General features: G+C 48.0%; 4 protein-coding genes, 1 long non-coding RNA gene and 2 other non-coding genes across 11 annotated transcripts; 3 read left to right on the top strand and 4 right to left on the bottom strand.

Annotated features, from left to right (window-relative positions):
- Positions 1–53,127: 53,127 nt before the first annotated feature.
- On the bottom strand, positions 53,128–53,199 carry Trnaq-cug. The gene has a single exon. It is a non-coding gene; the product is annotated as a tRNA-Gln (tRNA).
- A 285-nt stretch (positions 53,200–53,484) lies between these two features.
- Positions 53,485–75,353, top strand: Rab11a (RAB11A, member RAS oncogene family). 2 transcript variants are annotated; one of them, XM_028866801.2, is made up of 5 exons: positions 53,485–53,654; positions 62,824–63,019; positions 64,174–64,367; positions 65,176–65,256; positions 73,650–75,353. In XM_028866801.2, exons 1-5 carry the CDS (start codon positions 53,615–53,617, stop codon positions 73,787–73,789), a joined length of 651 nt encoding a protein of 216 aa, XP_028722634.1. In that variant the 5' UTR covers positions 53,485–53,614; the 3' UTR covers positions 73,790–75,353. The 2 variants fall into 2 exon arrangements, with proteins under 2 accessions (XP_028722634.1, XP_037063305.1); XM_037207410.1 differs by lacking the exon at positions 53,485–53,654 and adding an exon at positions 54,571–54,649.
- Positions 75,354–80,730: 5,377 nt separating this feature from the next.
- LOC119088307 lies at positions 80,731–85,410 on the top strand. Its single transcript, XR_005091930.1, has 2 exons — positions 80,731–82,116; positions 82,847–85,410. It is a non-coding gene; the product is annotated as an uncharacterized LOC119088307 (long non-coding RNA).
- Megf11 (multiple EGF like domains 11) lies at positions 83,169–409,814 on the bottom strand. The gene is given in 27 exon segments (XM_028866814.2): positions 83,169–84,056; positions 84,666–84,872; positions 90,588–90,644; positions 93,023–93,124; positions 93,562–93,628; positions 95,595–95,713; positions 97,048–97,284; positions 98,446–98,574; positions 99,037–99,138; positions 99,141–99,164; positions 99,605–99,733; positions 100,872–101,000; positions 105,111–105,245; positions 105,634–105,780; positions 110,580–110,682; positions 111,655–111,818; positions 112,689–112,809; positions 133,305–133,479; positions 142,207–142,419; positions 148,864–149,000; positions 157,322–157,442; positions 159,051–159,297; positions 255,702–255,794; positions 291,151–291,251; positions 293,895–293,996; positions 299,220–299,324; positions 409,628–409,814. Coding segments are annotated over 26 exon segments (3,417 nt in total). The 5' UTR covers positions 299,318–299,324; positions 409,628–409,814; the 3' UTR covers positions 83,169–83,898.
- A 45,321-nt stretch (positions 409,815–455,135) lies between these two features.
- On the top strand, positions 455,136–498,966 carry Dis3l (DIS3 like exosome 3'-5' exoribonuclease). Its single transcript, XM_028866827.2, has 17 exons — positions 455,136–455,406; positions 456,979–457,132; positions 468,464–468,592; positions 470,238–470,373; positions 474,386–474,562; positions 475,966–476,044; positions 478,512–478,691; positions 482,703–482,872; positions 484,164–484,325; positions 487,688–487,935; positions 488,455–488,547; positions 492,488–493,021; positions 494,919–495,073; positions 495,177–495,355; positions 497,292–497,437; positions 498,149–498,323; positions 498,608–498,966. The coding sequence occupies exons 1-17, from the start codon at positions 455,268–455,270 to the stop codon at positions 498,911–498,913; spliced, it is 3,162 nt and encodes a 1,053-aa protein (XP_028722660.1). The 5' UTR covers positions 455,136–455,267; the 3' UTR covers positions 498,914–498,966.
- A 2,378-nt stretch (positions 498,967–501,344) lies between these two features.
- Positions 501,345–519,209, bottom strand: Tipin (TIMELESS interacting protein). Of its 4 annotated transcripts, none has more exons than XM_028866859.2 (8): positions 519,142–519,209; positions 515,355–515,484; positions 514,709–514,787; positions 514,416–514,491; positions 511,295–511,417; positions 511,011–511,074; positions 504,964–505,170; positions 501,345–501,675 (listed from the first exon to the last, which is right to left on the bottom strand). In XM_028866859.2, the coding sequence occupies exons 2-8, from the start codon at positions 515,482–515,484 to the stop codon at positions 501,488–501,490; spliced, it is 867 nt and encodes a 288-aa protein (XP_028722692.1). In that variant the 5' UTR covers positions 519,142–519,209; the 3' UTR covers positions 501,345–501,487. The 4 variants fall into 4 exon arrangements, with proteins under 4 accessions (XP_028722692.1, XP_028722701.1, XP_028722683.1 ...); XM_028866868.2 differs by having other exon boundaries at positions 515,355–515,490; positions 519,142–519,201; XM_028866850.2 differs by lacking the exon at positions 519,142–519,209 and adding an exon at positions 518,865–519,135.
- Positions 509,430–509,565, bottom strand: LOC114692167. The gene has a single exon (XR_003734359.1).
- Positions 519,210–539,316: the final 20,107 nt, after the last annotated feature.

Genomic DNA, 539,316 nt, shown 5'->3' on the forward strand with positions numbered 1-539,316 from the left:
TGACCAGATGGCTCTCATAAATAATGCATCAAAATATGGTGAGGACTAGGAGAATTTATGATATGTGACAAAAGAAAACAACCAATGATGGCGCAGTTGACTCTTTTTGACTTTCATTGCTATTTTTTGGAAGAGCCTGCATCACCCACTTGAAATGACCACGAGGTAAGAATGGAATCAGCACACGCGAGGAGACGCAGAGGCCGCGGAACCTTGACTAACTCAGTCATTCTGGACATTCGATGCTCCCTTGGTTAGACGGAAAAATATTTTATCTGGTCGAAAGATACGGAGCAGGATCAAGTGATCTAAAACTCTTTCCAGTTCTTAAATGTTCTGGCTTATGGGAACTGAAACTATGACGAACAATTGCGGTTAAAGAGTTCGTATTATTGGAGAAGGGTGGGGAAATAAGCTACTCTTACGATCTGTAATAAAAGCCAACAAGCAATGTTGGTGGGAACGCCAAAGAGAAAAACATTCAGGCAGAAAACATCTTTCAGATTTGCTCAGTTACCGGAAACCATTTGCTGCTCTTCCCTGGGGATTTTCCTAGCTCCCGCAAGGACTTCACCTAGCAATTTATAGGAGGAAGGAAGGAAGCAAGCAAAGAAGGAAGGAAGGGAGGAGGGAGGGAGGAGGCAAAGGAGGAAGAGAGATAGGGAAGGAGGGAGGAAGGAAGAGAAAGAAGAGAATGGAGGGTTAGGATGTAGTTCGGTTGTAGAATGCTTGCCTAGCCTGCAGAAAGCCCTGGGCTCTACCCTAGCACCACATAAACCTAGCAAATTTAGTGCCTGTCTTTATCCCAGCACTCAGGAGGTAAAGTCCTGAGAATCAGGAATTCAGAGCCATCCTTGGCTGTGTGGTGAGTTTGAAGCCAGCCTGGATACAGGAGATCCCGTTTTAAAAAGCAAAGAGAAGGAAGGAGCTGAAGAGGTCGTTCAGTAGTTCAGAGTATACGCTGCTCTTCCAGAGGACCTGAGTTAGATTCCTGGCACCCACATCAGGTGACTCACAACTGCCTGTAACTCCAGCTCTAGGGGATCTGACACCTTCGGCCTCTTCGGGCACCTTTACTCACATGAACATATCCCCTCCACCCCACACCCATGCACGTAATTAAAAGAATAAAAATATTTTTTAAAACCTGAGAGAAGGTTGGTGAGATTGCTCAGGGGATAAACTGCCAAGGCTGAGGACCAGGGACCCCCATGGTAGAAGCAGAGAACTGATTCTGGAAGATGTCTCAACACAGGCACTGCAGCTGCACACTCATACACACAAAATACACATGCCTATACACAAAATGCGTGTATGTAAACACACACATGCATACACATGCACTTAATTAATTAACGTGAAATACAAAAGTAAAATAAGGGGAGGAAAAAATAAGGGACTAGTTTTAGTCTTCAATTTTTCCTTTATGGGTTCACATTTATGGAGAGTAAGTCTATTGCAAGAAGAAAAAGGGATATTTTGTACACTATGGGAGCAGTGAAGAAGCTCTAGTTTGGTTCATTGCAAGTAGAAGTTCAGCTACCCAGTATCATCCCTGTTTTCAGCCGTAACCAGTGAGAATCATTTCCATGTTTTTCTAATGTCACGAAACTGGGAAGAGGTCAGAGGAGAGTTCAAAAGCCAGGCTTCAACCTTCTGGCTGGCTTCTTCTCACTGTATCATGCTGCCCCTAGTGGTTCCTCATGGAATAGCCTGAAGTCTGTGGAAGAGGCAGGAAGGACGTTCCCTGGCCTTTGTTTTAAAAGCAGTTACAGAAGTAGAAAGCTAATGGAAACTGGAGTCACACTTCTAAGCGGCTGTGTGATCTCGGAAGATCATTTAACTTCTCTGAGCCTCAGTTTCCCCAACTGAAATAGCACCTCTCTCTGCCTCCTGAAGCAGAGATCATTTGAAGGAACTGTGAGAAAGCGCTGTGTTATTTAAAAGGGAGAAATTAAGGGCCAGGCATGGTGGTGCCTGCCAGTAACTCCAGTGCTGAGGTTGCCAGGGGCTGGGGGTGGGGGCAACGCAGGAGGATTCCTAGAGTTTACCAGCCAGCCAGTCCTGGTGAATCAGTAAGCTCCAGATTCAGTGAGAGACCCTCCTCAATAAGTAAACAAGTAAATAAATAAATAAATAAATAAATAAATAAATAAATAAATAAATGGATAAATAATAAACAAACAAATAAATAAATAAAATGGAAATGTGATTGAGGAAGACACCTGATGTTAACCTCTGGCCTTTGCACGTGTATACATGGGCATGTGCATCTGCGTGCACGTGTGCACGCGCACACGCACATGCACACCACATACATACAAAAATAAAGAAACATAAAATAAAAGAAAACGGAGGGTCAGCAAGATGGCTCGGTGGGTAAGAGCGATAGCCATGCAAACCTAACAATAAGCTTGACGACCTTAAAAATCTACTTGGTAGAATGTTACGGTCAGATACTTAAAAAAATGTTTATTTATATATTTTATGTGTATGCCTGCCTGAGTGTGTGTACCATGTGCATGCAGTGCCTGCAGAGGCTAGAAGAGGGTGTCACACCCTCTGGAGCTGGAGTGACCAACAGTTGTGAGCTGCCCATGTGGGTGCTGGGCCTGGGTCCTCTGCAACAAAAGAACATGCTCTTAACTGTTAAGGCACCTCTCCAGCCCCAAAGCAGATACTTTTAAAAGCAGAAATCCCAACACAGCCTTCAAAAACAAATCTTTATGTCCATCATCTACGCACGTAGAGGTAAGAGCAACCACAACCGTTTCACGGTGGCTGCCATGGCGGGGGGTGGGGGGGTGGGGGGGTGGGGGGGTGGGGGGGTTTGCTAACCTGCACTATGCAAATCATGGCAGACCTTCCGCATCAGAAGGTAGTCGAGTTTCAACATGAGAAAAAAAGCTAGCCGCAGAGCCATGTGGACAATATAACACAATGTAAAAGTGAAAATTAGAATTACATATCTTATATACTTATCTATGCATGTAAGTGTTATGCAAATAAATTAATTGCAAGGTTTATTATTTTTTTTCTCTTTACCCCCGTACTCTCTCTCCATCCCTCCCTCCCTCACCTGACCCAATATAACAATGACAAGTCATGTTAGAGGAAGGAAAGCAGCTCAACAAGTGGTAAAGGAGACCTTTATATTTTCTATATTGTTTGAATTTTTAATATTTTAATTATGGGTATGCATAAATATATGCAACATGTGTGTGTATATAGGCCAGAAGAGGACATCAGATTTCCTGGCTCCAGACTCACAGGAGGTTGTGAGCTACCCAACCAAAATTTTGGGAAGAGAACTCTAACCCCCTTGGAAGAGCAAAAAGTGCTCTAAACTTCTGAGTCATCTCTCCAGCCCCTGTCTTAATTTTTAAGTGTAGCACAAATCTTAAAAGGTCTTATTAATAAAAAAAAACGGGAACCAGATATTGGGGTGAATGCTGAAAGATCAGAGAAACAGGACAAGCCACAGCTAACCTCACCTCGCTAATTCCTCAACTGATCTTGTTTCCTCAAACTGAAAGCCTCTGTGTCCTCATCCGGAATGAATCTCAGCTGAACTGCTGATAAAAGCCTAAAAGCTTAAAGAGACTCTAGTTCCTGGTCCTCATGCCTTATATACCCTTCTGCTTCCTGCCATCACATCCTGGGATTAAAGGCATGTGTCACCATGCCTAGATGTTTCCAATGTGGCTTTGAACTCACAGAGATCCAGAGGGATCTCTGCCTTCAGAATGCTAGGATTAAAGGTGTGTGTGCCACCATTTTCTGGCCTCTATGCCTACTGGCTGTTCTGTTCTCTGACCCCAGATAAGTTTATTAGGATGCACAATATATTAGGGAACACAATATCACCACATTTAAGACAAGAATGTGTTTGTGTATTTCTTGACTAATTAAATTTAAAATGTAATAAGAAATAAATAAGGGCTGAGGATGGAACTCAATAGTAGAACCCTTCTATAACATGTGTGAGCTTCCGGTTTGACACACAGCAACACAAGAAACTAGAGAGGGAGGGAGGGAGGGAGGGAGGGAGGGGAGAGAGAGAGGAGAGAGTTTTGTAGGCATGGTGGCACATGCCTGTAATCCCAACAGCCAAGAGACTGAGGCAAGAGGAACTCAAATTCCAGGCCAGCCTGGTCGACATAGTGAAACCATGTCTTGAAAACAAGCAAGGAAACAAACGATACTGAACATTAGCTATAAAATCTAAAGCAGATGGGGCTGGAGAGATGGCTCAGTAGTAAGAGCACTGGCTGCTCTTGCAGATGACAATTCCCAGCACCCACCTGGCAGCTCACAGTTGCCTGTAACTCCAGTTCCAGGGGATCTAACACCCTCTTCTGACCTCTGTGGACACCAGGCATGCATGTGGTGCACAAACATTGTGCAAGCAAACACCCATAGACATAAAAAAAAAAAACTTTACACAAAAATTCTAAAACAGGATATTATTTCTATTCAAGGAACAGCTTATTATGTATACAGTGTTCTGCATGCATGTGTCTTTGCAGGCCAGAAGAGGGCACCAGATCTCATTATGGGTGGTTGTGAACCACCCTGTGGTTGCTGGGAATTGAACTCAGGACCTCCGGAAGAGCAGTCAGTGCTCTTAACCACTGAGCCATCTCTCCAGCCCCAAGGAACAACTTATAAGTTATAGAAATGCTTTAGATTTTCTAAAAATGACAAAGTAAGAATGAGCCCAACTGCCAAGCATGGTGGCACACAGCTTCAGTGCCAGCCCAGGGGAGGCTGAGGTAGAGTAGGTGAGTTCATATACTGGTCTATATAATGAGTTCCAAGCTAGTCAGGGATATGTAATAAGGCCCTGTCCAAAAAAGAAAGAAAAAGGCATCCAGCTAATGCTGAACTGATAATATAACCTGTCATTTAATAGTGAAAATGTAGTCAAGAATCACAGTCATCTAAAATAAGTGGATATTTGATACTAGGTGGACATGGAGCGACTCTTATTTCCCTATTTTTGTCAGGATATAAAATGCACAGAGGTTAAGGCTTGCCTTTCATGGGACTGGTTTTCAGTTACTTAAATAATTGATGCGTCCTCTATTAATGTTTTACATTACCAGGATCGGCAAGGTGGATCATTGTAAAGGTGCTTGTCATGCAAGCTTAAAGACACAAGTTCAGGTCCCAGAATCCACACAGAAAAAGCAGACAGAAAGTACAGACTCCTGAAAGCTGCCCTCTGCTCTTCAAACTCAGGCAGTGACACAGTGCCCCCCCCATTCTGCAATCAAACAAATATATACACACACACACACTCACATCATGCAATCAAGCACACACACACACACACACACACACACACACACACACACACACACTTTACATTGACCAGAATCACTTCAATGAGATGGCCTGTCCTTCTCGGCATGGTTTTATCCCCTTATCACAAACATGTCATACGCTTAAAGTAGAAAGAAGGAAAACATTGCAAGCTGTAAAGGAACAATGCAATCCCATTGACAGTTTGAATTTGCAGGTATCTCCCATTTTGCATTTGGGTGCTCATGGAGTACAGTTTTGTGCCCTTTTTTTCCCCAGTTTATATTTTATTACAAGTATTTCTGTATATTAACAAAGAAATACACATTTGGATATTGGGATTACATACACACTTGTGTATGTGTGTGTGTATGTGGTGTATGCATGTGTGCACATGTATGTGGGGTACACTTGTCCATGAAAACACAATGTGGAAGCCAGAGGTTGCTGACTGGTATCTTCTTCTGTCTCTTTTCCATGTCATTTTTTTGAGACAAGGTCTCTCACTGAACCTGGAACTCGCTGTTTTACTTAGACTGGCTGGCCACTGAGCCTCCCAGGACCTGCCTGCCTTCTTCCTGCCCCATGCTTGTGTTATAGTTGTTCATCATCACACCTGAATCTTTACTGCATGCTGGGGATCCAAACTCAAGTCCTCAAGTTGCACAAAAAGTGCTTTACCTACCTACTAAGTCATATCCCCAGCATCTCATCAGAAATCCTCTTTAAAAATGCATATTATGGGGGAATCTGCTACTGTTGTCTTGCTAAATGGACATGTTGTCAAGCTTGCCTTCTAAATATTTATGTTTATACCCATAGGTTAGTGCTGCCTCAATCTGGACCAGAGACACTTCTCTGTAGTGGCCAGCCATTAATGCAGAGGCTCATAACCAATTAAAGTACTGAGACTAAGTGAGTATTGAGTGTTCAGCCCTAAATAGGATGTCTATATTAACACCCTCAAACACACACATACAAAGCTCATGGAACATTGAGGAAGAGGGGCAGAAAGAATGTAGGAGCTGGAGGATGGGGAGGATGCTGTGACCTGTGGAGGATGAGAGGGATGCTGTGTTGTCCTCTGGACATGACTTTAGTCAATGCACCTACAATCTCACTGTAGCTATGGTTATCCAAACAAGATCAATCAACATTCAGCAGGCAGCACTAACTAACTCAGTAAGGTTTTGTTACTGTTGTTTTTTCAAGGAGAGGGCATGAAGTTGGGAGGAGGATATGTTTGAAGTGCCTTGGGGAGCTGGAAGGAGGGATTGGAAGTGGATATGACCAAGATACATTGTTTACATATGTGAAATTGTCAAAGAATATATTCAAGATATTATATTTAAAATGTTATGGGAAGATGATGTTTTGGAATGTGAGTATAGTGTACCTTATCTGTTATTCATTTGTTCTAGGAATACTGTTTTCATTTTTTCCACTATTAAATCTGTAAAGAGCATCCGCTTTTAATTGTATCTCCAGAACATATATACACCTGTAAGCAGAATTGCAGAATTCAGGTGGTTAACTTCCACCCCACTCCCACTCCACTTGGGGACTGTATGTCCAGGTTTCCTTGTGCTCTGAGAAGATCAGAGTTCTAGAAGGGGGAGAAGTCTGCACGCTCAGCACATTCCTCCTCCTTTGAAGCAGTAGCTGCACACCCCTGGACCCCTGGTGCAGTCTCCTCTCTTGGTTCTAGCTCGGGCTGGATTTCATAGAATTATTTCCTTGGTCTCTTAGCTTCAGGGTGGTCAGTGATCAGTGGTCAGTGTTCTCAAGGTGCTTAACAGCTCTTGCTCATTCTTTTAGCCCAGCCAGCCTACACATCTGCAAACAGCTCTTTTCAAGTTCTTTCTCCCTTCCTCCCTCCTTCCCTCCTTCTCTCCCTCCCTCACCCTTCATCCCTTCCTCCCCCCAACCCCCACCCCCGTTCATCACATGTCCCAGGCAAGTGATCTACCACTGAGCTATAACCTTAGCACACAAACATTTCTTTCTTTTTTTTTTTTTTTTTTTTTTTGATTTTTCGAGACAGGGTTTCTCTGTGTAGCTTTGCGCCTTTCCTGGAACTCCCTTTGTAGACCAGGCTGGCCTCGAACTCACAGAGATCCACCTGGCTCTGCCTCCCGAGTGCTGGGATTAAAGGCGTGTGCCACCACCGCCCGGCTAACATTTCTTTTATTAAGGTTTCTTCACTTGAAATATCCTGGCCGAACTCTTACCTTTCCAGTCACTAAGAAAGTAACATCAGGACGGGAGAGATGAGTCAGCAGTTGAGCGCATGCACTGCTGTTGAAGAGGACCCAGATTTGATTCCCAGCACCCATGTTCATAACCAACTGTAACTCCAGTTCCAGGGAATCTGGATGTCCTCTTTTGGCCTCCAAGGGCACCAAGCACACATGCTGTGCACAGACATACATGCAGACAAAACACTCATATCCATTAAAAAAAATCTTTAACTCGAGAATCACAACAGCTTGATGTAGTGGTGCACACCTTCTTTCCTAGCACTGGGGAGGCAGAGGCAGGAGGATCTCTGAGAGTTCTTGGGCAGCCTGGTCTGTATAGTGATTTCCAGGCCAGCCAGGGCTACAAATTGAGACCCTGTCTCAAAAAAAAGCACACCCCCACACACACCCTGTGCATCCACTTGCTAGTTCTGGTGAATAAGCCCAGCTCATGCTAGCCAAGTGTTCTGATACTGAGCTACACTCCCAACCCAAGAGTATCTGTTTGTTTACTTGCTTTTATGAGATGGGTTCTTGCTGTGTATCCTAGGCTAGCTTCAACCAGTAATCCTCCTGTCTCTGCCTCTGAGTGCTGGGATTACAGGTTTGTGCCACCATGCTCTCTATTCTATGAGTATTGCCTTAGGGTCTCTATTTCTGAAGAGACACCATGACCACGGCAACTCTCATAAGGAAAACATTTAAATGAGGGGGCTCACTTATAGTTTCAGAGGTCCAGTCCATTATTATCATGATGGGGAGCATGGCGGTGTGTAGGCAGATGTGGTACTAGAGCTGAGAGTGCTACATTTTGCAGGCAACAGGAAGTCGACTGACTGTCACAGTGAGTGAAGCTTGAGAAAAGAGACCTCAAAGTCCACCCGCACGGTGACACACTTCAACAAGACCACACCCACTCCAACAAGGCCACACCCACTCCAACAAGGCCACACCTACTCACAAGACACACTTCCTCCAACAAGGCCACACCTACTCCAACAAGACCACACTTCCTCCAACAAGGCCACACCTACTCCAACAAGGCCACACCTACTCCAACAAGGCCACACCTACTCCAACAAGGCCACGCCTCCTAATGGTGCCACTCCCTTCGGAGGACATTTTCTTTCAAGCCATCACAAATACATACTTTAAAGATACCTTTTCCAGCACAGTCTTGATAGATATTGCCAGACTGCACAGCAGAAAGGTCAGATCAGGCATACTCTGACTAACAGAGCATGAAAACTCTACTGAATGGACATGAACAATGTCTTACAGTTACTTGTTAGGATGAGCTTCATGCCATGTTGCAAGTATAGAGGTCAGAGGCCAACTTCCAAGGGCTAGTTCTCCCCTTCTTCGTGGGTCTTGGGGGTTGAACTCAGGTTGTCAGACTTGGTGACAAGTAGCCTTACCCACTGAGTCATCTTGCTGCAGTTTTTCATTGCGTTGTTTTGTTGATACAGGATGTCATGTAGCCCAGGCTGGCCCTGAACTATAATCAAGAATGGGTTGAACTAGTGCTGGCATAACAGGTGTGCACCACCACACTCGGTTTTATGTGGTGCTGGGGATGGAGCCCAGGGCTTCAAGCATGATGGGCAACCACTCTACCAACTGAGCTACATCCCTACCTGGAGATGGGCTCTTAATGATGCAATCAATTTTGAAAAGCATCCAGTTCCCCGTCTGTTCTAGCATCTGCCCCTCTGATGTCCCTCAGAGGCAGAGCGTTCTGCCGCAGACCATCTAAAGAAAAGTCCTATGTGACATTGGTGAAAGTTTTAGATAAGGGTCATTTACAAAACTGAAGTTCATGATGAAAGAAAAGACTGGACTGGGTTGTGAAAGTGTCTCCTCTGATTGACGTCCGTGCACAGGAGACGGTCCCATTGTGCCTAGGTTCAGAGAGACAGCATGGCACGGCTTAGGGATGTCAGCACAGATACAGACCACAGATAAACTCCAGCTCAGGAGACCAGGGGTGATATACCACTGTTTCCATCAAGGTCTTAGCACTTGAATTTTGGAAAAACTCTGACACCATCCTCCTCGTCCTGGTTCTTAGCAGAGTAGTTTGTAGGTGTGTGGGATATGAAAAGGAGAAATGGTTCACAAAGACGTTCTACACCTTAAAGGAGAAGCAACCACTAGCAGCCATAGTTGCTAGAATGGGGCTAAGATTTTATCCGAGTCCAGGGTATTCATAGAAGTGGCTAGTGACCCAGGTGGGTAACACGGTGATTTTCCATTTTCTTGTAAAATAATGAGACACCTAGTGGTCAAAACACGAAAATGCATGTCTGGAAAAATAGTTCTGTTAATATCCCAGTAAATGGTATACAATAACTATCCCAATGTTCAATTTGACAAAAGTAGTCACACACTTCTTGCTGCATCAGGGTCTTTTATATCCCAGGTTAGCCTCAAACTAGATGACTATGTCTTGAACTTTTGATCCTCTTGCCTCTACCCCCTGAGCACCGGGATTACAAGCGTGTGCCAACATGCTCCGTTTATATGGTGTTAGGGATCATACTCAGGGCTTCATGCTCACTAGACATGCACTCTGCCAACTGTGATACATCCCAGGCTTCCAAAGGTACTCACAGAGAATCGCCCAGGAGTCAGACCAACCACTGAATCATAGTGGATAACTAAGATGCATTGTGTATTGTATTTCACAACACTCTATAGTTTTCAAAGACCTTTCAGCATTCTGCCGCTTTTCTGTACAACAGACACAACAGGGAAGCCAGAGAAGGGGCCCAGCAGTGGAGAGTGCTTGTTACTCTTGCACAACCCCAGGGCTCAGCACCCACACCGGCTGGCCCACAATGGCCCGCACTCAGCTCTAGAGATCCAATGACCTGCGCCTGCACACCTGGGGCATGTGCACACACAAATACACACACATCAGAAATAAAACTTAAAAACGGATAAATACAATAGTATTTCCCTTTAGGCCGAAGCTCCCCGAAGGAAGAGGCCACAACAGTCTCCCCCCAACACATAAAGACCAGGTGCTTGGTGAAAGTGTGACAGATGGGGGGCTGGAGAGATGGCTCAACAGTTAAGAGCACTGGCTGCTCTTTCAGGCCCTGGGTTCCATTCTCCGCACCTACACTTCATTTCACAACCATCTGTAACTTCTGTTCCAGGGAAACTGAGACACTCTTCTGACTTCCGTGGTGCACAGATGTACACGCAGGTAAAACACCTAGATACATAAGAGTAAATAAATATCCCTTTAAAAAAGTTTGATGAGTTGAAATGACTGAGCAGCTACCCTAAGAAGTAGGATAGTGTCTCACCTTTTAAATGAGGAGACAAAAGATCAGAGAGTAGAGAGAATTGCCTTTTAGTTAAATAATAACCCAATATGACCCATATCCATGTCCAAATGAACCATGTAGGAAAGCCATCTACTCACATAAATTCCGGTCGGCCTTCATCTCTTTTATTTTGCCTCTTAAGATTTGTTTTCCATCTATTTGTGTGTGTGTGTGTGTGTGTGTGTGTGTGTGTGTGTGTGTGTGTGTTGTGTGCAGTGCCCTCAGGGACCAGAGGAGGGCATCAGAACCCCTGAAGCTATAGTTACAGAAGGTTGTAAACTGCCTGATAGGGGTATTGGGAACTGAACTCTGGTCCTCTGAAAGAGCAGTAAGCACTCTTAACTGCTGAATCATCTCTCTAGAGCAGTGGTTCTCTGCCTTCCTAATGCTGTGACCCTTTAATACAGTCATTATATTGTGGTGATCTCCAACCATAAAATTATTTTCGTTGCTACTTCATAACTGTAATTTTGCTACTGTTATGACTTGTAATGTAAATATTTATGGAGCCAGAGGTTTGCCCGTATGGTCTCAACCCATATGTTGAGAACAGCTGCTCTAGACCCTCATCTTATGTTTTAACTTTAGTAGCCACTGTCTTAATTCTGTGACCAGGGACCCTTCAGAAGGTCATGCCTATGTCAGAGCGGTTAATCCTTGACCTAAGTAAGGCTCTGCAGGGAGGCTTTCCTCAGAGGAGGTTCCGTGTTAGATGGCCTAGGCCCATTCTCCATGTTCATCTCAAGATGAACTCATGTAGTTCTAGCCTTACAGATCACATGCTCTATGAGGCACCCAGAGTGCAGATGGAACATTATGCTTACATTCCCCAAGCTTGGCCAAGGAACTCCTAAGTCCGAAGTTGCCTTTGGCCAGGCTTTGTCTTTGGAAAGCACTGGAGGAAAAGTCCATTTCTCATCACTCAGCATAGAGAAAAGCCGACAAACCCCGAGCCAGTGTTTCTTAGACTCGAGCATCCCGTAGATGAGTTCTTGGGTCTAGAAGTTATCTACAGGTCTTTGTGGTTTCAGATTTCCTCTGCGACCATCTACAGTTAACACAAACATCTTCTGGATGATCTGGCTAGCCACCTCACAAGTGTGTGTATGTGCAGTATTGAGGTCTTGAGCACAGGACTTCCTGCATGATATTAAGCACATATGCTACCACTTATCTACACCATCAGCTCACTCTTAAGTGGAATTTGAGACAAGATTGCTCTGCTTCAAAGTAACCATTCTAGGGGCTGGGAATGGAGCTCAGCTGGCCGAGTGCTTGCCTAGTTAGCATGCCCCAAGCACTGCTTTCATTCCCAATGCTAGGGGAACTGAGCTTGGTGGTGCAGGCCTATAATCCCAGTACTAGGCACGGGGAAGCAGGACTATCAGCTCAGGGCCATCTCTGGCTACATATTGAATTCGAAACCAGCCTCGGATGCATGAGACTGTATCTTAAAACAAAGTCAAAACAGAACAGAAAACATGTCCAAGTACTCAGAGACCGTTGTGGAGCTTTAGGCCTCTGAGCAAAACAGCCGCCATCTTCATCGGATCAGCGGCGCCTGCTTGCAGGTATCCCCCACCTTCAGGCTTGTTGACTGTTTGCATTCCTCACATGAGGAGGAGGTGGGGGAAGGGCATTCTGTTCTCACCTGAGAGTTCAACCACACCTTCCAGCCATTTGTACACAATTCTGTTCTAATTGCAGGTGGCTAGAGTCTCAGAGGGTACCTTATTCTGGGCTGGGGGATTTTAACTGAAGGGCCTCCACCTGCCCTGTTCTGAAGAAGCCATTATCCATGCTGGGACTTTCCAATGCAGCTGCTTTGGGGTCACCCATGCTCCTGTCATTTGCCCCTCACCCCCAGCCTTTGTAAGTGAACCCCCATAGCTCATTGGTTCTCCAGGATGAATTTTGGTGGAATCGAACTTTGATTGGCCATTGGCACTTCATGAGAAGCAGGTAGGTATTGTTTGTGTACTCACTCCCTGGGAAGGAATTCTCAAAATAGAGATCAACTAAAATCATAAGTGACTTTTTTCACTGAGATGTAAGTCACTCGCCATAAAATTTGTCCTTTGAAAGTGTACTATTGCCAGGCAGTGGTGGCACACGCCTTTAATCCCAGCACTCGGGAGGCAGAGCCAGGTGGATCTCTATGAGTTCAAGGACAGCCTGGGCTACAGAGTGAGTTCCAGGAAAGGTTCCAAAGCTACACAGAGAAACCCTGTTTCAAAAAACCAAAAAGAAAATGAAATGTACTATTCAGTGGTTTGAGTGTGGTCATAAGCTTGTGCAATCATCACCACTATATAAACTATATAATTCCAGAACATTTCACCCCCACCCCCACCTCTGCCACCCCAAACCTCCCCATTATCAATCCTTGTCCATTTTCCTCTCCAGCCTCTGGAAATCACTAGTTTACTTTTCATCTCTGAGTTAGACTACTCTGGGCATTCCATACAAATGGAGTTCCATGCATGACTTCCTTCATTTGGAGCAGTTTTTTGTTTTGGTTTTTTGAGACAGGGTTTCTCTGTGTAGCTTTGCGCCTTTCCTGGAACTCGCTTTGGAGACCAGGCTGGCCTTGAACTCACAGAAATCCGCCTGGCTCTGCCTCCCGAGTGCTGGGACTAAAGGCGTGCGCCACCACCGCCCGGCCTTGGAGCAGTTTTAAGGTCCATCCACATTATAACATTAGTATTTAATTTTCAAAATTTATTTTGGGGTGTGTGTGTATGTGTGTGTGTGTGTGTGTACCATGTGAATGCAGGTGCTTGTGGAGACCAGAAGAGGGTGTCAGATCCCCAAAAGCTAGAGTTATAGACAGTTGTGAACTGTTCAGTGTGGGTGCTGGGAACCAAACTTGGGTCCTGTGCTAGAGCATTACACACTCTTGACTGCTAAGCCATCTCTCCAACTCCCCACCCCCACTTCATTTCTTTCTTCTTTTTTTTTTTTTTTTTAATGACTGAGTAATTTCCCCCTTGTATCTCACTACCAATCCACTCATCAGTTGATGGACATCTGATTAGTTTCTTCTTTCTGGCCACTAGAAATAACACTGCTACAAGAAGGTGTTCATTCTAACATGTACAAACCAAGGGCTTCAAGTCTTCAAATATGTTCTTAGGTCCCCGACTGCTCAAATTTGAGAAATAATGACTCAGGATCACCCTTCGACTTAATAAATGAAGTTTTCCGGTCCCACTCACAAACTGATGGGCACGTCTGACTAGACGGGTAGCGCAAGCTTGCTGATTTGGGTGTTTCTGCACGTTAAGGTGTCAGAACCTGGATCCTATGCATGCTAGGCCGAGTGACACTCAAGCCGAAGACAGGGTCAACATTGGGTCCCTCCCTCTATTTCTCTTCATCTTAATTTTTGAGATGGCATCTCTCACTGAACCTGCAGCTCCCTGGTTCGTTTAGATGAGCTGTCTATCAAGCCTGCAGCATCCTCGAACCTCTACCTCCCCAGCACTGGGACTGCAGCTGTGTGCCGCCCGGCCCGCCCAGCTTTTTGATGTGGGTTTAGGAGGGTCTGAACTTAGGTCCTGACGCTTGAGCAGCGAGCACTTTACAGACTAAACCAGCCACCCCGCCTCCTCCATCTTGCCAGCTTTCTTATCTGCAAAGAGTGACCATCTTACTTTAGGGTTTTCTCAAGTTCTCTGGTTCTCTCTTCGGTTCTCTGTGGAGAGCCACCACGTAGCAGCATGGCTAACGCTTGGTTAGGAACATACATTTGTTGATTTAACCAGATGCAGTGATTAATTCTCTTTACTCCTAACCTGAATGCCAGTAATGATTCCTGAGGTTAAAAGTCAGTCAAAAGACTCAACTGGCCAAACATGCCCATTCAGCCACTTTTCCCAGAGCGACCTCCCAGGGGAGTCATAGGGACAAACAGAGCTGTTGACCCAGTTTGAAGGCCTGGAAAATCATGTGAGTCACTGGGACAACAGAGCAAAATGTCAGGCCCCTGAGAAACTGTAAGCATGGTTTTCCAGTGCCCTTTGTATCCCTCTAGGGTGGAACTGGGGGCCCTAGGGTGGCCTGTCATTTTTCATCCAGCTGTTCCTCCAAGGGGTTTCTGAACTCCTCAGTCCTGTGACCCAAGCTGCAGGAGCCTGGTTCTGTTGTCTTTCCAGCAGGCTGTGCACACAGCAGTCTCGAGAGTGACAGCTCCAGTTATAGGAACCAAAACAAACCAGGAAACTTAGAGGAACATGTAGAGTGTAGTTTGGAGCAAGGCCATGGTCTCTCCCTGGGAAGGACAAGTTGAAGAAACTCCAAACAATTTAAACCGAATATGGGGACTCCAAAGGCAATATTTTATAATCAAACTCACACGAGCAAGTGTGGCTTACAAATAAACACCCCCAAATTAGTTAAAGATCTCTCACAAGGATCTAAAGATACTCTGCCTAAATTATACAAAGAGCTGGGGCAGATGGGTCAGAAAAGTAATGCAGGTACAGCTGTTAAGTGGGGTGGAGAGTTTGCTGCCTAGATATCACAAACAACAGCTGAAGCCCCCTAGGTCCCCAAATAACACTTCGTGTGGAAACAAGGCACTTCTGGGGAAGAACGAGTGGGTTAGTTCATTTTCCATAACAGAATACCAAAGTCTGTGCCATTTGTAAGGCAAATGGATTGATTTAGCTCATAGTTTTGGAGGCAGGAGAGTTCAAAATGGGGTTGCTGCATCTGGTAAGGGCCTCTTTCTGTGTCATAACCCAGTAGATCAGGTGGCAGGAGCATCAGGAAGCAGAAGTGTGTAAGAGTATCCAGTGTACTCGTGGGGAATAGAGGGCAGGGATAAAGGCAACTAGACACTTGATAACAGCTTGTCCTTGCTTTCCCTCACCCAGTCCTACAAGATGAAGAATTCACTCCTGGGAGAAAGGCTTTCATCCATCACCTCGGAATGGCCCATCACCTATCAACACTGTCATGTTGGTGACTAGGCCTCAGCATCGTCACTGGCGTTGTTAGGATCAGAGTCTGGGCTTTGGAAGCCCTAACAAGCTGTGCTGGGTCACTCATCCACAATCCTCCACTTCATAAGGCAATGGTGAAACCCGGAGAAAGGAGATTTATTTAAAGTGGCTGTGTTGGGCAGAGGAACCAATAAAGACATCTATTAACCCTCGAGTCCATTTTTGGGATCCTGACAGGAGTTTAAACAGAAGGCAAGAGGTCTGCATAGCAAAGTAGTCTTGATTCAGGTGCAGTCCTATCCACCATTGACCCACCCATTGTCTCAGCTCTATTCTCTTTTGTAAATCATCAGAGCCGTGTGAAATCTCTTCATGGAGACAAGTCATTGTCCCATTCCAAATTCCTGGGATCCACTGCTCAGTGGTGTGATGACCAAAGGGAGGGACACAAGGTGTCTCTTCAGAACTTCTCCTGTGAGCTGCCAAGATGGGTCACCTGGTAAAGGAGCTTGCCACACGAGCCTGGCGACCCGAGTTCAATCCCTGGAACCCGGGTAAGGGTGGAAGGAGAGGCTGGGCTGCACTAAGCTGTCCTCTGACCTCATGAGTGCCATGGCACAGCTCTCCATCATGCAGGAACCACAAGAGAAGAAGAAGAAGAAGGAGAGGACAAGGGAGATGCCCCGGGCCAGAAGCCAGGCAGCCACCAGCCAGCCAGACATGAGAAACAGCGAGAGTAAGATATACAGAAGGAAAGAAAGGTAAAAGGCCCTGAGGCAAAAGGTAGATAAAGAAAAAACAGGTTAATTTAAGTGAAAAGAGCTAGCCAGAGATGAGCCTAAGCTAGGCTGAGCATTCAAAAGTAATAATGAGTCTTTGTCATGATTTGGGAGCTGGTTGGTGGCCCCAAAGAGAAAACCTGGTGTGTGTGTGCCAAACAGTAGGTGGTAACAACAAAGCAGACATCACCAGGCAGATGAGGAAGGATGTCGACATCAGTTCTTTCTTTATTGAAAAAGCAGTATCTGATTCCAGCATTTGTTTAGGATCTTTTGTTTGAGACAGGTCTTGGCATGTAGCCCAGACTAGCCTTGAACTCGAGGTCCTCTGTCTCTACCTCCTGAGTGCTGGAATCATGGGCATATGCCAGTACACCTGGCTTACACTAGAACTGTCGTCATCCGGGGATTCAGTTTCTACACATAACTCAGTCCAGGATCACATCAGTTCATGTTCGGTGGGTGCCTTGAGTGACTACTGAGTTCAATGGCAAATGAAGTGTCCGTCCTTCCTGGTTGTGGAGGGTACGTGCGTGCCTGGAATAGCTAGAGGAAGAGAATGGAGTCAGCAGGTTTGGGGCGTCCTTAGCCCTGCTGCTCCCGTGCCCTCACTTCCCTTCTGACTTCCTCTCCGCTCTGTGCCTGCGATCTGGCAGATCTGTCTGCTGCCCACCCTGGTGCCGTCACTTGGCATTGCTTCCGAGTTGCTGTTTCTGGGTTTGGGCACAGTGCCAGCATCCGTCTTTGTCATCAAAATCCTGGGGCTGCCCGGTATTCGGAGTGCTTTACAGAGTCGGCCAGCCCCGGGCATGCACTTAGGTGGAAGGCAGAAGGCTCTGGAAAGAATACTCAGGATAAGATGGTAGAGATAAAGGAAGGGCATAGCGGAGAGAGAGAAAAGACTCCCTTCAGTCTGACTCTGTCTCGCTGACATCAGCACTCTGGCGCATGCCAGCACCGCTGCCCGCTAGAACCCTTCGCGATGATGGAAATGTCTCAGGACAATTACACTGATACAGCAGTCATGCCTGGGCACTGAGCATGAGAATCAGAGCTGGCGAGGACATGTTTAGTCTCTTGAATCTTTTTTTTTTTTTAAGATTGATTTATTTATTATGTATACAAAAGAGGGTGCCAGATCTCATTACAGATGGTTGTGAGCCACCATGTGGGTGCTGGGAATTGAACTCAGGACCTCTGGAAGAGCAGTTGGTGCTCTTAACCTCTGAGCCATCTCTCCAGTCCCCTATTCTCTTGAATCTTAATGAATTCAAACTTAAATAGATATGTGTGAGTAGTGCTTACTGTATTAGACACATGAAAAGATAGTAGAGAGTGCTGTGGGGTGAGGTGGAATAGTCCAAAGGGCCTGAGAATCTGGATTCAGTCTCCAGAACCCATGTGAAAAAAAATCTAGGCATAGTGGTGCATGCAGTAATCTCAGCCCTGGGAAGGCAGAGATGGGTGGGTCCCTGGGGCTCATTCGGCCTGCTAGCCTAGCCTAATTAGTGAGCCCCAGGCCAATGAGAGACTGTCTGACATTGATGTTGGAGCTCTGGGTCAAATCTCACATCTCTTATTTTATTTTCTGGCAACATGGAGAGGCTTAACTTCTACGAACTTCTTTGTACACAGCTCCAGAATGGGGCTGATGAGATCTACTTCATAGTGATGAAATGTTGGGGGAGGTGAATGGAACCTCTGTTTGGAGGAGTCATTTACCAGTGTACTCAATTGTCAGGGGTCAGGGAGGTAGTAGCCTGGGTCTGTGCACCTTTCTACACACCCGAGAACCCTAGATGACCACCTGCTTTATTAAGTTTTTGCATTTGCCTTAAATCACATTCACAAATCCCTTTACATTTTTTATTTATTATTATTTTAAATTCACATTGTATATATTCCTTATACATGGTATTGTTCCATAAGAACCTTTTAAAAATTAGAGTTATTTTTATCTACGTGTGTATGTATGCACGTGTGCATATAGGTGGTCTTGGAGGCCAAAAGTGGACATCGGATCTCCACAAACTGGAGTTACAGACACTTGTGCGTCATTCAACACAGGTGCTGGGAACTGAACTCATGTATTCTGCAAGAGCAGCAAGGGCTCTTAATTGCTGAGCCATCTCCCCAGTCCCACAATGACAGTTTTATACAGGTATATGTTGTATGTTAACCATACCTCCTGAGGTGGTTTGAATAGGTATGGCCCCCATAGACTCACGTGTTTGAATGTTTGGCCCGTAACTGAGACTATTAGGGGGTGTGGCCTTGTTTGTAACAGACTTTTTCTTTGGGCCACCAACCAGCTCCCAAATCATGACACAGAGACTTATTAGTAGTTATGAATGAATGCTCAGCCTAGCTTGGGCTCATTTCTGGCTAGCTCTTTTCACTTAAATTAGCCTGTTTCTCTTTATCTACCTTTTGCCTCGGAGCTTTTTACCTTTCTTACTTATGTAGATCTCATGTTCACTGTTTCTCATGTCTGGCTGGCTGGTGGCTGCCTGGCTTCTGGCCCCGGGCATCTCTCTTCTTCTTTCTTCTCCTCCCTCTTCTCCTCCCTCTTCTCTCTCTTTTTTGATTCCTCCTTGTATTTCTTCTCTCTGCTCACCAGCCCCGCCTATCCTTTCTCTGCCTAGCTATGGGCTGTTGAGCTTTTTATTAGACCAATCAGGTGCCTTAGGCAGACAAGGTAAAACAGATGCAACACATCTTTACATAGTTAAACACACTTCCTTACATCATTAAACAAAAGCAGCAGAAACAAATGTAACACACCTTTACATAGTTAAAGTAATATTCTGCAGCATAAACAAATAAAACATATCTTTGCCCAGTTAAAATAATATTCCACAACACTTGGAGGAAGTGTGTCACTGTGGAGGCGGGCTTTGAGATCTTATATGCTTAAGCCACACCCATTGTGACAATTCACTTCCTGTTGCCTGTGGATCAAGTTGTAGGACTCTCAGCTGCCTCTCTAGTACCATGTCCGCCGGCATGCTGCCATGCTTGCCGCCATGATGTTAATGGACTCAACCTCTGAACTGTAAGCCAGCGCCACTGAAATGTTTTCCTTTATAAGAGTTGCTCGGTCATGGTGTCTCTCCACAGCAATAGAAACCCTAGCTAAGACACCTCCTGTATGTGCTCCTCCCCTCTCCAAACTCCCATCAGTCTCCTTAGTCCCTAGAGCAATGGTTCTCAACCTTCCTAATGCTGCGACCCTTTAAGATAGTTCCTCATGGTGTGGTGACCCACAACCATAAAATTACTTTATTGCTACTTCATAACCGTAATTTTGCTACTGTTATAATAATGTAAATATCTGATATACAGGATATCTGATATGCAACCCTTAAAGGGGTCAAGGCCCACAGGTTGAGAACCACTGGCCTAGACAGTGTGGCTTTTACTTTGCTATCAAATACCCATGCACGATTTTAGGCATCTCTATTAAATCTAGGAGCCACAAATGAAAGAATCCTGTTAACTTTTCAATTTTTACTTCAATATTTTGCTTTTATTCTGAAAAGCTGGCAAGTCAGACTTATGGATTTAATTTTGCAAGCAAGAAAACAGACCCCAAGGAAAAAAATCAACAAACTAAAACTCCATTGCCCCAAATTGTCCTGATGAGCTAACAGGGGACAGTTTTCCCTCTGTGGGTCAGGGCCAAGCCTCACTCTGTCGCAGCCTGGAGGAACTTCTTCAGACTGCAATCCCGCTCCCCTTGGCTCTGCAGTCTGTTGATCAAATGGTGTTTGCCCTTGCCCTGACGCCAACGAATTCACAAAACCAGCAACACCACTCCGCCTTTCTACCAAAGAGCTCCATCCTCTTGGCAGCGAACACTGTTCTGTCCTGCTGCCTTTTCCTGTCTGTGGCCTAATCGGTGTTTGCATGTTTGAGTGCCTGGAATTATTTCCACAGCCCCTGGTGTTAATCTAGAGCTTGGCACATCCATTTGCCTCCATTTTCATGCCTATAATTATTTAATTGCCTTCTTTAGTTCCCGTAAACAAGAAGTCTGTCATCTGAGAGCAGCTTAGGAACAACAGTCCAGGCACACAATGAAAATCCAAGTAGGAAAATCACATTCCAGGCTTGTGGTGCACAACAGCTCCCCCTGTTGACCAAGGCATTCCAGTTTTAAAGGACCCAAACAAACTGAACATAGCTTATTGAGATGCAACTGTTGGACAATAATAAATTGCACCACTAATGATGCTATTAAGTATGTGTGTGCCTGTGCATGCGTGCATGCCTGCGTGCGTGCGTGCGTGTGCATTCCAGAGCGCTCAGAGGTCAGAGGAATGTTGTTGGTTGTTTTTTGGATCTTTTGGGGGCCCGCCACCTAGCTCCCAAATAAATCACTCAAGGATTTGCCTGGCTCTGCCTCCAGAGTGCTGGGATTAAAGGCGTGAGCCACCACTGCGTGGCACAGAGAGTTATTCTTAATTATAAAATCCCGGCCTTAGCTTGGCTTTGTTTCTTGTCAGCTTTTCTTAACTTAAAATGATTCTGTCTACCTTTTGTTTCTGGGCTTTCCCCATTCTCTTACTTCTGTAAATCTTACTCTTACTCCATGGCTGGCCCCTGGAGTCCTCCTCCTTCTCTGGCTACTTCTCTTTTTTCTCACAGAGTTCTCCTATATATTCTCTCTGTCTACCAGCCCTGCCTTTCCTTTTTCCTGCCTCGCTATTGGCCAGTTTTTTTTTTATTAGACCATCAGGTGTTCTAGACTGGCAGAGTAACACAGCTTCACAGAGTTAAACAAATGCAACATGAACAAAAGCAACACCCCTTGAAATCACATTCCTCAACAGAGGCCGTCTCGTCTACTTTATCACCCTCAGCTTTATTCCTGTCAGGTAGAGTCTGTGAGTGAACTTGGAGCTAGTCTGGTAGCCAGCAAGCATCCTGGATCCTCTTTTCTTAGCTCCACCCCAGCACTGTGGTTACAAGTGTATGCAGCCTTGCTTACCTTTTTACATGGGTGCTAGGGATTTGAACCCATGCCCCTGGGCTTGCTTTCAAAGGCTTTTATTCACAGAACCATCTCCCAAGCCTCCAATGCTCATGAAACCATCACAGTCAAGATAATACAAATTTCTTTCACAAAGAGCTTTTCTGTTTCAGATTTGACTAATATACATTGTTCAAAACTATAATTGAAGCCAATACTTTTTATCAAAAGTAATGGCCAAAACGGGTTGACACCAGCTCAGTTGGCAGAGTGCTTGCCTAGCATGCATAAAGTCCTAGGGTCCATCCTTGCCGCCGCATGAACTGGGAGGGGTGGCACACACCTATAATCCACACACTGGAGAGACGGAGCTAGAAGGATCCGGGGATCAAAGTTATCCATGACTAAATAGCAAGTTTATACCACTGTCTCAAGCAAATTAAAATTTTAAAATAATAAATAAAAATGGCTTTGTTGTGTTAATAAAAGCAATGCCTTTTTTTTTTTTTTTTTTTTTCAAGACAGGGTTTCTCTGTGTAGCTTGCTCCTTTCCTGGATCTCGCTCTGTAGACCAGGCTGGCCTCAAACTCACAAAGATCCACCTGCCTCTGCCTCCCAAGTGCTGGGATTAAAGGCATGTGCCACCACTGCCTGTTTTTTTTTTTTTTTTTTTTTTAAGAAAATAAAGCTCTTCTTTTAAAAAGGTCATTGCTGCTGGGTGTGGGAGTACATGCCTTTGCAGATGGATCTCTGTGAGTTTGAGGTCAGCCTGGTCTACAAAGGGAGTTCCAGGACAGCCAGAGCTGTTACACAGAGAAACCCTGTCTTGGGGAAAAAAAGGGGGGGGAGTGGAAGGGGAGGGGGATGGGTGTGTGTGTGTGTGCTAAGGATGTAGGGTGCTTGCCTACCATGCACAACACCCTAAGTGTTGGATCCCCAGAATTCCATAAATGTGGGTGTGTTGGCCCATACCTATAATCTCAGCACTGGGGAGGTGGATGCAGAAGGATTAGGAGTTAAGGTCATCCTTGGCTACATAGTGAGTTTGAGGCCAGCCTGAGCTACATGAGACCCTGTCTCAAACAACAAATAAATAAACAAACAAAAACAACAGCTAAAAAGCATTAGGGGGCTCCTCCTCTATCACCTACCATAGGCAGAACCACTACAGCAAGGACTCTCAGCTGCCAGACAGCCACCTTGTATAGCTGCTCACTGTATGGGCTGCATCAAGGGGCCCCCATCACAGTGTTCTGATGTGGGAAATTCTATTGCAGACATTAGGAAAGTAGTAGTAGTAGTAGTAGTAGTAGTAGTAGTAGTAGTAGTAATAATAATAATAAAGTAAGATAAAAACATATGGGGACCAGGTGGTGGTGGTGCACGCCTTTAATCCCAGCACTCAGGAGGCAGAGGCAGGCAGATCTCTGTGAGTTCAAGGCCAGCCTGGTTTACAAAGTGAGTTTCAGGACATCGAGGGCTACACAGAGAAACTCTGTCTAAAAACAAACAAACAAACAAAAATAAGGGAGCTAGGGAGATGGCTTAGTGGTTCAGAATGTTCTTATGGGGCTGGAGAGATGGCTCAGAGGCTAAGAGCACTGGCTGTTCTTCCAGGGGTCCTGAGTTCAATTCCCAGCAACCACATGGTGGCTCATAACCATCTGTAATGAGATCTGGTGCCCTCTTCTGGCATGCAGGCATATACACAGGCAGATCACTATATACATAATAAATCAATCAATAAATACATCTTTTAAAAAATGCTCTTATGGTGGACCTGGGTTCTGTTCTCAGCAGTCATAGGGTGTGGGAGCCCGAATTACTCAGGGTCAAAGAATCTGAGTTTGCTTTACCCAGCATGATGGCATGATTTTGCCATGAGCATGTTTATCAGGTGTTTGAAAGGGTCTACACTTGGCTGTACAGTATGCTTTGATCTTGCAAGGGGGAGGTCTTTTGCTTCTCCCCTTGGTATTGTTTAAAAAGCTCTTTTGAATAAACGAAGAGGCTGTTGGGTATTGACCCAGGCTCTCCTGAAGCTATCCTATGTTTCTGTCTTTCTTCTCGTTGGCTAGGTCTCTCTATCATTTCTTAATTCCTTTCTCCTCCATCTCAGAACCCTTCAAAAGGTGGGAGCAGGTCGGAGCTGGACTCCCACAGACTCTCACAATAGGGAGGCTCACAACTGTCAGTAACTCCAGTTCTACAGGACTGGACACCCTCTTCTAACCTCATCAGACACCAGGCATGCACATAGTACAGGCAGGCAAAAATTAATATACATAAAATAAAAATAAATAAAATTTAAAAATGATTAACAACAACAAACCCCTAAAAATATATGTAGCCAGGCATGCTATAATTCTAGCACTTGGAGACCAAGGCAGGGAGATTGCTGGGTGTTCAAGGCCAGCTTAGGATACTTAGAGGAGCCAGGCAGTGGTGGCACACGCCTTTAATCCCAGCACTTAGGAGGCAGAGGCAGGCGGATCTTTGTGAGTTCGAGGCCAGCCTGGTCTACAGAGTGAGTTCCAGGACAGCCAAGGCTACACAGAAAACCCTGCCTCGAAAAACAAAAGCAAAAACAAGCAAACAAGCAAACAACTTGAAGAAAATTATGCGTTCATATGCAAACAGAGACTGCTCTGTCTACACGAAGAAGCTCTTCAACTCTGGTTCCAGATCTTAAAGCCCTGCCCCAGACAGGACACCTTGTGAGGTGGGGGAGTGCTAGGGTAGTTCTATCCCTGAAGCTTATTGCTGGGGAAATGACAGGCGTGGAGCACACTGGCATCTGGGAGCTTGAGGCCTTAGGGTCTTTAGATTTCTCCTGACTAATGTTTTTTTACTCAAGATAAAGTATAGGAAGGAAATACAAATTTCCCTGAAATCCCTTCGTCCTGAACAAGAGCTGTAATGCAGGGGAGTATTCATTAGCATCTCTATGGAGTGTGTACACCCAGTGTGGCTATGGCTTTCCCATACTAAGGACTACAATCTACAAGTATTTCTGTAATTGCTGTATTTTGAGATTTTTTGTTTGTTTTATTTTGTTTTAAGGTAGACTTTCACTGTGGCCTTGAACTCACAGACATTGTCCTGCCCATGCCTCTCCAGTGCTATTAAACACATGTGCCACCATACCCTGCCCCAGAGTTATTTTGTTTTTAAGTGTGTGTGTGTGTGTGTGTGTGTGTGTGTGTGTGTGTGTGTGTGTGTAGGGTTTGGGGTGGGACATGTGCATGTGAGTGCAGGTACCTTAAGAGGCCAGTAGAGGGCATCAGATCCTGGACCTGGAGTTATGTGCAGTTGTGAGCTGCCCATTGTATGTGGTGGAGACTGAAGTGGATCTTTTGTAAGAACAGTACATGCTCTTAACTACTGACTCATCTCTTTGGCCCTGTAGCTGCTATTTTCACTCAGAATATGCAAAGGACAGATTTCTGGGTCAATAACTGTAGTTTAACACTAAGATTGCTTCCTCCTCCTCCTCCTCCTCTTCCTCCTCCTCCTCCTTCTCTTCATCCAGCAGTACTGGGGATTGAACTCAGGACCTTGCATATTCTAGGCAAGCATTCTACCCTTGAACACCCCCCTTCCCTAGACTAACACCATGATTGTTAAAGGATGACAACTATTTGCGTTATTTATAAACCATGATTTATTCAACCTGTCTCCTATGCTTTTAAAAACATTTTTAGTACATTCATTTATTTTGAGTAGGAAGGGAGCATGCATTCGGAGGTCAGAGGACAACTTGAAGGAGTCAGTTCTCTCCTCCTCCACGGACCCTGGGGATTGAACTCAGGTCATCGAGCTTTGCAGAAAGTGCCTTTACCTGCTGAGACATTTTGTAAGCCTGTCTCCTATTCTTGAGCACTTTCTTTTTGCTAAAATTTGAGAATTTACTTAACGTTACATGTATGACTATCTGAGTGTTTTGCCTAAATACATGTATGTACTGTGTGCATGCAATGCCTGCAGAGTTCAGAAGAAGGTGTCAGGTCCCCTGGGACTGGAACTACAGATGGTTGTAAGCCACCATATGGGTGCTGAGAATTCAAACTGGGTCCTCTGTTGAGCTATCCCTCCAGCCCCTACATTTCCCCACTAAAATGCCATTGGTACGCAGCTGCAAATGTCCTGTGTTTAGCTTTTTCCTTTTGTGCAATTTTCTCCTGAGAGTGATTTTTCAAAGGGAACTAGTTTAATACAATGGTCTGTATCCTCCACGTTGATACAATTACCTAACTGTCTTCTGGAAATGTTCCACCAGTGTATACTTCTGTGAGCACTGGCAGAAGGATCTCTTTGTTCCAGGCACAAACGTTGCTTTTTATCAATTTCTGCGTTCAGATGAGGCTTCTGTTGTCTAATTCAGCTTTTTGAGCAATTGACGTGCTTTCCGGCAGACACAGCTGATTTCATCTCAGGTTTATCATCCTGTTATGTGCAACTTAGCTCTGTTATCTTGTTTTGCTCTTTTTACGTTTTCTTGGCCTATCCCGAATCTTCTGTCTTTCAGTCAATTCCATGTTTTCTTTGGCTTTATTTATTTTCAATTCTGGCAGTTTCGAGGGGATCTGTTCTTTTGGTTCTGTGAGTGAGTTTTTGTGCCTTTTACCATCCTATGTTTAGCTATGTCTCTCTCAAGCCAGGGAGATGGCCCGGGGGTAAGTGCTTGCTGCAAAGCCTGATACCTGAGTTCTATCCCTGGAACTCACATGATGGAAGGAGAGAATCAACTATCAAAAGTTGTCCTCTAGCCGGGCGGTGGTGGCGCACGCCTTTAATCCCAGCACTCAGGAGGCAGAGCCAGGCGGATCTTTGTGAGTTCGAGGCCAGCCTGGGCTACCAAGTGAGTTCCAGGAAAGTTCCAGAGAAACCCTGTCTCAAAAAACCAAAAAAAAAAAAAAAAAAAAGTTGTCCTCTGACCTCCACATGTGCACACCTCTAGTGAACACACAGACAGACAGACAGACACACAGACACACACACACACACACACACACACACACACCAGAGAAGTAAATGTTGGGGGGAGATTACATTTCTCTAACAGCTCAGTATTTATTCTTAACAGCAATACTAGCTATGAATTCCTAAGTGACTACTGGTTTTCCATCAACCTTCCGAGGTTAGGTGATAGTTTGTTTTCTTTTGATCCTCCTACCTGCCCTTTTCTCCAAGCCTGGGTCATTTCATCTGAGTGCTTCCTGAGTGCCCTTAGAGTGATTCTGGAAATAAACATTAGCTCTGGTTGGGTCGGAGCTCAGGTGGCGCCGCTTGCTTGATTAGGCTGAGCACTGTGACCACCTCTGCTTAGCGCCCTGTGGACAGCGTTATCCCAGGCCAGTGTTCTCTAGTGGGGTCAGTGCTTCCCATGGGCACTTTCCTTCAGTTCTCACAGGAAGCCTTGAAAACTGCCTCTTACCCTCCACATTACAGCTGGAAAACAATGGAGATTTAAAAGCTCATGTGGTTTGTTCTTGTCAAGTCTGTTGGTCACTGTCATTTGGCTGATGACCACATTCAAAAAATAATAAAATCATCAAATCTGAGATCATCTCAAACACCAAATGAAATCCTTCAGGCATTTGACAAATCATATACTTTTAACAGGATGTGATGGGGCCCCTTTCTCTCAGTGGAGAGAAGTAATGTTTACGGCAAACCTCCCTGAAATAGATAGAAGTCTGTCTATCTCTCCAATCAAGCATTTTCTGAAGGACATTGCATCATGGATGTGGTGAAGGGTCCTTTTTTTTTTTTTTTTTTTTTTTTTTCCCCAAAGCAGGGTTTCTCTGTATAGTTTTGGTGCCTTTCCTTGATCTCGCTCTGTAGACCAGGCTGGCCTCGAACTCACAGAGATCCGCCTGGCTCTGCCTCCTGAGTGCTGGGATTAAAGGAGTGTGCCACCACCATCCGGTGTGAAGGATCTTAATAGGTGTTACATTAAAAAAAAAAAAAAGTATAGAAAACACTGAGTTACTCATAGAAATTGCTGGAAGAGGATGGTGAGATGGCCTAGGAGATAAGGGTACTTGCCCAGCAACTCTGATGACTTGGATTTCCTCCCTGGAACCACACAGAAGAAAGAAAGGAGTAAACCTAGCTCACAAAGTTGTCTTCTGACCCCCACATGCACTCTGTAGCACACACGTGCTCCACCTCATAACACATACAAACAATAATAACAAAGTTTATGTTTATATATATATATATATATATTATATATATATATATATATATATATATAATTGCTGGAAGAGGGCCTAAGACGGAACTCACTTGGTAAATGCTTGCCTGGCATGCACAAAACCCTGGCCTCAATCCCTGGCACCTCATAAATCCAGGCATAGTACTTCATGCCTGTCATTCCAGGACTTGGGAGGTGAAGCCAGGAGGACCAGGAGTGTAAGATCCTTCTCTGCTGTCTAGGAGTTCAGTTCAGCATGGGCTACATGAGAGCCTGTCTGACACAGACAGAGACGAGAGACATTGACTGATTGCTAAGAGAACTGTCTTTTATAGCTGTGGTAGTTTGAATGTAATCGGTAGAAAATAATTTTGTAGAGCTGCTTCTTATTTGGGGCTACTTTTTTTTTTAATTGAGGCATAATTCATAGAAGGGTATATTGTTTTGATGAGACTTTTTACAACTGTGGCTGGATGTCTTTCTTTAGTCTTCCAAGGGCCATTTTACTTTTTTAGAGTTACTTTTAAAAGTCATGAGTCAACAACTTGGACTACTATGCATGTAAGTGCTAATGCAAATTAAAGCCCAAGTTGACCTCCAGCAGCAGTTCATTCTATGTTGACAGTGAGAGAACACTTTGCCTGTTAGGATACTGTTACTCGTGGACTGAAATACTGAAGAAACCCCTCCCCCTATTTTGTTTTTTTGCAAAAATCAAGGTATATTCTAGGGTTTCCTGGTTGACCTCAACAGATAAACTGAGATGATAGTGTTAGTTCAGAAATGATCTGAATGTAGATTTACAGTCTACGTGTACAGCTGGCTAAGTGAGATCGCTTTCACAGTTCTGCATGTATCCCATCGGCTCCCCATTAGTCACTGAACTCTTAAAACTGGTATTGTAACATTATCACAATGCTTTGCGCCAATTTTATAAACTTTACAGTGCAATATGTGTTCCTTTTCTGAGGCAAACCAAAGGTATATTTCTCAAGGTTCTGCTGCTATCAGCAGTGTTGATGGAGGATTTTTTATACATTTGTAATAGATAGAAATAAACCAGAAAAAAAGAAGAAAAAAAAAGTGGTGGAGGAAAAGGTGAACACTGCAAGAATACTCAAAAGGGCTGAGAGTTGCAAACGCCAAGAATGGCTTTGCATAGTAAATGGAATAGAACAGCTCTGAACTATAGCTTACTTTTCCTGGTTTGGTCTGACAGAATGATTGAATGCTTTTGTACAAAAATCAGAGTCTTAAAAACAAGGATTTGTTGAGATTGTAAAAATGGTGTACCACTTTGGCAAAACAGTTTGGTGGTTGGTCAAAATGCAAAACATTGTTACTCTGTTACTCAACAATTCTACCCTTAGGAATATATCCTCAAACTACTGAAAATGTGCACCTATGAAACATGTACATGAAGGTTTACAGCAGTGTGTTGCTAATAGTAAAAAAGTTAAAACAACTCAAATAGCTATCAAATACTGGAGAGAAATAAAATGTGGCTTATTCATACAATAGAATATTATTAAGACATAAAAATGAATGAGAAACTGACAGATTAAATGACTTTGGTGAACCTTCATAATTTCATTTGTAGATCTTTCCATTTCTAATTTATAAATACATTTGGGGTTATAAATTATAAAAGTACTGCCTCCTGTCAACATTGTATACTTCTATTTGATGATTTCTGTGTCAAACATTATATGGAAATGTTTCCAAGTATTTTCTGTATTAACTGTGAATGAATAGAACAAAATAAATTGCCTATAAAAAAAAATCTAAAAAAAAAAAAAAAAAAAAAAAAAAAAAGAAAATAATTTTGTGAAAATGAGGAATTACTGAAATTTTTAACTTTCTCATCAGACACTTATAACTTGGCGTCGTGGGGCAATTTTACAACTGCCTGTTGAAGCACCCCCTCCCCCTCCATTCTAATTCCTAGCCCACTACCCCTTGGCCTCCTAACGCTTCTTTCAGCTCTTTGTGACTCACCGGTGTTCCCTGGTTGCTTTGCTTTTGACTCCACGTTTTCCTTTGGAGTTCCATTTCTTTCTTCCTGTGTGTATCCTTTAACAGCTCTTTTAGTGAGAACTTAGAAAAGTGAACAAACCCATCCTTTGTGTGCCTGGAAATGTCGAGGTGAGTGTAGAGGACAGCCCAGCGATTGGCTACTGTCTCCCCTTGGGGTTGATAGTCCTCGGCTGCCTGCGGACCTGCTTGTTCATGTGCACTGTCAATCATCAGAGGTCCTGTCAATCATCAGAGGTCCTGCCATCCTTTGAGGATGGGCTTTGCCATCTTTCTGGTGGTTTCCAGATTTTTTTCTCTTTGACTTTAATGTCCTACAACTTTATTTCAATGTGTCTAAATGAGGGTGTATTATTTTGTCTGTTTGGGCGGGTAGGTTTTTTTCAAGTAGAAAAACCAGGTCTTACAGTATTTTGTTAGGGTGGTGGTGGCGGCAGGATGGCTAACCAGGCAGATGGGCTTGCCACTGATCCTGGCAATCTGAGTTCACTCCCCAGGATCCAAGTGACGGAAGGAGAGACCTTTCTTCCCTGCTTTGTCCCCTGATCTCTGCATATGCACTGTGGCACATCCTCTCACACATATACACACAAATAAATGTTAATTTAAAAAAATTGCTTGCCAGGCAGTGATGGCATATGCCTTTAATCCTAACACTTGGGAGGCAGAGCAGGGGGATCTCTGTAAGTTTGAGGCCAACCTGGTCTACAGGGTGAGTTCCAGGACAGCCAGGACTGTTTTGGATATTTGATCAAACTGTGAACCCCGAGATTGGGTCGTTTACTAGGGGAATCTGTTTCTAGTTGTGGTATGGCTCAGCTCTAGCACACATCTTTAAGACTTTTCTACCTGAATATTGTAAATAGGATTAAATAAAATCAACCATAGGTGGAGAGGCGGAGCAAGCAACGAGTTACCAGGAAAAGCCGTAGAGAGTGGGAGGAAGTCAGCAGGAGGGAGAGAGAAGTGCAGGAAGTAGAAGGGAGGGCCTTAGATTGGAGGAGTTTTTGTTTGAGACAAAGTAGGCGAAAACTTTCAGACAACGTTGGCAGAGGAGGAAGTAGCTGGGTGCTTTCTCTGCCTCTCTTAGCTAGCACGATTTCACCTTGGCATCTCCCTCCTGAGTCTTTATTGATTAAAAAAAAAAAAAAACAGTTACAAACAAAACAGGACTACACAGAGAAACCTTGTCTCAACAAACAAACCAAAAAAAAAAAAAAAAAAATTCGCTCACAATTTCTCCAAATACTTCCTCTTCCTAGCGTTCTTAGTCACTGGGTTTTGTTTATTTTGCTTCGCTTGAGACGAGGGCCTCACCATGCTGCCCAGGCTGCTCTCAATCTGCTGGGCTCAACGCGCCCTTCTTCAGTCACCTGAGTCTGTGGGACTGTCCGCGCACACGATGCTGAAGCGTGGCTTTCTTCTTTGTGTGTTTTTTCACGCTGGTTAAAAATGAAACAAAACAAAACAAAAAGCTTTTCCATTTCTTTATCTGGTTGTGCTTCACTGATTTAGGGTCTCGTGACTAAGCTGGCTCCAACCTGAAAGCAGCTGAGGATGACCTTGAATTCATTTCTGATCCTCCTGCTTCCAACGCCACGCTTCAAATAGTTGCCCACCGTGACTCCCCCTTGAGCATTCTAGAGTAATCTATTTAAAAATATCTTTGCATTCCTTTGTTATCTTGTGTTGGGGGATGTGTTTTTCTGTTGTTTCTGCCTCTTTATCTTATAATCTATTACTGATTTCCTTGTGTGCTTTCTAATTTTTTACTTTGAGCTTATCTGAAGCAGGATTGTTCTCTACAAAGAGCGATAGACTTTGAAGGTAGATCTTAAAAGACCAACTTCACATGATTGCAGCTTTTCCTAATTATGGAAGAAGAATTTGAGTTTTCTTGTGACAAAGCCTAGTTAGCCTGAAACTTATTTCTCTGACTACAGCTTCCTACATGCTGGCGATACATGTGTGACCCACCATTACAGGATAGGAAGAGTTCTTTTGGTTTTTGTTTCAATTAAAGTCAACATTTGTCTGTTTTGTGTGTATGTGTGTGGGCACATGTGCCCCTGAGAATTTGTGGAGGATGGGGAAACTGATTCACAACATGCCCCACGGTTGGGCATACCTGGCAGGACCTAGTCACTTCCCCCTAGTCATTTCCGGGTCAAAATGTCTCACATGACTAGGACCCCTTGGCTTTGGTGGTTGTGCAAAGTGTGCAGTACAACTATGTGATCTACGCGCATGCGTGGAATAGCCACATGAGCCTGTGTGCTGCGCAGGCGCGGCCCAGCTTTTATAAGCCGGTGCCACGATTCCCGGTCCCCCTTCACTCATGTGTCTTTCCGCAGGCCCATGCACATCTGTCCCTCTCCCTTATCTTAATAAAACTCTTGTTAGTAGATTCTGTCGTGTTTCTCTCAGAAACAACTTTCAGGAGTCAGTTCTCTCCATCATGTGGGTGAATACAAGTTATTGGACAGTAGACATTTTTACCAACCCAGCCATCACACTGGGCCATGAAGAGCTTTTCTTTTGAACTTTTAGTGCAAGGTTCTGCATATGATACAAAAGTGTGTGTGTGTACACGCGAGTGCTTGAATATTGTATTTTGCTTAAGATTGTATAAGCAAATTACTCCTTCATTTAAAAAAAAGTGGAGGTCAGAGGACAACTTTATGGAGTTGACTTTCTCCTACTTTTCCATGGGTCCCGAGGATTAGATCGGCAGGCATGGCAGCCACTGGGCCATCTCAGAGGCCCGGTTCCTTCTTTTTAAGTGGCACCACATGCAGACAATTAGATCAGAGTCGTGGTTTTAAAATCTGTCTCCTTTTTCTCAGTGTTTCAGCCTCGAACTTCACTTTCATTCCAAGCAGTGAATGTTCAGCTCCAATTTCCATTTCTTTATGTTGTAAAAGTGAGTTTGTTGTTTTCAATGAAATCAGCTGTGTGATATTGGGTACCGTTTCCACCCCTCTGTTAGCTGTTGCTTCCTCCTCCTCGGGGACGGAAGGCGATGAGGCTTGAAGAATAGACTTCTTGTCTAGTTGTACGGGCCTTATTGGAATGCACTGCAAATAATCGTCGAGAAACCACACGATTCGCTATTACAGCAGAGCTGGAAGTACTGCTTTTGAAATATCTTAGTAATGTATACCAGTTTTGCATAATGACAGTTTTTTTTTTTAAATGAAACCATGATGGTGCTTTTAAGTATGTCTATAATGTATTTTGATCATATTCCTTCCATTATTCTCTTTTATCCCCTCCTACTCATGTCGATGTCCTTCTTCCCAACTATGCCCCCTTCATGTCTTTTTTTTTTTAATGACCCAATGAATTCCATGAGGGTTGCATTATATGTAAGAGGCTATTGACATAAGCATGAACACCTAACCAGTGGCCACAACACACACACACACACACACACACACACACACACACACACACTAATACACATGTGTGTGTAATTTTTAAAATATTTACTTATTTTATTTTATGTGTAAGACTGTTTTGCCTCCATGTATGTCTGTGTACCACAGCATGCCCAGTGCCCGAGGAAGCCAGAAGAAGTGTTGGATCCCAGGAACAGGAGTTACGGACAGTTGAGAGCCACCGTGTGGGTGCTGGGAATTGAATCTGGGTCCTCTGGAAGAACAGCCAGTGCTCTTAACCATTGAGACATCTCTTCAGACCCATAAAAAAAATTAAAGTAAGTATTAATAAATGCTAATGATTGTTATGTCAGTTACATGTTAAGATGATAATATTGTAGGTAAATGTTGGATTTAATGAGTCATAGTATTATTACCTCTTTCTAATTTTTTTTTTTTCAAGACAAGCTGTCTTAGTCAGGGTTTCTATTGCTACGACAAAACACCATGACCAGAAAGCAAGTTGGGGCGGAAAGGGTTTATATGGCTTACATTTAAGCATTGCTGTTTGTCACTGAAGGAAGTCATGACAGGAACTCAAACAGGGCAGGATCCTGGAGACAGGAGCTGATGTAGAGATCATGGAGGGAGCTGCTTACTGGCTTGCTTCCCCTGGGTTGCCCAGCCTCCTTCCTTATAGGACCCAGGACCACCAGCCCAGGGATGGCACCATCCACCATGGACTGGGCCCTCCCCATTGATCACTAATTGAGAAAATACCTTACAATTGGATCTCATTGAGGCATTTCCTCAGCTGAGGCTACTTCCTCTCCGATGACTCTAGTTTGTGACAAGTTGACACCCCAAAACAGCCAGTACACAAGGTTTCTCTGTGTAGCCCTGGCTGTCTTGGAACTTGGTTTTTTGGATGAGGCTGGCCTTGGACTCAGAGACTCTCCTGCCTCCCTAGCACTGGAATTAAAGCCATGTGCCACCATGCCTGGCTTTCTTTTTAATTTTTGTATATAGATTTGGGGGCACAGTCTTTTTTGTTTGTTTGTTTGTCATGAAACTCACTCTGTAGACCAGGCTGGCCTCCAACTCAAGAGATCTGTCTGCCTCTGCCTCCTGAGTGCTGGGATTAAAAGCGTGTGCCACCACCGCCCAGCAAAGGCACAGTCTTACAAAGCCCAATTTGGCTTCACATCACTGTCTGGCTGAATATGGCTTTAAACTCCTCACCCTCCAGCCTTCACCCCAGGTGTTTGGATTACAGGTATGAGCCACCACACCCGGCCCTCTTTTTCACTTTATAAAAATAATGTGGCAACAGGGGCTGGAGAGATGGCTCAGAGATTGAGCATTGGCTGCTCTTCTAGAGGTCCTGGGTTCCAGTCTCAGCACTGTCTGTTTCCTGGGGAATCCAATACTCCCTTCTAAAAACCCCGACAGCAGGCATGCAAGTGATGCACATACATGAAAGCACTTAAGAACATAAAATAAATAAATAAATCTTAAAAAAAAAAAAAAGAAGGTTAGCCAGGCAAGGTCTAAGCCTCTAATACCTGTACCTCGGGATCAGAGAGGCATGTGACTCCACAAATTCAAGCCAAGCCTGGCACGCATAGCAATTTCTAGCCCAGCCAGGGCTACACAGAGAGATCCCATCTCAAACAGACAGAAAGATTTGATACCCACTCTTCCCAGACTATCAGCTGGACTTTCTGAAGCCTTGATGCCAGCAAGTCCCCTCGGTTCTCGTTCATCCTTTGAATGGTCTCATATCCCTTTAATTAAGACACCACACACACACACCCCTTTTTCTGAGTCAAACTTAACCAATTTCAAAACAGCCACAGATGATGTGCCCAGGCCCAGATCCTGGCTCTTCTCCATTTTCAGTCTTTTATACCTAGTAAAATCTAAGTGTTGGTTTCCTCTCCTGAAGATTGGGTGTAAATGTACCTTGCCTGGGAGGTGGGGGTGGGGAAGGGGGTGGGGGGGGACGCTCAGCAAGGAAGAGTGCAGATATCCGGGACCACAAATGACAGTCCTGTACTAGAACTACTTGTGCAAACCTGTGACCAAACTACCTGAGAGAAAAGTGAAAAGAGCAAAGATTCATTTAGGTTCCATGGGGGCCACGCTCTCTCACTTACGCCAGCCTTCTTGGTGGTTTTTGTTGTTGTGAGGTTTTTTTTTTTTTTCCCCCTCGTGTCGCTTTGGAGCCTGTGCTGGAACTCACGCTGTAGACCAGGCTGGCCTCGAACTCACAGAGCTCCTCCAACCTCTGCCTCCCAAGTGCTGGGATGAAAGGCGTGCACCACCACTGCCTGCCCGGCTACTTCCGGGTGTTTTTTGTGTCTGCCGCGATCCTCCATCTCATGGCTGGGTGGTGCTGCCCCTGTTATGATCCACTCTCACAACGTTTTTAGCCTCACCCCTTGCAGTTGTGTGCCTCTTTTTCTCTCCTAATAAAGCTCATTTTCCCACAAGTAATTTTGAGTCAGCGCTGGTCCCAGTCCATTATCTTCTCTTCTCTTTAATAGTTCGGGCCTCCAGGTCTCAGGCTCGATCCTAAGAAAGCCTGTAACACTACTGTAGCCGAATCTCCAGTGCCACTTATGGGACATGTGGTAATAAGGACTTCCGGTTGCCAAGTTTCTTCTGGGAGAGCTGCCTCCTCTATTCTGAGCTTCCTTGAGGGGCTGAGGGGTGGGACTGAAGACTAAAAAGAGTGGAATAGAAAAAGAAGGTAATCTGCCTCCCTAGAAACCTGACGAATGTGTCATCAGACTTAAAAATAAAATACATCCAAGTGGGAGTGGGGGGTGGGGTTAGAGTGAAACTCACTAAAATTGTTAACTTTGGAGAAGGTGCTGATAACTGCCTTGGGATTTTGTGGTGGCCCACAGAGGCTTCCTGGTGAGACCTTACTCGAGGTCAGAGAATCTGAGCTTGCTTTACCCAGCAGGGCTGCATAATGGGATGATTTGGCCATGGGTGTGTTTACCAGGTGTTTGGAAGCTTCTACACTTGGCTGTATGGTGTGCTTTGATCTTGCAAGGGGGAGGTCTTTTGCCTCTCCCCTTGGCATATAAAAAGTCCTTTGGAATAAACCTCTTGGCAGCTGGGTATTGACCCAGGGCCCTCCCGGAGCTATCCTGTCTCTGTCTTTCTTATCGTTCCTTTCTTTCTACCTAATATTTCCTGATTCCTCTCTCCTTCACCCAAGAACCCTTCGATAGGTAGAAACAGGTCGGAGCTGGACTCCCGCAGACTCCCACAGGATTTAGATCTGTTAAGTTTGACAAGATTTTTATAGGTATTTGTCACATGTATTAGCCATCATAGTGATGAAACTCCATGACCAAAAGCAACACGTGGAAGGAGAAGTCACAATGGCAGGAAAGACATGACATGGCATGGCAGCAGCAGGAAGCCAAGAGAGCTTGTCTTCACCTACACATACGAAGCAGAGAGGACAAACGAGAAGAGTCAAGGCGATTATGTCTCGAAGCCTCCCTTCAGCGCCATACTTCCTCCCGCGAGATCCCATGTCCTAACTGTTCCATAACTTTCCTCAACAGTGCCACCCAATGGGGACCAAGTATTTAAATGCATGACTGTATGAGGGACATTTTTTTCACTCAAACTACCATATCATATATAGAGACACTGTGATTCAGCCCATGTTAGATCGGTGTGTATATGATAAGCTGTGAAATCTTAACTGATTTATACCTTTTAAATTTGTGTGTATGTTGGTAGCATTTCATCTCATCACAATTGGAAGCATGAAAAAAAATGAGGCTGGAGTGATGGCTCCCTTAAGAGCACTTGCTGATTTGCAGAGGATCCACATTCAGTTCCCAGCACCCATGTGGCAGCTCACAACCACCTGTAATGATCCAACGTTCTCTTCTGGCTTCCATGGGCATTGGGTACGTACAGGTGCAGGCAGGTGCTCACTTATATACATAAAATAAAAACAAATGTTTTTAAAGAGGGGGTTACTCTAAGCCTTGTGAGTACACATAAAAGGTCACAGTATAAATATAAGTATGCCAACTATTAGGTGTAATGTTCAAACCTACTTTTACAATCACTTTCTCTTTGGCTGTAGGGAATGTTGCTAGCTTCCAGATGTTCATGATTCTAAGATACACCTCAGCATTCTTAAAAGACACTAAATTGTACAATTCAAAGGGATACATTTTATGTTAAGTGAATTATATCTCAATAAAGCTATTGGCCTGTGTGTGTGTGTGTGTGTGTGTGTGTGTGTGTGTGTGTGTAGCGTATGTATGTGTGCACCTGTATGTGCAGCTGCACTTTCCATGCGGGCACATGTGGAGGCCAGAGGTTGATGTTGGGTGTCTTCTCCAATTGCTTCTCTGTTTATTTTTAAAGTCAGGATCACTCACTGAAATGGTACCTCATTTTAGCTAGATTGACTTGCCAGAGCACCCCCAGGACCTGCCTGTCTCCATCCACCATTGCTAGAGTAATAGGCACCTGATGTCACATCTGGCTTTAAAACACACACACACACACACACACACACACACACACACACACACGCACGCACGCAGCACGCTGGGGATCCAAATTCAGCACACTTGCACAACAAACGCTTACTCATTGAAGTTTTCCCCATCCTCTCAATAAGGCTATTTAAAAAAGAAAGAAAAGAAAAGATAAAGATGCCAACCATTAATTTCGTTGTTAAATGTTCTTTAGTTAACTTGATGGGATCAAACAAATTAAAAAATATGTAACTTTTGAGAAAGACTTTTCTAAGAAATCATTAATTAGAGATAATTTTATTGTCTGTTGAGAAAAAAATTGACTAGAGAATTCAGCAAGATGACTAAGAGACAGAGCTGGAGAGATGACTCCGTGGTTATGAGCACTTGATGCTCTTGCAGAGGACCTCAGTTTGGTTCCCAGCACCCACATGATAGCTCACAACCATCTGTAGCTCCAGTTCCAAGGGATCCGATGCCCTCTTCTGGCCTCTGGAGGCACCAGGCATGTACATGGCACACACACATAAATGTAGGCAAAACACTCATGCACTTGGAATAAATAAATCTGAAACCATTTTTAAATGAAAAATAAAAGACTTAGTAATAACTCTGCAAACACCACAGCTCTTAGCTATTTCTCATCTGTCCTCCTAATCAACCTTCACTGCCAACTTTAGAGTACTTAAGATTTTTAGTTGAATTATGTATGTCTTTGTCTTCTTCCTTAGACTATAAGTGAAAAAAAATGAATGAAAAATTTAATGGTTACTACTGAAATATTTATAGGCAGAAAGAAATTATGTCTGGGATTCATTTCAAAAAGCAGTGGGCCGGGCAAATAGCTGAAGGTATAGGTGCCACGAACTTGCCCACATGTTTATGTTTCCAAGAGCTGGCTGTTACATGGAAATCATTATTTTACTCTGTCTGCTATGCTATGTTTAAATTTGCCCCATGCTGGATTTTAATCTCAGCACTAGGGAGACAGAGGCAAGCAAAGCTCTCTGAATTCAATGCTAATTTAGCCTATAAAGTAAGTTCCAGGTCAGCCAAGGCTACACAGTGAGACCCTGTCTCAAAAAAAAAAAAAAAAGTCAGCTAACTAAATTAATTAAATTTGCCATAATAAAGTGTTGGGTTTTTTTAAGTGGGCTGATTATATTTGAGATATATATTTAATATATGTATGGTACAGTCATGGTGAAGCACAATTATAATCCTAGTCCTTGGGAGGTGAGAGGGTCAGAAGATCAGAGCAAGTTCAAGGTTACATGAGACCCTGTTTCAAAAGAACAGCAATATCAACATATATACTCATTCTGTATCTTTCAGCAAATCAGTACTTTTTAAAATGAGTGTGTGATGCCCACAGAGGCCAGAAGAGGGTGTTGGATCTCCTGGAACTGAAGTTACATATATTTGGGGCACAGGGAACCGAACTCAGATCCTCTGGAAAAGCAACAAGTACTTTAACCATTTCTTTACTTAAACCATTTCTTCAGCCTCAATATAGCTTTTAAAATTATTATTATTGTTGTTGTTGTTGTTATTGGGTGTGTATGTCTTAGCCCATTTGTGCTGCCCACAAAGATATTTTTATGTAACATACAGTGGGGCTGGATAGATGGGACTTAGCAGTTGAGAGCATAATGCTCCTGTAGGGGACCCGAGTTTGGTTCCTAATGCTCACACTGGGCTGCTCACAATTACCTATAGTTCTAGTTCCAGAGAATCCAACAATCTCTTCTGGATTCTGAGGGTACCTGCATTCACACTTACATGTACACACATACACATGTATACATACAATTAAAGAAGGATATCATATATTAAAGATATCATATATTGAAGAATCTGAAAGAATCTACGTTAAATCTACATTAATATCATTTGAGGAAGGAAAGGGGGAAATATCAGAAAGTAGGAGAATATAAAATATATAAAGACTGCCGGGCGGTAGTGGCGCACACCTTTAATCCCAGCACTCGGGAGGCAGAGCCAGGCGGATCTCTGTGAGTTCGAGGCCAGCCTGGGCTACAAAGTGAGTTCCAGGACAGGCTCCAAAGCTACACAGAGAAACCTGTCTTGAAAAACCAAAATAATATAATATATATATAATATAATATATATATATAAAGACCAAATAAAAAGTTGTGTGTGTGTGTGTGTGTGTGCGTGTGTATGCCATGTAACCAAATGTTCAGAGGTAGAATTGGCTTTGTTGAGGGAATAACAAAGGAATAAATCAGTATCCTTTAGTTACCAGGTTTTTTTTCTTTCTGTTTTGCCTTGTGTCTTAAAAAGTAAAAGTCTTTTCTTTCCTTTTTTTTTTTTTTTGTAGCTCTTTTTTTATTTAATTTTTTTTTTGTTTTACTTACCAATCCCTGTTCCTTCTCCCATGCCCCCTACCTCCCCCTCACTCCATTCCCATCCACTCCCCATAGCGGGTAAGGTCTCCCTTGGGTAGTTAACACAAGCTGGCTTACCAAGTAAGGGTAGGACCCAGCCCCTCCCCCTGTGTCACAGCTGAGTAAGGCACTGTCACCTACATTCAGAGGGCCTAGTGTGGTCCCATGCAGGCTCCCCAGCTGTCAGTCCAGAGTCCATAAACTCCCACTGGCTTGGGTCAACTATCTCTGTGGGTTTTCCTATCATGATCCTGACCCCCCGCCCGTCACTCCTATAATCCCTCCTCCCTCTTTTCAACTGAACTCCAGGAGCTTGGCCAAGTGCTTGGCTGTGGGTCTCTGCATCTGCTTCCATCAGTCACTGGATGTAGGTTCTATGATGACAATTAGGGTAGATACCAATTTGAGTACAGTGGAAGGCTAGTTCAAGCACCCTGTCCACCATTGCTCTGAGTTTTAGCTGGGGACATCCTTGTGAGTTCCTAGGGAATTTCCGTAGTTCCAGATTCCCCTAACCCCTTAATGGTTCACTCTGTCAAGATATCTCTTTCCTTGCTCTCCTCCTTTCTTCCCCCAAATTGGCCATCTTGAACCCTCATGTTTCCACCTTTTCTCCTCTCTCCTCTACTCCCCCCTCCCAGTTTACCCAGGAGATCTTAACCCTTACCCCTTCTTGGGGCAATCCATGCATGTCCCTCTTAGGGTCCTCCTCTTTACCTAGCTTCTCTGGGGTTATGGACTGTAGCCTGGTTATCCTCTGCTTTGCATCTAATATTCACTTATGAGTGAGTATATACTGTGTTTGTCTTTCTGGGTCTGGGTTACCTCACTCAGGCTGATTTTTTTTTTATTTTAGTTCCATCCATTTGCCTACAAATTTCATGACAACATTTTTTTTTTTAAACCACTGCATAATACTCCATTGTGTAGATATACCATATTTTCTTTATCCATTCTTTGGTTGAGGGCATCTAGGCTGTTTCCATGTTCTGGCTATTATGAAAAATGCTGGTATAAACATAGTTGAGCCTATGACCTTGTGGTGTGGTTGAGCATCTTTTGGGTATATGCCCAAGAGTGGTATTGCTGGGTCTTGAGGTAGGTTGACTCCCAATTTTCTAAGATATCACCATACTGATTTCCAGAGTAGCTGTACAAGATTGCACTCCCACCAGCAGTGGAGGAATGTTCACCCTGTTCACATCCTCTCCAACATAAGCTGTCATTGATGTTTTTCTTCCTTCCTTCCTTCCTTCCTTCCTTCCTTCCTTCCTTCCTTCCTTCTTTCTTTCTTTTTTTTCCTGAGACAGGTTTCTCTGTGTAGTTTTGGTGCCTGTCCTGGATCTTGCTCTGTAGACCAGGCTGGCCTGGAACTCACAGAGATCCACCTGCCTCTGCCTCCTGAGTACTGGGATGAAAGGTGTGTTTTTGATCTTAGTCATGCTGACAGGTGTAAGATGGTATCTCAGTGTAGCAGGAATCTTGACAGGTCTTATTAATACAATCAAACCTGAGCCAAGTATTGGGGTGAAATGCTGGATGGTCAGAGAGACAGAACAAGCCACAGCTAACCTCACCTGGCCAACTTCTCAGCTGATCTTGTTTCCTCAGACTGGAAGCCTCTGTGTCCTCATATCCAAATGGTTCTCAGCTGAACTGTGCTGCTCAAAACCTAAAAGCTTAACCAGCCAAGTGCTTCTAGTTTCTGGTCTTCACGCCTTATATACCTTTCTGCTTTCTACCACCACTCCCTGGGATTAAAGGCATGAGTCACCATGCTTGGCTGTATCCTTGAACACATGGATTTCTGCCTAGCTCTGCCTCCCAAGTGCTGGGATTAAAGGCGTGTGCTACCACTGCCTATCCTCTATGTTTAATATTGTGGCTGTTCTGTCTCTGACCCCAGATAAGTTTATTAGGGTGCACAATATTTCGGGGAACACAATACCACCACAATCTCAGAGTTGTTTTGATTTGCATTTCCCTGATGGATAAGGATGTGGAACGCTTCCTTAAATGTCTTTTGGCCATTTGAGATTCTTCTGTTGAGAATTCTCTGTTTAGATCTACACCCCATCTTTTAATTGGATTATTTGATATGTTGATGTCTAGTTTCTTGAGTTCTTTATATATTTTGGAGATCAGCCTTCTATCAGATGTGGGGTTGGTGAAGATCTTTTCCCATTCTGTAGTCTGCCATTTTATCTTATTGACAGTGTCCTTCACCTTACAGAGACTTCTCAGTTTCAGGAGGTCCCATTTATAGATTGTTGCTCTCAGTGTCTGGAATAACCCCTTGTATCTTATTGGACCACTGCTGTGGGATGTTCTGTATGGCAAATGTGTTGCTCTGAGTGGTTAGTAAATAAAACACTGGCCAGTAGTGAGGCAGGAGGAAGTACAGGTGGGACAAAGAGGAGAAGAATTCTGGGAAGTGGAAGGCTGAATCAGAGACACTGCCAGCCACTGCCATGATAAGCAGCATGTGAAGACACCGGTAAGCCACGAGCCATGTGGCAAGGTATAGATTTATGGAAATGGATTAATTTAAGCTATAAGAACAGTTAGCAAGAAGCCTGCCATGACCATACAGTTTGTAAGCAATATAAGTCTCTGTGTTTACTTCGTTGGGTCTGAGCAGCTGTGGGACTGGCGGGTGACAGAGATTTGTCCTGACTGTGGGCAAGGCAGGAAAACTTTAGCTAAAGACCACCATGGCTTAAAGTTAGAATTCAACATCACCACCAGCTCCAGAAAGCCTAGAAACTCATGGAAACTGAACAACTCTCAACTGAACCATCACTGGGTCAAGGAAGAAATAAAGAAATTAAAGACTTCCTAGAATTCAATGAAAATGAATGCACATCATACCAAAGCTTATGGGACATTATGAAAGCAGTGCTAAGAGGAAAATTCATGGCTCTAAGTGCCTACATAAAGAAACTGGAGAAATCTCATGCTAGCGACTTAACAACACATCTGAAAGCTCTAGAACAAAAAGAAGTAAACTCACCTAGGAGGTGACATCAATAAATCAATAAAATAGAAACAAAGAGAACAATACAAAGAATCAATGAAATAAAGAATTGGTTCTTTGAGAAAATTAACAAGATAGACAAACCCTTATCGAAACTAACCAAAAAGCAGAGCGAGAATATCCAAATTAACAAAATCAGAAATGAAAAGGGAGACATAACAACAGACACTGAGGAAATCCAGAGAATCATTAGATCATATTTCAAAAACATCTACTCCACAAAATTGGAAAGTCTAAAAGAAATAGACAGTTTTCTAGATAGGTACCACACACCAAAATTAAATCAAGACCAGATTAACAATTTAAATAGACATTATTTCTAAGGAAATAGAAGCAGTCATCAAAAGTCTCCCAAATAAATAAATAAATAAATAAATAAATAAATAAATAAGTCCAGGGCCAGATGGTTTCAGTGCAGAATTCTACCAGAATTTCAAATAAGAGCTAATACCAGCACTCCTGAAATTGTTCTGAACAATAGATATAGAAGGAAGATTGCCAAACTCTTTTTATAAGGGTACAGTTACCCTGATACTCAAACTATTCAAAGATGTAACAGAGAAAGAGAATTACAGACCGATCTCCTTCATGAACTTTGATGCAAAAATACTTAATAAAATACTGGCAAACTGAATCCAAGAACACATTAAAAAAAAGTCATCCATCATGATCAAGTGGGCTTCATCCCACAGATGCAGGGATGGTTCAATATACAAAAATCTGTCAATGTAATACACCATATAAACAAACTGAAAGAAAAAAACCACATGGTCATCTCATTAGATACTGAAAAAGCCTTTGACAAAATCCAACACCCCTTCATGACAAAGATCTTGGAGAGATCAGGGATACAAGCAACATACCTAAGCATAATAAAGGCAATATACAGCAAGCCAACAGCCAACATATTGGAGAGAAACTCAAAGTGATTCCACTAAAATCAGGAATAAGACAACCCTCTCCACCCTCTCCACACCTATTCAATATAGTACTCCATGTTCTAGTTAGAGCAATAAGACAACAAAAGGAGATCAAGGGGAAACAAATTGGAAAGGAAGAAATCAAACTTTTCACTATTTGCAGATGATATGATAATATACGTAAGTAAAAGCCTTTGAAGACTTGTGGAACGTGGACCTCTGAGCAAAATACCTGCCATCTTCATCAAATCAGCTGTTCCTGAGACCATCTTGAGGGGGCCTGGAGATGGCTGGCCATGCCTTATAGGAAGAAGGGGTTGACAGGGTCATTGAACCCTCCTCTGAGTTCTCATCCACTCCTCCCAGCCATTTGTATGCAATTCTACCCCAGCTGCCCGAGCCTCAGGATCCAGGGAGGTGATAGGGTATACGGGTTGGGGGAAGTTTAGTCGAAGAGGGGGGTCCATCTATGTAGCTATGGGACAACCACCATCCATGCTGGGAAAATATTTTATTTACGGTGTGGCTGCTTTGGGGTTACTCACACTCCTTTCCCCCCTCCCCACCCCGCAATCCACTCACTGTAAGCAGGACTCAGTAAAGTCATTGGTTCCCCAGGGTCAACTTTGGTGGCCTTGTACTTTGGGGTTTGTCATTGGGGCCTTATAAGGAGAGGGTAGACATTATTTATGTCTCTCCAGAGAAGGAATTCTCACGAGGACATTATGTAAAGTGGGATAAGCCAGACATAAAAGTTAAAATGTTGTGTGGTCTAATTTGTATGCGGAACCTGTACCTGAACTAGTCAAAAGCACAAAGACAAGCAGTAAAATGGAGGTCGCAAGGCTGAAGGGGAGGAAGAATGAGAGTTGGTAATGTGTATAAAGTTGATTTTATACGATGGGGAAGAACTGTGGAGCATAGAATGAACCGTTTAAAAATTAGTTAAGAAACGGTGTAATGTTGTACACTAAGAAGTTTGAGGCTGGAGGAATGACAAGTCCAAGGTCTTCCTAGGCTACATAGGAAGGTGGAAGCCAACCAGGGATGCGTGAGACCCTGCTTCTAAATAAACAAACAATTTAAATGATTAAAGTTCTCCTGGGGACACAGCTGACAGAGTACATGCTTAGCATATATGAGCCCCTAGGTTCCATCGGAAAAAAGTTAAGATGATCTTTTTTGTTTGGTTTTGGTTTTGGTTTTTCAAGACAAGGTTCTCTGTGTAGCCCTGGCTGTCCTGGAACTCACTCTGTAAACCAGGCTGGCCTTGAACTCACAGAAATCCACCTACCTCTGCCTCCTGAGTGCTGGAATTAAAGGCCTTCGACACTACCACCCGGCTAAGATAAACATTTTTGTATATTTTACCATAATTTTAAAAATGTGAGTTGGCGAGATGTCTCAGCAAACAAAGGCTCTTGCTGCTAAGCCTAATGTGGTGGTTCAAATGAGAAATGTCCCTCATAAGCTCATGTATTTGATCAGTTAGTCTCTGATGATAGTGCCATTTGGAGGGTTTATGGAGCCTTTGGGAGACTGAACCTTGCTGGAGGAAGTACATCACTAGGAATGGGCTTGGAGATTTTATAGCCTTACCCCGTTTCCAATGAGCTTTTTCTGTTTCCTGTGTATGGCTGGAGATGTAATATTTTAACTTCTTGATCCATGATCTTCTTGTTGCCACGCCTTCCCAACTATTATGGACTATTCTGGGACTGTAAGCTAAAGGGAACTCTTTCTTCCATAAATTGCTTTTGGTCATGTTGTTTCACCACAGCAACAAAAGAATCACTAATACATATGATAACCTGATGACACTCAAGGCTGACTCCACTTCATGGCCGCCTTTTCCAGCTATGGCCCTAGTTCTGGATGTATTCCCTGCAGTCCCTGGCTTCTCTCTGATTGGACCATAATAGTATGGCTGTGCATGTCCTGTTGACATCACATTCTAGGGGCTTTATTGGATACTTGTTGGAGAAAAAATTTGTTTGTCACAATAATTGAGCATTTAGAGAAAGTAGGTTGGGAGTATTACATTTCTGATAATGTAAGGGACATTCAAGCACACTGCAGAGGTTTTCTTCTGACCTTACACTTTTAAATGTGCATCAGTATAGATTTTTATTTTATTTAATTTTTAAGTGTGTGTGTGTGTGTGTGTGTGTGTGTGTGTGTGTGTGTGAGAGAGAGAGAGAGAGAGAGAGAGAGAGAGAGAGAGAGAGAGAGAGATTGTGTATGTGTTGTATTCAGGTGTCTATGTAGGCTGGAGTTATAAGCAGTTGTGAGTCACCAAATGTTGTGGGTGCTGAGAATTGAAGTCCGTCCTCTGGAAGAGCAGTACATCCTTTTTTTTTTTCTTCCCAATATAGGGTTTCTCTGTGTAACAGTTCTGGATGTTCTGGTACTCACTTTGTAGACCAGGTTGACCTTGAACTCTGCCTGCTTCTGCCTCCCGAATACTGGGATTAAAGGTGTGGGCCACCACCACTGGCTCCTGCAGTACATTCTCTTAGTGACTGAGCCCTCTCTTCATCCCCGAATTAATGTAGATTGAAAAAAACATGTAACTTTGGACCTTGACTCTAATTCCATCTCATGTAAGAATGAACTGGTTTGTGTGGCTTTAATATAAACTAAATTTCTAGATATGGAACTGTGAGCAAGCTGAGAGAAAATGGTACTTGGTTAATTTTGGAATGTTTCCAAGGGTTAAGCACTCTTCAGAAAACCAAATCTTCAGCCACAGCCATTTGTGGTGCTTGAGTTAGAGATTTGGCCTTGCATATTGCAATTCACACTGTATAATACAATTCACACTGCATATTTTAATGTCTCTGAAATCAGGACATGTCCTCCAATCAATGGCATTGTACAGTGCTAAGTACTGGTCTACTTGAAGCTGTCGCCTTAATTCTTCTCCTTCCTTCCCTCCCTCCCTCCCTCCCTCCTTCCTCTCCCTCCTTCCTCCTCCTTCCTCTTTTCCTCCCGCCCTTCTTTACTTTCTCCTTCTCGGGACAATTTTCAAGTGGTCAGGCTTTTGTAGCTAGGGCCTTTACCCACTGAGCCATCTCATTGGCCCTTACGTCTTAGAGTCTTGCACTGCGTTCTGATACTTCTTCTGGATAATCTACATGATTTGTTACAGCTCCTCCTTCAGTCTTTGCTCAAATATGCTTTCTAGTGATCCCTGCTTTGCCCACTCATGTGAATATGGATGTGTGGTCAGGTGCGTATGGGTGCAACAGGGCATTACTCTAGAGCCCATGCTGGCCTTGAACTCACAATCCTTCTACCTCCGCCTCTAGAGTGCTGGGATTACAGGTGTGTCCCACCACAGTCAGTTTGGCTAAGCTACTTTAAACAACAGCCTGTCGGTCCCTCCCACTCCAAATGTGTTCTTCCTTGCCTGTCCCCCCCTCCCCCCACCCCCCATCTTTAATTGCTCTGTCCTTAGACCGCTACCATTCTCTGTCCCCGTAGGACTATTTGCATTCTGTAGACTCTTCTTATTTATGTTGAGACAGGATCTCTCTTGCTATGTCCAACAAAAATAAATAAATAATAAAATAAAATAAAATAAAATAAAATAAAATAAAATAAAATAAAATAAAATAAAATAAAATAAAAGACCTAGTATTTTTTCAAATAAATGGTTGAGAAACAAAGATGAGACTTTGGTCTGCTTGCTTTTGTTGTTGTTGTTTTTTGTTTGTTTGTTTAGGGTGTACATGGCCCTTATACACAGGAAAGACTGAAAAACTGACCAGGTCCCTGCAGGGCTAAGGCCAAGTCATTGGAAGGCAGTGGGAAATAGTCATACATGGAGGTACCTGGTGGGCATGGCTGGAGGTATGGAAGGGATGGGAGCAGATACACAGCCCAGGAAACTCAGGCTGTGTTAGGATTGACTGGCCGGCATGAGGGTGAACCAGCTGGCCATGATCCAGACAGGCTGCCTGTAGAAATAATCGTCTTATTAAATAAGAAACACAGAGCCAATGCAAAGATGAAAGCCTAAGAGGTCAGAGCTAAGAGCCTTACCCTTCACTGCTGCAGCTATCTTCTTCAGCCAAGAGACCTACTTCCTGTGTGTTTGTCTTTATATAGACTTTCTGTTCTGCCTTCTCATTGGTTGTAAACCCAACCACATGACCTCCTCATCACTGCCTGTCTGTAAAGACCTCCAGGTCTTCTATGGTTGGTATTGAGATTAAAGGCGTGTGTCTCCATGCTGGCTGTATCATTGAACTCAGAGATCTGCCTGGCTCTGCCTCCCAAGAGCTGGGATTAAAGGTGTGTGCCACCAATGCCGGGCTCTGCTATGGCTTGCTCTTAGCTCTGACCCCCAGGCAGCTTTATTTATTAATGTACAAATAAAATCACAATTCAGTACAAATAAAATATCACCATAGCTGCCTGTGCACAGGAATTCTGGAAGGCTAGCTGATTTTTGCTTTTAAAACATTATAGCTGTCCTAATGGGTGTGAAGTGGTAGCTCATGTGTCTCTGATTTGCATTTGTAGCCATTTATAGATCTTTAAATGACTTCAAGTCCTTTGCCTCCTTTTAAATTGGGTTGTCTGTCACTTTGTCTGCCTGTGGAAGAGGTAGCTGTAGGTTCTAGCTCTGGTGAGTTCTAAGTGTTTCCTCCATTTCAGGGGCTTACACTTGCCTGTGTTCTTCCTTTCAGTTTTTCTTTGGTTTTATTTATTTATTTATTTATTTATTTATTTATTTATTTATTTATTTATAGGCGGAGTTTTACCATGTGTTTTTGACTGGCATGGAACTCTATGTGTAGACAAGGTTAGCCTTGGACTCACAGACATTTGCCTGCCTCTGCCTTTTGAGTGCTGGGATTAAAAGCATGTGCCACCATGCACAGCCCTTGTTTTTTAATTTTTAGAAAACCCAGGTTAGGTTCCTAGCACTCACATGGTGCCTTACAACCATCTGTAACTCCAATTCCAGGGGATCTGGTGCCCTCTTCTGAACTCCTTGAGGATCAGGCAAACATATGGTGCACAGACATACAGGCAGGCAAAACACTCATACACATAAACTAAATAATTCTAACAAAAAAAAAAAGAGTCAACTGTTACAAAAGGAGCTAGATATTATTGTGATTCACTTTTCACAATATAAAAAGTCTACGATTGAGCTACATAGTTTAAATAATATTATTGTTCATAATAGATGCATTTGAAACTTTATGTCTCTTACAAGAAATATATTATCCCCTCTTTCACTAAGACTCGCTGGGACTCACGTGGTTATGAACAGATGAACCAACTTGAGTATTTTTCTGATCTTGCATAATATGAACAATAGAAAATATAAGAAATAGAAGACAGATTTTACCCCTCCAAGAACTGGTGAGACAGCTCCTCAGGCAAAGGTGCCTGGACCAGGCCTGAGCTGGATCCACACACATGCATACTAGTGAGCACATGCACTGTACACACACACACACACACACACACACACACACACAAATGTAATAAAACAGTTTCACTGTGTCATAAGCTCTGCTAACTTCTCTTTCAATTTTTTTTCTTGGTATAGTAGCACACACATGTTATCTCAACTTTCTGGAGGAAAAACAGAAGCAGGAATTCCAGGTCAGCCTAAGCTACAGGAAGGAAACTTTTCCAAAAAAAAACTAAAAGAAACAACGGAACAAAAAATATGTCATGGAGGGCTAGAGAGAGATCGGTGGCTAAAGAGCACTTACTGCTCTTGCAGAGGACTTGGGTTTTGATTCCTACCGTCAAGTTGGGTGACTGATGACTGCTTATAACTCCAGCTCCAGAAGATAAAGATATAATGCCCTCCTCTCAACTCCTCAGGCACCTGTACTTCCATGTACACACACACACACACACACACACACACACACACACACACACACACACACTCCAGCAACAACAACAAACCCAAATAAAGTCCCAGAGGTAAAGAGTTATCTCAGTCGTTATAAAAGCACATGCTGTTCTTTCAGAAGACCTAATCTCTCCCCTGTCCAATGATCTATTTTGCACTCTTTCGGAGTGTTTAAAGGCTGCTAACTAGTCCATTGGAACTTTTTTTTTCTGTGGTCTGGTGAATCTGGGAACTGCCTTGCTAATATATATATACATTTAAAAATAAACATATAAAAGTATATATGCATATATGTGTGTATATATGTATATGTTTATTTTTTAAACGCCTAATTTTTTAAACGCCTGTGAGCTGAAGGAATCTCTAAGATGGGAGGCAATGTAGTTGATCATGTAAGTTTTTGTTGAGGAAACACTATCATCATCCTGCTCAGAATTCACACTGAGAAATATTGACATAAGGGGAAAATGTGCTTAGAGCTTCTGGCAGCGTCCATGGCCTTACTCAACACACCCTCACAGTCACATTTTCCCCACTTCCCAAAACGAGCTTCCTTCCTTGCCTTTTCCATCTCGATGCCCAGTGACTGAGTTTCCCATCTGTGGCCCCGTCTCGTCTTCTCCAATAAGCAGCACTGAGACTGTCTGATAATAATCTTTGGTCACGTATAGGTATCTTAAGAACTTGCGGCTGTCTAAGTGATAGTACGCATCTGGCCCAGTTTGAACGGCTGTCTCCTGTACAATGCTGGGGTTTCGTGTAGCTGAGGCTGAACTGGAACTCCTGGTCATCTTGCCTCCATCTCCCAGGTGCTGGCATTACAGGTGTGTACCACCAGGCCTGCCAATCTATCCCTTTGTCCTGGCAGAGAAAGTACTGGAAATGTCATTGTATTCATTTTCTATTGCCAGGAGCTTGGTGATTTAAATCAACTCAGCGTTGGGCTACTCACGGTGTAGAAAGGGCCGTGTTTCTTCTTTGGGAAGAATCTCTTTGGGTTCCTTTCTCAGTTTCTAGAAGCCTCTGGATCCTGGTTACTTCCCTCCATCTTCAAAGCCAGCAGGGACCAGTTGAGAATTCAATCTCATCTCCTCTGTGTGTCTCCCTGTCTCCTCCTCCTCTTACCTCCCCCTCCCTCTCTCTCTCTCTTCTTGACAAGGTCTCCTGTAGCCCAGGTGACCTTGAACTCCTGCTCCTCTTATCTCAAGTACTGGAATTATAGACATGTGACTATGCACTTGACTCCTGAGGAAGATACCAAGGGAAAACGATGGGGACTTCAGGAGGCAGAAGTGCCACTCTATAGTCTGATTGAAGTCTTTCTGCCCAGTCAATGGCGAGCAATTCCAATGCAACTAACATTTGCTGTGAAGGGTGTCAATGTAGGAGACCACATTCTTTATTATTATCATCGAGAGAATGTAGATTTATTAAGAGCAAGACTGAAAGAGAAAGTAAGAAAGAATCCTGACTCCTTAAAAAATTTTCACACCACCACTGCCGCCGCCGCCGCCGCCGCCGCCGCCGCCGCCTTTGAAACATATATCCCAGACTGGCCTAGAACTTGCAACCCTCCTGCTTCTACCCCATGAGTGCTGGGGTCACAGGTGTTGTGCTACCATCCCCAGCTGTAGGAATGGCTTTGTTTGGTTTTGTTTTTTCGTGTTTTGTAACCCTGGCTAGTTGGAACTCACTATGGAGACCAGGCTGACCTTGAATTCACATTTACCTTTGCCTCCCAAATGGGATTAAAAACATGTGCAACCACACCTGACCTAGTGATGGCATTTAAAACATCATATTTACATGGAGAATGTTAAAAGAGCAATGAACTAATAAGGACTAAGCTTTTATGATCGTCAAGTATGGCCTGACTCTTCTCCCAGATATTTCCTCTGAACCTCACAAACAAGATTAGACCTTTGTTTACAGTAAAAACATCTTAAATTCCCCTGCAAGACTCCTTGTGACCCAGAATTTTACCTATCAGTTAGGTTCCTATTCATCAAGTAGGAGCCATCTGGGGTCTCAGATTCCTCAGTAACTCCTTGAAGATGATAGATTTGAAACCCTTGGGGCACATGGAGCCTATAAAGACAAGGCAGGACTCTCTGACAAGCTCATACTCTTGGTCATGTCTTTCTGAGACCCTCACTTTCTCTTAACCATAGAACTTAGAATCTGTGTTAAAATCTCTTTTTAATAAATTCCGATTCTGTTGTACATTTTATCATCCTGAAAAGCTTTTCTGCAGCAAAGTCAAGAATCAGGTTTCCCCCGAATCCAGATTCCTCTCCTCAGACAGCTAGGGGCAGCGTAAAGGAGTACCTCATCCCTGCCGACAGACAACCCCCTTTCCCACTTGGGAAGACACCAAGGATAACCCTGAGCCTGCTCAGATTATCAAAGATAATATCCCTGCTTAAGGTCAGTTGATTAGCAACTTGAATTCCATCTTGTAGGTTAAACTCTCTTTCCCCATGACCTAACATATATTTTCCAGGAATTATTAAGTGAATATCCCTCTGTGTGTATGAAGGGTGTGGGATGGGAGGGGGCAGAGAAGGACAGAAGCACCCGCCTGGGCTACAGAGTGACTTTCAAAGCCATCCTGGGTTACAGAGAGGAGTGAGATGACCTCAACAGTAATAACAAAACAGCCATGAGGAGATGCTATGGCAAATCTCTTAACACTGACATTCGCTAAGATGCAAACTGCCAGCCTCTTGTGTTAACTTTATTTAACCTGGCTTAGCTTGGAGGCCAGCTGATAGGACTCAAGATCTTGATGAATCTTTATGAGGAGGGTGTGCGAAGTTCTCTTAATGACATCTGGAGAGTGTGAGAGATTTCTGAAGAGATTGGTGGATGAGAAGTGCCTATCCTTAACTGAAGCTTAGGGTAGAAAATTCCAGCAATGGGAATCAAGTAACAAGCTTCCTCCACGGCTAAAAAAGAATTAAAAGTTTTTATTACCAGGTCTCCACATAACAGAAACTACTGAACTGAAGAGATTCGTTAGTGAAGTCTTCATAGGTAAATACTGTATGTCATTCAAACCAAGAGCAGATATAACAAAGTTATTCTATTATTCAATATGAATTTAGAAAATATAAGAACAAAAGGTTAAAGAAACAGGTTCCACCGAGATTTGAACTCGGATCGCTGGATTCAGAGTCCAGAGTGCTAACCATTACACCATGGAACCGGCATGGAAGCTATTCTCTCTTCGGGTGTCTAATGCTGACAAAATCTCACCCCCCAACTGGAAACCAAACACTGAAAGACTTAGGCCTCGCTCCCCTGCGTGACTGAGGAGAGAACAAGCCAAAGACCCGGACCACTGTGGCCGGCTGGGCGTTTTAAGATTGTTTTCCCTGTAAGCCTCCCCATGCCGGAGTAAAACGCGTTCCACCGGCCCCGCTCAGGGGCGGGGCGCCGCCTCTCCGGAAGTACTTCCTGAGAGGGGCTGGGGCTTGGCGGAAGTGACGCAGGCCCAGGGCGGGGCTCTTCACCGGGTCCGGCAGCTGAAGCTCGGCGCTCGGGTTACCTCTGCAGCGACGCCCCCTGGTCCCGCCGCTGTCGCCGCCGCCTCTCCCGCCCCTCAGCTCCTCGGCCGCGCCATGGGCACCCGCGACGACGAGTACGACTACCTCTTTAAAGGTGAGCCCGTGGGCCGCCGAGTGCCCACGCGGGGCCCGGGGCACTCCCGGGGGACCCGCGCGAGGGCTTAGCCCTGCCCTGGACGGAGCCCGCCTCGGCGCTTCCTCCCTGCCGCCCCGTCGGGGGTCCCGCCGCTCGTCGCGGTTCCCGCGCCCCGGGGCGGGCTGCCGGGCCGCGTCGCCCCTTGCCGATGGCTGCGTTCCTCACGACGGTGCAGTTTCTTCCCCGGGCATCTCGGGCCCCTCCTCTCGGATGCACGCTGCCGGCCTCACATCCCCCTCTTGACAGGCCCCTGCCTCGGCTCAGCAACCCGTGTTGGGGCACCGACTCTCTGTTTTTTTGTTGTTGTTTGTGTTTTCCTTTTCTTTTCGTTTCCTTTCCCCTTCCTTCCGAGTGAGCCTTTCCTGGGCTTCGGCCAGATTCGCCTGTCTCAGGGTCCCCCACCCCCATCCCCGCAGACCTCGAGGTCAGCACCCGCGGACTGTCCTCTCCCTCCCCACAGACGGGCAACTCGGTGCCTTTCCATTTCACGGAATGATGAGTGCTCCGGTGCGACCTGGCTGGTGGGAGGGAGAGCAGGGGAGGGCAAGAGGGGCTGGCCATCACCCCCCCTGGCGTGCGTGCACTTGTCGCAGTGTCCAGGCAGGCAGATGACTTCCCACCTCGCCTGTTTAACCCCCTTCCTTCTCCTGTCCCTGCCCAGCTACCACCAGACCGGGATAGCTCCTTTACTTGTCTTTTGAGAAGGGGCTGCGGATGGGTGGTGGCTGTTATCCCTGCCAGACCTGAAGGCCCAGTTCCTGAACAGGAAAGGTTGTGCGCTGCACAAATACTGGCTAGCTTATCACTGTGGACTGGTTGCTTCCTGCTGCAATACTGGGAGGATCCAACAGGAAGGGAAGCGCCCTGGTTGGTCACATACCTTTCCCAGTCCGTGGGAGAGAGGGTTCTAATGGTAGCGTGCTCTTTTAGTGGAATCAAGAATTTATTGCAAGGTAGGGGAAAATGTGAAGCGGGAGGACAGAACCCGGGAGGATGGGGGGAGCAGATAGCGAATTGCTTATTGGTTGAGTCCAGGGAAAAAAAAAGCCGAAGTGAAAGGATACAGTTCTCAGTGAAAGGAGTACAGTGAACGCTTTTTTGTTCATGAATGCGCTCTCACTTTCATAGTCTTGCTCTGCTCCTGAATTAGAAGGGCAGCCATCAGTAGTGTGCTGAACAAAGATCATTACCAGAGAGGAAGAAGCCATTGCTATTAAAGCTTTACTGTGGAGGGTGGAGTTTCAAGAGTGTTGAGCATGGTGAGTGTTTCTGGCTTTGCCATTGGGTGCTAAGAGTGGCTGACTAGTGAAGCAGGAAACGTTTCTTTGGTGTTAATGGCGTTACCGAATACTTTACAAGTCTTTAGTTGCTGGTACACCCTTATCATTATTTACTCCTCCGAATATTCTGTTTCTAGGATAAGTACCTTAAGTGTCTACCCTTACTACCACATTGGAAAATAATTTACAGATAAGAAGGTACCAAACTTTAAAAATACAAATAGGAAAGCCTGGTGTGGTGGTACGCCTTTAAAATCCCAGCGTTCGGGAGGCAGAGGGAAGCTGATTGTGTGAGTTCCCGGCCAGCCTGGTCTACATAGTGAATTCTAGGACAGAGTTACATAGTGAGACCCTGCCTCAAAAATTCAAAACAAATAGGATACCTAGAATGTTTGTTGAAGGGCATCTGACAGGATGTGAAATTACTTAAATCCCAGGAGACTCGGGGGTTTAGTCAGTCAAGGGAGGTTTATCTTTAAGTACTGTGTAATAGCAGTAAGTAACTAGCCTCTTTTGAAATTATTTCTCCTGTTTGAATTGAAATGTGAAGGTTGGTTGTAGAAAGCTGTTTATTTTTCCTAAGAATGTTGATTTATCCTAGATTGGCTGAAGGAATTTAATTTTGAGATTAGACTATCCTTTAAACAACAAGAAACCACTGGGGTTTATATTTGGTTTATGACCTTGAAAAGTTAACTTTTTGAATTTTTTTTTTTTTTTTTTTTTTTTTTTTTTTTGGTTTTTCGAGACAGGGTTTCTCTGTGTAGCTTTGCGCCTTTCATGGGACTCACTTGGTAGTCCAGGCTGGCCTCGAACTCACAGAGATCCACCTGGCTCTGCCTCTCGAGTGCTGGGATTAAAGGCGTGCGCCACCATCGCCCGGCCATGAAATTTTTTTATTATTTGAGACTATAATATAATCATCCCATTTCTCCCTGCTCAACTTTTTTGAGCCTCAATTTCCCCAGTAAAGGAAATACTGTGATACTTTTTTTTTGTTTGTTTTTTCGAGACAGGGTTTCTCTGTGTAGCCCTTGAGCCCATCCTGGAACTTGCTCTATTGACCAGCTGGCCTCGAATTCACAGAGATCCGCCTGCCTCTGCCTCCCGAGTGCTGGGATTAAAGGCATGTGCTACTACCGCCCGGCAAGAACATGTAAGTTTTAATAAAGAAGCACAGAACTAAGAAACTTTTGAGTTATTTTGTAGCTACGTGGGTTCTGGTTTTATCTTTTGTGCATTTTGCTGCATAAGACTGGGTGTTTAAAAAAAATGCTGCTGAGAAGAGTTTCCACTTTTTAGAAACTGCTACAGGATATGAGTCACTATTTTTTATTTCAACACTGATTACTTAGCCAATTTTTTACTTATACGATTATTTTTAAATGATTTTATTCCATAGAGATTTATTCACTAAGATGAACCCTAGCATTTCTACTTTAGAGAAGATCTAGCACACTTGATAGTTAAGGAAATAGAAGTTTGCAACATTTAACGTGGAAGGGCATGTTTATCAGCATGGAATGGAGTAGTTTAAATGAGACTGTAATGTGGGCAGATAAGGACAATTCTAAATCATGTATTTGTTCTTGAAAATTATTACTATTATTATTTCAAAACAGGGTTTCTCTGTGTAGCTTTGCTCCTTTCCTGGAACTCACTCTGTAGCCCAGGCGGGCCTCAAATTTACAGAGATCCACCTGGCTCTGCCTCCTGAGTGTTGGGATTAAAGGTGTGCGCCACCACCACCTGGCTGAAAATTAACTTTTACTTACGCTTTGCAGTGAGACTTAGGGAGTTCGTTTTCTTTGTTAAAAGCATGCTTATTATTTTTTTTTTTTTAAGTTACTCTTGTACATCCGCAGTGTGGGTAAGGTGCTGTGGGACACAAGTGAGGTGGTGGACCCCAGCACAGTCAGTCAGTGGCACTGTCTGGAAGCAGCTGGGGGCGTAGTCTACCTCTCCCAGCTTTTTCCTCTGAGTCTCATTGAAGTCCAGGTGTCATGACTCCTCAGCTGATCATCAGTAGGACTATCCCTGTCTTGAATCTTGGTAACTTTTCTTTCACAACTTTTGGTTGAGCAACTCGGATTCTGATGAACTGGGAAAAACTTGTCTAGACTTCAGCATTATTGCTGCATTTTATTTAAAAGACTTGGTGCGGTTGGACTGTGAATGTGGTTGAGAGTAGAAATACTTCCAGGCTTTTTAAAACCAATGTGAAGATGGCTATTGATTTCAGTTGTTAAGTTTTAAAGTCAGTGTTCTATATGTGAGGTGAGGAGGTAAATAGTAAGTGAGCTTACAAAAGAATTATAAAATGTGGACTGAGCATGGAGGCTCATGTCTGTGATTCCAGGACTTGGGAGGCTGAGGCAGGGGGATAGCCATGATTTGAGATCAGCCTAGGCTACAGAATTAGATCTTGTCTCAGAAAATAACAAACAACAAAAACAATAAAAAATACCTAAATGTGGTTAGAGATAGGAACTTTAAATTAAATAATGGATAGTTAATATATATACTCTGCTTTTACAGTATTTAGCAGTCTGATATTTGTGGTATGTATAATATATGAAGCATGTATGTAAACAAATTAATGTTAGGTATTAGGTTGAGCTTCAGCAGATGAGGTTATCTAAGTTCTAGGGAGGCAATATATTATTTTAGGAATTACATTGATAGTTGGTGTATAGATACTGTTATTTATCTTATAGTCATGTTGTTTAGTATGTACTCTATAGATTGCTAAAATTGTAGCATACTTAAATATATGTCCATTCAACATAAGATATTTTAGTTATGTTGTACAAAATTACTGAAAATTCCTTTACATTTTTACTGCATTTATTTATTCATTCATTCATTCATTCATTTATTTATATGTATGTTGGGGGTGTGTGCCACAGTGAGTGTGTGGAGGTCAGAAGTCTGTTTTCTCTTTCTGCCATCAGGGTTGAGAGCAAGTGCCTTTACCTGCTGAGCCATCTTGCTGGCCCAGAAGTTGATTTCTTTAATTGTTGACTATGAATATATAGTTTCCTACATTAAAAAAAACAAAACAAAACAAGAGGCTGGTGATGGATAATTCAGTGGTAAATCATGTGCTTAGCATGAGCCTTAGGTTTAGATCCCCAGCACCACTGGGGGGAAATAAATTAAATGTTGTCATTTTAAAGAGAGAAAGTATTTTGACTAGAAATTGCTTGAGTTCACAAAGAAAGGTCCATAATTTTTTTAAAATCATAAACAGTTAATTCTCTTGTTAGATAATTCACTCCATCTATCCATCCATCCATCCATCCATCCATCCAGTGAGCCTAAATAGATCACTCCTTGTTTTGATTTCTCATTTGGTTAGGAAATAGAAACATCTCTCCTTATGTCACATTTTGATATCTTTTTTTAAATTCTCACAAAACTGAAGTCTTTTGTCATTTCAAACATCCTTTTCCTTTGACAAAGTTACTAGTCTTGACTTTGGAGATCTTGTCAGTAGCTAGTTGATATAACTATTTTATAGTGTTAGCATTTATGAATGGTGAGTTATTTACAAACTATTGCTACTTTTTAAATAATAAAATTAATTGGTTACATGAGGAGGTGGATTCTTCACTTAGTATGATATAATGATTTGATGTTGGTGAGATGGTAAATTTAGTCATTAGTTAAAAGTAGAGGTCAAAACATGAACCAGGGGCCTGCAGGTATGGCTCAGCAATTAGGAGCACTTGTTACTCTTGCAGAGAACCTGAGTTCAGTTCCCAACACCACATGGTGGTTCACAACAATTCATAATCCCAGTTCCAGGTGACATGACAGGCATGCATGCAGGCAAAACATCTATATCCATAAAGTAGATAAGAAAGAAAAAGCAAAAAACAAAAAATGCAAGAAGGGCTAATATTTTAAAACAAAACAAAACATGAACTACTGCTGGAGCTTCTGTGGGAGGCATATATTGTATTGTTTTTTGATATTGTTCCCTGCCAAAGGTGGTGTTAGCCAGATGCCTGCTTATATGTTCTCTTTGACTTTAAATTGTGACTGGCTCCTGAATTACTGCTTGAAATGGGAGTGTCTGTGAATTAATTAGATGTGTTCTAATCTTTGGTTTTTCCTTCTTCACTGTACATACCTCTAGTTAGTGTTGATGCTAGTGTGGGACCAGAAGTGATTCAAAGGAAATTTCCTCAGCTGGTTATCCAGCCTCCTTTTAAAACGTGTGTGTGTGTGTGTGTGTGTGTGTGTGTGTGTGTGTGTGTGCGCGCGCGCGCGCGCGCGCGCGCTGGTGTGTGGGCTCATGCCATGGTGTGTGTGTATAGAAATGCCTAAGACAGTTGAAGGAGTTGGTTTTCTCTTCTCCACTCTGTGGGCTCATGGGATTGAATTTAGGTCTTTAGGCTTGCTGAGCCATCCCCCAGGCCTAAGTTTCTGTACTCTGAGTGACTGAAGGATTGCTCTTCAGGAAAGGTGTTGGGAATTTTGGCTAAAGCCCAGGCTAGGTTCTTGGCTGGGATCCTAACTTCTACCCCACCCCACCATTAAGCCTCTTATACTAAGAAACAACAGTGAAGGTATCTTATTAATAGGGAGGCTCTATTAATGTAACAGAAATTCAGCTTCACATCTATCTACATCTACAGTGGTCAGTGGTGGAGTTTGGAAACCAGCCTACTAACTAACCATTCTGTAACATTGAAAGTGCATTGTTTCTGTCTTCATGACCTTGACATTATTTTCCCTGGTATCCAGTAAAAGCATTTAATGTCTGTTTGCTAGGGCACCCTCTAATTGACTACAAATATAGAAATAACTTACTTCTCTTTGCTGCATGGAGTCACTGCTGCTGGGATTTCTTGCTGAATCAGCTGATAGAGGAAACCAGAAAGATATGCATTTGATAATGCACAGTTGTTGTAGGCCATCTACTTCTGTGACAAGAAAGGCTTTCTTACTCCTTTGGCTAGAGTGTAGTCAAGTCAGCCTTCTTTCTACACGCACCATCAAATCTCAGTCTTTTGAGTAAAGCATGGCTTATTATTTCCTGGCCTGAACCTTTTGTGTTGGTTTTCTAGTTTGATGTCTAAATCAGTCATCTAGTTTAGAAGCATTACTAGTCAACAGTTGAAATAAATATAGTGATCACTAAATTACCAACAAAAATTTTTATGCAGGAAAAAATGTTGTCTAGCTCAGATTCTGTAAACCTACAAACCCATTTTGATCTTTTTTGTTTTTTCGAGACAGGGTTTTTCTGTGTAGCCTTGGCTGTCCTGTAACTTTCTTTGTAGACCAGGTTGAACTTAGAGATCTACCTTCCTCTGCCTCCTGGGTGCTGAGATTAAAGGTGTGCACCACCATTGCCTCCCTATTTTGATCTTTAAACTCATATTTTAATACAACTTGTCTGAAGTTGGGCATGTTGGCACACACCTGTACTCTCAGCAAGAGGATTTTGTGAGTTCTAGACCAGTCTTGGTTCCAGAATGAGACCCTCTCTCCCTTTTTTAAAAATAATTAATTTTTACTTTATGTACATTAGTGTTTTGTCTGTATGCATGTCTGTGAGGGTGTTGGATCTCCTGGAACAGGAGTTACAGACAGTTGTGAGCTGACATGTAGTGCTGGGAGTTGAACCTGAGTTCTCTGAAGAGTGGTCCGTGCTCTTAACCACTGAGCTATCTCTCTAGCCAGCTTCTTTTCTTTTCTTTTTCTTTCTTTTTTTTTTTGTAAAAACATGGAACTCTATATAGACCAGGCTGGCTTTGAACTCCTCCTGCCTCTGCCAAGACCTCTCAAAACAAATAATTCAACTTGTTTCTCAGTTTACTGTTTTCTTTTTTGATACAGGGACTTGTTTCTCAACTTCCTGTTTTCCTGTTTTGTTTGTTTTGATACAGGGTCTCACTATGTAGCCCTGGCTGTGGAACTCCATGTAGACCAGATTGGCCTCGAACTCATATTTGCCTGCCTCTGCCTTCTGAATGCTGGGATTAAAGGAGTGTACCATGCCTAGCTCTGAATTTTTTTATTTTATTTTATAATTTTATGTGTGTGAGTGGTTTGATATTCATGTATGTCTGTGAATTTGTGTACAGTATCAACAGAGGCCAGAAGAGGGTATTAGATCCTTGAGCTGGAATTACAAACTGTTGTCTGTAGTTAAGGGTTATAAGCTACCATGTGGGTGCTAGGAATCAAACCTGGGTCCTTGGGAAGAACAGCCTGTGCTCTTCACCACTGAGTCATTTCTCTAGCCTCTCCCCCCCCCAGAAACTCATCCATCCATCCATCCATCCATCCATCCATCCATCCATCCATCCATCCAACCATTTATTTATTTATTTATTTATTTATTTATTTACTCAGTCACTCACTCACTCACTCACTCACTCACTCACTCACTCACTCACTCAATCACTCACTCATTCATTTGGTTTTTCTAGATAGGGTTTCTCTGTGTAGCTTTGGGGCCAGTCCTGGATCTTGCTCTGTAGACCAGGCTGGCCTTGAACTCATCTGCCTGGCTCTGCCTCCCGAGTACTGGGATTAAAGGTGTGTGCCATCACCACCTGGCTTTTTTTTTTTTTTTTTTTTTTTTTTTTTTTTTTTGTCTTAATTACATTTCTTGGGACTGGAGAGGTGCTTTAGTGGTTCAGAACAGGCTGCTGTTATAGAGGACCCAGTTTAGTTCGCAGCACCTGTATTTGGCTGTTGACTACCGCAGATCTCTTCTGTCCTCCGGGCACCCCCCATACACATAGCATACATACGGACTCACGTTAATAACGGAAAATTGTATTAATTCGTTCATGTGTGAGCTCACACACATGTGATCAGAGGACAACTCTAGGAGTAGGCTCTCTTCCACCATGTGGGTCCTAGAAATAGAACTCTAGTCCAGGTTTGGCAGCAAGTGTCTTTACTTGCTAAGTCACTCACTCGCCCTATTGGAAAATTTTAAAAGTATAGTAACAGTTTGGGGAGAAGTTAGTAAACTGCCTTCTACTCATAGGAAGTGAGTATAATCAAAACTTGTTTTTAGATTTTTTTATAGAGTCCTAGGTGAAAGTGTTTACCCTCCTTGCTTTGGCTTTGACTCAGTATGTCAGAATTGTTAGCTTCCTAGGGCTCCTGTTTGCCCATAGTGAGGTGGGGCGCCCCTGTGGCTTTCTTCCAGTCTGTGAAGTGTAACTATTAAAGATGATTATAGTTTCTATGACCATAGCAGTGCTTGTAAGTCACATGCCTCATGTTAAATGTGTTTCAGCTTTCACATCACACCTAGTCTTTAATGAAGCTAGTAGAATGTACAATTTCCCACTCCATGCACTGACATTTTTTTGTTTGATGTCTAAAACATGAGAATAACACAAGTTGTTATTTACCTTCTAGAATACTTTCCAAGGAAGTGAGGTTAGTATAAATTTAAGGTAATTAATGCTTGCATCTGTGGCTAGGTTACCCTATGATTAAAATTGCAAAATTGCATTTTTAAGGGCTAGGGATATATATCAGTGGTCTGGTGTTTACCATACATGTGTAAGGCCCTGGGTTTGAGTTCCCAAATAGGACAAAAAGAGGCATTCTTTTAGATGGGGTGCTATGTCTGATCTATGCTGAGTAGATGATGTGTGGAAGTCCTTATGCAGATAGAGATAGATTAAAAAGTAAATGGATTTTAATTGATTGGTCATAGATAAATGCTATTTAGTACTGTGTATGCCTCTTTCAAATCCTTGGTTGTATTTATTTTGAAGCCAAACGTCCTTCTATTAAAAGCGTGTTGGTATTCTGAATGTGCTTGCTTTCATCCAGCTTATATTAATTTTTTGTCTTTTCAGTTGTCCTTATTGGTGATTCTGGTGTTGGAAAGAGTAACCTCCTATCTCGATTTACTCGAAATGAGTTCAACCTGGAAAGCAAGAGTACCATTGGAGTCGAGTTTGCAACAAGAAGCATCCAGGTTGATGGGAAGACAATAAAGGCGCAGATATGGGACACAGCAGGGCAGGAGCGGTACAGGGCTATCACATCTGCGTAAGTCCATGGTTTCTCAGTTCTGGCTTAGGTTGGTATCAGGTGAATTGCTGACTTTAAGTATTGGGAAGGCACAGTAGTCCTCCCTTAACCTTGGAAGGTGTGTTTCAAGACCCTCCGTAGATACCTCCAACCACAAACAGTGCTGAACTCTGAATGTTTCCACTGTGTTTTTGTTTTAATTCATTTTGTTTTTATTCGTGTTTTGCCCGCATATATGTATGTGTACAACCTGTGTGCTTGGTGCCTGTGGAGGTAAGAAGATGGTATCAGATCCCCTGAAAGTGGAGTTGCAGATGGTTGTGAATCCATCATGTGGGTGCTGGGAAATAAACCCAGGTCCTCTGCAAGAGCAGTCAGTGCTCTTAACTGTTGAGCCATCTCTCCAGCTTCCTATCTTTCCTCCTAATAGACCCTTTGTAGCTTTTCTTTTCTTTTTTTTTTTTCTTTGTAGCTTTTCTTTTGGCATGCCTTAGTTGCTTTGGGGGCATTATTCAATAAACTAAAGGTTACTTGAACAAAAGGGAGATCATAGGCATTGGGAGGGCTGCAAAGTGACTTTAACGGGTAGGTAGTTTATACGGTGTGGGTACATTGGCCAAAAGGATGAGTCGTGGCCTGGGTGAAGTAGAGCACTGAGAAGTTCCATCACAATACTTAAAATGGTGGCAATTTAAAACTTCAGAATTATTTATTTCTGGAATTTTTCATTTAATAGTTTTGGACTGTGGATGACTAGGTATAAAACCTCATGTAACAGACAACTACTGTCTACTACATCTATAAATAGTTTCTGTTTGTGTGTGTGTGTGTGTGTGTGTGTGTGTGTGTGTGTGTGTGTGTGTGTGTCCTCACCTTCTACCTTGTTTGAGACATGCAATATTTGTTGTTCACTGCAGTTTATGCCAGGGTACATGGCATGTGAACTTCTGGGGGTTTTCCTGTTCCAGCCCCACATCTCACTGTAGGAGGACCAGGATTACTGTCCTCGGCTTTTACATGGGTTCTGGGGATTTTAACTCAGGTCCTCATGTTTGGATGGCACGTGCTTTACCAGAGCCATCTTTCTGCCCTGTCCCTGTTTGGAGTTTTTTCTGGTGTTCCCTTCTACTTTGTGATTGTCTTCTGATAGTTACAAATGTTTCCGTTTGCAGATACTATCGTGGAGCAGTAGGTGCCTTATTGGTTTATGACATTGCTAAGCATCTCACATATGAAAATGTAGAGCGATGGCTGAAAGAACTGAGAGACCATGCTGATAGCAACATTGTTATCATGCTTGTGGGCAATAAGAGTGATTTACGCCATCTCAGGGCAGTTCCTACCGATGAAGCAAGAGCTTTTGCAGGTTAGTAATGTGAACTCCACAATATTACAGTGCTTCTGCATTTTTCTGTTTGAACATTATGCCTCTGTTCTTTAACAAGGCTGTTCTATGTGAGTCTGAAAAGCAGTCTGCCAAGGAGTGTCAGGGACCGACAAGGATGCACCTCCTTAGAAGCTGAACACTTTGGGCTTCATACAGGATCTGCTTGTTTCTTGTTGCCCTTCTGGTAGGAGAAACTACCAAAGAAAGCGGCACCTCGCTGGCTAGGAAGTCTTGACATTGTATTAGTGAAAACTTTACTCTAACTTTAAATTTCAAATAGTATAGCAACAGAATTCTAAGCGAACATGCTGCTAGTTACGTAGTTGCTAGGGAAGATGGTCAGGGGTAGAAGTAGTGGGGTGTGTGATACTATATTTTGAATAGTTTCATTCATTGCCAGTGGTGGTATTTATATGCAGCAATACTTAGAAGCTAATGAAAATTTCTTACTGTTATTTTTAATTTACTGAGTATAAGTAGGCTTTGTTTGTTTGGTGTTTGGGGACACTTTCTCATGTAGTACAGGCTGGTCTTGATTTCCTGGGCCTGTTTCTACCTCTCAGGTCCTGGGTGACAGACATGCACCACCATGCCCAGCAAGGTCTTAATCTTTTATCTTCCCCTTGTGATCATGAACTTATCACATCTGCTATTTTAAACCTTCAGAGGCTGGGAAGGTAGCTCAGTGGTAGAGAGCTTACCTAGCACTGGTGAGGCCCTGGATTGGATCATCAGCTCTATTAAACAGCAATCAGATCTCACAAGACTGAAATGTTTCTCTCCACAGAGAAGAATGGTTTGTCGTTCATTGAGACATCTGCTCTAGATTCTACAAATGTTGAAGCTGCTTTTCAGACAATTCTGACAGGTAAGACTTGTGTTTCCAGGTTACACCAGAGGAAACTGGAGTTTTAGGAAGTGATTTTAACAAGTTAATTAGGAAACCGTTGGCTGTCTGACAATGAGAGTAGCTATAGCAAGAGTTCCTTGGTGTGCGCAGTTACCATACAATGCTGCATGTTATGCTGCAGTCACTGAACTCGTCTAGGAAAATCCTTTGAAAGTAATTTGCTCACTTCCTTGTGTTCAGGCCATACATTCTCTATTGCATAGTCAAAGGGACAGAGTTTTATTTTTTCATAGTGTAAATACTGAGATCCTGACTATAGAGCAATATAAATGCCTTTTGATTAGATAAAAATTAAGGGTACTTACTGCTCTTCCAGAGCCACTGATTTGTGTGCCCAGCACCTATATGGAGTGGCTCACAACTACCTTTAGCTCTAGCTTCAGGGGATCTGATGCTGGTACCTGCACACATGGCAGGCGCGCACGCGCGTGCGCACACACACACACACACAAATAAATAAAAAAGAAATTAGAAAAAACTAAGGAAATCACATCAAAAAATTTAAGTGGAAAAAAAAAGCACAAATACTTTTTCCATGATATAGGAGTGTATCCTTTGTAAATAAAATTAGCCAAGCCTGCATATAGAAAGGTCTAAATGAGTAATGGGAAAGGGACAAAGTTCATGCTATTTTTGGAATGTAGATAACCAGGTCAGCTTCTTGGGAAAGAAGACATTTTATTTGTGCTGACTCATATTTACTTTGGCTTTATTAGAATAACCAGACTATCAGTACATTTAATCTCTTAGGAAGTACTTTCATAGGTTGTTTTTCAAGACACCTATATTATGTGTTACTTTTAAGATCTTATGAATCCAAATCTATTCAACACATAGTAGAGTCTTATGTGCTGGTCTGATAAATTAATACATAGAATTATTTAGTTTCCTATTATAATGTAACACATTTTAATGCTATATGTAGCTCTGGTATTAGAGGTGAGCAGAATTTTAACTTTAAAGCATTCTCTTATTGTTAAAAAAATGTATATAATAAGCCTAGGAATTTTGATCATGGCTGGGAAGCCTGATTCCTCCACTTAATTTTGGAGTGATAATCTTATTAAGCAAGTTATTTACTCCTTTAAAAGCTTTAATTTCTCCATCTGTAAAATTCAGATATGGTGGACTGGAGAAATAGTTCAGCAGTTATGAATACATACTGTTCTTCCAGAGGACCAGAGTTTGGTTTCCAGTACTCATGCCAAGCTGCTTATAACCACCTGTAACTCCAGCTGCAGGGGATCTGACATTCTCCTCTGGCCTCTGAGAATGCCTGCACATACATGAGCATAAACACACACATAGACATACACATATACACATAATTTAAAAGAAATCTAAAAAAAGTTTCAAATACATTTTGGTTAATTATTAGTTTCATGAGAGAGCTTATGCTTTTAAATTTCTGCAGTATGATTTGATAAGGCACAATTTAATTTGTTATTGCTACCTGAAGGATTTGTTGTTGTTGTTGTTGTGTTGTTTGTTTTTATCTTTACTCCACAGCAAAGAATGATATGTCATTGGTACTTCTGCTATAGTTTCCAAGAATGAGTTAATGCCTGTCAAAGTCTTAGCTCTTCTTGATAGTGAACATTTGATAAATCACTACCTAGGTAGCAGTTAAGACATGAAAAAGAAAACTTGTTAAAGTAATATAAATATTGGAGACTTGCAAATATTTTATTAATTTTATTTATTTATTTTGAGACAGGGTTTCTCTATGTAGCCCTGGCTGTCCTGGAACTCATTTTGTAAACTAGGCTGGCCTCAAACTCAGAGATCCACCTGCCTCTGCCTGCAGAGTGCTGGTTAAAGGCATGTGCCACCATATCATAAAATTGTTTTTTGTTATCTGAAGAACAGTCAGTAGGGAGCTGGAGGGAAATAGATAGTTGGTGGCACACAGCACAGAAGCTTAAAAAAAAAATGTGTTATGAGGGATCTCACTGCATATTGTTTTAAGCTTGTAGTATTTATTGACTACACAGTATGCTTTCAAGTCGTACTTTCTTTGTCTTTGCTTTTCCATTATGTAGGCCAGGCTATCCTAGAACTTGCAGAGATCCACCTGTCCCTGCCTTGGAAGTGCTGAGATTAAAAGCGTGTGCTCCTATATCTGGCTTAATTTTTAATTTTTTTAAAAATTAAATCTTATTCATTTATATCAGGGGCAGGGTCATCGTATGTTCATGTGGTGGTCAGAGGACAGCTCCTTATAGCTTTTGGGTCATATTAGGCTTGGTGGCAGGTACATTTCCACTGAGCCAAATATAAAATTACATAGTATTGGAAATGTTTTGCAATAGATCTACACTTTCTTTACATCCTTTACTCCTTTGTGATTCCAAGACATGGGTTTTCTGGTGGTGCTTTTAGAAGTCGTTGACTAGTGCCAAGGTGGCTGATGGATTGCTCCACCCCTGCCTTTCAGTTCAGCTTTGTTCTTTCTGCCTCAAGTTCACTAGGAGATTGGGTTGGGGAGGGGCATGCTGCTAGGGATCCAACTCTATCTTGAGCATGCCAGGTAAGCACCGTACCAGCTGGGCTTCATCCCTAAGAGAGGGTTTTAACGACTGTTTTTCATACCCTCTTTTCATTTTAACTTTATATTTTGACAATTTCAGAGGTGATTAAAACTTACAATAATAAAAAGAATTTGTGGGTACCTGTAACCTCCATTTCCTTAAATGTTAAGTGTTTTTTTTTTCTTTCCATTTACCTCTTCCCTTCTCCCCTACACACACACACACACACACACACACACACACACAGACACACACACACAGACACACACACACAGACACACACACAGACACAGAGACACATAGAGACATACAGTACCATGTGAAAGTAAGTGCTGTATATACTTATCCCTAAGTCTTTTGGGGTGGAGGTATTTACTAAAAATGAGTACTTTCTCTTTTATAACCACAGCACAGTGATTTAATCAGATCAGTCTTTAGCTACAGACCTTACTCATATTTTGCCAGTTGTTCCAATAAAGACTTTATTAGTTTAAAAAAAACAAACAAACCTGGGATCAGATCATATGTCCCACTGAGGTGTCCTGCCACTGCTTGACAATAGTTCCTTCAGTTTTCCTTTGTTTACCAACCTTAGCATTTTGGAAAGGTACAGGTCAGTTGTCATTTTCTCACTTTGAGTTTATTCAGTGATTCTTTATGATTAAACTGAGCTTGTGGCAGGAACACCACACAAGTGGTTTCAATTCATCGTTAGGAGGCTTGTGATAATAGGTTTGTCTTATTATTGGTAGTTCTAACTTTAAACTTTAGTTCAGGTGCTGCTGGCCAGGTTTCTCCATGTAATTAGTAAGTTCAAAGTAAATTCCTAATTTGAAGGCTAAACTCTTAGTTCTGTGACTGAAATAACTTTAATTCATGTAACATACTGGCTCTTTAAAACAAAGCTAAAGCCAGTTTGGTGGTGCGTGCCTATATTGGCATGTGGGGGCTGTATGTGTGTAAGGTTATCATGGGCTGTATAACAAGATCCTGTCTCAAAAGTAAAGAGAAATGAAGGGGCTAAAGTTGCCAGGTATTAACTTCATCAGAACATAGAGAATTGTTAAACAATTTTTAAATTACATTTTTGTGTGCTTGTGTGTGAATATGTATGTGGCACAAGAGTTGAGGTCAGAGGACAAATGCAGGAGTCAGTTCTTTCCTTCTGCCATATGGTTTCCAGGGGTGCAATGTGGGTCACCTTTACTCACTCAGCCATCTTGCCAGCCAAGCAATGACTCTCTTTTCATTAGAGGTAATGGTAACTTTGTTCTCACTTGGTGCAGAAAATGTCGGGCTATCTCATCAAATTGGAATCTTTTTGACCTTCAAGAAACATACATGATAAGCAGGAGGTTTGAAGAGCTTAATAAATAAGAAGCTTCTGCAGAGGCTGTTGTGAAATTACCCAGGCTCCTGGGTTTTAAAAAACTTTGGAGGAACTAAAGAATTTTTTAAAAACTATTTTATGTGCATGTACACCTGAGTGTGTGTAACCACGTGCCTGAGGAGATCCAAAGAGGGTGTCAGGTCTCCTGGAACTGCAGTTAGAGGTGGTTATGAGTTAGCTGCCTTGTGAGCGCTGGGAACAGACCGGGGTCCTCTGCAAGAGCAGCAGCCAGTACTCTTGACCTCTAAGCTGCCTCTCCAGCCCCTGTCGAGCTAACACGTTTTAGCCCTGTCGTTCCTTAGTTTGGAACAGTTGTGTGTAGTCTCCTTAGAGTTATTGTCCCAGCTGTTCCACAGTTCCAGTAGATTTAAAAAAAAAAAAAAAAAAAAGACTCCATGTCTTCGTAGGTAGCTTTGCCTTCTGTTTAAAGCCATAATATATTAGTATTTATTTCACTTTATGTTTAGATCTCCTATGTGAGAGTCTGATGGACGATAAAGCAGGATTGCTTTTTCCTAGTTGTTCCGAACCTTTGGACATCTTGAAAAGAGACTGCATGGGAATTAACTGATCACGTTCATTTGGTTCTAAAGGAGAACAGACCCTTGAGGAAGTATAGAACCTGCTTCTTACTTAGCATGTTACTGACCCCTCCCCCATTGTGAAATAACTCTTTATAATCAGATCCCTGCTGGACAGTTCCTGGCTCCTATTTTCTTACCATAGAAAATGACACACCCAACACAAGAGACTTAAGTAAATTACTTGTGGAGCTCTTTAAAACTGTTTAGATTTGAAGAAATTCTTTTCCTGATTCGTTTTGTTTATTGCTGTGTTGGTATTTTTCAAAAGTTGGTATGTTTTTAGTGACAGAGTATACACAGCAGCGTTACCATTTCTAGAAGAATGTTGAGATGTTGAGACTTGCACAACACTGCTCAAGTTTCTTGCTTTGTAATGAGCTCTCTTTAATTATTTACTTCTCTGTCCTCTAAGAAGTCTCCCTTTGTCTCTCTTCTGGCATTGTATGCATTTGTAATTCATGGAGGAGTTTCTGATGTTTTGGTTTTGTTCCCTTAACTTAGTCTTTTGAACAGCTTGTAAAGAAGTTGAATTTTAACAGAGATCACATATTTAATGATTTTCTCTTCAAAAAGATGGTCTATCCAGTTAGGTATTAGTGGACAACATAAAGAATGAATGGTATAGTTTAACCACAAGTTGATCATTATCATTATTTTTTGGTCACTAGCCTGAAGGGAACTCTTTCTTTGCCCTGGATGCATTCCCATTCCATTCTTTTTTCTGTTTTCTCTTTCCTTCTTGCATTCCTCTCTCTCTCTTCCTGCCTCCCTCTTCCTACCCCCAACCCTATCCCCTTCTTCTTTGAGATAGTGTATCATTGTGGAGCTCTGGTTGGCCTGGAACTCACTATGTAGATTGGGTTAGTTTCAGATTCACAGAGATCCACCTACCTTTTGCCTCTGCCTCTCAAGCACTGAGATTAAAGATGCATGTGCCATCACATCTGGCTTTTTTTCTTTTAAAACAATTTTTAAAATACTGTTTTGTGTCGTCGTCGTCGTGGGGCTCATTGAGTGCCACAGTATGAGAGAAGGTCAGAAGACAACCTTCAGGAGTTAGGCTCTCTCCTTTTAACGTGGAGCTTTTGGGGATTGTACTCAAGTTGTCAGGGTTAGGGACAAGTACCTTTATCCACTGGACCATCTCAATGGCCATCCCTATCTTCTCTGAATGAAAGGTCTGGCAACACCATACCCTTTGTGTTCATATTTTTAAACTTTATTGTATTCTTTCTCTACTAATGCTCCTTCACCTTTGAACCACTACCAACCTTCTCAGACAAATTTTAGCTACTTCTCTAAAAAACTATACAAAAGGCACATTTTTGGTGAGTGTTGTTAGTTCATATATTAATGTGTGTGCGTGTGCGTGCGTGCGTGCGTGCGTGTGTGTGTGTGTGTGTGTGTGTGTGTGTGTGTGTGTGTGTTTTGAGTGTATGCCTCATGTCTGGGGGCGATGAAAGAAGCCACAAGAGTCAGATGCTCCTGGAGCTGGAATTAGGACCAGTTGTAAGCCACTTGACATGGGTGCTATTAATTGAACTCAGGTCCTCTGGAAGAGCAGTGGGTTCTCCTAATCACTGAGCCATGTCTCCAGCCTCATTTATTAAGTTACTATTGCTCAACCTTAGGGGAACTGATTTTTTCAGAGATATATTTATTTTAATTTATGTGTATGAATGCTTTCCTTTATGGATGTGTGTGTACCACATGTGTGCCTAGTGTGCATGGAGGCCAGAAAAGGGCATTGAATCCTGTGGAACTGCAGTTATAGATTGTGTTAGCCACCATTGTGGGTGCTGAGAACTAAACCCAGGCCCTGCAAGAGCAGTAAGTATGCTTCCAGCTTACCTAAAGCAGAATAGATCATACTAGTCCATTTTAGTAACCTTTAGTGTCAGTTCCTGACCTATGACCATTTTTATTACTTTGAAGTAAATCCCAGATAATAAGTCATTTTATTTGCAAATATTTCAGAATACGCATCTAAAAATTGTAACTTAAATTCATAACACAACTACTTAAGATTTGTAGAAATTTCTTATTATTTGTTATCTAAACAATATTAAACATACTCAAGAGTTTTAAAAAATTGCAGTTTAAATTAGGATCCAGATAATGTTTATACATTATAGTTGGTTGATGTGTTTTGGGAACTTGTTTTGAGAAGGGTTTCTCTACATAGCTCTGGCAGTCCTAGAACTCATTATGCTGACCAGGCTGTACTTTATCTCACAGAGAAACATCCACCTGCCTCTGTCCCCCAAGTGCTGAGAATAAAGGCATGTGCCACCACACCCAACCTTTTTGGAACATTTTGATCATATATCTCTCTTTTCTGTTTTTAACTGTGTAATTTTATACTTTTAAAGTTTAAACATTTTATCTCATATGAGTAAAGCATGGTCCTACATAGTCATATGACTGTAGGTCTAAAAAATTTGGTATGTATTTCTAGTGTGCAGTTCTTATTTTCAGATTTATTATTCAGATTTTCCCGTTTATTAATAATTATAGAATTACCTTTTGATGTTTTTAATGACAAATCTCACTATGTAGCCCTGACTGGCCTGGTACTTACTATGTAGCCCAGGCTGGCTTTGAGTTCACAGAGATCTGCCTGCCTGTCTCCTGAGTGTTGGGATTAAAAGCTTTGTGTCCCCATGCGTAGCTATGGATTTTAATTTTTATTTAAATAGTTAGCTACTGTATTGGGTAGCAGAGATAGAAAATTTATACTCATCTGATTCTGTATCTGTCCTATTTCTGCACGAGCAAATTCACCGAGAGCAGGTTTGTCAGTGACACATGGAGCCCACATAGGAGTACGTTATGTTCTTCCTGGTGCATCCTATTGGATTGATGTTTCTGGAGTTCCCTACCTTGTGATGGTATTGCTTCAGAAAGAACACTGGAAAGGCAGTATGGAAGCCTGTGTTCTCTGTTCTTGAGAAGTAGATTGTTGTTTGATTAGGTAGTGCAGTGCAAGGTCACTTTCAGTGAATTCAGTACGGATACGGGGAGACATTCAGTGATGTTTACTGTGCAAGTAGTTCTTCAAGCATCTATTCTATGGGACTAAAGCAAAAGGAAGCAAATAATTTCAGTCTTTAAATGACTAATGTTTAGTGGAGGACTACAAGATTAATCTTGATATATGTCATGAAAGTAAAATAGTACATGTACATCTTAGATTATCTCCTTTGAATAAGTAAGTATAATTTAACCTTAGCCCCAGAGGAGGACAGTGTAAGCAGAGGGCCCTTTCTCTTCTGAGGTTCTTGGGATTTTACTGTGTTTGAGAAATGGTGCTCTTCCCTACAGAACCTAGAAAACAGTTAGGTGTATCTGATAGTGCAGATTTATTTTACACATTGTCAGTTTGTGTGGACTTTTTGTGGAGGGCTAAGTATATATTTTTACGATTTAATTAGAATCTATGCCCATAAATATGACACTGTCTAATGTGGTGCTGTTTAATTAATGGGTGAACTTTCCCCTCTGAAATGGAGAAACCTTGTTACTTTTCTTACTGTAACAGAAATTGTTAAAAATAATGCTTTGACTCTAGCTAGTGGCTATTGGAAACTAAAATCTCACTTTTTGAGACAAGGTCTTCTGTAGCCAGGCTGTCCTTGAACTTGCTGTGTAGCCGGGGTTGGTCTTCTACTCCTAATTCTCCTGCCTCCACCTCCCAAGTGTTGGGATCACAGATGTGCACTACCATGCCTGGCCTAAAAATAAAATGTAAATGTGTGTTTTCTGTTCTGCATGTCTTCGTCTCTTTCACATAAACTCTTCGTGGGTTTACACACGCTGAGCGTTTCTGTTTCTTTTGTCATCCAGAGATATACCGCATTGTTTCTCAGAAGCAAATGTCAGACAGACGTGAAAATGACATGTCTCCAAGCAACAATGTGGTTCCTATTCATGTTCCACCCACCACTGAGAACAAGCCAAAGGTGCAATGCTGTCAGAACATCTAAGGCGTCTCTCTCCCCTAGAAGGCTGTGTATAGTCCATTTCCCAGGTCTGAGATTTAAATATATTTGTAATTCTTGTGGTCACTTTCTGTGTCTTGTTACTTCCTCACACTTAAGAATCTTCTCATGTCTTAAGTCTTTTGATTTTGGCTTTATAAAATCATCAACTTTGTCCTGAATGACTGCAGTTCTTTTTCATGCTATGGCTTCTCTAGCCTTAGTTTAATAAACTGAATGTTTGAATTCCTCAGTTATTGTTTACTCTTCATCATGGAAGCCTGTCACTGTAGAACATAATAGAACTTGATCACTTGAAGCTCAGACCCATTGGTCCTGATCGAATCTAACTAAGACAACCTTAGAAACAAGCTATTATTTTGCCACAGAGCAGCTTGTAAGACTCTTCTCAATGCAGTACATATTTTGACAGACCTAAGGATTGCTCTATAAACATAACAGCATTTTGAGAGCTTGAAGATTTTCCATTGTGGAAGTCAATTTTTAAAATGCCTTAATAGGTCTATGTTGTAAATTTTTTTCTTTAGTTTTTGTAAGCATCCAAGATGATGGGGATTCTTTTTTTCCTGGAAAAGAATTATCTTAATAAATACAAAGGACTGTTATATTATGTGTAGGGAGGGCATCATGGTTATGGGGTCATAAGTTAACCTGCTGCCTGGCAGGCTAGTGGACTTCTGTCTGAGGTGTCTCTGTTGCAGTGATCGGCAGCCTGAGTAGCTTAACCAGTCTCATTTCCCAGCAGTAGATTGTGTGACATTTTTATTGCTCATGCAATAACTAGCTTAATGCTAGTCATATCACATTTTGAAGTGTTAATTTTGTTTTTAAGCCCTTCTAGTAAGTGAAATGCAGCCTAATTTTATCACCATATCCACCAACAAGCATGGGTAATTATTTTAACAATGCTTATATTTGAGTTCTACCGTGTATAATGGAATATAGTTCATTTAAACCTTTGGTTTTAGTATGTCTAAAGAATACAGTGAGAGGTTAATTTATGCTCAAGTGGTACCACTTAAAGGCATGTGTTCTTTTGGTATGTAAAATGAAATAGTACCTTGAGTTTAAGTAGAATGCATTTAGGCATTGTAGGGTCCTGAAATAGATTTTTCCACTACGTAATTGAAATTAATGGAGCAGCTAGTTTCTCATTCAGAAATGTGCACACTAATACTAGGTTTTACTTCCTTGTGGATAATAGTAAGCACTTACTCTGCAGTTTCTGAAAGTTAACTGCAAAGATACTGTTCAGGATGGTGGGATACCTGCAAAAAACAAAAATGTGTGGGCTTGCATAGAAGACTATGTTTCATGGTTAATCCTCCGCTTTTTGCAGTGCTCATGATGTGTGGGGAGCACAGAAGGCATTGCTGTAGTCAGTCATTTCGTTTTTCTTTGTAGCTCTTTGTTATTTTAGTGTATTGATTATAAAGATACTGTCTATTTATAAATTGCTACTTTGTATTTTATGCATGCTCTGTAATTTGACTTTTTTAGTTATTGATTTGGAGTATATTCCCATCCTAATAAACAGTTATAGGGACTATTCCCAGTGTTGTCAGATGATATTCTTCCTCTGAGCGCTCTGGATGCAGCCATGAATACTTGCTTCTGATGAGTGAGAACATAGGTCCTTGCATTGCTGAGTAAACGTGGATTGGGGGCAACAGTGTCAATTCAGGTGAGACTTTAGATCTGCAGTTCAATTATACTCTTCTGGGAAAAGTATTATTAGGGACAGCGGTGACACAGCCTCTGTACTTTCCTGTCAAACAGTGTCACTAGACACAGAAAAAGGTCCATCTCTATTTATAAAAATTTGCAGGAGTTTTATGAAATGAAACTAAGAAAAAAATTATGTAGTAAATCAAAAATGACTAAGAGTAGCTTTTAATTTTTTAACCAAGAGTAGATTTAAATGCTCTTGGACGTGATTGGATTTTGGGAGAGGTTCAAGCAATATTCGGTATTAGAAAGTGCCTTGGTTTGCATGTCAACAAGAGTCTTCACGTTGAGTTGTATCTCAGGAGACAAACTGTCCCAAGCAGGAAGCATTAGTTTTATTTACTAGGACAACTCTAGGCTCAAGGCAGTTCCTAAGTACTTTGACCCTGCTTTTCATTACTTTTAACTTGAGATGTTTTTCTTAACCTGTTAAATTCTCCTGAAAAGCCAGTTAGCCATCACACCTTGTCTTTGTTATTCAGAAAATGCTGTCTTTTCTCATAGTTGTCACCATGGCAGGGTAAGTTATCCTTAGCCATTCCACTGAGTATGGTAAATTGGAATTGTAAGCAGAGGTGGCAACCAGTGTTCTTTGGCATTGATTTTTTTAAATTCTGAAGAGTTCTGCAGAAAAGTTAACCCATAAGAGTCTGAATCATGCATCCGAGCTAGTCTTATTTCTTTGGTTGTTAGGAAAATGATTGTTTTAATTTTTGTCATTTCTGACTTGTGTTTATAAAATCCAAACGCTCTCAGTGGTTTGAGCTGTTGTGATAATTAATCTGTTATAAAGAAAAAGGTATACCATTTGGACATTTTTGGCCCACATGAGAAGCAGAAAAGGTTGGTAGATAAATTAAGAATTTATTAATATTAGTTTTCAGCTTATAGAGTTTTGTGAAATGTTATTAACTAAAGAAAAAGTGGATCATAATCCTGAAGAAAATTCAAACTGCTAATCCTACCTTTTATGGCAGCACTCAGGAGGCAGAAGCAGGAGGCCACTTGATCTATATACCAGGCTACAGACACCCAATCACACAGGGAAACCAACACTGTCTCAAATAAAACAAAACCAAAACAGAATAAAATGGGGCTTTATTTAGACTGTACACGACCTTCATTTGTTGTGCTACAAAAAAAAGGACAAAAGCTGTGAAAGGAGTCACACCCACATGGTTTAATGGGCTGTCTGAGTCTTAGATAGGGTGCCATGACACTGTACCAGAGAGACAAAGCAACCTGAGCTTTCTCCTGGGTGGAGCAGTGCTGTACCATAGTCCTTTCCAGGACTGAATACATCACCAATAAAACAGAGTTGCCAGTCTAACATTTTAAAAAATGATTGTGTTCTTCCATATTGTAGGAGGCCGATAAAATGACACAATGCTAATCTCATTGACAGAATCTTACTTTACTAACAGTATCCATTTTCCTAAAAATTGGAGAATAGAATGTTAGAAAGGATGTTGTATCCCAGGCAGGTATTATTAGAAAATTTGCTGCATCACACATGAGTTAGAAGATTGAATTAATGGGTCTAAACTAACACAGTAGGCAGCTGCTTGGAAAAGAGAGATTATAGTCTGTAGATGTAACCAATCGTCTTATTAAAATAAGAAACACAGAGCCAATGTAAAAGAGAAAGCCGAGAGGTCAGAGCTCAGAGATAAAATCTTACCTCCTGCAGTGCTCCTAACTTCCCCGCGGGAGAGAGCTACTTCCTGTTTGTCTGTGTTTAAATAGTCTTTCTGTTCTACCTTCTCATTGGTTGTAAACCAACCACATGACTGCCTCATCACTGCCTGTAAGTACCGCCCTCCAGGTCTTAAAGGCATATGTCTCCAATACTGGCTGTATCCCTGAACACACAGAAATCTACCTAGCTCTTCTAACCATCACGCTCTTGCTATGGCTCTAATAGCTCTGACCCCATGGCAACTTTATTTATTAACATAAAATTAAAATTACATTTCAGTACAAATAAAATATCACCATAATAGTCGTAGTTCTTGTCTATTTCATCTCTTAGTTCAAATTCTTTGAAGTAATGATGTGACTGAACTAGATCATTTCTGAGTCGTGGAGGTGTTAAAATCAAATTATTAATTCTAACTCAAATCTTAAATTTAACAGATAAGTAAAATGTTAGGTAAATACTTTACAAAAATGGTTTTGGTCTTAATATCTTGATTAAAATCATTTATCACCATGTTAATTCTCATTAAATAAGATACAAGTTTTCAGGACATTTGAAAAACGTCAATTTTAACAATGTGTGTCAAGATATGTGTGAAGGAAAGGAGAAGCATTTGATCATCTGCTGAGTCAACTATAAGTTGAAAACTCTTTATGGTTTTTATTGTTTTAAAAAAAATCTCCTAGCTTTTTATTTTTGTTTTGCTGAGATAAGATCTCACGTAGCTGAGGTTGGTCTTGAATCTCTGATACTCCTGACACTACTCTGCAGTTTTGTTTTGTTTTTTTGGTTTTTCGAGACAGGGTTTCTCTGTGTAGCTTTGCGCCTTTCCTGGATCTCGCTCTGTAGACCAGGCTGGCCTCGAACTCACAGAGATCCGCCTGGCTCTGCCTCCCGAGTGCTGGGATTAAAGGCGTGCGCCACCACCGCCCGGCTTTTAATTGTTAAATTTATTTGAATTCATTTTCTTACCTTTTATTAGACATGGGATTGGTAGTTCTTAACAAATGTGAACACAAAATAATTGTGTGTTGGCTGTTAACTACACTCTACCAGTATTAGCTAGTACCAAAACTAGTAGCCAGCAACATTCCTTTTGTATTTTTGAGTTAGCAGAACTTCACCTTTCCTCAAACCATAAACTCTCAGATCCTCTTATTCCCATTCCACAGAGCAGATATCCTGATTTTAGCGTCTGTCCCCTGCTGACAGCCTCTAGTATCTCAGCAGATCATTTTCATAAATCTTCAGGAAGTGGTATGGTTCTTAATGTCTTTAAGGGATTGCCACCCATTGTACTGGCCGCTGTCAAAACCTTTCATTATTGGGGTCCAAGGAAAACACACACACACACACACACACACACACACACACACACACACACACACGCCCCTACACCTGCCTGACATGGAACAATTTAAGAAGCAACATTATTTCATTTAAAGTTTTTTTTACTACACTTATGAGGGTGCAATGGGGCATGCCACAGTACTTGGAGATGAGAGAACAACTTGAGGGAGTTGATTTCTCTCTTTCCACTGTGTGGATCCCAGGGATCAGGTTGTCAGCCTTGGCAGCAAGTTCCTTTACTACTGAGTCATCTTGCTAGCCCTAGAAACTGTTTTATATATAACTAGTTTTATTTACATGTATTTTTTGCATTAAAGTGGATACATAAATAGCAGTACTATGTAAGATCTCTGGTTCCTACTTCCTCTTACCCAAGGCTCTAGGGTAGACAGTTTGATAAGTAGACAGTTGTTTAGGCGGAAGATGGTAGAAAGAGGAGAGAATCTGACAACTGAAGTCAAAGCAGAGCTCCCCTCTGTGTGGGGTTGGTTTGGACCCCTGTTCGGCGCCCTGTAAGTCAAGGAAGAAACTGTGTAATTAGCACCCCAGGGCTCCCCTTATCTCTGCCCTTTTGTAATCACATTGTAAGCTCCACAGGCAAGAAATAGGTTTTGTTCATGTTTATATGTTGAATATCTGTTTTTCCGACAACCCCAAGTCAGAACACTGTGGGAGGGAGGGCTAAGAGAGAGGAGTGTAGGTGTACTTTTGGTATAGCTTGGGCAGATGAAATCTGGCAACTAGCTGTTGTTTAAAATAACACAGAATTCTTGTATAAGTCTATAAATATCGACTTACAATTTAAAAAATTCACAAAGCACAAATATAGTGAGCTCCCATGTAGCCATCCATTGATCCATCCTTCCTTAGAGAGGGGCACTGGTCAGGTAAACTCTTGTGTCTTCCTTCTAAGTAGGTGAATGACTAATAGAATGTGTGGATGCTAAGGGCCCAACCTGCAGCCATTATCCTTGATTATCCTCTGTGGTACTAGTACTATTCAGAGACTCACAGAGTATAACTTCACCTTTGTTCACTAAATGTGTCAACCTCCAGTCCTGGAGAATAATTGTCCCTTATTTATGAGTAGCAAAAATATATCATTCTTGATTAAGCACTATACTAAATTGAAATAACTTTGTGTGTGGTGGGGGTGGGGTGGTGGTGGTGGTAGTGGTGGGGTGGTGGTGGTGGTGGTTGGTGACTGAACTTGGGGTTGCACACATTTTAGGCAAGTTAACTCTGCAGAGCTAACATTCCCAGCCATTTATTTTACTTTGACACAAGGTTTTACTAACTTGCCTAGACTGGCTTTGAATTCCAGACCCTTCAGTCTCTTGAAGGGCTAAGATTGTAGGAGTGTATTAACTATACCTAGCCTAAAAAAATTTTTTTTTTTTTTTTTTTTTGGTTTTTTGAGACTGGGTTTCTCTGTAGTTTTGTGCCTTTCCTGGAACTCACTTTGTAGACCAGGCTGGCCTCGAATTCACAGAGATCCGCCTTCCTCTGCCTCCCAAGTGCTGGGATTAAAGATGTGTGCCACCACTGCCTGGCGCCTAAAAAAATTAAGTATCACTTAAGCCTTGTGAACTGACAAGTTGTAATATTTTGAGTTGACTTAGTATGAAGATTATATATATACCTTTAAAAGTCTGAAGAGCAAATTTAAACTTAATGAACTCATTCCAGAATTTATCTTTTAATTTATGTATATTTATTTGTTTGGTGTGTGTGCATATCCACAGCACACATGTGGAGGTCAGAGGACAACTTGTACCTTACTCCTTAAGGGGCCTGGGCATTGAACTCAGGTCATCATCTTGCCAGCCCAGTAAGCTATTTTTTTGGCATCTGTATTTTCTTTTAAGCTTTTGTGATGCTAGGAATTGAACCCAGACTTTCCTGCATGCTAGACAAATGCTCTATCCTGAGCTCTGTGCTCAGTTGAGTAATGTGTGTATTTTCTTAAAAAATAAACCTGCTGCCTTTTGATTGTTTTTGAGATAGTCTCCTAGCCTAGGCTACTCTTGAACTCACTATGTAGCCTAAGCTGCTTCAACTTGAAACTTTCCTGCCTTAGCTTCCTGAATACTGGGATTACAAGAGTACAGCACCATGCCTGGCTTTTATTGTTCGTCTGTTTGTTTGTTTTGAGACAGGCTGGCCTGGAACTCTTGGTAGTCCTCCTGCTTCAGCCTCCTAAGTGCTGGGATTATAGTCATGAGTCATCATGACTGTCCTACAGCTTTAATACACACACACACACACACACACACACACACACACACACACACACACACACACAATCTCCTACTATATCAGAAGATTTTTGTTTAAAATGTCCTAAAGCAGATGCATATGCTAAATTCTATTAGTCAAAATCTATTCATTGGATTTATATAAATTAGGTAGTCCTTACTACTGCCCTTTGTGCTACTGGAGTGTAACATAAGCTGTTATAGTTGCCTTTGAGTACACATCCTTGGGAAAACAGAGAAACCGTAATACTGGTGTGAGTGGGATTTTAACTTACTTCACATGAGTTAAGTAGATCCCATTTTCACTTTAAAAATAACCTTTTGCTTAATTTTTGAAGCATCTATTGTGATAATTTTCATTCTTCCAGCTGTTTAAAGTAACTATACCAAATGTAGGTTAGTTCTGTCTTAAACATAAAATGTAGATTATAGATTTTCTGTGTGCAGAACAACAGTAGGCATTCTTGTAAGTTAGTTTGAGAAATCCATTTTATTTAGTTCGAGGTACAGTCCCTCTGCACAGTGAACAAATATATTACAAATCTGTGATTTAAAAAAGTATTGCCATTTCATAGTCTCTTATACTATTGTACAATAACTGTGTTCTTTATTTGTCTGACTTGTATACACATTAATTTACTGGATTGAAGTTTTCATTTTGAAAAATAATGGAACAGATCTTTCCAAATCATTGTTAGAATGCACAGTGCACATGTTTAGGCCGACTGCAAACCTATTTGTGATTGTTAGACAGAAATTCCTAACAGCTCTGCATGATTGAAATGTCTTAGTGCTAACTCTTAGTTATGTGAAGGCTGCTGTCGTCACCATAGTTAATCACATCTTTGACCTTTGCCTTCTCCTCTGTATTGCCTGATTGAATTGTGTTGCCTGAAATGTTGTAGAGTGCTACAGTTGGAGAGTTGTTAGAGCTCTGCCCCCACTCTGTGTCTCTTCTCTCATGTGTAGGGAAATAAAGGAGCCCAGAGAGGGCAAGTGACTTAACAGGAGTGCTGCTAACATCTCTTGACCGAGCTCTAGCCATCCCACCTCTCGCTGGACACTTTTGTGCAGAGGGGAGTTGGCAAGAGAGAAGGGAGACTTGGAATTTGCATGATTGCAGTTTGCCAGGTAGCAGTTATTGTACATGCAGGATAAGGGAAGAAGATAAAGCCTGGGATCGAGATGCCATTTCTCCTTGCTGATTGGATTTTGCCATGCTTCTTCATCCTTGCTTCACAAAGATAATTGAACACTCATGGCCCTGAAATACTGAGGTGAGTCTCTTAACTATGTCTTTATACATATGTATGAGAAATATTAGCTTAGGTCTACAAAGTAATTTTCTAGTGTTTCTAGTTTAATAAGGCTTTTTGGAAAGTTCACTATTGCTGATCACTCGCTTCCATGCACACATGCAGCATTCGTGTTTATTTTCCTCTAATGCTAAAAGGGCCTTATGCCTTGAGTGAAGTGAGGAGGGAGATCTGCTTCTATATTTATTTTCTTGTTTTGCTGTTTCTTACTCAAACTAAGGGATTCCAAGCTGACTTCCAGTTAGTATCAACTCCACTTCCTGTAGCAGTATTCAGCTCTACAGTCTTCTAGCCCCCCTTCTGTAAACCCTTTTTAGGTAATTTTCACTGGCTAGACCCTTACTACTCTTTAAGAGCTTGGGGTGGCACAAGGGTGGCCATTAACTTCCAGTTTGCCCTTAATTCTTATGAAGGGGTCCTATAGGAATTTGGGAATTAGCCACATTCAGAATTGTCCAAGCCTCAGTTTACCTGCTATTAAACTCTGCAGTGGGAGCTATGAACTTATCTGAACAGGATTTTTAAAACACTAACTAATGGAATACATATTTGCCCATCTCAATAAGTGCTGGGCGTTAAAAAAAATTTTTTTTTTACCTTTATTTAATTTAATTCCATCAAAAAGCACAATATATGTTAAGCAACTTAAGCTTGCCATGCCTACATTTGTGTAATTTCTTTACACTTTTAGGTTCCATGCTACATCAAGTGCCATCTGCGAAGAATTGCTTGAAAACAAGTCAAGGGACTCCCAACTAAGTAAACTGAATGGGCCAAGTGGATGGTTTCTAGGGAAACTCAATTCTTACCAGCCTATGCTTTGTTATGATGCTGGTGATCTACCCTAGGGCCTTGCTCACTAGGCAAGTGGTCTTTATCAGGGCTGCACCCCAGCCCTGTGACTGCCTTTTTAAAGCAGCCGCTTAGTCCTCTGGCGCACACAGAACGACCCAGGTACTGGGTGTACTGATGTAATGCAGCCAGGCCAGGGTTGGCATTCATTATTCTTGAACTTTGACTTGGTAAAATTTGGTAAAGCAGGCATAGAAATTATTCTAGACCGAATGAAAGTGCTGCACTTTTGAAATAATTACTCTTTTATTTTATTTTTTCCCTTCTCTTTCTGTTTTGCCTACTTTCACTGATGGGGCAGAAGAAAGTGACTCTGTCTTTATTAAATTCTTGTTTTTGAAAATGCAAGTTGTCAGAAGTATGCTACATTTTAAACTCTGATTATGGCTGTTATAATTTGATGGACCATTCTTTATGTACACAGACTTTACGATTAATATTAGAACAGTTCGTGTCCACGTACCAGTTCCCTTAGGTACTGAAACAGATGTTGGTGGTAACAACAATCAACAGCACATACACATTTCGGGTGCTTTAAAGTGCCCTCTCCCTTCCCCAGCCCCCTTTCCTTCTAGGAAAGCTTGCAGAACCTAAGCTACATGCACCTTAAGCGTTGTTTCAGAATATTAAATACATATCTTTTAGCTGAATTTAGCTGATGTTGATGAGTAGCAATATCTTAAATGTTTTAAAAATCATATCCAGGGCATTTAGGGCTGAAGATGATAGGATTTGTCTTTGTGAACAGACTTCCTTGAACAGTTACCCAACCCCATTTGAAGTGCTTCCTTCAGTCCAGGTCATCTGTACTGATATTTCAAGTCACGGATTGTCTTCTTTCAGAGTCAGAGAATAGTCAGCAGAGCACACTAAGAGGGAAGCTTATCCCTCTTACTGCTTGTCCTGGGAGGGCCCATGGGCAGGGCTCTGTCTTACTGGGAGGAGGTCATAATGCCCAGGAATCTGGCTGTTCCTAGGTAGGTCGTATGGATTCTGGATATAGCTGAAGTTACGACCTCGGCCTTCTTGGACCACACTGACTGTGGGCTCTAAGGAATATGGTGAAAAATGAGTTCAGAGAACAGATTAGCTTTGTTGCCTTGGTGGGAGAGAAGAAAGTTCTATTTAACTTGTTGGGGAGAGGAACTGTGGATATCTAAATCTGACATACACGAGGATTAGGACAGGCTTGCACTAGAGCTGGAAACCTAAAGGTATGCACTGTCAGAATCCCAGCCTCTGCTCAGCAAGAGATTTCGGACACACTAGAGGTGTGGGGCCTATGAACGCCTCTAGGATCATAGTTGAAACTAGGGGAGGTGTAAGGAAGTGATTTAGAAACTTGTAAACAGTAGTTCTGACTGTTTTCTTTTTCAGACATGGATTTGTATCAACAATCAGTTAAAGTGTTGTATACTGGTTCCCCATCCTTGCTATTTCTATTGCTTATCAGTTGTGATTTGTAAGCAGAGAAACACAAGATTTTGTTTTCCTGCATTAGAGGGGAGGGCAGTCCTGGGACGGAGTTTCTCCTTGGTTTCCTTCAATGCAACCAAATAGAAGGGTGTGTTGTGGAAACAGTGAATGGAGGAGGGATTTCACTTGAGATGCTGCACTGTTGCCCTGGTTCTGCTGAGTTACTTATGTGAGACACCTACCAACTTCATATATATTTTTATTAGATGTCGACAAGGATGGCACATCTGTGTACGGAGACCCCATGTGCACAGGTGACTTCATTTCTACATAGCTGCTTTCTGGAAGCTTGCAGGTGAGGATGGGTGGATCCTTAATTGTGGCATAAGGGTTTTCACTGCTGTTCAAGGAACAAGTACTAGAACTGCACGCAGATTCTTTCATGTAATCTGCAAGGCAAGAGAGATTTCTTAGGACAAACAAGGACATAAGGATTCATATAAATACCAGAAACAGACTACAGTCAAGTTTGTGTGCCTTCAGGATCCTGGGGCTGGAAGACTGTGATATCGGAAGGTTAAATCTTATTCAATGTCTTAAGGCATGCTTTCTTAGGTATTCTTTTCCCACAGAAACAGGTTTTGGAAGGACAAGAAAATCGTTGGCTTTAATCATTAGATATTAGCTCAAGATTATTCACAGTATGCAATTACATGTATTGTTTAGTTTATACAAATGCTAGCTGGTATGTTATCATGTGGAAGCCCAGAGAGGTACAGTAACTTGGCTAGGGTCATGAGTTAGTAAATAGCACTGCAAAGCTAAGACTCAAATCTGTGCTCTGGGACTTCTTGGCCCCATGTTTTCTGTGATGATGACTACAAACTTTGATTCAGCATATATGTGTTTTAGTATGGATGTCAACAGTTTAGCGGTCTTCAGCAAATAGCAGCATCCCTGTCTTTCAGGAGCTCATCCTTAGAGTGGGCTAAATGAAGTGTAGCAGGTATAAAAAGCCCTCGGTTTCAAGCTGGCCTTTGAAACGGTACCTGAGTGTTGTTAGCAAGCTCTAAGTGTAGTCCAGGCTCATCTTCCCCGGTCCTTGGGAATGTTGACTGGAACTTGTTTCAGTTGTATCCCTCTCTGTCATTAGAACTCAGTGTCTAATAAGAATGAGATGAAGTGACAGTGGCTCTCCTGGAGATCCCTTAGTGACTAGAGTCACAGGGAAAAGAAAGGGACTTCAACTGCTACTCTCCTTCCCTTCGGGGTGATGCTCTATCTGTGCGCAGTAAACTAGTCTGACAGTTGTGTCCCTTAGCTGTGAGGCACCGGCAGGCAAGGTGTCTCTAAGTGAGTACTCTTGAGAGTCAAGAGTAACCTAAGAGCCTCTCACCTCAATGTCGGGGAAAGTGAGCTGGTGAAATTCTTAGGGAATCTGCTCACTAGAACCACCACACTTTCCATTTGGGGCTGTCAGCTAAGCTCTCTGCCCCCAGTTTTGATTTTGCTGAAAATGTTAAAAAGTGAAAGCCATGTGACTCAAGGGGAACTGGACGTGCAAGTGACTGAAGTAACTGAGCTGGACACCAGCACGGATGGTCTGGTGTGGAGGGGTTCACTCGGGACGTTGGCAGCTCCTACTCTGGCAGGCAGCATGTCCTTGCTTGTGTGTAGAAGTGCGTTCACCACTAGTTCTCGTCCCTTCAGGTGTTCAGAGTGCTGGGCCGCAGCAAAGCATCAGCTGTCCCCCTCCTGCTGCCTGCCTGCCTCAGTGCTTTAGGAAGAAACTGAGACTTAGGGAAGTCAGTTCCTCAGAGTCCCACGGCCTCTCCTAGCAAAGCCAGTTCCAGAAGCAAATCCAAAGTGCTTTTCATCCCAGCTGAGCTCACAAGTTGGGAGAGAAGTTGGCTTTAGTCTGGTTGGTCTAAGGCTGACCTTTGTAGCATCTGACTCAGGGAGGAAAAAACATTCCTGCTAGATAATGAGCGGTCTCAGCCTGTTCTGGCTAGGACTGAAGGGTAGGTAAACAGGTGCTTCTGCTGGTGGAAGCCTACCCACGCAGAGGACGGAGAGCATGGTGGCCTGGATTCTAGATTGTGACTTGTCTAAGGCTGTCATCTTCGTTTGCCTCGCAGTACTTCCTTAGTACTGGGGAGTGGTGTAAGCCTGAGAACTTCCCAGTCTGTCCTGATATGGTTGGTCTGCACTCATCGGGCAGGGAGAGGCTCAGGACTTCTTGTTTAAAAGCTGTCCGTTACTTGTCACCACTGTCTTGGTTGCATATTATGTGGAATTGAGGGACAGCTTACTTTGTGGAGCACTTGAAGAGTGACTTTCATTCCAGTTAGGTTATTCGAAACTTAGGCGTTGGCTGTGATTGGGCACACCTGTAATCCCAGCATTTGGGAGGCAAAAGCTCGCAGATCTGAGTTCAAGGCTGGCTTGGTTCACACATCAAGTTCCAGGCCAGCCAGGACTTTATAGTGAGACCTTGTCTCAAAGCAAATAGAAAGAAACTTGGTGGGGCGCTGGACAGGAAAGGACTGCTATTACTGTTTAGAAATGAGGAAACCAAAGCTCAAAGTTTGTTAGTCTAATGCTTAGTGCTTAGGACGCAGCCACTGTCTTATCTGACAATCAAGATGTTTTTCCATCAGCATGTCTAGTTAGCTGGAGTGTAAGCTCTTTACAGCTGCATCACTTTATCCTTCCTAGAAATACCAGGGCCTGCTGAGAGGACAGGCTAAGTTAGAGCAGTGGAAAGCCTTCGAGCCTCACCCAGCTGTGTTTTCACCAGAAAGTGAAACAGTGGGCTGCTCTCAATATTTGATGAAGAAAACGTTAGCTTTATCCATTTCAGTATATTCCTTCTCCTGGGCTAAATTGTAGCTGGGGCGAAGGGGATTAGGCTCAGGGCCAAGGATCTTCCATACCAGGTTTGCAGATCAAGACAAGACGGAGAAACCCATGGAGAGTGGTGTTTGGGGAGCCTGCTGAGTTATCCCAGTCTGCTGGGAACTGGAGGAGACGGGGCAAGGCAAGCCAGAGAACTGAGCCTCAGGAAGCCAAGCCTTTCTCTTGTTGAGTCATCCACCTGCCTGCTCTGATGACAGGGTGTGGGGAAGAGTAACCAGCTGGGCCGGGATACTTCCTCATCCCTTCGCAAGCCCACTCCCACCCCAGTGCCTGCTTGTCAGGGCACTGTGCAAAGAAAGAGGAAGCATGCAGTCCTCCACGTGCCGTGGCACTTACTCTCCTTGTTTCCTCCTCTGGACCTTACGCAGTTGTGCGTATCATCACAGTCAAGATGGGTTTCTGAAATGAACATCTTCATTTTTTGAGGAAGCACAAGTCTAGGGAGGAAACAACTTCCCAATATGTGAATATGTTCTGAACCTGTGAGTATGTTCTGAACCTATTAAGGCCTGGTAGCCATTTAGGGCCCAGGTTACTCAAATTTATGTGGAAACCCAGACACTTAAGTATCTGTTGCTCACCTCTGAGCTGCTGCTGTCAATAGGAGGCCAGTGTGCTGCTTCTGTTCCTGGGGTTAAGCTAGCATTCTTCACTTCAGTGAGAGATAGATATGGGGAGGGATGGGATGTACGGGTGTGGGGGTGGGTTGGTTATCTGAGATCCAGAAAACACTGGCCAGCCACAAGCGTTGTCAGGATGTCAGTGGGCTTCTTCTAAGTGTCTGAGAACCCAAAGTCACGTGAGGGATCACAGGTTGGGGGAGTGGCAGTCCAGGCCCAAGATTCCCAGATAGAAGAAGAAGGTGGAGAGAAGTGGATTTTTTCCTGTCACACTTGGAAAGCATGACAGACAAGGAATTGGACACGCCAGTTCATTGTACAGTCACTATGCTGAAGGAGGAAAGGGAAGGCAGGTGCTTAGCTGTGTAAGCAGTCTCCTTCAGCCTCCCAAGGTGACGGTGAGTGGAGTTCCCAGTTAGAGAAAAGGAGATGTTACTGAATTAGGACTTTTAGAATGTCAGAGTTGGAAAGGGCCTTACCGGTGGTGCTATCACAACTGTCCTTTTTTAAAAAGGAAAAAAAAAAAGCCAAGACCCACACGTACTGCTGTGTCTAGTGAGCACTGCACAGCTGAACTGGAGCCCAAATCCTTTCCTTCTCTGGCAAGCCACACCCCCCCCCCACACACACACACCAAGTTTAGAGAACTCCTAGACTCTTAATTAGTCCTGCTGGGTTTGGCTTGCCCCTATTGCTTTAGTGACATGAAATAGCTGGGGATTTAGCCAGCAGGTAGGATTTGTTCCATGTGTTGTTTTGTAAGCATTTCTTACATTCATATGTAAGTTCTACAAAGATACGTCACTGGCCTCTTTTTGAACTCTGTTGTGCCATGTTGGCCCCCAACACTTGATGTACATTTGCCTACACAGTTCTCTCTAAAAGGCTGATTAGAGCCAGTTGTGGAACAGAATTTGGCTGCTTGCCTGTGAGAGCCTCCCATGCACTCAGATGATTCCATAAGACAGGAATGCAGTGATGCCGAGGCAGAGACTGGCTTTCATTGGCTTTGTTTTATGGTTTTGAGTTTAAAAGCAGTTACCCTAATCACCATGCACACGATGACAGGGAAGGTGTGCCTGTACACTAGTCCCAGGGCTTGTCTGAGCTATTCTCCATTGAGTCATGCATCTTCTCAGAGCCTCAAAGGCCCTGGGATAGCTCTCTAGTCCTCATTCCACACTGAGAAACAGATTTAGGGACATAGCAGACAAGTGGCATTATGGCTCTTCTGTTGGCAGCCTCACATACCGAAATGGTGTGTGCCTCCATTTGGATGGTTTAAACCAGAATCCTCAGAAACTTGCCATAATCAAGCTCCTGGGGTAATACGGCCTATGGGCTGGCTTAGAGCTTGGGAATGGCCTCCTCCTCAGACAGGTCTCCTGGGCTTTGCATATCCTAAACCTGATGGTCGCTCAGCCTGCTCTCCTCTTTCTTGTAGAACACACCACCACCCATGTTCTGCTCATCTCACTTCTGATAGCCAACTTCCTAAGATTGTACACAAGTTGCTCTCCTGATTAGGAGATGGCCATGCTAGGTCTGAAAGATCAGAACAGAAAGCTGGGAAAGCTGGGGGCAGTTTAGACTAATGATAGTTGGATAATAAATTCATAAGGATAGCCTGAGGTACTCCTCTCAGTTGCAGAGTGCTGGGCCCTCCTCTCCATCTACTGCAGCAGAATCTGATGGGGGGGGGGTGTAAACCTGCAATTTGAACACAACTTGTAAGGTGACTCTGGTGCAGAGGTAGATTTAGAATATCAGTTGGGATTTTTGCTGAGTTTTATTACTGCTCTTTCAGTTTGAGACTTTGAAACATTTCCCAGAGACATCACATTGGTACCACTTTTATAATACACAAAAGCGCTTCCCATCCGACTTTATTGGACACCCAAGATAACCTTGTTAGATAATAAGACAGGCATGAGTCAACAGGACAGGCATAATTATCCCAACTTTGCAGGTGAAGAAACAACCTTAGGAAACACATGGTTAATAAGTGACAGAGTTCCAAAGCACCCTGCCTAGCTCACATGTTCCAGCATTTAAACCTGGGACCTAACTGGGGGGCTGGACTCGATCTTTGGCTTCACCTGTAGACTTCCTAGAGGGATGGTCCGCCTTGTATGTAGTTCTTGTGGCGTAGGGATCTTTCTTGGACGCAGAGATCTCTGGAGGATAGGGGCTGTTAACATGGGCATCATTTGCAATCTTTGTGCCCCACCCAGAAAGGCAGCAGGTGCAGGGTGGTGGTCCTTGCCAGCACAACAGAAAGCCTCTGGGGCAGGTAGATTGACTTTATTTCAGATTTATAATCAATTTAACTCGTACTAATTGGTTGGATAATGATGGTCTACATTTCCGAAGACATTTAGTTGGCATCTATAACAAACCCACAAGCGTTTGCTAAGCAGGTGCAACTGCAATGGAAAGATGAATTCATTATTATTAGGATTGCTCCTCCTGGGCAGAGCCACCCAGTGGCTCTGGGTCCCGTGAGCTTCTTAGCTTTTTTGTTTGTTTGTTTTTTTTAAGGGGCATGGGGTTTGCAGTATTCTCTCAGGCAGAATTCCTTGCCATTTCAGATCGGTAACAGGACATCAGGATTAGATACTCTACCTTTGAAGCCTTTGTCCATAATGTATGTGTTCTGACGTCTATCCATTCCGCAAGTGCCTGCATAAAAACAGAAGGAAAGAAAATACAGGGTGAGGCTTCTTTAGACAGCTGGTGGCTCTCCCCCCCCCCCTTGTCTTTTTCTTCTTTTACCCAGAAAATAGTTTACTCCCAGTAAACTGCTCTGGATTTCATCAGTCTAAATAGTTTTGAACATAGAGGGCTTCTTAAGGGCTCATCACATTAAGATGGGCTGCAGCCCTTTGGGCTTTCCTCTGGACCTGCACCTGCCTTTCAGGATGCCACCTTTGGTCTCTATAGATGAGACGCCAGACTCTAGAGGCACAGGGTAAGGAATGAAGCTGGACCAGGCCTTAGCTGGAGGGAACAATGAAGAGAATTCTAATCCTCCTTTCCCTTGGTTGTAGAACGGAGTTGGAGGCAGGGTTTCTCACCTCGTAGCTCTGATGGAGCCAGAGGGAAGTAGACAAGTAGCTGGAGCACTTAATTACTTTCCAGGAAGAACAATCATTCCCGGCCACAGCCAGCTTACTCAGTTACTCATTTTGAAGGGTGTGGGGAAGTAGAGCTTTGTTCCTGAAAATGTTGCCAATGTTTTTCAGCCCTAAGGACTTCTTTCATTTTGCTGTTTGTTTTTTCCTAGGTTCCCAGAATGATGGTCCTGAGTGAGCCCTAGCCACAAGCAGGACATAAACTTGAGCTGATTGCTACAAGCGATCCCAGGGAAAGGCCAAGTCTGGCCTTTCCAAGTTGGTTAACTCACAGTTATGCCCCTCCTCTCCCCTTCACTCTGGTGTTTTGTTTTGCTTTTGTTGTTGTTGTCTTTTTTTTTTTTTTTTGAGAGAGAGAGAGAGAGGAGAGAGAGAGAGAGAGAGAGAGAGAGAGAGAGAGAGAGAGAGAGAGAGAGAGAGAGACTATGAGTACAGATGCCAGAGGTATTGGATCCCCTGGAGCTGGAGTTTCAGGTGGTTGTGAACTGTCTGATATGGGTGCTGGGAACCAAGAACAGTATGGATTCTTAAACCAGATACACCTTGATCTTTAACTGAAAACAGTGCAAGGCAATCGACAAATACTTACTAATATAGTTTAACTCCACCTAACTTGCCCACATTTCTGACACCAAAGACAAATCCACTGATACTTGGATCCTTCCTCCACATAGAGTTCCCAAGTTGAATTTGTAGGAATTCGCACCTATGTGCCCACCTTACACACCTTCCTGAGTGATACAGCCGAAGCAAGCCATTCTAAGAGTCCTGAAGGAGCCCATACCCTTTAAAAACCTGCAGCAGGCCATGCTGACCTCAGTTTAACACTTAATAGTCAAGGGTTTCCTTTGCTTTCCTTGAAGAAAGGAGGGTGCCTACAGTTAGCACTCTCCCCCCTTTTCAGGAAACAGCGGTCCAAAAAGTGTCAGAAACTTGTTCAAGAGTATACAAGCAAATGCAAAGTTGAGTTGTGGTAGAGCCTAGATCATCTCAGGGGGTCTCCCCCAATGGCCACAGCCTAGCTGGCTATGAGCTAACAAAGGCCAGTGTGTAGTGTTCTAGCTACAGTGATTGAAGGTCTGTGGCACTAGAAGGAACTAGGGCTGAGCCTGGATGATGCCCGGGTGCTCTCATGCTCCTGTTTGGATCACAGTGACCTCAATGTGAAGTGAGGATGGGGATTATGTTATAGTCCTGGGGTACTGAATGCTTAGCAGGGCCCTTGCAACCATGCCTGCTCCACAAGATGAATTCCAAACCTTCATGCTTCCAGGACTAGAGGCCTGTGGAGGTTGACTTAGCTTCAGTGGAGCACTAAGTCACCTCAAGCCCAAACTCAAACCTAGAGTTGTTAAGCATTCTGAGGCCCTGCCCCAGGGCGTCCTAAAGGAGCTACTTTGTAGGGAGGCCACAGTCCTTGTCCATCCTTTGTACTCTTTTGACACTCATTTTTAAAACTGATGCACGGGTTCCCCTTTCAGGACTCAGTTGCCACACCCCTCTCAGGCCACCACATTTGAGCCTAGTGTTGGAGTCCAGAGGATACTAGGTGGTAGATCCTGCCTACCTTTCTCCCGGTCTCTTCTCAACAACACTACCTTGCTTTCTAAGATGGTAGTTCTGGGGCCTCTCTGGGAATCATTGAACTTTCTGTGCAGAGAGCCAGTCTTGTGTTGTTGACACCATTGTTGGTTGCATGGTGCAGAACGGAGAGTACCGCTAGGCTGTGTCCCTCCGTAAGCAACCCCGATTTGTCCACTTAGCCAGCATGTGAGGGTGACAGGGCTAGTAGGAGGGGCTGGGGCAAACTGCCGCCTTGGGGTGGGCACAGGGCTTATAGACTAATCACGGGTAGGCTCCATGGGGACAGGGATGGGGTGCAGAGCAGTCTGCTCTCGGGGTGGAAGGAAAGGCTGGGGGTCTGACCTGGTGAGTGTGGCTCATTGTGGCGGCTGAGGTGTCTAAGTTCAATGTAGAAGTCTTCGGGCGGGTACCTGGCCTCCAGGGCACTGATCTGGAAATGGGAGTCTAGTGAGAGGAATGACAGGGAGGAGCCATTATTCCTAGGGCCTGGATGGCAGGAGAAGGGGGTGGGAAGCAGAGGGTAGGGTAGGGGGCAGGCCAGAAGGAATCGGGATCTCCATGTAGCATCCAAAGGGGTTGGGGTTATCCGTCCTTTTCTCCTCCCCTCCCATTCCATTCCGCCCTCCACTAGGGCAGAGGGAAGAAGCCTTGAAAAGTGCCAGGCAGAGGATCCTTTTCCACAGTGGCAAATACACTTTCTGCTTCCACTGGAGATTTCCTCATTCCATTCCTAGTAGTCACTGGGCCACAGCCATGCGCTCCCTATACACCACAGAGGAAGCCGTGCTCGGTACTCAGCTCTTGCTTTTAGATGGGGCAGCTCCCCCAGTACAGAGGTCGTGGTGGGGCTGATGGGGAAGACAACTCAAGCCACTACTGACCTAATACGTTCACATAGCTGTAGGGGGTCCAGCCTGCTGTGTCTCTGTCAAGGGACTTGTTACTGAGCTGTTTGGAGAGGAGAGCCAGTTAATCCCTCATGCCTCAGCTGCCCTTCCCCAAGTGGGCACTTGGCCCAGCCTCAGTGTACCCATCCCTAAGATGCTCCTGAGCTCCCGGGCCCTGGATGACTGAGTAAAGGAGGACCAGACAGATGTTGTGTGACAAGCTCCCATTCTGTAGTCGAGGCCAATGAAAACAGTACATGCCCAGACCAAGTTCTCAGGCCCCTGTGGCATACGGGGGTTATGCTGCAGGGTGTGGGGGGCTCTATCCGTTCCTTATCTGAAACAGGGCTACCTGCAGTGCTTGCCCCTGGGCCATAGAGGAGAGTCTCTATCATGTGACCAAGGAAAAGTTCCAGTCGTGAGACTGATGATGCAGTCCTCTCCCTCCATTCTCTTACTGCCCTTTATGTGAGGCAAGGATGTTGTTTCAGACATGGGGCCATACTCAGAGATACACAAGAGCCAGAGACAAAGCTAGCTCTAGAATTCAGGTCTCAGCTGCCTGTTCCATCCATGGCATCATGCCTACTTTTGCTCCAGATGTTCTGCCAGGAGGGGTTCTTGTCTACATAAGGCCAGTCTCAGCCCCTGTGAGGGGAGCCAGACCAGTCCTCTACCGAAAGAGGAGCAGGCTCTTGTACAAATGATGTCATGGCCTCCAACCTTTGTCTCAGCCCTGGCTTGTGCCTCTAGCCTGCCGCAGCTTCGATAACATGGCTGTAGTTAATCAAGGGCTGCCTCTTCTCTCAGCTCCTCAAGCTTAAAGCTGAACTGAGCCTGGATAAGAAGTCCTGAGTGGAAGATGACAGGCAGGGTGGCCAAAGCTATTAGGCCTCCAGGTAACCTGTATGCACCTTGCCTGTTTGATAGAAAAGCAGCCCTCAGGCCTATGGGCTGGTGGTCATTCTTCAGGGGATAGATGAGGAGGAAGGGATTCTCAGAGCTCCAGAAGAGGTCTAATATGAAAGCCGTGCTCCTGCCCCGGGATAGATGATGGTGCAGGAAGCCAGGGATCCCGGGATTGTCACTCCCCAAATGGTCTTGCCATTCTGAGTGTGTGTGGGGGGCACATGCTTAGGTGGGTGTCAGGAGGTGTGTATAGCAGGAGCCCCCCCCCCACAAACCTTATACTTGGGGCTGTTCATGTCTCAGTCTCTCACTCTGCCTCTTACTGGTCCATCAAGGGATGCACTACGTCCTATCTACATACATATGTGATGAGGCATCTCTAAGATTGGTAATATTTGTGACGAAGGACATCTACCTATTCTATGACTCAGTGTTGTGCTTGGAGCTATCTGAGGGGACACAACTGATCCACCTCCTTTCAGCAAGAATACTAGCTAGTATTTGGGTTCTCATCTGATGTGTGTATTGATGGCATTTATGCCCAAGTTTAAGAGGCATCCAGTGGTTAATTGAATAGAGTTACTTCAGAGTATATTGCTAACACACTGCAGCAATTTGTGGGAAGCACATATGTTTCGGGTATATGTATTGGCATATGACCAAAGTGGCTATGTATACACAGGTGTGAGATAAGATGGTTGCATGTGCTGTTACTATATTCTGGTAGGTACTAGTTATCTGTACACAAGGTGCAGGTATGTTCCAATGAGTGGGCAGTGTGATGTGGTTGCATGGGATAGAGCTTGCTGAAGGTGCAGGTATGTTCCAGTGAATGGGCAGTGTGATGTGGTTGCATGGGATAGAGCTTGCTGAAGGTGCAGGTATGTTCCAGTGAATGGGCAGTGTGATGTGGTTGCATGGGATAGAGCTTGCTGTCGCCATACAACATACTCTTTCCCAATTACATGATTCAGAGTGTTCTCATGACCCATGAGTCCTAGGATTATTCTTAGTGTAGAAGTTCCAAACAGCCTCTCTGTGGGGTGCAGTTCCTGGGCAGAGGGGAGTGTTAAATGGAGAGGATAGTTGGTGAGGGCGGGGAGCCAGGGGCCCAGTACCTTGGTGGGGCTGTTCCTGTCCAGAGTGCTGACCTGGCTGGTGGCAGGCCCCCCGCACGCCAGTGTGTGGTAGCTGGCATTGGAAAAGCACTGGGCATGGCTGCTACTTTGAGACAAATCTGGGAAGAGAACAAGGAGCCGTATTCCATCATACACCTGCCCTTGGTTGAGATGCCCCCAAGACTAATGCTGGAGCTGGGCACTGCAGACAGACAGTCAGATTCCCCCCATCCTCCAAGCTACCTGGCATCCAGTAGCCCTAAAGCAAGTTGGGGAGCCAGCCATGTTTTACTTTTACTGCTGGCCCTCTGTGTAGCTGACAGGCCAGGCTTGCTAGTACAGGGTGTCATGGTCAGCTGGAAGCTATGGACTGCTGGCTCTGCTGGCTTTATGTCTTTGAGTTGCTATTTTAGGTGTATTGGCTTTTCTTGCTCCCCTCTCTGGTCAGACTCTAGTAATAAGTACATAGAGAACTCCATTTATGTTGACCCCAGCTCTTCTGAGGATTCTACAGGACTGAGGAAAATCCAGCCATTCTTGCTCATTGTCATTATAGAAGAAAACTGCCAAATCACAGTGGGCCTGGGCTTTCATCAGAGGATGTTGGCTTTGGTTGGACCCCAGAGTGGCCAGGAGATCTCTGGGGCCAGTGCTGTCTATCCTGTTCCTGGCATAGAGCTGGCACACAGGAAGCAACATTTAGCAGGAATGGCAGATGTGGTCTAGATGCTCATAAATTAAGCACAAGGTACAGGAGGCTATCGATCAGCTATTAGCCATGGGAAAGTCGCCACCTTCTTTTCAACAGTGCAGGCCTAACCAACACCAAGGCAGTTCGAGAGTCTCTGCTGGTTAGCTAAATATGAAGCACAAAGCCTTCTCTTCAAGGTACCAGTTCAGAGGAGAGAACGGATCTGGTGCAGTTCCATACATGCCTCACTCAGACTACCACAGGATGCCCACTGGCATTTCTACCATATCTAAGCACACAGGGCTGTGGGACACTTCCTAAGTGAGGCACCACCCCTATTACTATACTTCTGGGGAGCTCCTCAGGGATGGCCTGAGGCCCTCCCAGGGAAAGCAAAAGTCCGTAGGGCACAGTTTGCCAAGGTGCTCGGGCCTCACACCGGGAACAGTCCCATGGCTTGCTTAGGAAAGTTGCTACTTACTATGTATCTCCTGTAGACACAGCCCGAAGAGGGTGGGGCATGGGGGGTGGCACCCATCTGAGTTCCTTGGAGCTTGGGCTCCAGGAAGCAACACCCTCTTGGAACTCCACAGACTTCTCCAACCCCCATTTTCTCTAAGGGGTGAACATCCCTGGGCCCAGCCACCCACCCTGCAGGTATAACCACCCATGTTGAACCAAGAATGTAGATGTTCCTGAGAAGGCCACATGCCTCCTACTGGGTTGTATGGGTGAAGAAGAGATACTGGGACATAGTCTGACCTGAGAGCGAGTAGTCTGTGCTGGTCATCCTCATGGCCGGGGTGTAGGAGACACGGGGAGCCAGGTCACGGCCTTTCTCTTTCTGCCGCCTCCGTCGCCAGGCAAACAGGCCCAGCAACACCACAACCAGGACCAGCAGGAGGATGATGCCCGTGACAGCACCCACTGAGTGCCGCTCTGCTCCCAGAGCTGGACTGATCTTGGTGTAGGGATTCAGCTCGTCCATCATGAGGGCAGCTGTGGGCAGAGGGAGGCCTGAGCCAGAGCTGGGCCTGATGCCGATATACTTCCTGGCTATCCCCTTCACCCCTGCCTGATCGTAACCTTCACAGTGCCTCCGTTTCTCCTAAGGCCAGGGAGAAGATCAAGTCCCAGCATCACAAAAAGAAAATGTGATTCAGATGTGAAGCAAAATAAATGCTTACTGAGTATTTACTCAGGGTCCACACATGGGTTAAGTTACTTTATCATTGTGTCAGACCTACAAAAAAGGAACTAATTATTTACCTTTTCCACACAGTTCAAAAAAATAAACTGAGTCACCAAGCTTAGGTAACTTGTCTGAGTTCACCTAATGAGTAATTCAGTCAGGAAAAACTGGCTTTAGTTACTCTTACTGCTTACCAGCTGTGTGATTTAGGATGTCCATGGGGACAGTAACCCCATCTTCCCCCAGGGAGACGTAAGCACCAAATGATAGACTGGCCTTGACAGCTGGGAGCTGATCTGGTGAGGGTCTGTCCTCTGGCTGTGCAGCATCTGGACCTCTCTCCCTGGGTCTCTGCTGCTAGCTGAAGAGAGCTGGCTATCACTCTAGGTAGCAAATGCTGCATTTGCCTCAACTGCATGGCTTCAGACTGCAAAGTAAGTTTGTCTGATGTGGGTAATTCAGAGCCTATTTTCTGCTCCCATCTTCTAGAATCAACAATAGCCTCCCAAGTCTGCATAACTTTACAAAGAGATTTTTACATTCAAAGCCACCGTTTACAGAGTGCTCGGCATCGCTGAGGCCTTTCTTGAATTGCCTCAATTTGATCCCCTCAGGTGTACTATGGAATGTTGCCAAGGCGTAGAGCTAGTGTCACGTTGAGCCCTTTGGACAAAGGTTAACATCTTAACTGAATGGGGAGTAAAAGGTCCAGCAGAGGAAATGACCCGCCCAGAGACACCTAGTAGGGAGTGGCAGAAGTCAAACTTGGCATGCTGGTGGCCTTTCCCAGCACTAGTTCATGGGGGAACTCTCGGAGAATGTGCTCCCAGAAACTGTAAAGTGAGGCTCCCAACTATGAGTAAAAGGTGGTGTCATAAACCTCAGCTGGTCTGGTTAGACCTCTCCGAAGCCACCAGTGATTGGGCCCTTTCCACCCCTGTCCACACATTCTGCCACCTGTAGGTTACCTTGGTCACACCTGATTCCTTTGAATCCGGGGCTGCAGTAACAGGTACCGGTGACATGGTCACAAGTGGCATTGTTCATACACTCACAGAGCTGCTGACACCCGTATCCAAAGGTCCCGGGGGCACATCCTGTGTGGTATGCAGAGTGCAGGTGAACCGTGAGACACAGCCACGCCCCACCCCTCCCACCCCAGCTGGGGAAGCCTGTGGCAGCAGGACAGTCGTAGTCCACCCACGGTGAATGAAGCCTAGTGAATAGTTGGGGGTGGATGGGTAGAGTGTACCACCCTGAGTCAGGCCCCACCTGCCTCTTCCTCCTGAGCTCATTTAAAGAACCGGAAAATCCTGCCTCCCTCTAGTCCCTCCTTGATCTGCCTACCACACCCCTGCCCTGTCTGAAGTGGAGATTCTCTGACCATGAGTGTGTAGGGTTAGCCTTAGGTCTTCCTCAGAAGTTGTCCTCAAAGTCTAGAGAACAGGAGCTGCAGTGTCCTGGGTGGGGTGGGGTGGGGTGGGGGTTGGAGGAAGCAGCCTCCCCTGCAATGGGCAGAAGCCTAGCCCAAATACCAGGACAGGGTTGGGGCGGCTTACTCTGTTCACAGTGGCGCCCGGTGAAGCCTGTTCGACAGGTGCATTTCCCAGTGATGTGGTCACAGCTGGCTCCATTCTGACACTGGCATATGTGCCCACATCCTTCCCAAAAAATGCTGCAGGGCAACCTGCAACAAGACCACAGGTCACAGTGGCTGTGGGCTCAGGGAAACTGCGGAGACGTTGCTGGGACCAGGCTGGTCTGCCGCTTCCTCCACAGCATGGGATAAAGGCTCGTGCGCCCCACAGAGCCATCTGTACCCACTGAACCTCAGTCTAAAAGGGTGGAGGGCAGGGGCAAGGCGATCCATGCAATAGGGTCTCAGCAGCAGAGGACAAGCTCTGGTCTCTTTGTTGTGCAGCCCTGGGATTTCTTCCCCATGGTCCGAGGGTCTGGTCCTGTTGATTGCTGGGGTCCTTTCAAGATTTTGGATGATCCTGAGGTGTGGCTGGTCCTGGGGCCAGCCTCTTCCTCCCCACCCTCTACAAGCCAAGACTATTCACCAAGTGACCAGTAGGCCGCAGCATCTGACTGGGAGTGGCCGGGAGGCTGGGAGGCAGGGCTTACGCTGCGTGCAGAAGAGTCCAGTCCAGCCAGGGGTGCAGTGGCAGGCCCCATCCTCGGCGCTGCAGCTCGCCCCGTTGTGGCAGCTGCATGTGTGGAAGCAGGCAGAGCCCCAGAACCCAGATGGGCAGGCTGTGGGGGGTGGGGAGGTGGGATGCAGAGGGGGAGGGCAGGGCAGAGAGGAGCGGGAGGAGAGGGAGGGGAGGCGAGTACACATCAGAGCCAGCACATCTGGATGGACCCAGAGGGCCATCTCTTGGCCTTTGGGGACTTGATAACGCTATTCTCAGAATCCTTCCGCTCACCTCTTGGCCTCATTCCCTGGGATTGCTGAGGCCCAGATTCTCTGCCCACTCTTACTCTCGGGTGACTGAGGCAGCCTTAGGGCTCCTGTACCTCCACTCTTAGAGGGACTGATGGGAATAGAGGTGGAGTAACACCGGCCACACTGACTTCTCCACAAGTGGCAGGGGCCGTCTCCTCTTTGGGGTCTTGTGCGGTCTGAGGGTGGAGCCTGTGGCTCCCACCAGAATGGAATTCCCCCAAGTCTAAGCCGTTTAACCGGGACCTCCTTACAGGGACAGGCTTTGTCTCACAGATCAGACAGGGAGCTTCAGAGGCCAAGGGCTGGGGTTCTCTTGGGAAGGGTTGCTTTGGTATCAGACTGCAGCACCCTGTTCAGGCTTAGGATGCTCAGGACATCATTCATAGGGGCCATCCCACAGGATGTTCCCAAGCTTCCAGGGGTGGCTGTCCTAGCCTAGCCAGTCACAAACTCCAGCATGCCAGCCTGTTCCCTCCTCTCATCTATATTTAGACTGCCCCTTCTACACGCAGATGCTAATGGAGTATGAATTCTCAGGATTCACAGCAGTAATGGCACTGACAATATTGATGCCTTTAATATCTGCAGTAACGATATCCACGGTCAGTACTAGGAACTCATCAAGTTCGCTGTTTTAGCTAGGTGGGACTGTCAGGGTCAGGGAACAGTGATCTGGCTCAGTGGGTAAAGGCACTTGCTACCCAGACCTGGTGAACCTGAGTTTGATGCCTGGGACCTCCATAAAAGTGGAAGCAGAGAACTGACGCTATAGAGCTGGCCTGTCACCTGCACATACATGCTGTAGCCCTGGGACACACATCATACACACAGAAGTAACACCGATACATACATGGGTCTCGGGTGGATGCTCTTGCCTCCAGGAGAGTTCAGCCCTGTGGCTGGAGGCACCGTGACAGAAGAGCATTTGCGGGGGCAGCAGCTTACCCTGTGAGCAGTCCTTGCCGATCCACCCAGGGAAACACTGACAGGAGCCGTCGATGGGGTTGCAGGTCCCGTTGTTGGCACAGGAACACAGCTGGGCACAGTCCTGCCCAAAGTGCCCTCCAGCACACACTGTGGGCACACGGAAGCCTGGCATCTGCCTTCTTTCCCAGGCTCTAAGAGCCACCACCCACACAGCTGTACCCCAAGAGGTTCCAAGGCTAGAGCCATGATCTGGGTGGGACCCAACGCCTGCATGGTAGGTCATACTCCGTCACATAGAGTGCCTCCTCCTCCCACAGCAGCACCCCAAGAGGCCCTGTTCCGATTCCTTTGACAGGGACAGGCTGAGGCCCATAGAGAGGATATCACTTGTCTTGGGTCTCACAGATAGGAAGTGGCAAGATGGGGGTGGCATCTCTAGACTCTCAGTCCGGTGCTCCTAGACTACCTCGCAGCCTTCTGCTTTCCCTGGGTGACCCTTGACTACCCTCTTGGACACATGGGTCCCTGGACCACACACCTCCTTCCAAGGGCACTCCAGGCATCTCTTCTGTGCTTTTCCTATGGCGAGAGCCTTCTACATTCCTCTGACCCTCAAGTCCAGCTGTGGGTGTTCTGCCTGCAAGACTCAGCTTAATTGTCACCCTACCTCGGAACAGTAAGGTGGAGCAAGCCTTAAGACACTGACATCTTCGTCAGCTGCCTTAGTGTCCCCAGCAGCCTGCTTCTGGGTCTTTTTGGTTTTCTTAGTCCGTAAGCAAAACAATGTATATCATTCTCAAGGCACTTGTTTAGGGTTTTTATTGTATTTTATCTCAACTTAGTCCTAGCTGGGTCCACCCATCTCCTCTCTTCTGGGTGCCCATGTCCCTGTTTGAGGCTTCAAGTAGCTTCTTCCTTGAACTCGCCACTTACTGAGACTTAACAGCTGTTTCAGGCCAAGCCCGAGTGCTGCCCCTTCTAGTGCCCCCTGCAATGCTGGGGAGACAGCAGGCACTCAGGCCACCAGGGCCAGGCATCACCCTTCTTCCCTCTCCCCCAGATCCTCTGGCCTAAGCTTTGCAAGGGCGGGGCATGTGGTCTCGTTTTCTATTGTATGTGACCGTCCAGTGAACACTGAGGAAGGAGGCCTTAGGAGTCACAGCATTCTGGAAGGCTCTACTACTGTGATTGTCAGAGGACTACGAGTAGTTGTGTTTTTGTTTGTTTGTTTGTTTTTTTAATATTTATATGTATCTGTGTGCAAGTATGTGCACATGTTACAGGTGCCTGTGAAGGCCAGAAGAGGACATCAGATCCCTTGGAGATAAAGTTAGAGGCAGCTGTACACTGCCTGACGTGGCTGCTGGAAAGTGAACTCAGGTCCTCTGCTAGAGCAGCTAGCCTTCTTAGCCACTGAGTCATCTCTTCAGTCCCCATGAATTAGGTACTGATTCCTTGGAGGAGAGTGGCTTCCTTTGGCCCAGGTCTCAAACAAGGGATGCCATCACCTCCCATCCACCGCTCTGCCCCCCGTTACCAGCCCCTTCCCAGCCCGACCGGCCACCGGGTAGCCAGAATACACATGTCGTCTCTACCTCTGCAAGCATGGCTAGCGGCTGGGACAGATGAAGAAGGCAGGTGGGCCCAACTCTGCCTGAGGCCCTAGATCTGTTACACAGTCAGCAAACACAGGACATTTACATGCACCAGAAAGTGATCACAACATTTCACAAATACTAACTCCCTTATTCACAAATACTACTGCACTCAATCTCGATAATGTCTTCATCATTGGTCCCGATCATTGAATTTCCCTGACACATAGGGAGACGTGTCCAAGATTACACAGCAAAGAAGTTCTCTTTCTTCGCTGAGGACATTTTAACAAAGCCCTTCACGTCCCACCCCACCCTCTGGATCTGTTTCCTCATTAGGATGGAACAAGGGCCCCCACTCAATGGCCTCAGGCCTGTTCGTAGCTACAAGGAGGCTGGCTGATCAGGGGCTCTGTTCTTCCCTTCCCAGGCAGGTCTCTGTCCCGTTTGCTGCTCAGATGCCACCCTCCGCTTCCCAAACTGCCTGTTGCCCTGGCTCCTCCTCCTCCCTGTCTCTGGGAAATGCTTTATTCTGCGGATCCAGTCTGAGCCCCATCCTCCTGAAAGGTCGCTTCCTTGCACCCCCGCTGTTGGCTGAGGCAAAGGGCTGTCCACAAGCTTGGTGGGGAGCAGGGTGCTGGGCTGTTCCACCAGCCTTCACCCCACAACTGAACTTCTCTAACAAGGCAGTCTTCCCTTTGAAGTCTTCCCCTACGCAAGGCGGACAAATCCGCCCGCAGAGCCGCTAATGTGATCGGTCTAATGCATTAATCGCAAGACTTCTTAGCTGAATCAAGAGTCAGGCCCGGGGAGGGGAGGAGGGGGCTGGTGAAAAGAAAACATTGGGTTATATTTAATCTATGTTTAATGATTCTGGGGAAGCACTGTCCATAATTTGTAACTCACTGGAAAGCCAGTCATTAGAAAGTGTCAGTTCAATTTTTTACAAGGTTTGAGACTTAACCAGGGCAGTTGCCATTAATAGCAAACTCCATTAGATCTATATGTGGAAAATACTCATTAGACCAGCGGGCAATAAATCAGACGACGCGGGCCGCGAGGGTTCCTGCTTGGGCTTCATAGCTCCTCATTTAGCCCAGGCCTGCTTCTATTGACGGCTAGGTCTCCTATGTTTAATAAATAAACCTCAGCTTGTCAGGTGGTGATTAAACCATCCTACGAGGGCTACAAGCAAATGAAACTGTCACGTACGTTTCTCATGACCTCAACACATCATGGAGTCAAACTTCTATTCATGCATATTAAAAGTAGCCCAGCTCACTGGTGATGATATATGGAAAGAATGGGTTCCCCTGGAGGTAGTGAGCGCTTCGTCAAGAGACGTATTCAAGCACCGGCCAAGTGAGATTCTTGCCTAGGTGACTTTGAAGTTGCCTTTAGCTCTAAGCTCCCATTATTCTCAAATGTCTTCACTCTCCCTGACTATCGTGTAAATGCTACAAGCTGGTATTTAAGCAAGGCCGTGTCCGAAGCCATACGGAGCGAGCCCTAGCCTGCCTTCCTAGCCCACCCCGTCTCTGGTTGCTGTGTCGTCCATCTATTCCCTACTGCTCTATCCTAGCACGCCCGGGTTCTGTTTCCGGAGCCGTGGACGGTAGATGCTGGGACCAGCTCCTATCATCCCTTGGTGGCTAATGTGGGGTGTTTTTTTTTTTTTTTTTTTTTTTTGACAATGGTATTGACATTTGCCATAGCAGAAATGCTTATGTCATGGAACCCTGGAAATGCTGCAAGGCAGGTGCCTGCCACCAGAAAACTAGCTAGCTGGGGGAAGCATGCTGCAATAAACTCGGTTGCCCCTTCAGGACCACCTGTACAGTGCGCTGGAGCCCTGGAGTTGATGTTGAGGGAGATTCTGGGGTTGAGCTGAGAGGTGCGTGGGGCCAGGCCTGAGTGCTGTTGACCTGATGGGAGATAGTAGCCTATGACAGACTGGGCCATGGCCATTTCTGTGCCCCGCAAGCCTCTGCCTTGACTACTTGGCATTCTACACAGCCCTAGCTCAGGACCACTCTGGATGTACCAATGTTCATTTCATGTTCCCACCTGTTATTGTTTGCTTGTTATGTATTTTGAGACAGGCTCTCATGTAACCCAGGTTAGGCCCCTGCTCTCTGTGTAGCTAAGGATGACCTTGAACTTCTCCATCCTGCCTCTTCTTGAGTGTTGGGCTTATGGAGATATGACACCACACCCAGTTTATGTAGCGCCAGAGATGGAACCCAAGGCCACATACACTCTAGGCAAGCACACTACCAACTGAACGACCTTCCCAGGCCTGGTTTTGGTTTTTTTGAGACAGGATCTTGTTAAGTAGCCCAGGCTGGCCTTGAACATGCAATCCTCCTGTCTCAGCCTCCAAAGTTCTGGGATTATATGGGTATGTACTACCGTGCTCATTTTTCCACCTTTCTTTTTAGCAGAATACTTGAGTGTGCATTTGTTTCTGACACTTGCTAGCTGTGAGACCATAGCTGTGACATTTAACCCCTGTGAGCCTGTCCCTTCAACAGCACAGTGACTTATGTCACATACATACTGCTCAGTTCCCAACAGCGTAGGAAGAGACCCCCTGGACACCCCCCCCCCTTCTCTCTGCCCCTTTGGTCCCTGCCCTGGCCTTCCCATCAGTTGAAGGTACCTTGGTTGCACAAGGCTCCGGAGAATCCTGGCAGGCACTCACAGATGCCACTGACATGGTGGCAGGGCCCGCTGCTGTGCACGCAGAGGGGACAAGACTGGGCACAGCCATGGCCGTAGAACCCTGGTGGGCAGACTGAGGGTGTCAGAGGGAGAAGGTGGTCACAAGCTTGTAGGGAGGAGTGGCCTAGACACCTCTCTGGTCCCCCATCCCAGTGAAGAGAGGCTCCTTGAAAATGGGGAGTCTGGGGTCCCCGCACCTGGAGGTCCGTCCCTTTCAAGAGAGGAACTGTGGGCGAACCCTGATTCTACTGAGAGGCTGGACCCTGAACTTGGGGGCAGAGCAGCCAGGAGAGGGAAAGAAGGCACACGATGGAGGGTGAAGAGGGGCCTAGCTTCCCACAGGCCAGCCTTCCTCAGGCCAGCACTACTGACTGGGAGGGGCTGGGTGGGTGGGAAGTCAGAAAGCCCTGGGCTGGGTGGGTGGGAAGTCAGAAAGCCCCGGGGTGGGGGCCTAGCCTTACTTCTCTGACATAAGGGTCCTCGGAAGCCAGGAGCACACTCGCAGCTGCCATCTTCTGGGGAACAGGAGCCTCCATTCTCGCAGATGCAGGAGGCTGAACAGTTGGGACCCCAGCGACCTGGAGGGCATGTGCTGTCACAGCGGATGCCTGTGGACCAGACACAGGGGCACATCAGTTGTAAGGGGGCGAGGCAGGAGGCAGATGGAGAGAAACCCAGTGGAGGTGGGGCCAGCAGGGAGGGCTTCTGAGAGGAGGTGATGCCCTTCCAGAGTCCTCAAAGACAAAAGGGACTGACTGACCAGGCAACAGCAATCATGGGAGCCGAAAGCAAGCAGCAAAAGAAGGCAGCCTAGCTTGGAATTGAACACAGCACAGTGGCAGACCCGTGGCAGGCTTGATGAGCCCAGCAAGAAGAGGTGGCCGCGCCAGATAAAAAGGCTGCCTCCACCTTCACAGCTGAGCGGGTGGGCATCAAGAGCAGGTTGGGCCAGTGAGAAGGTTGGTCTCAGGTAAAGGTTCTTGGTGCGAAAGCCTGGGGACTGGAGTTCCCTTTCTGAAATCCACGTAACAATGGAAGGAGAGAGCTGACTCTAGAGTTGTCCTCTGAACTCCACTGTGGCACACACAGCCCCACTCTGTCACACACACACATTCACTCATGATCTCTACCAGATTTGTTTTTAATTTAAAAAGAAATGCACGGTCAGTCTGAGCTATGTAGAAAGTTCAAGGCCATCCAGGGCTACATGAGACCTCAAAAGAAAATATGTGTACACACATTTTATATCACAAATACACGTCTAATAAAAGAAGCCAGAAATGCTAGCTATACCCAAGATATGCTGATAAACGACCCTCGATCTGACAAACAGCAGCCTATGGGGAAATGGATGGAATATCTCAATAAGAGAGGGGGCAAGACCTACAGTTCCTCTGAGCTCAAAGAATATTTAAGCTGGGCTGACTTCAGCCTGGAGGCTAAGAAAGAATTTTAAAAAGCCAGGGTGGGGATTCCTTCCAGGCAGAGTGGCATTCTGACATGTGTGTGCTAGGTGATTAGACCAGGCCCAGGAGACCAGGCGGTCTTTGGAAGATGAGCTTCAGAGGTTCCGGGCAGCACAGGATTAGTTTAAACGTCATGTCTGACTTGTTCTAAGGACAGGGGCTGCGAGAAAGAGCAACAGGAGGAAAGGAGACCCAGCAAACAGTCAAGCCTCAGTGAAGGAGAGCAGCGGGACCAATTTGGAGGAGGTGAAATTCTGCAGGCCCACCTGCGGGAGAGGGAGGGAACTCGGGGGAGCCAGCCTGGGTGGGAAGTCAGGGAGGGGTGCTGCTGGCCTCCTCACCCATGGCTGGGGATGACCTCTCTTCTTGTGCCCTGTCTTGGGTTTTGACCTTGCTGAGAGCTGGGGGGGGGGGGGGGGGGCTTCCGGTATCACTCCCTGAGAAAGGGTATGGCTTCTCCCCAGGGAGAGCCTGTCATCTGAGAATACGGCAAGTGTGCCATCTCCCCTCCCTCTTGCTGACACAGTCTCTCTTATGGAGTTTCAGGGGGGTTGAGAGGCAAACCAGGGAATGGGGTGGTGGTGGCGATTATCGGTTGACTGGAGCTTGGGAAAGGGGACCAAGATGCTTTTTAAAGATGGTGGGTACCTCTTTTAGTTTCCTCTTTGTGGGTGTGGTTGACCCTCTGCATCCATGAGAGAAACCAATACCCAAGTATTATCCTCTAATCTGTGCAGCCTCTGGCATACTTTCATGTAGTTCAGGATGGCCTTGAACTCACCGTGGGGCCAAGGATGGCCTTGAAGATCTGGTGCTCCTGTCTCCACCTCCCCAGGGCTCTGTGCATGCCAGGTGAGCTTTCTACCAACCAGGTCACAGCCTCCCCCACATCCTTTGTGTCATGTGGAGACAACGCATAACACAGAATCCAGTGCGGGGCTGCAGAGATGGCTCCGAGGTTAAACGCACCCAGGTGTGACTGCCAACATCCACACGATGGCTCACCACCATCTGTAACTTGTTCCAGCTTCAGAGAGTGGAGACTTGATTCCACGGAACAAAGTGGCTAGTGAGACTAGTCACGTGGGTGAGCTCTGATCTGACTGAGAGACCAACCCTGTCTCAGTGAATAAGGTGGAAGAGAAACTGGGGATGATTCCTGACATCAACCCCAGGCCTCTGTGTGCATATGCGTACACATGCATCCTCCTCACATGTGTATACATGTATATTTCATGTGCTTATTCATCTTCTCATTCTGGAAATAGTCTCTCTCTGGAAAATGAAAGCAAACTCCAGAGTCCTCTCCCTTCCTCCTGGAGGGGGCCTTCCCCAGCGTTAGTTTTCAGGAGCCCCTCTCCATGTGCTAACGGTACAGTGAGGGACCCAGACTCAAAGCCAGCAGTCACCTTAGCAGCAAGCCCTTCTCTGGGAAGCCCTCCTACTTGTTTGTAGGTCCAAACATCTGGACCTGCCTGTACAGCTGTTTTATACACATGGCTCCTACCTCCCCTGCCAGGAACAAGAAGAGGGCAATGGCCTCCTGAAATTCATCCCTGATGACCTAGTTCTCCTCACAACTAGGGCCATCTTTGTAATACTGAAGATTCAGGAGTTCAAAGTCAGTCATCCTTAGCTACGCAGCAAGTTTGAGCCAACCTGGGCTACATGAGCTCCTGCCTCGGAAGCACACAAACAAATGACTTACCCACCAAGTCAATGCCCTCTCCCAAAAATATGACCTGGGCTTCCCCTCCTGTTGACACTAATATCCTGATACCTCCTTAGCTCTAGTATAAGCCAGAGCAGATAACCTCTAAGCTCTCCATATGTGGTCACAGGATGACTTTTTTCAACGGACTTCAAGAAGCATTTTTGTGAACACCTATTATGTTCAAGGCAAGGCAAATAAGATATGATAGAAACTGCCTTGAGAGGACAGAGCATAAGCCCAAGGCAGACTGGGAGGTGGACAGGGTGTTCTGGGGAGGAAGGGAGGCCCAGTTTCTGCCCCTCACCCTCCCTATCTTTCCTGGCCTTCTGCATGACACATCTCAGGACATCCATCACCTGTTTGAGAAGCCTCAGGACCACCTTTGGAGAAATGGGCTTTGAAGCCAGCGGAGGCCTTGCTGAGACTGTCCATCAAAGCCAGATGTATAAGCATCGCTGTTAGAGTGGATGTCATTAAAATCAGATCAGCTCTATCAAAATCAGGGCAATGAAGATTTCAAGTAGCTCTCCACTTGGCTGTGGCTGACAGCGTAGGGGGACAATGTGAAGGCAGGAGCCTTGGTCCACACTGAGGGGCAGCTGGCAGGGCAGGGGACCCTCAAGCTGACATGCTGTAGAGGAATGTCCTTGGCCTTTGGCTGCCCAAATAAAGGTGGGGAGAATCCAGCAGAGTGAAGATTGAGAATTCGCACAGCTGGAAAGCAGTGGGATCATCAGCCAGTGGTCACTGACGTGTGCACTGCAACCGAAAGCTTCCTGTGCTGTGGGTTAAGTCACCGTGTGCCAGACGCTGAGCAGCCCACAGTACCCTTGACTGAAATTTCAAAGTGGCCCCAAGGTTGCTTGTGAGGATTCCACTTGTCTATGCTTTATGGGTGGAGACTTTAAGGCCATGTAAAGTAGAGGACTTGCCAAATTTACAAGCCCAGGCAGTCTGGCTGGGTTCTGTTCTTAGCAACCTAGTTTAATTGTCTCAGCATGTAGGTATGGGGGTGAGTAAGGCAGATGCCTTCCACGGGCTGCTATACAAACAGTCACTCAAATCACAGTCCAAGGTCTAGTGTGGTGAGTGTGTTACAGAGGAAGACTTGGGTCACCAGAACTCATAAAGGGCTCTTTAGTCCCAGGCAGGTAATCATAGACAACCTTCCACTCGAAACCTGGCGTAAGAGAAAGAATTATCAGGACTGGAGGTGTGACCCACTGCCACAACAGCTCTTTACATGAAGAGGAGAAGGAGATTTACTGAGGAAGATGGAGAGAGGAAGAGGGCAGGTGCAGAGCTGAGGAATCAGGACAGTCGTCAGGGCTTGGTGGGGCTTGCCTCTAAACCAATCCCAGCACTTGGAAGGCCGAGGAAGGAGGTGATGCACAGAGTTCAAGGCCAGACTGGGCTAAATAAATAGTAAGTTCCAGGCTTGACACAGCAACACAATGAGATCCATCTTTAATGAAATAAATGAAGTTTACTTTGGCACAGGTGTCTGGAATGACTGAGTGATGGAAATAAGACAGAAAAGAGCTGGGCAGGCCCACATCACAGGCGGTGGGACCTTATGGCAAGAATTCTGCCGTTTTTGTTGTTATTTTTTTTTTTAAAGACAAAGTTTCATGTAGCCCAGGCTAACCTTAAACTTGGCTATGTAGCCAAGGATGACCTTGAACTTCTTGATCCTCCTGCCTCTCTCTCCAGAGTGCTGGGACTACATGTGTGCACCACTGTATTTGGCCAGGATCTTAGATTTTTTACATCAGTTCCATCAAGCCACAGGCGTGAAAGACTGGTTTATAGGTTCCCTCTGCTCACTATGTGCAGAATGTATTCACCTGGGCAAGATGGACGGCATGAGACCGACCAGGAGTGAAGGTAGGCCCGAAGAGATGGGGCCTGTAGTATATCACTGGGCTGGAGAGAAGTAGCTGGGTTTGCCCTGTGTGGGATAGATGTAAGGACTGAGATTCTGAAGTGCCATGTTCTCTGTGCACAGGCTGAGCACCTGTCAGCCTTGAAATGTGTTGTCCTGAGAACAAAACCTCAACATTGTGTGTTTTTAATACATATCTCTGTACTGGGCGGAAAGGGAGCAGGTGGAGGGGAGGTACGGATGGGGGGCAGGAAGAAAGTGAGAGATGAATAGTCATGAGGAGAGAGGGAAAACAAAGAGCCTGGCTTCACAGGGCCTGGGCAGTGGCAGGGCAGAGGTTACCTGTCCATCCTGCCAGGCAGCAGCAGTGGCCTGTGACAGGATCGCAGCCATCGGCGTGACTACAATCACAACGCTCGCTACAGTTCAACCCAAACGTGCCATCCTGCGGGGAAGAGGCAGAGAAAAATGATCATACCTAGGCTCCTAGAGGTTCACCCCCTTCCATCAGCTCTTCAGGGATCCAGAGGTGGGACTAGGGCACAGCCGTGATGCTTTGTGACTGGGGACCAACAGGGCTGTGAGAAAGTCACTCCAAATGATCACCTGGCTGTATTAACAGGAACAGGGGAGGGGAATAACGATGGCCCTGCTCTGTCTTCAATATAGCCTCCAGGTGGTCATTCACATGATAGATTAAAATACACTTTGTCGTTGATAGGCATGGCGGAGGGGGGCGGGGATTGCCTGTAATCCCAGCAGTTCCGAGGTTAAGGCAGGATTGCCATGAGCTCAAGGAGCCTGTCTCACGAAACGAAACATACTTGGTGGATTCTGACACGACTGTCCCACCCGTGAAATGAGGAGCACCTACATTTGTCACTGGGGAAGGAAACATGCTCACAAGGTCTCAAGTGCCCACTCTGCCCTATTCTCTTAATTCTCGCACCAATATTCTGGAATGGTGCCACCCAGTCTCACTTTAAAAGTGGGAAGCCACTGGAGAAACACACTCAAGGAGGCAGGATAAATCCCATGCTCGGTCTCACCTCAGTTGGTCAAGCAGCCTAAGGCTCAGTGCTTGAGTTGGGGTTGCTGCTGAATGGCTTGGCTCCATGCCCCATCCCTAGTAGTGACCAGACCACAATTCAAATACTACCCAGAAATGGCCATCCTGCTGCTTTGGAGGACTGAGAGTGCCTTAGTGGGGTGGATTCTGTAGCTTCCAGTCAAGCTGCTTACCAAGAGCAGCACTGGGAAAAGCATTGAAATCTGAGTGGCCATTTTATAGATAGGAGGGTAGAGGCCACACAGAGGTTAACACTTCCGGACTCAGAGCTCTTCTCTATGGACTGTGTAGCCCCACCACCACCCCACTCCCAGGGAGAAGGCACAGGGGGCCATGGTGGGTACTCACCGGGCAGGGCAGTTCACAGGAGTCCCCCAGCCAGCCTGGGGTACAGGCACAGGAGCCGTCAGAGGGGCTGCAGGCTGCCCCATTGGCACAGACACAAGTCTCATTGCAGTTCAGGCCCCATGTCCCACTGGGACATGGCAGGGAACAGTCCGGGCCCTGCCACCCTGGGGAGAGGCGAAAAGGTATCACCTAGCCATGCCCAGCATGACTTCCTGCCCGCTTCCCCAGCTCCACAGGCAGCATCCCGGTCACCACAGCTGCCTAGACCTCCGTTCCTGGCACAGGGTTCACCCCATTTATGCTGCCTAGAAATGGGCCCACTGGACCAGGGGACTGGCCTTTGGGGTGTCCTCCCCCTACCCAGGCCATGGGTGGGGTTCAGCGGCACATCTCCATTTGAAGTCTGTCACTGTTTCTGCCTCCAGGACCCAAACTCCCCTCCTCTGTTCCCTCAAGCAGGAGGCTACCCCTGAGGACTGCAGACCCCTACTTCCCAGCTGCTCCCTCCAGGTGGGCTTTCCTGAGGGAGACCTGACCCCCAAGACCAGAACGGAAAGGAGCCAGGTGCACCCTTTTCTCTCCCTGTCTTGGGCTGGACCTTCCTTAGTTATTTCAGACAGCATTTCGTGATGTAGCCCAGGCTAATCCAGAACTACAATTTCTCCTACTTCTGCACCCCAGGTGTCTACCAGCATACCCAGGGTGGGCGGGGCCTTCGGCAGTGGTTATGTCCCTATGGACCACCACCAGCACCTCCACAAAGTCCTTTCGGCTTCCACCAGCTGAGTCATACAGGCTTGGGGGAACTCAGTCTCCCCATTCTGTCCCTGCAGCCCACGCGGCTCCCCTTCTCTCCATGCTCTCAGCAATTCCAAACCCAGAAGGAGACTCTCCTACACTCCTAGTCTCCTGGTTCCAGCTCTGGCTCTCCGGGACTGTAATCTGACCTGCACAAACTCTTTGAACCCGAGTGGTGAGGGGGCCTGAGCGGTCCCACCTGAGCCCGGAGCTGGAGCTGGAGCTGGGAGACTTACCCTCTTGGCAGGTGCAGGAGCCATCCACAGGGGAACAGGTGCCGCCATTGCTACAGCTACATACAGATGAGCAGTTGGGACCGTAGGTCCCGGCAGCGCAGGGCACCGCACACACCTCTCCCTGCACAGAGAGGGCCTGGGTGTGAGATGAGCTGTCCCCAGCCTGGGTGGCTGCGCAGGCAGTGCGGTGCCTTCCCAGGGCCCATGCTCTCATTCCCAGCACCTAGTCTCTTCTTGGAGACAGGGTCTCACGGCGTAGCCAGGCCTGCACTCAAGCTCACAGAGATCTGCTTGCTTCTGCCCGAGAGTTGGTGGGGGTGGGGATGGGGTGTTAAAAGCATGTACCGCCATGTCTGCCCCCCCCCTTCTGTTATCGGCAAAAGTAACTTTGCAGATGTGACAGAGGACCTCGAGACAGAGATGCTAATTATTTGGATCATGGAGGTGGGCCTAATATCAGAGTCCTTAAATCAAGAGATTAGAGAGACACATACCCTAAATCCCCCCACAAACAACGAAGATGGTGGCCTCTAGGCTGAGCTTCATACAGCCAGCAAGAGAGTGGAGACCTTGATGGACAGTTATAGGACCAGATCCAGCCAGCAGCCGGAAATGAACAAGCAGGAAACGGATCCTCCCCCTGGAGCCTCCAGGAGGTGCTGCTGGCTCTATGATTTTAGTTGGAGGCAGGTGCTTGAACTGAAGAGAAGCCGTGCTGGCTGAGGCCAACACGCAGGTGGGGATTCCTGGCAGCTGCAGAGACCTCTCCAGTTGGGGGAGGGTCCCAGCCTCCACACCAGAGCCCTAGGGTGGGCAAAATCCCTGGAAATGTGACCCCAGGAGTCTGCGTTAGGTCTCAGCAACACAGCTTGTGACCTGGTACCTCCTATCAGTTGAACTGTGGGGAAGTGAGGGGGTTGGGAATGAGAAGGGTGGGGGTGTGTGTGTGTGGGGGTGACAGGATCTCTTGTATTACAGGCTGGCCTCAGACTCTGTGGAGCTGAGGATGGCCCTGAGCCTTTGCTCCTTCTGCCTCGACCTGCAGCTTGCGGAGATTACAGGCCAGAGCCGAGTGAGATTTCAATCTGTTTTCATTCTCACCAGCATGGTGCACAGAGAGGCAGCCGATCCCCGTTTGCTGGTGCCTCCGAGAAGTCAGATGGCGCTGACGGGTAGCTTTTGAGTGCTCTCTCGGGATCGCACACAGTCTCCGTTCATTCTCACCACACCTCAGAGACACAAACTCTTGCTTCCTAGTCTTCCCACAACCCAGCAAAGGCAGTTACGCGAGGAAGCTAATGGTCCAGGTCACAGAGCTCAGGGGTCTCTGCTCCCAGGCTGGCTCCTTGACCATGTCACTGGGTGCTGTGAGCCAGCCTCTCTGGGGGCCCTTTTGGGACATGAGGATACTGATCTCAGACAACCCTAACGTGGAGTCAGGAAAGATGACCAGGCAACCAGAAGGTAACCAGAGAGGCGCTGCCAGGATGGCCTCCCCTAGCTGTCAGGAAGCTCAGGATGAAAGCGCCCAGAGTTACCTGGGAGGAGGGATCTTGGCCAGTCATGAGCTATCTGCTGACCAAGGATGGCGTGACTCCTAGGAGAGCGGGCTGTCTTTAAGGCCAAGTTCTAAAATGGGGCTCAGCAGAGGGCCACTGATTTCTAGCTCCAGGCTAGAATGAGGGCCTCAGCCTTGGGGGTGGATCTGGGTGGTGCCTCAGCCTCAGGGGTGGGTGTGGATGGTGCCTCAACCTCAGGGGTGGGTGTGGATGGTGCCTCAGCCTCAGGGGTGGGTGTGGATGGTGCCTCAGCCTAGGGGGTGGATGTGGGTGGTACAGCACAGGGCACTGGCAGTGATGGTAGCTCCTGGGGTGGGTGAGGTGAAAGATCAAGGTACAGGGCAGAGGCTGGGAGTGAGGACCTCTGAGTCTTGGCAATGAAGGCTACCCAGGATGCAGCTGGATGTGGGCAAGACAACATAGTGGCCCAGGCTGGGGGTATTCCAGGGCTGAACAACTGTAAAGGGGCCTGAAGACAGTTGGAGGTACAGCTCGTTTGGAAGTATTTACCTGGCATTCATTAGGCCCAGGGTTCTGTCCCCAGCACTGCATAAAGTGGGCACAGTGGTGCATACCTGGAATCCCAGGGAGATGGAGGCAGGAGGACCAGAAGTTCAAGGTCATCCTTAACTACATAGTGAGTTCAAGGCCAGTCTGGGCCACAAGAGACACTGTCTCTATATCTGTAACAGCCCCCACACCTTAGCACAACTGACTCCATGATGGAAGTGCCGTTCAGGCTGTAAAACTCAGCACACAGATAATACCACCTGCCAAAACTAAAACAAAGGCCTCACCCATCGCAGTCCATAGTGCTGGGGAAGTCTCCGAATGTACTAACCTTGATTTGGGTCTCTCGGTTTCGCTCTGGCTAACTGTTCTTGCTAACTGAAGTATGTCAAGTCAGAACATGGTTTTTGTGATTAAAAGCTCACCCTGAGAAAGTCCTGGTGTTACCCTGGGATCCCAAATACTCAGTGTAGTTGTTGGCCGGCTAATAAAGGCTTTCTGTTGGCTTAAACCCATGTCTGAGCAGTCTTTTCTGGTGGATACCCACAACATTTCAAAAAATGAAACAAAACAAAGAAAATCTATGGAAGGGGCCGGAGTGATGGCTTAGGAAAACATGCGTGCAGCTCTTCCAAAGGACCTGAGTTCTGTTCCCACACCCACACCGAACATCTCAAACCAACTGTAACTTCAGCTCCAAGGGATCTGATGAGCTCTTCTGGCCTCTGCAGTACCTGTACACATGTGGCATACACACAGATATACACATACACATAAATAAAAATATATATTTTTTCAAGACAGGGTTTCTCTGTGTAGCCCTGTCTATCCTGGAACTCACTCTGTAGATCAGGCTGGTCTTGAATTCAGAGATCTGCATGCCTCTGCCTCCCAAGTGCTGGGATTAAAGGCATGTGCCTGGCAATAAAATAATTTTTAAAAACCTTTAATTAAAAGTAATAATAATGAGGGATGGAGATATGGCTCAGTGGGAGAACATATGTGCAAGGCAACTTTGATCCCTTCAGTTTGACCCCTCCCCCAGTTCCACAAAATAAATAAAATAAGTAAGCCTTAGATAAACCTTGCTATTTGTGGAAAGATATAACATCTTCTAAAAAGAATATGACAAGACCTGAAGAGATGGTTCCAGGTTAAGATCACTGGCTGCTGCTCTCCCAGAGGACCCACGTTTGGTTCTCTGCACCCACATGGCAGCTGACAACCACCTGTAACTTCAGTTCCAGGGGATCTGACACCTGATCTGGCCTCAGTGGGCACCAGGCACAGAGACATACATTCAGGCAAACACCCAGACCCAGAAAAATAATAAAAATGAAAGACAATGACAAGCCCCTCAGGATTTAAGCAGAAGGAAGTGGGGAAGGACAGATCCATTTCTCACCAACTCAGCAATGCCAGGCTGGCGGCAGAAGAGGTGTGTGTTCTCAGAGAGCAGAAACCCAACTCTGAGGCCTTCTCCTGCCAGCCCTGTGAGCTTGCCACTCATTCCTCCTCCTCACCTCTTTAACTAGCATACACCAAGGACACAGTCTCAGGGGCTGGGAGGACCAGTTTCTGGAAAGCCACCCCATGCCAAGCGATGTTCCAAATACTTTCATTTGTTCTTGAGAGGGAAAAAAAAAGGAGGGGGGTGTAGAATCTGGGCCTGGTAGCACAAGCCTGTAATCCCAGCTACTCAGGAGGCTGAGGCGGGAAGATTAAAAAATCAAGGCCAACCTGGACAACTTAGTAAGACCCTGTCTCAAAGCAAAAATTAAAAAAGATGGATAGGTAGGGTGTGTGTGTGTGTGTGTGTGTGTGTGTGTGTGTGTGTGTGTGTGTTAGAGAGCTTGTATGGCATGCACAGGGTCTCCAGTTCAATCCTCAGTACTAGGAGAAAGGAAAGAAAAAGACGGCGTAGGCGTCCACGGGACTGAATGTGTAATTCTGCTCTGGCTGCCCACTGGCTTCCGGCATGCCTCGCCATCTACCACTGTAAGTAAGTTCCGTTTCCTGACCTTCACAGTTCAGCAAGCCCGAGTGCAAGTTCCCCTCCAGTTGGCTTCTGGTTCCCTAGACTCCAGGCTACGAGCTGAGGGTCAGGTGGTTCTGCAGTTGATTGGCAGCCTCTGGTGACAGGCATTTGCTGTAAGCCAATGGTTAGCCTTTTTGGTGAGGCTATGTAGGGTAGTCCCTGGCCTGGGTCAACTGATACCGCCTTAGCTACCAAGAGTCACTAACAAGCCTTGATCTTGCTAATATGGGTTGTGTCTAAAGCTAGGCAGTTGGTCCTGTGTCTCCATGAGCTTGTGTAGCAAAGTTTACTTCTACGTTATTTGCCTCTGGTGGATCTGTTTTTCTACTTTGAAGAATCAGTTTGATTATATTCAAGGCTAGACTAAACCGTCAGTGTTTGGAACTCTGCCAAGACATGACCCTGGATACATGTATATTGACCCAGGTGGACTGTGGGTACACACTGGCTTCCACTGTGGGCAGAACCAGACAGCCTGGGCTCTGTCCCCATGTTTCTTGCTCAGGCCAGCAATTCTATGAATGTTTGCTATGGGTCCAGTGTAGAGCCATGTTCCAGGCTCCAGGGACACAGGATGATCTGGGGCCCAGCCTCTGCCTATGTTTTTATATTATCAGCCTTTAATCCTGTCCAGGGCTCCTCAGGGGAAAAAAACAAAACAAAACAAAACTCTGGTCTCCTTCACTGAAGAACAACCGCAGGTTTGACACCAGCCTGGCCTATATAGCAAGCTCTTAAAAGGAAGAAAGGAGGAAGGAAGAAACAGCAAGGGCCTATGAAGAAGGACGGGGCACCTCATCTCAGTCTGTTTGAAGTTTCTCACCAGCTGAGAGTCAAGAGTTCCATCACAAGTTACAAAACTTGCTGTGAAGATAACCTACACAGAGTCTTCCTTCTACACGGACATTCTATAGTTTTCCCTCTACACGGGCTTGCAGTCTCCTTTACATGCACCTGCATACCCTTGGGTCTACACGGACATTTCAAATAAGGATGCTCCCATAGTATAAGCCACACTTGAGGGCTGCAGCAGGATCCTTGGGTTTAGATGTACTCTTTCAGCTGGAAGCCTGTCATGTCCTGTTTCAGATGCAGTGTGGTCCCTCTGCTTCCTGACTGCCAAGCCAGCCTCACGCTCCAGCTGCCGTGCCTTTCCCACCATGATGGACTGTATCATCAACACCTAATGATTATCCTTTGAGTAAGTAGGAGAAAGGAAGCCCAAGAGAATGACAGAAGAGACCCATGTTTTCGTCACCTCTACTTTCCTGCTGACCGCACAAAATTTGTCTTCTGTTATTATAGCAAGTTAGAAATAACCATGCAGTTCTCCAAAGCAAACTGACACACACTGAAACTTTCTAAATCTCACAAGCAAGACCACCTCATCTATGGTGAAAGCATGTCTTAATATCCTTGTAACCTAGTATAATACCAGCTTCTTCCATCCTTTGGCCCATGTGTTTATATTACTGGCCTGCATCCTGTCTAGCACTCTTTAGGAGAACTCTATGGTCTCGCCCATTGAAGAACAAAACCCAGCTAACAACTACAACTACCACCACCACCACCACCACCACCACCACCACCACCACTAAAAATCTTCAATATCTTGAGACCCTTTGAACAATGGCACTTCAGAAGTCACCCAAACCGTATATACGACTAAAAGGTGCTGAGGGGAGCTTCCTCTTAAGAAACCCACACCCCGGGGATGTCTGAGCAGCTGAAAGCTCTCACTATGCAAACCCAGCTGAGTTTGATCCTGGACCCCACGTGGGTGTGCAAGGAGAGAAGCGACTCCACCGAGGTGTCCTCTGACCTCCACACCTGCGCTGCGGTGCGTGTGCGACTGCACTCCTACGTACACACCAGCAGGACCGAATACAAATGAATTACAGAACCCCGCACGTGAGCGTGCACCGTCCTCTTGGGGCTTGTAGCCATCCTGGCAGGAATGATGGAGTTTTAAAGAGACACGCGTGTCCTCCCTTTGGCCATCAGACTGTGTGTTGGTGGGATTTCCCCAGGAATCTCATGCCGAGAGAAGGGAAAGGCTGAGGCCTGGAGCTGGCCAGAAGGAGAACTTGTCTCCCAGGAGGAAATCTCCCACAGCTCTGACGATGCAGCTGCCTGTGGGAGAGGCTGGGGCCCAGACGATGATGGGGGACCCCACACCTTGACCATGACTGCTTAGTTATGTATGCCTCTGGCTGTCTAACGTGAACCTCATGACAAAACCCCAGGACAGACAAGGTGGTGAGAACAGGGTGTCATTGGGCTTCTTTTGGCCATCTGACCCCACTGAATACACTTCCTTTTCTGATTTTCATTACCATCTATCTGTTTAATTGGCCCATTGAGGACAGGTGACAGGGACTAGCTGCTTGAACTATGTGACCCTGACAACTACTCCTTAATGGTCCTTTGTCGCGCTCCCCTTTTGTGCACATGCTTAATCTACACTAAATCCCTTTCAAAACTAAGCTCCATCTCCACCTAACACTGACTGGCCCTGAAATTCTCTGCCTGGTCAAGAATCCCAAGCTCCCTGGAGTGGAGGTCTCTGGGAGAACTCCTCACTCACGTCGCTGTGGGTGACAGAACAAGGCTGCCCCTGCCAGCTGACTCTGTTTACACAGTGCATTTACCACCATAGGGCATCAAAGGATGTGCCCATGTGTTCTGCTGTTCTGTCTCTTTAACGCACAAGCACTTCCGGGAAGGAGAAGCCTCTAACCTACAGGATCCCGTCCCTGGCTCCCACAGCCAGGCTGCTCACCAGGACTCCACCAGGCCTCTTCATTCTGCTGTGAAAGGAGGCTGTGGACTTGCTCCTCTCCCTGCATTATTGGAGATGCAGAATGGACTGTTAACATCCTGAACCCCATCTAAGAGAGCTGCTGGTGCCGTGGAAACCTCATTGCTGCCCCTGAAAGAATGAAGCCTCTCCTTCTGCCTCCCCCCCTGTACGAGTCAGACGAGCAGTGTTGGTGCCAACCCTGGTGCCTAATGCCTTACATGTTCTATGAAATGTGATTCAAATGCTGCTGATTGACTTTTCTCTCCCTCGCAATATGCTGCTTTGTAGCTTGGCTCTGTTTGGGAAAATTAATCAACAGCTGGGCCTCTTATGCTGAAAATCCCTTCTCCTCGAAATGGTCAAGAGGTTAATGAGTGTTTTTGGGCATCGAAGGAGAGAGAGGATGGAAGGGGTTTGCTCCTCCCTAATATGAAGGAGGAAATTGTGAAAGTTCATCTCTGGGTCCCCTTAAATACACTCAGTGGGTGGGAGGCAGTATAAATGCGGTGGGACTGGATTCTTTACATGCAGGCTAAGGAGGCTTGTACACCCACTTGCCTATCAGAGCTCAGCAGAGGGGCCCCAGGAAACAGCAACCAGAGAAACTGCCCTGGCCCACATGGACTTTTTCTTTTTCCATTTTTCATGTATGTGTGTGATGTGCATGTGTGCACGCACATCTTTTGCATGCATGTGTGTGGTGCATGCATGTATGTGCACAGGCATGTGGAAGCCAGAGGTTGTCAGGAATCATCTCCTATCACTCTTCCACATTATGTACCGAGGCAGGGTCTCTCTCAAACCCGAAGCTCACAGATACAGCTGGTCTTTTTTGCTAGCCTGTTTCCTCTGGGGACGGAATCACAGGAGGGCATCATGCCCACCTGGCATTTAATCCACATGTATTTTTGCTGGAGGAGGAGATGGGATAATTCCAGAAAGAAAGAGCCTGAACTTTTAGGCAGGGTTCATGGGTTGTAGTGAGGCCAAAGCTGTGACCTACAGTCCCTTTCAGCTCCCATGTCCTTTAATCCGCTGCTCCTTGCCCCTTGCAGACAAGGCTCCTTTCCTGTGGCACTCACTACAGTGGCAATGGAATTATCATTTGGAATTCCGGTGATCTCTACCTGACTAGTAGGAACGTGAGGCTGAAGACTGAGTAGGAATCACTTGGTCCTGCTAACCTCACTCCAGCCCAGTGCCTCAACTGGAGTCTGTGGTCAGTTAGTATACACTGACTTAATACAGACATTTAAGATACTGGTGGGGGGCGGATTAAGTCAGTGTCTCCTGTAGTCCAGGCTGTCTTCCAACTCTCTCTGTAGTTCAGGCTAGCCTTCAGTTTCTGTGGTGCTGGGGATGGAACTGAGGGCTTTATGCATGCTAGGCAAGTGTTCTGTCAACTGAGGTATAGACTCAGCCAGGGAATATTTTTTTAACCACTGGTATGTGTCAGACACAACAGCAGGAAGTACTCCCGTGCTGATGGTTCCTGGTGCTGATGGTGCTGCTGACTCGGGATGCCTTCAGCATCTCTCTCCCACCTCCCCGGCCCTTGCTTGAGTGGGAGGGCTTTATGCAGTAGCTTGCTCCTGGCTTCTCCCTCTCCCTGCTCCCTGGCTGAGCCCTGTCCTGGGCTCTTGTACTGTGCTTACCACCTGAGGGGCGGGGCTGCTTCTAGCTACAGCAGGTCCATTTCAGCATCAATTGCAGGTCATCTGGGCCAGAGTGAGGCTTCCCTACAGGCTGGGCCTGAGTCTTCCTGGGCAAACACTGATTGTAAGTAGCCATACCCATCCTCCAAGCTTTCATCATTAGTAGTTTATCTCCGACACTGGCATTGCAGAGCAAGGCATGTAGTCCAGTTGGCAGAGCGCTTGCCTAGCATGCATAACATAGACCCAGTACCACCTAAACTGAGCATGGTGGCACATATCTGTAATCCCAGCATGTGGCAGGTAGAGACAAGAGAATCGGGACTTCAAAGTTATCCTTAGCTACATAGTGAGTTTAAGGCCAGCCTGGACTACTCTAGACCCTATCTCAAACAACAACAAACAACAACACACCTTTCGCGTTTTTAGATAGCAAAAAGACTTGTCTCTAAATGTCTGAGAATGGCCCTACTGGGTATTGGGAGACCTTTCTAGGTACTGAGAACGGGTGTAGGTGGACTGTGAAGGAAGCAGGGATGCAAAGAGGCTGGCAGGGGAGGGGCATGGCTGGCTGCACCTGTCCTGCAGATACTCTGAGGACTGTTTTTAGTAAAAGTGTGTGTGTGTGTGTGTGTGTGTGTGTGTGAGTGCATTTATACTGCCAATAACTGTCAGTTATTGGACTAATACAGGACTTATACACATGTGCTGTATGCACTCCGTGCCTCAGATAAGCATACATATCATCTGAGGTGGGGAGGAAGCTAGGGATACAATCTAAGCCTACTGTTTCAGGGTCCTGGTTCATGTAGAAGTGGGAACAAGTGGTATGTGGCCCGTGAACGGTGTTCTCTGCAGGTGCTGGGACTATGCGCTAAGCTGTCATATGCATGTCAGGTGTCTGGGCTTGACCTGCTGTAGGGATCTGGGTGTGGTTTCAGGCCATAGGCACAGAGAGGTGCCGGTCTGTGAGGAAGCTGGGGTACAGGTCTGGGCACCAAGCCCAAGGAGGTTGGGGTGGAGAAAGATACTTCTGAGCCTGGTGGGACCTGTCCAAGCTGTTTCTCTATCTGGGGAGGGTGATGGGGACACCGGGGACAAGGGCCGGGAGCGTTCAGTGTGGAAGACCGTGAGGATGGCTGCGCCTCATTCTCCAGCCCAGTGCTACCTGATTTGCCCAGTGTCCGCTCTCATCCTCCTTGGGTCCCTACGACCCCTCCCCCGTGTGGATGCAAGGAAAGGGCCGAGTTCCCCTACACAGCCTCAAGTTTGCAGACTGCTTGCCTCACCGCCTACCACCCCATGGTCCTGAGCGAAGGGGCCTCAAAGAGGACCCTGCCTCAGCCACTCTGTCCAGCTGAAGACAGGTGGAGGGCAATGGGCCCAGCATCCATTGAGTGCCTACTGCATGTGACACTTATCCAGCACCCACTGTATGCTGGGGCTGCACTGTCATTACCTGCAGGGATGAGGTCAAGGCCAGCTCAGTGTTGTCATACCCCTGCTCTAGGCTGCCGTGGCTCTTTTTTGCTTGAGCATTAAGCTCAGGTCCCCACCCAGGCCGTAGGGCCCAGACACTTGAGCTCACACTGCCCTTCACTTTTCCCACACCCATGCTCACCTGTGTCCCAGGGCCTGATGGTCTGGGAGCCCCCCAGATACCTTTCCTGGGCTGGGTTCAGGGAATTACACCCCCTCCTTTAGACCTTTGTTTTACCAAACAGGGTCTTACTTTGTATCCCAGGCTGGCCTTGAACCTTCCTGCAAACCTCCTGCCTCAGCCTCTTGAGTGCTTGGACTACGGTGTACCTACTCCCGAACCAGGTTGTTCCACCCTCCGTGTTCTTATTCATCCATCGCCTTTTTCTGTAACATCTCTCATTTTCCAGGCATAACCAAACCTCTGGCAGGAACCTCTTCCCCTCCCGCGGTGTGTGATTCCTCTTACAAATGGGATTACTAGTGATCACCACTAGGGAGAGAAGCTTGGGGCAGGGCTGCGGTGTCGGGTTGGGGCTGGAGATGGAGTCCACAGTCACATCTGGTTCTTCTGTGTCACATACCACAGACCCGGTGGGTTCAGTCGGCAGCCTGTGTCCCTCCCCCTTCCCGGTGCATCCCCTATCCTTCCTAATCACTGTCACCTCTGAGCATCACGCCAGCCTCAGGGGTGACAGATTTGTAGGAGATGAAGGTAAGACACAGAAGAATGAAGTGGCTTGGGCCAAGTCTAAGAGTGGGGGGGCGCAGAACCGGGGCTGGAGCCCAACTAGACTCCGGGCTGGTCCTGTCCTTGGCACTGGCTGGAGGGGAGCCTGGCTGTGGAGGGTCCTAGCCCCTTACCCTCCGTGTACCCACAGTTATGTGGTCTTGGACAGCTGTACTCTGCCAGTCGGTTTTTCCCATCCGGAGATTCAGTGGCCTCTGACCTACCTCCCAAGGAAGAAAGAGGTGGGAGGCCACTTCGCTCCAACTGGGACATCAAGCTGTCACTTGTCCTTCTCCCTGGTAATGGCTTAGGAAGGTCTCTAGCCAATCAGAACTCTCCATCACAGCCCTCTCCTCTTCAGGCACTGTGGACTCAAGGCTAAAGCAGGTTCTGGGTTCAAACAGTGTCAAGCTCAGCTACCATGTACCGGGGAAGGTCGCTTTGCCTCCTGGAGCATCAGTCTCTTCTGCAAGAAGATACCTCGCAACCCCCATCTGAAGGATGGTGTCGAGTGAGAGAAACACAGTACTGGGTTGGCTGTGCTCGGCACTCATGGTGCATGCCCCCCCCCCCAGTCATGCATTTCAGACTGTCCACCCTCGAGAAGCTGAGGCTCAGACCCAGGTCTTGGATCCTGGCCAGCATGAGTCTCATCTATACAAGTGACTTAGGCAAAAGGAAGTTTGGGTATGTTGGAAGCATGCGTGCCTGGGACCTACCCTGACACTTCTAGCTGCCTGCAGAGCCGGCACCAGGCGCCACCCGAGTGACGAGGGCACCGAGAAGGGCAGCGGGAGCTCCACCGGAAAGGGGTGGTGTGGAATCGGAAGAGAAGACTCAGCAGTTTTCCCTAATGAGGCCGCAAACCACAGAGTCCCAGAGGGGGAAGCTAGCCTGAGCCTCGGTGACACAAAGCCAATTCCCTCTCCTTTGCTCTGTGGATTAATTGCCAACATGATTTAACTTCCTCGTACACACCACCCCGTGTCTTCACCACTATCCCTCCTGCCCAGGGGAAAACAAGCTCGCGACAGGCAGCTGGAAGAGGCAAGCGCATTAGCTGGAGTTCTCACCTCTGCTCCACCCCAGCTCTGCTGCGTTTCGCCATGTGACCTGAGCCAAGTCAACTCTCCCTCTCTGGCCTCAGTTTCTTCCCCCGCAGAATGGAGGTGGGGGGTAACTATAGAAGTGCAGCGTGTCCTTCTGCCTCTGCTCTTGAGAGAGAATTCCCAGATCCCCTCGACAAGCTCCGGGCTGCCACTCACTCTGTGTCCTTGTGCCTGCATGGCTGTCCTTCTTAACCCATTGTTCAGAGAGGAATCCGGCGCTCTGAGGCTGAGCCCATGGCTGCAGATGCTGAGGGACACCCGGGGCTTCCAGCACAAACCCTGATCACAAGCCCTTGCCTGTGTTCAGGCCCTTTTACTTTAAACCCTGCATGGTCCCATGATGCATTTTAACAAGCATTCATTGAGCATCTGCTACATGCCGGGTTTTGTTCTAAGCACTGCATACATTGTATACTATCCAATCCTAAGAATCACGTTAGAACAGAATAGCAATGTTCCCTGTGTTACAGATGGATTGTTATTGGTTATAGCCCACCTAACTTTGAACTTTCTGTGTGGCTGAGGATGACCTTGAACTCCTGATCCTCCCGCCTTCACCTTTTCAGTGCTGAGATTACAGGCATGCGTCGCCTTGCCAGGCTTGTGTGGTGCTAGGAATCAAACCCAGGGCTTTGTGCATGGTAGGTAAGTAAGTACATTACTGACTGAGCTGTGTGCTCAGCCCCATCTCATAGATGAAAAATTGAATTTAAAAGAAGCCAGCAAATGGTACAAAGGTGCTTGCCATGCAAGCCTGTGACCTGGAACCTTCAGTGGAAGGAGAGAACCACCTCCTGAAAGTTATCCTACACACACACACACACACACACACACACACACACACACACACACACACTGGCATGCACATGCCCCCCCCAAGAATAATAATAAATAAAAAGGAAAAAATCCGAGCCTAGAGACACTCAAGTAACTCTACTAAGGCCACATAGCAGGAGGTAGCAGTCCTAGAGTTTGATAATGCAGTGTATGTGTGTGTATGTGTGTGTGTGTGTGTGTGTGTGTGTGTGTGTGTGTGTATGTGTGTTCATATTTTTGGTAATTTTAAAAGCTTTGCACAGTCTTGCTCACACAGCCATGGCAGCTAGAGGGTGAATTTGTATGCCTAGTACTGCATCAGGAAAAAAATCTTTTATGACAATAATCGCGACAGTAGTCCGTGATGGGGGCGGAGCAGGGAACAAGAAGCTGCTTTTCTGCTCTTAGGATTAGAGTCGATGGAACAGGGTCTGATGAGCAATGAAACAATTAATTAAAACAGGAAATGAGCAGGTGTGCTGTGTGCGTCACCCGGCTGTCATGACCATCCTGCACTCTCTCCTGGCCACATCTGCCCTCACACCAAAGTTCCAGCTCAGGAGCCACACAGAGGCTCTATGCATTCAGCCCGCTGAGGGAAGCCGAAGAGGGATGTCTTTAAAGGACACCCAGAAACCTTGTGTGGAGAAAATTCAATTGCTGCCCCACTGATCTGTAACTCTCGCCCCCTCCTGCCTCCCCTAGCCCAAGCAGCTGAGCTTTGCATATGACCTATGGACAGAGAGGAGAAAGCTGAGAAAAATGCGGGAAGGAGTTGGTTCATTTGGGTGATGGAGTGCCCGCTCCCCTCGCCAGCATGCAGGGCTCAATAATGGCAGACAGGGCTTCAAAAAATTGCAGCATGAATAGATGAGCCCTTTAAGGTAATAGAAATGCTGTCATCCTAGGGAGAAATATGGGCCCCGAGTCCTGCGGGAGGGGACACTGGGCCCGTCTGCCCTGCCTGCTGAGCTTTCGGTCCCCATTATAACCAAAACTAAAAGAAGGCATCGGGCTGAGGAATGGTCAGAAAGACCCCTTATCTCCTGGCCCCTGAAGGCTCCATGCAGGGAGGAGGCTGCAGGAAGGGACTGGGAAATCAAGGCATTGCAGCCCGGCTGTGACCTTGCAGCCTGCTCCCTGCAGGCACTGTCGGAACAGCAATTAGTTCTAGACCCAAGTGTGCAGGAGGCTCCGTCAGGCAGAGCCTTAATAAAGGAGAGGTGGGGTGGGCAGCAGAGACATGCGCGCGGCTGTGAAATCAGACGCGCTTCCCTCTGGGCTGAGAAAGCCTATTTTATTTTCCTTTCTGAGGACATAGCTGCCCTACAGCTTCCACCCTGGAGGAAGCTGCAGTTAAGGGTTCCCTTCTCGTCCCATCTGCTTCTACATCCCAGACAGGCTCTCAGGCCTCTGCAGGTGGGCATCAGCAGCATCAACCGGCATCAGCAGCGTCAACCTTTTAAGCATGGCCATTAGGGCTGACACTTGTTGAAAGATGACTAATACACTCTTTGCATACACCAATTAGCTTGATCAGCATACTAATCATCGGGATTTATGGTCATTTCCTTTTCACATATCATAAAACAGGCACAGAGAGACGGTATCCTGTCTGAGGTCACACAGCTATAAAAAGCAGTGACGCTGGAATCTAAAGGCAGGGTGTCTGGTTCCAACACCCTGTAAGGTGAGTTGTCTAAGGTACACCTTTGCGCCAGGAACTCAGAGGTGGCGCTGCAGGGCAGCTCCTTCTGCTTCCTCTTTAAACCCGATAGTTTTAGGGTTTAAACTAAACTAGTTTAGATAGTTCAGGCAGTAAGGGTATAAGGGTGGTTGCTACCACATCTGATAACCTGAGTTCAATACCTGGAACCCATATGGTAGAAGGAGAGAACTGACTCCTGCAAGTTACGTCTGCATGCATCCCACAAAATAAATAAATACATGTAATAAACATAAACAAACCTCAGAGAGGCTCATGGGGGCGGGGGAAGATTCAAGTCCTAACCTCACCAGCAAGCGACCCAAATCCTCCTTTCTATAGATGTCAGTCTGGAAACATCTACATTAATGGTCCTGCTATTCCCAAGGATTCCATTCATTAAAGAGACTTCACCAAGCCAACTGTTCATGTGGCAGGCCTGGTAGGTGGTGGTTAGGAGCCATGAGGTTAGGGAAGACAGGCCCTCGTCCTCAGGGAGGCAGCCTGAGCGGGAGCCATGGGCTTTGAACATGGAAGGGGTGAGAGTGTGAATCCTCCCGAGAGGAGTGTCCATGGAAAGTTTCATGAAGAGGCTGTCTGGAAAACTGGACAGGACGTTCATAGATTCAGTAAAGACGGGGTGCAGCGAGGAAGAAGGAAAAGAGACAGGTTTGGGGAGAGTGAGTCATGTGTGGTCACGTAGCGGATGAAATGAGACGCAGAGTGACACAAGGCAGCGGTGTAGATTTCCTTTGGGGGCAATGAGGAGTCACGGCGAAGGGTTAACATGCACCCGGCCTGCAGAAGGGTGAATGTTCCTCATGGCCTGCCCCCTCACCTACAGGTGAGCTATTTCTCTAGCCAGGGTACTGGGGAAGAAAGCTCCTCACCTCCTCTCAGAGACACTGCCCGGACAGGGCTGCAGGTACCCCAGGACTTTAACATGACATTCTCCCCACTGCCCTGCCCCTCCCCCAGGCTGGAGCTGTTCTTGTCTGGTAGAGGAGCTACTGGAGATGCACGGTACTGTCTGAGGTGCTGAAACCCTGTCTAACCCAGTCTGAAGCACCCCCGATCCCCAGAGTTTCCTTTGGGCCGAGAATTTCATTCCTATTTTTTTCAAAGGAGAAATAGAACCTAAAACATGAGCAGAACCCAAACTATAACTTGGTTCTTGCCTTCTAGGCCAGTAACTGTCTTCCCGCATCAGGAAGGCCTCATGCCCCTCCCCAATGGATGCTCTGAGTGATCCTTTTGCCAAGGCTAAGCTAACATGGAAAACGACCCTCTCTTCTACCCACAGTCTTATTCCTGTCTCTCCACATGATGACAGTGGCATTTCACAGGACCTCCCGAGGGACAAGTCAGAATGGCCCATAGGTGCTGCTGTAGGCCTGCCTAGACTAGCAGGTGTATGCTTATGAATCTGCCCTACCTGGGATGCCTGGGTGCCACTCACCCCAATACCCTCTAGGTATCACACGTGTGCTGGACTTGAGAAAAACAGCATCTACTCTCTCTACCCTCATAGCTTGGCATCTGAGTCGGTACCTATTGTGTGGTTCAGGCCCTTATCTGTAAACTGATATAGGAAGCTCCCTATTCTTATCACAAAGTCCCTTGTCACAGATGAGGACAGTCAGGTTTAAGCAGGATACAGGACTCGCCATAGGCAGAGGCAGTGGTGGAAAGCTGGAATCTGAACTCTGGTCTGTGTTGTTCTGGAGTGTCTCGTCTACCCAAACTCATTACCATTCGAGCGTGTAGTAGCTTCCGCCACTTCGCCTCTGGCTTTCTAATCCTGGCCAAGTTTCTCTCCCTGTTTAAATTCCAGATCATTTGCAAGCCGAGGAAAGTGGAAGGATGTGTCTATAGGGCTCTCATGAGACATAAAGCAGATGATGCATGCAGCAGGAACACAGTGAGTGTTCTCCACTAGGCTGACTATCATTACGATCGGACAAGATCCTTGATGGCTGGATGGGTGTCTGATGAGCCTTGCCACACCCCAAGTCCTTGGCATCCTCAACATCAGAGTCTTAGGAATGAAGGGACAATCGTTAAGAGTCATTAGCATCAGCCCCAGCCTGTTCCTGCCCTCTGTCCGGTGGCCTCATAGGGTGGAGACTACCTGGCTATCAAGTCCCTGAGCTCCCAAGGGCAGTTCTGTACTAACTCCTCAGCACCATTCATGTTGACATGCAGCCCAAGAGCCTCCCAGCCCTTATAGGGCCAGCATTCATAAAGCTGCCCTCAAACCCTTCTAAAGGGCCCTTGGAAGGGGGCTGGGGGTATAGCTCAGTCGGTAGAGCGTTGTCTAGCATGCATCCATTACCAGCCTGGCTTCTCAAACACAGCAGCCGGCAAGGCTGATCGACTCCTCCCATCTTACATGGAGAGGGAAACTGAGGCCCAGGAAGGTGTGGAGTAGAATGGCCAAGGTTACTGAGTTTAGGATGAATCTCCAACACCCAGAAATGAGCTTTTAAAATTAGCTCTTTATGAATTCCTCATGTCGTGAAATCTTTCAGCAAACAGGCAGGTAGGTAGTCACAAATCAACGAACACACAAAGGCACTGCTAATTATTACTGACTGTGGGATGCTCTGGGGGAGACTGGGCTCAGTCTGCTCTGCTGATTGATGGCCCCATCCCCCATATTACCAAGCTGGCTAATTGCAGGAAGTCACATCATTCAGAAGCTGGGGCAAGGGAGGAGTAATGGCCTCTCCCCCTGGAGCCTGGAGCTCCTGGGAATGAGTCAGGCCATTGAGAACAAGGACTGCTTTGTAATCACCTCCAGCAGCCCCTGTCCAGCACCACCAGGCCCTGGGAAACCTCTCCAGGTATATAATGAGGCTGAGCAGGAGTGGGAATTCATGGGGTCTCACCAGCCTGTTTACAGTCTGTTTTAGCTTAGAGTGCCAGGTAGGCCGGACTCAGCGGTGAGAGGATGCTGATGATCTGATCACCAAGCCCCGCAAAGTTCAAAGACAGGAAGTCATTTACATTCTAGATGGGAGGCAGCAGCCTAGCTTCCAGTGGGTCCCTGGCTGGGGGCAGTGAGCACATGGACAGACAAATGCTCCCTTCCCCAGCCCTCCTGGTGCCTCAATTTTCTTTTCTGAGTAGCAGTGATTAGTCAGTCAACAGGGGGCAACAGGGGAACAGAGGAGGGAGAGAACGACTAGATCCATGACAATGCCCACCACCAGACCATGATGACTCACAGCCAGCCCCCAGTTAGGTGCACCAATGTGCCCATGAAGTCTGCATAGTAAGCAATCTCAGAAATCAGTGGCTTCAGGGCTGGGGACGTAGCTCAGTTGGTAGAGTCTTGCCTAGCATGCATGAAACCCTGAGTTTAACCCCCAGCACTGCCTCAAATGATGATATGTACCTGTAGTTCGAGCACTAAGTGGGTGGAGGTAGGAAGATCAGGAGTTCAAGGGCAGCTTCAGCTACACAGTGGGTTTAAGTCCAGCCTGAGCTATATGAGGTTCTATCTAAAAACAGAATCAGTGGGTTCTTCCTCCCCAGTCTGTGGACATTTGTATAGGAAGGGCCTGGGACCTGAGAGGAGAAGCCATTTCAAAGTCATAGACCTTCCTTAATAGCCAGGCTAGGACAGGGACAGAATGTCCCTCCCAGCAGCCTGCTACCAATTGCTTCTCTGCCTGACCTCTTGGTGATGGGATAGCTTTAATCCCAAATAACTATTTGCCAGACTCTAAACCTAGAATGCTACCATTATTATTATTATTATTATTATTATTAGTAGTAGTAGTAGTATATACGGGTCCTGTGCCTGTATTTATATCTGTGTGTGTCTGGTGTCCTCAGAGACATGAGCAGGGAATCGAATCCCCTGCAAACAGAGCTACAGATGGTTGTGCTGGGAACTGAACCCAGTTCTACTGGAAGAGCAGCCAGTGCTCTTAACCACCGAACCATCTCTCCAGCCTCTGGTGCTTCCATTCTTTTTTTTTTTTTTTGGTTTTTCGAGACAGGGTTTCTCTGTGTAGCTTGCACTTCTAATCTTGGTAGCCACTGGTCGAACTCACAGAGATCCGCCTGCCTCTGCCTCCCGAGTGCTGGGATTAAAGGCGTGCGCCACCACCGGCATTCTTTTAGATAGTAATGGACCAAAATTCTTGCCAACACAGGCAAATAAGAGAGAAACTGTGTAGAAGAGGCAGACGACATCTTCTTTCCCTTTAAAGACCCCAGAGTCCATGTCCACCCAGCTTTGTCTGCTCTGGGGAGGAGCACGTTGGAGCTCGATGGCATTTTTGTCCTAGCCTAGCTCTGCAGACCAGGAGCATTTGCTCTCAAAAGATCCACTGCCATGATGGTCACAAGAGCTCAGGAATCAGTGGATTTATACCATGCCAGCCAGCCAGCCCTCAACCAGGCCAGGCTCACCAGCACCTCCAAGGCCAATGACCTTGCAATCAAGGCTGAGAAGCGTGTTCTTGGAGAAGGTAGCTGAGACAGTAGAGTGCTTGCCTGTCATGAAGTGAATGGGGACCTGAGTTTGATCCAGAGCACTGCATAAACCACGTTTGTTGGTCCATGCCTGTCATCCTAGCACTGAGCATACAGAGGCAGGAGGATCCAAAGTTCAAGATTATCCCTGCTACATAGCAATCCAGAAAACCTGTAATACATAAGACTATCTTCAAAACAAATAACTTTAGGAAGGAAGGAAGAAAAAACCCTGCTATGCATCTGGTTCCTACACAGTGAGAACCACTGACCAGCAGCACCCACAACCTGTGGGAACTCAGCGGATATATAAAGCCTCAGTCGCACTGCAGACATGCTGGATCTGAACTTGTAATTTACCAAGGCCGCTATCTACAGTGGCTCCAGGCATCCCTTCTCGGTACCATAAGTAACCTAGTAAGGTGAGAGCTCCTTCACAGAGGATAAACAGAACCCAAGAGAGTGGGTCCAAGGTGACATGATTGTAGGTAGGACAGCCAGAATGTGTGTGACCTGGTCACAGGTTTCAACTCCACAAACACTTCTCAAAGCACAACGGAACATTATCTCTGGGGACACCTGAGTATGGGGGTCTTCAGAGCAGCTGAGCATATCCCCAATGTCAATTTCCCCCAAATCAAACCTTGTTAAAGACCAACATGATTGATGAGGAAATACGTGAACAAACACGTAGGGGGAACGTTCGCTCTACCTAGTAATCAGACATGCAAATGAGAGCAACATTTAGGAGCCATTCTCCACCTATATAATTAGCAAGATGGGAAGGGAAAAAAAAAAAAAGCCCAAACTGTTCTGAACAAGGCACATGCATATACAACCGGCGACAGCATAGATTTATATAACCCTTTGGGAAAGTGATCTGGCAACATCCATCAAGAGCCGTGAATATATTGTGCCCGCTGACCTGGGAATTCACCCGAAGGAAATAATTCAATGGGACGGCGGGGTGGGGAGCTGCATGAAAGAAGATGCTCACTGCAACACTGGCTGTGAACATGGGAAAATCCTAATATCCTGCAGGAAGAGAAGGGCTGGGGAAACCGGGCCTCTATCAGCTCCTGCTCTGCCAGGCAGCCATCTGAGATGAAAACTAAGAAATCCAAACAGTAACATAGAAACACGAGTTAAAAGAAAGAATGCGGCTGGAGCTCGGAGGCAGTGAGTGCGCTGGCCTCCCATGTGGGAGGCTGTAGGTTCAGTCCTCTGGACAACGCCCCCATACACACAACACCCCCTACCCACACACAGAATCAACATTGCCCGGCCTGATAGCGCATGCCTGTCATCCCGGCATTCAGAAAGCAGAGGTGGGTGGATCTCTGTGATGTTGAGGCCAGCTCAGTCTACATAGTGAGTTCCAGGCCGGTTGGGGCTATGCAGTGAGGCTTTGTTTTAAAATAAATAAACAAACAAGCAAATAAATAAATGAGTGGAAAATGTATGCACAGGAGGACAGGGAAGAGCTGGAGGGAGAGGAAGACAGTTTCAGGGTCGAGGACCGTGGACGGACTCTGTTACCCTTGCAGTGATAAACCTCAGAGAACAGCTTCAAGGGCTCTCAGACACACTCTGTGTCTGAAGGTGACACAGAGACACTCCTATCCCTCATTCCTGGACAGAGGGTCACACTCCAGATTGCCAAAAGTATGGGGTGCTGGCCCACTGGGGGCCGGGGAGGCTCTAAGAGGCCTCTCCTGACTTACCATGAAGCCTGGGGCACAAGTGCAGCCCCCAGTGATGCTGTGGCAGTCAGCGCCGTTCTGGCAGGTGCAGGGCAGCTGGCAACCGTTGCCATAGTAGCCGGCAGGGCAGGACTCATTGCAGAAGTGGCCCGACCAGCCTGGTTGGCAGGTACAAGCTCCAGTGACTGGGTGGCAGCTGAGCAGAGGAAAGAAGGGGTAAGAGGACATCCCAGTCAGGGTTGCAACTGTGTCCCTTCTTCACCTTCCCCAGGTCCAGCCTTCCCACTGCAGTAAGAGCAAAGGACCCCTGTGGTGAAGCTAGTCATGCCTTGTTTATGAGAAGATGTCACGGCCATACAAGGCTCATAGGTAAGTAACTTGCCTAAGTCATTCAGCAAGGAGGTACACCACTAGGATTAGAACCCAGGCCTTCTGATTCTCAAACATGCATTCCCCCCCCCCCTTTTTTTTTGAGACAGGGACTCATGGAGCCCAGGCTACCTTTGAACTCCCTATGTAGCTGAAGGGGACACTGAATTCCTGGTACTCCTGCCTCCACCTCCCAAGGGCTAAGATGACAAGTATATGAAGTATGTGTTACGACGACCTGTTTACGCAACGCTAGAATCAAACCCAGGCCTCCTGCATACTAGACAAGGACTCTACCAACTGAAATATCTATATCTCACTCTCTCTCTCTATCTCTCTCTCTCTATCTCTATCTCTACCTCTCTACCTCTCTATCTATCTCTATATATCTTCTTTATTTTTTATTTTTTCCAGACAAGGTTTCTCTGTGTAGCCCTGGCTGTCCTGGATCTTGCTCTGTAGACCAGGCTGGCCTTGAACTCACAGAGATCCACCTGCCTCTGCCTCCCAAGTGCTGGGATTAAAGGCATGCACCATCATGCCCAGCTTGTATATTCTTTATAAAACAACACAGCCCAAAGCATAAGGCAGTGTCTTACTCCCTTGACTTACAGACTCTGAAGTCCAGAGTTCTCATCACTCACCCCTCACCCACAGCAGATACCTGTGTGTGGGGGTGGGGAGGACCCCTGAGAAGTCAACCATGATACTAGCAGCTCTCCCAGAGTAGACTCTTGGAGAACATGGATAAATAAGAGTTCAAACAAGACCTCAGGATAGGGTGACTCCTCACTGATGATGTGTGTACCTAAGGGAACTGCCACTGGAGCCTCCTTAGGCTCTGTGAGGGAGTGAGACCTTCTCCCTCCTTTATCTGCGAAGGCCACAGAAAGAGCCATTGGTGGCAACGGGGGCGTGGCCGTGGTGGCAGCGGGGGCGTGGCCGTAGAGTGGGACGGCTTTGACTGATCATGGTGCGGTCCAGCAGCCAATGCCCATTCCTGATCAAGAGCCCCTAATACAGTAATGGCGTGTCCTGCTGAGTGCCTGATCCCTGCAGGGGTGTAACTGACTCATGACACCGTCTGCTGAGTCCACAGGCTGGGGCATTTTCCCTAGGATGGTCTCAGCAGACACTAAGGTGGGCCACTCCTGAGAGGCCTCTGATGGGCTCCTGTGACCTCAAGACTCCTTCGCTTGCCACACGTTCTCAGAATTCGGCTGTGAACGGATTCTCTCCCCTTCCTTCTCTTCCTTAGAGCTCTCTGGGGGAGGGAGGGGGGAGTCAGACCTACAGCCCTTCCCATCCCTCCAGCTCCTGTCTACCCCCCCCCTCCCCACCCCAACATGACTCCTGCTAAGTCTCTCTTTTGTGTGGTTCTAGAGACCAGCCCAGGGCTTCCTGCAGACTAGGCAAGCACGTTCTTCACTACATGCCCATATGGTTCACACTTGGCATTTGCTTCTGGGCCAGCCCAGGCTAGCACAGCAGGAGGTGAGTGGAAACCGGTTGCTCCAATCACCTCCTCCCTGCCCTCGAATCGGGCTCAGATTTGGTCTGGGAAGCCCTGCAGTGGCTGGCCAATGCTAGCTAGTTTTTGTTCCTTTAAGTCCCACAAGGACAGGAGCTGGGTGTTCCGGGGTCGGTGTTGGCTCCGGTCCCAGCTCATATTCACTGTCCAGTCTGCACCCCTAGGAATGCACATTGCTTTTACCGTATTTAATTATTAATTCCTTTCTTTTTGAGACAGGGCCTCATACAGCCTTAAACTTGTGCTGTAGCTGAGGACGATCCTGAGCTTTATAGTTTGTTTTATTTATTTATTTTGTGTGTAAGTGCATGGGCGTGGGGATGCCACGGCACACGTGAAAAAGTCAGAGGTCAACTTATGGGAGTCAGTTTTCCTTCTACCATGTAGGTCCCAGGAATAAAACTCAGGCCATCAAGCTGGATGGCAAGCAACTTTATTCAACAGCTCCCAACCCTGATCCTCCCGCCTCTTCCTCTCCAGTGCTAGGGTAACAGCTGGGTACCATTACCACAGCTGGTTTTATGCTGTGCTGGAATTCGAACCCATTCATGTATGCTAGGCAAGCACTCTGTCAGCTGAGCTTCAACCCTGGCCCTCTGTGTTGAATTGTTTTCTCTGTTGACTTGTTTGTTTTCTGTCTGTCTACTAGGTTCCAGCTCCCCGGGGAAGAGTTCTTGTCTGTCTGGTCACCTCTCAGGGCCCAGTGGGGTTCCTGGCACAGGGGAAGCGCTGACCTCATGGCAGGCTTAAATGAATGAATTAATGAACAGACTAACTGTGAGCAGCCCGCCAGCCTCTCTTCTAGGAGGCCCTGGTGTTCTTGGAGAAAATGAGGGGGTGGGCCAGAGCAGACAGTTCTGGAATAATAAGTACCAGCAGCTAATAATCACTTCAGAAAATGTTTAGTCTCATTAATCATCCAGTCAAAACAACAATTGGATATTACCTTCTCTCTATCAAAACACAGACGAGCTTTTCAAATGCTGGTAAAGGTTTCCAGACAATCCGAGGTTATGTATCAGGAGACTAAATATATGCAGATGCCTTGGTCTTGTAATTCCATTTCTAAGAATCTATCCTAAGGAAACAGCCATGGCTGTGGAGGAAGATTTATGCACAGAGATGCTCCCTGAAGCATTATTTATAACAGTGGAAAATGGAAGCAATTTGAATAATAATAAATAATATGTGACCAGGCTATTAAAGCAGCAGGCACCTCACACATATATTTCTTATCTTCTACCAACCTGTGAGGTAGGAATGTGAGCCTCCATTTTACAGGTGGTACCCAGAGGTTCTGGGACCTGCCCAAGGTCACACAGATAAGTGGGTAAATGATGGAGCTGGGGTTTGAACCAAGGTCTGGCCATGTCTATCCTGTGCTTTGTGTCACCTCTGACAAGAAGGTGCTAGGTAAATGGGTTAGGACTATCCTAAGAAGGAATGTTAGATGCCAGGAGTGGTGGTGTACATCTAATCCTAGCACTTGGCAGCAGAGACAGGTGGAGTTCAAGCCCAGCCTGGTCTACATAGTGAATTATAGGCTAACCAGTGCTACAAAGTGAGACACAGTCTCAAAGGAAAAAAGGAGGAGGAGGAATGTAATCGAGGTATTTCATTGTTTCTCCAAATAGCTAATGATTTAAGATTAAATAAAATATGCAAGTTATATACAAAGTTTATATTTTAGGGCTAAGGATATAATTCAGTACCTGCCAAGTATGTTTGAGGCCTTGGGTTCAATTCAGTACCACCACCCCCCCCCAAAAAAAAAAACCCAAACAATCCCCAAACAAAATCTCACAACAGGGACTGGAGAGATGGCTCAGCGGTTAAGAGCACAGGCTGCTCTTCCAGAGGACCCAGGTTCAATTCCCAGCACCGACATGGCAGCTCACATCTGTCTGTAATTCCAGTTCCAGGGAATCTGACACCCTCACACAGACATGCATACAGGCAAAATATGAACGCACATAGAGTAAGTAAATAAATAAATCTTAAAATAAAAACCATAACAAACAAAATATGAGCCACACAAACAAATCCTCAAACTAAAACAAAACCATAAAGTCCCCCCAAACTAAAGTCATGATCTGAAATATGAGAAGTGTGCAGGTACTGGGATCCGAACTCAGGTCCTCTACAAGTACAGCATTTGCTTTAACTGCTGAGCTGTCTCTCCAACACCATTCTTTTCTTTCTCACACCCTTATGGTCTCTATTCTTTTTTTCTTTTTTTACTTGGACACTGGATTCATGTAGCCCAGGCTAGCCTTTAACTTGCTATGAAGTTGAAATTCATCTTTTAATTTTCCTGCCTCCACTTCTGAGGTACGGAGATTCCAGTCAGTACACCTAGTTGATTGGGGGTTGGGGATGGAATCCAGGGCTTGGTACGTGCTAGGTGTGGTAACTTGAAGGAGAATGGCCCCCATTGGCTCATAGATTTGAATGCTTGGTCCCTAGTGGTGGAACTGTTCTGAAAGGATTAGGTGGTGTGGTCTTGTTGGAGGAAGTGTGTCACTGAGAGTGGACTTTGAGGTTTCAAAAGCTCATGCCAGGTCCATGCTCTCTCTCTCTCTCTCTCTCTCTCTCTCTCTCTCTCTCTCTCTCTCTCTCTCTCTCTCTCTCTGCCTGCTGCCTGTGAATCGGGATGTAAGCTCTCAGCCACTGTTCCAGCACCATGCCTGTCTGCCTGCCACCAGGCTTCCCGCCATGATGATCATGAACTGACCCTCTGAAACTGTAAGCAAACTCCAATTAAATGCTTTCTGTTATACATTGCCTTGGCCATGGAGTCTCTTTACAGCAATAGATCAGTAACCAAGACTCTAAGCAACACTCCACCAGCTGAGCTATATCCCCAGCTCTACAATTCTATTTCTAGAAACAGGACATTGGCTTCTTAATTTGATGCTCTGTTATCATTCTCTAAATGTCCCTCTGAAAAGATGCTGAGGAGTGACAGCAGACGATTTGGCTTTTTATTTTTTTATTTTTATTTTTTTGAGACTATGAAGCCCAGGCTGGCTTTGAACTCATGGCCCCCTGCCAGGGCCTCCCTACCCCTGGATCACCTGGTTATTCTCGCAGTGCTGGGGGAGGCTGGGACCAAAGTCCGCATCACGGGTACTCAGGCCGCCTCCTCTGTGTCAGGTTTCCCTGATTTTCTTCCTCTTCCCCAGAAACAGATTAATCACTAGCTAACAGGAGCCGAAAGCTGCACAATGTGCATGGCAGCTACACAGAGTGCATTTTTTCTGCCTTTCTTTTGCCCTGATGAGATTTCTATCTCTGTGGCATCTGCTGGCTAAATCAAATCTTTCAAAGGTAATCCGCCATCATGGCTACTAGAACTCATCTATGACAATCCAATTTTGGAGGGTACATTTAAGAGGCCTGACACCCAGACACTGTCCTCAAGGTGAATGCTCTATGAAGAAAGGTGCTCTCTTTTGTGTTTTCACAGAGCCCAAAGAGGAAACAAAGCTCCTCAGCCCTGCTCCTTCCCATGGCAACCCAAAACCTCTCTGTGGCAGCTAGCCAGAGGGGAGGGGGGCAGGGAGAGGTTTTGGGTGGGCTGGGGTTAGAGTCCTGTCTCCTCAGAAGGATGCTGGAGACTGGAAGCCCCTTCTTGTTCCAAGTTCTGCACAGGTTCGGGAACAAATGAGGCAAGGCTTCTAGTCACTTCACCTCCATCCCACTTCCAAAGACCACAAGAGAAGTCGCTTCTGTGCTGATGAAAAGTGATAGACAGATTGGGAGGCGGACATAGAGAGGAGAGGAGTATGTATTTGTTAGCTAGTAAAGAACCAGCCTGCCTCCACCTTAGACTTAAAGGCCATCTTAGAGTAAAGACAAGCTAGGCTCATTCCTGTTATGATTAAGCCTCTGTTTCTCAAGGACTGGGCTGTGCCCCACCTGTTACCTCAACTACAAATGGTTCTGCACTGCACCTTCCAGGAATGTCAATCATGTCTTTGTTTGGAAAAGTTGTTTATAACCAACCTGCAGCCCTCCCTTTGTTTTTAAAGGTTTTATGGCCACCTATGACTTCCTTGCTATGCCCACCCTGCAACCATTGTTTCGGGAGGTCCTTGGGAGTAATTGCTATGCTCATGTTCTGCCCCGTAACTCTGTTTTGCCTGACAAATCCCCCCTTTGGAAACTCCCTACCCCCCGAGTTACAAAAGCCTTGTCTTCCTCACATCCAATGCTGACTTCTCAACCCTGCCTTAGGGGGAGACAGGCCCTGTACATGAATAAAAAAGCTTGCTTTAATTAATTGCTTGCTTTAATTAATTTGCCCATGATAATTTGGGTTGGGGGTCTTTCTCATCCCATCTTTGGGATTAACAGTAGGATCTGAAGCCAGGACAGAGGGGACAACCCCCCCCCCACCCAATACCTGCAACTTAGCTGCCTTAAGATTGGAATTGTAGCCCCCATCTGTCTCTGTCCCTCCCTCCTCTCCTCCTGCCCTCTCTCCCTTTCTCCCCCCTTCTCTCTCTCCCTTCCTCCCTCCTTCCCTTCCTTCCTTGTTTCCTTCCTTCCTTCCTTCACCCCATCCTATTTTTATTTTTTTTGAAACAAGATCTCATAGCACCCATTCTGGCCTCCAAGTAACCAAGGACGACCTTGAACTTCTGAACCTCCTGCCTTAGTCTCCTATACGCTGGAATTACAGGTGTGTGCCACCATGCCCAGTTTATGCTAGTTGGGGATGGAATATGCATCCTGGCCGTACAGGTGCCAGGCAAATGCTCTACCAACTGAGGCACACCCCTCGCTGCAGGTCTTCGCTTTCTTTATATCCCAAGAGAAGGCTCGCTCTACAGTGAGTCAAAGCTTCACAGGAGGAGCAAGGCTTAGAGTGTCCACACACAGGGAGAGACCTGTCCTCAGACCTGTCCTCAGGGTGCATAAAGACAAAGCCAAGAGCAGCAAGGGTTCGGTTAGACCAGAGGTTCTCATCTCAGACGCCTTGTTTCCTCTGGGTGGCACTAACTGGAAACATCTTTGGGTGTCAGAACTTGGAGAAGGGGGAATATTTAAAAAGCAAGTGGGTGGAGCTACCTAGAAGGATGTACTGTTTAAGATGAATTCAGTGATGCCTGTCACTGAAGGCTGAGGCAGTGGTGATAGAGATGGATAAGGCAGGGTGCTGGTGCCCTTGGAGGTCCAGGCTTGGGACCAGGCTCTCCCCGAGGAGGTAATACTTTGGTCTAAGCAGCCTGCCTGGAGCTGGGCTGGCAGGCACCTTCCAAGGACCCATGTCTAAGGAGGGATGTTGCCTCTCAGTTTCTTGAAACATGACACCCGTTAAAGACAGTAAAGCAAATAATCATTAATATTGGATGGGCTGAGATTAGCGACAGAGAAGAGGGAGTCCTTCCAGATTAATAATGCATGGAGGACTCCTTCAGAAGAAAGATAAATTATGCAGGGCACGGTTGCCCAGGCATGGGAGGAAAACAATAGCTTTTTAATTTGGGGCTTGAGTGGATTTCTACGGTAGGGACTCTTCCTGAACGGGGACCTCAGCAGCCTCCTTGGCTTCCCAGCAGGGATGGGTGTCCCATGATGTCTTCCATCTGTGAGTGGCTTTCTCATCCCTGTACTTGGCAACCTTAAACCTCTCACCCTGTCCTTCAGTCCAGGCCACAGGGCACCTCTTCCAGGATGCCTCTCCTGACCAGCGTGGTGGCTTCTTGTGATCTTTTACGCACACATCCAAGGTCACGGTAATTTGGACACATGCTGGGACCCAGCAGAGGCAGGGACATATATATTTCTACCCTAATATTTCTCAACCTCTGATGTTGGGTGTGTTATACACTTAATGGTATGCCGTGATTTGGCTGAATGAATTTTGGTCCATTGGAAACAAAGCAGGGCTCTGAGACACCACTGGAGGTGCCTTGTATTGGAAGAACATTCAAGAAAGTGTCAGTGAATATCAGCATCTGAGATCCTAAGAGCACCTGGGCTTCCCTCTTGTAGCCTGGCGCTGTCCTGTGGGGGCACTTCATGTTTGTTGAGTGAATAGCCAGGCATGGAAATGTTCACATAGACCTTGGCTCTAGGCTCTATGGATACAGTTCTCCTCCGAGATGCCACCAAGGAACCATATTCATCTGAACTCATACATGCTGAGATGCCCTGCGTGCTGTGGCCGGAGGCTCCAGGGTGACCTGTGAGAAACCACACTGGAGGTGAAGAGGGACCTCAGAGCAGAGGCCTTCTCTGCCTGGCCATCTGCACAGTATCCACTGTCTGGGCCGGCCTGTCTTCCTGGGATGTTCATAGGCCAGGAGAAAGGAGGATCCCACCCCTTACTGTCCTGACAGCAGGCAGTCAGATAGAGGGCAGTGAGACATCTCCAGGGCTGACAGCCCCCCACTTACTAACAGAAGGCCGGGCAGCTGGAGCGGCTAGCAGGAAGGGAAAGAGGTGGGCGGAGAGGCTGGGACCATCTACTCTTCTGCTTCTCAGGCTCAGTCCTCTCTGGAAGTGGGAGAGACTAGCTCCTGTCCACATATTTCCATTCTGGGCAGGGGCCGATCTCTGTCCTTCCCGCTCTCCCACCCGGCTGGGGTCTCTCTGGGTCCCGGGATGGGCTTTCTAAGGCTCCAGCCTCCGGTTAGATGCTCAGGGTGGAGAAGAGGACTCTCCAAGATAGTTCACCAGACACCGTGCATCAGCCGTCACCCCACCCCAAGCCAGTCCCTAGAACTATCCAGTTCTAGTCCCCCATTTCTGTGGGTCATTCCTATGTGAGGCTTGAGACTGACCTAGTGGTGAAGCCCAGGCAAGCTTGACACGGAGAACAGGTGGCCGCTGACCTAAGGTCTGGTCCTGACTCCAGCTGGGTGGCATTAGTTTTCACATTTTATCAGAGAGATCAAAGCCCTGAAGACCCTGCTTCTCCCAGCTGACTGGCTGGCCACAGCCTGGGAAGCCTTTCTCCGTCATGGAGGCCACCCGGACCCTGCCCCAGACTTACCTATCCACAGCTCATACCTGATAGTGTTTTCGGGGTCACAGGGACAGGGCAAGGAGCAGCCTGGGCCATGCCAGCCCTCGGGGCACAGCCGCTCTTGGCAGCTAGGGCCCTTGTAGCCAGGTTCACATTCACAGGCCCCTGTGGCCGGTGAACATTGACCTCCGTTGTGGCAGTCACAGAGCTGGGAACACCGGAAACCGAAAGTTCCAAAGGGACATTCCTCTTGGCACCTGTGGGAGAGCAGAGCAGGGTGTAGCTGTGGGCCGAAGCCCTTGCTTGCCTTCTCCATGCATCTGCACAGACCCACCCCCCAACTTGGAATGCCTGGTGTGCTCCTTTCCTCCCAGTCTCCCCCTACCCCGCCCCGTTTCCATGGGAACTTCACCCCACATCTCCTTAGCAGCCAGCTATGAGCTCGTATTATCAGTGTAATGATGCAAAACTTTTTCATTGTAAAAACTGTGATAAGGCTGGGTGTGGTGGTGGTGCATGCCTATAATCCTAGCAACTTGGGAGACTGAGGCGGGATGGTGCCTTTAAGTTTGGAGCCAGCCTGGTGGGTTCCAGACTACCTGTGTGATTGTGGTCCTTGTGTGACTGAAGTCCTCTTTTAAAAAAAGTGTGATAAAATGTGTGTGCTATGGTTTGAATGTTTGTTTCCTTCAAAATCCATAAAGAGAGGGTCTTTTTGGTAATTAATTGTATAATAAATCGATTTAATAATAAATATGAATATTTATATTTAAAGAGTCTCATGTAGACTAGGCTGGCTTCAAACTCAATATGTAGCCAAGGGTGACCTTGAACTTCCCATCCTACCTTTTCCATGTCCTTAATGCTCCCATACTTGGTTTATGTGGTGCTATGAATTTTTTGTTTGTTTATTTGAGACAGGATCTTACTCTGTAATTCAGGTGGTTGTCCTAGAATTCACTATGTAACCCAGGCTTTGATTTCACAGCAATCCTCCTGTCCCAAACTCCTGAGTGCTGGGATTACTAGGATGTGCTTTCCCAAGTCTCAGGTGGAAGCCTCTCTCCCCAGTCCTGGGGAGCCCTGTGGTTCCTCTCCCTCAGGGTGGAATTTCCCTTACATACCAGTGTCTTCCTCTTTCATCAAGCCGCATACTCCCAAAGACTGGCTATTTGCTCTTCCTGAGATCTAAAGACTCAAGGCAGGGCCTAGCTCTCTCTGTTACCAGTCAGTGAGTCCCCACGGTGGAGGACAGGTACCCTTTGTGCTATGTGAGCTCATATGGGTAGATACTTAGAGGTCCCCAGCCTTTAGGCCAATAGATACTGATCTTTTGTGTGTCAGCTGCTGGCTTCCTGGCTTCCTGGCTTCCTGAATGTGCTTTAAAAACCCTTGCTGCAGCCGGGCGGTGGTGGTGCACGCCTTTAATTCCAGCACTCGGGAGGCAGAGCCAGGCGGATCTCTGTGAGTTCGAGGCCAGCCTGGGCTACCAAGTGAGCTCCAGGAAAGGCGCAAAGCTACGCAGAGAAACCCTGTCTCGAAAAACCAAAAAAAAAAAAAAAAAAAAAAAAAACCCTTGCTGCAGTCCAGGATAATTTCCCAGGGGCCACAAGCTTATTGTCATAGCAACTGGACCTTGGGGAAATAAGGGGTTACCTGGGGGGGCGACCTGTGCACTAGAGGAAACCAGCCTCTGGGCTTGGGGATTATCTGTTTCTAAACTCTGCTTCAGTGATGCAGATAATGAAGACCTAAACTTCTACGGGCCGCTTGCTCGTCATAAGATGAACTGGTAACCCTCATCAGGGTTTTGAAGTTTAAATAAGATAATACTAGAGACTGGAGAGATGGCTTAGCAGTCAAGCACTCCAATTTGTCTTGCATGACCTGAGTTCTGTCCCCAGCACCCACGCTGGGCAGCTCACAACCACGTGTAACTCCAGGTCCAGGGGATCTGACAGCCTCTATTAGTCTCCTCTGGCACTGCACTCACATGTACATAACCCACCCCCGTACACATAATTAACTTTTTAAAATGTGTAACTATCCAGAAAGGTAGCCAGGAGACAGCTATTTGTTGTTACTCTTAAATAAATCTCTTAACTGCTGACCCATCACTCCAGTTTTTATTAAGAGTTTGTTATATAGTTCTTAAAACACAGCAGATCTGACCCTCTTGCCTTAGATTCAGGCATGAAAAGGCTCAAGGAAAAGAATCCGAAAATGTAATGGAAGCATGGACTTGAGGGATTAGAAGTTGTTTAATTATTACTTGTGTGGAGGTCGGAGGACAGACGGTAGAGTTGCTTCATGTAAGGCAAATGATCAGAGCTTACTTCCGGGTTTTGAAAACCCACCAGTCCCTGAGCTCTAAAACCCACCAGTCCCTGAGCTTAAAGTCCCACCAATCCCTGGGCTCACCTCAAGATCAGGACTTGAAATCTCACCAATCCCCACTCAGGAAATCTTCCACCCTGAAAAACTCTGCTCCCAAGAAACCCTGTATAATAAGCCTGTCTCCCTCTCAGTCCCCTGCTGCTTCTCACCAGAGCAGAGGCGGCTACCCTCTTGTGTCTTTCCCAGTAAATCTCGTGTGGGAGGTTTGTTGTACAGTGTGATTTTGTGGGATCCCACAGGATACCTTTCCCTCAGAGCTGCAACACTTACAGTTCTGTTCTCCCACTTCTACATGTCTTCCAGGGACAGAACTCAGGTCATGAGGCTTTGAATAGCAGGCACCTTTACGTGCTGAGTCATCTTACCAGCCCCCTCTCCCTAAAATTTAAGTGTTCAAGTGTGACCTTGAACTCCTGATTCTCTTACCTCTACCTCCTGAGTGCTAGGATTACAGACAGACGTGAACCATCAAGGCCTGTTTACTCAGTACTGGGGATGGAACTCAGGTCTTTATGCATGCTAGGCAATCACCCTACTGAGTTACATCCTCATTTGTTTATGTTCTAAATGTACCCTGTGCTAGCTAGTTATACATCAACTTGACACAAGCTAGAGTTGTCTGAGAAGAGGGAACCTCAACTGAGAAAATCTTTCCACAAGATGAGACTGTAGGGCATTTTCTTAATTAGTGGTTGATATGGGAGGGCCCAGCCCATTGTGGGTGGAACCACCCCTGGGCTGGTGGTCCTGGGTGCTATAAGAAAGCAGGTTGAGTAAGCCATGAGGAACAAGCCAGTAAGCAGCACCCCTCCATGGCCTCTGCATCTGCTCCTGCCTCCAGGTTCCTGCTCTGTTTGAGTTCCTGTCCTCACTGCTTTTGATGATGAACTGTAATATGGAACTGTGAACGAAATAAACCCTTTCCTCCCCAAGTTGCTTTTGGTCATGGTGGTTGATCACAGCAATAGTAACCCTAACTAAGACATACCCATAATTCTTCATAGGCATTCTTCCTCATAGACAGGGCAGGGAGAGGGTGGTCCTACTGAGAGGTTGGTGGCCTAAAATGAGGTCAAGTGGCCACGCACCAGTAGACTTGGGGGGGGGGCAGCATTGTGTATGGGAGGATTGAGAGCAGCCAGAGTATTGGGGACTAGCCTTGGCAACTAGAGACTAGGTGTTCTCGTTTCTGTCTTTGCTGTTCTGTGCCCAGAGTGATAAGAGGCAGGAGAGTGACTGGGATGTAGCTTTAGAGCTTCCCTCAAGGGAGATGCTACTGCCCTCCCCCCCTTTTGGAGCCACTGTGTGAGGGGTGGAATCCGGCTGAAGGGAGGCAATGAGAAAGATCTAGGTTGCCCTGGGTCGCCCCAGCCTGCTGGGGCAGGAACAGAGGGAGGGGCTCCTAGGGGAGGAAGGGCAGGAGGTAGACAGGAGAGAGAAAGGGGGCACTGAGAAGGGAGGGAACTGAGGTAGAGGGCAAGGAGCAAGAGCAGCTACAGACCCACCGTCTACACTGCCAGTCCCTGCCCAGCGTCCACATTCCTCCACAGACCACTGAGCTCTGCAGGCCTCAGCTCTCTGACATCAGGAGACACCTGCTCCCTTGTGTTGGCATACTGCTGCCCACTCCTGCCCAGCACTGCAGACAGAGCTGCTCTGAAGGCAGTGCCCACCTGGCTGTATTCCAGGGGAGGGGGCACTGAATCCTCATGCCCAGAAAAGAATCTAGAGATGAAATATTGACAACCCGATCCATTTCCATAATCAGACTCTTTTTACTTTTCTTCCTATCCACAATTTAAACAACTTATTTATTTAGAGATCAAGCTAAGACTGCTAATGAATTTTACACAAAGCACACTAATAACCGGCCCATGGAACAGGAGGATAATCACAGCAGGGATTAGCTTTCTACTTAAACACCCTTCCTTCCCAATGTATCAATCTAATGTGTCCGATCTTGCCATTAACAACCAGATACATTGCTCAATTAAATTACAAGTTACGTTTCGTGTTTAATTTGAGCTGGATCCCGCCTATCTGGGGAGACCCGCGTTATTATACCCGCTTGGTTTTAATATGCTCATGATAATTTGGGGTGGGCTAATGCAGCTGTCACCTACAAAATTAATGGAGGCAATTTTACAAAATATTAAACACCAGGCAGCCTGTTGAGGCGGGAAAGCCAAATGCTCACGGCACTCTACATGAACTCTCCTGAGGCGGGTTGGGAAGCAAGCTCCACGGTTTTGGAGATTTTCTCTGCTCTAGGATCAAGGGTGAAACTCCAAGAAGGGACACTTGGGATTATTTCTGCCCTTGGTGAACCCCGAGAGCAAATGAGGTGGCTTTCCTGGTGCCTGGCAGCTTGCTAAAACCCTGACACCAGTTTCTAACACATGCATAAGGGCTGGAACAAAGGGGTCCTCACTCGGTCTCCAGCATTTCCTTACTTTGGGGTTTGAAGATGTGATGGGAAGGTGGACCTGCCACTTAATTCTGGATCCCCAGAACTCACAACCAGTACTCTGTACTTCGGGGAACCCATGGAGATGAATGCTGGCATGAGGCTTAAGAACTTGAGGATGTAAGGAAATAAACCCAGCACTAGCATACAAGATCTTTCTGGATATCACTAAAGACTGGGACAGTTCCAGGGAGAGCAGGGGGATGCCGATTTTGTTAGTCAGATCCAAAAGGCGGCTGGAGCTAAATGTAAGTTCATTGGTTGAGTGCCTATCTAGTATGCAGGAAGCTATGGATTTGACCCCTGGCACCACATTAATGTGACCAGGTAACATAAATCTGTACCTCAGCACTGAGGTGATGGAGGCAGGAAGTTTGGAAGTTCAGGTAATCATTGGCTATACTGTAAGATTGAGGCCAGCCTGGGCTATGAGAGATACTGTCAACACACACACACACACACACACACACACACACACACACACACACACACACACCAGAAAGGACTCCCTGGGTGACTTAGCCTTGATCCCTGCTTATGTCACCCAGACAGAGACCAGGAAACAACTGTCTTGTCAGAGACCCCCCAACCCACCCCCATCTCTCCTGCAAGCCTCGTGGACTGCAGGAAGCCGATCCACAAGAGGTGAAGAATGAAAACTCGAGATGGTACCATATCTGCACAACTCTCCTAACAATGCTTCGGGGCTGGCTACATCATCTGCAAAGGAGCAAAGCACCAGTGATCTTTACAGTAAGAATGAATTCTATTGGCTGACAAACAGAGCTAGGGCTAAGGCCTAAAAGAAGAATCTGTGATACGCATAAGGATAGATTCTGTTGGTGGAGGATGCAAAGTACACGGGGTCTCTTTCATGGGGATGTGCTCTGTTCACTGAGAGACAAAGCTCAGGATATTGGGGGATTGTTTGACCATGTCTCTCCAGCATTCCAGGTGATCAGGCCTCATTCATTTCCTTCCATTGACGTAAAGAGGCCTGTGTGATGGACAATCCTGGTTCTCCAATGCTTCCTCTAAGCTGTGCTTTCTACATTATCTCCTCTCACTTTGTCTAGAAAGAGTAATTACATTCAGGGGCCGGAGGTGAGACTTGGATCCACCTGCACAGAGTCAGGCAAAGGCAAGGCCTCCTCAGGCTGGTTGGTGGAGGAAGGGGACCCGGCCAGGGGTCTGTGGATACGTGTGGTCGTCCACCTCCAGTTCGCCACCAGCCGCACAGGCCTTGTGTCTCCCTCTTCCACTGTGCTGCCCCGGCCCCATGGCTTCCTTCCAACTGGTGCAGTTGTACCCAGAAGGCAGTTCCTCGGTTGTGTGTTCTGTTGCCGCGCCCCCCTCCCCCTGGGACAGGTTGGCTTCCTTCAAGGACATCAGGGTCTCTCTGGACACCAGCTCAGCCTGCTCTCAGGCACTCATCCACACAACCTGATGTCAGTATCTTTCAGAGATAACCCAATTTGGGAATAAAAATCTACTTCTAAAAGCACTTCAAAATGTGGACACTGATTTTTCTCTCTTCGCTCTTTTGGGGTCTCTGTACCATGGCTTCCCTCTGCGAGTGCAGACAGGGGGATGGAGGAGGGGGTCACTCATCTCCATCCCAGTGCAAGTTTAGGGCAGCCAGGCTGGAGGAGGGGTGGGTGGCACTTACAGGGAGAGATAGGGTGAGCGGATGGATTTCCCTGGTAGGACTCGGAATGCCTTCTGAGCAAAGAGACAGAAGGCTGGCCAGAGGCGCTGTGGCTGGAATTCTCTGCAAGGCTGCTGAGGAGGGTATGAACAACTGAACACCAGAGACAAGAGCTAAGGGCGTCCTTACCTGTCCCCCATGTATCCAGCTGTACAGTGGCATTGTCCAGTCACATGGTCACACTGGCCTCCATGGTGGCAAGGACAATCTTGGCTACAGTTCTGGCCAAATGTCCCCGGTGGGCAGGGCTGGGCACACACTGCTCCCTGAAATAGAGTTGAGGACAGGCTTGGTAGGGCTCCAAAGATATCATGCTGAGGTTAATCCTCCAGGGAATATTGGGGCCCCAGGGGCCACCCCAACTTCCCAGTGTAGTCAGGAGAGCTGGCATTCACGCTACAGTCACACTCTCAGCCAATCTCAGCATACAGTTGTGAATCCCTGTTGTATGCCAGGTGCTGGGTTAGAACCTGGGGCACAGAAAGCGGGTGTGAGTTGACGCCTGTCCTCTCAGGTCCTGGGGAGACCACCAAGAAAACCAAATAGAGTACATAATGCTAGTCCTCTCACATGTGCTAGAAAAAACAAGTTGTGGAGATATAGGAGAGCAATGCCCCCGCCCCATTAAACATCCGGCTGTGACGACACACCACAGTACCTTTCCTAAACCCAGCTACTATGAGAGTAGAGGACCCAAACGCAGGTGGGGGGAGGGGAGGGGAACTGGGGTGTGAAGAAGGGGGAGGGGCAGAAAGAGGGAGGAGACAGGGCAGTGAAGGCCTGAAGGAGGAGAAATGGAATAGGAGATTATGACTCCCATCAGGGCAGAGCATTACAATTTTTTTTTTCTTTTTTTTTCTTTTTTTTTTTTTTTTTCCGAGTCAGGGTTTCTCTTGTGTAGCTTTGCGCCATTCCTGGAACTCACTTGGTAGCCCAGGCTGGCCTCGAACTCACAGAGATCCGCCTGCCTCTGCCTCCCGAGTGCTGGGATTAAAGGTGTGCACCACCACCGCCCGGCGCATTACAATTTTTTTTAAAAAGACGTTTTAAAAACCATATTTTTATTTCTGTGTATGTATGCCATTGGCATGTGGACGCCAGAGGAGTCCAGAAGAGGCCTTTGGATCCCCTGGAGCTGGAGTTACAGGTGGTTGTGAACTTTCTTGACATGGGTTCAGGGAGCCGCCAAACTTGGGTCCTCTGGAAGAGCAGCAAGTGCTCTTAACCACCGAGCCAACACTCCAGGCACCAAAGTTTTATATTTCTTTTTTTAAATTATTTCGTTTTTTATTTTATTCACATTTATGTTTTACCTCCATGTGCATCTGTCTGAGGGTGTTGGATCTCCTGGAACTGGAGTCACAGGCAGTTGTGAGCTGCCATGTGGGGGCTGGGAATTGAACCCAGGTCTTCTGGAAGAGCAGTCAGTGCCCTTAACCACTGAACCATCTCTCCAGCCCAACTTTTTATATTTCTACAGGTAAACTTAATCAAAGTTTTTAGGAAGAGGAAAGCAGTAACATACAAGCACCAGGAATCAAGTTCTTCGAGTTCTTAGCTGGAAATGAGGGGACAGTGGGGCCCTCTCTCCTTAACATCTGGAGAGAAAATAGTTTCCAGTCTAGAACCGACAGCCAAGCAGCAGGAGGGATGTGGCTCAGAGGAAAAGCCTGGATCTCAACACTTCAAGAAAACAAGCTGGTCCAAACAAAACAGCAAAATCCTTTTGTCTAGAATTTTATTCCTACCAAAACCATTTTTTTTAAGATTTGTTTGTTTATTTATTTATTTATTTATTTATTTATTTATTTATTTATTTATTTATTTATTATGTATAAGCATGTATGCCTGCAGGCCAGAAGAGGGCACTAGATCTCATTACAGATGGTTGTGAGCCACCATGTGGTTGCTGGGAATTGAACTCAGGACCTCTGGAAGAACAGTCAGTGCTCTTAACCTCTGAGTCATCTCTCCAGCCCCCCCAAAACCATTTGATAGGACAGTTTCAGATTTGAACAAACTCCCAAACATTAATCTTCATGGGTACTTTAGGTAACTAAGTGGAAGATGCCCCACTCCTCATTAAAAAAAAAAAAAAAAAAAAAAAAAAAAAAAAAAACCAATTAAAAAAAAACCAAAAAAACCAAAAACATGTCCAGGGCTGGTGATATAGTTCCATCAGTGGAATGCTTCCTGGCATGTGTGAAGCCCTGAGTTCAGTTCTCAGCATCTACAGACTCAGTGTGGGGGTGCACACCTGCAGGTGGAGGCAGGACTATTATAAGTTCAAGGTCATCATCAGTTAACCTCGGCTATGTGCCTAGTTTGAGAGTTAGACTGATATATGAAATCTTGTTAACCCACCTACCCACCCACCCACCCCAAAAGAAGAAAGAAAGGTAGAAAAAGAAAAAAGTAATTACTCAAGAAAACTTAAAAAGCAAAAGAAAACATGGATTCTGAGAACTAGGGACCCATCAAAGGAGAAACAAAAGGAATCCCAGGACAGTAGTGAGTATGCTAAGCAAAGAGCCCCGCAACAGAAGCACAAGGTGTCCTGCCTCGAAACACAAAGGCAAAGACAAAAAGTCAGGGAGGGAGGGAGGAGGGAGGGAGGGAGGGAGGGAGGAAGTGAGTGAGTGAGTGAGGGAGGGAGGGAGGGAGGGAGGGAGGGGATGACTTCCAAGGTGTCTGACTTACTGAGAGGAATTTCAGACTTGGGCTGAGCTGTCGGATAGATTAGTAACGGCACACACAGGCACATTAACATAAAATGGTGAACTTAGCTGTCTTCTGTCCGTCTTTCTTTGGGGGAGCTGCTCTGTACTCTGGGCATTTCCCCTCTTTCTCTGAAGCCCCTCCCTCTCTGTGGCTGCTTGTCTCCCTGCATCTGACCTGCAGGCCAACTCAACTCCAACAGGGGAGGCTGGAATTAAGGACAATAAAATGTAAGTTTATTTATTTATATATGTGCGTGTGCGTGTGCGTGTGTGTGTGTGTGTGTGTGCGCGCGCGCGTGTGTGCCATGGCACACATGTGGAGGTCATAGGACAACTTTCTTGAGTCATTTCTCTTTCTACCATGTGGGTCTGAGGGGTTGAACTCAGGTTGTCAGGCTTGAGGACAATAGCCGAGGTCACTGAGCCAGCTCACCAGCCTGAATCTCAATCTGAAGTCAACAGTTAAGGAGTGGCTGGGGCTGGAGAGACGATTTAGTGGTTAAGAGCACTGGCTGCTCTTCCAGAGGACCCGAGTTCAATTCCCAGCACTCACATGGTGGCTCACAACCACCTGTAGTGGGATCTGATGCCCTCTTCTGACATAAAGCCCCACATGCAGACTGAGCACTCATATACATAAAATAATAAATAAATCTTAAAAAAAAAGAAGTAGCAGTAAAAGCATGTTAGGTAGAAAACGGAGGGAGAAGCCCCGAGACCCAGACTGGGGTTGTGAGCATGTGCACTGAGGGCTGTTTTCTCTCCGCCCCCAGCCGCCAGTATTAGCCTTGTGGTATATACCTTTAAGACAGCCTGTATACATTTCAAGTCTTCATCAGATGTCTGAGCCTAGTCTCGTCTCCTGCCACCCTTTCAGCCAGAGATAATCATTTCTCTTATGGAGAATGAAGATGATCCTCCAATTAATTAATCAATTTGTTCAACACACAGTTATTAAGCACCAATAATCACCAGCCCCCAAGAAGCTAGTTCAGTCGGGAGAAGCTTGCCAGACCAGAGCCGTCTTCTCACATCGTGTTATTGAGTTGTGATGAATTAAATGGGAGGCTTTCAGCTCAGATTACCCTCTGCAGGCACCAAGGGGCCTGGCGGAGGGAGGACTGTGAGGCCAGTGTGCAGAAGTGGGGGGGAGGAGCCTGGGGATGGCAGGGGCCTGTCTCTGGCTTCTGTGCACCTCTGTCCTTACTGTCTGGGGACGTCGAAGGTCCTCCAACCCTGAAAACGATTTCAAGCCAACTTAGGCAGGGAATGCTTATGCCTACCAGTGCCCTCACCCTTGAACAGGTGGAACCCTCATTCATGTACACCCCCCCACACACACACCAGAGAGAGAGAGAGAGAGAGAGAGAGAGAGAGAGAGAGAGAGAGATGACCCCTGGTCTCTAGGAAGTTGTAAAGATAAGTGAGATTAGGGATACAAAGGAAGCCGGTACAGCGTCTTAATGAGTGGCCCTTAATGAATGTCAGCTGAACAAAGTTGGCATTGAGGAGGTGATGCAGGATTACAGAAATGATCAACGACTGCCGGTTGGAAGAATGACCTTTGGAGGAGGCAGGCAAAGCATGAGGGTTCCTCTCCTGCCGGGACTTTATCTTCTTGAGACTCACAGGCCGCAATCCTAACTCCCAGTGCGTCTGGATATGGTCGTCTGTGGATGCTCGGCCTTTTCAGAGGTCAAGTCAAACACTTGTGTCCGTGGGCCCTCATCCAAGCTAACTCAGGGACTAATCAGATATGCAGAGGGCCGGAGGGTCAGCTCAATCAGTGACATGCGTGCTGTGCAAACATAAGCATTTAGCTTTGCTCCCAGAAGTCACGTAAAAAGACAGATGTGGTGATGTGTGCTGGCTAGTTTTCTGTCAACTTGACACAAGCTGGAATCACTTGGGAAAGGACTCTCAACCTGAAAAATGCCTCCGTAAGATCGGCCTATAAGCAAGCCTGTAATGCATTTTTTCCTTTCTTTTTAAAAAATGTACATGCTAGTGTATGAGTATATGTATTTTATGTGTATGGATGCTCTGTCTGCACGTACATCTGCACACCAGAAGAGGGCATCGGATTCCATCACAGACTGTTGTGAGCTGCCGTGGGTGCTGGGAATTGAACTCAGGACCTCTGGAAGAGCAGGAAGAGCAGCCAGCGCTCTTAACTGCTGAGCCATCTCTCCAGGCCCTGTAGCACATCTTCTTAATTGGTAATTGGCACGGGAGGGTTCAGCCCGTCATGGGTGTTACCATCCTTGTGCTGGTGGGCCTGGCTTCTATAAGAAGGCCGGAGGGATAGCCATGCAAAGGCGAAGGAAGAAGATGGCCATCTCCAGGCTGGGGAGAGAGGCTCAGACGTCATCAGCCCTGCCTGATGGAGTCACCTTAGATACCCAGACACCTTTCTCAGCCTCCAAGCCCAAGGGAAAACAAAGCCTTATAGTTCGAGTCGTTTGTCTGGCAACCTGCAAAGTCCAGCGGTGTCTCCACTGTAGTGGGCTCCTGGGCTACACAGCATTTAGAATGTTGGCATGAAATGGGGGCAAGTCCTGCTCTTCCCACTGGTCAGGCCTAGTTTTTCTGTGGGGCTCTGGAGAGCAGTTAAACTGTCAGAGGTCTGTGTTCGACAGAAGATCGAAAGGAAGGGGCCAAGATGGCGGCTCGGTCTTGCCAGCATTTTGGGCAGTCACATTAGTGGCTGACCCAGGAGCCCATGAAGACACTGAGCAGAGGCTGGTGAAGGTGCTGTGGAGGTGATCCCAACCTCAGGACCAGGCACTGGCCTCTACAGTTGTCTTTCCAACCCCTAGTGTCTGAGACACCAAAGCCTAAGCCGCAGGAGGTCCTCTCTGGGCCTCCACCATCACTGGCCCGTTTCCTGGCTGCTGGCTCCATCCCTCCTCCTGCCCATTATTTCCTTTGCATGTGAGCGTCTGTGTACACATGAGCATGTGTGAATGTACCCCTTCCATTCAGCCTCTACATCAGACTGGGAATTCCCCAGGGGCCGATTGCCACCCTTCCTGCCCTCTGCCTGTCCCCAGGGTCCACTGTCATCAAGCTACCTGCAATCATTCTCTTTCCTCTGCAAGCAAACACCGGGAAAATAGCCCCCAGGTCCTTTGTATGGGCTCTCCACACCGGACTCATTACAGCCGGGCAAGGGAAGGGGCCTGTGGCATCCTTGGGGGCTGGTGGCCTGGAGGGCCAGATGGGCCTGAGCTCCCAGAAGCTTCTCTGTACTCAGTGTCCCAGCAGAGTGGTGGCAGTGAGCAACCATTCCATCAGTCTCAGAGTGGGAAAATGGATGGCTGGAGCCCCATGGGGGCCAATGGCAAGTCAGGCAGTGGGAGACAAGGACAGGTGACCCTTCCCTTGCATCAGCCTTAGCCCCAACTCTCCTTGGAGGAGCCTCAGGCCTGAGCTGAAGCTTCCTTTTGTGACTCTGCATGCAGCAGGGTATTAATTCATGCAAATCTGCAAGTTCAATGCTATGTCAAAAATAGAAATTCGATTGTCTATCATAAAATTTAAAACAAAGTCCTCAGCACCAAAGCTTTCTATAGACAGGGTTTCTGGTCACCTGGAAAAGGTGTGTGAGGAAAAGAGCCACCACTATGTGCTGGCTTTCTCCTTCTCCTGTCCCTGAAGCCCAGCAGCCCACAGCAGCATTCAGAAGAGGCCTCTCCAGGTTCAGGGCTCCCTCCCTGGCTGAGGGGCTTCCTTGAGCCCTGCCCCGTGGGCACCGGACACCTGGAAGCTGTCTGGTGATAGAGGCCTTCCCAAAAGCAGGTTAGGGTGGGAGAAGGGGACAGGTGAAAGGGGTGATGTCATCCCCTCTGTCTTTTCAGAAGAGTGGGGAGAGGGGAGGAGAGAAGAGGGACAGGGGGAGAGGGGGGGGGAATGATAGAGAGGAAAGAGACACACAGAAAGACAGAGAGTGGGGGAGAGAGAGGAAGGAGAGAGAGAGAGAGAAGCAGAGGTGGGGGAGAGGGGAGAGAGGGAGGGGGCAGGGAAGGGGAGGGGGAGAGAGGGAGGGAGAGAAGAAGACGGACAGAGGGAAAGGGGGAGGGGAAGAGGGAAGGAGGGAGGAGGGGGGAGGGAGAAAGGGGGAGGGGGGAGGGGGAGGGAGAGAGAGCACCTAGGTTGGTGGTTCTGGAGTTGAGACCCAGGCTCTAACTCCACCTCACTCCTAACCAACACTGTGGCCTAAGGCAGGTCACTAACCTTCCCTGCTCTCTCTCTTATCCAAGAAAGGACCTTTATGGTCAGACCACGGTGTTCAAGACTCTTCAGGCTGTGACTGGTGCTGTTTTTGTGACCTGTTTCCTAGAACGTCCATACTGAGTAAACTGGGATGGAGTGGGGTGGGGGGAAGAGGAGGGCCTGAATCCCAGTGATGAGGCTCTCTTCCCCACCCACCGCAAGGCGCTAAGGGCTCTGTGGAACACGGCAGGAAGTCCTTCTTCGATCTTGATCAACGCTCTCCAAGTGCAGCTGTGTCTGCACACTGCCCTCCTCAGAGTCACCTGGGGAGCTCATTAAAGATGGGTTCCCAGAGGCTCAAGCGTGACCCCTGTCCTTTGCTGACTCTAGTATGTAGCCATATTTGGCCACACTGGAATCCTAAGGTCCCTCCCTGTCTAGAAGCATCCTTGGGCCTGCAGATGTCCTTCCTGGCTGCCCTGGGGAGCCTGGTGTCCAAAGCCTCCTGATATATCTTGCTCTACTCAGCAGGACTGTCCTCAGGCCCTGGGGAGGCAACTGAGCCTCTCCCGAAGTGGGGCGTGTTACAAGGGATACAGTGTGGAAGGGCAGGCAGCCTCTGAGGCTGGCAGCCTTGGGACCACAGGGAGGCGCTGACGGGGAGCCTGGCAGCTGATAGGAGGCTGTGGCTAGCCTGTGACATCCAGGGCTATAAATCAAGCAGGTATAAAAGGTGTTGGCATTTGCCAAGCACCTTGGATATGCAGTCACGCCTGAGGATTTTACCTACCATGACAGCCAACCCGAGCAAGGCTCACTGAAGGGAAATCACATGTATACATGGGGAAGCTGTGGCTGGAGGCAGGGAGGTTTGTCAGAGGCAGCATCGGACACATCACCTGAACATAGGCCTCCACAGGTGATGTTAGATCTCTGCCTGCTTCCCGTAGTGAGGGCTCCCAGACTGGAGGCCTGTGCTGGTAGAGGCTGCATCACAAGTACCCTTGGGAATATAACAGATTCTGGGGGCCACAGAGTCAGCATGAATATGTGAGCTAGGGTAAGGTTTCACAAAGCCAGAAGAACCACACATACCCTGCTCTGGCTCTTTCCCAAATCCTCTGCCACACCTGAAGCTCCTTTGGGTACCCAGACCCAATTCAGAGTTGATTTTTTTTTAATTAAAACATTTTTCTCAGACAGGGTCTCATGCAGCCCAGGCTGGCCTTGAACTTGTTATGTAGCTGAAGATGACCTTGAGCTTCTGATCCTCCTGCCTCTACCTTCCAAGTGCAGGAATTAGAGGTCTGTGCTACCAGGCCCAGTTTTATGTGGTAGGGATTGAACCCAGGGATTATGCATCTTAGGCAAGCATTCTACCAACTGAGCCAGATGCCTAGACCTAGCCAGAGCCCATCATATGAGGAAAATCCAACTCTTTTGCCTGTGAGAGACCACTGAGTCAGAGAGGCTAAGTAACTTGCCTTAGGCCACACAGACCCTAGACCAGGGACCCTTCACTGCTAGTGAGTGTCTCATGATGGCTCATGACTATAGACAGGGATGAAGAAAGGAACTTAGCCTTTCATGGTCTTGTGATGGATGCCAAGACCTCTTCTGGTGCCCCTCTGCATCTTGAGGGTTCCACCTACCGTCCAGCCTGGAGGGCAGGCACACTCGCCGGTGATGTGGTGGCAGGTGCCCCCATTTTGGCAGGGGCACCGTAGTTCGCAGTGAGCTCCATGGCTCCCAGGGGGGCACAGCTCCTCACAGCTGCACAGAGAGAGAGGTCTCAGATAGCAGCATTCCCAAGAGCGCCCGAGGATTCCAACCCAACGCCCCAGGGCTCCCTAGTGAGCCTTGCCTACAAGAATGGTTAATCTCAACCCCAACCCCCACCTGGCACCTGACTCCTCCCCCACCACAGGTGGTGGATGGTGTCAGCCATCAGCCCACTCCAGAATCAAGGGCCTGAACTGCACCTGAAGAGTGGGTGTTCCGATCCCCGCCAGTAGAGGGAGACAGGTCTCAGCTATACTATATTGAACTGTAGTGTACTGCGGGGGCCAACCCTTGAAAGTTCTGGGGAGGAGGCTGAAGAGACCTTCCCTACGAAGTCAGTTAGTTTACTTAGGCCTTGAAGATGAGGCTATTTTCACTGAGAGAGTGGAAGGGCATGCCAGGTGGATGAGAGAGCCAGGGTAAAGGGGCTAAGAAGTGGCCTTGGATTTCGCCTTCAAAAACCTGCCGCCACTACCCCCTCCCCCATGCCCATTTCCCCCCTCCCGCGCGCGCGCGCGCGTGCGCCGCGCCTCTTTTTAAAGATTTCTTCCTTTATGTATTCTGTGTGTACGAGTGCTCTCTTTGCATGTATGCTTGTGTGCTAGAAGAGGGCATCAGATTCCATTATAAATGGTTGTGAGCTGCCATGTAGTTGCTGGGAATTGAACTCAGGACTTCTGGAAGAGCAGCTAGCACTCTTAACCACTGAGCCATTTCTCCAGCCCCTCAAAACCTGACTATTTTCAAAGCGGGGAGCCTTAAATTCCAAGACATGTCCATTCCAGGCTCTGAAAAGCTCCCAGTTGCCATGGGTGGGTGGGGGGCCAGCCACTGGAGGAGCATGGGAAAGGTCTGCATCATTGCCTTGGGTCTCATTCCGATGGCCATGGCTTCAAGCTCAAAGGCCCCGGGAGCCCAGACACACTGGGACAGGAAATGCTCTCAATCCAGGATGTCTTATGGTCAGCATCCTTGGTCGATGCCTAAGGATCCTAGGCTGACTCTAGAGCCTTCAGCAGGGCTGGAACAACACCAGTCTTGTCTGTGAGCATGCCGACTAAGTTGTCTTGGGGATCGCCTGTCAGTGTGGCTTCCCCAGGGCACAGAAGCGAGGGGACCAATCAGCACGTGATATATCAGTTGGGCTCTTACCAGCCCGTTGCCTCAGATGTATCAATTAGGATGGGGCAAACAGAGGCATCCTGCAGAGGTCAACAGAGAAGGACAAGCTCACGTCTGCGTCCCCTAACTAGGACCGGCCCTCCGACATGTGACTCACGGCATGGATGTGAGACTTGCGAAGGTGAGGCCTGGATACTGTTAGACACTGTTGCACTTGGGGGTTCAGAGGGCAGATGTCACACCAGGACTTTCTGTTCTCATCTTCCTGCTCACTAGGGTGCCAAAAAGCTTGAAAGACCTGGTGAGGGCTCCTAGGCCCCAGCACAGTCCTGCTCCAAGGCAGGGCCATCCCGGCCACGCCTTCCTCTCCTAGCCCGACTTCATCTCTTCTGGCTCCGCCCCATCCCTTTTTTCCCCCGCCCCTGCAGTCCTGACCTCTCCCTGGCCCCACCCCCAGGCCACGCCCTCCCTACTCACTACACGCCGGTGTAGCCAGGGGCGCAGAGGCACTCTCCGGTGCGCGGGTCGCAGCTGGCGCCGTGGTGGCACTGGCAAGGCAGCTGGCAGCCCTTGCCGTGGGTACCGGGCGCGCAGAGTTCTTCGCAGCGCCAGCCCCGGAAGCCCGGGGCGCACACGCAGGCGCCGGTGATAGGGTTGCAGAGGGCGCCGTTCTGACATTGACACCGGTTGCTGCAGTGGGGACCCCAGTGCTCGCTGTCACAGCCTGCAAGAGAGGACACGCAGGGTCAGGGCTTCCTTAGATCCTAGGTCCACGCGGCCTTACCATCTCCACGGTCCCTGGAGAAGAGTCTGCAGGGGGGTGTCTGGAAGGAATCCTTGGCATCTGGAGACGCCCATCAGGCTCCACCAAGCCGCCAAGTGTTCTGGGGAGCTGACGAAGGCACAACCTCCAAGGCCTCCCAGCCCCGCAGCTCACTCTCAGTGGATGCCACTGCCCTGCCCCCAGTGCAAACGTGGTCACAGCTTTCCGCCTCCCTGTCTCTGGGAAGCCCTCCTTGGTTGGTCTGTCTCTAGTCCTTCCAGCTGGACCGTTCCTCAGGGCTCCTGCCGCCACCTCTGTGACCCCCGTTCCTCTCAGTGCCAGCTGGGCCCAGCGGCACGGCTGTCTGTGCAGTCATCTTTTCCCTTGCTCCACTCAGTCTTATCTCTCACTCATTTACTCAGGCACATTCCCTCTGACTCACCGTACCCACCCCTGGCTCCACCTCTCTGCTCTCCCTTCCTTCTTCCTCCCTGCCAGGAATCCCTCCAGCCCCCTAGATGCTGCTTCAGGTCCATTTCCTCACTGCCCAAGCTCCTTCAGAAAGAGCAGGGGAGAAAATGTATCCCTGGGAGGTAACAGACAGCCTTGGAGATCTTTCCCTGTAATTAAATGTTTTCAAGACGGATGGCTCTCCGGAAACCCGCATTCTAAGCCATGGAAAGGGATAGAGTGGCCCAGAACCACAGGAAGGTTACCTAACCTGTTGTCATCTCCTACTTTGACCCTCTCCCTTGGTGCATTCAGGACCCAACAAAAATAAGATGTCTCCCAAACACTGGGATTTTTTTTTTTTTTATTGAGTAAAACTGAAATTTATTATATGCCACAGTCGTCCTAGGGACCTCCATGCTATATATATATAGCCTTTATGGTTCTATGGGTTGTGTCTGATTGTTCATTTTATATCTAGAATCCACCAATGAGTGAGTACATACCATAACTGTCTTTCTGGGTTTGGGTTACCTCACTCAGGATGATTTTTTCTAGTTCCATCCATTTGCCTGCAAATTTCATGCTTTCATTGTTTTTCTCTGCTGAGTAGAACTCCATTGTGTATATGTACCACATTTTTTTCATCCATTCTTCCGTTGATGGGCATCTAGGTTGTTTCCAGGTTCTGGCTATTACAAATAGTGCTGCTATGAACATAGCTGAGCATGTATCTTTATGGTATGAATCAGCATTCTTTGGGTATATGCCCAAGAGTGGTATGGCTGGGTCTTGAGGTAGTTCGATTCCTAATTTTCTGAGAAACCGCCATACTGATTTCCACAGTGGTTGTACAAGTTTACATTCCCACCAACAGTGGGTAGCTTTTTTTTAGCAGAAGTGGAGTTTAGGCACCGACAGGCACAAATACTGTTTGAGAATATCGAAGGCAAGAAAGATTGCTTCCAGTTAAGACAGTCAGGTGAGGGTTCCTCATTGCAAGTGGGCAGTGAAAGATGGCTCACTTGTCTGCCTGCCAGAGGACCATCTGTCTTGCTTTCAGCACCAAAAGACCCCTGTTTCAAAGAGCACCTCGGCCCTGGGCAAGCTGGAACAGAGAGTACCTCTGCTGCCTGTGGGCACAGATGGCCAGCTGACCTTTGCACCCCAGCTTTCTAGGATTTTGATACTCAGAGGAAAGGGGGGAAGTGAGTGGCATAGGAAAGGTGTCCTTGGGGTAGGCCACCGTGAGCAGAGACACAGTGGCACTCTGGTGATGAGCAGGCACGAGAAGACAGGGTTTGGTGTAGCCTGTGAATATGCTGGGGCTCCACCAGCATCACCGGTTTTACCCAAGTCTTTCCCGATAGCTGATCGGGTCAGTGTATCTGGAAGCCAGCATCCATCCTGCAGTAGACAGGACCATGGATTCTCTGATGCCCACCACTGCGGGGCATTTACCCACCAACCCCACCGTTCCCCAGAGTTTTCTTGAGTTCCAGCAGCAGGAAATATTAGATAGAAGGATTTAGATTGCGGAGATAGACAGATAGAAAATACGGGATAGCCTGGAGAGGGCCTGAAACCTACTCCAATGGCCCAACTGTCTCTGCCCCAGGGTATTTATAGAGAGGCCAAGGGGTGGAGCAAAAACCTCCCCCCAGCACAGCCAAGTGCAGGACCACCTCAGACACCTGCACTCAGGCCCAGGGTCCAATCATCCTCTCTATGCGGACCGGCTGGGTAAAGGCACGAGGAACCTGAAAACGGGTTCCCACACACCATCTCATCTTGGCTCACTCCTTCATCTGTGCCCTGCATATTGATAAGTACAGACTGGGGCTGCCAAACTATCAGTGGCACCACCTTCTGTTTCCCAGTCCCCTCAGAGTGACAGCCTCCACTCGCCCTGACAGTGGCTCACAGGACAGAGGCAACAGTGGAGCGTCCCCTGCCCACACTTTCCAGGAGACCTTTCCAGGGCGTGGAAGGACTGACAAACTCTGTGTGTGTGTGTGTGTGTGTCTGTGTGTGTGTGTGTGTGTCGCACGATGCACACACTCCCATCTCTTCTTCCCATTTTTGAATATGTATATATGCATGTTTGCAAGTGTGTGGGCATGTCTGCATGTGTGCATGCTGTGCATGTATATACTCAAGGAGGGCCAAGGTTATGACGGGAGCCTTTCTCAATCCCTCTCCCCCTTACTCAATGAGGGAGGGTCTATCGGTCAAACCCAGAGCCTGTGGATCTGGCTAGTCTCACTGGCCAGCTTGTTCTAGGATTCCCCGTCTCTACCTTCCGAAGCTGGAAGGACAAGCCGCCTCCACACCCACCAGACATTTACATTTACATAAGTTCTGAGGATTTAGACAAGCGCTTAACAGTGAGCCGTTCCCCACTCCCCCTCTGTCTTTATTGCCAAGCACGTGTAGTTAGCATTCAATGTGTATGTGCTATGATTCCATTATAATGATAGTCATATTTAACTTTCCCCATGTGCCAGGTGCCATCCTGGAAGGCATGAGCAGTATTTAATCCTCACAGGCTTCACTTTCTTCCCTACTTTATAGACAGGAAGACAGAAGGTCACGGAAGTTACATGATTGTTCAGGTTCTAACAGGGCAGCCGAGGTCCCCTGATTTCAGGTCATTGCTCAGGTACATGGGACACTTCCGGGGAGTAGTCCGAGATGGGAAGCTTGGAGGTTCTGAGAACAGTAGCCGCAAAGCACAGGTGGCTGATACCACAGAGGCTGGCTGCTTCCTCTCTGCCCGCCACTGTGAGCAGCTTCAGGATCTAGACAAGCCTCTCCCCCAGGACCTTTCGGGCCACAGTCGCTGGACGTGAAACTGTGTCAGTCCAAAGCTAGTCGAGTCCCTTCATGTTCTGCTGAGCATCCCGGGACATTTGCTTTTCAGCTACTTATCCATACCTCCATGATGTTTTTCTTTTCTATTTTGAGAGAGGATATCACTATGCAGCTCAAGTCAGCCTCCAACTCAAACTCTTCCCTCAGCCCCCTGAGCGTTAGGATTGTGGGCATGAGCTGTCGTGCTTGGCGGTGGCCTCCATTCTTTCTGGAATAGCCCGAACCCAGTAGGTGACAAAGCCGTGCCCTGGACAGGGAGGCAGAATGTGGTCACAGGGTCTGGTAGCTGTCCTTAGCCTCTTCCCCCCTCACTTGTCAACTCAACATCTCCCAAGTACCTAGGAGTGCTGCGTTGTGGAATGCTGTGCTCCAAGCATAAACAGACATTACCATCCTCATCCAGCAGCTGTGACCATTTGCAAGGGACCATCAAGATCAGGGGGCCTGATGATGCCCCCTCACAGAGGAGGGGGTGGCTTCCAGTTTCTCCTTCCTATACCTCCCCCTGAGCTGCATGTACTTCTGCCCCAGATGCTTGGGGTCTTGAGGGGTGCTGGGTGGGAGGTTAACTGAAGGGGAGACTCCATCTATGCAGCTATGAGGAAGCTGTCATCTATCCAAGCTAGGGTGAGACTTTTCAGTGATGTGGCGGCTTTGACCCCCTAACTCCTGTTAGTGACCCCCTCACTCACGTTCTGGAAGTAAGCCTATTAAACTCCTGGTTTTGTCAAGTCGGACTTTGGTGAAATGGTTACTTTGGTCCACTTGTGAATGTGTTCCTTTGATGCCCTAGCTCAGGTGAGTAGACATTTGTTCATGTTTGGCCAGGAAACTTCATACAACATGCTAGGAGGTAAGCTGCCCTCTCTTGAGATAGATGGTTCATCAGGGGTGGGGTGGAGGCAGAATTCAGCACTTGGGGACGCTGCTAGAATAAAGGTGGCTTAGGACATTGTTGAAGTCACGAGAACACAACTCTGGCTCCTCACACTACAAAAGGAGGTGTATATGAACTTGCCAATATTTGTGTCTCAGTGTTTACGAAGCCCCTAAAAGCACAAGGCAAGGCTAGGGAGATGGCTCAGTGAGAACTTGCCATGAAAGCAAGAGAACCCGAGTTCAAATCCCCAGCACCCACATAATAGCCCAGCACGCAATCCCACTTTTGTGGGGCAGAGACGGACAGATCCCAAGAGCTTACTGGCCATCAGCTTGGCTTCAGATTCAGCGAGAAACTGTCTCGAGACTAAGGTGAAGCCTAGTGGGGTGACTCATCAGCCAAAGGTGCCTGACGGTAAGGACCCCAGGACACACATGCTGGAAGGAGAGAACAGATTCCGGAAAGTTGTCCTCTGATTACCACCCCTCTGCCACACACACACACACACACACACACACACACACACACAGAGGCAAAAAGTGACAAAAGATACACAATGCCCTCTTCTTGCCTCTACACATATGTGCAAAACACACATATGCACAAACACGTGCATGTGCACACACATACACACCCCAACAGCACTATGTCCAGGCAGAAAAGCATGGAAATAAACAGAAAACACAGAGACAAAGAAAGTGCAGCCTCCTGCAGCTGTCAGAGGATGGACAGACATGTCCAACCCCGCAGGGAAAAGGTGGGCTGAATCAAACCGTTCTGACCAAGGAAGCAAGGAAGTGTGTCACCCACAGCAGAGAAATTTCTCCTCAGAGTGACTCAGTGGGAAGAAAATGTTAGGGACCACAGTGATCAACTTTAGTTATCTGAAAAATTCACTTAAAAACTCCTCATTCCCCATTGATGATAGGGAAATGAGGCGGAGCCGGGAGAGTCAATTATCTACTCTGCTGAAGGCAAGTAGAGCGATCACCCCGAAATTACAGCGAGGTCTCACGCTCCCCAGCAGAGCCATACACTCTGTCCGATTTGGCCAGGCCATGTCAAACCCTCACATAGGTACATGGGTGCTGTTTTGTTTTTTGTTTTGTTTTCCCTTCACCCTGTCACAGACTCTGCTCTCTAATTATATTTGCTTTCTGCTGAATTTTCAGCTTCTCTGGGCAGCTACCCAGGGCTTAAGGAGCACCTAGAGGTACCTGGCCAGCAGCTCAGCCCTCCCTTCAGACTCATGGATCCAGCCTTCTGGGTTCCTAGGTCCTCACAATGGGGAAGAGTTTGACCCCTCTCTTCCCTAGTGACTTCACTGCAGACAGGATTCCCAGTTCATAGCCACAGTTGACGGGGCTTTTACTATACAACCAGGCTGTGTACCAGAAGGGCGAAGTCAATTTTTCTCCCTTAGGGTCATGGATGTTATTACTATCCCCATTTTTCAGACAAGGAAGAGAGGTTCAGAGAGGCTAAATAACCTATTCCAGGTCACACAGCCAGGAAGTGACTGGGAGAGTCTGGGCTGCTGACACAGCTAGCCTGGGCTTGACCAGCTAACATTAATAATCCATAGAGAGAACAGCTAAGGCTTTAGCTCAGTTGGCAGCATGCCTTCCTGATCTGCAAGAGGACATTGCATAAACAGGGTACAGTGGTTCACACCTGCCATTCCCAGCACCTAGGAGGTAGAAGCAGGAGCATCAGAAGGTCAAGGCATCCTCAGCTACACAGTGAGTTTGAAGCCAGCCTGGGCTACATGAGACACTGTCTCAAAAAAGAAAAATATCCACATGATGAAGAGCAGAGGGCCAGTTCCCACCTGTGCCTTGTTTAGAGTTTGGTTTCTGTATAAATAGTGGTCCCAGGTTTTCCACAGACGACCCTATTTCCTATCATTTTATTCTCTTCAGTGAATGCATTGACTTATTAATATTCCTCTGTTGTGTTATGTGGCATAAAATTCCATGTTAATCCCTTATGTACACAACCTGATAGCATCCATCACGAGTGCTAACATTAACACTAGCATGTTCAGCTGCCTCCAGAGACACTCGGTAACCAACCAATCGCAGTGACTTCCCACCCTGGCCTTTAGTAAGCCTTAATCTTTCTTCCTGCATTTACTTACCATCTCCAGCCATTCATATGAGTGGAATTATAAGCAGCAGACTTTTGTGTCTGACTTATTTCACTTAACTTCTTGTTTTCAAGGTCCATCCACACTGGCCTCATTCTTTTAGTGGCTGAGTAGCGTTCTGCTGCCTGTGTACACCACATCTTGTTTTTCCATTCACGGAGTGCGCCCACGTTTTGGTTATTGTAAGTAATGTGTAATTACTATTGACATGCAAGTTTTTATTTTTTTAATGTCTTTTTTTTTCTTTTGAGATAGGGTTTCTCTATGTAGCTTTGGCTGTCCCGGAACTTGCGCTGTAGACCAGGCTGGCCTTGATCTCAGAGCTCCATCTGTCTCTGCCTCCCGAGTGCTGGGATTAAAGGTGTGCACCACCATGCCCCTTCTTGTCTTGTCTGGATTTGTTTTGTTGTGAGCACACGGGGCAAGTGCCCCTACCGCTGCTCTATCCCCACCCACGAGTACCTTTTGAGTCCTTGAGGCTCATTTACTAAAGGTACAACTAAACACAGTTCCATGCTTTCCTTGACTTCTTCCTCTTTGGAACAACAGTGTGGCTCTCCACTGCCGCTCTTGGGCTTAGACACCTGCGTCCAGTTTCTTCCATCCACTCTCAAGTTTTGCTGGGTTGGGGCAGGGAAGCCAGGGTGTGTCCTTACGTTCTGATGCTCTTCCCAAAGTCCCACCCAGCTAGGCACAAAAGAGCTGCCTGCAGGCCTAGAGTCCTCCTTCCCCAATGGCATATATGGTTCCTTTCCCTAGACAGTGGCCCTTAGCCTGGCTGCAGCCCGGCGTCAAGGGAAGGCACGAAGAAACTCTCCCACAAAGCCCTCCCCTCCTCACCTTTTCCCTTGAGACAGGGTCTCATGTAGCCCAGGCTAGCCTCAAACCCACCATGAAGCTGAGAATGACCTTGATCTTCTGATCCTCCTGCCTCTACCTGCTGAGTGCTGGAGTTACAGGTGTGTGCCTCCACACCTAGTTTATGTGGTGCCTAGACGGAACCTAGGGCTTCACACAGCCTATGAAAGCTCTCTACCGACTGAACCACACACATCCCCAGCCTCTCGCCCACCATTTTGATTTAACTCATGGCCAAAGGCAGAGGGCCCAACAGAAGTCTGCTTCCTTCTGGTCCTCTCAGGGAAACAGGCAAGAGGATGCTGGGTTGGGGCAGGGGATGAGGGGAGAAGGGTGGTCCCTCCCATTTCACAGCTAGAGTTCTGAGATCCAACAAGGGGCAGTGGCCACCTGTGCAGAGTTTAAGGGGCTGGCTACTCTGGACCCTGAGAGAGGACCATCCTAGCTGATAAATACAGTCACTTCCCAGGGAGCAAGGCCACATGTCCTTGTCCTAGTCAGCATAGCCAGGTTCTCTCAGTGGCTGAACCCCTAGGCTCCTTCTAGGCCCAGGCTGCAGTTAGGAGGGAGGGAGGATTGGAGGGTGAGTCACAGCTGATGCTGTGCAGACCTGGGCACCCCCACCCTCCCTTTGGTTTTCACACCTGCAAAATGACAGACTTGGACTGGTACTTCTGTCGTGGAGTCAGCACCCCTCAAGAAGGCATCTGGAAATGGAGGTGCCTTCCAAATGCCAAAGGGGCCCTCATTCAGGAACTGGAGGAGGTAAGTGCTGGGATTCTTCCAGCCCTAAGTTGTGATGCTAATTACACCACTTGAGAAATGGAGGGAGGGGCAGGGTGGCTCTCTTGGCTCTGAGAGGACTCATTGCTCAACTCCTTCTTCCACTTAGATGGTTGGAACCAAATATTCACAGAGCCAAGTGCAGTAGATGAAAACTCCAGACACTGTGCCCAGTCTTGGCAGACACTGGGAGCACAGGCTTCTACCGATGTACCATTAGCTGCGCTGGCCACTCTGCCTGTGGAATTTAAATACTCTCTCTGGGGCTCCCTTAACCTCCAAATGGACTGGCGCTCCCTACAGCCATGTCCAGTGCACACTGTCGCCTCCACGTCCCTCCATCTCCTGAGGAGACAGGACTCCCCAGTGGCTGCACAGTAAAGAACGAGAGATTGAGACCAGCGGGGCTGCCTCCATCCAGGGCCCTTTCTACCCTAGTGCACCGGCTTTGGAGAGAGGAAAGGCTCATGCATCATGCATTCACTCATCAAACAATTCCTGGGCCTGCACGGTGTCCTGGGGGGGTGGGGGGGCTGAGAAGTCCACAGTCAGCTTGAGAAACAGGCAAGTAAACAGGAAGGCAGTGTTGACCCACAGGAGTAGAGGGGCCGAAGGTTCTGGCTAGTTTTGGGGGGACAGCTATACCTGCAGTGCACTTGTGGGGGGACTAAGAGGTCCTGGAGCTGGGATAGAGGACAGAGCAGAGCCAGCCATGTCCATTTCAGCCACCAACATGTCAGGAGACAGTGGTGGCAGGCAATACAGCTTTCCTGGAGCTGACATCCCTCTGGGTGGATGTCAAGCCTGGATGAGGCCTGGGCTTCCAAATGTCACTGCTGAGGCTACGCACAGGACACCCTGCACAAGGCTGGGGCAGGGAGCTCACTGCTAGTGCAAGCAGCTGCTCTGGAACGTACTTTGGCGTGTAAGTCCCTGGGCTCCATCTCCAGCACTACAAAATAAAAAGTAATAATAATAATAAAAAAAAACGATTGAGAGGCTGGGGAGACGGCTCTGTGGGTAAAGTGCTTGCTGCTCACCCAAGTTCATGAGGACCCAAGTTCAAATCCCCAGCACTCATCTAAAAGGCTGGGCATGGTAGTGCATGCCTTTAACCCCAGAGCTGGAGGGGCAGAGACGAGCAGATCCCAGGGGCTCACTGGCCAGCCAGGCTAGCCAAAACAGACAGCCCAGGATCAGTGAGAGACGCCGACTCAAAAAATCAGGTGGAGGGTTGGTGAGATGGCTCAGCAGGTGAGGGAGGACACGTGCTGTCAAGTCTGATGGCCTGAGCTCCATCCCTGGGAGCCACACGGTGGAAGGAGAGAACCGACTCCAGCAAGTCGTCCTCTGAGCAGGCACATGCTGTGGTACACACATGCGCGCGCGCGCGCACACACACACACACACACACACACACACACAATAATTAAAATACATTTAAAGATGAAAACAAGATGTGATGAAGGGAGATGGAGGAAGACACTTGACATTGGCCTCCCGGCCTCCACACACAGCTGCCCATGCTGGCAAGCACCTATGTGCTCCCACACACCAAACAGCAAAAGGCTGGAATGCACACGGTCCCAAGTGCCTATCTCTGTATGTGACTGTGTGGTGGGGGTGGCCACATCCTGAGACATCCTCAGTCACTAATTACTTTGTTCACTGTCTGTTAATGTCCGAGGTCATCAGCAGGTGAGGTGCTGACTGTCAGGGGGGTGTGACGCTTTACAAGCCTGGTTGGGAGACAGGGTGAGGGGTGAAAGTCAGACTCATCAACTGTATCGACGTAATCGGGGACTTCGCTTCTTTATCAGGGACTGTTCTGGATGTCGGAATGTCACAGTGCCACAGCGCTTGGATGGCAAAGAAACCAAGTCCTTGTAGATGCAATCTCTGGCAGACACCACAGTCCTCAGGAAGCTAGGCAGTGTGTGGGTTGCGCTCACACCCACACACTACTTCAGAGGCCCTCATGGTCTCTGGCTTGTCTCCCAAGGAGGGCCTTTGGAAGCATGGGGCCAGGACACTGGAGGACCTAAGTCCTGACTCTCTCTCCCTCTGTTTGTGATCCTCAGGGAAGGGCTCTGACAGGGTAGAGGCTGAGGGATCCATGACTGTGGAGCCCTGGATAGTAGCTGTGCCCCCCTGGAGGTTCAAACAGCTGCTGCTGTAGCTCCTACCATGGCCCTATTCTATAGTACCAACCAGACCCTGCCTGTGGGTGGCGGCTACCCTGTGGTGACCCCAGCACTCTGCTTTAACCCATTTCTGCCTCGCTCTCCACAGCAATGGCATCCACAGAAAGAGGGGCAGGCTGTGGGCTGCCTCCCCCCTCGGGACCTAAGGCTGTGGGCTAGCCCTCAGGGCCCGAGGCTGCAGGCTATCCCTCAAGGCCGCAGGCTGTGGGTTGTCAGTCTCAACCTCAGCTCTGCTGGGAGCCCCCTCACCCCCAGCTCTAATGAGAAGAGCTCCACCTGCCTGATCTGCCACCTCACACTGCCTTTGAAGCTACAGGGGCCCACAGCTGATTCATCTTCCCAATTTGCCTGGAGAGCCTCCGAGATCACGCCGTGCACAAAGGGAGTTCCTCTTTGGAAGAGCCTTCAAAGGAGCCGCGGACCCCTTGCCCTTCCCAGCCCACGCTGCCTTTCATGGTTCCAGGAGGCAAACTCAGGCTGGGACACGGACACAGACACAGACATAGACAGAGAGACAGACAGACAGACAGACAGACACACACACACACAGACGAGAACTTGGTGATAGTCTCCGGTGTGAGCCCCCACTGTGATGCATGATCCACAAGAAACAGGGCAAGGACATGGGCTGTCATTGACAGCCAAACACGTATCCCATAGGGACTGAACCCTAGGACCCTGCCACCATCTCTACCACCTTCTTTTCACAGAGGATCCCTGAGTGACGTCCCTGAGGCTCTGTCATGGGTTCTGGTCCTTCCAGGCCTGGGTTCCTCATAGCAAGTAACAAGATCAACCCAAGTAAATGTATGTCACACTGGGCCCACAGTCTAAAGGTGTGGGCCTGGGTGGGCCAGGCATGGTGGGGTTTCCGTACACCCAGTTCCAAGGCCCCAGAACTGTCGTGTGCTATTGGCCTTGACACAGCAATAAAGGATGAGCCTGTGTGCTGAACCAGTTTCTGCCTTTAAAGGCCTATGCTTAGTGTCTGAGAGTTCTTCCACAGGTCTTACTGAGGGATTTCCTGCTGTGGTGTGAGGAAGTTCTTCTACCCCACTGTCTTTGAGCAGTCACCCAGGGCCCTGGCCTGCAGTGGGTGCTCATAGAGAGGCAGTTAGGGTGGATGAAGGTCTCTGTCTTCAGGGACCTGCCTTTCTGCTACTGCAGACCCAAATCCACAAAGAACAGGCTAGAAACAGCAAAGTGAAGTCAATGGGAGCATGGTGTCAACTCTCAAAGCAGACATGTGTACGCTGAATGTCGCTCACAGGTGCTACCAAACTGCATGTATCCACGAGATTTTCAAATGAATACAACCAGCGGACACTTGCCTCACTTCATACAGCCATGTGTGCAGCTTAAACTGCACCTGGAACCTTCTCTATGGAATAGCAAGGCTTATTTAGTGAGTACTTACATTTTAAAAAAACTTTGTGTGTGTGTGTGTGTGCACATGCGTGCGTGCATGCGTGTGTGTGTGTGTGTGTGTGTGTGTGTGAGTGAGAGAGAGAGAGAGAGAGAGAGAGAGAGAGAGAGAGAGAGAGAGAGAGAGGAGGATTGTGTGTGGTGTGTGTGATGGGCATGGGGTGTAGGAAGGTTCGAGAACCACTCTGGGTGCTTCCTCTCCTTCCACCATGGGACCCAAGGACTAGGCTCAGGTTCTCAAGTTCATGCTGCAATTGATTTGATCTGCTGAGCTACTTCCCTGGCCCATCTAGCAAGTACTTCTGACTTCCTCCTGTGCTTATAGATCTCCAAGCAGAGAAAGGTGTTCCCATTGCTCAGATGGATAGACTGAGCTATGGATCCAGCCAGAGAGAGTAGAAGCCTGGTCCTCAGACTCAGAGTCTTCCATCACTTCCCAAGCATCCCTTCTAGGTGGAGTTGATTGACAATGGTCACCTCCCAGTGAGAAAACCTCCCCTTCTACCAGTGAGAAACCCTCACCTTCCGGTGAGAAACCCCCACCTTTTGGATACTGGAGCCCACTCAGCTCTATCTTTTCATTTGTGTCTTGGTCCATTTGTCCCCAAGTGAGAGAGAGACTCGGAGAACAGCTCCCAGCTTGGTCTGCCAGTCAAGGATGCTCCGTCTGTCACTGCCAGAGAGGAGGCCTGAGGATGAGTGACAAATGCCCATCTCTCTAAGAGTTACTGTCACAAGCCAGAGACTTGACTGCTCCCAAGACCCGCTAAGGACAAGCTCAGGAAGACACCCCTGCCACAGCCCGGAGAGGGCTGGGGAGCTGAGTGCCTGCTCAGTCACTTAAGAAAGCATTTGAACACCCACGATGTGTTGTACACGAGGGACAGAGTGGGGTAGCGTGAACAGCGGCTCCCAGAAGGCTTTGTTTGGGTCTCTGTTCACGGGTCACTTTCTTGGATACCCTTTCTTCCGAAAACCACTTTATTTACTGTGTATGCATGTGTGTCGTTGGGGACACACACACATGCTGCAGTGTATGTGTGGAGGTCAGAGGGTAACTTTCAGAAGTCATTTCTCTCCATTTACCATTGGGTCCCGGGAATCAAACGCAGGTCATTAGGCTTGGTACCAAGTGCCTTTACCAGCTGAGTCATCTCGCTTGCCTGGAGCTCCTCCCCCACTCTATGTTTTTGGATGCTGTTGTTTTGTTTTGAGATAAGGTCTCATGTAGCCAGAATAGCATCAAACTCACTATGTAGATGAGGACGCTGGTGAACTTCTGATCATTCTTCAGTCACCTTCCAGACCTCAGCATCCCCGGAAGACCCCACCTAGCTCTGTAAAGCCGTGTATACTAAGGCTCAGAGTAAAGACCTCCTCCTCAGAGAAGTCCAGTTCCCAGCTGGCTCTAATTCATCATGTCTATCACTGTTTGCTTTGATCAGTAGGTACACAGGCCTGGGTTCCCAGTCCCAGCTCTGGCTTGTGACAGTAACTCTTAGCAGAATTGGGATCTTCAGAAACAGCCTAAGAGTGATTCCAGGAAACAGAGGGGGGGGGGGGAAGGGAAACAGATGAGGGAGTGGGGAGTGGAGAGCACATCTGGAGCTGGCCTCTGGGGTTAGGTTGGGTCCAGAACACCGCCTCAGAGCTGCCCCTTCGGGGGACAAGGAATCCAGACTTTTAGCCTGTGCCCTCTGGGTCTGCCCTGTGCTGGAGGCCCTGGGGACAGGCATTCATTCCTATGCTCATCCTGGGGCTCTGGTTCTGTGCCTGTGGGGAGTTCCAGGTGTGTGTACAAGTGAGTGCTGTGTGGTTTGGTGAGCCAAGAGCACCTGCTGAAGGGAACAGGGTGGCCTTGTTCTCACACACAGTCCCTGACATGTTGTCTGGCATGTATTAGGGGCTTGACATTAATATGTGTTGACACAATGAATAATTCATCGGAAAACTCTATATGAGGAATGGTTAGAGGAGCCAGGGCTAAGAAAAGGTGAGGGGGCTCCTGCCCTGGGTCCTGGGGACTCAGGCTGGGGATAGGGTGGCATAATGACATATGATAGAGACAAAGGCTAAGTCACACTAGACATTAAGGAGTGGATAGCCAAAGGCGGAAAAGGTCACACAGCCATGGGTGGGGGCAGCAGCAATCAGAGGCATGGTTTGGGGTTTGGTAGACAGAACAGAGGGGGCACAGGGAGAGGGGCTTAGATAAGGAGGGGTGCTGGGGACAGCATAAAAGAAGGCTTGTTTGGGACAGCCATGTCACCCCTGGGGGTAAGGGAAGTCTGGATGGAGCATCTTCAAGGTTAGAGCTGGGGTGTGGGGACAGAGATTTATATCAAAGAGCTCACACAAGAAGGATCCTAAAGGCTGGGCATCGTGGCTCTGCATCCCCCTCACCCCCCACCCTCTCCTCTCATTCCTTCTTTCTGCTGTGCCTAGTAGCTGAGTCCCCAGGGGGGCTGAGTAGGAGGTTACCCTGCCTACAGTGTGAGGCTGCCCCACAGTGGCATTCTGGGACATCTGAGAGGCCAGAGGCTACTGGGATTAAATGTTTGAACCAAATGTGTCTTGGTGGGCCTCCCCCAATATGTGGGGTTTTCTTTTAGTCTTAAAGCATTTCGCTTTCAAAGGGATCTGGGTCTTTGAGAAGGGAGCCAGGATAAACCCAGGCACATAGTCAGATGCCTTTGAACCTGAACTGAGAGCTCCCCAATCCTCTCCTGTCCAGAGTCAGGGGATAGGGAAGCCTGGGAGCCTAATTGGCAGCTAACTGAACACCAGGGTGGGTGGGAAGGACGGAGACCTGAAAGCGTTGTCGGGGATGAAAAGTGGCTGATCACGGGTTTCCGTGCCTGAATGGTCTTGGTGGGGAGTTGAGCTTCTGATGCCTAATGATCCTGTGGATCAAGCTGTGTCTAGCTGGTGCATTCCAGAGGACTTCAAGGCAGTTACTACTGCAGTTCTAGCTGGGTATCCACGATCACGCAGGCCCAGGAGAAAGACTCTTATTAAAACAAACACACACCAGGCATGAGCTGCTCATGGATCTGGACTGTGACTCAGGATTCTCGTGTGGACAATGGTCAAGCCAAAGGATGTTCCCAGGTATTATCTCCCAGGCATTTCCACGTGTGACACAGGGTGACAATACCTTGAACTGGAGAGCTGTGAAGGTAGACGAACAACCCAAAGACCTATAAAGTAAGCCTGCCAATTCATGTCTCACTTTACATTGAAAACTAGGAGGATCAGCTAGGGGTGTAGCTCAAATGATGGGGTGTTTGCCTAGGAGAAGCAGGAGGAAGAATATTTTTGTAAGTCCGGTGTGGTGGTGCACACCTGTAGTCCCAGCACTAGGGGAGCTAAAGCAGATGGATCTCTTTGAATTTGAGGCCAGCCTGAGAAACATATTTTTGTAATGTCTTTTTTTTTTCATAAACTGCTCTGAGGCAAATACAGTGATGTTCTTATTCGTTTGATCTGGATGGCGGATGTGTTTTCATATTATTTTCTCTACTTATGTCACAAATATTTAGCAATTCCTTTTTGAGGCAGTTTTGTGTATCCCAGGATGGCCGCAAAATCACTATGTAGCCAAGATGACCTTGAACGCTGGCACCTTCTGGTGCTGGGATTATAGGTGTGTGCCACCATGCTATTTATGGGACACTGAGGGTCAAACAGGGCTTTGTACCAAGTACTCTGTCAACTGATTTATATCTCAAGCACAAATATTTAGTAATTTCTAAGCAAATTTGATGACTAGCCACCTTTCTGACTTCCCACTTGAAACAGAAGGGACCACATCCAAGTACCAACTACACCTCAGTGGGAAGGGTTGGATTGGGGATAGTAAAATCCCTGTTGGAGGTATGCAAGCAGAACTCAGACAGGCCCTTCATTTTGTGGGAGCAGCAGGGGAAGAAGATTGGACTCTGACTTTAGAGGATGCTTCCAGGTCCAAGGTCTGTGTCTGGGTATCATTCATCCTCTTTCAGCGCGTCTAGAATGGACACTGTCCTTGGTGCTGAATCTTATCACACGCACTCAGTGAGTGTTCAAGCATGTGTAGTATAGTGTAGTGTAATGCGTATGCGCGCGCGCGTGTGTGTGTGCGTGTGCGTGTGCGTGTGCGTGTGTGTGTGTGTGTGTGTGTGTGTGTGTGTGTGAAGTCCAGGACTGTTTTCACAGCCCCCACCCCCTCTATTTTTAAGACAGGATCTCTCATTGACCTGACACTCACCACTCAGGCTATGCTGGCTGGCCATGGAGCCCCAGGGATCTATCTGTCCCCACCTCCCCATCCCTGGGATTACAAGTGTGCATCGTCACATGTTCTGGGGACTGGCCTCAAGTCCTCGTACTTGTGGTAAGCACTTTACTCACCGATCCATCTCCCCAGCCCAGCCCCACCAACAAGCTTTGAAAAGGTCTTTCCACACCACAGAATTCAGCACAATAAACCCACCCAGCCTCAACACTGTGGCACAAATACACGCTTCAGTTTCCAGGACATCTGGTGATCAGAATGACAATAAAAAGCCCTAGAGGGGCTTTTACCATTTGCTTTCCTGAAACACCCCCCCCCCCCGCCTTCTGCTGTTCTTTGCTTGTCCCCCTCCTGCCCCATCCTTGTGCTGAAATACACAAAAATGGGAACTAGAAGGCTTGAGTGACACTCACTGACTCTGACGTCTGCAGACCCCTTGCCCTGCCAAGCAGAGGAGACTCCACCAGGTGAGGGAACGTTTACAAACATGCCTGCAAAACCACTTCAGTGCTGAGACTCGGGAGGTGGCTCCTCACAAAGACCTGAGTTCAGGTCCCCAGTACCTGTATGGAAAGCCAGGTGCAGCAGTCTGTAAGTTCAACCCTGGGGAGGCAGAGGCAGGGGACCCCGTCTCTGGCCAGCTGCTCTAGCCAAACTGGTGAGATTCAGTTCAGTGGGAGACTCTATCTCAAAGTAAGATGGAGAGTGATTGAGAAAGACAATGGATGTCGGTTTCTAATGTCTACGCACACTCAAGTACTCACACATATGCACACACACACACACATACACACACACACACACACACACACACACACACACACACACACACCTTAAGTGCCAAATAATTATTCATGGTTAATACCACAATGATTTCTGCTCCAGTGAACATGGGATGGACTGATCTGCTGGGGTGGGTAACCAAGACGGCTCTGAGTGTGGTGGGTCAAGTGGAGATGAAAAAGCCCCTTGAGAATGTTTTCAGCAAACCCATCCAGCTGGCTTCCCTGTGGGGGAGATGGAAACCTTTTCAGGTGATGCCCGGTGACATTTGCAGGCGTCACAGGCTCTCTGAGCATGCTGGCATAAGGCATCGCTGAGTGGGAAGAAGGTGGGCTGGGGTTGTCCTCAATGAGTAGGGGTGGTGTCATCAAGATGGAGAAAAGGGAAAGTCCAAAAGATTGTCCTGGGAATCTACTCCTGGCTTAGACACTTACCTGCTCATAGCTAGGCTCAAGTCCAGCTCACCCACTGATTAGCTGTGTGACCTTGAAAAACTCACTGTACTTCCCCAACCCTATGTTTTCTCTAGTGGAAATGGATACGCTAAAACTTTGAGGCCTGTGGCTGTAGCTCAGTTGGTAGAGAACCTGCCTGGCATGCACAAGGTTCTGGGTTTGAATCCTAGCACCACATGCAAGGGAGGTGACATGCACACATGTAATCCTAGAATCTGGGAGGTAGAGACGAGGGAATCAGAAGTTCAAGGTCATCCCCAACTACAGAGAGTGTTTGAGGCCAACCTGGGCTACGTAAGACCCTGAGTCAAAAACCAACCAACCAACCAAAAAGTAGAGATGAGCCAGGGTGGGGCTGTGGAGACTGGCCTGGGAGGTAAAAAGTGGGGTTTTAGACCCACTGTTTAGCCACATCAAGAATGAAGGGTGGGCTTGGTTCCTCCCAGCTCTGTGTTCTACATCCCCAAGTCCCAGGCTCTTCCTGCTGAGTTCTCAGGGTCCACAAAGCTGGAGCCATGAAGGCCCGGTGAGGTGAGGAGCAGCCTAATAAACAATAGAAACAACACATTTCTATTCCTCTCTGATGGGAGGCGCCAGGCGTGAGGAGGTCAGAGGGGAGTTAGGCTTCCTCCCACTCTTCCACAGAGGGCTGAGCCCAGCAGCAGGCGGGCATGATACGTATACGGTAGGCCCGGAGAGTCTGTACTGAAGCGCTGTGCGCGTGAGATCTGTATGTTCCACTGAGCTGCTCTGATAAGCTTGGCTCTCTCCTCTCTCTCTCTCCTCTCTCCTCTCTCTCCTCTCTCTCTCCTCTCCCTCACTCTCCCCCTCCCTCCCTCCCCCCTCCTCCTCCTCCTGCTGCTGCTGCTGGCATCCTTGACAGGAAAATTAATTGCTGTTTTCATTCCGTTTCTTGTTCCAGTCTATATCCCTGGAATAAGATCTCTGAATGACACTAAGTAACCTGTACACAAAAGCCTAGAGCACAGAGAGGAGGCTCAGGGCTGAGACAGAGCCAAGGACAGCTCCTCCTGACAGCCTGTGTGGTCCCCAAGAAAGACAGCACACACACACACACACACACACACACACACACACACACACACACACACGGACGTAGAGGGATGGGAGTGGTACCTCTGTGCTTGAGTGTGTCCCAGGAGGTAGAGGCACCTGAGCTTGCTCTTCCGGTCCTCCCCAACCCTCCCCGAGGGCACACCTCACCACAGGCTCTGGACCAGCTTACTTTGAATCCTTCCTCTCTCTGGCTCAGTTGCAAGACTTATTCAGCTTCTGATTCAGTGGCTGCACCCCACTGTCCTGCCTAGGGCTTGGGGGTGGGTGGGGCGCAGTGCCGGTGTGGAGGGAATGGGCCAACTTCAGAGGCTCATGGGTCAGCCAACACTGAGTCCTTCTGCCAGCCCTGGCCACCTCCTCATGAGATGGCAGAGCTAATGTGCGTCACTACCAGTGTGAGGCTTACACACAGTTCAGCCTCCAATAATAGCCCTGCCCACACTCTTAGGACAATCTTAGGAAAATAAAGCCTACACCCATACCACCAAGGATAACCAAGAGCATTCAAAAGGCAAGTCAGGTGACTTCCTTCTGCCTAATGTGCTAATTTCCTAGTGTGGACCTTCCTTCCATCTTTCCTTCCTTCCTTCCTTCCTTCCTTCCTTCCTTCCTTCCTTCCTTCCTTCCTTCCTTCCTTCAGAATGCTGGTGATCAAATCCAGGGCCTTGTGCTTGCTAGGCGAGTGTCATACCCCTGTGCCACATCCCTAGCCCTTTGGTACAGATCTTGGGGGAAATCTGGATCATTTCCGAGGCCCTGGTGAGCATAAATGAACCAAGATAGCCTAGTTACCCATTTTCCCAACCTACATCTGTTCACTGAACATTTACTAAGGGCCTAGCCCGCTTTGGAACTGTCCTGGAAAGGAAGGGAGTGGACAAGGAGGGGCTGTTAGGAAGGAAGCATCCATATAAACTGGGACCTGGGGCTTACAGAGCTTGGTTAGTAAGCTTGTGTTTGCTTTCCCGGCACCTGTGTAAAAATTTCAAGTGCGTTGGTGTGCTCCTGTAATTCCAGCCCCGGGGAGGGCGAGACAGCAGGATTCTTGGAGCTCACTGGCCAGCCAGTCTAGTCTAAGTGGTGAGCTCTAGGTCAATAGGAGACTCTGTCTCAAAGTACCATGTTCCCAAGGATGACACCAAGGTCATCCTCTGGCTTGCTTACACACACACACACACACACACACACACACACACACACACCAGGGATCTGATGTAGTCCCTAGTTACAGGGAGTTATGATGTAGTCAAGGTTTTAAGTTTGGGGTAACTTTCTGCTATGATAGCTGTGGCCGCCCTCTAACTCCCAAGTGCTAAGATTTCAGGCGTGTGCCGCCATGCCTAGCATTTCAGTCCCCTCGGGCACTTTCAAGGACGATGTGAGGGAGAGAGGAGTAAGCGAGGCAGGGGTCCAGGGTGACACGGGACAGCTGCAGCTCTAAAGCTGCGGAAGTCACAAGAACCCACACGTCACCACAGCCTTTGGCCTTCTATTAGCGTTTCCGTTTAGATCTCGGGAACCCTTTCCCCATGTGGAACCTGCTTCAGGACCCTAAGTGCATGGCTGACAGAAGCCGAGGTGGTTCAGCGGAAGCAACCAATTTTATATCCACAGAGCACTGTGCCTGGTGCTGTGTCAAAGCAATACACACAAACTTGCACACATGCATGCTTATACATCTGTGTGCATGCACATACATGTACACATGACCATATGGGCCAGATCCCTTCTTTTAATTTTTTAAAAACATTTTTGTGTGTGTGTGTGTGTGTGTGTGTGTGTGTGTGTGTGTGTGTATCCTACATGTCCATTTTTCTGTGTGCACACTTGCAGTGGAAGGTCAGAGGACAAGTTGGTGGAAGTCAGGTTTTTCTGCCAAGTGAGTCCTAGGGATCCAACTCAGGTCATGACATCTAGTGACGGTGTCTTTACCTGCTAAGCCACTGTCTGCCCCCATCTCCCTTCTGTTATAGATGAAGATGCTCTTCTCTGATGGGGCGATGACCCATTCAAGGTCAAAGAGTCTTGGGTACTATTCACCAAGTTTTGGGACCCTCAGGTCCTTCATTGTATCACTCTGCCTCCAACACCACCTCCTAGTCTAGGACTCCTAAAACATCAACCCCTGAATTCCTGCTACAGTGTGACCTGTCAGGTGAACTGGGAATCAGGCAGGAAAGTCCCACAACCTCAAGCACACGACACTCTCATTCTGTGTTCCAGGAGGAAGTCCCTGGTTCCCTGGAGTTAGTGTGCTCCTGGTCTTAATGACTCAGTGTGCACAATCTTGCGATCTGCCCCTGGGGACTGAGAATTACAGATTAATATTCAACTAGCTGGAACGATCTTCAGGAGGAGGCTCGTGGTAATTAAGTTGGTTAGAGAACACTTCAAACTTTTTTTTTTTTTTTACAGCATACAAGCGCTGTAAATTACCCATAGAAGGAAGACTGGTCCCTTAATGGTACTCCCTGACAGTCACAGGGGAAGGAGGGTGGTGGCGCACACTCCTCATTCTGATGACTCAGAGTCCTGGGGGACTCCACCTCAGGCCCCAGACCTAAGGAGGCTTCTTTCTGTGGAAGGAGGAGTGAGCATTTGAGGTGGGGCTGCTGAGCAGAATTCAGTATGAGTTCCTTTTTTTTTTTTTTTTTTTTTTTTTTGAGACAGGCTCTCTCTGTAGCCTTGGCTGTCCTGGAACTCACTATATAGACCAGGCTGACCTTGAACTTACAGAGATCTGGCTGCCTCTGCCTCTCAGGTGCTGGAGTTAAAGGCGTGCACCACCACACCTGGCTCATATTTGATTTCCTAAACAAAAGAGGATAAAGTGAATCTTTAAAAGACTTTGGCCTAAGTTGTAGATATTTTAGAAAATAACTTTTGGACCAGTGCAGAATAATCTGTGTACTTTGGACTAAGTAATCTTCTAAGGGTATCATGCAGATAGCCCAGGCTTGCCTGCAACTCACTATGTAGGTAAGCCAAGGATGACCTTGCACTTCTGGTTCTCCTGCCTCCCCTGGCTCCTGGGTACTGAGATACAGGTGTGCGTCACTGTGCTTGGTTTACGCGGTACTGAGATGGAACCCAGGTTGTTGAACATGCTAAGGGAGCCCTCCACTAACTGAGCTCTATCCCCAGCCCTGTGCCAGAGGTTTGCTGCTAACACTCACCACGCTGGTGAATAATTAATTGCTCATATTGAACAGGAGAAGTGCTGAGGCTGTAAGTACAAGTCTATTTCCCTGGTTTCGCTTGCATGCCTAGATGTTTTCATAAATGGGGAAGGGAGTTCCATGACCATGAAACACTGGGACTAACCACAACTAGCAGCCCATGTGACTGGGGCCCAGCCCTCATGCACAGCATAGGCCTTGAGGGACTGAAGATGGAGAAAGCCACCCTCAATGATGCAGTTAAGGTAGGCTCCTCTTGACTGGTGGGGAGCCATTGGACAAGCATAAATCAATGGTTTCGTTCTTTCCTTCTTTCTTTTTCTTGGCAGTAGCAAGGATTGAACCTAGGGCCTCATGAGTGCTAGACAGGAGCTCTACCACTGAGCTACAGCCTCAGCTCTATGGGAAGTCAGGGAGCCAGCAGAGGATAAAGCAGCAGGGTATTCCCCAGCCAGAGTGCTGGGGTCCCGGGGGCCCTGAGTGTCATTTGCTCTCATTGGCATGGTGCAGATGTGTGCACAGTGTGGGATCTGGCAGAAGCAGGCATCGGTGGTGACTGTCCCATCCCAGGCAGGACAGTAGCAGGCAGGACAGGAACAGCCCTGTCTCTCTACCAGCTTCAGTTTGGTCACCTTGTTGGGGGAAAATGTTCCCAGGGATCGCTCTGCTCAGCTGTGGCCACCATAAGAGGTCAGAAGATGCAGAGGACGCAATGAAGAAAGAGAGGAGGAAGGTGCGGGGGAAGCTCATCACCTAGCTCTAGGCCTCGGTTTCCTTATGTGGAAAATGAGGAAGAAAAGGTAAAACGGGAGATTCGGTCATGGCCGTTGACTTGTGAAAATGGAGAGAAGCCAGAGGCAGCACACGGTGTACTCCAGAACCCCCAGGCTTCTCATGAACTTCATCTTAGACTAAATAGTTGGGGAGGCCTCAGTTTCCCCATGTTAAGGAGATAATCAATGCACTGGCATCACAGGATGGATGTCTGTGAGGATTCCCTCCCCACTTGGAGACAGGATCTCATACAGCCCAGGCTGACCTTAAGTTTGTTAGCTGGATGAGGATGAGCTTGAACATCCTCCCCCTAAGTGCTGGATTACAGCCATGTTGTTCATACAACACACGATTCCTATTTGACAAAATAAAGCACATGGGGCCCACAGCACAAACAGGGAGAAGGGACCTCAGTAAACTTACTGCTGTTGTTATCAATCAACCTAAATATCCCCAAATTGGGAGCCAGATAGGCAGACTATGGCATATCCAGAGAATAGTATGCAGCCACTTAAAAAGATAATTATGGGTCAAATTAAACAATGTTATATCATGCTGTTGGGGAAAAAGGACAGAATACAATATTCTCTCTCTCTCTCTCTCTCTCTCTCTCTATATATATATATATATATATATACTAAAAGATGCATGCTTGAATAGAAAATAAAAATCATAAGCAGCAATGAAAATACTTTCTTCTTAAAATTCTGATTGTTTTTTAAGTTAAAAAAGAATAAGGAAGCTGGAAATGGGGATCAGCTGATAGAGCGCTTGCCTTGATTGCCCAAAGCCCTGGGTTCCATGCCGGGTGTGATGGCCCAGCACTTGGGATGTAGGGACAGCAGAATCAGAAGTTCAAGGCCATCCACTCTACATAGTGAGTTTGAGGTTAGCCTGGGATGTATGAGGCCCTGCCAATAGATATTTGCTCACGAGATGCTCTGGGGCCTCTCCAGTGCTCTGTTGTCCTCTGTAGGCAGCTGGCCCAGGAGGGTCTCAGTATAAGGGGAGCCCAGGGGTCACATGAGTGCCAGACCCCTAAGCTGGAGACAGGCACAGGATGTCCTCAAGCATCTACCCCAGCAATGTCAAAGCAGCCCAGCTGACTCCTCCTCTGCCTAATTTGTGTCAATTGATTTCCTATTTTTAATTAATAATTCTAATTATGATGCAGCAAATTTACCCAGCGGCCATGGCTGAATTAATCAGGGTCTATTGATTGGGGCTGTAGAGTTATCCCACGGTTTCTGACACCATCGATTTCCTGCTGGGAACAAATAAGAAGACACAGGGAGGGTAGATCAGCTGTCATCTTGCTGGTGCTACGAGTCCTAAACTGGGTCCGTAAGTCCCTGCCCTCCACCCCTCCGCCCCTCACCCCTCCACCCCTCCCCACACCCCCTCAGCAGCCACAGTCACTAAGGCACCAGTTGTAGTGCTGTCCTTGGGAGCCCTGAGGAGGGCCTCCTAGGCCTCATTAGCGTCCCCAATGAAGCAGGAAGGTGACTAGCCACAGCCCAGCCCTGGTACAGGATCTCTGGCAAAACCACAAGGGTCTTTATGTAAGATGAATTCAGACTTCTGCAGCTCTGTCCTCGGGGAGTGACCCACTTCCACCTCACTGCCTATATGTTGGTAGTGGAAGCTTCAAGCATCTTCTCTTCAGTCTGTCATTCTTGAGGAAACCAGGGGCTGGGGAGGAGCAGGGTCTTGCCTGAGATAGCCCACGGAGTTACAGCGTAGCTGGAGCTAGAACGCAAATCTGACCTCTACACGTTTCCCACCCACAGGGGCCAAGTAGGAGACTGGAGCGTGGGATTAAGTCTCATGCAGGACCTGTCCCCCTAACATGGAGTTGCCCACCAAGTCAGGACATACAGCAATGCTGTGTAGGGCCTTGGTAAGAAAGCCCGGCCTGATCCTGGCCTCCTTCTCTTTCTAGCTCTGTGTTTGCCTCCCGGTTCTTCTCCAGAGGCCTTGAGACGTCAGCATCACCTCCACCTCTGACGTCACACCTAACTGATAGCAGCTTGGTGAATGCTAGGCTCCTGTAGACCCAAGTCCTCAGGACCCAGAGTCCCACTGCCCACGTGCCCTCTCTGTCCTGGGACCTCGCATCACAGTCTAGCCCAACTTCCAGAACTCACCCAAGGTCGGGAAGGAAGGAGAGGCCTGGGCCGCCTCCTCCAAAGCCAATCTGGTTTCCTTGACAGAAGGAAAAGAAGCAAGGACTTGGGAGGCGCTGACAATTGTGAGGAGTGTGTGGGATGTTTGGAGTTTCATTGTAATGCGGTGAAGAGGCACAGTCAACACACAGAAGAGACCTTGCCCCTGAAACAGTCAGAAAGTCCAGGGATAATGGGAGTGAGTACATCAGGACACAGGCTGGCTTCAGGGAGGGTGGAGGGGCAAAGGCTCAAGGCTGGAGTTGTTGGCTGGGCCCCTCCGTGACTGGGCATGCCTAGACCTGTGGTGTGTGTGTGTGTGTGTGTGTGTGTGTGTGTGTGTGTGTGTGACTGCATTAGGTTCCATCCAGTTTGATCTTCTTTTAACCTAATTACATCTGCAAAGACAGTCTCTAAATCAGGCCACATAGGCTCCAGATGGACACTCATTTTCGGGGACACTGTTCAATCATTGGGGAAACAAGACTGTCTTCCTCACGGGGTGGGGTTCTTCCTGGGGCTTATTCCCATTCTCCTGTTGCCTCTTCACGGGCTTCCTGCCAGCTGGACAGGGCCTGAATCAGTCTTCAGCAGGTGGCTGGGGAGGAGCAGCGTCACTCCTGGAGCCCAGTTGGTGGTGGTCTAGTCTAGCGTCTAAAACCAGCTTTCTAGAAAAAAAAAAAATCCTTGTTTTGTAGCATTGGTTGGTTTCTAAAGTGCAAGTATTGCTACTACAGACAATTTCAAGTTGTCAAGGTGAAGGAACAGAATGTAGAGGCAGGAAAAGACTGTACACTCAGATGGCTTCAGAACATCACACACATACAGCTATCTGAGGACCTAGGAGCACAAAGTCTATACCCATAGTCCTCTAGTCCCTCACTAGCCAGACCCTTTCAGATTTTTCACCTCTGATGATGCCATCAGCTAATCAAAACTCTTACTAACTGAGGAAAGTGGGCAGCCATGTAAGGGACACCATCAAGATCCGAGTTGAGATTCTTCTGTGTCATCTGGGGAAATCCAGAAGCTCTTGTTCAGTGATTGACAGAGTGTGGAGAGAAGCAATGATGAAAGTGAGTCTTTGGGTCAAGGAAGTCATATGACAATGGAGAAGAGGGCCACAAAACAGTAATAGGAGGGCTGGGGGTGTTGCCCAGCATGCACAAAGCCCTGGCCTCCATCCTTAGCCTCTGGGATAGTGGTGTATGCTGAGAATCTCAGCACTCAGGAGACACAGACAGAAGGAACAGAAGTTCAAGCCATCCTTAGCTACATAGCAAGTTCAAGGCTAACCTAAGCTACATGAGACTCATCTACCTACCTACCCACCTACCTACCAACCAACCTACCAACCAACCAACCAACCAACTAATCAACCAACCAACCAACCAACCAACCAACCAACCAACCAACCAACCAACCAATGATATCCTGAGGTAAGTATCAGTTCCTCATCTATACAAAATGGGGAAAGCTTCTATCCTAGAAATGGAAAGGGAACACATACATGGGAACTCCAGCCCAGTACAGGGAGCAGGAAAGGCTTAGCACATGGGTGATAGATCTCTGTGGCAAGTCTGTCGCAAGCACTTGGATTGGTGTGTTCACCAAACGGCTGCAGCCCATCTACTCTGGAGAGGACTTTATCATGGCTTCTGGGCTACAGCCCGAGAGGATGATGGGAAGGTCCACCTTTCTGCTATGCTGAAGGTCTGTCACCCACATATTTTTCCCCATGCTGCTGTGCGTTTGAGGGAAAGTACTGGAAGTATCCTCAGATTTTGGGTAGCTGGCAGGAGATATGAATTCTCTCCTACATTTAATAAAAAAGACATATTTTTATTTGTGCATATGTGAGTGTGTGTGTACATGTATGAGGGTACCCATGGTGGTCAGAAGAGGACATCAGAAGGTTGTGAGTCATCCAACATGAGTGCTAAGTAAGAACCACACTCTGGTCCTCTATAAGAGCAGCAAGCTCTCTTAACTGATGATCCATCTCTCCAGGTCCTCTCCCATATTTCCAGGCACCAAATCACGGAATAGAATAGGGCAAAGAATCTCTCCTTATTATAGAAAATTTTCCTTCTACCTAATTAACAAAACTTTCTCACTTAGCTTTCATAACCATCCGTGTATGAACCAATCTTGTGTCAATCACCTTGTAATGACTCCGACCCTCTGACTCAACTGTTCTTTTTTCCTTTAATAATCAATTAGGTCAGTTATTTGCAGCCATCTCATTGGTCCACGCTTGCGGAGTAAATCTCAACCTTTGGGTATTTTCCCTGCAATATGGGTATGCTGCCACTAGGGGCAGAAGGCTGTCTCATTTACATGTCAAGGCTTTTACCTGAGAGCAGAAGGACAGCCCTGAATTTCCCAACTGAAGCAGAACAATTCTCTTTTTATCCTTAAAAAATAATGATAAAATGAAAATTAAAACGTCTTCTTTCCATCCATCCAGTGTCCCCTATCCCTGGCAGCAAGGAGTTAAGCGGCATTTAAGCGCAGTGACTCCTCTTAGCAACGCCCTTGACAACCTGCAACATTGACAATTGTGTCTGATCCAAACTGCCGCTTTTTACAAAGCTCCCAGCTACAAATCCAAGCTGACAGCCAAATATCACCTTCAAAACGACAAGTTTAAATGAGTTATTATTTGTAAAGGGCTTTGAATGGTGTCTAGCACCTAGCAAGCTCAAGTCTAATATTTAAGACTTTATTTATTTTCAAAATTTTAATTCCTTTCTCTCTTTGCACAGGAATGTAAATTCCTTTCAACACTACAGGAATTAGCAGTGAATGAGTCTTCATTACTCTGGTTTAATTATCTGCTCCCCGTGTGGGGGGAAAGGGTTATCAATGGAGACAGGAAGTTGTCCCAAAGGTGGCCCAGCTCAAGCAGAGACTAAGGTTCCTCCCCTGATACCCAGACACTGGAGACCTCATAGCTTCCTCCGGTTCATGGTGGTCATCTGACTCAGGACAGAGCCAAATCTCCTAGTTACGGGGATGTTGGACCGGGGTTATTTATTTATTTTTCTTTCATTCCTGAGTTAAGCCAAGAAAAGCCGCACAGCCAAGGGAAGGAGGGGGATCAATTATCATAAGCAGCAGGGGAGGGCGGGGGCTTGAGCAGCTGGGCATTGAGTACCGTGCTAGATGTCACGTGCAGACAGACTGGCATGTCCGCCAGGCAGGTGCGGGCAGACGGAGGGGCACTGTGGATGTCCGTGTGTCCTTGGGATACTAGGGATAATGGTGACAAGATCGTCTGCCATTCATGGAGCCTCTTGTGGGCCAGGACAGTCCCCATCTTTAGCACCTGCATGGGTGTCACTGTGGTCGTTTTCCCGAAGGGGGACAGACACTTAGGATGTAGGGTCAGTAACTGGCACACATCCGGTGAAGCGAAGACGCTGGGCGGGGCTAGCTTGTCGGACGTATTCATTCTCTTTGCCCCTCCCCCTTTAAATTACATTTTATTTGTGTGTGTGTGTGTGTGTGTGTGTGTGTGTGTGTGTGTGTGTGTGTGTTCTCTTAGTGTGTGTGTGCAACAGTGCTGAATGTAAGGTTAGGGAGAAAAAGAGACCCTCACAGATAGCCAGGAAGTCACATAGAGCTGAAGAGTCTGTAGTGAGAGCCTGGGAACGCCATATGATAAGAAATGAGATCTGGGGCTGGAGAGATAGCTCAGAGGTTAAGAGCACTAGTTGTTCTTCCAGAGGTCATGAGTTCAATTCCCAGCAACCACATGTGGCTCACAACCATCTGTAATGAGATCTGGCGCCCTCTTCTGGCATGCAGGCACACGTGCAGACAGAACACTGTATACATAATAAATAAATAAATCTTTAAAAAAAAAAAAAAAGAAAAGAAAAGAAAGAAAGAAAGAAATGAGATCTGGCCGGGCGGCGGCAGCGGCGGCGGCAGCGGCGGCGGCGGCGGCAGCAGCAGCAGCAGCGCACACCTTTAATCTCAGCACTCGGGAGGCAGAGGCAGGTGGATCTCTGTGAGTTCGAGGCCAGCCTGGTCTCCAAAGCAAGTTCCAGGCAAGGCACAAAAATACTCAGAGAAACCCTGTCTCGAAGAAAAAAAAAATCTGTAGAGATGGAAGGCATGATCCAGAGAGCCGAATGGAGGAAGAAGAACACTAAAGGGTCAGAGAGGGAGCTGGGGAGATAGTCAAGTCAGCAGAGTGTTTGTCTTGGAAGCATGAGGACCCAAGTTCAACTCCTAGAGCCCTGTATTGGGCATGGTGGGGTGTACTTGTAATCCTGGTGCTGGGGAGGAAGAGACAGGGGATCCCCGGAGCTTGCTGGTCAGTGAGCCTGACCTACTTGGTAAGTTCCAGACCACTGAGCGACTCTGCCTCAAAAACAAACAAACAAACAAACAAACAAACAAACAAAACCAACAGAAACCTAAGGTAAGGGCTACAAGTAGCTCAGTGGATAAAGACACTTGCCACCAAGCCTGACAATCTAGGTTTGATCCCTAGGATCCACATTGTAGAAGGAATGAGCCAACTTCTGTAAGCTTTTTCTGACCTCCACATAGATGCACACCACATATATCATATGCATATATCATATATGTATGAAACAGATGGAGAGGTGATGGATGGATAGATGATTGATAGTTTAAACAAATAAAAACCAAGTGAACAACACCTGAAGTTGTCTTCTGACTTACATACACACATAAGTGCACACACACACACACACATACACACACACACACACACACACGACAGATAGGTATTTAGTATCTGCCTTTCCCCAGAATGAGGCCTCTACAGAGGAACTGTAGGCTTAGCCTAACAGTGAGATCACTGCCATGACCCCAGATCCATGTTGGACTTGACCCTTCATAAGTGCTAGGGGGAGAGAGGAGGCGTTGTGGAGGGGGAAAGTGCCTGTTAGTGAGTGTGCAGGTGATTTAGGGGGCAGCCTGCGCATAGACATGGGAATATGGCCTGTGGAGGGCTCTGGTCCTTTCTGATTCCTTTCCAGCGGTCCCGGGGCCCTCCCACAGCCCCCAGAGGGCTGTTCTCCAGCCTTCCTCTGGTTCCGACACAACATCTTTCTTTTGCTGACCTAAGTCCAATTTACCCAGGGAAAAAAAATTTTTTTTCTCTAGTCCCAAATCAAATCACTCAGGGAGGAAAAGGGGTTGAAAGGAACCAGAGGAAATAAATGTATTCAGCAAGTGTGTTTTTATTCCAATAAAGCTTGATTCAATAACCATCATGAATATTTCATAGGCAAGACACTGCCCCCTCCTGTGGCCAGCTCTGATCTCCAGCCAATTCTGCCCTCCTTTCTCTTGGGGCTGTACAGGCCCTCACTCCAGCAACCCAGGCAGGGTGTGGGGGCCTCTGGTCTGGCAGTCACTGACCAGCTCCTCAGGGGGTCTGGCACTGTTTCAGAATGATGCAACTCAGAAAATTTAGGGTGGGGAACAGAATTTTGACTCTTAATAGTGTCTTCTCCCTAGCTTAGGATTTTAAACTTTTTTTTCCCATTTATTTTGTGTGTATAGGGTTGGGAGGCATGTGGGTTCCAAGGCATATGAGTAAAGGTCAGAGTTCAAATGGCATGTGTCCTTTCTCCCCTTCTACCATGTAGGTTTCAGGGATTGAACTCAGATCATCAGGTTTGGTGGCAAGCACCTTACCCACTGGGCCATCCCATCAGCCCAGAGCTGAGGACATTCTTACAAGGACCGCTACTAACCCAATGGGTATAGAAGCTGTAGGGATATTAGTTCCCACCTTTCTTGAGGATGGAAACGCTGATCTATCCAAAATACTCACCTGCTCTGGCTCCATGCTCACTAACCATTTCTACCACTACCCACCCTCTCTTATCCTACACAATCCTACCTGTTCCAAACCAGGTCACACCCCTGTACTACACTGGAGAAGGGACATAAGTAATCAGGTGTTCTCTCAGCCCAAGGGCACCACCCTGTCCCCAGGTTCAGGTCATTGGAGGTGGAATTCCTGAAACCAGTCAGGACATTCATTCCCTGGCACAATGATTCATTCAGGGATGGGACCCATCCTAGACTTCTACAGAACAAGGGGGTGAGAAGGCGCTCTCATCCCATGAGGCCTGCCAGGCTGGAGAGCAGGGGTCGTGAGCTGATGCTCCATTCAGGAAGAGAATGCTCGAGAATGAAGCCAACACCAAGGACAATGGGGGCTGGGGATAGAGCTCATTTGGTAGAGCGCTTGCCTAACATGTATCAAGCTCAGGGCTCCACACCATCCTTCTGTGACACTGGGTATGGTGGTACACATCTGTAATCTTAGCACATGGGAGGTAGAGACTGGAAGATCGGAAGTTCAAGTTCATCTTCAGCTAGCTACACAGTGAGTTTGAGGCAGCCTGAGCTACACAAGACCTTATTTCAAAACAAGCAAGCAAGCAAACAAAACATATCAAAGGGAGATGGAGCCAAGGTAGGGGCCCACATAGCCATCACCTGAACCGCAGTGTGCAGACTGGACCTGATACCCACTGCAGCCCTTTCTGCCTGAATCTTAGTACTCCTGCTACTTGCTGAGGTCCTGATCGCTGCCCAGGACGCACATCTTTCCACTCATGAAGGCCTCTGACCTTAGGGAAATGTCGGGACAAAGAGGCCACTGGGCCAGAAGAAATGGAGGGAATTCTTGGTGGGTTGTCCACTTAGCTGGTGGCATCTTTCAGAAATCACTGGACTAGGACTAGGGATCGGCTCAGTGGAGGCCCTAGGTTCAACTCCCAGCATCGGAAAAGAACCAAAACTTCATCTCGGAGGCAGTTGTGTGGGTTCCTCAGCCATGTGGACATGAGAACACCAGTGTCCTGAGAAATGGCCATTGTCTCTCAAGGAGACTGGTATATGGCCCCACAGAGACAACACTTGGGGTCCTCCATGCCCCCACTTCAGCGGCTGCTCCGTGTTACCCATCAATCAGCCACAGCGTGTAGTGAGAGGGTGTGCTCAGGTGTAGAAAGCCTCGGGCAGGTCAGGATGCTTCTCTGAGACCCTGTTTCATTGTCTATGAGGTAAAGGTGTGTAGGAATGAGAAACAAACCCAAGTCTACCATCTTTTATGGGAGTCTTCATTGTACTTTAGACACATAGGCATTCTAGTCCTTAATCTACAAGATACTGGGGAATAGGAACTATTCATCCATAAACAAATACGATATCAATAGTTCTGCCTTCAAGACCAAGTCTGAAGTAGAATACTGGCAGAATGGTCCACAAGTGCCTTTCCATCTCCACAGTCTGTGGGAAGGACAGAGCCTGCATCCCTGGAAGAGAAAGAAGCCAGGCAGCCAGCCATCCCAGGGCTCCAGCCCAAAATGCTTCTGTGGGAGATTCTAAGGATGGATGTGCCCCCCCCCCCAGTCCCAATACCTCTGGCCTTCTGTGCTCCCTGGGCGAAGTGCAGAATAAGACCCAGGTGAGTGAGCACAGGTTAGACAGCGGGGGGGGGGGGGAGGAGGAAGAGACAGCGCTTTTCTGCTCCTTCTTAGCTGTTTCCAGTTTTTGCAAGAGTTTGCACATTTTAAAGTGGCTTCTGGCAAGAGAGAAAAATGTCTCTCTAGGGCTAGAAGATGCCTTGCAGTACTAATGGGGGATGGGCCAGTGTGGAGGAATGGCTGGCCCTGAGAGAGAGACAGCCTGGGTGAGAGTGCTTCGGCCCTCAAGGGGTTAGGGTGTAAGGTAAAGGAGGAGGAGGCCAAGTCTGGCAGGGCAGGGTGACTGCAGGCTCTGATAAGGTCTGGCATCGGGGACAAGTCAGAGGCAGAGGTATCAAAAGATACCTGCAGCAGAAGAGCGTCGTGCTGGCTCTGGGCCCTGGCTGACTGAGCTCCGGGCTCTTTCCCTAGGCAGGGCTTAGCTGTATGGGGCCAGCAGCCAGGACTGGCCTGGCCGATGATGGCTATTGTGTGAGGTACAGGCAAGCTAAGCATATTACTTTCCTGTTTCGGGGACAAAATGCCTGGTGAAGACAACTTACAAAGAAAATATTTATTTGGGCTTCTGGTTACAGAGGGTTAGAGTCCGTAATGGAGCAGAGGCATGTCGGCAGCAAGAGCCGAGAGCTCACACACTGATCCCAAAGCAGGGGGCAGGGACTACCCTGAGGATAGCCAGCCCCCGGTGACACAGTGACACCTCCTCCACCAGGGCCACACCAACTGGGGACTAGATATTTAAACCCATGGGCTTATGGGGGCCATCTCATTCAAATCTCCACACCAAGGCAAGGTGTTACCACAAAGCCTGGTGTTGCCAAGCCAGAGGCTTGGCCTGGATGACCCCAGAGTTCCTGTGCAGAGCTGATGGTCATGACGGATATTCTAGCTGGCATGTCGAACCCACAGCTCACAGGCCCTGCGTGTCCCAGGATGGCTATAAACATGGCTGAAAACATTCTAGAAAATACCATATTGTAATGCTGAAAGCAGGGACACTCTCTGCTCTGCTCTAACCACACAGGAAGTCCCAGACCTTCTTATGGTTCTCAGGAAAACTATGGACTATCCCCATTGAAACACTCATGAGCACATATACATACCACACACACACACATGCATATACAGAACTGCCCACAAATTCAAGGCATTTGTGTCCTACTGTGTGTAGACTCCAGGCTAAGATCTTCCATTTGAAGTTCTAGGTCCCCTGGGCTCTTAGAAAAGCCTAGACTGAGGCCCCATCCTTTGGCCATCCTCTGGAAATCCAGCAGTAGCTCTTTTCTCAGAATCCCGGGCTTTTGTAAACTACCTGTCAACTCAGGGTGAGGCTGGATCCTCCCCCAAGGAAGCAGGGCTATATCTCTGAGCTACTAAACATGGCCCTGCAGGGTGACCCAGTTTGTAGGTGGCCCAGCTGGGGCTGGAGACAGTAACCATGTGCCTGGGACACATGCAGACCCAGTTAAAAGGCAGATCAATAGGCGGTCAGGTGCGAGGAAGTGGGCCAAGAAGCCGTGCTGGGGGAACACAAGGCGTTTGTTTGGGTTCATGAAGCAGTTTCTGCATCCTTCCGAGCTGGCCTTTCTGAACGGATAAGCTTCTCAAAGACTTGCAGCCCAGCTGTGAAAAGACTCCTCTGTCTTTGCTGGCTGCACAGTTCACACAAATCCAAGTGGGGTCTGCCTGCCCAGGAGCGTGTGCAGAGGAAGAAAAGATGAATGGGCTGGCTTACAGACTCTGTCGCCACGGGCAGATAATAGCGGCGAAGTGCCAGTTTTACAGACCAAATGTCCTTACCCTGAGTGGCGAGAGAGTGCCAATCACGAGGGATTAAAACCAGCTGGGGGCATGGCCCATGGACAAAGGCCCGAGGCTAGGCAGACAGCCAAGAATGAGGCCGGGCTGGTGGGGGTGGTCTCCAGACTTGGGGAGTAGTGAGGGCTGCCATCAAGGAGATTTGAGGGTTGAGACATAAGGTGGGGGGTGGGGGGTCAGAGAAGAAGACCTTTGGGTTACGGGTGGAGTTGTTAAGATTGTAAAAGAGCTCTGAGCAGCCTTAGGACTCCGACTGGGAAATCTTGCTGACCCAGAGGTGTGTGTGAGGCCCCGGGGGGCACAAGTCAACCTCAGGGAGAGTGTCAACTACCACCATGGCTCCAGCAGCCCCAGCTCTGCGGGGTGCCCGGCTGTTTTGAGGAACAAGGCCGCCAGAGCACATCGGCTAAGGGCAGCCTGGTCATCTCCATAATTGTGAGTCGGTAGTCAGCCCTGCTGCCCTGAACATGCCAGACCTGAGCCCACCTGATGCAGTTGCAGGCTCGGGGGTAGGGGTGGGGTGGGTGGCAACTCACTGCGGAGGGCACCCGGGCTCGGAAGGAAGTGCCTCAGGGTCACTGACCTAGGAGCCCCCGTGAGCCAGTGCCCCTGTTCACAGCAACTGCTGTGGCAGTGCTTGTCTGGAGGAAGGCTTCCTGGTGACTGACATGGACTGCAGCGGCCTCTGTGTTAGGGCTTTGATGGAATACTGTGTGCGGAACCATTTCAAGAGTGGAGTTATCCCCCGTTTTATAGACATGGAAAACAAGGCCATTGTGTAAGCATACGGAGGCAGGACTTACACTCTGGTGGGTCTCGTTTCAGAGAGTTCTTTTTAAAAACAGGGTCTTGGGCTGCCCAGGCTGGTCTCAAACTTGCTATATAGCTGAGGATGACCTTGAACGTCTGGTCTTGCTGCTTCTACCTCCCAAGTTCTGGGAAGACATGCCCAGTTTATGTGGGGCTGGAGCTCAACCCCATGGTTTTGTGCATGCTGGTCAGACACTATCAATTGAGCCACCCACCCCCCCCTCCCAGCCGTGGCTCTGGAGTTTGTAAACTTGAAACATGAAAGGACTTGGTAGCGTACTATGAGAGTGCTACTTATGAGGGCCAGAGGACCCTAAGGGGACAGGCCGAAGATGTCAGGATGTCAGCCCTGTCTAGCTCAGCTAAAGGCCAGAGGCAGGATGGGGCTGGAGGGAGGCAGCCTGGGCACTGGTGTGGATGGAGAGGGGCCTGTGTTGGTAGGGCCTGTCCTAGCTCCTCCCTGGCACTCAGCCTCCTACCAGCCCTGCTAATGGCCTTCCGGGGAAATCATCTGCAAGAGGCGATTTTCTGCGGCTCTGAGATCAAAGCCCGGCCTGGAGTGAGCCCCTCACTGGATAATGAAGATGAATCCCAGCCAGGTCTGCCCAGAAAGAGCGTTAACTAAATGAAGATGGCAGTTTAGTGACTGGGGAGTTTGTACTGCAGCCAAATTGAACTCTCTCTTCCAGCAAGGAGATGCAAAACCTGGGCTGCCGCCCAAGACGGGAGTGTGCGCCCCCTTCTCCCACCAACACGTGTGAGTGCGTGCTCTCTCCCCCTCTCCCCACCCCTGGCTTCCTGCAGCCGGTTCAGGGAGGGGCTGGTCCCATGCCGACACTCGGGTGGGGGCCTGCCTCTGGTCCACTCTAGCTTGGCTTATTGAAAGGCTGGCTGGACCAGGACCACTGCAGAGCTAGGAAAAGACCAGAAGCCTAGGATGGGGGAAAGCTCAGGTGGGAGGGGCCTGGTGTCTTCTTCCTTACTCCGAGGACAAGGGAAACACGTGGAGTCAGACTTGACTTCAAGTCTCAGCTCTCACCTGCCTAAACAACCTCCAGCTACAACCTGAAACTCTCCATGTCTTCATCTATAAGGGGAGGATGAGAAGGAAAGCTCCCCAGGCCGGCTGTGCAGAGGGAGCCGCATGGTCTCTCCTTTAGTGCCCCTCCCACAGTTCCCGCAGCCTCTGAGATAGGGAGGCTGGGCCTGCAGACCTAAGCTTTCATGAATTTCCAGTAATATGGAGGCACCTGCTTCCCAGGTTCTGGGACCCGTGATGGGAATCCTGTTCTTTTTTGTTTGTTTGTTTGTTTGTTTGGTTGGTTTTTAAGAAATAGTCTCGGTAACCCAGGCAGGCCTCAAACTTGGTATGTAGCTGAGGATGACTTTGAACTTCAGATCTTGCTACAGGCTGGGATTCCAGGCATGTGCCACCAAGCTCGTCTTGTACAGTGCTGAGGATCAAACCCAGGGCCTGAAGTGCATTAAGCAAGCGCTCTACCAACCAGCTACACCCCCAGCTAGTCACCCTCATCGATGTCCTCCTCCTCCGCTGCCTCCCAAGTGCTGGGCTTAGGGGCCCACCACCACCGTACTGCTCCGTGTTTGGAGAATGATAGTCAACGATGCCTTCCAGTTGCATCCCACTGTCTGCTTAGGGAAGGGGGTAAGGGAGTCAAGAGAGCTAGGCCTGGCCAGTCTAGGGTTGGACATCCTGGATCAGTGTCTGAGAGTCTACTCAGGGAACTCTAAAAATGTCTGTGCTGAATCCCAGCTCCAGATCTTGGGGTAACTTCTGGGAGTAGGGCCTGAGCAGGGGACATTTCCACCCCAGTCTACAGGTGGCTCAGCCACGTAGCCAGCTGCACACATGGTGGACAGAGGCACCTTGAACTCTGGTGCGGGTGAGAATCGCCTGGGTGGATACAGAAAACACAAGCTCTGATTGAAGAGTTTGGAGTGGGCACAGCTTCCACCTGCAGCTTCCCAGAATCCCTCAGCAGGGTCCAGGCCCAGCGAGCCTGTGCTGCCTGCCATCCCTCAGAGGATGGGCTAAAGCTGGGAGCCCTCACCTGGCAGATGCCCCCCCCCACATTAGCTGTGTCACATTGCAGCTGGTTCCCTTTCTATCCCCTGTCCCAGGTCCCTGGCCATCCTGTGTATTCCCTTCCCCATCCCCCTGTTGAAGTTTAAATTTCCCCACGTCAGGCTCTTCTCTTTTGGGGTCCAAAGTTTGCCTCAACATCACCTTCTCCAGCAGGATGCCTCCCACTGTATCCAGTCTGCTCTCCCGGCAGCCCCAGGCCCACGGCACTGGACCGTGAGCTTCCTGAAGACAGGGTCCTTGTCTGACCATCCCCATAGCCCAAAGAGTAAGTATCCAATACAAGCCTTCTGTGCGGATGGGGTGATGCTCAGTTGGTGTAGTGCCTGCTGCACAAGCGTGAGGACCTCAGTTTCCATCCCCGGTGTCCTTGTAACAAGCCAGGTGCCGAGGTGCAAGCCAGCAATCCCAGTGCTAGGTGGGGTTTGGTAAAGATAGGCAGCTCCCAGGAGCTCACCAGCCAGCCAGCCTGGCCCAGCTGGTGATTTTTAGGTTCACTGAGAGATCTTATCTCAAAATATAATGTGCAGAGGGACTGAGTAAAACTACCAATGTTGCATTTGGGTTCCTCCTGTACACACACATACGTGCGCAGATGTCTGCCTGCACATGCGAATACCTGCTCACATGGCACACATGCACATAAACACATTAACAGGGAGAGTGAGTCTTTTGTAACACAAAAAACATCTGTTCTTGCTAGGAGACCAATAAATGTAAATTAACTCATCATGGCAGTTCCATTTCACACCTCCTAAATTAGCAATTGAGGGGAAAAACAATAAGAGGCACCATTGACGATGTTAGGTTGAAGCTTGTACAGTATTACACGATGGTGGAAATTGGAGCGATTGTTTGGGAAAGCAGTATGGCAAGGGTTATAAAAACACTCATTTACCTTGACCCAGTCAAATCCCATCATAACATCCTGTCCAATGGAGCCCTTCACAGGAGGAGGCAGCATTCCACATGCACGGGGAGGGATGTTCACTGCAACACTCTCTCTAATAACCCCAAATGGGGAGCAACCTAAATGTTCAACCATAGGGGAATTGTTCAAGTAAATTATGGCATATGAACGCAACAAACTATTACGCAGCCATTTAAAATATTGATGAAAACTATGTTTCATGGAAAAATGCTTATGATAAAATGTGAAATGAAAGACCTGGAATGTAAAATTGTGTACACATTGCAACAATGGAATGAAAACATAGGCGTGCCGACAAGAATCAGAAGGGACTTCAAAAAAAAATGAAATTAATTATCTTGCTAGGGCAGTCGAACGCGGGGTGATTTGTTTTTATTTTTAAGCTTTTTCCTGTAATATTGGTGTAATGCCACTTTCACAACGCAGGAGTTAGGAAGCCAAATAATAAATGTACATTAGATAAATACAAGGGGCGGGGGTGGGGAGGAGAGCTCTATCTGGAGAACTTGGATCCAGTCCTGTCTCTGTCCAGAAAATCCTGGCAAGATTCCCTGTGGTCAGAACGCGCAGTGGGATTGTGGGTAGAGCTGGGCCTTAGGAAAGGGTGGACATGTCAACCGGATCACCCTGTTTTGGGGTAGAGTTTCTTTTAATTACTCTGGTATACTTGGGGGAGGTGGGCTTCTCTGAGTCTCCTAGAAGCTGGGCCAGGCAAGGCTCAAGATTCTGGTCATGAGGTCACCTCTGCCAGGCTGACCACTCCTGGCCTGCGAGCCTTGGGACATTCTACACGCCCAGACCTGACACAGTCCCAGTTTATACCTGCTGTCCTGGCATAATTATTAATAGTCCTCTTTACTCTCAGGAGTGTCCCAGTTGGGACACGGTCACTTCATATGAAAAGCAGACGGGAAGCGGACTGCGTGGCGGAGAGAGGAGGAGGGGATTTCGATCACCTGAGAACCCAGGCAGGGAGGTGACAAGAAGTGTTCCTGGGGGCCCAGGCCCAGCTGTGCCCCACATCCCAGCTCCCACAGGCTGACTGTTCTGAGAGCTCCATGCCTCCCGTCCTCCTCCCAGGCCTGCGTCTTCATCCACATCTCCACTAACTTCTCCTGCTTCTGAGGACCACATCTCTTCTTTCTAGATCCTTCCAGGGCGAGCTGCCCTTTCCTCCTCAGGACCTTTGAGAGTTTCCGTTTTAATCAAGAATTCTTCTGTATCACACCAGCCTCAGCTCAGCCTCTGCTGAGGCAGTCAAATTCCTTTTCTCTATTCCCAGGGACATTTTTCACCTGTCCTCCCTGCAACCACTGTTATGGTAGTGCTAAGCGGGGCCATAATTCTCCCTGGTGTCATGGGGATGCCCAGAATCTACTGCTCTGACAGTGACAAAGTCCTTCAGGCTGAGTACATTCACAGATGAGTACGTGCCTTCCCAGGTACATTTTGTGCATCTGTGATCCACATACTGGGGACATGCCATAGGCAGAACTGCAGAAGACACTGTAGTGCCACGTCACACATACTTCACATATGTCAAAAACAGCCACGTGATGCCCACTGCTAACAAACTCACGCTAGGCAAACAACCCACAGGACACACATCATAGGTGTTGTGTGTATGCCTCGGAGCACATGTCCATTACACACCCTAGATGTACGGCATACCCTTATTCTCCTCATCCCTCCCTGACAGGTGGACACTCCCTCAGTGTCCCACGCTGCTTAGGAAAAATCTTCAATTCTTAACACAGAAGCCACACACACACACCCCAAGCTGCTCAAGGACTTCCACGAGGGATATTCATTACTGCTAATGAGCATCACACGCCTGGTTAATTCCAAGGCTTGGCCTAAGGGGCTGACCTAAGCTCTGATTTCTGAAAATTCAATGGAAAGCTAACGGACTCATGCTGGTTTATAGGACCAAGGGCCTGTTAGTACCAGCCTGTCCTAGATCCTCAAACCCAAACAATGGGCTCAGCAGCTGGATTTGGCAACAGCAGTCACTTCGTCCTACGGAGGGAGTCTGGGTGTCCTGGCCAACTGCCTTTCTGAAGCATGGGGACCAAATCCTTATAGTGATGGCATCTCCCAGTGTCTGGACGGGTCCCTGGTGTTAATACAGCACCATCAGCCTTGGCCTTCTTTACGTTTATTCTTGGTCCCTTTGAACTAATATGTGACCGTTGGGTGATCTGCTTTTTTGTGCACAGCTGGGACCTTCCTCATCCGGTCCAGCTTCCCTCTGTCAGATACGGTCTTGAACAAGCATATCTGTTGCCTTAGTGGGGCCTGGGTACAGAGGAGCCAACATCAGCTCCTGGTCAGCACCCTCGGCCCCACTGAGGCCAGGCTAGGTTCTTCCTTTGCCCAGCACACCCCACATCAGAGGTGAGTGCCGGGTGGGAACGACTGCCACCCAAAGGCAGAGCTGCCCTTACCCAGGAACTGAGCTGGGTGGAGTGGACTGAGAGCCTCCTCAAGTGACCACACTCGGCACCAAGCAGCAGGGCAAGGGTGGAGGCACCAAGTGGGACCTGTAGCTGACCTTGACTCCAGCTCATGTTCCACCAGTTCAGCGTGTGATCTCAGGCAATTACTCATCTTCCCTGCACCTCAGGCTCCAAATGTGAAAAATGGGACAATAACAGCTCACTCGACTCCGTCGGGTTGTGTGCAGTGTAATGGGCATGGAGCACAGGGCAAAATGATGGGCACAGCATAGGATGACAACTACTAAGTATGTTATTATAATTTCTTCTGCTATAGCATATCCGGTATCTCTAGCCTGCTGCTGCCACCCTGATATCCTTGTCGTCTTTAACACCGCAGTGCACCCAGGGCAGTGTGTCGCCCTGCCCGCTAAACTTTCATTTCTTCAACACAGCTATTGAGCCGTACCAGGCTGGCCTCCCAGCTCAGTCCTCCTCAGTTCAGTCTCAGCTCTGGGCCTTGGCCTTCAAGGTCCCCTCCCCCAGAAGGCCCTGTGTTCTCCTCTGTGAAGCCAGATAGCACTCCTTCTTCACGTGGTTCACGTGGAGGTCCTTCTACATGCGTCTCCACATGCATGTCTATGATGAAGTTTTAATTTAAGATTTATTTATTTTATGCGAATGGGTGTTTTGCCTGCATGGATAATACATGTGTGCCCTGTGCATGCAGTGCCTGCAGAGGCCAGGGGAGGGCGACAGATCCTCCGGAACTGGAGTTACAGACAGTTGTGAACTGCCATGTGGGTCTGGGAACTGAATCCTGCCGCCTGCACCCGCCTCCCCAGGTCCTCTGCAAGAGCAACAGGGGCCCTTAACGGCTAAAGCACCTCTCCAGCCCTGATGAAGAATCTGCAGCACACAAAAAGCGGTGTTGCACCCCTCCACGTTAAACAGACACATCACGTGCAAGCCATGTTGCCGCTGCTCCTCTCTGAGGTTCTTCTCACGGGTACCCAGTGTCCAAATGTGACCCTGGATGCTGACATGACGATCTTTCTGTTCTACCATACAAATACACATCATGAACAGAATGGTAGTTCTTCGTGTTTACAGGCCTGGCATGCATGCATGGAACCTGTGGAAGATGCTTTTTGTAGTCTCCGAGCCCCTGGGGGACCACGTGGGGCAGCCCCACAGCATCTCTGCTTTCTCTCTGTGTGTGTATCCCAGGTGGCTCAGCCTATCCAAGCATGGCGTTCATGGCCAGAAGTTAGTATCCTAGGCGGCAAGGTTTCCTCAGCAGGAACAGGAGTCACAGCCATACAGGCCATATACTCTCCGAGGCCATCTCTCACATGCGTGCGACCTGGCTCCTCATAAGCAGCCCAGTGGGCCTGAGCCCCGGCCACTCAGGACACAAAGGCCCCTTCTCTGGCTTTCTCTTGCCCTGTCTCAACCTGTCTCAATTGCTGCTTTCTCCCCGCCCCCGTTCTAAGGTGACTCCCAAAGGAACATCCACATGCAGATGTTCAAAGCTGGGCCTGCTTCTGTCCCACTTGGCTCTGGAGACTCATCCCTGTTACTGGCTCTACTTCCTTCATTTGTACTGTCACGGTGTTCCACACACTGAATGTGTCCCCTCCAGTGGACAGACACATGACTGCCCGAGTTCTGTTACACAGAGTTACAGCTGCCACCTGCTTTGTTTTGATTTTTGACATGAGGCCTCACTATGTAGCCCTGGCTGTGGTATTGTGTTCCCCCAAATATTGTGCACCCTAATAAACTTATCTGGGGTCAGAGACAGAGCAGCCACAATATTAAACATAAAGGATAGGCAGTGGTAGCACATGCCTTTAATCCTAGCAATCCAGAGGCAGAGATCCATGTGTTCAAGGATACAGCCAAGCATGGTGACACACACCTTTAATCCCAGAAATCGAGCCTTTAATCCCAGGGAGTGATGATAGAAGGCAGAAAGGTATATAAGGTGTGAGGACCAGAAACTAGAAGCATTTGGCTGGTTAAAGCGGTTTTGAGCAGCACAGTTCAGCTGAGACCCATTCTGGATGAGGACTCAGAGGCTCCCAGTCTGAGGAAACAAGACCAGCTGAGGATCCGGCGAGGTGAGGTAGCTGTGGCTTGTTCTAGTTCTCTGATCTTCCAGTTCACCCCAATACCTGGCTCAGGTTTGATTTTATTAATAAGAACTTTTAAGATTCATGCTACACCTGGCTGGTCTGGAACTCGTTCTGTAGCTCAGGATGGTCTCAAACTCATAAAGGCCCAGTTGCCTCAGCTGGGATTAAAGGTGTGCATCCCCACACCTGGCCTACTTTCTTATTTTTCACATTAATTTTTTTCTATTTTGTGTGTTCATGTGTGTACACCTAAGCACACACATATGTTGTGATATGCAGAGGACAAGTTATAGGAGTGGATTCTCTCCTCTTTCCTCCCACCATGTAGGTCCCAGGGATCAAACTCAGGTCATCATGTTTCAGACCCTCCCCTCAACACACACACACATTGAGCAGCTCTCTCACTGGCCCCAGAATGCACTCTCGGCCACATTTCCTGGCAGTCACAGTGTTTCCCATGGGTAACGCTCCTTCATCTTCCAGGCTCCCATCTCCTAACTAAAGACAAGCCCTAGGGAAGAAGTTGGTGAGAGACACTGATACAGTAAGTGAAGTCCGGAGCGGGGGAGTGTCCCCTCTTCCACACAAGCTGACTGCGGCATGATGCCCAGTGCGGCCTCCCAATGCTTGCCCATCCTTTCACAGGGTCAGGGGTTCCACACCAGGCACCTCAGATGGCCCCCAGGCCCCTACCAATCTCCCTGTCTTCTCTCCAATTCCTCCTCACCTTCTACGCTCCTCCTTCTCCTCTACCCTGTCTCTCTGGGCATCCTTCCACGCCAGGGCCTCCTGCAGGAGGGAAGTCCAGGGACAGTCTACCTGGGCCTCCTCCAGGGCAGTCTGCTGCCGTGGCCAGCAATAACCTAAGCTATTTTGTTGAACCCAACACTGGTAACGATATTTCATGGCCTATTAAGCCGTGTGCAGGTGGCCTGGGAAGGCAGCCCCAGGTTCTTGTCAGGCCATGTGGGGCCAGGAGGGTGGTGGAGACAGACCCTCCAGTTGAATCCCGTTTGCTCTGGGAAGGCTTCCCTTCTCCCTCCAGCCACCAAATCCAAGGAGGTTAGTATTTCTCAACCTTACAGTGAACCAATTTATTGACACCTACTATAGCCAGGGGATAAATTAACCCATGATCTGCCAAAGTTAGCCTCTCAGTTTTCCACTGCTGATGGCCTCAGGAGGTAATATCACCTCTTCATGCCTCAGTTTCCCCAACTGCGTCACAGGGATAAGAAGCCACTTTGTCACTGGGTTGATGTCAGGGTAAAACGACAGTCACCCACAAGTATCTAAGACAGTCCCTTGGCGGGTCCAGTGTTCCATAGCAATTACATGGGCTGAGGACATGGCTCAGTTGGCAAAGAGATCACCACACAAGTGTGAGGACCTTAGTTCAACCCTCCAGGAACCACAATAAAAAGCCAGGCATGGTGGTGTGTGCCGATAATTCCAGAACTGCAGGGACAGAGACAGAAGATCCCTGCCAGTCAGGCTAACTGAATCATGAGCTCCAGGTTCAGGGAGCTCAAAAAATAAGGTGAAGATTGACTGTGGAAGTCACCTGATCAACCTCGGTCCTCCACAAGCATTCAGTCATATGTATACACACACACACACACACACACACACACGCACACGCACACGCACACGCACACGCACACGCACACAGCCTAGACAATTCCTATCTCTTTTGAGGTCTCTCCTGTCAGTCTGGGGGGAGCCCTCCCAAGGGAAGCCATCCTCCCTAGCAGGGCGGGTTTGGGGATAAGGATCGAGAGATCCTGTCCTCAATGTCCCGGCCTACCATCCTGAGGGCCACAGAATACCCAGAGGCTCGACTAACAGGAAACATAAAAACAGGTTGCAACACCCAGAGAACCCGCTTTATTATCAGCTAATGGCGGCACTTAGCGAAGCAGTTTTAGGCCCAATAAAACTTTTTTATTATTTCAGTCTTGGCTGGGAGAGGCAGGAAAGGAGACAAGCTCAAAACCAGGGAGCCGAGGGAGGAGTAATTAACAAGATTCATAATGGAAGCTTCCTGAGAGAGGTCAGGGACGATACACTGGGGTGCACACCTGGCTTTTTATTAATGACGGGGTGACAGAGAGGTAGGAGGAGCTGAGAGTTCTGAGCCGGGCTGGAGAGGTGCACATGATAAATGGTGCTTCCAGTTTTTTCCCTTTGTATAATGGAGGGATGTTTAGGCTACCGGAAGAGCTCAGTGGTAGAGCGCTTGCCTAGCAGGCACGAGGCCCAGGTTTCCCTGCCCCCCGGAACTGTAGTATATAGATAACAAATAAACATAATGAAATCAAATGGCCTCCCCAGTCCTCACTGGGGCTTGGCTTTCTGCTGTTTGCCTCAATTTCCCACTCTTTCCTCCTCTTCCACGCAGGGAGATTGAACATGGCACTAACCACAAATACAAAGCTGTAGGGGTGGGGGATGTACCAGGGTGATCACTGTCTCCATTTCACAGACTGGGAAGCTGAGGCCCAGGCAAGCCAGCTCACCTCTGCCTCAGTTACAGCTCCGAACAGCTCAAAGTCACACCTCCTGAGGGGCAGATGCCAAGCTGCCCTGGTCTGCCTCCAAGTCCCGAGATCTCCCCACCATCTGATGCCGGTTCTCAGAACAGATGACAGGAAGAGAGCCAGGCTTGCTAATCCAATCACCTGGGTCTCGCTGGCACGTGTCCCCGAGTGGCACCTGGATCCAGAACAGGAAGGAAAGCGCAGGAGCACCAGGCAGGCCAGGTTTAACTCTTTGGCAACCTATGGGCTGAACAACCCGCCTAAGGCACACACTCCTGCCGGCAAGACAGAGGTGGTGGTCCTCAAAGTGTGTGTGGGGGACATCAACAGGACTGTCAGGAATGGGTCACTCCTGGGAGCTTGTTGGAGAGCAAAGTCCCCAGGCTGTGACTCAGTGCACCTCGGACCTACTAAGCACAAACTGAACGATGACTAGTCTACTCTATACAAGTAAGGATGTTACCCTTTTACAGAATCAGATTCGCCATTTCCACCGAAACTTGTCTCCCTGAGTAGATGAGACCAGGGGAGAGGCATTCATTCCACAGGGAGAATGTTCACAAGGACAAGTGTCTCCAGGAAGGGACCACAGGGTGGCAGCTCCAGGACCAGGAAGGGGGAAGGGCCTCCTGAGTCTCCGTGATGTGGTCCCGTCGTCATTTCACTTACTTCTTAAGGAAGAAAGGCGGGTCAGCTTTCCCCATTCTGCAGAGGGGATGTGGGCTTCCCAACTTCAGCCACAGTCTCCATGTTCAAAGTCACCAGCCTTCTCTGTGAATCTGCAGCATGCAGGGAGCCAGCATTGTCCCAGTGCCTGGTGCTGTTATCAGGGACAGGCTGGGACACCTGCAGAGTCCTCTGGGCTGGGCCAGGTGGAGCCAGGGTCAGCTGCCCTCTCCAAAGGATAATGAAAATAGGGGACAGGGTGGTGACGGGGAGATGGCTGAGAGTCAGCCAGACTAAAGCTTGTAGGGGGTGGATAAACGCCAAAGCCAGGGATTCAGCAATGCAGAGCGGCAGGCTGGGACGGCTGAGGAGGGTTTCCTCCGTGAGGTGCAGGTTACAGGTGGGTCATTGGGGCTCAGATCAGTGGTATGTGTGGGGGTGACTGCAGAAAGCGAATACTTCAAAGCGGCTCTTCATCAGGACTCTAAACCATTCCAGATGTTTCTCTGATGCATTCAGTCCCTTTCCCCTCCACACACACTAATTATCTCTTAATGACACTCATTAATGCAAATTCAGCAGGAAGTGTACTTCACAAAGAAGTGTGCCCTCGTGCGCCAGGTGGGGCTCCTCCAAGCCCTAGGAGCAGGGGGGTGCTTTGTAGTGGGAGTGGGGATAAGGGTCCAGGCCAGGGGCTGATTACGTGGGCAGAGGCAGCAGCTCCAAGTGGAAAGTCTGAAGCTGGCAGGTATAGAGGAGGAGTTGAGAGTGTTCTAGAACATTCCATGGGGTTTTCTTTTGGGACCCTTATCCTTTCCGTGCCTGAGATCTGGTCTAGACTTAAGTTCCAAGGCACAGGAATACCACAGAGGGCTGGCTGTCTCAGTTGTGTTCTGCTCAAGGTACCTGGCCAAAGGGAAGAACCCCTGAAACCCAGCGGGCCTTCAGCTTGACGCTGGACACCCTAGCCCAGGGTGCTGTCCGCACGGAGGGAGGGCCACTTTCTATAGTCTTCGTCATGGCAGCCTTTAGGCTAGTGGCAGCCCTGCCTGAGATTGTACCCTTGTTCCGGTCTCGTGTGTGGTGTCAGGAAGTCCATGCCGACAAACAAGACTCCCTGAGGGACGGTGTGGGACAAAGAACCAGGCTTTGAGAAGAGCAGCTCTGTTACTCCTGCTTCTGGAGAAGAGGCCAATCCTGGGACACCCAGTTTTTTTGTGTGGGTCCACATGCTTCTCTATCCTCACTGTTTTACATCCTGGGCACTCACAGAGACCAGGAGAGGTAAGCCCTCTTTGAGCAGGACCTTGAAGAAGCTCACACAACCTTTTTTTTTTTTTTTTTTTTTTTTTTTTTGCCTCTGGCTCTCTCCAGTATGAGGCAAGGAGTCCCCGTGGACCTCACTTTTCTAGTCTGTGTACAGGGGACCTCCCTCATCTCCAAGGGTTTCCATGAGAGCAATGGACTCACCTGGAAGGAATACACTGGCCCTGGGTGGTACCAACAGCCATAGGCCTGAGCTAAGCCTGCTTCATATCACAAGTTCAGTGAGGCCCTAGTATTGAGAGAGTGGCGGACCTCAGTCTACGGCCATATCTGCTGCGCCCTGTTTCCACAAACAAAATGTTCTTGGCTCACAGCCATGCCCTTTCTTTGGACTCTACAGTGGGAGGGTGCAGTAATTTCCATGGAAACCTCATGTAGGGCTCCACGAAGCCTAAAATGCTGGCTAGCTGGTCATTTACTGGAGGAAAAAAAAAGTGCCAACGTTCCGCCCCCACTCACTTCCTGAAGCCTTCTAACTACTCGTTAAGAACTAATATTCCCTACCCTTTCCCATAGAGCACTTAAGTTCCATGCCCAAGGTCACACAGCAGGCAAGTGGCAGGGATGGGATCCAAACCAGGGTGGGAGGGGTCCATGCTCTCCAAAATCAAACTGTCCCCTTGCCTCAGAGACGCTTTTCTGGTGACAGCAGTTAGTAAGGGACAGATGCATAGACTCCGTCACTCATGGTGAGGTATGGGCAGGGACAGGGGCTACATTCAGGAAGGTTCACATGAAGCCTTGGGAGCAGGTTGTTTTCTACAGAGCTTAGCACTGAGGAGGAGTAGGGGGCCCAGTTTCCTCAGGCTGCTGGGACAGCTGTCCTCAAAAATAGGTATCTTGAAATAAGAGGGAGTCATCTTCTTGTGGAGCCAGAGCTGAGAGGCGCTGCAATAGGGGTCGGCAATGCCATGCTCCTTCTACAACCTGTTAGCTCCCCACTTTGCCTCCCGGCTCCTGGTACTAAGCTGGTGGCCCTTGTCATCCCTGGGCTGCGTCTGTTAACTCCAGTCCCTTCTCCAGCTGTCCTTCCACGGCATCTTCTCAGGCAGACAGCGGCCATGCTGGATGAGGTGTTCACTGCTTCAGGATGACCTCATCTTAATCAAACTAATTGTGTCTGCACAGACCCTATTTCTGGGGGCTGAGGAGGTGGCTCGGTGGATAAAGTGCTTACTGGGCAGGAATGGGAGCCTGAGTTATAGTCACAGCACTCACGTGCAAAGCTTTAAGCAGGCCACTTACTGTAATCCCAGATGAGATGAATTCCACTGGCCAGACAGTCTAGCCAATTACCGAGCTCCAGGTTCAGTGAGAAACCCCAACTCAAGAAACAAGCAGGGAGGGGCAGGAGAGCCAGCTCTGTAGGTTAAAGCCCTTGATGCCAAGGCTTATGATATGAGTTCAATCCCCAGGACCCACATGGCCAAGAGAAAGAATACATTACTGCAAGCTGTCCTCTGACCTCCATAGGCATGATACAGGATGCATGCACCCTCTCTGCCCCATAAAATAAATAAATGCAATATTTAAAAAAAAAACTGTATGCAAGTTTTCCTGTCCTGCAAATGCTCTCAAATAAACACACTGAGACTTATATTAATTGTAAATGCTCAGTCAATAGCTTAGGCTTATTATTAACGAGTTCTTACATTTTAAGTTAACCCATATTCCTTATTTATTTTCTGCCACATGGTGGTAACTTTATTAACATGGCACATTCATCTCCTGCTTCCTCTGTGTCTGGCTGGCAACTCCAGACTCTGCCCTTCTTCCTCCCAGCATTCTCCTAGTCTGGCTCTCCTGCCTAACCTTATTCTGTTCACTATTGGCCAGTCAGCTTCTTTATTAAACCAATCAATGTGACATATATTCACACAGTGTAAAGGAATATTACACAGCACCAAACATGGTGGAAAGCAACTGAGGAGTCTAGCTGATGTAGACCTCTGGCTTCTGAATGCACACACAGAGAATCCATGTCCAAATAAGATCACATTGGGAGGGGTGGGCTAAGACTTCAACATTTCCCTCCCTCCCTCTTTCCTTCCTTTGTTCCATTATTTACTGAGGCAAGTCTCGTGTCACCCAGGAAGAGCCTGAACTTCGGATTCCCCCCCCCCTGCTTCCGTCTCCCCAGGGTGCTGGGATTAATGGCACATGCCACCACTCCCAGTGTACACAGCGCTGGGGTGGTGCCAGGGCTTTGTACATGCTGGGCTCTATCTCTTGAGTCACACCCTCATCTTCCCAGCCTGTCTTTTCTGAGGGAACACAGTTCAGTCTGGAAGGGACTGTCCCTCACTGAGGGACATACCCACCCTTCCCTGAGAGCTGACAGGAGACCAGTCGGAAAAGAGGCCTCAGACACCTGCCATAGTTTGTGTGAATCCCTGCCAGTGTTCACATAACAAACTCACCTAATGACATGTTTCTTGGTACACATATCTGCTTTTAAGTGATGCATGGCTTCATTAGAAAAATCAAATGAAGTTTTCTGAAAGGAAAAAAAAAATCAAGGGAAAAAGGCCAAGAGCACACAGCTCCCAGGCCTCAGCTTTGGGCTATTTAATCAAACCTCTTCCAGAACTTTCTTTGTGTCTCTGTAGGTTGGAAGGTCTTTGAGGCTGGCCTGGGTCCCCTTCCCCCTTACTTCAGCAGGTACCTATACACAGTAGACAGGCGACCCACAATCACGTTAAAGACAGGCCCCTCTTGCCTCTAAGCAGTGAGGCCACTGAGCCTTGGTGCTGTGGGGGTCGCTGCCCAGTGGCTGAATCAGATGCAGATAAAGGGACATTGCCGGGTCAGCTGGGATGCCCAGGCCGTCCTGGGGCAGGACAGCTCTAGACTGGCTCCATCTGCTATCCTGGCAGGGCTTCTGAGGGACATCTGGGCCAGGCCACACGGATGCCAGAGGACAGGCAGCCCAGCGGCTCTTCGTCAGTGTATTTGCACAGCTAACATAATTATGCCCGCAGGATGTTGACACAAAAGAAGCCATGTTTAAGGCCTTATCAGCTACCCAGAGAGTCCCAGATTACTGTACCGGAAAGGTTGTCTCACACAGGCAGCTCAGGGTGCATCCGTCCAGAAAGGCTGGCTGCGGGGCTGGTCTTGCTGATAAGCCAGACCACAGGAGCTGCTATGGGGGCCAGGAGCAGGCACCAGGAACCTCTAATGATCCTACAAGGCTCAGTCATTTATGTACTCAACAAACACATTCTGATCAGCTTCTCGTCAACGAAGCCCCAGGGATTCGAGCATGGCAAAGACCCCAGTACTAGCTCAGATGTGAAGGAAGATTCACAGAAATGCTGGAACATTTATAGATGAACCACCCTGATGTCTGGGATGGGGTAAAGGGGTGGGGTGAAGGTGGGGATGGAGATGTGATGGGAGCAGCCAGGGGCTGACAGTTGAAGCTACATAATGACCACACAGGGTTCAGTGTATGAGTTTGTGTTTGCACGTATGTACAGTCCAAATGTCACAAAAAGGTGCTTTGGCCAATGACAATTTGTATATGTGACAGTGAGCCTTCAGGCTGAGATCCTCTTCTGGGCTTAAACACCCTTCAGTAGGCCAGCAATGAGGTCTGAAGTAGAGGGTACCACCTGAGCCTGGGAGGATGCTGAGGGGCACTGACTCATTCCATAGGTCCTGGGGAGAGCATTCCTCTTCTGCCTGCCCATGTAGAGCCTCCATGAGCCCAGACAGAGGACCAAGGCTGAACCTGTGGCTCCCAATCATGAATTACTGTGTGATGTCCCCAAGGGAGACTGAAAGGTGCCTGTCTTTGAGGTGGTTCAGAGACCTGCATGGAAGAAGTAGCTTCTCTCTACAGCCTAAAGGCGCCGCTGGATCTGGCAGTCTTGTGTTCACAGGCCTGGCTCAGTTCACTAGGATGATCAAAGGAAATACAGACCAACACTGTGGTCTGCTGATACCCAGGGACGGGTTTGTGCTGGGTACCCAGCAGGTGGTGAGCAGGGAGAAGAAGGCTTGGCCCCTGGGGATCCAGGATGGACAAGCAAAGCTCATTAGGAATATCATGAGCTCTAGGCCTCACCATCAGCAGATAAAATCCCAGCTGCTGGACTGGGAACATGACTCAGTTGAATAAGCTTTACAAATGAGTTCAAGCCCCAGAGCTCACATAGGGGGAAAAAAAAAGTCATGTATAGGGGCTGAGTAGGTCAGTGGTAGAGCACTTGCCTAGCATGCACAAGGACCCGGGTTCAAGTCCTAGCAATGCAAATTTTAAAAGGCCAGGTATGGTGGTGCAAGCCTGCAGTCTCAATGATGGCAAGATGGCAGGAGGATCCCTGAAGCCTGCTGGCCAGCTAGTCTAGCCTGCTTGGTAAAGTGCCAGGTCAGTGAGAGACCCTTTCTCAAATAAAAGGTGGAGTGTGCCTGAGGGGTGACCCCAGAGGTTATTCTCTGACCACCGTACACACATGTACACTCACAGACACCTACACACATGAACACATACATACAGATCATAATTACCATCCCTTGTTGACCTCCTGGGCAGTGTTCTGGGCCATCCACACTGTTAAGGTCTTTGCAGGCCTCAAAATGGCTTTGTTGGGGGGGGCACCCACTTAGCATATCCATGTCACAGCTGGGAGAGATGGGGTTAAGTGATCTATGGCACATGATCTCAGGCCTTGGCTTCTCTCATCCTAGAGGACACTGCAGGGAAAGCTCAACAATCTTCCCCTCAAACACGGGAAGCAGATACCCAAACGGTAACCTCGACGCCCCACCCCCACCCCCATCCCGTGCACAACCTCAGAATGAGCACTGAACCTGCCGCCTTTGGAATTCACAGGCGTCCATTTCCAGGTTAGCCAAGGTTCCTGAATGGCTGCAAACCACTGCAGGTCGGGGGAGAGCAGGCAATGATTTCCCATTATCTTCTCATTGCAGAGAAGCCCCTATCACTGATTCCAGCTCTGGGGCACCAGAGCCAGGCAGAGGGTCAGGATGAGGAGAGAGGTGGGGGAGAGGAAAGCTGGTTCAGTTCTAGTTCTAATTTACAGATGGCAATTAGCTTCTTGAAAGGGCCAACCTTTCCGCCTTCTGCCTCCATCGCTGGGGGAACTATTGACATTTAGCATCTGCATGTTGAGTACCCCATGAGGGAGGTTTTTTTTTTTTTAAATAGGGACCTGGGCTGTGGATTAATTCTCCAACTGAACTCATTTCACCCTTCAGAAAGGGGAAATTGACTACACCAGAACAGGTTTGTGAACTTTCTGGAAAAGTGAGTGTCAGTACCTGGGCATTATTGCCCACATGGTTTCCAGAGGCAGCTAGATCGTTCCTTCATACTATTCCTGTCTAGACTCAGCTCCATTGCAGGCAGAAAGAGCATGCAGCTGGGTGTGGTGGTACATACTGTAATCACAACACTCAGGAGGCGGAGGTGGGGGGGGCACGTCAACACAAGTTCTAGAAGATGCCCGAGTGGAAGGGTAATTAGCTTCCCATGCTACATTTGCTAGGAGAGCTTGCCATGAGAACCATGGAGCCTCTGGCTCCAGTTCTGGGTTCAGGACTCCAGATAAAAGCCCCACAAAACAACAATCCCAACTTTTGAGCCACACAGTACTTTCACCCCAACAAAAGACTGCCACCTGCATTCTCGGCTGGGAATATGGCAACCTGCTGAATTATTAAATCGTAGTTCCAGTTGCGGCTGACAAGTCCACACAAAGAGTGAGTGCAGAGAAGACCAACCAGGAGCTGAGAAGGGCAAGGAGAGGGCTGGGTCCTTGAAGAACCCTGAGATTTCTGTTCCAGCCAGATGAGCCCCTTCCATCTAAAGAGAGTTATGAGCTGTCAATACGGCTCAGCAGGCAAGGGACTTTCGACCAAACCTGATGATTTGAGCTTAATTCCCAGGACTGACATCAGGGGAGGAGAGAACTGAACTTGGGCAAGTGTTCTATAACCTCCACAAATGTGCCATGGCATACATGCCTGCATACATACGTGCCACATACACACACAGAATCAATAAATCGGACTGGCCATGGTGACACACATCTTTAATCCCAGCTTGCAGGAGACAGACATAGATCTTGGTGATTTGAGGCCAGCCTCGTCTACATAGTGAGACCCTAGATGATAGATAGACAGATAGACAGACAGACAGATAGATAGATAGATAAATAGATACATACATACATACATACATACATACATACATACATACATACATAGACAGACAGATAGGCAGGTAGGTAGGTAGATAACAGAGGCTGGGATGGGAAGTGGGAAACCAGCAAAGACCTCAGATTTATGGGAGTTGACTCTGAAATCTGCCGTTCTAGACGCAGGCTCAAGACTATCCCCCTTACAACAAAGAGATTTGGTTTCAGCACCACTGAAAAGCTGAGAGGAGGTGTGCAGAGGGAGCCGGGCTATGCAGATGTGGAGGCAGTGGGCGAGCAGAGACGGAGTTTGAGGCAGGCTCCCTGACCGCTTGTCGCTTGAGCTTTCACAGCCGACCAGAACTTAAGACTCAGGGGAGGGAAGAGGCAACCAAGAGGCCATCCCAGGGCATTTCAGGCCCTCGGAGGCCCTCTTGGGCACCTGCCCACTCACTCTTCACTCACTCGAACTCCGGGGAGTACGAGTTGAGCTGTCTAGTGAACTTCACACATTTATAATAGATTTATAAGGCTGTGTGGACATGTTTGCTTTTTTTTTTTCCAGTTCCTCATAAGTGATGCCATTATGGCAGCCATAACTCTTATTTACTCCATCAGCAGGCTGCTGGCATCGGCACAGAAATAGATTTGGAGAATTTATCTCATACACGCATCGTGAGGAGGCGACAAAGACGCACAGGTGAGATTTATGTGGGCGGGGGCCAGCATCCATCACCCCCACTTTCGCATTAAGAGCTGCTCCTCCAAGAGAGACATTACCCTTCTTAATCAGAGCAAAGTAATTGTTTAAACTTCCTCCCTGCGACAGCTCATCACTCCTCATTGCTCTCCAGGTGGGGCTGTGCAGGAGGCTTTGGGAGAACCATGAGATCAATGGCAAATTATGATCACGAGGCGGCCCAGGGCAGCCCTTTGGTCCTTGTAACTGCACCCAATGACAGGTGAGGGGCCAGAGCCGAGGTGCCCTGCAGAACGGATGCCTGAATGTTTGCAAACATGTCTGATTGATCTGTGCACCAAAAGTGCACCAAGGCTCTCAGCTTCAAACACACCAGCCTCGTTCCTGAGCTCCGAACCTGACTGTACTCAAAACGCCTTTTCTCCCTCTTATCTGCCCCAGGCCTGCCCCATTATCTAATCCCTGCTTAAATCCTGCCTCGTTCTGACACTATGACAGCAGAAAGGAGTTTGTGGGTGAAGAGGACGAGGTTCCAAACCCTGACTCTGTCACGCCTGCTAGGGGTTTCCAGAACTCTCTGCTCTGAAGTTCACTCATCATCCCAGCTCTCAGCAGGCTTCCCTTCTTCAAACCATAAGCCACCTCTGAGCCTTCTCAACTCTGGTTACACAGGAGAATCCTCTAGGAAGTTTACAGAAAAAAATCACCAAAGCTTAGCTCCACTCCTGACCCAATCAAGAAGCATCTCTGGGATGGGGCCTGGTGTCGGGAATGTTTACTGCTCAGGGGTTGGGAGAGCAACTTAGGATCTGCATGACCTGATTTCTAACTAGTGCAGAACATGCTCAGTGGATGGATGATGAATGGACAGGTAGACAGGTGCATGGATGCATGGATGGATGGATGGATGGATGGATGGGATGTGTAGATGGGTGTGTGGGTAAGGAGATGGGTGGGTTGGATGAGTAATTTGGTAGATGCATTGAGTGGGTTGTTGAGTTGTGTGTGTGTGTGTGGGGGGGTGTATTAGTTACTTTTCTATTGCTGTGATAAAACACCATGATCCAGGCAATTTATAAAACATTTATTCTTAACCTTTCTAATGCTGTGACCCTTTAATACAGTTCCTCATGCCGTGGTGACCCCCCAACCATAAAATTATTTCATTGCTACTTCATAACTGTAATTTTGCTACTGTTATGAATTGTAATCTGAATATCTGATATGTGACCCCTATGAGGGCTGTGACCCACAGGTTGAGAACTGCTGTTATAGAAGCAGGAGCTGACTTGGGCGTGTGGCTCCAGAGGGTCAGAGTCGATGATGGCGGAGTGGAGGCAGCAGGCACAGTGGCTGGAGCAGAAACAGGGCCCCCATCCCAACTGCGCGCACAAAGCAGAGAGCGAGCTAGAAACAGGAGTTTTTCCACGCTCAAAGCCCGCCTCCATCTACACACCTCCTCCAATCAGGCCTCCTCAAACAGCTCCACTAACTGGGGGCCAAGCATTCCAATGCCTGGACTACGGCAAACATCTCATTCAAACCACCCAGCGGGTGAGTGACTGATAACCTAATGCTTCCCTGTAACCACTGGGCTAACCTTGTCTTCTTATCTAGCCTGTGAGGCAAGGATTTCACATGGCTTTTGCTTCTCCCAGTGCTTAGCATGGAGCCAGACCAAGGTGCTCAACGGTGCACCAATGCTCTTGCTTATTAAATCATGGTACGGGGAGAAGGGGCACTAGATGCGACATCTCTCAAATCAACCTGCCTTAGATTTCTTACAGTGCTAGTCTCGGCAAGAACACTGGCAGGATTAAGTGGTTGCGGTCAACGGTGAAGTATGGTAGACATGGAAGAATGGTTAGCACTTGTTCATTCCTCCAGTCAGCAACCTCCCTTGCACTGTTGCTAGTCATTGGCCATCTTAGCGTTGGAGACGTTGTGGTTGCTACTCAGGGCCTGAGATCCCTACTCTGGATATCCTTGAACCCCATCATGCCCCCACTCCATTCCCAGGCACCCTCTCCAGCCCCTTGGGTCTTCCAGAGGCCTTGGACTTTCACATGTTAGTCTCCCTCTTGGCCATAGCCACTATCCCAAATCTCCCCAGCAGCTGTCCCGGCGGGCTTGGCTGTGTCCTGTCTCCCCCGGCTTACTTGAGAGCTGGCTGACGCAGTAGCACCTAGCCCGTCCCCCTGCACCAACATTAGCCCCGCCAGGCCAGCACTCATCTCCCATGGGACTCAAACCCCATAGCTGGTCAAGTTCTTCTTGGTTTACAGTTCTCTGCAGCTCCTGTGACAGTCTCCTAAGGCTGATCCTCCTCGTAGGTACCCTTGGTTTGGCTCCCATCCTTACCTGCTCCACACCAGCACTCCTCCCTACAGGCTTTCCAACACTTTCAACAGGGTGGGAGCTGTTGTAGAATATTAGTTTAAGGTGTGGTACTTTCATTTGTGTTGCATTTGTTTAACTCTGTGAAGCTGTGATACTTTGCCTGTCTGAAACACCTGATGGTTTAATAAAGAACTGAACGGCCAATAGAGAGGCAGGAGAAAGGATAGGCGGGGCTGGCAGGCAGAGAGAATAAATAGAAGGAGAAATCTTGGAGAAGGAGATCAAGGAGCCAGAGAAGGAGGAGGACATCAGGGGCCAGCCACCTAGCTACACAGCCAGCCATGGAGAAAGAAACAAAGAAAGGTATACAGGAATAGAAAAGGAAAAGCCCAGAGGCAAGAGATAATTCAAGTTAAGAAAAGCTAGCTAGAAATAAGCCAAGCTAGGGCCAGGCATTCATAATTAAGAATAATCCTCTGTGTGTGATTTATTTGGGAGCTGGGTGGTGGGCCCCCCAAAAGAGCAGAAACTACCAACAATAGGGAGCCTTTTCTGGACTCCTGTGTTAGCATATGCAGAAAACACCCTCCTCACCCCAGCCTCTTCTTAGAGCGAAGTCCAATTTATTCCATAAAAATCATGCAGCCCCACCTGGAGGAAGAGTCCCCCCACTGTCTCAGGCATAGTGGATGATCTGGAAAATGAGGAAGGACAACTTAATACTCATGCTCCAAATGAACTCTCAGTGGCCTCAGTGTAAAAAAGCACACAGAAGGTCATCCAGTCTGTCTCCTCTGTCTGTCTCTCATCTCCTGTGTCATGGAGGGGCAGGACCCTAAGGAGCAACCACTTCTGGAGATCTATGACAGCCCTCAAACCTGGGGTACATCCAGGACTCCTGGGTGATGGGTGGCAGGTGAAAAAAAGAAAGGGAGACACAGAGAGAGTCTCAGAGAAAGGAATAAGAAAGGGAAAAGGGTGGTGGTTGGAGTCTGGTGGTCATTTTTAGATTTTTGAGATAGGGTATCACGGAGCCCTGGCTGGCCTTGAGTTTGCTATGTGGCTGACCTTCTGACCTTGAACTTGTGACCTTTACGTCTCCCTCTCTTGAGTGCTAAGATCACAAGTGTGCACCACCATGCCCAGTTTATCCAGTGCTGGGGCTGGAACCCAGGGCTTCCTGCACGTGAGGCAAACACCCTGTACTACACCCCTAGCCAGAATAAATAGCTCTTGATTTTATAAAAGCAAGTATTTTCTAGAAACAAGCAAGGAAAGAGGGGATATTTCCAGTGTAGACACAGGACCCAGAAAAGTGGTAGACACGGACTTAAAATCTGGGTAGCTGGGTCACAATCCTCCAGGCTCTGACCAGACAAGGAAGAGTAAATTTCACTCAGACTTGATAAAATAACCTCAAAATTCCAAAAGGAATTGCCCAGTGCCCTCACACACAGTTTACAGTCAAATGGTACCAGTTTCCCCTCAGTATGCCTACAGACTGCTGAATCTTCAGAGTATTTCACGAATATGATGTATAAATACCCCGGGCCACTGGCACTAAAGATTCAATAAAACGATGGAAATTCATAGGCCCAGGATAAAGCTCGTTTAAAGTTCATATTCTTCAGCTAATGCAGCTTTCAATTATGCTCACTCATTTTAAGCTGCAAAAGATGTAATGTTAATCAAACATTTAATTTGCAAGTGTTTTTCTTCGTAAATGTCATGTACAAGGAGATACTCAGACGTGAGCCACAACATAATGGCTGGAGGTGCCTCATTTGGAAGTGTGTATTTGCACTGGTGTGTGAGTGTGTGGGAGCCAGGCAGCCTCCTCTGGCCCTGATGCTCTGTGAGTCCCTTTCTTGTTGCAAAGTGGGGAACATTCAGAAAATGAACCTGGAACTACTTACAATGTTCGGTAACATTCAAGTCTCCAAGTTTTTGCAGTCATGATCCGGCCCCTGCAGCCAGTGCGGTGATTCAAGGACCGAGTAAATGGTAGCGACCACTTTGTTATTTGATGACTAGTTATTAAATCGCAATGGTGAGACCTGATGTGGCCTTTCCAGGATACACACCAGCCTTTATTTCCTCTGGAATGTTCTGTAGGAAATTTCCATCGCTCTCCTGGGGTTGCTCGGAATCCCAGGGGTGGGGGGATGAGTGTCGGTGGATCCTGGGCTGTGTGACTGGCCAAGAACTTTGGGGATCAAAGGGTGACAGCTCTGACAGAATGATACAACCCAGCTCCTCCTTCTCCAGGGAGGGATTATTTTAGCGGGGTCTCTCCAGAGGGCTTGTGGTATGTGATCCTATTAAATCCACGGGCCTATTAATGCCCATCTAATACCCCTGGCCCTGGAAACCTCTGATCCCTCTTATTGCTTGCTGCACTGGATTGGTGAGATGGGGAAGAGCTTCAGAGGATCAGGCAGAGTAACAGGGTGGCTAAAAGAAACAAGGTCGAACCTTCAGAGCCTCATTTTTCCCATCTGTAAGATGGAACATCAAAATACATGCTATGCTGGGGCTGAAAGACAGCTTACTTGGTAAAAGTAAGCCTTGCACAAGGACCTGAGTTTGATCCCCAGAACAATACCAGGTATAGTGGGATGCATTTATGATCCTAGAGTTGAGGAGGTGGAGACAGGAGGATCCCTGGGACTTGCTGGTCAGCCAGTTGAGCCAAATTGATGAGCTCTAGGCAGTGGAAATGGACAATATTCTTGAGGATGACACTCAAGGTTATCTGCTGGCCCCCAAACGCATACCTGCATGCATGCCCCCACATGCATACTCATCAACACACACAAATGCATAAAAATGCACACTATACCTATTATAAAAAGGTAATGTAAACACAAAGCCCTGTCCTGTGCCTTACACACAAGGTACTCAGTATATGTTAGTCCCTGCCCACATGAACCAAACACTCCCAGAAGGGCAGTCATGCAACAAAGAACCGTGCCCAACCCTGCACCTTAAGCCTTAAGCTTCCAACTCCTGGGTCAGACTAAGAGTTCTCCTCATTCTCCTAAGAAGAAAGGCGCCCCCTGCCTCAGGGAGCACGAGGTTGTAGTAACACAGACAGGCCCAAGGCAACTGCCAACAGAGAGGAGCAAGGGATGCAGGAGGCTAGCCCTAGGCCAGGCTCAATTGGGAGCTGACCACGTGACTTTGGGCCTCAGTTTCCTTATTCGTAACATGGAGGGTGTGAAATCTTCCTTTCCATGTTCTCTCTGGGCTCTGTCATTTCTGACTGCGCTGAGATGCCAGAAACAGCATTCCCGCAAGCCGCATGCAGACTTTCCTCGCTGGAAATTAATTCAGTCTTCCGTGTTGCAGTCTATAAATTACAGGCCAATCTGTTTCAGGAATATTAAGGGAACATTTATAAATTGCCCCTTGTAGTCAATGCTGCAAAATAAAGGTTCTAGGGATCCAGATGTTCATCTTACTTAAAGCTATCGCAAGGATCCATCTTCCCCAACCTTCCCATCACTTCAGGGGTGACTCATCCCTCGGTTCTCCGGCTCCTGCTCCTGAGAGTCCCTGTCCCCATATCCAAGGCAGAGGCTTTGGCAAAGCTAAGGGAGGAGAGAGTGAGGCTGGTAGGTGGCTGGAGCCAGCAAGTCCCCTTGACCAGCTCTCCTGGGACAGAGGACAGCCTGGCTGGCTCTGAGACCCTGAGAAAAAGGCTGGGGAAGTTAAGCTGTCGCTTGCAGTAATTGATTTTGACAGCATAACAGGTTAATTTGTCTCTGTTTTGCAAGTTATTTGAGAATTCATTGGTAGGCAGAGTACCAGAGGACAGCTTTTAATCACCTGTAAACTTGAACGAGGCCTAGTGAAATCTCACAGGTACAGGTAGGTGACTGCCAATGTGCTCACTACCCTTTCTTCTCCATCAAGGACACAGTCTGGCTGGAGGTGGTGTAGGTGAAGGCCACAATGGCAGAGGAACTCTGGTATTGGAGGCTCCTTATGGTAGGGACAGAAAAGCCTCTCCTTGCCTTCAAATACCCTGGCATTCTCTTAGTGAAGACAGACAATGACCTTTGGGCTCATTGACACACCATCATGAAAACAAGATAGAGTAGGACGAAGAGGTTTGTGCAGCGAGATGGGGTCCATCAACATTCCATCATGGAGGGGAGGGGCTCATGAGGCCCCACCCATCCCTGAAGACCCCCTATGCCGTTAATGCTTGCTGGGAGAAAGACAGACACTTTATCCGTGATGTAGGCACCGGTAAGGTGCCCAGCCTAGTGAACCTCTTACTCATTCTCCTGTAAGCAACCCTAATTAACTCACTGACTCACATGCACACACAAACACACGTAGAAGGGGGAACCAGCTGGGAAGAGGATCTGTAGGAGTGGGAGGGGGACAAGAGAGGATAACGGGGTGAACATGATCAAAATACATTATATACATGCATGCAAACTATCAGGTCCAAAGGAAACTCCATTTCCCCAAATTCCAAAAGGCAGAAGGGATAAAGAGCTACCTGTGGTGTCTATCAGCATATCAAAGCAAATGCTGGCTCCCGGGCTCCCTCAGTGTCACAAGTACCTGGTACACATTTCAAAGACCATGCTAGCATCCCGGTCCTGGCCCTTCTCACCCCAAACTCCCTCCAGCTCAGGGCTTCCCTCCCCGCAGCTACCCATTCTCCTTGTAATCCTGCTATTTTCAATGTGTTCTCTCTGTTCGTCAGCCTCTCTGCTCTCCTACTCTCTTCCTCTCTGTCTCTTTCTGTTTCCTGCTCTCCCTCTCCCTACATTCCTCTCTCTCTCTCTCTGCTCCTGCTTCTCTCTGGCCAGGTCCAGTCTGCTGACCATACTCAGTCTACTTCTTTTTCTCTCTGCCCTGGACTCTTGCAAATGCCTCTGGCTGTTCTCTCTAATACCTACAATAAAAGCCTTCCCTTTAACCATATCATGTCATCAGCTTATATGAAAACGTCATAATGAAACCCATTATGCATAATTAATATATGCTAATTTACAAGTTTTTAAATATACTTGCGCAGGGCCAGGTTCTTGGGTAGAATTAATAACCAAATGAACCCCTTCTAATGGGGTCTTCCCAACACTATATTATAACAGCTTATCAGGAAGTTATTTTAATTCCAGGCCATAAACAGCATATCAGGTGACAGCTTTATTTCCCAAGAGTTAAATATTAATTGCCACACAAAAGGAATATAAAAGTGGCACAGGGAACAAATTTCCCGGCTTCCTGCAAAGTGGAAGAATCTTTAATATGTGTATCTTCCCAATCTGGTGCACACTGAGGCTTAATTAAAACGCATGTTCATTTGACCACATTTCTTCCTTCTTGGTGGCTTCGATGCTATAACCTTCCAAATGGAAGCAGGGAGCACATTCCCGCAAGATGAGCAGGCCTTCAATAAGACATTACTTCTCTCCACCATTGCAGGGGCCCAGTCATAAATGGATGATATCAGAATCTAGGCTCTGCGGAAGGCAAATGCAACTTTACCTAAGAGCCTTAAAATGTTTTAACTAGCGCTTCAATCAAGGCTGCAGGTTTGAAATGTGGCACTAAACACACTTCTCTGAGAAGCTGTTTTCCTTCTGCCCAGAACTAATAAATCTGAAAGCCCTACTTAGACTAAGACAAGCGGGGAGCTGACAAAGCAGTTTCAGGAGCTGGGGCTTGGGGGTTCGGGGTGGGGAGCATCCCTCCGAAGGGGCCAGGGATATGGGCGGGACTCCTGAGCTCCCCAGGGCACTGAGGCAGTGGCTGTGGATAACAAGCCTAAGCTATGGCATGCCATTAGGTAAGTCCTTCTGAGACCTCCCTCTGGGTCAAGAGGCCCCAGGGAAGAGATCTAAGCACTTCTGGGTGCCCATATGCACCCTCTCTGGAAAGAAGGAAGGGATGGGGGTCACTCCACGCTCACTGTGGGTGGTCCTACTCCAGTGCACCTTCATTCTGGTGAAGCCCCCTCCAGCTACCGGGGTGCTGGGAGCGGTCATGAGTAAGCCTGTTGCAGATATTACAGTCTGAGGCACATTCCCGAGTCCCTCAGAGTCATGTCCCTATGTCAGGTACCATCCTGCTACCTCAGTCCTTTCACCAGGACCTCCCTCCAGGACTCCAGGCCATCCATCAGCCACAGGGCCAACACCTGCCTTAGCCGAGAGTTTGGAATGAGTGTGTTACTCCCCTCCTCCTAGACCAGTGGTTGATAAATATGGCATCTGTCACCCCTGGCTACTTCCTGTTGCTTCCCTGGCTCCGTGAGAACCATTCAGGGCCCTCGAGTTGTATGGAAGGTCAATGGGAGGGCGTGGCGTGGTAGTGTACGCATGATGAACCCAGGCTTGTTCTGCCCCCCACACCCCTCAAAAGACAGCCTTCTCACTCAGCTCTAAGCCAGGCTGTGCTGCCCTCAGGCTCTGCTTTCTTGGGCTCCGTGCTGCCAGCCTCATTAGGTCCTTCGTCCCTTCTCCAGGCCCAGCATTCCTGTGGAGGAAGGTCTGCTCTGCTAAGCACTCCTTATTTTGATAATTGGGTTTTAATGCGCCTAGGCAGAGGGGACACGGGGGTAGGGGTGGGGTGGGGGAGTGGGGGGGGGGTTAACGGCCGGCCGCCATATTTGCCCTAAAGTCTTGCTGGGGACATCAGAAGAAGTGGGGAGCTTGGCTTAATGAATCACACCTGGCCCTCGTGACGAGCCTGCTGCTGACTCAGCAGAACACCCCTTGCCTCTGTCCCGCCTCTGTCCCGCCCACCCCAGACTGTCCCCAACAAACCACTTGTTCCGAGGTGCAGCCTGGAGGGGGGGAAGGGCCACAGTCAGTCTCACCCACCCACCAGGCCCAGGAGAGGACCAGCAGGTCCCAGACCCTCAGAGACTCCCCCTGCCCTCGTCTCTGCCTTGAAGCTCTTCCTTCCAGAGGAAGCTGAGCTTCCAGGCAAGGGGCTAATATGCTGATTTATTTATCTAATTACAGTAAAACCAACAAGCCGGAAAGGAGGCGAATCTGCCTTCTTGTTCAGAGGGCAGCGATGCCTCCCTGCCCAGGGTTCTCAGGGAAGCTGGGTGACAGGGAAGGAAGGAGGCAGAGCTGGGTGGGGAGAGACAAGTGAGGAAGGCGGGAATCTGGGAGCCTGGCCTGGAGGCAGGGGGTGGAGAGATGGACAGAAGGATCAGGGACCAGCAGCAGGAAGAGATGGCAAAGAGCTGGCGGAAGGGGACAGAGACGAGAGACCAGGAGGATGGGGGCTGGGGACACAGAGGTGGAGACAGGGAAGTTGAGGCAAGGAAATAGGACAAGAGACGCAGAGAAGGGGTGAGGCCAAAGAGTCAGAGGGGTGGGGGACACAGGGGGCCCAGAAGCCAGAAAGGTGAAGGACAGAGACACAGGACAAATGCTACCCAAGAAAGCGGCAGAAGAGAGGATGCCGCACGGCGTCAGGAAAAGGCAGTCACATCCTGGTGCCGTCGTCGAGATGTAAAATGTCACCCATGGGTTTAGGTGTTTGAACACCTGGTCTCCAAGGCATGGTGCTGGGATTGTATAAACTTTGGGAAGTGGGGTTGCGTTGGAGGAAGTGGGTCATCTAGAGGCTTCATGGGCCAGCACCACTTCCTGGTCTCTTTCTGCTCCTGGTCGGCTGAGGTGTGAACAGAAGCACAGTTGCCTGCACCATGCCTCTGCCACCACGATGGACTGTATCCCTTTAAACTGTGAGCCCAAACAGCCACCCCCCTACGTCACTTCTATTCAGGTCTGTGGTGGTTTGAAAGAAAACGGCCCCCAAAGGGAGTGGCACTATCAGGAGGTGTGGCCTTGTTGGAGGAAGTGCGTCACTGTGGGGGCGGGCCCTGAGGTCTCTCTTTTTCAAGCTTCCCTCAGTGTGACAATCAGTTGGCTTCCTGCTGCTTGTACACCGCCAAGCTCCCCATCATGATGATAATGGACTGAGCTTCTGAACTGTAAGCCACTGTAATTAAATGTTTTCTTTGTATGAGTTGCCGTGGTCCTATTTGTAATAGCCAGAACCTGGAAACAACCTAGATGCCCATCAACGGAAGAATGGATGGAAAAAATGTGGTACATATACACAATGGAGTACTACTCAGCAGAGAAAAACAATGAAAGCATGAAATTTGCAGGCAAATGGATGGAACTAGAAAAAAATCATCCTGAGTGAGGTAACCCCAACCCAGAAAGACAGTCATGGTATGTACTCACTCATAAATGGATTCTAGATATAAAATAAAGAACAATCAGACCATAACCCATGGAACCATGGAGGCTATATATATATATCATGGAGGTCCCTAGGACAACTGTGGCTTATAATAAACTTTGGTTTTACTCAATTATAAAAAAAAAAAAGCCAAACGAATGGAAACACATGAACTATGAACCAAAGGCTGAGGGGCCCCCAGCTGGATCAGGCCCTCTGAATGGGTGAGACAGTTGATTGGCTTGATCTGTTTGGGAGGCAACTAGGCAGTGGGACCGAGGCCTGTGCTCATTGCATGAGTTGGCTGTTTGAAACCTGGAGCTTATGCAGGGACACTTGGCTCAGTCTGGGAGGAAGGGACTGGACCTGCCTGGACTGAGTCTACCAGGTTGATCTCAGTCCTCGGGGGAGACTTTGCCCTGGAAGAGGTGGGAATGGGGGTGGGCTGGGGGTTAGGGAGGGGGTGGGAGGGGGGAGAACAGGGAACCCGTGGCTGATATGTAGACTGAATGGTATTATAAAATAAAATAAAAGGAAAAAAAAAAAAAGAGTTGCTGTGGTCATGGTGTCTCCTCACAGCAATAGGAAACCTAAGACAGAGGTCATTGGTCACAACAACTAAGGAACTCACACACATTCAAACCATCTTTCAGTCATAGCAGGAGACTCCAGGGACTCCTGAGAGAACCAGGGAGGCAGGAATCCTCGTCTTACTGGAGCATCCCTTCTAGTAGCAGGAGACAGAGAATAATGTAATGAATGAGTGCATTTTATGTCACAGAAGAAGGTGTATGCTTTCATACAAAACAGGATGGGGCACAGGGACAGAAAACTCTGGGGGCTGAGGTGTCAGGCTGCAACTTCCCAGTGATCCCTGGCAGGCATACCCAACTCTCTGACATTATGACATAATGTTGTCATACAACCAGTTCACACCTGAAAGCTGTGCAGTTAGGTCACAAAAATAGAATAAGTCACACACACACACACACACACACACACACACACACACACACTCACACACACTCACAATCTCACGTTTTAAGGAAGGTTACCATTTTGTGCATGGCTACATTCGTCGCTGCCCGTGGACTGCATATTGGACAGGTTTGACCCAGGAAAGGTGACAGCTTAGGAAAGCCCACATTCACAGCCTGCAGACTTCCCGTGGCCTTGGGACTTGCTTACAGCTAAGCAAGTATGGCACAGGCAGGGTGTCCCTCCCAGGTCATATGATACGTGCGGTTCCACATCTCCAGCCTGTTCTAACAAGACATGCCCTTGGCTGGCGTTAGGGAACAAGCTCTGTGGCCTGAGAAGGTGTACGGGCAGGGTCACAAACACTGTAGAGACTGACAGGAGCCCCAGCTGACAGCCTGCAGGGCACGCCAAAGACAAGGCCACGGAGACAGGCCTATCAATGACTGGAGGGTTCTTGCAATTGAGTCTTCACTAGTTGGTCCTCTCCTGAGACTGTGGTCCACAGCTACCTTGATTACAACCTTGTGGGAGCTGGAGCAGAGGGCCCAGGTAAGCAGTCCCCAAGCTCCCACCCTAGGATATAATAAATTGATATTATCTTATGGCATTACATTACAGATTTGTAACCCAAGAATAGAAAATGAACAGCATGGAAGCATGGGCTGTGGTCGATATTTTGAGGGAAGAATGGCAGGCAGGGCCAGTGTGAAGGCCCTGAGGTGGAAAAGGAACCTCGGGAGAGCAGAACAGGTCAGGCAGAGGCGCCAGGAAGGACCCAGAGCAGATGAGATTGAAGGATGTGGCCTAGGAGGTTTTGTTTCTGAGAGTGAGAGACATATTTTAAAATCACCTGTGATGGTTAATATTGACTGTGACTTGACAGGATCTCACCAGGAGACAAACTTAGGGCGTGTCTGTGAAGAGGTTTCTAGATTAGGTCAGTTGAGGTGGGAAGGACCCACCCTAAATGCAGGAGGCACCGTTCTAGGGGCTGCAGAAGAAGGAGAAAGAGCGGAGCCCCAGCTTTCCCCTGCCTCTCTGCTGCCTGACTGGACGCCGGGTGACCAGGTGCTTTGCTCTCCTGCTCCAGGCCTCCCCTGCCATGACGGACAGTTCCCTCCAGCTTCCAGCCAGAATCAACCCTTCTTCCCAAGCTGTTTCTTCACAAGAATAGCATCATGGCAACAAGAAAAAGCGCTAGTACATTAGCCCTTTCTGATTATGGAAACAAGTATTTTCAAATATGAATTTATAAAATATAAGAACAGCGAGGTCAGATGCATGAGTTCCAAACAATGCAGCTGTGTCCTGAACCCCAGCCGAAGTAGGAAAAGGGGCACACATCTACTGCCTCAGAATTCCACTTTGATACAAACACTTGCAGGTTGCATAATCTCAAAGCCCATTGCTTTGTTCCTAGACAAATTGATATTTTTATTTGGAAGCACTCCAGGACCTGCTTGAAGCTTTAAATGTCATTTCTAAGTGGCCTCTAGAGGCTTGGAGCAGAAGACAGACCTGCTCTGACTCACATGTCAGAGTCCCCGCTGGCTGCTGGGCAGAAGGAGCTAGGGGGAAATCAGAGCGGCTGGCAGGGAGCAGCTAAGAGCCAGCTGTGGGACTCTTGGTGGGTCACGTGACACACTGTTAACAGTGCCCTTCCCATCAGCCAGCCTGTGTCACAGCTGGTCCTCTACTGCAAGCAGCAGAGATCCCAGGCCACAGCTTCAGCATTAAACTGGTCTGTGAGCCCTTGGCATTACTTAGGCACCTACTGACTACATGCCAGGCCCAGTCCAGGGTTCCTCTCTTTCAGCCATTTCTGCCTGGGCGGGGCTTGGTGGAAGACACTGAAGTGTTGAGGGTGTCTTTCTTGATTAGTCCCCAAGCCAGGAGGCTCTCTCAACCTTCAAACACAGGGGTGCCCCTTTAAATCTAGGTTAGCCAGGACCAAAATGCAGAAAGGAATCAGATGGAGGGAGACACTGGCAGGCACCCTGGAACAGGTCACGGTACCCATCCTGGTTTTCTAATGAGGAACAGACTTAGAAAAGCCAAGCAGTAACAGGCTGGAGGCTGGACTGAAACCGTCTGTCCTGTAGCTGGGGTCTGAACCGGTCTGACGCCAAAGTCTGTTCAGAACCCACCCCACCTGCCCCCATGGACGCCGATTGGAAATTGTTATAGAAAAGAAAATCCCATGCAAATCAACTCAGGATATAACTTGTCCCCAGAAATGCTTGGTACAACAGCATTTTGGGAGGGTGGAAGTTTGTGAAATTACATATATATAATGCGTGTTCATATGTGTACGCATATATGTATCTGGGAACCAGAGGTTAAGCCCACATGCCATTCTTCATTAGCCAACCACCTTGTTTAATGAAACAGGGTCCCTGCTTAGTCTGGAGTTTGGTGACTAAACTAGGCTGGGTGGCCAGCAAGTGCAACATCTGCCTCCCAAGCTCTGAATTTAAAGCACGTGCCACCACATCTGGCTTTTTTTTACATGGATTCTGGTGCTGACTCAGGTCACCATGCTTCCAGAGCAAACATTTGGCCAAGTGAGCCATCTCCCCAACTTCTGTTTGTATATATACTCGTTATTTATTTGTGTGTGGGGGGGGTGCACACATGCAGAGGTCAGAGGACAATCTGCGGGGGCCGGTCCTCATCTTATACCATATGTATCCAGGGAACTGAACTGATGTTGTCAGACTTGGCAGCAAGTGCCTTAGCCAGGTAAGCCATCCTGCTGGAGACGTGTGTGTGTGTGTGTGTGTGTGTGTGTGTGTGTGTGTGTGTGTGTGTAAATATATATATATATATCATATGTGTATGCTATAGATTATATATATTAAATACATATAGCTAAATATTATATATACTTAAAGATTTTATTTTAAATTAAGTATATATGTTGGGAAATAAGTATTGTGCATGCATGGTGCCCTTAGGTTCCGGAAGAGGGCATTGGATCCCATGGAGCTGGACTTACAAGCAGTTTTGAGCCTTTACTACGGGTGTTGAGAATGCAGCTAGGGTCCTCCGCAAGAGCAGCACATACTCGTTAACTGTCCAGCCACTCTCCAGCCCCTTTGTTAATGATCTGAAAGAGGAAGCCAGGGAAGGGAGCTGCTACCACAAGGCTCAAAAAAAAAAAAAAAAAAAAAAAAGCCCAGGAGTGCAAATTAGTTCACAGCGCTTTCTCTTGTCTGAGATTCCGTCTGTGAGACTCAGCAAGACACAGAGAAACACAGCTCCAAGGATTTAATAACAGAGTGGAGTTCAACTCTAGAGACTCAGTTTGTTTCCAGACTCCTCAAGAGCTTTCCTGTGTTGCTGGCAAATGATGCTAAGACAAGTGAGGACTAAGGACACACCCACCGCATTCCCTTCACACTTCCAGGCGAGGGATTGTCCCCTCGGAGGTGAAGGGTAACCTTTGAACACATTCCTTCTGATGAGATGACAGGGACCCCTCCACATGCCTTGCAGAACCACACTCGGGGCTAGCTTCCACCTGGAAGTCAGAACGTGGAGTCCATACGCTCTTCTGCCACTACAAACTCTTCCACCCGAAAGCATGGCGAAGTTGAGGTGCCACTGACAGCTTCTCGTGCCCGGGAGCCCCTGCTTCACAGAGCTTTTCCCTCCTTATGTATTTTTAAGTGTCGTAATTCCACCGTCTGTAAATGGGATCTAGACTTTTCCATCAGAGCAGGATTGGTCACTCAGCCTGAGTCTCCAGCACCAACTAGCGGGTTTCTGCGGGGACTGAGTTTCCCTATGAAGTCCCACCCCACCCTGCTCACCCCCAGGGCCTGCCTACAAGCCACTGCCCACTGGCCCCGTGTCTTAGAGACCCTGGGTTTAAGATGGCAGGGTTTAAGGGCTGGGTCACAGGCCTCTAAATAGAGGTGAGAACAGAAGTAAACATTGCCAGAGGCAAGGCCGATGAGGGCCCCATCCCCGCACCCCAGTGTGTCCCTCCCTCCTTCTCAACACCTAGTGTGACAGGCCTTGGCAACCGTCAGTGACGGGATTGCAAACGAAACTTCACAGTGTACAAAATAAGCAATGAAATTGTGGAACGTAAACCACAAGTCTATTCCGTGATGTGGTGGGTGAGGTGGGGGGTGGGGAGGCAGAGTCACGTTTGTCTCTGGGATGGAAAGGGGAAATGCTAGAAGAGACGGCAAGCCAAGGTTCCCGAATTCCCTCTCCTGATTTTGGCCATCGTCATCCTGTGTTTCTGGATTCTAGAGCCCACTGTCCTGAGGGCAGTGTTGGGGTTAGAGACTTGTTAACTCACTTCCCTAAAAGAGTCAGGCTGGCTCTCTTAAGAGGTTCAGTGCCCACAGGGGGTTCTTAGGCTGATGGGATAGGTGCCCAGGCCCCTCTGCAAACACTGGCCGGGACCCAGAGGACCCTGGCGAGTGCGGCTTAGTGGCCTCCAATGCTCTTTGCATTATTGATTGCAGAACCTGCTTAGAAGCTGGGAATGAGATTCCACCTCCCACCTCCTATTGACTTTCCCTTCCACTAGACAAACACCCAAATCTCCACTGACTTTCCATGTGGAGGGCACACAATGAGTCGGGGCAGGGGTCCTCTCATCTTCCAAGGTATCCTGCTCAGAGGGGCCAGGTCCTGGGGGTCAGGACTGTGCCCCAGAGAAGGGATGAGCAGAGCATCACTACATCCTGCCGAGTCACCCCAAGTTGACAGGGTTTTCCTGTGGAAAGAGCCATTTCCACACATCTCCTTTCCTAGCTCCGTTCTGCACAGGGGCCTATACGGAGGTGGACGGCATTGGGCAGCCCTGTGGAGCTTGCCCTTGGCCTAAGAACTTGTCTACTGCTCGAAAGGGAAGCCTGTCAGTGGGGCCTCTGACACTCAGGATCAAAGCTGAGAGGAGGAGTCTGAGGACAGATCCCTGGGAGCAGGAGCAAGGGAGGGGAGACGAGGCAGTGGGCTGCAGGGCCTTGAACTGAGACATGACTCTTAGGGCCCCAGCAATGACATCATGGCCTGCCCCCTCTCCCTGTGACTCATCACCCACATGCTGAGGTTTGTCTAAGACATCTAAGAAGAATCTAAAATACAGGATTTAAATTGTCACGTGTCTATCTCAATGATAAATCTTTTTTTGAAGTAGGGTCTCAGGCTAGCCTTGCACCTCATTTCAGCAACTATCTTACCTCAGCTTATCTCATCATGAGGGAGAATCATGAATCCCCTAATCCTTTCCTCCCCCACCTGAGTGCTGGGGTTATAGGCCTAGAATCTGAGATAATTTTTATTTACTTATTTGTTTGTTTGTTTGAGACAGAGACTCACTATGTAGCCTAGGCTGGTGTGGAACTGCTATGTAGACCAGGCTAGCCTCTGCCTCTCTAAAGCTGACATTAAAGATGTTGATTACCGCTCATGCCATGCCCCACCCAGTGATAATTTCAAAACTCAAACATCAGGGTTGGAGAGATGGGTCAGTGGTTAAGAGCACAGGCTGCTCTTCTAGAGGATCCAGGTTCAATTCCCAGCACCCAAACAGCAGCTCATAACTGTATGTAACTCCAGTTCTAGAGGCTATGAAACTCTCTTCTGGCCTCCATGTGCACCAGGCACACAGTTGGTACACAGACATATATGCCTACACAAAATACATAAAAGACAATTTTAAAAAATCAGTGCACTGTGAGTGAACTGCACCCGTGATATTCAGAGGACCACCAGCTGTGGCCCTGGTGTCTTGCCCTCTCTGAGGTGGGGCCTCCTTTGCTGCCTTTCTGAGCTACATCCACTCTGCCTCTGCATCCCAGGCAAGCCTGGCACACTGAGTTCACACTCAGTGCCAAAGGAAGACGTTCTTGCCATGCCGCTGTGGTGCTGGGAGGTTACCCCCCAAGGCCTCCCAAATGCATCTCCCCAGGTCAGAACTGACCTTGAACTGAGGCCTGGAGTCACCATCCTAAGCCAAGATCCGCCCTACAGTAACTGCTGTGTACCATCTTCGCCCAAGGAGGGTGAGGTCAGCAGACACTCCATGCCCTAGTGCTCAGGCAGTGCTGGAAGCAGCATTTACCCCACTCCAGATCTCCTCTGTGCCTAAGGGGGCAGTCACAGAAACAGTCACAGCCACAGGTAAAGCCAGACGGTCTGTGGCCAGCTAGGCCGCCATGGCGCCTCTGCGGACCCCTCACCTGCAAAGAGATAGTAATGTTCCCCTCTGACTCACAGGATGTCCATAAGAACTAAATGAGTCCGTACAAATAGAGTGCTCAGAACAGTGCATTTGACACAGGAGTGTGTGAAGAACAGATGCCCGTAAGCCGTGGGAGCCAGGCTACATGGATTTATTACCCTCTCCTGGATCTAATGTTCAATCAAATCCCTGTCCGTGCCTACTGTGGTTATCCCTCCCACCACAGCCACTGACAGAGTCTCCAAGAGCCCTCTCGAGTAAACATCCACTCTCCACTTCACAGATGGGCAAACTGAGACCCAGAGTACTCACAAAATTAGCTGGAGGCTGCAGGCTGTCCTTGGCTCATAGAAGAGACTAGACTCCAGCTCTCCTGGGTGGCCCCTTCTCTCCCAAACCTCAGCCGGCAGGTAGCATCTTACCTGGGGGGTAGAAGCATGCCTGTGCCGCTGGTTGGTAGCTGCCCCCACGCCCAGCAGCCCCTTCCTGCTGACCAGCAGGGCTAAGAGGGGAGGGCTGCCATCAAATGGCCTTTTATGGCTCCCATAACCGCTCTAACAAATGTCCTTCTAGCAGCCGTGGCTGGAAGCAGATTAATGTCTCCGTGGCCCTAACACTTCTCTGGCCCCCTTTGCCTGTCAGGTCATTACCGGTTGGTTTATAGTCATGAGGTCCCTTTCCAATTCGCTAAACAGTTTGCATGATAAAGAGACCAAAGAGCCTCAACTTCTAAATGGCATCTCTTCGGGGGTAGCTGGTGGGCTGGTGGGGACTAGTCTTAAGGGGGTGGGAGTGGGGAGCCTAGTTAGGAGGAGGGACTTTGCTATAAAAAAAAACAAACAAACCACCAACACCACTACTTACGACTCACAGGCTGGAGACTAAGAGAGGCACTCTGTCTTGGTGGATTTCAGTTCCCTACCCTATAAACCCAGAGTAATTGCGCTAGTGTCTTAGGGTTTTTGAGGATCGGGTGTGGCAGTTCATAGAGAGACTGTGGAATGTGGTTAGTAGTTCGTCAATGTCTCTGTCTCTCCTCTTTCTCTCTCTCACATGGTCTAATCTGGCCTCAAACTCGCTACTCAGCTGAACGAGATCTTGAACTTCTAATCCTCCTGGCTTCTGAGTCCTGGGGTCACAGGTCATTGTGCTGGCTTTGTGTGAGACTCAAACCCAGGGCTTCGTGTGTGCTGGATAAACCACCCGACCAGCTGAGCCCCAGCCCAGCCCACATCAAGACTGTGTGTGTGTGTGTGTGTGTGTGTGTGTGTGTGTGTGTGTGTGTGTGTGTGTGTGTGTGTGTGTGTGTGTGTGTGTGTGTGTGTGTGTATGTGTGTGTCTCTGTGAAAGCGCAGCTTGCAGGGGTCAGTTTTCCCTTTCAATCATGTGAGTCCTGGGGATTGAGCAGGACCAGGGGTCCTGGGCCTGGAAGCAGTTGTCTCCACCCATGGAGTCACCCCACAGGCCTCCAACACTAACTCTTAATGTTCCCATTCTCTTTCCAAGCCATGAACCTTGAGGGGGCAGGGACTCTGCCCTACTTAGTGCCTGGCCCACAGTAGGCACCTGTCATCCGTGTCCATGAATACCTGTAAGAGGTTTTGGAGTTGCAGGGCCCTCTGCAGAGGCCTCTTGCCACTGGGGCGGGACCACGCCACTCTAAGGAGCAGCATGCCTGGCTTCTGCTGTCTCCACAACTGTGACAGGACAAGCAAAACGTCCTTCGACCTTGTCAAATGATCCCTGGAAGGCGGGGATTGGGGAAGGGGGGCGGGTATCTTTTCCATAGAGAGATCACGAAATCTGTTGAACTCTAAATATGCCCATTTGAGGTACAGAGGAGATGGGGCTTGGCCGAAACCACACAGCTGGGGTGGCCGCTCAGTGTCCCGACTGTGGCCATTTGTGACAGTGTAGTCACAGCCACCTCTGAAGCCATCCCCGGCTGAGAACAGTCTGGCCTGCCGATAAGGTGCACAGCGGCTCAAGCACGGGCAGGAGCTGGGCCGGGGCTCTGCCAGTGGGAGCGGGAGGGAGTCTGCCTGGTGAGCGGGTGCTGAAGTCAAGAGCTCAGTCCTGCCTCTCTCGGGTCCAGCTCCTCTCATCAGCAGCTCCCAAACTTGTACAATGCAAGGTTAATGACAACTGCTTAAAGAGCCTAAATACGAATGAATGTCCCTCGTCACCCGTGTCTGTTTGGTCCCACGTTTGGAAAGAAGCCAGCAAGGAAGGGGGTCCCAGCAAGGACAGACCCCAAACTTTGATTTTTTCCAGGTTCTGAATTTGGATGGCAAGGGTCTCGACAGGCAGCAATAGCTGTGACGTAAGAGGTGAGGCGTTAAGCTGGGCAGTGGTGGCACACACCTTTAATCCCAGCACTCGGGAGACCGAGGCAGGTGGATCTCTGAGGCCAGCCTGGTCTACAGAGTGAATTCTAGGACAGCCAGGGCTACACAGAGAAAACCTGTTGAGAGACGGGGGGGGGGGGGGGGGGGGGGGGGGGGGGGGGGGCCCCCGCGCGGGCCGCGACACACGACACTTTGCCTGAGGATGAGGAGCACTGGGGCTGGGGAGCTGGCTCAGTCAGTGGGAGCAGGCTTGCTGCAGTCACAGGGACCTCATTCCCAGCACCCATGGAAAAGCAGGGTATGTGGCACCTGTCAAAATCCCAGTGCCAGAGAGAGAGCACTTACTAGAGCCCTGTGAGGCACATGTCACAGCGTTTATAACGTGGCCACTTTAAGATGCTACTTCTGGGGGTATCTTTATAGGGTAGCATTTAATTTTTATTTGTTTTTGATATTTTATTTTGAATAAATATCTATTATCTATGTCACAATATGTTGCCCAGGCTGCTCTCACACTCACGGCAATCCTCCTGCTTTAGCCCCCCTCAGTGCCAGGATCCCAGGTGTGCACCCCCCCCCCACCAAGTCCGACCTTTCTCTAGAGTTCAATGCAAACACTCATGGGTTAGGCAAATGCTCTTGCAAGCTAAACCCGGCTCCTGCTAGCCGCTGTGACATTCTGACAGCGGTGTCACCTCTCGGTGCCCTCATCTGTCCAATCAGGGGGATTTGCAAGGCTGTCAGGAGGATTAAGCAAGATCAATGTGTGTGTAAGAGCCCAGCCCAGAACCTGCCACAGCATAAACGCTTAATAACACCTATCCCCTCCCTAGGTCAGTGTAGTCAAGGAGGAGCCAAAAGCAAAAGTACTGGGATTGGGGACGAAAAGCAGAGCTGAGGGAAAGCTGTGCATTGGCTTAACCTCCCCACACCCTCCTCCTCCTCCTCCCGTTCATCTGTAGCCTTGGCTGATACAACCTAGTGACCACTTAGTCCCCTTGTACCTCGTTCTACTCATTAAGCACTGTACGGGAAGAGAGAGGAACTCCATCATAGGGCCACCCTAGGGAATTGTCCCTCTGTCCCCTGCCACCCAGCCCCACAGGTATGGGACAACACCTGCCACATCTTCAGGCCTTGTTTGCCTGTTTTTTTCTATCTAGTCCTATGCCCTCTGAGGGCAGGAACTGTTGCTGTCTCCCTGGGGCGAGTTACCTCTTCAGCAGTACACAGGGCCAGCCTGGGAAGGCAGCAATCTGCTTGTAAGTCACTTCTGGACTGTCCCCTGGCCCCTTTGGCTGTGGTAGATTGTTGGGGGTATTATTTTAAGGTGTTATTTTTGTTTGTGTTGCATTTGTTGAACTCTGTGAGGCTGTGTTACTGTACCTGTCTAAAACACCTGATGGTCTAATAAAGAGCTGAACAGTCAATAGTGAGGCAGGAGAAAGGATGGGTGGGGCTGGCAGGCAGAGAGAATAAATAGAAGGAGAACTCTGGGAGAGGAGATCTAGGAGTGAGAGGAGGAGGAGACCATCAGGGGCCAGCCACCCAGCTACACAACCAGCAAGGAGTAAGAAGTAAAGAAAGATATACAAGGGCTGGAGAGATGGCTCAGTGGTTAAGAGCACTGGCTGCTCTTCCAGAGGTCCTGAGTTCAATTCCCAGCAACCACATGGTGGCTCACAACCATCTGTAATGACATCTGATGCCCTCTTCTGGCCTGTAGTCATACATGCTGTATACATAATAAATAAATAAATCTTTAAAAAAAAAGAAAAGAAAAGGAAAGAAAAGAAAAGAAACAGGCCAAGCTAAGCCCAGGCATTCATAATTAAGAATAAGCCTCCATGTGTGATTTATTTGGAAGCTGGGTGGCGGGCCCTCAGAAAAGTGAAAACAACAAACAACAGCAGATATCAGAAGTTTGGAACGGAGCACAGAGTGGTCTACCCTGCTAGTCTTTGTTAATCAAATTGCACTTGTGTGTGTGCGGAGCGGGCCTGCTCCTTTGTAGCTCTGCCTGGGTGCCCTCCCCAGAGAGAGGTTGCTTTGGGGAAACTGTCACTCCTGAGATCCATGTCTTGCAAGGCTCTGTTACCCAGGGCTGAAACACACACAATGTGGAAGAGAGGAGACACCGTGGTGATTTCCTCGGCAGCGGCAACCGCTACGCGGAAGGAGCCCACGCCACATGTTCAGTAGTTGATAGCAGAAAGCTGGTGCCGCTGCACTTTGCTGGGCCCAGATTTCTTTTGCTGACAAGGCAGTGTGTGTCATCTGTGCTCCTGCACTCCAAGAAACAACGTGGTTTGTCTTGGTAATTAATGGAACGCATGCAGTCACCCAGGACTGTCAGCTGCCAGACTAAATGAGCCCCATAGGGCCCAGGCTGGTGCTGGTCACAGAACACACAGCTCAAACCAGATCTGGTCCTCTGTTCTCCTGAGGCCCCTGCTTCTCCAGGCTCTGGGTTGTGGGCGCAGGAAGCTGTGTCTTCTCTGAGCTTTTAGCAAGATGCCTCAGTCACTAACACACAGGGCGTGATGACGTCTACTGTGTGTCCTGGGTGAGCAGGCCTGTGTTTGTTTATTCAGGGGTTCTCACGGACCCTAACTTAGCACCTGTCCCGTGTGTAAAATAAATTTTGTTCTGTTGAATCAAAAAGTGACCAAGAATTAAGGTTGGATCCAATACAGACACCCCAGGGTTTCACATGGCTGGTTCCTTCCTGGCTTTCAAGTCTCAACTCGTGTCCCCTCCCCATGGAGACCCTGCACCCACTTCAGTCACTCCACCCCATCACTCTGTTAGTGTCCCCTCAACGCTCACTGTCTAAAGTGATCATCTTTTGGTATATAAGCATGCAGAGAGTCGCCCGTTTTCCTCACGGAAAGGAATAGCCATGGAAACACACACTGCCTTCATCTGTTCACCGCTGTAACAAAGCATGGGCACACAGAACGGGACACAGACTCACAAATAAGTGAGTGTCGGGGCTGGGAGGCTGAGTCCGTACAGTGCTCACCGTCCAAGCACGAGAGTCTGAGCTCAATGCCCAGTGTCCACGTAGAAAGCTGGATATGTGGCTCATGTTTGTAATCGCAGTGCTGGGGAGTGGAGACAGGTGGATCCCTGAGGCTCACTGGCCAGTCAGACTAGCCTTCTTGGTAGGCTTTAAGCCAATGAGAGATCCTGTCTCAAAAACAAAAAACAAAAACGAGGTGGAGGATTCGGAGATAGCTCCATGGTTAAAAGTACATGCTGCTCTTCCGTAGGATCTGGGATCAGTTCCCAGCACCCATGTCAGGTAGCTTAACCACCTGTGACTCCAGTTTCAGGTGATCCGACGCCCTTTTCTGGCCTTGAGATGATTTGAATGAGACCAGCTCCCACTGATAAATAAGTTCGAAGCCTTGGTTCCCAGTTGGTGAATTGTTTGGGAAGGATTCGGAGGTGGGTGTGGCCTTGCTGGAGGAGGTGTGTCACTGGGCTCTGGGGTTTCAAAAGCCCACGCCATTCCTGTCTCCTCTCTCTCTCTCTGCTTCATGTTTATGGATCACATAGATGTAAGCTCTCAGCTACTGCTCCAGCACTGTTTCTGCCATGCAGCCTACCACGATGATCATGGACTCTACTACCCACTGGACCCATGAGCCCCCAATTCAATGCTTTCTTTTATAAGTTGTCCTGGTCATGGTATCTTATCACAGCTTAGCATGGTATACTTATCATAGAACAGTAGCTGAGACAGACCTCCACAGGTACCTGCCCAAACTCGGCACACACTCTCTCTCTCTCTCTCTCTCACACACACACACACACACACACACACACACACACACACACACACTCATATACACAGACACATACATACACAAGTATAATTTTTTAATCTAAAAAAATAAACAAGATGGACCTCTGGCCTCTGCATGTACATGTGCACACATGCAAACTGTACCTGTACTCACATGTGCACACACAGACAAAAAGGTATGGGTCACAGTGTGCAAATTGGCAGCTGTGGTCCCAAGTAGTGAGTGCTGGACGACTGAAGGATGGTGCATTGTGGCTGCAGGTTGCTCAGCCTCAACCTGCTCCCTGCAGCCACGTGGAAGACCTTGGAGGCAGCTCACTTTGGAGGATCAGCCTTGAGGCCCGAGAGGTGGACTGGTTCACCTCAGCAGCATACTGGCACCTCATCTTCCCGACTTTCTGTCACCCCACTGTCTCCAGGTCCTGTGTCTCTCCCTTGCCCTATCGGCCCCTTGATTTAAGGTGGCGACTTTTCCAAAGGAACGGCAGAACCTTAATAAGAAACCGGCCAGGGCTGATGGATGGCAGAAAGTTGGCACCAGCCTCAAGGTCGGAAGGAGTTATTTTAAACTATTCAGATTTACTAGGGGGGAGCAAGTCAGAGGAGGATTTAGGGGCTTGCCTCCTAGCAAGACATGTGGCCGTGTCCCCGAGCAATCTAAGACCGACGCTTCCCTGCTATCCACCTCCACCGCTGTCTGTTCTGCCACCTGAGATGGATGGCCAGGCCTCTGGCATGAGGAATTTATTGGGAGCTGGTCAAATAAATTTGCAGCCTGGGATTTGAGCAGGCCTTTGCCCCCCTTCCTTCCTGCCTGAGGATGGACGTGGAATGGGCTGGCCCCGAGAGGCTGTGCCTTTCCTGGGCAGGCAAGTTATCTCCAATTTCCTGCATCCTGGAGCAGCCAGCTCTTCTTAGTGCCCATGATTAATGAGACCCCCCTCTCCACTCCATTATCTCACCCTGGGTGCTGCTGTCCAGGGAGTTTTGAACTCTTCCAGCCTCTGCGTTCATGTTAGAGAGGCAGGACGCCTACTTCATTTTCCTCCATTCAAACCAAGGCTCTCTGGAACTCCAGCTTCATCTCCTTTCCAGAATCTTCAGCAAAGTCTCTCTATCCTTCAAGGCCCAGCTTAGTGCTCACCTCCTCTAGAGAATTCTCCAACGAGACATACATTCTGAATTTTGGCTTTTTCTTTGCAACATGAATGTTGACTTGTGTGTTTGAGTGTGCACATGCATGTGGGAGGGGGTATTTGGTTTTTTTTGTTTGTTTGTTTTGGTTTTGGTTTTTCGAGACAGGGTTTCTCTTGTGTAGCTTTGTGCCTTTCCTGGAACTCACTTGGTAGCCCAGGCTGGCCTCGAACTCACAGAGATCCGCCTGCCTCTGCTCCAAGTGCTGGGATTAAAGGCGTGCGCCACCACCGCCCGGTCTTTTTTTTTGGGGGGGGGCGGGGGAGGGGGTATTTGTGTGAGGGGTGTGTACACATGTGCAGGTAAGCATGTGGAGGTCAGGGGTTAGCTTCAGGAGGCATCCTCAGAAGTTGCCCACCTTGTTTTTCAGATAGAGTCTCTCACTGGGATCTAGGGCTCACCATTAGGCTAGGCTGCCTGGCCAGTGAGTCCCAGGATCCTCCTGTCTCTAGCCCACTGGGGCTGGAATTAGAACTGTGCCCCACCACGTCCACCTTGTCACGTGGGTACTGGGAAGCCGAACTCAGTCAGGGCCTTGTGCTTGTGTGGCAAGCACTTGACTGACTGACAGCTCCCCAGCCTGTCCATCTGCTTTTGATGGTACTGATGGGTGGGCAGCTGTGCCCTTTTTGAGTCCCAAAGTTGTGACAGTGCCCCCACCTTCCTGCCAATCAGCCCGTAACAGGTACTCAATCAGCTCTTGCTGAACTAAACCAAATAAACACCTGAGGCTGAGCAAAAATTAACACATTTCTCCCCACCCCACTGGTCCATATGTGCTTGGGTGCCCCCAAAATAGGTGGCAATGACCCCCTTTTTGCATAAGAATGTTTTGGTGAAGTTTAGAGAAAATAAATAGAACACTATGTCCACCCAAACCAATCTGAACATTCCCCTTTCTGCTACTGCTGTTATTTCAGATGTAAAACATCACACAGCCGGATGTGCTCATTCTGGATCTCTCCCTATCCATCCACTCCCACCCCAGGGAACCCATGCCTGACTTGTTCATTATTTCCACGTCTGTTTTTACACACTTACAACATATGCATATGCCCATAAATAACACATTCATTATTTTGTACACTTTTTAAACTTGCGTAAGTGATACTGGATGTTATGTATGTAGCCCTCTGCACCTGGCTTTTTCTCTACCCACTGTGATATATTTGAGATTCATCCAGGCAGACAGACAGAGCACAACTTCATTCATTTTAACTGCTGTGGAGATTCCTTTGTGGGAATATATTACAATTTATCCATTTCCCTCTTAAGGGACCTCTGTGTTGTGAGCGGCTTTTCCCCATTACCAATGATGATTCAGGGCTCTGCATGCCAGAGACGTCCCTGGAGCAAACTGTGGGTGGGAACCCAGAGGAAAGTCATGAAATCAATACAATAGGTCAAAGCTATCACTTTAAAAAATTAATTAGAAGAGATTTAAAAATATCAGTGGGTGTATATGTGTGTGCTGGGACACACTATGGAATTGTTTATTAATCTAGACTGTGGTAGGAAGGGGTTTGCAATACCTGGTACTGTGGGGTGGGTATTTTTTGCTATCTTTGCTTAAAATTACCAATTGCTCCCTAAATTATATTGCCAGATTCACACTCTCACCACTTCATCCTTTCTAGAACTACAACTTTTTTCACTTATTTATTTATTTGTGTGTGTGTGTGTGTGTACAGAGAGAGAGAGAGAGAGAGAGAGAGAGAGAGAGAGAGAGAGAGAGAGAGAGAGAGAGAGAGAGAGAGAGAGAAAGAGAACTTGCCATGGTGTACGTGTGAAGGTCAGAGGCCAACTTCCAGGAGTTGGTACCTACCTTACTAAGGAAGATTCCCTAACCACCCATATGGCAGAAGGAAAGACCCAACCCCCACAAGTTGTCCCCTAACCTCCACGGCTGCGCTGTGGCACATGTGCCCACATACTTACACTCACACACATGCACAGACAAATAAATGTAATAAAACTTAAAGAAGAGGAAAAGATACCCCGTTTAGGCAAGGAAACCAGAAAGGAGGTATTTTCCTTGCAAAAAAAAAAAAGTGGGTTTAAGGAAAGGATTGCCTACAGGACTTTTAGAAAGTATGAGAAGCTTTGCTCAGAATCACTTAGGTCCAGTATCCTAAAAAGCAAGTGTGAGTCCCCAGCAAGTAGCCCTGAGCCTCTTGACTCTGATCATCCTTGGGAGCTCAGTGTCACACTGACTTTTCATGTTTCACTGATGGTCAAAAGAGTGTCTCATCTTGGGTCCTCCTGAAAGTTGGGCTCAGGATGGAACCAGGTATACACCTCTGACAGTTTTGAGTGGGGTCCTTATACCCAGAACATAGCACAATGTTTCACACATAGAAGGTACTCAAGAGATGTCTATTAAATGTGGATGGATGGATGGATGGATGGATGGATGGATGGATGGATGGATGATGGATAGATGGATGATGGGTGGATGGATGATGGATGGATGGATGATGGATGGATGATGGATAGATGGATGATGGGTGGATGGATGGGTGGGTAGATGGATGGATAATGGGTGGATGGATGGATGATAGATGGATGATGGATGGATGGTTGGGTGAGTGGATGGATGAGTGGGTAGGTAGGTGGATGAATGAGTGAATGGGTGGGAGGATAGGTGGGTAGGTAGAGGGATGGATTTGTGGATGGATGGGTAGACAGAAAGATGTTCACATACAAGGAAAATGAATGAAGAGATTGACAGATGAGTAAATAGAATAATGGATGGATGGATACTCTGATACATAGTGGACAGGGGGATGTTTAGCTGAACTGACAGGTGAGGTGATTGGGCAGATGGATAGAAAGATGGATGCATCTTGACTGAAAAAAGCCCTAGTTGACTAGAGCTGGTTTCAGCAGACTTCTCAAGCAGGCAATCAAACCTGGAATCCTGTCTTGCTGCTATAGCTCTGTTCATGAAGACATTTGTGAAAAATTCCAAGTGGTATAACTATAAGAAATAATTGCTTCTGATTGAGGCTGAGTTATTCTGGCCATAAAGCAGACATATTTTTATAACTTTATTAATTATTCAATTTGAGGCCTATTACCCAGACTCTCAGAATGGGCTTCCCTTATTAGGGGGTGACGGATTCTCCAGTTCTGCCCAGCCTCCACGAGTACAGCACTGTTAGGTGGTGACTGGTCTGCCTAGGGTTCTCACAAGGTGTTAGAAGGTGGAGGCAGGGCTGAGGACAAGAGGCCAGCTGGGGGCAAGAGATGCTGGAGTGGGGGCAGCAGGGCTGTCCCTAGGTGTCTGTCAATCACTGCCATCCAGTCTCCTTCCCTGGCCCAGCAGGAAGGTAGGAGGTATCAGGTTAACATGTGCCCACTGGGCCTTTCCAGGTCCACTCATCAACTCTTAATCATGATGGCTCCCCCATCCAAGCTGCTACCTACCCAATGCCAAGAGAGCTACCGTATGTTCCTTGGTCACCTCTAGTCAGGCACAGGGGGGAGAGGACATGGCCCAGCTGGCCTGGAAGGACTGGCTAGGGCTACGGTACTCAGCAGCCTCTCTTCTTCCCCATACCCAGGTTCAGAATTGATCCCAGGTGCCTTGGAAGAAGAAAGAGTTGGGTGTGTCCCACCAGGAGGCAAGGCAGACTCAACTGATGCAAAATGCACCCTCGGGAACTGCCCCTGCCCGCTGAGTCACATTCAAGCTCTTGGGCCTTGGTGTGAGAGCAGCACACCGTCTGGCCTGGCCTGGCACATTGGCCCGGCTCCCAGGCCTCCCTAGTGCCTTGGCACTCTGTCCCATCTTGAGCACTGAAACCTCAGATTGTATCTTTCCTGTGGCTCTGGGTCTCTCCTTCCTGGTGTCTTTCCTTTCTCTCTAGCTACTAGTTTGACCAGCTTCCTCTGAAGGACCCATGTGAGTCCAGCCTCATGGCATAGCCTTTAAGAAACTTGGCAGGAAAACTCTGGAAGATCAAGTAACAAACCTTGGTTTGCTTGCTTGCTTGTTTTCTTATTGAAGCCTCCTACAGAGCCAGACCCTCTCCCCCAGCCCTAGCATCACCACCACAGTGTTATCCCAGAGGGGTAGAGGGTGGGATCAGATGGAAGAGCAAGCCCACTGGATCTCACTTCACAGAGGGTCTGTATGTGCCAGGCAGCATGGGTAACTCGGTGTTACAGGGACAAGTTAGATGTCAGCCCTGCTGTGGAGGAGGTCTCAAGGCAGCAGGTGAGGGAGAGTGAACCATACAATTCAACAGTGAGCATCAGGGTACTGAGGACCATGCCGGCTATGGGCACGGTGGACGCCACTCTGGCTTCAGAACTGGCCACAGGCCAATGGATCAAGGGGAGATGAGAAAGAGAGGAGTAATGAGATGGTGTGTACGGCAGCAAATATTAATCATTAAGTTGACAGGATCTATCAATAGAGACACCTAGGAGATAACTTTCTATTTCTAGAGAAGGCTCATGGGGGGGATGGGGGGTGGTCCTACCCTAACTGTGGTGGAACCACTCCATGGACAAGGGCCCCAGAATGACTGGAGAGGAGAGAGCAAGCTGAGCCCCAGCATTCATCACTCTGCTTCCTGACTGTGGATGCAGTGTGAGCAGCCATCGCCATCATTTCCCATCATGCCTTCCCTACCGTGATAAATTACGAGTCAGAATAAATACTTTCTTTATTCTTACTATTCGTTTTGCTTGTTTGTTTGTTTTTTAGATAGGGTCTTTCTCCATGACCCTGGCTGTCCTGGAACTCACTCTGTAGACCAGGCTGGCCTCGAATTCAGAGATTCACCTGCCTCTGCCTCCAAGGCATGTGCCACCATGCCTGGCCAAACCTTTCCTTTCTTTTCTTTCTTTCTTTCTTTCTTTCTTTCTTTCTTTCTTTCTTTCTTTCTTTCTTTCTTTCTTTCTTTCTTTCTTTCTTTTCTTTTCTTTTCTTTTTTTTTTTTTTTTTTTTTGAGACAGGGTTTCTCTGTAGTTTTGGTGCCTGTCCCGGATCTCCCTCTGTAGACCAGGCTGGCCTTGAACTCACAGAGATCCACCTGGCTCTGCCTCTCGAGTGCTGAGATTAAAGGTGTGTGCCACCACTGCCCGGCACTTCCTTTCTTACGTTGTTTTTGCTGGTATTTTATCATAGCAACAAAGAAGCCAGTATTGGTGAGAATGAGGGGAAGCACGGTGGTGACCAGGTGGGAGTCCTGAGGGAGCCTGGAGGCCTGTGGAAGAGCTCTGCACTTGTTACAGGCCATAGGGAGCAGGAAGTGACATGGCCCCTGTCCTGTTTTCACAGACCCCTCATTTCCCAAGTGTAGGAGGGACTAGAGAGAGGAGAGAGCCTGGAAAGAAGTACCAACTGAGATTCTGAGTGCTGTCTACAGAGATTAGCTCTAACCCTGCTCTGCCACCAGCCAGCCGTGTGCCCAGAGGTCACAATGGGGAGGGCAGTGGCGAGGGGTTATGAGACTGTACAGGAAGTAAGTTTTGAGTAGAGTTAGGACGGCGGGCTACACAGGAGAGGAACCCGGTGCAGTCTCCGCCCCACGCAAAGCCTGCTCCTGCAGCAGAAACACACCTCACCCCTGCAGAGCAGCTGAGAGCCCTGGACCTCAGCATCCTTCCCCACAGCGCACAGGTCCTGGTCCGCACTCACTAGCTGTGGAGGCGGGCTGTGTTCGTACCCAGCTCCAGCCGCACACACCCAGGGCTGCATTTACTCCATCGCAGCGCCACCCTCCACCGCAGCCCTCTTGGCAGAGAGGCCGCGCTTCTCTTTTCCTCCCCCCTGGTGGATCCACCTGGCAGGCACCCAGCTCAGTTGCTTCGTGATTCCTTCCCCTGAGTACTTCACTTCCCACACCACTCTGGAAGCACAGCCGTGCATTCATGTGTACGGGGGAGAACTGTGTCCTTTACGAACCCCCGAGGAGCCCAGGAGGGACGTGGGCACGGGCTGCCAGCCCCTCGTGACTACGCCAGCTAGGCTCCTGCCACTCTGCTCTGCATTTGTCACATCTGAGGCAGACTCCCCTCCCCCTCCCCCTCCCCAGTTCTCAAGGCTCCCTGTGTGTCGTTTATTAATTTTGTCTCGGGGAGCAGATGGCCAGAGCTGAGTCGAGTGGAATACACCCCCCTCTTTTTATCACCAATACTCCCGCCAACAGGCAACTCACGTGGATGAACTCTGGGTTGCCCAGTTTCTGGTACAATCAGGTACGTAAAGCCAGCTTTCAGGATATGACCCATGACATGACTGATTCCACATCTTTCTGATTTGAGAGGAAGCAAAGGTGTGAGGGAAACCTAAGAAGCTTCTCCTGGTGAGCGGGGAACAGTGGCCTGGCACAACCCTCTGCCGACAGTCTGCCTTCTCAGGACCTGGTGGGGCTGGCACAGGCTAAGCCTGGCAGTTCTTCGTGGGAAGCAGTGGGCTCTGGGAAGGGCTCCCTTCCTTCCTGGTATGCGTCACCCAGTACCACAACCTGGTCCCGAGACAGAGGAGGGATGGGAGTCTTTTGTCCTACATCCTGAGGTCTGTGAGCCGTCCCCACCTGCCCCATCATCTGGCAGGAAACAGGACAACCGCCATCTTCTTCCTCTCACTTCTCACCTCTCCAGAGAGCCACCCACAGGGGAAGGTGACTGTGTAAGGAACCAATCACATGTCCTCAAGGGCTTCCTGAGCACTGCCGCTGGGCCTGGGTATCCCCAAAAGAGAGAGGTTGGGGCTGCGGGAAGGCTCTTCCAGGAGGGGAGATGGGCAGAGAGGCTAAAAACCCACCTCTTTGCTGCCCTTCCTCTGGCGCGCCTGTCGCCAGGGACTCAGGACAGGGCTGGGTCAGCTCTCAGCACCCTTGGGGGCTTCTTCAGCCTCCTCTCCAATACCAACCTTCCCGTCCCTTTCACCGACATCCGTGTGCAAAGTGTCAGGAAGATGGCGATCACAGCACCCTGTGATCACAGCTAGAGGCTGAGGGTGCAGGACTGTGAGTTTGAGGCCAGCCTGGGCTACACAGCGATACTCTATTTTGAAAACCCCCAAAACAGATTCAGAGCTCTGACAACCCTTGGCTGGGGGACTCCAGGCCACTGCTTATCTCCTCTGGACATGCTTCTAAAGAAGAGTCTGCTTCTAAAATGGGGAGCAGGGTGTACACTTGGCTTCTGCCTCCCTCTGCTTCTCATGACGGCTTTCTCAAACATGGGGGTTCCCTTCCCATAAAAGCCAGAGTCTCGGCTGGGGAGATCGCTCAGTGGGCAAAATGCTTACTGAACAAACGCGAAGACCAGAGCCACATCTCCAGCACCCACATAAACGTTAGCAGACCACCTGTAATCTCAGTGCTCAGGAGTCAGAGGTGGGAACCTTAGGCAAGCTGGCTAGCTAGACCGGATGAACAGGTAAGGTCTGGGTTCAAGTGTGAGACCTTGCATCGATATATAAGGTAGAGAAAGATCAAGGAAGATGCTTCTAGTCTCCACACATGTGCTCACGCAGGCAAGTACATACACGTGTACATATATACCTGTGAAAGTGTGCACGCACACACACACAGAGCCAGAGTTTTTCTTCCCCTGTCTTTCGTGTTGTTGGCTCTATGCTGGTAGTTCAGGCTTCCACTCAGGTTCTCTGAGGAGCCACACCCTCCTCCTCAATAGTGATACCATCCCTGAACCCCCTGGCTCCACTGGCCCCTGGCAGGAGCTCAGCAATTATGCATCACATGGATGAAACTGTGAGAGGGGCTCGTGGAGCGGCTGAGCTGTGGCCAGGCTGGGGTGTTGATGTTCCGTATTATAATTCCGGGGGGCCCTCAGCTTCTCCTGCTCACAGACCTTGACAAAGCACTTGCTGCCATCCACAGCTCCCTTCTGTTCCTGTCACAGTGCTGCCTCAGCGTGGAGGGCTGACACAGGACCCACCATCCTGGGGAAGCCCCCGGGCCCAGCAGATGCTGGCAGAAGACAACCCAGGCTGGATCTGCAAGGGGCTATAAGCGAGGCAGAGCCAAGTGAGCGGCCGCAGGGGGTGATTGTCCTGAAACACATTCATCTAAAGTTGCTCTATCCTTGAGAACACAGCAGCTCAGTGTAGCGAGAAACAGTCCAGGAGAGAGACTTGGCCGCCCAGTGGCCCTGGACCCTCCGGACCCTGCTTGGGTTTGTGGGGAGAACCAGCCTATACCTGGGCCATCAAGAGCCCAGCCTTGCCTGAGAGGGCCTAGAAAGTGTCAAGAGGAGACCTCCAGGGTCCCCACACCTCCCGACTCCTGTCAGGTTGAGAATGAAGAGAGAAGCAAGAAGCACAGGAGGGCTATGTCTTCATGGACAAGGCCAAGGAGACTCCCCCAAGGGTCAGCAGGAAGGCCTCCTCCTCCCTACCACCGTGGCCATCAAGCTGGTGCTGGGATTTGATTCCTCCGAAGCAGCATCACACAACTCTAGAGTCTCATTTACAGATGAAAACACTGAGGCACCCCATGCCTCACCCTCTAGAGGGAGAAGGACTTGGCCAGGGCCACCCAGGCAGAGGAGGAGCCAGAAGAGGGTTCTCTTGCTCATGACAGTTCAGGGCCTATTCCAGGGGCCACGATGCTTACCATCCCTCCCCTTGCCTGTGCCGGTGTGCTGCAGGGACACAGTGAAAGCACAGACTGTGCTGAAGGCCGACAAGAATCCTCCAGATTCAGGGTCAGAAGGGGCATCAAGCCCTAACGCATAGCTGAAGCATCCTTGCTAATAGTCATCAACCTGGGAGATCTCAGTCCGGACGCTCTTGGGCTTTCTTCCCTTTCTCCAGCTTCTCCACTAACCTCTTAGGGCCATGCCCCCCTCTGGATGCCTGGTGGTTAGCCTCAAGCTCACTATGCCACCAAAAGATGACCTTGAACTCCTGATCTTGCTGCCTCCGCATCCTGTGTCATAGAATTACAGCGGTGTTCCACTGCGCCCAGCTGACGCATGCTGAGGGTCAAACCCAGGGTTCGGCAGACTAGGCAAGCACACTGCCAGCTGAGCTCCGCCCCAGCCCTCCTGGGGGTGGTTTTAGTTTTGTGTTTGGACAACGGGCTATTCCAGTGGTGAGACGACATCACACTGAGCTTTGCTATGCGTTTGTAACGGTGGGCTCTTCTCTGCACTAACGTACCTGTTAGCCTCTTCTCTATTACCTTGAGTGATGTCTAGATATCTGTTCAAGACCGTTGTCTTTTCTTTCTGTTGTATTTTTCTCCTCTCTTTTGCCATGCTGGAATTTGAACCTAGGGCCTCACACACGCTAGGCAAGTACTCTTACCACTGTGCTCTGTTCCCAACCTTTGCCTACTTTAAAGCCAGATAGACTAGACTTTTCTGTCCCATAGGAATTCTTTATATATTCTGACACTAGTCACTTACTAGATTTGAAAGCATTGTCCCCCATCAGATGGTTCCACTTTATTCTGACTATAGTGACCTTTGACACGCGTATTTTTATGGTGCCATGAAACATGCCAGCTGCAAAAAGTTCAATACTATGTATCCCCACTAAAATGAAGGACAGGGTAGTCAGAGTCGGAGAGAAAAGAGAATGGAGTTGGATGTGGTGGCAGACACCTTTAATCCCAGCCCTCGGAGGCAGAGCTGAAGACCAACCTCAATAGTGAGGCCCTGTCTCAATCCCCACCCCCAGCCCCCCAAAAAAAGAAAATGGAGAATGGGTGCTGCTAGGGGTTGTGAGTTGGGGTTTGATGGCATCAGAGTTTCAGCTGAGGAAGAGGAGAAGTCGTGGAGGTGGGTAGTGTTGATGAGTGTACAACCACGTGACTGAACTGATGTCACAAAACTGTCTACAAAACTGGTTACCACAGTAAATCTTATGCCAAGCATATTTTAACCACAGTTTGTTCAAGGACAGTTTGAGAAGCTGTGCGGCCAGGCAGGCCCCCAGCTAGCTCAGGAGCATGGGCATAGGTTGGAGCTGGTAGGGGTTTTCTTTCCTTTCCTTTTATAATTTTAGTTACAATTATGTTTGAAATAGCGTCTCATATATCCCACATGGAACTCATTATGTTAGAGGAGGACTTTGAACTCCTGCTCCTCCTGCCTGTACCACCTGAGTGTTGGGATAACACACGTACCACCAGCCTGGCTTACTGCAGTGCTGGGGATAAACCCAGAATCCCATCCATGCTAGCCATGCATCCGGCCAACTGAACTACACCCCCAGCTCAGTGTTTTATTTCCATTTGCAAAATGAACCTAGAGCCACGTTGGCCGCCATCATCATTCAAGGCAACACACTGGACTTGGCGGAGTTGGGCCCTGCTGCAGTCACTCCTCAGGGCTGCTGGGTAGTCCTGCCGCCGAGAGCCCAGGATCCCGGAGCAGGGAGGAGCTTGCGAGGCAGTGGGCCACTGCTGGGCAGTTATTACCACATGTTTTCCATGCAAACAGAAGGGGAGCTCCGGGCAAGTTAAGATGCTGGGACCACTCCAGGATGACAGCCTCTTTCACACTGACCCCATCCACCTCTTCTGGGGTCCCTAAGACCGAACCCCAAATCCCATTCTGCTGTCTAACAACCCAAACTGCAAAGCACCATGGGAACAGAGACATGGGGCCTAGGAAAGGCAATAATTAAATAATACAATGAAAGCTTAAACTTCCAAGTTAATTCTTGGGCATCATTTATAAAAGTTAACAGGGCATATTTAATTTAGGAATTGGCTCACGTCCTTCTCCTTACAGCTCAAACCTCATAAATGAAATATACTGGATCATTGCCCAGCACGGAAATAAAAGTTATGAATAATGTTTCTATCTCAATCATTGTCAGCGCTTTAATATTCCTAATTACTTTAAAAAGCAAGATATTCAATATAGGAAAACTTCTTTCCCCTTTTATCTCCACTTGTGAGCCTTGCGCAATTTAATAAGGGCCACTCTGTCGTCCTTATCCAGTATAAACTGACGTCCCATCCACTCACGCTTTATTATTATATGGGACGCAGGTTTATGGCCAAGCACATGGTCACTCCATTTCCCCACATTGCTTAGTTGAAGAGCTCAGACAATCCGTAGAACTGGGCTGTCTACCTCCTTCCTTTACAGAGCAGAAAGGAATCAGTGATGGCCCTTAGAGAAATTAGTCAGTGGGGGTCTAAGGCTGTAGAAGCATAGAGAGTCCCCATCCCCACCTCGGAGCCAAATTTGTCTCCTGGAAGGCTGTCAGAATGATTAATCCTTCAATCCCTTGGCAGCTGCAAAAGGCAGGGCAGGGGCAGGTACCAGATGACGGATATTTACATCCTTCCCTGCCACTTCCGGGAATTTATCCCTAGAAGAAATTGGGCTGCTAAGGGGAGGAGGGAGAGACAGGTGCAAGAAGAATTGTTCCGACATTTTCATCCAGGACCCCAGGCCCTTCTTCACATATATATAATCCCATGATTTTGGAAAAAGTCTCCAAAATATTCTTGGAAGGTCTGTGCCAAAATTCACATAGAGGGGAAATCTGCAGGACAGTGACTTGTGGTCATGACTGTCTTTATGTCACTGGATGTGATCAACCATTGGTCACTTTAGAAACAGTGATGTTTCATCCAGGGGGTTGCCCAGATCCAGGGGGCATACATCGCACATGATGGACTTGCCAAGTGCTTGTTTGCTTTCTTGCTTGTTTGCTTCCTTCCTTCCTTCCTTCCTTCCTTCCTTCCTTCCTTCCTTCCTTCCTTCCTTCCTTCCTTCCAAGTCTCAGACTGCCTTTGAACTCACCAGGTATTTAGGATGGCCTTGAATTCCTGATCCTTTTGCTTCCACCCCCTAGTGCCAGTATTAAAGGCATGCACTGCCTCATGTAGTTTACATACACACTTAAATTTTATATTTTATTCAGTGTATGTGAGTGTGTGTGTGTGTGTGTGTGTGTGTGTGTGTGAATGTGTGTGGCGTACATGCACACATGCAGGCATATGGTAGTCAGAAGATAACATGTCAGGGGTGGTTCTCTCCTTCCACCATGTGGATTCTGGGGATCAGACTCAGGTTATCAAGCTTGCAGTGAACACCCTTACCCACTGAACCATCTCATTGGCTACACACACACACACACACACACACACACACACACACACACACACACACACACTGTAGAACAGAGAAGTGTCTGTGTGCAATTCAGCTGCCCTGGGTAGGCTTCAAAGAACACACAGTACACACTGGCCGTGGGAGGCCAGAGAGTCAAACTCGGGCTCAGTGCAACATTCCCCCTGTGGTGGTCAGGTTCCTCTGCCCATGCTCTGAATTCTAGAGTTTCCATCAACCACAGGTCAAAGGAGTCTTGGGCATATGTTGGCTTTGGGGTACATCCAGCCCTCTGCATCTGTGGTGCTAAAGAGTCAACCAATCGCAAATCAAAAGGGTCTTTAGTTGTTACTGATTTTTTTTTTTTTTTTTGAGATAGTCTCATGTGTTGCAGGCTGGCCTCAAACTCACTATGCAGCCAAATATGATGTTGAACTCTGGATCCTCTCGTCTCTGTCTCTGGAGTGCTGGGGTCGCAGTTTTTCACCAACATGCCCAGTTCACACAGTGCCGGGGATGAACACACAGTAGTAAGTGCCAGGCAAGCACCCTGCAGACTGAGTCCCAAGCCCAGCCCCATCTTGTACTTTCTAAACTGTGAAAAACTCCAAGTTCTATGGTGAACAGGCCCAAAGGATCCGGTGAAAGGAAAGGATCAGAAACAACCTAAATGTCTACCCGCCAGGCCTGGTGAAATACACGCAGTAAACCACAGAATGAAAGTCTAGACGGCCATTAAAAATTTAAAAGAGATTAATGCTTATTGACAAGGACATGAGTGTACAACTTAGGGCTGAATTAAAGGAGTGTGTTTCTGGCTAGCACTCACATGTGGGATCCAGGTCCAGTGCTGTATACAAATGTCAGAGAAATGCCAGGGTTCCTACCATCCAAAGGTAGAGGTGAGCTGGGCTGTGACCTGGAATCTATGCTGTTGGTAAACTTTTTCTTTTTTCTTTTTCTTTTCTTTTTTTTTTTTTTGTTTGTTTGTTTGTTTCTTTCTTTCTTTCTTTTTTTTTTTCCGAGACAGGTGCTGTGGGATGGTCTGTGTGTCAAATTGCTCTGATTGGTCAATAAATAAAACACTGATTGGCCAGTGGCCAGGCAGGAAGTAGGTGGGACAAGGAGAGAGGAGAATTCTGGGAAGCAGAAGGCTGAGGTAGAGAGACACTGCCAGCCGCAGTGGTTTGTAAGTAATGTAAGTCTCTGTGTTTTGCTTGGTTGGGTCTGAGAGGTTATGGGACTGGCGGGTGACAAAGATTTGTCCTGACCGTGGGCAAGGCAGGAAAACTCTAGCTACAGACAGATTTTCTCTGTGTAGTTTTGGTGCCTGTCCTGGGTCTCACTCTGTAGACCAGGCTGGCCTCGAACTCACAGAGATCTGCCTGGCTCTGCCTCCCGAGTTCTGGGATTAAAGGCCTAAGCTTTTTCTTTTTAATGTGAACAGGTATAATTTAAAAACAATGGGGAAAAAAATCCAAACCAAGTAAGCCTGCTGTTTCCTCCTGAAGCCAATCTGAGGCTTTCCCATCCTATGTACAGACCCAACCTGAGATCTCTAGGGATACATACTGTACCTGGAGAGACACTCCTCCCCAGGCCATGCAGAGCAGAGGGTGGGTGTCCAGCAACACAAGCAGGCCTGATGCTTAGATCACATCTGATCCTAAGTTGTGTTTTCCTACAATGGTGTCTCAGAATCAAATCTTATAAACACATTCTTCCTTCTCCTGAGAGCAACTATGTTCTCACACTGAAAACCTGTTTCAGGGGCTAGAAAGACAGCCCATTGGTTATGAACATTCGCTGCTCTTCCCAAGGACCTGAGCTCAGTTCCTAACACCTACCTTATGCAGCTCACAGCTGCCTGTGACTCCAGCTCCAGGAGACTCAGTGCCTCTGGGCTCCATCAACACCTGCAGTCACGTGCACATCCTCCTCACCCCCACATACACATAATTCAAAAAAGGAAAACCTATTTCAGCCCAAGACTGTATTAACAAGGACTGAACACCCGGAAGGAAGACTACAATCATTAAGAGTTCAGGTCTATGGCTGGGAAGAAGGTTCACAAGGCAAAAGAGCTTGCTGAGCAAGCCCGAGACTCTATCTGAGTTTTGAGTTCCAGCACCCACATGAAAAGGGGCGGGGCTGGAGAGATGACTCAGAGGTCAAGAGCACTGGCTGTTCTTGAGAGGTCCTGCGTACAATTCCCAATAACTACATGGTGGTTTACAACCATGAATAATGAGATCTGATGCCTTCTCCTGGCATGCAGGCATGCATGCAGACAGAACACTGTATACATAATAAGCAAATAAATCTTTAAAAAACAAAACAAAACAGGTGTGGCCACATTTAAGCCCTAGCACTGGCAGGGATGAGGCAGAGAGAGGACGACTCCCTGGGGCTCACTGGCCAGGCAGCCCAGCCTACTTAGTGAGCTTCAGGTTCAGTGAGAGACCCTGCCTCAAAAAATAAGGGATAGTGATAGATGAAGAGACGCTCTGCTGACCTCTGGCCTCTACGCATGCCCATATGGGTAAATGCACCTGCAGAGTTCAGATTTGGAACCCGAGGTTTTGGCTCCGTCCTGGTCTCACCGTTTACCGGTGAGCTGTGTCTATGAGCATTTCTCCACACGGCTCTCTGTGCTGTCTTTTCCATCTGTAAATCAAGCCTAATCATTTCTCAGCATAGGGATGCTGTGAAGATGAAGTAAGAGCAAGACAGTGTCCAATGCATGGTCAAGTTCAACTGATGGCGGCGGTGATAGGAACAACACTGTTCTCTCTCAACACTGGTCAGAGCGAGCCTGCCGTTATGTGCTTGGATGTAGGCATGATAATTTAAGGGAAATCAAGGCCACAGGCTACAGGAAAAAGACAGATGGGGAGGCAGCCCAAATGATGTCCCAGAAGACATGACACATTTCAAAGAAGAAAAGGGGAGGAGATCAGTGGCCGTCCTGTAATACCCGAAGGGCTGAGCTGTGGGAGGAACCCCTGTTTCTTCCATGCAGCCTCAATGGCTATCATCCTCTGATCTGGGGCGGCTCACTCCACATCCACAGCCTGTGGCCTTGTCCAGTGGGTTCCTTGGGAGAAATTTCAGATATGCCAAGAAAAAGATCACGGCAATCCATCAGCCTGCTTCGTCTTCACTGTGAGCAAGAACCAACCAGTGGGAACCAGAGAAATATTTCCACTGGGGAGAAGGGAAGATTTCCCAGCAGCCAAAATGAGCTTCCACAGGAAGTAGTGAGTGTCCTATCTCTAGAAGGATTCAAAGATGGGAAAGCTCCCAGCCAGGCATTTAGACTTCCGATGCTCTGAAGTGAGACTCTATGAATTCCCTTAATCTAACACTGTTTTCTCTCGAAATGAAGCTGGAGCCGCCTACCAAGGACTGCACAGAACATGGCCCACAACGTCATGTGTTGAGGGGCTCCTCTCCCAGCTGGTGGCCCACAGTGTCTTTAGGAAGTGGAGACTAGTTGGAGGAAGTAGGGTGACAGGGAGAGAGTCCTTGGCGGGTCTCTTGTCCTTGGTCTATTCCTCTCAACTCCCTCTTTCCTTCCTCCCTATTTGTCAGTCATGAGGTAAAGAATCTCTTCCACACACGCCATGATGTTTAGCCAAGCAACCATGGGTTGAACTCTCTGAAACAGTGAGCTAAAATAAATCCGTCCCCTCTCAGATGGTTTCTATCTGGTTTGGTCACGGCGATAATAAATCCGACTCACACAGAACCAGTCTTCTAGGACTTTCTTTGGCTCCAGTAGTATATGCCTTTGAGTAGATCCCAGAGAGCAAGGTCCTTTGAACCAGAGATGGTGGCTCTCAGCTTATCAGGAGGATTTAGGGGGTAGGGGGCAAGCTGTAGGTTTGACCAGCCCCCAAGTGTGATGAGACAGAGGTTGAATCAGCCTCATGTTATTCTATGAAGTAACCCTGGTGTTTGGTAAACTCACTGTGGTGCAAGACCTGCTCAACACACTGTCGAAGTCCATTCCTCAAAGGCCACCAGAGGGCAGATCAGACAAGACAAAGATAGTGTCTGAAAGGCCCCCAGACCCACCTGTCTACACAGCTCCGAGCCAGCTGTGCTAAGCGCACAGCCGGAGAGAGATTGAGGCCTCATCCCCTCCTTCACGGGCCACCCCCATTCTTGGGAAGAGGTGGCAGCAGCAGCTAGCAAGGTCACCCAGAAGGGTCACCCACTCCAGTCAGATGTTTCTTCCCCGAAGATCCTCTGTCAGCAAAATCACACTAAACTAAACACGGACGGGGGTCATGCCCTCGGACGTTTCTCCCATTGTGCTTCCTGGACTTCAGGTCCACAGAAAACTGTTTTAACACTAACACACACATCCTTCAGGGGCACTCTTCCTTGTCTGGCCCTCCTTCTCAGCCACAGCCTTTCTTTAAGGCAGTGGAGTGGGTAGGAAAAGGAGGCTGTGAAGCTATTTAGAGGTTCCCCACACATTACAGAGGGGCTCTGGGAAGCTCCAAGCAGATATGGACCCCTCCACCAAGCCAGGAGAGTCCCCGAGACTTTACGCAAAAACCACTCATCCCATGTGTTCCTTTGGCTGGCATTTTCTCATGCCCTGGCTAGACAAAGACATAGGTACCATGTATCAAATCTGCCTATCAAAAGACCACAGCTAGGTTTGCCGGACCCAGCAGAGGGCTGGAGAGGGCATACACACTGTCAGGCTAATGTGTGTCAAAACCCAGCAAGCCTCTCCCTAAGGTGTTACAACATCCCAGCCTCTACAGGACAGAGGACACAGGGGTGGCTCCCCAAGGCTTGAAAACAGTGGGACTCAGGCCTCTAATGGCTTGGCCTAGGTATGGTTTCACTCAGGTCACCATGAAGAAGGTCTATCCCAGCTCAAAGCAGGAAGAAAATGGGGCTCCAGGGCCAGTCAAAGCCTCTGAAAAAGCCAGCAGGACCACAGCATTCAACAGTTATTGATGGGTTACAGGACGCACCTGTGGAAGGGGGTCATCTGAGACTATCAGAGGGAGAGGAGGTGGAGGAGGATTCATCTCCAGCTGTGCTCTTGGCAGCGAGTTTCCTAAGCTTTGCCTGATCTATCCCTCCTCTAGGGGACGAGCGCCACAATAAAGATAACATCTCACGTGGCTGTGGGTCACTGGGTCATCCACAGGTGTACCTGACTCCTTACCAGTCAGGTTTCTCTGAGAAATGGGCATTCTCTATGCATGGAGATACAGGAACAGTGTCCTGCCCCTAGGGGTATCCCCTTCTCCTACTACTGGGGACACAGAGATATCCTGGTAGCTGCCAACCTCATGTACCAGCCCCTTGTACACCCATGGGCACCCGTGAAACTGAGTCTCTGAACCAACCAAGTCGAGGACCAGGCCTAATGATCACCTGGGTATGTGCACAGGCACACACATCACCTCAAGTTCATCTCAGTCCTCAAAGATCATATATAGAGGTGGGTCATCAAAAGAAAACTGTACAAATGACCCCACAACTCTCTACATTTACAATCCTCAAGACCCCATGAACCATCTCCCCATCCCGCTACAGCCAACCCTGTCACACACGAACTGTGTCTGGCGTCTTCCTGACATCCAAAGTCATCTCCACCGGACACAGGAATGAACTTGCATACGCCACCACCCCTTTGCATGTCAGAACCGTGGGCCACTGGTACCCAAAGCCCCAGACTCACCGCTGGAGCAGTCAGGGCCTCCCCATCCAGGCTCACAGTGGCAGGTATCTGGGGAAACACAGCGGCCATGCATACACTCCTCGGTGCACAGGGCTGCGGGCATGAGAGAGGAGAAAAGCAGACAGTGAGAACCAACCATCTGGGCACAAAGCAGAAGCCACTTCGTCATGGGTCCCTGGTCCCAAGGATGCTCCAAACGTATCTTTGGCTTGGGGGATAAAAATCAAATTTAAAAAGACTTGAGTTGTTTAACTCGAAATATGTCTGACAAAAGGGTCTATCTCAGCCTCACTTCCTGAAACTAAACCCTAGCCTGAGACAGGACAGCCTTGGCTTTTTGGTAATATCGCCTTCAGGTACTAGAGATATAACTCAGCTGACAGAATCCCCAGTACCTCATAAATCATGTGTGGTGTCACACACTAATCCCAGCACTAAGGAGGTAGAGGAAGGAAGAACAAGAGCTTAGGGTCATCCTCAGTTACATTGTGAGTTGGAAGCTAGTCTGATTACCTTAAAAGGATAATCTCCTACAGGCTGATGTGGTGATACATGCCTGTGAGACTCAGGAGTGAGAAGTTAGAGGATCAAGATGAACTTGAGGCCAGTCTAGGCTGCCTAGAGAAACCCTGTCTCAGAGAGAGAAACAGAGACAGAGACAGACAGAGACAGAGAGAGAGACAACGACAGAGAAACAGAGAGGAGAAAGAAAAAGGGAAAACTGGGGTGGGGTGGTGGGGAGGGGGTGGCTGGAGAGATGGCTCAGTGGTTAAGAGCACTGGCTGCTCTTCCGGAGGACTCAGGTTCAGTTCCCAGCACCCACATCTGGCAACTCACAATGACATTGCAACTCTAGTTCCAGGGGACCCAAGGCCCTCTGGCCTCCACTGGCATTCACATCCATGAGGCATATGCTCACATACACACATGCACACATGACCAAGAGGAAAATAAATCTAAGACTATAAAGACTCCAGTGTTGGATTTGTGGAGCTCATACACAAGCCAAGCCCGCCATGACACACTCCCAAACTCTTGCCCACCTGCTCACCAAACCTGCCCCCTTCATCTTTGCTGGCCCCAGGTTCTCCTCGCTAAAGCCCCTCATGTGGCAGGCTGCCTGGCAAGTACAGACACTGTGCCCCCACCTTCCTTACCCCCCCACTTTCCTGCCGCCCCTCAAACATCCCTATTTTGGGGTTCTCAAATGTCAGCAAATCTGCAAAGTATACAAATGCTGAGGGGGAAAAGCAACAGCTAATTATAAGAAAGTAATTAAGAGAGACATCCACGATGATGATAATTGTAATTAGAAAGCGCCTGGCAATTTCTTATCACGCAGTCAAATGCTACAGCCCCGGAGCCGCCAGGCTAGGCAATGAGCGGTTTCCGTCCACCGCCCCGGCACTGAGCAGTCTATTGACAGCCGGTGTGAGGAAGGGAGATTACGGCTCTCTCCTTTCGATAGAATCCACATTTTCCAAGGTCACCCTTTGCTCCCCCAGAGATCTGCCCCACCACCTAATCCATCAGCCAAGAATTACAGAAACCCCCACATGCTACCCCCACTAATTTTGCAGGCCCGGGAAATCAGCAGCTATCATCAACCCTGTCAATCTCCCGGGTGGGCTTGAGATAAAGGGCTTTTACTCGGAAAGCAGAGAGAATTCGTCTTGCTGTCTGTTGCTGGCCTGGGCTGAGGAGCAGGTAGCCTCCTCGGGTGAGTCTGGAGGGCTGCCACTGACCTGCCGCTTGGCCTAGATGCTAACTTGTGTGGCAATGGGCCTTGTGATCGTTGGTGTGGGGTCTTCTAGCCCTCCCCTAACGCATATGCTGGCCCTGGAGCTATGCTCCTATAGTTACTGCCCTAGCTCTGTCTAGGTCCCCAGGCAGGGAAGACACTGGGAGAGCCACTTCAGGTGGCCCACAGGTCAGAGGTCTGTAATCAGCCTGTCCCTGCGTAAGCTACACAAGCCGCTTTTGAGAAGGCCCTGGTTTGTGCTGAGGACCTGCGTAGCCCCAGTACTGAAGATCCCTAGGGATGGCTTCCCCAGCTCCCTGACTAGGGAACCAGGCTGAGCCTGGATCTGGGGACCAACTCTATTTAGAACTACAGTGACCTGCTCACTGGGTGTTAACAAGACCCTAGCCAGTCACTGCTATGCCAATGACATTCTGAACAGGTTCAAATGGGTCTATGTCCCCGGAACGCACAGGAAAGCAGGTGCCCATCTTTTGCTCCCCATCTCACGTCAGCCTGTTGGGCTCTGCCAGTTCCCAGTGATGGCCTTGCTGCTTGTTCTCTCTCCTCTGTCACCATCCCTGCAGGCTGACGACCCTGTGAGACGCACAGCTGGGCCTGCTTAGATCACAGCCTGTCAGCTCAGCTCAGTGAGGATACCTCCAGCTGTTTGCTTCCTGAGGGCAGAAAACCCAAACTTTGACCCTGGGGTCTCTGCCAAGGTGGTGGGAGCCTTCCATGAATTCTTAACGTGCAGAGTGTTGGGAGTGGAAGAAACCTCAGAGGAAAGAGAAAATCATATCCAGCCCCTTCATTGTATGCACGGAGAAACTGAGGCACGAGGACCCAGTATCTCAGACAGATATGGTGTATCAGTCAGCCAGGAGCGAACTCAGGGATAAGCTTCCTGGGGGCCATTGAAGGTGGAGGGAGGTGAGGATACTCAGACTGTGAGACTTCCTGTTTTACTTAGATACACCATCTCCCCCATCCTGGCTAAGGAGTGAGAACTTAAGGTCCGGCACAGAGTGCTGTAGCTGGCCCTGGGGAGCTCAAGGAGAGCTGGAGACAGGCCAGAGCCAGCTTCCACACATTGAGCACCCTGCAGGGGGAGAGGATCCGGGCTGTGACCACCTGGAAGGAGGGAAGAGGGAAGAGCAAGGCCTCGGGCAGCATCTCTGGGATCCCAGAGACCCGGGACACTTGCCTAGCCACCCGGGACACTTGCCTAGCCTCTTGCGTCCTCTCCTTGGCCAGCAGGAATGGCCTTTGGGTATTCTGAGCAAGCTCAACAGTGCTCAGCCTTCTCCCTTGGTCCCTTCCAGGGTCCTAGAGACCCAGAGCACCGGTTGTCAAGCACCATCCCACATGCTGTAGCCACAACCCCCAGCTTAGACCTGTGTTCAGAACACTGACCCCCACAACCCACACATGCCAAGCAGCCACTCAACAAGCTCCAGACCCACTCGTGGGTCTCCAGGGATGTGGGTGAGCTCCCTATGTTCCCTCTAGGCGTCTCTGTCCCCTCTCTTCCTCGTCCTTCTACTGCGACCACACTGCCGCTTTTTAAAACCTCAATCTGTTCGTATTTCATAGGTGTTGTTTAGACAGATGTTTGAATCCTGAAATATTGATGACAAACACTCGAGGCTGAGATTGCTAGATCTGGCATTTGGGGCACTGTTTGAACACCTGGGGAAGAGAGGAGAGTCACCTGAAGGTTAGCGAAGTTAAGATACCGTGGCAGCCGGACTCCAACCCCCGGGTCCCAAGGGAGCCAACGATAAGCAGCCCCTCCACAGAAACCTGGGACTCCCCTGGCAACTGTCCCATTTTTTACCCTAGATGCCACATAGCTGACCCTGTGGAGGGACCAGGTTAGGACCCTGCCATCCCTGACTCCCTCTCTGGCTCCTGCAGCTTTACAGGAGGCTCTTAGACAAGTCTTTCTCTCCACTCCATGTCCACGTGCTCACGAGCAGGGACCCCAGTGCAGACTCAAGTCAAGGGGAGTAGGCAGCCCTCCTCCTCTCCAGCCCTACTAAGAAACCTGAACTTCTCTCTCAGCCTCTTCTCGTTGCCCCACATCCAATCTTGCTTCTAGCATCTTCCATCCTCCCGGCATGCTGGGAACACTGCTGCTGAGAAGCAGGTTGCTGGAGCTAGGACACGTGGCATCCAGAGCAGCACAGGAGTTGACCACGGGGCTTATTCGGTGGCTCTGCTCACCTCTGTCCCTGGGTTAGCCCCCCATTCAGTGGGGGATGGTGGCAGGCTAGACCTCACAGGCTGTGGGGATCAAGTGAATTGATAAAGGGTAGTATCAAGTGCTAGAGATGCCTTGCTGTCACTACTAGCAGGGTTTCCTTGGGCCTCATGACGCCATCCTGTGACACTTGAACCTTTTCCATCACACACACACACACACACACACACACACACACCACACAGACACACACACACCACACACACAGACACACACACACCACACACCACACACACAGATACACACACACCACACACACACACACACACACACACACCACACAGACACAGACACACACCACACACACACACACACACACACACACACCACACAGACACACAGAGACACACAGACACACCACACACACACACACACACACACACACACACACACACACAGTTACCCTCATTCCCATCCTTTATTGTGGTTCATGGTGGGTGGTCTGCAGGGGTCTGCTGGCAGATCCCTGGTGGGAAAGAATGTCATAACCTAGGTTTAAATCTGAGATTTATCAACTACTATTGCTCCACCAGTACCATAAGCTAATGACCCCCTTCCATGTCTTGAGAACCACGGTATCCACCTCAGAGCTGTTGCAAAGACTGAATGAAATGTTATGGGCTGACAGATGGGTCGGTGGATAAAGGAACTCGCCACCAAGGCTGGCAACCTAAGTTCAATCCCTGGAACCCATAGGGTGGAAGGAGAAAGCCAACTCCCATAAATCAAGTTCCGACCTCCATAAATGCACTGTGGCACATACATGCCTCTTCCCCACCACACTCCATTAAATAAATAAATGCAATACATAAACACTTAGAGGAATACCCAGAAAATATTAAGTGTCCAAAAAACAAGAGCTGCTGAAATCTCATCACACCCCACAACATTCTCTCTCTCTCTCTCTCTCTTCTATACACACACACACACACACACACACACACACACACACACACCCCACACTCACAGGATTATCCCATATGTCTGTGCACGTACACCATACAATCTGAACCCCTCCCATTCCCATGATCATGTCACACACGGGATCGTCACACAGGCCTGTGGGGTGTATACTCTGGGGTCTGGGCTGATGTCTAAGAAGGTGACAACTGCTTTCATTTGTTGCCACTTCCTGTGGAAGGGTCTCCTCTAATTCTTCCCTGCTTTTGTTTGTACATTTTCCGAGTACCCACTATATGCCTGGAGATTTCACATGAGTGATCTCAACCTTGTACTCCATATTTTATGTCAACTTGACACAAGCTAAAGTCATCTGAGAGGAGGGAGCTTCAATTAAGAAAAAGCCTCCATAAAAATCAGGCTGTGGGCAAGCCTGCGGGGCATTTTCTTAATTAGTGATTGATGGGGGAGGGCCCTGCCCATTGCGAGTGGTGCCATCTCTGGGCTGGTGGTCCTGGATTCTATAAGACAGCAGGCTGAGCAAGCCATGAGGGCAAGCCGGTAAGCAGCACCCCTCCGTGGCCTCTGCATCAGCTCCTGCCTCCAGGTTCCTGCCGTTTCAGCTCCTGTCCTGACTTCCTTCGCTGAACAGTGGTGTGGAAGTGTAAACAGAACAAACCTTTTCCTCCCCAACTTGCTTTTGGTCCTGGTGTTTTCTCACGGCAGTAGAAACCCTGACTAAGACAAATCTCAACCTAAGGCCATCCCAGCATGCTTTGGAGAGTTCACTTTCATAACTTCCTCAAATGTTAACCTCAGGGAGATCCCCTCTGAGGTCTCCAGCCCCTGGGGGACATAGGCTGCTTCCTCCTCGGTTTTGGTAAACCCCCACACAGTACGTGCTCTGTATTTATGGGTCCCACACTCCTCCACTTGAGCAGAGCGCGGTGTTGTACGTGTAGGGAGCTCAACCTCAGAATATTTTCTCCTCCTCCGCCTGCGTCTATATCATGACCTGTCAGTGACAGGAGACCCTCACCTGCCAATCAGGATGACCCTGTGCCTTCCCAAAAATCAGACTACAAGTCAGTGTTGACCTCCAGAGAATGCCTTCACCCCTTCTCCTGACCCCCCTCACCTTCCCTGTGCCCAGGGCTGACCTCCATGGCCCATGTCCCAGGCCTCCTCATCCTCTGGCTCCTGGGTAGGTCCAGCCGGTGGGAAGAACCAGCAGGCTACAGGAAGGGAGATTGTACCATGCGAGCCTAAGGTCCTAGGGAATGGTTCTCAGGTCTGAGGGACGGCAGCGGCTCAGATGCTATACCGGTTCTCAGCGGTTTCCACTAACCCTCTCCCTGCCTTTGTTGGTTTATTGTTTTGAGATGAGGTCTTAATGTACTCCAGGTTGACCTCAAACTCACTATGTACCAGAGGATTGCCTTTAAATTCACCCTTCGGCTTCCACCTCCCAAATGCTGGGGTTACAGTGCACACCATCACCCAGTTTGCGTGGAGCCAGGGATACAGTCCAGGATGCTCTGTATGGCAGGCAAGCACCTTACCCACTGAGCTACATCTGCAGCCCTTTCCCACCTTCATAAAAACCGTCACTTTATCATTAAACTCTCCCCAGGGACCCTCCCCATCATACCCTCCATCTCTTGCTGGAAGCCTAACTGGTCCAGAGCCATGCTGGGGTCTGAGGTCACCCATGGGCTGCTCTCATCCACATGCTGCCTTGCCCCCTGGACCTCAGGTGGAGACAAGCAAGCGGCCGTCCCAGACTTGGTGCTGACTCGCTGTGAGAACGTAGTTGAGCTCCTCCCTCCCTCAGACCTCCGTTTCCAGGTCTGAGACGAAGGGGGGTTAGCGGCGTGACCCGCGGTCACTCTAGTTCTTAGGCAAGCATGGTACAGTGCAGCAGCTTTTGGTTCGGTTCATTCATTTCGAGTGAAGCTTGAGAGGAGCTAAAGAGATGGCCCAGTCAGTAGAGGACCTGCGTGTGAACCCAAGACCCCAGGCTTAAAAGGCCGTGTGTGGTGATGCACGCATATAATCCCAGTGCAGGGAGGCAGAGAAGCAGATCCCTGAGGCTCCCTGGCCAGCCAGCCTAGCCTACTTGGTGAGTTCCAGGCCAGTGAGAGATGATGTCAAAGAAAAGACAAGGTGGACAATGCTTGGGGAACAACATTCAAAGTTGTCCTCTGGCACGCGCGCGCACACACACACACACACACACACACACACACACCACAAAAAAGAAAAAAAAAAAAAAAACAACACACACACACACACACACACACACACACGGCAGGGGGAGAGAGAGGGAGAGAGACAGACCTGAAACATGTACAAAACATGTACACACACACACACACACACACACACACACACAAAATCAGCTTGGTGCTGGGACAATGTGTCCTGAGGAGCAGACAGCATCTGGAGGGGCAGTCTTTGGGGCACAAGGAGTTGGCATGGGCAGCCCCTCAGCAGACAAACTATGGAGGCAACACTGGCCTTCCTGACCACTGGCTGCCCCTCATGGTGGAGAGCCCCTTGAATCAATTCTCCATTCTATTAGCATTCCACCCAAGACGACCCATGAGTCCCCAAGGTGCTCATGGTAATATATTTTGCCTGGCTGCTTGCAAACGGTCTCACTAGTTAATGGAACTATAAAATTCCTTCACATGAAAAGGTCAAGACAAATAAAGACATGCTTCCTGGCCCCATACCAAGTGAGGACTAGAGAAGGTCTAGGGTCCAGACACAGGGTAGCCTCCGGAATTCCATGGCATATGGCTTCTGGAGCTTCCCATGACCTCCCCTTTCCCCCTGTGCCCCAAGGCACATTGATCAGCCCGGCATTAGCATTCCTGGCAGGAACCACCGACCAGGTTGTCATTGGATTCTGCTTAGAAACAAAATAACCTCCATCCAAGTGGGCCCAAGTGCCAATTCTGAGGTGACATGCTTAGCATGAACAATTCTGCCACGGCCAAGGTCACAATCCCTATATGACATGTATGTATGTGTCTGTGTCTGTGGAGGGGGACTTAGGAATCTCCAGGGAGCTCTAGAACAATCTAGAGATGAGTTTCCCCCAGTAATCTCTGTAATCACCATCCTCAGCCAGGAAGATCCAGGTCAGCTGGCTCTTCTCCGCACATCTGGACTGGCTTTGAGTGGCTACGGCCATGTTTGACTCCAGGACATGAACAGTCACGTTTAGGAAGGCAGCTGTTCCCCTGCAGAGCTGGGAGGCTATACAGGACCCAACATCTCCCTGGTCTGGGGAACCAGGACTGCAAGTTCCACTCCACCTCACTTCCATCCTCTGAGCAGGCCCTAGCACCTCTCTTCCTGCAGGGCACTCTAGTTGACTGCTGCCCCGTGGTGCTGTGTTGTTATTATGTACTGGGTTCCTGCTCGGCCATTCCTTAGCTGCATGTCTTTGGATGGCCTTCTGACCCTCAGTGTCCTCACCTGCCTCATCTGTGACCCTGCAAACACCAAGGAAGCGAAAGCCTGCAAAGCACCTACAACAGGAGCTTCCATCTGTGCCCGTTCCCCCACTTGCTGTTAATCATATTCCTCTTCTCGGGACTGGGTAGAGAACCCGGGACATCACGGCCCCGGTGTGGCATTTTCAGCTCAGAGGATCATCTGAAGGCCTGAGTTAGGGCCAGGAAGAATCCCTTGTTAGTGGAGGCAGGGAGGGAGAGACAGCATTGACTGGGAGCATTAGGGGGATGGGGATGGGGACGGGGGATGGAGAAGCCACAGTTCAGGTCAGCTCACGGTGGACAATCACCCACCAAGGGCAACATCGTGCATGGCTCCTTTCTCTTCTGGCTCTCCGAGAAAAAAAAAAAAATGGAAAAAGACCATGACCCAGCCCCTGAAACTGCTCTCTCATGGAGGCCCAAGAGATGTGCTGTGTGTGTGTAGGGACTGTGTGTGTGTGTAAATGTGTCTACCTGTCATGTTCACTTTCAGGCCACCTCCTCCAGGAAGCTCCTCGTGACTGCATAATCCAACCCTGCCCCAAGCTGGGCCAGGACCCCTCCCTGCTCTCTAGCACCCAGCTGGCCCCACAGGCCACAGCACTGACTTCTCTGTTCTGCTCACTGAGCTCCCCCGCCAACAAAGGCAAGAAGGAGGTCTCTATCTAATATCTCAGTGTTCCAGCATGGAACCAGACACGACAGAAGCACAGTCAACAGGAGCTGGACCTCTGTCCTTCCCCATCCAGGACCCTCCATCTCTGATGTAGGTCCGGCCGGTCTGCTTGAGGGTGAACGGCTATATAACTCAGCTAAAAGACCTGGCTATGCTAAGCCCCGACACTCCACTGGGTTCAGCCAAGGAGCTGTGCTTATTTGTTTATTTTTAAGACAGAGTCTTGTTGTCCAAGCTGGCCTCCATTTCCTATGTCACTGAAGATGATTGTGAACCTCTGATTCTCCTGCCTCTACCTCCTGGGTGCTGTGATTACAGGCTTGTGCCACTCCGTCCAGTCCTTGCAGTCCTGAGGATGGATGAGATCCAGGGCTTCCAGAATGCTAGGCAAGCACTCTACCAACTTAGCTGCATCCCGGCCCTGACAAAACGCTTTTTAGAAAAATGCCCGGTGATTGTAGCTCCCAACGACTTGTCCCAGCCAAACCCAGTGGAGAAGACTGCAGCCTCCCATCCCATCCTAGAGCCCCCAGGGAGCCATCTGTCATCAAGCGCCAATGTCAGATAACAACACCGCTCCCCACCCCACCCACATCCGGGGACCTCCCTCACATCGCTACCAATCATCCTAAGATATCAGCCCGACTTGCTTCAAACATGGCTGAACTTCGAATAATGGTTTACCAATTAGAATTGCCACCTGTCAGAACGCTGCTATCGGGTCCCCGCATGCTGCCAGCCTGCCAACCACGCGGCCTGATAAAAGCCCTGGCCTGGCAGTCAGCAACCTCCAGGGTGCAGAAGGCCCAGGGTCTGCTCCTGGCAGCCCAGCCGTCCCTGCTTTGTAGAGGATTTTCCCAGTGAGCTCTCCAACCCCCAGCCTGTGTCCCGCAAGGAGCAACAGCTTTCAACTGGTTAATGACGTTGGAGCATACGGCCTGAGTCAGCAACCCTCAGCACACGACCCAAGGAGAGTTTTTTCTAGGTATTTTTTTTTCCCCCGTTTGACAGACGCCAGACTTTCTCCAGAAAGACACATTCCAACTGATTGATTTTTTTTTTCCTTAGGAAATTGATCCTCGCCACCTACGAGGCAAGCAAAACATGAAGCTTGTCAAGCATTCTTTTTTCCTTCTCTTTCTTTTCTTTTTCAATACTGATTTAAAAAAAATAAAAAATTCTGCCTCTCTCTTAAAATTTGCCTTCCCCAAAGGAGTTGGCCTCTTCTTGTGGCTTGTGTGACAGGGCCCCCAAAGAGGTGGTGGTGGAGGATGGACAGATGGACCAGTGCCCAGTGCCTGTCTTCCATCAGACAGACCCCAAGTAGATCAGAGCGGGTCAGCATGTGGCTGTCAGCTGGACAGACTTGGGTGGGAGTCTCAGTGCCTCTCCCTGGCAAGCTGTGTAGCCCTGAGCCAATTAAAATGACGGACTGTTAGAAAACCTATGGGTCTATCTGGGTCAGGAGGGCAGAACAAGATGAAGCCTACAAAGGGTTGGACAGAGTAGCCCCAGCAAGGGCTCAGAAATCCTGGCTCAAGACATTACCACTGGTTTTAGAAGAAGCAGCATGAACTTGACCCTCAGACATGCTGAGGTCAGGGCCTAGGAGCTGGCTCAGTCAGTAAAGTGTTTGCTGTGTCATCAGGAAGACCCGAGTTCGAGTCTCAGCATCGCTGTAAAAAGCCAGGTACAGAGGCATGCGTCTGAAACCCTGGATCTGTCTAGGGAGGCCGACAGGCAGATCCCTGGAGCCCACTAGCCAAGCCAGCCCAGCTGAATTGGTGAGCATCAAGTTCAATGAGAGACTGTCTCAAAAACAAGGTAGAGACAAACTGAGGAAGTCAGCTGAGGTTGACCTCTGGCCTCCACATGCATATCCCCACACACATATGTGGACACATATGCATGAACACATCCATACATACCAGGCAAAAGATAAACATGCTGGGCTCAGAGACTTCTGCGGACACCCAGAACCACGGCATCTTTGCAGACAGGACCAAGTAATAACACTGTCTGTCTCCACTCCAGCTAGACATTAGCATCTGTAGCTCCTTGTCTAACATCTCATGCCGAATTCCATCCACCAGCTCTGTCAGCAGCTAATGTCTGCTCTGCTCCAGCCTCCATCCGCTGCGGCGTAACTTCAAGTGAAAAGGCCTCTCTCCAGCTCCTGGGCCTGGGCACTGACAGACCTTCCTTCCTTACCTGACTGACGGAGGTCTCACTTCAAGGTTACCCACCTTAGGAAGTGGTCCCTGGACAACCTCAGGAAGTTAGGTGATCCTGAGACAGCTCCCTAGCACCTTCCCTGCCCCATCCTGGTCACATGACCCCGCTTGGCTGGAAGAATGATACTGTTTATTCTCACTGTCACATCCTGGGGTCCAGCACAGTACAAGCACTCAGCAGCTTCGTAAACAACTGTTGGATGTTTGATGGAATGAATCCACATCTGGACAGCTCCGACTACTAGAAAGTTCTACGCTTCACTGAGCTGAAATCTGCCTTCTCAGAGCTTGGGTGCAGTACTGCCAAGCTTGCCCCTCCCTGCCTCTGGCTCCAGGTCCCTTCTGATTCCACCTGACCAGCCTTCCGGAGGCTTCAGGATCTGAAGTAGGCCCAAGACAAGCTAGTAGGAAGCACAGCTCCCAGTAGGTATGTCTAGGACACATGGTGCCCTGTCTGCGCGAAGGCCACCCCATGGTTCAGGAGCCAAGTACCTATTGCATCCCCAGTAACAAACAGCTCATGGTCCTGCTGCTTTAAAATCTCATGCCCATGAGGAGCTAAATTGGGAGCCGCTTAGCATCCCTTATTAATAGCTCTAGCAACTCATAAAGGAGATGGGAGAGACGCCCAGCCCAGCCCTCCCCTGTCTTCCCATCCAGAACCTGTGCCCAGCCATGGGAGCCCTAAGTTCCCTGCACTTTCTGGGAGTGATTTTATGAATGAGTCCTCATCAAACTGCAGCCTTTCGTGGCGTGGATTGCCAGGAATGTTCCACTTTACAGGAGTTATATATCACTAAAAAGATCCCCTCTACCCTGGCCTCCTTTGCCACCCTGGCCTGAGAGTCAGGGATCTCCAGAAAATGGTTGGTTACTTGGCCTAAGCATCGTTGGGGTGGGAAGAACAAGCTTCCAGAGGCCTTGGCTGCCTGCCAACCAGAGTCAGTGCAGCCTGGAGCTTCCAGAAGCTGACTCCATCCTCCAACCTGAACCATTCCTGACTCGGCTGAAGCCTACTGTCTCCTGACAATTCAGTCGTGAGACCAGAGACACTTAACATTGTTTAAAATGTTTAAAATCCACTACCGCTTGTTATACAGCTTCTACATGGTGAAGACAGGATCGAACTCAGGGCTGTACGGACTAAGGTGAGGAGACTCCCCCCACCACGGCCTCTCTGACAGACAGAACCTTGCAAGACCACTGGGTCTTGGCGCGACACTGGCAACCCCAATGGGATGGCATGAAGCACCAGAGTGGCTCATGGACGCTAGGCAGAGGAACTGGGGTGAGAGGTCGGGGCCCTGTCTCACATGCTCATCTGACCCTCATGCCGATCTGTGTCTTTTGGGGAAGAAGCTCAGCTTCAACATGACAAATAGGCAAGGTCACGTGCCATAGCACTGGTGACAGCAGCAGGAACCTGGGCACAAACTAACTGTCCATCCAAGAATGAGAGTAAATCAGCACACATGCACACACACACAGATAGACACAGACACACACACACAGACGTAGATACAGACACACACACATCACACACATCACACGCACATCACACACACACACACAGACATACACACAGACATAGATACAGACACACACACATCACACACACACAGATACACACACAGACATAGATACAGACACACACACATCACACACACACAGATACACACACAGACATAGATACAGACACACACACATCACACACACACAGACATAGATACACACACATCACACACACAGACACACACACCCATACACACACAGAGAGACATAGATACAGACACACACATCACACACCCATACACACACATAGACACACACAGACACGCAGAGACACACACACCCAGACACACATACATACAGACACACACACAAACATACAGACACACACACACACCCAGACACACACACACACACACACACACAGACACACACATACCCAGACACACACACACATACACCACACAGAGACACAGACACACACACACACACCACACAGATACAGATACACATACACAGATATTCATAGACAGACAGACACACACACACACACACACACACACACACACACACACACCACAGTAGGAAAATACAGTCACAGCAACACACCCAAGGGCATCAGTGCAATAAAACCCAGGAGGCAGGGCCAGAGTGGCAAAGAGCAGAGAGCTTAGCATGCGGCACCCTCCGTGAGAAATTACAGGGCAAGAATATGCATATGTATGTCCTGAAATATACCTCGAACTTCTCTGCAAAGACCACGCAACCAGCAACTCCTTCAGGAGAGGGGCTGAGGAGTCTTCACCCACTTTTGCAGCTGATACATTCTGAGCCCGGAGAACACGCTATCTGTGCAGGAAACGAAGACTACTGAACTGAAAGATAGAGGAGTCTCCAAAAAGCCTCTGTGGCCATCACAGGAACCTCAGCTGGAGGACTCCATCCAGCGTCCACACACCAGTCAGTCCCCAGTGACCATGTGTGACCACACAGTGACCTAAGGAATGGTACTGGAAAGTTTGGAAAAAGATTTATCTCTGTCCAGGAGCTGGACTGTGACCTCTGCTGGCTGCTAAGCTGAAACCTTGGAAGTCACCTCCCAGCAGTGACTGTGTCCTATTACACTGAGCCCTGGACAACAGCAGGTTCTCCAGGGGCTCCGCAGTGCCGGGGGCAGGGGGATGGGGGGGGGCTAAGGCAGCAGCATCCACATCCCACTGGTCTCACCCAACACCCAATAAAACGGAACTTCACGGACTCCTGGGATGACCTTTCAGTCTGTGTCACACTGAGAAGGGCACTGATTTACTCAAATACGAGCCAAGCTCATCCCAACTTTTCTCAAAGTGATCTTCTGAGACATCTGCCTCCTCCCTCTTCCCATTCCTTCTCTCTTCAGCTCCTCAGTCACTCTCTGACCTGCAATGGCCATGGGTTTTACACAGGGAAGAAATCCTGAAGGTGTGTGCAGAAAGGAAGAAACAAACAAAAAGATAGAAGGAGAAGGAAGTGGGGGAGACTGAAGAAAGGTGTGGTGGTTTGAATAAAATAGCCCCATTGGCCCATAGGGAGGGGGAGTGGTACTATCAGGAGGTGTGGCCTCGTTGGAGTGGGTGTGGCCTTCTTGGAGGAAGTGTGTCTCTGGGGATGGTGATATACCCCTAGTATCTTCTGTGTCTCAGAAGCTTAAGCCAGGCTTAGCGTCACATAGTCTCTTCCTGCTGCCCGCAGATCCAGATGTAGAACTCTCAGCTGTCTTTGCGACACCATGTCTGCCTGTGTGCCGCCATGCTTCACGCCATGATGATAATGGACTAAACCTCTGAACTGCAAGCCGCAGTTAAATGTTTTCTTTTATAAGAATTGCCGTGATCGTGATGTCTCGTCACAGCAATAAAACCCTAAGACAAGAGGCAAGCAGATCCCAGTTTCTATTTTTGGAATATTTAGATACTAGTCATCTGGACCCCTTTGTAATACCTAAGTTTGGGTTCATTTATTTGAGACGGAGTATAATGTCGTTCAGGCTGGCTTCAAACTGGCTCTGTCGACCAAGGTGATCTTTTCTTTTTTTTTTTTTTTTTTTTTTTTTTTTTTTTTTTTTTTTTTGTGACAGGGTCACCTGTCTCCAATGCTGATCTTGAACTTGCTATGTAGTTGAGGATGACCTTAAATTTATGACCCTCCACCTCTACATCAAGTGCTGGGATTGCAAGCCCAAGCCACCAAGCCCTGTTTATGTGGTGATGGGTCTTGAACCCAGAGCTTCACGGATTTTAGGTGACCATCTTCTGACTGAGCTACATCCCCACCCACTTTCTGGTTTCTCAGGTGCATGTTTGACTCTTTCTTTGTTTCCTCAGCTTCCTTAAACAGCAAAACAGACCTGTTGTCCCCACTTTCCAGATGAGGACACTGAGTCTCGAAGTCACAAGGGTACCCCTGGCAACTTCTCGGTGTGGCACACAACACCTGCATTGTTCTCACGGATGCCACTCACAGCAACTTGTGACGCCAGCTGTCACCTTGCATGTGGGTGTGGGGCTCATCCAGGAACCTGGACAATCTTCTGCCACCAGAGGACAAAGACCCCTGTCTGCTGTTCCTTCTAACCCTCAGGTCGGGCAGAGCGGATGCCAGGTGGATGCTGAGGAAGGGGACACAGAGCCATAACAGGCAGCTGTGATGGGATGGGGACGGAAGCCTGGACTTACAAACTGCTTGCACTCAGCGTGCATCTGGCAGTGGAGAGCACCGCTGCCGTGAGCCAGAAGCCCGAGAAGGGCAGGAGTCATCTTCTCCCAGGGGGATCAAACAATAAAGGAAAGGTGATGAGTAACTCAACCCTTTAAAGACATAAATAATGTTGCTTCTGCCACCCTGTGCCCCTAGGGGCACACATATAAGCACTCAACAGAACATTTCACCAGAGCAACAGAAACAGTCTGATGCCCAGAGTGCATCTGAGGGTTACCATGGAGCCCAAGCATCCTGGAAGGCAGACGTCAGGCCTCAGCCTTGAGCTTCATCCTTTTATACTTGGGGAGACACACAGTGCTCAGAGCCCTGCTCCACATTGCTCCAGGACCACAGCAGGGATCTGCCTGAGTGGCCTTGGATACACTTGGTTTCCCAGAAGCCAAAAGGAGAGTGGTGAGTCATTCCTCGCCACTTGCATACTCATAGTCTAACAGATAGGTGGGTGTTTTTGTAGAAATCATAAAGTATGGGAGCTGGGGAGCTGGCCCAATGGATAAATCAGTTGCTGTGAAAGCTGCCTTGAGCCCAGAGGGAGGGGGAGGGAAGAGCACGGGTCTCACTCATCGACGCATCTCCTTCTTAACACTGAGGTCGTCGCAAGGCCCCTCTCGACCACGAGTGTTCCTGACTTCCCATCCCCTCTCCACTCCCTCTTGACTTACCGCTCACAGACAGGGTCCTCTAGAAGTGGTCAGCTGGAATCCCTGCTCAGGAGAGGAAGCGGAGTTCCTGGCAGTATCATAGCAGGAAGCCAGTCTACCTTGGAGACCCCTCATCTACAGAGGGAGTTGACACCATTATCTACAATAGGAATCCTGTTCCCACACAGGGAAGAGGGGATCCCAAGGTGGGTGGTGGTTCCCTACACCTGGCAGTCTCCAGGCTGGTATCACTGCCTGTATCAGCGACTCTTCCACGCCCCAGCCTCTGTTCTGAGGCCTTGTCTGTGCTTGAGCTGGTTCAGCTGAGAATGCCAAGACCATGGGTCCCATTATAGTGGAAACTGCTAGGAATCTGCCCCCCCCCTTCACCTCAACCGACCCACTCACTCTGGTCCCCAAGATCTCCCAGGGTTTCTGTATGCATGTGTATACATGAGTGTGCATGTGTACTCAGATATCAAAGATAACCTCAGGTATTCTTTCTTTTTCTTTTCTTTGGCTAGTGTCTCTTCCTCCCCAGAGCTGAGATGACAAGTGTATACCACACCACACTGGGCTTTTTCTTATTTGTTCCACATGGGTTCAGTCTTAGTCACTGTTCTGTTGCTATGAAGAGACATCATGACCATGGCAGCTCATAAGAGAAAGCGTTTAACTGGGGGCTTGCTTGCATTTTTAGAGGGTCAGTCCATTATCATCATGGCGGGAAGTACGGCACTGGAGCAGTAGCTGATCTGCATCCTGATCTGCAGGCCAAGAAAGAGACACTGGGCCTGGCATGGGCTTTTGAAACCTCAAAGTTCATCCCAGTGACACCTTTCCTCCAACACGGCCACGCCTCCTCATCCTTCTAATCCTATCAAAGAGTTCCATTTCCTGCTGGCTAGGCATTCAAGCATATGGGCCTATGGAAGTCATTTTTATTCAAACTACTGCAGGTTCTGAGGATCAAACTCAGGTCCTTGTGCTTGCAAGGCCAACTGCTTCCCAGGTCCCATTTCTAGTTCCTTAGTACACAGAACCCCTGTTCAGCTCAGAACCTCCCCCCATTCAGTTCTGCTCCCCAGGTCATCTGTGAACTCTTGACTCTTACTCCCTCATCTTCCCATCTGAGGGGGATCTCATCATTGGCTCACAGAACCCTAGGTTCTTTTCCTTTGTGAAACTGATCAAAAACATCATTGTTTGTTTGTTTATCAAGACAGGGTTTCTCTGTGTATCTTTGCGCCTTTCCTGGAACTCATTCTATAGCCCAGGCTGGCCTCAAACTCACAGAGATCCGCCTGCCTCTGCCTCCTGAGTGCTGGGATTAAAGGCATGTGCCACCACCGCCTGGCCAAAAACATCATTTGTGATTTATTTGGAGACAACTACCAGAAGCCTCTCAATGAGCTGCTAGATCCATGGGATCTAAACCCCAATTCCTGTGTCCATCCCTCCTATCCACAGCCAGCCACAAGCCAGGGCACAGCGGCCACTCAATATATACTGTCAGAATAAAACTAAGTAAGAGGTAGGGTGCAACATTGTGGTAGTGTTTGCCTCGCTTTGATTCTCCTGTACCTTGACAGTCAGGTCAGACAGACAGACAGACAGACAGAAAGCTGTCTGACAATTTAAGCACATTTGCTGAGTGGATGAAAAGGTGTAATAATTAGTGTCCAAACACCAGCCAACAGACATCTTTCCTTTCCTGCCCTCTGGTCTTGCAGGATCGAATACAACACCGCACATGTGGTGTAACAAAGTGAACATCCAAACCATGCCAGACCCCATATGTTACCTCTGAGAAGTAACTAGGCAAGAATCATCCCCAAGAGGACATCCAGGAGGTTAAGGGTCTCTCCAGCATCACACAAACACCAGTAAAAATGTGGGAATCAAAGTAGGCTGCCATTTTCTGCCACGATCAAGCTAAACAGACCTGCAGCCCTTCCTCTGTTCAAGGGGAGGGACAGGGAGGGCCTGGGACTAATGTCATGCTGGATTGTGAGCTCCCTGGAAAAAAAGAACATGTCTGCTTTGTGAATTTCCGTCTTTCTAGCACTCAGTCCAGGGTCTGGTACATAAGAGGTACTCGAAAATCAATTGTTAAGTCAATAAATGATATTTTAGTCTGGAAAAAGAAAATATTTGGGCAGAAAAAAGAGGGAGTTCTTTAAATATCTGAAGAGCTGGGCTTGGGAGTGCTTGTCATACAACCCTGAGGACCAATGTTCAGGTCCCCAGAATGCACATAGCTAGACAGTGGCCCATCTGTGATACATGAGAGGCGAGACAGGGATCTCTGGGGCAAGCTGGCTAACTAGACTTGGAGAATCAGCAAGTCTCAGGTCCAGTGAGAAACTCTGACTAAATAAATAAGGTAGAAAGCAATTGAGGAAGACACCTGAAGTTAACCTCAGGCCTACACACAACACATACACATCACACACACACATACACACACACACACACACACACACACACACACACACACACACACATTAGCAAGTCTCAGGTCCAGTGAGAAACTGACTAAATAAAAAAGCAATCGAAAGACACCGAAAATCAGGCTACACACATACACATACACATCTCACACACACACACACACACACACACACACACACACACACACATACACAAGCAGTGGAAGCAGGCTGGGCCTGGACAGTCATCTCGGAAGCTTTGAGCTCCCCACCCCCTGCTCCTGTGGACTTGTAGGGAGGTCAAGTGGTTTCCTCAGTATTGATCAAATAATCAGATACCAGCACAAGTAAGGAAATCAAAGTAAGGCTGCTATTGTCTGCCTGGATTGGGTCAAACTAGATGTGAAACCCTCTGTGTGGCCAAACTTGCCTATCAGGAGTGTGAATGAAGGCCCAGAGGCCTCTGGGAAATGTCAACATCTAGAGACAAATGCCCAGAGCCCCACCTCACTCTGAGAATACGGGATTCCTTGACTGGGGTGCAGAGAAGGACCAGGACCCAGCTTGTGTATCCTGGAGACCTGGACTAGGACCTCGCCTCCGCTCTGGGCCTCAGCTCTTCCATTTGGCTCTGGTCTTGGTTGCTATAGCGTTACAGCGAGTCCGAAGGGCACAGCTCTGTCTCCAAGGTGGTTTCCTTCCTCCCCACTGTCCCCCTGGAAGCTCCCTTCCTTCATCAGCTGGGCACAGCCTCCCACCCAGCCCACAAGCTCAGCCTGGGGTACTAGACTGCTGCCTCCCCAAGAGCCATCTCTCAAGTGTCCTCTCCCGGCATGCAGAGGAGGAAGGTACAGAATGGTGTGGAAGATGGGGTGGTGTAGCCCCATCTAGTTACAAATACCCAAGGGGAAAGGGAGGTAACCATTTCGGAAAATGGCACCAGCTTCCCTGGGCTTCTAAGTAACATCGACGGATTCGGCTTCCTTTGCCATCCTCCCCTTTGGTGGGTATGGTGAGGGACAACTTTCAAGTGGCCCCCATGCAAGGAAAAGTCAAGTCCCTGAAGGGGACAGTGAGGGTGAGGGCAGCTGTACTGCTCAGAGGCCACGCCTCCTTGTCACCAACGCAAAGGGTCAGGGACTACAGTGGCCGGCCTACACCTTGAACCAGCAGGCCCATTGAAGAAGAATTGGTCTTGCTGCTCCTGAGGCTGAGTGAGTGAGTGACTGAGTGAGTGAGTGAGTGAGTGAGTGAGCCCTCATCCACCCACCACCTATTTGGGGACAAGTTGTATCAGGGCAGGCAGTTTGGTTTCCTTATAGTCTCTCTATGGCAGATGCTAAAATGCTTGATGGCTCCTTCCAGCTCTGTATTTGTTTTCTTTTTCTGAAACAGAGTCTTTATCCCAGCTGGCCTTGAACTCACTACATAGCCAGGGATGACCTTGAACGTCTGATCCTCCTGGCCCCACATCTTCAGTGCTGAGGTTAGAGGCGTGTGCCACCATGCCTTGGTTTATGTGTTGCTGGAGACTTAATGCATGATAGTCAAGCCCTCTACCAACTGAGCTAAATCCATAGCCCCAAGCACTCCTATAAGAAACGAGAAAAGCCAGCCACGGTGGACTGCTGCACCCTCCCCATGTGTCTCTCCTCTTGTATCCTTGGATGGGCAGCCCTTGATCTGCCAAGCCACCAAAGACCCAAGGAAAGGAGTCAGTGGTGGAGTGAGAACACACTGGAATAAATTCATCCCTGCAGCCAGCTGGGGAGGTGGGGACTGAGAGAGCCTCTTTGGGGGAAAGATATTAACAGTTGCAGCCAAGCAGAAGTCCCTCATCACCTTTAATTCTCCCAAAGGGAGCCTGTCCAGGTTGAGTTATCTTCCATGGGAAGGAAAAGCCGCCCTGGCCCTTTTAACCTAACACGGATCATAGAGCAGAGAAAATATAACAGCCCCAAACCACTAAGCACTCTTCAAGTAGACTCCGCAGCCTGCCAAAGAAGCCAGAGGGGGCTGGGCTAAAGGGATGACATTTATGTTTTCTAGAGGAAGTGGAAGGCTTCCCCGCTGGGCAGAGGCTGGGGGCTGAAGCTGGAAGGGCATTTGCTGCTAGTGACCTCAGAGATAAGCTCTGACAGGCCCAGGAGGTAGCCCAGCGTGTCCAGGGTAGAGTGGAGCTGGCCAGGTAAGAGCATGCAGGGAATTCCATCTCTCTCCATCATGGACCCCTCTCGGTGGCTGCCTGCTAAGTTCCCGCAGCACACACAGGGAAAAACCGCAAGTCTTGTAATTTGCCCAGATGGTGGGGGCTCCCGGTTGCTCCTTCTCCAGAGACAGCTGTTCAACCGCTGGGCCATATGGCTCTCCTTGCTCCGCAGCCCGCCCCGGGAAATAAAACACTTCGAGCACACAACTCTGCACATCTCAGATCCATCTCCTGTTCTGAGCAGGTAATTAAGACCTCCAGCCGAGTTGCTGCACCCTGCGTGGCTGTCCGCACAGCAGAGGCCACTTTTTAAAGCTCCATTCATGTCTGCACAGTGGTGAGATACACCAGCCGGGCTTTCTTCCGCTATCACAGAAGCCAGGATGGAGTCACTCAGAACCCCAGACACACCCCAGAATCCCCTTAAGGTCGCCTGACATCTACAGTGGCCATCTTTCTTCCCAGATGGGGATGGGAAAACCTTGCATACACTTTTACTTCCTCTGAATTGTAAAAATGCTCCCAGGTCTCACCGACTCCTCCTCCTCGGAGGAGTAGTCAGGAGACCTTTCCCAGGTAGGTAAGGTCCTCAGATCCACACTCTGGGATCAGGACCATCCTATCTCTCCAAGACACCTGCCAGCTGAATCCCAGGACCCTGACGAGGCCCCGAAGCCTAGACCAGAGGTCACTGTTCACAGCATGGGGCTGCCACACACTTCTGGGACAATGAGCCTAATGCGATTTCTTTACAATCCTTTCAAACAATTCCTTTAGGAAATCAAACAGGGGGCCTGTGGCCCCACCTTGCAACCCTGTGTCTCCCCACATCTGAACTGCCATGCTGTTTGCCACGCAGCCTGGCAGGAACACAGCCACAGTGGAGGACAGGTGACAGTATCCCACCCCTGTCCAAAGCATCATCCACATCTTACCTAGCCTCATCTGGGAGTCTGAATAGACGGTCGGACTCCCACCTCCTCACACAGATGAGGAGACTGAGGCACGGAGCTGCGACAAGGCAGGGTTCCCAGCCCAGGCTTCCACCCAGCAATGACAAGTGAGATGTCGTGGCACTGCACCGCCCGGAACATGAGCATGACTGGTAAGGAGACTGGAGGACACCCCTTTACACCTGAGGTCCAGCCCAGGCTTTCAGACATTGACGCTAATGCCTTGGCATCTCCCAGCTGTCCAGCTCTCGGACAAGTCATTTGCTCCTCTGGAGAGGTTTTACACGTCTTATGTGTGGATGTAAATAGGTCGCTGTATACTTTTTGTTATTGTTTGGAACAAGGTCTCGCATAGCCCAGGCTAGCCCCCAAACTCACTCTGTAGGTGAAGATGACTTTGAACTTCAGATCTTCTTGCCTCTACCTCCTAAGTGTTAGGGTTACAGGCAAGAGCTAGTGCGTTCAGTTTATGCAATGCCAGAGATTGGCCCCGGGGCCCTGAGTAGGCTAGATAACTACTCTACCCTTAAGGCTGCATTCCCAACCCTGTGTCATTATTTTGAGAATAAACAGAACACATGGAAGCCCGAGACAAGCATGGGAGGTCCTTCCTTGCTCCAGTGTCTGTGGAGACCAGTGTCCTACAGAGCCATCACCTGGACTCTGTCCCTCAACGACATACAGCCAAGCCTCTTTCCCACCCTGGATGCAGCTGTTCAGGTCCACATCCCTGTCAGCCTCTCAGCCTACCCCTCCAGAAAGGGAGCAGACTTTTGGGAGTCCATGAAGGCCTGTGGCGGCTGTTCCTGATGTAGGAAGCAGTGGCTGGCCCTAGGGAGGCCAATGGTGTGGTGGGCACAGAGCCTGCCTATGCACACCTGCCATCTGCAAACAAGCCTCATGGCTTTTCCAAGGGGTGTCTCACCTATTTCCTATTTTTCTTTACCACGTGGTCTGTCTTAGGCCCTGCTCTGGTATAGCTCTTAAGCACTGCAAGCACACTTTTGCCCAGTGGTCTTGGTTCCCCTGTTAACATGGCCCCTGACTCCATGAGAAGACGCTCTGTTCGCCATGCTTTCAACTCATGTGTAACAGACCTTGTGAATCAACAGGTCTTTTGATATTACAGATGAGAAGGTGAAGCCTCAAAGAGACAGAACCCCAAATCCTCCCCTCAGGAGGATGGTGAGGCCAGGCCAGGCTCACAACTGGTGTTTCCTCCAACTCAAGAGGGACAGCTTGAAAGAATAAACGCCCTCCTCTTCCTTGGAGTGTCAAGTCAGCTAAGGGGAGAACTCTGACGGCAGACGCCACTCTGTGTGTGTGAGAGCAGTGGGTGCCCCTTTGACCAAAAGCACCCTGCCAAGCATCAGATGGCATTTGTGTTAGAGCAGAAGATTTGAACCTGAGAACCAGTAGGGAATGTCTTCTGAACCAGGTCTGGCTTCGGGGCTTCCACGCACAGATGCGATGTGGTTTCACAGGAGGAGCCATGCTCTGATTAGAATTAAATGGGGGGGGGGTCCTCCACAAAATTAATGGAGTTTGCCCCAGGGCCTACACCTGCCACAGAGTTTCAAGTCCAGAGAAAAAGGAGCCGGGACAGGAAAGAGAGCTGCCAACAGATGAAGGAGAGGCAGATGGGAGAGAGACCAAGGTCCACTGCTTCCTCTGCCCAGCCCTGGCCCCGCCTGAGCTCGCTCCCCAGCATCCATCCCATCCCATCCCATCGCGTCCATCCACTCGAAATGCTCTCTGGAAGTCCATTGTGCAGAAACAAGATTAAAAGGGCCGGCAGAACAAAGCGCTCGCCGCCCTCACAAAGACTTCTCCACTTAGTAAATTAGAGGCTCTTTCTGTCTGACACACTTTTAAAGGGAAATCTTCAATTACCAGGTGCCCGTGGGCCCGAGCAACAAAAGGTTCCACCAGTGACTTTATTCTCAAGCCCAGAGCAGGCACTGAAGTGGTTTTATGTAAGACAGATACTAATCAAGTCCATATAATTTTGTGAATCCTTTATGGAGGACTGAAGGGCGTTTGAGCCCCGCGGCTGCTTCAAAGAGATTTCTGCAGCTTCTGCACTTACCTTGCCAAAAGCTTAGCTGAGCAAACAAACAGAACCCTGTAAATCTCGGGGCTCCTGATTTACTATCAGGGCCTCTGCAGTTTGTTTGGAGGAGGGGAGTTTGTGGATAAACAGAGACCAAGGCCTAGGTCCCTCCACCTGGCCATGCCAATGAGCGGAGGCGATCTGTGTGTCGTGTGTGTGTGTGTGTGTGTGTGTGTGTGTGTGTGTGTGTGTGTGTGTGTGTGTGTGTGTGTGTCCATCTGTGTCCCTGTGCACATGACATTGGGCATCTTCCCCAATTGCTCTCCACCAATTAAATTTTTTTTTAAATTTATATATTATATTTATATATTGTATATATATATATATATGGTGGCGGGGTTTGGTGGTGAATGCCACGGTACATGGGTAGAGGTCAGAGGACAACTTGTCAACACACTCCTTCCACTAGGTAGGTCCCAGGGAGAGGTCATCAAAATTGGCCATGAATACCTTCATCTGCTGAGCATCTTAGTTTTCGAGACGGGTCTCTTGTTGAGTTTACTGATTCAGCTAGATGGGCTAGCCTGCAAGCTCCCAGAATCCTCCTCATTGCTGTGATTTCAGGTGCACTTGGCACAGTCTGGTTTTTTTTGTTCTTTAAACTTGAGTACTGGGGACCTGAACTTAGGTCCCCATGTTTATGTGGCAAGTACTTTACCAACCGAGCCACCAGCTCCAAGGCTGACTTGACATTGGGGCCACACTGCTCCCACATCTAGGTGGCCCTTCCTTTCCAATTGGACAGAGGGGAAAGGTGACCAGAGGGTGAGTTCTTGGTCTGGCTGGGGGAGGGAGGAGACTTTTGCCCATGGTACCAGGGCTACCTCCAGCCTGGGAAATGAGACAGATGGAGTCTGTGGCTTCTCTGCCCCCTCCAGCAGGAGTAAAGGAGTCACTCTCGCTCCCTCGGTGGTGATTCGGAAGTGCCGGTGGCTGCTGGCAAAAGGGAAGGCAGAGCAGAGTGGGAACAGACAACGAGGAAGGTGACTCTCGGTACAATGCAGGGAGCAGAGAACACGGGCTCAAAACACAGGCGTGTGCGTGTAGCGCTCCAGCATGAGGGCTTCCCCAGGGGCATCACACAGTTCGCACATACAGCAAGCAATGCACAGGACACACCCACACCTGTGTCCCACGAACCCCAGCACCCACGGACATACAAGTGTCTGTGATGATGAAGGCTAACTCTGGGTACCACGTGCCAGGCCCCAACTTCAGTGCCGTCCGTGAACCCTCCTCAAGCCTCACACACCATCACCCCCAGGGAAGTACCACTGGTTCGCAGCTTTACAGCTGAGCAAGTGGAGACCCAGAGAAGTTAAGTAACTTGCCCAAAGTCACACAGGCAGTAGGAAACAGCCTGGCTCAGCTTGCCTGCAGACATCCCTCTAAATAAGCAGATTCCTATTCCTACCTACACACACAGGCCCCCACAGCCAGACGGGGCGTGAGGCTGTTCATCCTCAGAAGTCCAGACATCTCCAAGGAAAAGCATTCCAGGGGCTCAGGTTCAGGCTAAGGCTTGCCATGGAAAAGAGGGTGCTGGTTGCTACAATATGGAAATTCTCCTGTTGGGGGAGGGGGCTGGAGAGATGGGTCAGCACTTAAGAGAACTTCACTGTTCTTTCAGAGGACCCTGTTTCAGTTCCCAGCACACACATGGAGACTCACAACAGTCTGTAACTTCAGTCCCGGTGACCTGGTTTCTTCTCCCGGTATCCACAGGAGCCAGGCACACCCAAGGTGCACAGACATACGTGCAGGCAAACACCCATACACGTAAAATAAAATAAAATCTTCAGTCTGATCAAAAGCAGTTGCTTCCCCTGTCCTCGCCTCAGAATCCAGCCGTTATGGAGTCACCCACCCTGCACTCCAGGGCACTTTCTAGACCCTCCTCCCTCTTACTTACTGAGAAGATAGCCAGGTTGCACATTCTCACTCTTAGTCCCAGGTACAGACAAAGTGGGCACAGTAGCATGCGGGCTGCAGCAAAGGACCTCCCTCTCAGGCTGTCCTCGGGTGTCAGCGGGTGAGCATGGTCGGAGGGCACCTGGCTCCTCCGGCCAGTCCTCTCACATTTCCCATCATGCAGCGGATCAAGGTCCTTCAGAGGCAGGTCTTCAAAGACACTGAAGTGGCCATCAGGAGGCAGAGGGAGGCTCTGAGCTGTCCTTGTCAACCCTCCCTGAAGCCACTCAGCCTCCCTTAATCAAAGAGCAAGCATTAGAGGAGATTTAGGGACCAACGTGTCCGTCCACTGCAGAACTCTGATAATGGCCACTCTCCTGAGCACCCCCCTCAGGGGTGGGGGTGGGGGCGGGGGAAGACTTGGCCAGCTAGCCAGTATAGGGAGTTCCCTCTTTCCATCTTCCTAGTGGCCAGCCCAGGAAGGCAGGGAACACCAGACCGCGGGTGGTTCAGGCACCTGGGTGGCCTAAGGGGACTGCAGTGGACAGTGGGACCCTGAGGAAGTGTGATATAGGGCACGGGCTTCTGAGTGGAGGACTCTGCTCTGCATTTGGTGGGCAGCCCTAGGCGTTTGTAGAAGGATGTCAGAAACCAAAGGAGAAGACCAGGCAAGACTGAGCGGGCAGTGGGTGGATCCTCAGGCTGTTGGGAGCTGCTCATGTCTGGCACTGTGACTATGAGACTTCTGCTGAGTTTGGGGTTTTGTTGTTTGTTTCTGTGACAGGATCTCGTGTACCCCAGGCTAGCCTCACACCTGTTATACAGCTGAGGATGACCTTGATCCCCCTGCCTCCACTACAGGCCCTGTCACCACACCCAGTTTATCTGTTTCTTAGGTTCCAACTCAGAGCTCCGTGCACCAGGCAAGCCCTCCACCAATTCAGTTTCACCACCGGCCCCAAAGAGCTATTTTAAACCATGTTCTTGCCCGCGGAAGCTTACAGGTCACCTGTTCACTCATTCACGGAGTATTGGTCATCTCCTTTCTGACAGGCCCCATGTTAGGGGTAGGCGTATTAGCTGTGACAAATCAAAGCTCCCATCCCTACTGAGTCTGAGACAGGAAATGAAATACACATATATATATATATTCCAAGTCAAGGAGTACCACTGTTGAGAAAATAGAATCAGCCGAGGGGCAGAGAGTGAGGTCAGGAGGGTGCCTATTCCAGACAGGAAGGCTCTGCAGCAGGAGAGCAGACCAGGCCAAGCAAGAGAGAGAGGCATGTGTGTCTCCAAGACTCTCCTGGAAGAGCCCACAGCGCAGGGGAACAGGAGTACCACGGCCTCCTGCGTGCAAGAGGAGCAGGGTCCCTCGGTGAGATCCAGACACACAGCTCTCAAACTGCCTAAACCACTGACTGCTCAGCTCTGATCCTTCTTCAGACTGCTGTCAAATGATCTTCTCCAAGAGGTCTGGGCTACCTGGGCCTCCCTTCCTTCCCGGGTTCTAGCTGTCTCTCCCTAAGATAGCCTGCTTTTGGAGTGCTCTGTTTCATGATGCACTCATCATTCAACACTCGCCAGCACCAGACGCTCAGTCCTGGTGACAAGCCATGCAGAAGACTCGATCCCTATGCTTGGGAACTCCTCCTGAGCTAGACAGACAGGCAGACAGACAGAGAGACAGACAGACAGATCGGCATCAGAGACATGATAAAATGCAGACCAGAGACTGTCAGAAGACCAAGTAAATAAAGAGCTCATGACATCCACTGCTCACACAAGGGGAATCCAGAGTGACCAGTGGGCACTGTGAGTGCCACACACAAGTTTACTCGCTCAACAATTTACTAAAACCCGACCAGCACTAGCAAGGGTTCAAGAACGCATCTTGGGTAGTTTTGATGCATCTTTAGATGAGCTGACCGCCAGGTCTACGCATCAGTTCTTAGGTGTTTGGTAACGTGAACCGCCTGCAGGGACCCACCCGCTCGGCTTTCTGCCCCTCCTTACACAGTTCACAGGCTGAGAACCATCACGGTTGGTTCCCACCCCAGATCACTCAGCAGGGACGGGAAGTCTCCTTCCCCACCATCAGCCTGGTGACATCCTGGCCATCTGAAACTGTGCTCCCCATACTGTGAAGGCATCTCTCCCAGTACCCCATGTCCCCAGGATGCAGCAGTGCCTGCAAGTCGTAGAAGAATGTGACAACCAGACAGATGGACACACAGGGAGATGGATGGATGTGGCCCTAGGCAGCAGAGCTCAACACCAGATGTTAGTGACCAAAGAGGGTGACATCAGCAGGCAGAGTCCCCAAGGAACCAGGAACCGGAGACAGCAGGCAGAGCTTCACCCAGCAGTCCACGGCAAGGCTGAGTTTCAGGCAGGCCCCTAAAACTCTGCTGCTGCGCGCACACCTGACTCCTCCAGCTCTGTACCCTACCCTGGTGTCTACTGGGACCCACCTCGACAAAATTCTAAAGTTTTATTTGCATGTATTTATTTATGCAGCTGCAGGGATACATATATGTAATGTGCATGTATGCAGGTATATACGTGTGCAGGTGTGTACATCCAGAGGCCAGAGGAGGCTGTCGGGGGTCTGGCTCTATGGCTCTCCAACTTGTTTCTTATATTCTTCCTGAATAAATTCAGTCTCTCAGAATCTGGGGCTAGGCTGGTGGCCAGCAAATCTTGACAATTGCCATCTCCCCAGCACTGGGGGCACAGACAGGTTCAACAATCCCTGGGTTTTTAGGTGGGTGCTGAGGATTCGAACTCAGGTCCTCATGCTTGCCCAGCAGTCCTCTTACCCCTGAGTCATCTGCCCAGCCTTCAGAAACATTTTTAAAGATCACCCCAGTGTGACTTAGGCCCCCTCTTCGTTACCTCCTTCTCTGCCCTCCCAGTCAACCCCACGTCTCTCTTCTATCCATCCATCCTTTCTGACCACAGAAAACCCATCCAAAAGGGAAAATACAGGATTTAATTCTGCAGCTACCTGATCTCCTATGTGGCCACTTACGCATGCCAGATAGTCTCTGTGAACCTCCAGTTCATCTTCTTAGGACAATGATACAGCTTACTTCTGCAGTCTGGCACAGACTAGACTATGTGTAAGCAACTGGTCGTTATTACTGCTGCAAGTTGGTGACTGGTCCAAGACAGTACTGAATTAAATATCACGCAACCTGTACAAGGCCACTACTTCCCCACTCATGATGAAACAGACCCAGTCCCGAGTGGCAGGGGGCAAGGACTGATGGAGACCCATCATGCTACTAAAGTCTCCCCAAAATACAGTAAAACATTTATTGACACACAGCTGAGCTCTGAGAGAAAGGGAAATTCCAAGTGTGGGAGCAAGGAGCACTTTATGGGAAAAGCGTCAGGTCGGGAACTGGCACCTAGTCAGTCCAGGGACCATCAGAGTCAGCCATCAACCCACCTCCTGGACTCCAGCAGATGCCGGGAGCCAAGGATTTAACACCCACACGGGGCAGGGCTGGTGTCAGGAGCTGCCAGCTCCACTCAGGGAAGCTTGGACGTGCTGCCTACCAACCTGGGGATAAAACAAGGCAATCTGGCCTGGGCTTGAAGGGGGTGGAGTCTTCCATGCAAAAGAGCCAGGGGAGGAGCTGGGAGCAACTGCTTCCGTCTCTTTCAGGAGGGCTAACAATGGACTGGGACTAGCCAGGGACCGTATCTGTACCCCACTGCGTTAAACACCACCAAACTGTGCGCTTTGAAATGATGGATTTTCTGTTACATGAATTTCACACCAATTAAACAGAAGGGGGGAAAAAGAGAAACACACACACACACCAAAAAAGCAACAACAACAACAAAAAAGCCAGCAACCCACACCTTCACTGCACACAGGAATCCTAGCCAAGGCATCAGCCAGAGGGTGGGCTCAGGGCAATAAAACCATTAGTGCATTCTTGAGAAAATACAAAAGCAATGGATAGGGCCCCTGCACAACCCAGGACTAGGGGGAGAGAGGGCTAAGAACAGAGAGCCAAGGCGGAGGAGATGCTGTTGCTGACGGCTCTGTTGCTGACGTGCTTGCTACACAAGCGTGAGTGCTTGAGTTCAGCTCTCCAGCACCCACGTAAAAGTCAGGCACAGCGCACACACCAGCAAGCCTCCCCTGGGGAGGCAGACAGGAGGAGTCCACTGGCCGTGGTCACTAGCCAAATGGGTGAGCTCCAGGCTCAGTGAGAGACTCTGTCTCAAAAAATAAGGCGGAGAGCAGTTGAAAAAGACACCCAACATTGACCTCTGATCTCCACTTCCATCTCATATGTACACACATGCACATGCACATACACATACACTCACAATATGTACATGCACACGTGTGTGAGCGCACACACACTTGATAACTAAAAAGCGATACCCATTAAGAGAAGTCATTCGACTATCTTGGCCACTCAGCAGGTATCACAAACAGGAGAGTGGTTGTTCCAAAGATCTGAGCTAATAAAATGAAAAGCTCGAGACAGAAGTATCTAGAAAAAGCTATAAAAGAACTATGTGTAAAATAATAAAAGCAGGAACAGAACTGGTCATGAGGTGAGACGCTGCCGAAAAGGGAGCGTGTTTTCTGACAGAGCTCCGATAAACCCCTAGAAATGAACCGTGAGCGACTGGAATTCAGACCTCAGCAGACAGGTTCATTAGCAGAGCTGCAGGATCTAAACAACGGATCGGATTGGAGGCGCTTGCTCAAGACAAGATGCTAGAGATAAGGGGTGAGAGATGAAGATTTAGGAGACAGAGAAGGTGGGGTGAAAGGGCCTGACACACTGGCACTCTGACAGGAGGGCTGAGGGGATGGAAGAAGGAGACTGATGAGGAGCCATGGTTGAGAACATTCCAGACCGCTGAAGGGCATGGATCCTTACCTTGAAGATGTGTGCCTCTGAGAAGTAAAGGATACAAATAAAAATAACTCCAGAACTGGAGAGATGGCTCAGAACATACCACTTTTTCAGAGAACATGAGTTCATTCCCATCACCATGTTGGGTAGATCACCTGGAGATCTGCACTCCAGGGGATTTTCTGCCCTCTCCTGGCCTCCAAGGGCACATGCACTTGTGTACAATGACAAGATGAAATGATTATTAAATATATATATATATATAGCCCCAAACAGACACATCCTCATTTCAGAGCCTTACAATAATAAATCCAGAAGGCAGTGAACCATACACCTTGGACTGAAATGCAAGTATCACAACTGCTAAGCCACCACCCAAGTGAGGGTAGACTCAGGTTTCCAGAAGAAAAAAAACTAAGACACACACACACACACACACACACACACACACACACACCATGCGCATGCGTGCGCGCTCCCAGAAAGAACTACTAAAGATCCTTGGAGAAGTCTGAGAATGTACCACATGGGTAGAGAGCTCAATGAGCAGGTGGGAGGACCTGGGTCCAACCCCAGCCCCCTCCTGCACCACAGGGATGGGCATGGTTGGTGCCGCCTGCATCCTATACTCAGATGCTTCAGGAAAAAGGAGATGGAACCTGGAAAGAGAACGAGACACCAGATGACAAGCAAGGCGCTTTGAGAACATTATGTGCTACACGTGTGTGATCACTGATGGCGCGACACAACCGCAGTACGGGTGCTGCTCAGTGGTAGAGCCCTTACCCGGCATACACCGGGTTCAATCCTTAGCACCAACAACCAACAAGGGCTAGCAGCACAGTAATAAAGCAACAGTACCCAGGTCACAATTCTAGGGCAAAAAGTTCGCCGGATCACAATCTTAGTCCCCCTAACACACATTCCCTCTGTGCACGCCTGGATATTTAAGGGAGTTAGCTCCCCCTGAAAGAAAATTGAGGCAGGGGAAATGGGAGGCCAGGGGACTGGGCCAGCAGTGGCCGACTGGGCCACTCCCTGTGCCCCCGGCTTTTCCCCTCCTGCTTTTTGGGAGAAGGCCTGTTGCCAAAGAGAGGCATCTGAGAGACACCTGCTGGGCCTCTTGGCAACCCACACTGAAGGTGTAGGTGCTGGGGCAGGAGCATGGAGAACCCACCCCTTCTCAGAATGGCACCCAGGGGTTCTCCACGGGAGGTTCCCAGGAGCAGCTGTAGCAGCAGCAGCAGCAGGGAGCTTGTCAGAGGTTCAAGTATTCAGTCTGCTAGGAAACAAGGCTTCCAGGTAATGCTGATGATTCACCAGCAAGCGGCCCACCTCAGAGGTAGAGCACACAGAGGCCGTTCTAAGTTAGCAGGTACTTCAACAAAACTGTTAGATGAAATGGACTGTGAGACTGGACCATCCTGTGAGACTCTGAGAAGCTTTGGGGGTGCTCAGTAAATGTCCCTGGCTCTCCACCTTCAAGACCAGCCAGAGCCCACCTCCCTGTGCCCTGGAATCCCTCAACATTCCAGTGAGTGGCTGTACCATCAGCCAAGGTTCTGGCTTGATGCTGGCAAGGCACCAGCCTCAGAGAGCCCAGGGAGACACCAGAAAGGAACAAGAAACCAAACGTTGCTGTCTGAAGTCTCCGGGACTTTATGTTACTGCAGCATCACCCAGCCCATCCAGTCTGACGCTCAGCCAGTATTAAAGAGCAGAGCTTCCTCCCAATGCCTCAGACCCCCACGTAGGTGACCGTCTGCTCTGAAGAGACATCAAAGCTGCTCCACACAGACAGCGGCACCGAGACTGTTTCAAGTGGAGGAAGAAAGACACTTGTGCCCTGTGATCTTTGGGAAATCTTTGATACTTGGCAATCAAGGGGGCACTCAGCTGTGTCTGCAAAGCATGAGAAAGGACAGGGTGTGACCCAGGAAAGCCGGGGTGCGCAGCTCTGTGCACTGCTCCAGACAAGATGGAACAAAGCGGGGAAACTGTTCCCCCCTAGATCCGTACCGCGCTTTCTGCCCTCCTGCACACTCAGTCACTGTGTCCTCTCTTCCTCTTCCATGTACAGGAGGCTCAGAGAGGCCCAGGGACTTGCCCAGGATTGCACAGCAAACAAGTGGCAGAATCCACCAGAGCTTTCTCTCCCGGGCCACCCTTCTGCCTGTGAGAATCAAGGTTCCAGGGAGGTTTGCCGAAGGAGGATGATGTTCTCTTTCCCGCCCAGAGCGCATGTCAGGTCTGGGTGCAGTTCTACCACAGCGCTGCCGGGTCTTCCTCTCACAGCCTCCCCCAGCCTGGAGGCTGGGCTCCCTCTTAGACAGGACGGAGCCTGTGCAGGGCTGGCCACCACCCCAGTCCTCCGTCCCCATGAGCAGGAAGACAAGGCTGCGGGCAGAGCCGTGAGCTTCACGGTGTCCCTTCAACATTCTTGACCCTCAGTTCCTCAGACATGACCTTATGAGGAGACAGGGTCTTACAGAGGTAATGAGGTCATTTAGGGAAGGCCTAACCAAGTATGACTTAGGCTCTTATAGAAAGAGGAAACCTGGACACAGGTGGATGGACACGGACAGAGAGAGAGAGAGAGAGAGAGAGAGAGAGAGAGAGAGAGAGAGAGAGAGAGAGAGAGAGAGAGAGAAGGAAAGTTTTGGTTGGCTCTCACTCTTTCCGGTGAGTTTACTTCCCCTGTTAACGGTTACTGCTGACTCCTTTACTGACAGAACCAGCTTCCGTGGGCTTCCAACATGGACTAGAGAGCAGCAGCTCTCTAGAATCCTCCAGGCCTTCAGCACTGGATTGGGACTGCTGAGACAAGCAGCCTTGTGGATGGAGCAACTGCTGGGTTCTCAATCTCTCTGGTGAGAGACGGCCATCGTCAGACTCCTCCGGCAACCCCATCTCGAGAACCCTGACTATGTGCACAGTGTGGATTCCCAGAGAAATGTTTATGAACCCCTTGAGCAATTCAAGTCAAAGCCATGACTGAAAAAACAAAATAGGAAGAGCCCAGGCCACAGAGAAGGGGACCAGCGTTTGCAAAGGCCCCCTCTGTGTCTAGGGATGCAGCTGATGCTGGCCCCATTTTACAGGCTTGAAAACTGAAGTCAAGAGAAGTAAAATCTCACATGGTTGGTGAAGCAGGGAGAGATCTGTCTAACCTGCTTGAGAGCACAGTCCCGGAGCCAGACAGCCTCAACTCAAGCCCAAGTCCTGCCACGTCTTGGCTGTATGATCTCGACCAAATTACTTATGTCCTCTGTGACTCAGTTTCCCTATCTGCAAGATGAAAGAAGCAATGGCACCTGTCCCCGCAGGGCTGTGGTTTGACAATGAATGAGACACGATTAGAACAGTGGCCAGCACATCTGGGCTGCTGGACTCCATGGCAACAAAGGAAGAAGCCAGAAATGGCAAGAGCAAGATTCAAACCCAGGCCTGCTCGACAGCATTGCGGACCTATCGCCCTGTTCAGGCTTGCTGATCCCTAGTTTGGCCTGTCTGGCTCTCCTCTGTGTGGTCAGAGCAGCTGTCTCCAGTGCTGATCTCACTTCTACCAGCATACCCCAGGGCACCCCCCATCCAAGATGAGGTGCCGGCCCAGGCCTCATCCTTGCTTGGTACCCAGCCTTGTAACTAGAAAAGCCTCAGGGATCAGGTCAGTGTGCCTTTCTTTGCACTTTTCCTGAAGTACCATCACTGTTGAGCTGATGCCGAGCATCTTTCACTCATCCCGGAAGGCATTTAGAATTGAGTTTCTCTAACATGAGCGGTGATGTAAGCCCAGGAGGAGAACCATCATGGCATCCCCAACTCCAGCGCACTCCCCTGCCCGAGTTCTTTCTGGCACAGGAGAATACTAGCAAGGTTCATCACCCTCTGAGTAGAGGGCAGGAACTTTATGAGTGGGCTCCCTACTAGTCATGTTAAGGGGACTTCCCAGCTTTCATGACCCCCTGCAGTTGGGGGAACATCCAAACATCCTCCTGGAGGTCCTTCATGTCCCATCCCACTGATCAGATGTGACTCTGAGAGACTCCCCCATGGTCATCAGCCCAGAAAGCTGAAGAAGCTTGCTCAGAGTCACATGGCCAGTGAGCTGGGCAGAGCCCTCACTCCTGGGTGTCCCCTACCTATGGCCATCAGCTACTGACCCTTGTTTTCACCTGTTCTCTGAGCATCTATAATCGAACAAGGGAAAAGCGATGCTCGTTCTTCATGAATCCCTCTTCGGTGGGCACTCCTCAAGTTCTGACTTACCCAGGCCACACCCCTCATAGGGGCTGTGATCCGGCCACTCCAGCCATGCGGTCCCCATGCCTTCCTCCTCTTCTGCTTCTATCCGCCCAAGCTTCCACCTTATCACCCATCATCTCCATCCCTCCAGCAAAGTTCTTTCAAGCATCGAGACAGGTTAGCCCTGCGCCAGGCACTTGGAATCCCCTCCTCTTGCTCCTTCACAGGGTCCATTCCAGAAGGATCTACTTCTCCTCTACCTCCATCAGGACCTAGAACTGCCTGCCTCTGCCTGCCCTGGTCACAGTGGAGGTTGGTTGAGCTGAGGCCATACCCCACTAATTTTTTGCACCAAGTCCAGAGTCTCCTCTAAGCATGGGTACCATGCATGGAATTACAAAGCCCCAGGGTGGGCCGAGGCTCCCTCCCACCTCCACACAGACCCCCTTACTTACGAATGCAGAAGTCTCCGTTCTCATAGTAGCCGGGGCAGCATTGGGACCTCCGCCGGTACATGGTCCGGAGGCCACGCCTATACGCCGTCTTATAGCTGATCCTAGGCACGAGGGAAAGAGCCACTTGAAAGGATTGAAAATCAATCTATCCCGTTTAGAATGATATTTGTGTTAAGCTCTATCGAGGATGCCATTCAATAATTACTTTAAAATGCACGGCGGCTTCGAATATGAAAGAACGCAATAAAGAAAAATCGATGGTGGGATGTGGGCTGCTGTGGTGCAGAATGTATTACCCACATGGTGCTGGAGGAACCTGCTGACTTCCCAATCTCTTCCACCTACAAGGGCTGCCAAGAAAACTGCTGGGGTGACATTGTGGAGGCCCACGGGGGTGGGACTTCCCCTAGCATCCTTAAAAAAAAAAATAAAAAAAAACTGGGCTGTGGACTCAGGGAAACCCTAGGGACCTGGACAGGAATGGAGTCCTGAGAGCTTCCATCTACCATCCTGTGCCAAGATGTATGCACGTAGGAGAGGCTGCGAGAGGACTCCCTGGGTCTGGTTGTGGCATCCCACATGAACTTCCTCAGGCCTCCTGCAGAGGGCGTTCTGTTCCCCGGGGAAGCTCTAACCCCGCCCCCAGGCTGCTCAGAGAGACACTGAGAGCCAGAGAGGGTTCCATCCTTACAGAGACACAAGTTTTTGAGACTTGGTTCTGGGCCAGAGATTTATAGGCAAGATTCTCCCAGCAGCCTCCTGGGTCAGGGGCCATCGTCACGCCCCGTCATCATGCCCCATTAATTCCATTTCTTTCATTTGTCTTTTAGAGCTTTCATTCTTATTTTATGTTCCCCCCCACCACCACCACCCATTGTTTTATGGATGAGAAATTGATACTCAGAGAGGTTAATGACTTGCTTGCGGTCACACAGCTAATAAATGTCAGGGTCAGACGAGAAAGGGAAACGAGAAGTGTGGGGGGACTATGATCAAGGTATATTATACTCCTATATGAAAATGTCATAATAAGTCCTGTTATTTTATACAATTCGTATAGGCTAATAAAAAAAATATATTGTCCCAAGGACAAGAGCACCAGAAGCAGAATTCAAACCCAGTTCAAACTGCAAAACCGCCAGGAGCAGGATTCAAACCCAGTTCAAACTTCAAAACCACCAGAAGCAGGATTCAACCCGCCGCCCCGCCCAGTGTTGGCACCAGTTCTCTCTGGTGGCGTTCTGGCCTTTCAGAGCATTTCTGAGGGAGTGAGGCGGAGAGGCTGGAGTACAGACTGAGTCCTCAGGAGGGAGTACAATGGGGCGCTGCTAAGGGCAACCGTCTGTCACACTCAGGGCAGCAGATTCGAAATGGCCATTACAGACGGGGAGAGGGAATACCCAGGGCCTTGAAGACAGGGCTCTTTCCACGTCCCCGCCACACCCAGGGGACTGCCCTTGTTTCCTCCTCTGTGAAGAATGGCGGCATTGAAGTACCTTCAGCCTGCTTTACACAGAGGCCCGGGCCAGGCTGGAAGGCTATTCCTTCAGCGGCAGCCTGGACAACCCTCCCAAATCTTTAAAATTCTCACCTCATAACAGACGACAATGAGAGCCTCGTGGGAAATCTGTGATATTTGGGAATGTATTAAGCTAAGGTCATTCTACTTTGTCAAAAGCCCGTAATGGGTAAGCTGGCCTTGCAGAAAACTACATCTCCCCCCCCCACACACACACAGAGGAAGGCAGTCCCTGGCCTGACCTAGAAGGGGTGTGTGTGTGTGTGTGTGTGTGTGTGTGTGTGTGTGTGTGATAAAGAATGATCTCTATTCTGAGTTGACACAGAAGTCATTGGACCATTCTCCCTGCCACATGAGATGAGTCCCAAGCCTCCCATTGGGGAGTTAAACCCTGCACCACCCACACCTCACAGGAGAGAGGCCACTGCTGCTCCGGACTCGCCTAGCCTTGCATGCTCCCAGGGTAAGAATTAGGAGAGGTGGGGCCTGGGGCCAGGCTGCTCTGGGGAAGATGCTGGACCAGGCTGCTATCCCCTGGAGACTGATGGTGCCGCTGTCAGCATGCACACTCTGGGTCATCAGGAAAGCTCCACGGAGACTCAATAATTTAGCAAAATCATTCACGTTCCAGGAACAGAGCCTATTTTAATAAGCAGCCGCTCACTCACCCAGCCCCGGGGTAATGGAAGGCTGTGTAGCCTCCTGAGACAATGGAGCCACACTTCGGAACAAACTCGGTGTTGCCTCAAGAATACCAGGGTTCAGGGCAAGACCAGTGCCAACCGCTGCCTCTGCCTCTGGCTAGGGCCACAGGCAGGCAACTCTGACAAAACTCAGAGAGGTCGGAAGGGAACACCAAGCAGCCAGTTCAGGGTGTGTTACTAAGTGTGGGACTACTATATACAACAGGGGCTCTGTCCTAGGATCGATGGGGTACAGACCAGAAATGCCTCAGAGTTGTGCCCTCTCCTCTTGAGAGGGAGTTGGGGTGCTCATCCACCAACTTTCCATGTTGCAGGTTAAGGGTTCCCTGCCCACAGGTTATGAAGTCCATCACTTCTAGCCAGAAAGAAAGCCGCTAACTGTGTCTCAGACCACCAGCTTTAGAGAGTTCCAGGAATGCAGTATGGACAGTGCACACACCCCCCCCCACCTCATGGTCTCTCAATAACAAACTAGAGAGTCGGACATCTCCGCCCCACGCTGTCCTCTGGGGAGTGCTTACCGGTGCCGGGTGCACTTGAACCAGTTGAGGATATCTGCGCATCGTGTGTAGTAGATCTGATCGAAGGGGTGTGCATAAGACTCCTGCACAGTCACGGCATAGCTGAGGGCCAGACAAGAGATGGAAGCCATGGTCAGCAAAGGCCAAGCCCATGCCAGGACGCACCTCCCTTCTCAGATTTGCCCAGCCCACAGTCCCAGGACCAGGAGCCAGCTCTGACCTCTCCTCCCAGCTCCCGGATTCCTGCCCTGGATCTCAGCTGTGACCCTAGGCCACATCTGTGCTGGTTAGTGTTGTCAACTTGACAGAATCTATACATTAGCTGGAGGATGTGCTGCTGAGCACACACGCAGGCCACACAGATCAAGTTAATTGAGGGGAGAAGTGTGGTCCACTGTGGGTGGAACCATTCCCTTGGCTGGGATCCTGAACTAGAATAGAAAGCAAAGAGTGAGTTGAGCAGCAGCATGTGGTCATTGGCCTCTGCTTCCTGACTGCGGACAGGATGTGATCAACTCCTGCTGTGACTTTCCCACCATGGTGGATGTGAGCCACCATAAACCTGTGCTCCCATAGCTGCTTTTGTCTGGCTATTTTATTACTACAATAGGAAAAGAAACTAGACCATAACATTACTAACTTTTGACCCAAGTAATTTTCTTCAATTCTACTTCACTTATCAGATAGTAAGTAGAGGCAGGTTTAGGTTTATTCTGTATGGTTCAGAAAGGCAGATTCAAGTCAAAAATATTTTATATTATCCAGGATTGTTGGTATGTGCCATATAGCCTCAGGCATAGAGGCTAGGGGATTTATTGAGCCCAGGAGCTCAAGGGCAGCCTGGGCAACACACAAGACCCTCTCTCTAAAGTAATAATGATGATATGTTTGTTCGGATCCTTATGGTCTTTAACGAGTGTGTATAGGGGATGTTCTCTAATCTGAATAAGTGGCCCATTACATACATGAAGAAACTGAGGCTAGGAGAGGTAGCTTGCCCAGCTGTCCTAGTATCAGCAGCCGCTAATATTGAATGCCCTATAATAAGCCCTTTAATTCCATTCTTCTGTGTGTGTTGGTGTACAGGGGTACATGTGTATTCAGGCGTACTTGTGTGTGTACATATGTGTGTTTGTGCACAGGGGTGCGTGTGTATTCAGGCGTACTTGTGTGTGTGCATGTGTGTGTGCACAGGGGTGCGTGTGTATTCAGGCATACTTATGTGTGTGCATGTGTGTGGAAGCCTGAGGACAACCATGCCTGTTGTCCCTCAGATGCCTGCCATCTTGCTCTATGAGACCAGGATTCTTACTGGCTGGGAACTTGCAGAATCGACTAGAGTGGCCACAGTGAGACCCAGGGATCCACTTGTCTCTGTCTCCCCAGAGACACTAAGAACCCATAAAACCATGTCCAGCTTGTTTGTCTAATGTGGGTTCTGGGAGCTCCAGCTTGGGTCCCCATGCTTTCTAGGCCAAGCTTGACCGAGAGACTCTGCCCAGTCACTCTTACGAAACAGGCAGCAGAATGAATCTCGCTTTGAAGATCGGGAAACAGCATCACACAGTCTAAGTAGCTTCCTCCAGCTCTTCCAGAGACCTTCTAGTCTGTTGCATCTCTAGCGTAGCTGGGGCTCCATAGAGCGTGTGTCTCCAGACCTTCCAACGGAAGCAGTCCTTGTCACCCTGCCTATTAACTGCAACCTAGACCAGGAGGTGGAAGCCAGAGGAAACCTGTTCTGGGCGTCACCAAAGCAGGCTTTTCCTTTGCCACCCTGGCGAGGTGACATGAAGTGGCACTACTGACGCCTGGCTGCTGATGCGTGGCACACACCTCCTGGGCAGGCTGGAGAGCGTGTCAGGAATTAATTGTCATGTAGACTGGTATGCCATGTTTTCCCCAGAAGGCTCCCTGACCTGGGCCAGATGGCCGGGCCCAGGCTGTAAAAGCCCATCTGTTTCGCCTGAGGTAACTGTTGCTTCATTTGCAAGAGGGCTGGGTGCAGTGGTGCGGGCCACAGTCTGCTCCCTGACACCTTCAAGGCAAGAGGTCTGGAGTCCTGCAAGCAGGCCAGGAATGGTCGGCAGCGCTCAGACCCAGGCAAGAGGGGAGTTCTGACGCTGAGGATGGTGAAGACAACTCCGGATGTGGGTACCTGGGAGATGTGTCCCAGACATATAAGTATGTGCGAACATGGCCCACACTCCTGGTCACTGTCAGGCCTTAGGAGACAGGCAGATCAGCATCCACCCCTGTTTCCCACAGGTCTTCTAAAATTCCACAGCACGGTGCTGCCTGTTTGCAAGGCTGTCTCTTGGAAGGCGAATGAATGAGTCCGAGCCTGGGCCTGGAGGCCTGTGTGGAGCCGATCCCTCACTAGCATGTCCTTAAACATGTCATTGAACTCCCATAAGCCTCCATGTCCTCATTTGAAAATCTATGACAAATATGAGGAACTTCCTAGATTACTGTGAGAACTGAAGGACAGGGACAGGAGTATACACCTCTCAGGGTGGATGGAAAAGAAAAACACTTAACATGCTTACTGGATACACAGCAAGTGCTCAATAGATGCTAGCCCTCATCAGTATGACAGGCAGTGATTTTCCTCCTGTGCTGGGCAGGGAATGATTCTTCCTCCTTACCACCTTGGGGGCAAGGAGCAAGTCCTGTTACAAAATGGACATCCCACCTTTATTGAGCACTTAAGGGTTCAGCTTGCCATTCCAGTGCTGACTGAGGCAAAGGAACCAGCCCCCAAGGTACGGGCCGTTGATATCATGGGGTTGGACTTAGCTTTGTAGGATCCCTAGGGCTGAGCGAGTCCAGCAAGAGGGCCTTGTACCAGCGCCAAGTCTCCAACCTGCAGTGTGTGTCCTGCTTTCATGGCTGGGTAGTTTAACACTGCTCACTTGCCAACATGCTAATGAGGGGCTAATCTATCTTGTAGCACCAGGCTTTACCAACTTGGGGTTGGGGGCAGGGGCGTTACCCTGGTTTTTGTGGTAGAGGGACATAATTAACAAAGAGCCCTCCAGAGGTCCTAATCCAGCTGGGAAAGTACTCCCAGGTACTCTCTGAGGACCACGTGTGTTTCTGGAATGGGGCAGGGTAGATATATCTAAATACAGTATCAGGGGAGCTTGGCTAGATCTGAGAAAGAGGAAGCACCCTGCTGGACACAGGTATCCTAGATGGCCTCCTTCCCAGGGCTAGAGGGAGAAAACCTAGTTTCACTGCTGGGTGGCTCCCTGTTCTCTCACGCAGGCTGTGACCTGAGCCGAGAGCTGCGGCCCTCAGAGTTAGCTCACCCTTAACATTTTCACATCCCAGCCTTGTTCACACTGGGAAGGCAAGACAAGCAGAGGTTCTTTCAAGTTTGGAGAGATTCATTATGGGTCCTGTCATAAGGGATGGCTCTCTGTAAGAGAGAGAGAGCCCTAGACTGCGGCCTTGGAAGAAGACACAGATGGCCGGAGAGGCAGTGGGAATCCTGGAACCTGGGTGGATGATGGACAGGCTTACCTAGGGAAGGGGTCCCCAATCAGAGGCTAACGAGGAGTTCTATCTAGCAGTGAGGCTCCCTAAGGCTTAGATTCACCAACCAGGAAAAGGGAAAGCGAGAAAGACGGAACACTGAATCCAAGTCTCTGGACTTGGTGCACTCAGGCACCCCAGTAAGTCTACTGCGCACCCGAGGTGATAATGACCCCGTCCTGAGCCAGAGTTGCCAATAGGAAGACAATGACTGCAAAGCGCGTTCATGAAACTGGCTCCTTTGCTGCCCCCACGAGCCTGGGAGGTGAGGATGTTTATTTTCCTTGCTGGACAGAGCTGGCTGAGGGCTCAGAGTCATCCAGAGACTCCCCTAAAGAGCATAGCTGACAGGTAGGAAAATCCAGACTGGGATACCCTGAAGTCTTCACAGACTTTTACATTCTTGCCAGGGCAGCACAGACATACCCTTTGCTCTAGCCTTGATATCATCACAACTCTGCACAGGACATGCAGTCTCCAGACACCACCTGGAGCAGGCACGGCCTCTCTACCTCCAGCCAGGCCTCTTGGCCTACAAGTGTCTAGGCTATCCCAGTACACAGTCTTGCCTCGATGAGATGTTTCTCTCTGCCCAGCGGCTGGCCATCCAACCTCACAGCCCCACCATGCTCTCCCTCCTCCACCATCCATTTCCCCTACCGGTCTCCATCTTAATTTTACTCATTTGATTTATTAGTATATAAGTGGCAGAGTCATCCTGGTCAGCATAGCCAATCAATTTCAGGGTTTAATTCGGTTTTTCCTGATTGGGTCTCTGGTCACTGTCTTTCTGCTCACCAAAATCAATACTCTAACCTTGTGCTTCAAAGTCAGACCATCTGCAGGGACCTAGCCTAGACTCTAGGACTCGCTGCGGCAGCCTACATGCGGCAGGCTCCTCTGCTGTGGCCACGCCACCCTGTCTGAGCTAGCCTCCTGCCCTGATCTGACCAAAAGCAGAAGAGGCCTCCCCATCACCCCATGGCAGGCCCTGACCACTGCTCTACTCTGCCATTGCTGCCAGTCCCAGGAGACTATGACAGACATCCCAGAGTCCCAGATAAGACATCAAGGACCACAATCCATCCCTCCTCACTCTTGCCACCACTCTGGCTGTAGACAGGGATAGAACCCCGCAGGCCTCTACTCCCTCATCTGTAAATGGCTGTGTGATAGCTGATACTGATGGTCAGCTTGACTGGGAGCCACCTAGATGGTAAACCTCCGTCTGTGTGGGGGGATTTCCAGGGGTTGACTGAGATTGGAAGACTCTGCCTAAAGGTGGGCGACTTCATTTCATGGGCTGGGGTCCTGGACCAAATAGAAAGGAGAAAGGGAGGTGAGCACACGTGTTTATCTCTCTGCTTCCTGCATGTGAGCGGCTGCCTCACACACCTACCTGCAGCCGCGCTTTTCCTGCATGATGCACTGGACCCTCAATCTGGGAGTCAGAATGTCCCCGCCTTTCTCAAGTCCTACTCGGCAGAGGTTTGTCATAGCAATGAGAACAGTCTCTAGTTACAAGGTAGGGACACAAAGGAGGAAGGGGCAGGACAGCTCAACAGGATGTTGTCACCTGCTGTTAACATGACATCACCTTGTCGTCCCACGGTCCCGGGTTCCAGAAATCCACATTGCTTTACCCTGTCCTTCAGTTTGAGCTGCCCCGCTCTGCCTCACCTCCGTATTGGGCATCAGGCCACCACAGCCTCCCGCTGCCTCTCCTGACTCTGGCATTTCTCTGTAGTGCCACCCCCAGAGTGAGCCCTCCAGGGAACGCCACCTTACCTCTCCCAGTGGCTACACACATTGGGGTCCTCGGGGTTCAGAGTCAGGGCAGCTTGCAGAAGGGAGCCAACAAGAAGGCCCACCGTGGACAGCGCCATCAGGCCCCTGTGTGGAGAACAGAGAAGAAAGCAACTTACTCAGACTGTGTCGCGGCATCTGTCGGGTGCTAAGACTCGGTCCTCCCTCAGAGCGGATGCACAGATACTAAGCAGCCTGGGTTGCCCACAGCTGCCGCCCAGTAATGAACCCTGGATGTTTCACGTTGTCGTTGACTAACAAGGCAGCTGCTCTGAGTAACTGAAGAGGGGTGTCTGAGTCACAGGTCTGAGCTCTCCCCAGCAGGAGGCCCACACGCCACTCATTGGCTAAAATTTCTCAGCCTTCAGAGCACCACCCCAGCCCCCAGGCCCCCAAGTCTATCCTTGATACAGAAACTCGGATCTGGCCACTGTAGAGTCTTCCCCGTCCCTCCTCCTCATCTCTGGCAAAGCTGGGTCATCCCATCACCTCTTACTCCTCCTGTGCCAAGAAAGAGAAGTAACCATGTGGCCCAGGTGAAGCGAACTGAGATGGCACTTCCAAGCCTGCTGGGCACCAGCCACCTGGAACACTGGGCCCCTGCTTCTCTTCCCTCCTACAGGACACCAGTCCCTTGGTGTCACCAAATTATCACTGCCACTGGGAGACGAGGGGCTGAGACAGTCACACCACAGGGCTTTCAGGAAGCAGCACACCAGGTCATCAAGGTCCCTGAAGTACCACTAAACGGTGCAGTCCCACAGTCCCAACTACCTTGCTTCCTAAACGAGAGATCCCCAACAGAGAGCTGCTTAAGGAGGATGGAGAGTGAGCCATGCAGAGAGGCGGGGGGTGGGGGTGGGGGTAAGTGGCTCTGGTCCTTACTCTCCAAGACCTTATGACCCTACACTACAGCTTTAGAGAACGCCTTCTAGTCTGAATGTTCCCACCTGATAGGCCACTGAACTTGGGGACACAGGGCAGCGAGGACACATCAGTGGGGTTGGACCCCGTGAGTCCCAGTGTCCTTTGGTGAGCTGACCCAACACCATGACTCGTGGAAGAGGTGCTACTGTGATTTATTTAAAGGTTTTAATGAATCCAGGGCAGCTTTTCTTTTCAACCATTGACACTAGAAGAAATACAATTTCCATTAAGCAGGGCTGAGGGTGTTCTAGAAAACATTTTGACATTGGAAATCAGTCCCCAGATTTGAAATGGTTGGGTAGCTAGCCCACGGGCCCTAAGTTTTTAGATGAGGCCCATTTATCCTCCTGTGAGGACAGACAAGAGTGGCATATATTTACACACATCTCCAGATGCAGTACTTCACGCCGCCCTCTTCTCCTAGAAGCTAAACCGCTCTGTTCCCACCTCAGTCATTTCCAGTTCAATTCTTTCTTAAGAAGCTCCCTCAACGACAAGCAGATCATCACAAATTCTGTGTGACCACGGGGTCTACATTAATGACGAATGAGTTGTACTGTTACATACATTCTGGAAATCACCCAGCTAAGTGCAGATTTAGCCAGAGATCAAGGGCATCGGCAGATCCCCTGGAGGAGGGAAGGTGACCCTGTGGCTCCTCTCTGAATCAGCAGGGTCCAGGAAGTGCAGCCACTCTCTAGGCCCACCCTCTTCCTTCCCCAGTTTAGCAGCCGAACTTACAGCCACCACACACAAACAACCTGGAGTCCACACAGCATGTCCTGAGGGCTGCTGCCAATGCCATCCTACCCCTCCGTTCTCCACTAGGAGATTCAAGTCGATCCAGAACATGTCAGTTCATGCTGGGGAGAGTTGGAGAGTCAGGAGGAACATGAACCTCTCTTTCGATGGAGGTATCTCTGGGAGGAATGAGTGAGACACACAGAACTCAGGAAGGTAGGCGAGTCTTGATTGCCCACTGTGGAGTGTCTTGTCCCTGTTTCCTGCGTGGCCCTGATATATGCTTGGGCAGGTCCTGTTATCTTTGCATCCTCCTCCAAAGGACCTGAGACGGCACCTTCAAATTCAGTAGGCTTTGGGTGTCAAAGGAGTGGGCCACCAGACAAGAGGAGATGGGTCCTCTAGCTCTTGGGGAACCATCGTGAGTGGAAGGGTGGTTACTGGGATCATAGCTATCATGGGGAAGCTCTTAAGAAGTCTTCACTAAGCTGGGCATGGTGGCGCACGCCTTTAATCTCAGAGTCAGATGGAATTAACTTGGGAGGCACAGTCAGGTGGATCTCTGAGTTTAGGCCAGCCTGGTCTACAGAGCGAGTTTCTGGACTGCTGGGGCTACACAGACAAACCTGGAAAATGCAACAACAACAAAGTCTTCACTAAAGCTTTTCGTTCTGAGTCGGGTCTGAATGGCTCAGTTTAGCTGACTCTTACAGGCAGGGGTCAGTGGAGACTGGAGCATGGCAGAGAAGGTGATGGTTGTCTGGATGAGCACAAAGATGGTATTTAGACGAACAGTCTGAGGCCTAGAACATCAAGTCTTTATCCAGGGCCATGTCCAGTTCTCGTGGGAGTAGGGAGAGAAGGATGTCCAAAATTAGGGGGGAAATGATGATGCCTCTCAGACCCCCTAAGACTCAGATTCTTTTCCTGGAACCTGGCCAGTCTGTGTCCTGGGCTGTGGGCATGGCTCAGGAGAGCAGCAGGTGTATAATGTGTGTGCAAGGCCCCGAGTTCCATTGCTAGCACTAAAACCAATCACCAGTCAATCAATCAACCAATCAGGAAGCTGCAGAGATATCTTAGCGATATCTAAGTGTGCTTAGTGCATAGCATGAGGACCTAAGTTTGGATCCCAGCACTGGGTGTGACTGTAGGCACCGGTAACACCCCACCCCACCCACTCCAGCCCCGTGCTGTGAGGGGTGGAGACAGGAAGATCACGGAGGCTTGCTGGCTGCCAGTCTAGCTCTGGGTTCAGAGAGAGACCTTGAATCAAAGGAATAAGGTGGAAAGTCATAGAGCATGATGTCTGAGGCCCTCCTCTGGCCTCTGGGCACATATGAACATGTGAACCTGGACAGCCAGGCAGGCAGGCAGGCAGTCTCTCTCTCTCTCTCTCTCTCTCTCTCTCTCTCTCTCTCTCTCACTCTATCAGGCCAGGCTTCTTTTCTCCTGCTCCATCTCCGCCTCAGCCTGCTCTGTATCTTCAATTCTGGCCAGTCAAGCACCATCTACTACCCATCAGAGCTTGGCAGAGGTCAGGACCATTGACAACATCCCTTTTGGCCCCCAGACAGTGACAGCGGATGCCCCATGCTCGAGTGTGGTCACCCTGCCATCTTCCCAGCATGCTTCTTTTCTCTCTCTGACACGTTATGAGCAATCAGTGGTGGGATAGAGAGCCCTACACCTCCATTTCGGGAACTGACTCTCAAACAACCGTATCGCCTTGTCTCTGACATGTCAGTTGAAAAGACAGAAAAGCAGCCAGAAAAAAACCAAAAACAAACCTGTCACTGTGAAGGCAACTCCTCCCCAGTCACTTCAGTGGGACTTCCTGGGGGCTCTCGGGGAGCACATGAACCAAACACATATGCTTATTATGAGATGACAAAGGGAAAATCAATCCTGCCACCGTGGTTATTAGATGACTCCATTTGGAGTGACAGAGGTTAACGTATCAGGCACCATCGGGCATTAATAATTAAATAAGAAAATGCCCCAGGATCACTTCAGAGGGAGAGACATGTAAATAAGTCAGCTGGCTTCTTCCCCTGTCCCTTCGGCCTGCATGCTAAGAGGCAGAGAGAGGAGCCAGGTTCCAGAGTTAGGGAGCTTCCTCCTGCTTCGGAGTGTGGGAGGCACTGTAGCGGATGAATGGAGGGGCAGAGAAGGAGCCAGGGGGTGTGACTCACACCTGCCAGTGGGGTCAAATCGGTGCATGCCCCTGCCATGGCTTCAATTAAAGAGGGCCCCTGTAGCACCTACCTATGCCTGAAAACCCAAAGAAACCTCACAAGATGGCCGAGGCCCACAGAACAAGATCAAGAGCAGCCAGGGAGGGACCTGGGGAAGCCCGGGTGGAGTAAACCGACGTGGGACGGGTAGAGCATGGGGGCGTGGAGGCAGATGCACACACTGGGGTGTGGAGGCCAGACATGGCAGGTGGCGGTGGGGGAGCCAGGTGGGAGAAGCTTGTGCCGTGGCCGAATGGGAATGCTGGAGGGTGGTTTACAGCTTGTGTGGGATGCTAGGTTACCGTGAGAACATGACAGAGACGTCTCAGGTAAGGGCTCTCAGGAGTGGATAATCTCAGCTGCCTCCTGCAATAGCCATGGTGCATGGTGCATCAGCACAAACCCCAGGCTCTGAAAAGACCTAAGGAGAGATCTCTCCAGTGGCACAGCCAGCTAGGTGAGCAGAGCTCCGCATGACCCCAGTGTGGGAGACTTTGCTTCTCTTGTTCAAGGTCAAGTCGGCCAGGAGGCCTGAATCATCCAGTTTATATCTTTAGCATTTGTGTCGGTTTATTCTGACTCTTCAGGGCCTTCTAGGTTGCCACCAGGTAGCTTCAGAGACACTGACCTTGGGCAGGGGGTGTGGCTCAGTCTGTGGAGTGCCTCCTTATCAAGCACCAGGCTCAGTATCAAGCACCAGGCTCATTCCCAGCACTGCATAGACTGAACTTGGCGGTGCTAATCCCAGCATTCAGGAAGTAGAGGCAGAAGATCAGAAGTTCAAGGTCATCCTCAACAACATAGTGAGTTCAAGGCCAGCCAAAAATACATGAAGCTTTCAGAGAGACAGAGAGAGACAGAGAGACAGAGAGAGACAGAGAGAGAGAGAGAGAGAGAGAGAGAGAGAGAGAGAGAGAGAGGAAGAAAGAGAGAGAGAAAACAGAAACACAGAGAGAATGAGACCAAGACATTGACCTTGTAGCAAAGGAACCCCTCCTCCCTACCCAAGGAGTCCTGCACTGGCCTGGGCTGGCCATGCAGACTGAGCCAGCTTTGGCAATGCTGGCATCCTCGGGACACCTCTGTTCCATCTTTAGCTTGACTCCCTGGGGAGTCCAGCCTGTCCTCTTGATGACATACCACACCTGGCCAGGCACCAGGGGCTCTCGTAGACAATGTGCATAAACTGGGACAGAGAGCAGATAGACAGATGGCCAGGGGACCTGTTGTTACAAAGTCCATCTGTGCAAAACTCCCAGAGCCTGTTTCCCCTTTCCTACCTGCCTTTCCTGAAGGTGCTAAAACTTATGCACTGAAGCCAGAGCCATGGACCTAGAACCTCTTCCTCTCCGGGTCTCTCCAGTGAGTTCTTCTTTCTCAACCAGTTTGCACTGGCATCGGGTGGCAGCAGTCAGATACTGTTTTGTGGAGCCCAAACTCCTGATCCTCCTGCTCCTACTTCCACAGTGACTGGGACTACTTGGTTTAGGTAGTGACTGGAATTGAACTCAAGGCCTTGGGTATGCTGGGCAGACACCCTACCAACTGAGCTACTGACCAGCACTGTTTTATGGACCTTGGAAAGGTTCTTCTACCGCACCAAAGGGGATGGAGGGGAATGACCGCTTGGAATGTATGCAGAGGAACAGGGAAAGATAGGTCCTGGTTAGCTTTCTGTCACTGTGATAAAACACTGACCAAAAGCACCTTGGAGAAAGGGGTTTATTTTGCATATGTTTCATTGAGGGAAGTCAGGGCAGGAACAAAAGGAGGATATGTTCCTGAAGGAATGCTGCTTACTCAGGCTCATGCTCAGCCAGCTTCCATATACACACCAGGACAGCCTACTGAGGGAATGGTGCCTCCAGCAGTGGACCGAGTCCCGTATCCATTAACAACGAGGGCCCCCAGTAGATGAACTGATAAACACAACTACTCAGTTCACTCCCTTTTTACTCAATTACTCCTTTTTTAAAGTAATTCTAGACTTTTATCAAGTTGACAATTAAATGTTAGAACATGGTGCATGAAGACTAACAATGCTTGTCCTGGGCCCTGGATGGGGCCAGGAAAGCACAGACCCATGCATTTGGGGTCCCTACAGCTGTCACCTCTCCAAAGCTGCTCTTCTGTAACTACCCCAGACACAGCCTCTGAATTCTCTCTGGCCTTAAGAACCGGTCTTATTTACCTTTTCATAGACCCTTGCCCCACACCAGCAGAACACCCAGGGGCAGGAGCGTCCATCTGCTGCCTTCCCGGCTATGGTCCCAACACCAGAGCGCAGCCTGTATTGACAGGGATTCTCAGGTCATCTTTGTCAAGCACTTAGCCGATTCCACAGCCAGCCTCCACTCACCCCAGACCTTAAGAACATCCACCTGTCTCGCCTGACAGAAAACACCACGCATGCCATGTCATTCGATGAGGAGCACACGGCACACGCGACTGTGTGAACTGCAACACAGGAACACCAGTCTGTTGGCATCGGTTAGAGGAGGCACCCGGGACATCCTGAGCGTGATTCCGAGCCCTCTGTCTGGACCTCCCCATCAGCACGGGCACTTGTCTGCCCCGGGGAAGTAACACAAGGCAGGCATTGAGAGCTGGTCAATAGCTCACACTGCAAATGAGGACGAAGACTATCCTGAGCGGCCCATGAAAAGGCACTTTCAGGGCTGGGAGCAGCAGAAGCTGGGACTGATTGTGCACACACCTCACATCCCTCCCAGCGTGTGGGTGCAGAGAGACCTCTATCTTCTATTTATAGGGCATACACACGCTTCTGCTACTTTCTGAATAAAACAGAAAAGCCAAGTTTGCACGCAGGAGGCCAACACCGAGGTTATTGCCCAGGCTAGGAACCCTTCTCCCCTGCCCTGCCCAGGCTAGGCACCCCTTCTCCCCTGCCCTGCCCCAGCTGGTTCGCCATCCCCAGACTCCTCTCTGTTTTCCAGACTCGCTGGGGTCTGATGGACAGGAGATGAGAGATGAAAGGAGGGGCCGCCGTCAGCCTCCTCAGACCAACACTAAGAGGCTCTGTCTCTGCCCTGACGAAGCCTCCTGCCCCAGTAATCCCGCCAGGGGCTGGCTTTATGTTGATCACTTTCTAATCTCCCTGTACCAAAATAGATAAATAAAACCAAAACTTTCCAAATAAATCCATATCTAGTCTCCGAAAGAATAGGAATGTTCCCTTGACCACAGGAGTGCAGGGTTCCAGCGCCAATGTGGCAGCCCTGTGAGGTGTCTGCACCTCAGGATAAATCAGAAGGTCTTACAGTCCCCTCCCGGACATGTTAAATGTCTTCCTCGAAGCTGGGCTCCACCACCCTGATAAATCCTGCTTTCCCCTTGCCCAGGAAGCCTCACGCTGCAAATCTCAAGAATGACGTTAGGGAGGCTGCCAACGTCCATTCGTCAGGATTAAAAGACTGCCCTGTCCCCTCCATCTCCTGTCCTGCTGACAGCAAGTAGCCCTGACCTCAGGCAGGCTGGAAAGAGAGCACAGCATACCCATGGGACTGGAGAGACATCTCCAGACTAATCAGGTGCTGGCCTCCTGCCCCATTCCAACAGCTCTGGGTTCTGCCTGCCCCCCACTCTCTGCTCCCCACTCCCAAACAGGCAGCCTCATATCCATGGCCTCCAGCCCTGTGTAGATGAAGGCAGAAAACTTATCTGTGTTCTTAGACCATCCTATTTCTCACAAAGCAATTATCTCCATCTTTCCATTTCTTTGCAAATCAGGGCACACTCAGCCAGCCCGGCTACTCCCCACCTCGCTCTCCACATGCCTGCCCACTCTGTCTGCTGCTCTCTCTCTCAGCTGCGGCTCTCTAAGAACTATAGGGAGTCCCTGACGCCCAGGCACCAAATTGTAGCTCCATCTTCAAAACCTCCATGACATAAACATCCAGGGAATGGGGTTATCTTTGGTGGGTTGGACCTCATTCCTGCCCACTTGGGGGAAAAAAAAAACTTTTCTCAAACACAAGATGTAACCACAAGTGGACTAGGGCACTGGGTCCTCGAGTGTCATTCTTGTGTCTCCGGGATGTGACTTATGTCATCTGGACAGCAAGCCTTAGGGTGTCAAAACTGGCCTAAGGACACTCAGCAGCATCTGCTGCCCAACACCTTGTGCCCTAGGAGGGGAGGTGATTTCCTCAGGGACAGGCAGCAAGGAGACTGCAGGGCTCAGGTAAAGCAACAGGAGTCATCAGCGATGGCTCCAAGGCCTAAAGGCAAAACCCAGTGAAAACCACGGCCTGCACCCCACCCCCTCACCCCACCTCACCCCACCTTTTTTTTGATAGTATGTCAGGTCGCCCAGGCTGACCTCAAACTCACGAGTAGCTGAAGATGACCTTCCATTTCCAACCCCCCTGCCTTCACCTCTGAGATTGCAGGTAGGAGCCACCACACCTGGCGTATGTGGTGCTGGGGATGGAACCCGGCGCTTTGTGCATGCTAGGCAAGCACCCCAGCAACTGAACTACATCCCGGGCCAGGGGTCGTGTTTTTCATGGACAGTGTCACTAACATCACAGAGCTCTGAAAGCTGCGCACTGAGAGCAGGTGAAGTGTCTGCCCAGAGAGGATGTCCAATGAAATATTCATTTGCTCCCGACACAGAGCCTCCACCTCCGAGACCCTTGCAGCTCTGTAATTTTGGCTTTCAGAGTTTCTAAGAAGTCAGGAGAAGAAAAATTGTGGATAGGAAAACCTCTTGCTGGAGAACCTGGCCTCAGAATAGCAAACGGGCTGGTTAGGTCAGGCCTAACTATAGCTATCCAGATGGGCCCCATCCTTCATCTATCCATTAAGCCATAGTAACACTGGGGTGACTCCAGTATGGCCCAGCTCCAGTCCCCCAAACATCTGCTGCAGGTATGTGGGAATGCTGTCAGAGGCATAGGCCTCTGGAAGAGGCTGGTTCAAAGCACCAATGTGTTTCCTGCAAGAAGCCTGGGGCAAGTGCAGGGGGAAATCAGAGACCTTTGCTCTAATCAGTGTTCCATAGCCTGGTATCCACACTGATCAAAGCCAAAGGCAGGTCAAAAGCACCAGTCTTAGAGAGATGTAGCCCTGAAGCAACGTAAACTGAGGCACCCACGGGGGCCTCAGTAAGTCACTTCCGGCATGCCCACTCACATAGTACAAATGTTAAACACTTCGATGAAAAATGTATACGGGGGTACACACCTGTGGTTCGAGCACTTGGTAAAGGGTGGCGGAGGCAGGAGGATCACATGAACCCAGGGGTCTGAGATCAACCTGGGAGACACAGTACTCAAAAACAAAAGAGAAAAGAAGAAAGTGTATGCATATATAGAGAGAAGCAGAAAGATCTAGAAGCTACAAACAGTGCTTTATAGGGTTGTCCCATGGGGGAGGAAGCAGGAAGACAAGGCTCGTGCTTCCTAAGCGTTGTTATGATGATGGTGTTCTACATTCAGCATTATCACCACAGGCATTGGGATAGCAAAGATAATTAAATAAGACCCCGACGTACTGTGATGTGGGAAATACGGGTTACAAAACAGTGCAAACAGCGCCACCACAATCCTACAGAGTGCCACTCACATGTGAACTGACTGAGGAGCCATCCCACTCAGCAGACCTGAGGGGCTGCAACCGCTGGGGACACGGGCCCCTTTACGGAGCTCCCCAGGAGGCCCTTGAAGCCATCTTGCTGGGGAGGAGCCCACCACCTCCATTGGATGCCCCGAGTCTTCTCAGTGAGCATATCTGGGCTGTGATTAAGAACATTATACTATTTCAAAGACCCAAAATGATCAGACGAATGGGAAAATGGATGGTTAATGTAGATTTTTGTCAGCTCTATTCAGGATAACCCGTGGATCAGGTATTTGGATTTTAAAAGAAATTTATTGCAGCCCTTTGTTCCCGATGCCAGTGAATTCTGGCTCAGAGCCTGGTCAGGTCAGCCCTGCTGGGTACTTCACCATCACCAAGGCAACAGCCAGCTCCATGAGGCCCAGAATCTCAGGGGGCTCCTGGTCCCCCATCCCAGTTCTGCATCTCACCAACTGGGTGGCCTTGGGTGGGTCTCCCAACATCTGGAACCTACATTTCTTCATCTTTAAAGAGGGGAGAGTAAAAAATCCAGCTCACTTTGTCAGTCCATTTATTGATTGCTTGCTTGATTTGTCTACATTTTAATTTTATTTATTATTATCACTGTGAGAGAGAAAGACAGAGAGACAGAGTCAGAATGGGTACGTATGTGCCACAGCAGGCATGCGGAGATCAGAAGACAACTTTGGGGAGCCGGCTTTCTCCGTGCACTGTGGCTTCCAGGGATTAAACTCAGGTCATTATGTTTACGCAGCAAACCCATGAGCCACTGAGACATCTCACTGGCCCTGTTTTTTGTTTGGTTGGTTGGTTTTTTTTTTTTTCTGTGTAGCTTTGGAGCCTGTCCTGGAACTCACTCTGTAGCCCAGGCTGGCCTTGAACTCACAGAGATCCACCTGCCTCTGCCTCCCAGAGTGCTGGGATTAAAGGCGTGCTCCACCACTGCCCGGCTTGTTTGTTTGTTTGTTTCTTGAATGAGTTCCTTGTAAATTCTAGATAATAAACTGCTGTCAGACGTAGAGCTTGTAAAGATTTTCGTTCATTTCACAGGCTGCCTCTTCACCGACTAACTACTTCCTTTGTGGTGTGGAAGCTTTAATCTCATCCCTCAACTGCTTCCTAAGGAAAGATTTTAAATAGACATGGAAGACCGTAGACATGCATGACAGGAGAGTAAAAGTGAAGGGCTGGAGAAACGGCTCAGGAAGTGAGAAAGCTCGCTGTGTAAGCACAAGGACCTGAGTTCAAATCCCCAGAACCCACATAAAATGCCAGGCTTGGAAGGTCGCATGTGCTCATAACCCACTGCCATGGCGAGTGAGGGGGGCACAGAGACAGGAGCTTGCTGGCTGCCAGTCTAACTCAGGGCTCAACGAGAGACCTTCTCGAGAGAGCCACGTGGAGGGTGATGGGGCAGGACACCTTCTCAGGCCTCCATGCCCCCCTGTACACATATACCTCCCCAATCCCGCCACACAACACACAGGGCCAGGGAGAAAACCCAGCAGGTGAAGCTCTTGACTGTAAGCACAAGGTCCTGAGTCTGAGATCCAGGACTGTGTTTAAAAAAAAAAAAAAAAGCAAGAGACAGTGGCCCAGACTTTTGACCCCAGCACTGGGAAGGCAGAGGTGGCCTCCTGCCATGGACTCAAATAAACATGGTGGATGGCAACTAAGGAACCACAACCAAGATTGCCTTCTGGTCTACACACACACATATGCACGGACGGATGGACACACACACACACACACACACACACACACACATGCACACATGCGCACACACACACACACACACACACACACACACACACGCACGCACGCTCATACACAAGTAGAAGTCAAATTGTCTAAGGGGACAAACCGAAAGGGACTAACAGAGGGGAGGGGCAAGAAAACAGAGCAAAGAGACTATGGAGGGAGGTTTGTTTAATATATCAAATATATTTGGATAAAATACATTTGTATAAAAACTTTAAAAGTAAATTAATTAAAACAAAAAAAAGTGGCTCACAGGACGACAAGAAGTTAAAGAAGCAAGAGTAGAGTCAGGGCCCAGGAACAGGTGCCTCCGCCCCGCCCCCCCCCCCCCCCCCCCCCCCCCCCCCCCCCCCCCCCCCGCACATGCTCAGTTCTGCTGCACGCCCCCCCCCTAACTCCGCACGACTCTCCAGATGGGGTGTGGGGGCAGGACCTCAGCGCAGACATTCCTAGGAGCTGGCTGAGACTCCGCCCAGTGAAGGGCTGCCTCCCTAGGGTGCTCCAGGTCTTCTAGAAAGGACAGAAAGGACTGGAGATGAAGTCCACAGGCCCCAATGACACACAGTGGAAGCTAGAGCTGACTCCAAGGCTAGACCAGAGGCCAACTTGGCTATGTCTGACCTGGGCCTTGTGTTCAGGCTACTCTTTCATTAGAAGTATTTGTGACTGAACAATGATTCTGAGCTCTAGTTTCTTAGGGGAATAAACTGCTCTCTCAACTTCTAGAACTTGAGTGTGGATTGACCCAGTCACACGGTTCCACGGGACACACACCCTGTCCCTTGTTGCCCCTGGTTTAATTTGCTGAATGGCACACAAGCCCCAGATTCATTGTGTCCCTGGCCTGATTACTCGTATTTCGTTTCAGTATTTTCCAGGAAATTGTTCATTAAGGCTAAAAGCACCTGCTTACAGTAAGAGGAGCATCATACAAAGGCCCTGTCACGGGTGCCCAGGAAGGACATTAATTAACGAAGGGAAAGCGATCAAACAGATTATAAATTAAAGATCTGAAAAGAAATATCTGACGTTCAGTGGATTATGAGAAAAGGCTGAAATTAAATGTCGTAGCTCCAGACCACGGTGGGGTTAAAAAAAACAGGAGGAAAAAAATTACAGAAGGTGGCAGAGGTAACGATCTATTTCTGGAGCAAGTAAAGCCTGGCTTCCATTAAGAGAATTATAAATCAATTGTGTTTTGTCTAGGGGCATATACGTGTGGTGTGTGCTAAATTAAAAAGCCTAACACGTCAGGTAGTTCCTTCCGAGAGGCCTACGGATGATGCAGATGGAGGCATTTCGGCCTGCAAAGAGGTATGACGGGTTATGAGGAGGTCAGGAGAGTTGAGTTGCTGGGTCACTCGTCAGGCCAAGCAGGACTCAGGTCACCCTGAGCACTAGGATGGAGGGAAAATAGCAGTCCCACCTCAAATAACTGGAATCTTCCATTACTGGAAGGTGGCCATGTCCACCAGGGCCTGTCAGGTAATACCACCACCCCAGAGCTACCCAGAACTGCTCTTTTTCCTCTCTGAAAAGAAGCATCCAGGGGCTGGGGGCATGATTGGTAGAGTAAAAGCCTGGGTCTATAAAACCAGGTGCACTGGTACATACCTGTACCAGTGTACTCGGGAAGTGGAGGATCAGAAATCCAAAGCCATCTCTGGCTGCATTGAGAGGTCAAGGTCAGCCTGGGCTAGAGACTCTGTCTCAAAGGGAGGAGGGGGAAGGGAAGGGAAGGAAAGGAAAGAAGTTTCCAGAGCGCGTTGATCATCCATTTACTCAGCTCCTTCCCTCTGCTCATAGCTACTCTAAAGGTCTTTGGGGAAGATGAGCCTGAAATCACACAAAATGTCCTAAACCCAGAGGGATTTTACCCATGCAGGAAAGAAGGGGTTACATGCAAAAAGACTTTTGGTAGCTGGTACCAGAACCACGGAAAACTGATTAACTTCCCGCTCCACGGAAGAGTCAGAGATTCACGCAGCTCTTCAAGGCAAAGCTGAGGCAGGGACAGGCCCCTCCCCAACATCCGCTTTGCTCTGTTGCCTTCTGCTCCTTCCCCAGACATCCCTGGCCTAACCTTAAAATGCTGAGTCACCAGTAGGTAGAAAATTGGGAGCTCATGCCAAGACTAACCCTGGCTTCCCCTGTGGTCTAATTCCAAGGTATGCCCACGAATTTCTAAATCTACCATAATGCATGTGGGGACTCAGTGGGGTGGGAAGGGTGAGAGGCAGGCTTCCTAAACTCGGGTAGGTCACTGACACAGGTCCCTTCAGCTGCGCCAAGATGGGGGAGAAAAAGAGACAGGCAGGGACTGTGGTGGGGAACAGGAGGGTGGGAACCCTGTCGGCAGGAATTAGGCATGGGTAGCCAGCTAGAAAACTGGGGTTGGAAGTTCAAATTCAAGTGGACACTGGGTACTCCCAGCTCTGAGAATGGCCCTTGTTAGCTCCAACCTGGATGTCCATGGAGCCAAAGAACATTCCAGCTGTACCCCAGCCACTGTGCACCTCCCGAATACCAGGGCTAAGGAGGAATGGATGTCTCCTGAAAGCCTGCACCAGGCAAGGCACTGGGTGGGCACATGGTCCTCCCCACAACTCTGAGAAAGGTATTATAATCTCCGTTTGCAGTTAACAGGATGAAGGCTTCCAGGTAGACATGGCTGAGTTAGGAGTTACCCTATGTGAGCACCATTCTGCTCCCAGAGAGGTCTCCGTCCTTAAGTTTGGTTTGGTTTTGAGACATTCTCACGTAGCTTAGGCTGACATGACACTTGCTATGTAGCAGCTGATGCCTCTGAGCCTCTGATCCTCCTGCCTTTACCTCCCATGTTCTAGGACTACAGGTGTGCACCTCCATTCCTGGTTCATGTGGTGCCGAGAATTGAAGCCAAGGCTTCATGTACACTAAGCTCAGCTTAGGTCTTCCTATTTTGGACCCAGGGGCTTGAATGTGTGTTTGTGTGTGTGTGTGTGTGTGTGTGTGTGTGTGTGTGTGTGTGTGTGTGTAAGAGAGAAGGGAAGGTTGGGGAAAGAGAAGGGGAATGGGGCCATCTCTGTGGATTCAAGCCTCCTTCACACTCCTAAGATGTGAACAGCCCCCTCTGCCCAGCTCTCCACAAACACCTCTGCAACAGAGAGGACGCATCTAGACAGCACAGGCTCCTGGCCGCCTCCGGAGCACTCCCCAAAGTGGAGATGAGGATAAAATCACCCCACGGGGAAGGCAGAGGAGACATTTATTTCAAGCCAATTTCACCCACTGTGGAGTAATCACTAAAGCCAAATGGTAGAGCGGCGCGGCGCCCATGTGTCGTGGCGTGCGGAGCGCATGCAACTGCCAACCTGTGCAGCTGCTAGAGGGAGGAACTGCGAGGGGACAGAATCTGCTGACAAGGTTGTTTCACGGCCTCCAAGGAGGGCCAGAGCTGAGAGCCCAGCCAGGGACCGGGAGAAGCAGGCCAGAGGCCGAGCAGCCAGAATCAGATCTCTCCCTCCAGGTCTAGCCAGCTCCGTGAGCCTCAAGTTACTGTACCTCTCCCGGCTGCTTCTTGAACAGCAGAAACTACAACCCTTCTCAATTGCCTGGTCATTCCAAGAGAACACATAGGCTTAAAGTCCTGCATAGAAAATTTCCACCAGCCACAGAGCCATGGGAAGACTCCTAACAGTTTCTCTGGGCCTCAGTTTCCCCATTTAGAAAAGGAAATTGTGGGTTGGTGAGATGGCCCAGCAGGTAAAGGTGCTTGCCGCCAAGCCTGGTGGTCTAAATGCAATTCCCCAGACTCACATAGTTGAAGAGGAGAGCCAGCTCCTACAAGCTGATTTCTGTACCCACCCCATTGCACAGTCCCTTCCCCCAATAAATAAATGTCTTAAATTTTTTTTAAACAAGTTATCTGATAGCTCTGCATGTGAGAGCCACACTAGACCCTAGTGAAGGTCCTTGTGGCTCTCCAGAATTCTTGATGAGTGACATCAAAGGGAGCAGACAGGTTTATTTATCTATCTGACGCTTGCTGTGGGACGGTCTGTATGTCAAATTGCTCTGATTGGTCAATAAATAAAACACTGATTGGCCAGTGGCCAGGCAGGAAGTAGGTGGGACAAGGAGAGAGAAGAATTATGGGAAGCAGAAGGCGGAGGCGGAGAGACACTGCAGCCACCGCCAGGACAAGCAGCATGTAAAGACTTTGGTAAGCCACCAGCCACGTGGCAAAGGTATAGATTTATAAAAATGGGTTAATTTAAGATAAAAGAACAGTTAGCAAGAAGCCTGCCACGGCCATACAGTTTGTAAGCAATATAAGTCTCTGTGTTTACTTGGTTGGGTCTGAGCGGCTGTGGGACTGGAGGGTGACAAAGATTTGTCCTGACTGTGGGCAAGGCAGGAAAACTCTAGCTACAGACACTGTACCAGCTATTGAGACCCATCTGATTACCAGCCAATGCTGGTCCACATGTTCACAGACAAGACCCTGTGCTTGCATGGGAGAACTGAGGCTGAGAACCAGAGGCCAGAGAGAGATCAAACAGTTGATAACAGATGGAGCTGGTCTTGAACCTAGGTCTTGGGTTCCCCCGGTCCATTTCTGGACCCCCTCCATCACACAACTGGGAAATGGAGAGGAGGCTCTTACGCAGTCCCTCCTTGGGGTATGTGGGGCCAAGGCAGTCCAAGGACTCTGAATGGTGAGGTCCTCAGCGGCACACTGGAGTCTGCTGCCAGAACCTACCTGCCCACCAGGCTACTGCCTGGCCAGCCCATCACAGGACTTGCTCCAGCGGCTCCTGCCTTTCTAGGGCAGAGAGAAGGGCTACCCAGTTGTTGCCAAGCTCTGCCTGCATCTCCCCACATCTTTGCTGCAGAAATTTGTTCTCCTTCTCCAGGTGAGAGACTCCTGAAACAGAGCCCTTGTCTCAAGTTTCTAGAAGGAAACTTTATTCCCAGAGCTGGGCATTCACCCCAGATCCCACTCTGCCCTGCTAGCCTAGCCCTCAGACACCCCTTTCCAGTCCTCCGTCCGCAGCCCATCTCTGTCTTCCTCTGCAGGTGACCATAGCTCGTCCATAGCTCCTTGACCCCAGGAGAGCCTGCATGCCACAGGCAAGAATGCTGAAGTGGACGCCTGAGGCAAGAGGTTTCGGGGACAGAGGGAATCAGTGGCCCCTCGGTCTTTCTTCTAGTACCTTGTCTGGCCCCAGGAAGCTGTGCAGGCAAAAGTGAGGTTCTTCTATAGACTCTCCGTGGGGATCCAGGGGTACTTGTATATGGGATGGTATACCTGCTCCCACCAGCATACACACATGCCAAGCCACAGGACTCCCCCTGGTCACACTGCAGAGGCCTCTGAAGACAGGGGTCTACCTTAAGCTATTAGCACTAACAATCTTGGTCCAGATCAACAAGAACCAAACGAATATGAATAGCATCGCATGTAGGCATGGGTAGCTAAAGCTCCACAGGTGAACTCTAAGGAGTAGCCCAGGACTGAGAGCCACCTACTAGGCTCACCAAGGAAAGCCATCAATCAACAGGATGACTTGGTCCTTTTTCTCTCCTTCTCCCTTCTTACACCAAGCCCAGGTACCCACGGGTTCCCCCTGCCTGCTAACCCTTTGCTTCTGCTTTGGAGTCACAGGCTCTTCTGCCCTGCCAAAGTGACAGCTAGTGGCAGGTAGAGTTGGGGTCCATCAAAGCCACCAGTGGGGTTGCTGTCCTCTTAGAAGCCAGCCAGAGGTACATGAGAAGGAAGCAGGAACCATCGAGCTCACATCCCCGAGACTAACCGGTTTCTTTTCCTGTGGCTATGGCGCAATTCCTAATCAGAGATTTCAGAGGGGATGGTTTGTGTGGCTCACAGTTCGAAGACACGGTCCATCATGGCGGAGAAGGCCTGGCAGCCGGGCGGGAGGCCGCTGGTCACGGTGCCTCTGCAGTCGGGAAGCAGAGAGAGACTAAAACTGTGCTCAGCTTGCGCTCCTCTCTGTATTCAGTCTTGGACTCCTGCCCGGGGAATAGGTCTTTCCTGCTTTGTTCAGCTTTTCTGGAAGCACTCTTACAGACACACAAAGGTGTGTTTCCATGGTGATTCCAAATCCAACCACATGAACAATGAAGATGAGCTGGCATCGACTCTTCCTCAAAGCACCTCTAGACAGCAGCAGACTCGGGGACCAGAAGCTCATAGCTCCCTACACCCCTGGGCTGGGACAAGTGCCCTGGGCACCAATATCACCTGTGCCCCAACTGTAGACACCACAAGGCAAACCCTCACCAGCACCCACAGCAGATGCCCCAGCATCCATCACAGGCACCCTAGCATCCACAGGTCTTACAACCCCTCCAGGAAGGCAACCTGCTCATTCTTCCGTCTGTCTATCTGGCTCCTCACTCTTATGGCTGAACCCCTGTGGTACAGTAGGCCCTGGGGACCCTGACATGCACAGATCAGTCTCCATCCCTCCCACAGAAGTGACCGGTGGGCTTGTCAGGCCCTACTGCGAGAACAGCGGCTGTCCTGTCCTGAGTAGTGTCTGAGGCAGAATCTGAACTCAGAATTTGTGGCCCATAAGCCTGTGAGAGGCCACTGTTAAGCATTTCTCTGGCTCCACAATAGAAAGCAATGTGGGCAGGAGCCTGGCTCCCTGCACAGTCAAGGCCAGAAGCAGCCCCAGGCCTGAGAGCCCGGCTGGCCACTCGGGGCCTTCCTTCTGGCTTCCCCTTCTAACCAGCCCTCAGAGCACTACAGTGAAATTCACCTTAATAAGCGCTCATTAGAATATGCTAATAAGGAGGAAGCCGATCCACAGGCCCTGAAATCCCAAAGGGAAAGGAGGCCAAAAGAAAAAAAAAAATTCAATATTGAGTTCTAACTCATTTCAAAGCCACTTTCAAAGTGGCCATAAATCCTGCCCTGGACTTGCTGTAACGAGGTGCTGGCAGCACCTCGGCCGTCAGTGATTAGCGGCTGTCAGGGGCTGCTCCTCAGAGTCTGTCACATGGAGAGTCCAGGTGTGTGCAAATTTGCCCCATGTGGGGCCCTCCCTGCCCCATCCACACCCCCTGACTACATGGGGGACCAGGGTGTGGACTTGTCCCTCAGGGGCTTCGGAGTGCACCCGTGGGATTCCTCTAGGTGTGAATGCAGTTGGGGGACCGGTCCCCTGGTGTGAGCTAGCCCCGGGGGTCTGTGTGTAAAATGGGAAGGGCCCCGTGCCTCCCTGGGTGCCGGAAAGAGCAGTGTGCAGACAAACAGACATGGCTGTGGCTCTGAAGGGAGACCAGGGGACCAGCTGAGGGGCTTGGCACAGAGACATGGGGCTCTGCGCCCTCACCTGCGGATAGAGAGGGCAGCAGCGGGGCCCACCGTGAAAACTGAATGACATCATGACACATGGAGAATTCAGCAAATGTTGCTGCTGTCACTTGCTGAGCACAAGGCACCAGTCACTGTTTATGCTGCCATTTCCCAGCGCTTCTTCACACCCTCATCCCAGCCACCAGCTAAAGCCTCAGGGTGTCCTCTCATAGTCTTCCTAGTTCTCAATTCGCTGGGCAACTTCAGGAAGTTGATGTGTCTTCTCTGATGCCTTTTTTGTTGTTCTTGGTTTTTCCAGACAGGGTTTCTTGGTGTAGTTTTGGTGCCTGTCCTGGAACTCACTCTGTAGACCAGTCTGGCTTCGAACTCAGAGATCCGCCTGGCTCTGCCTCCCGAGTGCTGGAATTAAAGGCATGTGCCACCACCACCTGCCTGGCCTTTGTTTTTGTTTTTAAAAGACCATCTCATGTAGCACAGGCTGGCCTCCAACTCACTGCACAGCTGAGGATGACTTTGGACTTCCCCCGCTGTCTCCTGCATGCTGGGATCACAGGTGTGTGCTACCATGCCTGGTTTTCCGAAGTGCTGGAGAGTGAGCCCAAAGTCTTGTGCATGCCAGGCAAGCGCTCTACCAACCGAGCAGCATCTCCCGCCCACTTCTCCAACCCATAACCGCATTCTACAAAGAGAGGTTGGTCATTCCCTTGGACCTACCTCCAGGGTGCTTCTAAAGATCAAAAAGGTAACGCAAGTACACGTGCTTTGAAACAGACAGGAAATGGTTTGTTGACAGAATTCTCCTCATTCCACTCCTGCTGGAAGGCTGTTCCAGAAGCTTCAACTTGTGCCCTCTCCTCCCTAGACCAGAAGGAATAGTCTCAACCTCCCAGGAAGGAGTCCACTGTTCTTCCAGATGGCAGTCTTCAGATGACAATCTCTCATCGCTGGTGAGCTCTAACTTGAATCCTTCTTGCTGTCTTCTTGCTCTGCCCCTCAGAGATAAGCCAGAGGTCACCATTTGGATGGGGCAGTTTTTCATTGCCGGGGAGACCCCAGCTGATATTTGGTCCTACTGTGCGTGACTTCCCTGACTGCCATGCGCATCTTGCTGCTGAGCTCACATCACTGAGAGGGATCCGTTGTCTCATGTTCCAGTGTTGCAGTGTGTCCAACTGTTCCAAACCTCTGAGTGCTGCCTCTCCACCTCTGTGTTTATTTTCTGCAGACCCAGCAGTCTGTGGCTGGCACCGGTCCAGGGAGTACACTCAGCAGCTGGTAGGCAGGTTGGAGTAGAGCAAGCGGGTTCTCAGCCCTTGGCAAAGGGGTTAAGGACCTGGAGGTGGGTCTCAGCTCCGTGCTGTTTCCAGGAGGGAATCTGCTCACTGACACATCCTACCCCTCACTCTCTTCCCCATCAGGCATCTCATATGTTCCAAAGACAAAAGTGTGAATGTAATTGGCCCCCATAATCTCATAGGGAGTGGCACTATTGAGAGGTGTGGCCTTGATGGAGGAAGTGCATCATTGTGGGGGCGGGCTTTGAGGTCTCCTATGCTCAGGATACCATCCAGTGTCGAAGTCCACTTCCTGTTGCCTTCTGATCAAAATGTAGCCAGAACCATGTCTGCCTGCATGCCACCATGCTCCCCGCCATGATGATAATGGACGCCTAAACCTCTGAAACTGTAAGCAAGCCACCCCAATTAAATGTTTTCATTTGTAAGAGTTACCGTGGTCATGGTGTCTCTTCACAGCAATAGAAACCCTAACTAAGACACCTGCCTTCCATAGAGGCCCAGTGTGGAGGCCCAAATTACTCAGGGTCAGAGAATCTGAGTTTGCTTTATCCAGAAGAGGGATGATTTGGTCACGGGCATGTTTACCAGGTGTTTGGAAGGGTCTACACTTGGCTGTACGGTGTGCTTTGATCTTGCAAGGGGGAGGTCTTTTACCCCGCCCCTTGGCATTGTTATAAAAAAAAAAAAAACCTTTGAATAAACGGAAGAGGCCGTTGGGTAGTGATCCAGGCCCTCCCAAAGCTATCCTGTGTTTCTTTCTTCTCATTGTCTAGGTCTCTCTTTCTAATATTTTCTTATCCCTCCTCCTCCTCCTAAGAACCCTAGAAAAGCTGGGAAAGGTAGGAGCTGGACTCCCACCGTCTCCCACAGCCCAGGCTTTGTCTGGCTCCCACCCTGGCTGACTACTCCTCTCCGGACAGCACTTTCTCCAGTGCCTGTGACGGTTAATATTACTGTCCACTTGGCAGGATCTAGGGTTGCCTGTGAGAGAACATCTAGACTAGTGCATTGAGCTGGGAGACCCATCCTGAATGTGGGCAGCACCATTCTGCGAGCTGAGGTCTTAGACTGAATAAAAACAAGAAGGCACCCTGAGCACCGGCATCATCTCCTGCTTTCTGACTGCAGAGGCAGCGTGACCAGCCGTCTCCAGCTCCGGCCACCATGATGGATGGTACCCCTCAAACGGTGAGCCAAAACAAACCCTCCCTTCTTTAAACTGCTGCTTGTCAGGTATCTTGGTCGCAGTAATGAGAAAAGTCACTAACACAGAGGCCCAGCCCAGGGCCCCTGCCAGGCTCCTCCCCCTCCCCCTGCCATTGACTCCACCAGACACAGGACAAGGCGGGGGGGTACAAAGCAGAGCAAGCCACACTCCAGTGGGGTGGAAGGTCATGTGGCCAGGAAGCCACATCAGAGAGAAGACCTGGGTTCCAAGGCCATTGCCAAGGGAGCCAGGGTAAGGGGTGTGGCCAGAGGGAGACAGAAGTGTTGTCCAGGTCCGTAGACAGCTGTGCTCTGACATAGTGCGGGGATCTTGAGGTGAACCGGTACCCTGAGAGAGAAGGGGGTTTGTTTGTTTGTTTGTTTGTTGTTTTTGTTGTTTCTATTTTTTTAAATGATGGAGATTCATGAGCTATTTGGTGAATCGAGACTATCCTGGGAGACCTCTGCATCCGCTCTGAGCGTGTGAAGGCTGTCTTCTTGTCATAACTACTGGACAATATAATATGTCAACTATTTACAGAGCCTGGGATGGTGTTAGGTATTATAGGTGACCTTAAGGTGATTTATAGTTTATAGGAAAACTGGGGCCAGTGCCTGTAATCCCAACACTCGGGCAGCTGAGGCAGGAGAATTGTTATGAATTGAAGGGTGGCCATGTTTATAGAGTAATATTCTGTCTCAAAACTAAAGGGAAAGATGGAGCGGGGAGAGAAGAGGAAAGGGAAGGGGAGGCAAGAAAGAAAAGGAGGAAGGAAGGAAGAGGAGGAGGAGGAGGAGGGAGGGAGGAAGGGTATTATCTACAAAAGCCCTGTTATATAGAGGGACTGGACCGCTCACAGGCTCCTGTATCTGTGGGATGGTGAGGAACAATAGACTATGCCCGTTTCTATGGAGGAAACCATTGCCATGGATGTGCATGGGTGACTCTGTGTGTGCCTACAGCTCTATGATATGGAAGGTGTTGGCAGCGATTCCCTGAGTGGGCAGAGCTAAGGGTACCACGGAAGGCGAGAGGAAGGTACGAAACCAGCCAAGAGAAAATATATCTCAAAAGCACAACTGAAAACCAAGTAGAATACGATGTCGGCATGTGAAATCCCTCACTTGGATATACTGGAGTCTCAGTTCATCTATCCACCTTCCAGGCAGAGTCTCCTCCCAGGCTTCTTGGCCAAGGCCACAGAAAGCCAAAGAAATTAGGAAAAAAGGAAGCAGGTAATCTCTTATCTCAAACCACACCAGCTGACCCCACATCCACCCCCACCCCCACCCGGTGGAGCAGCATCTGGGTCTGGCATGCATCGCATCATCACACCCCCTTACCTCACCCTGGGCAGTCTCACCATGGACCAGGTTCTAACTATTGATGGGGGGGACTGAGAACAAGGAGAAGCGGGCAGCTCTGGTGCCGTATCTAGACTGTTACTCCCTGCTGGAGTCTCAAGCCGCTACAGAGGGAGCAAAGGCTACTGGGGGCGGGAGCCATCTCTTCTACCCCTTCGCTAGCCTGCATCAGTCAAATAACATCTGATTCTATTCTCGGACGTGCTCTGCCATCAGAGAGCGGAAGGACCATGGTTATCACCTCAGGTGACAGCTCAGACTCAGCGTCCAGCACTGTGAGGAGATGCTGAGACAACCAGAGAAGGCGGGCAGATGCCTCGGGCAGCATGGAGTCCAGAGTCTGCACACACACAGAGCAGCCCCTTGGCCACAGGAGCGGGCACTTCTTGGCAGGGTACCGTTGCTCACCGGCATCGTGAACTCTCCAGAAATGTTCCCAAAGCCACTCAGAAAAACCCTCATGGGGCAGCAGGGAGATTGACTCAGGGGGTATGGCACAAGGACCTGAGTTCAAATCCCTGCACTCACATAAAAGTCCCAGTATGACCGGCCATGTGCCTGTAATCCCAGTGCTTGAAGCAGAAAGGGAAGATCAATGGGGCTTGCTGGATGCCAGCCTAGCTCCATATTCAGCGAGACCGTCTCAAGGTCAAGAATGATAGAGCAAGATGCCTGATGTCCTCCTCTGGTAGATTGTGGGCATTTGTGCACATATCCCCCCACACATGGGAACACTGACTCAGCTGCTTCAAAGAGTCGTCGGAAGAAAGAATGAGTCAACACCCACCCAACGAGCCAACTGGGAAGCCCTGTCTCACCCTCATCGTGGTGGTTGTCTATGGATCTCCAGACCCAGCCTGACTTCCCGCTCCTGGGATCTACTACCAACGGCCTTCCCGAGCTAGACAGACCCTGTCCTGCCTATCTGTCGGCGTTATTCACAACCCAGCCCACTGGGGTCTGGATGGAACTTACAAAGGTGGGAAGCCCTCAAGCAATTAACAAAGGTTAATCAAAGGAGTTAACAACGAGGACCAGGAGCTGACCCGCTCAGAACCAGAGCCCATTGAAAAACAAGCCATGGTTTGTAACGATGCCACTGCCACCGACGGGAAACACACCATCCCCCTTAGCAGTTTAGAGCTGCTGCGTAGGAGGGTCACCCAGGACACCTGCTGCCCCCCTCCCAAGTCCCCCCATGAGTTTAATCACCCACCACAGAGCTGTTCAGAAACAGCATGCAAGGCCCCTCCCCTGTTGCCTGGAAGCAGTGCCTGCTGTGGCCCCCAGGAAGCTAATTAACAGTACTGGCTAATTACAGGGCGGCTTTATAGTGCTCCTTGACTCAGGGCGGAGCTGTGGGGAGCCCGGGCCTGGGAAAGGGGCCCCTTGTCTTTCATGTAGCTCTAGAGAGACCCAGCTCCTCTGATCCCTTGGCAAGCTACAGTCCCTCCAGCCCCTGAGCTGGGGCCCTGGCCACCCGTGGGAGGCCAGCAGTTCAAAGCCAGCCTGGCGGGCATGGTGGGTCCACTTGGGATGAGGAATAATTAGGGCATTCCAGACCATCAAAATCAATAACATAATTAACAAATATTGTGCCATTCCTCAGAATCTTGCTAGGAATTACACTGACTTTGATCACACAATGTTCTCTGACTGTTAATGACATGTAATGTTAATTACCAGGGACAGCGAATGACTCCAAATCAAGACTTCCCTGGAGAATAATTAATATTTTTTTGAGGAGCTGGGAGCCTGTGAGGAGGTCCCTTCCAACTGTAATGACATTAACTTCAAGAATCCTACCCTTGATCCTCGCTTGCAGGTAAGGCTCTAACTCCCCGCCCAGAGCCCTGGTTTGGGCAGCTCCCACACTCACAGCACACTGGGAGCTGACGGCTGGGAAAACTTGGGGAGTGGATGAGCCCATGGACAGAATGAGGCAAGCTCATCTGGGTTTACCCAGTACCACGAAGGGAAGCCTTTGGGCCTCATGGCCTGCCCGCTCTAAGCCAGCATGCCGGACACCCATGTTCCCAGACACAGAGAAGCCCCCTCTCAAGTGGAGTGTGAGGATGTGGGGTCTGGAGTTTTAAAGTCAAGAGACAAGGCTTAACTTTGGTTCTGTTTGCCCGCATGCTCCCTGGGGGCTATGTGGCTTCTCCCAGGACCTCAGTCACTTCACCCGGCAGCCGGTGGCAGCCGGTGGGCGTGGTGGGCGTACATGGCAGTACCACCCTTGCTGCCTTCAACAACAGCATGTAATTGTCACAGTGGTTTTTTCCACCCTCGCAGATTAGCACCTGAACTGTGTCCTCTCTCTCCATCCGCAGCGCTGATGTCCCCCTTTCCTGGCATCATCTCAAACAAGACCTGTCCCCAAAAGCCACGGACCCTCAGGGTTCATCAACAGAGAGGCTTCTTTGGAGACGAAAAGGAAGGAAAGAACCACATGTTTCAAAGCTCTGCCCACATCTGTCAACATCTTCGTTATAAATAACCAGGGATTTACCAGCAGCTCCAACACCATGCTGCCTCCGACTTAACTGTCATCAAGATGTGGTTATTAGTTTTTATTTACTGGGACCGTGTTTATTTTCCTAGAATGAGAAGCAAAGCACTAGAGGAACATTCTCCACAGAGCGGCGCCTCCAAAATGAGTGTTGGAGACCTGCCAGAGAAGCGCATGCCACCTGGGGTGGTGAGACAGGGGGGGAACGGCCCAGTTGCCCTCCTGTTGGTCCAGGAAGTAGCCTCCGACTGACACTTTCTCTGCTGGCTTAGGGGGGCCCCCCAAGATGGACTGGGGTCCCAGAGAGGCAGTGCAATGCCAGCCAGTATACAAATACTTCACTAGTTTAACAGTCATCACACACACACACACACACACACACACACACACACACACACACACACACTTCCACACACGTTCATGCTAGCCTCCTGGCTACTCCAGCAGGAACTCTCTGCCAAGGTCTTTCCCCAGGGAGCCAAGGAGCACAGCCAGCCAACAAGATTCCCTTCAGGGAAACCCAGGGCCCAATTACAATCACAGAGCCAGGATGCTACAAGCTGTGGGGCCAGGGGGGCCTCAATCAGGTGATCTCAGCCAACTCCTTAGAAGATGGATTAGGAACCTGGGACTTCAATGTCCCCAGGGCCAGCCCTACGGGTCACCATGCTATGCAGTAATCAGGCGGAGGGAGGCTACCACAGGGGACCTTTGCCCAGACCGTAACTCAGGCTGGGCTTTGTCCCTAACCCTGAGTCAGCTAACCACTTGGCTCTTCAATCTCCTGGTAAACACCTAAAGGAAACCTCAGTTTAACACGCCCCAAGCCTGATCCCCTCTGCCCACTGGTGCCTCTTCCCGACTCCCCCTACTTTACTGAGAAATGTCTTGATTTTTTTCCCTCCTTGCCCACCCCACTTCTCAGCCAGCTCCGCTGGTTCTGCACTGAAAACAAGTCCCAGGGTTCGGCTCTTTCCATAGAGCTACTGCTCTGCTCCCCGCTCCCCGCCATCCCCGGCCAGTGACACTCCCAGCTCTTAGAATCCCCCGCTGTCACCCTTGTCCCCACATCCGGTGATTTGCTGTCATAGCTCAGCAGAGCAAGGCCCTAAAATCCTAAGCCAGCCCTTTACCTCCCGCAAGGCCTGGGAACCCCGGAGTCAGGGGCTTGTGGCCTGTGTGGCCGGTGACTCTCCTTCCCAGTTCATTGCTGGGAAGTTGGATGACCCCTGGGGCCCCAGTCCTATGACCCCATCTCTGCAGATGAGACTAACGCTTTGTGCATAGGTTTCCTGGGGAAACACATGAGCCCAGAGGCGTGTTAGCAGCCCTTGGCTCAGAACACTTGTCACTCACACACAGAGCTGATGGCTCCCGGGTCACACACAGCCACACTCCACAGACAAACACAGTAGCAGCCTCCTTCCTCACTCCCAAGGGACGCATCCATCGGCTCTCCACTCCTCTGACCACAACCCACAGGGTCACACTAGTCCTATAAGGGGAGAATCATCATGCTTGATTTCAACTGCAAAGCCCTGCTCCATGAACATCACCCCAGACCCATAAACGGGTTTCAAGACACCCCACACACACACTGTGCACACAGGAAGTCAGCCAGGGGCCGGGGAGAGGGGAAGAACTTCAGCCTTCACCTCCAGCAGTCCTGGGTCTAGAACATTCCACACCTTTGTCCTCCTCTCCTTCACCGTCGCTGAGAAAAGCCATTGTTGGAGGCACCAAGGCAGGACTCCCAGCCCCTGGCACCTGTCCTGCAGATGCCTGACGGAGGAAGATAAATATATTTATCATACACAGCAAAGCGAATAACAAAGAGTTTACAGAGCTTCTCGTGACAAAGCTGGCAAGCCAGGGCCAGCAGCCCTAATCAGTTCCCAGCGGAGCCCAGGAAATCTGCAGGAGCGCAGCTCTGACCTTTGGGGCCCGTTTCTAAAAGGAAGGTTAAAGTTTTATTGTAAAGTAAGATCTAGTCTTTCTTCACTTGAAACGAAAGAGGGTTATAACGTTGTACATACACGCCAACTACCAAGGTGACAATGGGATTGTGTTTTCAATTAACAAACAGATGCACCTGCCCATGCCCCCTCGGCAGGGTTTTGTTCTCAGGGTAAATCAGCATTTCCTGTCTGTCTGTTGGGATGCCAGCCTGCATAGAATGGCTTTTGCAAGTGGGCTGGAAATGCCTGTGGCTGCAGATTCCAAAGATGCCTTTTCCTAAATCCACTTTCAGAAAAGCCCTGGGTGTTTAAGAAGTCACCTTTAAGTCCTGCAGCATCTTTAGCCCCCAGACCAGAGACAAACAAAAAGCCAGGGAGCTGTGCTGTCCTGAGTGGGTACCACCCACAGGAATGCCTCACTTCCTGTGCGGCCTACAGTTGGGTCAGAAGCTCTGTTTGCTGGGTGGGCTGTAGCTCAGTTGGCGGAGTGTTTGCCTAGCATGCACGAACCCCCGGGGTACACCCCCGGCATCACATACAAGTGGATGTGGCGAGACACATCCAAGACACCAGGGGTTGAGAAGTAGAGAAAAGAAGCTGAAGGTCATCCTCAGCTACACAGTGAATTTGAGGCTAGCCTGGGCTACATAAGAGCCTGTCTGGGCAGGGGTGGGGGGTGGGGGTGGGGGGAGCTTCTTCTAAAAAACAAATGATTTTGGTAGAGAACAAGGGTCAACCACTTAGAAACTCTCCTTTTCCAAAGGGTAGCTGGCCCCCTTTCCCCATCAAATGGAAACATCGAGATTCAGCTTCAGTGCAGAGCCTGTCCAGGCTGGGAATGCAGCTGGGGGAGCTGGGTTCAACAATGGTTGCTCGTGCTGGGCACAGATGGCCCTCTGAGCATCCAAAGCCTCGTAAAGGAGGCAGGCTTGTATGTACCCCACCCCATCCAACTGATGGCAATTCAAGGAGATGCAGCCCAAGACTCAGGGCTGGCACAAGGACGTGCTGAGGAGCCAGGCTTGGGGGAAGCACAGACTCCTCCATTCTGACCAGGGACACGGCAGAAAGATCGTCAACTCTCAACTGTTGCCTTTGTCTTGGTGCCTGAATCCCCCATCCAGGGCCTGTGTCCATGACACCCACGTCCACCCACGTGAACCCACATCTTCAAACAAACCAAAGAACTAGCTCCCAGGCCCAACTGGCTGAACTGTCTCCAAGCTGTCTGTGGGTGCTTTGCACTCTGCGTTTCTAGACAAGCCTGCTTTGAGCTCTCTGGGAAAACTTTCAAGGACAACTGGAAACCGCCATCAACACCTAGCCTTGAGCGGGATTCCGATTCAGGCTGAGTCACTCTCCTACATGTTTGGGCAAACCAGAGCCACCGTGACAAAGTCAGTGGGTGGATGTGATCTCGGTTGAGGTTCCCTGAGCTTTCCTCAAATGGCTGCCACTTCCACGGTCTAGATGAGGAAGGTGAGACTCACATGGCTGAGATCTGCTCTAAGTCTACAGACACAGAGCTGAGGTCAGGAGACCTAAGGCTCCATGCTCTCCCCACAATGACAAGCCTCCATGTCCCAATACACAAAGGCGCCCTATAGTGCTCTAGCCCTGGCCACAGTCTCTTCGGAACAAGGAACCAGGGCGGGGCCAGGGCCCTGGATCTAGGAATTTGGGATTCACATACTCTGGGGCAAGGGGTGAGTCTCAGAGTTCTGCTTCCACTTGATGGACCATGTCAAGTGGTGCAGTTTCCCATGGCGTCCATCCTGATACAATGTCTTTCCAATCTTCCTCAGGAGCCCTGGGAGAGCCCAGGGAGAAATCAAATCCTCAGAAAGGAAAGGCCCTCCCTGATCCTGAAGACTCAGCCCAGGGCACTAGTCACCACCAACACTCTCTGCACATACCATCTCTGTGCCTACCACCACCAGCCACTCAGTGACCTGGAGGTTCATGGGAGGACGTAGAGATCAGAGGGGCCAAGGTGGCTTGCACTGTAGACCCTAGGGCCAAGCTTTGGACAAGATCTGGGTACAACAAAATGCTCTGGGGATCTCTTAGGAAATGGGGTGCTAAGGAAATGGAGATATAGCCAGAAGGACTACAGGACCTCACTGTGAGGCTGGAGTGTAGAAAGTCAGAACAGCTGGTAAGGGCCTGAGAGATGGTGTGTGCTGTAGATCTCAGACCCAACTAGGATCTCTGTCGAGAGGGTGCCTCAGACAGCACAACTCTTCCAGATGAGGAAACATGGAGGGGCTCAGACGCCATCTATAAGACATCTCTTGTGACTCCGCCACCGCCTCTGTACTTCCTCTGTGCTAGTAAGAACTCTTCCTTAATCACACGACAGGAGGAGCCCGTTGTACCCCAGAGGGAGCACCAGTCCCAAAGGACGAGTTAAGATGGGTGTCCTCATCCCCTGTGGGTCATGATTGGGATGGGGTAGACGTGTATGTCCCTATTCTGGCAGTGAAGGGAGATGTTGACGAGGAAGAGCATTCTCTTTTGATTTAGGAGAGCCATTGAGGAGCGCCCTCCCACCACTTCCTCCTGGAAACATGGACGTGACACCTGAGGAGGCAGTAGCCACTTGGTAACCACGAGGCAACATCAAACATCCCAGGGCTGGTTGGCAGCTCAGTGGTACGGCGTTTGGGTAGCGATAAATAAACATGGAAAAAACCATAATAGGACCAGCAGAGAAAAGGCCAGGTCTTCAGTGCTGCGACAGAACCGCTTCACCAGCATCAGACACTCGATCTCTGGAAAAGCTTACTACAGGAGAAGCAAGAACCCTACTTGTTTAAACCAGTGGATACTTTGCCTTAGCTTTCAGCAGACGTCCATGTGGTAGGGGTGTAGTTTTAAATAGACTATTTAATAAGCATTTGTGAGGTGACTGCTAGGCACTAAGGGCACATACACACGTACATACTTGTACCCTGGAGACACATATAGTCCAATGGGGAGGAGAAAATATGTAGTAGGGCTTGGGGGGGAGGGGGGACGTGTAACTCAGTAGGTAGAGCGTTTCCCTGGGTTCCATCCTCAGCACAGGGAAAATGGCATGGTAGTGTATGCATGTGATCCCAGCACTGAGGTGTATGGAAACAGGAAGATCAGAAGTTCAAGGTCATCCTCAGCTACATAGGGAGTTGGGGGCTAGCCTGGGCTACATGAGATCTTGTCTTCAAGCATGAAGGAAGGAAGGGAGGGAGGAAGGAAGGAAGGGAGGAAGGAAGGAGGAGGAAGGAAGGAGGAAGGAAGGAAGGAAGGAAGGAAGGAAGGTAGAAGAAGGAAGGAAGGAGGAAAGGAAGGGGAGAGAGGGAAGGAGGGAGACAGGGAATTGACTTGTCGTTATATACGCTCAGGGCTATGGTTTAAAGAAAGGTGAAAGGTGGAGGGAATGAAGATCTGAGAGAGGGAAAGGCTGCAGCATAAAGCGGTGCTTCAGGAAGCTTCACTGGGCGTGGGCGTGGGGATCTGAGCAGAGGAGACAGGAGGAGCTGCAGGAGCTGGGACCGCTGCAACAGGCAGGGGGTGGGTCTCGTGGCCTAAGACCCCTGGCTCATCCTCAGCCAAGGGCATCTGTTCCCTTCTCAAAGGCTCATGGGACACCCGGAGAGCAGCTCACAGAGCCCTAATCACAGGAATTACTTCCGTAAGACAGGCTGGATGAGGACCTCCGAAGTCCCAGGCAAAGTGGAGAAGACAGACCTCCACAGGAGGCAGCGGGGTGCTAGACCAGACCACCAGGGGATGCCCGGATCCCAGTCTAAGGGACACCGGCAAGCTAAATCTACTACAGGCCACCCGGGGACCCTGAGCTGACCTCTCTGAGGAAATAATGTTAAAGCCTCCATTCCCTTCCCCTGAGACCCACAGCGAGATGTACCAGTCATGGTGGCTGGTTCTGGTCACACAGAAGACACACATTGTCTGTCTGTCACACAGAAGACACGCTCTGTCTGTCTGTCCGTCCTCCAGGGCCTCCAGCAGGAGCAGCAGCACTATCTGCTTACCTTTGCCACTTTAAACCTTGATTACGGGAAATACTGGCCTAATAGTGTCCACTCTTCTGTTCTTTTTATTTATGAGTTTGGGCTTGAGAGACATCATCCTACCATGCAACCAAGTCTGACTTTGAACTATCCAGACCTCTTGTCTCAGCCTCCTGGGTGCTGGATTACAAGTGTGCACCACTGTGTGTGTGTGTGTGTGTGTGTGTGTGTGTGTGTGTGTGTACATACACATGAATGTGCACATGCTCATACATGTGTGGCTGTATGTTTCCACGTGTGCATGCACAGAAGCTAAAAGAGCTCACTAGACAAGTGCTCTACCATTGAGGTAAATTCCCAACTCCTTGTTTGTTTTTTTTAAAAAACAAAGCCAAGCATGCCTTTAATCCTAGCATTCAAGAGGCAGGTGGATCTCTGTGAGTTTGAGGCCAACCTGTTCTCCATAGTGAGTTTCAGGAAAGCCAGAGCTACATAGCAATACCCTATCTCAAAAAAAAAAAAAAAAAAAAAAGAGGGAGGAAGGAAGGAAGGGAAGAGAAGGAAGGAACAAAACTGAATGACTTCTCAGGTAGAGGCTATGTCCAAATCATCATGCGTGGCAAATAAACATAACCCAAAGGACCCTTGCAAATGTCTCAGGTCACCTGCAGAGCATCTAACATCTGGGTAGATGCAAGCTGTAGGATAAAAGCTCTTATGCACCCAAATCTAAGCCCAAGAGGCCAGAAAAAAGCAGTGTCAGCTCAGTGGCGGTGACATACAGCGACTCCCTCACCTGTGCTGGCACAGGGGGCAAACGGGAGCCTGAGGGCTCCTGCCCACTGCTAAGGCCTGCACCGTGGGAGCCATTACCACATGCTTGGATACATACATGCGATTTGCTTGTTGGGTGAAGGATTAAATGAGTGGGGTTCTGAAGCTAGCAGAGGAGTTAAACCCAGTCACTCCTCTGTCTTCAGGCTCCTTCCGGTTGTCTCCAAGGAAGGAACCAAGACAAAACTGCAAGACAGATTCCACCCTGGTGGAAGGGAGAGCTTGTGAACTAAAGGTGAGACACTCCCCAAAGCTGGGCTGAGCTCACAGGCAGAGGCCATGCAGAAGCCTGGTGCTTGTCAGATCAGGTGGCCTGCACAGGCTGTCTCCTTCCTGGAGCTTTGAGCTAGCCAGGCCTCCTGGCTCCCTGCCCCGGGCTGGTCCCCTCTGCTTCCTTCCAGCTGCCTGGACAGTGAACCATGGAGCCTGAGAGAAATCTGCCAGGAGCACCAGGTGGCTGTCCCAATGTCCCCCTCAGGATTTACAGCCTCCCTTCTGAGTTCTGGGCACCCTGCAGCTGAGCAGAGCAGGCATCCAATCAGACCACAGCAACAGAATGAGGATCGGGTACAGTGCCCACCTATGAACTCTCCCACTGGAGACCTGGAAGGGCTCTGGTCACCATCTTAATTCCAGCATATCAGTAGGGTTTAGGAGAGTGAGGAGGAGCCACTTAGAAATGTGGCCTTCTAGGGCAACTTACCCCTTACCGAAACCCCCAAGTCCTGCCTTCCAGTCCCACTGAGTGAGCAAATGTGAAGAGGCCGTCCACCTCAGACTGCCCAGGCTAGACCGGGCAGCATGAACCAAGCTAAAGCAGTGGGGCCATCACAGTGAGCTGTGTTCGTTCCTATGCCTTTTCGTATAGAGCCCAACAGAGGCCTGGGACAGACCAAGGCGGGCTAGACTGCCCTGTACTGAGGGTTGCCCTACACAGCTCTGGGGGTACCTGTCACATGATCAACAGATGTAAATGTGATTGGATGGCTGTGCTGCTGGATCTGTATCAGAGGTCTTCTTGAAGATCAGATAATAAGGAGAATATTAAACCAGAGTCCAGGGTACAGGCGCCAATCCGAGCTGGGTCTCTGAATTGCTATGGGCTTTGGATAAGGACTTCTCTGAGTCTTATTTTTTTTTCTCATAAAATGGAAACAAGTTTGTTGCATCTCCTGTGGGCCTATGGACAGGGGCAGCGTCTTCCAACAGCCAGGCCTTCCTGCTAGGTCCCACAAATGTGGTGTGTGGGTATGAAATCTGTGACAGTCTGCTCCGTGACATCAAGAAAGAAGCCACTGGCCACCATGCTTAATGACAACTTGAAACAGCGCCAACCACGCTGAAATGGGCTGGAGAGTGAAACAATTTCCCACTGTACCCATATCGATTTCATGATATGATAATATGATAGTTTTGGATACTGGGTTAAGTATATAAAAATTAATATCATTTTTCCCATCTACCTTTCTTAGGGTAACCACAGGAAGAAATGATATTTTATTTATTTACTTGGTGGGGGGCACTGGTCACAGAAAACAACTTGTGTCCCTGTCCCAGGGATCAAACTCAGGTCACCAGGCTTGGCATCAAGTGCCTTTACCCTCTGAGCCAGCTTACTGTCCCCAGATACTAGAAGATTTTAAATCTCACATGTGACTTGTACATGAGGCTGGCGTTGATCTCTCTGTGTGCATATGTATACATGTGTGTATGTAAGTGCAGGTGCCTGCAGACTGGCTTGTGTGTGCGTGGGGTTGGAGGTGAGGGGACAACTTTGGTCATCAGTCTGTGGGTACCGTCCACTTTGTGTTTTGGAGAAAGGCTCTCTCTCACTGCCAGGAACTTGCCAAGTGGCAATCCCCAGGGAACTCTTTGTCTCCGCCTCCCCAGTGCTGGGATTACAAGAATTTGTAGGTTTTTTGTTTGTTTTGTGTGGATGCTGCGGATCCAGCTCAGGTCCTCAGGCTTGCAAGGCAAGCACTTTATGACTGAGCCATCTCCCATCCCTGACACTGACTCTCTGAAGGGCAAAACTGAGCTAGCCACCTTACGACTTTTGGAGGTAGTCAAGTTCAGGGCTCTGTGCAAAGCTCACCCATCACCGTCCACCGTAGACACTCAGGGATACTCTCTGTGGACTAACCTCCAGCACCCATCCTGATTTGGGAAGGGACTCTAGGATCTCTCCAGCATCAGCACCTCATCTTTGCCTGACAAAACCCTTACAGAGGCCCGGCCACCACCAGTAATACCAAGCAAGCATGTGAGGAAGGGCAGCCTTGGTGTTCCTGCAGACAACCGAGTCAGTCTCCCCTTCTCTGAAGCATCATTTCTCATGGTTTGGAATGAAACCCATTATTCCCAATTAACCTGCCATGAACCCATAGTTCTTGCTGGCTTGCCCAGAATTATTCATCCATAGTAATAGCTAACGTAAATTCTGGCCGCCTCAGCCAACACTGACATCTCCCTCGGGGAAAATGTTCAAAGATGTCATGTCCTTGGTTCCTTATCGAAGCTTCCCTGCCTGGCTAGGTTTTCTTTCACTTTCTGTGGTTAATCTTTACCGAGGCATCCCTGTCCAGAACAGCTCCATCCTGACCCTGGATCCTCAGACAGGACTCTGCCTGCCCTGGCTGGAGTCTTCCTGCTCCAGGCCGGGAAGGATCAGCACTCCAGTAGCAGGCCCTCTAGGGCTGTCTGAGTAAGGGGTAACCTACATACAAGCCACCTGTCCTTAAGGCTCCCTTTACCCCAACACCCCAGAATCTGGGCTCCAAAGCTCCCCGAAAGCAGAAGTCTTCGGTGCAGTCCCCTTTGGACTGTCAGGTATAATTTACTGGAAGATCATTTACCCCGAAACCCCATACACACCACAAAAAAAAAAATAAATAAATAAGTAAAACAAAACTGTTTTTCAGAGAGAAAAGGAACATGTCCTTTGAAGTTAAGTGGGGTTCTTCTAATTCATATTTCTACCTAAAAGGGGTTCAGAGGTAAAAGTTCTTGGTGCCAAGACGAATGACCTGAGTTCAATTCTCAGGACCCACATAGTAGAAAAAGAAAGTCAACTCTCTCAAGTTGTCCTCTGACTGCCACATACATGCACATAAATAAATGCAATAAAAATGAAAATCCAAAGACTTCATTAGGGACATGATAGGTTGTTCCCTATAATGACAATAATAGCCAAAATGAGGCCTAAGTCAAGAACTATGGTGGGTGGTGAACCAGATCAGGCATGGGAAACACCCGGGGAGAGGGACGTTGAGTGGAGGCCTGTGAGGGGCTGGTCCAGTGAGGAAAACACCTCTGGATACCCAGCATTTTCCAGAAGACAGGCCACACCAGCAGCAAGTGTGCCAACGTGTGTGTAAATGCATGGGAATGCTCCCCCTCCCCCTCCAGCCATTTCCTGCTAAGAGAACAGCTCTACAGAGAAAGCTTGCTCTTCTCAAACCGAGCCTGGAATGCCACGGTTGTGAGGATAAAAGACCGTGTTCTGAAGTACATAACTGTTTGTAAACTGTATACACATATGGGCTCTTCACACTGTCGTCCCCTATGAGAGGAGTGGACATGGAGTCTGAGGTACCCGGGCAGAGGACATGTGTCATCCTTTCCCCACTTGCCCAGAGGTAGGCTATCCATGATCGATCGCTGCTTCTCATCAGCAATTCCCACTCCCAGCACTTCCTTCAGCTGAATGGTTACCCCTCTTGACAGCTGGCTGCCTGACTGGCTGCCTGACTAGCAGTTAGCTGCTGACTGACGGACTGACTGACTGACAATGGACGGACTGACTGACCAACTGACTGACTGGCTGGGTAGATTGGATGGATAGATAGATGGATGGATGGATGGATGGATGGATGGATGGATGGATGGATGGATAGGTGGGTGGGTGGATGAGTGGATAGGTGGATGGATGGGTGGATGGATGGATGGATGGACGGACAGACGGACGGGTGGGTAGGTGGGTGGATGGGTGGATGGGTGGATGGGTGGGTGGATGGATGGATGGATGGGTGGGTGGGTGGATGGGTGGATGGATGGATGGGTGGGTGGGTGGATGGGTGGATGGTATGCTAGCTGCTGACTGGCTGACTGGCTTACTAGCTGGCTGACTGACTCAAGGCTGACCCATTCCGCACCTGAGGGCCACTCTGAGGCCCATTCTAGCTCTAACTCTCTACCATTGGGATAAGGCAGTAGGCTATGAAAACTAGATATGAGACCTAGTCCTTACTCATCTTCCTCTTCTCCACATTCTCCTGGCCTGCTTCCTCCCTCCCCGCTCCCAGTTTCCTTCTAAATTACATCCAAGAATAAGTAAAGGGTCTCGAGTCCCCTTCTCAAGCTCTTCTTGAGGAAGCACTAAAGATGGTCCCTGCAGAACCATGGACTTTGTGGCTGCTGTGGTTCCACAGGGCAGAAGATCACACTACCCAGGCAGACTGCTGATAAAGCCTGAGCAGGAGAAGAAAGATTACCTTCTCTGCCAAGCAGGTCCTAGCTCAGACTCAGCCCAAGAGGAAGCTACCTAAGTGGAGGAGCTGGGAAGGCATGTTTGGGAGAACCAGCTCTCTCTGTGTGTAGTAGAGGCCCTCGCTTCTGAGACTACGTCATGAGCCTGGGGTGCTGAGCTAAGGAGGGACAGGGAGGCCCTTGCCACAGGTTCTTTGAGACTCCAAGGTTGGAGGAGGCTGCAGAGCTCTACCCAAACTAGTGTTGGAGCTGAGGTCTCTGGAGAAGGCTGAGGAGAGCTGAAGGAAGGTAACAATGGTACTGGGTCCTGACCCACCCTGTCCCCGTCTCTGGAGACCCTCTTGACCCAATTTCTTTTCCTAACCCAGTAAGAAGACCACACAGAAGCTCTTCTGCCCCACCCTGAGAGAACCCATCACTCTCTGAGAAACCCAGCCCAGCCCTGACGAGTCATCCCCATTTGAGTTTCTTCCAATTCCTCCACAGACCAGCCATGCTCTCCCTGTTCACCTTCATCAATAGTTCCCTTTGCAAGGTTGTCATTACCCACTAATTGTCCAAAATTTCATTCCCTCATCCTTCTTGGTTAAGGTTCTTGATTGATTTAAGGACTGAGTTCAATATCCCTGCCGTCTCCCGGCCCTTATTAATTCCCGGCGCCTCCAGCTCCCCTCACCCAGCTGTGTCCCACACTGATTGGCAAAGCCCTGGCTTTTAGGCCTGCAGGATTGGAGGCCTAATGTGTACTAATCTATCATGACTTCACTCGGCTGGCAGAGTGACGGATGGTGGCAGCGGACGGTGCGGTGAGGGAGATGGCCCTCCGCCTCCACTGGGGCCGGCTGGAGCCGGAAGTGTGCAAGGCACAATGAGAGAATGGCCGCCACCTCCAACGAGGCAGGCCGGGGAGGTACTGTCTTGCAAGAGCAGAGACTGAGGAAACCCACCCTTTGGACGGTCCACCCAGCAGCTTCAAGGCCACTTGATACACAGTTTTGTGAGCTGCACGTTAACCTCAGTGCCTCTTATGGTCACTGTCCACTAGGGTGACTTTGCCCTGTACTTCAATCAATAGCAAGCCTCACCAGCGGACAGAAAAGGGGTGGAGTGTGTGGCTGGGTGTGTGTTACATTGGCCCCTCTCTGGAGGGCCACTTTGGCTGCTTCTATCCTTGCCTCTCCTAATTCTCCACTCCCCCAATTCCTTCAGTCTGAGACAGGAAAGAACCCCACTGTCACTCACCCTTCATTACCCACCCCCCACACTTTCCTTATCCACACACACCTCTGTAAATAGACCCTTCCTTCAACACCCACTCAAACTGCCCCTCACGAGGATGCCATCCTCTTCTTGCAGAATCCAAACACAAGCCTGACCACATAGCTCCCTGGAGTGAGGGGGAAACTGAGGCTCAGAGGAGACCAGGGCTCTCCACAGACATACCTCTTCAGCTAGACAGGCTGGAAAGAGCAATGGAACATGCCCTCAGGTTTAAACCCTACACCTGCCCAGTGTCTGCCGCGGCATCTTCATGCCTCAAACATGCCCTCCAACTCCCAGCACCTTCCAGACGTCAGGCCTACAGGCTGTCCTGTGGCCTAGGACACATCTTCCCACTGTCTTTATATTTGTCCCTTTGGGTGACAATGTCCCTCCTTCCCACTTGGGCATGCCATCCCTAGGCACAACCAAACAGAGTTGGGGCTTTGGGTTTACAGTTTTACCAAAGGCGGCGAGTTTTATGGAAACCCTCCATGACAGAGCTTTTACGGAGTTTCTTCAGCTATGAACCGCCCTGCCCCGAGAGAAGTCTCACAGACAGCTCGGAGGTGTTCCCCAAACTGCAAGCTACCTTCCCATTAGGCCCCCCGAGAGCCACCGACCTGCGAGGGAAGGACCCTATCTACCTGCTTCCTGCAGAGATCTCCCGAGGTACTTTCTCACAAGCCAGCCGCCCACTGCTGTTCATTTCAACCATCTCTCAGAGGGCCCAGGGCCTCTGCTCCAGCACGGACCTCTGAGGGGCTGGCCATGCCCACTTCCATGGCCCCAGTTACCTGCTCCTATGGCATACTATCTCTCCCGGCCACAGGACCCTATTCCAGGCTTTGTATCCTCTGGCAATGGTCACCCACCCAGGGTTTGGTGGCCTATGCTTGGGTCCTTAGTGCAGCTTGGCCTCAGTGATGCAGCCGTATACTGCCTGAGTCCAGAAATCATCAACTAATCTTCCTGTAGCCACCTTGCAATGGAGCTAGCGATTTCCCCGCATGTCTTCCCAAAGCAAAGGATGAGGCCAGAGACCCAAAAAGGTTAATTGCATGCTTTTTCACAGGGCAGCCATAGCAGCTCTGAAAACGGAACCGCTTAAGGCAAATTGAATTTAAAGATCCTCAGTCACACCAGCTATATCCTGAGGTTTGGGTTCCTGCTCGGGACTAGCAGCCACTGTCCTAGATGGTACAGGCCCAGAATGCCACCCCTAGAAAGCCCTTTCCAACAGCACTGGCCTGGAGACTGGCTTTGTGGTTGGAAAGTGCTCTCTCTGGCGTCCCCAATGTCTTCCTGCATCAGAATAGGTCTGTGGAGACCAGAATAGGTCTGTGGAGAACCCCCAAGTAACCACGGGTTGGGAGTCCCTGCCTGCCGGAGAAATGGTCCTTCCCAGCATTCCCCAGAACCTTGGAGGAAGGACACAGTCGGCTCCCCATCATCCAGAACCGGGAGAAGGATGCTCTTTCAAGTGATGAGAAGCTCACTGAGCATCCCCAAGCCAGCCACTCCTCCCTCCCCAACTGAACCACCCAGGACCAGCCTACCATTCAAGGATGCTATACCCGGAGTGTAAGGAAGGAACAGAAAGAGACAGAAAACATGTAACAGTCCCCAGATTTGGGAGATCTTTGTTCACATGAGCAAAAGAGAGTTCAGAAACCCTGGCGATCAGGCTGCGGGAACAGCTCAGTCAGTAATGTGCTGGCCACAAAAGGATAAGGCCCCGAGTTCAATCCCCAGAACTAACGTGGGTAGCATGCATGGTGGATACAAGATAGAGAGGCAGAGCTGGACAGACCCTGCCTCATAAAACAAAGCGGATGACTCCCGAGGAGGAGTGACGTCAGAGGTGGCCACACTGAGATGAACACACAAAGGAAGCTAGATGCCCCAGAGGTCACCTCAGCGACCTCATCTTCCCAGAGGTTGTTCTGGTCTGGGACTGGAAGATGCTCACAAGGGGTTAAAAGCCAAGAACTTCTGTGGTAACCAAGCCGCTCAGCTGAGGTGCAGCAGGCAGTGGGAACCAAGCAACTAAATGGGTGACCGAGAACTTCCAAAAGGCTCTTAAAAGCTGGAAGCTTGCGGCGTTTGGACGATCAGACTGGCGCAGAGCAGCGATTTAGAGAGGCACTGGCTACCTGCTCCGTAAACGAAAGAAAGGACCCAGGTTCAATTGCCCAGAGCCAGTCCCAGTCACATGGCAGCTCACAACTGTCTGTCACTCCAGCTCTAGAGAATCTGACACCCTCACACAGGAATGCATGTAGGCAAAACACCAATGTACATAAAATAAAAAGAATTTTTTTTAAAAAAAGGCTGGGAGCTTCCCATATGTCATGTCTATAATATATAGACAATTACTTTGCGCTGAACTTTGCGTGTTTAATTACGTGGTGACCGGCCCCTCTTACATCACGCGTTCAGCAATCCCTCTCCTGGGCTTCCGGCGGGTGGGATGAGAGGGACGTCATATTTGAAATTAGTAACAGCTGTGATCTGAGGCCTCCCACCCCCGCCTCCAGTTTCACCCCTACTGAAGGCCTAGTAAACATCACCAGCTCCCCAAAGCAACGCAGGTGCTCTGCCTGCCATGGGTCAGAGAGCAGGCAGTATTTCATCGGGGTCACCTGGAACCTGAGGCCTCCAGGTAAGATAGGCTTCCCTAACATCCTCGCGCCCCTGGCTGTTTAGAGCCCTGCCCTCACACTGTTCCTACCCACCAGGCTCTCTCTGAATCTCCCAACTGGACTCTTGGTTCTGCCTCTGACTGTGAACGGCACATCCAGAAAAAAAAAAACAAGTTCAAGACCTGGGTGGGGCGGAATAGCCGAATGGCCTCCTCAGTCCTTCGGATGTCTGTCCTGTTCTTGTAGATCCTAACAGCCAAGCCTGCTTGATTTCTCAGCTCGAGGTACCTGGCTCACCTCTGGTCCTGGGTCATGGCCCAGGATCTGGAGTTGGCAGCCACAGAAGGGGCTGGGGAGAGGGCAAAGGATACTGAAAACAAGTGACTCTCAGAGGGTGGTTCATTAAAATGCATCAGGGGACTCCAAACTGTGAGAATATTCCTTTTTCTCTTTTTTGAGACAGAAAGGAATTTAGCAGGAAATCAATCAACACACACGCTGTTAACTTATTCCACGACAAAAAGGAAACAAACCCCCCATAAATTCCTGCAGCCTCTGGGTAGTCAACATGTAACCACCACTAATTAATTTCCAGAACCTTCTTCACTCTCTGGATCTCTTGAAGCAGGGTCAATCTGTCAGCCCCAGGAAGTGTCACAGCCCCTGTGGTAGGGAGGCTGTAAGTGGAGCCTCTTCTACAGAGAGCGAAGGAGCAGAGGAGCTGGGAATCGGTGCTGGGCACCCGTCTGCACCCTGCCTCACCAGCTCTCACCAAGAGGAACGGCACCCTACATGGCAGAGCACCGCATGCCCCAGAGGAAAGCCGCCTCGGCGCGCGCTCCAACCGGTTTCAGATTTGGTGTGCTCTGAATCTGAAATCAGACCCCACGTCAAAGACTCCTGTGTTAAAGCCTCAGCTGTCAACTGGGACTCTGGGGCTCCGGGAAGTCACCGGAGCTGATGTCACCAGGGAATTCATCCATCCATGGAATCATCATTCGTGGCATTATTTGGACAGGGTGGCAGTTTGGCGGTAGACTCCGTTTGAGGAAGTATGTTATGGGGTAGGTGTTTGAAGGGTATGTCCTCGCTCTGCCTCCCTCCCTCCCCCTCCCCACCTGCCCCTCCCTCCCCCTCCCCACCTGCCCTCCCTCCCTGCCAGCCAGTAAATGAGCAGCTTTCCTCTAGCCATTTCTGCCATGATGTCTGCCTCCCACAGGCCTGGATCCATTGCCTCTGCTGCCACGGACTCCCTGAGAGTGAACTCAGACCTCCAAGCCCATGAGCCAGAGAGAGCTTTCCTCCTGGAAGCTGTTTGTCTCAAGTGTCTGTCCCAGAGACAAAGGGCGACAAGCACAAGACTCCTGACCCCATGTCACCCCGCTGAGCATCAAAGCTGTGTGTGTGTGTGTGTGTGTGTGTGTGTGTGTGTGTGTGTGTGTGTGTGATCTGTAACTGCCCTGTGCATAAGGATTGAGTCTCATCCCTCCCTACCCCCCACAGAAAACAGTGTGAGCATCTTTTCACACCCAAACTGTGCACACTGGAAGTATGGAGAGCCACAGTACCTCCTACTCTCCTGGTCCCAGCCTCCCTGCCATCCCTGGGATCTTGGAAGGGTTTCCTAAGCCCCCACTGAGGGGCAGGGAAGCTCCCTGCCGAGAGTACCACGCCCCTGCCATCTGTGGAGCTCCTTGGTATCTTCCCAAGAAACAAGAAAGGACCTGAGATTTGACCCTTTAAAGTTGACCCCACATTTGAACAGTCCACATTAAAACTCAGGACAGGGCCAGTACGATGACTCCAGGGGTAAGGGAGCTTGCCCACCAAGTCTGATGACTTGAGTTCGATCCCTGGGCCCCACAAAAGAAAAGGAAAGAACTGGCTCTGACCTCCACAAAAGCTCTGCGCCCCGCACCCTCCCCGAACCTGCCCTCCCTACAAGCAAATACTCAAGTGCAACAAAAACAAAAAAACAAGCAAACAAAAAACTCCAGATAATCTGTGGTTTACAGTCACCGTTGGCAAGCTGAGCTCCAAAAGAACAAACCAGCCAGTATTAGCAGGGAGCCTTCCCTGACACCAGGGTTTGTAAGAATCCGAAGGAGTTAGAACATTCCCCTCCATCCCAGAAGAGATAAGTAGGAGCGATATTCCGGGCTACTGCATCCTTGAAGCTACGCATCCTTGAAAGCTGAGCTTTGGTTCAGCTTCTCCTAGGTGGTCTCTCTGGAAGGTGCCCCATGTGGGGACAGTCAGCACCACCCCACCTCAGGAGGACGGGGCAGTTTTCTCCTGCCCTCCCTCCTCTGCAGGCTCTGGCCCTTTACTTCCCTTTTTTATCCATTTACTCCTTGCTGTTTCCTCCAAGGGTGTGTGCCTGGAATGAATACCAGGCTCGCTCTCTCCTGCGAGGGGGTGGGGAGGGGAAGAGCTTGGAGGGGCAATGGCGATCAGCGATGCATTGTGGCACTTTAGGGGAAACTGCAAGCAATTTCCATCCTATTGATCCTCCCCAGGCAGCAAAGCCACACGGAGTTTATTTGGAAAATTAAATTCTGGTACGTGGAGCATGAGGGGCACTAGTTAAGTTGTCTAGCTCTATGGCCACAATTTAATTACGTTCTCACTCTGAGCCTGTCCTTAAATACAGCAGATGAACTGAGGGCCACCCTTAGATGCTTCCTATTTCGTGGCCCTGGATGTGGTCCCAGGGCTACAGCAGACGAGCTCTGGCAGTCACCCTCCGCCCACCATGCTTCACTCCTCTGGGCTGCTTGCATATTTACATGTTAACTTACTCGATTTTGACAGAATCTATTCATTAAGATGTAAATGTTTGCTAAATTAACCCAATTTGTGAATTTGCTCCTTTTCCAAAGGAAAGATTTTTATCTTAGCAAAAATCATTATTAGAAACAAAGTAACCTATTACTTAGGCACAAATTGGATCCTGTGTGTTAGATATTCATTTGGGGGAGAAGCTGAGAATCAAGAGTCCCTCTAAATGCAGCTACTGGAGGACAGGTAAAATTTATGCAGCGCATTGTACACACATACACACGAGGGGCCAATCAGAAATTTGCCAGCTTTCTATTTAGACACATAAGGTCTTTCCCATCATCTTCCATTATCTTCTATGACCAGCCCAATTTCATGACCCCCAAGGATGTAGGATGACAGTCTCAGAATAAAGAACAGTGCTTAGTCGTGAGTGGATGAGCAGCTTCAGGAAGCCCTGCCCCACGTACCTCCTGTCCTAAGCTTGTTCATGAAAGGACGGCTACATTTGTAACTGTAGAGCCACAGACCGACTCTGGGAACCACAGACCCAGACCTCTCTATCCACCAGCTCTGACTTTTTTTTTTTTTTCTTTAAAGACAATCTCACGTAGCCCAGACCAGCCTCAAACTCACTATATAATAAGCAGCTGAATTTGACCTTGAATTCTTGACCTTCCTACCACCACCTTCCAAAGCCTAGGATTACATGCCCTACCACTCAGCTCCCATTTTTCTTAAGGGAAAAAAAAATATTTTTAAGATATGGTCTTGCAATGTAGTCCTGGCTGGCCTTGAACTTGTGCTCCTCTCGGCTTCCATTTCTAAGACACTACCCAGGCCTGGCTTCTTTTTGGTTCTTTGGAGACCAGGTCTCATATATCCTAGGCTAGCCTCAAACTTACTATGTAGCCGAGGATGTCCTTCAATTCCTGAGCCTTCTGCCTCCACCTCCCCAAGTGCTGGGACTGCAGATGTGAACTGTGACACCTGCTTCTTAGGGAAAATGCTGGAGACAAGTGTCAGTCGGCAGCCCAGGTAATAGAGAGAGGAGCCCATTTCAAGAGAGTGGTAATTCTGGGTACGGTCTTCTTGGGTCTACCAACACTTGACCTGCTTGCCCCTGATAAGGAAAAGTTCCACTGGAGAAAGTTCTAGAGCAATACCCCCTTAGGCAACCAGGGACACCCATACAGTCTTATTTAACAGTCACTGAGCTCCACTACAGAGTCACTGGGAAGCTTCCTGACCACAGAGGACCCCCATGTGCTCAGCCTCTTCCATGTTAAGACAGCCCCTCTCAGGACTTCCAGCCTGGGGAACTGGGAGGGAGGCAGGCTGCCTTCCAGTGACCTCAGAACCAAAGGTAGATAGAATCTGCCAGTCCTCAAGTCCCATCACAAGTCAAGAGTCCTCCGAAAGAGGTGACTTTTGCCTCCAGACGTGAGGAGAGACAGTACACAGAGCCACCGCACTTGATCCTTCCAGCCCACACCAAAGGGAACATCAGCAGTATTTGACAAGCTGACCAGCTCCCCCAAGAATAGCGCTGTCATTACGCCAAGGGGGAAATCATTACCTGATCTATAAATGATTACACGGGAGCAGGAACTGTCACTCCCGTTTGAGGAGTTGGCAGAACTGGGATTTTAAAACAGGCCTGCAGACCAGTGCAGCCCTTCAGCTCTCTGGAGCAGCTGCTGTATTATTCACAAGGTAAAAAACTTCCAAGCGCTCAGGGGGACCGCCAAGGGACTCTGCCGATCAAAGGATCGAAGCCCCTCTGCGGTGCCAGCCACAAACTTAACTCGGAGGAAAGCGTAACGGTTCAGATCCTCCCGTCTGACAGCACAGGGGCTTCGCAGCTCACCACGGGCTTTCGTTTGCGAAAGAAGCCATCACAGCTGAAGCGGGCTGAGGTCATTTAGTCTGTGACCGCGATGGAGACTCAAGCTGTTCGTGGTGGAGGCAAGCTGGAGGCCTTGCTGACGGTCCGAGCCTGTCAGGATGAGATGGGTAACAGGTGGTGGGACTCAGTCGCTGTGGACCGCTCAGTCTCAGGAAGATGTGGGGAGAGCAGGATGGTGTTGGGAAAAGTTGGGAGTGGGAGATTTGAAGCACAATAAAGTGTGCGTAAATTTAAAAGGCAGGAGCACACAGAATGACATTAAGCATTTTTACAACAGATTCCAAACCCATCAGAGTGGCCATCTGTGAGACTGAGACCAGAGGGATAAGAAATACACAAGGGAAAATGTGAGGCTGTATCATGATATCAGCTGTTGCATGGGATCCATGCCGTACCTGTCCCTCACCTGACTCTCATTGGTGAAGAAAAAAAGACGACCTAAGCTGTAAACTGTGGTCTCAGAGAGCTCACTCGGCCTGTCGAGCTTCACAGTCGCAGTGCTTACAGATCCCCGGAGGCTCTTGTCGGTAGCCCAGGCTAGCCTGGACCTTCTGATGCTCTTGCATCTACCTCCCAAGTGCTGAGATTACAGGTGTATGCCACTGTGCCCATTTGTGTGGTGCTGGGGTTCAAACTCAGTACTTCAGGCATGCCAGGCAAGCACCCTACCCACCAAGCTACATTCCCAGCCCCGAAGTTCCGCATTTGTAACGAGCTTCGTTTGGGCAGACGGTGGAGAGACTGCTGTCTGTGGACTTGACTTTGACCTAATCAGACTTTACAGACTCAACCAAACCCAAAGAAGAATCACATGTCCTCTTTGGGTGGGTCTCAAAATAATTATGCTGCATGAAAGAAGACAGGCAGAGAGCAGAGAGTATATATTAATCCTATATGTTTCCACTTGGAGAAACGTCTGCAAGGCATCCTAATCTATAATGACATAAAGCAGAACAATGGCTGTCTGGATGTGGAGGCGGGGAACAGGAGGGTTGGCAAGGGAAACTTCGAGGCAGTGATACCTTCAGTATCTTGGTTACAGCAGTCGTCCTGGCGTGTACACACATTGTCCTTCACCAAGCTTTATACTTCCCATGTGTACACACCGATGTATAGATAAGATAAGATAAAAAGGTAGATTATTGAATCTACTTTTAAAAAGCAACTACTAGTTTTAAATATTTTACATTGGATTAGATTTTTTGAATATTGTATTAGTTATAATCTTTTTTCATTTTAGACAAAAAGGGGAAATATGGTAATATTTTGTGTATGTTCTAACAAATAAAGCTTGCCTGAAGATCAGAGGGCAAAGCCAGCCACTAGTTAGCCATAGAGACCAGGCAGTGGTGGCACACACCTTTAATCCCAGCACTTGGGGTCTCATGCCTTTGCTCCCAGTACTTGGGAGGCAAACATGCCTTTAATCTCAGCACTAGGGAGGTTGAGACAGGAAGTGATGTGGCTGGGTGGAGAAAAGGAATATAAGGCGGGAGGAGACAGGAACTCAGTCCTTTTGGCTGAGGAGTTGATGAGGTGAGAGGTGGCTGTCTGCGGCTTGTTCCTTGTCTCTCCGATCTTTCATCATTTACCCCGCTATCTGGCTCTGGGATTTTATGAAGACCAATTAGAATTCGTGCTATACTGATATGCATCAATTACTCCTCATCAGAAAAGAGTCTCCATGGCCTAACTCCCCACCTGTCCCCACCAAGGATGCCCATTTCCACTTCCGCTAGACTGTACTCTCTCCGCCACTTCCGTCTCACACAGAGGCCACGGCCTCACCCAGGCCAGTCCTAGGTTCCACCTGGACCTCCCCACCTGACCCCCTCCACAGAGCAAGGTGATCTCATCAAACTAGGTCTGGACAGGTCCCTATCACTTCCCACCCTGACGCTCCCCACTGCTCCAAATGACCTCTCACATACCCTTGTAAACCCTTCACCTCTGTACCTGAAGGATACAGAGACCACAAGTCAGGCCCTGCCTTAGGGCCTGCCCCTATCCTAACCCCTTAGCTTCCATGTCTCTCACCCCCCCCCGCCCCCGCCTCATGGACTTCAAAGTTCTCTCTCTCTCTCTCTCTCTCTCTCTCTCTCTCTCTTTCTCTCTCTCTCTTCTCTCTCTCTCTCTCTCTCTCTCTCTCTCTCACACACACACACACACACACACACACACACACACACACACACGTACATCTCACACACTCCTCTTGACTGGTGATCTCCTTCACATCCTCCAACCCAGGTGTCCCTTCCTGGGAGTCCCTGACAGACCCCCAGCCCACCCATGCTCTCTGGGACTCAAGTTCCCTCCCTTCCCCAGCCCTCAGCTGGGCACCATACATTCACCAGCACAGAGTTCTGCCCAAGCTCTCTTTCATGGCACTGGAGGCCTCCTCTGTCCCTCTGTGGCAGCCCCCACAGTCTCCAGGACACAAGAGTTGCTCCATGAATACAGTTTTGCTGACAGGATGTTTACAGACCCTCCCAAGAGGGATTTGATCATCCCTACATACAGAGAGGCCTCTAAGCTTTGGGGACAACCCTTCCCGGTAACCCACAGTGTTGTGGAAATTTGCTCCGCTAATGACCTTGGAGTATCTGGCCCGATAGAGGCTTGGTTTTTCTGGGTCTGTGACTGCTTAAAACGGAGGAGGGGGTGCACGCTTTCTCTCTCTCGGGGTGGTCGGAGACCGGATGGCTGGTTCCATTCATCCCCAGGCAGAATAGAGGGCGACAATGGCTGTTTACTTTGTTCTGTATCCGTGAGTGTATTTCTCCCCATTTTATATCTTAATAAATCCTTGATACCCTTTAACAGACTCTGGTGGATTCACTTAACACCACAGCTCTGCACAGAAGCCTGAACCTCTCTCCAGCAGGACTTTCAGCTGCGGAGACGTTCTCCTGTGTCTCGGAGCTGAGTCTCAACCTTCCTTTCAAAGCATTGCCAACGTAAAGGAAACAGTACAGCGTAGAGCCTCTTCTTCCCACAGCGACACCACTGTGTTTGGACCGAATCATTTCCTTTCTGGGCTTCTATCCCAAACTCCGTGAGACTAGGAAGATGCATGCCACAGGACAGTTCGGATGTAACCAGAATTCCTGTTGTAGGAGGCATATGTGGCCTGAGGTCGCTACAGGTGTCAGGACCCCCTCCCAGCAGGTCACAGACTGCAGAGGTAGGGGGTGATGCTAAGGAAGGGTGATAGCAGTGGACCGTCAAACAGCCCAGACAGCCGTGGATCAGATTCCCTAGTAGCAGCAACCGCTGGCAGCTGGCAGCTGGCAGCGGGACTCTGTCCACGTCAGGTCCCAATGCCAAAGGAGTCCCAGGAATTACAGACACAGGGCTTCAAGGCCCAGAAGTTTGAGCATCCAATCCAGCTAGGCACCAACAGGCCAGAGGGCCTAGCAAGTTCCATGCAGACCCTATGGCTGTGGCTTCCACGCCATCTTCTCTGTGCCCCCCCACACACACACACCTTATTAGGAAGTCATTTCTCGACCTAGACCCTACCACCCAACAGTAGCAGCCCCTGGCCTGTCAGGACCTCCTCAGCAGCTGCCTGGGAACAGGGCTGCCTGGGACACTTTGACTCTACTCACACCGAAGGCCAGTAGAAATGAATGGTATGCCCAGACACCAGCAAAGCTGAGCGGTCGCACCCTTAGAAGACTCAGCACATCTCAATCTTCACCACGGCTCCCGATGTCACAGGGCAAGGGAACTGCACCACACAGACCTCTGGAAGGGCAGCACAGAGGGCCCCTGAACTTTCAGAGGAAAAGCCAGCCCCTGGGCAGCCCACAGTGGCCTCTGTCCCTCTGTGCTGGACTCCAGCAGCCCTGCCCTGAGAGGCTGAGGGGTCATCCTACATGCATCCTCCCTCTCTCCTCTGCCACAGCCCTCAGCGCCGGCCTCATCTTGAAGCAGGTGGCCCTTTTCTCCAAGGGCTTTGAAGTCACCGTGGCAGTTCCCAGAAAGCAGGCCAGAGGCAGGGGATAGGCCAGCTCCATGTGCTGCGGAAAAGAGCCCCCAGGAAAGGGCCTGGCCCGTGCCACATAAATAGAATTATTAGACTCCTGCTTCACGCCCGGAACACCCACGGAAGCAGTCACTACGATCCCCACCTTGCTAGGCCCTCTACCCATGCTGAGACTGCACCCACTCTCCCGTGGAAAGTCAGTCTCCAGTGCTAATTACAAACTAACCCATACAGTTTACAACTCTTTCTCTGTTCCAGTTGGCAACTATGAGAGGCAAGATTATCACCCTCATACAGAAGAGAAACTGGAACACAGAAAGGCTAAGAAACCTGCCCAAGGTCACAGAGCTTGTGATAGCTGAGTCAGGACTTAAATAGGACACAGTGCCTGCTTGGAAATAAAACCCATGGGGTGATTGGTGTGTGTGTGAAAACCCATGGAGTGTGTGGGGTGTGTGTGTGTGTGTGTGTGTGTGTGTGTGTGTGTGACTGGAGGTTGAACCTAAGGCTAGGCAAACACCATACTGAACTAAACACTAACCCCCACCTTTGATTTTCAGGCAGGGTCTCTCCTAAGTTCTCCAGGCTGGCCTTGAACTCATTCTGTAGCTCACAAAAGCCTTGATCTTGTGATCCTCCTGCCTCAGCCTCCTGAGTGCTAGGATTACAGGCCTTCACTCTGTCACCTGGCTGATGCAATGCCAGGACTTTTTGGGTGTGGTGGGTGAGTACTCTGTAGACTCAGCTATATCTCCACCCCCAACCTATCTACATTTTAATCCCAGCTCTGGCACCTATCAGCTGTGGACCCTGAGCTGAGTTTCTTAACCTCTCTGAGCCTATTTCCCTGCCAAACAAATGCATTAATTACTAGCTAGCTCACGAGGCACAAAGAAGAATAAAATAAGACGAACTATATGAAAGCAATAGTACATAGAAAGCAGTTAATAAATGTTTGGTTTTTTTCCCTTTCCAATTCCAAATCCTCAAACATATTGCTTTGGGACCATTCCAACACAGAGGTTACAAAGGACTTTGCCGTGGGAAAAGGTACATTTCTCGAGAGCAACTGGGATCCAGGGACGCAGCTGGCCAAGCCTTTGTCTTCAGCAGCTCTGGCTCCATTTCTCTTCCCTTCATCTCTATGACCAGCCCTCAAGAGCCAGGGTACCTCCTCACACAGACCATGTACATATGTAAGTATGACTTACACTACACACACACACACACACACACACGCACGCACGCACGCATGCACGCACGCACACATCTTGATCCCAGGGTCACCTTCATGAGAGCCTCCCTGACACTTGTGCTGTCAGAGCCGAAGGGCCTGACTGCTGAGGTAAGAGTGGGCGGCTATGGGGCCTGAAGAGAACTCAATGCTGGAGGCCCCTCCCTGGCAGCAGGGAGGGGCCACCAGACACAGTTGCAAGCTCGTCCCCTCCTTGCACCCCGCAGCGCAGCTGGTCTCCATGCACCCCGACTGCAGGCTCCACCTGGGGCTTCTCCCAGCTCCAAGCAGCCCCAGGTGGACACCCTTATGGACCATCAGACCGGAATCACATGTGCCCTTCATCTTCCTTCTGCAAGGAGGGCCGCCTTTCACACGTCCCCAGTCAGCAGATTCTGCCCTACAATCTGTGGCTATTGTGGGTGGAGCTGGCCTGCAGCCATTCAGAGCAAATGGGTTATCCAGCAGGAGAAAGAAAACAGAGTTTTAACTAAATAAGCAAATGACATGAGGAAGGCAGTAGGGAGGGGGAGGGGGAGAGAGGTAAATTGCACAAATGCAAATTAGAATTATTTAAAAATTAAAAGTTATTTTAATTATTTAACCTAATTGCTGCCTCGCTCTCCTGGGGAGCCCCCACTTGCATTCCGTGGGGTGCAGAGCATTAAACTGAATCCTGGAGCAGTTCAGACAAGAACCAAGAACACCCGTATTTCAAAACCCCTCTGTGTGTGCTGGATTGGGACAGGGCTAGGAGCTGGGGGCTGGGAAGAGGGCAGGCACAATGTGAACAGGAGGGAGATGGCCAGCAGCTCTCACTAACATGGACAGTACCCTGACTCCCTTTGGGAGGGGCTGCACTGTTAATCCCACTGTGCAGAGCTGAGTGAGGTCCAGGAAGGCTGGAGCCAAAGCTGATGAACAGAGTAAGCACTAGGTCCAGGCCCGAAGCCCTCCCCCACTCCAAGCTTTATTGCACCAGCCTACAGGAAGAACACAGGGATGGCATCAGAAACTGAGGCCTCCAGTGTCAGGCAAGCAGTAGTTCAAATCCTGCCTCAGCCGCTGAATGATCATAGGCAAGAAGCCACATGTCTCTGGGCCTTGGTTTCCTTGTGGAAAGGGAGGAGACAGCTCTTCCTCACAGGGCTGTTGAAAGGGTGGAAGAACAGATGGAAAGTGCCTCCACTTAGTAGGTGCTCGATAAACAGGGCTTCACAGCTCCAAGGAGTCCGGGAGAAGGACAAAGCCGTTCAGTCCCATGACCTTCCAGATTAGCAGTTCCTCTCTGTGCTCCTCCCAAAGCTGTTGAAGCCCCACAGGTTCCTAGACTGAGTCCCCCAGAGGTCTGAGGCTTTCTGGGAGACACTAGTCTGTAACCCCAGCCACAGACCTCTGCTCACATGTGTCCATGGAGGATGTAACACAGCCATATAGATTGTTACACAGCAGGAAAGATTTAGGGTAGACACTAAGTGCAGCTTTTGTAAAGGGCTCTAAAGAACATGCTCAAGAAAAGATAGTCTGTAGGGACTGGGAGAGGGAAACAGTGCCCTCTGTGACCCAGAAAGAGAACATAAGGGTCAGGGGATTCCAGAAACCCTTGCCCAGCATATCGGAAACCAGACCTACAGAGGTCCCTAGAAGGTAGGAAGACCAGTAGTATGGGAGCAAGGATTCTGGATAACTCTTAGTTAGCACCCCTAATGTCTGACCTGTCACTGATTCTGCCCACCAAGACCTCCAGGGGGGCACTCCAGGTGACCCCACAGCCCAGTCCACTCTGGAGCACAGGGCACCATGCTGGAATCCCATTCACCCGCTCACGATTCACCACACACCAGCACCATGCCAGGCCCTGGGCGCTACCTAGAGCTTTTTAGTCTCCTTTCTATTCAGCCAGGAAAGAGTCTGATTTTCATGTCATTTGCATAAATTTGCATTTTCAATTGAAAAAAGACCTTCAACTCCAAGCCACTGAGATAAAATAAATTGGCATTTTTTTATTGTCCCTGCTGCTGCAATTGGATTCTACCCTAACACCAGGCTTTAGTTGTAGCCTCGGAGGACCTGCTGGGAATGAGGCCTCTGCCTGGCTGGCTTTCATACACAAGGAACAACAGGTTCCTCAAAATCGAGGCAAGGAAAGATACTAGGTACCCAGAAGGAGACTCAGAGCAGGCTTATTGCGCCCACTGTGCCCCCAGAAGCCAAGAAGGATGCTGCTCTGCAGCCCATGCTAAAGCTGGCCCACTGTTCAGAATGGACACACCACTGATCCTGGACAAGCCTCCAAGGCAGGCTCCCTGGCTTTGAAGGCTGCCCCTAACTCTGAGCTCTCATCCAGGGTCTCTATGCATGCTTTGTATCACCCTGAAGGGAGACAGGTGTCACGGGGGAGAACTGTCCTCAGAGAGGAAAAGGCTCCGACGAACCACCTAGGGGACATGGACCCTGAGGGCCTGTGGCATTTAGAACTAGCCGCCATAGGGCACCCCTGGCACAAGGCCACAGAGAGCAACAATGTAGATAAGATCTGAGAGTGAGGAGCTGAAGGGATCCAGAGAGTTCCAGATGTCAAGATGTTTTATCTAAGCCATCTGCCCAACACTACAACATCAAGCACAGTAGGCAAGAACTCTACCAACTAAGAAGCCACATCCACTTTTACTCAGAGGTAAGAGTCCTCCGAGCTTTAGGATGATCACAGCGCAACATGAGAACGTCAAATAAAATAATGATGGTAAAAGTGTATTTTAGAGAGGAACACACTTTGTTCCCAAATGTCATGATGGTGTCTAATACCTTGGATGCTATTTTTTTTTTTTTTAGTTTAAATTTTTTAAAAAGTAGATGTTGCTTGCTAAAAGCCCTGTAATGTGACTGCCACCAGAGCAAGAGAGACAACATCAGCCTGTGGGAAGAAAGGCCGACACCCATCCACCACACCCCTCCTGCTAAGGGCCGAGGAACTGCCCTTCCGTCAGAGGGACTGTCCCATGCATGAACGCTAAGACAACACCAAGGACATCCCCAGACATCCCAATCTTCCCTGACCTGGGGAAAGCTGCTGGGATAAACCAAACAATACCTTGTTCAGACTGGTACTGTCTGTTAATATCATGGCTAACGCACTCTCAGGAGACAGAGGCAGGAGTGTGATGAATAGGTTGGGTGCTTGGGTGATGGCAGTGTCTGCTCTTTAGTCCTAAACCCACCTCAACCCTGCATCTGTGCCCTGTCCCTCACCTGTCACTCCTGGGTCCCGACTAATGCCGACTCATTTTTGTCATGCAGCTGTCCCTACTCTGGGACCAGAGGTGGCACCAATCCTTTCCAAAGCTTCCACTTCAGCCAAGCATGTCAGTATGCACTTTGATCCAGCACTTGGGAGGCAGAGGCAGGTGGATCTCTGTGAGTTTGAGACCAGACTGGTCTACAAAGTGAGTTCTAGGCCAGCTACAGCTACATAGTGAGACCCTGTCTCAAAACAAAACAAAACAAAAATCTCCCATTTCTTTCATTCACTCATTGATTCCTGCAACCAAAATACATTAAGCACCAGAGACTGTTGAGAAGAAGTAGAAACAGGGATGCAGCTCACCGAGTAGAGCATCATGTAATCCAGGATGGCTCATTCCCATAACCCCAGCACCCAGCAGGTAGAGGCGGGAGAAGCGAAAGTTCAAGGTCATCTGCTGTCTATTATGCTAGAGGTCAGCCCGTCTCAGAACCAACAAGAAAAAGAACAAGAAATGCAGCATAGGTAAGTGCATAACTCAACCGCCTGGAGCTCCAGGCTTGTAAGAGTCAACACCACTAGGGTAATTACTTAACCGGGGGAGCACTGGCTGTACCGCATTTATATTCACCCCCTAGGGCTATTGGAACAAACTCCACAGACCGAGTGTTTTAAATCTCAGAAATGTATTTCCTCCCATATCTGGAGGCTGAGAATCAAAATCTAAGGTGCTCCCTTCTGAAGCCTCTCTCCTTGCCCTGTGGATGGCTATCTGACCTCATCTGACAGAAGTACGTTGATCACACTGGCTAAGGACTACCTGTCTCAGTTAGGGTTTCTATTGCTGTGATAAAACACCATCACCAACAAGCAACTCGAGGAGGGAAGGGTTTATTTCACTTATTCTTCTACATCACAGTCCGTCACGGAAGGGAGTCAGAGCAGAAACTCTGGCAGGAACCAGGAGACAGGAACTGAAGCAGAAACCATGGAGACATGCTGCTCACTGATTGTTCCTCATGGCTGGCTCAGCCTCCTTTCTTATACCATCCAGGATCACCTGCCTGGGGATGACACTGTCCACAGTGGGTGAAGCCCTTCCACATCAGCCATCGACCAAGAAAATGCCCTTCAGACTTGCCTACCCATCATGTGGAGGCATTTTCTCAATTAAAAGTCCCTCTTCCCAGGTATGAACAGGTTTGTGTTAAGCTGACTAGAACCGACCAGCACAGCCATAGAAACTCACTTGACCCACCTCTTTAAAGGCACAGAGTCTGAGTGAGATACCTGGGGAATTAGGACTTCCAAGTACGAACGTGGTGGGGAGCCCAGTTTGGCCTATGGTCACACCCCAAGAAATCGAAGTGAAAGGTAGATAATGGGGACTGGGCACCTTGGGAGTCAGTGAAAGCCTCACTAAGGGACTGATAGTGGGATGTGTCTTAGCCCTGGACTCTACCCAGAGCAGAGCCCGAGGCAAAGGACTGGGTGTGTGCACACAGTTTCCTTGGATAGCTGGAGAGCAAACAGGATAAGAGGAGGAAAACAAGAGAAGGGCAGACAGTGCAAGGACACACTTTTGAGTTGGGTGCAGGCAACTGGACTTGGTTATGCCGGGAGCCTAAGGGGGTCCTCTAAGTGTCCACCCACAAAATAACACAAGGGAGTACCTACCCATCACTGTTGTCCTCAGTGATGGAGGCCAGCCTCGCTAGCATTAATTCCCACGCTATACTTGTGGGTGGATCCCCAAGGGTCTCTTAGCTCACTGTCAAAAAGCCCTGGGACTGAAAGGCAGAGAGATGTGCAAGCTCCAGTGAGGTATGGTCAGTGCTCACCCATGGGAGGCTCTTAGCAGATGTTCTGGTTCACAAGGTATCTAAGATTGCTTGTGGGAAATAAGGGTGGAAATCATTAATTCATGGGCAGGAGTCTGGTTTTTTGTTTGTTTGTTACACAAGCTATGTAACTGAGTAAAATCTACAGACATTTCAGAACCTTCTGTACAAGATAGGTGGCCACAGATGATTCTCAGAGACCTCACTGAGGGAAGGCGACCCAATGTGTTTTTAAAAAAAAAAAAAAAAAAGTTAGCTGTACCGGAGCTCTGCATATTTCCCTTGTACTTCCTGATTGCTTGAGGAGATGTGTGTGTGCGTGTGTGTGGTGCGTGCGTGCGTGTGCGTGCGTGTGTGTGTGTGTGTGTGTGTGTGTGTGTGTGTGTGTGTCTTTATGGTACTGAGGTAGAACCTCACACATGCTGGGCAAGCACTCAACTGCCCTGAGATGTACCCCAGCCATCCTTTGACTTTTGAACTTGAGACAGGGCTTCGGTCTATAACTGTGAGGCCGCCCTTAAACTCAAGATCCTCTTGACTCAGCTTTCCAAGTAGGAGGGGGTCTCAGGCTTGTGACACCAAGCTGGGTTGGGTTAGATTATTGGCATTATCAGTAAATGCCAGGGTAGGTGAGAGCTCTGACTCCTGAGAGTTGGCAATCCCTTGTGACATCTCAGTAAGAGATGCCACCACCAGGATCATTGGATGCAAATTTCTCCACCTTCTGGGCCATTGCCTTTCATAGGGCTAATATATATATATATTTTTTTAAGTTTCCAACAGACATTCTTTGCCCTTGACTGTGCCCTGGTAGGCAGGACAGAGTCTCAGATCCCCGCAGGAGCTCAACGTTACCTCTAAGAAGGACCCTCTGAATTTATTCCCCCTGATCCCCATTGCAACAAAGCCTCTGGGTTCCAAGAAACCCCGCCTGGAGAACAAGTCACATTTACCAAGAAATAATGAAAATACTTTTTCCAGCCGCAGATTAATCAAACCCAACCATGACTTCTGACGGGCGTGAAAACTACCCACCATTTGAACTTGACAGCGTTCTGGATAGAAGCAGAGAAAAATGGTCTCTTAAAACAGATAAAATGCTCTACAGTGGGGTGCAGGCTTCCTTGTGAAAAGAAGTGTGTGCACGCTCAGTGTGTGCGTCTTAAAGTGAGCCCAGGCTGGAATGGCACGCATGCTCCCTTAGATGCCCGGGACTTAATTCACCAGCTGCCGAGTCTCACCTGTGGCTTCTCCTTAAGTTCTCCTTTAGAATTTCACCTCACACATAGTCTTAATGTCATCAGCACGCCCAAACTCTATTCATGAAAGTCACTGAACACTGACTTCTTTTTTCACATTTATTTGTTTACATTATGGGTATAGGTGTGCAGGCACATCTGGAATTAGAGTCTTAGGTGTAGGTCACAGGAACCCACCTGAGCTCATCAGACTTGGCAGCAAGCACCTTTACCCACTGAGCCATCCTGCTGGCCTCGGATACTGACTTTCAGATCACGTGATAAAATACTAAATGATCATGCATGGATTAATTCATGGGGAGTCATTCTGAACCTCCAACAGCTCCTTTCCCTCTACCTGAATGTCCTTCTGGCAGCTTTGACCCCAGCATCCCTCTCTAGGCCGGACTCATCTCCCCACCCGATAGCAGATGCTCTCCAGGGGTGTGTTGGCGGAGGGCTCCAGAGCATGTGGGGAAAAATTAAATCTCCTCAGTGTATGATTTGATCTAACAGGAGAAAAGTCCATTTTATTAAATATTTAGTGTGCACTGACAAGTGGCGCATGGATATTCGTTATTAATAAATTTACATACATTGGAGTGAATTGCAAAAGTTTTTCATGCAACAGGAGTGAAAACAAGCAGATACCATCACTGAAAATATCCTCCCTGTCCCCCCAGCCTCCCCTACCCTGTCCCTGACCCCTCACTCTAGCTGTTTCCAGACTCTCCCTCACTCAACATCCTCTTGGGGGAAGCCTCACCTCAGGCCTTTGGATCATTCTCCCCTGGGTTCCAGAGGACCCTTGGATGCAGCCTGGCCCTCAGCGGGGCTGGACCCTGCCCCAAAGATCTAACACCAGACCTGGATCCAGTTTCTGCCAAGGCTGAAGCCCTAGGCCTCTGCATATGTAGGTACTATGGGTAATCTTTTTTTGTTGGGAAAGCACATGTTTTCGTGTGGGTGGGTGCACATGTGTGTGCAGGTGCACGAGGTCAAAGGTCAGCCTTACGTGCCATTCCTCAGGTGTCCACCTTGCTTTTTGTGAATGTGAGCTCCCTAATTTGTCGAGGCTGCCTAGCCTGTGAGTCCCAGGGTCTGCCTCCATCTCTCCAGCACTGGGATTCCAAGCACATACCATCCCACCCAACTTTTCCATGGGTTCAGAGCACTGGACTCAGGTCCTTGCGTTTGCTTGGCATACACTTGACTAACTGAGCCATCTTGCTGCCCTGTGATCCAGTCATCACCTCGACTGAAATAAGAACTGCCTAGGAGACCAGAAAGCACATTTCTGAGTGTGTCTGTGACATTCCCAGAAAAGATTTAACTAAGGAGAAAGACCTTCGCGATTGGGGGAGGCGCCCTCTCATAGGCTGAGTGCCCAAATGGAGCCATCAGGGAAGAAGGAGGGAGTACCCATCGCAGACCTCCTCCCCCTCTGTTTCCCAGCTGCCCCGAAGTGAGCAGCTCGGCCCCACCACATCTTCCACTGTGATGCTCCTGCCTCACCCCAGAGGCAGAGACAACAGAGCCAGCAGACCTTGGACAAAAACTCTGGGACTGACTGGGAGCCAAGGAAGTCTTTCCTCCTTCAAGCTGTTTCTCTCCTCCATAAAAACCAATACTCAAGATATCCCAACAACGTTTTCTAAAAATGCCCTTTTATTGAGACAGTCTCATTTAGCCCAGGCTAGCCTCCAACTCACTATGTGGCTGAGGATGACCTTGAAGTCCTGATCCTCCTGCCTCCACTCCCTAAGTGCTGGGATTACAGCATGCATCCAGTCAATATAATGATGGGAATTGAACCCAGAGCCTTCTGAATGCTGGGAGAGTACTCTACTGACTGAGGTACAGCCACGGCTCCTAAAGAAAGAGCCTTGAAGTGGTCTGTAGAGGAGTCCAAGCTAGAAAGACTGTTAATATCTACCGATGGGAGGTGGACAAAAGAAAAAAGAAAGAAAAAAGACCCAGAAACATATATGGGGATATATATATACAAGATGGCCTATTATACAGCTATTAAAAATTATATTCTTAAGAAAGTTCTAAGAACATTAGGGAAATTTTCAAACTATGAACTCAAGTGTAAACACAGACCACAAAATCCATATTCAATGTACTCTCAACATGAATATGTAATGTGTATGAAAAATGAGCCTGGAAGGAAAGCTGGTTCCCGAGATCTGTGCCTTCGTCCACCCCATGTGAGTGCAGCCAACATCCACAGATGTCCTTTTGCTGGCCTGAAGCTAAACTCAATCTAATGAACCTAAACTGATTTTGTTTTACATTTCTGAGTCTTTCTACTTTCCACAAAGAACTTACATTATACTTTATACTTACAAAAATGAAATAAAGCCAGCTTTTTTTTTTTTTTTTTTTTTTTTAATAAAGCCCACTCTGAAATCTGAATTGTGTGCACGGTCTCCTGCTGGCTCATGGCGTGGCTTTCCTCCTTGTAAAGTCTCCAGGGGGTAATCAGAGGCTCTTTTACTGAAAGAAGGGAGGGGCCATGTCCCAGGTCCTCACTTTCCCTAGTAATCTAAGGATCTCACTCTTATGATGAGTCACCCTCTATCCAACTTGGTTCCAGGCCCCTAGGATATGAGTGGCAAGCTCTGGGTTGGCCAGCAAATGTCTGTGAGAGTTGGCAGCTTGGCCCCATCTCTCCTGGCATCCAGGTGTAAATGGATTCGAATTTTGACAGGAAAGAATGGAGTCAGAGAGAACTTTCAGCATGGTGGATAAGTCCACGGTGGAGAGACTCCATCTTCCACGTGCTCAGAAGTAGCTGAGTGGAAAAGCATGCTCACTTGGGGGCGAGGGAGGCTGCTTCCAGCCCAGAGACCCCTGGAGCTGCGTCTAGAGGGACCACCATTGGAATACCAGCAAAAGTTTCAAACACAAGTCTGAGTCCCTCTGGCTGGCAATATATCTCATCCAGGAAGGGTGCGGTCAGAACTAAGCAGCCTCCGTGCCGTTTAGAGTCAGAGGGAAGAGACTCTGAAGGGATGCTCCTGGGGCTCAGAGACAGCCTAGGACACAACCTCCACAGCCCGGTACTCAGCACCCACAATCCCAGGGAGACCCCTTTTCTCTAACCCTACCCTCAGTCCACCTGTGACATCCTGTCTTAGTTTGGTTTCTGCTGCTGTGAAGAGACACCATGACCTCAGCAACTCTTACAAAGGAAACGTTATTTGAGGGGGCTCGCCTACAGTTCAGAGGTCCAGTCCATTATCATCACGATGGGGGGGAGCATGGTGGTGTGCAGGCAGGCATGGTGCTGGAGCTGAGAGTACTACAACTTGCAGGCAACCAGAAGTCAACTGACTCACTGGGCTATAGCTTGAGCATAGGAAACCTCAAAGCCTACCCCCACAATGACACGCTTGTCCAACAAGGCCACACCTCCTAATAGTGCCACTCCCTGAGATTATGGGGGCCGGAAACATTCAAACCACCACACATCCCTTGTGTACTTCTTCCTCCAGTCTCAGCCCTAGCTACACAGCTGGGTTCCTCCATCCTCTCTGCCCCCCTCTTCCTCAGGTCAGTGTGGACCCAGAGCATCTAGGCCTGTGCTGGGGAGGGAGCCCAGCCTCAGGCTGCTCTCAGAAGGGAGAGGGAAGGGGAACAGACTCAGAAAGTGAAATGGGAGGGCACACAGGAGGCTGAGATCAAACATGAGGGCTGTGGAGTCCGGGGTGAGAGGATGACATGGGGCACTATGAGGAGACTCTATGTGGGAAGGTCGTCTGTCCCTCTGCAACGTCATCAAGGATCAATGGCCTCTGATGGTAATAATGTCCTAACACCCTAAAATCCACAAGACTGAAAACTTGCACCCAAAATGGGTGTGATGGCACACATCTGTAATCCCAGCACTCGGGGAGATGAAGGCAGGAGGGTCAGAAGTTCAAGGTCATCCTTGGCCACATAGAGAGCTTGAGGACACCCTGGACTATGTGAGACCCTTTTTCCAAGGCCCAAAAGGAAACCTTGTGCCCAGGTTATCTCACTGATAACCCCATGGGAGGTGGCTTTTATAAGCATCTGAAAAAAATGAATGGAGGTCCTGGCCACACACCACAGACATACCCAAACATGTACACACACACACACACACACACACACACACACACACACACACACACAAAACATGTAAGCATAAGCACTACACATGTGCACACTGAGATACATGTACACATGTGCATGCACACACCACACACCACAGCACACATAGAGTATACATGTGTAAACACTGCACACATGCATACTTATCACATGTGTACGCATGTACATACACAGTACACACACACACCATAGAGTGCACATACAGACTTACCACACATCCATGCACAGATGCCATGCATGTCCTCCTCCATCATGTATGTATACACATGTACCTGAACAGCACATCTAGGCACACACACGCTCCCAACCCACCAGCCATCAGTGTAATCAAGTGCCTGCTGGGCAGCCCCCTCTGGGTGCCCATGTTTCTGCACTGACGTATTTATAACAGAGGAGAGCAGTCATCTGTGGTGACCGGGCACTAGCCCTCCTTGCCGAGGTCAAGTTCCATTCTCCTCAGGAGCAGCTGCTCAGCCAGCGTGATGGAGTGTGCACAGGCTGCAGCTGGAAGAGGACATCGGTCTCTGGCCTGGCACCTGCTTCTGCCTCCCCAGCAACCTGCCCATCCCCCCTCTCTCCCCACTCAGTGTCTCCACGCAGTGACACCCCCGGACCCCAACCTTTCACCCAACAGTTTCTTTTTTTTTTTTTTTTTTTTTTTTCCCTTTTAGTACTTTAGCCGGCGCTCACTCCAGGACCCCGCCTGCCCCCGGACCCCAACCTTTCACCCAACAGTTTCTTTAGGGGGTCCTTCCCCTTCTGGAAGCTTCCTTCATGCCTATGTCTGGCTTCCCTTTAGACTTAGGGCCAGATACCTGTGCTCCCTCCCCTAGAGCGCTGACTCCAAGGAGCGCCAAGTGTCCTGTCGGAGGGAGATGTTTGGGCCCAGTTGGCACCAAAGGGGACATGTAGGCATGTGTGAAGGGTGGCAGAGAAAGACACAACTTGTTTTCTCAGCCTTGATGGCCCGAGTGTTCCACCCTCAAGGGCCTGAAGGGACGGTACCTAGCATGAGAGCAGCTGCTGTGTCCTCTGGTCCCAGCTGCACAGTACTGTCATCGGAGAAAGCAGAGGGGCTGCCTGACTGCAGTCCTAGCTGGGGACTTTGAAAGACTTCCATGAAGGTCCTGAATCCTCATACCAGCTTACTGTGTGCGTGTATGTGTGTGTGTGTGTGTGTGTGTGTGTGTGTTGTGTGTGTGTGTGTGTGTGTGTGCATGCACCTGTCTGTCTAGAACTCACAGATTCAGCTAGTCTAGATGACCAGCACACACAGAGATCCGCTTGTCTCTGTCTCCCCGGAGCTGGGGTCACAGCAAAACCATTCATGGCTCCTTTACATGGCTTCTGGGGATCAAGGTCAAGTCTTCATGCCAGTGTGGCAAGTGTTCCACTGCCTGAGCTGTGTCCCAGCTTACTCTCTGCCTCTGTACGATGCACACCTAAAAAGCACCCTCTCAGTCTCACCTTCCTGAGTCAGCCACCGAGGCAAGCTCTGATGCCTTTATGGAGAACAGAGAGCACTGGTCCCCAGACATGGAGGCCACCTCCCATGCAGTCCTTATGAGCTGCGCTAAATCCCCCACAGTGAGAGGGGAGGTACACTGAGTCGCCCAAGCCTACTACTCCCTCTAGTTTCTCAAGAGGGAGCATGAGTCAACTTTGGTCCCTTCATCTGGAGCTCTGGCTAAGAGACTTCTATAGACTCTGGGACCAGGGACCATACCAGCACAGCAGGTCAGGGATGTCCCGGACCAGAAAAGCCAGCACCCCAGGGGTGATGCTTAGCCTCTCACCACAGCTTGCCTGCTTAAAAGAAGAATACAACCTAAATGAAAACTAGGACCTGAACACTAAGAAGGAAACTGAGTCAGGCAGTCCCAGCTCTAACCCCAGGTACTCCTGTGCTTTCTTTCCTCACCTCATGCAAATTAACCAAAACAAGATTCTGGTCTGGGGAAATAGCTTAGTTAGTTAGTAGTAGTTGCCTAACATTTACAAGGCCCTGACTCTCATCCCCAGCACCACATAAAACTGGTGTGGTGGCACATCCCTGTAATTCCAGCACCCGGGAGCTATCAGCAGGAATTTTGGAAGTTGAAAGCCATCCTCAGCTACATAGAAAGCCTGAAGTTAGCTGGGGCTACATGAGACCCTGTTTTAAAAACAAACAAACAAAAACACACAGTTTTTAACAGTTAGAAACAATCAGCCCTGCTGGGTGTGGTGGCGCACACCATTTACCCCAGCACTTGGGAGGCAGAGGCAGGTGGATCTCTGTGAGTCTGAGGCCAGCCTGGGCTACAGAGAGAGTTCCAGGACAGTTAGGGCTACACAGAGAAATCTGTCTCCAAAAACCAGAGCGAAAGAAAGAAAGAAGGAAGGGAGGGAGGGAGGGAGGGAGGGAGGGAGGAAAGAAAGAAAGAAAGAAAGAAAGAAAGAAAGAAAGAAAGAAAGAGAGAAAGAAAGAAAGAAAGAAAGAAAGAAAGAAAGAAAAGAGAGAGAGAAAAGAAAGGAAGAGAGAAACAGTCAGCCCAGAGGCCACTAAAATGGCTCAGCAGGTAAAGGTGCTTGCCACTAATCCTAACAACATGGATTCGATCTCCTGAACCCACATGGTAGGAAAGAATCAATTTCTACAAGTTGTCCTCTGACCTGTACATGAGCACTGTGGCACATGCTAGCACCTGTACACAAAAGGAAAGAAGGAAGGAAGGAAGGAAGGAAGGAAGGAAGGAAGGAAAGAAGGAAAGGGAGGGAAGGAAGGAAGGAAGGAAGGAGCCAGCCCAGATTAACTAATACAAAGAGACTAAACAGACAGTGAAAAAAAAAAACATGGATCTTAATTGGAATGTGATTTGGGGAATAAACTCAGTTAAAGAGACATTGGGGGACAATAGAGAAAACTTTAATATAGACTACACATTGGAAGACATTAGGAAATTATTAATTTTGTTAGTTGTGATTATGTGTTCAGTTTTCAGAGACATGTACATGAATATCATGCTAGTTTAACTTTCAGACGGTTCTGCAAAGAGAACCGACGAAGTAGATGAAGCACCGGAAGACGCTCCAGCCACAGCTGAAAGCAGGGGATAGAGACGGTCCTCACTGGACTATTCTTTCTACTTTTCTAGTCTGTGAAGAGTTGGTAGGGAAACGTTAAAACAAAATATGGTGCTGGGCCGGGCGGTGGTGGCGCACGCCTTTAGTCCCAGCACTTGGGAGGCAGAGGCAGGTGGATCTCTGTGAGTTCAACACCTGCCTGGCCTACACAGTGAGTTCCAGGACAGCCAGGGCTACACAGTGAGACCCTGTCTCAACAAAAATAAGGCCAGGAAGATGGCTCAGCGGGTAACAGTCCTTACCATGCCCAACCACTCCAACAACTCCATTGTCTCTACACTCACACCATGGCACATGCACCCATACATACTTAATAGTACTTAATTAATTAAAGTTAAAACACCAACACCTGTAAAGGGGGGAAGACAGTTATAAAATATTTCCAGGCCCCCTGGTGCCAGAGCAAACCCTAAGACCAGCCTCCCTGTCCCGCCTGCTTACTTCCTCAGATCCATGAGTTTGCTTTGGGTTCTCCCCACCCATACACACATATACCTGACAGACCTGGGGACCAGATCCAGGGAGTCACTTACTAGGCAAGCATTCTTTTTTTTTTTTTTTTTTTTTTAAAGATTTATTTATTATGTATACATTGTTCTGTCTGTACATATCCCCACAGGCCAGAAGATGGCACCAGAACTCATTACAGATGGTTGTGAGCCACCATGTGGTTGCTGGGAATTGAACTCAGGACCTTTGGAAGAGCAAGCAGTGCTCTTAACCTCTGAGCCATCTCTCCAGCCCCCTAGGCAAGCATTCTACCACTGAGCTACACCCACAGCCCTTATAATTTTTATTTTGAGACAGGACTCACTGTATAGCCCAGACTGGCCTTGAACTCTCCACTCTCCTTCTGCAGCCTCCCGAATGCCAAACGTGGGCTACCACACCCAGCCAGAGCCTCAAGTATTCTTATCTCTAAAGTAGGGATAATAAAAGCCACCCTCACCTAGTCCTGAGGACTGAATGAGCTTGAACATGGAGAAGTATGTGGAACCTGGATAGCCTACAAAGAACACCCATTCCTGCCCCTCTCTTGTCTTCTCTACCTGAAAAACGAGTCAAGGAAGGATGTCTCCTTCCAGAACGATAAAGTGAACAGGGCTGGGAGTGTGGCTCAGCTGGCCCTGCGTACATAAAGCCTTGGGTTTGCTTCTCCACACCACGCAAACCCAGTGTGGAAACACACACCTGCGATCCCAGCACTTGAGGCAGAGGCAGGAAGATCAGAAGTTCAAGTTCATCATCAACTACATATCGAGTCTGAGGTCAGCTTGATCTATAGGAGGAGATCCTACTTCCAACAACAACAAAGCCCTAGATGTTTATATAAATCAAATACGAGGAAGAGTGGAGGGAAGGGAGCAGGCCACCAGGACCTTGTACCCTAGGGAACAACTCTGGTGAGTTTCTCGGTTGTTCCTATGGTTTCATGAGTCCAGACTCAAAGCTAATGATTTTAGCAGCTTAGAGGTTCCAGCAGGTGTATACACAGGCTTGTTCTCTCTACCCAGCCTTTGGGCAGCCAGTGGACACCAAACACGCCCCACCAGTGAAGCCAGTGGACACCAAACACTCCCCACTGTGGAAGCCAGTGGACACCAAACACACCCCACTGTGGAAGCCAGTGGACACCAAACACACCCCACTGTGGAAGCCAGTGGACACCAACACACCATGAACATACACCAAACACACCCCACCTGTGGAAGCCAGTGAGAAGATGAGACTTCCGTCCTCCCACAGCTCACAATGTGCCTCGAAATCCCCACAGAGGCTGCATCAGAGAAGACCAAGAAGAGGCTCCCCCAACTGCTAGCACACCACTTCTGTAGCGTCCTTGGAGCCAGCACGACACCATGCCAAAAGCAACTTGAGGAGGAAAGAGTTTATTTCAGCGCACAGTTCCGCAGCATAGTCCACCACTGAGGGCTGTCAGGGCGGGAACTCAAGCAGGGCAGGAACCTGAAAGTAGGGCCTGATGCAGAGACCATGGAGGGGTGCTGCTTACTAGCTTACATCTCATGGCTTGCTGAGTCTGCCTTCTTATAGCACTCAGGACAACCAGTTCAAGGGTGGCACCACATGGTAAACTGCCTGCCATGCCTACCACCAAATCAACCATCAATCAATAAAATGCACCACAGCCTTGTCTACAGGCCAATCTGGTGGGCGGGGGAGCATTTTCCATGTTAAAGTTCCCTCTTCCCAAATGACTCTCGCTTGTGTCAAGTTGACATAAAAGCAGCCAGCACTGATGCCCAGCAGACACAGTGGCCACCTTTACTCTAGAAAGTCGGGGGAGGACCAGAGAGGAATCCAGTGACAAGGTAGCCTTTTCCCTCCCCAGCACAGACACTTAATTAAGAACAGGAATCTCTAAACACTGCATGAAAATGCCCAAGGTTTCGATGGAAAATCACTTACCAAGTGTGGTGGTTTGAATAAGAGTGGTTCCCCCATAGGCTCAAATATTTGAATGCTTGGTCATCAGGGAGTGGCATTACTTGAGAGGGATTAGGAGGTGTGGCCTTGGAGGAAGTGTGTCATTGGGGTTGGGCTTTGGCGTTTCAAAAGCCTAACCCAGTCTCAGTGTCTTGCTCTTCCTGCTGACCTCAGATCCAGATGTAGAACTCTTAGCTACTTCTGCCTGAGTGCCACCACGCTCCCCACCATGAAAATAATGGACTAAACCTCTGAAACGGTAAGCCAGCCCCAATAAAATGCTTCCTTTTATGAGTTGCCACAGTCATCATGGTGTCTCTTCACAGCAATAGAACAGTGACCAAGACACCAAGTCAGGAAACAGAACAATCTCAAACTGAATGAGCACAGAAGCAATCAGTAAATACCAACTCCAAAATGACAGAGACTTTAGAATTATCTGACAAAGATTTCTAAGACACCATTATAAAATGCTTCTTGGAGCAACTATGGGCATGCTTAAGACAAGGGAAAAAAACAAAACAAAACAGTCTCTGCAAAGAAAGAAAATGAAGAATGAAAGGGAGACTATAACTGAAAAGTACAATAACTAAAAGAAAAAGTTCAGTGGATAGTTCTGCCTTAGCTACCTTCGCTGTGAAGAGACACCATGGCCAATGCAACTCATAGAAGAAGGAGTTTATTTGGGGTCTACAGTTTCAGAAGGTGGGTCCACGCGGTAGGGGGCATGGCAGCAAGGCAGACATGGTGCCTGGGATCCACAACCAAGATGAAGAGAGAGAGCTAACTAGACTTTTGACATCTCAAACACACAAATACATAAATGTTTTTAAAAGTAAAATAGATATAAAAATAGTTCGTGTATCTGAGCTCAGTTCAGTTCAGATTATCGACTCCGAATGAAACAGTGACCAAAAATAAAGTAGAAAAATGGCAGAGCCTACTCCATACTATGAAACAGGCCAGTAAGCATGGAGAAGAGCTGAGGAAAGGAAGAAGCACATAAGAGAGAAATAACAGCTGAGAAGTTTCCAAATTTAATGAACACCACCATACACCTAAAAAGCTCAGCTAACACCTAGTCTGATAATCTCCAACAGATCTGCACCTAGACATAACCATGACAGAGTGGTGGAGAGGCAAACACCAAGAGACATCCCCGAAGGCAGCAAGAGAAATGACTTGTCACTTGTCACACAGAAAGGAAGCTCACCAAAATCAACAGCGGAAACCACGGAAGCCAGAAGGCAGGGGAATAACATGTTCAAAATCTGAAAGAAAGACTATCAACCTAGCATTCTATACCCAGCAAAACTATCCTCCAAAGCTGGAAAGCATCCAGAGAGGACAGGAATGTGGTTAGTCCTCTCTTCGCTTCCTCCAAATACGAGCATTCAGACTGCCTGCCTGGATGGAGCTAGCACCTAAACTTCAGAGCAGCAGGCTGGCGCAGCCACACCTCCCCCAGACCAAGCCTCTCTGCCTCCAGAGTCCACTCATGCTCCTCAGCCAGCTCCTCAGGACGACACCGCACTCTTCCATAACATCTCAAACACTTACTCCTTCATTTTGTTTGTTTTGAAAAAAAGGTCTCATGTATCCAGGCTGACCTTGAACTTGCTATGTAACCAAGGATAACCTTGAACTTCTAATACCCTCTCTTCCACCTCCTGATTGCTAGAATTATAGGCATGTGCCACCAAGCCTAATTGATGAGGTGCTGGGGATCAAACCCAGGGCCTCAATGAATGCTAGGCAAGCACTCTATCAACTAAGGCCCCAGCCCTCAGATCCTGTTCTCTAGAGCAGGGCTTCTTAAACTATTCCCTCAAGACCCCTTTTCTCTCAAGAAAATTTTACATGACCTCAGGTATAAAAATCAAACATTTACCAATAATAAATCACAATTTGATCTTCAAACAATTCTTTGGTACACATCCTTTACCATTTATTAAATACAAAGCAAATCTGCATGCTAATGAGATGGATATGTTTGTTTTGTGTAAAGAATGAAATCTTGCTCGATATTTGATGCTCCCAACACAGCACCTTCAATTTTTTTAGAGCTGATCGATATTTTGATTTCATAATTGTCAATGCTGAGAACGCTGCTTCACATAAATATATAGTATAAAATCGCAGAAGTATGTTTAGGGCCATTTCAGAAATTGTTGGAGATTCTGTCCTAATCTCAAGCCAAGATTCATTTAACGATTTTTTTTTTAATGAAAGTCAAGTCAGCAATTCAAACAGCAATTTTTCAAATCAAACATTCCAACACAATGCAGTCCAAAGATAGACCAATTTGTTACTTATGGGCTGAGGAATAATAGTTGAAAAATAATAAAAGCCATTGTTTTCCATAATTAAACCATTATGTTCCTATAAGAGAAGAAAATTGGCATATATAATAGTGACACAGCAATCCATCACATACAATAGGCTTGAATCTGAGGCAGGGGTTCAGGCAGCACTCACTGGGGCGTGTAGCATGATAGCACGCACGTGCAAAGTGCACGTGTTACACACTCAGAGCCACAACTCCAGTGAAGTCACGAGTACAACCCAAGTCGGCAATGGCAGGAACACCCGACATTCATAGGATATTTGGTTCTGAGCTAAGTTTTGATCAGGGCACATTCAACACGTTTTACTGTTAGCAAGTTTTCTACAGCTGGCTCACATTTGCTTCTCTGATCACAATGGCATCAGAGTCTTAGAGGCCAGGATCCTGGAAAACCAGCTAAGAGCCGTTGTCCGGGTAGGAACGTTGATCAAAGGAGACGCATTACTGGCTTTTTCTCTTTACTGTGACTAAAGCGAGTTAAAGAAGAAAGGGTTTATTTGGCTCAGGGATTGAGAAGAGCTACAGTCCATTATGGTGGCAGGAGTGTCGGATGACCAGTCACACAGCGTCTGTAGTCAGGGACAGAGAGAGATGAGCGCTAGTGCCGAGCTCTCTCTCTCTCTCTCTCTCTCTCTCTCTCTCTCTCTCTCTCTCTCTCTCTCTCTCTCTCTCTCTCTCTCTCTCTTCCCAATCCAATTCCCTAGCCGGTAGGATGGTGCTGCCCACGTTCACGGTTTATCTTCTCTCCTTGTTTTCCTCTCTGGAAAAAACTCTCACAGATATGACCAGATGTGGGTCTCCTAGATGAGTCTGATTTTCCTCAAGTTGGCGGTAAAGATCCCCTACCACAGAAGACAAGGACAGTCACCCTGGCTGCTGTCCTCTGAGACCCAGGGAATCTCAGGTTTCAGCCTAGTCCCATGATTCTAGAACTCAGGCTGGCTGTAGGGCTCATGGGCAACTTTTTGTGACAGCCGTTCTCCCGTTTGTCTCTGTGAATGAGCCCTTCCATCGCTTCTCACACCCACACAGGCTCGTGGGTCCATGTGACTCAGCTGAGATCCAAGCAGGATGGGGCGCCTCCTCCATGTGCTAAGGCCAGGATCTGATGTGGACCCTGTCGGGTCCGTCCTGGTCACTCAGTGCCTCGTGCTGATGGGTCAGTGCTAAGATGTAGTCTCAACTATTTTGACTATGTGCCTAAGTGAGACACTTGTGACTTGAAGTGAATTTGTTTGTTCATTTGTTTTTGTTGTTGTTGTTGTTAATCTATTTATATTTCATGTGCATTGATATTTTGCCTGCATATATGTCTGTTGGAACTGGAGTTACTATGGTGATATTTTTATTTGTACTGAAAAATGATTTTATTTGTATGTTAATAAATAAAGTTGCCTGGGGGTCAGAGCTAATAGCAAGCCAGAGCAGAAGCTGGGCAGTGGTGGCGCACACCTTTAATCCCGATCACATGACAGGCAGATCTCTGTGTGTTCAAGGATACAGCCAGCATGGAAACACACACCTTTAATCTCAATACCAACCATAGAAGACCTGGATGTCTGTATTGACTGGCAGTGATGAGGAGGTTGTGGTTGGGTTTACAACCAATGAGAAGGCAGAACAGAAAGTTAATAAAAAGACAGACACACAGGAAGTAGGTCTCTTTCTGAGGGGAAGGACAGCAGCAGCAGTGAAGGGTAAGAAAGGGTTTTTAGCTCTTAGCTACTGCTCTGACCTCTTGGGCTTTTAACTTTGCATTTGGCTCTGTGTTTCTTACTTAATAGGACTGTTACATCTACAAGTTACAGACAGCTGTGAACCACCTTGTAGTTGCTGGGAATTGAACCCGGGTCCTCTGGAAGAGCAGCCAGTGCTCTTAACCACTGAGTCATCTCTCCAGCCTCTTGTTCATTTGTTCTAAAACAGGGTTTCCAAAATAGCCAAGACTGGCCTCAAACTTGCCATGGAGCAGAGAATGCCTTTGAGCTTTTGATTCTCCTGCCTCCACCCACCAAGTGCTAAGATTATGGGCGTGTGCCATCAGTCTTGGTTGATGAAGTGCTGGGAATCAAACTCAAAACTTTGTGCACTTGAGAGAAGTTTTCTACCAACGGAGTTCTATCCTCAGCTGACACTTGTGGCTTTAATGTGAGATGAACCCTATTGGCTCATGTGTTTGAATATCACACACACACACACACACACACACACACACACACACACACACACACCCGCCATGGGTAGTGCTGCTTTGGAAAGCTATGGAAACTTCAGGAGGTGGAATATTACAGGAAGGGGTGGGGGCAGAACGCAGCCAGAGGCAGAAATCAGGGGCCCACACAAAACTGAGCTTCTCTGGGTTGAAGAAGGGAAAAGAAGGATGGGTGTGGTGGAGCAAGAGGCAATCAAAGGACCAAGGACACCTGCCACACACAGCCACCGCCACCACAGACCCAGCACCAAAGCAGGATTCAACGTCTGCAATCCACCACTGTGCACTGCATAGAGCTGGCCCAGGAGCACAGGCATGCATGTTCTAGCTACAGAAGGAAAGTCAGTGTTCCCTAAGCTTTCTGGAAGGGGGTGGAGGTGTAGATGAAGAAGAAAACTGCCTACCTCTTCAACACTGCCTAGCCCTCAGCCTGCAGAGCCCTAGGCCAGGCTGGGAGCCCTTTCCTCCCCCAGGAGCCCTACACCGAAGGCAGTTCCATTTCCTCTCCTCCTCTTGGAAGAGAGCCCCCAGCAATGCAGGGACAAACTTACTTCCATCCCACCCACCCCCACCAGCTCCCGAAGGCCTTTGTGGCAAGCCCAGTATCCCAACAGGCAGGGCCTGTCCCCAGAGGCTTGCTGGCCAATGTACCAAGGAAGCAGCCAGCAGAGTCCCCGCTGCCAGGGACTTCCCTCAGGCCACAGACACAGCAGACTCAAGTCTGGGAACCCAGAGAGGACCCAAAGGGAAGAGGAACTGTAGGCCCTGGGCAGTGGTGGGATGCACGTGCTCCAGGGAGCCTCTTGCTGCGGCCCGCTTTCCTGGTCTTGCAGACCTGCTAAAGAGGTTGGGTGGGTATAGAGAAACTGCAGCCAGTTAAGGAAGGCTGTGAGAGGCAAGCCTGCAAGCCCATATGGAGAGAGTCCTGTGAGCGGCTGCCAGATCAGACGCAAAAGCAAAACTCGAACTCACCGCCACACCCTGCCCTGCTCCTCCGATTTCTCCCTGTAGATGAAATAAAACAAAGCTCTTCAAACTGGGGCCAGTGAGAGAGCTCAGTGGGTAGCGACGTCTACCCACCCCCCAAGCCTGGCAGCCCGAGTTGATCCCTGGGGCCCACATGGTGGAAGGAGAAAACCAACTTCCATAGCCATCCGCTTGACTTCCTCACGTGCACCGTGGTGTGCCCGGGCACACGTACACAAATGAATTTAAACGTACTTTGAAAATTAAATAAATGAACGCAGCCAACTAGATACTTAAGATCGTGGCTCGTGAAAGCCGAAAGGCGTCCCAGAGAGGAGGCCAACGCCTCGATTTATGGATAAAGAAACGGAGAGAGAAGAAGCGAAGTGTCCAAGGCCACACAGAAAGAGAGGCCGGACCCGCGACTTAACTTCTCAAATCTCCGAATACTAACCACCCACTATGTGTGGAGATGGTGAGGACGCCGAGAGGACAAACTGACGTGCTCCTGGACTGACTGGGTCGGCGTTCTAGAGCCAGGCTGCTCCCCAGGACCTCCTGCAACGCTGGAAATGCTCCGTGTGTCGCTGTCCCTTACAGTAGCCATGAGCCATGTGTGACTCAAAATACTGCCAGTGTGACCAAGTGACTGGATTATTGCACCAAGCATATGATCGTTCATATTGACCATCAACTTGAGGAATCTAGATTCACCGTAGAGACACAGCTTTGGGCGTGTCTGTGAGGGATTATCTACATTAGGTCAGCTGAGGCGGCAAGACCCACCCTAGATATGGCCAGCACGGTTCCGTAGGCTGGGGTCCTGGGCTGAGTTGAAAGGATAAATCAAGGGGCTGGGGAGATGCCAGTCTTTGCTCAGGGTATTTGGTCACAGCAACAAGCAAAGCAACTGATACAAAGTGTTTTGTAGCTCTAGCATTCAGAGCAGGGATAAGGATGCTTGTTTCCTTGGTGGCTGACCTGTATCATTACGGGATGCCACCTCCCTGTCCCTGGCAACTCTCTTAGCTCTGACATCTGCTTTACCTAGACACAATCAACCTATTCCTTCTTGCTGATGACTAATGTGTGCATAATAATCCTTCCCCACTACAGACCTGAATTTTTCATTTTAGCTCTTTTTTATTAATTTTAACATATATAACCACGTGTGGCGGGTAGCTATAATATTGGACGGTGTCAGTACGGAGAGATCAGGTTGGCAAGCTGTGTTCCCAGCTGCCAAGAGCTGAGCAGGCAGGTCTTTCACCCAGAGAAGCAAAACCAGGAACTGTTTGTCTTAGTCAGCTTCCCCGGACTACAACAACAACCCTGATGCAATTCACTTATAAAGAGAAAAAAGAAGGTTGTTTAGCTCAACTCTGGAGATCCCAAACCAAGATCTACAGCGTCACTGCTGCCGGCCATTGGTGAGGGCAGCACACCATAGTGGAAGCCTGTGCCAGGACAAGCCACTCTCTTACCAAATGAACTGTTACCATAACACGAGCTGATTCTGGCCGGGCAGAGCCAAATACGTAACAGAAATTATATTCTTTATATTTGCTTGTTTTTATTTTTATTTTATGTGCGTGAGTGTTTGCCTAGATAGATGGACGTGCACCCTATGCCTGGTACCCACAGAAGCCAGAAGAAGGCATCAGGTCCCCTGGAACTGCAGTTACAGACAATTGTGAGCTGCTATGTGGGTTCTGGGAACCAAACCTGGATCCTCTGCAAGAGCAGCAAGTACTCTTTACTATTAAGCATTTCTCTATTTTTTTAATGCAAAAAAAAAATGCATTTCTCAAAGCTGGAGACAGGAAGAGTCCCACAGTCCTCCTCAAGGGCACATCCCAAATGTCCTAAGGACCTTCCACAGGGCTCCAATTCTTACAGGCTCCAACATTGCCCAGTAGTACCATGTAAGGTACCATGGACCTTTGGAGGACACATCTAAACTACAACACTGCCCCTGTGGGACTTTCAAGGGCCCAGCCTAGGGAACCCTCCTCCTCCTTTACTATCCAAGATGGAGGAAATGGCCCTGGGCAACCTCCCATCCTGAGACCTTAGAAACGTATGCCCAGGGAACAGAGGAGACTGGGAGAAAAATGGCCCCTGTGTTCCACCAGGGAACAAGGTTTCATCTCCGTTCTCACTCAGGAGCACTATCCACCAACCTTAGCCTGACACCTCCCTATGTGTTGGTAGCACATCCCGAGAGGTCACGGGTGGTGGGTGGGGGCTGGACCTTGTCCCTCAATGACCAAGGCTGGAAAGGGCACAGCTGGAGGAAATGGGGCCCAGGAAGGGAGAAGCAGGGCCTGGTCAACTGAGATCTCATACCAACGATGGTCCAAGCGGAGTCCGCTCCAGCCAAGGACACTCAGGCACTATGACCTCCCACTCACCCTCCTATGACTGCGTTGTGCCAGGTTCACCTGTCTCCGCATCCCAAGCTGATGTAGAAGTTACTCCTACAAAATGTCTGCATAGGCCTCAAGAAGGATTTCTTTCAGTTCATGGCTTCATGGACTTCAGCCCACCATCTTCAGGTCTGTTGATTCTAGGCCCGGTGGCAGAACATCATGGCACATGGCAGAGACTGCCAGCCCATGGTGGGCAGGAAGTGGAGAAAAAGAGGACACAGGAAGCAACATGGGCAAGAGCTGAGCCCCCAAGAACAGTTTCCAGTGACCACTTTTTCCCATGACCTCCACTTCCACTTTTACCACCACCTCCGATCCGCCCTGTGATGATGCATCACAAAATTAATCTAATGATGAAGTCAGAGCTCTCAGGGTCCAGTCGCTTCCCAAAGCCATCAACTGAACTCCCAGTGGATTCTGTGGAGCACACTAGGTTCAAACCTCAAGAGCTGACGTGCCGTCAAAGATGCTCCTGAGGTGACAGGCACACCTCACCACACTGGGCACCCACAGAGGCTCCCTTCCTCCTGCAATAAACCAGGCCCAGAGCTGAGGCGGAGAAAAGCATGTGTGTGGAAAGAAGATGGGGATACGTGAAAGGGAGGGGCGGAGGGACGGGGAAAGCCAAGACCACTCCTCGGTCAGCTCGCCCCCGCCTGTAGGAGGCTGAGGAGGGGGCAGAGGCAGACACAGGTGTAATCCAGGAACTGGAAGGCGGCTCAGTCAGGAATGTGCCTGCTGCACACCACAAAGACCCAGTTTGATTCCCCAGCACCCACATAAACGGTCAGCATGGTGACACATGCTTCTGATTCCAGCAATGTGTGTAATGCACTGAGGAGGCAGAGACAGGATACTTAGGCCTTGCTGGCCAGCCAGCTTAGCTGAATTGGCACGCCCCTGATCCTAGCGAGGAATTTGTCTTTAAAGAAAACCAAAAGGCTTCTGAGGAGCAACACTTGAGACTGACCCTTGGTTTCCTGGTGCACATGCACACAGGCGCGCGCGCGCGCACACACATACACACACACACACACACACACATACTGTAGAATCCACAGGAAAAGGTCGCTAAAGCCTTCTTCACCATTGCCTCCCCATACATTCCTTACACTCTTACCACTCTGGGCACTAAACCCTAAAAGCTCACCTTCCTTCTAACCCCAGCACTTTCTGACTTTTTGTCTGCCTGTCTCTTGACACTACCACAGTATCCTTCCTCCCAACATCTTTTCTCCTAGCATCCTTCCCCGAAGCATCTTTTTCCTCAGTATTTTCCCCTCCCATACCCTGCCTTCCAGGATCCTTCCTCCCACCATCTATCACTTTGTGTCTTCACATTGGTCCCTCCCTGAGCTGAAAGGACAGTGGGACTAGAAGCTTGCCCTAGGATTGGGGGGGACACCAAGGGACACCTTAGCCCAGGGATCCTCCATGTTGCCCTGAACACACCCCCACCTTAATATGCAGATCAGATTTCATTTTCTTACCAAATAAACTACCACAACAATACAGGTGCTAATTCAATTCCGACAGAGATGTGCAGATCACATCAGAAAATGACTGATAGTCTAGATGTGGAAACTGCATTCATCACACAAGCAAGCAAAGCATGAAGACATGCTGGGGATCAAGGTTTTCTCAGCCACCAGAGTGCTCCTCCCGACCCAAGTTCTCCACAAAGGAGACATCAGCACAGGTTCAAGGTGAGATGGATCAGGGCCAACACAGGCCAGCAGCTCTGAGTGGAAATGGTCCAGCCAGCATGGAGAAAGGATGCTCAGGGCCAGATAGCAGGCCAGAGTCACACCACCCACCCGTGGGCTGAGGGAGGGCTGGCTGCTACCCCAAAAGGACCTGGGAACAGCTGGGATCTGTGCTGGAAATTCCTGGCAGATTGCTCGTGCAATTTACTGGTCCAGCTGGAGAGATGCATCTTTGAACTCCAGAAAGCAACTCAGAAAAGCATTCTCAACCCAGGCTCTCCATCCCCTGCCTGAGCCGAATCAAAGGCACGGAGCACAGATCAAGGGAACACCCACTCTCCCTCAACTGCCGGCAAGCTGATTAGACAGATGAGCTCACAGCTGAGCAGGCACTCAGGCTGGAAATATCAAATAAAATACATTGGAGATGCAGAGATGGATGGCTTCTGTCACTAAGCCTCTCCGAAGCGACCATCTGTAATTGGAACTCCCAACGTTAAAGTCAGGGGTGGAAGCTCCGTGGCTCAGTGGCAGCCATGGCCCAGGGGGTCTTGGCAAGAACTCTGGATTCCCATGGAGAACGGCACAGGACTGAGGATGGAGCTCAGTTGGTAAAGGACTTGCCCAGCCTGCACAAAGCCCTGGGTTCGGTCTCCAGCACCATATAAACCGGGTGAAGCAGTGAACACCTGTGTGCCCAGCAGTCAGGAGACAGAGGCCGGAGGAACGGAAGGTCGGGGCTACTGGCTGTCAAGACAGCTCAGGAAGGAAAGGCTCTTGCCACCAAGCCGAGCAACCTGAGTTCAATCCCTAGGACACACACGGTGGAAGGAAAGAACAGGTTCTCTCAGGTTGTCCTCTGACCTTCACATGAGCACCAGGGCATGAATGCTACTCACCTCCCTCTTGTTCCCATCCATGCTTGCATGTGTGTGCACGTGCACACACACACACACACACACACACACACACACACACTATAAATAAACAAACAAGTGAAAAAACCCACAATGCATTGCCAAAGCAGTAGGGAAGGACTGTGGCCAGCACTGGGATCCCCAGAAGAGGGAATCCACATCCCAGGAGGATAGCTTTGTTCTAAAGGACACTATCGCTCCCAGAAGAAGACAGAGACCTGAAGAAGAACCAGGTCCCAAGGCAGCTCCAAGTTTAGGGTCCACGCCTGGCTGGTTCAGCGCTGTTTGTAGATAACAAGACAGGGCCTGCTGAGCACCTCCCCTTGTCATTGTTACATCTTGGATCATGGAGAAACCAAAGGAAAGGCCCAGTTATGCTCAGATCTGTGCCAACCAGAGGCAGCCAACAATCAGAAGCACAAAAAACTCGGGTTAGGTTGTTTGGTTGGCTGGTTAGTTAGCTGGCTGGCTGACTGGCTGGCTGGCGAGGTTGACCCCACACTCACTATGTAGCCTATGGATGACATTGAATGTATGATTCCCCTGTAATGTGGTTTGACTAGGAAGGGCCCCCATAGACTTGTGTGTTCGAGTGCTTGGCCCATTAGGGAGTGGTACTATCAGGAGGTGTGGCCTCATTGGAGTAGGGGAGGCCTTGTGGGAGGAAGTGTGTCACTGTGGAGACAGGCTGTGAGGGCTCATTGTGACCGTCTCCTTCTGTTGCCTACATATCAAGATGTAAAACTCTCAACTCCTTCCCCAGCACCATGTCTGCCTGCATGATGCTGTGTTTCTCGTCATGATGATACTGGACTAAACCTCTGAAACTGTAAGCCAGCCCCAATTAAATGTTTTCCTTTATAGGAGTTGCTGTCATGGTGTCTCTTCACAGCGATAGAAACCCTCACCTTGCCTCCACCTCCCAGTGCTGGGACAACAGACGTGTACCACCACACCTGGTTTATGGGGTGCTGAGGATGGAACCCAGAACTTTGTGCATTCTACTAACTAACCGAACTATATCCCAGCCCCTGGACTATGTTTCCTAGCCCAGAAACTGATGTGTTTCAGGCTAGAGTCCTTGAGCAAGGAGGTAAAAGGAAGAGTACTGAAGGCTAAAATGGACCTCCTAGACATCCCTCCAGAACGGAAGAACTCATTCTCAAGCCATTCTCTGCCACTGTCCTCAGCCAGAGAGAGCGTTTAGCTCAAGGTCATGACCCAAACCTGGGACAACCACATCCAGTACCTGAACAGATGAAGAAAGGAAGGGTCCTCATCAAAACCTGGCCCTCCCCCAGGTTGTTCGGAACCCCACTCCTTCCCCTGTGCTGCAGAGCACCTGGGAGCACCTGGGAGCACTTTGCTAAGGCTCTGGCTAGGTCTCATTACTGTCCTCTTGGCCTCCTGCAGCTGCATCCCTCCAGGCATGCTGTGACACACGTCCCTTCAGCAGTTTCCCTCAGTGGGGCTTCCTGCTCGGTCTCCTCAGGAACCCCGAGCTAAGACAAGGGGATATGAGAAGAGAAGCAAATGGACTCTCTGAAGCACTTGGGGCAGATGGTCCCTGGCTGGAGACTGGGTCCCTAAGAGGAGGCAAGCTTTGGCTCCGGAGAGCCCAGCTGGTGTACAGAGACATAGAGGTATCTCCAGCTCCCTCTCAAAGACAAGACTGAGCAGGAGAGGGATTATGGGGGGTGATTGTGTGTGTGTGTGTGTGTGTGTGTGTGTGTGTGTGTAAGTGCACACACTACACATGTGTGCATGCAGTGACCAGAGAGGTAGGTCCATTAGGTGTCTCTCTGTGTCATGCTTCACCCTACTTTTGAGGGTGAGATTCTCCTGTCCCCACGCCCCCAGCACCAGGATCATGAGTACACACTGCTGCACCAGGTTTTCGTTTTTTATGGGGTACTTAAGTCCTAACTCAGGTCCTCGTGTCTAAGTGACCAGCACTTTCCTCACTGAGCCGTCGCTCAGCCTCTGGAGGGATTGGTCAGCATCTGTTTCACAGGGCTGCCTCACCGCTGAGGCCAGAGGCTGGTGGCCTGCATGCGCCATCCCAAACCTAGAACTTTCCTGGTAGAGGAAGCTAGCATACCACCAGAGGGACAAGGCTTGTTCTGACAGGTGTTGGAATTCAGTGCAGCCTAGGACCCCATGCCCAGGGGAAGCAGCTTGCCTCTGAGCTGCCAGTCAGGTCTTCCTCTCTACACTTGTCCCAAAGGGCCCCAGAAACTGTCTAGGGTCACGAGCCCCAAGTGAGTCACTGAGAAGGTCACACCCTCCCCTCACCTCAGCGTTCACGTTTACCCTGTGGGAAAGCCAGTGTCCTTGCGCTAAAACCCACCAGTGAGTGACTCTCGGTAGCTTCAACAGTGCCGCAGCACCTTTCCCACGGTGAGCCCTGGATCTAAACAGACTTATCGGGGCCTCTCTCAGGGAAGGATGCAAAGAGATGGCTTTGTGACTTCTCAGCTAGGTTGAACCGTCAGTCACAAGTCCACAAACTCTAAAAATGGAGGAGGGGGAGCCAGCCAGAGGGTTGAATGGGTAAAGGTACCTGCTACCAAGCCTGATAACCTGGGTTCTATCCTGGGATCCACATGGCAGAAAGAGAAAAACTGTCCTCTGACCTCTACATGTGTTCCTGGTTCCTACACATACATACACATATGCGCATACACACACACACACACACACACACACACACACACACACACACACACACACACATAAACAAACAAGCAGATAAAGGTGAAAAAAAAATTAACAAGGAGGGATTAGCCAGTGTTTACAGCGATGTGGTTAATCCCTAGAGGAAAAATCCTTTACAGGGAAGGAGAGGAATGAAAGGCACCTGAGTTCCATGCTCAGACGTTTACTTCAATTGAGCCAGAAACCTGCTGTGCTCCGCCCTGGTGACAGTCGCAGATGTGGCCAGCACAGCACAGTACAGACACAGCAGGCCATTAGACTCTGAGAGTCAGGGAAGGCTGTGCCTGCCCACCCAGGCCCACACTGAACCCTGCTTCCCGCTGAGGGCAGAGACCATACACCCTGACTGACAGCCACCCCTTCCCCTGGATGGGAGGAGGGGCGGCGGGGGTGGGGTGGGGCAGGTGGTCAGGGTTCCAGTATCCAAATGAGCAACTTGGTGTTTCTCATTGTTTTCTCATCTGCCTGCTTCCTAAAATGTGGCCCTGGGTGGGGAAGACATGACCCTTTCAGCCTCTTTAAACTGGCTGCGATTTCTTCATCTTTAACTGGAGAGCTCTCAGACCATGGGCACCCAGATGTTAGTTCCATTCAGCAGATGACTTGAAGTGTGAACTTCAAGCCTGGGGTCAGCTCCCATAGTGGAAATCCAGTCAGCACTGTCTATGAAGGCCTGGGAAGGTGTGGGGAGAGAAGGTGAGTTGTCTCGACACCTATAGCCACAGGCAAAAAAAAAAAAAAAAAAAAACAACAACAACAAACTAAGTTTATGTCCACAAGAGACAGGAACTGTGTAGAGAGATACAGAGGGGACACAGCTCAGTTGGTAGAGGAAAACCTAAAGAGACTTGACATTGAAAGCCTCCAGGAACCATCTATAAATCAGAATTGACAGAAAATAAGTGCTCTGTGATAGACAGTATTCAGAGAAGGAAAAGAAGATATTCGCAAATCACATACCCAACTAAGAGCTCTGTGTAAAAGGCTCCTGGATACAATAGTAAGAAATCAACTTGGGACTGGAGAGGTGGCTCAGCAATTAAGAGCACTGGCTGTTCTCTCAGAGGACCACGGTTCAATTCCCAGCACCCACATGGCAGCTCACAACTGTCTGTAACTCCAGCTCCAGGGGATTCAACACCCTCACACAGACATACATGCAGGTAAAATGCCAGTGCACACAAAATGAAAATAAATAAATTGTTTGAAAAAAAAAAAAGAAAAGAAATCATCAACTGAAAAGTAGAGAAAGGAGCCGGGCAGTGGTGGCACACACCTTTAATCTCAGCACTTGGGAAGCAGAAGCTGGTGGATCTCTATGAGTTCAAGACCAGCCTGGTCTACAGAGTGAGTTCCGGGACAGCTGGCTAACAAAGAAATGTTCAAAATAAAAACAAAAAAAAAAAAAAAAAAAAAAAAAAAAAAAAAAAAAAAAAAAAAAAAAAAAAAAAAAAAAAAAAAAAAAAAAAAAAAAAAAAAAAAAAAAGAAACAGGGATCTCTGTGAGTTCAAGACCAGCCTGGTCTACAAAGCAAGTTCCAGGACATCCAGAGCTGTTTCACAGATGTCTTATTTAAGGTTTTCTATAGCTATGAAGAGACACCATGACCATGGCAACTCTTATAGAGGAAACATTTAATTGGGGTGGCTCGCTTACAGTTCAGAGGTTCAGTCCATTATCATCAAGGTGGAGAGCATGGTGGCAGGCAGGCAGATGTGGTGCTGGAGAAATGGCTGAGAGTGCTACATCTTGCAGGCAACAGGAAGTCAACTGACTCATTGGGAGGTATACTGAGCATAGGAAACCTCAACGCCCGCCCCACAGTGACACGCTTCCTCCAACAAGGTCACACCCACTCCAACAAAGCCACACCTCCTAATAGTGCCACTCCCTTTGAGATTATGGAGCCAATTACTTTCAAACTACCACAACAGAGAAACCCTGTCTCTAGTGAAGGGAGAAGGGAGTAGAGAAAGGAATGAGGCATAGTGGCACACACCTCTAACCCCAGCTCTCAGGAGACACAGGCAAGTGGATCTCTGTGAGTTCAAGGTCTACATAGCAAGCTCCAGGTCAGCCAGGGTTATATAGTGAGACCTTGACGCAAACAAAACAACTAAAGTTAAAAGTGGAGAAAGGGACCAGGAGATGGCTCAGCCACTGAGGCTCTTACTCCCAGGCCTGATGACCCAAGTTTGAGTCTCCACACCCACAGGAAGAAGAGAACAGATTACTGCAGTCGTCCTCAGATGATGACTCACACACACACACACAAATTAATAATAGTAGCAGTCGTATTAATAATGATAAATCAATAAATGCAATTTTAAAATTTAAGTGGAGAAAACGCTTAAGGTGACTTTGCCAGAGGACCTGCAGATAGAGCACAAGCACATGAAAAACCACGACACTGTCAGCCCACGGCACTTGGTGACGTGCTCAGCCTCTCACCAGATGGACAAAACAAACACAGGAATACCACCAAGTACCGGCATGGATGTGGAGAACAAAGCTGACGGGCATTTAAGATGATTCAGCCACTGTGAAGAACAGCTTAGCGGTTTCTTTAAAACCTAAACATGCTTGAGCTATGACCCAGGACTTACACTCTGGGACATTTATCTAAAGATGATTTTTGTCCAGTGAAGTCTCTGTAAGAGTGTTTATAGCATCCTTTCTTATAATAGCTTGGAAAAACTTGGAAACAGCACTGACTTCCTTGCATGGGAGGATGGGCAGCACTCTAGTGCGTCTATACCGTGTCTGCCTGATTGGGTAGTGCCATCCCAAAATTCAAATCCACTTGAAACCTTGGGGTGTGGCCTTCTTAGGGTCTTTGCAGACATGCTAAGATCATACAGGGACAAGTTGTTGGCAAAAATCAGAAGGCAGGGAGAAGTGAGGAAAGATCCTTCCCAGGACCCTGCTCGGAGCCCAGCCATACCCACTGAACCTTGACTTCCAAGTCAATCCCTGGAATCATGAAAAACAAGTTGGTGTGATTTGAAGATATCGTCATGGTAGTGCTTTGTATGGTAGCCCCAAAAAAACCATGGAATACTCAGCAGTATAAAAGAACACAGGGCTAGACACGCTAGAGTCTGAATGGATCGCTAGAGAACAACCCAGAATGAGAAGAGTCGGTCTCAAAAGATACACCAGGTAGTCCCAGTCATGTGACACTTGTTCAAATGACAAGGGAAGGAGACAAGGGACCAATGGGTGCCAGAGGTGGGTGGAGGGAAGGGGATGCGACTATAGAGAAAGTTTTAAGGGGCTGGGGAATTGACTTAGTGGTTAAGAGCATTTGTCGTTCTTGCAAAGGACCCAGGTTTGATTCCCAGCACCCACATGGCAGCTCACAGATGTAACTCCAATTCCAGAGTATCCGACACGCTTTTCTAACTTCTTTCGACACAAGGCATGCATGTGATACACATATGTACAGGCAGGCAAAACACACACACACACAAATAATAAAATAAATAAATAGTGAACCGAAGTGGCTCTGACTGCAAATATATATACCATAGCGTTTATAGAGATGTATACAAAGGCCACAGACGGTCTGTAGTTTAGTTCCTGCTTCCATCGTCATGAAGCCAGCATGCAAAATACTGATGGGAACAGCTGGACAGACAGCCCCCGAGAATTCTCTGAGAGATCTCTGAGACTCTGAAATTACAGCAGCCCCCTCCTCATCCATGTCTCCACAGGGGACTGATTCCAGAAGCCCAGAAGACGCAGTGGCTCAAATATAAAATGGCTTGGTCCTCGCACATCACCAGCGTCCATCCTCACTCGTGCAGCCAGTCACCTCTATGGCAGTCATACCTAATCCAGACGGCGGTGGCGGCGGCGGCGGCGGCGGCGGCGGCGGCACAAGACTGTCTGGAGAATGACAGCATGAGGGAGAGACTCTAGAGACATTTTCTCCCAGTATTTTCCAACCAATTGGCTAGATCTGTGGATTCAGAGCCCACAGTTAGGGGAGCTGAGTGCACCTTAGATTAGGCATTTACATAAAAAGTGTAGGGGGGTGTGGTGGTTCGGGTGTTAGGGAAACGCTTCTCTTGGAAGCCGACTCCCAGGGAGCTCTAGGGTGGGTAAGAAGTAAGTGTGGCTGGTTTTCCCGGCTGAGGCCCAGAGAAGAGAGAGACCTCCCCTTCTCTCTTCCCTGGACTTCAGTGCCCATGAAAACTCTTACAGGGAATGACCACACACAGAGATTACACAGGAGCCACCATTCATAAAGCGCCTGACTTGCATAAATTTAACCTAAAACAATGGCTAGACCCTGGCTCGCTGAGCATTTCTAGTTCCTGAAGGGCACAGAACCACCTCAGTGTGTGGCTCACTGGACAGGCCTCTGCATCTGATTCCACCTCAAGGTCAAACAATCTAGAGAATTCTAAGTTTCACTAGAATCCAGGAACCACAGAAATGGCAGCCCTCAGGAGTCCCCGCTAGGTCCTGTGAGCTTTCCACTATTCAGTTCTCAGAACTCTGGGTGCAGTGATAACTCTCCTCACATGTCACCTCTCCCTTCCTTTCCCGCCCACCCCCAGCATGGTCCCAGTCACTTCAAAGGGACTTCACACACACAGAGTTCCTCTTTCATCCTTGCAAAGTGCAACTCACCAAGTACCTGTCACACAAGGTGTGATGACACCTTGGAGTTTCAACAAGACCCTGGTTAGAAGCAGGACAGGTGTGGGGAACCCCAATTTCAAACTGAAAGGACACACACTGGGAAAGTAGCAGAAGGAACTGGCGTGGATTCCCCCCGCCCCCGCCCCTGTGTGCCAGACATCCTTTCTTTCACTTGACCCCCACAAAATGATGGCTATAGCATCAATACCATCTTGTTTTGTTTTTTGTTTGTTGAGACAAGGTTTCTCTGGTTAAGAGCTCTGGCTGTCCTGGAATTTGCTCTGTAGACCAGGCTGGCCTCGAACTCAGAGAGATCCTCAAAGAGGCCTCCTGAGTGCTGGGATTAAAGGTGTGCACCACCACCTCCCAGCTTAACTTTCTATTTTTCCCATTAGAATAGTCAAGTGACAATACCAAGGACATAGAGCGTGACAAAATGCCAGTATTCGGTGAATCTCAAGCTTGCCTGACACCCATGCGAGGCTCTTCCCTTTATGCCAGGCACAAAGCCCAGCACTTTTTAAAAAAGACTTGTTTGTTTTTACTTTGTGTGTGTGAGTGTTCCGTCTATGTGTATGTCTGTGCACCGCTTGCCAGCCTGGCACTTGCAGAGACTAGAAGAAGGAGTTGAATCCCCTGGAACTGGACCGTTGTGAGCCGCCATGTGGGTGCAGAACCTAACCCGGTTCTCTGCAAACGCAGCAACTGCTCTTAACACAGCCATGTCTCCAGCCCCCAAACCTAGCGCTCCTGCATTTACTCACCCACTCACTAATTCATTCTGTTACTTAATTATTCATTCATTAACGCACTCGTCTACTCATTCATTCACTCAGGTCCTCATTCATTCACCAACCCCTTCATTCCCACATCCACTCATTCATTCATTTACTTACCCACTCATCCATTCATCCACCTATTCAGTTGTTCATTTGTGTTCTTATTTATTTACTCACTATTCTATTCTATTTTGTTTTATTTTATTGAGACAAGGTCTCACTATGCATCCCTGGCTGGCCTGGAACTCACAATGTAGACTGAGCCGATTTCAAATTCACAGAGATCTACCCGCCTTGCCTGGGATGAAAGGCCTGTGGTACTCACACATCACTACTCATTTTATCAAGAGGCAACTGGAGGGGCCGACAGAGACGATTCGGTGGATAAGCGTCCTTGTCCACTAAGCTGGATCACATGAGTTCAACCTCTAGGCCCCACAGGGTAGAAGGAGGGCACTCCCTCCCTCCCACAGGTTGTCCTCTGACCTCTATACACACACACCACGGTATGCACACACCTCCACACTTACGTACAAAAAATAGCAGTAAGTGTAATAAGAAATCACTTTTAATGTTTTAAAGAAGAACTGGAATTCCTTCCTTCCTATGGAGTCTTCCTGAAGTGGCAGGACCCACAAGTGCAATGGCCCTGCCCGTGAGGGCTGCTGCAGACACACCTTCTCCTCCACCCCAAAGGTTCACCCTGTCACTGGGGCCAACCCGAGGCCCAGGGCGCACTGGCTCCTCAGCCTTCAACCCTCGCCAGTTCCCCACATAGAGAGCTGACTCCTGCTCACACCCGTGATATCAAGGCTGGACACATCAGACACTGAGAGAGAGCCCAGGTCCCAGACTCCATCTTCAGGTGACTGTACCAGCTGCAAGCCCTGCCCAGGGTCCCTGTCAGCACCCGGCCCTCAGCCCCTCCACATAAGCAGCACTCCTCGCTGGCTGTCTCCGGGCAGGTCTCCCTGGAAGTGTGCCGCCTGAGTCATGGACAAATGGTGCCCCTCCACACGCCTAACTCTGCCCATCCTTACAGCCCAGCACACACTTGCTTAACTTATGGAAGATTTCTAGATTATTCTGGCCCACATGGCTCTTTGCTTCCACAGATAGCTGCTCTGACCCTCCCAGACACTGATCCCTCCAGGATCTCAGTTGACAGCCCACGGGGACCCCAACCTCAGCTCTATTGCCCTCCCTCACTTCCCCAAGGCTAACAGCCGGGCAGCTGGGGTACCTGAGCGTCTGTCCTCCCTGCCTTTGGCCCCTCGGTCCTCCGCTTCACCAAAGAACAGTCTGGTAAACCACACACCTGCCTCACAACCTCCTCAAGATGAAACTTTAGGGTCTGATTCCACTTTCAAGTGGAGCCCCGCTCCCCCTGCCCCCCCACTCACCCACGCTCCCCTTGTGGCTAATTTTGATACCATGATCAGATCAAGTCTCCAGAACCATTAAATAAAGCCACACACAGGCTGCCTGCTAACGGCCCTCGCCTGAGTGCCTCAGGCTGGCCTGCAATAAGTATTCCTAATTGTGCTTGTTAAAAAGCAGATTTATGGATCCCAATTAGGCCGCCCGCACTTCCGCAGCGGCAGTTTTCAACACACCAAACCTTCCCTCTTCCCAGGATAAAATTATTTTTTGGTGGGTGACAAGATAATTACTAAAACATAAAAGGATCCTCCCGGAACCCCACGCAGCCTCAGCAACTCTGTTAGGAGCCCTCCAGGACATGCAGGAATCTGACAGAAAATTTAAAGCCACTCCAAGCTTCCCCCTGCAGTCCCTTGGCCCTGAGAAGCATCTCCCTGGGCTCTTTCTCCCGAACCTAGCAACCCAGCCCCGAACCCTATGGCTGGCCTTGCCCACTTCTCCCGTCCCTCTCCCACTTGTTTCCAGGCTGACCCTCAATGAGGCCTGGGCCTGCTCCTCCCAGAGCCTATTCTGTCCAACAGCCTCTCCTCCCTACTCTCCTCACCCTCCTTGAAGGCCAGCTCAAACGCCTCCTCCTTCAGGAAGCCCTCCTTCAAAATGCCTGCCATAACTTCTTTCAAGTATGCCGTCCAAGTTCCCACCGTAGCTGTCAGCACCTGTCTCTGCACTGGGCCGTGAGCTCCCTGAGGACAGGGACTGAGTCTCACTCAGTGTGGCAGCTCCAGTATTTGGCATGTGATAGACCGGCTCACTTGTTCCGTCACTCATGCATTCATTCGACAAATTGGTTGGAACCTAATCTTGAAAAATAGGCAAAATATCTAAATAGAGGGACGTGGATCAGTAGAGCACTTGTATAGTATGAGGGCACCAGGTTCAATCTTTAATAGTGTTTCCCCCTCCCCCCCCCAAAAAAAGGAAGGAAGGAATGGAAGAAAAAGGAAAGAGACAGGGAGAAAGGAAAAATAGGGAGGGAGAGAAAAAAAGGTAGAGGGAGAGACCTGAATAGACACATCCCCAAGGAGATACACTAATAACCAATAAGCTCGTGAGAAGACACCGAGGAAACATGAGATGTTGCTTCCACAGCACTGGGTTGGCCACAACTGGAAAGCGGATCAGACTGACAAGGATGTGGAGAAACTCACCCTCACTACTGCTGGCAGGACTATGACACAGTACAGCCAGGGCTGGGGAGCTGTCTCTGTGTGGTGAGCATGTGGTACAGCATGAGGACCTGCATTTGGAGTGCCACGGAAGGAACATGTATGCAGGAAGGGCAGGGCAGTGTGGCCTGGCCTACTTCAGGATCCTCAGACAAGAAGGTTGGAGGCCTGGGCTGGGAACAGCCGCCAACCTGAAGGGCTCAGCCCTGCCATCGGCTCTGCAGGCCAAGGCGAGTAGCCTGGTGTGGATTCACGCATGGGCAGAGCCCCTTGCCTTCCAAGAGCTGCCTAGGTGATTGCTCCAAAGCCAAGTGCAGGAGCCAATTCTCACCCTCTGCCCCATCCACCAATGGTGATGCAAAAAAAAATCTCTCCCCAGGAAGCTGAGGGCCAGGGAGCTAGTGGCTCTTATGAGCTGCAGTAAGTGAGGCTGCTCTGTACCCATTAGGCTCCTTGATGAGGTCAAGATCGCTCAAATGCTTCCTAATGACACCCTTAGAATGCAGGGACCCAGCAGGCTTGTCTCATTTGGTCTGACAGACATCTATATATATGTTTGCAGACACACACTTAGGTCACACGCAAAGATGAACAACTTACACACACACACACACACACACACACACACACACACACCAACAACAACAACCACCACCACCATTTGGGGAAATGGCCCAATCTGTAAAGTGCTTACCCTGCAAGCATCAAGACCTGAATTCAAGCTCCAGCACCCACATAAAAGGCTGGGGGTGTGCTGTACATTTGTAGTCCAGCACTGTAGAGGCGGAGGTAGGCAGATCCCTGAGACTCTCTGGCCAGACAGCCTAGTCTACTTGGTGAGAGATCCTGTCTCAAAAAACAAAGTGAGCCAGGCGACAGTGGTGCATGCCTTTAATCCCAGCACTTGGGAGGCAGAAGCAGGTGGATCTCTGTGAGTTTGAGGCCAGCCTGGCCTACAGAGTGAGATCCAGGACAGTCATAACTATACAGAAAAACCCTGTCTAAAAAAACAAACAAACAAACAAAGTGAACAGTTCCTGAGGAATGACACCCAAAGCTGACCTCTTGAGACACACACACACATGCACACACACACACACACACACACACACACCTGTACATATACACATACATACACACACATGTACACCCACGCATAGGCAGGAAAAAATCAGAGAGGTTTTTTGCTTTTGGCACTCATTTTCCTACATGACCCTGAGGCTCTGCTGTTCTGGTCACTAGTACAGTCACCTCGGGCCTCAGTTTCCTCCCAGAGTTGTGATCACTGAAGATCAGCCCGTGTGGATACGGCCAAGCCCAGCCTATCTGAGTCCTATGAGCCTTGAGGAACTGACTGCTGTGCTCCTTGGGGTTGAACCTGATATTGGGTTTGAGCAATGGTGGTCACCCGTGGTGACTCTGTGAAGGATCGTTCTCTGTTTCATATGAATAAAACAGGAGTCCTGTGTTCTAGATGGCTTGCACTTAAGATCACACAGGCCATTGGCCAGACCTGCCTTTTAACACCAGGACTTCCCACCCTTAGTGCCTACCACCCACGCCATCCTTCCTCCCTAAACTCTGCTTTAAGCAACTTGACATGCCCTGCTGAGCGGGCAAGAGGAGGAAAAGGGGAGGAAGCAGCAGACAGTGTCTTCCCTCCCCAGAGCAACCCAGGGTCAGGGAAGTGGTATGGGGGATGGGTCCTGAAATGTCTGTTCTCATATCTTCACCCACTTCCTGTGTGAGGACCCTAGGGATGGGCCAACCCCGCCCTGCATAGGCAGCCAATCACTTTACATGTCTAATCATGTCTTCTATGATAACCCAGGCCCAGGCACCCACTGCTGAGATCCCAGTATTCTTATCAGACTCTAACTGGGGTAGGTCGCAGAAATGATACCAGGTCACCACATGACCTTGGGCCAGTGACTTCCTATCTCTAGATCTCAATGCATTCTCTGCCAAGAGGGGGGTTTGTAAGGGCCTTAGAGCAGGGCTGTTCTCTGCGGTGGGAAGAGGAAGGAATGTTGATATCCGTCACAGGCAAATGGGGAAGGAAATCAAGGTGAGGAACCTTCAAGAATCAGAACACAGCAGGACCATCTTCAGAAAACTGCTCAGGAAAAGTGGCTGAGGAAGAGAGCCCATGGTCTCTCCAATGGAGAAGGTTCCAGACAGACATTGACCCACACCTTTGAGTCTAGACAGACTGTGCTCAGACCTCCTGTCTCATCCCCATCAGCAGCAGGGCTAGGTTATGAATGTTAGACACCCCAGACCTCAGCCCACCTTCTACAAGTGGGCCCGAGAATACCCACAGAACAGCGTATGATGGTTACTGCTATCAACCTGACACACTCTGTCGCCTGGGCAGTGGGCTTCTGGGCATATCTGTAGTGAATTATTTTGCCTGAGTTATTCTGCCACTGTGGGTGGCACCACTCCCTAGGCAGAAGATCCTGTGCTGTTGTAGAGTTGGGGGTAAGTGAGCTGAGCTTGCTTTCTGAGAAGAACCCCTGCGTTCACGGCTCTCTCCTTCTGCCTGCCGATATAATGTAACCAGCTGCTTCAAGCTTCTGCTACCTGACTTCCCCACCATGAGGGACCTCAAACTGAGCCAAAATAAACCTTTTGATTCTTATGTTGCTTTTGTCAGGGCATTTTGTGACTGTAACAGGAAACAGCTAAGACGGTGAGCACCCTTGGTGACGTCGCTAGGGACAGCAATAACATGCCATCTTCATAACGAGGGATGCCTCACGTTGGTTCTGCACGTCAGCCAGGCACTTTGGCGGACTTCATTTCATATCATCTTAAAAATCCTTCCTAGGGAAAGGAGGAGGGGCATGAAACCAAGTACACAAAATGCTGACAATTACAGATGGGGGCACAGTGCTACTCTCTCTGCTTGGAGTCGACCTGAGAATTACCATCATAAAGAGTTCAGAAAGATAAAAGAAAAAAAAAAACACTCAAGAATGCAAGTGAAGAAAGATGCATTATCCTCATGAGTGTGTGTGTGTGTGTGTGTGTGTGTGTGCGCGCGCGCGCGCGCGCGCACGTGCGGCTTATTATTAGTTCGTGTGTTTTGAGATAAGATACAATGATTAGTGCTGTCAATCTGACAGACTCTAGAGTCACCTGAGAGATGAGCCTCAGGACTTGTTAAGTGAGGAACTCAAGGCAATCCACCTGCCTCTGCCTCCTGAGGGCTGGGATTAGAGGGGCAAGCAGGGGATGATCTTGATTGAGCTAACTGAGGTGGGAGGACCCTCACACTGTGGGAGGCGCCATTTTCCAGCTGGGATCACAGACTGTGGAAGTGGAAAGGGAGCTGAGTTGCATACATTCCGCTCTCTGTCGGGGAGGGGGGGGCATGTGAGCAGCTGCTTCAAGCTCCTGCTGCCTTGATTTCCCCATAAGGATGGAGTAGAACCGTGAGCCAGGATAAAACCTTTCTCGATTAAATTGCTTTTGTCAGGGTATTTTATCACAGCAACAGGAAAGGAAACTATGACCCAGGGTCTCCTGTGACTCAGGCTAGCCTTGAACTCACTGTTCGCTGTAGGAAGGAGCGTGACAGTTGTTCTGACTGGGAAGACAGTGAGAAGGCCCTTTGAACGACCTTTAGAAGACTTCCCTTGCTCTTATAAAGCTGTCCAATAGGAGACAGGCATGTCCTTCTTCCACTGGACACTGTCCTATCTGGGTGCGCTGATGGGGACTGCAATGGCCATTTTACCACCATGGTTTTCCGATCATGAGCCTGGGCCAATACCCGGCAGAGGGCATCCAGAGGAGTGGCAAGGACCTGGCTTCTCACTACCCAAGCCTCTGAGGCCATGGTTTTCCCTTACCTGAAATTTAACTAATACAGCCACGAAGAAAGGAAAGGCTAGTCTCTCCTGCCCTAAACTCAAAACTGGACCCTCTGCCTCTGAGCCCAGAGCTCTATCTCTATCTACTCCACCCAGACAGACTCGGGGATGGTTAACCCCCTTGATCTTGCACTGAAAAAAGAATGCAGATCAGGTACCAGTCCCAACCTCACCACCCACCCCCGCCTTCAAGCCCCAAAGGGCACACATCCCTGCAGAGTGCTCCCTACAGATGCCCCACACCAGAGGGAAGGTTCTGAGCCTGGCCTCTGCCCCCTGGGAAGCCAGTCTCCTCTCATTTCCACTGCCTTCCTCTGCGACTGCCCCATAAATCTCCAGTTTATTAATCCTTTACACGAAGCAGTCGGTGTGGGATCCTGATTTACTCCCTGTTCATAAAACACCAAGAAATTAAAGATGGAAATTACCCAGAAGGACTCGAGCCTCCAGTGGGGAGTCCCTAGCAGCTCCTGGCCCGAAACCAGGTCCTCTCTGCCCTTCCTACCTTCCAAGCTCAGCCACCAGTGATGTCATCTCCCTGTCTTCATCCTCCACTTGGAAGCAATCTTGCTTCCCACCCACACCGCCAGCTAGATCTCCTTCCATGCAGCGGGACACGAGGCATCACCCAAATGGGTGTCCCCCAAGCCTGCTCTTTGAAGATCTTCTCTTCCTAAGTCCCTTTTGCTACACAGGGATGGAAAACTCAAGCTGGGGACAAAAATTTAAGCTGTTCAAATGTCAAAATATGGGGACTGAGGATGTAGTTTAGTTGGTAGAGTGCTTGCCTAGTGTACACAAGATCCTAGGGTTCATCCCCAGTACTGTACCTAGCAGGCATGGGGCTACACACCCATAATCCCAGCACTCTGGAGGTAGAGGCAAGAGGATACAGAGTTCATGGTCAGCCTCAGCTACATAGCAAGTTTGAGGTCAGTCTGAAAAATATGAGGCATCACCTCAACCCACTCTCTTGACCAAAAAAAAAAAGAGGTAAAACCATGTATAAAATCCAGAGACAGGACCGGAGGGAAAGCTAAAGCTTTTTAAAACATGATTGCCTGTCAAGGGGTTCAGGTGCCCGAGAGCACTCTCATTCCTCAGCCTGGGAGCAATACCCTTCCCCCAACACCCCACGCCCTCCTAGCTAGTCAGCACCCTGATGCTTCTTAAAGTCCAACAGATGCTGGATCCTTCTAGTAATGTTGTGGGGGAGTCTCAAGGCTCCCAGCTCCGGTGGCTCACACTGCAACCAGCTGTTGGTTTCCAAGCCCCACCTCTTCCCACAGGTCAGAGAGCGCCCCACGCAGGCATCTGAGCCATTTCAAGGCCAAGCTACCCTAGTTCCGTGTGACAGCAGATCTTCACAGAAGCACTAGCTACTGGGGCCATGCTTGTCTAGATTCCTGTCACCTGGGGCTCCCTGGGGGTTTTGAGGACATACTACAGGGAACAGAAAGCTGGATCCCCTGGAGGGGAAAGCCTTCCTGGAGAAAGCAGTGTCTGGCTGACCTCTGGAGAAGAAGAGAGGGTCAGCCCACCAAAGGAAGCCTGAAGGACATCGCATGAGGCAATAGCAGGAGCCAGCAGAGAGGTGAGCCATGGTCCAGCGGTGCAGAAGACATGCTGAAGCCTGGGGACCATGCGACTTGGTGAAGGGGAGAAGGATTATGGAGAGAGGCAGCTAGCTGGGCCTTGACTGCCGCACTAATGAGTTTTGACTTTATCCTGAGGGCAACGGAGAAGCATTAAAGGGTTTCCGACAGTGCAGTAACCTGGTCCACTTTGCACTCAAAAAGATCCTTCATCCAGCCTCAGAAAGTATGGACTAAGATGGACTGAAGGAGTGGGGGACAGGGCTGTGCCCCTGTGGAGGCTCCTGGGCAAGGAGCAAGGTTGCCCTTCACCCACCAGAATGAAAATAGGTTTTGGATGTATACGGCAGGCTCCCCTGAAGAGAGGTGGCTTGAACCCAAATCCTCTGACCCAGGAGAGGTCCCTGTGTGCATGTGCCCACCTGCGACAATGGTTGTTTGTCTCTGTCACACTCATTCTCGGGTGCCCCCATGTGCCTTGCGTGACCAGTCCCCTTCTCCACGGCCCTGTGTACTGCCCTCTGAGGCTGAGTCACACTGGACAGTGTGTCTCTTCATTCCCACAGACACAGTCCCTCTAGGATGGGCCCTGTTGCCTTCATTCCTGACACGGGAGCTATAGAGCATTCCAAGATCAACTTAGAGGTTGGGGCTTTTCATGGAACCCACTCTTGGCAAACACAGGCAAGTCCCCTGAGATCCAATGCGATTTAATACCTTGTCTCCTTCCAAATAACTTTTCTCCAGAGGGATCTCCTCCATACCTCTTTCTTTTTCTTTCCTTTTCTCACGACAGGGTCTCAGTGTAGCCCAAGCTGGTGTCGAACTCCCTAAATAACGAGGACAGCCTTGAACCTGTAATCATGCTACCTCAACCTCCCCAGTGCTTGGACACAAATCACCCTGCCATTTATTTAGTGCTGGGGTGGGACCTATGGCTGTGTGCATGCTAGGCCAGCACCCTACAAATGAGCCAGAGCTCTCCTCACTTCACTGCCATAAGGAAGCCTGGTTCCAGGGCCTAACCCGTGTATGATATTGAATTCTCACACAGTTATGCAGAGCAATGTCCATGCTGCTATCCCACCAGCTGGGAAACACCAGGCACTCCTTCCAGATCCGCCTGCCCGCAGAGAAGGTCAGGGACTCAGGAAAACCTGTGTCTTCATCTGCAACACAAGCAACTTAGAAGAGGATGTCCTCGGAGTGTGGGAGGGCTGGGTGGCAGGGCCATCCAAGGAAAGGGCAGGAAAGGGCTGGGTAGCTCAGTTGGTGGCACGTTTGCCTAGCATGCTCAAATGGCTTGGGTTTAATTCCCTGCACCTCGTAAGTCAGGTATGGTGCTGTGCACCTGCAGTCCCAGGATGTGGGAGGCAGACATGAAAGGATCTGAAGTTCAAGGTCACCCTCAGGTAGACAGTGAACTCAAGTCCAGCCTAGGCTACATCAGACCTCAGCTAAAAATATTTTTTAAAATGCTAAAAAAAAAAAAAAAAAAAAAAAAAAAAAAAAAAAGGCCACCATCTCACTTGGGTGCTGTGCTTTCTGGAGGGCGGGCAGGCTGCTTGCCCTCTCCTTCTCCTCCATGGCTTCACTCCCTGTGAAGGTGAGGAGACCCACTGCAGAATGGTAAGAGGACAGATAAGCCACTCTCCTATCTGGGTGGGTATAAATCATAGTGGGAGCTTTTGGGCTGGTGTCTTCTTTGGCATTCAAAGTGTCATTAATTATACATTAAGTGTTTGAAGGAAAAGACATCAGTAGCCTATAGGATGTGTTTGCATAGTAATAGAGGATTGATTAGATGCAATATCTATACTGTGGGCTACTGGGATTGGGCTCCCCAGCTTTGCTGCGGCAGTAAATTACAGCCACAAAAATCTCAGCCATGGTAAATTGTGGCTGAAAGGAGTCTCAGTGCCTACGAATGAGAGACAGTAGTCACCTGGCCAAGAGCTGGAAGCAAGCAGGGCCTCGTGCCCACTACTGGGAACCCAGCCCCCAGCCCAGCCCAGGCCTGAGCTCACTGCATCTGCAGAAGCTCAACAGACAGACAAGGAGCCACTTCCTAAACCTGAATTCTGCTAACAGCTCAGTCACGACTCCCTCTGGGAGTCGGAGGCTTGAGTAAAAAGATGTGAACGTTGCTTCTTCAACTGAAGAGACTGTGTGTCCCCTTTTAATGAGAAGCTGGGGAGGCCTGGAGTAGGGCTGCTCCCACTCCTGGGAAGATGAAGCCTGCCAAAATCCTGCTGTCTGGGACCCATGCTGGTGCCTCCCAGTGGCAGGAAGGACAGGCTTCCACCTGAGAAGCAGTGACAAACGACAGTATTTGCCGTGTGCCAGGCCAGGTCCACACCTGATGTATGGATTAGCTGGCTTGACCCTCCAGCAACCCTGGGTGCCAAATGACACCATAGACCACATGCAAGGGCAGGAAGGGCAGCTCAGGGTATAAAACGATGGCTGTGTAAGCCTGAGGACCTGGGTTCAGATCTCCAGTGGTCAAGTAAAAAGCCAAGCAGAGAAACGTGCCTATAATCCCAGCATTGGAGGAGTGGAGACCAGAGGCTCCCTGGGGTTTGCTGGATAGTTGGTCTAGCCAATTGGTGAGCTCCAGGTTCAGTGAGAGACCCTGCCTCAAAAGATAGGGTGAAGAGCGATTGAGGAAGACCCTCGATACCCGTGTCTGGCTTTCATATGCATATGCACAGTGTATACACATACAAATAAACAAGTCATGTACAGACGGGGAAACTAAGGCACGGAGCAACATTCCCAAGACATCAGCGTTAAAAGGGTGCCTTGGTTGAAACCTTCCCTGACCTCCTCATTTAAAACTGCAGTCCTCCCCAGCCAACCACTTCCCCCCCCCCCAAGTCCCCTGTATCACTTGTCACCTTGTCATCTGCTAACTTATTTTTGCTCTAGCATCCCACGGGGACAAGGGGTGGGGGGCGTCTGTCTCTCTTGTATTGTCACAGCTTTATCGTCACAGCCCACCTCAGGCACTCAGGAAAGACTCCGTGGAGGGACTCTGTTGAGTCACTCATCCAAGATGACCCAGCTTTTGAGCACAGAACTGGATTCAAATCTAGACACACTGGTCCCTGACTCAGGATCCTGCATGACAGAGCTTACCAAGAAAGAGTCTTCTCTCTGACTGAAATGTGTGAGTGTTGTTGGGTGCCAGCTCCCCCCACAGTGAGTGAGACTCCCCTGGCAACAGCAAGCTGGGAACCTTTCTAATTCCCCACCCCAGCTGAGCTAGGAAGAAAGCCAGGACTTATGGAAATGGCTCCCATCTGACTCTTTGCGAGCAAACTCATGCAGACCTAAGAATGAGTCCTTTCTAGACACCTCACTTGGTCAAGAGCTGCTGCTGCGCTTCTGCCCACAGAGCGCGGCTCCAGCACCTGACCCCAAGAAGGAGTGTGTCTATGGACTAGTGGGGGGCAGATGAGACTGTGTGCCCCAATTTGCTGAGCTCCACTCAACTCCCAGGTCACCAGCCGCCATCTGCATGAGGGCCACAGTCTCAGCTAACCCTGCTCCTCTCCCAGCATGCCCTGGTGAGCCAGCCTTGGTACAGCCTCCATCACACTCAAGAGCAGCGGTGCCCCAGCACAGGTTCCTTCTCCAGACCCCAAGAGAGTCAAATATTCTTTGCACCCAGAGGCAGCACCCACCAGGGGAGGGAGCCAGAATTTCAGAGATCCAGGCAATAGAAGCCGATGTTCCATCCTGGTAACCAAAGAGTTAGTAGCTACGCCCTCCCCTTCTCCAACATACAGCTATGGAGTCATGAAGCACCGCTCGCTCGTCAGAGCATCCTTTCTTTGGTCCTCCTGAGCTGGGCCTGGTTTGCCTTTACCCCTCCTGCTTCCTTGTCCTATATCCCTTTTCCTCCCCCTCTCTTTGCTCTCAGATAGCAGTCCTGTCTCCCACTGAAGCACCTTTTTTTTTTGGTGTTATGTGTGTATATGTTCATATGTATATGTTTGAGTATGTAGACCAGATGTTAACCTCGGGTGTCATTCTTCAACCCCTGTCCAGCTTGTTCTTGAGACAGGGTCTCTCACTGATACCTGGCTCAGTCTCTTGCTGCACACACATGAGGGCCTGAGTTGAGATTCCCCAACATCCATGCAAGAAGCCAGATAGGGCAGTGCACTCTTGTAACCTCAGCATGGGGGCAAAGCCAGGTGGCTCCCTAGAGCTCACTGGCCAGCCAGCCTGGCCAGATCTGTGAGTTCCGTGAGAAACCCTGCCTCAAAAATCAATCAATCAATCAATAAGGCAGAGAGTGATCAAAAATGGTACTCAACATCAAGCATGCAAACGCAGCTAATGAGAAGTAGAACCAGGACTGCAATCCACATCCGTGGAGGGAACACAGAGCCAGGAGCTGGCCTATACTTGGGTGTGGCCTTCCTGGGGAAGTCTTTGGAACACCTCCTGAGACATCAGATGGCTGATGATGTGTTAGGGGTTTGAAAGGAAAGGAAAAGACACACTTCATCCTCTTTGTTTCCCAAGGCTAGCCCAGGCCCATTGCCTCTCTGGTATCTAGATAGGAACAGGGTAAGGGTGAAGCTTTCCTGCTTTTTTCTTCTGCAGAACTAAGCCCGGGAACTGGAGAAGCAGGTGACAGACCCTGGCTGGACTGGTCCCTACCCACCCTGCCTCAAGAGATAAGGACATCTCCTCCATCACTGTTCTCCCAAAGCCCAGGACCTCCACCCACTGAGCCAGGGCCTTTACCTGGCAGCTGGGGGAGCTGAGAGAAATGCAAAGGTTTCTGGCACTTCTTCCTGCTGCCCCCTTCCCCTTAATTCTGGGAAGAAAGTCTGAATCAGAAAGAATAAAATAAAAAGCCAAAAAGGCTTACTATAATGACCTTCAAGAAAAGCCGGCGGGCGGTGGTGGCGCACGCCTTATCCAGCATCGGAGCAGAGCAGCGAATCTCTGTGAGTTCAGCAGCCTGGTACAATGAGTTCAGAAAGGCAAAGCTAACAGAGAAACTGCTTGAAAAAAAAAAAAAAAAAAAAAAAAAAAAAAAAAAAAAAAAAAAAAAAAAAGAAAAGCCAACTGCGTTTTACCTTGAGAACAGCAGAACTGAAAGTCTGTATGGACCATGTAAATGAGATGCAGACACAAATGCAGATGGCCTAGGGCTGTCCTGGCTGCAGGAGCTGCTGCCTGCCCAGAGTGCCTCTAGACTCTCGAGGGAGGTAAGGGGAAGGGACAGAGGACAATTAGCAAGGACTCCCGGGACTAGGAGAGGCTTGTCTAGGGGCGGGAAGAAGAGGCAAGGGACAATCTAAAGGCCTTAGAGGGGACTCAGGACCCAGGGTGTTCTGTGCAGTAGGAAGCTTGCCAGCCCTGGCAAGATCTGGCCGTACTGGGTCTTCAGTGTGTGCAGAGACTTGTCCAGACATGAGGATGGCGACACTCAGAGACACAGCCACGTACAGACAAAAACACACAAAGTCACACCACAAACACACAGACACACAGGGACTGGCCCTCGTCCCTTTCCATAACACTATGCTCAGAAACAGATAATAGGTACATATTCATAGAAAACACAGGGGCTGGGGATTTAGCTCAGTGGTAGAGTGCTTGCCTAGCAAGCTCAAGGCCCTGGGTTCGATCCTCAGCTCCGGGGGGTGGGGAGGGGGGAAGAAAACACACAACACACCAAGAGACACCAGCACTTACAAAGACCCATGAGGAGATACAGCCCATCTACAGATACAAGGCAGCCAAGCAGATCTGTCTGGAAAGAAAGATCCAAATGACTGAAACACCTGCTTGACTTGGGAACTTGAACCCACAAAGCAGCCATAAGAAGTAGGGCTGATTATTTAATATTCATGGACAAGGAGAAGAAGGAGCCCCAAAGGTGAGCTGAGCCAGGCATGGTGGTGGATATATAATCCCAGAATTTGAAGGTGGAGGCAGGAAGATCAAGGCCGGTCTCCATAGGAGTCTGAAGCCCGTTTGGGGTCTACGGGACACTGTTTAAAAGAATTAAAAAATAAGAGCCAAAGGTGATGCTCTGATCACCAAAAGCAACAGCAAAGAGCAAGAGAAAGAATGAAGTGTTAGTTTGAGGCAGTGGGAAGCCCAGGCCTTGCACATGCTAGTGAAGTCCTCCACCCTGGAGCTACCACAGCCCAAGACATTTTTTATTTGGGGGGGGGGTGTCTCCTCCAAGGCTGGCCTCAAACTTGAGATCCTCCTGCCTCAGACTCCTGAGTGTTGTGAATACAGAGGCCCAACTACGCCCAACCCAAGACAAAGTTTTTTTTTGTTTGTTTTTTGGGGGGAGGGTTGTTTGTTTGTTTGTTTGTTTGTTTGTTTTTGAGGCAGGGTCTCATGTAGCTCAAGCTAGTTTCCAACTCACTTGTAGGAGGATAATCTTAAACTCCCAATCCTCCTGCCTCCACTTCCCAAGTGCTGAGATTACAGGTGTGCTCCACAAGCCCTGGTTTTTATGCAGGTCTAGAGACTGAATCTAGGGCTTCAGGCGACCTAGGCCAGCCCTTACCTACCGAGCTCACCCCATTTTTGTTGATGCCACATGTTGTAGTGTTTCCTCTCTGTCTGTTTCCCTCAGAACCTTCCCGATTCCAGTGGGACGGAGAAACACCTGCCAGGTCCTGCCTTCCCACCTGGCGGCCCGGCCGGCGGGTTTCCACCCCAACCTGGTCCTTCCTTGAAGGCTCACAGGCCTTTTTTCCCATCCCGTTCTGTCATCTCTGCTGAGAGGACTTGTTAATTCTGGTCTGTGGGTAATCTAATTTGGAAATCTGAAGGAGGAAAGAAATGATTTCCAAATGGGATACAAGACAGGGTTTTCAGAAGCCACCTGTCCCTGGGTGACTGTTCACAGAAAAGAATGACTCTTTCCCCAAAAGTATACAAACTTGAAATGCCACCCTGCCCACTCGCTCCTCCACACACAAAAAGAAATGTGCTTTTTCAGAGCAGAGAATGAATAAGCTTTCTTGCTTCCTGCCACAATGCACGGAGTCATTCTGGGAAGTTGCCACCCTTCCAGGTCTCCATGTCCCTAGTTACCTATAAGAGGCAGAACAAGCTAGCTAGGGGGGAGGCTTTGTCCCTCTCACACCTTGTAGACATCCTGACATTCACCCCACAGTGTTCCCCAGAACTGTGCCCTGTCCCCGGTGACTCCCTGCTAAGGCCAGGGTAGAAGGGCAGCTGAGGCCTGGACTCCAGAAAAAGACCCAGAGTGAAGCTCACCCACCACCCGAGCCCCAAGCCCGTCCACCTAAGACCCTTTGCATCTGCCTGGTAAGTGCTCCGGGTGAGAAGAGAGGTCAACAGAGAGAGCGGGGCAGCCTTAAAACACCAGGTCTGATTACCAGCGCGCACCCGAGGGGCTGCAAAATGCCAGCTCGCCGGCTCTGAGTGTAGTTCAGAGCCTCAGACTCCCTCTCCGAATTAATATTCATGGGGCTGGCATGCCATTTATTTGCATATGTAGATTATTGCTCATCCTCTGCAGGAAAGAAAAAGTTTGGGGGTGTTTATATTTATTGTATTTATTTTAAGCTCGAGTGATAAAGCAGGCAGGTCAGGCCAGGGAAGGGCAGCTTCCCAGAGCAGAAAAGTAGATCCTAGAGACAGGACCCACAAAACCAACTCCAAAGCAGTCTTTGGAAGGCACCCCAGGAAGCCCCTCCCTCAGAAGACCCTAGAAGGTTACCATTCGAGGTAGGTATCCTGTTTGGGCCTGTCACTTGAACTTTTTAAGACCTTGCTTCTTTTATTGAAATGTGTGTTTGTGTTCGCATGCATCCGGAGGCCAGGTGTTGGATTTGGGAGCCACCTTCCGACATTCTCCATTTTAAGACCTTGTCTGAGGAGCAGCATGGGTTTAGAGCGCACGCAGTCCAAGAGCTTACTGAACCACGGCGCCCTGATGGGGCTCTAGCCCGTTCCCTTCTGGGCTAAACGTCCTACACTCCTGGTGTCTCAGGAAAGCTTCCACGCTGCTCACAGTCATCTGAAGCCACCAGAGACTCTGAGAACCTTTATTCAGTCTTCCCCTCCTGAGCCACCAGCCTCATCCCCCTTTTCCGCCTCAAATAAAGTGTTCACCAAGAGGCTGGCAGTCTGAAGTAAGCAGTTCAAAGTTCTGGGGACCCACTAACCGTGCAGAATGAGACCAGAAACCAGCAGACCAGGGGCGGCGAGAATGGCCACAAGATGCTTAGGCATAAATAGATGAAGGGCCAGCCCTGTTCCCCCACTCCTCGGTGCCCCCTGCTGGCCACTTCTGCTCCCTGACCCCTTGCAGATAGTTACAAGGTGACTATAAACTGCCTAAAGTATGTTCCCCATATGGGAGGCATCCGTTAAAATTAGTCCCTTCAATTGAGGTTGAGTAGGAAAAAACAGTGATTTTCTTCAGGAAAATAATCTATTCCTGTGGTTTATGAATTCAATAAATATCTGCTGAGAGAGCCAGGCCTGTAATCCCAGCACTCAGAAGGATCAAGAATCCAAGGTCATCTGTGGCTACACATTGAGTTCAAGGCCAGTCTGTGCTGTGTGAGACCCTGTCTCAATAAAGAAGCAAATATCCGTTGAATTGTCCTGTACGCACAAGGCCCTGGTTCAACCCCGTCTACTGGCCACAGTGTTGGCCACAAAGAAGGACCCAGCCCACCCCACCTTGGATCTCAGTGAGTTTAGGATCCAACGGGGAGAGGCAAGGAACACCCTGAAATGATGCTGAATAGCATGACCAGCAGCGTCCTATTAAACACAGAATGTGCGGTGTGGGCAGTAATTGCTACAGACGTTCGGGGAAGGAGAGGTCAATACTTCAAGAGCATTGTGGGCACCAGTGCTTAGGGAGGCTCTAATGAGGATACAGCTCGAAGCAGGCTTTAAAGGGAGGGGTACTTCCAGAAAGCCCAGAGAAGGGCAAGACTTGCCGCCTCGGCAAAGAGGCCTAGAGGTGAGGTGTGGAGAAGCCTAGAGGTGAGGTGGGAAGAGGGACCCAGCAGGGGAGGTAGGGAGAGGCATAGAGGAGAGATGGGGAGAGGTCTTGAGGTGAGGAGGGGAAAGGCCTAGCAGGGGAAGAGAAAAGATAATACCTGGGCAGATATGAAGGAGTTCCCGCCTCATCCCGTGAGTTCTCTGAGGACGTGTAAGGTGAAAGGTCCATGCGACCCTGCTTGGGAGATATCGTGAAGGAAGAAAAGACAGAAACGTCCCCGGCTGCTTGGCAGTAGCCCCAGAACCGTACAAGGGGCTCACAGCATGGGTTCAGAGTTCACAGCCACCTCTGCACTGACATCTACTGACATCTACATGGTCTCCTTCAGAGAGCCCCTCAGGCTGTTCTGGAAAGGGTGTCCTTCCATGCGTCTACCCCTACACCACAGGATGACAACACAGGAGGCTGGAGTTGTCACCCAATATGCCAAAGGGGATCCCTCAGGCCGGAAAGATAGACCCTGGAAAAAACAATAAAGACAACGGTTGTGCTTAGACATTGGGAAGGGAATGTTGGAGTCACAGGGATACCAAAAGGTGTTGCTAAAGTTGAGTCCATGCATTGAGAATATGGTTCTGCTAGAGAAAACAGAGTGCAGAATGGGAGACGCCTGAGGAATGGCTGACAACAGGTTTCATGGTAGTAGTCAGACACCAAGTACTACTAATATTATCCAAGCTGGTGCCGTGTATACACCCGTAATCCCATCACTCAGGACACGGAAACAAGAAGATTGACAGTTCAAGGCCAGCTCAAGCTACATAGCAAGACCTATTTCAAAAAAGATCTCATAAAGCCAGATAAGGTGATACAGGCCTGTCATCCCAGGATTCTGAAGGTAGAGGTAAGAGCATCAGAAGTTCAAGGTCATCCTCATCCACACAATGAGTTTGAGGCCAGCCTGGGCTACATGAGACTCCATGTCAAAGATACACATCAAAAACCCCACAGTGATGATGATGATGATGATGGTGGTGATGGTGATGATGATGATAAAATGCAGTTAATGCTGAGACATGGCCTAAGAGGTCAAGACTGACAACCAAGTAAGACTGTAAGCCAGGAGTCTAGCACTGTGATGGAGCAGCTGAGAGCTGCCTCTGAGTCACGATGATGATATCTACCCAACAAGCACCATCAACCGCAAGCCTGGGTTTGTGCTTCAGTGGGTACAGCACTTGCCCAACATGCAAGAAGCCCTGGGTTTGAACCCCCAAACCACATAAACCCAATGTGGTGGTTGGGAGATAGAGGCAGGAGGATTCAAAGTTCAAGGTCATCCTCGGCTATCTAAGGAATCTGGGACGCCTAAGACCTTGTCTCAAAGCTGCGTCTGTGGTTGTACAGGAAGACCATATTTTAGCCTGATTTGTTCCACGCCACCACCAAAAAGGAAAAGGCAAGAATAACCCAGGCAGACAGAGCTTTCAACCTTCCTGACTTCAGGGCTAGAGTCTGGGGATATGCCCTAAAGTACTCCCAGCCTGGGAAGCCTGCCATGACTGCTATGGCTCCCACTGGTGGCATGGTCTCCTGCTATAGTTGCTTTTCTGGCCATATATCCTCCTCTGGCTCTGCCTTCTGACTCTGTTGATGAGTGTGGTAGAATCCACCACATCTCCCAAACAGGGTTATACATTCCCTGATGGTCAAGGTCAAATCTTCCAATCCTCTACTTGTCTTGTATTGGTCAAATGTAGTTCTTGGGCTAACTCAGATTTATCTTCCCAATCAACCCCATTATACAGATGAGTAAACTGAGGGCATAAAAGGTTAAAATCCTTTGCCCAAAGTCATGAGGTTTAAAAAGGGGGAGAGAGAGGATTCAAACCCAGGTCTTAAACTCTGTAGCTGACAGGTGCTCGATGCTTCTTTCTCCTTTCCAATTTTGTTCCTTTCTGTGATTCAATAGCCCATCAAGATTGTTCTAGACGGCCGGGCGGTGGTGGCGCACGCCTTTAATCCCAGCACTCGGGAAGCAGAGGCAGGCGGATCTTTGTAAGTTCGAGGCCAGCCTGGGCTACCAAGTGAGTTCCAGTAAAGGCGCAAAGCTACACAGAGAAACCCTGTCTCGAAAAAAAAAAAAACAAAAACAAAAAAACAAAAAAAAAAAAAAAAAAAAAAAGATTGTTCTAGACCAATTGAGAACATCTCTACCCCTTGCCTCTGCTTAGTGTAGGCATGGCACTGGACTCACAAATTCAGTCAAGAAGACAAGAGGCAAAGTTAGATCAGAGGCTGGGAAAGGCTCCCCTCGCCGCCTATTCTGCCTCTGCAGGAGATTTGAGGATGCAACACTTGCAACCATTGCAGCCATTTTGTGACCTTGAGAACAAAGAGGATGAAGAAGCATCTGGATGTCCGATGCTGCTGCTGCTAAGTCACTAAAAGAAACAGCCTTGGAGCAGAAATAGCCTAGACCTCTTGTTCCGGGAGACACCGAGTCCCTTATTGTTCCAGCCAGGAGGGTTCAGGTCTTCTGTCGCTGGCAGCTAACACCCTCTCCAGTCAAGGGCTCTTGTCTCTATAGCTACCTGAGCTGTTATGAAAGATAAACGACACATATAAGTCCTCTTCCCCACCCTCGCTGAGCCTACCCCAAGGTTGGGCATTCAGTAAAGATTCCATCTATATTTGATTTTGAATCCCCTCTTCCTCGTCTAAAGGTTTCAGTTTTCCCTTTTCTGAGCCTGGCTGAAACTTAGAGGGGTCTAAGTTTCCACCTCACATTCTGACAGCAGTCTTAACATGACTGACCACTGGTCCTCCATTCTCTTCCTCCACCTTCAAGAATCAAGACACAGGCAAGGGACTCACACTGGCCCAGAGAGGCCACCAGCCCAAGTCCAAATTCCTCAATATTTGTTCTTTGAAATGTCTTTCTCAATTAGATCTCACCCAAATGTTTGAGTCAGGCTGAACGAATTCCAACTTCCTGCTCCAGAACAGACATGTTGCGCCTGCATAATTACTGCAGCTAGCTTTGTTATAAAAAATAAAGAAATAAAAACATGGATTGCTGTTCCTTCTCGACTGTAAAATAATCAATAAATAGAATCCAGATGAAAAATACCAGCATTTAGGGAGAACAACTCTGTTATGATTCTTTTCTTTGGGGCCTAATTAACACACATGGTAGATGGACCCATCAGAATGGAAGAGCCCCACCCCCACCCCCCACCCCCCGAGATTCAGCATCAAGTCAGAAACAGAAATCTAAAGCAGACAGTGTCAACAAACAGATCCAGAACGTGTGCTGCAGACTCCTGGAAGCCTTGCTCTGATCAAACTGCTGTTCCTTTTTGTCTTTTTTCTTTCTTTCTTTTTCTTCTTTTTGTTTGTTGGTTTTTTGAGTGAGACAGGGTTTCTCTGTGTAACAGCCCTGGCTGTCCTGGAACTCATTCTGTAAACCAGGCTGGCCTTGAACTCACAGAAATCCACCTGCCTCTGCCTCCCGAGTGCTGGGATTAAAGGCATGTGCCACCACTGCCCTGTTCTACTTCTCTCTTTCTCTCTTTCTCTCTTTCTTTCTTTCTCTCTTTCTTTCTTTCTTTCTTTCTTTCCTTCCTTCCTCCCTCCCTCCCTCCTTCCTTTCTTTCTTTCTTTCTTCCCTTTGTTCCCTAAGAACACCTTGCATGGCAGCTGTCAGATGAAGCACACACAGCTAGTCCGGTATCAGGAAAAGCATCTCGCTGAGTCCCTTCTGTCTGTCTTTCCTCCCTTCCTTCTACTCTTTTCTCCCTCCCTCGATGTTGAGACAGGGACTCACGTAGCCCAGGCTCTCCTTGAACTTGCCGCTTAGTGGAGGATGACCTTGAACTCCTGCCTGACCCTCCTGCCTCCACCTCCTGAGTGTTGTAATTACAGGCCTGTGCCACCATACCTGGTTTGTTCAGTGCCGAATCTCGAACCCAGGGCCCCATGTAAGCTATGCAAGCACTGGACCAGCTGAGCCACCCCCGCCCCCGCCCCCCAACCCACTTTCTTTTCTTTTAAATGAAGAAGACACACCTTTCTGGACAACGACCACCCTGGCCATGAAAGTTTGATGAGGCGCTCAGGGAGTGGATGACTCCTTCTCAATTATAACGCCACTCTAATAAACCCCCACGGAGCCACGGGGCACAAAGTCTGCAGCCAACGAGCGAGCGACACCTATTTATTCCCTAATTACGTGACAATATATTCTCTGTGTGTGTGCTGATGAAGATAAAATATTCCTTTAATTCTACAGCCACCTGGGGGGTGGGGGGATGGGGCCTCCTAGAAGCTTGTCCTGGGAGGCCCAGGTGCTAAATCACAGCCTTGTCCCAGCCCCCACTCCGATAGAGTCTCCAGGAAAATCAGGCCCTTTCCTCAGTTCCCCACACCTAAAGTATGGTTCCCACAGTGAGAGCCTCAGCATGGCTGGAAGCTGGATGGGAATGGCAATTAGCAAGGCCACCCACCCCAGGCCCACTGAATCAGAAGCCAAGGCGTGTCCTGGGAGCCCTTCCCTAATGGAAGCATGAGCCCTACTGTCTTCCAGACAGAAAGAAGGGCTTCAGGTTTTTGTGGGGTTTGTTTTGTTTGTTTGTTTGGTTGGTTTTGGTTTTTTTTTTTTTTTTTTTTTCAAGACAGGGTTTCTCTGTGTACTCCTGGCTGGCCTCGAACTCAGAGATCCACCTGCCTCTGCCTCCTGAGCACTGGGATTAAAGGTGTGCACCACCACTGCCCTGTTTTGTTTTGTTTTGTTTCTGGAGGAGGGCTTCAGTTTTTATGTTTATTTATTTTATGTGTGTGCATGCATGTGGGGGGGGGGACACATGTGCACATGTGGGAGTGTGCAGGCAAAGGGCTTGGGGCCAAGCTTAGGTGTCATCCTCAGGAGCCAGCCACCTTGTTTTTGAGACTGGGTCTCTCACTGGGACCTGAGTCTCACCCATTAGGGCTAAACTGGCTGTCCAGTGAGTCCCACGGATCCTCCTGTCTCTGCCTCCCCAGGGATGGGGTTACAAAGCACACAGCAGCACTGCACTCAGCTCTTCAGGAGGGTCTGGGAATCAAACTCAGGGCCTCAGGCTTACACAGTAAGCACTTTACTGACTGAGCCGTCTCCCCAGCTCAGAAGAAGAGCGTTTTAACTTGAACGGGACATAAGGAACGCCTGGATTCTACTGAGTCCGTCTGACTGCACAGCTGTCCCAATCTACAGACTTGAGGTCTACTTACCCATCTGTACAGTGGGGCTCCAGAGCTGGCCAAGCAGCTGTGGGTGCTGGAGTTTCAGAAGTACACAGTCACCTGCTGGTCTCTATGGAGACCTAGCAAGATCACAGTCAGCATGCACTAGCTCCCTCCTGCCATGCTCTGACCAGCAGAAACTCTACAGGGCAGCTCTCCAGTGCCACATATAAGGTCAGCAATACAGCTGTCCTGGGTCACCCCTGGCAACCAGCAGACTCTCCAAACCTCATGGTCCACTGTTTCAAACTCTGTCGCCGCGAAGCCCTGAGCCACCTGAGGGGAGGCTGGGGTCGTTTGTTACTTTGCCAACAGTTCTGCAGATGGCCTTTACGTATGTGCCTCCTCTGTGCAACTAGACTGTAAGCACAGAGGGGTGGGACCTAGGCAGTCAGCAAAAATGAGCTGGAGACTGTCCCTGTCTGATCACGGCTAGGTCCCCAGGCCCGAGGACAACCTACAGAACTAATAGCTGACCAAATGTCCCCAGGAGGGGAAATGCCCAACTCATCCAAAGCCCGGAATACTCAAGCACCTAGCTCCTATTACATTTATTTATTCATTATTTATTCTGGGAGCAAGGGTTCATGCCATGGCAAGTGTCTGAAGGTCAGGGGGCAACTCTGTGGGAATCAGCTCTCCTTCCAACCTTTAACTCCCCAGCATCGAACTCGAGTTGTCAGGCTTGGCAGCAAGCACCCTTACCAGGCTGAGCCATCTCATCTGCCAGGACCTAGATTCTAAAAGGGAAGCTGGGAAGGAGCAAAGGAATGCCTGAAACCTGGGGAGGGGAGGGGAGGTAACAGCAGCTTCCACAGCTGTGTCCCTGGCCCTAGGGTCACCGAGTCCTGCCTTCAGAGCCAACCCTCACCCTTCACTTCCGTAGAGGTAGTGCCTCTGTGGGCCAAAGACTGAACTTGAGTTCTCCTTGGCCCTGACTCTCAAGTCCTTGGCCCGCGGCTGGTCCACTGCCTGGGGTTAGCAGTAAAAGCCCTTGTCCTCCAGTGGCAATGTACGAGGGTCACTCAAGATCCTTACACACACACACACACACACACACACACACACACACACACACACACAATGGTTTCCACTGAGAATGCCTGCCGAGTGTGCCACGCAGGCCACCTGAGAGCCAGGTCTGTGGCACTTAAAAGCAGACACGGCGCAGGCACAAACTCCGCATACAGTAGACATGGCTCCTCTTGGAGGATGCTGGGTATCACGTCCGGCCTCTAACCTCCCAACCTCTGGTCCTCCAGCCTGTTCATTCTGCAGTGCAGTGGCCTAACTGGGAACACCTGCCTCGCGCTAAGAAAGTGACGAAGTCAGTAAGGAAAACCAGGAAAGGTCCCCAGCCCTTTGGCAGGAAGACTGGATTACTTCCCCTTAACCCTTAGCCAGCTCTAAGCGAGTCCCTCCGCTTCTCTGGGCTTCAGTAGGCTAGTCTGTAGAATGGGAAAAAAAGGGAAAGGACTGCGGTTATGGGCTTCGATTTCTAGCCGCTTAAACCACATATGAGCAAACATCGAAAGCCCAGTGCTTGACATACACCGCAGGGAAATCCGCCAAAGGAGCAGAAGGTGAAGCGCTGCATCCTAGGCTGGGTCTTAATGTCAATGCCCTGGGGCACTGAACCCAACCTACTGAGCGGGAGCAATGGCTGGTAGGCGAGCCTCTACGCAAAGACCTCCAGCGTTTTTGCCGCCTCTACCTGCGCTAAGCCTCCCTCACATGAGACCAATTCAGATTGCAGTCCAACAAAGACGCGAGGGAAGTAGGAAAGCAGTGAGGGTCGGCGAATCCAGCCTCTGGACTCCGGGAGCCAAAACGCCACCCGGGACAGGCTCAGGCAGTCCCGGCCGCCTACCGCGCGCCACCACCTGGTCAGGACATTAACCCCAGTTTCCCCCAGCAGAGTAATGGGCGCGGATGCGCCGGGCACAAGTACCCTAGCCACGGAGAACTGGGATGGCCAGGAGCCCTAGCCTCCCGGTAAGCATCCTCCAACCCGCTGGAGGCCCTGCCTCATTGGCTCCCGGAGGGACCAAGAGTGGAGATACTGATCCTAGTCACTTGGACCGGTTTTTCTCGAGAGCATCACCAGCCTGGAAGGAAGCTGACTGGCTTCACGGCGGGGGCTCGCGGGGACGGATCCCGAGACACGGCGACAGTGGGATGGAGCGTGGGAGTCAGTTCCAGGAAAAAGCAGCTGGGGCTCGAGGGCTCCGGTACCCGCTACGCCGACACTCGGCTCTCCGGGACTGCAAACGGATGGTGGCTCCGTCCCACTAGCGACCTTGATCCCCGCAAGGAACGATTTTTATCTATTTTTAAGTCTTTTTTCCCCCTAAAAATTAAGAGAATAAATCAAGTCTAAGAGGAAGGTGGCCCCGCAGGGCAGCCACGAGGACCACCCGTGTCCCCAACCTGCAACACTACCGCCTGCGATTGGGAGAGAAGTTAGGAACTTCGGGACAGCCACCCACGAGTGCAAGAGGAGAGACTCGCTTCTCTTTTAACTTTGGGTGTTGAGGTCGCCGCCGAGGGTCAGAGGGATGTCGCCAGAGGCAACCCACAGGACTGCAGAGCATCCGGGATTCCCTCAGAGAGAGTAGGGGGCAGGGATAAAGGGGAAAAAGTGAACCCACGTTGCGCGTGGCACAGGCTGGGCTTGGGCTCCGCGAGGACCAGTGCGCCGCCCCACAGCTCTGCGACCCTTCCCGGGCTGGGAAGATGCGAGGCGGGGCGCAAGTCCGGTCCATCTAGGGTGGCTCCGGGCCGGGAGTCCCCAGATTCATGCAGAGCTGGCAGGTTCCTTCTCCCGGACACCCGCACCACGACTCTCAGGTCTTTCCCCGCACGTGGAGGCGGCGGCCGCTGCGTCCTGACTGCGGCCGGAGGACGCGCGCCTGGCCCACTCCGGGGCTCTCCACCTCTCGCACGGACCCAAAGGCGCTCCCGCAAGCCCAGCCATCCACCTTCTGCCCCTCACCAAACTCGCCTCCTAGAGCCCGGACCCGACCGGAGCAGCTTGGCGATCCACGGAGCTGGTGGAAAGTTAGTCTTGGAGCTGCAAAGCCCCCTCCCCTGGACTGGAACCCACATCCCCGGCCCAATGCACCCACAGTGTTCGGAGGCTCCTAGTCCCCGCGGACCCCACCCAGCCATCTACCTGCTTCCGCGGCGCGCCCAGGGCTCGGGCCAGCCAGCCGCGCGGTCCTGTGCCCCGGAGCCGGAGAGGCTTCAGGATCCCCGGCAGGAGCGGGAGCTGCGTACAGCCCCGAGCCGGCAGCCGGCTCCGGGCACTGAGAGCGAGTGAGCGAGCAGGAGGTTGGAGCCGCAGCGACTGCTGCCTCGGCAGCCCCCACCCCCTGCGTCCCTCGGCCCCTCCCTCCTCCCTCCCCTCTGCGCTCTCCCTCCTCCTCCTACCTCCTTCCTCCCTCTTTGGTCTTTTCAGACCTTGCGATCGCGCGCGTTTGCTCGCTCTTTTTTCTGGCTTTCTCTCTGCCGGTGTCCTTCTTTTATTCTCTTCACACTTCCCTACTCTGCATCCACCCCTTCTCGTTCTTTTACCGGTTTTTCCCCCGCTCCCCCTTTTCTGTATTTCTCTTCTTGCAAGCCCTAGCATCTATCTCTTCTTTCTCTCCCCTTCTCCCCTTTTTTCCTCCCTGATGGATCAGAGTGGCCTTCGCACCTACCTATTCTTTCTAGAAGCTCCGGATCGGGGAGCCAGCCAGAATCGAAGGGAACCAGGAATATCTCCAAACTGCTGAGGATAGAGACCCGGGAAAGGCAAGAAAAGCGAAGAACTCAATGTGCAGAACTGGCTGCTCCGAGCCACACCTGGTGAAGTTGCAGACATTGCCCCAGAGCAAGAACTTGCCATGCTGTGGTCAACTCCAAAGGCTGGTCAGATCAGCTCTGCTTCCTGCAACCTGAGACAGGGCTTCAAACCGGAGTTAGGGGGTGGGGGTGCGTGTTAAAGACAGGGTGCCAGAGGCCTGGCACAGCACCCAGAGCCACGGGGAAGACTTCAGTCTGCTGCGACACCTTAGACTACAGCACTCCTAGTTTGGCCAGGCAAAGGGACCGCCTGTCCATTAAGAGTGTCACAGGAAGGGTTGGGGATTTATAGCTCAGTGGTAGAGCTAGCAAGCCCAAGGCCCTGGGTTCGGTCCTCAGCTCTGGGAAGAAAAAAAAAAGTGTCACAGGAAACCCCTTCACTCCTTACTCCTCTCCAACATGTGAGGGCCTCACTCTTGCTTCCTGCTTGGGGTGTCTCTTTCTTCCCCTGAACTCAAATCACACTTGGGGGAAGGTGGCCTGCACCTGGAAGAATTGTGCCCATAAAGCAGGCATATTTGTGACTTTGAGAAAAGCCACTCGGCACAGGCTCCTGTGCAGTCTGAGGATCCAGCTCTTTCCCCAAGAGTATCAGCTGTCATCTGCCCATTGCAGCCCAGCGGGGTTCAGAGAAGACGGAGGAGACCCGCTTTCCCCCTGGCCCACAACAGGCAGCCCTGCTCTGGAAGGACCAGATTAGGCTTCCAAGCCTGATTTCAGCCATAACTCCTGAATCTCCGGTGGCACCCTGTGTGAGGTGAGATCTTTCTATGTTGGGGTTTCAGGCCCCACAAAACTCCACACAAACACCCCCAGCAGTTCCTTGCGTTGGTATATCAAATCAAATAGACAGCCGATGCCGGCCGGGGCTTGTTATTTACAACATAGAGGCAGAGCTTGTGGCCGTGCCTGAGACTAGGGTGAGGCACTTAGCCAACAAGCGCCCTGCGCTCGCACCACCCTCCTCAAATCCTGCACCCCAACCTGCACCTGTACCCCCTCTCTAGCTAGGTCTGGCCCTCTCATGCAGGGCTAATTTTCTGGCTGGTATATTCAGTTCCCCATGTGACAATCAAGAGACTGAGTTAGACATTGAAAGAGTTCCCATCTCCATAGCCTGCAGGGTGTGGGTTTCTCACACTGGGAGGCCAGCTCCACTCACTGTGACACTGGGAAAAAAAAGTCACTTAATCCCTCTAGCCTCAGTTTCCCTGTAAAATGGGAACACTAACAGTACCATAAGCCCTGGGAGGATAGTCCAAAGCCCAGTTCCTGGCACCGTGAGTTGGTGGCGTTTGGCCACTGTCAGCAGTTAATATTAATTTAATTAAAATTAAACTAGGCTTTGCATGTCCTCTTCACATTCGCTCTTGGGTTCTGAGCCCCTCTACCCTGCCTCTCACCCCCATTTCTAAGTGGGTTCATGGATTCATGGGGGTGGATGGGTCTTTCTGGATAACCATTGTACTCAAAAGCAACACAAAGCAGGCCCTCCCACCCTCGCATCCCTCTGCTGCACTCACACACTGCCTGGCAGGAATTGTGTGTCTAAGGATGGCTGGGGGTAGGGGAGGGTGCCTGGTTTTCTGCCATACTCTAAAAAGCTGCATGGATCTATAAAGCTGGACCTTCCCTGCCCAGATGGCAGGCCTCCAAGAACACATGTCACAACAGAGCCAGAAGCACTTTTAGCAAACATCTCTGGGAGTCAGCTCGGGGTCGGTGGGAACCCACAATCCATCATTCACTTGCCAGGAGAGTCTGCTCGCAGAAGCCCGTGCTAGAGGCATTACAGGGCTTGGCCTGGTCCAACCTCTGTAAGTTTATTTGGGAAGTTGTAACATCTAAGACTATGCTACTCACCTAAGGGTAAAACTTGAGCAAAAGTCCACCTGCCACCCAAAAGCTCACACTCCCAGGATGCCCTGGAACCTCTCGTGTAACTAAGAATGACCTCGAATTTCTGATCCTTTGGCCTCCATCTCCCAAGTGCTAGGATTACAGGTGTATGACACCATCCAGGTTCTCCACAGTGCTGGGGATCAAACCCAGGACTTAATGCATGTTAGGCAAGCGCTCTACCAACTGAGCTACACCCCTAATAGACACATACACACAGTAGCTAAATACCTACATAGAAGTTTATGTTCTACCTGGGGAAGGGGAAAGGGACACTGTGAGCTGACCGAGTGACCTGGAGTCAGACACCCAGCTCAAGTCTTTGTGCTGTCTGCCCCTTGTCCTCTAGGGGACCATAAGGATTTACCTTTTTGCCTAAACATGAGAGGAAGGGAAGAGGTCAAACTCTTACGGCCAAGCTGAGATGAGTCCTCCTTCCTGGAAATAAGTCCCAGGAGACAGGGGTGCCCAGGGCTCAGAAAAGGGGTAGTGTTCCTTTTCCTAACTGTGGTGGCCCCTCATGCCTTCCTTCTTCCATGTCTCTTCTCCTTTCCTAAAGAGACCCTCTCAAAACCCCAAGAGGGAACCCATCGAGGACTCCCAGGTGTTGTGGAATATTAGTTTAAGATGTGTTACATTTGTTTGTGCTGTGGAATATTTGTTTAATGATGTAAAGATGTGTTGCATTCTTTTATGTTGTATTTTTTAACTCTGTGAAGCTGTGTTACTTTGCCTGTCTAAAACACCTGCTTGGTCTAATAAAGAGCTGAACTGTCAATAGCTAGGCAGGAGAGAGAGATAGGCAGGGCTAGCAGGCAGAGAGAATAAATAGGAGCAGAAATCTAGGCTTGAAAGAGGAGGAGGAGTGAGAAAAAGAGAGGAGGACATCAGGGGCCAGCCACACAGCCAGCCATGGAGTAAGAAGGAAAGAAAGATATGGAGAATATAGAAAGGTAAAAAGCCCAGAGGTAAAATGTAGTTAAAGAGAAACAGGATAATTTAAGTTGGAAAAACTGACTAGAAACAAGCCAAGCTAAGACCAGGCATTCATAAGTAAGAATAAGTCTCTGTGTATTTATTTGGGAACTGGGAGGTAGGCCCCCAAAGAGTTAAAAAAAAAAAAAAAAAAAAAAAAAAGCCCAACTACACCCAGAGACCTGTGGAACAGCTGGGGAAAGGAAAAAAAGGAAAGACTTCAGAACATTTGGGTCTTTTGAACTCTTCAGACAAAACATGACACCATAGAGCACTGGAGAAGGATGTCTGTCACCCCCACCTGACTCTAGGGCTGTTCCACATCTCACCCTCTCAGATCTATCACAAAGCCTAGCATAGGATTCACCTCATCAAAAGAATAAGATTTTTACAATTTGTTGAGCCAGTAAAATGGCTTCAGTGGGTAAAGATGCTTGATGTCAAGCCTGGCCATCTAAGTTCTATCCCTGGGACCCACATGGAGGAAGCAGAGAACCAACTTCTGAAATTTATACTTTGGCCTCCACACGTGCTGTATTTTTTTTAAAGTTTAAGATGCTTATAACATTAATAAAATATACACATAATATTACAACAATCCTGTAGAACTAGCATTATCATTCCCCCTTTCCAGAAGGGAAACGGAGGCTAGAAGACCATAAGTCTCTCAAAGCCACAAAAGCAGTAGCAGGCCGGAAATGGAGCTCACACTTGTTTGAAGTCTTTTCTCAATGCTACAGTGTCCTTTTGCACTTCAAGGGCAGGACCAGGGTACAACCAGCAAAAAGACAAGGGTCAAACCTAAGAAGGTGTTCAGCTCTGGGAGCTGACTTCACGCACAGAACCCTGAGGAACAGTCACCTGTGGAAGCCACCCTGGGTTATGGGACCACAGGACCTTTGGTGTCCAAGCCAATTGTGAGGTACAGAGAAGAAATCAACACACGGGGTCATATGCACCACACACATGTACCAAGCAGTAACAACTCAACAACCCACAACAACCCAAAATGCTCACACACATCACGTGATTTTCATACCCACTAAGAAATAGTGAGGTGGGCCAGTGAGATGGCTCAATAAAGAAAGATGCTGTGGCCAACTCTGAGGACCTGAGTTCAATCTCTGGGACCCACATGGTGGAGGGAGAGAACCAACTCCCACAAGTTGTCTTTCACACAGGGACTATGGTATATTCTCTGTGCACACGTGCGCACATGCACACACACACACACACACACACACACACACACACAAATAAATAAAAATTCTCTTCAGAAAAAGAAACAAGGAGGTGAAGGACTAGAATGAAGCCCAGAGGGATCAGCTCTTTAACAGTGGTCTTTAACCTGTGGGTCTCAACCCCTTTGGGGAGCAAATGACCCTTTCGTAGTGGTCATCTAAGTCTATCAGAAAACATAAGATATTTACATTATGACTCATGAAAGTAGCAAAATTGCAGTTGTGAAGTAGCAATGCAAATAATTTTATGGTTGGGGTCACCACACCACGAGGAACTGTATTAAAGGGCCACAGCGTTAGGAAGATTGAGAACCACTGCTCTATAAGCTTTCATGAACCCACCACCAATCGAAGGCTTGATTAACTTGCTTGTTTTTATTAAATGGTATTCAATATTTAATAACTTTTAATATGGATTGAATATTTAATCAGATTGGTGGAGAGTATTTGTGCCAGTCATTTTGGATTGTGACCCACTCTCAGAAACCAGCCATGGATAGCACGCCACATTGTCCTAAGTTTCTTTGAATTGTAGGTTATTGCGAAGCCTTGCCGAGATTTAAGGCCAGCCTGTTCTGTACAGTGAGGTCAAGACTATCTCAAACAAACAAACAAAAAACAAAATCTCTAAGCAAATAAATAAGTAGCCAAGCATAATGGCACACACTTGTAATCCCAACACTTCAGGAGGCAGAGGCAAGTGATTCTCTGTGAGTTTGAGGCCAAAGGAGTTCCAGGCTGCAGGGTGAGAGGGAGGGAGGAGAGAGAGAGAGAGAGAGAGAGAGAGAGAGAGAGAGAGAATCTAAATACTGAATTTGTTGACAGTCAAGCTTGGACTGCATCTGTCCCTTGCCCTCCCGAGTCTATCAGAAGAAGAAACGTCCTTCCCCTGTGAAATACCCTGTTTCAGACCTCAGTCTTCCCCCACGTCACAGGTGAGCTGGAAACAGCTGATGGATCAAAAGTGTGTGTGCAACCTGCTTTTCCAAAAGCAGAAACATGATTTCTGAGTCTTTTTTTTTTTTTTTTAAATGAGACAGAGCCTCACTATACAGCCCTGGTTAGCCTGGCACTCTCAGGCTGGCCTCAAACTCAGAGATCTGCCTGTCTCTGTCTCCCCAGTGTCGCCATTAAAGACGTGCGCCACCACACCCGGCTCAGCCTGGAGTCATTTTTACAGAAATGAGAACAGGATGTAAGACACAGATTTCAGAGGCATTTCAGGGATTTTTGTAAGTGGAGGGGAGGAGGTGGGGTTCTAGACATCGGTAAAGGAACTTGACAGACCCAAATGTGAGGATTTTACAGTTCTCAGGCGTTCCCCCTGGCTGTATTAATGGTGCTCTTTGGCTAATAAGTAATTATACAACATGCTTTGTTAAAGGCAAAGTGAAATCACTGGAAATGGTCCTTATGCCACAGCAGGCTGCAACCCAGCAGGATGCAAACTGCTTACTCACAAAAGAGAGCAAATGCACTCTCCATCAAATTACTCTTCTCGCTGACACACCTCTGTCACACTCCGATTTGCTTTGACTTGAGGTCTGGAGCCAATGTAAATGAACACTGTCTAAAGAATAGTGGTGATCAAAAAACAGTGGGTGGAGAGTGGCCTCTGGCTGAAACCAGAGCACTCCTGCTCCTGGCCACTGGTTTCCTCTTGTTTGCAACAGAAAACTGAAACATCTAGACCACTGAACACTTTCCCATAGCAGATCCAGGATCCTAGGATCCTCTGGATATAGCAAGAAATCCATGGAGTCTGTTTAAAGGACAAAGGAATTTATTAGGGGGAAAAGCTCACTGTACAGAACTACATCTGGAGGCCAACATATCCTCCCCATCTTCAATAATCTGTCAGCCATAAACCCTGCCAGATCTCCACAGCAAAATGCACCTGCCTAAATCCTCACATGTTCTGGGTCCTCTGCTTTTGTCTGTGTTCTTCTTGGAGACATAAGGATTTCCTATTCTCCTTCAAGCTTTGAAAACACCAGTCTCATCTTTTAAAATTCTGACCATCAGTAGGCTTTCCTTGGCCCCTAATCAACCAGTTGACTTACCTATTTTTTAAATTATTTTATTTTGTGTGTATGGGTGCTTCACCTGCAGGATATCCCGCACCTGCACCGGATGTGTGCCGGATGCCCACAGAGGCCAGATGAGAACATCAGATCTCTAGAACTGAAGTTACACATGGTTGTGAGCTGTCGTGACGGGTGCTGGAAATCAAACCCAGATCCTCCAGACAAGTAGCCAGTGCTCTCAACCACTGAATCATCTACCCAGCTCCAGCTCCAGTTTGATTTTACTTTTTTTTTTTACAATTTTTTTGTTTTATTATTTATGTGTACATGTGCATGTGTCTGTGTAAGTATATGTTCAAAGAATGGGGTGGGGCCTTAAAGAGGCCAGAAGAGGGTGGCAGATACCTTGAAGCTAGAATTAGAGGCTGGATTCCAGTCCTCATTGAGCAGCAAGAACTCTCAACTCCTGAGCCATCTCTCCATTCACCAGCTGATTGCCTTGACTTGATTTTTCAGTGGTGTTTATTTGCGTATGGGTCTAACCCCATTGCACTGTCTATGAAGTCATTCCAATATCTCCAGTCCCTTGCACAATGCCACACCTAAACATGGATGAGTGGATGCATGGACAGGTGGATGGATGGGTGGATGCATGGACAGGTGGATGAATGGTGATACACAATGGATGGTGGATGCATGGACAGGTGGATGGATGGGTGGATGCATGGACAGGTGGATGGATGGGTGGATACATGGACAGGTGGATGGATGGGTGGATGCATGGCACCATGAGTGGCTAGGTGCACGAAGGGTGAATGCATGCACAAGTGGATGTATAAATGGGATATGTGTAAGGAAAGGCACATGAGTTTTTACTTCTGACTTCCTGGTTGTTTTGGTTTGGGTTTGGTTTGGGTTTTCCAGACAGGGTTTCTCTGTGTAGCTCTGGCTGTCCTGGAACTCACTCTGTGGACCTAGCTGCCCTTGAACTCACAGAGATCCACCTGCCTCTGCCTCCCAAAATCTGGGATCAAAGGTGTGCACCACCACTGCCCGGTTTATGTCTGACTTCTTATCCTTTGATAGGGGTTAAACAAAATATTGGAGGCAAGGTCATCTAATTTTCCTAGAGTCTTATAATGCCACTCATTCTTTGTCTCAAGTCATTTTTTTTTCCTTTTGGTGCTTTGGTTTTGTTTTGTTTTTGAGAGAGGATCTCATGTAGCCCAGGCTGGCCTCAAACTCTCCTAGACCTTCTGATCCTTGCCGCCCCCTCCCAGGTGCTGAGATGTCGGTGTGTGCCACCATGCCTGGTATATAGAGGAGTTCAGGCATGCTAAGCAAGCATTCTGCTGACTGAGTTGCATCCTCAGCCTCGAGTCGAATGTCAGAGCAATTAGCCATCCCTTTGTTTCGTAGATAAAGGGATTGTCCAATAACACGTTTTCATCTGACAAACACTTAAGAAATTCCTTCTGTGTTCTAGGCTCTCTGCTTACTGCCTGGACTCAGAAGCCAAACCTGAGTCAGCGCAGGGGCCTCTGGAAGCCCAGCCAGCAGTCTCTGTACAACCACCAAGAGACTCTGAGGAAAGCAGTCTCCTTGGGAGGAGATCCAGGAGACTCACAGGCAGCTTGATTTCCCAAAGCCTCAAATCCTTAGTGTGAGGGCGTGGGGCGTCAGCTCAGTTCTCATGCGTGGAACAATCTGCCCTCCTCTTCTGCCTCCTCTGCACCCCATCCTGCTCTGCACTCCTCCATCAAGCTGAAAGGATAATGGGCCCTGGGTGCCTGGACCAGAAGCTCCACAGGGATAGGGCTGTGCTTTGTCCACCATTATTTATCAGTCTCCAAAGCTCCCGGGACAAGGAAGCCGCAGGTGAATGTTGTTGGTGAATTGGCTGCATGACGGGTCCCACTGGTATCGACCAGTGATGCCCCCACTCCGTTCAGAATCCTTCGTTGGCCTGGCACTTACTCATCCAGGCAGACTGAGCTCAGGGATGTTGTCCAGGGGAGATCTTCCTTGAAGCCCCTGGACTGAACTGAACATTCTCCGTTTATGCTCCCTGGCTCCCGCACACAGGCCTGGGTTTCCACTGGCCACACACTCTGCATTTCTCTGGTATGTGTCTGTTCCTTGCACCTCACTTTGAGCATCTTGAAGACAGAGACTGCATGCTATTCATCTTCATACTCTCAGCTCCTTGGCAAGAAGTCTGGAGCAGAAAAGGCACTCTATAAAGATCTGTCAAGTTGAACTAAACAACCCCAAAGTAGATGCAGATTGGGTCACATGGAGCCTGATTGCTGATTCATTGGTCATTTGGCAAACATTGATGGAGTGCCTAGGGTGTGCCAAGCCCTGTCCTGGGTGCTGGAGATCCATTGCTAAGCCACACAAATAGAAATGAAGATGAAGTGAGCATGTGTCAATTACACAACCCAGATCTTTTACTCGGCTAGTTACATGGTGGGGAGAGCCCATATGAACACTATTTAAATCTCCGATTTAAGCTGGGGAACTGGCTCAGTTACTAAAATGTTTGTTATGCAAATTCAAGGGACAGAGTTCAATCCTCAGCACCCACATTTAAAAAAAAAAAAAAAAGACAAAAAAACAGGGGTACTTGTAATCCCAGGACTGGGGAAGCAGACACAGGCAGACCTCTGGGACTCACTGGTCAGCCATCATAGCCAAATAAGCAAGTTATGGATAAAAGTGAGAGATCCTGTCTCAAAAAACAAGATAAAGAGCAACTGAGAAAGATACTACGCACACATGCACACACACGCATGCACACACACACAAACATGTACACACATACATAAACACATGCACACAAATAAACCTCAATTTTAACTGTAACTATTATTTAAGTTTAGGCAGGTAATGCAGGGTCCCAGCTCACTGGTCTCTCTGCCTCAAGTACATAATAGATATGTACTGTAGTCTCCTGAGGGATATGTTGGATATATTTATGCAAGGTCGTCTGAAATTCCCTGAGCATTTTAAAATCTCAATAATTTGCCTAGAAGTGCTCTGCAAACAGCATTAAGTATTTCAGGGCTTAGAAAAATCCTTCACAATTGCACCAAATGCATTTGTATTTAAGATCCCAAGATAAATAAAAAAATTGAAGTCCAATCAACTTTCAATTCGGTTGAAATTCAATTGAGTTTCATTTAAATGCCATTTATGGACTGATCATCCCTCTCCTCTACCCCACCCCCAATGTTACACTGAACACACTTTAACAGGCGGCACGGAAGAAAACAAAGATTAATAAGGTGTGATCTTGACCTTCAGAGAGCTCCCAGGGTAGTATGAGAGCCCACACACAGCTGACCTACTGTCCCGCCTGGTCTTAAAAGACTCTGCAAGCTGGTACCCATACAGAAGGTGCTGCAAGAGCACCAAGGACCTCTACTCGCTTTGCCTGCAGAGGTATCAGGAAAGGATTGGCAAGAGATAATACCGGGGCAGAGCTTGCATCAGTGAGTTTGGCCAACAGTGCAAAGCTGGGACAAGACAGAGAGGCAAGCGCCTCACACACGGTGAATGGCGGTGGCGTGGTGGGGGTGGGGGTGGAGTGGGGTGCAGCTGGAGCAGGCTGTGACTGCGGAGAACAGAGCAGCGGGACCGCAAAGGTGAGCTGGGCTCCGACAGTGAAGGATATTGAATGATAACAAGGTAGGATTTTATCTTGGAGATAATGGAGAATGTTATTAAAGCTTAAAGGTTTTAAAATTTATGATGCCCTTATGTATATATTATACATAAGGACATACATTATAATACCCTGTCAAAGTGGATAAAGGCTAATATTCACTGCCTTTATGGAGTGTTTACTCTAGTTAGGCAGGCTGTGCGGTAGGCATCTCCTATGAGGTGTCACACTTTATCTTCACAACAACCCTAGGAGGGAGATACGATGCCCGTTTTACAGATGAGCTAGTGGAGGGACAGCATGGTTAAAGCCTTTCTGGGGGTCCACATCAGACCTGAGTGCAGACAAGCCTGACCCCAGAGCCCATGAACTTAATTTTGGTGCTGTTGCTGCCCATTCTACAAACAAGGAGCACCTTCGTGGGTCAGAAGCTCATATCAAGGGTTGGAGGGATGGCTCAGCAGTTAAGACCTCACGCTGTGCTTGCAGAGAACCTGGGTTCAGCTCCAGCATTCATGTTAGGTAGCTCACGACCGCCTGTAATTTCAGCTCCAGAAGCTCTAACGCCCTCTCCTGGCCTTCCTGGGTACCTACACTCACCTGCACCAATCCACATGCATACACATAAGCAAAAATAAAATTGTTATAAAGAGTTCACAGCAGCCTTTTTTAGACAATATAGATTTAAATAGCAAATGGTTCACAGTCTTTAACACAATATGAGATTTTTTTAAACAAATATCAAATCAGTAATCTACTCAGAGATGCACGTATGAGGATGAGGGTTGCAATGTGATTTGGAACAAAGAAAAGTCAAAAGCAGCCAAAATAATCCCCATTAGGAGAAGGCTCCTTATAAAGCAATGACATTCAATGTAACCATTAAGATGACCATTGCAGGCCTGGGATGTGGCTCATCTGGTAGCATGCTTGCTTAGCATGCACAAAACCCTGGGTTTCATCCCCAGCACCAATAAACTAGACGTGGTGGCACATGCCTGTAATCCTAGCACTCAGGAGGTAGAGGCAAGCTAAGCTGATCCTTCTAGGGCAGGAGAGAGGGCCCAGTGGTTAAGATGGCTCACTGGTTGCTCTTCCACAGGACTTAGGTTCAATTCCGGCACCCGTAGAGGCTCTCACAACTGTCTGTAACTCCAGTTCCCAGGGGTCCAGCCCTCTCGTCTGGCCTCTGAGGACACTGTATTCATGTGATGCACAAACATTCATGCAAGCAAAACTCCTATATGTATAAAATTAAAATTTTTTAAAAGTTAAAGGTGATCATTGTATAGAATAGAAAAACTGTTTATATAATCCCAACTTTGACAAAAATATACAACAACAACAAAACTAAAATAAAAAGGAATAAATAAACATGTAATTGGCAATAGTGTCTGTTATGCGGGGATTAAAGATGGGGTTTTTCCTTGTACACCCTCCAAATTTCCTATATTTGACTATCTCTTTTTTTTTGACAAAAATACAAAATCTTGTAGGCCAGAGAGGTCAGTGGACAAAAGTGCTTGCCACCAAACTTGATGACCTGAGTTCAATCTCCAGAACCATCTACACAGTAGAAACAAGGGCTAAATTGTCCTCTGACCTCCACACATGCACTGTGGCACACATGCACACACATGCACACACACACACACACACACACACACACACACCATACACACACGTACGTCATATCACACACACACAAACACACACCACTAAATAAATAAATGTTTAAAAATTAAATACATGAATGTGTTGGGCATGGTGGTGCACGCCTTTAATCCCAGCACTCAGGAGGCAAGGGCAGATGGATCTCTGTTTTTGTTTTCCCAAGGCCAGCTAAGTCTACAAAATGATTTCCAGGATATCCAAAGCTGTTACACAGAGAAACCCTGACTTGAAAGAGTTAATTTTAAAAAAAAAAAAAAAAAAGTACATGAATTTAATCTGTCCTTTGAAAATGATTACAGTTGTGTCAGCTGGGTCAGTGACATATATATCAGCCACTCACCTGCCACTTGACCCTAGGATACCTGAAGATCAGCATGTTAATTAGCCTGGCACTCTGGCAATGACAAGCAAGGGTCCATCCCATTGAGTCACCATCACTCACAGACCCAAATAAAGCAGACCTCTAACTAACCTTTTTTGGTTTTTGTTTTGATTTTGAGACAGCATCTCACTGTGCAGCCCTAGCTGGTTTGGAACTCACTCTGTAGCCCAGGCTGGCCTCAAACTCACAAGATCCACCTGCCTCTGCCTCCCGGGTGCTGGGATTAAAGGCAACTAATTAATCTTAGAGTTAAAAATGTCTCTCTTAAGCCAGCATGACCATGTGTGCCTGTAACCCTAGTATCGTAAAGCAGAGACCAGCAGATCCCAGGAAATCACCAGCCACGTACCCTAATCAAAACGCCAAACTTCAGGCTCCGTGGGAAAGCCTGCGGGAGTGACAGGAGGGGACTCCCAAGCTCATCCCTTGTCTCTGCATCTCACACACATGCAAGCATACACAGCCCTGCTCTCCAAATGCGTTAGCACACGTGTTAAGCACCGTCATGACTGCCCTTTAACCCACCACGGTTAATTCTTCAGGGGAGATGGGAGGGGAGGAGACAAGACGGTTCTAGAACTTGGGAGATCCACCGTCTGGTTAAAAGCTGAACCTTACTATCAGATGACCGGGCCCTCTCAGAGGAATTAGTGTTAAAGCTAATAACCCAATTTGGAATAATTTAAAGCTCTTTTTAGGGAAGTTTTTGACTCAATTGGGTTCATTATGCATGGGTTTAATGTGTAACAATTTGTTCTTGAAAGCTAACATTATTGTTGGCAATAAAGATAGGAAGTAGAAATAAGTTTCCAATATGTAAAGCAGATTTATTTCTCGTTTCGCGTGGACCTGTTCCGGGTCTCTGCTTGTGAATCACGCTGGGCTCCTGCAATAGGCTGCTGTCCGTGTGGCTGGTTATGATAAATGGCCTGTAATTGTGAATCTGATATTGGTTTTCAATATTGAATTTATCATTCTGTCCTCTTAACAGATATTAAATACTTTTAAGAATTTATCCATTTGCCTGATCCATCCGTGATTTTTCAATATGTAAAATTTATTATTTTCCTAGTTTTTTGAGATTTTAACAGGCCGACAACATCATTAATAACCCTGAGTAATGGAGCTGACCTCTTTTAAACCTCATTCCCGTCCACTAATCCAGAACATTCAAATTGAATCAAAATGTATTCGTTTTAGGGGCTTGAAAGGAAAGGGACTGTGGCAGAGCCAGTGTCTGGTTTGAAATGCGGCTGCTGCAGGGACCACCACAATGTCATGGCTCCACCTCTTCACCTCAGGGCCGGTCCTCGGTGGTCCTCGGGGCTGGCAGATGCAGGCAGGCCCCTGTCTCTGCCTTCTCTGCAAGCCTCCTCCTCCTCCCCCATTGGACGCACTCACTCCGCAGCCTCCTCCCCACAGCTGCCTCAGTTTCTTCTCCGTCGGTGATGGATGATCATAATAACAGCGCTTGTCTGGCTCCCTGGCAGAAAGTACTTGGTGAATTAATGAAAGCTTGCAGGCTGCACACGCAGGGAGCCCCTCCAGGACAACAAGCATTGCTGTCCCTGGAACTGGCATCAAGCTTGGTGGAGAAGGATTTCTTCCTCATGCTGCAGAGATGGTACCACAGAAGGCAGAAAGGAAGCTGGTCTCGGGGCTGGAAGTGTGGCTCAGTTGCTAGTGTTGGCCTGGCATGCACTAGGTTGTGGGTTCAATCCCCAGCAATTCGTAAACCAAGCACGGTGGCACATGCCTACTATCCCAGTACTCCAGTGCAAGAAGAGTGTCAGGGCTATCCTCAGCTATATAGCTTGAGATAGGTGAGATCCTCTCTCAAAAGAGATCAAGGCAGGTAGGGAGAAAAGAAAAAAAAATCAGGCTTTGTGTAAGAGAAGCAAGGCTGTACATAACAGCAGCAGCGAAGCTGGGCTCAATCATCCTTGACTGACATCCTGGGTTCTGTATGCTTAAGGCCACCTAAGCACGCCAGAAAAGCATGGAGCTCACTCCAAGTCAGAATTCGGAGCTGGACCTTTGCTGCTCTTGAATCTATTTTTACATGCGCTGAGTTCAGGGGACACTTGCAAAGGCGTGCTGGCCACCAGTTATGGGGCTCCTCAACCCAGAGCCCAGAAAGGCATGAAGCCAGAACCGAGAGCACATGTAGAGGAACAAAGGACCTTATGGCAGGACAAAGGGGTGGACGGAGGCAGTCTGGGAGGTGCAGCTGGCTTTCCTGATCTTGCAGAAGGGGTGCGGAGACAGCATCTCAGGTGACTCCCAGACAGGCGCTGTCCCCACTGCCTCGACTTTGAACATTGAAAATCCAGCTTCTTCCCTCCCCGGAGCTCCAATTTCATATTCCTGCGGCAGCTGATTGACTTTCAGTCCAATGGAAATCAGTTCCCTTGAAATTTTTGTCTATTTAAAGACTATAAGCCAAGATCAAAACCATCAGAAAAATCAGGGATTGTCAATAGGATCACCAAGAGGTGACAAATTTCCAAAGGGCTCCTGAGTCAAGAAGCAAGGGGCTTCTTTTAAAACCAGAAGCCGAGAGGTCATCTGGTTCCGGATCTCGATCACTAGGCAATATCTGGTACACAAACACATGTGTACACACACAGACACAGACAGACAGACAGACAGACAGACAGACAGACACACACACACACACACACACACACACACACACACATTCATGGGAAATGAGCCTTATATCAACCCAGACACCTCAAAACCTTTATGATTCACTGGGCAGTGGTGGCGCACACCTTTAATCCCAGCACTCGGGAGGAGAGGCAGGCAGATCTCTGTGAGTTTGAGGCCAGCCTGGTCTACAGAGTGAGTTCCAGGACAGGCACCAAAGCTACACAGAGAAACTTTGTCTCCAAAAAACTAAGGGAAAAAAACCTGTACTACTCATCCTGCCTTACACAATACTGTCTCTGTCCTCAGGAAGGACCGGTGACGGCCCTGTGCTTCTAAATCAATTATTGAACACTTACTGCATGCCTGGCACTGTGCCCAATGATGCAAAGAACACAGGAAAGAGAACCACACCCAGTCCCTTCCCCTGAGCTTACCTCATTCCAGATCTTGATACACTGACCAGAGTGGGTCACGTGATGTGTGAGAGTGTGTGGCAGAAGCAGTAAGTGTAAAGGGGTTGGGAAGGATCAATGCAGGTGAGAAATGATGTGGTCAGCCATAAAAGGCACTGTGAGAAAAGAATGGGTGGAGACAGATGGGGGCCAAGCTGGGCTGCCTGCATGTGGGTGTGGGTATGTGTGCTAGGAAGTGCTATCTGTGTGTGTGTGTGTGTGTGTGTGTGTGTGTGTGTGTGTGCGCGCTTGCGGTGTGGTGTGTGTGTGTGTGTGTGTGTGTGTGTGTAGGCCAGAGACAACAACCTTGATTGTTGTTCCTCAGGTGCTGTCCACCATTTTCTTTTTGCTTCTGAAACAGGATTTCTCACTGACCTGGATCTTGCCAAGCAGGCTGGCTGGCTGGCCAGCAAACGCCAGGGATCCTCCAGTCTCGGCCTCCTCAGTGCTGAAACTGTAAGCATGCCCCAGGAGACTTTGTTTTACGTGTTCTGGGGATCAAGTTCAGGTCCTCATACTTGCAAGGCAGGCACTTTACTAACTGAACCATCTCCCCAGTTCGCACCCTGTGTTTTTAAAGACAAGGTCTCACCCCTGTAGCCCAGGTTGGCCATTTGAACTCAACACAATCCTCCTGTCTCAGCCTCCCAAGCGCTGGGATTATAGATGTGAGCCTACACACTCACTGAGGAACTGCTTTCTTTATTATACATCCTCTCAAATATCTGCCTCCTCTCAGACAGTCTCCTTTGTAAGGAGGGAATAAACACCAGTGGTGACTACCTAACTCTGCTCTCAGCATCCGTTACCACAGCACCCTCCTCAGCCACTCTGCCAAGCAGACATTCCAGGCCCCTTCTACAGAAAAGGAGCCCAGAGCTAAAAGAGTGAATCAGCCATACAAGCAGATATCACCAAATCATTGGTCAAGTTGGGATTGTCACAGACTCATGTGGACTTGGAAGCAGACAGGAGAGGTACCAAAAAAGCCACCCCAGGCCCAGATCTAGAAGGCAAAGTCAGGGAAGGAAAGAGTAGGACTGTTAGCTGTCACGCTGTCATGGCAAAGCAGCAGGGACCACACTGGTTTAGACACAGGGACACTTCCCTGCTGACATCCCACGTCTGACTTCTGCTTGACGGTTACTCCTTAGAGAAAATCACCAGTCCTGCTGAGGATGCGGGCTCTGTCCTGCTGCAGCCGGAGTCTCCACTGCGGCTCCATGTCCTTCATCCAGGTCAAGACTTGCTCAGAGAAGCAGGTGCTCAGAGCTGGGCCATTGCTCAGCCATGTCTTCTTCCAAGGTAGGGAACCCCACCCCCAACAAGCCAGAAACCAAATCTCCTCAGTACTTAAGTGGATCCTATTTAAGCTAAAATCAATGTAATTAAAATAATAAGAAATAAAACCAAAGAGTACCCCCCACTGTACTTAATTATGGGCAAGATGAGGGAAAAAAAAAAAAAAAAACTAGTGTGGCTTATTGACAAGCCACAGTCCTGAAGTGGGGCAAGGAGGGGAGGAAGGAAGGCTAATTAAAACAAAGGTGTAGGCCCGGTGAAACGGCTGTCTCAGCAGATAAGCAGACTTACTGCACAAGCCAGGAGACCCCAGTTAAAGCCCCAGACCCATGTGAAGGTGGTAGGAGAAAACCAACTCTACACAGCTGTCCTCTGACCCCACACACACCTCATTCATACACACACACACACACACACACACACACACACACACACACATACACACATACACACCTCATTCATACATACACACACACACCTCATTCCTACACACACACACCTCATTCATACACACACACACCTCATTCATACACATACACACACACACACCTCATTCATACACATACATACACACACATATACACACACACACACACACACATACACACACACCTCATTCATACACACACACACACACACCTCATTCATACACATACATACACACACATACACCTCATTCATACACATACATACACACACATACACCTCATTCATACACATACACACACACACACACATACACACACACCTCATTCATACACACACACACACCTCATTCATACATACACACACACACACATACACCTCATTCATACATACACACACATACACCTCATTCATACACATACACACATACACCTCATTTATACACATATACACACACATATACCTCATTCATACACATACACACACACACCTCATTCATACACATACATACACACACATACACCTCATTCATATACATACATACACACACATATACCTCATTCATACACACACATACACCTCATTCACACATACACACACACACACCTCATTCATACATACACACACACACACACACCTCATTCATACACATACACACACACACCTCATTTATACACGTACATACACACACATACACCTCATTCATACACATACATACACACACACACCTCATTCATATATATACACACCTATACACACAATTTTTGTATTTAAAAAGCAAAGGTGTCCTGACTGCTTTTTTAAAGGCCTTATAGGACAAAGGAGTCTGACAAAGGTGACCGAGGCTCTTGGGGCAGCTCACTCACCTGAGTGCTGGCTAGAAGATGAAGACTTGGGAAGCCCTAGTTACTAGGATCCTCTAGGTCCCTCTGGTTGTCTTCCCACACTTGCCCAAGCAGAAGAGAGAACACAGAAAATCCCACAGTCCAGTCTGCTGGACAAAGAATCTACCAATGCACATGAACGCTTGTCACACGTCACCTTAAATCTTTTAAACCCCTTGGCACATCAAAGGGAGGGGGGGTTCACCCCGTGATTATTGTCACCTGTTGTAACTGTTGTCATAAACAAGTATCCAGAGCCAGCTGGACCAGCTCTGGAGAGAGACACCAGGTCCCCCTTCCTGACTGATGCCCAAGCAGGTGACCACAGCCTGTCCCCAACCCTACTACCCATGCTGCATCCTCCTTTCTCCTGACAACTTCAGATCTTCTGAAATCGACTGTGTTCCTGGGGTTCTCACCTCTGTGGTCATCGTCAGGGCTCAGAGAACAGGGCAGAGGACAGAAACAGACATGAGCAGCCATTATCTGTGGTGTGGGCAGAGCAAGCCAAGGGTCTCCATACGGCTTTTCACGACTGATGTTACCCTAACCACTTCACTTCCTGGCCCCTCTGCTGCCCCAGGCCCTTTGTTCTCATACATCCCCATTCTGCACTTTGCAAATCAAGATCCCAGGCTGGGGAGGCGGCTGAGTCAGTGAGGTGCTTGTCCTGCATGCACGAGGAGTTGAGCCCCATCCCAGCACCCCCCACACACACACACAAGGGGCACAGTGACATACAGTATAATCCAGCGCTGCCGAGGTAGACAGGGAGACCCCTGAAGCTCCCTAGCCAGTCTAGTCAAATTGGCAGGCCCCAGGTTCAGTGAGAGACACGGTCTCAAAAAATAAGATAAAGCTTGGCATGTGGCGCACGCCTTCAATCCCAGCACTCAGGAGGCAGAGGCAGGTGGGTCTCTGTGAGTTCGAGGCCAGCCTGGTCTACAGAGTGAGATCCAGGACAGCCAGAGCTACACAGGGAAACCCTGTCTTGGAGAAAAAAAAAAAAAAAAAAGCAGAGAGTGGTTGAGGGTACCTAATATCTGCTTTTGGCTTTCATACATAGGCACACAAAAGTACACTCACACACACACACACACACACGTGCACTTGCATATGCACACACAATGGGAACTGAGGATGTAGCTCAGCTCATAAAATGTTTGCCTGTCATCCACAAGGTCATGGATCTAATTCTGAGCACAATAAATAAATAAATAAATAAAATAAATAAATAAATAAATAAATAAAACCCAGGCATAGTAACACATACCTGCAATCCCAGCACTCAGGAGGTGGAGGCAGGAGGATCAGAAGTTCAAATTCATCCTTGGTTACACAGCGCGTTCAAGATTGGTCCACATGATACCTTGTTAAAGAAAGGATGGAGAGAGACGAGGAGAGGCAGAGGAAGCCAAGATCCACAACACAGTCAGTTTTACCCATACACGACTCTGGAACAGGAAAGCATTGACAAGTGGCCACGGACACCTAAGACATGCACAAGTATTACACATAAACGGCAGCTCTTCAGCAAAAGCCGCTTCCCACGACCAAATGGCATTTTCCTGCTGCAGCTCTTCGAGATGAATAAAAGCGTAGATTTCACCAGAGTAAGTAACTTTTTATAGACGGGGGTGTGGAGGGGCACTTTCATTGCCTTTGAACCAACAGACTGTCTGGATGCAAATGAATGTGTCACCTTTGAGGTGATTGGCTGTCTGAGCCTCCTTGTCATAACAGAGCAGGCTCAGTGGATGTGACTCTTCTCCTCCTGAGTCTTGACGAGAAGATAAAAGACTACATTGCCACTGGTGAGTAATGAGATGCGGTCTTTATCAGTGAATGTAAGGTCACCACCAAGCCCAGCCAGCATCCCGTATACGTGTGTTCCATCCCCCGCTCTGTGTAATGTGAGCCAGCATGCCAGGGGGAGCCAGAATGGCCCAGTGTATAAATTAGCCATTTTGAAAGGCTGCATTAAGTCTTTAGGGCCACCAGGGTACCTTTTAACACATTGATGCCACTCTTCAATAGACACTGGTCCCTTTCACATCTGACCTGCATTCTGATGACAAGCTGATCGAAGGAGTAGCTAGAAGGACTCTCCAAAGGATATCTGAAGCTGGGGTTGGGGGTAAGGGGGTGGGGTGGGGGATGGGGAATGTTGAATTGCAGCTGCCAACAATCGTGGACCTGAGCTCCTCAGAGCCACTTCTAAAATGAGCTGCTAGTTAAATAATGAGTCAGCCTCAGTTTCCAGAGTGATTTCTCTGTGCCAAGTACACACAAGACTGACTCCCTCCAAAGCTGGAGGGAGGTGTGTTATACGTTAGGGAAGCTCTGTAAGAGAAGGAGGAGGAGGGAAGCCAAGGCGTGTTCTAGAACACTGCACAAGATGATCATGGAGAATGAGGCTGTTGATGGGCAGTATTTAAAAGATAAAAACGAGTTTGAAAATGGCTACTCACCCATATAACCTCTGGCCTGGAACGTGCAGATTTGATGTTCTTGTAGCTACTTGTGTTGTGGATGATTGTGTTGTAACAGGGTCTCACATAGTCCAGGCTGGCCCTCAAACTCTCTGTGTAACCAAAGATAGCCTTAGACTCCTGTGCCTCTGTTTCCCCAGTGCTGGGGTTACAAGCATGCACCACCATGTACAGTTCTAGACAGTGCTGGGGGTGGAACGCAGAGCTTTGTGTACACTAGACAAGCAGTCCATCAGTGCCTCTGCAGAGGAGAAGACTGACCCAGAAGTAACAGAACAACACATTTTTATCTACTTTATCTATATTTTATATTGTTGTCTTTTCGGTTTTTCGAGACAAGATTTCTCTGTGTAGCCTTGGCTGTCCTGGAATTCACTCTGTAGACCAGGCTGGCCTTGAATTTACAGAGATCTGCCTCCTGAGTGCTGGGATTAAAGACATATTTTTCTTGAAGCAAGGCCTCATATAGCCCAGGCTGGTTGGGCCCTATGGCTGGCTCAGCAAAACCATAAATGTATGCTCAGCACCATGACTCATAGGCTAAGTGACCCTGGTAAGCACCTTTTCTCTTCTACAGGATAAGAGAGCTTGAGGGACAGTGTTGGGGAAGGGCTGTGGCGGGGCTCTGTCCTCAAGAAAACTTCCAATGATTCAGGGGTGGTTTGAAACTGCTCTACGTGGCAAACTGCTTTTTCAGCAAGTTCATGGGGGGGGGGGGGGGGGGGGGGGGCGGAGGCGGGCGGCATCACAAGAAAACCTGTGAGGTTTGTTTTCAATGTACAATCACCCCATGAATTCACTCCACATGTTTTTACTGAAAACCTATATGCCAGGCATGGCTGTAGAATGTAAGCCCTGGGGAGCAGGGGACAACAAACGCTGCCTCCTGGGATCCCGGCCCAATGGGCAGACAGACAATAAACACGAGCATGTGCTGTGTGTTTGTAAGGAGAAGGCAGCTACCAAGTGGGCTCAGGACCAGGTCAAAGACCATCTTGGTGGTCACTACACGCAGACACTCAAGGGGATTGTTTCACATTTGGCTGGCTCCATTTCCTCATCTGTAGACTGAGAATGGTACTGGTTAAAACCTAATTCACAGAACTGCTATTCAGATTAGTTCCATAGAACATCGTCAGTTCTACCATGCATGTGCGTGCGTGCGTGTGTGTGTGTGTGTGTGTGTGTGTGTGTGTGTGTGTGTGTTTGTGTTCTGTTAACATAGACTCCCTCTTTATAATACAGATAAAACAATGAGTTCAGAGGCACTTGCTGCTCTTGCCCAGGATCTGGGTTCAGTTCTCATCACCTACATGTGATGCTCTCTTCTGGCCTCCATAGGCACTAAACACACAGTACATATACAAACAAATAGGCACACACATACATATAAATAAAAAGAAAGTTTTTAAAAATTTAAAGTTCGGCTGGGCAGTGGTGGTGCACACCTTTAAACCCAGCACTCAGGAGGCAGACCTCTGTGAGTTCCAGGCCAGCCTGGCCTACAAACTGAGTTCCAGGACAGCTAGGACTGTTGCACAGAGAAACCCTGTCTCAAAAAAATCAAAAGAAAAAAATTTAAAGTTCATGATACAGGGTCATGCTTAGAATGTGACAAGAGAGCGAGACACTGAAGTGACCGTAGACGGAGGGAGAAGAACAGCAGGAGGTCATGATTAGTGAGGGCCTGGGCTGGTGCTTCCTGACCTTGAGATGTGGCGGGGATCCCGGGCACTATTCAAATAACAAGACGTCGGTGGAGGGTAACAAGACTTGTATTTTCATTTCTTTGTTGGGCAGAAGTTCCTCGGAAACAGAAAATAGAATTGCCATATAACCCAGCAATTCCCCTTGAAGATAGGTCCACAACTGGAAGTTGAATTTGGAGAGACACTTGTGTCCCCATGTCCACAGGGTTCAAAACTGACAAAAACCTTCAGCCCAAATCTCATCAACGCCCAAATGGATGGAAACATGTATAGCCATGTAAAGGAATATTATGCAGCCTTACAAAGCAGGGCGGTTCTGATACGGGTACCACACGGATGGACCTTGAGGGCATTATGCTAAGTGAAACAAAGCAACTGGGTTTCACTTGTATCTAGAAGAGTCACAGGCATGGGAACAGAAAGCAGATTGGGAATTACCAGGAACTAGTTGGACATCTCTGGGCTCATGGGTCCCGACTTACAATGTTCCAAGATGGAGAATTCTGAAGGTGTGGTCCAAAACATTCTGAATATTCTTCCGAGTGCTAAACTAGACGCTTCAAAGTAGTTAACATGACTAGTTCTTTGCATATTTTACCACAACTTTTTTTTTTTAAGATTTATTTATTTATTATATTCACAGTGTTCTGTCTGCATGTTTGCCTGCAGGCCAGAAGAGGGCGCCAGATCTTGTTACAGATGGTTGTGAGCCACCATGTGGTTGCTGGGAATTGAACTCAGGACCTCCAGAGCAGTCAGTGCTCTTAACCTCTAAACCATCTCTGGAGCCCCTAACCACAACTTTTTAAAGTTAATATTGGGATTTTTAAGATTTTATCTTTATTTTTTTATCTCTTTCTGTGTGTGTGTGTGTGTGTGTGTGTGTGTGTGTGTGTGTGTGTGTGTCTCACATGTGCAGGTGCCAGAAGAGAGTGTCAGACCCCCTGGATCTGGAGTTCCAGGAAGTTGTGAGTCACCCAATGTGGGTGCTGGGAACCCAACTCTAGTCCTACACCAGGGCTGTATGTGCTCTTACCACTGAGCCACCTCTCCAGCCCTTTACCACAGTTTCTAAAGACATCTTGTGTGTCTGGAAAACAGACTGGCAACAATAAGACTGGGGACAGAGCCTCCCTCACACGCTTTACTGATCTGCTGCTACCTGAGACAGCAGCGGAAAACATCACTCAAAACCACCCCAGGTTTCACTATCTCTGAGGCCCCTGTGGGTCACCCGGGCTCACAACTGGATGGTTCTTCTGCTCTGTGGGATCCCAAGTTAGATAGTAGACACACAGGGATAAAATAAGTAGAATGGCTCTCTCTCTCTCTCTCTCTCTCTCTCTCTCTCTCTCTCTCTCTCTCTCTCTCTCTCATTTTTTGAATCAGGTTTTGACTATGCAGCCCATACTAACTTTGAAGTCAATATGTAGTAACTCAGGCTCTTTTTGAACTTTCAATCCTCCTGCCTCAGCTTCCAAGTGCTGGGATTATAGAGTGTGTGCCATCACACAGGACGTCACATGGTCATTTCACTCAGAATCTCTAGCAAAGTATCCAGACTTCATCCAAATAACTTTCAGCCTGCCAGAAATTCAAAGTCTTCTTGATGGGTTGTGGGAAAGCTCAGTACTCCATCGTATAATAGTCATGGGCCATAGAATTCAGTGAGAAAAAAACTGCTTGAAGATCTGACTCCCAGGAGGACGAGTCCTTTATGGGCCTCCTTTGGCCACTAGCCATACAAGAGATCATTACAGCAGTCCAGGGAGAAACAACAACCTCAGACCTGGAGAGTGGAGCTTGGATGATGGGCATGGTCCACTTGGAATCCATTTTGAATGCAGGATCAATAATGTCTGCTGAAGGATCAGATGTGGGCTAAGAGAGCAAGAAAGGTGTCAAGGATGGCTCTAAGTTTTGGCCAAGGCCATTAAATGAGTCAGGCATCAGGCATCAAATTGCCATCAAGAACAGGAGACTTGGAGCCCGATGACCAACTCTTTCCTATTTTTTCACTCAGCATTCCCTTGAAACTCAGCCTCTTAGGACTTCTGTTTCCTGACCTAGAAGATGAGATCAATGAGACCAGCTTGCCCCACCTTGTAAGATCAAAGCAGAATCGTGATGTAACAGCAGCTGTGTGGAGTTCGTCACCTACGCCCACAGCTGTGGGGAAACCACCCACCTTGCACTCCTGAAATGTTTTCCCCGTCATGGGCCAGTGTGAGACTGGCTGAGATGCTTAGCCAAGTCATTTCACCTTGATTTGTCTGTGTCTTCATCTGTGAAGGCAGCCCATAATAAGTTGTCTGCCTGTGCCAGACATGTTTGTGGAACTCAACCACCAAGAACGAACACATTCTTGAAAAGGCATATTGCATGTCAGCCTAAAGGTATCATTATTGTATCAGCAATGATGAACCCAGCATCTAGACAAGGGAGGAGCAATAAGAACAGGATGGGGCCCATTAGAATCCACCCTTTCTGGAGAGCCCCAGGAGTTCCAGCTGGGCTTAGGAACAGCCTGGAGGGACTCCACTGATAGCTGCTATGAAACACAATCCTTTCTTTTTCGAGTCAGTCATTCACAGGGCACAAGACCGGTGAGTTATGCAGATTCAAACTTATATTTGCAGACTCAGAGGGGAAATGTTTTGTTGTCGGATTTATTTATCTACTTATTTATGCACTAGGACCCTAAAGGGTAAAACGCAGCCACCACATCACAGAAGGTAAGAAACAGCAGGCACCAAGCAACCTGGGTCCTGGCGGGGCTCTGGAATCCAGGGCGTGGATAGTCAGACAAGAACTCCAGCATCCCGCTGGCCACAGAGAGCCTTTGGGTCTTAAGGTCTCATCTGAAAGACACCCCCACACTAAATAGCCTGGTATTCAATTTATTCTCTGCAGAAGAATAAAAGAATCACATCATGCTTGCGTGGATGTGAACTTGGGTTCTAAGAAGGGGGAGAGCCACCGCTTAAACACTCCACCACCCCCTTCAGGCAGAAGAGCCCACATACACTCAAGGCAGAAACAGCCCTCGCTTTCAAGAGTGCGTCTGTTTTCATTATCATTTAAGGCTGCAGTCAGTGTTGAACAATAACAAGAAACAGGCACGGGGGAGGGGTGATGCACCCAAATCCCAGACATACACAATAAAAATGCTATTATGGACTTTTGTGAATATAAATAGTTTTTTAAAATGAGGCTGCTAAGACTGGCATCTTAGATGTTACCTGGAAAAGAGTCCAGTTACATATTCCTGCATTTGCACTGGTCACCAGGTTCGGCTGGATACTGCAAATTGAGCGGGCTAATTCTTTTGCAATGAATATCAAATGCAGTCTGGACGTGGGGCTAAGAAAGGAGATGTGGATTGAAGTGAAGGGCAGATAAAGGGCAGAGGAAAGGGGCTCAGAGCGCCACGAGGGAAAATTGAAGAGGACAAAAGAGTAAGTTTAATAAAATGGAGCCAGAACTGTTTCCCAGGAACCCTGTCAAACTGGCTGCCCTTCATTGGACCTAAAGGTGTTCAGCTGCCTGGCTAGCTCAGTCTGTAAAACAGGGGACTCTTAATCCCAGTGTTGTGGGTTCAAGCCACAATTGGTGTCTGCTTTTGACTGGGCGAGCTTATGCATTCAACTCAAATTCATGGGGTTGGATAGTTGGCTCAGAGGTTAAGAGTACTTGTTGCTTCAAAGGTCTCAGGTTCAATTCCCAACACCCACTTAGAGGTTCACCACCTCCTCACGCACCAGGCACACATGTGGCAAAAGACCTACATATAGGCAAACTACTCATACACATAAAGTAATGAAAATAATACCTAAAAGAAATTTTTAAATTGTTTTCCAGCCAGGGCTACACAGAGAAACCCTGTGTCAAAAACAAAACAAAACAAAATTTTTAAAAAGGAGCTTCATAAGATGGTCTTATCCACAATCCTGGTTGCCTGGGGCACCAATTTCCTTTCCCTTCATTCTAGTGAAAGAATTGCAATAATTAATGTGTACTCAACAGAAACAGAATAATTTCGGCACCGGTGTTTCCCTCAAGACTGTTAATCATATCACATGCCCATGAGCTCCAACTTGCTAAGGGGTCCCATGGAAAAGAGGCACACTAAGGAACTCCACTGCAGAGGCCAAAGGTCCACAGAGCAATGTAAACCAAGCCTATGGAGGGACTTTGTGAAGTGGAAGGTGTAAACACGGGATGCAGGAGCCAGAACAGGTTGAGGATCCACTGAGCTGACTCCATGGGTAAGGGTACCTGTAGCCAAGACTGAGGACCTGAGTTCAATCACCAGAACCCACGTGGTGAAAGGAGGGATCCAACTCTCAAAAAATTGTCCCCTGATATCTACACATGTATGTATGTGTTCCACACCCCAAAATAAGTAAATGTACAAACTTTTTAAAAAGTAGATTGGACTTTTGAGTCAGCCCAAAGGTGGAAATAAGGGCTAGAATAACCTCTATGTATCTTTCAAACCATCAAGGCACAAAACACCTGCTCAAAACACCTAGGCTAGGGTGTGATGTGGGTGGTCTTGGGTCCCTGAGACCAGTGACTAGCGGTTGGAGGAGGTATAGGAGAACTGGAAATCTGCTGAGGAGTTTTACCATCTTCTTCGGTCTTTTTACCCACTGGCACCGGGTCCTCAGGGTCTGAGTAAGAGATGAATGAATGGTGAGAACCAGAGGCCCCTGAGGGCCGTGGAGTAGGACTCAAACCAATCTTCTCTTCTCACCTTGGCTATTTTGGCCATGGGTGCTACCACTGTCCAAGTGTGTGGCTCCAAATGCAGAGCCATTGCCCACTGTGTCCAGGGCTTTGTATATGGTAGACAAGCGCCATATGCCAGTTGAACTACATCCCCAACAACTTGTTTTTTGTTTTAATTTTACAGGACTTTGAGAGTTTGGCTGGTGTCTTAGAGTTTCTATTGCTGGAATAAAACATGACCAAAAGCAACTTGGGGAGAAAAGAGGTTATTTTATCTGACATCCTACAGTTCATCATCCATCCATACAGTCATCCATCCATTCAGTCAGGCCAGGAACTCAAGACAGGAACCTGGAGGCAGGAACTGATGCAGAGGCCATGGAGGAGTACTTCTTGTTGGCTTATTCTGCATGACTTGCTCATCTTGTGGGTTTTTGTTGTTGTTGTTGTTGTTTTTGTTTTTGTTTTCTCTCCTGGAGACATGATTTCTCTAGGTAATATGTAAACTTGACTGTCCTGGAACTCACTCTGTAGATCCGCCTACCTCTGCCTCCCAAGTGCTGGGATTAAAGGTCTGTGCCACCATGCCCAGCTGTTGCTTTCTTATGCCAACCAGGACCACCTGCTCAGGGATGGCACTACCCACAATGGACTGGGCTCTCATGCATCAATCACTAATTAAGAAAATGCCCTACAGGCTTGCCCACACGGGCATTTTTCTCAGTTGTGGCTCCCTCTTCTCAGATAACTCTGGTTTGTGTCCATTTGGCAAAACGAAACAAAAACAAAAACAACCAGGACACCTGGTGTCTTAGGGGAGAGTCTGGGCTTTGAGTCATGCTGGGATTGTCAAGACAGTGGAGGTGATTTGGCGATGAGTCTTCTGGGGACCAAAGGAAGAATGTTATGGTTTGAACAAGGAATTTCCTCAATACGCTCAGGTACTGTCTAGCTTTAATAACAACTGGCGGGCTTTGGGAAGCTCAGGCTCCTGAGGACTCTGCCCTAACCAATGCGTTAGTCCCTTGATGGGTTCATAACACCGTGGCATTATTGAAAGAGGACAGACAGTCAGAAGTCGGGCCTGCTTGGAGAAAGGACTCTGCTGGGGGTGTGTCCTTCAGGGTCTAGCTCTTGCCTTGGCCCCTTCCCATAGTCCCCTTTTCTTGGCTTCCTGGCTGCCATGATGTGATTGATAGCCCCCAAACTGTAAGCCAATGTAAATCTTTCTTTTCCTCCAGATAAATGAGAAGTATTCTTTCTAGGGTTCTCCACTGCCCAGGACAAACCCCAGACCTGGTGTGCTGACAGCAGAGACTCCCCAATCCTGCCTTGAACTTCCTGACCTGCTTTCTGTCACAGCCCAAGCCCTGTTCCATAGTTCGACTGCCATGTGACTGCTAGCATTTCTTCTCTGCTCCGCCTAGACTCATGTCAGCCATGACCTCTACTGCTCCGCCATCAGGCACCTAAAATGCTATTTCTCGTGTAAGTAAGTATGCAGACGGACTTAGAGGCCCTGCCAGAAACTGGCAGTTATTTCTCCCTACCTTACATAGCATGACGCCACTGTGGAACATCTTTTCTCTGGGCATCCATGTACTCATTAAGCTGAAAGCTCTTTCATGTGCAAGCATATGTGCACCTATGCATGAATGTGGGCACGTATGTATGCCTGCAGAGACTAGAGGTCAGTTTCAAGAATCTTCCTCCTTATTGCTCTCCACAATATTCTGTGAGACAGGGTCTCTCATTGCATCGGAAACTTGCTGTTTCAGAGACTGGCTGGACAGCAAGACCTTGGGATCTACTTGTCTCCATGTCCTCCTAAACTAGTGCTAGGGTGACAGGTGTGTGCCACCATGCTTGGCTTTGTGTTCCTAGGATCCTAACTCAGATCCTTAAATGTGCATGGTGTCTTAGAGTTTCTATTGCTGTGAAGAGACACCATGACCATGGCAACTCTTATAAAGGAAAACATTTAATTGGGGTGGCTCACTTACAGTTCAGAAGTTCAGTCCATTATCATTATGGTGGGGAGCATGGCAGCAGGCAGGCAGACATGGTGCTGGCTACATCTTGATCAGAAGACAACACTGGGCAGTATCTTGATCATAGGAAACCTCAAAGCCCACCCCCACAGCGACACACTTCCTCCAAGAAGGCCACACCTCCTAATAGTGCCACTCCCTATGAGTATATGGGGACCAATTACATTCAAACTACCACACACGGCAAGCACTTAACTGATGGATCCATTCCTCTATCCCCACTTGATAATTTTTGAGTGTGTCCTATCCTAGAGTCCTCAACAGTTTTTCAGTTAGGAGAAAGTCTGGAGAAAAAATATAACATAGTTCTAAATGTTTTATACATTTATTTTGGGGGTACAGAGTACACCATGGCACCTGTGTAGAGGTCAGAGGATGACTTGGAGGGTCTGTTCTCTCCTTCACTACGTGGTTCCCAGGGAATTGAACTTGGATGGCCAAACTTGGTCATGACAGTCTTTACCTGCTAAACCGTATCTCTGGCCCATGCATATTTTGTTTTTAAAGACAGAGTCGCCGGGTGGTGGTGGTGCATGCCTTTAATCCCAGCACTCGGAAGGTAGAGCCAGGCAGATCTCTGTTGAGTTCGAGGCCAGCCTGGGCTACCAAGTGAGTTCCAGGAAAGGTGTAAAGCTACACAGAGAAACCCTGTCTTGAAAAACCAAAAAAATAAATAAAGACAGAGTCTCTTAACTCCAGGTCTTGAAGTTACTATGTAGCCAATTCCTGTCCTCCTGTCTCTGCCTCTCAAGAGTTGGGTTTAGAGAAATGTACCACCACCAGGCCAGGCCAAAAACATTCTTGGCTGACTTTTGAAACGCCTCCAGACTCAGTTAAGACAGTTTTCTCTAAACCCAAGGCAAGCAAGTGTTCTGTGACCTCTGACCTCCACCACTCAACTCAGATTAAAAATTCAAGAGCTTCACTAGAAACACCTGCCACAGGTCACCCCAGCAAGGAAATTTTGCAAAGTCGCCAGCTTCTAACTCAATAAGGTTGAGGGTAACTTTGGCTCATGACATGAATCCCTACCACTGGGACTATGACAGTTTCCAGCCCTAATGAAGTAGAAGCATGTCCACAGCCCCGCAAGGACACACACACATCCCTGCACACAGACAGAGACAACTTAATAAGCCCTGGCGGGATTTTGTACCGTCTCTCCCCACTAGTCCGTGGAATTGAATTCCTGCTCTAAGTGCATACGTGGATATGAGTTTTCCATTACTTGTTTAGGTAGACTGTAAAACATTACTGTTAGAGGAGCCACCCATTTATGAAGGGGTTGCAGGCTTCAGGTTCGTTTGTGAGCTATTTGAAACTGTGAATGGGTTTTTCCCTGGAACCGAGAGTATTTAGGTCTCCCAACAGGAGCCCGCTTAACCCACAAAGTGCTGTACTCTGATGCAAAGAAGCAATCTTCATTTTCTTCATGCGGGTTTGTGAACTCTGCACCAAGGCCGTCAGGGGCCAAGGTGCAGTGCAAAGGCAGAAGCATGGGATGGCATGGGAAAGGAGAACCACAGACACTGTGCTGCAGGCAGCCCTTTCAAAGGGACTGCCACCCTCCGGTCTCTAGTAGATGACTGCCACAGGAGACAACAGGCCTAATGTACCAGTCAGGGAAAGTCAAACCCCCAATTTGTAAGTGAAAAGTGTTAGTGACTAATTGCAACTTTTTTTTCAACACAATGCTGATGAAACAAGACACATCACCCATGCACAGGGGTGTTCCTGGTTGGGAAAGAAAAGTATTTTTATTTCGACAAGTCAACCCCAGAGAAGTGTTTCTTCACTTCTGGGGAGGTGGGTGGTTCATCCTGGGGCACTCATCCCAGGACAAGGTTCTTCTTTGCATAGAGAAGCTTCATGTGTCTGTGGCTGATAATAACAGCATTGTCCGAGGCTGACAAAGGGCATCCAGCTCTGAAGAAGTGATCCCCTTCTGGCACCCAAATGACTTTGAGGATATAACCTCAAATGTATGGGGGCTAGAGGTTAAAGTTGAGTGTCTTCAGTCTCTTTCCACCTTAGCTTTTAAAATCATTTTTAGATTATTTTTATGAGTATGAGTATTTCACCTGCATGTATGTATGTGTACCATGTACATGCCTGGTGCCTGAGGAGGTCAGAAGAGGGCATCAGATTTCCTGGAACTGGAGGTACTTTGATCGTGGGCCATTAGGTGGGTGCTGGGAACCAAACCCAGGTCCTCTGCAAGAGCATCAAGTGCTCTTAACTGCTGAGCAATCTCTCTGGCCCAGCCCTGTTGTTGATTGGTCTTTGGTCTTTTGGGGGCCCATCACTCAGCTCCCAAATAAATCATACATGGAGGCTTATTCTTAATTATAAATGCCTGGCCTTAGCTGGCTTGATTCTTGCCAGCTTGTCTTAACTTTATATTATCCCATCTATCTTTTGCCTCTGGGCTTTTCCCATTCTTTTACTTCTGTAAAATCTTACTCCTACTCCGTGGCTTGCTGTGTAGCTGGGTAGCTGGGTGGCTGGCCCCTGGATTCCCCCTCCTTCTCTAGCTACTTCTTTTTCCCCCCAGATTTCTCCTTCTATATATCCTCTCTGCCTGCCAGCCCCGCCTATTTCTCTCTCCTGCCTCACTATTGGCTGGTCAGCTCTTTATCAGAACATCAGATGTTTTAGACAGCTTCACAGAGTTAAACAAATGCAACATAAACAAAAGTAACATACCCCCACACACACCCTTTATTTTTTGAGGCAAGGTCTCTCACTGGACCAGAAGCTCACTAATTTTGCTAGAATGGATGGCCAGCAATCCCCAGGGACCCTGTCTCTGTCTCCCCAGTATTGAGATTTCAGGTGTACCGGAGATCTGAACTCAAACCTTCACGTTTGTGTGGCCGACACTTCACTAACTAAGCTCCTCCAAAGTCCCCTCACTGCTTCCTGGTGTGCCACAGTCAGGTTTGGAGGGTTTGTAGAAGATGGAGCACGCTCATGTTTTGCTTTTGTTTAGTGTCAGTTTTCATTCTTGCTTCGCTGTTATTGTTCTGTGGTTTCTGATTTCTGGTTGGAGGGGTTTTTCAAATGGGGTCTACCTACTGAAGACCAGGCTGGCCTTGAACTCACAGAGATCCACTTGCCTCTGCCTCCTGAGTGCTGGGATTAAAGGAATGTACCACCACCAACAGGCTACTTTTTTTTTTTTTTACATTATATAAGCACAGGGGATTAAATGATACCTTATGCATATGTGTCCCTGTCCTTAGTTCTGAAGTCTGTGAACATGTCTTCATTTAAGCAAAGGTCTTTGCAGATACATTCAATGATGTTGAGATGAAGCAATTATGCTGGGTTTTCCTGACAGGTTCATATTGCTAGGTGAATGTCTTTACAAAAGACAGACATAAGAGCTAGCAAGACGCTCGGTGGGTAAAGAACACTTGCCGCACAAGCGTGAGGACCTGAGTTCAGGTCCCGAGCACCTGTGTAGAAGCTGAGTACGGAACAATGCCTGTAAACCTAGCATGAAGGGGGGGGGCAGACAGTAAAACAGGAACACTGGATACCCAGGTTGTTTGGGTTTTTTACGTGGGGTCTGGGTATCGAACTCAAGTCCTTGTGTTTGCAAGGCAAGCTCTTTCCCAACGAAGCCATCTCCTCAGGCCTCAGTAGCAGAATTCTGAGTTGTACTAAGAGGTGTCTTTGGAACCTTTGGTCTTTCTGGGAGCCCCCCAGGCAAGCTCCATCTTTTCAGTACATCATCGTCGTTCACACCTTGTCCTTTTCAGTTGTCAGTAGAGTTTCCCAGAAGTCTGCTTGGCCTCGAGGAGAGGTGAGGTCTGAAGTGCTTCCTGGGCTGGGAGAGAGACCAGGACATTCCCACCACACTCCTCAACAGAACTGCTTCTGTCCATTGCCCATTCCATCTTCCTGGAGCCTTCAGAGAGAGTCCTGCCAGACTTCGGATTTCTGGCCTCCAGAACCATGACAGAATAAATCTGTGTGTTCCCAGGTTTGTGGAATTTGACTCAGCAGTCCTAAGAAACAAATCCAAACACACACAAACATCTGTGACAGTCAGCTTCTCCTCACTGTGACAAGCCCCAAGAGAACTGACTCATACATAGCAAAGAGTGGTTTGGGCTCCTAGTTCAGTCCATGGCTGGCTGACCCCATGTTTCTGGCCTGAGGTGAAGCAGAAGGCTGTGATGTGAGGGAGCAGATTGGGGTCTATAGTCACTTTCCTGCAGCTGTGATCAAATCCACACAAAGGCAACTAAGGGAGAGAGGGTTTGTTTGAGCTCACAGATAGTTCACAGAAGATCATCCTTCACGGCGGGGAAGTCACAGTGGCCAGGGCATGAGGTTGCTGGTCACATTGCATTTGCAGTCAGGAAGCAGGGGGCAATGAATGATGATGCTCAGCTCACCTCTTTTTATTCAGTCCAGGACTCCACTCCACAAAATGGCGGTGCCCAGAGTTAAGGCAGGCTCATCTCAGTTAACCTAATCTACACAGTCCCTCGCAGACACGCCAAAGGCTTGTCCCCTGGGTGATTCTAGCAAGTAGACAACAAAATTAACTATCACAGATTAATCCATCTCCTCATTGCATGGCCCCCTTTTAACCTTCTAAAAGTATTTTTGTGAGCTGGGCATGGTGGCACAGGCCTTTAATTCCAGCACTTGGGAGGCGGAGGCAGGCAGAGCTCTGTGAGTTTGAGGCCAGCCTGGTCTACAGAGTGAATTCCAGGACTGCCAGGGCTACACAGAGAATCCAGTCATGAAAAACCAAAAAAAAAAAAAAAAAAAAATTTTTTTTTATTTGTGTTTGTGTTAACGCCACCTGTGTGGGTGCTCAGAAGGGACAGAAGGTATTGGATCTCCTGGAGCTGGAGTTACAGGAAGTTTCTGGCTCCCCGAATTGGGTGCTGAGGACTGAACTCCACTCCTCTGGAAGAGCAGTACGTGCTCTTAGCCTCTGAGCCATCTCTTCAGGCCCACTTCGTTCTTTTTTAAGTTAACTATTTCGTGAGGACACATCTCAACATGAAGATCGGCCCTTCCCTTCTTAGTGAGTTCAGCATATTCCATGAGTGTTCTCTGTCATTGTTTTCATGGATTCTAAATGTACTGGAGTAATAACCTTGCAATGATAAGCTGGAGTTGGCCCTCCTCCCTTGGCTACAGTTGAAGTCATTGTGTATGTGTGGATAGACATATATACATATACATATACATATATACATATACATATACATATACATATACATATACACATACAGGTGTATTTAAGGTGTTGATACTTCTCCACCACGTCTGGCTTTCCACTTTCTGCCCTTGGACTTGAGTGTGACTGGGTGACTGCTTTGACTAGTGATGTATGGAAAGAAGTCCCTGGTGCCCTTCAGACTGCAAGCGTTAGGAAGTAGTAACCTACTTCATTCTTTCCCCCTGAAATACAGAAGGAATTCCGTCAGCCTACTGTCCTGTGAGTGTGACGGCTGCACTAAAGGGACGCTAAAGGGATGGGTGGTTTGACTGAGGAATCTACCTGTGTTGTTGAGTCCACAAAAATCTGAAGAGTTTTGTTACTATAGCATATCCTGGACAACTAACCATAATGAATTCTAATATATAATACATATCTCATATACACATGTTCCTATTCTTTTAAAATAGGAGAAATTACCATTTTCCAAAGCAATTACACTCATATGTATATTTCCAATAGAAAATAGCATGGTGGTACACGCCCATAAGCTCAGTGCTCTGGAGGTAGGGGCAGGGAGATCACAAGTTCAAGGCCGGCTTGGGCTGCAAAGTAGGTTCTAAGCCAGCCAGGGTGATATAGCAAAGGATTTTCTCAAAAATGAAATATTCTTATGTCAAATAGAATTCAAAGTATGTCCACCCCCAAACAGTCACCAAAATGCTTATACTAGTATTATGAATAATAGTGGAAATGTGGGATTTTTCCAAACATCCATCAGCTGATAAATGAAAAAAGCATGATTTATCCATAAAATAAAATGCTATTCAACAACTTTTAAAAATGAAATTGATGACATACACTTTGACATGGATAGACCTTAAAAACATTACCCTAGGAGCTGGGTGTGTGGCTTTGGTGGCAGAGTGCTTGCCTGGAATGCACACGACCCTGGGCTTACCATCCAGCTCTGAAGAAAAGGGAACTATTATACTAAGTGAAAAAAGGGGCAGTCACCCAGAAATGTACACTTCTGACTTTACAAAATGTCCAGAATAGGCCAGTTATAAAGACACAGAGGGAGATTCTGGGCTGCGTGGGTAGAAAGGGGAGCGAGGGTGGTAGCTCAAGGCACAGGGCTGGAGGGATGGCTCAGCAGTTCCCAGCGCCTGCTGCTTACCCAGAGGAGCCAGGTTCAGGGGCCGACACCCACCCTGGGCAGCTGACGGCAAAGGGACCAGGGCTCTGACACTCCCACCTCGCTTCCTGAAGCACTGCATGAACATGGTACACATACAGATAAGGTGGCACACACGCATATGCACAGATATAAAAATAGTTTTTTGAAAGAATGGGATTTATTTTTTATATCAAAATGTGTTGAACTTGCCTGTAGCTGAATTTATTTACAAAGAATTGAGCATATCTGTTAATAAAATAATCCATGAATTATATATATAATTTATAAGTATGTTTATAATTGTACAGGTAATATAAAAGGTATATAATTATAATAAATGTAGTTATTTGTATTATATTTAGTTGAATATATTTACAATTATATGCATTTTTATTTCATTCCATTTTGGTTTTGGGAATTGAACCCAGGGCCTTGGACATGCTAAGCAAGTGGTCTACCACTGAGCTACACCCCCACCTCTGAACTGTACCTCTGAAGGGGGCACTGTGTAGTCCATGAGTTTTATCCATAAAGCTGCTAACAAATTAAATAACTATGGAAAGGAAGCTTAAGTATTCTGAGTAGTTAGTTGTGGCCTGTTTGATGTTAATCCACTATATCTTATTTAGTTGGTTTTCCTTTTTAAGTTTCACCCAGAAAATGGATGTAATGGGCCATGGACAGGAAACTTCATGTTATCAGGATCATAAATCTCATGCCAGTGTTAGCCAATAAGTAGGGTATGTGTGTTGCTGTTAAGTCTGCATCTGCTAATGAAGAGGCTGGCTCCAGGCTATTGTCTACAGTTTCGTATACATTGAAATAACAGCACTTCCAAGGCTAAAGACTACCCCTTCCCTCTGGCTTCTGCCTCTGGATCAAGGATTGGTAGGTGCTGGGAGCTTCAGAGAAAGGGAAATGCTGTTCTGTGATAACTGTACTACCTCAAACTAATCAAAGAACCGTGTGTGTGTGTGTGTGTGTGTGTGTGTGTGTGTGTGTGTGTGTGTGTGTGTGTAGAACTGGATATGCCTTCCAGTCACAAAAGGTAAGACCTTGAAGGCTAAATGGTAAAGAGGACAAGATTCTTGTGGTTTATAAGATCTAAGCTGTTTCTCTCATGGGCAAAAGAGTATGTTTTTAATGATATCTCTTGAAGTGTGTGTGGGGGGGACGATGAGAACCCCCCTGCTTCCTTCCACCCAAATGCTGCAGTCAGAGATGGGCCCTTCCCGGTCTGTCTGCCCATCACAGCCCCCAGTGGAGGGTGCGCTGCACATGCCCCAGATGTCCACTCTGTTAGGCTCCGTCACCGAAGGCAGGTGACGGAGCACTCAGAGGATGCTGATGTCTTACAAGTCTGATCTTCAAGAGATGCCAGATGTCCTTTCACCTGTCATAGGGATTCAAAGTGTGGATCCTCATCTGATACAGCGATGCAGCTCCTCCACTTTGTGAGGAACTGTTGGGCAAAACAATAAAGTGTGGCCTTGCTACTCCCAAATTGGGGCAGGGGGTAGCTCAGTCCAAGGCTCCAGAGTGAAGTCTGGGGCCCAGGGTGACTCAGCTCTGAAGATGTGCAAACTTTGTTCACTGGAACAAAATCTCACTAGAAAGAGATTTTGAAAAATCATTTTGGTAGATAGACAGAATCCTAAAATAATCCAAGATTCCTGGCCCTTTGGTGCAGACACATTTTATCCCAGTTACTTGTTAAAATGAGAGTCTTGGTGCTGGTGGGCAAGGCCTTTTAAACAAAATTTACATTCCATATGGTGGCATATACCTTTAACCCCAGTGCTCAGGAGGCTGAAGTAGGTGGATCTCTGGGAGTTCAAAGCCACCCCAGACTATATAGAGAGAGCTCATCTCAGAATAAACAAACAAAAAGTTAAGAATTTTTGTAGAATATTATTTTAAGATTTGTTACATTTATTTATGCTGTGGGACATTTGTTTAATGACGCAAAGGTGTGTTGTATTCTTCTATGTTACATTTGTTTAACTCTGTGAAGCTGTGTTACTGTGCCTGTCTAAAACACCTGATGATCTAATAAAGACTGAACAGTCAATAGTGAGGCAGGAGAAAGGACAGGTGGGGCTGCCGGGCAGAGAGAAGAAATAGGAGGGAAAGTAAGCAAGAGAGAAGAAGGAACAAGATAACAAGGGGGGGATATCAGGAGCCAGCCACCCAGCCACCCAGCCACCCAGCCACCCAGTCACCCAGCCACCCAGTCACCCAGCCACCCAGTCACCCAGCCACCCAGCCAACCAGCTACCCAGCCACCCAGCCACCCAGCCACCCAGCCACCCAGCCAGACATGGAGTAAAAAGGAAAGAAAAGATATTCAGAAATAGAGAAAGGTAAAAGCCCAGAGGCAAAAGATAAATGGAATAATTTAAGTTAAGAAAAGCTGGCCAGAAACAGGCCAAGCAAAGGCGGGCATTCATAAGAAGGAATGAAGACTCCGTGTGTGTGTTTATTTGGTAGCTGAATGGCAGGCCCCAAAAGAGCAAAGAGCCAAAGAGTAGAAAACACCAATAACAAAGAGTAACAGCCATTTAAGTTTCAATCCATATTCTCTTGCTTTATAACCAGATAGAACAGTATCCTTTGGTGTGCCTTTAGTTTGCTTATTAAACAATGAAAATAAAGAGAAGTTTCTCTAATTTATCCCAAACCTAGAGATCCAGGATCATGGCCAAGCAGTCCTTGTTTCCTTTTCCATTTCCCTATAAACCTTCTGTTGTATTTATATTGATTTCCGAATTCTTAGGCTATGGACACAGATGTAAAATCGGATTTGTTCACTCCAGCTCAGAAATACGCAGAAACAAGACAGAATAAGCAGGAAAACCCTGTGTGATGAATTTACCCAGTGAAGTAATTATTTATTGTGGCCTGCTGAAACATTCTACAAGATGGGTGAAAACTTAATCTCATCAAAGAAAATCAATCAAAAAAATTAAACCACAACAGCGATGTTTCTATTTTTGAATTATAATTGGCAAGCCAGGTAACTGAATTTTCTTCTACTCTGCCTCAAGACTCAGGATTTTCTTTTCTTTTTCTGTGTTAATCAATGAAGCTTAGCTTCTAATTAATGTTGAAGTATCTGGACCTTTAAGCCCCTTGAATAAAAGTATTGTTAAAATACTAACCTGTTTGTTTGTTTCTTTTTGTCTCCAGTAATTGGATACATTTTAACAGCGGTATGTGAAAAGTCAAGGTTTTCACTATCAGATATTCCCATGGAAGGGACTAGGTGAGGTACTTAATTTGAAAAAGAAAAAAAAAGGGGAGGGGGGAAATCAATGAAACAGCACCTCCTAGTGGTAGAACACCAGAGTTATCAGTAGATTAACAGTACAGTGAAAATCGGGCTGAGTCAGTTCTAAGTATAAAATCATTAAATTGGAGCAAGTTAGCAGAACATCTCAGGATAATATTGGGGTTTCTTTTTTTATAATTTTACTTATTTATTTATTTTGGTTTTTCGAGACAGGGTTTCTCTGTGTAGCTTTGCGACTTTCCTGGGTCTTGCTCTGTAGACCGGGCTGGCCTCGAACTCACAAAGATCTGCCTGCCTCTGCCTCCCGAGTGCTGGGATTAAAGGCGTGCACCACCACCACCCAACGGGGTTTCTTAAATGTCTGGAATTCTAAAGCAAAGATCATATTAACCTTCAACATATAGGAAATGAACTTTTCCCTAATACAGCTAACAGAGTGGAGAAAGGGAAATGGTGGTGCACGCCTTTAATCCCAGCACTTGGGAGGCAGAGCAGGTGTATCTCAGTGAGTTCAAGGCCAGCCTGGTCTACAAATTGGGTTCCAGGACAGCCAGGACTGTTGCACAGAGAAACACAGTCTCAGAAGAAGAAGAAAAAAGTAACAAAGTAGTCACAGCAGCCGTTTGCACCCCAGTGCCATGGGGTAAAAGTAAAAGCCATTGACTCTTTAGGTAATGGTGTAATTGTAGACATCCACACGACCTATTAGAATCATGACTCATTAGCATCAGGACCCAGTACCATCTGTGCAGCTGGGCATATTTTTATAATTGAGATTGCTAAGGCTCCCGAAGTTAGATCAATATCTGAGTGTCATTGTCTCCGATTCTGTAACCCTGTCACTGAGCTCCTTGTGGTCCACCATACAGAATGTGCTCCCACCCTACAGCTCTCTCTGTTTACTAAGGAGACGGCTGGACAGCTGGGCCGTTGCTGTGAGAACTCTGCAGCCAGACTGCTTAGGTTCAAAGCTGAGTTCGCCACTCACTTGGTGTGTGGCCTGGGCAGCTGATTCAGCCCTTCCTACCCCATCTCTTCCCCTGGAAAACATACTTGTGAACAGGAGTGTGGTCACGGCGGTGCTTTTAGAACTAAATGTGAGGATGCAGCAAGTAAAACACTGGCCATAAGGGTGCACACCTAGAAGCTGAAGCAGGGGGATTGAACTATGGAGGCCCTGGGCTACATAGAGAGCCTTTCTCCCAGAAAAAAAAAGGAAAAGACGCAAAGCTGAAATACACTGGTTATCTCAGTTGTCAACTCGATGAGCTCGAGAATCACCTGGGGAAATGGGCCTGTGGGAACACCTGTGAGGGATTACCTCGGTTAGCCTGACTGAGGTGAAAAGACTCACTGTGGAGAGCACCATTACCTGGGCTGGGATCCTGAACTGGATAAAAGGGAGGATGTGGACAGAGCGCAAGCATTCATCCCTCTCCGACTCCTGACTGCACACACGTGACCAGCTGCCTCACTCTCCTGCCACCCTGCCTCTCCTGCCAGGAGGGACTGCGTCCTGGAGCTGTGGGCCAAGATAACCCCTTTCTCCATTAAGATGCTTCTGTCCAGGCCTTTTGTTACATTGTATTTCTTTTGTGTGCACGCATGCACTTGCCACAGTGTGTGTGCTGCAGCACGTATGTGAGGTGAGAGACTCTTCTTACAAGAGTCTGTTCTCCGCCTGTGGGTACTGGGGATCGAACTCAGGTCCTCAGGCTTGGCAGCAGGTTCCCTTACCACTAAGCAATTGCACCTGTCCCCTCAGAGTGTTTCATCACAGCAACAGAAAGGGAAGGAAGCAGACAAGACGAGGAAGAGAAGAGAAAGTGCTTTGAATATTTCGTAGCCTCCAGCTACAAGCCACATAGCCTGCGCTGTGATTAACTGGCACAATACAGTTTGCCCAGCCCATCAGAGTTGCAAATTTGGGTTTATCTTTAACTCTTGGGATCCATACAAGCTATCAACAGTACACGCTCGATCTAAGCCAAATGGCTCAGAAGCCATCAACAGTAGTGTGTTGCGTGAGAGTAGACTGCAGATGAGAACAGAATTTATGCATTCTTACTTGGCATCCTGCTGCATTGTTTGACTGTGTTGCAGTAAGCATGTTGTACTATAGTCAAAATAAATAAATCAATAAGAAGTAAATAGATGCAGAATATTTCAAAGCTTGCTTCTGCAATGTGCTCTAGTTCTTAGAGCTCATCTTCTGGAATTTCTTTTGTACATCTACCATCCCAGGCCTCCCAGGCCTCAGGGGAGTTTCCCTTCCCTCCCCAGGCTAACCTTTGGTGAGGTTTTGATTATGATCCAGTAGACACTGAGTTCTGCATTCCCAAGGTGCATCTGTAGGAAGGCGTGTAGGTGCTGTGGCTGGCCCACAGGGTAAGCACACTGGTGCTCAGACAGGAAGGGAGAGGCCATGCACCAGGGAAACGGGGTATGGCAAGGATTGCTGATGACCGGAGTGCTGGGGCTGCCAGTGTTCTGCTATCTGGGCAGCATGCTGGCCATCTGCATTTAGGTGGTCAAGGAAAGAAGCGACTAAAGAGAGAAGCAAGCCATCAGATGTCCTGTCCATCAGATATCGGTGTGGCTCTGCTGCCCCCACAAAGCCCGAACACAGCAGAACACGCTGGTTGCCACCAGCTAGAGGACTGTGTGGTTTAGTGCAACTGTAGAAATCATCAAACTGCCTCACAGTGTTTAGCATCTGGTGAGGGGGTATTTGCTTATTTGTCTATTTTAAACACTGTGTTGCAACTAATAGGCAAGTTTCTATCTATCTTTTTTTTTTTTTTTTTTTTTTTATGTATAGTTTCTGCTGCATGTGTCTGCAGGCAGAAGAGGCACAGATCTCATTACAGATGCTGTGAGCACATGTGTTGCTGGGAATTGAACTCAGGACCTCTGGAGGAGCAGTTGGTGCTTTTAACCACTGAGCCATCTCTCCAACCCAGGCAAGTTTCTTAAGGTACTCCAACAACTAAGCCACATCTCCAGTCGCCTTAATCTCTTGTTAACTGGGAGTCTATTTTGGTAATGATAGTTTACCTTGAATTCTTGAGCTTGCTTTTCCTTCCCCTGCCTGCCAAGTGCTGGGATTCTAGTGTGCTCAAACCCAAAGGGTTTATTTCTCTGGTACAAGAGTCCACTGGGAAGAGGGAGGCCGGGCTCTGCTCTACAGTCTTGCAGGAACCAAAGTAGACGGGCTCTGGCATCTTTAACGCTGGTTTGCCAATGCTTTGGACTTTGGCATCCAGCTGGGGAAACTATTAGAAAAGGTATGTAGGTGGGAAGTCGGGTAGGGGAGTATTATGAGCCATTCCAGAAAATGGTGCCATTGTATTCTGCCAGATGGAACCCCAGATACATGGCTACCATCCATTTATCTATAAGGGAGACAAGACATGTGTCATCAGTGTGCCTAAAGAAAATGTGGACAAGAATTTGGCAGAGAATTCATCCTATCTACCATAAGGGATCACATACCGAAGCATGTGAGGTAAGGATTCCAGGTGTGTGTGATGTGTGTTTGGCTTAATGGCTTATGGAGGGTCTTGGGCCAAAAGAGGTAGAATGCCCAAGGCCAGACAGTGAGTGGGCTAAAGCTGGTCCAAATAACCAGGGTGGAGCTGGTGATGGACTGGATTGGCACGTTTAGGGCTTAGGGTTTGGGCAGAGCACTCTGGTAAGTTGCTTGTTTAGTTCAAAGGGTTCTTGGTGCCTGCCTTCAGACCTTGAAGAACACACTTCCTGCTGCTCTATGGCCATGTGACGAGCTCTGGCCAATGGCAAGAATGACAGCATTACTTCCGGACTGAGTTATTTGTTGGTATGAGGCTCTCTAGAGGACTCCCTTCCCTTTTCCAATGACCAACAATGTTCTAGAGAGATCCCCTTTCAGTAGCCTGGGTCCTGCAGAAAGACAATTAGTGATGTTCCACACCCATGCAGCATCTTATCCTGAGACACTGAGATTTTTTTAATTAATTACAGTTTATGTCAAGTACATGTGTGTTGCACAGCAGGCACCTGTACCTGCTGGGCCATCTCACTGTAGCATAGTTATTCTGTCTGAGAGGCACGTTTCCAGGCCAGAGGCCTCAGATGGTCAACAAGACAACCCTCCACCCCAAAAAACAACAAAAAGCCCTATTATGTTATTTTGGCCCAACCAAAAGGTCTATTATAGACCACCAGTTCTAAGAACTAAGAGTCATGTTCCTCAACAAAATGTATAAAGTCAGGTCTGGGCTCATGAGAATCCCAGCACTTGAGAGACAGAGAGAGGAGTAAATGCCAGAGTTCATCACTACCCTGTCTCCAAAAGAGAGACAGAAGTGGGGGGGGGGCTAAGGATGTGGCTCAGTGCTTACCTGCAATGCACAAAGCCCTGAGTTCCATCCCAGGTACCTGTAATCTAACACTTAAGAAGAGCTACAGGCAGGATGATCACAAGCTCAGCCACATGGCAAATTTAAGGCTAACCTGGATACCTGAGATCATCTCATAAGTAAATTGTTCATTATTGTCCCAATATAAGAAAAGGAGCTGTACAGTAGGCATTGGATTACTGTAATTAACTTATTTTTTGAGGTAGTATCTCATGCATCCCACATTGGCTTCCAACTTACTGTATAGCCAAGAATGACCTTGAATTGTTTTTTAATTTATGTGCACTGGTGTTTTGCCAGCATGAGAATCTGGGGTACCCTCTTACAGACACTTGTGAGCTGCCATGTGGGTGCTGAGAACTGAACCCGGGTCCTGTGGGAGAACAGCCAGTGCTCTTAACTGCTGCGCCATCTCTCCAGCTGGGCTGGAATTTTCGATCCTGTTGTTTCTACCTCTCAAGTGATGGGATTACAGGCTTGTGTGCCACCCCACCTAGTTTTTGTTTTGTTTGTTTTGGTTTTGGTTTTGGTTTTTTGGTGCACAGGCTAGAACTTTGTGCGTGCGAGGCAAGAACTCTACCAGCTAAGCTACATCCCCAGTCTTATTTTAAGGACTGATAAAAATCCACCCTCAATAGAACCCTAGATATGCTCTATTCCTTAAAGGATCGTTCATTTGCAGACAGTTTCAAGCCACAAAGTGCTGAAGAGAGATATTAAGGGCAGATTAGGACCTAATCAAAGTCATTCCTCCAATCCCACAGAATCAGAGGCTTTAAAAAGATAGGAAGGGAACTGGAGAGGAACTTGTGGACAGTTATCAAAAGCATTTTTTATGTAGGAAACAGTTTTGGCTACTCACTGTCCTCTGGGCTCTCCTGTATTAGAGGATACATTATCATTTTATATATATATATATCGTTTTACATATATATAATCACACATTACCGTTGTTGACAGCTTTAGGGACCCTCTTTGCACTCTCGCTTGTGTGCCAGCTCTATACTATCTCCCATTTGTGCAAGTCCACCTTTTTTGAGTAACTTGACACAGAGGTACAGTGAGAAAAGAATCATGATTCTTTTTTTTTTTTTTTCCAAGACAGGGTTTCTCTGTGTAGCTTTGGTGCCTGTCCTGGATCTCACTCTGTAGCCCAGGCTGGCCTCGAACTCACCGAGATCCACCTGCCTCTGCCTCCCTAGTGCACGGGCCACCAGCGCCGGGCTGGAATCATGATTCTTTATGCATTCCCTTAGGGTGAAATGAGAGGCTGGACTTGGTTTAATTTGGCAACATTGGAAGAGCCCCGTGTTTCCAGCCAGCTGGGCCAGCCACCTTCACCAGAGTTTGCCAAGCAGTAAACTGCTTAGGTGCAGGCCCTGTGGGTTACTCGCCTGTGAAGAGATGTACTTAAGAACTTGCTTTGGGGTTTTCCAGTTTCTAGCTTGCACATTGCTTCTGCCACTTAATAACTAGGTATCCTTGGCCTCTTAAGCTCCCTAAAGCAGCCTCACAGCCTGTAAAATGGGGATACAAATAAATGCCCGCTCCTTTGATTTACAGACGCTGAAGGAGACTCTTGTGTGTGAAGCTGCTAACCGTGGCTTCAGTGGTGGGCCGAGTGCGTGGAGAAGCCAGGGTGTGTGGTCTTCCAAGATACTGTCCTTTCTGTCAGGAGCTACAAGCACAGTACTTAATGATTGTGTCAATAGCAGTTTTAAGAATTCCTTTGCCAGAGGCTGTCAACGCTATAAAAGTTGTACAGTGTTTACCCCAGAAGGACTGGTTTTCATTTTATCTGTAGTGTTTGGTTGTTTACGTGTATTAAATTTTAAAATAAGCACATTTTGAAGGGGAAAACATGTTTGGCCAGCAGGGTTACCAGCTTATTTGCTAAGCCTTTCGATTCTTTTAGATACTGCAAAAACAAGGACTAGAAAACTCTTAGTTATTACACCTGTTAATATGGCAGGTTCCCACTCGGGCCTGTGGGTAGAAACAAAGTAAAAACATCTTTTCACACGGGACTTTTAGACCAGCTGTCACATCCTACCGTCATGCCCGATGGTGCCTGGGGTCAACAGTTTATCTGAGCTCTTCCCGGCTCAGGGGCAACCTGTTAGCTAGGGCTTACAGAGGAATCCAGGCGCAGGCTGGGCTGGGCCGAGCCGGGCGAACCCCCGGGGTGCCCGGAACCCTCGGGGTGCCCGGTGCCCGGAACGCTCCTGCCACTGCAGGCCAGAGCAGGCCCGAGGGGCGGGCCCCAAGCCTCGGCCTCGCCTCCCACTGCCGCCCGCCGCTTCCCGGCCGCGGAGCGGGGCAACGCCACCAGCATGCTGCAGAAGCGGGAGAAGGTGCTGCTGCTGAGGACTTTCCAGGGCCGGACGCTGCGGATCGTTCGCGAGCACTACCTGCGGCCTAGCGTGCCCTGCAACAGCCCGCTCTGTCCGCAGCCCGCCGCCTGCCGCAACGGTCAGGGCCGGGAAGGAGCCGGGAGGCCGGGGCCGGAGGAGCGAGGGAGGCCGGGGCCTGACGTAGCGAGGGCTGCGGGGCGCGAGGGAAGGGAGCCGGGAGCCGAAGGAAAGAGGCGGCCGAGGCCGGAGGAGCACAGGGAGCCCGGGCCTGGCGTCGTGATGGCGGCCGGGCACTGGTGAAGGGAGCGGGGACCTAAGGAGAGAGGCGAGCCGGGGCCCGGGAGCGAGGGCGGCCCTGGCCTGGCGTCAAGGGCGGAGCCGGAGCGAGCCACAGCAGCCTGGGCTTGGCGGAACCAGGGCGGTCCGGGAGGCGGCCCGGAGCGAGCGTTCTCTGCGGGTCGGAAGCAGGCGGCACCCTCCGCGCGGGGCTCGTCTACCGCAATGGCTCGGTCAAATGGGGGGCACCGAGAACCTGCTGTGCCCTCAGCCCAGAGGCTCCGGGTGCTTCGGGTTTCTGGAGGGACCTCAAGGCGTAGGCACCTCCCTCTTTCCGCCCGCAGTGAGATCAGGGAGGCTCGCCCGAAAGAGGGTGCTCCCGCCTGGCTCCTGAGCGCACTGCTGGGCATTTGACATTGCCGCTCTGCTCCTGCCAGGGCGCAGACCCGCCAGCCTCTTCATTATAGCAGACTTGGGCTGGGGACTGCTGTGAGCCACACTTCCCCTTTTCAGGCTGCAAGGGTCGCTGTTTCTTACCCCTAGTGGGAGATGAACTTGAGGGGTCTTTTCAGAATGTATGACTGAGGTCACCGCTTGGCGAAAGAGCTGTCAGTTGAGTGGAAGCCTTACTTACCACTGCCCAGGCTGCACATCCTTTCTAGCACATTCTCTTCAACCCTTAGGAGCAGTGGTTCTCAACCTTCCTGATGCTGCAACCTTTTAACACAGTTCCTCATGTTGTGGTGACCCCCCCCCAACCATAAAGTTATTTCATTGCTACTTCATAACTGTAGTTTTGCTACTGTTATGAATGGTAATGTACACATCTGACATGTGACCCCAGTGAAAGGGTCAATTGCCCCGGGCGTGACCCATGGATTGAGAACCACTGTCTTAGAGCCTTGTAGCCATGTTCAGAAGCTTCAGACACAATAACTTTGGAAATTTTAGGTACATGGAAGTAGTTAACACACACATATGTGCACGTGTGCATTTGTGTGTGTGTACATATATGTGTACGTGTGTGTGTATATGTAGGTATAGGTATATGATGGATGTGTAAATATCCATTACAATGTTCATGCATGTCAGTGATGAGTTAATAGAAATTTAGCTTCTGCCGAGGATGTAGCTGTTTTTAAAATATCAGTCATCCTCTCCCGCAGTAGTGGCAACAGCGTAAACCATGTCGGGCTTGTATTTAATCACAGCTTCAAAAAAGAGAGAAGGCGGCAGTGAATCTACTCTGAACTTTGAGCTTCTACCAAAGTAGATTTGTCTTGTCTTTGAAAAACTTTAAGGTGAAATTAAGATGAGAAGTTATTTTGCACACCGGGGCACTGTGACATTGAAATAGTCATAAACCAGGTTTGAAAATGTTACCTAATCGTTTCCACTCTGAATTATGTTTCAGATGGGAAGCTCTTGTCTGCTGAAGTGACTCATTATGTGATTCCAGACTGGAAAGTTGTCCAGGATTACCTTGAGGTCCTCGAGTTTCCCGAGTTGAAGGGAATCATTTTCATGCAAACGGCTTGTCAAGCTGTACAGCATCAGAGAGGCCGGAGGTACCTGTTTTGCATTATTTATTTATTTATTGTGAAGGTTCCCCCACCCCCTTTAGAAAAGGTCCCTTGTTAGAGCGAAGGAGGAGGAATTCATTATATTGTCAGGAAGGATTTTTGAAACTAATTTGGTATTCTCTTTGCTGGTGAGGAATGCAGTACCGTTTTGTCTGTGCGCTTCAACACCTGGCCCAAAGATCTAACTGTAGATCAATAAACTGTGATGTCCCAGGATGCAGATATTTAAGATTCGGTGGTGAATTGGCGTCTGAAGGTTTACATCTTTATAGGTAGCACTTTATTTTTGCTAATAATGTATATTATTTAATCTTCTTATTTATAGATACATTGTTTCAGGAGCATTCTTTTCTTGGGAAAAGAGTACTTTTAAATCTTATCTTCCTTTATTGTGGATGCAAATTGTACTTGCAGTGATTTATTCAATGAAATTAAAAAAATAGCTCATTCTTATTTTTAGATTAGTCCTGTAACTATCAGCCATAGTAATTGTATTTGCTGAACAAAACATTTTTAATTGAACCAGTTTAAAATACTTGCCTTGTGCCTAAATGAAAGAAAAATTGCCCCTTTCTATACAAATACCCTAAAATACAGTTTTGCCTCATTTAACATTTGGAAACTTTTATGCTCTGAACTTAAGACTATGAAAATAGCATGTTAGAATTATATACCCAAACCCTCAACACCTCAAGTTATTTAACAAGCAAAAACTGTATTTATTCTGCTTTTAAGATGTTTTGGTTTCTTCAGACTTTGGTAGTAAAAGATAAAGTTTTCTTTATTTGTATATGAAAATGATAAATTGTCCTTATGCTCAGTTCAGAAAAATACACGTTAGCTGGAATGTGCCTGGGTCTTTTTTCAAATTGAGTATTTTAAAATGAGCTTGAAGTTGATTTTATTCAGCCACAGAGATAGAGATGTTTACACATCCAGGTTTAAACACTGCTGCAGGTGTCATATTTCAATTTCTTCCACTAAAATCAATTTGTTGTTATCATTCAGATCGCTCACACACTGCAAGCCTCTTCAACTTCTGTTTTCTAAAATGTTTTTAATATTAGGATTGTTTTGAAAACCTACTCCTGAGACAAGCGAAAGCAAAGAGTTGGAATTTAAATGTCCTTTCTCCTGAATGGTTTCCGTAGTTAGGTTGATGAGGAGCTGATGCTATGGGTTTTGCTGTGCTCACCCTGTGTGTTAGTATTCTCTGTGAGAAAGCCAAGGGTGAGGAGTTGGGAAGTAGGCCCTGCTACACCCCTTGTTTTTCATTCGATGAGAACTTTGTCGGCTCGAACTATTGGTTCCTTAACAGATAAACCAAGTGCTGTCTTAGTTAGGGTTTTTATTGATGTGAACAGACACTATGACCACGGCAACTCTTATAAATGAAAACATTTAATTGGGGTGGCTTGCTTACAGTTTCAGAGGTTCAGTCCATTGTCATCACGGTGGCGTACAGGCAGACATTGCTAAGAGTCCTACATCTTGCAGGCAACAGGAAGTCGACTGAGACACTGGGTGGTATCCTGAGCATAGGAAACTTCAAAGCCTGCCCTCCCCACCCCCGACAGTGGCACACTTCTTGAAACAAAGCCATACTTCCCAATAGTGCTGCTCCCTATGAGATTATAGAGGCCAACTACATTCAAACTACCACACATTCAAACGTTACAATATCAGCCCTGTTTCTAGCAGAAAACGTCTTCCTGGATTCCCGATAGCCAGGCATGGTGGCAAACACCTATAATCCCAGCAATTGTAAACTAGAGGCAGAAGGGTCAGGAGTCCTAGGTCAGTCTAGGTTATACAGAAAGCTTGAATCTAGTATAGACTATATGAGACTCTGTCATAACAAACAAACATGCATAATTGTATGGATATTTAGCTATACATCTACTTATAGTCTTCCTGTTTAAGTATTTAATAAACCTCAAAACCAAATTAGACCTTTAAATTTAATAAACAGCACAAAATTATAAAACTATAAATGTATTAAAGTAGTCCCTTGGTTTATAAAAGGAAGTAATTCTAGGACCCCAGGGCTACTAAAACCTGCAGCTGTTCAGGTTCCAGATAAAATGGCACTGGAGAGCTGGAGAGATGACTCAGAAGTTAAGACCATTTGTTGCTCTTGAAGAGGACCCGGGTCAGATCCCCTCAACCTCCAACTCCAGTTCCGGAAGATCCAATGCCCTCCCTCTGCTGACCTCTGTGGGGACCAAGCATTCTTATGGTATACATACATACATTCAGGCAAAACAGTCATGCATGAAATGAATATGTCTAATTTTTAAAAATAAATGAAGCCGGGCGGTGGGCGCAATAATAGATCGGAGCAAGCCAGGTGATCCTGTGAGTTCGAGCCAGCCTGGCTACAAGTGAGTCAGAGAGGGCAAAGCTACACAGAAACCTGTCGAAAAAAAAAAAAAAAAAAAAAAAAAAAAAATAAATAAATAAATAAATAAATAAATAAAATGGCATCAGGCCAGCAAGGTGGCTCAGCATGTAAAGGATTGTGTCACCAAGCCCGATGACCTTAGTTTAATCCATAGTATCCACATGGTGGAAGGAGAGAACCAGCTCCCTCACATTGTCCTCTGACCTCCACCCATACATGTGACATGCACATCCTCCTCTGAAAAGATAAGTATAATAAACATTGTTTTAAATAGTGTGGTGTTTGCATAGAACCGTCACTCATCCTCCTGTAGGCTCTAAATCATCTCTAGGTTACTAAAACACCCAACACAGCCCAAGTGCTGTGTAAACTGTTGTCATACTGCATTGTGTGAGGAACAAAGGCGGGTAAAAGCATCCATTCCCCAGACAGTCAAAGCTCTTATTTCTAGATACTTTCTCTCTGCAAATGAAGTGCCCTCAGGTATGGAACATGAATGCACAGGGGGCTGACTCTAAGGTAATGTGATAGATGGTATTATTTTACTGAAATGAAATTGCCAGAGTTGCATTTAACAACAGAGAGACATAACCTGTAATCCCGTTGTGTGGTGATGTGGTTTTATATTTTGATCTCAGGAATACCAATGTAGAAAATTCTTGTTCTCATAAATGGACTGATAGAGAAGAGGTGAATAATGCCAGGCCTTTGATTGTTCAGGATAATCACACATCTGACACCTAGCAATCCTCAACTGCTTATTTAATGAAGGGGCACTTGATTCTGGGAGGCTCCCACACATTCGTGCATTCAGATGTGAATGTGCTCATCCATGTGCTCATCCAGAGGACTAGAATACAGCAGTAAACAAAGGTGTAGATCCAGTCCTGAGAGAGACCAGACAAGCCAAGTCATCTCACAGACAGATGTAGAGCCACACTGTGGCAGATGTTCTGAAGCACCAGGACATGGCTGTAGCAGAACCCAACCAACCAGGGAGCCAGGAAGGGCTTTCCTGAGTGAACTGCCTATACTGAGCTCTCAAGGATGAGGAAAAGGAGACCAGGCAAGGGAGAGTTCTCCAGGAAAAGGAGACTTCTGGCCAAGCATCCATGAGAAAGAGAGGTGGCACACTCAAGGAACTGGAAGGACACTTGGTCAGATGGAAAGCCTCGTGGGCTTTGGGGATGTCAAGGAAGGGTTTGATTCAGGATGGCATGACATCAGGTTCCTGTTTTAAAGATTGATTCAATTGAAAAGAGTCCTGAAGGAAAGAAGGCTAGAGGCTGCAGCTGTAATACAGACGACATGTTATATTAGCCTGTTTTGCATTGCTATAATAAAACACTTGATGTAGGTTCCTTTTTCCTTTGCATAAAGCCACCAGCAATTCAATCCTGGGATTCTACCTGATGATGTCTGAATCCTAACCACTTCCCAGAATCACTTCTCTGCGCAAGAATTTGATTGACTTTCCACCCTGTGAATATCTCACAAGAGGGATGAATTTTCAATGCATGGTCCACTACAGAGTGAGGTAGACCTGCTCCCTCTTTTTCCCCCAGGGTACTCTTGTGGAGGGAGAAGTGAGAAATATGTAGATAGAAATATAGAGGAGAGAGACAGTTAGAAACACAGGATAGCCTCGAGAGGGTCTGGGTCAAAACCACCAGTCCCTTCTGTCTCTGCTAAAGGGCTGTTAAAGGAATGCCAAGGGGTGGAGCAAAGAGCTCCCCCCAGCTAAGTGTAGACTATCCCAGACACCTGGTGAGCATGCACATGGTCCAGCCATCCCCTAATGGCAGCACTGCTGTGTAAAGCAAGCTCAGCTCCCACAAGAGAGCACACTCAAACCATCCCCAAACTGTAGTGAGGACACTGGCAGCTTAGACATGGGCAGAAGTGGGTGTTTCCAGGACTGATTCAGTAGGTAGGAATCCATAACATTTCCTAAGAATGTAATCATGGAACTAGAAGTACAACCATATTGAAACTGAAAACATGGCAAATACTCATAGTGGATTCATTTACTTTTAGATTTTTATGTGTGTGTGTGTGTGTGTGTGTGTGTGTGTGTGTGTGTGTGTGTGTACATACATGTATGTGCCATGGGTGTATGTGAGTGGAGGTCAGAGGACAACTTTTGGGATCCACTGTGGGATCCAGGGGTTACACTGAGGTTATCAGTTCTATACAGCAAGTCATTTTATTTGCTGAGCTCTCTCACTGGTCCAGCAGCTTATTTTATGATAGCCAGATAGTAACAGCAACCCAAAGTGGCCTTCAATTGGTAATGCTTAAGAAAACATGCTATATCCATAAAATAGAATATTATTCAGCTGTAGAAAGGACTTGGATGAAGCTTGAAAACATTGTACTAAATGAAAGAAACCAGCTACACACACACACACACACACACACACACACACACAATTTATATGTTGGAGCCAGCAAAATGGCTCAGGCACTTGTTGAAGAATATTTGTTTACATTGTAAAGATAGGTCTCTGCCTAAGGCACCTTCTGATTGGTTTAATAAAGAGCTAAATGGCCAATGGCTAGGCAGGAAAGAATAGGCTGGACTTCCAGGCAGAGAGAGAGAAACTGGGAGGAGGAATCTAGGCATGCAATTTCTCCAGACACTCTGAAGAAGTTGGACATATGGTACAGAACAGAGGTAACTAAGCCACGTGGCAGAATGTAGATTAACAGAGACAGGTTAATTTAAGTTATAAAGCTAGTTGGAAAAAAGCCTAAGCTGAGGCCAACCTTTCATAATTAATCTTAAGTCTACATGTTGTTACTGGGGAGCTGGTGGTCCCAAAAAGAAAGTCCGACTACATTTGAGAAAGCTTCTTACAGGCACTTGCCACCAAGCCTGGCAACCTGAGTTCGGTCCCTGGAACCCACCTGGTGGAAGGAGAGAACCGACTCCTGCAGGTTGTCTTCCGACCTCCACACTTGAGCTATGCCACGCACAGGCTCCCACACAGACACATACACTAAATCAACTAGCTTAAAAAATCTAGTCATATATAATTTCATTTATATAAGATGTCCTGAATAGACAAAAATAGAGATAAAAAATTGCTTAGTGGTTGCCAGAGGCTGGGGCCAATGGAAGTGGGGACTGATTGCTTAATAGACACGGGTTTCTTTTTAGAGCGATGAAATAAATGATCTGGAATTAGAGAATGGTCATAGTTGCTTAACTGTGAGTGTACTAAAAACTATCAGTTGCATATGTTTTAAGGGAAAGTGAATTTCTTTGTCTGAATTATATATATGTATATAACATATATATGTATAACTATTGATATATGTATACATATATAACATATGTATATATATGTATATATGTATAACTATTTTATAAATATTCATTGATTTACTTATTTATTGAGATGGGAGTCTCACTATAGTTCTGGTTGGCCTGGAACTTATGCTGTAGACTAAGCTGGTCTCGAACTCACAGAGATTCTCCTGCCTCTGCCTCCCAAGTGCTGTTATTAAAGGTTTGCACCACCATGCCTAGCTTTTTTTTTTTTAATTTATAGAACTTAGTGATGATTTTAGATGTACGATGGGGAGGAAGTAATGTCAAGGATAGCACTAAGGTTTTGGCTTAGGTAATTGGGCAGAGGGAGGACACTTGTAGCTAAGGCAGAAGCCTCTAAAAGAGCAGCACTGATACTCCAAAATGTGCTCCATAAATGCCAGTAAAGTATTAGCTAATAGGACTAGAAACATAAACATATTAAAACTGTAAGACACCTGAAAGGAGGTCTAGGAGACCCTAGCATGGCACTGCAGAGCCCAGCAGAGGAAGACTCTACTGGATTCATTTCCCAGTTCTTCCTTCTTCTAGGCCTTAGAGCAGTAGTTCTCTAAAGCAGGTCTTTCTTGTCAGACTTTCTTTTTGGGAACCCCAACCCCCAAATAATGACACAGGGACTTATTATTAATTATGAAAGCAAGCTTAGACTTATCCCACTAGCTCTTGTAACTTAAATTAATCTGTTTCTATTAATCTACTTTCTGCCATATGGCTTTTTACCTCTCCTCCATATTCTATACATCCAACTTCCTCAGTGTCTTGCTGGAATCTCCTGATTCTAACCCTGAGTTCGTCTCTCTGCCCGCAAGTTCTGCCTATTCTCTCCTGCCTACCTATTGGTCATTCAGCTCTTTATTAAACCAATCAGATGCCTTAGGCAGGCAAGGTAAGACAGCAACATATCTTCACACAGTGTGATGAGATATCCCGTAGCAGTTCTCAACCTTCTGAATGCTGCAACCCTTTAATACAGTTCCTCATGTGGTGACCTCCAACCATAAGATTATTTTTGTTGCTGTTTCATAACTGTAATTTTGCTACTGTTATGAATCATAATGTTAAGTGTCTGATATGCAGGACATCTGATATGCAACCCCTGTGAAAAGGTCATTCCACTCCCCCAAGGAATTTCAACCCCCAGGTTGAGAACCGCTGCCTTAGAGGGTGTTATCAGCAGAGACAGGATGTTGCATCTGTAGCCAAGGCCACCATCACCAGCAAAGGGGAATGTTGTCTCTATAGGCAAGGCCACCATCACCATTGTGGGGGGAGGGTTGCATCTGTTGACAAGGCCACTATCCCATTGAATAAAAATAGTAAAATGTCATCAAGCTGGGCATAGCACCATGTTCTTTCAATCACAGCACTTGGGAGGCTGAGACAGAAAGCTGACTTGAACCCAGGAGTTCACAGCTAGCCTGGGCAACATAACAAGATGGTGCACCTGCCCCTCCCTACTCCCTTCCCACAGATTCAGTCTAAAGAAGTTAGTTTATCCATCTCCAGGAAATTTTTTTGTTTTTTGTTTTTTGTTTTTTCAAGACAGGGTTTCTCTGTGTAGCTTTGCGCCTTTCCTTGGACTCACTTGGTAGCCCAGCTGGCTTGAACTCACAGAGATCTGCCTGCCTCTGCCTCCCGAGTGCTGGGATTAAAGGTGTGCGCCACCGCCGCCCGGCTCCAGGAAATTTTTTTTTTTAAACATTTAGTTGATAAAAGTTTGGAAAACATCTAAGCCTGCCTAAGAAAATTAGTTTTTGTTTTGTTTTGTTTTGTTTTTTCAGTAAGATTGAAACTTTTGTTTTGAGAGAGTCTACTGTAGCCCATGCTGGTTCAAACTCCTTGTAGCCAAGGATGACCTTGAATGTCTGATCTTCTTACCTCTCCCTCCAAAGTCCTAGGATCAAAGCTGTGCTCCACCATGTCCAGCCTAAGACTGAATGTTTTAAGATTGAAGATCTTGACTGTCTAAGCCACTGCCGTCGCTCTGGTGAAACATGTCCACAGTGCTCTGAAGCTTCTCTGTGCTGACTTCACACAGGCTTCTGTCTGCTGACTATCATAAACACTGCAAAGCCTGCTAACAGGAATTATGACTGTATTGTTATGTGTGCACTACTAAATTATAACCACAAGCCTACACATCTCCAAGAAGCCCTGACTGTCAACACCCAGAGTGATTCACTGCCGAATCCCTGTCTTCCCCATCAGTATTCTCCTGCCATTTGTCCATGTCCCTTCTCTAGCTGACAAATGGAAGCACACAGAACCCTCATAAGGTGGCCGGAGAGAACCACCTCCACAGAGTGGTCCTCTGCCATCCACATGTGCTTTGTGGCATGCACATGTCCCACATACATCATATGCACACAATAATACTAAACACAATTTAAAATGAAGGTGATGCCAGGGATGGTGAAATGGCCTTTAATCCCAGCACTTGGGAGGCAGGGACAGATTGGTCTCTGTGAGTTCAAGACCAACCTGGTCTATGTAGGGAGAACCTGTCTCAAAAAGCAATGAATAAATAAGTGAAGGTGGTGTGTGCAGAGCTGGCAGAAGGGTGCTGGATTCTGAAGGTGGCAGTTTATCCAGACCCCAAATCCTGAGCTTGGATCGCTGTTGACACAGATGCTAGGCCTACATCCCTTATGGCCCTGCCATGGGCGGAATGCTGAGGACAGAATGGAGCACATGCCTGCTCTCTTCAGAGCGTCTTCAGGGCTCTGTCCCCACTCATCACCTTTGGCTGTTTGTCTGGCTCTCTTCCATTCAGGCTTCAGGCCTCAGGCCTGCTCCAGGAGGCCAGGACAGACCTGTCCTTTGACCAGTGTTTCCCACCGAAGTGAGGGAGTCTGGGCTTTTTTTTGCAAAGTAGCATAACTTTTTTTTTAATTTTCATGAAATATATATACATAAAATTCAATATTTTTAGAGGGTAGGACTGTAACCCAGTTTGTAGAGTGCTTGTCTAACATACACGAAGCCTTGGATTGGATTTGGTCCCCAGCACCACGTACACCAGGTAGGCGGAGGCAGGAAGATCACTACCTAGTGTCTGACATGAGCCTGGGCTGTATGAGACTCTGTCTTTTTCTATTTGTTTGGTTGTTTTGGTTGTTTGTTTATTTTGAAACAGGGTCTCTCTACATAGCTCTGGCTGTCCTGGAACTCACTATGTAGACCAGGCTAGCCTCAAACTCACAGATAGACATCCACTTGCCCTTGCCTCCTAAGTGCTGGGATTGAAGGCGTGTGTTACCAGGCCCAGGTGAAAACCCATCTTAAAGAAAATAAAAATTACCAGGTGGTGGTAGCACATGCCTCTAATCCCAGTACTCTGGAGACAGAAGCAGGTGGATCTATGAGTTCAAGGCCAGCCTGGTCTACAGAGTGAGTTCCATCCGGGACAGCCAGGTCTACACAGAAAAACTGTCTCAAAAAAACGAAACAAAAAGAGATTGACATTTTTCTAGATCCTAAGTGTGCAGTTTGGTGGCACTGTGCCCTTTAGCACCATTATGCAGCCATCCACACCCGCAAGCTCTAGAACTTTCCATCTCCCCACACCGAAAGTCTGTACTACTTAAATGCTGCCTCTTCCATCTTGACCCCAAGCCTAGTAATAAGTCAGCTTTCCGCCTCCATGTATCTGCTCTAGGTTCCTCATGCAGCTGGAGCCATCGGTGTCTCTCCTTCTGCGTCTGGCTGACTTCACAGCCCTGTGTCCAGGTTCATCCGGGCGACAGCATGTGTCAGAAGCCCCCTTTCAAGGGCCAAGCAGTATTGACCTTGGCTCATTTATTCCTTGTCATTCAGTTATACCCACCTTTTTGCTCCTGTAAAAGGTACCACTGTGGATGTGGGTGCCCAGATACCTGTCTGAATCCCGTTTTTGTTTGGTTGGGTTTTGTGGCTTTATTTATTTGTGTACTTGTTTATTCAGCAGGGTTCGGGGTTTACCCCAGAGCCTCGTGCCTTCTAGGCAAGCACTCCTAGCTGAGTGCTTCACAAGTCCCAGGTTCTGTCTTTTGGACATGCACCCAGAATTGGGCTCGCAATTCTGGTTTTGATCTCTTTTTCTTGTTAGAATAGCTGTTTCTGCTTGCTGTAGTCAGGCTGCTGCAAGTGAGGCCCTGGCCTGTCCAGATGGCGCCTCCAAAGGTAGTCAGTGCAATAGCACTTACTCTCCGGCCAAAGGCCTGGCCCAGGAGCAGAGCAAACACTTGCTGAGGGAAGGATATTAGCCAGGGTGATCATTTGTCCACAGATAACCAGAGTGAGTGCAAGGCCTTGGGTTGGAGCCCAGCACTGCAGAGCCCACAGCCCAACCAATTCCTTTTAAAATAACTGCCTCAATGTTTTCTGTAGTTCTTGATGACAGGCTCTTGAAAAGCTCTCTCGTTCAAGCTGACCCATGGTAGACTTGCTGTTTGGGCATGGTTCTGGCTCACATTGCTGGAAGCTCTCTGGACTGGGGAAACTTAGACTTTCTGTTAACTCTCTGACAACTGGGTCTATCTCTTCATGAAATCATGGAGGCAGATTTAGACACAGTTCACAGATAAATCCTTAAACTTGTTTGCTCTACCTGACCTTTTCTAGGCCTGCCAGCTAAAGGGAAATGTATTAATGCTTAAAAGCACACACCTTTAATCCCAGTACTCAGAAGGCAGGGGCAGGCAGATCTCTGTGAGTTCAAGGCCAGCCTGGTCTAAAGAGTGAGTTCCAGGACAGCCAGGGATACACAGAGAAACCCTGTCTCGAAGGAGAAAAAAAAAAGTTTGCCAACAAAGTAGGAAGCCAAAAAGATGCCAAGGTTTCCTTGCCTCTGTGCTGCGGCTGTGAGAACACAGATAATGTAACTACATAGCAAAATGGCCAGGCATCTCTGAGGGAACGCAGGAGAAGGAATCTAATTAATCTGCAAACTAATTAATGAGGCCTTCCCCAGTGCAGGGAACTGACAGGCAAAACTGAGAAGCACTAACACAGAAACGGAAGCCAATACGAATAACGCTTCTCAGGGGTGGGCTAGTTTATTGCCTTCCTTTTGGTTGGTGTGTAGGTGTGTGTGAGATGTGTACAGGTGCACTCATACATGCCACAGTGTGCATGGAGGTCAGAGGACAACGTCAGGTATACGTCTTTGTCTTTCACTGTTTCAGACAGAATCTTGTTCACCACTGCACGTACCAGGCTAGTTTCTGGAGCTCTTCCTGTTTCTACCCCCAGCCTCCCACTGTGAGCACTGGATGACAGATGCTCTCACCCGGCTTTATCTGGGTTCTGGGAGATTTGAACCGAGGTCCTCACACTTGTGTGGCAAGCACGTTTACCTACCCAGCCATCTTCCTGGCCCTTATTTTGTCTTTTGAGACACGCTCTCTCCATGCCTCCCAAACCACCCTCAACCTCAGGATCCTCCTGCCTCAGTCTCCCGAGTGCTAGGACACTCCTTGGGTTTTAAACAATCCATCTCTCGCTCTGAAGTGCCTCATCTGTTTCGATCCTTGGCGGGAGTTGGCAGGAGATGAGTACCTGCTGTGCGAGATTTATTCCGTCCCCTGTGTTACAGACAGTATAACAAACTGCGAAACCTCCTGAAGGATGCTCGCCACGACTGTGTTCTCTTTGCTAACGAGTTCCAGCAGCACTGTTACCTCCCCCGGGAAAAGGGGGAGGCCATGGAGAAGTGGCAGACCAGGTGAGCATCAATGGAGTCACAGCACTCCTCTCACTGGGGCTTTTCTGTGTTCTCGTCTGTGTTCTCTCTTCGAACTGTGGTTAACACTGAAGTGTCAGCATTTAGATGTGTCATCTGAATATGTAATTGATACAATTGGGATTGAGGAGAGGAAGGTACCTAGCCTGAGACTGCCCAGACACACGGGCTGTGGAATGTCTACCAGCGGTACGGAAGGCTCAACTTGGATGCCTTAAGATAAAAAGATGACTTGCTCAATTGAATGTCCTGGGCCAGTCTCACTAAACGGAAACTGTTCTAGAAGATGCAGTGACTTAGTTTAGGTCTGCCCAAAAGCACAGTGTGAAGCAAGAGCTTAGATGTGGGGTGTTTGCAGATGGTGGTTCCTCACAGCAGGAGCAGAAATGATGGCAGTAAGATGGGGGCTGTGAGGCTAATGTGGGAAAAGGAGGCTCAGTCAGGCCTGCTGGGACCTTGGAGGGCCCTGTGGAGTACCTCACACAGTGGCCCAAATGCAAGAGCCCAGGTATAATTGTGTGGTTACACCTTACACAATTGCCCCCTAAGTGTTAAGTCCAAGATTCCTTGGGGTGGAATGTAACTGCCCACAGCCCTTCAGAGAGGAATGCAGACACAAAACCTTCCAAGTCTGTGCACTTTCCTGGGAATATGCTACGGTCCTGAACCCAGTTCTCCAGACCCAGACTTCAGCTCTCTAGGGGAAGATTCCAGGCATATCATGTGGATTTCCATTCAGTCTTATTGGCTTACCAGCTTCAGCTGCTTGCAGCTGGCTTTTCTCCTAGCTAGAGACTGTACCTCATCTTTCATGGTTGCTGGTCATTTCCCATGTGCCTTGTAGCTCAGCTTCCAATTAGAAATTGTTATGTTACCAAGTGACCGAGTCTGGGGTTTTTTTTTTTTTTTTTTTTTTTTTTTTTTTTTTTTTTTTTTTTTTTTTTTTTGTTTTTTGAGACAGGGTTTCTCTGCGTAGCTTTGCACCTTTCCTGGAGCTCACTTGGTAGCCCAGGCTGGCCTTGAACTCGCAGAGATCCGCCTGGCTCTGCTCCCGAGTGCTGGATTAAGCGTGCGCCACCACGCCGGCGAGTCTGGGGTTTTTTAACAAAAGCAGGAAGTGAAAATACTTGCTCTGGGGACTGGACATCTAGAAAGAAGAGATGGGAGGTGCTTTCTGATTCCTTTTTTCTCCCACAGAGGGCCCAGCCCCCAGTTATCTAGAGTAGATACCCAGGAAGTATTTGTTGTGTGAGGAAAGAACAAAAGGATGGATGGATGGGTGGATAGATGGATGGATGGATGGATGGATGGATGGATGGATGGATGGATGGATGGATGGATGGATGGGTGGGTGGATGGATGGATGGATGGGTAGGTGGATGGATGGATGGATGGATGGATGGATGGATGGATGGATGGATGGATGGATGGATGGATGGGTGGTGGATGGATGGGTGGATGAGTGAATGGATGGATGGATGGATGGATGGATGGGTGGGTGGGTGGATGGATGGATGGAGAGTGATTAGCTATATGGAACACAGGATGACAGATAGGAACCAGTTATGCCATTCTGAACAGCAGCTGTGTTTGTGCCTGGGATGCTCACCACCCTTTGCTGTCCCAGGAGCATATACAACTCAGCTGTTTGGTACTATCACCACTGCGGGGACAGGATGCCCATCGTTATGGTGACAGAAGATGAAGAGGCCATTCAGCAGTATGGAAGTGAAACAGAAGGCGTGTTTGTCATTTCTTTCAAGGTATTTCCAGTGCTGCACGCACACGCATACACACACACACAACACATTCAGTTCTTTTGTTTTTGTTTCTGTTGCTGTTGTTTTGGGTTTTTCGAGATGGGGTTTCTCTAGCTGTCCTAGAACTCACTCTGTAGACCATGCTGGCCTACAACTCAAGAGCTTCTTCTGCCTCTGCCTCCTGAGTGCTGGGATAAAAGGCATGTGCCACCACTGTCCAGTTCTTAACAGTGTCTGTAAAGCCACAGTCTAGATCCTTTGGGAACACAGATAAGAGAAAGTACGCTCCATACCTGTAATCCCAGTACTGGGATGGGATTGCCAGTCCTGAGGCAGGAGGCTCACTGAAGGTTTGAGTCCAGCAGAAGATACATAAAATAGATGTTTTTTTTTTTTTTTTTTTTTTTTTTTTTTTTGAGAGTTCTCTGTCTTTCGTTTTGAGTACAGCAGTGAACAAGAGATGCCTGTCTGCGATTAAAAAGGGGGAATAGAATGGAGACTTTAATGTTGTCTGTGTTGATTGCTAGAGAGGGGGCTTAGTTGTTTGGAGCATTTGTTGTTCTCACAAGAGGACCTGGTTCTGTTCCCAGCACCCACGTGGCAATTAACAACTGTCTGACCTCTTCTGACTTCCTCAAGCACCAAGCATGCATGTGGTACACATACATACAGATAAGCAAAACACTCATATGCATAAAATAAATCTTAAAAAAAAAAAGATGGTCCATAGCATTATTGGTGACCAGGGGGCCATGACTGTAGCAAATTCAGACTGACTCCTGAAACTATATGTAACAGAGAAGTCAAGAGCAACCCGGTTAGACTCTGCTACCCATAAACTATTTGTGTTACATGTTGCATGTGTGGCGTGTATTGTGTGTGTGTGTGTGTGTGTGTGTGTGTGTGTGTGTGTGTGTGTGTATTGGGGATTGAACCTAGAGCCTCCCCATGCTAAGCACACACTACCACTGACCTATACCTCCAGCCTCTAGATGACAGTGGCAGGTTATCGTGGCTGCAAGTCAATACTAAAATTGCTAATGATCTCTTGTTTTTACCTACAAAATGGTAGTTTTCTTGCCTCCTCATTAGCAATAATGTTTCCGTTTTACTGTGACGAGTATAAATATGGTACTTAATAGTAATATACATAAGTCTATTATGTCCTTCAATTCTTGCAACAACATAATGAGGTAGGTCAGTACCCTATCTTACTAGTAAGAAAAATGAAGCATGGAGAAGCTGGCCACAGGCAGCTGGTACAAAATAGTAAAGCTGGGATTGGTGTCTAGAATCAGGCGCCAAAGCTTTTAGCCACCATACTGAACTGCCTCCCAGATTATTTTTCTGACTATCACACACAAAGGCAAACTATTTTTTGTTTTGTTGGTTGGTTAGATTGTTGTTGTTGTTTTTCAAGACAGAGTTTCTCTGTGTAGCCCTGGATGTCCTGGAACTCAGTCTGTAGAAGACTGGCCTCGAACTCAGAGATTCACCTGTCTATTGCCTCCCAGGTGCTGGGATTAAAGGCATGGGCCACCACCGTGGTTGCAAACTATTTTAAAACCAATCTTCCAGCTAGGCAGTAGTGGTGGATGCCTTCAATCCCAGCATTCGGGAGGCAGAAGCAGGCAGATCTCCTATGAGTTTGAGGCCAGCCTGGTCTACAGAGTGAGTGCCAGGACAGCTAGGGCTACACAGAGAAACCCTGTCTCAACAAACAAACAAAAAACCCTGAAAAAAAAAATCTTCCTCTTTTTCTTTCTTTCTCCTCTGTCTCTCTCTGTCTCTGTCTCTGTCGGTCTCTCTGTCTCTGTCTCTGTCTCTCTCTCTCTGTCTCTCTCTGTCTCTCTCTCTCTGTCTCTCTGTCTCTCTCTCTGTCTCTCTGCGCCTCTCTCTGTGTGTCTCTCTCTGTGTGTCTCTGTCTCTCTCTGTCTCTCTCTCTCGTGTGTGTGTGTGTGTGTGTGTGTGTGTGTGTGTGTGTAATAGTAGTAGTATTGGGGGTTGAAAATATATATATGGAGAGAGAATACTATATATATATAATCTGCTCTACCTCCAAGACCTCATATATGCCAGACAGACCTCAGACTTCCTGGGTAGGTAAGGATGACCTGGACTTCTGATCTTCCCATGGAAAGTGGAGACTTTCAAGTGCTAGGATTACAGGTGTGCTCTACCACTCGGTTTATGTGGTGCTAGAGATCAAACCCAGGGCTTCACACATTCTAGGCAAGAATTCTACCAACTGAGCCACACCCCTAGTCCCTTACAGCAGTCTTGAATGTCAGCAACCCTCCCTTTTCCCATTGGAATTGTGCATGCGGAAAAGTAGGGCCACTGGGAGTTGATGTGGCGTTATTTATATGAGGCTATCAGGTCACAGTCATGTCGTTTTATCAGTGTCAGTTGCTTCAGGCTGTCACGGCGACACCTTCTTTCTATCTCTTAAGTACCTTTTGAGAGATCGGGCTGACTGTTCATCTCTCCATAGCTCGCCTGTCTGTCCAGCTGGCCAATCAAACCTCCTGGATGATTGCATTTTCTGATGCAAAAACCCAGATGCAGCCTCCAGTATCGCTGTCAGTTTATAGAACGCCCAGCTTCAATTTTGAATTGTAGATTCCATAAGGGTTCCCATGTGCATGTATTGCTAAAGATTTGCCAATAGAATTTTCTTGACTGTGCTATAAAAATGTGTTCAGGAGTGCCGGAGAATTCCAGGGGCGCCAGATATTAATGGCGGTGTCACTTGCTTTTTCTGTTGCAATACATCATGTCTTGTTCCTGCAGAGGACAGTTGACTAAAATTACATTTTTCTCCTTTTTTGAGGATTACTTTTCTTTGTAGTCCAGTAGTTTAGGACAGTTTTATTCTGTAGAGCAGCTCTTGAGCAAACTGTGTGGCCAAGACCCATAGAGGTGAGCGATGGCAGGAAGAGAGAGAGACTGTCAGGTTCAAGTGAGAGGCAACCACAGAATCTTCTTCGGGGACTTGACGTTAGATGCAAAGAACCAAGATGATAAATTCTTCATGAAGAGGTTGTTTCCTGACAAAATGTGGTGTTGACTGACACACAAGCAGAGTCGCCGTGCTGACGTCGGTGTGGACAGAACTCTTGAGAGGAAGAAAGGAAGTTGTCCAAACAGGATTGAAATTAACAGGAGAGATGCTGGCTTCCACACAAAGATGTTCTCTTTCCTTTGTAATTTGAGGAAAGGGAATGTATCTTAGCTTTAAATTGAGTTGAAATCACATGTAAGAAGGTAAAAATACATAATAGAAGATTTTCCTCTCTGTTCTTTGTAGACCATCATGTTCAGAAGTGAGATACATAGAAAAACAAATTGAGGTGTGTGTGTCTGTGTGTGTGTATGGGTGTGTGTGTGTGTGTGTATGGGTGTGTATGGGTGTGTGTGGGTGTGGGTGTATGTGGGTGTGTGTCTGTGTGTGTGTGTGTGTGTGTGGTGTGTGTGGGTGTATGGGTGTGTGGGGTGTGGGTGTGTGTGGTGTGTGTGGGTGTGTGTGTGTGTGTGTGGGTGTGTGGGTGTGTGGGTGTGGGGTGGGGGTGTGTGTGTGGGTGTGTGGTGTGTGTGTGTGTGTGTGTATGGGTGTGTGTGTGTGTGTGTGTGTGTGTGTGTGTGTGTGTGTGTATATGGGTGTGTGGGGGTGGGGGTGTGGGTGTGGGTGTGGGTGTTCACTGTGTGTGCAGGTGCACACATGGAAACCAGAGGAGGATACTGGATGTCTTACTTTATTTTTCTCTCTCTACCTTATTCCCTTGAGAATTTCTTTCTGACCCTGAACGTAGATCAAGCCCCGGCCATCCTCCTGTCTGGGTCCTCACCCCTCAGCACAGGGTTACAGGCACATCTGAAGACAAGCCACACTTTTTATGTGGGTGCTGGGGCTTCACGCAAATGTTCTTACCCACGTAGCCATCTGGTTCTGTAGTAGTGCTGGAGTGAAGAATCGGTATCCAGACATGTTTCTCTGTGCCTTCACCAAATGCAGAATTACTTGGACAACTTCTGGCCGGATTTAAAGGCTGCCCATGAGCTCTGTGACTCCATCCTGCAGTCTCGCCGGGAAAGGGAGAGTGAAAGTCAGGAAACCCACAGGAAGGAATACCCAGAACACCTTCCCCTGGAAGTGCTGGAGGCAGGCATCAAATCTGGACGCTACATCCAGGTGAGGTTGGCAAGGAAGGGTAGGTGTCAGTAACAACCAGCGTGGTTTTGTTTCTCTTCTCAGCTTGCCTTCCACTCCAGGGCTCTGAGTTCAAAGCCTGTCCACAAGATGGCCTTGAGTAGGCAGAGCTGCCCAGTTCAAGGCCATCTGGGAGCCATTTTTCCATAGTCCTTAACTGTCTAGTTCCAGGCTGCCCAAGTGTCACACAAGTATAGGGTAGGCCTCTGCACTGGGAAAGAAATACATTTTTACCTGAGGGTGTAGAGGTGGCTGGACCATCATCACATCTGTGATTCCCCAGAACCCAGAACCCAGGGGTTGTCAGGGTTTGGAGAAGGACTTGGATACAGTAAGTAACTCCTTAGCCTTAATCATTTTACCCACATTCATTTCCTGTTTTCCCATCAGCTGTCTCGTGTGTCCACCACAGTCAAGATTCAAAACTACTCTGCTGAGGATTTTGTATTTCTCTTCCCCCTCCTCCCCGCATGCCAGGGTTTCTCAGTATAACAGTCCTGGCTGCTCTAGAACTCTCTTTGTAGACCAGGCTGGCCTTGAACTCACAGAGATCCACCTACCTCTGGGATTAAAGGTTTGTGCCACCACGCCGAGCACAGATTTTGCATTTGTAACAAACAACTCAGAATCTCTCGTGGTGGCCAAAGCTTGAGTGTGCCATGCTGAAGTCCCTGCCATAATGTAACAAGCATGCCCTGCCCTTGTTCAAGCTAGCAACATGTTCTCTCTAGAAAGGACACTGTCTCACCCATTGGCTTGATCTGTTTGGCAGGCATCCAGGCAGAGGGACCGGGTCCTGTGCTCATTGCATGAGTTGGCTGTTTGAAACCTGGGGCTTATGCAGGGACGCTTGGCTCGGCCTGGGAGGAGGGGACTGGACCTGCCTGGACTGAGTCTACCAGATTGATCTCAGTCCTCGGGGGAGGCCTTGCCCTATAGGGGGTGAGCTGGGGGGAAGGAGAGAGGGGCGGGAGGGGGGAGAACAAGGGAATCCGTGGCTGATATGTAGAACTGAATTGTATTGTAAAATAAAATAAAATAATAAAAATAAAAATAAATTTTAAAAAAGAAATAGAAAAGAACTTTGGATCCATTTGCTCATAAATCATTAACTCTACTTATGAAAACATTTATGTTTCACATAGTATGTACAACATATACATTAGTATATTTGTATGTATTTTATAATATGAACAACTTCTCAAGTATTATTTTACTATTATAATTAATAAAAATGAAATTTGCTTAAAAAAAAGAAAGAAAGGAAACTGTTGTGATGAAGACAGGGATCACAGTCTGCTAAGAATGTGGAGATACTTTCATAACTTTTTAAAAACTGGGTGAGAAAGAACTTTGTTCACACCAATTTTTGCTTGTGATTTTAGGGAATTCTGAACGTCAACAAGCACAGAGCTCAGATAGAAGCTTTTGTTCGCCTACAAGGAGCCAGCAGCAAGGACTCAGGTTCGGTACCAACCACATACACTTCCATACTGCTTGTTGAATTCTGACGTTATATGGTGAAGAAAGCAAGTTGAATTGTCAGGCAGCCCTGGGTACACTGGTATTTGTGGATTTTAGGGGGTTTCCCCCAGGTTTATTCTGTCTACGATTTGGGGGGAGCTAGTTCTAGGAACTGAACCTAGGGCTTTGCTTATGCTATTTGTCTATAATTTCTGACTTTATTTTTTAATTCTTTAAAAAAATTTAAGCTGGGAATGATGGCACACGCCTCTAATCCCAGCACCTGGAAGGCAGAGGCAGGATCTCAGTGAGTTTAAGTCTAGCCTGAGCTACAAAAAGAGTTCCAGGGCAGCCAGGGCTACAGGGAGAGACCCTGTCTCAAAAAATTAAACAGATTAAGGTAACTTAATGAGCACGTGATACTGTGCATATCCACGAATACAGGGGACACTGCACAGCCGTCCCCCCAAACACTCCAGAGCCTCTGTTTGCACACATGCTTGTCACCCAGTGTAGTCAGGATCTTACTGTGCTACGGATTTTAGAGTATTCCCCCCGGGCAGCTGGCGCTCTCGTCTCTGGTTTCTTCCAGTCCGCATAAACTGCCACACAGGGGAAGGAGGCGGCCTCTCTAAGGTCCCCTGCAGCCCGGGCTGTGATGTAAGCATCCCTCTGTTCTGCCTCTGGTGCTCTCCTGTGATCACATTTCAGGCAGACTGGGGGAAAGAAAGAAGGAAATTTTGAAAACGAAAAGGAAGAAGGAAGCTTGACGGTGAAAATGGGTGCTGGGTTGATGGAGGCCGAGTAAGAGCGGCTCCCGGGGCTTCTGTTCACCAGCCCCTCTGCAGGTTTGCAGCCCGGTGTGTGGTCTATCTGCATGCTGACCGCTCCTTTGGCCATGCAGGGCCCTGAAAGAATTGAGCAGAATTCCGGTGTTGGCTCCCAGTGACATGCAGGAGAGCAATGCCTACTTTGAGAGGCGATGTGAGGGAAGGACTCAAACCGAATAGCAGGGAGGGAGAAGCGTGGTCATTCTGCACTGTGTCCCCGTGTGGGGCTGCCAGCAAAGAGAATAGCTTTTTAAAGAAACTGATGAAGGGGGCCTTGTATAGCACGTTGTCCAGAGTGGCGTGGGAGTAGTTAGTTTACCCCCAGCCTGCAGAACACAAGAAGTTTAAGCCAAGCATGGTGGCACCTCTAACCCCAGAGCTCAGTGGACTGAGGCAGAAGGGTCACAAGTCTGAGGCCAACCTGGTCTACACAGAAAGAAAGAGAAGAAGCCGTTTAACTCCCCTTTCGAAGGAAGAAATTTGTTTTGGAGAGCGTGTGTGTGTGTGTGTGTGTGTGTGTGTGTGTGTGTGTGTGTATTCTAACAGAACTAAAAGAGCAGATGTATATATTAAAAAGGGACTTATTAGATTGGCTTACACACATGGTCCAGGTAATCCAACAATATCTGACTCACACTGGAAAGCCTCAGAATCCAGTCGCTGCTCCATCCATGAGCTGATTGTCTCAGCAGTCCTGACCTGGCACTGGCGGCTGGAGGATTCCCAGAGAGCTGATGGTCTTCTGTCTACATGGGAAGCCTGAATAAGTTAGTTCTGATACCAGTGAGAGATGCTGCAACAACAGGACAGCTGGACTTGCCGTCCAGGGTGCAGGTAGCAGGCAAAAGCAAATTCGTGTCCCTTTATCTGGGCTCCCACCAGAAAGTGCCAGCCACATTTAAGATGGGTCTTCCTGCTTCAAATAATCTGATCAAGGAAGTCCCTCACAGGAGTATCCCACTGCTTATGTTTTAGTTGATTTCAGAAGCAGTCAAGTTGACAACCAAGGTTCCGAGAGAGAGAGAGAGAGAGAGAGAGAGAGAGAGAGAGAGAGAGAGAGAGAGAGAGATAGAGGTGAGCATGGGTATACAGGTGCACTTACCATTATATGTACTTATTGAGGCCAGAGGTTGATGTTAAGTATCTCCCTGTGTAGTTCTCTACTTTTATTTGTTTGGTGTGTGTGTGTGTGTGTGTGTGTGTGTGTGTGTGTGTGTGTGTGTCCCCATGCGCATGCACGTGCATGTGAATGCTGGATTTCTGAACTCAGATTGTCATGCTTACAAGGCAGGCTGAGCCATCTTTCCAGCCTCCTCCACCTTAATTTTGAGACAGGATCTCTCACTGAATGTGAAGCTTGCTCCTCTGGCTAGACAGACTGGCCAGTGGGCTCCCAGGCTCCTCCTGGCTCCAGCCCACTAAGTGCATGGGTCACAGACATGCACCACGGCGCCTGGCTTTTTACGTGGTTGCTAGAGATCCAAACTCAGATCCTTGCGCTTGTGTGGCGAGCGCCCCACCCTCTGAGCCGTCTCTCCAGCCCCAGCAGTGTGCTGATCGGACCTGAGGCACAGGCCGTCTGAAATGGCTTCCGGTGTGGCAGCCATTGACTCGGCTTCTCGTTGCTGCACACACAGGCTTGCTCAGCGACATCCTCATCCATGGTACGAAGGCGCGGAACCGCTCCATCCATGGCGATGTGGTGGTGGTGGAGCTGCTCCCCAAAAACGAGTGGAAAGGAAGAACTGCTGCCCTGTGTGAGAACGACAGCGAAGACAAGGCCTCAGGCGAGTCCCCAAGCGAGCCCATGCCCACAGGTGAGCCGCCTGGAAGCACGGTCCTGCCCGGAGTTTGTTTGTTTAATGGAAATTGTGTGTGTTCATCGGGTGTACTGTGATGTTTTGATAGAGGTATACGTTGTTGAATGGCTTAACCCAGCTAATTTACATATGTATCACCTCACATACCATGTTTTCAAAAAAGTAATCTTTTATTTATTTTTATGTGCAGGAGTGTTTTGCCGATGCATCTATGTCTGTGATTGTCTAGTGCCCACTGAGGCTAGAATAGGTATTGGATGCCCTGGAATTGGGATTACAGATGGTTGTGAGCCACCATATGGGTGCTGGAAATTAAACCCAGGTCCTCTAAGAGCAGCCAGTGCTCTTAACCACTGAGCCATCTCTCCAGCCCCTAAAAATGATCTTTTCATGTATATGATGTGCCTGTGTGTTCATGATCATGAGTGCTGGTATGCATGCTAGGGCATGCATGTAGAAGTCAGAGAACAGCCTCTGATGTTGCTCTGCTTCTGCCTGTTGAAGAAGGCTACCTACCTGGCCTTATATGAGTTCTGGGGATTTGAACTCAGGTCCTCATACTTGTGTGGCAGTGCTTTTATTCACCAAGCCATCTCTCTAGCCACCTCATCCTTCTTGTGTATATGTGATGAGAACAACTTGCAATCTGCTCTTCTAGTGATTTGTAAGACTACAAAGCATTGCTGTTAGGAAAATAAGACGTGGTCTCTACCTCATCAGCTTCCCCTCTCTGCGATCTATTTCATTGTTGTTGTTGTTTTTAATGGTGGGGATTGAACCTAGGACCTCAGACATGCTGGACGTGTGCTCCACCCCTTATCCACCCTCAGTTCTTCCACAGGTTGATTTACTTGTTTTGCTTATTTCTGTTTGCTTGTTTTGTTTTTCAAGACAGGGTTTCTCTTGTCTGGATGTCCTAGAGCTCACTCTGTAGACCAGGCTGGCCTGGAACTCAGAGATCCCCCTGCCTCTGCCTCCCCAGTGCTGGAATGAAAGGCATGCGCCACCATCGCCCGGCTTGTTTTGCTTCTTTTGAGACAGGGTCTCATGTAGCCCAGGCTGGCCTCAAACTCACTGTTCAAGGATGACCTTGATCCTCCTGTGTCCACCTCCACAGCACTAGGATTATATGAATACAGCACCGTACCTGGCCCCTCTGCAGGTTTATTTTAACTTCTTCAGTACCCAAAGAAACAAAAAGCCCTTCTGGGCATTGTGTGCTTTCCCTGCCTCAGTTTGTGATGCTGTTTTCCTCCACATTCTCTCTCCTTGCTTTCTGAAGGGTCTCGCTCACATGCAGTCTGACTGTCCTCTCTACCCCTCTGAATCACTTGTATCCATTTCCCCAGGGCCCTCCTGCCCAAATGCGGGTCACTTCCTTGTGCCCATTGTCATAGCGTGTGAATCACTCATGAGTGTGCTGCTGTGTGGACTTCAGGAGCCCAGGCTCCCTCACCCTGCTGCCCTCCTGACTGCCCATCTCCTCTTCCGGATCTTCTCTTCCTACTGATTTGTGGGCATGCAGTGCTCTGCTCCGGGTTTCCTGTTCCATGTACCCTCTAGACTGTTCAGTCTTTGACCTGCGTCTCCAGCCAATATCTTTACCTCCGGTTGCCTTTATGGCGTCTTCCCCTGAATGTCCAGTGGACATCTCAGCCTAAAGACGCCTCAGGAGACTCCTGACTTCTGCCCCAGGCCCGCTTTCCCTCAGCATTCCTCATCTCAGTAAACTGAAAATTCATTCTTACTTGGGCCACCCAAAAGACTGCAGTTGTCCTAGACTCATTTTGTTTTTCACACATCCACAGACCCTGTCGGCTCTAACTGTGGCATATGGCCTGAATCCAGCGACTCCCCAAGCTTGCCCTACACCTCTGTAGGGTCAGGCCTCTCTCAGGTACCCTGTGGCAAGACCATCGTCACATCAGCCCCTCAGCACTCTCTCAGTAGTCCTTCAGAAAGGGAGCTGACCGGCAGGCGGCTCGGTTGGCAGAGGCATGCAATGAGGAGGAGCTGAGTTTGTTACTGTAAAGTAGGCATCATGGCATGTGCTTGTAACCACAGCACTGGGGAGGTGGAGACAGGAGGATCCTTGGGACTTCCTGGCCAGCCAGCTTAGCCTAAGGTGGGGCTTCAGGCCAATGAGGGACTTCATCTCAAAAGTCCAGGTTATTAGTTCCCAGAGAATGACATCTGAACGAACACACACACATACACACACACACACACACACACACACACACACACACACACACACACACACACGGAAAAAATTGTGAAAGAGAAGAAAAAGTACTGGTAGCTACTGTGCTTGTCTTTTCTTGGCTTCAGTGCTGTGAGGTAGACTTAGGATGTGTGTTCTTTGCTGTGTCCACTGGACCAAGTGAGTAGAGTTGTTGAGAGAACACAGGTGCCCATGGAAGCCCATAGCAGAGGGCAAGGGTTAAAGACAAGTGAAAAGCCAGGGATGGAGGCGAACACCTTCAATCCCAGCATTGGGAGGCAGAGGCAGGTGGATCTGAGTTCGAGGACAGTCTGGTCTACAGAGTGAGTTCCAGGGCAGCCAGGGCTACACAGAGAGACCTTGTCTCAAAAAACAAACAAAAGACAAGTGAGATGTCTCAAAAAAAATTGGTTATGGTATGTACTCACTCATGTGGATTAGATAAAATGAACAATCAGACCACAACCCATAGAACCATAAAGGCTATATATATATATAGCATGGAGGTCCCTAGGACGACTGTGGCTTATAATAAATTTCAGTTTTACTCAATTATTGAAAAAAAATAGCCAAATGAATAGAAACACATGAACTATGAACCAAAGGCTGAGGGCTCCAGCTGGATCAGGCCCTCTGAATAGTGAGACAGTTGATTGCTTGATCAGTTTGGAGCATCTAGGCAGTGGGACAAGTCTGTGCTCAATGCATGAATTGGCTGTTTGAAACAGGACTTATGCAGGGACACTTGGCTTAGTCTGGGGAAGGACTGGACTCCCTGGACTGAGTCTACCAAGTTGATCACAGTCCTGGGGGAGGACTTGTCCTGGAGGAGGTGGGAAGGAGGGTGGGCTGGGGGTAAGGGGAGGGCGTGGGGGGGGGAGAATAGGGGAACCATGGCTGATATGTAGAATTGAATGGTATTGTAAAATAAAAAATATATATCACAAAAAAAAAAAAAAAAAAAAAAAAAAAAAAAAAAAAAAAAAAAAAAAAAAAAAACATTGGACAGAGCTGGGCATGGTGGCACATGCCTTTAACTAGCATTTGAGAAGCAGAGTTCTGATGGGGTTCAAGGCCAGTCTGGTTTACATAATAGTTCCAAGATAGCCAGATTTACATCCTTATTCAAAAAACAAAGCAAACAGTGAATAAATAAGTAAGTCAGAGTGAAAACCATTGGCTTTGCCCAAGGTACCAAATCCCAAGGCAGAAGAGAAGATGGGACAGATTCCGGTGTCATGCTGGGCTCTGCAGGGAAAGGAAGTTCTGACGATGATGGTGGTTGTTGTTGTTGTTGTTGTTGTTGTTGTTGTTTTGTTTGAGTCAGGGTTTCTCTGTATAACAGCCCTGGCTGTCCTGGAACTCAGAGAGATCCTCCTGCCTCCACCTCCCTAGTGCTGGGATTAAAAGTGTGAACTACTACCCCCAGCTGACAGTTTTTTAAAGTTATTCTTCTTTTTAAAAAATTCATGTTTAGCCAGGTGGTGGCACGTGACTTTAATCCCAGAGCTCAGGAGGCAGAAGCAGGCAGATCTCTGTGAGTTCCAGGACAGCCTGGTCTACGGAGCATACTTCAGGACAGCCAGGGCTGTTACACAGAGAAACTGTCTCAGGGGAAGTAATTCACGTTTAAAGTGCTAGGAAGGCAGGTCTTTAGACTCCTCTGGCTGTGTGGATGAGCGTGAGAGGGGGAAATGACCCGCTCACTCCCTTACTGCCGTGTTCTCACATCCGGAGAGGAGGCAGCTAACCGGTCAGTGTTGTTATGTTCTGTCTTCCCGAAGGTCGAGTGGTGGGCATCCTTCAAAAGAACTGGCGAGATTATGTGGTGACATTTCCATCCAAAGAAGAGGTCCAGTATCAGGGCAAAAATGCTCAGAAGATCCTCGTCACACCCTGGGATTACAGAATCCCCAAAATCCGCATCAGCACTCAGCAAGCAGAGGCCCTCCAGGTAGCTCCTGCTGCACACTGCTCTACCTCTGTCTTCGCTGGCTTTTGAACAGTACCAAGAAGCATTGTTAATGCCTTTGAATAAGAGGAAATCAATTATTGATGGTATCTGGCACTCTGAGATACTGTTTTTAAACATTCTAAATATATAAGAACCATCCTTTAAGTAGTCCATGGTTAATAAATGAAGGCCAGAAAGAAGTTGTCCTAGAAAGAGCTGTGTAGGACAAGCTGAGCGAACATACATTATCCTGCTGTCCGACCCAGAAACTTTCAATACATACCGTTTGCCAACACTAACAAGCTTCCTTCCAGGGAAAGATACAGAAATATGATCCGAGTGTCCTGCAGGGATGATATAGTACGACTTCACGGATCGATTATCTGTATAGGACTGGAGTGCCAGAGAGAAGGCTTGAACAAGAAGGGCGGATACTAACTTTTACTTGGTGCAGAGAGTGGAGGCAATTCCTAACTTAATTTGCCTAGTGTTGTGCAGTTTGTAAATGAGACTAACGTCGAATGTCCCCAGCCCTTTCCTGGTCATTATACCTTTGCCTCTGGAAGCTTTCTGCAGACTCTCGGGCCATTTCCAGGGTGTCTGGGCAGTGGAGAGGTCCAGCTTATATGGATATCATCTTTCCTGCCAAGGAGCATTTTAAGATTAAAAAGAAATTAGAAAGTAATTCCCACACTAGAAATTGAGACTGCTTTATTTATTTGTTTATTTAGACTTATTTTATTTTTAATCACATGTATATGTGTGTGTACACATGAATGCAAGTGCCCAACAAGCCAGAAGTGGGTGTCAGGTCTCCTGGCACTGGAGTTATAGGGGATTGTGAGCTGCCTGATGTGGGTGCTAGGGAAAGACCCAGGTCCTCTGGTAGAGATGCTTGTAACCACTGAGCCATCTCTCCAGTTCCCGAGACATTGTTTTAAAACTTGATTAAGACCCTACATTATTGAGTTGTACCCCTGTGTTAACTATCATTTCAAGTGTTAACTAAAATGTGTTAGAATTGGCTTTCTTTAATGAACTAAAATTTCTGTCCCAATTGTTTGAAGGAGAGAGGTAATACCTCCCTTCAAAGCATCAGCCAAGCGTTTGTATACCATCTGGCCATTCAGAAGAGTGGCAAGAAAAACCAGAAAGCAAAAAATAAGCTCCTTCGAGCCACCCTTTGCAAACTGGCCTGACTTTGGTCTCTGTACTGTTTTCTGCTGCTTCAAATTGAGCCACTTACCTCTAGCTTTGGCTCACACTGTAATTTTTTTTTCCCTTTGTATAGGACTTCAGGGTGGTTGTGCGAATTGATTCCTGGGAGACAACATCAGTGTATCCAAATGGACACTTCGTGCGTGTTTTAGGGAGAATCGGTGATCTGGAAGGGGAGATTGCAACCATCCTGGTAGAGAACAGTATTTCTGTTGTCCCCTTCTCCGAAGCCCAGGTCAGATTTCTCTTAGATCTTTGGTCCAGAATACATTTCTCTCTGCTTTTGTTGCTGTTTCATCATGGAGAAATAAAAATCCTCTGTGTGTGTGTGTGTGTGTGTGTGTGTGTGTGTGTGTGTGTGTGTGTGTAAATTTAATTGTGCATGCAATATGGAGGCCAAAGGGCAACATCTAGCATCTTCCCTGATCATTCTCCACCTTATTTTATTTATTTATGTATATATGTATCTATGTGTGTGTATCCACATGGATAGCCAGCACAGGAAATTGGATCCCCTGGAGCTGGCCCATGGCGGGCTAGGAATCAAACTCGGGTCCTCTGGAAAAGCAGCAGATGCTCTTAATTGCTGAGCTATCTCTCCAGGCCTTCCATCTCATTTTTTTTTTTTAAGATTTATTTATTTATTGTGTATACAGTGTTCTGCCTACATGCATGCTTGCAGGCCAGAAGAGGGCACCAGATCTCATTACGGATGGTTGTGAGCCACCATGTGGTTGCTGGGAATTGAACTCAGGACCTCTGGAAGAACAGCCAGTGCTCTTAACCGCTGAGCCATCTCTCCAGTCCCCCATCTCATTTTTTGAGACAGAATCTCTCACTGAATATGGAATTCACTAAATCAGTGAGCCTGGGGGCTGTGAAGCCCCAGAGATCTTCTTGGCTCTACACAAGGATTACAGGTGTGCACTGATGTTTCCAGCTTTTACCTGGGAGCTAGGGACCCAAACTCAGTCATGTTTGTGTGGTAAGCCCTTTATTCACTGAGCCTTCTCTCCATCCCTGAAAAAACGTCATACTGTGTAACAGCCAGCTGTCTAAAGCACAGCTAATTAGGAACAAAGTCTCACCCCTCCCAAGTTCTGCACTCGGCCAAACTAAAGTCAACTCCAAGTATAGACTCAGTTTCCTAAGCCTCACTGCTCTCAAAACTTTATATTTTCAGCTATGCTTAAAATGATATGTCAGGGTCTTTTAGTCAATGCCCATCTCCAACCCTCCTCTTCTACTGTCCCCTCCTCCTCCTCCTCTATCACCTCCTCCTCCTCCTCTATCACCTCCTCCTCCACTATCACCTCCTCCTCCTCCACTATCACCTCCTCCTCCACTATCACTCCTCCTCCTCCTCTATCACCTCCTCCTCCTCCACTATCACCTCCTCTCCACTATCACCTCCTCCTCCTCCACTATCACCTCCTCCTCCTCCACTATCACCTCCATCCTCCTCCACTATCACCTCCTCCTCCTCCTCTATCACCTCCTCCTCCTCCACTATCACCTCCTCCTCCCTCTCCTCTTTCTCTTTCTCCTCTTCTTTTTTTAGATATTTTTTTTACAAAGTCAATTTTTTTTAAAGATTTATTTATTTATTATGTATACAGTGTTCTGCCTACATATATGTCTGCAGGCCAGAAGAGGGCACCAGATCTCATTACAGATGGTTGTGAGCTACCATGTGGTGGCTGGGAATCGAACTCAGGACCTTTGGAAGAGCAATCAGTGCTCTTAACCTTTGAGCCATCTCTCCAGCCCCTTATTCTCCTCTTCTTACCCTCTCCTTCTCTTCCTCCTCCTCATTATTTTTTTATATTTTTGTTGAGACAGGGTCATGCCATGTAGCCATAGCTGGACTGGAACTCACAGAGATCCACCTGCTTCTGCCTACAGAGTGCTGAGTTTAAAGGTGTGCACCCCCCACCCTACATATCTTCATTACAGACCCAACCAAGCTCTGCCCCCACCAGAGATGAATGGATCGAAAAATGCAGGCTCATTATGAAATGTTATTGAAATCTTTACAGAAAACAAAAGTCCAATGAACATAAAATACCAGTGATTCCATCACTTTATCATCTTTCACGGTCTCAGAAATCTCCTTTATTCTCCCTTCATGGCCATAACCATTGGTGCACGATTGTGTTCTCTGCTGCCTTCTTCTCTTAAAATTGTTTCTATATCTTGCTATAGCCTAGTTATTTTTAGTAGTTAAGACAAATTAATGAAATTAATTTACTCTACTTTGCTTAAACATTCCTCAATTGTTGGACATTGGAAGTGTTTAATTTTTCAGGATTAGAGAAAAACTGTCACTTGAAACATTTTTTTAATCAGTGTTGCCTTTTTTATTCTTTTTGATCATCCCCTTGGAATGTTAAATTACCAAGTCAAAGGGCATAAAAAATTAAAATAGGTTTGTTATATAGTGGCAGAGAGTTTTCCAGAAAAACAGTGGCCCAGTGTGAATTACCCCCCACAGTGATGGGTGTGCTTGTTTCATTATAGCTGCTGACAGAACAGGGGCTACAATAAGAAAGTAGTCTAACTATTTTACATTATTAAAGTTAGACTACTTTACATGATTAAATTTTTATGTTTAACATTAGTTTCTGGAAATTATTTGTTGATTCGCTTGGCTCCTCTTAGTGAAAACGTTAGAATAAGACGAAGTCTGGATTAGACTGCACAGGACTAGAATCTCTCTCCTTCAGCCTACTTAGCTTCAAATTGATGACGGAAACAGGTAATCAGAGAAGGAAAATGCCCCAGGTTGGTCTTGTTTCAGTTATCTTTAAGGAATAAGCTTTTATTTGGGGGTGTGTAGATTTTTTTTCCTCTTAAGGGCTTGACTTGAATGAAAAGCTCAAGTATATTCAAACACAAGGGTTCCTGTGGAAACAGGACACATTGTCACAGCAATGTCACCTGTTCATTCTTACTCTAGCCCCATAACTAATGAGACTGCCAGGCTGTCACAGGACATTTCCTAGCAGACCATGAAGTCTTCTTCAGTACTGTCTTTTCTGCTGACTCCTGACTTCCCAGAGCCCAGTCCAGTGCCTGGCACTTGTGAGGCACCTAATACACAGTTATTAATAAAAGAAGGCAAATAAGGCTGTGAAGAGGCCCAGTCAGTGAAGCGCTTCCTGTACAGTCACAAGGATCTGAGTTCCAACCCAGAACCCACATAAAAAGCTGGGCATGGTGACACATGCTTGTAGTAATCTTAGTTCTGGGAAAGGAGACAGAAAGAGATGCTTAGGGCTTGATGGCCAGCCAGGCTAGCATAAATGGAGCACTCCAGGCCAGTGAACAATGACTCTGTCTCAAGGAACAAGGTAGACAATGTCTTCATGAATGCCTGATGTCCAAAGAAGCCAGAGGAGGACATTGGAACGCTGGGGATTGGGGTTACAGACAGTTGTGAGCTGCCACGTGGGTGCTGAGAATTGAACCTGTGTGCTCTGGCAGAGAAGTCCATGCTCTTCACCTCTGAGCCATGTCTCCAACCCCTCTCAAGACAGTGGGTTTTTAGAGAATCTTATAATGCACGGATTTCTGAGAACTTGGTCTCTGGTGCAGATGTGTGAGATGCCAGTGAACACACCAGAAAACCCCTGGAAGGTGAGTCCCAAAGAAGAAAGAGAGCGAAAAGACCTGAGGAACACCCACCTTGTGTTCAGCATCGACCCCAAAGGTTGTGAAGATGTGGATGACACACTCTCAGTCAGAACCTTGAGTAATGGCAACCTGGAGCTCGGGGTCCATATTGCCGACGTCACGCACTTTGTGGCCCCCAACTCTTACACTGATGTCGAAGCTAGAACAAGGTAACCCTATTTATGGGAAGTCAGCAGAGCGAGCAGTGTGGTGTGTGTGTGTGTTTGTATCTGCGCTCGTTTCAGATGGTCAAGATCTCCTGTCTGGGTAGTTCTGGAAATCTTTTCTGGATTTTCCTGAACTCCCGCTGTTTCAGGAAAATTGTCCCTTGATCAGTTTGTGTCCTTTCTTAACCTTTTACCCCATACTTTCACTAAACTGAGTGAAGTTTCACATGTAATATGGTATTCTATATAGATGCTAGATCATTATGCTCCCATTTTTCTCACACAACCAAGATTCATGTCACTTTTACTTTCTACATCAGTGGAAGAATATTCAGCCAAAGCAGTGCGGCTTGGTCAAGTGGGCACGCGGGAACTATTTCATTAGGCAGCCGCTGTGCTTTATGAGGAGCGGGAGCCCCAGGGGAGTGCAAGCCTGGTCGCGGCTGTTTACCTCCTGCAGCCCACACAGTCAGCGGTTCTGCTGCGTGCTGAAGGTCAGTCACGTCACACGTGTCGTTCCAGGGCCACCACTTACTACCTAGCAGATCGCCGCTACGACATGCTGCCCTCCATCCTGAGTGCAGATCTCTGCTCGCTCCTGGGAGGCGTTGACAGGTGAGTCTGATTGTCGCCTTCACAGCTGGCCCCGCCCTCCTGCTCCGTTTCTCCCTCAGCCTTCCAGTGTGCCCTCCCTGCCACTCCACGCCCTACCCTCTGCTTCCCATCTCCTCTGCTCCCCATTTCCTTCTCTCCTTCCATATATGGTCTCAGGCAGCTCCGTTTTTCCAGTCTCCTCCTTTCTTTCTGTTCTCCTGATGTTAGCTTTCTGAAGTAGGCCCCAGGCTGAGGAGAATGCGGGACACTCCCAAGTTGATGCTGTTCCTTAGAAGACACTTGAGCTTAGGGAGTTTGAGTTATCAGTGAATACATAATTAGATAGTCTAAAATTAGTAAGTTCCAAAGATGGAATAAAGGCTCCTTCCTATTATTTTCTCCTCAGGTACTGATTTCTTGAATATTTTTCTATATTTAATGCAAATATGGATGAGAAATTTTTAATTTTTTTAAGATGTATTTATTTATTATGTGTACAGTGTTCTGCCTACATATAGGCCTATACTCCAGAAGAGGGCACCAGATCTCTTTATAGCTGTTTGTGATCCACCATTTGGGTGCTGGGAATTGAACTCAGGACCTCTAGAAGAGCAGCCGGTGCTCTAAACCTCTGAGCCATCTCTCCAACCCCTGTAATTTTTATTTTTTATAAAAATACTAACAGACCATAGATATAAAGAGCAGACTCCCATTCTAGGGGTTTGCCTTCCTGAGCAAACTGCTTCTGTTTCTAATAAATATATATATATATGTAGAAGAGAGCATGTATATGTCTGTGTGTGTGCCATTGGTATATAATATATTTTATACACACATGCTATTCAGCACTTAAAATTTTATTATTTCCTTTTTTTTTTTTTTTTTTTTTTTTTGAGAGAGAGGTGTCAGGCATCCTGTTCTCAAACTCAACTGGAAGCCAAGGATGGCCTTCTGAACCTCCTGCCTGTGCACCAATATGCCTGGATTTCGAGGGCTGGGGGTCCAGCCCAGAGCTTCGAGCAGGCGAAGCAAAGCACTCTAGCAACATCCACGACCCTTCAACCTTTTTAAAGAGATTCATGTGTGTGTCTTGAGTGTTATGCCTGCATACATGTATATGCATCATATATGTGTGTGGTGCTTGCAGAAGCCAGAAGAGGCCATCAGATCCCCTGGAACTGAAGTTACAGACAATTGTGAGCCACCTTGTGGGTTCTGGGGACTGAACCCAGGTCCTCTGGAAGAGTCAGTGCCCTTGACACTGAGACATAAGACATCTTACCATCACTAGTTCTCTCTCTCTCTCTCTCTCTCTCTCTCTCTCTCTCTCTCTCTCTCTCTCTCAGCATTTCAATATATCTGAAGGAGAAGTTCCTAGAAGCAGAACTCATGTCAAGGTGCATTCATTTGTGTTTAGATCCACACAGTCAGATTGCCCTCCACAGAGGTTACAGCAATTGTTTCCACAGCAGTGGATACAGGAGCTTATTCCCACAGTCTGACCCCTACACTGTGCTGGATCCTTTCATCTGAGTCAGTTTGCTGGATAAGTAGTGTCTTAATTTTAATTTCTGTTTTTCTACTATGTGTGTGTGAAGTTAAACATTTTTTGTTAAAGGATATTTATGTATTCTTTCCTGTGAACTACTTCATATTCCTTAGGCATTTTCATTTGGGTTTATGATTTATTACTGACTCATAAAAACTCTGTACATATTAGGAAAATTAGCCCCTTTAAAGTGTACGCATTATAAATACATAGTTTTTTTTTTTTAATAAAATGTTTTGGTGGCAGAATAGTTCTTTGCTAAATGAGCTTTTTGCTAATTAGCCTATCATCAAGATTGATACCAAGCTCCCTGTCACCTTATAGGATTTAAAGGCTTTGCTCTAACTTCCTAGAGCACTAAACAGGCTTGACTCAATCAGTATCAAGCTATTCTAATCAAAATGGAGAACTGTAAGGTTTTCATATTGTGTGTGAGCTCATTTCAGAGTCGTTCAGAGTTTAGCAGAACCAGTCTGACTGTTGTCACAGGGTCTCACTCTGTAGCCTTAGCTGGCCTGGAACTTACCATGTAGACCAGGCTAGACTCCCAATGTTAAAGGAGTGAAGGAGTGTACCACCAGCCTGACTTTGTTTTTTGGTTTTGTCAGGGTGTTTTGTTACAACAATCAGAAAAGTAATTAACACACTACACTCTTTTTCATCTGCCTGCTCAGTGATGGATGGATATCACTGAGAATGTCAGGGATATGGTTTCTTCAGCCTTTGCCCTGGTCATAACCCCGAGATAAAAATCACTGACCATCCAAAGCTAGTTTCTGTTTTTCTAAGAAAAATAGAGAACAGATATAAACAAAGTCTTACCTAAGTATTCTTTTCCCAAGTTTCTTTCTCTCTTTTCTGAAAAGTTGCTTGATGAGGCCATTGAAGAATGGGCAGTAGATATGGGGGTTGGGTAGAGAGACACAATGAAGTCATGATATACGTGTGTGTGGAAATGTCAGTGAATCCCATTATGCTGTACAAATAACGTGCTTCATACACACAAGACATTTCAGCTTTTGGTTGCTGTTTTTGTTTGGTTTTTTGTTTGTTTGTTTTCTTTTTTTATGCTAAATGCTGTTTATTGAAGGAGGGAGAAGGTCTTAAATACAGGCTTACAGCACAATGGGATGTTTTTTGATTTTTCAAGACAGGGTTTCTCTCTGTATCCCTGGCTGTCCTGGAACTCCCTCAGTAGACCAGGCTGGCCTTGAACTCACAGAGATCTACCTGCCTCTGCTTCCTGAGTACTGGGATTAGAGGCGTGCGCCGCCGCCGCTGCCGCCGCCACCACCACAACCCAGCGCACACACGTGCACAACTGTATAAATACATACATACATATGTAGAATGTATGTGTGATGGAGTGATTAGTTTAAGAAATTACACCAAGGGCTGGAGAGATGGCTCAGAGGTTAAGAGCACTGACTGTTCTTCCAGGGGTCCTGAGTTCAATTCCCAGCAACCACATGGTGGCTCACAATCATCTGTAATGAGATTTGGTGCCCTCTTCTGTATACATAATAAATAAATAAATCTTTAAAAAAAAGAAAGAAAGAAAGAAATTACATCAATAAGCCAGGTGTGGTGGCGCATGCCTTTTATCTCAGCACTCAGGAGGCAGAGGCAGGTGGATCTCTGTGAGTTCGAGGCCAACCTAGTCTACAAATTGAGTTACAAGACAGCCAGGACTGTTATACAGAGAAACCCTGTCTCAAAAAAAAAAAAAAAAGAAAAAAGAAAGAAAGAAAGAAAGAAGAAGAAGAAGAAGAAGGAAGAAGAAGAAGGAAGGAAGGAAGGAAGGAAGGAAGGAAGGAAGAAAGGAAAGAAGGAATTAAAATTGTACCAAAGGTCTGTAGCAAAAGTCATTTCTTTCTAATTAGATTCAAGGTCAAGTTCTGCTTGCTTGTAAAATAGAATGGAAGGGACTGGGGAGATGGCTCATCAGCTAAGAGCATTGGCATTCCAGATAACTCTGACAACCCAGGTTTGATTCCCAGCACCCACATGACATTTCATAACTGCCTGTATTTCCGGTTCCAGGGAATCTGACACCCTCTTCTGGCCTTCTTGGGCTGCAGGCACACATCTAGTACACAGACATATATGTGCAGGCAAAACACCCATAGACATGAAATAAAGAATAATAATCTTTAAAAAGAATGAAAGGCCAGCGAGATAGCTCAGTGGTTAAGGATACCTGGTACTAGGTCTGAGTTTGATCCTCAGGACCAACACAGTGAAAGGAGAGAACTGGCCCTCATGAGTTATCCCCTGACCTCCACACATGGGTCATGATGCTCCATGTGCACCCAGACACATAAGCTGCACAAAATAAATAAAGTACATGTATAACTGTTTTAAAGAAAATACAGTGGACTAATGATACTGTTGCTATCTCTGGTGTTGTAGGTATGCTGTGAGTGTCCTGTGGGAATTAGATAAAACCTCTTATGAAATTAAGAAGGTGTGGTATGGTAGAACCATTATCCGATCAGCTTACAAACTGTTCTACGAGGCGGCCCAAGAGCTACTGGATGGAAACTTCAGCATTGTTGATGACATTCCAGAATTCAAAGCCTTGGAGGAGCAGAGCCGGCAGGCCAAACTGGAGGAGTTAGTGTGGGCAATTGGAAAGCTGACTGACATAGCCCGCCACATCCGAGCAAAGAGAGACAGTTGTGGTGCCCTGGAGCTGGAAGGCGTGGAGGTTCGAGTTCAGCTGGATGACAAGAAGAACATTCACGACCTCATCCCCAAGCAGCCCCTGGAGGTTCATGAGACAGTGGCCGAATGCATGATCCTAGCCAACCACTGGGTGGCCAAGAAGATCTGGGAGAGTTTCCCCCACCAGGCTTTGCTGCGCCAACACCCTCCTCCACACCAGGAGTTTTTCTCAGAGCTCCGGGAATGTGCTAAAGCGAAAGGCTTCTTCATAGACACACGGTAATCCTTTTTTGAGGGGCCAGAGAATACTGTGCTCCTGCTTATCTTATGGTTCCTAAAATATGGCATGTAGCCAGACAGTGATGCATTGGCGCCTGAGGCAGCCAGGTCAGCAGTTTGAGGCCAGCCTGGACTACTTAAAGAAGATTTAATTAAAAACTTTATAGTTGCCAGGCACAAGGTCCTAATTAAAATACCTTTTATCAATTTAACAAAATGAATTTTTTTTTTTTTTTTGCTTTCTGTCTTCAAGCAACAGAGTCTGGGTCATTGATTAGTCACCTGCATGCAGGTCACATGACCAAGGGCCTTTTGGACCACATCCTTTCGGTTAGTCCTTAGAATGTTGAGGTGGTGACGCTGTCATTCATAGTTTACTGATGGGAACTTTAGTCTAACGGGGTTAAGTAACTTGCTCATCATTTACCTGTTGGGTGGGGCAAGATCGGGACTCTCATCCAAGGCCCTGACGCTCAGAAGCTCATCTCAGGGGCCATTTCCCAAGCCTGTGTGTTCATCATTGATCTCACCTTTCACCTTCTCCCTTAGCCAGCTGCCCAGAACTGAATTATGTTATATTCCTGGTTTTATTTTTAATATACTAGTATGTTCCTAAAGGTTTAAAATTTTACTTTTGGAGTAAATAAATCTCTCTTTTGTTCTTTAAAAAAAAAAAAAAAGTAATGTAGGTTTGCTTGTGCATGTCAAGTTTTGGTCTGCTTTTTTTTTTTTGAGACTGGTTTTCACCATGCTTCCTGGCTTAGCCTCTGGAGTGCATGGAGTCCAGGAGTGTGCCGCCATGCCTGCTGCTTTGTTTCTGAAATTTCCCTCTGGATAAATCATTCTTGATAAATAAAGAACAAAATGGCTGTTCTTTGGCCTGTATAGGATACTTACAGTTGAGTGTATTAAGAATGTAACTCCACTGGGGTGGGGGGGAGGTTGGCACACACCTTTCATTTCAGCACCAGGGAAGCAGAGGCAGATAGATCTCTGAGTTGAAGGCTAGCCTGGTCTACAGAGTGATGAGTTCCAGGACAGCTGGAACTACACGGAGAAACACTGTCTCTAACCCCTCCCCTAACACAAAAAGAATGTAATTCCACAAGAACCTGACCACCTTTTTCAGCCAAGCATTGGCTTAGCCCGGCATTAATGGGACATTACTCTACTACCTAAGAAATATAAATTCTGGGGCTCAGCACCTAAGAGCAAAATGACTTGACTGCTCTTACAGAGATGCCGGGCTTGATTCCCAGCACCCACACAGCAGCTCACAACTGCCTCTTACTCCAGTCCGAGAGAGGAGCCAATGCCTTCTTCCGGCTTCAGTGGGCTGCTGCACCATATGAATGCATGGACGTATATACACATATTTATGAAAATATTTTTTTTTTTTTTTTTTTTTCACATTTCTCTTGTCTTTTTTTTACTCGCTTTGAGCCACTCCCGAACTCACAGATCCCTCTCTCCCCATGCTATTAAACTAATGAAAATAAATAATTTTTTTAAAAATTTAAATTCTGACCATCTTTCTTTGTTTAAACTTTAAAAGCAAACTAGATTTCTGTATTGAAAAGAAAATTGTGAGGGGTCGGAGAGATAGCTTAGAGGTTAAGAGCTCTGGCTGCTCTTCTAGAGATCCTGAGTTAAATACCAACAACCACATGGTGGCTCACAACCATCTATAATGAGATCTGGTTCCCTCTTCTGGCAAGTAGGCATACATGCAGACAGAACACTGTATACTTAATAAATAAATCTTTTAAAAAAGAAAAGAAAATTATGTCTATAATAAATTTAACTACTGAGGGATGAAGATATTTAAACCAAGGAGTGGAAACTGTTACTTGTAATTGCCTTTGGGTCCCATCAAGGCTTCTCTGCTTCTTGGTAGGTCCAACAAAACCCTGGCTGACTCTCTGGATAGTGCAAACGACCCCAGCGACCCTATGGTGAACAGGCTGCTGCGCTCCATGGCTACCCAGGCCATGTCCAATGCACTCTACTTCTCCACCGGATCCTGTGCAGAGGAAGAGTTCCATCATTACGGTGACTGACAGCGTTGTCTTAACGAATGGCTCAACCTTGAGCAAATCTTTTGGAAAGTGCTCTTGTCTGTCCTTTATTCTGAACTTTTGGTTTCCTTTTGAAGGTCTTGCGTTAGATAAATATACCCACTTTACTTCTCCGATAAGAAGATACTCAGATATTGTTGTACACCGTCTATTAATGGGAGCCATTTCAAAAGACAAGAAGATGGAAATTAAAGACAATTTGTTCAGCAACAAAGATCTTGAGGAATTATGCAGACATATTAACAACAGAAACCGAGTAAGAAGGAACTTCAAACTCCTCCCTATCTCATAGAGGGTATTGGCTTTACCACATAAGAGAATGGGGCACCATATATTTTTGCAAACTCCATAATTATTGTAACCAGTGCTCTTAATACATTTACTAGTGTTCTGGTAACGTGAATTTGGGGAATTTTGTTGTTGTTTGATTGTATGTTTTTGAGACAGAGTCTCATTATATAGACCAGTCTGACCTCTGCCTCCCAAGTCCTGGGACTAAAGGTGTATACCACCATGCCTGGCAGTTTTGTTTTGTTTAGACGAGGACTCACTGTTTTTTCCTAGGCTGAGTTTTCATTTAGGGGACTCAAGTGACCCTCCAGCTCAGCCTCTATTCTCTATATATTCTATGCCAGCTTAGCATTAGAGGCTTGACAATGGATTAAAGGTCTTTCCCAAAAGTAGAGATCTAAAGGTTCAAGCAGCTGGGTATAATAATGATGGGTGTAACCCCATCATTCAGGAGACTGAGGCTGAGGCATGCAGGTTTTAAGTTTGAGGCTAGCTGGTTTGATATATATATATATATTAGTATATATATATATAGTATATATATATATATATATAATATATAGTAATATATATGGAGAGAGAGAGAGAGAGCCAGGCATGGTCAGATGCCTTTAGTTCCAGCACTTGGGAGGCAGAGGCAGGCAGATCTCTGAGTTTGAGGCCATTCTGGTCTACATAGTGAGTTCCAGGACAGCCAGAACTACACAGTAGTGAAACCCTGTCTCAACAACAACAAAAAGTTACACTGTCTAGAATTTTTTTTTTTTGAGGGGGTGGTTTTGAGTCAAGGTTTCTCTATGTAGCCCCAGCTGTCTGAAATTTGCTCTGTAGACCAGGCTGGCCTCAAACACAGAGATCCACCTGCCTCTGCTTCCCGAGAGCTGGGATGAAAATTGTGCACCACCACCACCTGGCTTAATTTTTCATATCTTTAAAATCTTTTAAATTTCATTTATTTATTTATCTGTTTGTTTGTCTGTTTGGTGTGTGTATGTATCTATACATTCACATGAAAGTCAAAGCCAATTTGTGGGAATGGGTAATCTCTTTCTACCATCTTCATCCCACAGAATGGAACTCAGGTTGTCAGGTTTGACAGTAAGTGCCTTTAACCACTGAGCCACCTCACCAGTCTTTGTGTGTGTGTGTGTGTGTGTGTGTGTGTGTGTGTGTGTGTGTGTGTGTGTGTGTGTGTGTAAGTTAGTTCTTGTCTTTGAGACAGCTTGTTTCTGCTGCTACATTGTGCACTCCAGGATAGCTGGCAGGTACAGCTGTGAGCTTCTGGCCAATTCTCCTGTCTCTGCCTCCCATCCTCCATCCTCTTGTGATAGGAATGCTGGGATTACAGGCGAGTGCCACCATGTCCAGCCTTTCCATAACTCAGGTGATAAGGTTTGCACAGAAAGTTCTTTGACCCACTGAGCCTTCCTTCACACCTCATCTGCTGCTGGATCTTTTTTTTTTTTTTTTTTTTTTTTTTTTCTTTTTGAGATGGGGTTGTTTTCTCTCTGTCTTTGGTTTAGTTGAGACAACAACTTACTCTGGATAGCCAATCCTCCTGTCTCAGCCTCGCAAGTACTGGGGTTATAGGCTTGTGCCACCACGCTGTTGAATCCCGTCTTTTTTTTGTTTTTTGTTTGTTTGTTTGTTTTTTTCCCCAGACAGGGTTTCTCTGTGTAGTTTTGGTGCCTGTCCTGGATCTCACTCTGTAGACCAGGCTGGCTTCAAACTCACAGAGATCTGCCTGCTCTGCTTCCTGAGTGTTGGGATTATAGGCATGTGCCACCAAAGCCCAGCAGAATCCCGTCCTTTTAAAAGCTGTTTCTGTGGGAATGAGTTTCAGGTTTCTTCCTGGACATCAAGGAACTCTATTGTCATGTGCGGGGTTGTGCTTCTTACAGGCGGCCCAGCATGCTCAGAAGCAGTCCACTGAGCTCTTCCAGTGCATGTACTTTAAAGACAGAGACCCGGAAACGGAGGAGCGCTGCATTGCTGACGGGGTCATTTATTCTATTAGAACAAATGGCGTACTTGTATTTATACCAAGGTATGTTACTTCTCATGCAGAGTTAATTAGAAATCACAGTTAAACCATACCAGTGTTGAACACAAATGATCCATTATATATAACTTACTAAAATATTTATTTAGACTGGGGGTGTGCAGCTCAAAGGTGGAATGCTTACCTAACACACAAAGTGTTTGTTTGATCCCCAGAATCACATACAACCAGGTATGGTGATACATGCCTGTAAAGCAACAGGATCAGAAGTTCAAGGTCATCCATAGCTACATAATGATTTTGATACCAGCTTGCACTATATTAGACCTTATCTCTAAAAAAGAATAAAAGCTTGGCATGGTAGCACGTACCTTTAATCCCAACACTCAAGAGGCAGACACAAGCAGATCTCTGAGTTCAAGATCAGCCTGATCTTCAAAGCAAGCTCTAGGCCAGCCACAGCTACAGAGTGAGACTTTCTCAAACAAACTATATAGTAACATATACAATTCTACATATTCATAAAATTACTGTATGTACACAATATAACATATAGTCAGGAAATAAAGGGCACAATTGGGAGTACATATGTATGCACATCTGTATTAGTCTTAGGATCTTTCTTAGCTAGCAAAGCATTGTTTCTGATCTGCTTCTGTAAAAATGTTTTGGAGGTAAACCACAGGAAGGGTGGCTAAGCATAGAAAATCTGCCTACTAAGACTACATTATCTCGTTTTACCCTGTGATGATTTAGGTTTGGGATTAAAGGTGCTGCTTATCTAAAGAACAAAGATGGCTTAGTGATCTCGTGTGGCCCAGAGAGCAGCTCTGAATGGAAGCCAGGATCCCTGCAACGATGTCAGAACAAGATCACTTCTACCACAGCTGGAGGACAGTCAGTTACATTTCATCTGTTTGACCATGTGACAGTAAGTCTGCGTACTTAGTGTTATTTTTTTTTTTTTTTTAAGGGGGAAGGGGGTTTGGCTTTGGTTTTTTTCAAGACAGGGTTTCTCTGTGTAGTTTTGGTGCCTGTCCTGGATCTCTCTTTGTAGACCAGGCTGGTCTCGAACTCACAGAGATCCGCCTGCCTCTGCCTCCCGAGTGCTGGGATCAAAGGCATGCACTGCCACCGCCGCCACCACCACCTGGAAAGTGTTTTCAATGTGAAGAAAAAAGGGACATGATGTAGTAACATGTGTCTCTGTTCTAGGTTAGAATATCCGTCCAGGCCTTGCGTTGCCATTCTGACACCATCAGGCTTGAAATAATAAGTAACAAACCATATATGACTCCAAACCCAGAGCTGTGCCAGCAGAACTCGCTCCTGCTGAAGAGCGAGTTAGTGAAAGAAGTGACCCGATCTGTGGAGGAAGCTCAGCTTGCCCAGGAAGTCAAAGGCAAGGCGCTTCAGGAGTACCAAGAATACTGCCAGACGAAGGGAAGAAGTCTCTACACGCTTCTGGAGGAGATAAGGGACCTTGCTCTTCTGGATGTTTCAGACAGTTGTGCAATGTGAAATACTTCCACCTCAATAAAGAGCTTCGTCTTAGGTGTTGTGCTGTCTTTTCAGACTTAAATGTTGTCACTTGTTCTAGCTGAAGGAGATTAAGTGGGTACTTCACATACTCGTGCAATGTTCTCACACCTCACTGAAGTAGAACCAGCTCCCTATATAAAACGGGTTTTTTGTTGTTGGTAGTGGTGTTGTTTTGTTGGTTTTGTTTTTTTGAGAGAGGGTTTCTCTGTGAAACAGTTCTGGCAGTCCTGGAACTCACTCTGTAGACCAGGGCGACCTTGAATTCGAGAGATCCATCTGTCTCTGCCTCCCAAGTGCTAGGATTAAAGGCATGCACCACTACTGGCTACTAGAAACTGACTTTTCAGCAGTTGAAAAGACAGTGATCAGCTGTAAAAGGCAGGTTGCTAGTCTCTCTATAGTAAATCCAAAATTATCTTGCTTCAAATCAATTTAGTTTTTTGAGACTGTCTTATTTTGTAGCCTTGGCTGACCTAGAACACACTATGTAGACCAAGCTGATCATTGAGATCCTCCTGCTTCTGCCTCCAGACTACTGGGATTAAAGGTATGTGCCACCACACTTGGCTCAAATTGATTCTTTCAAATGAAGTTTACTTTTGTAATTTTTACAGACATATTTGGGCCATAGGTCCCTCTGACATCATTTAGCCATTTGGGGTAAGACAGTCCTGTCCACCTTCCTCTTCAAAACTTATTTCATGTTTGATTCACAATTTCCCAATTGTTCTGGCACCAGCTGGACACAGGGCAGAGTGGGTGGTGGGCTGCACTTTAAGTCTTACCTTAAACTCCTGTCCCACCCTCAAATTCTGTTGTGTGTACCTCCAATGGCCAGGCTTTCCCAAGAGAAATGTTCCTGAACTCACCACTGGAAAAGTGCTTCTCCCCCGGCCCTTCTGATTCAGTGAGTGTGTCTGGAAGCCGGATGAGTAAGCCATTTCTCCACTATCAGTGCATGCTGAGACCAGCCTCCATCTTCTAGCTGTTCCCTGTCTAAAGCGAGCCCATCCTCTTGATTCATTTTCCCCTGGCCAATCACTGATAGTTCCCACAAGCCCACAACCCATAGTGTGTGCCAAACCATGTCACTCCCAATGGACTTGATGTCAGCCCAAGATGTCACCTATCCTGCCTTAGGGATGAAAACCACTGCAGCATCACCACCCTCTCCCTAAGGAAGAGGCAAGAGACCTTTTCTTTTTCTTTTTTTAAAGACTTATTTATTATGTATACAGTGTTCTGCCTGCATGTGTCACTGAAGGCCAGGGCACCAGATCTCATGATAGATGGTTGTGAGCCACCATGTGGTTGCTGGGAATTGAATTCAGGACCTTTGGAAGAGCAGCCACTGCTCTTAACCTCTGAGCCATCTCTCCAGCCCAAGAGACCTTTCCTTTAGAACTACTGTCGTTGTCACTAAAGGTTAGCTCCTTTGTCTTCAGTGTTTTCCCCAACTCTAGTGGGAATTTGCTGGCAAGAACCAGACCATAAACTTCTCCACCTGGTGCTTTCTCAATTCTGGCCCTCCACCACATTCATAAAGCAAGCAAACTCCTGTCAGGTTCTCTCTTCATCTGGTCCATCACATCTAACCTCCTAGTCATCATTCCCAAGTCTCTATTTCTGACATTACACACACACACACACACACACACACACACACACACACGCTTCCCACTACTGAGAATCCCCTCTACCAACTGACAGTTCTTTCATGTGACCCTTCGCTGCACACTGTCCCTCACAATACTCTCCAAGTTTCTTTCCAACAAATGAATCTGGAACATATGAGGACCATCCTGATTTCTGAAGATGCTGGAGTTTCATACCCATGGTCTTACACACCCTACACAAGCCCTCTAGCACATTCTCAACCTATAAACATCTCTGAACTCGCCTACCATCATTAATGGGGAGGCATTATCAACCTTTTATGTGATCTTTTAAACACTAAAGTCACTTCAAAATACAGGCAAGCTGGGTGTTGTGGCACACACCTTAGTTCTAGCTAATACACATGGTAGATGCATGCAGTTCCCAGTGAGTTTTGAGATCAACTGAGGTTACAGTGAGACCCTGTCTGAAGGCAAAAGCAGGGATGATGTAATGAGAGCGGGTCTCAAGAAAACTACAGTCAAAACCCTTAACCATTTCAGCAAGTTCAAATTGTGTAACTAAATCATGGTGAGAAACTCAAATCCTAAGAACTGTTTGCAAAATACATTTATTTCTTTATAAAAACAGACCTTAAAAAAAAAGATCTTAATAGTCAGTGCATATTTACATTTTAAAACATTATCCAATTTAGTGAGAAAGAATTCAGTGTAAACTAGAAATAGCTTATAAAGCCAAATTTATACAGAATACCAAAAATAAATAGACTTACTAAAGTAAGTAGGAAACACAATTATAAATAGTCATTGTATTTTAAGCAGGAATCCATAGAAATCTTATGACTTAAGAGACTTACACAAAGTAGAAAAATTTACAAATAACCCCAAACTTGCAGGATTCTCTTGTGGAAGCCTGGTTACTTGGAACATGTCTGGATTAGTCTAAGTTAGTATGGTTCAGCTGTTTGTCCTCTGCTTTGAGCTGTTCCTCTTCATCTGTATTGGCAGAAGGAACATCATGTGGACAATCTGCAGCGTCTGTGTTTAATCCACCTGACTCTTCTTGCTCCTCACCAGTACTGCTCTCTTCAACTGGCTGTGCCCAGGATGTACTCATTAACTCATCTGAGAGAGGAATCATATCAATATTACTCAGTATAAGCAACTGATCCAATCTTGATAAACACAAATCTCTCCAAAAGCTTACTCAGTAGAAACAAATCTATAATCACCTAAATGACTACTAAAGTCTAAATAAAAACCAGTTTTTCACACATGCATAAAGCACACTTAAAATGCCAAGGGTCCCAGGAAAGTGGGTGGAGCTCAGTTGTAGAATCAATACAGATTAGCAAGCATGAGGCCCTGGATTCAATCCTGGCACTCTTACATACAAAAGTTAAGGGTCCTAAATGATACTACATTCAATTCTTCAATCTTACTCTAATACAACTTCTCATTCAAAATAAAACTAGAAAGAGACTCAAAGAAATCAGACGCAGAGCAGGCAAGATGACTCTGTGGTTAAGGTACTTCCTGTCAAGTCTGAATGATCCAATAGCGGAAGGACAGAACAGCTTCCCAAGTTGTCCTGACTTGTATGCTGTGGCACATGCAGGAGTAGGCACATATGCACACACAAGCACAATGTCAAGACAAGTGCAATTAAATTTTATGTCAAAGTGATCTATGATAAAGAAAATTTAAGCAAGGATGAGGGCACATGCCTATTCAGCACGTAGAACCATGTCTGGGGGAATAAAAAAGAAACCTTAAGATACTTTTTTGTATTTGGTCAAAATGTAAGTTATAGAGTATAAAAAGAAAATGAGCCTTAAATCCTTATTGTCAAGTGTACTTTGAGATGGCAAGAAGCAACTGCTCTGCATCATTACATCTTTGTGTGATGATTTTTAATATTTGTTATTTTTCCTTATGTGTAGCTATGTGCACAGAGTGCAGGAGCCCCTTGAGGTCAGAGTCATCAAATCTCCTGGAACCAGTTACTAACAGTCATGAGCCACCTGACGTGGGTGCTAGGATCCCAATTCTGGTACTCTGGAACTGCAGCAAGTATTCTTAACCAGCCAGGCGGTGATGGCGCATGCCTTTAATCCCAGCACTCGGGAGGCAGAGCCAGGTGGATCTCTGTGAGTACAAGGCCAGCCTGGGCTACCAAGTGAGCTCCAGGAAAGGCGCAAAGCTACGCAGAGAAACCCTGTCTCGAAAAACCAGAAGAAAAAAAAAAGTATTCTTAACCAATGAGTCATCTCCATCCCTTCATGATTTCTCACATTATACTAATAAAAAAGGTTTATTTGTGAAGATAAAAATGAGATATCTTAACTGAAAATCAAGACTGGGCTACAACATTCACTTGAGAATTGTTATATTGGACGAAACATTTTACAATGGTATTTACTTACTACAATTCTTTTTTTTAGGTTTTCATTTTTATTTATATGTACATGCACACAAGTGTGTAGGTGCCCAACAAGGCCAGAAGAGGGCAATGGATCCCTTAGAACTGCAGTTATAAGCTACTGTGAACCACATGATGTAGATGCTGAGAACCAAACTTCAGTCCTCTGCAGGAGCAGCAAGCGCTTATTTTAACTGCTGACCCATCTATCCAACCTCATTTGCTATAATTATTTTTTCCATTTCAAAAGGAAACTGGATTACAAACAGACGTATTCCCAACTTTTGTTCTGAGACAAGGTCTTTCCTTTGTAGCTCAGGCTAGCCTAGAACTATGTAGTCCAGGATACCCTTGCTTAATCTCCCTGCTTTAGTCTAGTAAGTGCCAGCGTATGCCACTAAACCTGGCTCATAAACTTTAAATTACCTTAAAATTAATTCTCAGTAATTTCATATAATGTATAATTCTTTTAAAACAAAGTTTTGAGGAGAACTAGAGAGAACACCCAAGTGGCAGCTCACAACCATCTGTAATCCTAGTCCCAGGAGATCTGACACCTCTGACCTTCATGGGCACCAGACACACATGTGGTGCACAGACACATCTGCAGGCAAGACACTCATACACATAAAACAGTAAGGTAATGATTTTTTAAATTCAGTTTTGTGGCTGGAGAGATGGCTAAGCAGTAAAGAATACTTGCTGCTCTTGCAGAAGACCAAAGTTCTAATCCCACCCCCACATGGTAGCTTAACAACCATCCATCAATTTAGTTCCAGGGGATCCAATGCCCTCTTCCGACCTCTGAAGAGAAAAGGAACAAAAATTGTGCAGACTGCTGGCAATGGTGGTGTATGCCTTTAATCCCAGCATTTGAGAGACAGAGGCATGTTTAGTCTACAGAGCAAGTTCCAGGACAGCCAGGACTACACAAAAAAACCTTGTCTCAAAAGACCAAAATGAAAAAATAAAATAAATTAAAAATAAAAATGGGAAGCTTAAGGTAATTTTTTAAGTGAGAAAGAGGTGTTACAGATAAATAAACTATAAAAAGCACAACTTACAAGAGTGGAACAACGTAATAAAAACACTTTAGTACCTGCACACACCTGTAATCTCATCACTTTAGGAGGCTGAGGCAGATCATTAAGTGGGTAAGTGGGAAGTGACTTGTGTAACTTAGTAAGACTTAAATTCAAAATTAAATTGAAGGGCTAAAGATTCAGTTCCCTGAAAGAGTGCTTACCTAGCTTGTAAAAGCCCCTGTTTCAATCTCCAATGTCTGCCAACTCCTAAAAAGGCATTTTAGTACCCTATTTACATCACAGAAAACTACTGCTAATCCTCAGTTAGTACAGAAGACATTGTATTTATTATAAAGTATTACAAGCTTGGAGCAGTGGTGCAAGCCTATAATCTGAGCTAAGAAAGGATAAAGGCAAGTTCAAGGCCTGGCTAGGTTACCAGAATTAGTTTAAGCCTAGCCTGGACAACCTATCGAGATCCTGTCTCAAAAAAAATAAATAAATAAAAAGGGTGTGTGTGTGTGTGTGTGTGTGTGTGTGTGTGTGTGTGTGTGTATGTGCTGAGGATGTAGCTCAGTGGTACAATGCCTGCCTAGCATGTGCAAAGTACTGCGTTCAATCCCCAAAAATTAAAATGTACTGATTCCACAATAATAATTTTCCTAAGTACAATTCTAAAAATATGTGTAAAGTGCTTTAAGATAAGAAGTCAGAGAAGAGTATATTGTTGAAGAATTTGGCACTCTAAGAGAGTTATCCAGAAAACCATCTTAGACTTATACATTCTTTACAGATTCCAAATAGCAAACACACATACACTGACACACACTCTAAAATATACATAAACTTAACATCACTTTTCTATTCCTACAGGTATTTTATTTCAAAAGATAGTAAAGAAGTTAAAATTTTCCTACATGCCCTTGATATTATATGGTAGCTCATAAAAACCAGCATAAAATTTACCATTTTCTAGGGACTGGCTATTACTCAGTAGCTTTGCCTGCCTTCTTTCCAAGGCCAGCTGTTTATTTCTCTCAATTCTCTGTTGCTGCTCTTCTGTTAGGCTTCTACTTGATTCAGAAGCCAACTTCTTGCTGTCAGATGAGCTTGTCAAGAAGGGATCAAATCCAGCAGCAGTTACATCAAGGGGATTAGTTTCTTCAACTTCATCTGCGGCAGAAAATAAAAAGTTAATACAGCTTTAGTATTATAAGAGTTAGAGAAACAACTTATACAGCATTCAACCGAAGCTTTAAAGTGGTAAGTGGCTTGACCTGAAGAAAAAATTTGTAAGGTATGAGAATGTGGCCAGTACCGGCTGATTCAAAAATTTTTATTTATAAAACATTTTTATGTCGAGCTGCAAGTTACATCAAGTGGACATGTTAAATATGTAAAAGGAGTCTGGGGAGGTAGCTCGGTTGGGATAACATGCAAAAAGCCCTGGGTTTGATCTCCAATACTACATAAACTTGGTGATAAACCACTGTAATCCCCATACTTGGGAGATAGAGGCTGGGGTCACCATCGATAGTAGTGACCTCAAGGTCAGCTTGAGAAACAGGTGACCCTGTCTCAAAAATAAAAATGCATAAGGCAGTCAAATGTCAAGGTAGTATAGACCTGTAATTCCAGCACAACAGATAGAGGTGGAAGTAGGCAGGGGAATGAGAAGTTCAAGGTTCTGCTACTTAGCAAGTTTAAAGTTACCCTGGGCTACTTGACACCTTTCTTTTTATTGAGACAGGGTTTCTCTGTATAGGCCTGGCTGTACTGGAATTTGCTCTGTAGACCAGGTTGGCCTCAAACTCAAAGAGATCCACTTGCCTCTGCATCCCTAGTGCTGGGATGCACCACCACCACCTGGCTTGAGAAACCTCTTTAAAAAAAAGTAAAGAAAGGGACTAGAGAGATGACTCAGCGGTTAAAAGCACTGGCTGATCTTCCAGAAGTCCTGAGTTCAATTCCTAGCAACCACATGGTGGCTCACAACCATCTGTAATGAGATCTGGTGCCCTCTTCTGGGCTGTGTCTTTTAAAAAAAAAAAAAAAGGAAAGAAAGATAAAACAGGACAATCATTAATGAAAGGGAGGGATATAATTTTTTTTTAAAAGATTTATTTATTATGTATACAGTCTGTCTGTATATACCAGAAGAGGGTACCAGATCTCATTACAAATGGCCGTGAGGCACCATGTGGTTGCTGGGACTTGAACTCAGGACCTCTGGAAGAACAACTAGTGCTCTTAACCACTGAGCCATCGCTCCAGCCCGGGAGGGATATAATTTTAATAGTGTAGTCAGGAACACATTTTGAAGAGGGTAAGAAAATTAATTATATTGATCCAGGGGAAATTCCAGCAAAAGCTTTAAACTTTTGGGTTTTTTTTGTTTTGGTTCTTCCCCCTCCCCACCAGACAGGGTTTCTCTGTGTTGTTTTGGTGCCTGTCCTAGATCTCGCTCTGTAGACCAGGCTGGCCTCCAACTCAGAGAGATCCACCTGTCTCTGCCTCCCAGTGCCGGGATTAAAAGTGTGCACCACCACTGCCCGGCCCAGATTTTACTTTTAATGAAATAAGAAGCTGCTTCAATTAAGGCAGAGAACTGACTTGACTGACAATAAATCTATTAGAAATATAAAAATCTTAGCCAGGCAGTAGTGACACAAGCCTTTAATCCCAGCACTCAGGAGGCAGAGGCATGCAGATCTCTGTGAGTTCAAGGCCAGCAGGATCTACAGAGCAAGTTCCAAGGAAGCCAGGAATACACAGTGAAACCCTGTCTCAAAAAAAAAACCAAAAAACAAAAAACAACCAAATACCTGATTCCTTTGGAGAAAAACAACCAAGTGAAGAAAGGACAGAGAGGCCCAGTGAGGTGGCTTAGCAAGAAAAAGTGCATGACACTCACATACAAAGTTGATCAATTTTAAAAATATAATTACAGAAAAAGGATAAAGGAAAAAAATATCAGTTAACATTAACAAAATTTCCAGCATTTATAAATGGGCTTCAAAAATTGAAGGTCTAGGGCTGGGAGTGGATCAATGGGTACTAAAGCTTCCTGTGCAAGCATTAGTTCAGATCCCCAGCACTGTACCACAGGGGTGGGAGGAAAATGGTGAGACCCTTTCTCAAAAAAATAAATAAATAATGTGGAGAGGCCAAAGAGATGGCTCAGTGGTTAAGGACATTTATTCTTCTTATAGAGTTCAGTTCCCAGCACCCACACAGTGACTCACAACTCTTTGTAACTCAGCTTCTGAGTTCCAAGGGTACCAGGTATTCACACATTCACATTATGCACATACATACATGTAAAGGCAAAACACAAATAAAACAAGTCCAAAAATTAATGTAGAGAATACAGAAGAACCCTAACATAGACCCCTCTGGCATGTACACATACACATACACACATAATTTTTTTAAATTTATTTTTATGTTATAGGTATTTTGCCTTCATGGTCTGTATACAATGTGTGTGCCTGGTGCCCAAAGGGGCTAGAAGAGGGTGTGTGATCTCCTGACGCTGAAACTGGAGTTACAGGTGATCAGCCACATGGGTATCAAACCCAGGTCCTCTCAAAGAAAAGCCAGTAAGTGCTTCTTAACCACTGAATCATCTCTCCAGGACCCTACCCCAATTCCTTTTTTTTTTTTTTCTGAAAGAGGGACTAGAAGTTTCGTGGGTGACTCACACATAAATTCTAGCAATTGGGAGGCTGCAGATAGAGAATTACCACAAGTTTGAGGCCAGTCTAGGCTACATAATGAGTTCCAGGACAGCCCAGGCTACAGAATGAAGCTATCTCAAGAAAAAGAAATGAACAAAGAGGGGCTGGGAAAGAGCAGCTCAATCGCAGTGCACTTGTTTGCCATGTGCAAAGTCCTGGTTTAATACTCAGTCCTAAGGAAGGAGGAGAGGGAGGAATAGAAGACTCATTAAGCACAGTTCATATGATTCTAATTTCTATCTGGATGTGTGCATCTTAGTGTGTAAAACCAAAATTTGAAATGTTAATCTAGTCCTATTTTCAAATAATTATAGTAAGTATTAGCCCAGAACTTTCTGCATTACATTATTTCTAATGTACAGGTGAGTGTGTATGTATGTGCACATGCATACCATACTATGGAGGTTACAGGACAACTCATAGGAGCTGGTTCTCTCCTTCCACCATGTGGATCCCAGGGACTGAACTATGGTTTTCAGGATTAATAGCAAGTACCTTTACCTGCTAAACCAACTCACCAGCACCAACCCCAACGCCAGACTTTTGGAAGAATTATTCAATCACACTATGCTTGCTTTCAAGTTGTACAGTAATATATTTTTGATAAAAGCAAAAAAATGTTCCAGCACTTGGGAGGCAGAGGTAGGCGGATCTCTGTGAGTTCAAGGCCAGCCTGGTCTACAGAGCAAGTTCTAGGACAGGCTCCAAAACTACACAGAGAAACCCTGTCTCAAAAACAAAAACAAAAAAAACCCTCTTCTATGAAGCTACTTCCCCAGTTAACATAACTATTGTCCTTTGCACCTCACATGTCTAATTATAAGACCCATGAGACTACTGACAATATTTGTCTAACTCAATCTGTATATATAAACTTAATTTTATTCATCTTTTATCCTTGAACCTTCAGCACAATAGTAGACAGCTCAAAAAAGTGCTGCTAAATAAATCAACTAACTAACCCAGGAGCATACAGGCTGTGGTATTCAGTGCACAGTAACTCTTTGGCATACGCCATTTTATGCCATTAATAAGTACCATCATTCCAAAAAATATAAAATCCCAGACTATTTAAACCAGTGGTTCTCATCCTGTCCATCACAACCCCTTTGGCAGTTGAAAGACCCTTTTATAGGGGTCACATATTAAATATCCTGCATATTAGATATTTACATTAAGATTCATAACAACAGCAAAATTACAGTTACAATTGAAATAGAAATGAAAATAATTTTATGGTTGGGGGTCACCCCAACATGAGAACTATATTAAAGGGTCAGTATTAGGAAGGTTGAGAACCACTGATTTAAAGCATAAGAGAATTCTATATGGAGTCTATTATTACTCACCAAATACATTACTAGTTTAAAAAAAAAAAAATGACGGGCTGGAGAGACAGCTCAGTGATTAAGAACACTTGCTGCTCTTTCGGATGACCGGACTTTGGTTCCCAGGACCCGTGTTAGGAAGCTGTACAAATATTTTAAGCAAAGAGTAGGTACTTAAAGGAAGCCTTTTGAGAGAGCATGCATGCAAACCCCAGCAGATTCCTATAGGCTTTGATAAATATGTGCTTTGATACTGAAGAAAGAAAAGAAATAAAATACATAGCTCCTCTCCATCAAGCAGAGGAGCATCAAAAGCTCATACATACACATATCCACATACAAATGACACATTTTTTAAAGTATTTATGTATGGAGCCATCGCACAGAAAATCTGATAACTATACAGACTCTGTCGGCAGGAACCAACTGTTTTGATGTATGTGACCGTCTATGGTTGCACTGTACAATTAACAAATGCAATCAATACCAGGAACAGTCACAAAGGTCTTCATAAAGTCCTACAGCCATGGTTCTGTTTGGTTTTTTTCTTTTGAAACAAGATCTTGCATACTCCAAGTTAGCCTCAAATTCACTACATAGTCAAGGCTGGCCTTGAACTTCTGCATCTCCTACTTCCACCTGCCATATGTGGGGATTACAAACATATGTTACCACACATAGCTCAAGAGTCAACATGCTGAATGAAATGGAAATCTCCATCAACAAATTATTGTTTCTAATTTCCCACAGACAGTTTTTCTGATGGTTTACATACACTCTAGTTTGATGTGTTCTAGCAAGAACTGTAAAAGATCAAAGAAGTCAGCAGGCTTTATTCAATCCCTGGAACCTACATGATGGAAAAACCAACTCAACTCCACAAGTTGACCTGATCTCTACACACTCGCCATGACACATGAGCACAAATATAACATAAATAAATGCTAAAAATGTCCCTATTTTATAAATATTTTCTATAACTGTCTAATGATAGTACAACTGTATCTTTTTTATTGTTTATATATCTGAGACAGGGTCTCAGTATGTAGCCATGGCTGTCCTTGGAGCTCCTTATATAGACCAAGTCTCGAACTCAGAAAGCTCTGCCTGCCTCTGCTTCCTGGGTGCTGGAATTAAAGGCATGTGCACCACCCTGCCAGGCTATAATCATATCTTTAGAAATAAATTTCAAGAGGGAAGGAATCAGGGGAAGGTAACATGGACTTGAACAAAGTACAATGACATACACATGAAAATCTCAAGGTGAAGCACATTCTTTTGATGGGGAAGAGGTGAGACAGGGTCTCTCTATGTAGTTTTTGCAGACCTGGAACTATGCAGACTAGGCTGGCATTCGATTCACAAAGATCCACCTGCCTCTGCACACACGGTGGTAGCACACCCCTTTAATCCCAGCACTCAGGAGGCAGAGGCAGGCGGATCTCTGAGTTTGAGGCCAGCCTGGGCTATAGAGTAAGTTCCGGAAAAGGCGCAAAGCTACAGAGAAACCCTGTCTCAAAAAACAAAACAAAACAAAACAAAAAAAGGCATGTTGCCACCATACCTGATTAAAACTCATTCTTTTCTATGCTAACTAAAACCAATAAAAAAGAAACAAGTATCAAATGTAACTATTACTGGGCTAAGGAGCTGTCTCAGTGGGGAAGGCACTTGCTGTCAAGCCCGACAACCGAGTGCAATCCCTGGAATCGACACAGTAGAAGGCTGTCCTCTGTAGTAAGTACCCATATGAATAAATAGGTGCTCATTACACTCACACATTTACCAAATTCTAGACTTAATTCATGGTATAGCTGTTAACTATACTGTAATTATGTAATTACATAATGGGTTAAGACCTCACTTGTATATATAATATTGCCTATCCCAGCTAGGCCCATTTCTAAAAGCTAAGTTGTGATAAAGTAAATGAACTTGTAATTACCATTATTGTTAACAAAATCTTCATGTACAATAGGAAGATCAAGTCGAATTCGTTTTAAACAGGTCTGAAAAAAAGACATTTTTTTCCATTTTTATTAATAAGTTAGGGAGGAAACAATCACTTATTCATATCTGAAAGAGTTGTTCTTCAAATAATGACTATTAATTTTCCTGTCTACAAGACAGATTTCAAAAGGAAGACCCCCTAATAGCAATTCAGCCTCAACTAAACCCATCCTTGTACTACTTAGCATTGTGAATGACATTCATGATAATCACACTTACCTGAACCTCCTTTTTATTTCCTAGGTTTTCAACTCTGTCAATAAAATCTTCAAATTGCAGCTTGGGGAATAGCCTATGTGCCCAGTGCTCCATGTGTCTGATTAGCGTTTTCAAGTCTTCAGCCTGACACATAAAAATAAAAATGCTGAACAGAAGACTCAATCTCACAGCTGACCCTGTCAGCAGATTTTAGTATTTAAAGGCAATGCCAAAGTCACTGCTGTCATATTTATAAGGCTAAGAAACTTTTAGAAAGAAATAGAAAGTTCTAAAGGCTTGGAAGACCACAATCTCAGAAAGCATTGAGTAAGAGCACTGAATACAGATTTTGTTTTTAGAAATTAGAAGGAAATATAGTAGTACAGGGCTGGGAAGACAGTTCAGTTGGCTAAGTGCCTGGAGAATAAGCCTGAGAACCAGTGTTCAATCCCTAGCCCCACAAAAAAAAAAAAAATCCAAGTATAGTGGCTATACTGGCTACTTATGTCAACTTGACACAAGCTAGAGTCACTGGAGAGGAGGAGCCTTAGTAGAGAAAATGCCTCAGTGAGATCAGATTCTAGGCAGGCCAGTAGGGTATTTTCTTTTCTTTTTAAAGATTTATTTATTTATTTATTTATTTATTTATTTATTTATTTATTTATTTATTATTATGTATACAATGTTCTGCCTGTAGGCTAGAAGAAGGCGCCAGATTTCATTATGGATGGTTGTGAGCCACCATATGGTTGCTGGGAATTGAACTCAGGACCTCTGGAAGAATAGTCAGTGCTCTTAACCTCTGAGCCATCTCTCCAGCCCAGTAGGGTATTTTCTTAACTAGTGACTGAGAGCGCCCAGCCCATAGTGAACGGTACCATTCTTGGGCAGGTGGTCTTGGGTTCTGTAAGACAGCAGGCTGAGCAGAGAGTAAGGTCAGTAAACAGCATTCTTCCATGGCCTCTGCTTCAGCTCCTGTCTCCAGGGTCCTGCCCCATTTGAGTTCCTGTCCTGACTTCCTTCAGTGACAAACAGTATGGAAGTGTACGTCAAATAAACCCTTTCCTCCCCAACTTGCTTTAGTCGTGGTGTTTCTTCACAGCAATAGAAACCCTAAGACAGTGGCAGACCCTTGCAACCCTAGTGCTGAAGAAACAAAGACAGGCTGACACTGAGGCTCGCTGGATAGAGCCTGAGGAAGCACATCTGAAGTTGAACTCTGGCAACAACATACACATGCACACCCACACACTGAGGGGAAACAACAATACAAAACTAGAACAAAGTTGCCAGGCATGGTGGCACACACCTTTGATGCCAGCACTGGGGAGGCGGGTAGATCTCTGAGTTTGAGGCCAGCTTGGTCTATATATCGAGTGTCACGGCAGCCAGGACTACACAGAGAAACCCTGTCTGCCTGCCTGCCTGCCTGTCTCTCTCTCTCTGATTTTTGTTTTTCAAGACAGGGTTTCTCTGAATAACAGCCCTCGATGCCCTGGCACTTAGTGTATAGACCAGGCTGCCCTGGAATTCAGAGATCTGCCTGCCTCTGCCTCCTGAGTGCTGGGAGTAAAGGTGTACGCCACCACACCCATTGAGAAACTCTGTCTTAGATAGATAGATAGATAGATAGATAGATAGATAGATAGATAGATAGGTTAGGTAGATAGATAAATCTTTATCAATGATAAAATGTCTCAAAAAAACTAATCACTAATCATTGGGGCTAAAGAGACGGCTCAGTGGTGAACACTTGCTGCTGCAGAGGACCCAGATTCAGTTCCCAACACCTAAATGACAGCTCAAAACCATCTGTACCCTCAGTTCCAGATCTTACACTCTCTTCTGACCTCTACTAGCATTGTACACACACACAGTACACAAACATATATGCAGGCAAAACCCTCACATAAATAAAAAAATAAATACTGTATTTTTTTTTTTTTTTGAGACAGGGTTTCTCTGTGTAGCCGTGGCTGTCCTGGAACTCAGAGATCTACCTGCTTCTGCCTCCCAAGTGCTGGGATTAAAGGTGTGTAGCACCATGCCTAGCTTGCTTTTTTTTAAAGATTTATTTATTTATTTATTATACATACAGTATTCTATCTGCATGTATGCCTGCACACCAGAAGAGAGCGCCAAATCTCATTAGATGGTTGTGAGCCACCATGTGGTTGCTGGGAATTGAACTCTGGTCCTCTGGAAGAGCAGTCAGTGCTCTTAACCACTGAGCCATCTCTCCAGCCCTCACTACAGCTATTTCTCTAGAGGTTATCACAGACTAACAATAGTATCTGTGATATATGCAGGATAACAGACCCAGTCTCATTGTTATTTTTTAAAAACAAAGAAGCTCTAAAATAAGACAGGTGTGATGACACAGCCTTTAATCCCACCACTTGGGAGGCAAAGGCAGGCAGATCTCTGTGAGTTCAAGGCTGGTCTATTGGTCACTGTACTATTGCTATGAAGAGACACCATGACCAAAGCCACTATTTATTAAAAAAAGCATTTAAGGGACTGGAGAGATGGCTCAGAGGTTAAGAGCATCTGCTGGTTGCTCTTCCAGAGGTCCTGAGTTCAATTCTCAGCAACCACATGGTGGCTCACAACCATCTGTAACAAGATCTGGCGCCCTCTTCTGGCATGCAGACAGAACACTGTGTACATAATAAATGAATCTTTTTTTAAAAGGCATTTAAGTGGGGTCTCATTTAGTTTCAAAGGCTTAGTCTATTATCATCATAGCGGGGGCATGGTGGCATACAGGCAGGCACTAGAGAGCTACATCTTGATCCACAGACATAGAGAGCAGAAGTGGGCCGGGCATGGGCTTCTGAAACCTCAAAGGCTAATCCCAGTGACAACAGGCTAAATCTCCCAATCCTCCAATCTTTTCAAACAGTGCCACTCCCCTATGACTACGCCTTTAAATATATGAGGGGTGGCATTCTTATTCAAATCACCATAGCCATCCAGGGCAACAGACAGTGATAGTGCTGTCTCAAAAAAATTAGTAAGTAAAAGTCTAATATAAAAACCAGGGCTGGAATGTACTCCAGTAGTACTATTTAGCACGTGTTCAAGCACCTGCCCTGGATCCAATGTCCAGTACTAAGAAAGAGGATTAAATGTTTCTTACCTCATGACCCTTCCCCTTGAATTTTATGTTATCAAACACATGCCTTAAGGCTGGAAGCCCTCTCTCTGAAGTTAATCTGTGAAAAGAAATATATTTTGAATTTCAGGTTTTCTAGTCATGTCAAAACTAAGACCATGAAAAAAATATTTCTTCTTAAAATGTTTTCAGGGGTTGGGGTGGAGGTGTTTACAGAACTATCTGATTTCCAAATCATTCAACCAAAGCTTGTAACTGTAGAAGAAAAACACTGTGTGGATGGAAAACTGTAAGTGTATGAGAGTAAATGTCCATACCTAGTAGCATCTAGCTTGGGTAGATTCCTTTTAACTGTTCTCTTTGGTGGTACAGGAACAGGTGCTCCACTTCCTGATTCTAGTGAAACAGAACAAAATTTAGTGTTTAAAAATGTAAGCCCTGGGCCCTGAAGATGATCAGTTGGTAAAGGCACTAGCCACCAAGCCTGACTACTTATGTTCAATCTCCCATACCCACACGGCAGAAGAGAAATGGCTCCTGCAAGCTGTCCTCTGACCTCCATACACAGTGGCACCCACGTGCCCACATACATTCAGATACACACTGCTATCATCTTGAATTAATCTGCTAAAGCAGGACTGTAAGAACAAGGTTAGCCTGAAATATACTGTGAAACCTTGTCTTAAAAACCAACAAACAAACCAGATGGTGGTGGTACATGCCTTTAATCCTAGCACTAGGGAAGCAGAGGCAGGAAGATCTGAGTTTGAGGCCAGCCTGGTCTATAAAAAGAGTTCCAGGTTTCCCAGCCCTTATCTGAGAGTCCAGTTGGTGTACAAGTCCACAAGACAGCAGAGAGTCGAGGCTATATGGAGAAATCCTGTCTCAAAAAAAACCAAACCAAACCAAGAAAACAAACAAAAAACAAATTAAAGAGACACTTGTGAAATTCTCAATACAGACCTTCATCAGGTTCAGCTTCTGCAAGATCTCTCTCAGGAGAGGCTGGAGGTGGGAAGGGAGGAAAAATTTCATCTTCTACATGTTCATAATCTGGCATTTCAAATAAGCCATTCTCTTCTTGCTCTGACATCTTTTCCTCCAGAAGAAAAAAAACAAGTTATTTTTATCCATCCAAAACAGTCTTCCTAACTATCACATAATCTAGTTCCATCCACAGTGAAAGCCTTGTTTCAATCACTTAAACCGCATTTCAAATTCATCGAAGATAACAAGTAGAGAAGATAGTAAGTATGGAGAAAAACAATCAGAATCGAGCTGTAATGTAGACTCTACAACTAAATAACTACATGTTTCTTATTGTTGATATTCATGGGTGTTTGCCTGCCTGTATGTCTGTGCGCCAAATGTTTGCAGTGTCTGTGGAGACCAGAAGATACCAGACCACTAGGAATTCAAGTTACAGTTTTGAGCTGCCAAGCAGATGGGAATCAAACCCAGGTCCTCTGTAAGAACAGTGCTCTTAACTGTTACTTAACCACTGAGACATCACTCCAGTCCCCAGGTTACAGATTTTTATTCTTCCAACCTAGACCATAATTTGGGACTGCAAATCCCTACTATCCATTTTGTAGTTCTCAAGTGTCTCAAGGGCATTTATTAACTCATCATATACAAAACTAAATAACTAAATGTCCTCAATTCTGTGAGATGACACCCACCAAGCTGTTCAAGTAAAAGAATTACAAGTCATCTTTGACACTTCCTTCCTGTACTCAATATATCCTGTCCAATTAACTTTTTAAATATTCCTTTAATATTTTTCCTTCAGCCAGGCAGTGGTGGCACATGCCTTTAATCCCAGCACTCATAAGGCAAAAGCAGGTGTACCTCTGAGTTCAAGGCCAGTCTGGTCTACAACACTGGCGGTTTCATGTCAGCCAGGGCTACACAGAGAAACCCTGTCTCAAACAAACAAACAAACAAAAACCTGAAATAGAGCTAGAGGAGATGGTGCACATGTTAATCGAGGCACTCAGGAGTCAGAGGCAGGCATATCTCTGAGTTGAGGCCAGTATGATCTACATAGCAAGTTCAGGACAGCAAGGGCTAGAGAGAAGTCCTGTCTCGAAGAACTAAGAAACAAGACAAAAACAAAAAACTCACTTTACCAAACACCCAGGTTCTTTAAAATGAAAATGGTTTTTTTGAAGGAATTTGAAAAGAGAGAGTATGATAGATATGGTATGAGGTAAAGTTGGCATGGAATAAATTTTATTCTTTTGTTTTTTGGTTTTTCAAGATGGTTTCTCTGTGTAGCCCTGACTGTTCTGGAACTAGATCTGTAGACCAGGCTGGCCTCTAACTCAGAGATCCACCTGCTTCTGCCTCCTAAATACTGGGATTAAAGGCCTGCCCCACAACTACTCAGCTAAATTTTTTTTAATTTATTTTCATGTGCATTCATGTTTTGCCTGCATGTATATGTCTGTGTGAAGGTGTTGGATCCCCTGAAATTGGAGTTACAAGCAATTATGAGCTGCCATGTGGGTGATGGGAATTGTACCTGGGTCCTCCGGAAGAGTAACCAGTGCTCTTAACTGTTAAGCTATCTCTCCAACCCCTTATTCTTTTTTTAAAGGGGTCTCTTGATCCAGGCCAGCCTTGAACTTGCTATGTAGCCAAGGCTGGCCTTGAGTTCCTGATTTTCTTTCTTCAAGTGCTGGGATTACAGGTGCCACCATGCCTAGCAAGCTCATGCCTAGTAACTTGCTCTGTAGACCAGGCCAGCTTCAAACTCAGCCAAGATCCACCTGTTTCTGCCTCCTGAGTACTGGGAAAAAAGGTAAGCACCACCACCTCCCAGAAAAGATTTATTTTTACCTACGTGTTCGCCTGTGTGTTTATGAGCAATATGCATGTGTAGGTATCCAAAGAAGCAAAAGGGTGATGGATCGGGACTGGAGAGATGGCTCAGAGCTTAAGAGCACACTGGCTGCTCTTCCAGAGGTCCGGAGTTCAGTTCCCAACAACCACATGGTGGCTCACAACCATCTGCAATGAGATCTAGTGCCCTCTTCTGGCTTGCAGGCATACATGCAGGCAGAACACTGTATAGATAATAAAGAAATTTTTTTTAAAAAGGTGATGGATCACCAGAATCTACAAGTTACAAGGTTTGAGTGGTGGGAACAGAACCCAGGTCCTTTCCAAGAGCAGTAAATATTACGCCCACCGAGCACCATTTTTGTTGTTTGAAATAAGGTCTTATATAGGCCAAGCTGGCTTCCAACTTATCTTCCTGCCTCTACTCCCCAAGTGCTAGCATTACGTGCATTTTGAAAGCTTTTCCCTGACCCCTAATTTCTTTCAAGTTTTAACCATTACCTCACCAGGAAAACCTATCTCAAATCAGGAGTGATCGCACAGCCTGTGATCCCAACACACAGAAGGTAGAGGCAAGAGGAATAGAGTTCAAGGCCACCCTCAGTTATACAGACTCAGAGACAGACCATTCAAATGTCCCTAAACTGAATAACACTGTGTGTGTGTGTGTTCGCACACGTGCAAGCCGAAGGACAACCTTCACAAGTTCTCTCCTTTCACCCTCTTGGAATCAGATTCAAATCATCAGATTTATACTGCAAGCACTTTTACCTGATAAGCCACCTTGACGGCCCAGAATCCTCTTTTAAGAATAAACATCACCATGCAGAAGTTTCCCAGGAATCATTATTTCTCTATTAGGTTTTATTTATTTAATGTTAGTCTCCTATACTGAACTATAGCTCTCTTACAAGAAAAATCAGACAGGTCTGATTGTGTGTTCCACCACTATGTCCCCAATGTGGTACACAACAGGTACTCAATATATATCTACTCAAGAAAAGAATTAAAAAAGAATTCCAAGCCAGTAACAGTGATCTGCACTGTAATCCCAACACTTAGGAATCTAAAGCAGGAGCCCAGGAGGCCAGTCTGGGCAACAGAGTCCTTGTCTATGCACACACACAGCACACAACGCAGCTCAGTTGGTGGAGAGCTTGGCTACCATTCACAGAGCCCTGGCTTCAAATTCCCAGTACCCCATAAACTAGGTGTGAGTGTGAAGAGGTGCATGGACTTGTGATACCAGCCCTCAGATCAGTGTGCCAGCACCCACACTGAACAGCTCACCAATGCCTCTAACTACAGCTTCGGGCGATTTGACACCTGACCTCAAGTGCACATATCCCTCGCCTCACACATTCTTAAAAATAAATCTTCAAAACAGTAAATTTCGCCCGGCAGTGGTGGCGCACGCCTTTAATCGCAGCACTCGGGAGGCGGAGGCAGAGGCAGGCGATCTCTGTGAGTTCGAGGCCAGCCTGGTCTACAGAGCGAGATCCAGGACAGCCAGGGCTACACAGAGAAACCCTGTCTCGAAAAACCTAATTTCCAGCCGAACACTCGCCACACCTGTGACTGACGTACAGGTTTTTTTCCCCCGGCTGTCAAACAGAAGCTCCTCACCTTCAAGGACTCCAGCATCCCGACTCACCCGGGGCCATCCCCAAAATGATCACATCTCCCTTCCCGCTTCTCGAGCCTTCCCATCCTCCGTCCGGTCCAGCGGCCGTGCGCGCGGGAAAGGCAGCACCGCAGGGGCAGGCCCGCCGCCCTCCCGCCCCGGGGCGCCTCCCGCCCGCTCCGTCTGGTCCTCCTCTGGCGACCCCAGTTCCCGCGCCCCGCGCTGAGCTTCCAGCACTGCCGCTCCGTCCAAAGTCGCTCTCGCCGACCCCGATCTCACCTCACACAAACCGCCGCCACCGCCGAGCGCGCGAACAGCGCCTCTCGCGAGACTCGGGAACTTCCCCCTCCGCGAGAAGAGTTGGGAAGTTTGGCACCGACGGTACCCGAAGCGGCCTGGGCGGAGCCTAAGGACCCGGGCCCCGCCCACCCGCGCTCGGAAGCCGGCTTTCCCATCCCGAGCATCTTAATAAGGTGATGCTCGGAGTTCGTACTCTCTGGGCACCTCGTTCGCTTTCGAAATAGGCCTCCGTGGAAACGGAGTGGTGGAAGCCGGGGAGTGAGAGCGTTCTCCTGGAATCCCAGCACTCGGGATTCGGAGACAGGCGGATGTCTCTGAGTTCGAGGCCAACATTGTCTACAAAGCGACAACCAGGATTGTTACAGAGAGAAACTCTGCCTCAAAAAGCAAACAACAACAAAAAAAAAAGATAAAGATGCCAGAGAGATGGTTTAATCATTAAAAACGCATGTTGCTCAGGCAGAGGACTCAAGTTTGGTTTCCAACACTGACTAGTGGGTCACAACCTTGTATACTACCAGGGCATCTGGGGCCCTCTTCCGGCCTCCGGAGCACCAAGCACCCTAGTGGTTCACATACAAAAAGCCATGCAAATAAAAGACGTCTTAAAAAAAAAAAAAAAAAAGAGGTGGGGGGTGGGGCAGGCTGGAGAGATGGCTCTGCAGTTAAGAGTACTGGCTGTTCTTGCAGATGTCTTAAGTTCAGTTCCCAGCACCCACATGTCAGCGCTCACAACTGTCTGTAACTCCAGTTCCAGGGGATCTGAAACCCTCACACAGTGTCCATAAAATAAAATTAAATAGATATAAAAAAAATGAGATGGTGAGAAAAACAACCAATGCTAGCCTCTTGACTCTGTACCCCAATATCCACCTACAAAATAATAATAGAGCTGGATGAAGCCAAGCGGTGGTGGCACACGCCTTTAATTTCAGCACTTGGGAGGCAGAGGCAGGTAAATCACTGAGTTCGAGGCTAGCCTGGGCTACAAAGCGAGTTCCAGGACAGCCAGGAATGTTACACAAGAGAAACGCTGTCTCTAAACATCAAGAAAAGAAACAGAGCTGGATGGAACTGTAGAGACTGCTCAACAGTAAGTATTTGCCGCTTCTGTGTTAATCCCAAAGATTCGAGGAGAAAGAAAGACCACGGACAAAAATTACCATGGCTAAATTAGTTAAAGCAAGCTTTTTTATTCACATACACTAAAAGTGGGGCTTAAGGGGCTGGAGAGACGGCTCAGAGGTTAAGAGCACTGGCCGCTCTTCCAAAGGTCCTGAGTTCGATTCCCAGCAAATGTATGGTGACTCACAATCATAAAAATGAGATCTGGTGCCTTCTTCTGGTGTGCAGGCAAAACACTGCATACATAATGAAAATAAATAAACGTTAAAAAAAAAAAAGTGGAGTTCAAGAGATCAGCCTTGGATGTGAGGAAGACAAGGTTTTTATAGCTCGGGCAGGGGTTTCCAAATGGGACATTTGGTGGGTAAAATAGGTGGGGCTACAGGAGCAGAACATAAGTGTAATGAGTTCCCCCTTCTGAAGCAAAGTTGTGGTTGCAAGGTAGTTGATAACAACGTGGTCATAATAACCTTTTGAAACAAAGGTAGGGTTGCAAGATGGTTATTACAACTTTTTTTTTAAAAAATAAATGAAATTAAAATTACTAATTTTTAAAAAAAAAAAATAAAAATATAAGTTAATTTGGTTATTTGCACATGTATCTTTTTTTTTTTTTTTTGTGTGATATTACAACTTTTTGAAACAAAGATATGGTTGCCATTTCCTGGAACAGGCAGTTCGGAACCATTTGTAGTTAAGGTCCCAGGTGGGGAGCAGCCCAGTCCTTGAGAAACAGATTTAATCAAAAACAGGAATGAAACTAGTTTGTCTTTACTATAAAATGGCTTTTAAGCCTGAAATGAAGACAAATTGATGCATCACTTGCAGACAATACAGGTTCTGTTCCTAGAACCCACATGGCTACTCATAACCACCTGAAACTCCAGGTCCGGGGGCTCTGCTGCCCTCTTCTGACCTCTGGAGGCACTGCACACACATGCATGCACGTAAAATTCATACACATAAAATAAAAATAAATAAAATTTAAAAACATAATTAGAAGCCAGGCCGTGGTAGCACACGCCTTTAATCCCAGCACTTGGGAGGCCTAGGTAGGCAGATCTCTGTAAATTCAAGGCCAGCCTGGTTTTCAGTGCAAGTTCCAGGACAACCAGGAAACCCTGTCTCGGAAAACAAAACAAATACAAAGAAACACATAATTAGGACCGGAGCAATCCCTTAGCAGATGAAGGCTCTGGCCACCAAGCCTGACTGAGTTCAATGCTTGAGACCCACTAAGTGAAAGGAGAGAACACACTTGATCTCCACACGTGGGGCGCGCACACGCGCAGATGTGTTATATTTTTTATGCTGTGGAATATTTGTTTAGTGATGCTAAGAAGTGTTGCATTCTTTTATGTTGCATATATTTAGCTCTGTGAAGCTGTGTTACTGTGCCTGTCTAAAACACCTGATTGGTCTAATAAAGAGCTGAACAGCCAATAGCAAGGTAGGAGAAAGGATCAGCAGGGCTGGCAGGCAAAGACAATAAATAGAAGGAAGAAGAGAATGAAAGAAAGGAAGAGAGAGGACCAGGGGCCAGACACCCAGCTACATAGCAAGCCATAGAGTAAGGAGTAAAGAAAGGTATACAGAATAGAGAAAGGTAAAAGCCCAGAAGCAAAAGGTAGACGGGATAATTTAAGTTAAGAAAAGCTGGCTAGAAATTAGCCAAGCTAAGGTCAGGCATTCATAAGAAAGAGTAAGCCTCTGTATAATTATTTGGGAGCTGTGTGGTGGGCACCCAAAGAGGGAAAGAGTAAAGAAAATTCAACAACAGACATAGAAACACATACACAATGAATTAATAATATAATTTTTAAATGGTAGAAGCACAGCCTGAGAGATGACTCAGCAGTTAAGAGCACTTGTTGCTCTTCCTAGGGATTGGAGTTGGGTTCCGGTACCCAGTGGTGGCATACAATCATCTGTAATTCCAGTTTGAGGAGATCTGATGCTCTCTCCTGATCCAGTCAGGTACCAGACACATACATGTGGTACAAAAACATTCATGCAGGGAAAAAAAGTCATACACATAAATAAATACCCTGAAAAACTTTAAAACTAATTTATCTATTTTATTTTAATGTAATATTTGATACAAAATAATAAATATTTATATATTACAAAATGTGCTCCATGGAGCTGTAGCTAAGTGGTAGAATACTTGCCTAGCATTCGAAGAGTCTGGGATCAACTCCCAGCACCACAAAAAGAAAGAAAGGAAGAAAGGAAGGAAGAAAGAAAGAGAAAAAGAGAGAGAAAAAAGGACCAGAGAGATGGTTCAGCCAGAGGCTAATGGCCTGAGTTTGATCCCTTGGACCTCCATGATAAAAGGAAAGAGTCAACTTCTTCAAGCTGTCCACTGACCTCTGCATGTGCTGTGGGATATACAAGCACCCACACACATGTGTGCACCCTCAAATAAATAAATAAACAGACAAATAAACGTTAATAAATACAATTTAATCTTATTATAAAAATAATTTTATAACTGGGGAAGTGAATTTGACATGGGGGGGCTTGGGTTTGTTTCTAGGGTCGTTGTGGGCAAAGGGCAGAGAGTTTATGGTTGTGCTGTTGGAGACTGTACCACTGAAGGGCAGAGCCGAAGCCTAGGCTAGCAAAAGGAGTTTCCATTCTCCTCATAGGTCAGATACACTTGACCCAAGCCCCCATCACTGCCACCCCATGTGGAATCCGGGGGCCCTCCTGAGATCCCCACAAACTCAGTGAGGCAGGTTCTCACCATCATCCAGGACTCAGAACTTGAACGTGGACTCTTCTTCCGGTTTCAATAATAAGTCAATAGATGCAGGCGCCTTGTGTCGCTCCTGGGGGAGCGGTCCTGGTACCCAGCGAAGCTCTCTCTTCCATGCCACCGTCCCCACGTTCCTTTCTCTCTCTCCTCCGTTGCACAGACCATTTCCCTTGGCTTTCTTCAGCCTAGCGCCGGCTGACATGCCCAGGATGGGAGTGGGAGGCGTGTGTGGGCGCTCTGCTTCAAACACTAATGAGGAGACAGCCTTCCTCCTGGTGGGAACACTTCTCTCTCTAACGGGACTGCCACCGATTAAGGCAATAAAAACATCCTCTCCGCTCTCCAAATAGAAGTTGATTCAATGGGAATGGTTGAGGCGTTTAGTTCTCTTTGAAGGTCTCACTGTGTAGACCAGGCTGGCCTGGAACTCACAGAGAGCTGCCTGCCTCTGCCTCCTGAGTGCTGGAGACAGCCATCGTTGGACCACATTTGTCCTGTATGTCACTCTAAGAAATCCCATGTGTTCTTTCATTCTCTCAGTTCTCTTCCTCTACAGGACCCTAATACGCACTACCTAACGGTGTCCCCTGTGTCCTTGAGAACCTTCTCCTCTGCCCTTTGCCCCATTTCAGTTTGTGTTTTCTAGAATGTTATGGATAAGCTGGAGAGATGCCACAATAGTTAAGAGCACTGGTTGCTCTTGCAGAGGACTGGTGTTCAGTTCTCAGCACCTAATTTAGCTGCTCACATACACCTGCAACTCCAGCTCCAGGGGATCTGTAGTGGTCTGAATGAGAATGGCCCCCACAGGCTCGCATATTTGAATGCTTGGTCCCCAGTTGGGTGGACCTATTAGGGAAGGATTTGAGGGTGTGGTCTTGTTAGAGAAGGTGTGTCACTGGGGGAGTGAGCTTTGAGGTTTCAAAAAGCCCACACCATTCCCATTTAATTTTCTCTGCCTCCTGTGTGTGGATCAAGATGTAAATGCTCAGCTGCTTGCCTGTCTGGTGTCTGACTCCCCCAGGCACCCCACCACGATGATGTTAGTTAGTTCTGACTGACCTTCTGAAACAGTAGGCCCCAAATAAACGCCTTCATAAGTTGCCTTGGTCATGGTGTCTTATACAGCAATGGAAAAGATCTGATGCCTTCTTTTGGCTTCCTGTCCCCCAGGCCCCATGCACAATAAATTTCAAGAAATCTTTTTAAAAATGTAGAATGTTATATAAATGTTTTTTTGTTTGTTTGTTTGTTTTTGGTTTGGTTTTTCCAAAACAGGGTTTCTCTGTGTAACAGCTCTGGCTGTTCTGAAACTCACTCTGTAGACCAGGCTGGCCTTGAACTCACAGAGATCCACCTACCTCTGCCTCCCAAGTGCTAGAATTAAAGGCGTGTGCCACCACCGCCAGCTAGAATGTTATATAAATGGAATTGTACTGTAAGAACGTATTTGGCCTGTAACTTCTTTCATTCGGCATGGTTACTTTTAGGATGCTGACTTACAGATATGCCACAATTTCTGTCTTTGGGAATGCTAGGCAAGTGTTTTACCACTGAGCCACATCTCCAACCACCGGTTCATCCTTTTGATTTAAAAAGATTTTTAGGCCAGGCAGCAGTGGCGAACACCTTTAGTTCCAGCACTTGGAATGCAGAGCCAGGTAGATCTCTTCGAGTTTGAGGCCAGCCTGGGCTACAGAGTAAGATCCAGGACAGGCACCAAAACTACACAGACAAACCCTGTCTCAAAAAAACCAAAAAAAAAAAAAAAAAGATTTTTAGATTTTTAAGGTTTTTTTTTTTTTAAAGTCTGTTTATTTTTATTTTTATTTTTATTTTTTTGGTTTTGGTTTTTCAAGACAGGGTTTCTCTGTATAGTTTTGGTGCCTGTCCTGGATCTTGCTCTATAGACCAGGCTGGCCTTGAACTCAGAGATCCGCCTGGCTCTGCCTCCCAAGTACTGGAATTAAAGGTGTACACTGTCTGGCTAGATTTTATTTTTAATTATTGGTGTGTGTGTGTGTGTGTGTGTGTGTGTGTGTGTGTGTGTGTGTGTGTCTAAGAGAGAAAGAAAAATTTGTGAACATGAGTTTGTGCCAGTGAAGGCCAGAAGAGGGCATCAGATCCCTTGGGGCTAGAACACAGCCATTAAGCTAGGCTGGCTGGCCAAGGAACTTCAGGAATTCCATCTGCTTCTGCTTCCCTGGTGCTGGGATTACAGTTGCTTGCAGCTGCAGCTGGACTTTTCTTTGGGCCACCATCTCACAAACAACAACACAGAGAGTTATTAATTATGAAAACTCGGCCTTAGCTTAGGCTTTTTCCCAACTAGCGCTTCTAACTGAAATGAATCTGACCCCAGCGTTTCTGCGTGTGTATCTGCTGTTCCTTCGGTGTCTGCGAGTTCTTCATTCCGGTGCTGACCCAGTCAGGTTTCCAGGACTAAGGCCTGCAGGAGGTGGCATATTCCGAGTATTTTTTCCAAGTTAGTTCCTCAATTGACTTATCTGCATCATAGACATGATATGAAACTAATTTAAAATTTTAATTCATGCTTGTTTTAATTAACATTTATTTTATTAATAATTAATTTCCCACTTAACTAATATAATTAATATTTAATTTAATAATATGCATGGACGTATGTGTACCACATGCTGTCCTAGAAGACACTATGTAGACCAGGTTGACTTCAGACTCACAGACACTCACTTGGCTCTCTCTGGGATTAAAGACATCTGTACTGGGATTAAAACCTGTACCAACATGCTGGGCAGGAGCTACATTTTAAACATTTCAGATAAACAGTTTAGAAGTGTAACCCACTGTCTGGATGTTTACAATCCTGTCAATCCGGCAGCTGCTCTCGCTGAATAATTGATGAAGAGTCAAGTGTGAAGGCTAAGTCTGCTGCAGCTGGCCCCATCTCCCCCAGGAGATACATCTGCTTCCTCAGTTCCTCAGGAGACACATCTGCTTCCTCTAGAATGGCCTGAGGTCAGCCCTTCCAACTGCAATGAAACCACTGGGGGTGTCTTGATAACCACTTTTAATGGTCACTTATCCTTCATTTAAAGGGAGATGCTCCGGCAAGTGGAGGGCGATGTGAGCTCAGCCACTGTCTGAGGATGTGGCCTAAACCAGGCAGGATGCCAGATCCTGTAGCTTTCTTTGGAAGAGTCCAGGACAGGAACTTGCCCCTGGGTGGCGGATGTGGTGTTGTGATACTGTGCATTTTTTTTCACCCTTGTATAGAACAGTGAAAGAAGATACTCAGGACATACCAGCTTCTTAGAGGGAAGTCTCAACTTCCTTTGCAATCCCGGATCCCGGATCTTCTTCTTATTCTCAAATCTGGTCTGAGATTAAACAGATCTCAAATCTCTTTGCCAGAACATTCACCCAAACGCTTGTCATGGCTGCCCCACCCTTCTCCTCCTCTTTCCAGCTTCTTTCTACTCTGTGGGAAATTCCTTCACCATCCTTTCCCTGCCAAGTGCTTTGCAAAGATTACAGGCAGGAAATGTAAAGTGGGGAGTGACCGTTTGAGCCGCACTGATCTAGAGGCTGTGAGAAGAACCGCTGAGGCAGAACCACCGTAACATGTGAGCATTTCTCTCTAACTCACTCTCGCTCTGAGGCAGTTAGTTATAGAACACTGAGAATTTGCCAGAGCAGATTTTCGTCTCCAATAATGAACTGCATGACACATAAGCCTGGACTTGTGCATATTTTTTAAGACACTGGAAACTGTAATTATTGGTACCCCCCCACACACATATTTTATAGTTTTATGTGCTCCTGAGGAACAAGAAATCTCTTCCCCGCAATGTGCCAGATTACTGTAATGGAACAACAGCCCCATAAAATATGAAGTATTGTTTATTTTACGGTGGTGATAACATATTGTCACTAGCTTTCTGCCGACCCGCACAGGATTTATCTTTGCTCTTCTCTAGGCTTTCTCTGAATCGGAGACCTTTGGAATGGAAGCCCATACTTGCATCTGGACAAGACATTTACAGAGTCGGAGACTGGGAGCTGGAGAGATGGTTCAGCAGTTAAGAGCACGTGCATACAAACATAGACATACACACATACATGTTAAAAACAAAAAGCAAGAATAAGACTCTGAACAGAAAGAGTCGTGGGTGGAAGGAAATGATGGTAATACAAGGGCCCGAGCCGGGACTGTGGCTCAGTTGGTACAGTGCTTGCTTGGCAGTCAAGACGCCCTGAGTGCGAGCCCCATTCCGGAATAATCCATAAGCACTAGGCACATCTGTAATCTCAGGACTGGAGAGGTAGAGGCAGGAGGAAGAGAGATCCCAAATCATCCTTGGTTACAGAAAGTTGGAGTCCATTTTATAATATATAAAATTTGACCCTGTGTCAAATTAAATAAATGATAAAAAAAAATCTGATAATCAGAACTCTTATCATGATTGTGGTGTAAGACATGTAGTATTTTTCCTTTGGTTTTTTGTTTGTTTGTTTGTTTGTTTGTTTGTTTTGAGACAGGATTTCTCTGTGAAGCTTTGTAATTGCTCTGTAGACCAGGCTGGCCTCAAACTCACAGAGATCCACCTGGCTCTGCCTCCCAAGTGCTGAGATTAAAGGTGTGCACCACCACCGCCCGGCCCGACAAGTAGTATTATAGTGGAAACAAAACCAAAACCCAAAGGAGACGTTTCCTCATATTGAATAACTTCTGCTTGCTATAATCAGTCATTTCTCTTTTTTTTTTCAGAAGTTGTTTTTTTAAAGAGTTATTATGTATGCAGTCTTCCTGCATTATGCCTGCCGACCAGAAGAGGGCACCAGATCTCATTATAGATGGTTGTGAACTACCATGTGGATGCAGGAAGTTGAATTTAGGACCTCTGGAAGGGCTGTCAGTGCTCTTAACCTCTGAGCTATCTCTCCAGCCCCCAGAAGTTTTTTTGTTTGTTTGTTTGTTTGTTTGTTTGTTTTTTGTTTGTTTGTTTGTTTTTAAGATGTATTTATTTATTTATTATGTATGAATGTTTTGCCTGATTATATGTATATATGCAAGTGTATACCCTTGGCATGCCTGGTGCCTGTGGAGGCCTGAAGAGATTATTGAATCCCCTGGAACTGGAGTTTCAGACAGTTGTGAGATGACTTGTAGGTGCTGGGGAAAAAAACCTGGATCATCTGCAAAAGCAACCAGTGGGACTTTCCATACAGCTCAGCAGGGTATGGGTTCGGTTCCCAGTACCATGCCAGGTGGCTCACAGCTGCCTGCAGCTCCAGCTCCAGGGGACCTGAAGCCTCTGGCTTCCAAGGACACTTGCATGCACATATACATAATTAAAAATAATAAAAATAAATCTTAAAGAAAAGGGGGTGGGCAGCAAGTGCTCTTCATCCCTCAAGTTCCAGTCAGAAATTTCTTATTTTGAATTTCCCAAAAGTATTTTTTCTAAGAAGAGAATAAATATTGTAATTTTTTGAGACAGGGTTTCTCGGTGTAGCCCTGCCTGTCCTGGAACTTGCTCTGTAGACCAGGCTGTCCTGGAACTCAGAGATCTACCTGTCTCTGCCTCCCAAGGGCTGGGATTAAAGGTGTGTGGCACCATGCCTGGCTTGCTTTGTTTGTTTGTTTGTTTGTTTGTTTGTTTGTTTGTTTGTTTGAGGTGGGGTCTCACTATGTAGCTCTGGGTGGCCTGAAACTCTTTATGTAGACCAGGATGACTTAGAATTAATAGAGATCCGCCTGCCCACCTCTGCAACCTGAGTGCAAGGATTAAAGGCATGTTCCACCGCCACCCGGCTCTAAATGTAATTTTTTTTTTTTGGTTTTTCGAGACAGGGTTTCTCTGTGTAGCTTTGCGCCTTTCCTGGAACTCACTTGGTAGCCCAGGCTGGCCTCGAACTCACAGAGATCCGCCTGGCTCTGCCTCCCGAGTGCTGGGATTAAAGGCATGCGCCACCACCGCCCGGCCTAAATGTAATTTTTAATGGAACAAGTATGAGCTGACCTCTAAAAATAAAACCTGTAGTGGACTGGAGACAATGGCTTAGCTGTTGAGAGCACTGGCTGCTCTTGCAGAGGACCCAGATTTGGTTCCCAGCACCACAGGATGGCTCACACCCATCTGTCAACTACAGTTCCAGGAGGGTCTGACGCCCTTTCTGGCCTCCAGAGGCACCAGGTGTGCACATGGTACATGGACATACACGTAGTCAGAATACCCATATTCATAAAATAAAAAGGCCTGGCGCTGTGGCACATACCTTTAATCCTAGCACTTGGGATTCAGAGGCAAGTGAATCTCCAAGTTTGAGGTCTACAGAGTGAGTTCCAGGACAGGCAGAGCTACCCAGAGGAATCCTGTTTCAAAAACCAAAAATAATATAAAATAAAACAACTCATAAATAGGTGGTATCCTAAAATCCAAGAGTGCTATGCTATCCAGCTGGTAGCAACTATGTGAATATGGCTGAGGATAAGTTCAGGATATCATCATATGAACAGATTATCATTGAGCAGTATATCAAGGATATTTAATTATAGAAAAATAGTTTCAAATATCCTTGATATTAAGCTGGGCATGGTGTTGCATGCCTTTAATCCCAGCACTCAGGAGGCAGAGGCAGGTGGATCTCTGTGAGTCTGAGGTCAGCCTGATCTACATAGTGAGTTCCAGGACAGCCAGGGCAGTTACACAGAGATACCTTGTATTGAAAAACCAAAATTAAATAAAAAAATACATATATATATAATATATATGTGTGTGTCTATACATACATATATATACTAATTATAACAGAATTTTGTGTCTTTAGGGAGTTTTTGTTTAGTTGTTAGGTTTTGTGGGGCTTTTCCATTTTTTTTGTTTTGTTTTGTTTGTTTGTTTGAGAAAGGGTTTCTTTGTGTAGTTTTGGTGCCTGTCCTGGAACTCAATCTGTAGACCAGGCTGCCCTCAAACTCACAGAGATCTGCCTGGCTCTGCCTCCCCAGTGCTGGGATTAAAGGTGGGTGCCCCCACCGCCCTGATAGGTTTTGTGTTCTGACTGGTTGGTTGGTTTGGTTTTTTGAGACAGGGTCTCTTGAACCTAGGCTGCCCTCCAGTTCACTATACAGCCGATTCTTACCTTGAAACCTAATCCTCCTAACGCTCTCTCCTGGTAGTTACATAATTTTAAAAGCACAAAATACTCAGAGAATATAATGTTCTATTTTGCTTTAAACAAAAAACAAAACAAAACAAACAAACAAAAAACCCAGCCAGTTGCTGGTGGTGGCGGCACACTTTTAATCCAAGCATTTAGGAGACAGAGGCAGGCGGATCTCTTTGAGTTTGAAGGCAGCCTAGTCTACAAAGAGAGTTCCAGGACAGCCAGAGCTGTTACACAGAGAAACTCTGTCTCAAAAACAAAAACAAACCAACCAAACAAAAGAGCCACAGAGTCTTGCCATATAGTGCTGGAACTGCCTGGAATTCTCTGTGAAGGAGATTGGCATCAATTACACAAGAGATCTCTTTGCCTCTAGAGTGCTGGGGTCAAAGGCATATGTCACCATGCCCGGGCTTTTTTATTTTGCTTGTCACAAAGAAAGTGTTTCTTCAGTTAAATCATTTGTATTGCCAGAAGTGTGGCAAATGCCTTTAATCCCAGCTCTGGGGAGGCAAAGACAGGTGGATCTCTTGGAATTTGAGGTCTACACAGCAAGTTCAAAGCCAGCCTGGTCTAGAGCACCCTGAAAACCCTGTCAGCTTACCTTCCTGTTGCTCTTGAGAAAAACCACCGTACCAACTACTGTCACTTTAGATGGGGCTTGCTAGTTTCCATGCTTTATATAAAGTAAAAAAATTGTACTGCATTATTGTGACTAGGTTTTTTTTTTTTTTTTTTTTTTTTTTTTTTTTTTTTTTTTTTTTTTTTTTTTTTTGGTGTTTGTTTGTTTGTTTGAGAGCCAAGAAAACCTTCTGCTCTTGCAGAAGACCTGGGTGATTTCTATCACCCACATTAGGTAGCTCCCAATGCCCTGTAACTCCAGCTCCAGAATGGCCTGGCACCTCTGTGGGCACCTGAACTCGCATGCATATGCTCACATGTAGACAACAACACATAAACATAATTTAAAAAATAGTAAAAAATAAGCTGGGTGGTGGTGGCAGCACATGCCTCTAATCCCAGTACTCGGGAGGCAGAGGCAGACAGATCTCTGAGTTCAAGGTCAGCCTGGTCTACAGAGTGAGTTCCAGGATAGTCAGGATACAGAGAGAAACCCTATCTTGACCCTCTCCCCTTAAAAAGGTTATATATATATTTCTATTTCAATTTAGGGGGCTGATGAGTTGATTGAACAGGTAAATGTGTTTGCCATCAGGCTGTCAACCTGAGTTCAATCTCTGGAACCTACATGGTGGAAGGAAAGAGCCGACTCCTGAAGGTTTTCCACTGACCTTCATGAGTATTCCATGGCACATGCACACCCAAACACATACATACAGCCCTACATACCCATACACACACACACACACACACACACACACACACACACACACACACACACACACACACACAAAGGTAAAACTTTTTAGTTTAGAATGTGTGTGTGCAGGTGTGCAAGCCTGTGTATGCACAAGGACACCACAGGGAAACACTGAGCATCCTGTTCTATCACTCCACCTTTCTCCCCTGAGCCACCATCACTGGACCTGAGGCTAGGCTGGTCGCTACCAACCTCCAGTGCTGTGCCTGCCTCTCCTCCCCAGATAGCACTGGGGCCATCCCTGGTTCTTGCTCTTACCCAATGAGTCATCTCCCTAGCCCATTGTCAAGTTTTTTCTCCCCAACGGGAAATTTGTGATTTATTCACATTTTCGCAGGAGTTCTGATCAATTTTCTCAATGCCTCACAGCATGGGATAAATGGTGGGTGAATGTGCTGTTTTCCTGCTTACCGTTGGTGGGCATTTGGGTTGTTTCTCCTAAAACTATTACAAACGGTGTTGCTACCAATATGTTTGAACATGTTTGCCCTAACATAAATATTGATTTCTGTAGATGTACAATGCATCACATAGAATAGCTGTGTGACAGGTGAGATGTGCAATTTTAGTCTCACCAGATACTGTCAGGCAGACTTCCAAATTAGTTGCACAAGCTTATTTATGTACCCTTGGTGGGCGGGAGCCCTAGGTGTTGGTTGGTCTTTTAGGGTTTCTATTGCTGTAATAAAACACCACGACCAAAATGCAACTTGGGGAGGACAGGTTTATTTTGCTTACACTTTCACATCACAGTCCATCATGCAGGTAGTTAAGGTAAGAACCTGGAGGCAGAAACCCAAGCGGAGACCATGGAGGAGTGCTGCTTACTTGCCCCTGTGGCTAACTCATTCACTCATTCTGTTTGTTTGTTTGTTTTTGTTTTTGTTTTTTTGAGACAGAGTTTTTCTGTGTAGTTTTGGTGCCTGTCCTGGATCTTGCTCTGTAGACCAGGCTGGCCTTGAACTCACAGAGATCCGCCTGGCTCTGCCTCCCAAGTGCTGGGATCAAAGGCATGCACCACCACCGCTGGCTCAGCCTGTTTTCTTATACCATCCAGGGCCACCCCCGCCCCCCCAGGCTTGGCACCGCTTACGTCAATCACCAGGAAAATGCACCACAGGCTTGTCAAAGGCCAGTCTGGTAGGGACAGTTTCTCTCTCGAGGCTCCTCCCAAAATGATTCTAGCCTGTGTCAGGTTAACACAACAACCAGCCAGCACAGTGTTCCGCATCCTTAGAGTTTTTCTTTTTTCGTTCTGTTTTATTTTGTTTTTATGATGCTAGGACTCAAATCAGAGCCTCACAAGTGCCTGACAAGCACTCTATCCCTGAGCCACGTACGTGCTCAGCCCAGAAATAAACTTGGATAGATGAATCTTTTGTAGTGAAATTGTGAATAATGGGAGGGGGAGAGAAGAAAGAAAAAACAAAAACAGCTCTCTCACCAGAGCTCCTTGGTTTATATTTCTTTGCTTTTTTTTTTTTTTTAAAGATTTATTCATTATATTCAGTGTTCTGCCTGCATGTTTGCCTGAATGCCAGAAGAGGGCACCAGACCTCACTATAGATGGTTTGTGAGCCACCATGTGGTTGCTGGGAATTGAACTCAGGGCTTCTGGAAGAGCAGCCAGTGCTCTTATCCTCTGAGCTATCTCTCTACACTTCTAAATTTTATTAATTCTTCGGGTTTGTTTTGTTTTGTTTTTTCTTTGGTGTATCGCTGGCTGTCCTGTAATTCTCTCTCTCTCTCTCTCTCTCTCTCTCTCTCTCTCTCTCTCTCTCTCTCTCTCACTGGCCTCAAACTCAGAGATCTGTCTGCCTTGGCCTTCTGAGTCTTGGGATTAAAGTTGTGTGCCATGGCTGTTCAGCTTTTCTTTTTCTTCCTTCCTTCCTTCCTTCCTTCCTTCCTTCCTTCCTTCCTTCCTCCTTCCTTCCTTCCTTCCTTTCTTTGTTTAAATTAATTCTTCTTACTAGTTGAGATTTCTGTACAGAAAAGCATTCTTGCCCAGTATTTCACCACACGGCCGTGCTACAGATGAAGCAATCATTTCTCTTCTGGTGTGTGTTTAGGCAGTTTCAGATTTTAGCTATTTAATCCATTTGTGGATCATTCTTTTACATGGTTTCATAATTCTCCCACAAAAGATTCATCAAAATGGGATTACTGAGTCAAATTGTGCAAATGTTTTTGAAACCAAATTGTTTCCCAGAAAACCTCTGTAAATGATGCTTCTCCCAGCAGATCATGTTTATTGGAAGAAACCCCCCCCCCCCTACAACACTGTGGATGGAGCTCCTGTGTGTTAGACTGTTCCTTCACGGTTTCATTTAGGACGCTCATCTGCTGTAGTAGCTAGAGAAATTCTCACATTATAGGTAAGTTAGCAGAGGTCCAGGGTCGCTAGGCATCACTGAAAGGCCGAACTGAAAGTGCTCCCATTCCACAAAAATGTTTAACAGACTTAGAACATATTACTGTTCTGTTTCTCTGGCTTTGACATTGGACCTCAGGCATAGAGGTCTGAATTAAAGGTATTCCTCAGGTTGATACATGTTCACCAATGGTTATCCTTGTATTTCTTGAATCCTCATGTTTCTGATTTTCTAGGGGTTTTTTTTGTATTTTTTTTTTTTTAAATATACTCTATGTAGCTCTGGCTGGCCGGGAACTCAGAGATTCTCCTGCCTTTGTTTCCCAAGTGTTAAGATTAAAGGGGTGCAATAGCATGTCCAGCCACACCTGTGATTTAATAACACTGTGTATATAGAGGATGAACCAGATAAAATTGCCACTATTCCAACTTTTTTGGTCTACAGAACAGCAACTTCTTTTTTTTAAGATGCATTTATTTATTTATTTATTTATTTATTTATTTATTATGTATAAACTATCCTACCTTTGTGTATGCCTGCAGGCCAGAAGAGGGCATTAGATCTCATAGATGGTTGTGAGCCACCATGTGGTTGCTGGGAATTGAACTCAGGGCTTCTGGAAGAGCAGCCAGTGCTCTTAACCTCTGAGCCGTCTCTTTAGCCCCCAAAACACCAACTTCTTATCATTCATGCTAACACTTAATATTACAATGTTTGCCAAATTCCTGCAAGTGGAGAGATGTGGTTAAGAGCACTGGCTGCCCTACCAGAGGACTCAATTCTCAGTAATTCACATCATAGCTCACAACTACCTGTAAATCTAGTTCTAGGAGATCCCCTACAACCTTTTAAATCTGGTACACAGATATATATGTAGGCAAAACACTCATATGCATAAAATAAAACTAAAATTAAAAAAGCTACACATGCCTGGTATTGTGGTGCATTCCCTGGGAGGCAGAAGCAGGCGGATCTCTGTGAGTTGGAGACCAGCTTGTTCTATACAACTAGTTTCAGGATGGCCAGGGGTACACAGAGAAAACCCCCGTCTTGAAAAAAAAAAAAATTTGTATTTTTGTGTGTATCTATGTGTGTATGCACACATGTGGGGGTGCCGGAAGAAGAGTGTTGGATACTCTTGGACTGTAGTCAATTGTGAACCACCAGATGTGGCTGCTGGGAAACTGAACTCTGGTCTTTTGCAAGAGCAGGAAGGGCTTTTAACCACTGAGCGTCTTTCCAGCTTCACATCTGGTTTACATGGGGTTTGGGGATCAAACTTAGGTCGTTAGGTTTATCTGATGAGCCATTTTTTCTGCCTCAGTTTGTTTGTTTGTTTGTTTTTGTTTTTTTGGGGGGGTTGTTTTTGTTTTTTCGAAACAGGGTTTCTCTGTAGCTTTGAAGTCTGTTCTGGACCTCACTCTGTAAACCAGGCTGGCCTCGAACTCACAAAGATTCACCAGCCTCTGCCTCCTGAGTGCTGGGATTAAAGGTGTGTGCCACTACCTCTTTTCAGTTTTTTAAAAACGTATTGTTTTGACAATTTCATGCAAGTATACAATATACCTTGCCATATTTCCCACTCACCTCTTTTTTTGTTCGTTTTAAGACAATGTGTCATGCTATCCTTGGCTGTACAGCAATTATGTATCTATCTGCCTCAGCCTCTCAGTCTCTGGAATTCCAGTCCCATGCTACTATGCCTGGCCTGGAGCAGTTGTTAACCTGGATTCTCAGACCATGATGAGAGTTTCAGAAACATTACTCAAGGGAGACTGATCCTCAGCAAGCCACATAGGGGCGTATTTCAGTTTTCTAAGGAACTTCATATCTTTCATAGGATTGAAGTGAGGCCTTGAGAACTTCAATTAATTGCACACAATTTTATTAGCTAACTTTATTGTTCTCATGCTTAGACATTATGGTTTCTGACATTGTGTGTGTGTGTGTGTGTGTGTGTGTGTGTGTGTGTTTCTGTGTGGGTATGTGTTTCTCCTGCTTTTTCTTTCTTTCTTTCTTTGTTTTGTTTTATTCCTTTTTTTTCCTGTTTATTTTCTAAAGGAGAGAGAAAGAAGGCATGGATTTGGAAGAGGGGAAGTGGGCCAAATCTAGGAGGAGGTGAGGGGTGAAACTGTCTTGATCAGAATATTTTGTACGAAAAACAAAAATGGGCATGGTGTCTGTGGGAGACCAGCTCCCACTCCCCCCCCCCAGAATACTCTTGAGGAGTGAGGAATAAGACATTTAGATAGAAATATAAGGGGGAGAGAGAGATAGAAACACAGGATAGCCTCAGGAGGGCCTGGGTCATCATCCACCAGCCCCTTCTTTCTCTTCTAAAGGGCATTTTACAGGAATGCCAAGGGGTGGAGCAAAGACCTCCCCTAGCACAGCCAAGTGCAGACCTTTCCAATCACCTGGTAACCATACATGTGGTCAAGCAATCCTCTAATGCAGCTCTGCTGGGTAAAGCAAGCTCAGCCCTCACTAGGAAACCTCTGTGGACTCGACAGATGTCATGCATTTGTAATCTCAACACTGAGGAAGTGGAGACAGGAAGATCCCTGGTGCTCCATGGCCAGCCAGCCTAACCTAATTGGCAAGCTCCAGGTCCAGGGAGAGACCCTGTTTCAAAAAAACAAAACAAACAAACAGCAAATAAACAAAATATAATAAAATAAAATAAATTAACAACAAAAATTAAGGTGGCCAACTCTTGAGGGTATTGACAGGTATCAACACCTGAGGGTGTCCTCTGTTCTCCACAAACTCACACATGTTCATCTCATCCCCCCCCACATAACACAATCATGCATGTGCACACACATCTATACAGACAAAGAAGAAATAATATAAACAAATAAAGTAGGATGTAGCGGTGCTTGGGAGGGTGAAGATAGGTGGATCCCTGGGGCTCATCGGCCTGTTGGGCCAATTAAGACCCTGTCTCAAAATCCTTAATGGAAGTACCTTAGGAACACAGTTGAGATTACCTTCTGGCCTCCACACTCATACTGGCACATATACATGCGCACACACATAAAGTTGGTTTCAAGTAAAAAAAAAATTTTTTTTAATAGGCAGGGTGTCCCCTTGTAGACCAGGCTGCCCTGGAACTCAATATGAAGACTAGACATGGCTGGCTTCAAACTCATAGAGATCTGTTTGCTTCTTCTTCTCAGATGCTGGGATTGAAGGCGTGTGTCACTAACCCAAGCAGTGCACTTTTATCATTTATGATTTTACTTTGATACTAAAAATGATATATGTTTTATAAGAAGGACATAATGGCTATGTACATATGCACACATTTATATTAAGGTCTGCATGTTGAAAAGTGAGGCAGAGGGAAGAATAGGAAAGTGTTGGTCAAAGAATTTAAAGTAATACATCTGAAGAATGAATAAGTCTGGACTGTTTGCTTTTTGATATAGAACTGACTATATAACAACCCATGTTGGCTATGAATTTGTGGGTTCATCCTTCTTTAGCCTTGTTAGTGTTGGGGTTACAGATGTATACTATCATATCCAGCTAAGTCTAGATCTCTAATATCCAATATGAGGACTAAATTGATATAGTTTTACTATATGTAGAGTTTTTGCTAAATTAGAAGATTTTAGCTGCTATTGTCACACTCAAAAAGTTAACCGTGAAGTAATAAATACATTAATCTTGTTTAATTATAGTAACCATTTTACTATTTATATGCACCTCATGATATGTTGTAACTTCCAAATACAAGATTTATTTTAAAGAGAAAGAAAAACTGAATTAACTGATACCCTCAAATTCCATCTTAGCACAGACCATCTTCTTACATCTTATATTTGTGTCTTCTTTCTCCCATAGTGAGACACCAGCAGCCATATTTGGGATGGCTCATATAGTCAACTTATGTTAACATATAGTTAACAGGCACTAGAACTGTCTAGGAGACAGGCCTCTGGATGTGTCTGTGGGAGAGTCTCTAGCTTGGGTTCATTCAAGTGGGAACATCCACACTAAATGTGGGTGACACTATTCCAAGGGCTGGGGTCCACAACTAAATGAAAGGGAGAAAGAGCTGAAAACTATTTTTATGTCTCTGTGCTTCCAGACTGTGGATGCTGTGACCAGTGGCCTCAAGCTCCTGCCATAGCGTTTCTCTATCATGATGGACATGAGCCAAAATAACTCCTCCTTTAAGTGGTGGCTCTTGTCAGCATTTGGTTACAGCTAAGAGGAGAGTAACTACCCAATTATATTTAACATATCTAGTTATTCGATCAACCATGCTGTAGATAAATAATCTTCCATCTAAATTACCAGGACTTCTCACCTGGATGTCTTGCTGTCTGGACTTGGAGCTCTTTGATTACCCGAAAATCCCTGCCTGGAAGTCTCTTCCCTCAGCTTTCTACAGCTTTTTTTTTTTTTTTTTTTTTTTTAAACTTTATTAGCATTGATGTTGTTTTTTTTTTTTTTTTTTTTCCTGCATGTATGTCTATGTGAGGGTATCAGATCTTGGAGTTAGACAGTTAGCTGCCATGGGAGTGCTGGGAATTGAACCCAGATCCTCTGGAAGAGTATTTAGTTCTCTTAACTGCTGAGCCATCTCTCTAGCTCCTTCTACAGCTTCCTTACCTGCTGGGTTGCTAACACCTAACACCTGGCTCTGGGCCACACAATGCAGCGGATTCTTATTTGTTCCTCATACCTAGTATCTTTAAGACTGAGTGGTTTAAAAAGAGGAAGTTTCAATGTGCATTTTCAGAGATTTATCTACTTTCACATGTATGTGCGTTTTGCCTGCATGCACATATGTGCACCATGTGTGTGCCTGGTGCCCTTGGAAGTAAGAAGAGAATGGTCAGGTCTCCTGGAACTGGAGTGTTGGATAGTTGTGAATCGCCATGTAGATGCTGGAAATGAACTTGCACTCTCAGCAAGAGCAACAAGTCCTCTTAACCACTGAGACATGTCTCCAACCCCTGAAACTGCATCTTTTCTGAATATTTAATCTCTTTTTGTTTGATAAAAAGGTCAATGTTGAGTCTATAAGCATGAGGTCTATGCTGCCTAGGTTCACTGTGAAGACATATGAACTATTGAACTATGTTGTTCGTTGGTCTTTGGTCTTTTGGGGGCCCTCCACCCAGCTCCCAAATAAATCACACTCGGAGGCTTATTCTTAATTATGAATGCCTGGCCTTAGCTTGGCTTGTTTCTAGCCAGCTTTTTAAAAATTATCCCCATCTACCTTTTGCCTCTGGGCTTTCCCTGTTCTCTAACTTCTGTAAATCTTACTCTTACTCCATGGCTCACTGTGCAGCTGGGTGGCTGGCCCCTGGAGTCCTCCTCCCCCTCCTTTCCCCTCCCCTTCTGAG

This window comes from Peromyscus leucopus, chromosome 7, assembly GCF_004664715.2.
Source record: "Peromyscus leucopus breed LL Stock chromosome 7, UCI_PerLeu_2.1, whole genome shotgun sequence".
Taxonomy (NCBI): Eukaryota; Metazoa; Chordata; class Mammalia; order Rodentia; family Cricetidae; genus Peromyscus; species Peromyscus leucopus.

Bases quoted from the DNA above. Each gene is read 5' to 3' on its own strand.
- Dis3l (XM_028866827.2), top strand. From the start codon at position 455,268: ATGCTGCAGAAGCGGGAGAAGGTGCTGCTGCTGAGGACTTTCCAGGGC. The intron at 457,133-468,463 runs GTACCTGTTTTG...CCTGTGTTACAG, and splicing joins CAGCATCAGAGAGGCCGGAG to ACAGTATAACAAACTGCGAA. The intron at 476,045-478,511 runs GTTCGGTACCAA...CTGCACACACAG, and splicing joins AGCCAGCAGCAAGGACTCAG to GCTTGCTCAGCGACATCCTC.
- Rab11a (XM_037207410.1), top strand. From the start codon at position 54,607: ATGGTAGCGTGCTCTTTTAGTGGAATCAAGAATTTATTGCAAG. The intron at 63,020-64,173 runs GTAAGTCCATGG...TTCCGTTTGCAG, and splicing joins TACAGGGCTATCACATCTGC to ATACTATCGTGGAGCAGTAG. The intron at 64,368-65,175 runs GTTAGTAATGTG...TTCTCTCCACAG, and splicing joins TGAAGCAAGAGCTTTTGCAG to AGAAGAATGGTTTGTCGTTC.
- Tipin (XM_028866842.2), bottom strand. The intron at 514,492-514,708 runs GTATGGACATTT...TTCTTTTCACAG, and splicing joins CCCAAGCTAGATGCTACTAG to ATTAACTTCAGAGAGAGGGC. The intron at 511,075-511,294 runs GTAAGTGTGATT...TCTTTTTTTCAG, and splicing joins GAAATAAAAAGGAGGTTCAG to ACCTGTTTAAAACGAATTCG.